The 576,716-nt window shown below is 40.4% G+C and overlaps 1 long non-coding RNA gene across 2 annotated transcripts; it reads left to right on the top strand.

Annotated features, from left to right (window-relative positions):
* Positions 1–98,624: 98,624 nt before the first annotated feature.
* LOC136016569 (uncharacterized) lies at positions 98,625–559,752 on the top strand. 2 transcript variants are annotated; one of them, XR_010613651.1, is made up of 6 exons: positions 98,625–98,733; positions 98,830–98,888; positions 284,372–284,492; positions 415,303–415,490; positions 505,908–506,023; positions 559,712–559,752. It is a non-coding gene; the product is annotated as an uncharacterized LOC136016569 (long non-coding RNA). The 2 variants fall into 2 exon arrangements; XR_010613652.1 differs by lacking the exons at positions 415,303–415,490; positions 505,908–506,023; positions 559,712–559,752 and adding an exon at positions 292,700–294,047.
* The last annotated feature ends 16,964 nt before the right edge of the window (positions 559,753–576,716 follow it).

The following is a 576,716-nucleotide window of genomic DNA, read 5'->3' as shown; positions in this document are numbered from 1 at the left end:
TGTGGCTGCTTCTTGATTCACAATCTTACTGTCCATCTTCCTCAACGTTTGCAGCTGCAGGTTGCAAATAATTTTTTCCACATGCTCCGTTAGCCTCTGAAAATGTAATAGCTGTATTTGGTATCATTTCTGAAATTAAAATAAAATCTTCCTGATTTCTTAGAATTGGTGTCTAATTTGTCATGACGCATAAAGTGAGTCATGTTATGTTTTTTACTGTGAGGGTGGTGAGGCATTGGAACAGGTTGCCCAAAGAAGTGTTGAATGCTCCCTCCCTGGCAGTGTTCAAGGCCAGATTGGACAGAGCCTTGGGTGACATGGTCTAGGGTGAGGCACCCCTGCCCATGGCAGGGGGGTTGAAACTAGATGTTCTTAAGGTCCTTTCAAACCCAAACCATTCTATGATTCTGTGATAAACAACTACTAAGATTGCTCTGTGGTAACTACGTGGATCTGGATCCCTATTAGCTTTCAGGACAATGACTTCTCTGATTTTCTGAAGTTTACTGATATTTAAACTATGGTACGTAACCCACTGGATGTGGGGTTTTCGACTCTAAATTTCTAATAAGCTGCGAAACCAGTGGGACCCATACACACTGCAAAAAACTCTTTGAAGAACCACCATATGAAAAATATGCCTCTGTCTCCAGTAAATGGATGCAGCATGGACAAATCACCAGACTCTGAAATACAGCCTCTTTTTCTGTAGAACATTCTAAGTTTTGTCATCAGCAGCAGTATACAAAAATACTGTTTACTGTAAAGATAACAAATAGAGTAAAATCAGTTTGTTGTTTTTTTTTTTTTTTTCCTGAATTGGAATTCTGTTAGCCATTTTGGGCTGACTTTGGGGAAAAGAGTTTAATGTGTAGTGTACATTCAGCCCATTTATTATGTTGTCGCAGGACACAAGTACAATAGGACATTAATACTATGCCAGGTAGATGTTTTGTTGCAGTGCATGTATCACATCAGTAAATAGTGCAGTAAATATAATAATCATAAAGCATTCCACAGGCTCACAGTATTATAATGAACTTCATTCATTAAAAAATCAAAACTAAAGCTCAGCAAACTGCTCATCCAGCAAAAAGATCATTTTCAGGGGCAGTAGGATACAGATGATTAGCTTTTTGATATTCATTAGATAGAGGATCTGTTTTCATTCTGGACCTTAAATCTCTTATCAGCCTTCTCACAGAGAGCACCTCAGGAAGAATCTAAGTGGGTCTTCTGGGACTTATACATATGTGGCCCAGCAAATACCCAAGGGGGGATGTTATCTAAATATCTCAAAGCAAGAACTGAAACCAGTCTGTTTCTATCACTTCTTTTTTGGGTTTCCTGTAATTATAAAGCCAGACTAGAGAAAACAAGCAGAATTAAGCAGTGTGAGTAACTCCAATTCACAGTTTCACACTGAGCTAGTATTTGGTTGATAGCCAATGGATAGTTCTTTTTTCTTTGGTTGACAGTTTGCATATTCCAATAGGAAGGAGGGCACTCATAGAAAAGAAACAGAATATCAGACAATTTTTAGACTGACTTACCAGGTTTCACAGCTGTTTTCAACCAAGTAATAAAAGCTGCAAGACCATTTGACTTTTGGGTGTAAGTTATCCCTAGGCAAAGTATCACACATGCATTCAATTAGCTTTTGCAGCACACTAATTTGAGTTTATGAAGCATATTGTCCCCACAGCAAAGAAATGCTGCAGGGCTATTGTAGAATAGTGTGCACCACTGCCTTACATGATTAATGAGTTTTTATTATTACAGCTAGCCTACACAAGCAGATTTACAAATTATCCAGATTTGAGGTCTAGGTGGCCACTTCTTTCTGTGGTTTATGTCAACACTTGAACTTTCTTTTATCTGAAAAGTGAAGTTTATTTGAATAGAAACCATTAGCATTTAGGGACAAACATAAAAGAGCTTGGTATAAAACTTGGGGATGGATGGACAATATGTTTCATTAAAAGGATTCTACTAGAAGTGTAGGTGAGGGGGAAAGGTGTCATTTTCATTAAGAAGTTTTGTATGATGGGATTAATAATGAGGAGAAAACTCTCAATACTATGTTTATTTTAAGTGGATATTTTTACTATTAAACTGGTGTTGGATTTTTTTTTTTTTAACATGTCATACTAAAGCTGTATCAGCAACATCTTTCATTTCACATATAAAATACAAGTTTAAGCTATATTCATTGCTTGCATTTTTTTTCAACATGTGGAGCTAATGACAGTTCTCATTCTCCTATTCCTGGAGGTTTTTTTGATTTCAAGAAACAGAAATTGTCTAGGCCTACCAGAAGAAAAGTCGGTACCCCTTCTAATAGAAGAAAAGCATTTCATATACTGTTTTATATACTGTTTAGTATAGTTTTGGTACTGCTGTGTACCTGATGCTAAGAAGATGCTGAAGCATCCTCCTCAGAAAAATGCAATATTGGGAATCTGTTCTATCATGCATTGAGATATTCAAAAATCATTTTTTGTTCCTTGCCTATACACATTAGCAAATCAAAGTCTAGATCTGCTTCAACATATGCATCTCTGAGTAAAAGAAAATATTAAGTATTAAAGTAGAAATAAAAAAGAAGTGATGGTTAACTTTGACAGTTACAGAAATATGCAAGGTAAAAACTAAAAAATTAACTTAGTACAGTAACAAATCAAGGAAAATACCAACCCGTGCAGTCATATTGCCAGCTCTACTGTACTTAAAATGTAGCTTTTCACTTCTTTTAATTACTAAATGGAAATAAATTACTAAAAGCGAGTAAAAGCAATTAAACTAAAGCAGGATATGAAGAGTAATATTTTGGTCTTAATTATTTTTCTCTTCAGCTAATGTGAAGAAGGTTAAGTGGAGTTAAAAGATAATTAAATATATAAATGCAGCTTGTAAGTAATATAAGCATAATATAAACATGACATAATCACAATGTAGAAATATGTTATGCTAAATACAGGTATAAAGTAGGCAAGGTTGAGGTGGACTAGGCAATAAAGTCGTCTATTGTTCCAAACAAATTGGTCATTAAGTGGTTTTTGTTCACCACCCAGGCTGGGCTTGGGTTTATGTCTAAATCATTCCCTCTCCCTGGCAGGGAATGTGTTAACAACTCACATGTACATAATTTAGTGTCTCAGAGATTTGTGTCATTCACTGAAATCTTCAAAGCACCTAAAAGTCTGATCCTTTGTCTTCTGAAGTCTTGTAATTGATTTTAGAGATAGCAATATCAGCTCTTCAGTAGACATTTAACTGACATAGCTGCTCTCTCATTTATTTCTTCTGGCTACAGTTTAGAGCTAAGTAAAAGCCATTCTTGAACACAAAAGGAAAACCAGGAAGGGAATTATAACGTCTCCATGGCCCAGAGGAGACCTGGCTTTGAGGCTTAGCTTCTTTGGCAAAAGATTAACAGCAAAGGACTTGCTCATGTTTACAGGACATATATCCCAGAGTGCACTTTGCATCCAGACTACACAAAGGAAATAGCTCATCAGGAATAGCCTTCTAATAAATCTATAAAGGCTTTTCAGCCCTTACTGTTTTCTTCTAGTGATTTTTCAAGCTTCAGGAACTGTAAAACCTTTCCCACTCCCATCCAGTAAAGCAACAGTCAGCGTGTACCATGGGGAATGTGGTTTGTTTCGCAGCCTTCTTATGGCTGTAGAAGTTAGCTGATACAGAGCTCCTGCTTTGTTCACCCCAAATGAATGTTAGTCGCTCATGCAGGCTAATTCATACCTTGAATTAGGTAATTTTGTTTCAAAACGTTTTGTCCTCTGTTACAGCCTTATTCTTCCTGGTTTGTAGACTGTAGTCGTCTCCTCTTTCTCCTCATTCCTCAAATCTTTCACATTTAACTGGTTGCTCAGCTAGGAATATAATGTTTCAAAGATATAAATAATAATGAGCTCCTTTAATAAAATCAGACATAAGTTATGCAGCAGACGTCAATTATAATGGATTTTAAAGGTTTTGATCTAGAACCTGGGTGGCATTACATTTAGACTAATAACTGTAACTATGATTTATGTGTTTGCAACTGAAATGGTTTCAGTGCTTCGATATATGTCCAAAGTAAAATTTATAGTCTGCTACAGAATGTATAAATAATGAACAGCCATATGTCATATTGCATTTAAAAATTTGACTTCTTACACAGCCAGCATACGGTAAAATGAATTAAAATTTTAAGTTCATTTGGGATCAAGTTACTTTAATACTCGAAAGCAGCTCCACAAATACAAAGTTGATTTAATTACTTTTCCTGCAGTAAAAAAATAAGTTATGTTTAAATTTGCAGTTGTGTTCAGGTTAAGCTACAAGAAAGAGTAAAACATGCTGATAAGAAAGGAATACAATTTGCTTTTCTCCTAGAAATAGTTGTTACTAATTTTCTGTTAGATAGCAAAGCTAAGAGAACAGCCATTGACAAAGAAATGTCACATGAAGAATTTCAATGGAAAGAAGCACAATTACTATAATTTTCAAATGACCCCTCTCCCCCAAATGCCCATTTCATGTTAGAAAAAATCTGCAATCTATTTTTAGTAAAAAGAGCTGTATGCGACTCTGTGAATATGCCCTACCATTTTCTAGTTGGTCAGTTGAAAATTTAAAGTGCACCCATCTAACATTGGTGGCCTGTTTGCAGGAGGAAGACCACCCAACCCTCCACTTCAGCAGGGATTGTTCTTCAGAATGTATCTAACTTTTCTAGATCTTGGTTTGCACATTTTAAATCTTGCTGACCAAACTAGTTTATTTTCCTTCTTAGTTATCTGTTGAAGTCTGCCATTGCCATGAATGGACCATATACAAAAGTCAGACAACAACTAGTATTTCATTAGTAGATTATAAGGTCCATTTTCATAGAATCATAGAATAATAGAATAGTTAGGGTTGGAAGGGACCTCAAGATCATCTAGTTCCAACCCCTCTGCCATGGGCAAGGGACACCTCACACTAAACCATCCCACCCAAGGCTTCATCCAACCTAGCCTTGAACACTGCCAGGGATGGAGCATTCACAACCTCCCTGGGCAACCCATTCCAGTGCCTCACCACCCTTACAGTAAAGAACTTCTTCCTTATATCCAATCTAAACTTCCCGTGTTTAAGTTTTAACCCGTTACCCCTTGTCCTGTCACTACAGTCCCTGAGGAAGAGTCCCTCCCCAGCATCCATATAGGCCCCCTTCAGGTACTGGAAGGCTGCTATGAGGTCTCCACGTAGCCTTCACTGCTCCAAGCTGAACAGCCCCAACTTTCTCAGCCTGTCTCCATACAGGAGGCGCTCCAGTCCCCTGATCATCCTCATGGCCCTCCTCTGGACTTGTTCCAACAGTTCCATGTCCTTTTTATGTTAAGGACACCAGAACTGCACACAATACTCCAAGTGAGGTCTCACGAGAGCAGAGTAGAGGGGCAGGATCAACTCCCTCGACCTGCTGGTCATGCTCCTTTTGATGCAGCCCAGGATACGGTTGGCTTTCTGGGCTGCAAGCGCACACTGAAGCCAGCTCATGTTCATTTTCTCATCGACCAACACCCACAAATCCTTCTCCACAGGGCTGCTCTGAATCTCTTCTTTGCCCAACCTGTAGCTGTGCCTGGGATTGCTCCGACCCAGTTGCTGGACCTTGCACTTGTCATGGTTGAACTTCATAAGGTTGGTATCAGCCCACCTCACAAGTGTGTCGAGGTCCCTTTGGATGGCATCCCTTCCCTCCAGCGTATCAACCGAAACACACAGCTTGGTGTCATCGGCAAACTTGCTGAGGGCGCACTCAATCCCACTCTCCATGTCAGAGATAAAGATGTTAAACAAGACCGATCCCAACACTGATCCCTCAGGGACACCACTCGTTACTGGTCTCCAGCAAGACATTGAGCCATGGACCACAACTCTTTGTGTGTGGCCATCCAGCCAGTTCTTTATCCACTGAGTGGTCCATCCATCAAATTGATATCTCTCCAATTTAGAGAGAAGGATGTCGTGTGGGACAGTGTCAAATGCTTTGCACAAGTCCAGGTAGATGACATCAACTGCTTTACCCTTGTCCATCACTTCTGTAGCCCCATCATAGAAGGCCACCAAATTGGTCAGGCAGGATTTCCCCTTAGTGAAGCCATGCTGGCTCTCACCAAGCACCTTGTTGTTTTTCATGTTTGTCCAACAAGAGATGAGGCATAACAGGATTTCAGACCTATGGGAAGCAGGATGTGCTCATATTTGACTCTGAGAGCCTGTTCTTACAGTGTCAGGTAAATTTTGCACCAGGAAATGTTTCTCAAAAATTTCAGGTAGTTCCGGTATTTACAGCAAGCAAAGTGCTAAGTGTTCAGTATTGTGCATGGCTTGAAGTTTCCCTTTTGCTTTAATACAGAACTACTAATAATTTTCTTTTATTCCCTGGAGTGTTAGTACCAGGACTGAACTTAGTGAGGTCTCCAAGAAGCAGAAGTAAATAAATCAAATATTTGTAGTGAAGCCATCAGCAGAGATGACATCTATTCCTCAGCAGACTCTTCTTTTGTATTATTGGGAAGTTACCTAACTTCTCATAGAAAATGCTATTGATTTTTAGCCTGTTTTGTCAACTAGTCAATAGCCACACACAGAGGCTACTCTTGATACCTACTTTTTTTTTCTCCCCATTAGAAAAAGTCCAGCTGCATGTTGTGTTACCAATGTGGGCAGCTTGGTGGTTTTCTTTCTCTTGAACTTTAGGTTTTTAATACATATGCTTGGTTTATAAATGTCGAAATCTATTTTAACATCCCTCTAAAAAGGTGTCTTAGCTGAGACAGATGCTTTTGCTAAGAAATACTTCTGGTGTCTTAGAGCTAACATGCCTTTGGGCTCTGAAAGACATTTGACAGCAGATTGAAACTGAGTGTCTGAAATGGTTACTGCTCTCACCTTGTCTATCACAGATTTAGTTTGTCTTGCGACACCAGACTCAAGTCACAGAGCTGGTTTATGAGTACCTCAGACACCCCTTTTCTCTGAAATGGCAGCACCTGTCAAAGAAGGACAGAAGACTGGGAGAGGAAATGATGTTTTTTGAACAATATAATCAGGTAAATGAAAATATTAATAGAAAAATAAATAGATCAAATCCTACGATTCTGAGTGAACAACTCTTTGAATTGTGAAATGGCAGTTCATTGAAGTTATAATGTGCATTTAGTCTCAGGGCACATGACAGATACCAGTTTGCTTATAGTTACTGAATTTGGGGTGAAAAGATAGGTTTGCATTGGTAGCAGTTTGATTCAGATTTTAAGAGCTTCGACGAGATGCATATTTCATTGCTGGAGGAAGTCACGGGATGTGATCGTGGAAATGGATACTGCTCTATAAAATAATACTAATAAATAAAATTAGGAAAAAAATTGTTTTGAAGATTGAGATAACACTGAACAAATGAGTGAAGTACATTTTTTCAAGACATGGAATTCTTGCATTAGTTTGACAGCCCAGCTCTCCTCTGTCCATTTTCTCCTGTTTACCGTTCTGCTTCTGTCCTGCCTTCTTTATTCAGGACCATAATACTGTAATTTTCTTGTGCTTTGGAAAGTCCTAGTGGAAAAGATACCAAGGTATCAAACTTTTATGTTAAATTGAGGATCTCACTGTCTGTAGGCATCTTTTATTCCTGATATCCAATAACCAAGCAGGTATGTTGCCAGTTTCCTGTCTGTGGGAACAGAGGCATTAGAAGAGATTATATTCACACACAGATAAGTCAGCATTCAGATGTATCTTATCAAAGAGGCTGCTGCCATTTTCTGATGATAATCAAGAGCACCTTGTCTCAACAGGAGCTTATTTCTCTTCTGCTCCCTTTAAACCGTTGCCACAGCTTTTCACAGAAATAACTGTGTTTGGCTTTTTAGAAATTTTTAGGGACTTGTTACTAGAAATTAATTTTAGCAAAAAGCTATTTATCAAGTTAGGTGAATATAAGAAAAAGTCAGGAGACATTCAGAACTGAATACCTGGAGAAGTTCAGTAGTAGATGAGATCTCCTCTCAAGATTTAATCAGTTTAATGGAAGTATAAATAGCTGGAATCACCTCCTGTAGTCCAGGCATTTCAAAATCTAAATGTAAACTGGTATTTTTTAAAAAGGTATGGCTGTTACTTTATCTATATGGTACTATGTCCTTAAATGAATATGTTGCCCATGTAAAGAAAACTGTGCAAATAGTGGATACTGTGTCAGAGACAAACCTTACTTTTTTTGTGGTAGATCTACTTGCAGTTTCCAGCCTATTTGGCTTTGTTATCATTCAGTATCTTCACCTTAAAAACTGCTGTTGTCGTGGAGTTGAGCTTGCCCATTCTACAGGTCTGTGACTTCCCTCATGTCACTCACCGGTATCACTGTCTTTTTTTGGGTGCTTAGAAGAAGGGTAAAAAGATACCTGCAGCTGTTCATGTCATTGGTGGATCTTATTTCACTTATCACTCTTCAAAATGTGCCAGGCTTTTTAAAGGTGTTTGTTTCACCAGACACATCCTTACAAGTTCAAGCATTTACTAATTTGTGGCTTACAATCAGTTAAAAGCCTTCTCTCCTCCCCCCGCCCCTCCCCCTTTTTATTTTATTATTTTTGATTACTGGACTTACACTTGTTATAGAAGAAGAGGTGAATTTCACTACTTCATTTAATCTTTGGGTTTTTTTTTCCTCAATTACCATACAAACTGAAAAATTTAGGGTTTTTTTCTACTTCCTCTTAACAAATCTGCAAATAAGTAAGGGTCCTCAGTTCAAGAGTATCCTTGAAGTTGCTTTTCAGATTCTTCATTGGGCTCAGGAGTTAAAGTTTTGTTTCTCATTGGATTGGATTATATCATGAGCTTGTAAGAGTGGGTACTGAAAGTAGCATGATAAACATCAAATTATTTTACTCTGTTCCATGAATTTTTTAAAAACTTCAATAATTTTCATATTAACTCCTCCCAAAAAACCCGAACCCCCAAACTTTCTGTATTATCAGGTACTTACAGAAACTGAGAAAACAGTCACTTCTAGGAATTGGCTTTTAAAATTTGACTATATTGTCATTACAGAATCACAGAATCACAGAATCACAAAATTAGTTACTTTTTATTAGTTGTTAGTTGTTTTAGTTATTAGTTGTTTTTATTCTATTACCTAAGCTGCATGCTTGAAGATTCATTAAGAAATTAATTTTTTTTTTTACACTAACATAATCCTAACTGAAAGACAGATAAGGAGCCTTTAGGAGTCTTACAGTTGAGGGGGGAGGAAGTCGGCATTCACCTAAGATGAAGAAGCAATAGAAAGTGACCACACATTTTGGTTAAACATAAAGTTCCCAGTGGAAGATCGTTATGAGAATCTCATTTACAGGACAAATTGATGCTTCATTCAAACACTACATTTAGAGAAGAAATTATTGTAAACATAGTTTTATGTTTTTATCCGTCATTTCCCCTCTTGGTCATTGTTGTTTACGGGTATTTTGTTTTGGACAGTTATCATCAATCATGTCTTTACTTTAAATGTGTTTTTATCCTTTTCATGGTATTTTGAAAAACTAAACAAAAAAAATACTCCTTTTATTGTTACAATCCTGTAAGATTTCCTTTTATAATGTAATATGGCCACCTCCAAAGGATTTGTGATCTCCTGTGATTTAATACTTGCATTGTTCTATACATGTGAAGACTGAGAAAAGGTTCTGTGGATGTAGAGTTTAAGCTCCTTAAAAATCCAGTTAATTATATGCAGTGCTTCCAAGAGTCTGATGAATTTGAAAAGACATGAATCCCAGTCAAAACTGCAGCAAAGTCGCAGGGATTTTCAGAACATCCATTTTTATTCAGCTGTATATTGGGAACAGAGAGATGTATTCCCAAGGAGAGTGAAGGGGAGGTGTTGATTTCTTTTCTTCACTCACAATATTGAAGTTTCAAGATCTTTTTGGGATGTTTCTTGTTCGTGCATGTGTTTGGTTTGGGTTTTTATATTTCTATTTTGTTTATGTATTATAACGACTTGTTGAATTTACCCTTGAAAATAGTTACATTTAAAAGACGGGTAGGACTGTGAGATCTTGGTAACTGAAAACTGAATATTGTGATTCAGTTTGTGGGGAAGTTATTTTGCAGTAAGGTTAAATCAGAACATTGCGCAGGGAGCTTCTTGGGGTTTTTTTAAATAAGCTTTTTTAAAAATTAGATGATATAGAGTCACTTTGGAGGATGCAGGCTTTTTTATGCTGTTGCCAACTGTAGTGAAGTTTGAGAGAATTTTCATTTCCTAGCTCTGAGATCTCCAAGGTGTCCTCAGCAAAACCATGAGTAAGTGCATAATGCACTTAACATTTCTAAATTAAGGGGGATGCATGTGCCTACCTAGAGGCTAGAAAGGTTTAGACCTAGGGGTTCTAGGCTGAATAGGATTTCAAGTGATGTGTTACTTGTGCCTGTTACTGACCAAGCACTGAATGACCCCTACAGATGAAGAAGGCTCAGTGGGGATGGGCAAGGGTGATACGCCTGTGAAGTTCAGAGAACAACGCAGGGTATAACTGACCACAGCTGGTGCAAAGAAGCTGACAAAAGGTGGTTTTTGCTTTATATAAACAGCTCTCAACAGTTGAGTGGAAGCAGGTGGTGTAAATATCTTCCCTGAGTTAGGTGGAGCAGCATGGGCAGAGTGAATTTGTAGTTCAGCCTAACATAGAGTGCCTAACTCAGCAACTGGCTGAAGAATCTTGGAGAATTTTGAACTGGCTTGAAGCCACATATTCTTTGCCATCAACTGAGGCTGCATCATGGTAGTGAGCATGTTTTAGAAACTGGTAATGGGATCACAATCATGTTGTGCTTGAACTGTTGCAATTGCTGTATTTTTGTAAGTGTAAAATTTGTATTATGCTAAGTCACAAGTACTGTGTAACATCAAGTATCTTCAGATAAGTAAACTTCATATTAAACATTTTATCTTCCATGTGTGGAATATCATGAAAGACTCTGGTTAGAGAGTATTGGACTCTGATAGTACCTGAACTGCCCCTGCAATGCACACATCAAATAGCTGAAACTTGCACATGGAGACAGGTGTTTTTTAAAGGCATGGAAGAAAGCTAGGTCAAATTCAGTTAAAACACAATAATCCTTGCTTGTATCAGCAATACCTCTGTAGGAGCCAACTTGGCATTAGCCATATAGGAAAAAAAAAAGAGTTTAATCAGCATTTCAGCCTCTGTTGAAGAGCTAAAAGTTGTTTCGGTAGTGAGGTTGCCTTGGGAAGTTTGACTGGCCATGTGGGAGGCCTCACCCATATTTGCAGGCCCTTGTGCCACAGATCATAGTGTGCCTGTTTTACAGTCTGTGATACCGGTTTCGTACTCAGCCAGGATCCTTACAGCGTGACTCAACGTTCTTCTTAGGTTGAACCAGTGACTTCAGTAAGATTATTGGCAGTAATGAAAACATGGCAGGAAATACAATGGCTTTGCTAATAGATTATTTTCTTTTGTAGACTTATTATGGATTCATTTTACCAAATTGAAATAAATATCTTAATGAAATTGTGAGCAGTTTTCAAGTGTAGTTTGTTATGTTAATTTACTTAAAAATTAAATAGTGCTAAAAGATTATTAAGGCAGTATTAGTGGAATATATAAAATTAGATTTTGCCAAAATCATTAGAAAATAATAAATGCTTTAAAAAGGATTCATTTTATAAAAGATATGAGAGTATGAAGTATTTATTGACTGACAGTTGTTCTGGACACAGTCATAAATTAATCTCCAAAGTAAACAGGACTATGATCTTTAACTTCATGCAGAATCGGTTATTGAAGTTGGCTGTTGCAGTAAAAGAAAGGTATGTTATCGATTGTGTATAGCAGAGTGCATAACCCCGTAGCATTTGTCAAGTGCATTCTCATCAAATACAATACTTGCTAACCTGTCAGTGAGATGCAGTTAGCTGTATTCACTGTTGGGCTGAATGAAAGCCCATTGAAGTAGGGGAGGTTCTTTACATTTATGTCAATAGACTAGCTTCCAAAGCCTTTGAGACATGTGGCAGAAACAGGTGAGCCTTTCGGCCATACTTCTCCCTTCATGGTTGGAAAAGTGAGTCACTGAATGTATTGTTCTATTCTTAGAAGCCTGGAAGAATGCTAGCTTTCCCCAGCTTCAGTGTTGAGCTTCAAATAATCTTAATTACAGACCAAATCTTGTATTGTGCAGGGAAGCTATTACTGTTTTAACAACAGTTTTGTCCATTTGATCTACAAACCTAGGGGTTATTCCTATCATATTCTTTATCCTCACATTCTTATTTTACTTAGTGTTTCTAGCCAGGCCATTTGTCATGGGTTTGCCAGGAGAGCAATACTCATCCCAAGTATCCACACAGTGCTATTTTATGATTTATAGTATGTGCATCATGTGAAACACTGAATTCAGAGGTATAATTAGATTGTGGCTGAACATCTGTTTTACTATTGCACATTTCCTCAGTGAGTGGTATCCCCTTACAGGCTTGGTGCTGTAGTGCAAATTTGAGTTGGTTATGCTAGTGTGGCTTGAGTTTGGAGATCCTTCCACAGCAGTCTGAAAGACTAGACATTTATTTAATAAACATGACTCTCCAGGACACAGAAAAGCTTTCTTTTCTTTTCTTTTTTTAAATGTGGTTATATTACCATTTGAAGGTGCTGGATGTCTCCAGACTTTTCTATACAGTTATCAGGGTTTAAGGTGACCAGTATAAATGCTACTGTAAGCTGTTTTCCTTTCACGTTAGGGTATGTCACCAACCACTATTGTACAACAGATGGGTGATGATAGTTTCACTGTCAGGAATTTTTACCTCCATAGCCTACTTAAAACTTGGCAGCTATTCCTAAATTTGATGTGAATCATGGAATGGAGAAAATTTATGAGTTACTGCTATTTCATTTTGGTTTTACGCAGTGGGGCTTGAACTCTACTACTGTAAGTGATCTGTGAGTATTACAAAGTCTTCATAAGTTTGGTCTATCTGAAAGAGACAGGCAATATAATACTTGTTGCACAAGCCAACTACTTCTGATGTAACTGTGGTCTGTTGTTTTCCCCTCTTTAAAAATTGTTTTTGGAAAACATTAGAATTGTGTGATAGTAGACAATAAAGAAAATCCATGGTTTACGGAAAACATGCCATATGTCGTGTAATTCCAGCACAATGGGGTACCTCCTTAATGACTTCCTCAGTGCCCCCAATTGTATCTCAGTGTTGGAAGACATATGGAGCCTTTTCCCCTTAACTGTGAATTTCCTTCCTGCCACTGTTTTTTCTTACAACCTTAATCTGCTTTTAATGTACTGCAGTTGTCTTTTCCTGCCAATAATCTTTTATCCCTTGTTAGGCGACTTCATTACAAATGACAGAACTAGAACGTCTGTGTTTGGAGTGAGATGAATGCTTAAATTCAACTTTATTAATAACTGAGTAACAAGAGAGCTTTGAATTAAACTTGGACATCTGTGTTAGGCTTCATATTTTAAAACCTGTGCATATCTGGGTGCTGGTTACGTAAATGTTTGGTGGGTTTTGGTTCGGTAGTCTATGCATGTGAATAGGAAAGCTTCTAATGTGATGCTAGTTGTTGTTTCTGAACATTTTGTGAAACCTTAGGTATAGAAGTACACTTGTTTCCCAATCAGATAAGTTTTAATAGGCTTGACGGTTTCACAGGGTGCAATTGGCTCTGGCTATATACAGTTCCAGTTTATGGGATATGTGTGTCTTTTAAATCTCACCTGCTTGCTACTAGTGTAAAATACTTCGGAATGGGAGTACAGAAAGCTACTCTATGCAGAAAATGCAGAAGATCCAGAAAAGGATTTGCACACATTTTTTTAGATTAAGAAGAACATGGCTCAAATTCTGTTCTAACAGATTTATGAAGGGCTAGTCTTACTGATGTATGCTTTTATTTAAAAGATTTCAGACAGAAATATTTATAATTGGAAATATCATTACTTGATTTAAAGCATGAAAAGATCAACAAGACTTTTTATAAGGTTTTGAATGTAGGTTTGAAATGTCATGTATGAAAGAAAACATGTTTTACAATCTGATTTTGAGAAATTTTGTGGTAAGTGGCAAGTGGGGTGATACAGCCATTCGCTTTCCAGGACTCGGGAGAGAGTTCTTTTTGCGTAGAAACCAATGTCCTTCCCATCCAGACAGGAAGAGGCTTGATCCTGAATTCCTCTTCCATGAAGATGCTTTATTAAATGTGGGTGATCTCAGCAGCAGTGTGTATCTGAAGTGGAGCTGGCTTAAGGTTGCTTTTCTACTACCTAGGCCAGCACTGGAGATAAAAAAAAATACTATTGATAAGAAGCAATGAGAATATGAGAAAATAACAGGTAGTTGTTCAAGGTTTTTACTCCTTAGGAGGGGTGTGTGTTCCCAGAGAGCATGTAGGAAGATATTTTTTTTTTTAAATAAGTTCAAATATTGTGATTGCAGTTGAAATTTATTATAAGAAAATCTGAGGTTCTCTGTTAATGGAGCTGCCAGAAAAATTTGACGATCACCTAATTTTTATAATTTTCTGTGAGGGATGAAGGCTTTTTGTGAGCCTCTGGTGGTAGAGCACACTGAGGAAAACTTCACTTGAAGCAAAGGATTATCAGTAACTGTAGGTTTGATTTCAGATTTGAAAACAGACTAATCTTTTGGTCAGTGAAATTCTTGCAGATGAAAATCCCTCCTTTTGCATTTTGCACAGGGTTGTCTGATTTCCAGCTACACCACAGAAAAACTGTGGTCTCCTGAACTGTGTAAGAGTTCAACATGCAGCAGATGAAATAGGGCTGGTTATTATCCAACTGTGGGGTTTGGAAGGCTTCCTATTGGCCTCCTGAATGAACATTTTTAACTCAAAGCTGGGGAGGGGTTGGCAGGGAGAGGTGATGGTCCATGAAAGTAGTAAGCAGAACTGTCTCATAACCTTCCCTCCTATTGCCAGTGAGCTATTTGGATGAAAACAAAGAACTGAACAAATTCTACAGATGCTTGAGTAAAGCCCTCCTAAAAATGTATCATTTATGAGAGCTCATAAATGAAAGCTTGTGTTTATCGTGCTCTTAGTGCAGAGAAATATTTCTTTGTTTGTGTGTTAATAAGGGCTCTGTGGGTTGTTTTTTTGCTCCTGCCTTTTTACACTTCTGTCTTTAGAGTGGCATTTTTAAAGGGGGGGAATCAGTTGCCTGCTACTCACTGAAGTACCATTTATGAAGAAAATATATTTTCCTCCCTTCATAGTTACTGGCTGGTCATCACAATTGCCAGATGCCAAGCTGCAAAACACAGTTTTCCAGAAAATGGCATCTGGCTTCCTGGCAGAGTCCACAGGCACTTGTGTTGATGCTTTTGGAGATGCAGCTGGGTCTGGGTGGCTGCTGAGGGAGTATATGGTCCACCCTGTCATTCTAGATGCTATTTACCTTTGGCTCACCTTTGATTCAAAATCATTTAAGCATTTGTGCCTTTCTCTAACACTGTCAAACATCAGTCTTTCAAATAGCTTTATGTAGATCCATTTGCAGTTAGGAAGAAGATAGCCATTTCACATGATCACTTATTTTCTGCATGTACATGTAAACTACAAACCTGCTTGTGTACCAGCAGGTGGTTTATTTATCCTCCAGAATGCATAGTGCAAACACATGTATGAAACTGTTCATTTAAAGGGAAAAAGAATAGTGAGAATCTGATGATCTCTGCTGTGAATGTTTGCATTCACGGAGTCACGCCTGATTGTGTTCCATAGTTAAAAGATGCAAAAGATGGAACAATTGTGTTAAAAATACTGCCCGTGCCATTGTGTGGCACAGAGGCACAGCCCTCCATTTGGGAGCACCTGCACCCCTCCTATCTAATATGCACCACACTAGAGCTGGATGAAGTGTCTTACTGTTTCCTGGGATACCAGATACACCCCCCAGGATGATCCAAAGCACACCACCTCATTAGGGATTGATAAATGAGTTTTGATCCAGCTGCCAACCTCCTGTGGTTTGTTAAAGAAATCATCATCTCACCTCAGTGTCTCTTACTTGCTTGTTTGTCCACATCTTGCCATACTTCTTGGATGTACTTTAAAATAGCAATGGTAGGCACCAGAAACAGCATAAATAGCATTTGTACTGGGTAGACTCAAATTCTGGAGACAGTCTTTACTGGTAGGGGAATCTCTTTCTGGCTGACCACAGTAGTATTGTGTCTCTAACCTGATGGTGATGGAGAAGCTGGCCTTGGCATAAGTGGCTGCACTTTACCCTTCTTTGCGTTTTTAGATTTGGGATGACCAAGTTCCTGATCACAAGACATCACTCATTTTGTCTGCTTGACTAGTGCCAAGATGGCAACCCCCATAGTGATGTTGCTGTATGAAAATATGCAAACAGTGTTTTTTACGATTTTAATGACAGCATCTCAGATGCAGAATTATTGCTATTACATCTAATTGCTAGTCCACACTGTGGTATTTAAAATGGAGTAGCGGCAAGGATTCAATGTACAAATCTATTTATTTATAACCGAGTAACCTTCTGTTCAGTGATATTATGGATTCTACCTAGAGAGAGGGATTCAGTTTCCCTGGGAATGTCTGGCTCGGTGTTGACTAGAACATGGCTTTTGTTCCCCTGCTAGTAGTGACAAATCCTTCGACAACATCCTGTGAGATGCCTGAATTCAATTTGCCTGATGTCCTTTGACTAAGCTGCAATTCACTGACTTGGTATAATTTTTGCTAGGCTATAGAGGGGATAAAATCCCATATGTCCTTTTACGTCATCAGCTTAGGACCTGGGAAAGCAAGACTCTATTGGTAAAAGAATCTGCAATGTTCTGAAGAACATGAAAAACATTAGAAAGGTTGCCCAGTGGGAAACCTTGCAGTGAACTTAGCAATATTGCATTCAATGTATTTTTTCTTTGTTTTTTGTACACACGACCTTATTAAGTTTCTAAACGTAAAGATATTCTTTTTAAAATACATCTTCAAAGTATATTTGAATTCTAGCCCTATAGGGACTTGACATATCAAAAGAAATTTGCTGACATAAACTGGTATGTAGAGCTTGATCTATTCTAATATATGATTTTAATGTTTCTCATTTTCTTGCCTTGCCAACTCACATCTATCACACACTGTCACATTTAAGTTTCCTAAATTACTGCTTTTAACTTTTTGTCACTTACTCAGCGAAGAGATATATTCTAAAGCTCAGCTCTGCCTTTTTTTTTTTTTTCCCCTACTGTGATTGTATCTTAATATTAATAGTTTGAAGGGGAAAATGGAAATTTTTGCTCAGTTAAGGAGACAGCACTTTTTGATAGATTTGGGATTCAATATTGTCCTGGTTTCAAATTCCAGACCTTATTTAATTTGCAAGCAAAGCACAGAATTCAGTGAGGCAAATGGAATAATGGCATGTGTGAGTAGGGAGGATGTTCTGGGCATTGTAATTACGAGTGAGACAAAATATATCTCTACCACATCTGTTTATCAGTGATGGATAGATAGATGTATTTCCTATTGTTTGCAGTACATGTGTTGATGACAAAGTGCTCTGGTAAATTCTGTTGTTTGCAGGGTAAGAGGAAATAATAATTGCAATCTTTAATCAAAATGCTTTGACCTCAAGCTGACAATTTCAAAGTTGTTCCTTTCTATGCTTACAGCTGATCCTAAACACCTCAGCCTTTTAGCCATTGAGCCTATTTTAAGAGTTAACGCACCTTTCAGGATTCAGGAAATACAAAAATATTTCTGGACTTACAAAATTTTTGGGTTTTTTTCAATAAATTCTTTTGGGGTTAGTTCCACTTTAATATTGCATGTGATTTGAAGCTTGCTTCTCATTTAAATAACATTATCATTTAGACTCTTGTGATACTGGAAAGTTAGCATCATTTCTACTATGAGCTTTCTGATGACCACTGCTCAGAACTTATCATACTGTAAACTTGAGTCTGATGTTCAGTATGATAAAATACTGAAAAAAATAGGCTTAGGATAAAATAAAAAATAGGCTTAGGATAAAATAAAACAAATTTTGCCTTCATAGGGTCTTGGAGTGTTTCAGATGCTGTTTAATTAAGCTTCCATATACTCATGTGAAATCTTGGAATAATAAATTTAAGACCACCATTAACCATGTTGAAACTCTAGTTGGAGTTCTACTGTGGCTTGGTCACAGAAGCCAAGCCAGTTATTGCCGAGGCAAGTCTGTAGCTTTGCACGAAGTGATGGTGTATTTTCTAGAAAGATATTGAGAGCTGATTTTAGAACATCAAATGATAGGAAAACTTATGTGTACCTAAATAGTCTGTGCTAGTTGGTGGTTGTTTGGTAGGTTAAAAATACATGTCCTTTTGCTCTTCTGAATTTGTCCCATTTTATCTTGTGAACAATGTACCTCGTTGAGCCCTCTGTGGTAGAGTAAGAGCTTCTGATGTAAACATCTTCAACCTAAAACTGCAAACTGTGATCGTCTCAACCCTCAACTGTCTTCTGGATAATCTGGGAGAGTTTAGTTTCTTAATCCTCTGATCATTACCTATTGTTTCCACACCTGATTACATTCCAGTTGCATTTTTCAGCTTATCACCAGCTTAAGTAAAGAGTCAGCCCCCAGAAATGCTTATCTTTAGTTTGAATGAAAGCTCAGTAAAAATGGGTTGTAGGGTTTGGGGTTTGTTTTTTTTTTGTTGTTGTTGTTGTTGTTGTTGTTGTTTGTTTCTTTGTAACACACAAAGGAAAACCGAAATGAAGTAGATGAGTGGGAAGGTGGGAAGATGAAGAGCAAAGTAATTGAAGTTTGCCATTTGTCTAACTGGTGGAAGACTGAAATGATTTGTACTGTCTGTGGCTGGATGAAAAATTTTCCAACCCTAACCATTCTATGATTCGAGAAGGTGTATTTTAAAGAGGAAAAGGAGGCATTTTTATGAATATTGATTAGAAGCCTTTTGGCATTCTAGGAGAAATGTGATTTGTCAGTAATGTTCACTGTATTCACAGGGATTTTACATATATATACATATATATATACACACACACATTTATTATTGTTAACTTTATGTGTATCCCTGTCTGTATTAATGTGTAAGGAATTATAATAGCAACATTTGCAATGCATGTATGAGGGGCTGCCTGGTTTTCTTTTTAACAGATATGTAGATGTCAGAGGCCCATCATTTGTAATCAGTTTTATACTCGCAAAATAGAAAATGTATCTGTAATGGTCAGGAAATATATCAGTGCCACTAATGCCTGAGCTTCTGAGAAATCCTGTGTCATAAAAGGTGAGATAATATATTCTTTAAAATTGCAGCAGATAGCTTGGTTTCCTTTTAAAAATGAAGTTTTCACTGCCAAGCAACTGTTGTTTTACCTGTACTTAGATGGAACAACACTTAACATTCAGTATACTTGGTTATGTTTGATATCCTCTGCTGCAGTTTTCTTTTTCAAGGGTATCACTTGATCACCCAGAGTGTGAAGTGTTTGTACTTCTGTTCTTTAAGGGGAGCAGCACATTTATATTACATAGAAGTCACACTTCAGTGATTCATATTCCTCTGCAGAAGTGTGTATGCAGCACCAGATTAGTTTGCAATAGGATAGTCTCATCTTCCTCTGGTCACATAGGGCAAATGCATATGCATTTGCTAGAAGAGGAATAAAAATTGTAATATAACTAATCTACATTTAAACAAACTGTCCATCTAGCCAGCAGAATGGGTCAGGGGTTTGAGCTGTGACAGGGAGCTAGGTCCTGCTTTGCCTCTTCTTCCTCTGAAGCACTGGGTGTGAGTAATTCTTGTATTCATACCTGGGCCTTGAGTGCACTATGCTGGGAGGGTCAGCTCTCTTTCTGTGCCATTGGCGAAAGAGAATCCAGAATTTAATATTTGATAAGTTTTGTTTAATAATGGCTCTCATGACTTGATAGTGATGCTGTTTATCACCATTGTAGTAAGGTATAGATGAAAAATGTGTAAGATGCTAGATGGATCCTGTGCCCTCTCCTTTTCCATCACGTGATTAATTATGGTCTTTAGCAAGTCCTAACGTATTTTAGATCTTGTTGAAATAAGTTGGACACCTTAATACTGTGGTTTTCAGTTCTGTGCGAGTCACTATTTTATTGTTTTAAATAACTTGCAGAACTTGATAATTTAAAGATTAGGCAATAAATAAGATGGTACACATATGTTGAATACTCTCCAAAATGTTTGTGGCCTAACCTTTTATAATGAATCTTTACCATTACATTGGAAAATGCTCTTGGTTCAGGCTGGATTCAGTTGCTTGTTCTGAAGGTGAAGTCAGTTGAATATCCATTCTGCCAGCCTCCCTGATATCCTTTGCAGTTTGCCACTATAGCTCTATTCACTTCAGCAGAATTGCTCCTGTTGTACTCCATTTTAAACAGATAAGTGGATCTAGGAAACTATTTCTCGTCTTTCAAAGAAATTTCAAGGTATCCACTGGGAATACTATGATGTCAACTCCAAGGAAGAAGTTGAAATTTTAGCCTTAAACCTGTAAGAAATTCAGAAATTTAAGACACAGGAGTCCTGAAAGTCCTGAATCAAAACTCAAACTTGAAATGAGATCACTGCATTATGACATTTTCTTTTTGGAACAGTATTTATTTGGGTTAAATGAGCTGAAAGTGTAGTGATACTAACATCGGACAAGAGGTAGCAATGACCAGAGTTTTTATGTGCTGAACAATGAACTTGAAACCAAAGAGTGTATGTTACAGTGGCTGTCAGTGGAACTCCCTATTCAGTCCTGGAACACCCAAGGCTGTGTCCAGTCTAGCCTTGAACACTGCCAGGGGTGGAGCATTCATAACTTCCTTGGGCAACCTGTTCCAGTGCCTCACCACCCTCACAGTGAAGAATTTTTTCCTTATATCTAACCAGAATCTCTCCTGTTTAAGTCTGAACGCATTACCCCTTGTCCTATCACTGCAGTCCCTGATGAAGAGTCCCTCTCTGGCATCCTTCAAATACTGGAAGGCAGTTATGAGGTCTTGTAAGAATGCAGTGAGTCTTTGGATTTAATATTCTTGTCCCTTTATCTAAGCCAACTTAACAAATTTCTTACTGGTATTTTAATTATCAGATAACCATGTTTGTGTCAACCATGAAGTAAGCTCTAAATCTTTCTATCACATTAACTTTATCATGCCTTCTATGATTAAAAACTTCTGCTTCTTACCATATTTGTCTTCATCTTTACTATAATATGATGTAATATGTGTAAAGTTCTGTCCAGAGTTTCTTGATGTATTTATGAAACATGCCACAAAGTAATTGACTTTAACTTTTCCTTCCAAGAGATGATTTAATTTTTACTTAATTAATCTAATGCATTTAATTAATATAAAATTACCATAGAAGAGTGCAAATTAATATGTAACCAATCACTTGAAATTTTGTCTCAGTAATGTATTTACAGGCAGTTTCATGCACATTGCATGTCAGTGGACCTCTTAGTAGGAAACCCCTTTGAGAGAAGATTGGAGAGAGATTTTCATCAAAACCAGATGCTGAAAAACCGCAGAACTTCCATGAATTAATAACGAATGCTATTTTTTCATTATTCTCTGTCAAAGTAGACGTGGGTGTTTTGGGGTTTGCATGTGTGTGTGAACACAGCTATATTTAACGAAATTCATGGTTAATGTAATGATTGGTTATGCAGCAAACAAAACATTTTCATTTTAGTTAAGTGCAGTGGTCTTTGTTTCCCACTGCTACCTGTTGGCCCTGTGGCTGACATGCTTTACAGAAGACTGAGAGCTTTTTCATTTTAATTGTTTTACCAGGATTTGAGGGCAAAGGGAGGGGAAAAAGGGTAGCATGTCGAAGCACCTGTATTCTAAGTTGGAAGATTTTTCTTGAGCTCAGTGCTCATCATGGCTCCCAGTAGGAAGAAAGAGGCAAAGGGGTGCGCTTCTGTGTTTTCTAATTTGGAGAGAGATTATTTATCTAAGGGAATGTCAACCAACACTTCACAGAGAATTTACTTCGAATTTTGCTACCCTTGGGTTGAGTGGAGGTGTTTGTCTTTAATGTTAGACTTTTTTCCTCTAATAATAAAGTTTAATAGGTTCCATCAGTGTAGGAAAATGTTAATTAGCTAAAATTTTGCAGTATTAGTCCTCAAGTGTTGAATACTGTGGAGAGTACAATCCATATGGCTCGCTCGATCTAGTTACCCGAGTCTTAGCTGTGTTTTCCAAGATGCTTTCAGCAACGTCTCTTCCCTTTGATTCATTAATTTCCTGACACCTTTCAGAAGGTAATTACAGATCTGTCAATGAAGTCATAATATCATCATGAAAACACTCCTGTGCAACCGTCAGAGTAAATACCATGGCCTCTTTTTGCATTCAGTTTCCTGAACCATTTCTCTGATCAGTTACATGGTCAGTCATATCTCTGCAGTAGTTCTGGTAATGGGTTGAGTGAACGCTAGTTCAAGCTATCATTTACAGTCTCGATAATAATTTGAAATACATACATTCTGTCAGAATCCCTCATGATTTTTTTTTTTTCCTTCCGTGTTGGTTTTCTTCAGCTGTGCACTACCTTCATGTACTTAAATGTACTGCTGTCTTTGAAAAGTATTCCAGTCACCTTTGTAGATTTAGGAACAGAACTAATTAAGGTGAAGCGTATTCCCCGCTGTTTCCCTTCTGCATAGAGGCGTATAAGAAAACAGAAGTAAACTCTGAGGCATCAACTGAACAGATTTCTTTTGATTCTCTTCTCTGTCAAGGATATCCTTGTGGTTTTACCACAGATACCTTAAAAAGACCTTTGGTATTTTGGCTTAGATATTATGAGAGCACTGTGCAATAGCAGTGTTACATCATTGTTTGTGTGATACCTGAGCAAATGGGAGTAAGCTTTTTGGGGGGTTTGGTGGTTTTGGTTTTGTTTGGATTTTATTTGTGGGGATTTTTTTTTATTATTTATTCCTCCCCTCCCCCCAAAGGGGTAATAGTCTTTGAAATAGTTGGGTTGAAAGATAAGGTAGGAAATGTATTTTGAGACACAGAGTGATACTTCCACTTTTAAATTTATCTCAGTTGTGATTGAGTTATGAAACTATTATTCAGATGGACATTAAACAAATTAGGCAAAATAAAGGTAAAATAATGTGCAAGATGAAATACAGCAGTATGATTTCCTTCCACTTCCCTGCATGTGGAACTTTAGGTGGCCTCTTTGTTTGTAACTGTATGGGTGGCTTTTCAGATAGTAGAAGATAAGGTGTGACAACACTGCCCATTTGAAAACAGAGTTTTGGATGTGCGCTAGTTTTGCTGCCTGCAGAACGTCAGCAGGAGGGGGCATGGCACAGCCCTCTGCTTACCATCAGTAAGATTTTTATGTCTTTTGTTCTTCTAAGTCAATGTTTTAAATGTTTGCTTCTCTTATCACTAAAGACTCCAGATACTGAGTGTAATTTTTCTTTAGTTAATGATATTTCTTCAATATCAGTATTGCTTGAGGTGAAATGATTCATTTCATTAAAGGGTAATGTCAGCAACTATATGAGATTAAATTATTTAACTAATTCTTCAGAACTTTTTAAAGCAAAAAAAAAAATAATGTTTTCACTGGCACAGCAGAAAGGGATGGTTCACTTACCAGTTTTTACTTGTGGAATGTTTTAAACCTGTAAACAGTTTTTTGGCATCGGTTTAATGAAGCTGATAACATGAAAATATTTCTAAGTTTGTGATCACCTCCGTTCAAATTGTAATGATATTACACTCAGATGGGCATTTTGAACACAAGAGCAGTTGAAGTTTCATTGCAACTCTGAGTGGTTGACAATATGAGAGTGCTCTTTGCGTATCCGTAGAATAAATAAATACCATTGTTTCGGAGACTCAGTGTTTAAATAATATTTCTGGATCTGATGCATACAAAAGAAAACTCTAAAACTTGACAAGTTTTGGCACTACTTGCACAACTGTCAACAGAGCAGCCAGAAAATAATCAGTTTACTAGAAGGACAAGTCTCAGATTGTAGTAGTAGCTGCAACCCCCCCACCCCCCAAAACCAACTCAATGCTTTGACATAATTTGTCATTTTAAATGTAAAGAATAAAAAACCCCAAACCCTCGTGTTTTTAAACTGCTCTAAAAAATACAGAGAGAAAATGGTCCCAATTCCATGTTTAATGAGAAGATTCAGGTAGGGGATTGAAAAAAAGCCACCATGGTTTTCTGTCTTTCTTCAGATCTGGCCTGAGGACAGTTCAGGCTGTGCCATTAAGTGCTTCCTTAAGGGTTGCTTAGCTGCCTACCTTGTAAAGAACCTCTGCAGTCTGGAGAGCTCAGTCATCCTGCAGTTTCATCTGCATTAGATCTAACCTTTCCAGGTGCATCTCAGGCATTCCTGCTGTGAACCAGTCCAGCTTTTGGAAATTGCTACTAGATAATGCATGGAATTGCTTACATTACCTCAAGATGTCAACTTATTGTTTTATTTTAAATCAAGCAACAAAGGCACCACCTGAACTGGCAGCAAAAAGCCTGGTAGTAAAAATACTAAGTTTAGTAAAAAAAAAAAAAGGGAAGGAAAGAACACCACAACCCTTTGTTTTGGAGTATCATTCTTCTGCCCTTTGGAAAGGCACCTTAGGCCACTGTAGGAAAAGACCATAGATTAACGAGGTAAGCAGCCTTCTATTAGATGCACACTGAAGTTTTATCGCCATTCCTTTACAGATTTATTTCTGCTTCTGTTAACTGGGCAGTTTAAAAGTCTTTAGCAATTGCAACTTTATCAGGAATTATAAATTTTTTTCCTTTTTGAGGTGGCCCATAGTTTAACAGAAAGTAAAACTGCCATCTCAGCACCTGTGTTAGATAATTCTGCAGTAAGAATCAGAAATGTACGTCTGAATTGCAGTGTAACAGCCAGATACATACAGTTGAAATCAAGTTCTTTTGAAGAGCATCACTTTTTGGCTGTGGACTTTAAAGAAAGACTTTTTGCTATGCATGCAACTCCAATAATATATGAAGAGAAGTATAGAAATATTTTGGGCTCTGTATAGAGAGCTCTAATATTCTTACACTTCATATACCTACAAGTAATTTGTTATCACTAAAGTTCTATCTAGCTGCCTGCAGAACATAAGGGGGAAAATTGAGCTGAATGGGACAAGGCCACATTTTCTCCTTCTCCAGCTATTATGATATCTTAAGGTGACAGAAAATGGAAGCTGACGGCTGTCCTGATTTCTGTGATTCTTACAGAGACTATGGTTTGAAACTACAGCTTTTACATTGCTAGAAACTCTACATATAGCAAGAATAATAACACTATGACATGATTAATTGTCACCTTCAAAGCTTCATAAAAGAATTATAGAATCATAGAAAAGCTATCAACATGTTAAACATGAGTAATCTTGGTCACATTTAAGAAATAACCCCCCCCATATAAGTTGATACACGAGAGTATCCTTTGCATGGGCACCCATATGCCAATAATACATCAGTACTTTTAGGTGAACATTGTTAGTGAAATGGAATTGCACATTTTGTATAGCAAATCTGCAAACCTTTACTTTTTTGGGCGTTTCAAAATTGGATGACAAGTGAGGGAATGCAATGAAGTCCTTGTTTATGTTTTGTGATGGTTGATCTAAGCAAAAAATTTAATCCTCTCACGTAACAAATGGATAATTTTGATCTGATCCCAGGGTACCAAGGTTCTCAAACTCCTTTTAATGTTTCTGTGCTACAAACATGATGTTATTAGTACCTTACAACACAAATTAAATTTCAGAACAGTTTCAATTTTCAATTCCTAGCCGAAATGCTTGCATATAACTGACGTCTCATTTGATCTGGGACAGTAGGTGTGATAATAATTAATTAAAAGGTTTTGCAGAGGGAAAGATAGCAATTCTGTCTTGTCACCATTAAATTTTGTACTAGCTCCACCCGTAGGTAGAGATAAATTTCAGGGCCACAGAATCCATCCCAGGATGAACTTCATAACAGGCTGCAGATGAGCAGATCAGGTCTTTGTGGGTGCGTATACCGTAGCTGTTATACCTAGGGTACAGCGTGTTACAAAAATAGGCAAGGACTGTTGGTAAGCGATTTAGGGCAGGAAAGCCGAAAGGTAGATTTTGTTAATCTGGATGAAAAAGGAAAGGAGGGCAAAGGGAAGGAAACGTGTGGTACCTTTCCTGTCTTTGAGTCTGGAAATGGAAAGAGTTTCTCAGCAAAAGAAAATGCATATTTAGTTTGTAAACAGGACCAACTAAACAAGCCAACATGGACCAGATACTGACAGGAGATCCAGATACCATCATGGTCATGGAGGAGGATTGTATTGCTGTGTAGTGGCTGAATCCCCACGACTTAGCTTTTTTTGCCTTGTGTTGTGCGCTATACAATTTTCCAGTGACTTCTATGAGAGAACTTGATCACAAGAAAATGATGATAATGGTGATTTTAGAAAATGCTAGTGGTGCTTTTTAGTTGGGTTTTTTTTATTATTATTATTTTTTTTTGGGGGGGGTTGTGTTTGTTTTTTTTCTTAAGTAGGCTTCTGGAAACAATGCAGTATAAGATGGGCTGCCCATTGCTATTGTGAAGTATTATAGTGATCTTAAGTCATCTTTTATCTTTATCAAATTGTGCCACCAGCTGTAGACAGCATAAAATGTTTACAGTTGGTGGTGGCGTTACCACAGGGAAAAACAGGAAGGCGGAAACATCTTCCTGTGTAACTTAACCATGAACTAAATATGGTAAAGCAGGCAATTTACAAAGCCCTGACACAGAAAGGAGCCCTTTTTTCTTATTAGCCACTATGATGCAGTAGGTAACCATTTTGCTTGAGTAATAGATGAGATTATTATAAGATTATGCAGTCACTCAGTTTTAATCAACTGAGTAGGAAATCTCTGCTCCCTTATCAAAGGGCAGTAGATGAAAAGTGACATCTCCACAGATCATTATGAAGGTAGCCTTGTATGAAGGGACCACTCATCTCCTCTCTTTCTAACTAGAACTGTTACTTGAGGGAGTTACATACTAGGTGAAAATGCCTTGATTAAAACAGACTGAAATCTAAATACAATTAGACTGGGGGGGATGCAGAAATGTTTTATATTCATTGGTGGTTATAACGAGAGCATAAAGTGAAACAAAAACAGTAGGAAAAAAGCTCAATTTCCTGATGAATTGTCCAAAATGACAAAATAAAACAAATCTGTTCTTACGGGCACTGGATGGAAATTTTGTCTTTTGGGATGTCCATATAGCCCATGCAATTAAATAAAAAAACACCACTCAAGTGTAATCTATGCACTTGTTCCAGTAAGGAATTAACACTTTCTTAATAGGAGATCAAACATTTAATTGATGGGGCAGAAAGAGGTATTAAAAGTGAAAGATTTGTCTTCTCATAGGCATAAACTGTATTGCAGAACTACTGCATATGGCCCTTCTGTTCCAACACAAGTTGGAACATTTGTTTCACATTTGCACTTAGAATTGGACAGTCAGACCTACATACACAACTTTGGGGCTTGCAGTTCAGCTGATGTTGGGATAAAACTTTTATTTAGAGGGGAGAATATTTTAGACTGTGCAGTCTGGAGTGTGTATATTTTAGCACTTCCATTCTGTTGGAGGGGAAGTGAGGAAGCAACATGCAAAGCCTAAACCATATATGGTTTTAAGCAGATCTCTGGCCACTCTCTGGCCTAAATAGTGATAATTTGTCTACAACACCAAACTGCTCCCTTAAGGTTTTTGTTTTGTTTCTTCTTTTTCGTTTCGATTTAATAGCTAAATTCCATTCTCAATTACAGCCAACCATTTACAGTGATCTCACAGTAGATTTTCAAATTGGTACCTCCTTAAGTGAGAACATGAATTTAGTTGATTATCCTTTTCTTTTTGTCCTGGATTGCTTATTTCCACTAGAGAGAGGCTTCTCTGTCTAGTTAGTTGGCTTCTTTATATGATCTACAGCCGTAGTTTCTAAATGCCTCGTGGAAGATTGTTGCGTACTGGTGGGCAGCTGTTGAAGAACACACCAAATCTTCTGCAGCAGGAGTTGCCAGGCTGCAGTATGGCAGGCTGTTTTATGGAAATACATCCCTTACATCAGATGTGTCCAGCAGCAGACTTGGATGGGGGGTTTTGCAGCTCCTGTTACAGTCATGCACTCCACCAGGTTGTATGCTGTGGTAGGAGTATTAAGGCCCTTTATTCTGTGCCATCCTTCTCTGTGCCCAGCATGAGGCATGTGAGGATGTAAATAGCCGGTGATGTCCTGTGTATGGAAGCTGGATGATGTGCTTATGTTGGTATTTTATTTGCTTAGGGACCAAGAGTATTTGTATTAAAGACTGAGGTCAGGGAAGTCTTGATAAACACAAGAGAAGAAAGAAATTTTCAGGGCAGAGTCTTGTGTTTCTCACTTTTCTAATGCACAGCTGGTGCTCTCCATGTGCCTCCTGTGATAACATTTCCAAACTCAAAACTAGCTTCTGCAGGTAGTTTCCTCAGTCAAGATATTTTTATTACAAGATGTTAAGTGTGCATGGTATAGTTCTGATGGCTGGGGCAGGAGCAATACAAGAGAGTGGGCTCCTGCTCTGCTTCCTATGCAAATCTCAGAGATGGCTCTCCTTTTTTTTTTTTTTTTTTCCTTTTTTCGCATTTTCTTTTTTTCCTTTTCTGCTAGGCCACTCCGGTAAACCAGAACTCTAAAACACCAGAGAAAATGATGCTGTTGGATTCCAGGGTATACAGAAAATTATTACTGTGAAGATGACAATTTAGAATAAAGTAATAAACAATAATTTCTCACAGTGTTTTTTTCTGTCTGTGCCTATTCCATATGCTAGTGATATGTGCAATTGGTACTCCTCCTGAAAGGCTTGACAACAGCTTCCACTGACTTTCCATTAAGTGGCAATAACTTCTGGAACTCTGAAACTGATCATGTCCTGGGAGGTGTTACAGAGGCAGGAAGGTCACATTTTGGAAATGTCAAGCATTTCTGTTGCACTTTTTCATAGAATCATAGAATCAACTGGGTTGGAAAAGAGCTTTAAGATCAAGTCCAACCATTATTTTTCATCATATTCTTGGTAAAACACTAGATGTTGCCTTTTACTTTATGTCTTCATATACAGGTCAGAAATTCCCATTTTTTAACCTGTTCTTTCTCGACAGTTGGACAGCACGGTGCAAAGGTGCTTTATTTAGCATTCCTGTTTAACTGCACAACTTATTAGTGATGGGGTGGGTTGACTGTGGTTTTCTGCTTAATGCCCATCCAGCCGCTCTCTTTCTCCCCTTCTTCAACGGGGGGGGGGGGGAGGGGGGGAGGGGTGCCGCGTGTAGAAAATAAGATGGAAAAGCTTGTTGGCCTGGGCAGGGTTTAGTTCTTTCATCAACACTCCTTGAACTTGCAGCCCAGAAGGCCAGTTGTATCCTGGGCTGCATCCAAAGGAGCATGGCCAGCAGGTCAAGGGAGGTGATTCTGCCCCTCTTCTCTGCCCTGGTGAGACCCTTCCCCGCAGTCCTGTGTCCAGCTCTGGAGTCCTCAGTACAGAAAACACACAGAGCTGTTGGAGGCGGTATAGAGAAGGGCCACAGAAACGATAAGAGGCATGATATACTATGGGGAAAGGCTGAGAGAGCTGCAGCCTGGAGAAGACTCTGGGGAGACCTTATTGCAGCCTTTCAGTTCTTAAAAGGGGCCTATAAGAAAGATGGGGAGAGACTTTCCAGCACGGCCTGTTGTGGCAGAATGAGGTGTAAGTGGGTTTAAGCTAAAAGGGGAGATTCAGACTGGACAGGACAAAACAATTCTTTACAACGAGGGTGGTAAAATACTGGCACAGGTTGCCCAGTGAGGTGGTGGATGTGCCATCCGTGGAGACATTCAAGGCCAGGCTGGCTGTGGTTCGGAGTGACCTGGTCTGGTGAAGATGTCCCTGCTCCTTGCGGGGGGGTTGGACTAGATGAGCTTTGAAGGCACCTTCCAATCCAGATTACTGTGATTCTATGAGCAGAGGGGTCCCAAGGTCTATCTAGCTTCTCTCAGAGGGGTCCCCAGCCTGGCTGAGGACCAGCTGAAACTGGCTTTGTGTGCTCTGGGGCAGCCCGCCCTTCGGCTCGCAGCCAGTGGTGCAGTTCCTGGGCCGCAGTCACACCTTGGCAGCCACACAGCACGGGGTTTGCTTGGCACACAGAGACCTTCACAAACCTGCCTATTTCAGTATTACCTGTTGCATGGGGGACTCCTTGTAAGAAAATCCTTGTGCTTAGGCTCTAAGCTGTAAACATTTAGCTTTGATTAACTTAAATAACTTGCCCTGGAAGATTTCTGAAGAGCTGGAATTTGAGCAATTGCAGCCAAGTTAAGTTTTTTTCTGTGTCTGTGGCAATATCTCATTCCGGTGCTCCAGAGCTGGGAAGACAGACTTGTATACGAGGTAATATTTCATTTCACAGGTTCCATAACTTGCATTGTTAATGCCTTATAATGTAGGATGTGCTGTACCAGCCTACAGCTAATGAGTTATAAGCTGCAAACTGTGAATCTCTATTGACTTGCCAAGCATAAAACAGTGTGTCATTACAAATACTTACGTATATCTTTTCGTATCTTATACAGAGATTGTAAACAAGCTGTGTGGATATGTTCTTGAATGCCAGAGGAGTCATTAGCTTTAACAGCAGAGCCTGCCATCTTTGAAAAGAGAATTTGAAATTGAGTCTATCTTTCTGACTGGTTTTGCTTTGCACTGAGCAACAGCTTTAGTGCCTTTTGTATGTTTTATTGCTGCTAAGATGCTTATTTTTGCTTGCCCGTTCAAATTGCTACAGCATTTTCAAGTAGATGACAGAAATAGCTGCTTCAGGCATTAATTTTGTAGGTTAAGAAAGAAAGAAAAAGAATTTCCCCGTATAATTGAGGGGCAGAGCAGCCTGCAGCAGAACTGCCCAGCGGCACTCAGGGCTGCAGGGTTTGAGGTCCCTGTATCACTGCTGTGTTCCTGCGGCATGTTTATGGGCTTCTGATTCCCTGCGATGTCTTGATGCAGAACTGTTTCACTTAATAGGCAGAGATGGATGACAGACTTTTGGGACTGAGATAGGAGGTTGTTATTATGTGCTTACCAACTGATACTCCCTTCTCACTAGTGATAATTGGTGAGTGTTTCTGCAACCTTAAAGTGTAGTCGTTCTGCTATTACAATAGGTTGGTATTTCACTGTAAATGGCAGGGTGAATCATGGTAAGTACAGCAGAACAAGTAATTTGCTGACTTAGTACTATCTGTATCTCATGATATACAGGTAACTAAAACATTTTTTCCTAAAAAAAAGAGTAAAAAGCTAAAATTGTTTTTTTGTTTTTTCCCTTCTTCTCTGTCTTCCATTCCTCTCCTGCTGCCTCCCATGATGATTAGACAAAAGCCAGCTAAATAAAAGAAAAATAATAATTTTAGGTAGACTTAGTACTGCCTGAGTCATCAATCCTTCACAAAGACCTAGGGCCCACTTCCTTTTCATTTTATTCCTTTGGCTTTTAGATTTATAATGTTGTTAGGAAAAAGAGATTCAGCCTCTTGGTCTATAAGAACCTGTTTAAATATAAAGAGGCATTTACTTACAAATAGCTCTGCATTATCTATGCATTTATCTTGACAGTCCAGTTTAACTTATAAAGCATAATGTACTTGTAACTCAGCCTGAGAAATGTAATTTAGCAAGCACTATTGATTTAGTAAATCTCCCTTCTCCTTCTTATTGTAAATCTGATAAACCTAAAGAAGTATTCTGGGTACCAGAGAATCTAAATATTAAAGTGGGGTTCTTCAAGATGATCTTGATAGTACTTCACTTAAAACTTCAAGTTGTAGCAGTAGTTTATCCTATTGTGAAGTGTTTTAATCTTTCCTTGATCATTTCTCTAAGATGTGAATGTCCTGTACAGTAAAATTGCCAGATTTGTGCTGAATTGCAGCTTTGGAACCCATTATTCTGAAAAGGTTATCTAAATTGAATGGCTTTAAGATAACTTGTAAAGTTGTTAGAAGACTTCTAGTCCTTTATGTGTTTTACCACACAACCTGATGTCATTCATATGTATTTTGAGATACAAGCTTTAAACCTGTTGATTGCTCACTAATTTACAAAATGGAAGTGCATGGTTTCCCATTTCTGACAAAGGAAGTGCTTAGATACAGATCAGTTGTGTAAATCCCATAACAAAGATCCATTTGCCATATAAATAGTGCTAGGAAGATACAAGGTTGTAGTTGAATCATTGGTTATAAGCATAAACAAACTTCATGCTTTGAATGCCTGAGTCCGCTCACCCGAAATGCTTTAACTTCCTTTCAACTCCCAGGGAAAATGGAGGTTCTAAGTTTAGAAGAAATCTGGTTAAAAAATAAAAATAATAATTTTATATGTATATAAAAATAGGGAAACTTGTTCAAGCAATAGAATTAAATTTCATTGTGTGCTTTATTTTTTTTTTCCCCTTTTTTTCAGTGTGCTTAGAGATAGTTTAAAACTGATGCCTTCTCTTATTCTGCTTTGTGATACAGCAGCTAATAAGTATCACTTTTTTTTAACAAGTGATTCTGGCAGATGCTTCACTCAGATTTTCTTACTAGGTTTTGTTATTTATACTCTGATAACTTTCTTGAATTCTAAAATATGTTTTCATTTAAATAGGGCTTTTAAATGTTTTCCCTATTGGCTAACTGGTAGGAGATGCAGTACTTTCTCTGTGGTGTTCAAAGAAAAAATTCCAGCTGTACTATGTCACATAAATATTTTTTTTGCTCTCTGAGTATACAGAAGATTAGGGAGGCACCATTTGTACCTGTCTCTATATACTTAACATCATAATATTCACTTATGTGACTGTCTTCTCTGTTACAGTTTTCTCTTAATAAGTTTCTCCAACATGACTTTTATATCCAGTTCTTTCAGTCAGTTTTTCATTGCCAACCTTGATCTAGCAAGATGTTGCAAAGAGATTATACCAGCACAAATGGGAGAGGATGCTATCTTTTCATGGACAGATGGCTGAACAGTCCCCTGCACTAAATAATACCAAGTCCCAAGCCTCTCCTTTCTCCAACTGTGCACCTTCCACGAGAACAAAGGACGAAATTATTTATTCTCTTTATTTATTATGGCAGTATCTTCTTCATGTTCAGCTAAAGCTTTTTTCATCACTGTGATCATGGAGAGAAATGCCCTTAATGTTATAAACAATTTTTAATCAAACTGAGGACCCTACAACCGCAAAATGAAAAAGCAGTGAAAGTACCATGATTTTCTAGTGTTATTCATAGTTAGATTGATGTAAATTCTGAAGGACTTGGCAAATCTTAAACATGTTATTTGTATTTACATAAATGACAGTGAGGATGAGGATAGACCTTGGGCACTAGACTAACAAAGCAAGCCAGGTTCTAATCTCTGCTATTGATTCAAGCACACAGCAGCTAGCTAATTTATAAACTTTTTTTTTCAGGAGACCCTGCAAGTCAGCAATTTTCTTCCTGAGTCAAGTAAACAGTAGTTTAATTCACACATAAATCCTATGCTGTAAATAAGTGTGTGTGAGGGGGGAAATAACAAAATATTCAACTTTATAGGCAGCCCCACTGCTTTTTAGGGGACTTGCAGGCAAAATTTTGTGCTGACTGTAATGTAAGAAATGCTCTGCAGTGTAGAAAGAGTGGTTGCAGGTAGCAAGAATGCCATGTACAAATGCAGGACTTCTGAAGAGTGATAAATCCCAAGGTATCTGAAGCCCTGAAGAGCAGTCTGTAACAGTGGTTTGTCATCTACAGCTCAAGCCATTGATAGTGATTTGTAATCTCAGTGCGGAAAGGAATACTTGCTTTTTCTTGAAGCCAGTCAGGCAGAAAAAGAACGGCAACAATGGAGTGATTATTCAATTAAAGGGAGAAGTATCAGCATTTTGGAAAGACTTAGGATTTCTGAATTAAAGCTTCAATAAAATCTTAGACAACTTCATATCGGAAAAGCAAGGTTTAATGATTACAAACATAATTTAAACCCAAACTGTATCGAAAGTAGACTGTAACTTGGACTGAGTGCAGTGTACTCTAAAGCATTCACTGCTGCAATGGGGTTAAATTGTGACATGAGTCATACCTCAGCAAAAGATAACTTCTTGCCTGTGAGAGTGGTTTGCATTAGTATGTCCTCTCCTCTCCGGCTATCAATAAAAGATGAGCTTGAGAAGTGAGTGTGAAGAGTATTGACGTTAGGCTAGATGCAGATAGATAGTGACACCCCCCCCACCCCACTTCCCACCCCCCTGCAATAATCCTTTTTAGTAGATTAGTTCATTTCTCTTTTCCCAGCTCTCTCGGGGGGTGGGGGGAGAGAAACCCTAAGATATAAATACAGTTTTATAAAAAGCTCATTCATGTACACCATAGGGTATCTGATGATCTGTACTGGCTGTAGTTAGGAGCAGAACAAAAATGAGTTTCTTACTAGATATTTATCCAAGGGCTTGGCCCCTGGAGGCTCTCAATAGGCAGCACAAACTGGACAGGCTTTTGAAAGCAATCAACTGATGCTTAGGGGATTTGCACATGGAGCAGAGATACGATTGAGCAAAGTGAGCTCTTGATAAACTGGTTCAGGTACTAGAAGCACCAGAACTACGTTAGTGCTCAGCTTTGTGTGAGCTAATTGAACAAGTTAAAAAACTGTTGCTTGTGGAGGCCAAGGTAGCTCGGGTAATGCTGCATGGCACTGTACGCTGCAGATACCTAAATGAAATCAATGCATTTCCAAAAGAGCTCAGTAGCGAGGCCAGCAAGAGCTGCTCAGTGCTGAGCACTTAGGGAAATTTGGTCATTTTATTTTAATGTGATTTATTTGACTCAGGATCAAGATACAAAATAAATCACTTTTATGTATCCTTAGCAGTACAGCTGGAATCTACTTGTGCATGTTATCCATGGCTGCTCTCTGACGTTTGTGTGTTTGTTATGCACAGCAATTAAACACCCCTTTTTCCCAGACAAATTAGAGCTGTGCGAGTTTGTGATTCTGCTGGCAGGCTTACAAATCTTGCTGTGCAGAGCTCACAGTGTTTTCTCATTTTTCTGTGTCATGATGTATCTTGTATGACTAGGGTTGTTTCATTTTCATAGCAAAGCTATAATGATTTTGCACTGATTAAGTGGAAATAATGCCAACTTCTGTAGCTGCTTTGCTTTTCACCCTTCACTTAGCTTTCAGAAGGTTGCACCAAAAATACCTCCTCTTATGCAAGAGAGGATGAGATGTCTTTTCTAAACTTACATGCACACATGTACAGGGGTGTACATATTGGCATATATTTGGAGCAAGAATTTGCATGTATATATATGTATGTGTAAGCTGTAACACATAGGTAATTGTGGCTAGCTGTTAATGGTCATTTGTGGTTGCACCTCTCGTAGCATGAGCACCAGCATACCTTTATGCTGTGCAGTCCTTTGCTGTGTAACATGTACTCATCTTTGCACAGTTACATACCAGCTGCCTCGAGCAGGGCAAGAAATGTCTTGGTGTTTAAACTTACGGGTTCAAAGGTGGAGCAGTGCCTCTGTTGCCTTGTGGGTAAGGAGTACTGGTGTTTGATCCCCACATACAACACGCGGGCTGGTCCTGAGCTTGACTCTGGAAGGCCACCAGGTAGACAGTTGTTGGGCTTAAACAACAGACAGGCTGGCAGTTCATCAGATAGGAACTGGGCAGATTCAAAGGAGAAACTGTTCAAAAATACATTGAAATCAACACATTCCCACAAAATGTTTTTTACACGTGGAGTGTTTTTCCATCAGAAACCCCTCTGGAAGTGTTCCAGTCTTCCCCTCCCCACCCTCTGCCCAGTTAGATTTCCTAGCAGAACTGATTTCCTAGCAGAACTGAAGTGAAAGTAATCATCATTTAGTGAGCTTTTTCTGTGATAAAGCGTGAGATGTCCCACAGAGAAATTCTCTGTGTTGTAGAACAATGATATTGCTTGGTATCACTGATAATCCTCTTGCAAGCTCTTGGTATCTCTTAGTGGCCACTTTGCATGCTTGGTTCCAGAACTTTACGCCCATAACTGAAGAAACTTTTCCTGATAAAGCTGTATGTGCATCTCACATTGCGTAGGTGACTTACAAGGAGAAATTCCATATGTCACAATAAGAAATTAGGCCCTCCAGACCCAGTAATAAATTTGACATACCACAAAATATTTTCAGAAGCTGAATTTTTCCAGTGTAATATATATGTTTATGGGGATTATCTTCATCTTACAAGATTGTATAAGAGAGGAACACTGGAAAGAAAAAGCTGCAAATGAGTTATTGCAAAGATGGGAAAGCAGAGAGAAAAAAAGACATAGTGAAAAAGACATTTTCAAGAATAAAAGTCTGAATTCATTTATCTCCTTGCTTCCACTTCAGATGGACTTGAGTTAGAAAGTAAAAGTTTTGTGAAGGATAAGCACAGAGAGTAGGGTTTTTTGCAAGCTGAAAACAAATGACAAAGGGGTAGATGGAAAGGGGCAGGAGCTATACTAGTACCATCACCACCACCAATTGCATCCAGGAGCCAATGTTTAGTTTAGTTTAATTTCCCAGGGGTAAATTGGGAGGTACAGAAAATGTGCTGTGTTTACGTGGAGGGCAGTGGAAATAGTGGTGGAGGGGCCAGAGCCTGTGTGAGTAATGGCTTGTGAGGAGCACTACAACCTGCAAAAGCATAAGCAGATTCTCTCCTTTTTCTTTTTTTCCCAAAAATAAAAGCTAGCAGCAACGGGGGGTAGATAACCTTCTCCAGGCTTGATGCTCTGGAGGAAAATACTATTTTCCTTTCTGTAACGCACCAGCTGAAAAGCTGATTTTCTTCTCTAAGCTGTAATTATATATGCCAGTGTTAGAGCAAATACCAGAGCTTGACTGAAATGTTTTGGCATCAAGCACTGTGATAGGATGTCAGTTTGTCAGGCTCTGTGCTTCTTCCATACCAGACCAGGGCCAGATGTGTGGGGCTGGGAGACTCTCCTACACAGGCAAGGAGAAGCTTGGATGTGCCTACCTAACTGTTTAGCATTTAGTCGGTGCATAACAAAGAAAGCAGGTTGTTGAAGATATGCTGAAGCATAATGGGGGCTTGGCCAAGGAGCTGTGAGAGGAGAAAGCACATGCTCAGACTGCTCAAGAAGGAAATAAGTTGTGGGTATGAGTTCCAGATAAAGAAATGGAAAGCACAGAGCAGACTTCTGCCTTGCTTTGAGGAAAGAGCTCTCCCTCCTCCTGGAAGTTCAGCCTCTGGAAGAAGTTGCTTGAACCAAGAGGTTCAACCATAGAATGGTGTTCCTGCTGCTTCTCTGCTTTCAGCTCATGGAGAACATCTTGGTGATCCCTCCCTTCTCCTCTGCCCTGCCTTAATTGCTGTCAATATTGCACACAGAACAAGGGCTAAGGAAAGGGAGAGGAATTGCTTGAAAACTGAAGGAGCAGGTTAATGTTAGCCCCTCAAATTCCCTGAAGTTTGTGACAGTTTGAGCTAAATTTATGGTTTAGCATCAATATAACTTTCTAAAATTAGGTTGTTTGGTTTTGTTGAAGTTCACTTTTATTTATGGAGCAAAATGAAAATCCAGTGTTCCCCACAGCCGCCAAATACAGTTATAACTGAGGCGACTGTGAAGTTCATAGAAAACATGTGTTCACTTCAGTATTTATGAAGGTTTGATTAGGGTTTGCTGCATTTAGAACTACAGTTGTTTTGGGTGTGGGATGAGGAGAGAAGGAACAGTGTTGTTTTTCCAGAGAGGTAAGGCAAAGGCTGTCGCTTTTATTGATTCGGATTCTTTGAATCCCAGTACCTCAAAATCTGAAATGTCTAAACCAGAGATTTCCATTTTTTAACTCCGTGGTGAGATGAAAGTAACCTGCAGTGGATTTCAAATCCAGTGAACAAATATTTTGATTGTGAATTCAGCAAGTGTGAGGCTCATGTTTAGCCCAGAGTGTTTTTTCCTTTCACTTTTTCCCAGTGTTGTTTGGGGACTTGGCTTTTTGTTCTGAGATTGTTTCAGAAAGCCAGTAGAAAGTGATCTTTCTTCCCTCCTTGGAAAAAGTATTTTCTTTCAAAAGAAACGTTTAAGCTTTCAGCTAATTCCCAGGGATACAGAGGGATATTCTGCAATAAGCTTCCCTCTGAAAACAGGTTGGCTGCTGCCCTAATATTAAAACCGGCAGGATTCCTTGGCTGTGGGGAAAATGAGATGGTCCAGCTGATTGAGGTGATGACTGAGCCAAGATGAGTCAATTACCTCAATGTGCTGAGCAGCCATCCAGAGTACAGCACAGAGGAGAAATGCCAAGGCTCGTACTTTGCGCTCGACAACAAGCAGCTGCACAAAGCTGTGGCTGGGGAGAGAAGCTGCAATCCTCACCAGTCTGTGAACGTGTAACTGGGGTTTGTTCTATTTGTCTGTAGTTGATGCCATCGGAGCTGTTTTGTTTTCAGGTCTGATAATAAAAATTTGGAGGAGACATTTGAAATGCATACATTTTCACACTGTGCCTTTTCAAATGTTTGTCAGGCAGTGCAGGAATTGCCAGTCATTTGCTGACATTGGGATATGACACAGATGCAGAAGGCCTTTGGCATTCGCCGGAAACAGTAAACTCAGAGCACTTTTAGAGCTTCATGCCAAACACTTAATGGGTTCTCTTACAAAAGGGGGTGTTTAGCAGCCTCATCTTTTTGTGGATATTTTATCTCTTCGCAGAATGGACTCAAGGCAGGCTCACAATTATCACTTCAACACACATCTGTGGGACTCAAGGCACACTCATAACCATCTGCTATCTCCAGTTTAGGAGAACACCGCTCTCTGTAGGACCTTGCTTCCTTTGGTTTGTTTTGTGAGCAAAAAACAGGCATTTTGTATCACATTTGATCACTTTGTGCTCACGCTTGCAGTCATTAACAACCATTTCTTTATGACTTCTTGTGCAACCTGAACCTCTTGCGTCTTTTGTCTCATAACTTTAACAAAAAAACCCAACCCCACTTATCCTCTACACTTAGCTCTTGGCTAAAGAGCTTTTCTGCCTGACTACTTTAAGAGAAAAAAATTAAATAAAAAAAAAAGTTAATTACTAATAGCTCTGAGAACAATTACATAAAAGTGGCATTTTTATTTTTACCTTTAGGATTCAATAATAACTGATTGTTGTGTAACTATAAAGCCATCAATCCTGGTGTATGATGAGAAATTGCTTAACAAAACTTTGGAATTTAAAAGGAATTGTGGTAATTATGGTTTTTACCTTCCCTTGAAAAACAATTCAGAATCACAGGTGGAAAACAGAGTAAAGCATTGCAATTAACCAAGGTACAAAAGCTTGAAAATGGGAATTTAGTTATCACTTGATACTTCTAAAAATTCAGCTCACTGTGACTGAACAGTACACAGGTACTTTCTTCACCAGCTGAAATCTTGTCCTTCTTTGAAAGTTTTTGCATTTCACAACATGTGCTAAGTTCTCATTAGCTTCACAAAGCCTTTCATTCTCTTGAGCAAAATACTAAGCAAATATCCCTTTAACTTGGTGTGTTCTTCGCTTGAAACCTAAAGACATTTTACTTCCACCCCATCTGATGCTAAACTAATGCTTCTGTTTTCAGATTGCTTGTCCGTCAATTTAGCTCAGCCATCACTACCTTCCTCCTCAGTTTCAGCTCTTCTGGTAGTGTTCACCTAAATCTTTCCTCTGTGTGTGATCAGCTTCCCAATCAGATTTTTCAGAGACCAATCTGAAAAGACCACTGTTAAGATGATAATAGTGTTCAGTTTTGCTTTTGGTGGGCTGCCAAACCTGAAAGATTTTGTTGGAGACAAACAACTTTGTTGGAGAGATTAACTTTTTGTGTCAGATCATTTCAGATCCATGGTCTTCCATTGGATTTAGGACAGTATTTTTCTCTGCAGTGTCTAACTCTCTTCCATAATCAATAGATGCCAAGTTTAGCAGCAAGTTGCATTTGTATCTATGTTCTCATTAATGTGATGGATGTTATATAGGTGTATTTATGCAATTCTTCTTGATCTTATTTTTGTAGAGTGTGGTATCATTACTCTAGTCTTTCATGTAGACACCTTTACCAATAAGATAAATACTGGTCCTAATCCTGAGTTTGAACATCTTTTCCAGCTGTCACTGTGTTCCTTTTGCATATGAGGCAACTGAGTGGCTTTGCAGGCCTGTCTGTGTGTTTTAGGAATGTAGTATACAACTCCCAGCTGACAGAACACTTCCACAGAAAAAAGTCGTATAGACTTAGAAATGGCAAAATCCTTTTCTCCTCTCCCCTGGCATTGCCTGCTTCTCTGTGTCTCCTAGTGTTAATGTTCACACTCTAAGATAAACAAGGTGATATATAGGTGTTGAGAATTTAATTCCACACCAAACAGTGAGTGAGATTAGGCATTCATTATCTACAGATCTTCAGAATATGCTTGCATCATGTGATACTTTTCTGCTAGGAGAAGAATGAATAGTCTTAGTAAAGAGACAAATAGATCAGTATATAACCATGTATTAACCTGTGTTCATGCTGGTTTGACAAGATTCATAGTCCTCTCTTTTCATGACAGGAATAAAATCAATACTTAATAACAGTTCATAGTTGTACAATTTAATGTTTTCCATCATTGAAGCATCAGCAGGACCTAAGCACATGGAAGTTTTTCCTTTCATAGTTGAAGAGCTGCCGCATTATGCAGGAGGACTTGCTGCTTTTCAGTCATGAGTGAAAGAGCCTAGGTTGTGGGATGGTAAAAGAAGACTATCACTGCAAGCTTACTCTGACACCTCTACCCACAGCAGAGTTGTGATGTTAGTCCTTAGCAGGCCAGGAAAAATCCGCTTTCTGCTTTACTTGAATGTTTGGGTTACCTTGTTGTATTGCTCTAATATATGTTAGTTTTGGCTATATTTAGAATAATGTTAAATATAAAGAGAATCTAAGAGCTTTGGAGAGCCATTTCCATATTTTGTTTCAGGTTTATCAGTCTGGTCTAGCATTTTTTGAATTTTATTTTCTTCAAATCTGGAATGTTTTCCTGGGTGTAAAATAGTGCAATTTTTAAGGAGTCATTTTCCAATAATCTTGTTTACAAAAAAACCTATCAATATTAAAAATCGGTCCTGAAATTAAATAGATACTTGTCTGACAGATATTTATGCATATGATTATGGTTGTGCACGCAAACATTACCACTGGGGCTGTATACTTAGATTAAATCATACATAAATATTTGCAATGTTCATTTGCGCAATAAAAGGTAACCTCGCAGCCAATTTCAAACATTCAAACAAAACTCATTAGATGGGTATGAAGATAACAAAATTTAGTAGAAAAATAAAGATGGAGAAACGTTTGCTGTATATTTTTGAGTGTCTTAAGCATGTATGAATATTATTCTCTGACAGCTAGCACTTTTAAATGAAAGTTCAAAAATCTTACAGGACTTAGCTTTCCAGTGAAACCTAAATGTAATGACAGTTGCCACAATTAGGAGAGATGACAAATTTAGATACTGCACATCTCATGCATTCTGCATTAAACATTTTAATTTACATTTTGATATTAAAGGTAAGGAAATGAATAATTGTCTATTATTTTAGTACTTCTGATTTTTAAATGAAAATTTTAAGAGATGAACCATCACATTACTTAATGATAGATATCTGTATCTATATCTGCTTGGGGGGAAAAAAACCCCAACAGATCCTCTGTAAAATCTGAGGTCTGAAAGATGAGATAGGTCCTTTTCTGACTTTAAAACTTGAACAAATCTTACCTTCCGTTTGTAGGTGGTATTAATGGCATATAGGATTCATATTAATTTCATATGAACAGCGCCAGCTGAAGAGACACTGGATTTGGCTTAGTTTTTTAAAAGCTAATTTTACTTTTTTCTGCATCCTTATGAAAAGCACAGTGGAGCTGACTGTAATGTCTGTGTGTGCCTGATGCAGTGCAGTGCTGAGGGACATTGCCCATGATGTTCTCAGGGTGGTTAGTACTAACGCTGCTTCACTGCGGCAAGGTGCACCAAGATCCTCCAGCTTGTTTCTGCCTAATAGCACTTTGCTCCATGTCAATGATCTTGTCTCAGGAAGACTATTTAAAATACTTGCTTGGTAGTCATGCTTCATACTCGTGCTACTTCTGGCTCTAAACAAGTCTTATTTTGGTGCTGTGCTCCACTGCACCCTGCTCAAAGACTTCAGGACTATGGTACTTGGAAACAGAATGAGGAAGGGCAAGAGATTTTAGTGCCCATATTGCAGTCCTGTGGCCACCCTTCAAACATCTGTCAGTATAATTCGTGAATCCTCAGCCATCTCTGAAGAGTTAAAATTTATTGACTGATACTCCACTGGCTCTGATCTAGTTCAGAATGAACTATAAATACTAGAAAACCAGCATTTCTCAGCTTTAGGAAAACATTCACTAAGCTTTATTTGGAAATAGTGTGCAGCCGAGACAATAACGTGATGTAAAATTGGGCTTTTTATAAATGTCCCTGAGTGACAAAGTAAAAATGGATACAATTTCCTTTAAATCAGTGCTATGCAAACATGAAACAGTTATGCTGCTTACTTTGCTAGAGCCTCAGTAAGCAGATGGTGCAAGCCTGCCAGCGAGTACTATCTGTCCCGGGTGATATTTCAGCAAGAAAGATCTGTGAGTCAAGAACATTCTCTTTCTGGTCTGTGGGGAAGAAATTTATAGAGCAATGTGTTATGGGACTGCTGATTTCTGAAACAGAAGATGGCTTTTTTTATTTATTCGTTTGGGATTTTGGTTTTATAGCTTTGCTCGCTGGTTCATCTTGGTATCTTTCAGTGGAGCTGAGGCACTGGCACAGATACGCTTGCTGAATAAGAGAGGCTGGTTCATTTCTTTTTATTTCTAATACTTCTGATGGCACAGAGATTTTTCTCATCAGAAAAGCATACGTATTCCTTGCTGCTGATTTTTTTTTTTTTTCCTGACTTGTGCTGTCATAAGAATTCTCCCAGGACATTTGTTGTTCACTCAGTAATTTAAACTTTGTGAATTTCTTTAAACTTTGGTTAAGTTAAATCCCAGTGTATTTTCCTGTGAATAATTTTTTGCACTCACTCCCTGAAAAACTGCTTATGATTTATTTATTTATTTATTGCTACCTTTTAGTTCCAATGACCGTTTCTCAGCTCTTGCTAGCAGTCTTCTGGTCAAGTGTCCTTGGAGAAAAGCAGATAGAATATTCTTTACCAGAATACTTTTTGAATTTGGAAGCACACTAATAAGTTTGAAAATTTAGTATTCTGGGGAATGACTGCTGCACAGGTTATTAGAACATGTGCTGTTTTCAATACCATTTTCCCACACCTTGATGCTGCAGAGTCTCCATTTAGTGTACCTACACCTGTGGGAAATACTGTATGAATATTTAGTTAGCATTTTGGTCACATAAGTAGAAAACAAGTTTGAAAACAGGAACAAAACTTCAGTGGAGATCGAGCTCCTCTAGTGTATAACATACTTGAAACATAGCAGCCAGGACAGAGCCGTTCTTCCTGCTGTAGAATTCGTGTATTTGAGCTATATTCTGCTTTGATGCAGGGTTGCCAAAAGTGAACTTAGAACTGAGTCTTCAGACTGCTATTAGAAAATGTTCTTAATAAGCTAATTTGCCTATTACATTATGTTCCAGTTATTAGTATATTGTGGTCAGTATGGCACAGCCAGATGGATACTGAAAGTAAGTGGAGAGCCCCAAGTTAAGTTTGTTCATTGGAACTTGGGCTCTTCTCGTTTCTCTCTGGATTACCACATTAGAGGATGGAGAGGCAGCTCCTTTCCGTGCTCACTCCCAGCTCTTCCCAGTCAGCACAGTACAACCAGCGCAGCATAGACCACTGGGAGTATCTGCTCTGGATGTAACCCAAGGTCTTCCGTAATAGTTGTCTCAGTCTGTCAAGGAAGAAAACCTTTGTGGTGGGAATAATGTTTCCACAAATGCTTGGGAAAACTGGAGAAAGTTATGAAGAACATCAGAGATGTGTGATGAAAGCAGCTAACTGCAGTGATGGTTTCATACCAAGCTTGTATAACATGGATGTAGATAACAGTAATTGAGATAAGAGACGTAAGCTGTTTTGAATAAGAAATTTTTGAGTTTTTCTTTCCTATGCGTACAGGAAGCCAAAGGCTAGATATTAGATCTTTTAGAAAATGAGGAGTGATGCATTGATTGCATTTGCAAGATGCTAGCTTTGTACATGAAATGGTAGAGATAATTTCAGTGGTACTAGGAGATGCCATGAAGTATTTTGCAAAATCAGTTTTCAGAAACTCTGCCTCTTGGTATAATTACATAGTTTTAAAGAAGAAATAATAATAAATGCACATTAATATTGTATCATATGTCTGTTTTATCAAGTAAGCGTATCCACAAAATTGAAAAGATACCTAGGACTGCTTGGGTTATCTTTTGGTTTTGCGCTCCTAAGTGAAATACTTGGCTCCTTATTGAGTTTATGTGAACTGGAGGCACTGAAATGTACAGAATTGCTATCCTTATTATTGCTCAATAGATTTTAGTATATAGATATACAATGATGTTAGTGGGCGTGTATATTGTTTAGACCCACCCTAAAATACACTGTGGTCTCTATGGTCATAAATGATAACACACATGTCCCCAGAGCCTGTGGCTAGGTTTGGAAACCATCAGTGACTCCCCGTGAGCTGCAAATGTCTCTTCATTTAGAAAGTGCAAGGTGACTGGGGTTTGTATCTCCAAAATTAGAGTTGTCAAGCCTGAAGGTACCAGAAAGGTATGTTTGACATAAAGCGAGGTCACTGTTTGACCCTTCCCATCAATGAAAGGCACAAAACCACACTCCACAACTACATTTTTCACAAGTCTTCTTTGCTTTGCCATCTGTGCTGCCAACTGTTCTTCTACTGTGTATCGTCTGCTTAAAGAAGTGCTAAGCAGGTGTGGCACATGTTTGGCTCATTCCTGCTTTGCATGTGTAATGTAATTATGTTTGACAGACTTGGTTTGATTGAGAGAAAACTATGAATTGGATTAAATGTTTTTTGTTTATACTTTATTAGCTAAAGATGCCATTGCATAATTAATTTGTGAATAAGCAGCAATCTTGCAAATGAGGCAGTGAATCAAAAGCACAGGAAGACATTATAGTCTCTTCTCAGGATGAGTTTACACATTTCTTATTTGTAGTATTCATTAAAAATACATAAAGGAAGGTTAACAAAACATTGCAACAAAGAACCACAAACAAACCAGTCAGCTACAGAAGCCTTCATCTATGTGCAAGTCACAAACCAGAAAGCAGTCCAACTCAAAAACATGAGCCTGTGTTAGACAGGAAATACCTTAACAGTATTTGAATTCTATTCCCAGATGCCTTCTGTTCGACCCCAGTGCTTTGGAGCAAGTGTGTCAGTAAAACCAGATGCTTCTAGTTTCAATGTTAAAAAAAAAAAAAAAAAAAAAAAAGGAAAAAGAATTAAAAGTAGGGAATTTTTTAGTGTGAACCTTTAGAGGCGATACTATTTTTTTACATTTTAGGGATGGAAAGCAGCTGTTTTAATTCCCGTGATTCAAAATATTTACATCTGTTTCTACTTCCTGTTCAGGCCATGCAAATAATGCAGCCATACAACCATACTTCTCAGAACTTCTCAGAAAATCTGTAGGATGCTGTGACTTAGTTCAGAACACACTTTGTTGCAAGTTGTTCCACTTATTGTAGGCCTGTCAACTTTTGCATTATTTTAGTCTAACATTTTCCTTTATGCCAGCATGTGAGGGCAAATAAACAATGCCTGACATAGAGGATGAGAGCCCGAATAGAGCGCGAATATTTTTTTCCAGAACAGCCTTGTTCAAATGCATCTTCTGTGATACAGGAATGAAACAAATAGCTTGAGGAATTTCTTACGGGTCTAGTTATCAAAACTCTTGCTGCCCTTTTTCAGTTCTGTGTGAAACGTTGTGCTGCTGCTGCTTCCCAGCAGTGTCGCATTTCTTCTCTCAAGAGTAGTAATTGCAATCTGGCAGGATAGAATATTAATGCAAGGTCATTTAGTAAACATTTTTCTTTCTTCAAATGAAGTTACTTCCTATCCTTTGCCAAGGGTTTATGGAGTGGTAAGACGGCTGGTCTCCATTTTTATCCTAATTCTTTGGCCACTGCTCAAACCCTGCTTTGTCACATGCTCTCTGTGATTATGATGTTCTTCCTACACAGCACTTTGAGCCTCAAACATTCGTGCAGATGTATTGCTTTTGCTACTCCAAATAATGGGTTTTTCTTCAGTGTGTCTGCTTCGGATTTTTCCATAAGTTTCTAGCCATCTTGAGTCTTTCAGGGGAGATGCTGAGAACATCAAGAACTACGACAAAGCTGGTTTTTTTGGTTTTGTGGTTTTGGGTTTTTTTTTTTTTTTTCAAAGGCTCCGATCTTCTTTCAGGAGCTCCATAATAATTAAACATGTTTTTTTCTCCTTTGTGATTTTTATTACAGAATTACTCTCTTTGTTGTTTTGAGTTTCAATTGACACCATTGTTTTTCAAATCCCTCCAGCCTTCCCTCAATTTTATTTACCTTAGTCTCAAAGGAAGCTGTGGAAGCCTGAAGGTTATCGATTTTTTAAATGAAGAGATTGAAGAAGTTCTTTTACTGAGGTGTCTTGTAAAGTGCTTGAGGGTGGAAAGGCTGTGCTAGGCGTGAAAGATGTGTCTGCAGGGCAGGCTTACTTGACCCGTCATGCAACAGGTTTTATGTAATATGTGTGCTTTTTCTAAGCACCTTCTGTCACATTTTTGTTTGGTTCTTTGTCTCAAACAATGTCATAACACTTGAGGAGACTGTAATCTTCAGGGTTTCAAGGACAGTGGTGGGCTTTCAGGCTTGTAAGCATGTAACAGCAGCTGCGACCTTTGCTGCAAACCAGCAAATGTTCTATGTGGTTAGTGCTCTGCAAAGCCTCTGTGGTTGGCATGTGCTTTGTGTCAGGATGACTCTGCAGAGCCTCTCGTTGTCTGGGATCTTAATGAAACAACAGGTATACAGCGATCTCAACTCCTCAACTTGTTCAGAAATGTCCAGAAGCGAAGTGGGAGGAGAAGGGGAATCTCAAATAACATTTGGGAGTACAGTGAGAGGAAAACACCTTTGATAATAAAGAGTTTATCACCAAATGAGCTTGTTTAAAGCAAAGCAGACAAAGATGCCTCCTTTTGCCAGGTTGAAGAAAGTGTGCTAGAATCATAGTCACTCATTCAGCAAGCTGTTAATTTTCTCCATTTAATTCTTTCTGTTAGGCTCTGGGTTTGAATCAGGATCTTCTGGGTCACACATAACCAAGTCACTTCCCCTGCCTCTTACCTTAGTTTTACCTCTGTCCTTATTAACAAAAAGTCACTATTCCAGTGAAGCTGTTAAGCCCTTGGCCTTCTTCAAAAGATCTGGCAGTTCAGTAAATCATAAATGCCCAGCTTTGCTTGCGGTTTTAATCCCCATTGGAGAATATATGCTGTCATTATTAATAGATTTTTCTAATAGTACTGGTAGAGACTGGGAAAGATGTGAAATATTTTGTGCTGGGGCTATGGCACACTGAAAGGGCATGAAACAGCCCACAGTGGTGTGAAATCTTTTCCAAAACACTGTAGTTTGATTGGTGGGCAAACTTCTAGGCTGGATTTTGCATCACTCAGTTTCATTTGTATTTTCTGAGGAAGAGTATTAGTATTTCCAAACCTGATATACAAAGTACATTCTTATTCAGAAGAGTTGTTCTTGTAACAAGGTAGTTCCTCTTTCATCAGTGATTGGCTCTGAAAGATCAATGAGGGTTTTTTCTGAACAAAATTCCCAAACACTGAAACAAGCTTGGACCTTGGGAGCAAATATTATGGTATGGGATTGCTTTTACGTATTTAAAATGTATCAGTGATGCACAAAAATAAGACTGTATGTTTAAAGAGGAGTTTGAAAAACTCTTTGTTAGAAAGCACTGGCTATTCTTGGGGGAGGGGACCACATGTGACAGATACAAAACTCAGCACTTTTCAGGTTTATGTTTGACAGATTAGAAGGTGATACTGATTGCTTTAACATGCATACAAAAGAATTCCAAGAGATGACATTTACTTTATTTTTGCTTTTCATTCAATGATGAACCCATGTTTTGTCTTTGAAATAATGTGTTTTCAAGTTTCCTAAGAAATTAGGTACCTACAGCAGAGCTCTCTTGTAAGTACTCTATAATGTCTTAAATAATTTTATCTGCTTCTTTTCCCAAGTATTTTGGATCAAAGCAGAATTAATTACTGCTAAAAAGAGCATAAGCAGAGCTGCCCATCTGTGTGTCTTACTATAGGTACTGTCTTCTAAGGTTCTTTGATTTTGCAAACTTTTTGTCACTCAAGACTGCAAGGGAAGTCTCTTCCATCTGGCACACCTTGCAAATAACACCATGGAGTTCAACATGCGGCATTTATCTCCCGTATAATATTATCAAGCTTTAGACTATGCTGATTATTCAAGTATTAAATGCCACACTTGTGACTTAGGATACTACATGTGACAAAAAAAAAAGTCAGCTATGAAAATGAGATATCTGGTTTATTTACTAGTGAGAGTAACATTGAAAACCTTCTGAAGCTGTTAAAATGATAGAATATTAGGACATTTTTACTTTGAAGTAACTCATTCAAAGCATGCTTATAATGCTGTAGGCTGGAATTTTCAAAGCAGCACAGGAAAGTTAGATACCAGGCTCTCACTGAGTTTCAGTAGGGTGATCTAGAGAACTGAATTTAAGAATATCCTTGGAAAAAAGCAGATTCAGTAGGTCTGGAGGGAATCAGTCTGGCAGTTTCTGAACTTCCTTTTAACAGGAAAGAAGAAATTTATTAGTACATGTTCTTTTTAGTGCATTTTAATCTTTCCCAATTTAGCCACACTAAAAAGAGGTCCTGAGTTACTCTTACATCTCTTCTCTTTTTTTTTTTTTTTTTTTTTTTTAACTTGAAAAATAGTTTGGCTTTGTAATATATGAGTTTTAATGTGTATGGCAATGAGATTTCTGGGCATAACACGTAATTCTGAGAGGCACCATTTTTTAACTGTATCAATGGGTATTTGCCATACCTTTCTTGTCTCCAGGAAGGAGCCTGTATATTCAGTAGGAACTAGGGTTCCTGTAGTTTGGAAAGTTCCATTATGACGCTGGCTGTTAGTTTTCTGCACCCCTTCTGGTAACTGGCAGAAGTATACTAACTGACTATTTTATTTCCCCTGCATCTTTTCTATTTATTCTAGAGGAGTCATCCCATGACACCAGTTAGGGATCAGATTACTTTGGCTGTTGATATCACTTGCACTAAGTGTATGAAGTGTTACAGCTATCCTAGATGCTACATGGTGCTTTTAGAGAAATTGGGGGATAAACAGAAGGGGGTGGTGGAGAATATTTTTATTCTGCACAACAGGTATAAGTCTGAGGGACAGAGTCATCTGGAAACAGATGACATTTTCTTCTCTGCTTTTCTTGGGACTCCTTGTCCAGATGTATTTTTCTGTCTCTTCTCTCATTAACACAAAGTTATCTGAGGTATCAGTTGGGGCTGCAGAAAACCAGTGTTGCATTTTGTCCATAAGGAAAACGATTATGTTGTGTTCATCACAAGAAATATTGAACATTGGGCTTGTTCATTCCGGAGGAGAGAAGGCTCAGGAGAAATCTTACTGTGGCCTTTCAATACCTTAAATGGGATCTACAGGAAACCTGGAGAGGGGCTTCTTACAAGGACTTGTAGTGACAAGACAAGGGGGAATGGTTTTAAACTGAAAGAGGGAAGATTTAAATGAGCTCTTAGGCAGAAGTTCTTCCCTGTGAGGGTAATGAGGTGCTGGCACAGGTTGCCCAGAGAAGCTGTGGCTGCCCCATCCCTGGCAGTGCTCAAGGCCGAGTTGGACAGGGCTTGGAGCAACCTGCTCCAGTGGAAGGTGTCCCTGCCTATGTCAGGGGGCTGGAACTGGGTGAGCTTTAAGGTCCCTTCCAACACAAAGCATTCTGTGATTCTTTAGACAAAAAATCAGTATAAAGAGTAGTAAGTAACTTATGTTTTAATGTCCAGCAATTGTGTGTGGGGTTTTTTGTTGTTTTTTGTTGTTTGGTTTGGGTTTTTTTTTCCTCAAAGCATACTTTTACTATTAGTCACACTACCCATCACATTTGAAAATCTGCTTATAGTGTTTGATTATGATCTCCTGAGACATTAAAACTTACAGCATTTTTCTAGAGAATTAGAAGTTAATTTCCTCATTAAAAAAACCACAACCAAACACCAAACTTACCTATGCATCTGTTTCTAGCAAGTCTTCTACCTGTTCAAATGAGTGTGTGCGCGTGTGTGGATGTGAAAAACAGAATAACTGATTTCTCCCTAACAGTTCCTTGTTTTTCTTTATGAAGCCAACATTGTCCTACTCTGCCGCACAACATGAATACAATAGGTCAGATTCTGCTGTCAGTATTGTTTTCCTGGATAAACTGGATATGTTCCAGGGATTCTTTTAATATTTTTTTTTTTCTGTGCCCAAGTGAAAGCCAGGATGTTATTGTATCACTTCATATTAAATTACATTGTCGCATAATGATATAATTGCCAAACACAAGCAGATGTAATTGTTATAGTGCAATAAAACGTCAAAACTGAGAACAGTGAATTCTCATTTCAAAGTTTGGGTTTCAGTATGCAAGTTTGTAACACAGCTGGAATTGTGCATCTCAAGATGTCTTTATTTGCCTTAAATCAGTGTGGTTTTATTTAGGTTTCAGAATAGGAAAAAAATGGAAAGTATCAGTATCCAAACTGTAGAAAATACGTAGGTTGTGCGGAGGTCTCCTCTGTACAGGAAGCCCTATAACAGTGTGAGTGCTTTCCTCAAGCAGCACTGATTTTGGGGCTGGGGGACATTCCCATTGAAGGGGAGGTGCTGGCATGAGCCATTTTCAAACATAGTTTGTGTATAGCAAATCACACAGTGCACCATAAAGTGCATTTTTATTTGTCAGCCTGATCTCTACTGAGAAAGGAAAATGTGCATTACATCAAATTAATCTATATGAAATGCAAAAATATAATGAGAATGTTTTGTTTTGTTTTTGTCTATGGAAAGAAAATTCAAAAAGCAAATATTTTGTAAAAAGGGGCCCCTAAATTCCATTTCACAGTTATTTAAATATTAAGACATAAGCTGATACTTCCTGTTATTTGTTTTTCTGAATTCTTTCTTCTAATTGATGCAACTGCAAATGGCAAACTTTGGAATTTACAGATATTTTAATGGATACGATCTCTTTAATTTTTTTTTCCTCACCCATTCTGTCTGCATTCATTACAGGCAAATCAATGAAAATTGATAAACCCATGATGGAAAAAAAGGAATGTATTTGTATTCATTACAGAGGATCAGAGATAATAGTAAAATTAAATGTTGTTATAGTGAGATATAAACCCAACCTAAGGAATTGTTCAATATGTGAATAGCTGGATACATTTCATTACTGTGATATGGAGCAGGTTGATAGCCAAAGCCAATAATTTAAAAAGTCTTGAGCACAGGGTTATGCTGACTATCCAGTTCAATACGTTAATTGACAATAAATCCTGCTGGCCTATAAAAAGCACTTGACTAGTCATTTTCAAGATGGTCATGATTTTTTATGATGCGGAACTTTTAATTTACAGGGATGATAAAAATAGATTTACTTTCAGGCACTTGTATTTGATTTAATTACCTAATCAACTATAAATCATCTACTATTGAAAAAGTAATTTAACAGAGCTGATATTTTGTCATCATTTTTTTCTTAAGTAGGAGAAAGTCTTTTGTAAACTAAGGTGAAATAGGCTTGAGAGGAACTAAAAAATTCTGTCCTTTTTAAGAAAGGGTGAGAAGTTCAGAGTCAAGAAGTTTCGATTCACTGAATGAAGGCCTTGGTTTTTTTTTTACTTGTTTATGGTTACCTAATCTCCTGTTAAGAAAGCAGATAGTGAAAGAGCTGTATGGGCAAAGGACTAGCTCTGGATATTAATGATCTGAAATGGGCCTTGCATGATGGAGCTTCCCCTGTCAGAGACCTGCTTGGGATAATGCCATGTCATTCCATGCACAGAACAGCCATGGAGAAAGGAATTACTATACCTTGTCCAGTCAAGGAACAGAGAAACCAATCCAAGTCAGATAGGGAGTGACGTGATAGAGGACTGTGAGTCTTTCTATTTTGAACGAACTGCAAATTTTAATCCCTACGTGAAAACAGGATGGTAAGTTTTCCTGTATTTTAATGTCTATATCAGAAAAACTGACATAGTACTTGAAAAATATAAACAACTAAAAGGAAGTGTAGGTTTTAAAAAACAATAATACTTTGAAGGAAGAAGAATGAGGCTTTATAAACAAAAGGTAACAATATTTGGAGTTTTCCATGTACAGACAATCTTATTAAAGAGGCAGACTATATACTAGGGTGAAAATATTTCATCCTATAAGATACAGGCTCCTAAAGTCTATCTTGAAAAATATTGTGAATCTCATAAATGCCATTAACAAGAGAGTGTGTATGCCATCTCCAAAACCATGTTTACACAAAGCTGATAGATGAAAAACATTCCAGACAAAGAGCTTTTGGAATATATTCAGAGAGGAAGTTTGGTCAGATGAATTACAGGTGTCAAAAAGGGACTCAAACACTGCAAAATAAGAATTTATTGTAAGTTTTTTGCACTTTGGTATTCTTGCTTGATGTTATTTTAAAGATGGATAAACCCCCATGTTTACTACAGACCTATCTCCTACTGTCAGGGTGGGCAGAAATGGAAAATGGAATGCACATAGCATTATTACAAGAAAAAGAATTGTGTGTTCTAGATAAGGAAAAGAGTGTGTTGGTGTGGGATTATGAAAATAATAAAAGCTAAGAAAGTACAGAAAGTAAAGGTAGCAACAGTCGTGCCATTAACTTTATGAATGAGGTAAAATCAATGCTAGAAAATATCTCCTGGAGAATTTGGGTCACTTTATGAATTGGGAATAAAGCCAGCTTCTATAATAAGGGTGAAAGAATAATGTGGAATAATGAAAGCTGAACCAGAAAGTGGAGATTTGAGACTAAATTACCCTGAAAGCTAGAAGGCTTTATTAAATTTAAGGAAATAAACCTGAAGAAAAGTATGTATGTTGATAATAACCTGCATTTTTCTTATGTGTAACAACAGGTTTTAAAAAACTGAAAAATGGATATATTATAAATCCTGTAACTCTTTCCAAGGAAGACTTGAGAACTTTGCATTTTGATTTTCACAGTCAAAGGTTTTATTCTGGGTTGTTTGTGGTCTAATTCACAACTGATAGGAAATTAAGTCTGTTTTCACAAAATGCCTCAGCATTACAATAGGTAAATGAAAATTGCCATATTGAGTTTGACTGGTACCTTTTTATCAGATGAGGCTGAGATGAGGTACTTGGAAGGCAGTATAAGAAGCCCTGAATAAGATAATTAGGATATAGCTTACCTACACATAAAAGTTGTTTTCTTCCTATTCAGTGAGACTTTGGATTACAGAGACATGAAGATTATGTTATTTTCAACTGTTCAGGGCATCTTTTTAACCCCAATTTTACTTAACTGTTTGTTAGAATTTATGGGATTTAGAACAATTATTTAATTCAACTACTCATGCTGCTGGAGATGAGCTTCTGAATTACCAGCCTTGTTTCAGCTCTCATTGATTTGACTTATTTTGGGTTTGGGTCTGGATATTAATTTTCTGATAACAGATTGGTATCCTGACTGTACACATACATTGACCTGAGCTTTGCTCAGTGTAAGAGATTCTAAATTTAAGCTGTCCTGATGTCATGCCTTGTCCATTTGTGAAGCAGCAGACATACAGCCCCAGCCTAAAAGGAGGTGATAGCACAGAATGCAGTCACATGAGGCTCTCCAATGTTTCTGTTACTACATTTCAGTTACTATGCCTATAGTTGTTTTATCTTTCTGTATTTTTTTGTGTATTTTTTTTTTCATTGAAGTAGTCCTTCTCTTCCTAAATAATGCTGTAATAAACCTCATCAAAGTCACTTCTTTTGGCTATAAAACTGATGTTTGCTGGGGGAGGGGGGGGAAGTGTAGTATATAACATAGTATAATTGAGTCCTCAACTTTTAAGGTATTTCCGCTAAGAATTCAACTTTTCCCTTATGCTTAAGGACCACTACTCAAAGTTACATCAGAGGTATGACAGTGATTTACATTTAGCTTTATTTCTACCCTTCTTCCCATCACAATCTTAACAAACATATCCCTATCTGACATTGTCAGGCAGAAGTATTACAGACTGACTCAAGGAGATGCCTTGAACAAGTATAGGTCACAACAGAGAAGAAACTTTCCAAAGTGTTTAGAAGCTGTTGATACTAACAGCAGGGCGGAAAGAAAGATCCTTTTCATTATTGTAAGAAGACACTGACAGCCTTTAAATAAATTCAGCCCTTCCTGAAGGCACTAAGTAAAAGCTATAACTTCCTTCTGTTATTACTGCAAATCCAAGTGTAAATTGGGAATTGACCGAGACAGCAATTCCTGTAGTTTTAACCTTTCAAACCCTAAAACGGTGTATCTTTTTCTTCGCTCAATGTTTGCTAAAAATAGTGATGTAATATTTTTCACACAATGATCAGGATGTTCTCTGAACAATCATTCAAAGTGTTTCTAGGATTCTGACTTAGTTCTCTAATACAGATTCCCTAAATTCTTCTCCCAGAGCAAGTTTGTGTGTCACATCTGTACTTTTCCTAATGAGTTGCTAATGAGGCTTTGCAAATGTGGAGGCACAGACAATGAGGTGGTGGTGGTAGGAGCCCGATCTGGAGCTGGTTTGGTGAATAAGAATTCAGCATCTCTAAGAGTTTGTTGCCACTCTCCCTGCACTTTTTCCCATGTAACCCTAATGCCCAGAGCTTTAAGAGACTAAGAATTTTTTCTGGCTCAACTTGGATGCTTTCTTTATTCTTTTGGCACTGGTTTGTGTACCCTACTTCGAGTAGGAGTTTTGCAGTTTACATTCCTAAGTTCTGTAGCTGAAAAGGGAAGACAAAATCCTCACCCAACAGAGTAAAAGAATGCCTGATGTACCAAAATTAGTCTCACATTCAGAATTGATGAGGATCACATTTTGAATTTGTAACAGATGGAGAAGTGCTGAGTTTTGCCTTAGTGTCTATAATGCTTCTTACGCTAGAATGTGTTTTTATTTCTTGCATAGTTCACTTGAGTCTTATAATTCTAGTAAGATCCCCATAAACAAAACAAGGCACTTTAACGTCTACAGTGTCTGCTGATTCTCTCCTCTGGAACAGCAAGTCTGACTTTGCTCAAATGAAATATGAGCTAATTAAGATGAAAGTATGTCTTGCTTTTCATCGCTTGTTTTGGTTACTGAAATTATATTAATTTAATCCACTTAGCCAGAAGTATCTCTTTTCACTAAAAATAGTGGTGGTGAGAAGAGTAGGTTACTTGGTGAATTCACCACTTCTCAGGAAAATGAACAAAACTGAAAGACTGAAACAGTAAGTAGTTGATGTGTTTGTGTTTATTACCTGGTTTTGCATTGCCGTTTAGGATCAAATTAACCATTTGTGTTTGTCTTGTACATAAAACATGGGAAGCTGCACTGCTCTGGGAACAGTGTATGGTCTGCTGTTATTACAGACCGTGGCCATGGACTGGTATTCAACATTTCTGCAAGTTAAGAAATAATTTTAATATGCTTTTCCTTACTGCTTAAGCTGCTTACTTACCAAGTTCAATCTTCTTTCTAAAAGAGACTCTTTATTTGTGAAAGTATTTATACAGAGAATACTAGCATTATTTTACAGTGACTTTCTAAAGAACCAGACAAGTCTATTTGAAGCTTTTCTTTGGTATTAACTAAATATTTTATCATAAGTGAGCAGGGCGTTTCTGGTTCACTAGTCTTTATTGCTTTCTTGAATGCACTTCAACACCATTCATAGTTCAAGTTTATATAATCCTTATGCCTTTCATACTTTTAAATCCTCCACAGTGTTTTCTGTATATCTGACTCTGCTAATATCCACAGAGCTTGGGTCTTAAGGCGTTTTCCTGAGCTAGCATAATTCTGCATTGAGAGTGGAATACATGTTTTCACCAATCACTTTACTGCTCAGAAACAAGGGCAACATTTTCTTTAATGCCAGCATCCCCCAACCTCAGTTTTCCCCCTGAAACCCCAGATTCATTCCTTATAACAAAAACCTGAATGGTAGCTTGCCTACTATTTTTGCTCTGAACACTAGTTATGAATCTGCTGCCCAGTTTTCTTGAACTGAGTGTGCTGTTAGTTTGCTGCTTGTTGCTTTCTTCCCCTCAATACTTCCTCCTTGAACTTTAAATGAAAAGAGAATTTGTTTTGTGTAACTATGCAGAGAAACTTGATAAAGGCCTGTCAGGTTATAACTTCTTTTCTGGATTTGTAAGATAACTTATATACTTCACATTTCACAGCCATGCTATTCGCAAACACAGTTGGATTTGTTGGAAATTATTTGGTACTCTTGGATGTTGCTAGGCACACTTGGTATATAGCTGGTTATGATAAAGCATGTGTGTGGTTACAGTAAAGTCTTCTATAGCTGAATGCCTATCTTAGAATAATTGTAGATGTTCACCGAGTCTCCTGCCTAGCTTCATATGCTATTTTTCAAGCTACATGGAATCAACTATGTGATATTTGATACTCTGAAATCATAATTACCATTTGAACAATGGCACTTGTGTGGGCCTCTGTCATTCCTATCTGTGACGAGGTAGGATTTGTGTTTCGTACAGTTGATTAATGAACATTGGTAACTGGCATCACTGATGCCTCATGCACCAGTATAGTGACATACAGAACAATGGTATGTTGTAACTTGTGGGAGAGCAAAAGCAGCTCAGAACCACTGGACCTGTGGACTCTTTCCTGTTACTGTGTTTGGTCTCTGTGCCCAGAAGCTGGCTGCAGGTGAGGCTGGGGATGCCTCATGCCATACATGATCGGCTCCCTGATGGTCCCATCACAGGGCATGCCTGAGCCAGTGAGCAATGTGGGTGATGCCTCTGAGGCATCACATTGAAGAAAGGGTAGAGGGTAGAAAGTCCTGCATGGAAGAGTGAGGAAAAGAGTGTGAGAAAGAGCCCTGGGAGCATCCAGGTGAAAGGAGAAGGGAGAGGAGGCTGGAGGAGGCACTGGAGCAAGTGCCATTTCCATCCAAACTCATGTTAGCACATCAGTTAATAAGAGGAGGTTAAGTGAAAATTATTCTACTGATGCAGACACAAAATTAAATAGAACTTTCATTTTTATCTTGTTCACTATTCTTTAATCTCATACATTTAAGGCAGTGTGTTAGGATGATGCATTAGAAGCGTCATGGGACACAAATATATATTGTAATATATATTTTGTGGAGATCTCACAGCAGCCTTCCAGTATCTGAAGGGGGCCTTCATTAGGAACTGTAGTGACAGGACAAGGGGTAACAGGTTAAAACTTAAACAGGGGAGGTTTAGATTGGATATAAGGAAGAAATTCTTTACTGTAAGGATGGTGAGGCACTGGAATGGGTTGCCCAAGGAAGCTGTGAATGCTCCATTCCTGGCGGTGTTCAAGGCCAGGCTGGACAGAGCCTTGGGTGACATGGTTTAGAGTGAGGTGTCCCTGCCTATGGCAGGGGTGTCAGAACTAGATGACCTTAAGGTCCTTTCCAACCCTAACTATTCTATGAATATATTGTAAGGCGCTCTAGATGATGGGTTTGGGCTACTGCAGAATGGTCTTGATTTGGTGGATAACCTGATTTGCAGTCATTACAAATGAGAATGTGAGTTCAAGATGATCTGCTGTGGGTTACTCAAGTAATTGTAGAGTAGTCATGCTCTCTGCTCTGCTCTTTACAGCTCAAGGTGTTAGTCTGTTCTTCTGTCAGACTCCCTGTGCTTGCTTTGCCATTTATTTTAGCAGAAACCTGTTCAGCTTCAGGGAGCACAATCAGAAAGCAGCCAGGTCTCTTCTTTTGCTAGGCAAAATATTCAGCAAATCTGTTACCCTCCATCTCTCACCCAGTCACAAAATTCTGTGTCTGACGTTAGAGCATTGTGTCAAAGCAGGAACGCCTCAACTACATTGATTTATAAAGCTAAAAAGAAGGCATTTTTTGACTGATTCTGAACAACAGCTGTGTTCCTCAGGCTATGCTGTTTCAACCCTGAAAGCATAGGGAGTTTCTGTTTAGATCCATAAAAATTCTTTTAGCAACAGTATCTACGCATCACCTTTCCAACCATGGAGTTAGGATATTTTAGCATGCTATCACAGCCATTATGTTTAAAACTTTTTTTGTGATTTTTGTCCTCCTGGTTAGGCAGTCTGTTTCTTTTGGGGGCTTCACTAGGGCATTGTCTATGCTGGTGGACCTGTGCCTTGGAATATACCTATTAATCTGTTCTTTCCAATTCCTCTCTTTTAGAAAATTACTTTTGCAGGTTTTATTATATTGGATTAAAACACTGTCTAGTTTCAGGTTCATCTGAGTTGCAAGTGTGTCCCAGCTTTTATCTTGAAGCCTTGATGAAGGAAGGCTGATAGCAAACCAGCTTAACAGGTTGTTGGTTTTGTAGAATCATATTGTTTTCATATGGGCAACTATGTTTCACAGACTTGCTCATTATCAGGAGTGAAATAATGTGGGTTGTTAATCTAAAAAATTAAGAAATATTCAGGTAAATATGGGGTTTGAAGCTGTCGTGCTACATGGGTCAGACAACATGTCCTTGTTCTTTCCAAGCATTAGACTCTGAGTCAGTCTGTGTTTGGATTTTGGGATGGGTAGGCCTCTTTAGCCTTGTATGGTTGGAGATTCTTTAAGTGAACGCGACCTCAGAAAACATGACTAGATATGTAATGCCAAAGTGTCTGCAGGAGTGGAATCTATTTAGACAGCAGTTCCGAGAGAGGCAATACTGTTATTTGGTCATCTGTTGTGGTATAGATTTTGCCATCACTTTTCTATCCCTACTTTGAGGCTTTTGTCAAAATGAAGGAACTGTTTACTGTATGTGTATTCATATATGATATTAGGGAGAAATGGAAAGAAGTAGAAATGTCATACAACTATTTTGAAGCTTGCCAATGATCTTATTCTATTGCAAAGCACTTTAACAAAAAATTAATCTTTTCTGATATGACTAGTTTTGTCACTAAGTAAATGAAACTGCTTTGGCTTTAGGTTTTAAAACTAAAATGGGAATAATTTTTCTCCTCTCCCACCTAGCAACTGAAATCAATATGAATGTTACCAATCAAACTGCCTTACTACTTCAGCCTTTCCTGTAAGTACCTTTAGTTAGCTGAAATGTGAGGTATTTTGAATTACTACAGAGAACAAAATAAACAGTCGCACACGCCTTTTTCTCCTGTCCATTCGTGTATGCTAAGGTGGTAATATTTTTACATTTGCTTATCTGAAGATAACCCTCTTCTGCACTACCCTTTCAGCTGAAATTGGAATACTGGAGTTGACTATTGTTAGTCAAAGAAAACTTTAGACTGTTTATTTTTCAGACTGTTTAAAGGAAGCAGTGAAGAACAACATACTTTTATTCAGGTGCACAGCATGCTGATTTTTCCTTAGGTTTTAAGGCACTGCAGATTATAACTTTGTAACTATACTGGAATTAAACAAAGAAGGAATGCAATAAAATATCTTTATTGTCCACATTTCCAGGCAGTAGGCTTGATCATGTGTTTGTGTATTACCTGCTCTCTTTAATAGTCACTAGCTGGAGGAGAGACATGTATGTTTTATAAGCCACCTGTACAAATGCAAGGCTGTTAAATTGCCTTCTGTTGAGAGTACGTCACATTTCAATTCAAAAAACAAGGAGTAATCCATAGTCTGAAATGGATTCTTTATCTATGTATTATAACTCTGCTCTTCTGCAGGTGAAGCTTTCACTGCCAACCCCCCTGTGACAAGTGTGAGTGCGGAAGCTTTGTCACAGCTTTCTGTCTTAGCTCTGGAGCCCAGGAGGGCTTCAGGGGGACTGATGTTGGGTGGAACTGAGGTAGAGGTGTAGAGGAGGGAGGTGTAGAGGAGGCAGAGCCCTCCTTTGCCCTTTCTCTTCTTTGCAGGAGGAGGAACATGGTGGTAGCAGAAAAATCAGCTTCCCCTGGAGCTATAGGAATTTGCAGTGCCTGCTTCAGTAACAGGGCTTGGTCCTAAAATTAGAAGTAGATGAATCTCTGAATCTGGCTAAAACCCTAGTAATTTTGTTAAAAGGCAGAAGTAATACACAGGTCCAGATACCTGCCTCAGCTGCAACAGTCAAGCATTTGTCTTTCCTTAAAATATCTGAAGATAGTGTTTTCAGTATTGATTCCATTAATCAGCAGTTAGATTTCTCCTGTGCTCTAGCAAATCCTGAGTCTAACATTCAGTATCAGAAAGTGATGCAGAAAGTCTGGGAGAATGGGGAATTTTTACTTTCAAAGAATGTAGATTCTTTTACTTAGGTTTTTGTTTGTTGTGGGGTTTTGGGGGGTTTGCTTTATTTGTTCAATTGGTTGGTTTTTAAGATGTACTGTTGTAATTGTATACCTAATGAATGTTGTAAAGAAATTTAAGTACGGGGAACATTATTTTATGGTTATTGCAGTTACATTTTTTGCTGAAAGTCATCCACCTACAGTGTGAGGCAAATGGATTTGAAAGACTCAGTACTGGTAATCAGTGAGGGGGGAAAAAAAACCCTGAATGATACAACTTTGGCCAGATCTTTCTGTGCTTTACAGCCCTTAGGAGGGAGCCAGAGTTAACTGGTGGCTTCAGTGGTGACCATGAGAGAAGTGGGGTGGGAAATACTTTCAGTGACAACATCGGCTTTGCACTTACCTTTTTATATGCCGTCTGATACAACATCGGGATTTCAGCATGCTTCTTGAATAAGCTAGGGTGAATGCAATGAGTGACTTCAAGGAATAATATGAGAGTTATGTCCCAAAAGTGAATGGAGATTAATTTGGAATCTGGAATTACACCAGAATTGCAGGAATTATCCATCAGCTGCATGAAAAAGAATTGTCTGCTGTGGATGGAAAAGGCCATTAGTTCTTTGAAAATATCTGGTACCTAAGAAGACTGTTAACAAGAGGACCTCAGTAAAAGAAATTAGGGTTTTTTTTTTGTGAACTGCAGAAAACGAAGTCTGTTTTCCTACACACTCTTTTGCATCTTAATACTCCTGTGTGTCCCTTATTTCAAACACTTTTCATGTCTGCATTCTCCTTGTATTGAAACCATCTTTCCCAGTTTCCTCCAACACTGCCCTGTCCACCCCATGCTTCCCTTGGGAACCTGCTCATGCTCCCTCTGCACTTCTTTCCAGTGTTTTGGTCAGTCACCATGGTGAAAAGATACCTGGGTATCAGTGAGCAAGCTAGCTGCTTCTGACAAAGGTGAACTCTCCTGTCTTACCTTTAATGAGATATAACAAGGTCTCTTTCCTCTACCCAGATGTCAAGCTCTGTTAAAGCTGATGAGGGAGGTTCTAGGGAGTGTCTGAGAAAGAACCGTATCTCAAACATACGACATCAGTGGGTTGAATAGTGGCCTCTACCTTTTGCTAGGGGAAACACTGGTTTGTGTTGCTGGGTCCAAGTAGCATGTCAAACCTGCAAAGCCCACAAACTCAAAAACGAGCAAGCAAGTCCTGGTATAGACATTGCTGCTTTTCAAAAACACCAGTATCACCACTTTATGTTGAAGCAGTCTCTTGTCAGACAACAGAAGCATATCATCTCCCTGCTTTTCCTGAATTAGGCTACTTCATGAATACAGGTTAGCTGATCTGATGGAAGGATTATGGCTGTATAAGTATGTATCTTCTAAATTCCATGCAGAGCCGTGGGAGATGGTGTAAATTTTGGGTGCATGATATCCTTTTCATGGCAGCAACATTGGACCTGGTATGTACAATCATGGTGATTGAGAAGATCCACAGATGCCAAGCAGCAAACATGCTACATGGTAAGGTTGATCTGAAAAATGCAACAAACCTGAATTCCAGAAGTGCTTTTAAGAAGGGCAGATTTCTTCTGTGAGCTAATAACTGGTTAAAATATAGAAACAAAGGATAGGCATAAATGCTAAATTTTCAAGCTGGAAGGAGGTTGTTAATGAGGTCTCACAGGGCTCTGCTAAACTTTCTGCTGTGTATTTAGAGAGAGTTTCTCTGGCAAAGTTTGCTCAATGTAAATTTATGCAGGACAATTTAATCTGTAGCAGACATGGAAAAGTTACAGGAGGACCACTTAATATTGAGTTATTGAACAATTAATTCCAAGTATTATTTATAGAAAGGAAAGTAATTCTAACTGTACTTATGTCATTATGGGCTCCAAATTAAATATTGCCACTCACAAAAGACGTTGTAAACTCAGTGTAAATTGTTCTCTTAAGACATCAGGTTAGTGCTGATTTGCTGCCAAAACACTAAGTAGAACATTAGGAATTGTGAGGAAATCAAAAAAGCACAACAGAAAATACCCATATGAGGGAAGTTTAAATAAACAAGGACAGCTATACAACTCTGAGAAGTTACTTGGGAAAAAACAACTTCTGTGTTGGGGTATATTAATGCTCTGATCTAGGGAATTTATGAATTTTCTCTAATCAGATGTCTTGAAGTTTTCCCTTAGATGAAAAAGAAGCTCAAATAAATTGGTGTGGGATGGCAAGGTAAGAAACAGGAAAATCTTATGTCTGTTCAGGTGTCACCTGACCTCTGATTTTGTATGAACAGTTAAAGAATTCTTTCTAGTTTCTGAAGTGAATCTAGGCCTCTGGCAGCCAATAGTTCCAGTGTCCAGACAGTGAAAATAGACCTGTTATCCTCTGAGAGTTAGATTTATGCTTGTTTTCCTAATGTTGGTATACTTCTGCATTTCTCACAGGTTTAAATTGGTAAAGCTTTTCTGTCTCTCTTACCACGTGATGCAAAATTTAAACTTTGATCTCACAAGCATGTGAATACCATGTTCTGTTCCTCCTAGATAACTAAATGGCCTTCATTTTTCTAAATGCGAGGGAATGTTGTGGGGGTTTTTTCTTGCTCTGTGGGGACAATCATATTAATATTCAAGGAGTAAGTTGAGTCCAGAAAGTTCTGGTTTGGCACTGTGCCAACCAGGGTTAAATAATGAGAAAAAAAATCCAGATTTTCAATCATAGAGGCTTTGACATACTAACTTCCATGGCAAACAATCGCCTCTCAAAATATTTCTAACCTTTCTTCAAAGTTGCAGGAAAAAAAAGAGTAAGCGGTTTAAAGCATTTGATGTATAAAGTAAAGCATTCATTGTAGCAAGGTCCCTTATTCCGTTTCCCTTTTAGCAGAAGATTTTATTTAAAAAAAACCCACACCTTTTTACTCATTTTTCAGTGATGGTGGTATTTGCTCATACCTGGGGAAAAAGGATAAATAACGTGATAGTGGCTCACATATGCTGTTTCTGTCAGAACTCAGTGTTATTTCCTTGAAGGGAAGATAAGGCAAATGCTTGCAAAAGAGGAAAGAGCAGCAACTCGTTGTTACTACAGGTTCTGTTTGTGATCTGCATGCTTGCTGGCAGCTGTGCTTGTGGGGCTGCAGAGCAAGAGGCATGCTCTCACTTGCCGCTGCAGGACCTGGCTGCTGGGGCTGCAGGACGAAAAAGCCAGGAGACATTCTGTTTGACAGGAAGAAATCCTTCCTGACACTGCTGAGGCCTCTCCTGTAGTTTTCCAGCCCAGGCAGCAAGCTAATGCTGTCAGCTTTCCCTGACATTGCATGCACATGAAAACCTTGCTCTTTACCTCTTATTACTGTGCTGGCAAATGCTGTTATACTGCAAAATGTCACCATTACCAGTTTGTGTTACTTGCAAGATGGTTTTATGCTTTGTCTTCATTTGGAAAATGCTTTGCTGGCAGATATATATTTCTCTCCATAAAGCATTCCTAGCAATCTGAAAAATAACAGTTTGATCCATAGTGCTGTGTCTAGCTGACAGTGCAAAGAGGAGATTCTTCCACGTGTTCATGCACTATGCATGAAATGCAATTACTCAGCCTCGAATGTAATCAGGGCATTAGGCTCCTCATGTGAAAAATTTCCTTGTATCTGTAGTGATCCCAAGGGTTTTGTTTGATAACTTAGAAAGTAAGATGAGGGGAGAAGAGTGTCTTTAAAATATGTTTGTCACAAAGAGTTAAACAAATAGCTGATTTGCCAAGCTGGAAATGGGTGAAGGGATTTACAGTAACATTTAAAAGCAGCTAAGAAAATGTAGGGAAATGAAAAATCATGTAAAACCAGAACAACCCTAGAGGAATAATAATATTCAGAAAGTCATAGTGAGTAGAAAACACTGGTTTTGGGTTGGTTGGTTGGTTTTTGTTGGGTTCCCCCCCCCCCCCCCCCCATTTCAAAACTGAGAAAACTGGATGGGAACTAGATACCCAAAGGCTTATTCCTACTGCCTAATCACTTGGATAAGAACTTGAAAAAAAATCCACCCATAATCTCCATATTCACATGTAAGAGCTCACTGTTCAGTAACACCATCAACAAAACCTGAAGGTTGTCTGGTCTCCTTATTCATGGATCTGTTGATTCTGATTTTAGATTAATGGAATGAACACAAAGCAGACAGAGAGCGCCTGGCTTCATGCAGAATCTATTCTGTTCAATCTTGTCATGCTGACATCCCAAACTCCTTGCTAACATCGACTCAGTAATTGCCTCTTTGAGTACTGAATGGTCATTATGTCACATGGATCATGTCTTCTCTACCAGCATATCTTTCAGTTTTTAAAAGACAGATAAATTTAAAATGGAACTCTTAGGCCAGCATCATAACACAGTTTGCTTCTTTAACAAATATTGAGTTAATCTAAATAGATAGTAATAAATAGACTAAAGTACTTATTTCAGCAGTTCTGAAATAAAACCAGAGAAAACTCTTCTTCTGTGCCAGGTAGATTAAAATGTCTGTGCCAAACATGATGCTTAATAATGCAGTCAGTGCAGATGGGTGAAGCACATCATGGCAAACCCAACCAAATTATGCTTTAGAAACTACTTTTCTTGGATTGTAGACACTGCAAAAAAATAATTCTAGCAGCATTATTAAAAAAAAATCAGGTTTAAGAAGATATATGTCAGTGTAGTTACTATCAGCTTTAATATGTTAACTAACAGTTTCTTCATATGCAGGTTATCAAATGAACTGTAATAAAACTATGGTGTGCGTGTCAGTTGGAACACAAAAGATAATGAATGCAAATCGTTGAAAACAGTGCCTGCCTAACCAAAATGTTATCAATACTTCGATACCACCAGTATGACAGATTGAAATATTAGCCATCATATCCACTTAACAAAAATTATTAGATTAATGTACATATGCTTAACCTCATTTATATTCAGTAAGGTATTGGGGTTATACTGTTTGGGCTGACTTCTGTGAATATTCAGACAAGTAAATTTAATAGCAGTAATGTTACCGAAACAGTAAATTTTAAGTGACTATTAGAGAATGTTCATCAGCAAGTTAATGCAGAACTTGGAAGCCTGAGTGGTCACAGTGAAAGCTGGCTGCCAAGAACTCTCCTCACCCAGAGGAGAATCAGAAACAATAGGATGAATATCAGATACTCATAATGTACGCTGTTGGTGTCCAATTAATAGACTGAAAATTGGAGGGAATTTGGCAGGTAAAGCAGGGATGAATAAATTACAGAATTGCAACCTGCCAACAGGCAAAGATGCAGAGTTTGTTAGATAGTTTCCCACTTTAGAACATTCACACAGGATTTCTAACAAAGCAGTCTTACACAGAGGCATCTCGCCTCCCAGAGAGCCTTCCCAGCCACAGTCGTAATATCTGCAACCAACCCAACCCCAAAGCTGAACTTCATTTTAAGCCAATTTAGTTCCAAAGGCCCAGACTGGACTCAAAATCTCCCATCTGTAAAACAAAGTTTTCTAGGTCACTGTGCTCTTGATCACATTCTCAGAGGACAGCTGTCAGCCAGCACCACAAGTATCTTTCACAGTTACTCACGTTAGCAATCTCAGCAAAAGGACTGATGAATATGCAGACACAAGGTCTCCATTAATTGTCCTTCCTGAGATACATTGCTAATAAGGTGGTATGGTGAAAGCTCTTGCTACTGCTCTCCTTTGTTTGCTTTATGCTGTAATGGAAATCTTCCTCTTCACAGCTTTTAATCCATAAAACTTTAAATCCTTTCCCCGTGATGAAGCCGATGTGCTTGTATGTGTGCTGCCTCCCTGTGCAAATACAGGGGCTATGGGGCTCTAAGGTCATAGCATTAACACATTTGGCAGGGATAAACTTGCTGCATTTTGGAATAGTAAATATCACTAACCTGAGATTCCAGAAAGTTTGTTTCAGGTTTCTGTTTCATTATGGATGCACTGTTTTGAAATCCGTGAATGTATTCAAGATCTATGAAGACAGGTGCATAAATAATTTTGAAGATGTGGGCCTTAGTGGTTTTGTCTCTCTAATTCCCATCTATAACAGAGTACAGTGGCATGGCCTTACCTCACACTTGTGCTGCAAGGTACTTGCTCTCCAGTTAGGTACATGAATATCAAGGAATTATTTGTGAGGGTGTGCGATAGCAGGTCCTTGGAGGTAAATGGGAAACGTAAATGGGAAAAGTGAATGTCTTTTGTTATCAGAATGAAATGACAGAAGTTTGTGTGTTTATATATATGTATTGTTTATGGAAAGAAATTCCAGAAAACCACTCATCTATTTGAGAAAGTCCAAGCTGACTGGCTAGCATGTATGGTTATTCAAACCGAAGTTTAAAAAGAACGTGCAAGTTAAGTAAATGTGCAGGAAGCACAAAACAGTCTTCAGGAAGCACTCATGAACAGGACCTTGACTTTACAGCTATTCTGGAAGACAGTCACCAGCATACAGTTGATGCTGAGTGTGAAGGAGTGCAGTGTGGAAGTGCAGTCTGAAAACAAAAGAGTGCTTTATTATTGTATAGTATGAAAATTACTGTGCAGTCTGGGATGATAACCAAAAATGCTATAATGGGCTTCCACTCTGTTTCCAGGGGTCAGTAATCATACCCTCTCTTTTTTTAATGCAATTTGTAAATGGCTTCATCTACTGCTGCTGACATGCCACTTGTCCCTGCAGCACTAATGCCACCATGCTGATAGCTCAAATTTTCTGGAAGTGGCCTTAACTCTTAGTGATTGACAGGGATTGCTGAGTTCCAGGAATGCCACTTCAGCCTGAAAAGATGCTGAAAGAAAGAGATGCTATAAAAAACTTTAGAGAGAAAGCAAAAAATACTCTGCGGCCAAATCTGTCTCACATTAACACTGAAGTCCAGTTGAAGACATTTTTGTCACTCTCCAAGTTACCAGACAGATGAATCCCATGGAATCTGTCCAGCAATATAATGCACTCACCTATAATATATTGAGATATAGCTTATGCTGCTCTTCTCAAAGTAAAAACATTTTCTGGAAGTAAGAATACCTAAAAGGAAATTAAAATCTTGACATTGTGAGACTCAACAGACTAACAGCACTCCATAACTGCTGGACACTCAGTCTTTAAAATGCTAATGATCACAGGAGATGTAAGGAAAGACATGATCAGACCTGATTTCAACTCTAAACATGATTTAATTCATGTCAGTGTACCAAACTGAGTTTCTGACATGGTGTTACATTTTGTATTCACTAGTTGTACAATTCTCTTTCATCTATCAGAATTTCTGAGTATCTATAGTTTTTAAGACTCAATCTGTGTGATACTTCTGTCTCTGTATGGGTCAGGGTAATCTTAATTTGCTAAGATGAGAATGGATTTAAATCAAATGACACTTATTAATCAGATTTATTTAATAAATGTGTATGCATGTATAAGAGGTTTATGACTTTCCAAAAGCAAGAGCAGACCTCAGGAAAAGTGAAGAAACTGAACCCTTGTGTTTCCTATCAGAGAGGTTTGTACACACGTAGTGTGACACATCTTCAGTATCATCTTTGAAACATTACAGTTGTAGGGAAAGTATAGACTGTTCATGAGCTTCTTATGGATCACATGGATTTATTACTTTTATTAACAGCTGTACAATACTGTGGGCTGTGGCCACACAGAATGCTTAGCAGGGAAGCTTTTACTTACTGTCACTGTGGGTTTGTCACGGAACCAGAGACCTACTTTCCCACTTGTCTGCTATGTTTAATTGTTTGTTACTCAGAGGAACACTTCTGCCTAACATAGGCACTAAACAGTTTAATATGCTTCAGGTTAACCACTGAAAAAGTTAAGTTTCTTTTTTAATGAAAAAGGAAACCCATATCTGCTCCTCAGGAGGGCTTCCTCTCCAACAGCTAACATGTATTAGCAATTATCCTTCAGAGAGGAAAGCTGTCTAATTACTCTATTACCTCAAGCGCTGAGCACTCACCTGGGAAGTCACCAGATCAAGGTTCAGGTCCCATCACTGACTTTAATATTAATTTATGATTTGGCATGTGTGTCTGATAATCAAATAATGATCTGTTTCACAGAGTTAAGATGGCTGTAGATTGGATCCCAGCTTTTAAGGAGACTACTCTCCATCCGACATAGGGCTTCACTGTTTTCCAAACTATTTTTTTTAGGGTATGAGGTAGGAAAAGGTGTTGTTGAAGCACTCAAATAATGGTAATTATAACTTCATTTCAGAAAATACAAGCAAGAAAAAAACTTGTAGATTCTTCTTTCACAAAACGAGTATGGATACTTAAGCTTCAGATAAAAGTGTTCTGGAAGTTTGGGGTTACTTTTTCCTAACCAATCTGTTTCTTACTAAAATCAGTCTCTTCTTCCTGCTCCATTTACAAGGAGAGTTCAACTGTACTATGCATTGGTTGTTACTTTGCTAGGGGTTTCTGATTGCCTGAAGAAATAGAGCTCAAAGATTTTTCAAAGCTACTTTACTTGTGCGTGGAAAACCTTGTTACTTTTTTTCTTTTTTAAAATCCGCACCCCCCACCCCCCCCCCCCGCCTGCCCCTCCCCCCACCCCCCGATTCCTTAGCCCTTGAAGCCTTTCTTCCTGGCCGTTCTGCCTGGTGGTTACAGATCTTCTGCTGACATGTCACACAAACGTCTTTCTCTAGAGAGAAATAGGTATGTCTTCACTGAGTGAGTCACAGTCAGTGATTTCACTTCTGCTGTTATTGTGTTCATCTGTTAACTTCACATTCATGTAGCTGAGTTGCCGTTCAGGTTTCGGGGGTGTGATGTGTGTTTGCATAAAAACAGGGGATAGACTCCATTTGCTCAGAAATATTCTTAGAAACATTTAGTTTCTAAACTCAGCTATGAGAAGAATTTAAGGAACAGGCAATCTAAAGATTTTTAGTTTGTAATTCTTTTGGTAGTAGGATGTTGAGGCAGTTCTTGCTCATAGTGTTTTTCATAAGGGGCAAGTCTGCTTGGCACTGACATGGTACAAATAAAATTGCAAATCATCACAGAATAAGTCTTGTACAAATGGGGCAGCCTTTTCTATTCCGATAGATTTCAGCTGGATATCCCATACATGCTATTATGAGATAAGTGAAGGTAGCAAAATAGGCTGCATTGATGATATCTATAGATTGATATTTTTAAAGCACTTCAGGCAATGTAGCTACCATCATTTTTAAATGAAAGACCATGTTCAAGAAACTGTTTCACAACTGACATTTGAAAGGCAAAATTCTTGTTTATGGTAGTTAAGCCACAAGCAATATCCAAGGCATTTTATCTCTTTTTATAGCTACAGTGTTTAATAATTAAAAAAGGAATTTCAGTAGGTTTATTAAAACATAAGAAGGTCAGGTATTAAAAGAGCATTACATCTTGCAAAACTGTAAGAAGTTATTTTGTTATTTATACAGTCATTAATATTACTGAACAGAGCTGCTCCACAAATTAGGTAGTCCAAGCGACTTTTTCCTGTTGCTACTGACTCTATTAGGTTAAAGCAGTGCTGCTCAAGTGAAGGCTTGATGATTCAGGCTTGAAGCAAAACCAAAACCACCTACTTTCTTTGGCTGGACAACTGAGGTGATGCAATGACTGGAACAGGCATGTGACTAGTAGAATATTTGTTGAATGATGAAGAACATTGACTTCCCCCTTTCCTGTGAGCTGATGGGGATCACCAAAAGAACCTGTATGAAAAGCCATAAAAACCAATGTGTCCTTCTGAGGCACTGATCTTGCATTACTGACAGAGACTGAATATATGCCTAATTTGTAGGCATTAGTGGCAATTATGCGGTCAAGAAGTATACTGTAAAAAGTGTACCGAGACTGTAAGAAGTCCTATAACAGATAGGAGAATGTGCTGAGATAACATGTAGTGAACTGACTAATTGTATATAAAGAAATGTAATCTTCACACTTAGGTTACTGAACAGATAGAGCTCTCCCTTTGGCTGAAAGGTACTTGTTGAAAGATTCAGATGAGGCCGGCAGGCTTTGGACTGGATTTACAACTCAAATAATCTGCTTATGGGAAGGATATTGAAAGAAACTCATTTGTACATCGAAGTGCTGCAGTAATGCTCATTTATGTAATTTTGTCCTTTCATCTGGATTCAAAATGCCTGTTTACAGATGTGAATTTAGCACCTTGTGAAAGTGAAATTCAGAGCTCTTGTAAATCGTATGGAAGTTCCAGATCATGTGTAAGTAAAACCCAACCAACCAACCCCCAAACTCAGAAATTCAAGTTAAACATTCAGTAATTCTTTGTCTAATTAATATCTACTACTTGAGTGGTAAACCAGTTTGATATCTACAAAGAAGACTTGTAATATTTGGTGTATATTGCACCCAAGTCTATAGTGATTATTAATTTTTTTTTTTTGCCAGAGATTACATAAGCAAAACATATAAAACTTAAAGTAGGAGGCACAGTGAGTCATCTGTTATTTTCAGGAAGAGTGATGACATGTCCATATAGTTATGATGAAATTAATTTTAGATTAAAGCTTTTCTATAAAAATTGTATTATAAATTAATATTGCTAACCCAGAAGCAATTCCTGCTTTGCAGACATTCACATAGAGGAGGATCAGCTAGATGTGGCAGATCTCATTGTATGCCTTAACCACAGATTATGAAACATAGGAAAAAATTTGTACAGTGAATATGAGTCTTGACCATCCTGCCCTCTTATCTGCGTTCAGTCAACTTCAGATATTCCCACCAACTGCAAGAGAGGGCTTAGAAAAAGCAAAAAGGTGAAGTACAGAGATTCTTTGAGATGCCTTCAGCCTCCTCCACAACCCCCCCATTCCTTTTGCTTCAGAGTGAATGAATTACATCCCAGAAGAGAAGCTAACTGCTGTCTTCCTTCAAATTTATCTTGTTCCCCAGAAAGTTTAGCAGTGGGTTCTGTGAGAAGCTGAAGGGTATTATATTATCATCTTGTCTTGTTCCAGCTCAGTCAGGTGCTCACAACATACCACATGCCTATCCAGCTAATCCTATCCTGGGTGAGGTCCTCTACTTTGTTAAAGCTGCTGATCTGTAAAGTCACTCCTCTGTTGTGCCTTGAAGGATCCTTCTGGGTCAGCTTCTTTTATTTGGCAATGTGTTTGACAAGACAAGTTTGTTTAAGGGACCTTTTCCAGTGCGAACTACATGACTAAGGTTAAATCCAGCCGCTGTGTTTTATGCCTTTGGAAGTAGTTATACTACTTCAGCTATCTCAAAGATTTTTATTCAGCCTAATCATATCTCTAAATTTTTGTCCCAGGAATAGCAGAAAAATACTAAATGCTTTGGTAACTCTTTGACCTTCATGATCTGCATGCAGGGTCATGACTGCATCCTTGCAATGTGCTAGTAGTTTCCAGTACCATTGGAGTCTGACCTCCATGGTGAGATGGCAGTGGTTGTTCTGACCATGTAAGTTACTGCAGCATAAATTCAGCTAACTCATAAAATGTGTTCCCTAACCTCTGCAGTTTTCACAGCTTTTACTTTCAGAATGACAGGATCATTCAGGGTCAAGCTGGGTTTCATGACCTTTGCTTTTCACTTATAATACCCACTTGTTTAGTAACTCTGACGGGACTGTTGATCCACTGCTGTGCTTTGGTTAGCGATGGGAGATTGCCTTTTTCAGACACAAATGACAGAAGTATGGTACAAAAAATGTCTTGCTTATCAGAGTACTCTTGAAAAACACAGTTTTGAGACTCAGCTGTAAAACAGCATTGTAAGCTTAGGGAAATTTTTTACTCCCAGTTGAGACTCTTTAGTTTTATAGCTTCGGCGCAAATTGCAGAAGTAGACTTCCTGGAGGTTTACCCGGGTGGCAAGTTAAAATATTTGCCACTGCTATGTTCATTATCTTTACACACTTAGGTGGATATGCTGGAAACTCATACTGTGTCACACTTCTGTTGCTGTGTTGATAATTATTGGCTGATTACATATCCACTCTCTTAAATACTCCCCTGGGTTATTTCTGTCCTCCTAATTACTAATTAATTGAACTTTAAATGGCTCATAGGTTGGTTTAGGTTTGGCAAAGTTCCCAAAAGATTGCCTGTAAAGTTTATTTGAACTAAAGAAAAAAATCGTTTGCTAATAACTTCAGTTAAGATGATGTTCTTTCTTGGCAGAATGCAAGCTCTTCCTGTGACAGGCAGCAACTAGAAATGGCATGAATAGATTGTTTTTATCCCCCATGTTTCAGATTTCCGTTTCTTACACATAGTCCACCCTGAAGCTGAAGAGGATGTTAGGAAACATAAATGCTTTCCATCTTGTCTAAGATGCAGGCTTGGCAGCAGTGGAAAATAATTTTATTTATCCACGTAAGTACTGTGTCCACTCAGAGCAAACACAGGGGATCAGCACCAGAGTCAGGAAGATACTTTTCCATCTATTTCCAATTTGTCTTTTGTATATTGCAGAGTGCAGCTGCAAGGCGCTGGCATGTACTTATCTGATACCCAAAGAGGCAAACGAAGGACTATTGCATTATAAACCTGGGATGGATTTGAAGAGGATATGTAGAATTAATGCTCTTATGGGGGCTCTGAACAGCCTGCAAGGTCCAACATCCATTATCTAATCTGATATTAGCTTCTCCCGTTCCGTAGCAGGCCTCAAGAGCAACTGCCAATGGATCAGCAGAGGGTAGACATTCAGACCTTCTCAAATCATTTTAAATAGCCTCGCCTGAGTTTCATGTTGACAGCAAGCCAGGTGGAATTTTCCATTTTCCTTCTAGCTTTCCAAATAAGAACAGTCCTACTTTCCTTTGACTCTGGTTTTATATAACCAACAAAAATGACAGATAGCCTTGAATTTGGAAGATTACATTGGCCTGTTCTCAGCTGAAATGTTCTGTTATCGTTGACGTATGTGCTTAAATGAGCACTGAAGTGTGAATGGCCATCTGTCCGGGAAGTACGAGAGATCCTGGTTACTAAAATGAAACCACAAAAAAGCTTAGTGCTTAGCAGCAGCGCTGAAACACAGAGAGAGAGAGAGCCTTTTTTCACACTGCAGATATTTATAGTAGAGTGATTATTATAACTCAGCAATTGCCTAGACTTCCTGCCTCATATTTTTCTAAATATGTTAACTCTCAATTTTTTGCAAACATTGAGCTTTCAATATTTGCATCTTTTGTAAAGACAAACAAACAAAAGCGCTAGGTATCTTCCCCATCAAAATTAGTTGTTTTCTGAGGGAACAATGTTCATTTTCTCACTAAGAGTTCTCTGCTTTGTAAGGGTTTTAGCTAGAACATGCTCTAACATCAAATGAAGATTTGAACCTACATTCCCATATGACTGATCTACAGCAAGTCTGAAGGCTACTCCTGGGTGCATCTTTTCATCTGCAAGCCTCAAAAACTTCCTAAGGAAAGGCTTTTGCAAAATCTATGGAGATTTGATCTTTAGAAGGTTGCTGTATCTGATTCACCTCGATTTTTGGCTATGAGTGCCAAAGGTTCCAGCAACAGCCACTAGAACTGGTTTAGGGTTTCATGCTAATTTCAATATTAGGAAAAGCTCCTTCCAGAAGGGTTTGGGTTTTTTAAAATTATACTTTCTGATGTGCAAACTGCTGTTTTATCAAACTGTAATTTTTTGGAACAGTCTCCTATGACATCTAATCTTAAAAATTCATGACTGTGTTGGCTGCTGATGCTGGTTTTTGTGGTGCTGTGCAAGTCACCTGTCACTATCTGTTCAAACACAAGTTTGGATGTCTTTTTAGAGCCACTCACATTATTGATCTGAATCAAAGCAACTTTTTTTCCATTTTTGCATTTTCATTTTTCATTGTTTCTTGTAATTACTTTACGCATAGAGTCATGTAGTTATAGTCAGTTTTTAAACTAAGCTGCTGATTCCCTGAGACTGCACACACAGTTAAATTTAAGGCACAAAAGATAAATCTGTGAAGCAGCAGATACAAATATGTCATGTTTGTAGCTAAGCCCCTGCAACATTTTCACTTCTGGTAGAGCGTGTTCCCTCAGTGCAGGGTTCTCTGGAAGGTACCATGTCTCTGAGATAATGAGACAGCAGAATGGAACTGCAATTCATTTTATAGATTTTCTTTTTTCCTTTACAGCTTAAAAAGCACCTAAGACAGAAGAATATGAAGGAAGCCAATTAAAGTAAGGGCATTTTTTCCCCCTTCTTTTTGTTTGGTGGATGGTTCAAAGAGCACAGAAGCTTTGTGTTCTTATTTATTTATTTATTTAGAGTGTAATCTGAGGAAATGAACCGTGAAACACAATTAATGAAATAGCTGTGCTGAATCACATAAACTGGTGTCTGCACAGCTGCCACTCATGTCACAAATGCATCTCTTGCCTAATGTCCACCAGGAGAGTCATTAGCCAGCCGCTTTTGTGGAGGGCCTCCTGTGCTTTAATTTCAGTATATAATAGAGCGGGGAGCTGGCTGAGTAGCCTTACAATGGGGTGTTTGGGTTTTTCCCCAGCAAAGATACTGTAAAAGAGAAATGGCTGTTCCAGGAAGAGTGTGCTCAGATGGGGAGGGCTGCATAGGCAGGGTCCAATTGATAGAAGAAAGCGGAATATCTGCCTGGGTAGAAAATATCCAGGGCAGTGTCAGGATCTGTTCAACCTGAAATGTAAAATGACTGCCTGTAGTTCCTTGATGTCAGATAGCACTCCTAACTCTAAAGCTTTTTGCTTCCATGTATATCATTACGTTACTTTTATTTTGTTTAATAGGCATGTATTCCATGCCAGCAAGGTTGAGTGTTGGAAAGGAAAAGCTGCAGGGCTGCTCTGAGGAGGCTGCTCCAGGTCAGCTTTACTGAAGTGGCCCAACACCCAAAGCCTCCAGAGCCTCAGGATCCAAAATCTTCTTTTAGCTGGCTGAGAAATTAAGGGGTAGGAGAGGTTAAAGGGCACTTCTTCTCTGAGCATTTGCCAAAGGAGCTAAACAGTTTTAGTGCTGTGTACTGTGACACCACTGATAGCAGTTTTATCAAGTTAAATCTAGTCTTGCTCAGGAGGATATTAATAAATTATCTGGTAATGAAAAATGTGAGAGGAACCACACTCTTACATCAAGGCCTGATGATTACTTTGATAGATGCAGTGGCAAGATTTTCCTGACAAGGCAGAAATGAAAAACATGACACATGGACCTTTAAGGGTGACCTCAGAGGAAAACGCAAGTTGCTGAATGATACAAAAATAGAACAGGAAAACAGAAGCTTGAAGGGGCTCAATGTCAACAGCCAGACACATAGGCTAGACTGATCAACTGATCATTGAGTTTAGTGCCGAAAGCAGAGTAGAGAGAAAGAATCCTTACACTTGGCAGGACAATAAACGTAGCAGAGGCAGCTTTGAAGAAACAGCAAGTGTTAAGAATTTTAAGAATAGAGAGGAGGGGGAAAGAAAAAAGCAAGCGCCAGTAACCAGTGGGCTAGTCAGGAGATACACCCCCAGAGAGTGTCATCAATAAAACTGCCTGCTTCCTTTGCAGGTGTTTTAGAAACAATGCTAATAACAAAAAAAAAAGAAAATAATAATCATGAATGCAGCTGAAAATTTCCCTGCGTTGGTTTAAGGTTTGTGTAAGAGTAGCGGGTCACCTTCAGAGACACAAATTACTAAAAATAAGGCTTCTCAGAACATAGGTGTTAGATATAGAATTGTAGAAGCGTTGGAAGATACTGGGGTGTGACACTTGATGGATCTGAGAGTTTTATTTAGTGTTTCGCTTTGCTAGAGTTCCTGCAGAAATGTGCATGAGCTGCTGTTTTTCCTTCATATATGCCGGGTGTTATTGATGCTGTGTGGCTGATACTCAAAATGGGCCAATATAAATGGGAAATAACAATTACCACTTCAAAATGTATAACAGAACTTACCACGAAGGCAAACTGATGAAAAATAGTGGCAAAGTGTGGCAAGCTTCCCTGTACCAATTCTTCTAAATGTTCATACTCTGGATCCATTTCCATGTATGTCTGTTTACAAATGGCTGTATAATCTAAAACAAGAGATTTTGGATATCCACCTCTCTTAACCCCTACGTATTCAACAGGTTTATTTGGAACTTTCAGTGAAGGAAAGTTAGTGAGTTATCTGTGTCAATAGAGAAATGCTCACCTTTCTAAGTAAGTGACCCCGAAAGACCACAAATGGCAGACAACTCGATTGAAGGTGAGAGTGGGGTGTGAAGGTGCTGATGTGATCTCTAAGTGCTTGTGTAGATTACAAGACATTCAGAAATCCTTTTTGAAAGGTAAAGGTTTGATGAGCATGTGTCTTGTGTGCATACATACACGTGTGTATGAAGGGAGGTGTTTGGGTTTCTTTTCATTTTGTACTGTTGTAACTACAGGGCAATCATTTGCCAGATGTCAGCAAGGTCTAGCATCTGATTTTGAAGTGGAACATAATAAATGATCTACCAAGGGGGTTCAGCAAACACCACATATAGCTTTAAACTGTCATTACAGAAAAAAATCTAGGAAGGTGACATTTGGTGACATACTGGGTGACATTTGAAACGACAGCACTTGCTTTCAGATGTAGCATTCCCTCCTGCTGTGAATCAAGGGAATCTGTACTGTGGCTACGACTTGTTTTATTGATGACCCTCATGTCTGGGAAATGTAGGCAGAGACTGCACACAGTCCTGTCTGTAGCACCAAGTGAGAGCTGGTGCAGTAGGAGAGGGCAAACGCAGAGCATTTACTATGCAAGGCATGATCTGAATGACTTAGTTCTGTAAAGGAATTATAACCTCAGCTCTACTTCTAAAGAGTTGAGTGAGGAATGAATGAAGAGCAGTCAAAAAAAAAAAAAAAAAAAAGACAAACAGAAAACCACTGGAGGAGTGTATCTGCTACTCCATAGACTTCCTAGGATTGCAAAGTTTCATGAGCAATAAAAAGAGCAGTTCAGTGCTTGGGTTTCACCACAACCCCCTACTGCTCTCAAGAGTCATCAGTAAATGCTCACCTTCTAGCACATGTAAATGAGCTGAACGCCTGCTTCTGAAAGCTCTCAGAGCTGTGGGAAAACTTGGCTAATTAGCAACTACCTGAGTTCTTGTTGACTGCTTTCTTCTCTTGTTGCATACCAGAGAGCCAGTGTCCTTTGATTGCTCCTTGCTTTTGCTCATAAGGGTTAAAAGGACTCCTTGCAGTACTGTGATCACTGGAATGAGGCCATCAACTGGTATATTTGGACTGGAATCTACTGAAAATCCCTGTGAACATGAAAAGCTTGTCGAGTTTGGGGTCTGTTTTGATCTGGTAGAACTGCAAGGAAAACTGGAGCTGGTTTCAGATACCATTTAAACTTCTTTACTAATTTCATATAAGGAAGTTTACTTTCTTCAGCTTTCTGTGTAAGTCTAAAGAAAAATCTAATGTAGAACTTGCAGAAAATTATCAACAAATAGGATGTATTATTCCCATTATATATTGTATCATTATTCAAGCCAGCATATGAAACAATTTTATGAATTGGAATTAGACTTCTGGGAAGATATTCTGTGTCATTTGTTACCAGTATTATTTTAGATGCCATTAACTGGCAATAAAATTTGGATGCAAGTAATTTTAACTGTTGAATGTTATATTAGCACATAATGCTCAAATCATAAATATTGATTTTTTTTTTTTGTCTGCTGGTGCTTAAATGAAAGTACTGTTCTTCAACAAATTTGTTATATTCAAGAAACAAGTGTGTGATTTGCAGTCTCCAAGGTAGGGGAAAGGTGGTGAGGCACTGGAATGGGCTGCCCAGGGAGGTCGTGAATGCTCCATCCCTGGCAATGTTGAAGGCCAGGTTGGACGTAGCCTTAGGTGAGATGGTTTAGTGTGAGGTGTCCCTGCCCATGGCAGGGGGGTTGGAACTAGATGATCTTAAGGTCCTTTCCAACCCTAACTATTCTATAGTTCTATGATTCTATGACACAAGGCTGTGGTGAGAAGTAGTACTGTACCCCTGTGAACAACAAATTACATGCCTACACTTTGTTTTGAAAACTCCTATTAGTGGGAAACATCCTGTAGGATTTTAACTTGTACAGGTGAAATAACTGTGTTGGTTTTCTTTCTTTCTTCTTTTAACCTTCTGTAGAGTCTGTTTAATGACTGAACTAAATCCTGAACTCCTGCTTCACTAATGTGAATAGGTTAAATATGTGTATCTGTGCAGCACAACAGCGGTAGGGCTTACAAGTGGCACAAAAGCCTTGCATTGGTTCTCTCCACGGGGAATGAATTTTAACTTCATGATTGCATCTCTCCAAGAACTGGTCTCTATGAGGAATACAAGAATCACCTTAACTGATTAGCCAGGAGTCTATCTAATTTAGTGTCCCATTTCTCGAGGCTTATATATGAAACAATAATTCTGGTTTATGAAGCAGGTGAAAACAAAGAGTAGATATTGATTGTGGAGGAAGAGAGGAACAATGTAATTACTGATTCCAGGAAATAAGGATGGAAAGCAGCAAATCTGCATTCCTAACACTGCTGTTTGGATAATAATGGCTAGCCTGGATGGGGTCCCTCTCCCCTTCCCTCTTCTACCTCCCTGATTCTGTATCAGGAAGCCTTTTATGAGGAGAAAATGCAAACAAGCCTTACCTGAAGTTTTCAACAAATTTCTTTTTCACAAGCCAACTTCTGGTAGTCACAATTAAGTACTCTAATAGCTCCTTTTGTTGCAAATGACTTTATGTAATGTCTTTCAAAGTTTTCTCTGGTTTGTCTGCCTTCCCCATGGAGACCACAGAGGGCCTTGCTGGTGTTCACATGGAGAGAACTTTCTTAGGCCTGCTGTAGATCTTAGCCTTCATAACATCTTGTGTCAAAGAATTATGTGTGTTGCTACAGCCTGGACATTACTACTGAATGCAAACAGTGATACTCATGAGGTGGCTGAAAACTGATTTTCTTTAGGCCAGAAGAAACTGCAGGACTTTTCCATCAAATATGTGTTGGTTTTATTCCTTGTGAAAGGCAAGTACTTTTCTTTACAAATCTTGGCTTCTATTTGTTGTAGCTATAATAAAATAGAGAGTCACAGTACTTCTTGCATCTCACTGAAGATCCATCATGGCTGGTGGGAGAAAGGGAATAATGAAGTTAATTCTCTAGAGAAGCTGGGCTCATTATCACACATGACCACTGTGTTTGCTGGACTTGTTTTCTAGTTGTTCTGCTATTTCAGCTTATGAGGCAGGAGTAAGGCCTGATTTCTAATTGAGTCATGTATCAACAGCATGTTTTATTAAAATGTTTCTCAGGTGTCTTCAATTACAGACACATTAACCAAGCCACCATTTTATCTGTGTCTAATACTATCTGTTTTTTTTTTTATCATGATCAGGAGGATGTGATAGAAAGTAGGCTTGTTAAATTAGCAGATGTTACAAACTAGGAGAAATCTGAATGCTGGATGGCAGAAGATAGAGTCTGAAGATTAGATATGTGGTTTTGTTTTTTATATATATATATTATATATATATGTATTTAATATATATACGTATATAATATATATATACGTATCTTCTAGAGATACGTGGCTCTATTCAACAGAGACAAGAGGGAAATACCGGGCTTACACAGGAATAATCAAGTACCTAAACACAGGATAGAAAACAGCTGACTAGGTGGAAATTTAGTGGAAAGGATCTTGGGGCTGGTGCTCTGGAGGTGTTTCTCTTGGCAGCAGCAGCATCAGGAGGGGGTTCAACCCTAAAGCTGACCTCCGGTTACCTTGCAGCCATTGCTCTGCTTCAAAACTACCCAGCTGTTTTTCTCAATTCATTTTCAGCTGGATCAGCAGCTCAGCTGACAGATGTTGAATCACTGGAGCCATCACAAGGGGCGTAACAGGGATGTGCAGCCAGAGTTGCTGGGATCACACCTCCTGACAAGAATGTCATCCTGGGTAAGCTTAAAATAAGGGTGAAACAGCACATGTGCTCTCCATACTGATGGCAGATAGGGTAAGAAATTCTAATAACAGCAAAGAAAATTTATCTCAGGTGTTAAGAAAAGCTTTTCCTTGATCATGAAGTGTTGGAACAGAGTGGCCAGGGAGGCTGCAGAGACCCTGTCTGCGGCTCTTTAACAACCTCAGATAGAAACACATCTGTTGGGAAACCCCACATGTGATTTTTTCTGCCTGCAAGCAGGGAAACAGATTTAACTGATCTCTGGAGGATACCTCCAGCCCTCTGCTTTATATTCCTTAATTATTTGTAGTGCAAAATTAATAAAATGAAAGGTGTTTCTCAAGGACAGAATTTTGCAAAAATCACCCTTTTATTGTTAGTCGCTTCAGTGTAGGCAACTGGATTAGCCTACACTGTTTGATCAGTGTGGGGGAAAGGGAGGAAGAAAGAACATTAATCATATAAAATTTCTCTCTCAGCATTTTGACAATAAGGTGGCATTTACGAAGAACTTGGGTCATACAATATATATCTGTCTGTCATTAAAAGAACCACTTTCCAAGCAGTTTTATTAATCATAGAGCTTACTACAGAAAAGTGTCAGTGTGACCCCACCTACGACATTAATCCAGCAAAGATATTCTTGATGGTTATCTTTATCTTGATATCTCTTACTAGAAGATGCCAGTTTTGAATGAACATCCCTGTCTGTTTCAATAAAAATGATAGGACTGCTTTTTAAGGTTTTTTTATGACCATGGTGCTGTTTTGCACAGGATTATGGTGAACTGTTCATTTTAATGTCTGGAATGACTGGTGCATACTGATGGACAAAAGCATGGAGAAATTTGCAGTCGCTGACCCTCCTGACCATCTTACACAACCCAAATCTTTATTCTCATTTAATTGTTGTAACTGTTTATCATAAAAGCTAGTAATTGAAAATGTTTGTCTTCAGTCAAGAGACCTGATCAATCTTTGAAGCTGTGTAGTTTCATTTTAAGACTGTACAAGAATTTTCCTCAGTCCTCTTTGCTCTGCAGCTGCTTTTTTTTTTTTGTAAACCTCAGAAGTGACACTAAAATTGCCTGTCCTTCTTGTGCTTTCATTTGAATAAAGAACTGAGAGAGCTATAGGGTAGTAGTAAAGGATCTTGAAGTGTATATGCCACTTCTTTATATTAGCACAGATGTATATTCCTCAGCTTTTGAAATTAGAAGTTCAGCCCAATAGATCTTACTGATAGGTCCACAGCACCAAGATCTTAAGTGCTTACTAAAAGAAGTCTTGCTCTTAGCAGAAATAATTTGCTTGGATAACTGTTTGGATTCCATGGAGACTGATGCCTGGCTGGAATATAGAGGCAAAATGATGCTGCAAAAAGCCCTGCAGGGCTGTTTATTCCTTTTTCAGACAGAACTGATAATTACTGCTACTAGTCTGTAGCACATCAATCTCCTTTTAATTCATCTGATAAACCATATTTTGCCTTTCTTTTTTCCTTTTTGCTAATGAATGAACAAATGTATATTCTCTAGGTCATAGTAGTATTAATTCGAGCCATCTTGTTGCACGTCCTAAAAGTAGTTGAACTGATGGTACTCAATGTGCTCAGACTTTATGAGCACTTTCTGACAGAGTTTAGGAAGTGGACAAACTCTGAAATCTCAGACCAAGAAGCAAATTCCTTTATTTTTCATGTAATTTCAGTATGTGCACTAAATGAAGAAATAAATAAGGTGAGGAAATATATCTGTATGCTTATTGCAGTTTTAGAAATGTATAGATTCCACTAAAACCAAACGTGCGTTTGATGATGTGCTTATTTAAGTTAGACTTAAGCACTTACAGCTTTACTGAATTGAACCCAAAAAGTGCCTCTCTTGAGAATACCGGCAGAAAGTGAATGTAAAGATTTCTCAAGTTCAGGACAGATAAAGGTTGCAAAGATTTGAGAAATGGGTACCATATTGTCCAATAGTTGAGGTATCATGGTAGAGGACTGGTCTTTCTCTTATTTTCTGTTGAAGAAATTTCACCTCTTACGCAAACCAAAATGTTAGGTCAGATAAAGAATAGCTCTGTAACTTAATGTTCACAACATTCACCTAGAATAAAGGATACTATTAAAATAAGTGCTGTACCTGGAGCTTGCATGTTGCAGGCATGAACTTACAGGTCCTTCCTGCCAAATAATTTGAAAGGAACTACTTTCTTTTTCTCCAGAGATGGGGGAAACCCTAAATAGCTAACAAGGTGTATATAATATTAAGTAGGAGTTTTCTTTCCTGCCAAACCCTATTAGATATGAAAGCAAAGATAATTGGTAATTAATCAGGTTATTCTAAAACTGTCTATGTAACAACAGGCATATGTTATACTGAAACAAGTTGGAAATTAACATCTGTGCTTATGGGAGCGGGCTCTTGCCCTGGGAACCTCAGCGATGCATGTGTTGCTGTTCTGCCCCTAACAAAACCAGCATACAGCATCTACAATAGCTTTTTTACTATCCAAGAAAAAAAACCTCTTTTTATGTGTCTGAAGGAGAGACAGACATGTGAGCTCATGTCACCATGGTGGGAAGTGGGGGTCCCCATGAAACTGTATCGGGGAAGAACAGCACAAGTGAAGCAGCACAGAAGGGATGGGACCCTTGCAGCCATAGTGCAGTAAGAGCGAGGGAGGAGGATTTGTTTGTTTAGGCACAGTGTACAAGTTTACCTCTGCCACTTCAGTTTAAAGAAAATAAACTGTGCTTCTGCCTACAAATACATAATTACACTGTACTCTAATATCTCTCAACTTCAAAATGACAGCTAAAGCAGATTAAAGCTGTTTACAGCCTGTGGGAAGTAGTATGGTGGCTGCTGGCAATATTTCTTTCTCGCTCAGTAACCAAAGTCCAGTCATAAATCTATATTCTTCTTCAAGGAGGAAGGCTGTGATTAAAGGATTCCTCCTACAGCTGTGGCTTGGTGATAAGAGCTTTATGTTCAGACCCTCCTAGGCGACAAAAAGAAAAAAAAAGTCATTTTTCATTAAGTTAGCTACCCTAATTTGAGGGGGGAGCAGCAGACAAGTAGTTTGGTCAATGGCTTCCTGTAGATTTGGTAGAGAGCACTGTATACAGTATTTCTAAGCAGCAGCTGGGATTTGAGAGATAGACTACAACAGCCCTTGTACCATCTCATCTGTGTCTCTGTACAGTGATAGTTTTCTCTGCAAGATAGATATTGTGAATTTAAAGAAGTTTCTTTTTGGAATACTTGCTAGCTGCCCTACTGCTTTGCCAGAAATGCAGCTTCCCCGCCCGGAAAACTGCAGGCAGGAACCCGTGAACTGTCCTTCCAAACCAAACATCCACACAGAAGGAAAAGATACCCTAAAACTCTGTTCTGCAGATGTGCTTTTGTCTTTAGCTGAGACCTTCACAGAATAGCTGTAGAGACTAAAGGAAGGACACCTGGGGGACCAAAAGGACTTTTGAACTAAGATTTTAAATGCTCAGAGCCATGCAGTGCTGCCAGGCATCATTCTATCAAGCAGAACTTAAAATAAAGGGTTTTGCAACACCTTTACTGCTGGAAAAATAACAGAACTGAACTAAAAGCAACAACCCCAACCCAGTAACCCAGAACGCTGATGCATATTTTGCCAGGTTTGAATGTCTATGACGACGGAGCGCAGCTTGATTATATAGTAGGGAGCTAATTAAATTGTACCCAGAAATCATTGTGGGAATAATATGATGCCTGGTGCAAGAAAGAAACAGGAGCAAACTCTAATCCTTCCGCAACTCAAGACATGAGTTATCTCACCAGTCCATATGCCCCCAGTTCTGCTTTTTAATTTAGCAATGACAAAGAGTGCAGTGAGAGATCCAGTGACATGTTTTTGTATTTTCTTAATTTTAAATATGTTTATATTGGAATCTTTGCTGGTACTAAGTCTGCAATGTTCAATGTTTAATTTACATAATAGTCCTGTGCAAACTGGGATGAGGGTTAATCAAAAGGTTTTATCACTCTTTTTAATGATCTTCACGATGTTAGAATAAGATGTAAATTTTAATTTCACCTTGTTAGCCAGCTTTTTCACCAAAAGTCTGGATTTGCAAATCATCTGGCATTTTTAATAGGAGCAGATGCTAGTGATTTTGAAGACCCTAAATGCCTCAAATATGGTAGACATTATTAATTTGATTGATACAAAATTTAATGCAACTTAGCAATTATTAATGCCATTTAGCATCAGTGTTGATATTCAGAAAGGTAGCCTGTAAGCATGAAAACTATGCAAGAAAAGAGAAGGTTGTTTTTCCCCCCTAGATCTGCTTCTGAATAGATACTCCTTTTCAGCTCACTACTGTAAACACTCTTTCCTCCTTCCTGTCCAATTTTAGTCACAGCTATCACCTGGAAGGTTATTTTCTAGAGGCATATAGTTATCTCACCTTCTGAGAGGCAAGCAGTAAGCTTACTTGTAGCCTGAAGACATTTACCAACAGTGTTTTATATGTTACATTTATCAACTCTTCCAATCGCAGTGAAGCCAACTGAAAAACATACCTGCTAATGGAAAAGGACTATTAAAGTACTCCTGTGCGTTCACCTTGCACTAAGCCAGCTGCATATAGCTGTGCCATAAATCACAGTTAAATGATTACATTCCACCAGAATAACTGCCAAAAGAGTAAACTTCCAACCAACAGGGAGGTTATGCTAACAGAACGAAAACTCCATTCATTTGCAGAATAACATTATACAGGTATATACCCTGGATCCATGTTAAACAATGAGCAAAGGTCTTTTTGATATGCTGAGCTTGCCTGGCTTTTTTCTTCTGGGGTGGGTACGAAGTCACTATTTTCCAGTGTTCAGGTTTCCTGCTGCCAGAGGCTGTGGCTAACTGGAGCAAGGATGGATCTGGGGGAGCCAGGCTTCAAAACTATGCATAAACCTGGATGGGAATGGGTGGCAGTGGTGGCTGAGGTTAGTGCTTATGTTTTAACCAGGCTGCCAGATGTGGTGACTGAGGAGCTGCTGCACAGATGCACTGCTGTGTAGCAGAGGGCTGGCAACTCTGACATTAACTCTTCAAACCATCCTGCTAAATCTGACAGAGCTTGTCCGGCAGGAAACAGTGCAGTGAGCAGGTGCTCTCCACTGAGATTTAGGCTTTAGTTTCCAACTCAGTCCAAGCACTGACTTCTGTGAGACATTGGGATTGCAAAGGTATGTGTCACAGTGGGAAAGGAAATGGACGCTTCTCTTTCCCATGTTCCTCAGGAGGCAGGCAGATGTCTTGACCTTTCTGTACAGCTGGGAAGCAGCTAGAAAGGCTCGAGTCTCCCTTTAATTATAGTGGAGCAATGTGTGGCAAACAATCTGCCTAGTACCTTGGTGTGTAACAGCTGTAAAGAACAGGAGGGTAGCAATGCATTAGCCATTGCTTTACCCTTACAACCTCTGGGTAAGGTAATGTAGCTCGTACTGCACAGTGTAGGCAGGGATGAGAAGGAAACAGGGGCATAGTGGGGAATGGGTGCTCATTCCAGTGCTCTTGCAGCAGGCCCTTGGGGACCTGCAGTGGCGACAGGGAAAGTGAAATGCAAATAGGCATTGGGTGCTCTGTGGCCTTGGTGAAATGTCAGCACTGTTCAATAAAGCTGGAACAGTGCAGAGGAGGGGAAGTCACAACACATGCATTTTGTACCTGAGAAGAGCTTGCACAGCCTGCGGTTGGAGGTAAAGCAGAGGACAGTTCATAACATCAGAAAATCTGCAACTATTAATGGATGAAATAGTTTGCTAAATGAAGCTACTGTTTTCTCTTCACTAAGGCATTTCTTCTGGAAAAAAGATTTAATGTTTGCAAATCATAAATAAGTGCTTAACAGCTGTCTGCTTGATGGAATTGATCTGAATGCATGCTGGGCTTGATCCAGGCATTGGCAGGTATTTTCTGTTATGTTATTCTTCTGCCAAATTCAGGAGGAGAGTTGCCTGCTCCCAAGAAGCTCTTTATTTTTTTTCTTGTGAAATACAACAAGCTGATGGCTCCCCTGGCATGTAGCCCCAGGTAGGACTAAGGTGCTGATACATCAGGATTTGCAGAAGCATGGAATCCGAGACAGGCTGCTTCAGGAAGTCAGTGGTCTCCATTTCCCTCCTCCCAGAAGTATCTGAGAAAGCAGAATCTGTATATCCTGAGCACAGGGGAAAGGCATAAGTCAGAGGATTTCAGTGTCAAATGAGAAAGTTTTTTTTAGTGGTATGTGAAGCTTTTGGGTTCAAGGAAATCAGTCGTTTCTAGCAAGTCTTAAGGAAAAAAAGCAGTCTGTGGATCCCAGGGCACTGAATATCCAGAGCAAGTCCTGCTGTACCTCAGCTTTAATTTTGATACTGCTTAGCAACCCTTTTAGCTTTCCTTTGCAAGCAATACAATTGAACTTGCTGTGCCGTTTTTTTGGTGTGCTGTTGTCACACCCACGGAATGACTGGAGCACTGACCTAGCAATGTCAAGAAAAGGGAAATAATGGAGTTGCTTAATAGATGTTGAAGCCCAAACCCAAATGTAGGATGGATAGATGAATTTTTGGTTCTTAAGTATGGACAGGTACTTTTTTGCATTATGCTTCAATAAAGCATTTAAAGGTAGTCATGAATAATAAGTAAGTAATTTTATGCTGAATGACTGCAGAGCATAGAAATGCTCCCTCTCTCTCTCTTTTAAGTGTAAAAATGTCTTCCATTAAAGGCCATATATTCCTTTTGTTCCTGAGATGCAGCTTCCGTTGATGCCGGTTTATGGTGCTGAAACTTTGGCTGAAGATTAAGTAGGAAGGCATAAGAGAGACCTTTGTAGGGTTTTGTCTTCTAATAATTTGTATCAAAGACTTTCCCAAGAAAATGTGTTTTACATGTATTTTAAATTCCTTCTTTCCCAGTAATGTCTCTTTTTCTAAGACACTTGCATTTTGAAAATGTTGCGACATGTTACGTTAATTGAATATACAGCCTCAGAAACTGAGAGCACCTTTTCAATTGCACTGAATGCATCTGAGCAGACTGGAGGCTCACTGCACAATTGCCAAGAAAAAGAGGAAAGGCAAAATTGTTTCTCATTAAAAGTAAGTCTAGTAACACAAGAAAGCAGCAGTATCACTGTCTTCTATCCATTAAATAAACTCTTGTCATTGCAATTCCAAGAGTTTGTGAAAGAGAAATCTCAATCTGACAGGCTGTTCCAAGTTTACAGTGAAGTTCTTGGCTTCCCCTAATTATAGACTTTCTTGGTAGTTATTTTTTGAAGCGTAACTAAGATATCAAGATAGTCACATAAAAACACAAGCCTGCGTTAAATGTTATACACTCATGTTCCTCTTTATAAATATTTCTCCCTGTTTTGTTCTGTGACACTGTGGCAGTCTTTTTTTTCTTTTTCGCTGACCACCAATTGCAATTTATGTCCCCATGTGCCATTACTCTTTCCATGAAGGATACTCAAGAGCAGAATATATAGCTCAGCTACAGGGAGTCCCAGACTGGTTTAGATTTGAAGGGACCTTAAAGCTCGTCCAGTTCCAACCCACCTGCCATGGGCAGGGACACCTTCCACTAGAGCAGGTTGCTCCAAGCCCCTGTGTCCAACCTGACCTTGAACACTGCCAGGGATGGGGCAGCCACAGCTTCTCTGGGCAACCTGTGCCAGTGCCTCACCACCCTCACAGAGGAGAATTTCTTCCTAATGTCTAATCTGAGTCAGGTCCCTACATTTATAAAACTCTTCAGACTCCTTGTGGTGGACAGAGAAGTCCATCACAAGAACACTTTTTAGGATTGAATTATGTTGCAGATGCTTCTCTCACAATGTCTCATCTGAGAAGCTGACGTTGGAGTAAGGAATCACTGCTGTTTAGGAGTGTGTCCCACTCCTGTCACCCTGTCACACACTGCTGCTGTCCTTGTGCTGGCTCTGACCCTTATGCTGCCCTCTCTGACCACAAGGGTAACCCAGCATCAAATGTATCAATGCAAAAAATGTGCATTGTTTTTTTTTACTGATTTGGCAGGAGTAATCTGCTCCCTGATGGGTCAGAGAAACATCAGTGCTGGCAAAGCACAATGTACCCTGCAGAGCCTGTGGAGGGCAATGGGAAGAGAAGCAGGGACAGCCGGAAGCTAGCTGCAACTGTGACACGTGTCTCTCTCTAAGGCTGGTGAGCACAGTTCTGAACTGTGTGCTTCCTCAAAGAATGTGAAAGACAAATGGTATCTCAGCAAGATAGTTATATTTTAAACAGTGTTATCTAAATGAAAAATAACCCCAGTCTCTAGTAGCTTGGTAAGAAGGACTTCAGTTTTCGGTATGAGTCTCTGGCAATGGATGAGCCATTCAGAACAGTATTGACAGCATTTGCATAGACACAGTGGCTTGTGAGATTGCAGTTTGTCACTTGCTGTGTGCATGTTACTTTTTTCTTTTAAATACGTGACATTTTCTTTCAAATACGTGACATTCATAACTATTCTATGATTCTATGACAAAGTAAAATTATGAAGCCCTAAGTTTCCAGAGGTTTTATTAATGATGGGTTGTGCAAATTCATCTTTGTACAGAACATTCTTCCTAAATAATGAGAAGGCAGAAAACGGAAAAGAATTTTTGTAGATCCCTTCCCCCAGCTCTATCACTTACTGAAGTCAAAACAGCCCAAACCCCTCTAATACTGCATGAAATTCATGGAGATTCTGCTGCATGAAATGTAATTATGATACATGATGCAGCCCCCATTTTCCCACTTAAACACAGAAGTACTTGACTTCTTTACACTGACATTCCTCAGTGTAAAGAAAAGTAACAAACTTCTCTTTTTAAATTGGTTTATGCACTGCCTGAGCACTATTTCTTTTCACCTCATTTTTGTGGTGGCGCAGCATCACCACCAGCAGTTTTTTAGCAGCTGGATTGGAGATCTTTCATCAAGGAAGCTTAAGAAATGAGAGAAAAAAAAAAAGAAAGTAACTGTGAGAAAATAAATCTGAGTTTGTCTCATGATAGGTTTTGTTACAAAAAGGCCACGTTCTTCTGCACCATCAGTGTCTAAAATCTGAAAACGTGGGATGACGAACTTAAGTTAAAAAGACGCTGTTTGCACTATTGTGGACATCAAGCACAAGAGCATTTGGGCATACTTCACGTTGATGGTTCTCATTTCAGTATTCCAGCTATAAAATGCATTATGATCACAAAGCTGTTGTACACATACAAATTATTACTACTTCCTTTTTCTGGGATCTATGGCCATGTTGGTTCTAATTGTATAATTCCAGTGAAAACAAATTTCCCCTGTAAGTGAAGTAATTGCTGACTTCAGGCAGGCATGGCAGGGCTTGTGCATTTGAAGCACCCCTTCCTTGCACAGATTTCTTCACTTGATGTGAAATTCTGTGCAGGACAGTGGATGACTTTTTCAAAGTCTATTAAAATTGAAATAAAATATAATCTCTTGTGTTTAACAGTATAAAATGATAGCCTAATTATTGATAATTTCTTTTTATATTGATGATGATATATTAATAATGAAGAGCTCATTTAGTATTAATATGGAGGTTCTAAGTAGTATTTCCTCTGTAATTTATTGTTCATTAATGTATCATTATTAGAAAGTATCTCCCTGTAATGTTTTAGTGTTGCTATAAAGCTGAGGATATGGATAAAGTTGAGATAAGAATTTACCTTTTCAAGTGTCTAAAGACAGAGTGAAGGTTATTTTCATATTTCAGATCTTGCTTATTTTGCAATGTGAAAGGAGATAAGTGAAGAGCAAAATCTAATACTTCTCACATGTGCCTGACACTCCTGATAGAGACACAAAACGAGCAAACCTCGTATTGACCCTGGAATGATTCAGCACTGTAGAACTATATACAAAATACTGTAGTAATTAAATTTGCATTATAGTTGCCATACAGTAGCTCCTAATGTCAAAGAAAATTATTGAATTTAAAATTGTGTTTATTTCCTTGGAAGTTTAATGTAACATAATCCTGTGTTTTGGGCAAGTGATCTGGCTAATTCATCTCATGCTGATGTCCTCTTCCCGTTATCTGTGAGGGACTGAAAGGAAGTCTTCATTTATTTTTCAGCTCTGTTGTGGCAATATGCATGTTCCAACAGACTATAATAGTCCTATGTTTTGGGAGATTAACTGAAGTACAGAAATGAGTATTACTTCTTTCTGTATTCAACTTGTTGTGATATTGTTGCGGTTTTTTGAGCCAAATCCCATACTGTTAAGCCCCGGGTGAATGGCTGTGTAAAGAGGAAGTTAAATCCTTCTACCTTTAATGGTATTATTTCAAACAGGTTTTAAACTTTTGCAACTATTCGTAATGCTCTTTTCACCAAGTGAGGAAATCACTATGATTTTCTATCATGAAAACAACGCTGCTGTCCAGAGCATTTTAGTCTCTGAGGGTCATTCAGAGCCATGAACTGCAAGGCTGCTGGAGAGACCAGTGTGTTTTATAGGAGCTGTGAAAGCACTGAGGATGATGTGAGTGTAAAGCAGCTGTGGGAGCCAGCAGCAGCCCCATGTGCTTCCCACTGCAGCCAAGGGTGCTATGAAACAGCCTGAAACATAAGCGTATGGTAATAGTGTGTGATACAATCCATCATTAATATCCTTCAGAATCGTTCAGGCATATCTTCCTAAACAGCACCAGGAGTACTCTTGAGTTGGCCAGGTTCAAGGGGATACAGTTTATCTTGCCCAGGTCAGAACGTGGTATAATGGCTGCTCTGGATACTAGGATGGATGTGCATATACTTCAACATTAAGAATCTTTTCCTTAAAACACTTGCTATATATTATTTTCTGGATATTTCTGTAACAGTAATAAGTGCTATCTTCTTAAGCTGCTGTCACTATAAGTGAGATGGCATTAGCTAAAAATGTTAGGCTGGCACTGTCTCTGCAGCACTCCTAAGGCCTCTTAGTCAGCCAGGGCTTTGCTGTGCACTGTCCACAGCCATGCCTTGCAGCAGTGAGTATTTAGCATCACACTGCATGGGAAGAACCCTCAAGCTGCTTTTTGAACCCGGCACCTCTTTGGAAGTTATCTATGCTCTTGAGCCTTCAGGTTATCTGGATGTGATAGCTGATAATGCAGTCTTAGTAACTTACTGGCATCTGCTGGACTTACTCCAATAGGTCCACCTCCTCCTTATGTTAGGAGTCCCAGAGCTGAGCACAGTACATGTAAACCATCTATCTGCAGTGTAGTACACCATGTATTTGGAAGTATGCTCCAATTAGTAGAAAGGAACACACAAAGATTTTAAAATACATTCCCAGCAGAGTTTCACGTCTCACTGTAAATGACTTATCAAATGACTACGTGTCATTTATATCTGCTTGGAGTTTAGTATGAATGGTTTGTTAGACACTTACACTTTGTCAAGAACCCCTACAAATGCATTTACTTTAAGTGTTGAACATTTCATTATAAATGGCTTACAGAACATATCTATAACCTTGGTAACTCCATTCACTTTGTTAGTAATGGCTCCTTGAACACTTAAAGCATAACAATAGCCAAAATGCATATAAATATTTCATCACAAATCTATTGTTACTTATTTATAGCATGCTCACCAAAAGCATTATGGAATATTTATTAAACATTTATAGATTATTTTTGCTACAACTGGTATATGATATAAATGCATTATTCATCTCACAGTAAATCATTGTTGGGCATCCCTTAAGAACAAAGTAGTACCAAGAGGATTTTGGGTCTGCAGAATTTCAAGGGATACATCTTAATCATGTGCCATTCAGATTCTGCTTTGTGTTTATTTTTGTTCAATTAAATGAAAGATGAAATAAGTAAGCAGAAAAATAACTCTTGGAACACGAAGACAGAATGAGGAAATGGTTGCCTTGAAACCCCTGGCCATTTAGCATGCTCTGTCTTTAATACCTGCCAGCAATTGCACATGAAGCTCATGAAGCTGTAAACAGTGCTGCCTTTCTCATACCTATTCTGGTGGGTTTGATGGTGTGTTTCTAGACCTAATAATTTTTAATAAAGACTGTGCTCAGTAGCCATAGTTTTTATTTGATCTGAATTACTTTTCTACTAGTTTCCAGTACTCCAATGTCATTCCTCCCACTTGAATAGTGGACAAAGTACACAAACTTGTCACGTGCAAGTGAGTATGTGTGGGGGTATGTATTTGTGCAGGTCAGATGAACTTGAATATGTGAGGGGTTTGGTTCCTTTGTTTTCTTAATGCTTTGTCTGATGCCTACAGTCTACAGACAGGAATCAGAATACTTTTTAAGTGAACATATAGTGAAGAAAATGCTCCTGTTTTTACAGAAGGGACATCTGGGTCTCTGATCCAGATGGTATTTGTACAGTGGTTCAATAATACACATGAGTATTACCCTTTTCCCTGAGTAAAATTACTTGAATGTTTAAGCCAGTGCAAGAACCCATCTCAGGCTGGTGACAAGATGCTGTCAACGTTTATCTAGCTGCTCTCTGACATAATTTCCTTTAGCAATTTGCCATTCAATAACTGTAAATAGGTGAAGTAGTTTAAACTCTTACTGAGCTTTCAGAAGAGCTGGATTCCCCCAAAACAAGCACATCATTTTATTGAATGATGATATGGAAGGCCCAGGGTTTTAAACCTGTTAAATTACCTTACTTTTTTTTTTTTTTTTTGCTTATGCATCTCTCCATGTGTTCTCAAGTAACATTTTCTAATTAGTTGTGGCTTTATATTGCCGGTTATTTTTCCTCTTTTGTTCTAAATTATAACCTATTTAATTAATTTTGCTCTAATATAAAGGGAGGATATAACTGAGTGTTTCCACAAATGGGGGTGCATAAGTAAAGAATTAGGGTAATCCCTCTAGCTCATTTTCTCCTGGCCTTGTGATGTTTGCAGAACGTTTGATTTGTTGCTAATGTAGCTGGGTATGATACTGCTTATTTCTTTAGGGGAAGATGTTAAGAAGTGGTAAAAGTATCTATTTTTATTTGGTAGTTAATCTCCATTTCAGATTCCTCTGCAGACTTGTCTTGTATCACTGTCATATCCGTATAGCTTTGAAACCTAAAGGGATGAAAGGGAGAAGATGGAGAGAATTGCATGGGATGCGTAGACCAAAGGAAGAGCATAGCAGAGTCATCCATAAGCCAGGCTCTCTGACCAACATATGAGTGCATTATGCATTTGTTTGGTACAAAGACCAGATAGGTGAAAAGAAAAAAACCTACTTTAATTGAGGAGGGAAGTTCAGCAAACACATGGTTGCACAATTTATGGCTTCTGTGTGTAGCTGCAGGAACTTAGTGGATATGGAGGTTGATGCAAGGCAAAAAGTGCAGCTCCCTTGGGGCCCAGAGCATTGTTGCTCTCTGTCACTGTGAGGACAGGTCCTGGGTAATTTCTGGAGGAAAAGGCATATGTCTGGAGGAAAAGCCACCATATCCTTATTCATTTACAACTGAATTAATTTGATCTTGGCGGGAGGAGAAGATACAACTGGACTTTGCAGCTCTTTCGCCACTGTACTTTAGTCTATCATTTTGAAGCTATTTTGGTTTGGAGGTGGTATTTGTTTAGCAATTCTTCTCACATACTGTTCTCTTAAGCACATAACAGAAGCAGCACTTTGTAAGAAATCTTTAATTTGGTTTTCAGTATTTCAGGTGTCTGTTTAAATGTTTGTATTTTGGATGTGAGATTCAATATGAATCTAATAGAGCCTGACACAATTTGTTGCAAAAATCTATTGGTGCAATGGCCACCTAGATCAGGTGGGTGTTTCTTCAAAAATCACTGAATGCTGTTAGATTTTTTTTTTAATTCCTGGCATTTTCAAATGCTCATTAGTGTCATCCTCAGGGGTCTGAGATGGTCATTATTAAAGAATGAGTTCCCAAGAGAAAACGGCTCTGCCAACAGAAGCCAACAAGTGACAGAAGTTCAGCAGTTGCTAGGCAAGTCACTTGTTGAGGTGGTACATGGGTAAATTAGCTTTCAAAGTCTTAAGCTGAACATGTAAAGAACACAGATGTCATGTGGCATAGTCTCCAGAGGTTAAATTTAGGTTCCGTAGCTTACACTGCCAATTTTAAATGGAGGGAAATGTCAGCTAGTGCAGAGCAGAGGTTGAGGGTTTGTTGTGCAAATTCCACTGACATCGACATTAACTGACTCTGGAAGATAAACTATGGATCGACTTCAGCTGTCCATGATTTCATCTGTATTGCGTGTTAGTTCTCCAGTTTGTTCTAGCACAATACCAATTTGCTCCAGTTGACTTGACAAGCTTATGTTTTGTGCCTCTTATTTGGCTGGATGTAATTTATAATCACAGCTACATACCCTTTGTGACTGCAGAAACAGGCAGGCATTATTTTTGCTATTTGCCAGCACTGGGAAGTTACATCCTCCTGAAGCAGTAAGTACATAAACATGGGGTTTAGCAATGTGAAAATTAGGAGCAAGTGTCTGTAATACCAACAAAACTATTAAGCTTCAGAATAGTCATGGATATTTTATTTTTGAAGAGAAATTTGTTCAAAATCAACACAAAGATTAAATTGAAAAAAAACTTTTTCTTTTTTTTCTGCTTAGAATCTTGCTCTTTTTTATGTAAACACAATATGTCTCTGTTTTGTTTGGATAAGATTCTTCGGAAAACAGCAACTTCTCTGTAGACTACAGAAACATTCTCCTATAAAGGTGACAAGTAAACCTCTTAATGCTGTTTTGAACTCATCCACTGCTTGACCCCTCTCTTTCTGTTCTGGGCTTTGTCCAGCTCCCAGCTCAGTCAGTGGGAGATGCTACATTTACTTAATTAGGAATTGGACCATGCTTTGCCACCCCCACCAGTTGCTGCTTCAATTGAAAGCATCCCCAGAGTTGCTTCCCATCAATGGTGTTCCTTTGTGTGGTATTCTCAGGAACAAATCATTCTAGTTGTTTAATTGAAGCAATATGAAAATAAAAAACCCTCTAGGAGTGTTTGGGGGCAGCTTGTGATGAGCCCTGAGCAGTGACATGAGGTGAAAGGCTCACTGTCCTCTTCGTGGCACAGTCACCAAGCCAGACCATGCGGGTCACGGCTGCCTGCTCTGCCAGAGGCACTGTCCCAGAAACGGGATGTGATGGATGTCCCTGGGCCTCTGATATTGGCATTGGCTGGCTCAGTTGCATTAATATGGAATGTGAGTATATCTGCTGCATTCTTCCATGTTTTTAATTCTTTTGCTCTGGCTTTACTGCCATGGTATCTTAAGAGATCTGGCCTGTCTTGAGCACAAGGCTTCTGTGACCCTCCCACATTCCTAATATCCAGGGCTGTGTTTTGGCTAGCACACAATAGAGCATCAGTGGCGTTCAAGAAAGTGAGGAGGGACAGAGTCATATTAAAACCCAGTGGTCTTGTAAGACAGCTGTCTGGATACAGCTGCCTCTTCCCATCAGCCTGAACTGCACCAAAAGCAATTTTAATGTGGCTTTTCATTCTCCTGAGTAAACACAGAGCCATGGCTGCCTGCAGCCCAGTAAGCAGTAAGGGAGCAAAACCTATTCCAGTATCCACAGAGGTCACCTTTTTGATAAAAGCACAAACCACCTAATTAGATTAATGTAATAATTGTACCCAACCAATTACCTATTTCCTACCTGTACTGCGTTCTTAATGAGCTCAGCTAATGAACTATAATGTAATTAATACCCAAGGAGGGAGAGGAAGGAATAAAAGAAACAGTAGTTTTCTATATACGCCAGCCTCATACTATCTTTTATAAAGGCATGGGGGGGAAGTTAAATACTGTTGAAAGAAAAATGTTTAGTGAGGAAGGGAGGTCTCAGGCTTGAGTCCTGCTGAGGCCCTGCCTTGTATTCTGCACTTGAAAAATATCCCTGTAATTACAGAAATACTTAAAAAATACTCATTAATGTTTTCCTGAGACCATCCTTGTAAAATCTATGAAGGAGAATGATAATTTAAGCGAAACTGCAGATCTAAAGTCTCATTGAGTAGTCTGCTGTAGTAAGAAGTATCCTGCAAAAGACTGATCCAAGCACCTGATGTATTCAGAGGCTGTTGGTTTGGGTCTAATTTTGCCTTTGGGTTCGTGGCATATTTGGACACATTCTGGCCAACCAAACCAGGCTCCCCATGGGCAGTGTGAAATGTGTGACACATCTTCCAATTCCCACCAAGTGAAGAATGGGTCAGGTGGTTCTTGGCAGACATGGAGCTGTACCAAATTCTCTGGCTTTTACATCCAGAGGAAGAGAACAATACAGGTTATTGAAGGTAGTGATGGAGCTTTTGTGTGGAGACAGCTCTAGCAAAGTACTAAAAGGTGTAGGGAGAAAATAAAGTGAAGCAATTCGAGATAGTTTTCTCTGAATTAAGTTATGCTTAAGCTATTGAGCAGGCAGTGCAGTAGATATATTAATTGTACCATTTCAGAGCTGCTGGAAAGCAATTCACATTTCTATTTTAGCATCTTAAAATCCAGTTCTAGTTTTAATTATTAATAGGTGTCATGCTATTATTTTGTGCTTGCACATACACATTAATCATTACATGGGTTTGCTAATTTTTTGTTTCATTCAAAAATAAATAAGTAAACCATGACAAGATGCTCAGGATCCTCAAGAGAATATGTTCCCCTCTGATGGGCAAGTAACATCTGTGGGCATTTTGTTGGCTTAACAGTATGTCTGTCAGAAACTTGGTGATTCAGAAAATTTACTAGCACTCACCTAATGATTAATTAGCCTTCTCTGTAAGGAATGGGGCCTCCTCATTATGCATATTGTCACCAAGAGTTTCATCTGTTTGCTGTAATATGTATGCTACAGACTTAATAGAAGGAATTCCAGTAGTCAAGAAATGAGATAAGATTGTTTTTGTGAGCAGAATTAAAGTTCAGCTCTAAATATTTAAGGAAGTCTTCAAGGACATTAATCAGTATAGGTCTGTGCGGTATTACAGAATTGTTTTGCATGAATGAAAATACTACAGGACACTAATTTTAACTAAAATTATTTGGCTGGAAATACATTATATGAGATGAAAGACAGAAGTAGAAATTACTTTAACAGAAATCGTATTTTATCCATTATCCAGTAATACATGCTGTCTGAAAGTGTTTTTTTAAAGGCACTTTCATTTATAATACAAGTTAAGAGTTCTGCTTGGCAAACCCTACGTACAGCCTTCTCATAAAGTCTTCAGTTGTGGAGTATGGGGTCTTTAATGTGTTGAAGGAAAAGGTCAAACTGACACTTTAGGACTTAAAATAATTTATCCTCTGCCCAGGGTTGAGTTAAAGATTGGTTCTTGTGGATGCATACATCCAAATCTGGCCTGTTTCTTATGCGAGTATTATACATACTTCGTTAACTGTTACCCCAGTTGAAAATCTGTAACTTTTAACTGATGACTCACACCACATGTGTCTCATGAGCTCTGTTAAGATTGATTGTTCACATCTGATGAGATGTCCACAGCACAGTTCCTCCACCTGGGGTGGGTGGGAAGCAGATATGGCTGTAAATTGGCAGAATGGCTAACTAACTTTAACTGATGGCAGCAGCACAGTTCCCTCAGGTCATAGCAAGTAATGATTACAGCAATCACAGCTGCTTCGCACTCTTCCATCCCACATGAGATGGTTTGCTGCTATCTCCTCTGAGAAACAGCAGGTAGTTGTCAGTAGTTCTGTGTTTCTCTTTGAAATACTTTAGGCTCTGATAGCCTACTATTTGTCATCTAAACTTCTCCCTTTCCTCTCACCCTAGAGGGAATGGAAGTGAACAACTCCCATTTACAAGCAACAACAGCTGCATGAAGAAGAAAGGTATGTCCAGGGTAGGTTTGGGGTTTTGGGGGGATTTTGTTGCTGTTAGATGATGATGGGAAAAATTTCCTTTACACAGCTATTGAAAAGCTGAAAGGCTTTTTATATACCTTGCCTCTGTGTATATAGTTGATTCCCCAGCCACATTCATTTCAATTGACCATGTTTTGGTTGCTTGTTGTAGTTGTCTCCCATCCCATCATTTGTTTTTATGCAGCAACCAAGCAGGGTAAGGATGTGTTTCCATCCCTGTGTCTGTAGCTAGGAAAGCAGATGGGTTAATGACCTGCCTGGGTGCCACAGTAAGGAAACAGTGAATCCAGTGCTGAGGTATGATGTCAAACAAAAAATGTACTCTGTATGGTGTTTTTGTTTATCTCCATAAATACCTCAGTTTCCTCTGAGAAGCAGAAAAAGAGCAATGTAGCCTCTGTAAGAGCTTTCCTGCTAAACCTGGCCATGTCAGTGACCTTCTCCTTGGGTGGAAACTAAAGAGGAAACTTGGACATCCTCTTGAATTTACTCCTAGGGAGTGGCACTGCCATTCTTCCCTTATCAGGATTCAGACTGGGGAGCCGTGGTGAAGGTTTGAGCCTGGAAGAGGACATAGCATTGCAGGGGAAGCTCAAGTAGTTAAAGAATTGATGCATGCAAGTTATGTTTTATATTTCTAATTTAACATGCTTAATTTACTGTTTCTTCAAAGAGGAAGACAAAATTACTCTGTGCAGTTTGTAGGTTCAAGAATTTTTGTGGCAAATGAATTTCAGTCTTGGAATGGTTTTGTTTGCAGGAGATAGTTGTGTTATATTGGTTTGTTTGGGTTTTGGGTTTTTATCATATATCCAATAAGGAAGCAGAAAAATGGCATGTGACTTGTATGTCTAATTAAAACTATTCAACACAGCTTGAATTTACAATTTATATTTCTTGCACTAATCTGCTTGTGAACAATCTAGAGGCAAGGAGTTATTCATAGAAACTGTTGAGTAAATAATTTTCAGATAATGAAAACATTCAGAAAAGTCAAGATAGTTAATTAGTGAGCAGAAGAAATTAAATTAATTGAATGAATTATTCATAATGAATTATTTGCCTAGCTCTATTTTACATAGTGTGGAAGGTCTGAAGAAGAGCCAGTGTTTGAATTAACTCCAAACAGAAAACCACATCTCTATTTCTGCTGTGTTGAGGTTATTTATTGATGTGTAAAAACAGGCTGGGTGAGCCAATCTATTTAATCATCTTATTCTTTTTGCTCTGTAACATGAGTCATGCTGGATGAGACCATAGATGCTTTGCCTGCAAATGTGCATTAGGGAATATTTGTTACAGAGCTTTTTGTTTTTTTTTTTTTTTATATACTTAAATAGTGTGAGAGAAGCATGATTAGAGCTGAAAATGCTCTATAAAAGCTATAAATTAGGTATATGCTACAGTCCTAATGCTTGCAGTTGACATATGTCACAGCCTTGGCAAAATACTTCTGGTTAATTTTACCTTGCTACTGAATAGAACTGTATCTAAAAGGTGGTTTGTTGAAGTTGTATTTGTTCTCTTGAGGTTGGAGAGTGCATTCCTGCTGCTGTCTTTTTAATTTCTTTTTCCTTAAGGATTTCTCACTTTGCTCCTTATCCCTTGGGGGTGTAGGGGGGGAATTTTAATGGCAATAATGAAATGTTGGAACCCTCAGTTAGTGTTGAAGAGTTGAATGTGGTTCTGCCCTGAGACACAGTGGGGCAATGAGTGGTCAAAGCACACCTGTGTGTCCTTCTGCCTTTGTTTTCCTCCCATGGTGCTATGGAGAAGAACAAAACCTCTTATAATAACAGTTACAGGACTGCATGAAATGAGAAAGGGCTATGCTGTGGTTTCTCCTCCTTGTACAGTCATAACGAGAAAACCAAACTCTCAGGGTTTGATGTGAGTGTATGTGGAGAAGTGATTGAAATAATTAGATAGGTGCGTCATCTACTCTGAGTTGTAACTTCTGGTCTCAAGGAAACCTGGCTCGTGGTGGAATTGTGTTTTTGGCTGCTGCTTCATGCAGCAGCAATTCGCCTACTCTGAGATCAGTCTGATGCAAGATATCCATGGGAAGTTAGTACTTCTGTTACCATCTCTGCGAATGAACAGGTATAGATTAAATGATCTGTTGGCCCACATTATCTTCAGCAAGGGTGGAAGTGACTAAGGGTTTTTTGATTGAAACTGTGGCTGTGCAGGTAGAGATAAGATAATTACAAAGCTGAGTAATACTGTCCAGCACCACCTATATTGTCAGATAGTCCTTTTCTATTCAGTTTTCTCTGTAAAGTGAGAAATGCCAAATTACAGATGTAAATCCCCAGAGAAACAGTATATGTAGTTGTAGATAATCTGTGCATTGATATAAGTAAAGGAAGATATTGTAAATTTAGCAAAATGTATACAAAGTGTTATTTTCTTGGGTACATGAAAATGGTAGAGGGGAGTGAATAACCCTGGAAACCACCACTGTGTAATAACAGAAGGGCATTTCCAAAAATGGCTTTCTGTTGGAGTTTAAGATAATTAAAGGTAGTTCCCATTTACCCAAAGTTACTCACTTAAGCCACAGTTAGGACAGACGCTATGCTAGAATGGCGTCTGACATTTTTCTGCTTTTCGCTACTTCATGTGAATCTGGTTAATCCGATGTCAGGCTTCTGTTAAGGAGCACTGCTGGGCTAAATTATGGGCTGGTTTCTGCAATATTAGCAAATTTGATCCTGATTGTGAAGTGCTGAGAGTTCTAAGGTAAAGGCAATAGAAATGCTAGTTGGAAAATCTAGGCCAGTAAAGACTAAAACCAGATCGCAGAATGATCCTTACTTATGTTTTATTTCTGTATGCTTCCAAAAGCAGCAATCCCCATTGCCAACATACTTAAGCTCTTGAAACCCTTCCTAAAGCTTATTCTGTACAGGAATCGGGTAGCAGGTGGGTTGTGTTATCCATTTACTTCAGGTCATCTCCACATTGGCAGGTACAGAGTAGGAACTGATTGCATGAGAAACACATGCTCTGACTGCAGGTGTTTGGAAGGGGCATGGAAAGAACAAAAAATACGATTGTAACTGGTTGTGTTAGAGAGACAAAGCAGGCTAGAATTTAAAAGAAGAGGTTGTTGTGCATCACTGAACAGCCATTTAGATTTGACTGCAATAGTACAGAGATTGTCATGGTGGTTTAGTTAACATGTTCAGTTTTGATGAAAAAGAAAGTGTCTTTGATCGCTCCGCAGAGAGAACAGTTTATATTTGGAATTGTGCAGGTAGCTAATTCTGTAAGGTCATGCAGTTCAGTGCCCCCCCTCCACTGCAAAGTTGCTGAGTGAAGCAAATCTGGAAAACCCATGGAACTAGAGGGAGAGAAATGATAAAGCTGTTCCAAAAACCATCTATTTGCTTGATGTTCAGAATTGTGGGTTCTGCCATCCTATTTTACGTGATCGTTGCATAAGTTGTCATTGATAGCTCAATGGAGGGAAGAATATGCAAAATTGCTTTAGACAGCACAAGACATATCAAGGTGAAGATTTCACAGCCCTTTTCAAACGATGGCAAGTTTCAGATCTTGGAGCATTTTAAAGAAGAATGTTGTCTTTGTCACTTTGTAAATGACTTGTGCACTGATGTGGAGCCCCAAGGAGGAGCCCTGAAAACAGGTTTGCCTCTCTCCCATCAAACACAGCCTGAGTGATTCCATTGGCCATTCTCTGGCTGCTGCAAACTCTGCACTTCCGGCACTGGCCAGCCTTGGCATCACATAGTAGCAGTTGTGGCACTGACGTGTTTAACGGTGTGGACATCTGGCCCACTCCATGCTGAAAACAGACCATTTTACTCTCTGCAGGCCAAAATGGCTTTTGGATGGTGACAACCATAGGTTGTTGCCAGCTTAAGCAATTATTGGTCTGTAAGTATGTATTTTGGGATGCTAAACATGTAGTTGAGTGAGATACTACTGAGAGACAGAAGGTGGCAAAGTAAGGTGGGAAGGGATCACTGAAGGGAATCTTAAGTAGTTGCCTTCCTTTTACACTGGGTAAAAGAGACACCATCTACTTCTGGATACTGAATTCTCCCTCAGCTTCTCCAGTAGCTATACACCTACTGCTCCTTCTTCTTGTCTGCTATTGCTACAGCTTTTGTGCCGATTTCAGTAATGCCTTCTGTCCAAACATGCCCTCTACCTTTAGTGGAGGGCCACAGAGTTCTGATTTTATGATGTGCTGAATTGTGTATTTATAATACACTAGACAGGAAAACAGCAAATGGGCTTGCAAAAAAAAAAAAAAAAAAAACAACAACAAACAACCCTGCCTGTTAATGTCAACCCTCTCAGTTTTGTGCACTTTGCAAGTGCTGAGTGTTCATGTAGTTGGAAGGTCTTCAACACTGTGACATAAGTGATAGAGTATTTTGGAGCCATCCTTCCCTGAAGGATGGACAGAGTTTGTGTGTCAGGAAATCTTTCGTCACTGCTTCTCAAGAGATGATCCTGGATGTGTTCCAGCACCAGGCTGTAGATGCAAGTTTTGTGAAGGTCACCAAGGCTGCTCAAAATGGGGAGGGAGCTGACATGGAGCTGACATGCCCCTATTGGTCAGTTTTCAGCCATCTCTGCCAAGAAGATTGGCTGTGTGCTCAAGCATGTTATTGGCGATCTTATTATTAACATACCTGACCTTCTTGGTAAGTTGTTCCCAGAGGGAGGACATAGCTTGAGTCCTGCCCCTCTCACCAGTTGTTGACAGCATCTGGTCAACAACAGTGACCAGTACTGCTTCTGCTTGCATCCAACCTTTTGCAAAACCAAATGCCTCCCTGTCCCCAGTGAAACCTAGATGGGTCATTTCTAATATAAACAGATAAATGCCAGTTCCTTCTCTTTTTGTGTATTTCTTTATTCTTTTTTTCTTTTTTGAATCAAGTTGCCAACTTGATTCAAGCTTAAATTTATTTTTAAATCTACAACAGGACTAAATTGCAAGAAATGTTTGAGCTGAATTATTTTAAAACTGTTGGGAAAGAAATAGCTAAGCAGTGTTTCATGGCTTACATCTGCCAATAGTACCTGAAATAGTTCAGGATTTCTAGTATGCTGCATACAGAATATATCTATTTATATATAATATTCCTTTGTTGTTGTTGTTACTACAAATTACTTAAAAACAGTGCACCAAGACAGCCTGACGTACCGTAGAGCAAGAGGTATGTTTATTGCAGGTTTGAATTTCACCAGAAAAGCTCAGATTGCATCAGGCTCTCAACAGTAAGAACTATTGTAGTTTTTCTCCCACCTTGATGCGTGTCTCGGAGGAGTGTCAGCACTTAGTATTTAATGCTCTCTGTTTTGTTTTTTATGCCCTGCATTGATTTAGTAGATCCCATAGATGTAAATTACAAAGCCTAAGTGACTAGATGACTAGGCAGTAGGATTATTACACAGTTTTGATGTTCTTCTTAAAATAAAATAATCCTGTAGTAAGATATATGCTCCTAAAGGAGTCTAGCCAGGTGGGATGGGTTGCCTTAGTCTTGGACTACTGGCATCTGACTTGGGGTGGTGGGAGAGGAATTACCCCTTCTCTGTGGGACAGAAGGGCACCCAGCCACAGGTTTGCCTGAATACAGATATCCAGCACCATTTCAGATGCTGCCTGGTGCCAGCTGTCACTCCAGACAGGCGTATGGTACCTGTAGGTGCTATATCACATTCAGTCTTGGGGAAAACTCTGAGAGGATGAGAAGGAGAAGGAAGAATTTTCCATGAGATCTAGAGAGTTCACATGGCAGGTCTGGAAAAAAGGGCAGCCACTGAGCTAAGGCTGTGGGGTAGATTTGCTCTCAGACCTTTTGGCCTGTCTGAACAGAAACAGATGTGTGCTTTTTTCCAGATTTGCTTTTCCAGAGACTAAACTTCATGTCTCCAAAATGTGTTAAAAAGATAAATTTCATAAAGAAAGAGAAAGTTACTAAGGATAATGTTGGGGGTTCTTTCTCCGCTACAGCATGAGGGGGTTTTGGGGGGTTGTTTTTGTTGTTTTGTTTTTATTTTTGGGTTGGTTTTTTTTTTAAGGTATCTTAGATGTTTCATGTACTAGCTCCTGATGGTTTTGACTGCAATGGCAGCCCACTAATTTAGGCTGCTTGGAAATAAATAGTGCAAAAGCTTTGCTCTGGGGTCTGCTTCTATTTATCTGTAAAAACCCACAGACAAACACAAGTTTTCAAGCAAAAAGCTGCATTCAGAGTCACAAAATGCAATTTATTATTTGTCCTCAATGTTCCAAACAGCCCATAGCTATACCATTTTTTTTTCCCAGTTGGCTAAATAGCATGGTACAAAATTTTCTGTTGCCAAACCTTCTGAGTGCTGTCCAACATGGACTTTTTGAGATAGATTCTTCTCTGATTCATTTTCATAGCTTCAGGAGGGTCTTTTCTTTTTTCTTCCTCTTTTTTATTTTTCCTTTTCTTCTGTGTTTGAATGGGGATGTTAGTTGCCACTGGGTACTTTTGCAGATCCACTGCACAGGTGAATGGGGGAAGTAGGCTGAACTGACAGTACATCAAGACCTGGTGTTGGTCCTAGTTCACTGCTCTGTAAAGGGCACGATGATAAATCAATTGGAGAGACTTTCAAATTGGTTTCAGTGAGCAGTTTGTGTAGAGATAGGGACTCTGGAGACTGTATTTCTTCAGCCTTGCAAGTTTTGGCTATTTACCTCATACGTCTTTTCCTTGAAGTGTGAGACTGAAGTGCTAGAGCTGGTACTGATACACAGAATGGAAAAAGAAACACTACAGGATACTTCAAGACTGGAAGAGTCCAGGAGTGGCAGTGTAAGTGAAGAATCACTATGCCTGGCAATATAAGCCTGAACATACTTTTGGGACTCACTTGTTGAGAGTGAAACAATGCTAAAGCACTTGAGAGTTTCCCAAATGAGTGTGTATTTCATCCTGAATATTTTACAGACCCAAAGCCCAGTAAAAGTAGGTAAAGCTGATGTGAGTTATGAATGTTTTAAGTGTTTAAGGTCTTTCTGCAGTAGATTTTCAAGTTTTCTATAGGATTGTAGAGGAAACTTATGCACACTTTTTTAGCTTACACACAGGCTGACCTGACACAGCAGTAAGAAGTTCATACTACATTTGCAACAAAAGAATTCCAGTGTTCTCCAGGTAATTCTGCAATGTCTCCAAGTGAAGAAATAGTGTATTATAATCTTAATCAGTGGCTTACCAAAGTGGGTGCCTGTGTTGGATATGCACATAAATGTTTGCTCTTGAAAACTGAGTAAATGACTGACAAGGCATCTGTCCAGACTTCTGGGGTACCATCAGTTTGAGGTCGTAACTTGTGCATATAAAACCACTGGCTTAGTGTTTGGTTCTTGCATTATCAGTCTGGACAATGCAGTCACTGCAGAAATGAAATGAGGGAAATGCAGAAGAGAATGGAGTCTGTCTCACAGCTGGGAAACCAGGACATCCATTTTGAAGCAGTGCATTTTGATAGAGGGCTTTTGTTATTCATACAAGACATAAAAGCATGTGTATTTCTCAGACATTTTTATGTCTCCCTTTCCTAACTGAATAAGAGTTGTTTTCTCTGTACCTACCATATATTTGACTTATAAAAAAATTAATTGGTACTCTATTACTAGGTATGTTAATGGTTTTGAAATACAGCATCTCAAATGGTGCGCTTTATATGGAGTTCTTTATACCTTTGCTATTTCCCTTTGCTATTTGATGATCAGTTTTTGCTGGAATATGTTTTGCAATTACAATAAGCAATTTAATGTTGTTTTGAACTCTACCAAAGTCTGATTAGATTTTCTGTTTTGGCCTAAGTAATTTCTTTGTGCTTCAATTTTCTCTATATAAAATGTTTAGATTGCAGAGCTTTAGATTGAAGATCCTGGTAATTAACTGCAAGTCTGATTTTTAGTTCAGCATAAGGTTAACCAGCTTCCATAAAGCAAAATCCTATTTATTCAGAATGAAAGGATTATAGGGAAGACATAAAGTAACAGAAAAGCAGTTTACAAGCAAGTCGGGGTTACCAGGAAGTCATCAGCACTGAGATGGAGCTCCTAATAGAAAAGCAGTATATAACACCCTCTTGGGGTTTTAGAGGAGTTTTGGTAGCAATTCCATGTCACTCCCAGATCATGGAAGAAACTTCCGCTCATAGGTAAGAGCATTCACTGTCTGCATTTGTAGTCATCATGCGATTTCCTCAGGAAGTAAATCCTGCAGCTGCCTATATCATCTTGAATAAGTTTTCATTTGTTAACTCATCACCTGCACTAGTGACCTGAATTCCTGCTGGATGTCCTCCTTAGCAGAAATGTTTAGCTGGCACCGCAACATCTAAACAACGAGACCAGTATCACTGCTGCTGGCTTGAAAAGTCAATGAGCTACAAAGCTTGGTTGGGAAGAGAGTATTTAAGGAGATATCCCTGAACACTTGCCCTGTGCTTATGCCTTTTTCTGCACAATTACCTTTGGCAACAGCGAGGCCAGTTGAACTATGCACTGGGCTTTGCTCTGACCCTGTGTGGACATTTTTATGTTCCTAGCAATGGAGATGCATCTAATACAGTTGTTCATCAGTTTTCAGTGGTGCTGCAAGTATCAATATTTTTGCACCAGGCTGCCCAGAGAACCCAGTAGAGACTGTGCTTGGTATAGCATAATAAGAAACAAGTCCTGGCCTGCAGATCTTTACAGGCCAACTACACAAGACTGACAAAGGTTAGAAGAGAAGTAAGAGCCAAGAGAAATGATGTGATTTGTTCAAAGAGAGAAAGCAGGAGCTGGGAGAAGCCTCAGGGTCTTGCTTGATTGTTTATCCTGTAGGTCAAACAGCTTAGACTTTACTTTTCTGTTGCAGCTTCTTTTATATTTCTTCAGAGCTTTACTTCAAAATCTTAATGCATCTCCTTATGTAGACAACACGTTTTCACATTTATTTGTTCTCTTCTGTATTAATGAAAGCCATAAAGTTCAGAATTGTATCATCTCAGTCAGGATGGGTGAGACCACTAAACATTTTTCTTCTTAACTTGGATCCTGATTCAGTTCTAACTATCAATACGTGCTTTAATCCTAACATTGCTCAAACCCAGTATGTAGTGTTTTTTTCTAGAAGTTTTTTGTTAAATTGATGTATTCTGGTGTTTGTAGCACTGAGCAGTTACCCAGCTTCACTGTATATGCCAGAGTGCTGAGTCTTGGAGAGGCTGAAAACTTGTCTGTTCATCCAGCACGAGCATCTAATTCTTCGGGGGTCCATCTTTCACTGCAGACAGGTACAAACATTTTCAGCAATCCTGAAATACTTGTTTGCGAAACAAGTATCGAATAGATTGAAACTTTCTAAAAAATTGGACAGGTTCTTTCATCAGTTCTTTTTGTTCTTTATTTGTTTCTATTCTCCAACTACTTGACTTTTTCTGTTTATAGCTTTTTTTTTCCTCCTCCTGTTAAAGACTACCTGTCTGTCCTCTGGTAATTGTAGAATTTATGCTGGAAGCTCCTTCAAAGATGTATCTATACAAAAATTCTCGGGTGAGTATTGCTCTCCCTTGATGTGTGTAGCCCTTTCTGCAGAAATAAGAAAACCACGTTCTGAAAGACCAAGTCAGATCTTTCTTTTTTTTTCTTTTTTTTTTTTTTTTTGAAGAACATATTTTAAATTAGTCACTTTGAATTCTTGCATTTCCCTTGTATCCACACACTCCTCAGTTCTCCTGTTTGACAGCAGCAGGTAAAGCTTCTCCCCTCTAGTCTGTGAAGCTGGTGAAGGAAGAAGTGAAGTTGAGAGCCGAGGCAGTGATAGGAAATGGGAGAGATGAGAAGACAAGATGGCTATAGTTTGCCTGGGAGGCTGTAAAGACTTCAACCTGCTCCATTGCACAAGTCTTCAGTATTGAGTTCTGGTGGAATTCAAAGCTGTCCCAAGCACTGAACAGCACTTGGTACAGCAAAGATGCACATGCCCTTTTAGGTGAGAGGCAGCAGAGGTCTTTGTAACTGGGAATGTGAACAGAGCTGATTTTCCCTGTGTGGAGTAAGAAACTGGATGTATGCTAAGGCAAAAATCAAAGTGGTAGAAATATTTTTATGCTGCCCCCAATGCATATGTAGAATATAGTTTGAAATAAGTGGGAAAATACTACTTTATAGCAGTCATAATGAAAAAATAGTTCTTAAAACTGCCACCTGATGACATGGACATGTCGGTTTTGGTACCAGTCTGCTCCAAGCTGACTTCACAGTAGTCTCAGAACAACTCTGGAAATTCAGCAAAACTTGGAAGCATATAGGTCACTGTAGTTGTAAAATTAGTTTGAGTTTTACAGCTGTTGATCTGGGTCCATGGTTATCACCTGCATAAAAATGGTAAAATGTGAAGTTTAGGATCCCGCTATGATATTAAGTGATCAAACAGGAATACTTTTGGTCTCTCTTCATATACAGAGAAACCCCAGCAGAGAAGGGTACTTTGTACTCTTGTCACTACAGAAGAAAAGAAAGCTTTGCTTGTTCTACTTTTGTCTGTCTTTGAGACTGAAAGTTTGGGGCATCAGAGGCTTGCTAAAGGATTTAGGATGTCCTTGGTTTAAATAGCAGATGGTAAAAAGGATGTTACCATTTGTACTGTACTGCTTTACAGTTAAAGTACTTATTATGTCCATTAGTGATGATAATTTCAGATCTACCAGTTTACCAAATGTTTACCGGACACTGCCAGCAAGATGAAATTTTTGAATCCTGAAGTAAAATTCAGCGTCAACCCTGACAATGGCTGCACTCCCTCCTGCTCATTCAATTGTGCCTCACACACTTAGTAAAATGTGAACATGCGTTGCACCAAGTAATGCAACCTTTTAATGACTTAAAAGCACTAACAGGTGATTAGATCATGTGAACAAGATTCTAAAAAATCGGTTTTACTAACGTTTGTCGCTGACACCCCCCCCCCCCCCCCCCCGGAAAATGAATCAGTATACTCTATTTATCTTCTTAAGCAATAGCACATAAATATTAGATATATTTTCTGAACTTCAAATTTTGTCATTTTTTCTTACCAACATTACAATTACAGACAGACTAGTGAAAATTTTGGGGCTTTTTTTTTTTTTTATATGTAGTAAAAGAGTTACTTAACATGGGGCGCTATGAAGATGTCATTCTTGGTAAAAGACTAAGAATACTGCTTTGGTCATTCACATTCATATGACCCCCCTCCCCCCCTCCTCCAGTAATGCATTTGCACTTTAATATTGTATCATATAAACAGGCATCTATAGCTCTGCATACATTATTAATACGGGTTTATTGCCTGCTTTATTGGTTTCACTACTGCTTCTCCTCTTGGGAAGCCATGTAAAATACAAAGGCTGCACAAATGCCTGCATTATGAGAAGCACTCTGTACAAAGCAAATAAGATAGCACAAGTACAAATATTCACTTGAGTCACTCCTTGCAATTCACATAACATAGTAACAAATAGTCCATAAATGCAGTCCCCCTAGCTACTACTATTATTTCAAGCCCTTTATGCTTTTTTTTTTCATCTGGGACATTTGTGCAACTATTAGAATGCTGTACAAAATTTTATTCCTGTATTTTCTGACAAGAATTCTACTTGAGAAGAAACAGAAAACATTCAATGTTATTCAGAACCATCACAACTGTGTAGTAAATGCTAAGGAAGCCTAGTACTAATTTTCCCTCTGGTTCTAAAGAACCAGGGTTCCCTAGGTTTCACTTCAGAAAAGTGTTTAAGACTTTAACAAAAGAGATATTAGTAAAATACATGCAAAAGGAGAACACTGGAGACAGGATTATGTTTAAAAGTTAACCTTGTGTCAAGCATTGAAACATTGTCTCATGAAATCTTCTGAACCTGCAGAATCTCAGACTGATGTCATACGTGTTGCAAATTAAATAATCCCATTCCCAGCAGAGGCTTTGGGGTTTCTTTTTGGTACAAAATATAAGACGTATCGGTCCTAGATGCTGAATACATGAGAGCTGGTGATGCAGACTGAAAAGTCTTACAGCCTTTTGTGTGGGAATAATGGCAAGGAGACTGGTTCTGTAGTGTATGGAGATACCAGACGCAAATACCTCCAGGCAGGGTCACACTTAGCAAGCTGCTTCTGGGCTTGTATAATGGAAGTTCTGAGTAACAAAGTAGTAGGCTCCCATTGCACATCAGACTGGGATAAAGACAGCATGGACTATTACAAGCAAATATTTCTATATTTCAGGTGAAAGCATCAGACTTAGAGCTTGGTTTGCTTTGTATTTTGTTTATTTGATTTTTTTTTTTTTGTATAAGCCACATGAAATGATGACATCTGTTTTGAATGTTATCTGAAATCTTTAAGTAAACAAACTTTGGTTCTTGAAGAAATGAATGTGAGAAAAGAAAATGAAAGATGATTCTGTGCCACTTGTAGAGGGATCTTTCAGACAAGAGTGGTGTGATTTAATATTAGTGGCATTAAGATGTCTCAGCTGAGGCCAAATGAAGGAAAAGGGACAGTGAAGGCCCTTTCCTCATAGAGCACTCAAAGTAACTCGAACTGCACATCCACTAATTGCTCCTCTGCTACAGCGTGCTGTCGGGTTCCTTGTAGCTGCTGCATGCTGTATGTTCCTGGTGGGGGGCAAGGATGCTCCAGCAGTTTCTCTTTGACCTCTCCACTGTAATTTCTAAAGGCACACAGTCTTTGATGTAGCTTCAGGATCTTTCTTGATGTTTACAGATGTCTTATCAGGGGGTTTGGATGGCTTTTTTTTTCCTAGTTCCTCCAACATCCAGTCTTTTTCAATATCCTTCCCACACGCTCCACAGTTCCTCACCCGTTCCTTTTTCTTTATTCCAACTGTAATCTTCTGATCATCTTTCCTCCAAGTTTAAACTTCCTGTACTAAGCTTCAGTGAGTTTCTTTGTAGACAGTTTATGATGCTTTCAGGACCAACTGGTCGCTGCAACTTTTTAAGCCTTAGTTTTGGTAGCTGTTCATTCACCTGGCTGTCATTTGGTTATCTTCATGCTGGTTTACCACCTCTGTGATGATTTCTTGCCTCTTTTCTGTGTCCTTGGCCTATCCTCCTGTTGTGTACTGCCCCAAGGCTGCTCCCATCAGTTGGTGCTCCTTTGCAGACTCCCTTGCAGCTCTGGGGCTGACCCCAGGAGCATTCTGCAGGTCCCACAAGCTGAAGGGCTGCTTTGTGAAGCGCCCCATCTTCCAAGGCAAACTTCGAAGTGCTGCCTTGTTTGTTCCCCTTGTTATGGCCGTCGTCACAGCATTATTTCCTACTTCAGTCACCTTGTTTTGGAAGGGCAAGCTACTCCCTTCCTGAGGATGTGGAAAGATGGCTCCCTTCCTCCCTTCCCTAGCAGATGTTCCAACAAAAAAGGAGCTTTCTGTAATGAAACAAAAACAGAAAAGAGCTTTATAAAGGTCTCTGTGAGTCTGACACCTTGTGCTCAGGAGCAAGTGTTCTGACTTCTCCATTCCTACCCCTGTCAGCATTGATAAGCCTCTCTTACCTGACATAAGCTTTTATTGCCCTTGACTGCTCTCCATTTATACAAAGGTTAAATCTTCCCCTCAGTCTGTGCTTTATAGCAATACACTATTTAGAAAACAGAGCTTTCATTGAACACAATAAAGGCAGATGAATTTGGCATAGTTGTTGGGGTTTTTTTTATTTTTTTTTTTTTTTTTTTTTTTTTACTTTTAGAAAACCAACCAACCAAAATTGTTTTCCCTGGTCATTGAGTAGGTGCAGCTTAACTTTTCCATGTGCTGACATGCGACAGTTATTACTGGAATTACAGGAGGATCAGCTGTTTGTCCCTGCTCAATACAGAGACAGCACAGGGCCAGTCTGTTGTGTTTAGCTATGCACACAAAACCAGGAGGGAAAGTTATACCTTTTAAAGGGTCTAATGGCTGTTTTGGTTTGGCTTTAAGTTCGCTATTATCAAGAGGACACTTTTCAGACAATAATGTCAAATGGCTCATTTGTTGTCTCTGTGTGAATGGGGCCTGTCTCATTCCTCACTGCAGGGAGAACAGAAGACTTTGGCATCTCTGGAAGGGTGAAAAATCCTCTTGTACTTCTCCAGCTCTTCCTTGGGTGTCATTCTGGAAGACCTGGGTTCAGTTACTGTGAAAGTTTTGGTACTACATTTTCACAAGCACTATCAATTAGCTTAGTTATTGTCCCAGTTACAGTAGTGTATTCCCGTTCAGGTTGCACTGGTTTTGTATGCTAGAACAGTTTCTTTTATGAAGGGGTGAGAAGGGAACTTTTTTGTTCTTTCTTTCTTTTTCTTTTCTTTTTTTTTTTTTCTTTTTCCTTTTTTTCCTTCATTTCAAATTACCTACCAGGAATTACACCCAGGCATTTGGGAGACTTGCTTCTCTAACAACATACTGTGCATGTAACTTTATAGCAATATTCTTTCCTTTTCAGCTCCCTGAAGTCTTATCTGCCCTGCTTTTTCTTCCCTTCCTGCAGGAAACAGGATCTTCAGAGGGTTTTCTGAAAGCTCTTTGTAATATTAGCGAACATGTACAGGAAAACCCTCAGGTTATGTTCAACTCCTGGTATCCTTCACTTTAGATTTAAGAAATTCCCTTAAACTCTCATTAGTGGAGACCTTCTCATTCCTATAAAAGTTTAAAGAAAATCTTTGTCTCATCAGAGATTTAGCACAGCTCCTCAGCGTGGTTGGAGAAAGTACATTCTTTGTGCTTCTCTGTTCGTTCTGAAGCAAAGACAAAAATGTGCCTTTATTGCTGTGACCCTCCGGTTCCCTCATCACTTTTAGACTTCCTACCTTTTCCTCGCTTCTGCCTTCTACAAATCTTTTAATTGATGGGAGGGAAAAATAAGGTTTTGAATAACTACTGATATATCCAGGCAGGATTATCTGGTTTCCCTCTACAACTGTGTGAGCTGATACTCGTAGAAGAACACATTCTGCATTCTTGCTGGTTTCTCCTCTAATCTGACCCGCTGTTCATTAAGGGAATTTTATTTGAGTGTTTTTAATCAGAGAGTGGCATAAAGAAAAACAATTGAAATCTGTGTTGAGCAAAGTTTATTTTGTTGTGAATTTAGATGTATTCTATGTGTTTTCTTTTTCCCCAAGCTCTTTCCCCAAGCAGAAAGTTTAGAAACTTTCTGACACATAACTGAGGAGAATCTGGGAAATGTCACAATGAAAAGAAAGTAGAAGTCAGAGAGAGAAGAGGTGTTCTTGTTTTGGAAAGCTCATTACGTCAGGATAAATATAGAAATTGGGGAGTCAGTTATGCAATTTTCAGGTTCTAGGATGAACCTTGCAGTCTGTATTCTATTAAAATGTTCTGTGTTTCCCTGTTCTTCCTGAGCTGAGAGCTGCTTGTCATTTAATCTCTAGGGTTTGTAATTGGCTCCGATATAAGACTCCCTTTCCTTTTATCCTTTCTTTCCTTTTTTCTTTCCTTTTCTTCCCTTCCTCCCTCTCTTAAAATAACTATGCTCCCAGGACAAGAAAGAAGCATCCTGTCTACCTCCCCAGGCACATTTGAGTTGACTGGAAACTCTGATTTGAAACTTCCGGAATTCAAAATCCTCCCCATACTTTTTCCTTTCTGTTTTGTAAAGCTATTGAATGTAAATTTGGCTTAAATGTATTTAAAGCAAACACAAAAAATAGTATCTCTGCTTCAAAACTTCTGTGGCTGACTTGTCTTCTCCATGAAGATGATGTATGGGCTTTCTCAGATAACTTTTACAACTAGGAGTCATTATGAGTTCCTGCAGCTTAATCCACATCAACTGATCTAAATTTCACAGACCATGTGTATATACCTCTAGCTTTAAGCAAGCACTGGTGAAAGCATAGAAGTTTAAATCTTGTGTAAAGCCAGCTTTAACCTACTTGCTTTAGCTTCAAAATACTAATTATTGTTAGAAACTTCAAATGTGTAATGCTGGCAGAATCGTGCTATGTTGAGGTCAGAATTTAAAACTGATTGCTCAAAAATCGGCAATGAGCTTTACTTGGTTTTGAGATTCAAGCAAATCATGACAGTTTCAGCTAAATAAATAAAAAAAAAAAAAAGAGCAGAGTTTCAGGAGAGAGAAAGGAGACTTCTAAAAAACTATTCTGGGCCTATAATGCTGGGAGAAATCCCAGTAATGAGAAGTGCAGGTACACTGTACTCAGTGAACAATGTATCAGAAAGAATCAGTGCATTTCACATCGCTTTATAAAAAATGGGATTTGTCATGAGAGAGGGAGAGACATTCCCAGACAAATAAATCCATGTACGGTTAAGTAATTCAGAGTTCTAAATGGAGTTCTAGTTTTGCATTAAAAAAATGAAGTTTTAATGCTGTGAAAAGTGACCTCTAGATATAGGCAGCAGCAATTTTGATGGCAAAAATCCTCTAAGATATGAAAGGCTTGCTAAATGTTGCAGCATTGATAGCACAATTTCCTCCAAATTGCTTTGATGTCATTAATGTTGTTTTTCAGGATTACCCAAAGAAGACAGACAGAATTTGTCTTAAATTCTTAAATGGTAAAACCTAAATGAGGTACAGCGGTGTCCAAATGTGACAGTTATTTCTCATACGAATTCCAAAATACTTGCATCACTCAGCTTTTTCTGCTGTGTTCAACTGCTTTAATTAGCCTTTGATAGCTTTTTGTTGGTATCATATATTTAGCACTGGTTTTGCTTATGAAATTTTTCTCCATTCAATCACATCGTGTTTATTTTATTTGTGTAGACCCATTATAAAATTATATAGAACACTGAAGTTTCTAAGGGCCTTGTTCCCTTAATTAAACAATTAACTTGCCATTTTGGATTTGATCAAGAAATGATTGAACATGACACATTGTCTCCCCTCTGGAGCACATAACTGTGTCAGGGTCAATCATGTTTTCTTTGGAGTCAGAGGGAAAGGGGCTTTCTCATAAATTAGAACACACTACTGATTTACAGTAGCAAATACCATACATAACTGATTTTGTTAATGTTCTTATAAGATTAATAAAGTAACCTGGAGACAATACAGTATGTCAGCAAGGTGGTTATTTGAAAATCAAATGACAACAAACTGAGAAGTCGTCAGCTGGGTGAAATTTTTTCAGTTATTTAGGAAAATGAGAAAATAGCTAACATGGAAAAGCCTAGAAAGAGTGATGGAGCTGTAAATCCTTATTCTTTGAGTATCAAAGCTGCCTTGTTACGTTTTGCCCTAGGGCCTGTACTTTGGGAAGGATAGAGCAGGGTGTTGATATTTCAAAGGTGATGGAGGAAACTATTTCCAACCTAGCTAGCTTTCCTATTGTTGAAAAGTGCTCTGTCCAGGGCATGGAGTAGACAAAGGAGCTTTCTCCTGTCTTAAGACAAGTCTCTCCTCAAGCGATGTACTGGATTGCTGGTGTCTATTAATGTGCCTGTCAGTGTTGGAGGATCATAGAAAACAGAAATAAAACCAAGCAATGAAAATTGCTTGAGCAGTCTGAAATCTGGCAGCCATGTAAAGCACCTCATACCATTTATATGAAAAACAATTGCTAAGCATCTTTTGGGTAATTTGCTTTTTCTTCCTCCAGCTTTCTGCCGTTGAAGGCATTGTTGATTTTATTCCCAAGCTCATTATGACTTTATTATGTTTTAGGGCTATTTGCTAGAAACAAACTTCTTCCTTATGCACTATTAAATAATAAATAAATATTTTAAATGGCGCCTTTATCAGAAAAGTAAGAATATTGGTAGCCACTTCTACTCTCCTGGAATGAACACCCATCGTTTTGGCAGTTGTGCATCAGATGTTTGCAGAAACTGAGTTATTTGCCTGTTGGAAACTATTCATAGATATATTAAATAACATTTTATTGTGGACATCTGGTCTGCTAAAAATCTGCCAAAGTTTGTATCTGATAACTGCAGCAATCAAATTTATAGAAGGAATCTGCTCTGAAAATATGGTAAAACTACTGTCCCTCTTTCATTTCCTAGGTTTTAGACATTGTTTCGCAAAAGCTGTTCTTGTTAAGAGTTTGAGTCTTCCCTACAGACTAGCTTCTTGTATTTGTTTCTAGGAAGCTTATAAAGAACAAAGAAATATCTGCATCTCCAGTTACATTTATCCAAAGAAAAGAATAAGCCTGTGCTCAAATATGCTAGGGCTAAAAATAAAATTAAAAAAAAAAAAAAAAAAAAAACTTTGCAGATAAGCTGATCTGTGGCTATGCATTTCATAAAATGACTAAACACATGCTCTAGGACTGCCTACATGTGTAGATTATGTAGGAATTTTAACTTCACTCTCTTCATTCCATATATCATTAGTTTAGAGATGCATTTTTTACATTAGAATAGCTAAATGACTTGTTTCAACAATTTTTTTTTTTTGTGAAATTCAATGGTCTGTTCTTTCATGAAAATAAAAATATGACTCCCATCTCCAAAAAGAGACTTTTTCTTTTTCCAGTTGATGTTTGATGCTTACAGTACAAGGCCAGTTTCAGTATATGTTACTACATCCAGATTGAATTATACTTTGACATGTCACTGTCAAAGGACCTCGAGTTTCTGTCAATTGGGTTATATAGAGCAGTGATTAATTTTGTTAGAAGAGTGTCAGTGTCTGATAATGTTCTGAGATGGGGCACTATCCTAGGTTGACTGGCACAAGTTCTCATTTAATAACACGGAAAGGTGGCTTTTGGATAGTACAGTGGAAGCTGGGCTATTGCCGAAGAACAAAAGGCTGAGGCTTGCTGTGATATACCCATGATAAGTTAGTTAACTTTAATGGGGGATGGTGGGGATAGCATTATGCAGGTATTTCTGGGAGACACCTGACTATAACTAGCCCTAATGTGGATTTAGCCTGCAGATCCACAGGGTGATATCTTTAAGGGTAAGTCTGGTTTAGGACAGGAGCTTTTTCTGTCTGACCCATGTCAGACTTGCCCTGACAGCGGCTGTGAGCATAGGGTGCAGAGACCACCACTGGAATGGTTGTGGAACGTTGCCATGCATTAGGCCAGCTCTGGGATCCTCTTCCTTGAGCAGGTGGGTGTATGAGTTGGGGAGCACAGCTGGATCGCTTCACAAATCTATTCAGAAATATACCTATAGAAACAGCTGAATCAGCACAACTGATTTGGAGAGTAAGCTGTTAGTGTTAAGGAGAAGCAGCAACTGATGAAGATGAGCATTTCTTGCACTTGATTTACCATAAGGGAACTGTAATTTAGGTTTTGCTAATGTGCTCTTCAGCTACGGAGTCTATTCAGTGTCTACTTTTCATGAATTAAGCTCCTCCTGTCTAAAAGAAAATAATTAAAACTTACTGTCTTGTGCTATGTTATGATATCAATCTGAGGCATCTGCATCATTTTACAAGAACCTGAGTGAGGAGGTGAGTCAGGAGAAAAGCAGGGCAGAACCATCCATCCCTCCCTAAAAGTACAGTTCTCTGACAAATTTTTAGTGTCCCTTTATTCACTTAAGTATTACATGAAGAAGCATTATATGTTGCGTGACTGAAGTACACTTAGCAATAGAAATTTCAAAACCAGTCTGGGTTCATTTCACCCTATTTCCATGAAATGTAACAGGATGGCACCAGGGACACAAAATGGCCAATGCTTTGTGTTTTACAAACATGTCATTTAAACACCCATCCAATGGCAAATATGGCAGAATGAGTCCTAACTAGGACCATGCAAACTATTTAAAACACAGCCCAGACATGGTGTCAAGTTATCTACTTTCAGGCGTTATTTCTGTTTGAACCTTTCCATGTGTTCTTTCACAAACTGAGGGGTGTGAAAACTTAGATTCTATTTCAGGCAAAGCCAGGCTGATCTCTGACTCTCTATGAAAGCCACAGAAACCTGAAATAAACTTTTCTGCATTTCTTAGGTGTTTTTGCCTTTTTTGTCTGTTTGGTTTGTTTTCTCTGTGTGTTGTTGTGTTGTTTGTTTTTCTTGGGGGGGGGGTATTTGTTTTTTATTGTTTTGGGTGGTGGGGGTGTATTCACTCCCCACCCCTGGGTTTTGGGGTTTTTTTTTTTTTTTAAATCATAGAATCATAGAATAGTTAGGGTTGGAAAGGAACTGGAGATCATCTAGTTCCAACCCCCCTGCCATGGGCAGGGACACCTCACACTAAACCATACCACCTAAGGCTTCGTCCAACCTGGCCTTGAACACCACCAGGGACCTCCCTGGGCAACCAATTCTAGTGCCTCACCACCCTTACAGTAAAGAACTTCTTCCTTATAACCAATCTAAACTTCCCCCGTTTAAGTTTTAACCCGTTACCTTGTCCTGTCCCTACAGTCCCTGAAGAAGAGTCCCTCCCCAGAATCCCTATAGGTCCCCTTCAGGTACGAAGGCTGCTATGGTGTCTCCACGCAGCCTTCTTCTCCAGCCTGAACAGCCTCAACTTTCTCAGCCTATCTTCATACGGGAGGTGCTCCAGTCTCCTGATCATCCTCATGGCCCTCCTCTGCACTTGTTCCAACAGTTCCATGTCCTTTTTATGTTGAGGATGCCAGCACTGCACACAATACTCCAGGTGAGGTCTCACAAGAGCAGAGCTGTTGGTCACGCTCCTTTTGATGCAGCCCGGGATACAGTTGGCTTTCTGGACTGTGAGCGCACACTGAAGTCGGCTCATGTTCATTTTCTCATCGACCAGCACCCCCAAGTCCTTCTCTGCAGGGCTGCTCTGAATCTCTTCTTTGCCCAATCTGTAGCTGTGCCTGGGATTGCTCTGACCCAGGTGTAGGACCTTGCACTTGTCGTAGTTGAACTTCATAAGGTTGGCATCAGCCCACCTCACAAGTGTGTCAAGGTCCCTCTGGATGGCATCCCTTCCCAGCAGCGTATCAACTGGACCACACAGCTTGGTGTCATCAGCAAACTTGCTGAGGGCGCACTCAATCCCACTGTCCATGTCAGCGATGAAGATGTTAAGCAAGACCGATCCCTGAGGGACACCACTTGTTACTGGTCTCCAGCTGGACATTGAGCCATTGACCACAACTCTTTGTGTGTGGCCATCCAGCCAGTTCTTTATCCACTGAGTGGACATGGGGAAATGGCTCTAAACTGAGAGAGGGGAGGCTAAGATTAGACATTAGGCAGAAGTTTTTCCCTGTGAGGGTAGTGAGGCACTGGTACAGGTTGCCCAGAGAAGCTGTGGCTGCCCCGTCCCTGGCAGTGTTCAAGGTCAGGTTGGACACAGGGGCTTGGAGCAACCTGGTCTAGTGGAAGGTCTCCCTGCCTGTGGCAAGGGGTTGGAACTGGATGAGCTTTAAGGTCTCTTCCAACCCAAACCAGACTGTGAATCCATGATCATAACTTTATGAATCATTTCTTTCTTCCCTCTACTATTTTTTGTTGTTGTTGCTACTTAATTTGGTCTCTCTTTTTGAGGGTGGTACTGCAGGCTTTCAGGATCTCATGATAGCTTAAAGGTGTACTGTACAGTGTTTTAAGTTTTCCAGCATGATTGTGAAGGAGACGTGTATTAATCTATTTTTTCTTGTGCAGCCAGCTGATTTTTCTGAACGTTATCTGTGCCGGAGAAATGACTGTGTCATTTCTGTGTCTCAGAAACTCTAGCAGGAAAATCAAGGACCTCCCAGAAATTAAGAACTGATAATGCACTCCTTTGGCACATGTGCAGAATGAAAATTCTTTGCTGTATCCTTGACTGCACACACAGCTAAAATGATTGCTGATGCTCCTCTAGTCCACGGCCTGTAAAGGTGAAAGCATCTCATTTTAGCAAGAAGGCATGCTACTGCCATAGTATCTCCAAAAGGCAGGTGGAAGCAGAAGGGCCTATGCTCGCCTGCAGAGTTGAGTGAGACTTGTAACGTGCAGTAGGAATAGACTGACTAGGGTTTGCATTCAGCAGCTTGCAATTGTGCTTTCATCCAAGACTGTGCTGGAGGCAGTTCAGCTGAAATAGCTCCTCAAAATATAGACATCTCCCAAACTACTTGTTTAAAATGTGCCTCCAGTAAAATTTGCTTCCTGCAGCTCATCCTCTTTTCTACTTGGAGGTGCATTACATTCTCCTTGCATCCACATATTTCACTGTGCGTCACCATTGGTGCATCATCAAGAACACTGTCTTATGTGTAAACTCTGGGGAGCCCAACACCTCACAGAGACACTGTTTACAGCCTGTGAAGTAGGGCTTCTTTGGTGATGCCAGGAGCTAAAATCTTCTTTAATTTTAATGAATGATGAGATTCTGTTAGATGAAGTTGATACCCGTATGTCAGCGTGTTCTCTTATCTAAACTTGAGTCATTGGTAAAGGTGAGTGAGGGGATCAAATAGCACAGTTACCACCCCTAATGTATGCGTGCCTCGCCTTGCCCTAGCACCTTATAGCCTAGAAAGCCGAACAGTGTGTTGAAAAATTCAGCACACAGGCTTTTGTACTGAATAACTGCATTGAGGCCTCTGCCAAGAGCTCCTCTGAGTGTGGGGAGGAAGGAGTAGTGTCCTGGGTTCAGCTTAAACCACGACGAGTAGAATTTTACATGCAGCGTATGAAAGTGGGCTTTTTGTAATGTTTAATTCTGGGAGGTTTCAGCCTGAATGTAAGACTGCCATAGAATAGTGAGTTTGTTTATTCTTCGCATTAGATTCTACTGCAAGTTATGCAAGGATGGTCAAAAATTTTCCAACAGCAAGTTTTTCCATCACAAAATAGCAATTCATTGAATTACAATATGTGTTAGGACAGGGTTGAATGGTTAAGACATGGCTTTCTGTACTCCTCTTTTCTCAGAGGAAGTAGCCCTTGAGATCCTGATGTCAGGCTGCTGTTACAGCAGGCTCTGAACTCAGCAAGCATTTCCAATCTTCATTCCCCCACTCCCTCTTCCCCCTCCACTGAAATTGTGCTCCCTGTTCACAGTATTGCTGAGCTGTCTGTAATGATAAATGATGTGCCGTTCTTTAAATTTCCTTTCTGCTCAGTACTAGATATTGGCCGGCTTGGATGTGTGTTCTGGGTGGATAAATTACTTTGGCGAGTCATCAAGAATTTATGCACATGGCCACAGATGTACCCTGTGTGCTAGAATTTGTCTTTGTTGTTCTAATGACGCAACTTGATTCTACCTGAGGCAATTATGTTTTCATGAACAAAGATTCAGTTGCTGATTGGTTTGTTGTTGGGTTTTTTTGGTGTGAAATATGAACCTCTGTGCTGGAAGAAGTTTTGGTCTCAAACCTTGGTATATGCCAAAGTAGAATGGGGCCATTACTCAGCTGCACATCAGCCTTGACTAAGCATCGATCTTTTCACATACATGACTTGGGTTGTCAGAGTGGATCTTGGGATGCTCAAAGAACAGAGGCTGGGGTTTGCATTTTAGTGAGGATTACTGTTGGTGAAGGTAACTGTACACAGGATTTGGGAGGAATTCAAAATGTGTGGAACCAGGCTGTGCTAGAAACAAAAGTGGTTTTGTTATTAATTTAGGAAGTAGCCAACCTTTGATAGTCAGAGAGGAACCCTTCATACTTCTTACTATCTTTGTGCTTTTCTTTGTTTCAAAGAAGGTGTAAAAATAAGGCCTTCACATGGAAAGCCAAAATAATTTCAGGCCTTTGTGCCCACTTCCCCTGTACGTTTAAATGATTCCTGGCAAAATACACTGGGATTACAGGAGCAAATAGAGGGAAAACCCATGAAAAGTTGTGTATTCATAAACACACATATTTAGCCTGTGTCTTCAGTGTGTTCTGAAGAGTATTTCCACAGACAAATTTTGCTACACGGACTTATATTTTCAGGCATGAATTTAAAATACTTTAATAATACTTCAAGGTACTGAGAGTGGTCAAAAAAAACCAAACAAACAACCCCCCCCCCAAAAAAAAAAAAAACCCCAACAAACAACAAACAAAAAAAAACCCCCCACAAAACCACAAACAAAACCACACACAGTGTGTGTGTCTGTGTCTGTGTGTGTGTGTGTGTGTCTCTGTGTGTGTGTGTCTGTGTCTCTGTGTGTGTGTCTGTCTCTGTGTGTCTGTGTGTGTGTGTCTGTGAGTGTGTTTGTGTATGTGTGTGTGTGTGTCTGTGTCTCTGTGTGTGTGTGTCTGTGTATGTGTGTGTGCCTGTGTCTGTGTGTGTGCGTGTGTGTATGTGTATGTGTGTGTGTCTGTGTATGTGTGTGTGCCTGTGTCTGTGTGTGTGCGTGTGTGTATGTGTATGTGTGTGTGTCTGTGTCTGTGTGTGTCTGTGTATGTGTGTGTGTGTGTCTGTGTCTGTGTCTCTGTGTGTGTGTGTGTATGCGTGTGTCTGTGTGTGTGTGTCTGTGGGTGTCTGTGTGTCGCAGGGCTTGGGCGGGAGAGTTGAAAGGCAGGAAGAGGAGGTGCGCAGCGCGTCAGCCCTGTTAGGTATCAGCGTGTGTCCGAGCACAAGGCGCCCTGTGGCAGAGACCAGGAGCAACCGGTACAAACTGCGCCAGGACGGGTTTCGTCTTGGTATAAGAAATATCTTGTTCTTACAGTGAGAACAACCACTCCATGAAGCGGTCTCTCCAGGGGCATGGCAGAGGGCCCGTCGCGGGAGGCTTTTGTGGTGCAGCTGGGCAGTCTCACAGGGGTTCCCTTTCCACAAGAATCTGGCCCGGGTGGCCTTTCCAGGTACCACCGACCTTGCCTGTTCCGAGGTTCTGTGATACCCTCTGTCGGGGTTCCTTTAGGATCAGATGGCTGGGTGAACAGCTGAACTGTGGTTCTTGGGTTCAGCCGAACTGTTGACTCTTCCTGTTATTTTACTTGTCCTTTCTTTATAGCATGCTCTCTTTTGTTGTTTGTTTATGGCATGTTTTCATGCAGCTACCGCCAAGAATCCTTTTGGATAAAGCTTCTGCTCTTTTAGTTAGGATTCTCTGGTGTTTGATTTTTTTGAGCTAGTCACCCTAACAAGTAATTGAAATAGCTTTTAAAGAATCATAAGCAGATGTTTTATTACAACTTGTGTCTGCTTAGGACTTCCAAAACCCATTACATTTTCTTTTAAATCCTGAAAAAAGACAAAAAGCATGTCTGGCACTGAGGTTGTGAGAATGGAGAAGGCAATAAAAACTAGGGCTATTTCTTAAGCTCACTGTGTATATTTTGGACTCTCCTGCTAGGATGAAATAGCTCCATTGTAGCTGATGTTGCTGGATGAAATTGTCTTTCCCTAGGGAATTCTAGGGATGGATTTGTGCTCCAGGCAGGAAGTCCGTAGGTCAGGGTCTGTGGAGGTGGGATACAGAGTCACAGGCATGGCATCAGTGTAGCTCATTAGGGGTTGGTGGCCTGAGTTAAATGGAGCTCTGAAGCAAAGAGGGCCAATGTCCCTGCTTCTCACAGCTCTTTTCACAGTGGTCTGAGGCACCCCATCAGCACTGGCCTTGAGCACAGTCATGAGAGAAGAGCTGGCCTCTGGACTCTGACACTGGGAGAAGGTGATGACCTCTAAGTGCATCTTCCAGTATTAGATGACTTCTTGAGGACTTTGTACCCTTGCTGTCTAAGCCCTTGGAGAAATGCTCTGCAAAAAAGAAAGCTAGTTGATCATCTCCCTGCATGTACCCAAACGAGCAAAAATTCCATCCATGCATTGTAAGTGATGGCGGTTTTCTGACTTTTTTCTTTATTTCCCCAGTAAATATTCTATTCAAATAGAAGGTATTATGCAAACATATTTCTGTTTGAGTAGTATTTCTGCGATACCAGCATAGCGTGTGCCTGTAGCTCCCCCTCTCCTGAAATCCACAAGAATTGCGGTAACACATTTTTTAATTCAAACAGTAAATCCCCACTGCTATAAATCCTTCCGTGCAGCTCCCCTCTCCCCTTAATATCAGCACTGTAAATAAGTGGCTGGTCTAAAAAAAGAGTAGGTGGTGCATAATATTAAAACCAGTAGCTTGTTGCAAAGCTATTTAAAAAGATTCTGAGTACCACATAAGAAAGGTACTATCAGCAAATACCAGGCTAGCATCTCAGCTAGCTTTACCGAGCTGTGAGTTATTGCTGTGGTCAATAGATCTCTTTTCTGTAGCATTCTGCTTATGTAGGTGATAAATCTTACAGTCTTATGGGAATAGGGTCAGGCTTCTGCTACTCTGCCCCATTATTTTTCTCCTACATCATTTAGAAAACTGCTGGACTGGACCATTTTTGGTGCAGTGGCTTCTTGTTCGGCCACATAGTAAAATTTATTGTGCATATTAAATTTTAGCTCAGACCACATTTTAAAGTCTATCTTGATAGAAGGTGAAAGTGAAATAAAATATTAAGCAAAAAAGCAAACATGAGAGGTAGAAAACAAACACTTTTAAATGAAATTTTTAGATGCAAAATGCAAAAAGATAAAAACAAGTTTTGATTTTGATCGTAAGATTTGGTGGTTTTTTTGAATATTTTTCTGATCTGAAGAATGAATAATCTGGTAGTACTGGCACTCAGAAATTTTCAATAATTCTGTAAACTGTGGGAATATTTTAAGCAAGGGGTGGTTTGAAATTCTCGTGGTGAGAAGGGAAGCAACATAAGTTGTTATTCGGTAATGATGGACAAAGCGTTTGAAATTTTCATGAATTTGGTGCCATGTCAGGCAGCCACCTGCCAGGAATCACAGCTTCTGCTCTGCTCCTCTATATGGTCATTTTTCTGGAGACTGAGATGTGCTACTGCCCTGTGAGAGCAGGCAGTGGGAAGAGGAGGGGAAGGAGGAGCGTGGCTTGCTTTTAGCCCTTGCTGTGGGTGAGCAGGAAGACCTTTCAGTTCTGTTGTCGATGTTCAGGCAAAGGGACAGGACAGAGACACAGTGGAGTCGAGATCTGAAGGACTGTGAACAGCAGAGCACAGACAGCATTAGCACCTAGTGGTTTAGCATCTTGTTCTGTATCAGCAATTGAGTTACATACCTGATACCACAATAGAACATCACAGTTCAAAGTGTGTGTGGTCAGCATTATCTGCAGAATCACAGGGTAGATGTAGCTGGGCAAATGTTTTTACTAGTTATTTATTTGCTAGGCCATATGTGCTGCAGCAGAATGCTAGATTGCATTTATGAGAGTTTGTTTGAGAAAGCAAGGGCTTTTATTTCTGACTTTTAAGTCTGAAGAGTACATAAGGTCAATGCTCATATACATAATGAGCTGCTGGAAAGAAGAAAGGAATAGTCTGAATTCTACTCAAATGGCAAGGAAGTAAATATGTGCAAGAAAGTACTGGCCAGCTGTTAGGGAACCCCTCCTACTGTTAAGGATAAAGAAGGGATAGAATAGCTTACCAGTCAGGGATTCTCCGTCAGTAGAGGTCCTTAAGGGAAATGAAATGTCAGGGAAAAGTGGTATGTCTGCAAGACCTCAGGATAACCCACTGAACCCTATTTTTCTTTGATTCTATAATGCAGTGCCTGCAATGTCCATAATGTACATAAACCTTAGTTTCTGGAGTACAATTTGTTAACCCTGAGGAGCTGGTTCAAGAATCTTTGATTCTTATATTCCTGTTGTCAAGCAACAATTTTTCCCTTTTTGACTAGATTTCTTCCTCATCTTCTCATGTATTTTGCTCTTCACAAGGCCTTTCAGGAAAGTCCTTGGAAGTTCTTTTTAATTTTCTAGTCCACAGTGTTTTGGTAGTGACTCTTGCTTGGAGAGGACAAGTACTTCTATTAACAGTTCTTTTTTCAGTACCCGGAGCAAGCTCTTCAGATTTCTGTGGGAAAGCTCTGTGGATGTAACAACAGGTCTGTGACCATATCTTTTCACTTTAGTCTCCCAGTGCCAGTCTAGCTTCCGGGTTAGAGACAGTTGAGAAGCAGCTGTTCAGCTGTGGGAGAACTCAGGAGTTGCTCTTTCCATAAAGGAAAGGTAAATAGCAGCCATGCTACTGGATGAATATCTGTTAGTTTCACCAAAGAAAGGAAGATCATGAGCTTGGGGTTGTTGTGAGTGGGTTGTTTGGGGTTTTTTTAATTTTTTTTTAGACATATGAGCTGGAAGTTTTTAATGTCGTTGGGTATTTAGCTCCTATCAGTAAAACCTTCCTTTGTCTGCTATGTCTAAAGACCTGTGAGTGGTCTGTACGAAATCTTATTATGTGCAAGGATTTTCTTTACATGATAGCTACTTCTTAACCTTTTTTATCTAACATTGGATTGGAAAGGCACCAAAAGATATACCTTCATACTTTCATAGCATCAGGCTAGAAAATGTGTAGCAGTCTCTAGTGGATTGGACTTTGGCTGACCATTTTGAAGAAAAGAAAAGAGAAAAGAAAAAAGAAAAGAAAAAGGAAAGGAAAAGAAAAGAAAAGAAAAAGAAAAGAAAAGATAAAAGAAAAGAAAAGAGAAAAGAGAAAAGAAAAGAAAAGAAAAAAGAAAAGAAAAGAGAAAAGAAAAGAAAAAGATTGCTCCCCAACTGTTGTAGTGCCCAAACTGCATAATAGCATCATCTGTGTGCTAATCTGAACTAAAAGTCATAGCTGTGAAAATAGCTACCCAACCAGAAAATAAAGGAGTACATTCAGCTGCTCCAACCTAGTTTTCATTTATTTTTAAATTGAATAAGCAACATACAAAGAACAAACTTTTCTCAATACACAAAAAATGTACTTGTACTTTAGGGTCTAACATAAGAAGAAACCAAACAACAACATGGCTTACTGTAGCATCATTAAAAGGTAAAGTAGTTCTGGTAGTCTTATGAGGCAATAGGAATGGGTCTGAATAATGAAGTGGCTTCCACTAGTTTTGGAAACATACCATAGCATAAATAATGCTCAAGTCTTTATCAAATCAATGGTCTCTACAAGCAGAAGCTTTGGTATGTAAGGGTTATGCAGATAGGTTAAACTTGTTTTCTCATGGGAATTATTAAGCATTTGCCACACATAGTTGTAATCACAGCCAGGACTAAAGTGAAGACACAAAAAAGCTCCTTAAAGTTTTTCAAAACATTGACATTTGATTTTCAAATTGGAAGACATTGAAGTTTCAAGTAACTGTTGAAAAAGATACAGTTCAAAATAACGAGCATTCCAAATAGAAGAATACCTAAAATTATCTGAGATTTATTTACCTGAGATTCATCATAAGGGATAAAGAACTTCAGAGGCATTACAGTGTAAAGTTTGCATCCATAATGACATAGCTGACATACTGACTTTTTCATTTTAACTCTGCTTAAAAGCCCTGAGCCAAAGTCACACGTGAACATCAGGTGTCTTGTTATGTGAAACTCCACATTCCTGTAAGTATGAAAACTACAACAAATGTAAAAGGCAAGAAATAAACCCTCTTGTTTCTATTGAATAGATCAGTTTTGCTTCTTTCAAATATTTTATTAGTCCAGACTGACTTCCTGGCATTACCTATGAGTAGGAATGCTGTCAAGTAGTATCAGTCAGGTTTTGGACAATGCAGGGAAGCAGATTCCCTATCATTATAGGTGGCAATGAAATAGTAACTCCTTGATCACATGTTGGATTATAATGGGCATATTGAGGACAATGGACTTGTTTATTTTCCTAAAGTCTAATAGCTTTTCTAATAGTACAGTATAAGTCATGAAACAATTGCTTTTTCTAGTGCCTTCCCTCTAAAAGAAAACATTATTTGGCTTAAGTAAATATTCTAGTGAAAAAAACCAGTCACGTTTAAAGCACATCTGAGAAAACAAATTCCAGTGTCATGGAGGAGTCAAGAAAGTGATTTAACTGAAAATAGAATCATAGAATGCTTAGGGTTGGAAAGGGCCTTAAGGTCATGTAGTTCCAACCCCCCTACCATGGCAAGGACCTCTTCCACTAGACCAGGTTGCTCAAATCTCTGTATAACCCAGCCTTGAATACTTTCAGGGATGGGGCAGCCACAGCTTCCTTGGGCAGCCTGTTCCAATGCTTCACCATCCTCACAGTAAAGATTTTTTTCCGTATATCTAACCTAAATATCCCCTGTTTACATCTGAACCCATTCCCCCTTGTCCTGTCACCACAGTCACTGATGAGGAGTTGTTCTCTTGCATCCTTGTAGGCCCCCTTCAGTTACTGGAAGGCTGCACTGAGGTCTCCCCACAGCTTCTCTTCTCCAGGCTGAACAGCTCCAGCTTTCTCAGCCTGTCTTTGTATGGGATGTACTCCAGCCCCCTGATCATCCATGTGGCCTTCTTCTGCCTTGCTCCAACAGTTCCACGTGCTACTTACAATCCCAAAACATTAGTTTAGTTATATGTTAAAACTAGTTTCTGAAAAACTGTTATCTTCATTTTGACATCTAGTGGCATGAAGAATTGCATTGGAAAGGTATGTAAAAGGTGGGTGTTTTCCAGAGGATCATTCTATCCTTGTTCTTTAAAAAGCTACGCGAGTTTGGATATTCGTTTTGTATAGTCACATTTAACTGTCTGCTCTGTCTTTGGAAAGCAAAAGAATACCTACAATATGAGTTAGAGCATTGTTCACCTTGAGGCTATATTAATTTCTCCAGAGAATGGCTGCATCTAGATGGTGGTCAGGTATTGTCAGGACATTAGGGTTTTTTTGGTTGGTGTGTTTTTTTTTTTTTATCAAGTGTTTAGTACAGATCTTAATGTTTTTTCTTTTTTTTTTTTTTTTTGGTAATTGATTGTAGTCCTTGGTGTCATGTGCTACCCCTCTTCTCCTTTGAAAGCATTCTTAAGAGATCACTTTTCTTGCTCCTCCTCACTTAGGTGAAGGAGGTCATACACCCAGGAAGCGTATAAGCTGCCTCACAAAGTAGCATTAGAAAATTGATAAAATTGGATGCTACTGGTTTTATTTCCTTAACAGAACATGTGCAAATGTGGGACATGAACCTGAGACAATGTGAATTATCTAGCCTTACACAGAGAGAATCAAGAAAATGCACAGTGGGCCATCTGACACTATTTTTTGTGGCATTAAGTACTCAACTTACTGGTTTCTTTGTTGGGGAAGCTCCAATAAGTTTTTCAGCTCAAGAGCACTGGGGTCAGAAGATTCTTGATATTGTGATTCAGCTAACTAATAGGTCCTATTTGGTTAAAAATGTGCAGTTAAAATGTTCCTTCTGCAAGTCTGTACAGAAATAATGAGGCATTTGTGTGTTCATTAATTATAGATTGAAACTATATCTCAGATTGGAAAGTGTCTTTCTTCCTGTAATATAGCTTGTGGGTTATTGAGCTCATCTCAGAGTTGCAGTAAAGCAGAAAAACACTTTACTTTCTGACATGGATACTGTACTTAGTAATTAGTGGATTTTTTTTCTGGTTTTGCTAAGTTTATGATGCTATAACAGTGTAGAGGTGTGAAGACTATTAGCTCACCGGTAAAGCAAAAAGACCAGAAATGAAACATTGGGAAAAAGTAGCTCAGCACAGGTAAAAATGCAAGCTGGCTCTGTTGTTCTTTCAAGCCTGGTACTTTCCTTACAGATACAGTGCAGTTGCATTAGTCAGGTAGTATAATAAGTTTATTAAAGTTGTATAATTTAAGCATGAGGAATAAAAAACCCCATTTTCATATTCCTGATACTTTACTTCTTATATATGTTTAATATTTCATCAAAAAGAGTAACATAAAGTTTGTACTATACATGGAAAAAAGGAGTAAGGAATAGAGTTAGCCCTTTTCATCTGTCTACAGAGTAAAAACTGTGTGCTTCAAGCCCTTTTTGAAGTTGGATCTTTCAAAATCTAATCTTGGGAGAGCTAGTCTCTGTTAATTGGGTAGGTGTATAGATAGATACATGTGCAGTGGCATGCAGTATATAAGAATTGTAGGAAGAAGCAAATTGTGGATAAATCAATGAACCTTTTGGACTTTAAACAATGCAGATGAAAATCCCTGGTTTGCCTCTTATTGCCTACTTGTAATGTTTTATTTCTTTATCTGTAAGCTATTCATGACAAAAGGAGATCATAAAATTATCATAATTCTACTTGTTTCTTCTACTTACAAAATAAATAACTAAAAACTATGCCAGATTGTTCTTGTTCTAGCAGAATCTGCTTCCATTGAATTGAAATACAGTACAGTAGAGTGAAAGCCCGAACTGTGTTAGTGAAATATAAAGTGTGATCCTTGAAGTAAGTTTTAGACTCTAGGGAATATGATTTATTAAAAAAGAACCTCACCTTCTGTATGTTCTACCTGAGTACCTGATTCCTGAATTCATTAGACATCAGAACAGGTAGGAGATCTCAGCAAAGATTTTGTCTAGACAAAGATCTAGACAAAAATTAATACAATTCCAGACAATGTCTCACTTGTTAGTATGGAGATTTTGTGAAGGAGTGTAATGTAATACTGTGTTACAGCATGTGGGGCAAAGTATTCTGTTTGGAGCTGACTTCAAACCTTTGATGTTGTTTTTTGGATTACATAAGTGAAATATGTCATTTCTATGTAGGAGATAGTGGGACAGTGTGGTCTTAACTAGAGAGCCTGAAGATGCAGAACATCCTCACTGACGGATGATAAAAGTAGATATTAAAAACTAGATGTCCCCACACTAGGCTTTTCTGATACTGTCATAACTGGTATAGACTATTTGGAAGAAATTATCCTCTTCCCTTAAGTTAGGCTGTGCAAGCACAGAGAAGTTGAATGTTAAATTGGGGGAAATTGGGTTGCACCTTTAAGAAATAGTGTTAATATTGTGTTAGACTCCAGATGCTCTTTATTGTATAATCATTATTATAAAAAGTCTTAATGTAAAAGATCCTAATAGAGTCCCACGGTGTCTCAGGAGCAACCTGGGTTGGCCTTTGCATTTAAATTAGAGAATAATTAGATCCAGGAGGAGAAAAAAAAAGGTGAAGTACATTCTGCTGTTCTCTTCTAAGGGAAACACACACACAGTCCCCAAACTGTTAAGTAGGCATTGTGAGAACATGGAATACATTTAACACTGTGGAATGAAAACTGTTTATTTTATCATCCATAACAGTATGGAAGTGCTGCATTGTCCTTCATCTGTTCACAAGCTGTCTTTAACAGTCAAGTCAGTTAATCTCAAAATAAATTGATATGGAAAAGGACAAAAAACATCACCAAAAAGTAGCTCTTCTACTGCCAGTGTCTTCAGGAAGTAGCACAAAAAGGCACATACAGACAAAATTCCTGAGTTTTCTTGGAAAAAGTAATAATGCTGCCTACTCAGGAAAGTAATGCAAGTACTGTTACAGTTAAAATATCAGTGATAGAAGGTCGCAGTTTAAGCCTTTTACATATTGAGGGTTGACTTCAGTCAGGGCAAGGTTGTGGTGGTTTGTACAATCTTGTTTGAGATTTCAGACAGTATTTGTTAATTTGCAATGGTTCCGCTTCTTTTCTTTTTTTCTTTTTTTTTTTTTTTAATATTTTGTTATCTTTGAAACCTTAAGTGTGAAATCCTGAATTGCTTGAAGCCAACAGGAAAAAAATTCTTACCAATTTTGAAGTTTCTCTATAATTCCTTACAAAACAACATTCTTTGCTAGTTTTGGATAATAACATCTGTTACTGAAGCTATGCCAGTATCTGTTGCCTCATCATTCCTGTCTGACGTACTTGCTGCACATTGGCATCATGAGGAGAGGGGCTAGGAAGTGAATTGTGCCAGAAGGGGGTTAGCCCTTTGCTCTCTTTGCATGAACTCCTGTATTGAGTGCCTGACATGCTGAAGGTAGATCACTCCAAATCAAGGCTCTGCCTTAGCAATGAGTATTCCAGTCTGAAGCACAGTTATTCTTGTTTTCCTCAAAAGCTAGGATGTTGCATTGTACTTGAATGAGCTCTGGTGCATGAAAGGCTTGATGGGGCATAAAAGATTCTCTTCACAGCAGTGTTTCAATTAATTTTTGCTAGGCCTCATGTATATAGACCCAGAAAAGTTGTAGTGGCCACAATGGCATTAAAAACAAAATGCAGCTCATGGATCCCTAGCATGGCTCACAATTCAGTATCTGTTTCAGTATTGGTCCTTGGAGAATTTGCTCAGCCTTTCCAGAGACAGGGAATTACAGGAGAGAGGCTTAAATATTTATGTCACCTTAAAGCAAGGAAAAATTATTACCTATTAGAGGAAGCAAAACTAAGAATCACAATACAGTGTGCCACATTTTGTGTGGTAAAAAGTATGAGAAGGATTTGTATTCCATGAAGTTAGAACTGAGGGCTGATGCTGAGGTTCTTACCACTGTGTTTTGTAAATCTATTTAGTTCTTTTAGAAGTACTGATACTTCTAGGTATTCACTGGCTTTCCTTGGGAAGCTGGTGAAGGTTTGGAAATAGTGTGGTGTAGTCACCTGGAGCTGAAATATTTCCTATTACTTGCCTGTGAGAGATGTATTTAGCTATCTTTCGCTATAGTGAGAAAATAGGTTGTGTATGTGCCCTTAAAAAAGAGCAGTCCACAGAGAATATACTTATCTTTGTGTGACAGACAAATAGTTTCATCAGGATGAAGTTGAGGTTAACCTTGTATTATAATGTTTTTGCATTCAAGCGGTGGTTTGAGCCAAGCAAACTGCTGAAAACATCTTGAGGATGGAAAAGTTTTTATCCAGTTGCCATGTTCTGTTTTGGGGATCATCAGTTACATGAAGTGATGGCTGAGTTTACACAGGGCTTCTAGCAAAAGCATGTGAAGCAGAACTTGCAAGATGACACTGTGAATAGCTGTTCTGCTTAGTATGGTGGAGTTTAAGAGGAAAATGAAACAGGTCCTCAGGCTGCCCTGTGAACAGTTCTGACACCTCTTGTATATTCTCTGTCCTGCTGGAGCTGTGTTTTAAATACTCCCTGTATTTAATCTTGCTACATTTTACAGTGCTTTATGTTAACAGAGTATTGTAACAGGTAACTGTGCCTCTTGAGTTTACAAACATTTCATTGGGGTTGACAGAAGCTTTCATTTTAAACACATTCCTAGAAAGTGGAAGAAGTCTGGAACACCATATTTGGCAGTTTCCTCTCATGCTACCATTTTGTTCCAAATGAAATATGACAACACAATAGTTGCAGTAATGACAGTAATTGACTTCAGAGAGTTCAAGATGATCATGTAATTAGCTGCTTTATGGGAGAAAGATCACCACCATCTCCCTCTTTCCACGCTTCTGTAGTCTTCAAAGGCACTATTACACAGGACTGTAAACCAAAGCACTAATACCTGAGTTCTGAATACAGTTTATAAGGCTGACTTGCGAATTTAAAAACTGAATCAAACTGCCATGAGAAAAAAAATGCATTGCCATTTTTCCTAAGTAGGAAAAGTTGTGTTGGTGCTCTTGCAGAGCCAGCACATGATGAAAGAGGTTGTAACTGGAGAGAGATAATTCATGTAAAAATGTCTCTTTTACTAAGGAATTGCAGGTAATTTCAAGAGAATAAATTAGATGCCATAAAGGATCTTTACTGATGTCTTTTCAAACTTTCTATGGGGGAAGGAGAGGGCAAATAGTCTATTGAGAATTTTTATATAAGCTGTGAATGAAACACATAAAGCTTTCTAATTGTTAGGAAGCCAGTGTGCTCTAAACGGTTCACATATAATAGGATCATTTCTATGGAGCTTCAATAGAACGTTCTTCCACTTTCTGGAAAACAGACTTGTGGCATGACAGACGTTTTGTCTTTCTTTGGCTACAAAGTAATGCTGCAAAGAGCGATCATAACACAAACCAACTCTTATCAGATTTGCCCAATTCATGATTAGTTGTAAAAGGAAAAGAGAAACCTTCGATACATGCAATAGTAGTAAATCTTTAATTTTGGAAAAAAAATAAATGGAGAAAATCTCTCAAAATAAGATTGTTACAGATAAATGCAGCTTTGGAGGCTCAAGACAGAATGAAATTATCCTTTTCACTTTTTGTATACTGTTTCAAAACAGTAGACATCAAAGCTGGAAAACTTCAAAACACACAGTTAATCACTGAAAGGGCAATGGAGACACCGAAATGTATGGGATAGTCAGGTCTTATAGTCAAAACTACTACATAAATAGACAGTCTGAGCTATAAATTCTGATTAAAATCCCTCACTTGTTTCTACGCTGTTTTGTACTTTATTAGGGTCTGCTGTAAACATACATATTATCTTCTTCATTCTCAGAGAAGTTCAAAACTTAACTGAAACAAACCTGAGCAATTTCCTCCAACAGTGAAGCAAGCCCTGCTTTTGGGAGGAGATTGGCTCACAGTGACATCTTGAGGGTCCCCTCAGTCTGAGTTATATTATGATGCTAGGGTTAACTTCAGTATCCTCTTAATTCAAGATGATGATATCTGAATTTGGACTTGAGGGAAACAGGTATTAATGACTTGTGATCAGGTGGTCCTGAGGCAGCCCACTTGCCAAGTAGAATGTGTTATAATAACCACAAGAAGCTCTAGCCTGTAAATACTCACAATGGGATTGCTCCATATTTGGAAAGACATTCTTTGCGCTAGGTGATGCTTAAGGTGCTGCCTTGTTCTTTGATGTGGCCATGGGGAAAAGAAATAGACATAGGAAGGAGAGACAGAAATTTTACTGCTTCTTTATAGAAAGCAGTAGGTGGGTGATGGTTGTGGCTGTTTTAGTACATGGGGCTGCTCACTGCTAAAAGTTGCTCTCTGTTGTACATGCGCATATTGAGGCTGGGTTGTTCTTTCCACAAACAAGAAAAACAGTAATCTTAGTGTGCATTAGTTAGTAGAGATCATAGGAATCCAGATTCTGATGGATCTTCCTCACCATCTGTGAACCAGTTTTGCTTTCAGATCGTGCAGTATGAATTAGCACTTGAGTTTCATAGGGTTTAAAAGGTTTGAAGTTGTAGCAAGGTCAAAACTTCTATGTGAAATATGTAGCAGAGCAGAGAGCTAAGCAAGAACATCCACAGCTTTTAAAAAGGTGCATCTCTAGAGTTAGAAAATTAAAAGCGAAAATTTCTTCAAAGTGACAAATGCACAGAAGCCTGTATTAACCTCTCAAGGGATGCTCCCCCCACATCATCCAAATAAAGTCTCTTAAGGGAGGGAGGGAGGTTGATCTCCTGCATGTTATTTGATGTTGCAGTTGCCTTCCCTGCTGCTTTAAGTTTAAAGTGCTTTAAGTTTAAAGTTGCAATGATGCCTTGATCTGCTGATTAGGATTTTGATGATGTGTTAGCTGTGGACAGCTACCAGTGAACTTTTTCAGATGGATTTTCAAATGAAGAGCTGTGCAATACCAAGTATTCTTTGGTTTTCTTAACTCTTTCAGTCAAGTAACATAGCTGTTGCCTAAATGATCCTTTCTTTTGAATGTCATAAATGATTTGCAATATAATCATATCATTGCTTCTGAACTGTCTTTGTGAGTCAGTGACTTTTTTTCCCCTCCTTAGTTCTCATGTGGGTACATAACTTAAAGGTGGTTTTTTTTTTTGTCTTAGCTGTTTTTCTGAGTTCATTCTTTCTGTGTATAAAGGGAATTTTTGTCAGACCAGGCTTGTCACTACCGAGAAAGCATGTGGCTGTTATGACCAACCATTCCTATTCAAGATCACTTTTTTATTTTATTATAAATCATTGTACCACATACACTCAGATTCTTGTTTAACTTCTTTTGCAAAAATTACTTTCCTCCACAATAATTGGTTGAGGTGTCCTGGGCTGCATCAAAAGGAATGTGACCAGCAGGTTGAAGGAGGTGATCCTGCCCCTCTACTCTGCTCTGGTGAGACCTCACCTGGAGTATTGTGTGCAGTTCTGGTGTCCTCAACATAAAAAGGACATGGAACTGTTGGAACAAGTCCAGAGGAGGGCCACGAGGATGATCAGGGGACTGGAGCACCTCCCGTATGAAGATAGGCTGAGGAAGTTGGGGCTGTTCAGCCTGGAGAAGAGAAGGCTGCGTGGAGACCTCATAGCAGCCTTCCAGTATCTGAAGGTGGGTTATAGGGATGCTGGGGAGGGACTCTTCATCAGGGACTGTAGTGACAGGACAAGGGGTAACAGGTTAAAACTTAAACAGGGGAAGTTTAGATTGGATATAAGGAAGAAGTTCTTTACTGTAAGGGTGGTGAGGCACTGGAATGGGTTGCCCAGGGAGGTTGTGAGTGCTCCATCCCTGGCAGTGTTCAAGGCCAGGTTGGATGAAGCCTTGGGTGGGATGGTTTAGTGTGAGTTGTCCCTGCCCATGGCAGGGGGGTTGGAACTAGATTATCTCCAGTTCCTTTCCAACCCTAACTATTCTATGATTCTATGATTCTATGAGGTTCTTTTTTCTTTTTTTTTTTTTTTTAAAGGCTGTTAAAAAAAAAAAAAAAAAGGAAAAAAATAATTCTGGCCTAAAAATAGGAGAGAATAAATTTCCCCTTTAAAACTACAATATAAAAAATAAAAACTCTTGGCAATCTAGAGCTTCAAGCTGATACCGACTGAGTTCCTGGCAGTGTTGCTCAGTGATTTCTGGCTTTGAATGTATGAAAATCATGGAGAAAGCTACAACTACTGGCAGGATTTTCTGTGGACTGGGGGCCAGAATCCACATGCTCCTAACAAGCTATGCCTGAGTAGTATAAATGCTTCAGTGATTAACGCATTTGTAGGTAACATTGCCCTAGTGCAAAAGCAGTTGCAATGTCTAACGAAATAGTTGTCAGAAGCAAGCGTGTGTTGATTGTCTAGATAAGATTCTGAAGCACCAAAGCCAGCTCCATTTGATGGATCCATTTAATCCATTTGCCACATACTTTTGTGAGATCCCAAACTATGAAGCACTGTGATGTGCTGCTCCCCATTCAGGAAAACCCCAAAATAACAGAAAACTACTCTTCTGTGTCCTGCAGTTATCCTCCACCTCTCCCAAGGATCATTTAATAGATTTCACTGAATTTAAATGTTTTAATTTTTACTTTTAAGGTTTTACTGTGTTACCCTCAATACAAAGTCTTCAAAATGAATAGTAGAAATACTTCCTTCTGTTAGGTCAAAACAAGGTGCTTTGGACTTTCTTGTTTTGCCTATGTCTTTTTCAGTCAGGTATTTCAGGGAAATTCGGTTAATGCTTTGATTTTGAAGGAACATGGTGTTGTGTTATAATATGGTTCAAGCAAAGTTTGGCTAGATAGCTTGTCTGGAGACATTTTGAAGGGGCAGTTTAAGGTAGGTGTTGGCAGGAGATGGTTTTCAGGTAAATGTTACCAGGGCCAGGATTTCACCTCTGAGTAGAAAAACCTGTTATCTTTCTCTGCTTTCTAATGTGGGATGTTACACTGTACACAGAGGGCTGCCTAACAAAGCAAATGGTGTCTAGAGCGCCCTGTATCCCGCACTAGTTTAGATAATGGATGACTTTCGATGGGAGTTGAGTACTGGGAAGTTAAACCCCATTGAGCTTTCACATCTCCATTTGCTTTATTTACTTTTCATCTAAGCTTGCTGCCATTACTGGTGAAAGCTTTACCTCCTTGCTGGCCCTGTTGACATCAATAAAACTAATTATAGTAATGCAAATACAGTTCATAATGACTTGCTCTTTCTTAAAACCTGTGCCTTCAAACACCCTGTGATTTTGTTACATCAAATTCTGGTATGGAAGGAGTCTTGAGTAGTCTTGTTGTTACTCCCAAGTCCAAACAAACCAAACCAAAAGTTAAATCATGGTTTTATATATCAACCCCCTCAAATTATTCATGTCTGTTGTCAGTTGCCCAATAGCTCCACAACATGTAGTGTTTTTCATGTATTTTTACTTTTCTTTCTGTTTTGCTGTGTAGCTTATCTGCGTGATTTTCCCCATTATTCTGGTGTTATTTTTCAGGATGAACAGGGGAGCCTAATCAACTTGAACTAAACCATTCATTATTTTAAATACCCCTGTGGTGTTCCTTTCTAGGGAAACATAAGCGGTTCTCACATTGGAGCAAAATACTATCAGCCATCTGAAAGCTGAACACAGCACTGTGTGGGGAGGGCATTTTCCATTTGTAATAGTGTGCACAGGCTCCATGTGTCCAAATCAAAACCAGCTTTCAAGGAGGTAGTTTAGCAGCTCTCACAGCTGGGAGTACAAAACCAGAGCCGCTGTATCAGGAGGCAGTCTGTGCAAGTCTAAAATGGATTAGCTTGAGTGACTTCCATTTTCTCCCTTCTGAATGGCTAAACGTGGTAAAGTAGTTATTTCCTGTGGCTATATATTATATGCAATTATGCCACTTGTACGAACTATTATTTTTTCCTCTAGGAAAGCCTACACAGATTGCTGGGGGGGGGGGGGGGTTGTTGATTTGTGGGGTTTTTGTTTGTTTGCTCGCTTTTGGGTTTTATTTTGGTTGGGTGGGTTTTTTTACACCTCATAATGATGTGTGACAGGAGCTTGTCTGCCTTTGAAGAGATTACAGGTTCTCAAGCTTCACATTTTTCTGCTAAGGAAAGTGTTCATGTGTGCTATGACAGAAATGAGCTGGCAAATATTTTGGTAATATTCTGTAACAGTCTTAGGTCAGCCGTGATGTAGTTACAAGTTTAGTATGTTTGAAAACCTAGTTTGTCTAAAATAATCTCTAAAATCAGGTATTTATTAATACCTGAATACCTGAGAGGCAAGTGACAGTTCTTTCAAAGACAGCACACGCTGTTCGTTTCATCACAGAATGAAAGGAGGATTGGGAACTCTTCTTGCTTGGGTACCTCAGTTTGACACAGATATCAACTATGTAGCTTTGTCTGATCTCACTTTGTCTCATTTCTGGATCTTGGTGTCAGCTATATCTTTAGGCCTTCTACCTACCAAAAGCACAAAAGGAACAGGCAACTAAATAGCTCAAAATATGTAGCATCTCTAAAGCATTTCTACAGGGGTTTATTTGTTCCTCCCACAAAGTCTAAAAGAGGATTTAACCAATCCGTAGACATCAGCTGGGTCTAGCAGCCTTAGCCCTTGCAGCATAACAAATGTATGGAACTACATCAAAGACACAACACTTCCCTTTGATTTTGGTTTAGCTATTTCTATCTGAAACGAATGTTCAACATATAGCACATTGCTGAGACATGTTGGTATATAATGCCGTTTGGGGATGAATAACAGCAATAGGAAAGAGTGTTTTTTGTCTGATTTATTATGCATGTGTGAACAATGTGGACTCTAATTGCTTTTGCAACAATATAATTAAAAAAAAGAACCCCAAACAACCACCTTGGCAAGAAACACATAATGGGATTTTACTGTGTATTTTGTTTCATCATTAGGTGAAGTACTCCTACCTCTTGGTTTCACAGATACTCCGCTGCTGGCCTTGGTATTCACTGTATGAATTGTGGCGCAGGTGGCAGTGCATTTCCACAAGGAGACAAGGTGATAACTCTTCTGACTGGTTATCGTTTTTTCAAGAATAAATCTGGAGGGATGGATGCGAAAAAATATCATTGGATCAATGGCAATACAGGCAGAAACTGCAAAGGGTGTTTTTTCATTTTCCTTTATTTTGTCAAACGTGGTCTTTCGTATTCATTGTACATTGTGCAGGGCATGTGAAGGGAAATGCAAAGGTGAGAAGAAAAAAATGCAGCAATCTAGGGAAGTGAAGTTTTGAATTATAGCATCTCGTAAAAGCTGCAATAAGGACTGGGGCTCTGGTATAAAAACACAGGAAGGAACTGTCTCTGTCCTGAAGAGATTTTAATATTGGGTCCCAATCCTGTGAAGAATTACACCACTCCTAAACTTAATATGTAAGTTATTGAAGTCATCAGAACTCCAGGACTCTAAATTGCAATCTTTATTGCCAAAATACTACGTCTGTGGAGATGAATGTCCTGTTGACCTCAATGTGTATGGTCAAAGGGGCTAGAATCACATATGGGCCAGCGAAACAGCTGATACTATCTCTAGTTAATTTGGTTTTGTCTGTCATTAGTGTGATGATATTTGCCTTTTCAGACTTTTCATGCCTACATTGGCTCATTTTGTTGTTTTACTCTGGCACCTCACTTTTGTTATCATTAGTCCTCTAAAGTAGACAAAAATGCTGGGGTTTTGAGGCTGCTCAGTTTTGGAGAAAAATTGGTAATGGAGTCAACTCCCTAGCTGCAGTCATATACTTACAAAGTGCAAATGAAAGACTGCTCCCCAAAGTTTTGTCATGCAACACTTCACTGAAAAGCTTGTATTTTGTTTGCTTGTTTGTTTGGTTTTGGTGTGTGGGTTTGTTTTGTTGTGGGTTTTTTTGTTTGTTTGTTTGCTTTTTTGTTTTTTTTTTTTTTTCCTGTAAGAAAGCAGTTCAGTGATTTCTTCTTGATTTCTTCCTCTTTTCTTGCAATTTGATGCTGTGCATTTCTTTGTCTTCTGTTAGTTACATTTAGAACTATAACCAGAAAATTTCTATCTTGCTTTGTTTTAACTCCTAATATTCTTTTTATATCAGGTATAGCAGGTTCTTCTTGAAGCTCATATTTATCATGAAATTTTACTTGAGCAAAACTATGTTCACTGACATTGAGATTTGATCCAGCCTGTGTCTGTGGGCTGTACCGTTATGGTGTCTCCCTGTGCAAAGGTGAATTTGGTGTGTTTCACTTAGAATCATAGAATAGTTAGGGTTGGAAAGGACCTCAAGATCATCTAGGTCCAAGCCCTCTGCCATGGGCAGGGACACCTCACACTAAACCATCCCACCCAAGGCTTCACCCAACCTGGCCTTGAACACCACCTGGGATGGAGCACTCACAACCTCCCTGGGAAACCCATTCCAGTGCCTCACCACCCTAACAGGAAAGAATTTCCTCCTTATATCCAATCTAAACTTCCCCTGTTTAAGTTTTAACCCGTTACCCCTTGTTCTGTCACTACAGTCCCTGACGAAGAGTCCCTCCCCAGCATCCCTATAACCCACCTTCAGATACTGGAAGGCTGCTATGAAGTGTCCACGCAGTCTTCTCTTCTCCAGGCTGAACAGCCCCAACTTTCTCAGCCTATCTTCATACGGGAGGTGCTCCAGTCCCCTGATCATCCTCGTGGCCCTCCTCTGGACTTGTTCTAGCAGTTCCATGTCCTTTTTATGTTGAGGACACAAGAACTGCGCACAATACTCCAGGTGAGGTCTCACCAGAGCAGAGTAGAGGGGCAGGATCACCTCCTTCGACCTGCTGGTCACGCTCCTTTTGATGCAGCCCAGGATACGTTTGGCTTTCTGGGCTGTGAGCACACACTGAAGCCGGCTCATGTTCATTTTCTCATCGACCAGCACCCCCAAGTCCTTCTCCACAGGGCCGCTCTGAATCTCTTCTTTGCCCAAACCTTATGTGAAAGTTGTTAAATCTCTTAAATTCCTCTGTGGACATGCCTTGTCAATGAAGGCTGCATGTTTCATGCCTGATTGGGAATCATTGCCTTCTGTACTTCATTGTGATGTCAGGGCCAGGATACAGCAAAGGTTACTGTGCATTGCCACTGGCAGTGTCCCTGAGACTGCAATTGTTGGGACATGGAAAATGCTCGGCTTTGCTTGCTTTTTTATTTCAGTGCTGTAGACCCTGTGTTCTCATGAAAGTGCATGGCATGCTTGCATGTAGAATGCCAGCACATGAAGACAAAACTGAAATAATCGAGCAAAGCTGAGAACAGGAAATACATTTGATATAAAAGTCAGTTGCCTCAGACATGTTGATACTGGAGCTTTTTAATACAAGTATCTGGGGAAAGAGTGGAAGGAGAGTTATGGGAGAGGGGAAATCATCTAGTGAAGCCTGTAGGAGTGCACCTGCGCTTGCCAGTAATCAGTCTTTGAAGACTGCAGGAGAGAAGCTCCAGCCTCGTGGAACTGCCTTGGAATTTGGCAATGTAAGCAGATGTTATCCTGTACCTAACAAAGAGAGGATTATGAATCTGACAAGGCTGGTCATATGGGATAAAGTAATCTTATGAAAGACTGTTATCTGCGCTCTGAACAGGAAAGCGATACTTGCATTTTTTAATCTTTTGCTCTTTTTTTTTTTTTAAGCATTTTAAGCAGCTGTTGAATATTTGAAGTGAGACTTGATGTATGCTGTGGTCTCTTTGATGACTGTAAACAGTGTAAAGTCAAAATTCAAAGTAAATGAGTCATCAAGTAGCACTTGAACTATTAGTGTATTGCAGAACATGACTTCTCTTTTTGCCTGTGGATTTGCATTTTTTCCCCCTTTGCACAGACCTACTTTTGTTGTTAGGAGAGATCATATAAAAATGACATGCCGAATACTTCTCTCCATGCTCTCAAGCGTTACCACTGACAGGATTAATTGATCTGTAGGAGTGTAGCTCTCTTAGAAAACAAATCTGGTCTCATACCTGAAGATCAGATTCTTTCTGTGCAGAAAAGGATAGAATCTTAAGAATGTTAATAAAGAAGTTGTCAAGGAGCACACTAGTACTACGGGGCAGTGAAACTTATGAGATTCCAGGCTATTAACAGGTGCCTATTTTTTACCTTGTGAGGAAGAGGGACAAAAATTCAGATTATGAGCTTCAATATAGGAGCAACAAAGCATACTAAATTACTTGTCTTAGATTTAGTTGCTTTTAAAGTTTATCCATTTCTTCTTTAGATCCCTTTGCAGAAACACCAGTTCTGCTAATATTACTTTCATGTTAATTCTATTTCCTACTTAAAAGCCCTCAGAAACGGGCTCCACAGAATTATTAGTAGCCTCTTACATACTACATGATGGAGGAATACAGTTGTTACATATCTGGCTTTTTTAGTCATGATTAATAGATCTGTGCACTAAGCCCCATGTCTTTTGAGTCTTTAAGAGTACAATGGTTAATCTTGCAATAACTTGAATTTGTTGAGATTTCACTACTTATGTCAGTGCCATTAATAGAAGAGACAAAACTTTTTGAGCCAAATTAGCCAAAGTAGTATAACCACTATGATAATTGGGTATCCAAGTACTGTTAGAGTGATCTTACAGTTGATGTTGCTGTAGATTGCTCAGCAGTTACATTCCAGACAATGTGCTCCAGACTACTCAAAATTATCAGTCCTCCAGATGAAATAATTAGGAATGATATAATGTATGTAATGAGGTCTTCAAGTGTTTGAACTGGTGTACCAGAATTAGAGGATTAATAAAGCAATCTTTTCAGCTGGGAGTTGGAAGCATGGTCCAAAGGTTAAAGCAGCAGTTGGGAAAACTGACACCTTTTATCTTAGACTTTAGACACCACATCTGTTTGGTGTAACCCCAAGAAACTTGCTTCTCTGTTGCATGTTTACTTGATGCTCCTTAAACTTGCCCCTGTTGTAGAATCTTCCAAAGAGGGACTATCCTGTCTGCATGTGATGTGCTTAGAGAAATGAATTAAAATCAGAAGCTGTAGAACTTTTTTTGCATAAACTGTGCAGATTTTCCTTTTGAAGGGAAAACTCATAATTTTACATTTGAAATACACTCTTGGTTTTTGATTCTTCCAATCCCCTAAATAACTGTGTTTTTTTTTTTTTTTTTTTGTTGCTATTAAAGCACTTGGAACAAATAATCATAATAACATACAGAGTATGCAAAATATTCAACTGAAAAATGTCTTCCAGCTTAGCCTGTTAAGAATAGTCCTAGTAGTGAATAGCACTGTCTGTCCCAGTTCTACTAGATGATGTGAAGTTTCATGGGGAGTTTAATTTCCCATTTCACCCACTTGGCTCCCTTCTAGTTGTTCAGTAATTCTGGCACATTTATTCATTGAGACCAAGCTGCTTGTACTTGAAATGGTTATAGGTACTGTTTGCTGAATGTGGAGTTGTCAGAGTCATTAAGCTAACTTTATGGCACATTGAGGCATGATTTTTTATGTATTTAGGATAGCTTAAGTTCATCCTTAGCTTCCCTGTTTCATAGAATCACAGACTCGGTTGGGTTGGAAGGGACCCTAAAGATCAGCTAGTTCAAACTGCCCTGCCACTGCAGGGTGCATTATCTTGAATTTACTCAAAACCCAGTAAATGACCAGAGACCAGTAAGTGACAGGTACAGGAATAGATCTGATACATCTCACTGCAGCTTCATCCAGTTGTGAAATCAAATTGAAAGACTGGAAGGGGACCAGCCCTCTGGTTTCTTTGTAACACCTGCATCTCGAAGTCAGTCAACCTTTTTGTTGCTTTGTCTTGTTTACATTTTATTGTTCTTAAATTCCAGTAAGATGCTAAGAATATGTTAATTTTTATAAGGTATAGTACCTGACTAAACGTCAAGGCCTTGAATCCCCCAGATCTTTATTTTATGTTAGGTTAGCTTCGTGTAGATACGAAGTAAGACTTGGCCTTAGGTTTAAATGGAGACATCATTTGCTGTTTTTATCCAAAAGCTGTGCAGTGACATAGAGCCTCATTTAACATTCTTTCTTTTTGGAAGTTCATGCTTTTCTCTGTACTTTTAGTAGATGTTTATCAAGTCTAATATGAGAATATGGTTAAGTGTAATTCTTAATATGTTAATAAGGGCAAAACACTCTTATTAAATAACATGATGACATTAAATCAGTGTTATTTATGCTCAGATACATTTGCCAATTTTATCCACAGCTTCCACTCCCCAAGGTCACCATAAGTGTCTGGTACTTGACACCTCTGCTGCAAAGAACAGCGCACCTGCTTTAGCCATGCAGACAGGTCATGAAGGAAACACAAATCCAGTGTTGCTTTATACTGACTGTTTCCAGATGTCCTTATTAGTCCAGTATTATTTGATCTAGCAAATACAGCTCTGCTACTTTTATTAATACCACTGAATCTGTTTTTTAAATCCCAGAGGGTGCTACAGATACCCTGTTGCTATTCCCTCTGCACATTTTCCAATCATACCTAAAATTGCTTTTGCACATAGAATTGACAAGATTAGGTTACAATTATCTGTCTTGCTTTTTTTGATTGCATCTGGACAAGAGGAAGAAAATCTTTCTGCTTATTGATGAGTTGGCTAGTTGTGCTTCTGTGCTTGGCATGCAACAGTTCTTTGTGGCTTAGAGTATGATTTTAATGATTCAACCACCTTCTATATGTTTAGACTTAATACAGCAATGCAGCGCACACAGAAATATTAGTGCTAAAGGAAAGGAATGTCTATAATCTTTTCTGCCTCATTCTTAGTACAATAAGGAAATCAGCAGTAGATTTCATGGGCCAGGTAGAGAGGAAATGTATTTTCCCTTTCCCTTCACCACCACCAAACAATCTCATTAAATGGTTTTTAATAATTTTTATTTGGTAAATAATTTAGATTTATTTTCAGCCTATGAGTTTCTTGAAAACAGTGTTTTTTAAACCTGTGGATTTTCAGCTCCACTGTTTGGGGATTTTTCTCCAGCTCTACGAAGAATTTAGAGGGGATCCACTCTGAGGGAGGATTATCTGCTATCTGCCTAACACAGATTTTGCTGCTTCTCTTAAAGTGTTTAGTGCTGAAGGCTGTAAGAGCCATCTTACTGAAATAGGTGGGCCTCAAGTCCCATCTAAAAGAAGTGTCTATATTCTTTTTTGTTGCTGTCTGTTACACAGCATTATCTTCTCCCGAATTTGCTAAACAGGAGAAGAGTAAGTGACAGGTACAGGAATAGATCTGGTATATGTCACTGCAGCTTCATCCAGTTGTCGAATCAGACTAGAAGCTACCTAGCTCTCTGTTGTACAAAATAAACTGTGGAAGGGTTCCCAAGTGAATTTGAGCCTGCATGCAAAGATGACACATCCTAAACATTTGTATCAATGCAAATCCTTTTGAGTGAAGGCTTGGGATAGGGACAGAAACATGCAAGAGCCAAGCAGTTGCTCTTAGCTGTAAGGGGTGTTCATCAGCTCTGAGCTTTAAATGTTCCATTCAGCCTCTGCATGGCCTGGCACTCTGACTGCACTAGAAAAGTGCATGTTAAGGACAGTGTTAAGGATATTTTTCTCTATGCTTGGACTAACTCAAAGCAGTGATGCTCGGTTCTGAAAGAGAAAAAATTACTGATATTTTACAAACTGTCTGTACTTGAAACTTTGTCCTGTTGTCTTACGTAAAAGCAATCGTTATATCATCCATGCTTCCAAAATACAGAACTGCACTTTACTGACAGTGTTTCAGGTATTAGTATTCTCTGTGCTGTGAGAATGTTGCTGTCTAGTAGGCTTTAGACTTCAGATTTCTTCTTTCCTCTCTATTCCTAAATGTAACTCTTCTCAGAGATACTGGGAATGAGACAGGATGGTTGAAATTGAGCTAATAATGGAAATCCGTGGTTTCTGTAAGATCTTGTCTTTTTCTGTTTATTGTGCCTTGATACTTTGTGTTTCTAGGCTTCCCAGCTTTTTCTCTGGATTTCAAGATGTATTTCTAATTGTGTCTTAAACTTCCTAGTCTTTGAAACTCAATAACTGCTTCTGTGAACATTAAAATCTTCCATCAAATCCTAAATCCTCTGAGTGCATGAATCCTCCTTTAATGACTGCTAACATTAACCTTACATACATATGTATTTACATTTAATTGAAGGTAAATATTTCAAAAGGTATCAGTAATTGCTGAGCTAGAAGTTACCGGAAGTTTTATCTTTGTTACAAGTGACTTAAGAATTAAACTACTAGTGAGACCTTTAGGGGAAAGAAAATCACCATAGAATCTCATGGTTTATGTTACTTGGGGTATTCTCCTGAGCTACTGCTTCCTCTAGCTGAAAAATTGCAATTTCCTTATTACTCTTCTTTTGCTCTATGGAGGAAAGTTTGATTGTTCCTGGCTTATATGGATACAGGCTTCTCTGAGGGGTTATTCGTATCAGAATGCAATGCTGCAAATCAAAGAGGAAAAATTAGTGGGGAAAAAAGGGAGCTACTGTCGATCAGACAGTGTGTGGCCACAGAAATATACCACTGTTTGTCATTAGGACCTGTGTAAATACTACTACCTTTATTCTTCAACCAGTGCAGTTACGATTGCTGAGGAAGAGCTGCTCTTTTGGTTCACCAAGGACCAAAGCATGTCAGGGGCTGAGAGATTTGGCATTGTTAAAGTATTTGGGGTCCATAACTACCTGGTTTTATTCTTTGTCATCAATGGAAATGGGTAGATGAGTTTTCAATGCAGAAGAAGGTGGTGAGGCACTGGAATCGGTTGCCCAAGGGAGGTTGTGAATGCTCCATCCCTGGCAGTGTTCAGGGCCAGGATGGACAAAGCCTTGGGTGGCATGGGTTAGTGTGAGGTGTTCCGGCCCATGGCAGGGGCGTTGGAACTAAATGATCTTAAGGTCCTTTCCAACCCTAACTGTTCTATGATTCTAGGAAGGAAATAATCTCTGGTGTACAGCTCTTTATTGCATCAGCATTCTGTGGTTCTAAGAATTATTCAGTTTCTACCCCCCTCTCTGAGAGTGGATGAGGACAGCTTGGGCTGAGTAGAGAAGGTGTGAAGCAGAGAAAGCAGAGCAATACCAGCTATTTCTTTCTCGGGGGGGGGGGGGGGGGGGGGAGAAAAAGCCCCACAATTGGTAAAATGATGGCAATGCGGCTGCTGAAGTGCTTCTGCTTCTCTAATTTTTCTGACATCTGAAATCGTTGAATCCAAGAAATATATACCAGTGCTTCAACAGATCTGTTCAACAGAGTGTCTAAATGGGTAAGATTTAATTCAACTAATGGAGGAATAACAAAAAAAAAACAAAGAAATGAGGACAGTAGCTCCTGTGGACACTGCCAGTGCTGCTGGCTTCTCTTATTTTATTTATTTTACTTTTTTTTTTTTTTCCTCCCAGAAAATACTATTACAGTAAGAGGCAGAGCTGATAGATTTACTTTCTTTACTGTTGCAGTTTAGGAAAGTTCAAGAAGTCAGCTGCAAGATTCTGGGGCCCTTGCAGGCTAAGGAATTTCAATTTCGAAGTACAAGAGATTGAGGTCTTGAAACAAATGATCATCAAACGCGAGTAATTCCTGACTGTTGTGGAGCTGTGAGGTGGGTAGGAAATAGTGCCTCTTTTTGAGGGACACTGAATGTGGCAGTGAATTTTGCACTCAGTTAATTCTGTGGGGCTATATGAGGATGATATGAGGGAACTCTGATGTAAATGAACAAATCATTTAAGGCCACTGAAGAAAACCTGGAACATGAATGCCCATGAAATTGCTTTCAAAGTAATGGGAGAGGTTCTGTGAGAACTGGTGAATCCATTTCCAGAGCACCTCAGAAAGCTGACAGTCATAGAATCATAGAATCATAGAACAGTTAGTGTTGGAAAGGACCTCAAGGTCATCTAGGTCCAAGAACTCTGCCATGGGCAGGGACACCTCACACTAAACCATCCCACCCAAGGCTTCATCCAACCTGGCCTTGAACACCGCCTGGGATGGAGCACTCACAACCTCCCTGGGCAACCCATTCCAGTGCCTCACCACCCTAACAGGAAAGAATTTCCTTCTTATATCCAATCTAAACTTCCCCTGTGTAAGTTTTAAACCTTTACCCCTTGTTCTGTCACTACAGTCCCTGATGAAGAGTCCCTCCCCAGCATCCCTATAGGCCCCCTTCAGATACTGGAAGGCTGCTATGAGGTCTCCACGCAGCCTTCTCTTCTCCAGGCTGAACAGCCCCAACTTTCTCAGCCTGTCTTCATACAGGAGGTGCTCCAGTCCCCTGATCATCCTTGTGGCCCTCCTCTGGACTTGTTCCAACAGTTCCATATCCTTTTTATGTTGAGGACACCAGAACTGCACACAATCCTCCAGGTGAGGTCTCACCAGAGCAGAGTAGAGGGGCAGGATCACCTCCTTCAACCTGCTGGTCATGCTCCTTCTGATGCAGCCCAGGATACGGTTGGCTTTCTGGACTGTGAGCGCACACTGAAGTCGGCTCATGTTCATTTTCTCATCGACCAGCACCCCCAAGTCCTTCTCCGCAGGGCTGCTCTGAATCTCTTCTTTGCCCAACCTGTAGCTGTCCCTGGGATTGCTCCGACCCAGGTGTAGGACCGTGCACTTGGCATGGTTGAACTTCATAAGGCTGGCATCAGCCCACCTTTCAAGCGTGTCAAGGTCCCTCTGGATGGCATCCCTTCCCTCCACTATATGAACTGAACCACACAACTTGGTGTCATCGGCAAACTTGCTGAGGGCGCACTCAATCCCATTGTCCATGTCAGCGATGAAGATGTTAAACAAGACCAGTCCCAACACTGATCCCTGAGGGACACCACTCGTTACTGGTCTCCAGCCGGACATCGAGCCATTGACCACAACTCTTTGTGTGTGGCCATCAAGCCAGTTCTTCATCCACTGAGTGGTCCATCCATCAAATTGATATCTCTCCAATTTAGAGAGAAGGATGTCGTGTGGGGCAGTGTCGAACGCTTTGCACAAGTCCAGGTAGATGACATCAACTGCTTTACCCCTGTCCATCAGTTCTGTAGCCCCATCATATAAGGCCACCAAACCGGTCAGGCAGGATTTCCCCTTAGTGAAGCCATGCTGGCTGTCACCAAGCACCTTGTTGTTTTTCATGTGCCTTAGCATGCCTTCCAGGAGAATCTGCTCCAAGATTTTGCCAGCCACAGTGGTGAGACTGACTGGTCTGTAATTCCCCGGGTCTTCCATTTTCCCCTTCTTGAAAATGGGGGTTATATTTCCCTTTTTCCAGTCGTCGGGAACTTCACCTGACTGCCATGATTTTTCAAATATGATGGCCAGTGGCTCAGCAACTTCATTCGCCAGCTCCTTCAGGACCCGTGGATGGATTTCATGAGGTCCCATGGACTTGTGCGCGTTCAGGTTCTTAAGATGGTCTCAAACCAGATCCTCTCCTACAGTGGGCCCAAGGTCTTCATTCTCACAGTCCCTGCGTCTACCTTCCAAGACTTGGGTGGTGCAGTCAGAGCCTTTGCCAGTGAAGACCGAGGCAAAGAAGTCATTCAGAACCTCCACCTTCTCATGTTAAGTCTTCTTATGGCAGAAGGTGTAGTGCCCTTCAGACCTTGGCTCCATGAATACAAAATGTGCGCTGCTGACTCTATATTCAGTTTAGCACATAAGTATTGTTCAGTGTATGCATGTCACCACATGTGAATGACATGCATGCCTTTAATGATTAAACTACAGAAAAGTGATATTAGGCAGACTGAAAATCTGAATTTTCACCTGAATTTTGCCTGTATTACTTAACAAATTTTGCCCTCTCTGAACTACACGTGAAGCACATTTTTCATCAAACAATTTGTCCCAAAAAATGCAGAACTTTCTGTACAGTGACCCTTAAATCTTCTTGTGTTGCTGCTTTCCAAGTTTTTCAGCCTGTAGATTTACTTTGCAGATTTGTTTGTATATTTAGTAGACTTACTCTGTTCCCATGTGTATTGTGTTCCATTTGGCTGTATTAAAATGTTGTTTTGTTGGGGTTTTTTTAGGTTGTGGGTGATTCAGATCTCACTGTAACAGTAACCTGCCTTTGCTATTTACTGCTTGGAAAAGATTTGTAGCAACAAGAAATTGTAGCAGAAAAATATTGGTAACATGTTTGTACTGTTTACCAAAATCTGCAACAATGTGCAGCCGAGCTCTGTTCCTGACCTGAGAACAGAAGGGCATCCGCTCTCTGGTTCCTTCCTAGCAATACCTACATCTGGAAGTCAGTCAGTCAGCCATTTTGTTGGTACGTCCGGTTTGCATTGTACAGTCAGAGTTCTTATTCAAAGCTGAAGTTAAAGGACAAGGTACATGATCTTGACTGACTGCCTCTGTAACAGGCCCATATTTCCTTAAATAAGCAAACTAATAAAGTAATAGTTTGGTGACAGCACTAGCATCCTATGAAAGCAATGCTGGGTGGCTGCTTTTCATTGCTGGTAGTGTCCCAGATGTAATATTTAAAAGCTTTTTCTACAACTAACCGGAGAGGGAAATGGTGTATAATTTTCCAGGTAATATTTAATAATACTAATAAAAATTAAAAACAAAAACCAAAAAAAAAAAAAAAACTACAGTGATAATCTCTGAATCTTCTAGTATTTCCTGGGTCTGATATTTTAGAAAAGGAAAAAAAAAAATCAAAAACCCAAAGCGCCAAAGAAGCCAAAAAGTGCACATTACTAGTTCAGAAACCTATGGGACTGTTCCTTTAAGTCATTGGTGTATATTCTCTGGGGTTGTTTGATTTTAGCAAGAGGTCCCCACTAATTTTCTTCTGACAGAAGGTAAGCAGTATGTTCTACAGACAACCTTAAAGACTCCTGTTTGTATTGCAACTTGACAGCTATGCCAAAAAACCTCCCAACCCCCCCCCCAGATTTCTTACATCCAGACTTGAACATGTTGAGAATGAATTGTTCCCTCAGATGCTGGCCGTAAGCTTATTGCTGTTAGTGGGTGTGGAATGAGGTAGGAATGATGTTTCCTCAAAGTGTCCTCAGCTGGCAGCAGGGTGGATTTCTGTAGGAGATGATGGGGCGAGATGGGGAGACAGAGCTAGCAGAGATCCTGCAACAGGCAGGGTGGAACAGAGCAGAAGAGAAACCTGTATTGTGCACTTGAAGGTGGAAATAAGATTTCCCTTGGCACAGGCAAAGACCATGCAGCATTTGTTTTTAACTGGAGAGGCTGCCGGAAGTCCCCACACTGAAAGCAAGTGGTTGAAGAAAATGTCTGGCTCTGCAGGGATATGGTGGGCACTTGTGGTTTCAGTTTGCAATTTCTTTTAATCTGTTTCCCTTAGTAAATCTGAGCTCTCTGTATTTTAAGTTCTTACTGACTTATTCTAAGTCAGTAATTTGTGGTCTTGCAAAACCTTCCCTGAGGTGTGATAAGCCTGTGGTGTTTCTTGGTGTGCTTGCTTAAAGGGGAAAAAAACCCAACAAAGCCCCACAGCTTCATTTCCACACTCAAAGTGATTTAGGATCCTACTGCATTGTGTGGCGTGTTTATTTGATAATTATGTGACCACGTATGTCTGCAAGATGCATTTAGAATTAATGATACCTTGCACTGAATGATGACTAGGAAGAATTTATTGCATTTGCTTCTAGAGGTTGAGTGTTTTGGAATGTCAAGATGTACTAATCAATAGGAGCTGCTTTTAGCTTATGGGAAGCGAGTGAGATCCAAGATTCTCAGGATAGAAATTACAAGAGCAGTTACTTAAGACATATGGCTTTAGCAAAAGCCAGGGGATGGATACCAGTAGGAATGCTCTTTCCTCTCAAATTGTCTATGGATCATGGGATGTGCATACATAATTATGCAGACATACAGAATGGTAGCTTATGTGTTGTACATACACTGACACACACAGGGTGTGTTTTGCTTTGCACTCAGAGTTTGAAGCTGAATTGGCAGCTGCTTTGACTATTGAGGAAACTGTGCCAGGATGTCAGTGAAACTTCTCTACAGCACACTTAGTAGCAGGCTGCTGTGAAGCAAGCAGAAATAGGCTGGGCATAGCACTATGCTAATCTGGCTATATTGCTCCCCAAATGAAGTTAGCTTGAGTACAGCCTGCAAGGCTACAGGGAGCTTGGATATATTTCCACTGTATTGCAAGTATGAAAATAGATGGTACCCAAAAGAAAAGAGAATTTATATCCTGTGTATCAGTAGATTTCCCCAAAACATCACAAAGGGCAAATTACTCAAGAACTTTAATCAAGTGACTGGGTTTGTTTGGATTAAAAACCTTTCAGCTCTATTTTCACTCAGCTCCCATGTTTGTGTGATTGCTTCAATTTGCATTTATGGGCCTAACATATTGAAGCATCAGCACTCACATCTAAAATCAGTAGTGTTAAGATTGTGCGCTAGGAATTTTTATTTAATCAAAATACTAATTTAAAAAAAAATTTAGACAGTGGAGTAATGAGAGAATACCAAGGAGCAAACAGGCCACATTATTCAGAGATCTTCCCCTGCCACTCATGTCTGTGGGAGATATTATATTAATTTATTTTCTCTTACCATTTGTTGCTTTTGCCTTTAGACTGGAGGGAAAAATAGCCCCCAGCCTTGCATGGCTGTACTGAGGACAGCATCATTCATTGCTGCAGTGGCGTTTGGGATATTTTGTAAATTTGTTTGAAGGACTGATAATAAGGGGAGGGATAAGCCACTTTTTCAAATCTGTTAAGGTCAGTAAGGAATAGTTGGTGTGATTATCTACGCAATGCATCATTGCCCTCTTCAATTTTACTGCAGTGACAACTGGTCATGCAAGATCTGCGTAGTAGTGATACAGCTAGCATAGGAAAGTATAGAAGAGGAATTCCTGGTTTTGTTTTAGCCAAGTTTTGGAAAATGGGGCAAACAGCTGCTTAGGGCAATTCTAAATGTCAAAGTAGAGACCATCACAGCATGGAGGAGCATCTTGGATGCAGAAGCCCTTGCGGCTGAGTTATGGAGATAGGAAGGCAGCCTACAGCGAGAAGCCTGTCAGCACTGTTCTTACACTTAGAAATGATGAGTCAGCATGAGTGAAAAGTATCACTAGCAATGGGTGCCAAGATTTATGAAGGGATGTTTTCTTTGTCAGTGCCAAGAACAAAATCTTGCTCTTCTTGGTTGTCCCGGGGTCTATCCAATAGCTTTTGAGTGGATGAATTTTATAATACTTGAGTTATTCCATCTTCTACCCTATTAATTTTTTTTTCTGAAATGACTGTGCATAATAGAAGCCATCTTCTGGCATTCAGAGAAAGCTTGTATTAGAGGGAATGCTTCTGGTCCCTGAGGTGGGACTCCCTTGGTCTCAATAACTCATTTTTGAGGCCAGACTGATCTTGGAATATATGAGAGTTTCCCTAATCTGAAATTTGAATGGGCATTGACTGAGTAGAATATTTGTTTGTATTTGATCTGTATGTTTTGCATCATTTGCAATGAGTTTGTATGCACTGGCTATGTTTTAGTACAACAGTACTTAAATGATAACCTTAGAAATGTTGCAGTTGATTCCTTTGTTCCTCAGCCATCATGCTGTCCAGTGCACAGGCAAGCACCCTCTACTACAGAGAATTTGTAGCACAAAATTTTTCTAGCCCTTGAAGTGCATCAAGTGCTTTCTAGTGCTGTAAAGCGAGCATATTACAAAAGAAACACAAAGTTTCGTGGTTTTGAACAGTTCCACTCCATCAAATCCAATATCCCCACCTTTATGTGTTTTTATTCACAAATCCAGTGAATTCCAGATGGATTGCATGAGTGTCCAGAATAGAGTTTTATCCCAACAAAAGGCCTGTTTATTATTCCTTTCTTCATGCATATTGTGCTAATGCAGTTATACTAAAGCAGGTACAGGGCTAAGAATTGCCCACTTACCACAAAATCTTCCACAAAATGCAAGTTTGAGAGGAAGATCCAGCAGCACCCTAAACTAATTGCTAATTCAGCTTGGTTCCTCCTCTTAGCTTAGAACTGATTCCCTTGCCTCAGAAAGTTGAAAGGCTAGGTGCTACCTAACCTCAGATAGTCTGTGGCAGAGAGGGGATACCCATGTTTTATGTAGAGAAAACAAGAATGAAATACCCTGTGAAATGGGTGGTGCCCAGAGCTTTGGGGTGTGTGAAATAGTATGTTGGTGAGCGCTGTTAAGTACTTTATTACGCTGAAGTACTTAACTACTGTTAACTACTCCTTATTCCTTAAAATTGTTTCAAGAGCTGTGAGAAATCTTGGAAGTTTCTTGTTTGCATCATGGGTGCTCTGCCAGGCCCTACAACCTGCAGTGAATCTGAGACCTGCAGCCTGAGGTGCTTCTGCTTTCATCTAATGTGTGAGTGTAAAAGGGTGTATCCAGACCGATAAGAAGGAAAAAATTGAGGATGGGCACAAGAAATTCTTACACTGAAGAGAAGGATTTGCTATTTACCTCCAGGAAAGAGAAAATATCCCACAAAGTTAGAGTAACAGAAAAGGTTATTCATTGTGGGTTTATAGAGTTGAAATAGAGTGCTTTATGACTAAGATTTGGTAATAAAAGTACATATATAAAGCAATTGATAGTGTTGGTAAGGTGGAGTAATGTTTGCAATAGGAATCAGGGGATTTTGATATTTAGTCAGTTCGGCCATTGATTTACCTTGTCAGACCTTGTCTCCACTGTGTTTTCATTTCTATTAGGGTAGGAGATGGGTGGTAAATTTGCTTCTAAAGATCAGGTGGATTTTAAAAGATTTTGAGAATGTAAAATTTGCAGATGATTACAAGGTTATGATTGGTTATAGCATTACTTTGAAGTAAAAATATTTTGAATTCCTTATGTTGGGGTGTTTTGGATTTTTTTTTTTTTCTCCCCTCAAAGAATTTTACTTTTTTTACTGAAAAGTTAGTTTATATTCAAAGTAAATGTTTCATGATGCCCCCATAGGAAATATTTGCTTACTTCTCAAGGTTTCATTAAACCCCAAACTCTCATGTCTTTTGTGGTGATAAGGCAACTTGTCTCATCCATGGTCAGCCACTAAATCATTTGTATCAACCCTTATGTTAATATAACACTGCTGCACGTAGAGCTAAAGTCAGTCTTAAAGCAGTTCTACTGTAATTTTTGTACTGATTGATTTTGGGATTTTTCATTGGTCTGTCTCTATTGGCATACGTTACTGTCAGTAGGATTAACAAAAGTAGCAGCAGAGAGGGAGGGCTGAACCATGTGTTCTCCAAGCAGTTTTTACACAGATTTGCAGTCAGAACAGCCTGGGGAAACCTGGTGCAAAGCAGCTACTGAGCAGCCTGCCATGCTGTTATCAGCCTGCCCTTGTCATGGAGACCAGTGAAGGATGCAGGGGCCCATCATCCCCTTGTCTGTTCTCCTGAAAAGGTTTCAGACATTTGATTTTAAAATCCTAAAAATAAAAGGAAAAACTAGAAACTATTTGAAGGATGCAGAGAAGAGGAGGAGGAGAAATAAAGACCCTACACGTGGGCTCAGACAGCCTGGATTTGCAGACAAGTCAACACGATGAGAGAGGCTTGATTCGTGGGCAAATTGTTAAACTAGGATTGAGACACACAGGTTCATCCTTTGGCAAAGGCTTCAGGAGTGCAGTCAGCTCACATGCTCTGTGCTCAGGGTGCCTCTGCAAATCCGAGATAATAAAGTTCCTCTCCGCTCACCCTTGTCTGGTATTGTCTGTGAGGAGGCTAAGCTTTTTCCAAGAGAAGCTGTTTTTCTCTCTACATTGTACAATGCCATGCACAGTGTTATCCAGATTCCAGAGTGGTTAAATCAGTGTTACCACCCCATATGCTCAATGCTGGGTGCAGTTTAGATCAGTAATTCATTGTAATTTTGTGGAATGGAAAGGAGTATCACCAGATTTCTTCTTGAGGATAGAGATTTTGATTAATTTTTCCCCTTCTCTTCAGGGTTATCACTTCACATTATATATATTTCAAGGTAGGGAAATTGCTCGCTTGACAGCTGTGGCTAAAACATGAAATTTTAGATAATGTTTTAAATTCACCAGGGACAAACCTGCTTCAAGGTAATTCATAAATTTAACTAAATTCAAATATTGTCTCCTGGCATGTATCTGTAATTAGAATTTTTTTTTTTAAGAGGAAGGAGATGGCTGGTATACAGATTAGTTTGCAGCTAAAAATAGGAATGTCTAGAGATTGGGTGGTATCAGGCAAGTTGTATGTTGAATAAGCTTTCTTCATTGCGCATTTAAAAGTTTTCCCCACCTTTCCAGGTTGATTAGTGTCCAGCTTGCTATGTGGAAGTTAATGGGGAGAGAGTCACAGTATGAGGCTCTGAATTATTTGGTGACTGCGCAGTTTCTTTGGTGTGAATTTGATTTCAAAATTCCCTCATTTCCTGCCTGCCTTGTTTCTGTCTCTGTTATCTGTCTTTCTGATTCCTGAAAATGGAGGGAGGGAAGTACTCTTTAGAGAGAAGTTTTTTATGTTTTGGGAAATGTTATTTCAGAGCTGGTTTATGTTTCTTTTCTTGGATTTGCTGTTTATGGTATCATCACCCCACTTGCATGGGAGAGCATGCAAACGAGACGCGAGGTCATGCAGCAGCCTTAGCATCGAAGGCTGAGAGCCTGGGAACTGCCCTGCCCTGCCGAGCCTCTGGATATGTGCCTGTGTTGCTCTGCCTTCTCCTCCATTCTTTCCCTTCCCACCTATGTAATTCAGTGTGCAGAAGTCCTGTTTTCATTCTTTCCTTTCACCTGCTCTGCCAGTTGCATTTGTTTGAGCAGTTGTTTACCTGTGACTGGCTGAAGTGGCAACATTTTTAGGCATGAGGCAGGAGGAGAAGTTGCTGGAAGACATTTGTGTGGTGTTTGTCATGAGCCTCATAGTTGCATTTGGGCTCTCAAGTGAAGGGTACATTGCCAAGTAAATGCCACTGGCTTTCCAGTTTTACAGTTCTGATAAAATTTCTCTTCAGTGAGAGATCATTCATTCAAGCACACAAATCAGAAAAGAAACAAAAATATCCTCTGCAGGTTGTAGTGTGTGGTAACATACCTCTAGCAGATTACGCTTTCATTCAATTTATTTGTCAGGGACTGTGCGTCAAGAGGCTTTTTACCTAGATCTGCTAAAATGGCATATGAAAGAACAGTATCTTTTCTTCACCTTTTGCCTTGGAGCAGTAAACGTTGCTGAGAGGTGACATCAGGCAAAAGCTGTACCAAATCCAGGTCCCCCAGGCTCCAGGACAACCTGTATTTGGTAGGTTTCTAGTTCTGACCTGTAATTGCAGTAATTTTCAGAAGCTTAATGCTTTCCAGCTGAGTTTTCTTTATCCCACTGTAATGTAGAAGCAAGCTGCAGCTCTGTTGCAGTTAAGGATATGAAAAAAATGTGTGGGAAAATATTTCTTATGTAAGTAAAGATTTGTAAATTTTGAGTGGCTTTCAAAGTGGGTAGAGGCAGTATTCCTCAGTATTTTAGCAGATAGCTACTATTTGACTGTTAGAGGGACATGCACCAGCTCATTAGCTCTCTGTTCCTTAAGCAACTTAGCACATGCAAATCTGTATGAAGCAGAAATCCACTAGCAACTGCAATTATAACTGGGCAAAAAATAACAACACTAACTTATACACCCCAAAATACAGTCGTGTACTCACTAAACCTGCTTACAGAATTGTGCTAGTTTTGAAACAGAAGTGGAAGGCTGTAGAAGGCAAGTATTAGAGTTTTCCATTTTGAAAGGACATTCATATCAGAAGTAAAAATAACTAGATGAAATAGGACATTAAAATAGGCAAAAATATTAAGACAAAACCACTGTTCTTACTTGAATAGAAAGATATGTATTCTCCCTAAACTATAGTTTTTCAAGGCTTTTAATTCAAGAAGTTCATGTGAGAACCAGTTTTTGACATCACAATAATGATGGGGGCACAAACATTCAGTTGTAGGGAAGACAAATGGGAGCAGACTGCAGCAGTGGCATGGTGAAAAAATGACTAGGAACATTTCTGCCCATGTAATTAGAAACAAAAAAAAAGTCTTGAAAGAGTAATTTTTGTTCACAGTAAGAGTTCAAATGAAAAGCAGGTATATTTTAAATATGTTATGATTAGACCTGTTGGTAGCCTGATAAACTGTGTGTAGTATAACTTTTTGCACAAAGATCAAAACCACCTCAAAACTCACACTACCAAATGTTTCACTGTCACTTTAACGCATCCCAGGTCATGGAGCATTGCTGATGATGCTGCACTGTGAAACAGTCCTTACAAATTATTTTAATCTCTATTAAGCTGTTTTCTTCCCTTTCCAATACGCAAGACCTGCCCTGAACAGTTTTTTTTTTGTTTGTTTGTTTGTGTTTCAGTGCATTTGCAAGATAATTTCTTTCCTCTGAATGCTATGAAATAGATTATTTTTTTTTTAATGTTACATGGTAATGGACAAGCCTTTAAGTATTTTAGCAGAAATTACTCCAGTGAACTAATTACTTTTTCTAATGTGTGCTATCTGAGATGAGATCATAGGCAAAAGAACTATCTGATGAAAACACCTGGGTTTGAGCTTTCTGCTTTATTTTTGCATCACAGCCCTCAGCTGTCAGTGTGTTTTGTATATCTTGCTCTAAGAAAAAGTCTTTATTTCATCATCTGAACTGTTTTGTCCTTAGAAAATAGAGTTTTGCCTACTATGTTGAAGGGGGAGCCTGGAGGACAAATGATTCTGCTTGATTTTAATATACAGTAATCAATAACTCCATGAGTTACTAGCAGACTTGCTTCATACATGGAAAATCTTAGAAAGGGAAAACAAACATCAGCATGTGATTAAGTCTGTTATTTTTGTATAATGTAGTGAGAGTATGAATGAAGATAAGTTAATTTGTTCTTTGTGTTTTGGAACTAAGTGTGGAGGGTTACAAACTGAGCCAGACTTGATCTGGAGAGTTCATTCACAGGGTTGTCATCTTCATGCAGGAATATGTGCACACCGGTGACTTCTGCACTGAATTTGGGACATGAAAGAGGGCTGTTGGAGGCCTAACCTTGGTGCTGATGGCACCTAAGTGGGTGCAGCTGTGAGTCATAGTTTTCCTGATAGAGAATGGAGGTCACTGCTGGGTAGGCTGGAAGCCAAACCAGCATTTGGCTTCCTAGCAGTGCAGACAGGTCTCAAATAAGTCTACAAAATGCTCTTATTTATGTTCCTTGTTTCCTTATCTTCTCTGGTGTGAAAGTTTGGGGCTTAAGAGGAGGACAAGAAAGCACAGACATGAAAGTGAGCCCTAGTGAGTGAGGAGGTGGTAACACCCAGTTCCCTCATTTATTGCTCTGTGTGATGTTGTTGGTTTTCCAGGTTTAGTAGCTCTTTGGACTAAGAGGCTTTGAGGCACAACAAGACTTGAGGTATTTTCTGTATGAAGGTAGTGATGTGTCTATGCTTTGTTGGGTAAAGGAGCAATTGAAGAGTGAGCAGGAATACTTCAGTTTGCCCTCCTTTAGCTGATACAGGTTAAAAAGCAGGGAAAACGCAAGCGGGATCATCAGCTGCCTAAATACCTACGGCTTGTAATCACCTTGGGGAATCTGTTAAAGCCCTTGTACAAGTTAAAGCTTGCTCACTTGTATCTCACAAGTATGCCATTGCATTCCTGAAAATGCTATCTAGACTCATCAAAGGCAATAGCTAATGTGCACATCTTCTGAGTGTGAGGTCCAGGAGTGATCACAACTTCTTAGACCAGATCCTCTAAGTCTTGGAAACATGTCTTGGAAACATGCCTCCGCAGGTCTCCTTTTGAAGTCAAACCGAGGCAACAGAGCTGCCTTTGGAAGGAAGGTTCTGTCCAGCATTAGTCTAGGTGAAGGGCTCTGACTGTTGCCCTCAATTCACAGTATTAAAAAACTTACCAAGAACTGTGGTCATGTTTTCAGCTGAGGTGATGAGAGTGCTGTTGGGTAACAAATTGTCTTAAGTATGTAACTTTGTTGTATACAAAGCCACACTTGAAGGTGTAGCTAGGGCAGAGGTCCAGCTCTGTCTCAAATGAGTGTGCTGTTTCTCTTGGGCTGAATGCACGTGCGTCTGCCAGTGCTTTCCTGCACTGAAGTTCTTAGAAGTTGCTATGTTACTGGGCCCTGCAGGAACTTTTAGGGTACAGTCCTACTGGTGAATTTAGGAAACAATATTTTTAGTAGGTTACTGCTGAAAGTTAAAATGAAGTAGTGGTGGGCCCAAAATATGAGCATGCAGCTGCAGGCAACTTTTTAGGCAAGTTTCTACAAGTGTCATCAGAGGCTGCTCCCTTGAAGTGTGCCCAGCGTGACTGTTTAAGCCGCTTGACTGTCTTGTTCATCTGTGCCAGAGCTAGCGGGACTGTCCACCCACCATACAAACAGCAGAAAACGGGGCTTATTTCACTCACAGATCTTATTTGTCTGAACACTGAGTGGCCTGACAGTTTCTTATGCCTTTCAATCATTTTTAATTTATACAGGAACAAATTTTGTCTGTCTTCAAAGATACTGCATTTTTTCCATTCCTTGTAGAGGAAATTACTGCAAGCTGGTTTTTCACTTTTCCTTCTAATACCTGTGCAAAACTCAATTAAAACTGATACCAGTTAGCTGTGAATGACTTTTGAGAACCCTATTAAACAAAAATATATGAGCAGATGACAGCTATTTAAAATATGGGACTATGTCAGTTTTAATATCCGTTACATTGCTGTATTTCCAAGCCATAAAAGTGACAGGGGTGGCATGCACTGTGTGAAAGAAATTTGTTATGGTCACTTAAAAAATTGTTTTTCATCATTATTAACTACTGGAAAGTCAGGTATGGATAGTAAATATTCTTTGATATGTAGTATGGATTTTCATGAGCTGACACTTCATACCGTACAACTTAAAATATTTGTTCCTGTTAGTAAGTGGTTTGCTGCTGCTTCTGAAGTGCTTGAAGCATTCTTAATTGCTCTGTGGGTTTGTGAGATGTGTGTAGGTATGGTTTCCTTACAGAATCACAGAATCACAGAATCCCAAGGGTTGGAAGGGACCTCAAAAGATCATCTAGTCCAACCCCCCTGAAAGAGCAGGGTAACCTACAGTACATCACACAGGAACTTGTCCAGGTGGGCCTTGAATATCTCCAGTGTAGGAGACTCCACAACCCCCCTGGGCAACCTGTTCCAGTGCTCTGTCACTCTTACAGTAAAGAAGTTCTTCCTGATGTTAACGTGGAACTTCCTATGCTCCAGTTTACACCCATTGCCTCTTGTCCTATCACTGGATATCACTGAAATAAGCCTAGCTCCATCATCCTGACACCCACCCTTTACATATTTGTAAACTTTGATGAGGTCACCCCTCAGTCTCCTCTTCTCCACGCTAAAGAGACCCAGCTCCCTCAGCCTCTCCTCATAAGGGAGATGTTCCACTCCCTTAATCATCTTTGTGGCTCTGCACTGGACTCCTTCAAGCAATTCCCTGTCCTTCTTGAACAGAGGGGCCCAGAACTGGACGCAATATTCCAGATGCGGCCTCACCAAGGCTGAGTAGAGGGGGAGGAGAACCTCTCTTGACCTACTAACCACTCCCTTTCTAATGCACCCTAAGATGCCATTTGCCTTCTTGGCCGCAAGAGCACATTGCTGGCTCATGGTCATCCTCCTATCCACCAGGACCCCCAGGTCCCTTTCCCCTTCACTACTTTCCAGCAGGTCAACCCCCAACCTGTACTGGTACATGGGGTTGTTCTTCCCCAGATGCAAGACTCTACACTTGCCCTTGTTAAATTTCATCAGGTTTCTCCCCGCCCAACTCTCCAGCCTGTCCAGGTCTCGCTGAATGGCAGCACAGTCCTCTGGTGTGTCAGCCACTCCTCCCAGTTTTGTGTCATCAGCAAACTTGCTGAGGGTGCACTCAGTTCCCTCATCCAGGTCATTGATGAAAATATTAAACAGCACCGGTGCCAGCACCGACCCCTGAGGAACTCCACTAGTCACAGACCTCCAGCTAGATTCTGCGCCATTGACCACAACTCTCTGCCTTCTTCCTTTCAACCAGTTCTCGATCCACCTCACTACTTGATCGTCAAGCCCACACTTCCTTAGCTTATCTATGAGGATGCTGTGGGAGACAGTATCAAATGCCTTACTGAAATCAAGAAAAACTACATCTACCGCTCTACCATCATCCCTCCACCTAGTCACTTCCTCATAGAAGGCTATAAGGTTGGTCATACATGACTTCCCCCTCATAAAACCATGTTGGCTGTTCTTAATGACCCCCTCATCCTTGATATGCCTAGTGATGGAGTCAAGAATAAGTTGTTCCATCACCTTTCCAGGGATGGAGGCAAGGCTGACCGGTCTATAATTACCCGGGTCCTCCTTCTTGCCCTTCTTATAGACTGGTGTGACCTTTGCCATCCGCCAATCCTCAGGCACCTCGCCCGTTTCCCACGACTTACCAAAGATGATGGAAAGTGGCCTAGCAATGACCTCCGCCAGCTCCCTCAGCACCCGTGGGTGCATTCCATCCGGACCCATCGATTTACAGATGTCCAGATTGCATAGCTGATCCCTAACCCAATCCTCATCTACCAAAGCAAACTCCTCCTTTGTCCTGACTCCTTCTGGGGCTATAGAAATCCGGGGCCCTCGGGGAGAGTCTGCAGGAGTAAAGACAGAGGCAAAGAAGGCATTCAGCACCTCTGCCTTCTTTATATCCTCTGTCTCCAGGGTACCCACTTCGTTCAGCAGTGGGCCTATATTGCCTCTTGTGTTAGTTTTATTTGCTATGTATTTGAAGAAGCCCTTTCTATTGTCTTTAACCCAACTAGCAAGATTGAGTTCCAAGGAGGCCTTAGCTGTCCTAATTGCCTCCCTACATCCTCTAACAACTGTCCTATATTCCTCCCAAGCGGCCAGCCCCTCCTTACATAATCCGTAGATTCTCCTTTTCCACTTGAGTTTGCCCAGCAGCTCCTTGTTTAACCACGCCGGTCTCCTAGATCCCTTACTTGACTTCCTACTCATTGGGACGCTCCGATCCTGAGCTTGGAAGAAGCGGTCCTTGAATGCTAACCAACTATCTTGAGCCCCTTTACCGCCTAGTACACTTTCCCATGAGACTTCCCTTAGCAGTTGACTGAAGAGGCCAAAGTTGGCCCTTCGGAAATCCAGAACTGTGGCTTTGCTAGGTATTCTATTCCTCCCACACAGGATCCTAAACTCCACCATCTCATGGTCACTGCAGCCAAGGCTGCCATTGACCGTCACCACTTCGACCAAACCCTCCTTGTTGGTGAGTACTAAATCTAGCAGCGCTGCTCTCCTAGTTGGTACGTCCACCATTTGCATTAAGAAATTATCATCAATGCACTCGAGGAACCTCCTAGACTGTGAATGACTGCTTACTCCTGGAAAAAAACACAAATAGTTCTCACTATCATGTTCATAACATTTACCAGGTGTATCAGGGGAGAGTGGGTTGCCTGAGTGCTAGTACTAAGCCACACGAATGGTTCATCTGACCAGCAGTGGTCAATAAAAGGTGTCCAGGGCAGAGAACAAGGAAAAGCCAAGCATTAAAAAAAAACTTTTAGGGTACTTCCCAATTATCCGTGACTTACAAATTTCTGGATACTTGCAGTTGTTAACCCTGGATGAGATTCCACACACACCACACCCCCTATCACCCCCCGAATATCTGAATATGCTTAAGTATTGAATCCATGTTAAATTTCAACACCAACAGAGTCCCCTGAGAATAAATTTCAATAGCTCTTTATAACGAAATGTATCTTTTAAATGGTCTGATCATAGGTTAAATGGCTTTGTTCTTTTGAATTTCAAATTTGCATCTGCCAATGGTTTCCTGTTAACCAACTCCAGTTGCTTTGCTGTTATTATAGAAAATGTCTCAACCATGGTCCTGATTTTTAAATACGAGTATATTTTCATTCCTGCTCCCTCTCCCCTCCATTTCCCCCCTTTTTCTTTCTTTCCTTCTTGTTTTTGCTGATTAGTAGTTAGCTTAGATTGAGCAAACCTCAGTCACAGTTTCTGGACTTGCTTAGTGGAAAGTGCAGGTGTTGAGAAGCACCTTTAGAGCAGATTGTACACTGCAACAGCCAGTACAGTAGCGCATAAAAAAGACATAATAGATGAACTGCAGAGCAAACTGAATTGGATACAGTTACAGCAGTGTAATGAACTGATGCCTTTAGTAATTAGCCAGGGCTGAAGTGATCTACTGTGGATTATATTCTTTGTCTCTCTCTAATAATCTAAGTCACATTTTCCCTGGTTGACATTTACCAAAGGCCTCAATTTTTCTGGTATTTCATAGCTCACTTTTGAATGCTCCAAACCTGGTTGTTAATGTTGAGAGCTTCAGTTTAAATTATCCTTTCTGCAATTTTGTACGCTACTAACTTCATTACAATTCTGTCCTTTAAGCAGATATATCAGACATTACAGCAGTTATATTAGAGTATAAAACTTGTCTGGATTCAAAAATGGTAATAAAACTTAGGTCCTTTTTCATGGAATGAGCTCTTTATGGATACATTTTCCCAAGGGAATATCCACCAACTTCTTCAGGGCTTCACAGTGTCTAGGCATATGTTGAGCATATACCCGATGTGGTACTGGATATAGTGGTGCTGGGCCTAGTCTTCAAGCGTATAGCAGAGGCACACCCAAAAGTGCGACTTCAGTGCTGCTGTGACATCCTGCTTGGTGTTCCCAAAATGGCTTCTTTTTTTTTAATAAGTCAGAAAATATCGCTCACTGCACTTTCATATTACTACAGATGTCAAAAGTTAAACTAATGAAGCCTTAGGTAATGCAAAAATGTCTTCTATCTTACATGACATACACATGAAATACACATGTGAATTTTGAGTATTTGATGCTTCTTTAGGAAGATTTGATGATCCTTGAACTTTGGAGTCCTTTCTGAAGTCATAGTTTCCAGTTTTATGTTGTAACTCTGAGGTCCATAGTCTTAGGAGCTGCTGTTTCTGTGAATTTGTTGCCTTCGAGAGTGGGAGCTTCAGGCAAGAAAGCTGTATTAACCTTAATGCTCATGTCAATCTGTTCATGTTTCGTAAGGGATCCTGACTCTCAGAAATCCAAATAAGCTATGACACTTGCTTGGTTAAATACATTTAGAGTTTCCTAGTTTTCTCTTTTAAGACAACTTTGGAATTGTTGTCTCATATGTAAGCCTCAGGCTGATGTGTATCAGGTGTTGGTGTCAGGATTATGAAGCTGAAAAACAGAGTTGAGAAGTCAACAAACTTTGCTCAAAATATGCATATGTTGGTAGTATTTACTAGCACTTACTTGGGAAAAGCCTTTAAATGCTGTTGTTTATCTGGTCTTTAGCACCATAGCATTTGTAGCAAAGATGCTGTTAACTGAGTTGTGTTAATTTAATCTTGTGTTGAAATGAAAATGTCAACCAGACCAGCTATGAAAATTAAACTGTTCTGGTGCCTTTAGGACTTCTTTCTTCTATTTGCTTTAAATGAAAATAAACCAGAGATTTTTCTATTCTTTACTGGAATCCTTCTGTCCCTGTTTCTCTTTTTGTGTGATTTTGAACTACTGCATCTGCTTTTCCTTGCTTCTTTCCAATATCTGTCATTGCTCTTGCTTTCTGTTGCATTTAATTTAATCCTCTTTTCTTTTAATAATTAAATCCTTCAAACCACCTGAGTTTTTAATGATGTAGTTTTCCAAATCAACCAAATACCTAACACTGTTGAGATTTCCTGATTCACAATCAGCAATTAATAAATACCTCTTTAATATTTATTAATATTACTTAATAAATGCCATCCAGAAGATTGTGTTGTATTTGAGTTTACCAACTATTTGGAATATAAAAACTTTAAGATCTAGGCTGGGTTTTTCCTTCCGCTTGTATGGTTGATTGTTTCATACTGAGTTCTCTTACCAATGATGCTGAGACAATTCTTGATTCTCTGCATTAATTGAAGATACAGAGTTTTCCATACATAAAGCAAATATCATTGCTAATCCAAACCCTTTGTGAGGTTGTGTAAAAGAGCATAGTATGGGACCTTATAACAATCTTCCAACCAGTCTTCTAACCTAAAGGGGCCTACAAGAAATCTGTGGAGGGACTTTTCACAGTGCACAGAGTGATAGGACAAGGGAGAATGGTCTTAAACTGAATGAGGGTAGGTTTAGATTAGACATTAGGAAGAGGCTCTTCCCTGTGAGGGTGGTGAGGCCCTGGCACAAGTTGCCCAGAGAACCTGTGGCTGCCCCATCTCTGGCAGTGTTCAAGGCCAGGTTGGACACAGGGGCTTGGAGCAACCTGGTCTAGTGGAATGTGTCCCTGCCCATGGCAGGTGGGTTGGAACTGGATGAGCTTTAAGGTCCCTTTCAACTCTAACCATTATATGATTCTAAGAGAGTGCTATTGAGCAGGGAAGGTCATATGACAAAATTGACTGGAGAGCTCACAGAGCCCTGAGCTTAAAGCATCCCAGACTAAAACACTGTTAGCAGATTGCTATGCAATCAGTGAGGTTACACGAGGTTATAGCAAGATTATACTCTTTTCTCTGCCTGGGCTGCTTTGCTGGCATCTTTGCATGTACAAATAGTACAGTAGTTACCTGAGCTCAGAGAAAACACCTGAGGGTACCTGAGTTATAACAGGTTGGTTTTGGACTGCAGAGGTGAACGTAGCCTTGTGGTCTTACCACTTGATGCTCCCAGCTGGAAGAAGGGATCGGAATGGAGGGGAGAAAGGTGAATGCGTGTGGTCTCATAGGCCCTTCTAAACTACTAGTTTTCACAACAGCAAGGCTGTGCATTCTGAGACCCAGAAGAGGGCCAGGTGGCTCCTCTGGCTCACGCCCCTGCTGCTGACAGCTTGGGCTGGAGATAGCAGACTTGGGTTGTCTGAAATGCAACACCAACAACAGTTAAGTGGGGTGGTCTATTGCAAATCCATGCTCAAACATGTTCCCTGTCTCTGTTTTACGTCATGGTGTAAACAGCCTCTAAGGCAAGTGTAAGCAAACAGTGTCAGCATCATCAAATAAGATCCTACGTGTAGTGACTACACTCAGCATAGCTGCCACAGGGTGGGGGCGCACATTGGGCTTAGTTGCTCAGAAATACTTTTTGAAAGCTTCCAAGTTCTGTACTGCCTCCTGTGATATTTGAACAGTGCATGAGGTGTATAACATGAATTACTGTATTTGCTGATTTATAGTGTTGTACAGGACCATTCAACTTTTGAGCTGCTGCTCCTTGAAAACAGTGCACTGGAATGTATGCTTGGCTTGCTTTAATTGCTTCAAGCCAAGGAGGTTATTAAAAATGATTTGTTTTTTAATCCCAATCTCTGCTATAGCAATTTTATTCCATTCCCATACACGTATCCTTGAACACATATCCTGGAGAGACAGGCCTCTCTCCTCCTCTTAAGTACTATTGCAGAGGTATGTAAATGAAGAGCAGGGGTTTATTAGCCTCCTGCACAGCAGTAGATCATTTAAAATTCAGAAAAATGACCATTCTGATATTTTGCAAAAAGATAACCTGAAAGATGTACAAGAATGAACTGAACTTCTATTAAGCATGAATGAACGTTACCAAGGAGTGAATATTTCTGGAAGTTTATTCTGTTCTGCTGTTCAGCTGTTTTAAAAGTAAGTAATCGCAATGCAAAGAGTTCTCTGTTTTGCAAAGGAGGACATGCCTGCCAACATAAACAGCAATCCAGATCTCATTAAAGGCCATTCTGAGGCAGTAAGGGGGGGATTTAATCTGAAAACAAGCTTATGTGTATTAATGAGAACAAGCTATTTCTTCTTTGTGTTTGAAGAATGGTTGATACTGGAGTGATCACTTGTGATTGGCATACGCTGCTCTGCTTGCCAGCTTGCTGCTGACTTGCGGGCCATTTGCATGGTGTTCATACATAGCTTAGTAATGAGGGGTAGCCAGGTTATATGCTGGATGTCTGTAGTGAGAATTGCCCCATGAAGGAAAATAAAAAGACTCCCTAGTATTTTTGAATGCTGTTAATATATTTTTTACTTTGAAAAGTTTATTTCTGTCACTTAAGTTCCACACCAAATTTAAGGTGAAGCCTTTTAATTTGATGTGAGACTGCTCCCATCTCTTACATAGCTAATACTTGACTGTTGACAATACTGTTAATATGTTGCCATTGACTTTCAGTGCAAAAGTAAGTTTTGTGTACACCTCTTCTTCCTTTAAACACAGTTTCTGCACATCTTCATAATACACTTTTACTTTGCAAAGTCAGAATTTTTGATACCCAAGGTAGAAAAAATACTGTTGGACAAGTTGTTGGAGTAAGGCAAAAGTTAAGATGGTCATTCATCCAGAACTCCAGCCAAACTGTAAATGAGCCATTCTTTCCCTTTGTGTAAGTTCACTTTCCTCCTTTTCTTCTTGTTTAGCTTCGTGTGCTTTCATTTGAGACTGAAATAAAAAGATCTAAATTCTGAAAAGATAAATGTAGCATCTTTTCAGAGACTCAATAGAACTGGAATAGTTGGGAGTATGTTTTGGGCATTTATCCAAGCCTAAACAAATCTCTACATAGTTTGAGGAATAAGAACTAAATTGCTATTACAGAAACTGCTTTCAGAGTCGAAAGAGAAAACGGCCAGTAAGTGCAGTAGGCAGAGTAAAGCAATTCTGCCTTTCCCAGCTGAACAAGAAGTAAGTAGATTCAACCTCTAGTCTGTTTCCTTTCTACTTCACTTGTGAAAGCAGTATTTTCAGGGCCGTAGGACTTAGGAAAAAGTAGTTTTGAAAACATTGGATCACCCCAGACAGTCCATGCAACAGTGGGACAGAGAATGGAGCTGAATTTGTTGTTCAAAGCAATTCACAAAGTGATTTCTACAAGTCAGTTCATGGTTTTGTTGTATGCAGAAGCAACCTGATAATGTTGCTTTTCGCTGAGTCTGTGTATGCTGTGCAACTATGTACTTCTGGAGTGAATTAATGATTTTGTGTGCACACATTTTCCATTATTCATTTAGAATTCTCTGTTCTCATTAAAATTCAAATTTAAAACACTATGAATGTGGTCAAAGAAGTGGTTTCAAGTATTTAAATACTAATGTATAGAAAATAGTTGGCACTTGTTACAACCCCTCCACTCATATAATTTGATGTATGTCTTAAACTCACCTAGCCCCCAACATAAAAAGAATGTGGACCCTGTTAGAGTGAGTCCAGAGGAGGCCATGGACATACTGCAAGGGCTGGAGCAGCTGTGTTTTGGAGACAGGCTGAGAGAGCCGGGCTTGTTCAGCCTGGAGAAGACTCCAGGAAGACCTTAAAACAGTTTTGCAATACCTGGAGGTGCTACAAGAAATCTGGAGAGGGACTTTTTACAAGGCCTGTAGTGAATGACAACGGGGAATGGCTTTATGATGAAAGAGGGGAGATTTTAGATACTAGATTCGATGTTTGTCCTGGGTTTAGCAGTAGCAGTCAATTTGTCTCCTTAGTAGCTGGTGCAGCACTGTTTTTTTGACTTTCAGCCTGGGAACAATGCTGATAGCACTGATGTTTTTAGTTACTGCTCAAATGTTTGGTCTGGCCAAGGACTTTCTGAGCCTCATGCTCTGCCAGGGAGGAGGTAAGCCTGGGAGGAGGCAAAGACAGGACACCTGACCCAAACTAGCCAAAGAGGTATTCCATACCACAGCCCGTCATGCCTAGGATGTAACTGAGAGTTACCCGGAAGGGCTAGTTCACTGCGGGGTTGGACGAGGTATTGGTCAGTGCTCGGTTGGGCGGGGTGGGGCAGGTTATCGGTCAGTGGGTGTTGAGGTGTTGTATTTTCTTCCCTTGTTATTTCTCTTATCATTATTATCATTGGTGGTAGCAGCAGTGGTTTGTGTTATACCTTAGTTACTGGGCTGTTCTTATCAACCCGTGGGAGTTGCATTCTTTTGATTCTCCTCCCCATCCCTCCAGGAGCAGGAGGAAGGCAAGAAGGGGTGTGTGTGTGTGAGAGAGAGAGAGTGCATGATTTATGGCTGAGCTTAAACCACGACAATGTTAGGGGACAAAAAGTCTTCCCTGTGAGGGTGCTGAGGCGCTGGCACAGGTTGCCCAAAGAAGCTGTGGTTGCCCCATCCCTGGCAGTATTCAAGGCCAGGTTGGATGGGGCTTGGAGCAAACTGGTCTAGTGGAAGGTGGGTTGGAATTATATGAGCTTTAATGTCCCTTCCAACCCAAACCACTCAGTGATTCAGGGAGAATTTCTTCACCTTCATAGAAAGACCCCAGCTTCTGCTTCGCTTGAATGGACAGTTCTGAAATTTTTGTCAGTAGAGCAAAGCTGGTGCCCTGAGTTTGTGTGAAATCAAACCTGCATATATGAAACCTTTAAAAGACTTTTATTTGTGGTTTGGTTTTGGTTTTGGTTTTTTTTTTTTTTTTTTTTTTTTGCTGACATGGAAAGGTGCATCTGCATACAGGGAATTGATATGTGTGCTCCCTGCTAGTGTGACATGGTCATTGTTTTCAATGTACTCGTCCTCCTTTAGGAGAGGCTCTTACCTGTGAGCTAGTATCTGAGCAGAGGGGAAATAAGAATCCCTGTTTCTTTGGCTTCCACTTTGCATGCATTTGCATCAGTGCATGGTACCACACCTTTGTAGCTTTAAAATTCAGAGTTAATGCTGAAGACATGATGATGTTTTTACTTTGTAGGAAGGGAGAGCTTGTTTTGAATTTATCTTTCCCATTGAAGTGGTTATTGTATCTATGCAGGATGAAATTCTCACAGTAGTCAATCTGCTGATGATAGTTGAAAGAGGCTTAGAAACAGCATGAAGGTCAAAAATACTGTAGCTCTAAATTGAAGTGCTTAAAGTTGAAGAGAGATTTATGGAACACTGTGAATTGGCACTGGAGCTATTCTTTCCCATTATTTCTCTAAATGATTCTTTTAGTAGTGTTGAAATCAAGATAGTCAAGTTTGAAAATTAATGGGAAGGAACAGCAAATAATTAGGAACAATGCTATTGTGTAGGTAAGTACTCTGCTTTTACTACTGGCATACTTGATCCCGTAACTACAGGGAATATGAATATAGAACATAGGAGTAGATTGCTTTTTCCATCCCTCCCTTCCCTCCCCCCCATCTATTAGAGTGATATGGTGATATTGTCTGAAAGTCATATAGATATTAATTCAATTTATTGTAGTTGCGAGCTGAAAGATACCTCTTTATTTTTCCTCAAAGTTAGGCTACAAGTACAAATTGCTTGTATAAAGAAGCTGTAGAATTGAGCAGAGGAGGAGCTCTGTATTGAATTGGAGAATGCTGTCATATACCACCAGGTGTAGCTCTCCAGCATGCAGAACAATAGGCCATGGGATGCTTCAGATGCCATATTCAACATCTCAAAACACACAGACTTACAGGATGTGGCTGTGCAGCTGCATTTCATGGAGCGTATGGGCCAGATCCTTAGCTGGTTTATGCTGTTGCAGTTCCAGTGCTATCTCTGCACTGCCACTGACATCAAGTTGCAGCTGCTCAAAATCTACTTGGTGGACTCTGCCTTCAAGTGCTTTTTTTCCAGTGGAAGTGGTAGGAAAGGTAGTAAGCCCTGTAAGCATTGGTGTCTGTAGAGGAACTTTGGAAGAAGGCCCTGTAACAGAGGCAAAAGTAGTCTCTGAATGTAGGTAGCTCTGGCATGGGATGTTTAAAGGGTGCCAAGGCAGGGGGAAGAATCGCTGTCTGGCTCCTTAGCCGTAGCCCTGAGGGAGCATGCGAGAGGCAGAAGAGCCTGCTTCTGGTCAGTGACTGACAGCTGATGGGAATGGTCTGTTCCCTCCACTGACTGAGCTGAGTGCTTCTGCATTGGGCATTTGTGCCTGAGTAGATATGGGGGGGGGGGGAAGAGAAGTAAATTGCATGGGGAGGGAGGAGGGTGAAGAAATCCAAGTGTGGACAGCATCAAAGATGAATAGTGTCAGCTTGCGGAATCTTCCAACAAGTCTGTTAAATATCTAGCTGTGATTTGAACTTTCATATCTGGGCTTAACCTGAACTGAGCATGTGAGTCCAGAACTTAGCTGTTGGTGCTTAGAAAATCCGTTGTGTTACACAGTAGTCAGAAAGGAAATATTTCATTTTGCTGTTTAGTGAATTACAGAGAAACTGCTAGAGGGTTTGAAATAACCTTGAGTGCCCTGTGCTACCACTGTGGGTGTTGAAAGAAATTCTCCAAACACATTTCTCCCTGGTAACGGGCAGTTTTCTGTCACTGCCCTGCTAAACCTCCAGATAATCTTTACCCAGCTATTGCCATTGTCACTTTGCAAGGGATACGTGTTATTACATTAGCATAGCTGTTATACCTTCATTGCCTGAAGTGAGCTGTTGGATTGAAACTGTTTAAACCCCCTAGAAACTTCTTCCCCTGCAAACCCAGAATAATAATTTGAATGAAGCACTAAATAACTTTACAACTGTTTATTGAGAGAGAAGGGGTCTTCATTTTGGGATCTACCTCTGAATAACAAGACTTCATGAAAGTTGTTGGGTTTTAGTTTTGGTTTGTATTATTGATTTTGTTATTATGTTAATTATATTATTAATTATGTTATGAGTGACTTGCTTAGAGAAGAATACAAAGTCTTCATATTTTGTAATGAAACTGGTTGTTAGGTTTTCTTTGCAACTTAGATGTACACCAGCTATGATGCTGCATAGCCCATCACTGTTTTAGAGAATCTGAGTGTCATATGCCCATTTCTAATGGACTATGGAGTTAATAAGACCTTTTTGTCTTGTCTTTTGCTGTCATTAGGATATTTTTTTTTCTGTGTAAAAGAAAAAAACATTTCACTGATCTGAGAAGCTTCATGAAGTTGCACAGATCTTAAACCTTTGTAGGATCAAATGCATGTTCCACACTGCGTCAAGTGTATTGTGACTATGTGCTACAATGCAAAACTTTTTCACAGATCTTTATGGGTGTTTTTAAGGATGCTGTGTTTCTGTCTCAGGACACTCTCTTCAATTGTGTTGCCGTTTTTAAACTTTGTTAGAAGCACTCTTACTCTGATTGGATTACTACTGTAAATGGCAACCAGCTGAGAAATCACTGCAGCCTTTTGAGTGCTCTGAAAGGAAATCTTTCATGGCTCTTTGTATCCCACATGGCACACAAACTGTAGTGCAGCCTGCCTCAAGTCCTGTGTAATACTAGTCTCTGATCTAAATTGGCTTAAGAATACAGTTAGGATTCACTAATAGCATAGAGGAGTTTGAGAGAAAACCCTGTTCCCTGTATATTTTGTAATGCTGCTGTTGCAGTGCAGTGTCTCAAACAGGTTTTATTATACCTGTCAGGGACACAGAAATCTGTAAGTCCCAGTCACACTGTTACATGAACAGGACAAAACAGGGGTGTACATGCATGCAGCAGAGGTAAAACTGAACCAGCAGCAAATTCTAGATCTGCTCCTTCCCTTGTTAACTTTAGTTCTTCCAATAACTTCATATTTTTTTATGCTGATGAAGGTGCTTTCTTTATCATCATAAATCATTATCTTATGCTGATGACACTGTATTTCTGTATCACCATTAATCATTTATAATGCTTGAGAAGGAAATGTTAATGAAGAATACAATTTATTAAACATCACCCGGTGGGTGGGCTAAAAAGTTGGATTAACTGCAAACCTTATTATAAACAGGGATAATGTAAATTAATGACCTAAAGAGAGACCTGTAGGTCTGGTGTGAGACCTGCTGGAAGAGGCAGTGATTCTTCCATGAGCAGTGGCTTGAGGACATTAAAGGGCCCAGGGAAGGCTGGGGCAGCATGGCAGGGTGGGGATGAGTTGTTCTGAAAAATAAGGCCATATCTTCATGCGTGTGTGTGTCACAGTGTGCTTCAAAAAGACAGATATTCCAGGTTGGCTTTGCGCTATTGCTCTTTGTGAAGCCATGGTAGAAATATACAGAAATTAAAGTTTAACTTCTTCCTCCTTAAGTTCCCCTGCTCTTTGGAAGCACAGGATACCCTTTGATATTTCTCTTCTCTGATCAGAGAATAATGAACTCTTGCAAATCAGGAAAGGGACTTGAGCTGAATGGCACTGAAGACTGACAAAACAAATGCCTCGAGCCAGAGCTATTGCTAAGAGATTGTTTCAGACTTTAATCCAGCTAAATCTTTGACTGGCTGTTTTGTCTGTGCTATAAACTTTCAAGACAGTGTTAGTTACCTTCCATTTCCCAGGATTGCCTCAATACCCTGTCCACTTGAAGTCTGTGAGTTTCCCAGAAGGCACAGTTTTCTTCCTCTTCTTTAATTTTTAATTTTTACCACATTTTGATTATGGTGATATTATATGGGGTCAGTGCTCAGTCAACTGTTAAATAAATTGCAAATTCTACAAAACACAGCCAGCAGAGTCATTACTAACTGTAATGCTGAAACTTCAAGCAAAATTACATCTGGCTACAATGCTATTCAAATGCATAAATTATACAGCCTCTGATTATCTTAAAGGAAATTCAGCCATTAAACTTATTTTATGGGCACAAAACAAGAGGAACTGCCAAAAGGAAACAGTGCATCCTAAAAGTCATGAGAAGAAAAATAATTTGCAAACCTTTTCCGCCTGCAGTTTTATAGAATGTTCTCTCTCCCTCCTGATGTTCAATCAGCCTCTACCACTGGCACAGATAAAATCATACAATGGCAGAACTGGCGGGGGGAATGCAGTCTGTGTACCTTCTGAACAGCGGGTGGGTCAAACATTTCACATCTGACCCCAAACAGCAAATATCTTTACATGGGGATCTTGAAGAGAGACTCTCCAGGGAAGAAAATTGTAATTCAACACAAAACAAAACAAGGATCCTTGGTAGCAGGCTGTTTGGTGCTTGCAGAACTCTTTCTGAAAGCTTTCCAGCTACCATGGTGCATATGAAGGGTCAGTTCCCTTCATGTACAAATGGGTCACTGATGTGCTTGCATCATATCTTTATTAAGACTAGAGAAGAGGGAAGAGCAGAGCCTGGGCTGGGTGACTGCTGCACAAAAGGTCCAGTGGCATAGAGACTGCAGACCACATCTGTGCCAGTAACTCCTTGAACTTCAGAGGAAGGCATATTGCTTCTTCCCTTGTTCTCCCACACTGAACTTGATGTCAGCATTACCAGTGTTAAATTCAGAGTTATCTTGGAAGAGTAAGTGAGCACATTGCTTAAAACAGGCCTGTCACATTTGCTGAGTTGTTTCAGTGTATTTTAAGCCATTTATATATTTGACAAGTAATTGCCAAAATAGGTTATATGTCACTGACCTTTATCAAAGTCTGATTTTTTCCAAGCCTTGTCTCACAATTCCCTCCTGTAAAGACATTCAGGGAAGATAATTGCTCCCAAAACTAATTGCTTTCTGTGGTGTTCTTTTCTGGATTTCTGCAACACAGAGGAAAGCTTACTATTGTTCTGAGAATAGTCTCTCAGACTGGAAATGAGAGGAGGTACCCAAGTCCTCTGTTTTCCTTCCTTCTTGCAACAAGAATTATGATTTAAGTGCATTGTTGCTTTCATTCTGGGGTATTTTTATGCAGATTTTATGGAGGAAATAGTGATTTCAAAATCCACTATGTGTTCTCGTGTTATGTATAAATATGAGTAACAGGAGTAATGGATAGTGCCTGTGAGTTCATGCGGAAGTATGAAGTTTTAGTGTGAGGTGTCCCTGCCCATGGCAGGGGGGTTGGAACTAGATGATCTTGAGGTCCTTTCTAACCCTAACTATTCTATGATTCTATTCTATGATTCAAAGTACTGCATTGCTATTGCTCATATTGTGGAACCTAAATCTTTTTTTTCGTTACAGATGAATAACTATTCAGTATGTCAACTAACTTGATCTTTGAATCACAAATAAGCGAAGATTTATGTTGTTTTAATAAAGCTCTTCTTTTTAATTCAGCTATATGATAGAGTGATTTAGTCAGCAGCTAGCACATTTTTATCCAAGCATGAGCTACCCATTGGTTGAGGTATATTGATAGCTATTAAATAGGAATAAAATTAGTAATGATACTGAATGTCAGGGTGTCACGTAAATGGCTGGTGTCAGAAAATAGAGTTTATTTTTGGTTTTAGTTTTCAGTTTGCACCTACATTTGGTTGCCTATTACACAAGTCAGGTGTGTGTGACACTTTGCTGACAAGATGTCTTGCAGAGCTCTGCTTTTCCAGCAGGAATCTGAGGGCAGTCCTAATAATGTCACTGATGAAAATATAGTGGTATCACCATATGAAAGGATGATGCAAATCTGTCTTCCAAGATCGCTTAAATAGAATTACTTACTATTTGAAGGTAAACCCCAAACTACATTTAATTGTGTGCAAAGTTCTAAAATAAATCGGTATATTTCCACAGGAAAACAGATGCTAAAAAATTTTGACCAGGTTTAGCTCTTGTAAGATTCTGAAAATCCTTTTATTGAGTCCGTTTAGTAGCATCTCTCAGCATTTACAGTGAGTTCTATTGGCAATGGTGACTGAATTCATTAATATTAATGCCTGGACATGGCACCTGTGTAACCTGCTCTGGGTGGCCCTGTCTTGGCAGGGGGGTTGGACCAAACGATCTCCAGAGGTCCCTTCCAACCCTAATGATTCTGTGATTCTGTGAATATCTCAATTTATCAGAAACATATAAATGCCTTTTAATTTTCAGCTGCAAGGAAGTCAAGAACATATCTGCATAAGAATCTGCTGCACTTGACGTAAGACAATTTCTGCCTTTCATTTCAGTTGTGCTCTACTAGTTTTAGAATGCTGAAGTAGAAATAGTCATTTCTCAACTTGTTGATTGTGTGAGGAGCTGCTTTCCCTGCTTTGTCTGAGCTCATCCCATGCAAGTTAAAATACGGAAGGTGGAGAAAAGCAGGCTGGGAGAAAGAGGAGTTGGCCTCTTCTTAAGTGGCAGTAGTGTGATATTCTGAGAAACTGTTTCTACCATTATATAAAAATGTTTGAAGCCCAAACTGGCTGAAATGGCTCCTTTTGACTGCTTGAGAATAAAGAATACTAAAAAATAAAACATATTTTAAATCTGAAAGTAACATCTTTTACATTACCATTTAAAATCTGACTTACTTAAGCAATGGCAGGTAAAATTAAGACAACAAAAGGTGCTGTTTTACGCAATGGGAAAGCAAGGTGTAGTGGTGCTTAGTTGTGAGAGTGTCATGGGTGAGCTCTCTACTCAATTCTTGTCTCTGCTACAGGCTTCCTGTGCTAGTGTGGATGAAAATCCTTATGGTTTTCCCCCCTCCCTTGTATTCCTTGGGGTTTTAATCGGCAAGATTGAGTTTATACAGTCTTCTTACTCTCATTTCCAGCTTCTCTGAGGAAAGGACTGTCTCTTTGGTGTTCAATCCACATAATAAATTAATTTGTTATGCTTATTGGCTGTTGCAGCACTTGGTCCCTATGCTCTTGTGTGCTCCAGCTTCTGAGAGATGAATCATGTTGGTGCTGCTTGCCTGTAAAACACTGCAGAAGATATGCTGTCAGTAGTAGCACTGGCTGGAATCATGTCCCTTTCTGGGACTATTTAATCAGAAATATCGATTTGGAATACCTAATTCCTGAGTATGTTTCCAAAACCAACAGTTTTTAGTATAATGTCAACCCCAAATTTATGTTCTTGTTTTAATTTGCTTCATGCTGATATTCTGCTGCATGGGGCAGGCTCTCTGGTCAGGGTATAAACCTCATGAGGCTCCAAAGTCTCTGAGGGCCAAACGCTTCTCTGTCATGGGAACGATTCATGGGAGCACATCATAGGAGAGGGACTCCATGTTGTGAGTTCTCCATTCATTGAAGAAAATGTTTAGACACATCTCAGTGTGAGCTATAAAATGATTATTCCCAAAAGATATGACTGCTGGTTTTCCGTATCTAAATATTTGAGACTTATTTTTGACAGTTCTTTCTAAATACAAGGAAAGCACACAGTTTTAATGAGAAAGTGTTGATTTTTGAAAACCTTGCTGACAAGTAAATAAATAAGCCACCAGCCCTGGATTTTTAGGCATGTTCCTTATGCTCGTTTTTTATCTTGAAATAGTAATTTCCTGGAAAATGACCCTTCCGTTTAATCATTGTTCTAGGGATATTATGAGGACTATGTTTTCAAGGTTTAAGGAAAGAAAGTCTTGCTTTTTGGTGGAAAGCAGAGAACACTAATGTCTTAAAAGCAATGCACTAAAGAACAAACTTATGCAAAAGTACTTTCCATTCTTGAGAGGGGGAAAAAAAGCGGTCTGCTTCAGAGGTTAGTCGGTAGCTGTGACAGCACTTTCAGCTTCAGTCCTGGGTTTGGGTAGCCCAGGCTACAGTAAGTTCAAAGACAACTGTCATCGCATTTTGTTTGTATCTGCCTGAGTTCCAGTAGAGTTTTGGACCACTAAGCCATGCTACGTGAGAACTTGTGTAACTGCAGGAATCCACAGTCACTTCACCTCACTGTTTGAGAAATGGGTTCAACTCCCTTTGAAGCTGCTCAGCAAACTGTATTTCTTCTGAACTTTCCTTCTTACCAGTATTCTGAAGCTGAAATAGTTCCACACAGGTAGCTGCTGCCCTCGTTGTTTATCCTGCTGTATCTGACAGCTTTGCTGTTGTGGAGGTTTTAAAGTTAGCAAACTTACACTGCAGACACCTGTTCTTTCTGCGTGTGAACGTGGATTGCAATCTTTTCGAAAAAAGAAACATTTAGTAATTGGGAAGCTATTTAGAAGCACAAATGTTTGGTTTAAATGCCGTTTAAATGCCTAAATGTTTTCTGTGCATTTGCTGTAGCTTCCTTCTTCATTTTTGTGACCTCTAGTAGAAGCTGAAAAGGAAATTGGAAGAAAATATTGCTATTGAGTGGTTAAAGAAAGAAAATCTATTACAAATTCTCTAAGCGGTGGATTATAATGAAATTTTGTACTTCCCCCTTCTGGTTGTGCTTTTAAGGAGTGTGCACACGTGGAAGGCAGGAGTAAGATTATCAATTATTTGAAAGCAGTTTTAACATCTATTTCTAACTGTGAAATATGTCAGCTAGAGAGCATATAATTTCTTCTATTAAGATGCTGTGTGTATATAATTTAAAATAACAATGCAAGCAGATATGCTGGTGTTGTGGTGTTTTTCATTTCAAGCAACTTAAAAAGAACAAATTACGTTTGCTTGGGATTGCAGCCTAATAGTCCTTCTCACACGGAGCAATACTTTATTACTTAAATGTTCCGACCAAGATCAGTAAGTTTACTGAAGAAACAAAGCATGGGTCAGAGAAGCAAAGTCACAAGGGTGGTCCACTAACAAGTAATGAAGGCTTATTAGTAATGTGAGGTTAAAAAACAGTGCAAACAGAAATGGATTTACTACAAAGTGCTGCCTCCACAAGTGATGCAGAAATTCTACCAGTGTAGCACAGGGTGCAACAGTAGAAATCACTTGGTTTTGGTAAAGGAAATCAAATTTCAGTGGATTTCAGTGTGAAGCCTTGGCGGTATGTAGAGGATGTTTAGGGTGCAGACTTGCACATCCTTGCTGTGCATACACGTTTGTTTAACAGCTGTTCTGATGTGGGTGTTGGCAGGAACATGCACATCCCTGCAGGTGTGGTGGTGACCCTGTTACAGCTGTACCAGCTGTGGATTGAGCTCACTGAAGTCTCATTTATTTGAGACTTCCATTATTAAAAGTGTGCTATTTAATTCATTAGGGAAGTTGCTGTCAGTTCAGAAGTGCTAGCCGTGCTTAGTGGTTTATATGTTCTGAGAGCCCAATAAACATCATCTACTTCAGTTGTGCGTGTAGCAGTTTCAGATGCCTGGTTGCTTTCCCGGATTTTGCTGCCTTACTAATTAAATCAGACTCGAGGATTTGGGATTGAGTTGGTGCAGAATACACAGTAAGAGGCTATAAGCAGTTTTAAGACTGGCAAGGCCTAGACATGCAGTTAACTACCACAGAAAGTTGGAGGAACTTGTGGTTTCCTTCCTGTCCTGTAACTGTGCCCCACTACAGGACTCCCTGCAAACAGTTCTCATCCTGTTTTCTGTCACTTATTCTGTAAATAACTTCTGTTCTTAAATGAGGTATGGCTTCCCCTCCTGTACTGCTGCTTTAAATGAGATGACAGTAGTGTCACATCCTTAAATTTGACTACTGTCATCAGCATTGAGAAGGAAAAATTGAATGACCCATAACAGCATCCTAAAGCTGCTGAGACAGGACAAAAGATGGCATTTGGAAAGTAAACTGCTCTTCTCAGGAGGATAAACCATGTATTCAAACATAGGAATGAGAGGGATTTTTGGACAGTAGTGCTACTTTATATTTATTTCAAAATTAATGATAAATGGAAACTGCAGATCAAATCTGCAAGCTTTGTTCAGATCGTGCCTGTGCATTAAACGTGAAGAGACAGGCCTTCCAGCTTCTCCAGTCACAACAGCTGAGAAAGTAAATTATATGACAACAGTATCACTTTAGGAAAGGAAAAAGATGAACACCTCTGATCGGTATAAGAGATAAAACCTCATGAAAATAACAGCTACAGACCAAAGAATTCTAAGGAGGGCAAGTGGTGTTTGAGATAAAAGTAGCAAACAAGGGTTCCTTGGAGTGTAAGGAGGACAAGATGCATACGCAGGGGAAAGCTGCAGCCTTGGGCAGTGTGGCATAGCCGTTGAACAAATAATTACATGAAACCCTCTGGTTTTTCTAAATATTTCTCTATGTCTTAGAGCTCAAATTACCTCTTTGCAAGCTTCTTGCAGCTTTTAAAAGATGTGCAGGAGCCCATTGCTTTGAAAATTTTCCACAGTGTGGCAACTCATATGGGGCACCTTAAATATTGACATTTTGCAATGCCTCATTTCAAGGCCGTAAAACTCCACTATAACTAGACAAGATATTCCAGTGATACATGACAAAGCTGGCATTCCCAAACAATGTAATTTTGTATGCATTTAATTAAAACACATATACTGTTTGCACATTCAGCTGAAATCAAAAGTGGTGACCACACATTCATCAGAAACTGAAACACAGGAGCTGTTAGAGCACAAGAAAATAGGTTGTGGTTCTGATAGTGTAGCCTGTATTACTGTAACGTAGAGGTTAATGTGTATGCTTAATGCAGCATAGTTTTGAAGATTGCTAGGATATCAAATTTGGACTACCTTCCTATCCTGTTCAAAGCATTTTCTTATTTCATACTCCTGTAATCCTTTTCAATATGTATAAATTGTGCTCAACTTATAAGGTAGAATGATTTTTACACATATAAAAATATGTTGACTAGTACCTAAATGCAAGACTCCACGGCTGTCACTGCCTATTGTATATAATTTTCCTAGACACACAGCTAGCCTTAGGCTGTGAAGGTGGGAGCTCTGTGTCAGAAAGACTTTGACAAAAGATATATAGCTTTTAATTTGCCCAGGGAACAGAGGGAGCAGATTTATGACCTAAAATACAGGGCTGAGAATTGGCTGTATACTCTCAGCTAATGGGTATAGAAATGAGGAAATTCACAATGGCTACTTCATGCACAGGCTGCCTTTTTTTGCATGTTGTATAAACAGTCCAGCAAAATTTACAGGGCTATAATTTTTTACAAAATAAGGTAAATGGTAGACTTGTGAATGCAGTCTACATCTTGTAGCTCTTCTTGAGCTTACCATATCTTGTAAAATGATATCTCTAGCCTACTTTAACTGATTATTTGTTTGCATGTGGAGCAGGCTAAATTATTAGCGTTTTTAAAGAAAGATTTATGAGGAGGTGCATTTTGTTTGTTTATTGCCTATTTTTCATTAAGGGCCTTTGCAGACATTAAAGAGCCTCACAAAGGCTCTGTGGAACTCGCAGATAGATAGGGCCCATTCCACAGGTAGTATAAAATCTTGTCAACTTTATCTGACTGAAGTTGCTCTGATTTATGTTGGCCGAGGATTTGGCCTGCAGAATTGATCTTGGATCATAAGAGAGAAATTCTGGCAGTGTCCTCTGTTCTTAACTCCTTTGACAAAGGTAGTGTTAGAAAACCATTTTGATTTTGTGGATTTATCCTTTGTCCTGACTGTCAGCAGCCATAGCAGTTTAAGATCAAAGGGGCAGAGATTTGAAGATTAAATGTCTTTGAACTGAAAATGTCCTGCAGCCCCATAAATTCCAACAGAGATCACTAAACGGAGAATGCAATCATCAGCTGATTTGTTTTAATGATGCGTAGATCGAAAGCTGTCTTGGGGGTGCTGTGTGTGAGCTCTGTATGCACACTAAAAGCAATTGTGAGGGTGCACTGTCAGGGAACCCATGCAGGCCCATTCTCTGATCATCAGTCCCATCAATAGAAGCAGCATTACTGAAGCCCTGGTCTCCTCCTCTAACTGTGCACAAATGGGGCTGACCCAGTTGGATGTCTCCGGCTTGTTGATAGCTCCTCAGTGATACAGAGCTGCTATAATTGCAGAGGCCTTAGGGCGAGACAAAGTTCATCACTACTGTTAGATAAAGGGGTGCAAGGAAGTGGCTTTATGCTCACGGCTGCAGCCAGGAGAGTATGGGAATGAGACACAGTGGTATGGACCAAAGGACTGTGCCTCATAATTTCATAATTGAGGCCATATTCTCTGCTTTTTTATCTTTGGTTGTTAAAAGTGCTGAGGGATGGAGACTGCTACCTTATCTTAGAGAAATTCTAGAGGTTAATTACCCTAACAACTAAAATAATACATTTTTTCCTCATCAGCATCAAACAACCGAATGGCATAATAATGCATCCTGTTAAAGTGCCTTCTACAGGTTGAAAGGAATTGTTGGGTCTAGTAGCAATGGATGTTTCTTTGGAAGTAGTTCTAAGAAATAACTGTTGTGAGTGAACACCTGCAAAAGACACAAACAATGACTTGCCTTGTTCTTTAATTCTTCCAAGATTTAGGAACATGAAAACAATACAATAGAAAAAAATCTCTGGTAGGATTATTCTGCTATAATCCCCATTTATTCTTTTATTTCTCTCTGTAATATTAGTATTTGCATGCTAATTAGTGGTTAGAACTAATTTTCTAGGAAGAAATTTATTTTTCTAATAAAACTTAGTTTGAGAGGTAAACTTCCTACTGTATTAATTTTTCAGAGATAAACAATCCGCTTAAGCCTACGTGCCAAAGGATAACATAAGGATGTTATTTGAAAATAAATTACTGCCTCAGGTAGCTTCTGTAGTTTATTTGCAAAATGCCAGTTTTAGAAGGGCCATGGGATTATTGACTGATAAATGGCTAAAGATGATATAATTATGAATTCTGTAAGAAGCCCTTGTCTCAAGAAAGACAGATTGAAATTTTGTCTTTTGTTTTGTTAGCATAACCCATACGAAAAACGAATTGAGACATCAGAAGGGCAATCATTCACTCCTCTTGTGACTTTTACTAATTTTTTATTTGTTTGGTTTATAGCCCAGAGAGGCTTGGATAGTATTTGTAACTCAGTAGATTTTAAGGAATGCTGCATAAACTGAACTGCATTTTCTGAAGTGAAAACAAAACTAAAATAAAACATCGTTTCCTTCATTTAAAAGTGAGCCAAGCCCTGGAGCAAGCAGCAGCTTTCTAGTGAATTCATCTTGGGGCTTTGATGCAAGAAAGAGCAAAACTGAAATTTCTAGTACTCCAGTACCTGACATAATGATGTGCAACTAAGTAAAACACACTTAAAGATGTGGAGGTCAGGTTTGGTGGCATGCCACGTATGGTTTTAAACAGTAAGCACTTTAAAATTCTGTAAGCTAGATGGGTTTGAAATTACTGCATAAAAATCCCTCTAACTTTGGCTAATTTGTAGTGATGGTTTCTAGAGATACCGATTTCCTTTTTCAGTTGGAGTTTTTTGGATTTGTCTTGTAATGCTGGAAATTCCTTTTTGCTGCTGTCTTGATATTCTGGCAGTTTCCGAATGCGTGGCTCATGAATCGTGTCCACTGATGATAGGTTCTTGTGGATCAAGGAGGGGGAAGTTTGTTTCTGTTGCAAAGATTTTACAGACTAAGCATTCTGCATTGAAAAAATATTTAAGCCAAACTTCTCAGACTTATTTCTGTCCAGCTAGCTCTATGCTCTGCATTTCATATGTTGAATTAGTGCCACAAAATACAGCTTTGTGAATGTGTAGGAGAAAATCTTACTCTTGCTTTTTGACTGTTACTGTGCATTCAGAGCTCTCTCACTGATACTAGTTTAATTAGTAGGCATAAAAGTTGTCAAGTGCCCAGAGAAACATTTTTCTGGGTTTCCCTGAACATGTGTAACTGGTACTACTCTCAGGAGATAAGTAATATCTGTGTCAATCAGCAACTGAATAAGCAAAAGTTCTCTTTATGTTGGTAGAAACTCAGTGTTACAATTTAGCAAAACAGAGGAAATGGATGGAACAGAATAACAAAAAATATACCAAGATGACCTCAAACTTGGAAATGAATGAAGACATTTTTAGTAGCCTCTTAGACCATAATGAAAAGTATGTACAAAATAAGCACTAATCAAAAATAGTTTAAATGCTGAGAAAGGTAATAGCCCAGACCTGCAAGCCTTTGTGGCTCTATTGACCCTGCACACTGGCATCTCAACTTCATTAATGGCTGGGTTGGTTTGTTTGCCATCTGTGCTCTCTGTAAATTCTGCCTTTGCTTTGGCAGCAAGCAAAAGCCCAGCCTCTTGGCCACTGGGACCTTAGTTTTTGATGAGCTTGAAGCTTGACAGGTAAGAGCTCCTGTGGCTTTCAGTACCCAAGGGGGAGCAGCTTGTCAGCAGCAACCAGCACGCACAGCACAGGACTGCACTCTGCTGGGAACATGCCTGTCTCCAGCCAAGCTACAGTGCACACAGGCGTTTCTGCCTTAGCAGCTTGGGTGACTAGCAGGCATCATTACCTGCAGGCTTGAAAGGAACTGGACCTGTGCAGTGACATCCCTCTGGTCTCCACACAACTCCTAGACTATTCCATCGGAGAGGACTGCTCCCCAGTGAGGGTTTCTCACTCTTCTCAGTGCCTATGACTGCCTAGTTGTTCTGCTCCTTGATGACTCATGGCAGTCAGGTGAAGTTGCCGACGACTGGAAAAAGGGAAATATAACCCCCATTTTCAAGAAGGGGAAAATGGAAGACCCGGGGAATTACAGACCAGTCAGTCTCACCTCTGTGCCTGGCAAAATCTTGGAGCACATTCTCCTGGAAGACATGCTAAGGCACATGAAAAACAACAAGGTGCTTGGTGACAGCCAGCATGACTTCACTAAGGGGAAATCCTGCCTGACCCATTTAGTGGCCTTCTATGATGGGCTATGGAACTGATGGACAGGCATAGAGCAGCTGATGTCATCTACCTGGACTTGTGCAAAGCGTTTGACACTGCCCCACACGATATCCTTGTCTCTAAATTGGAGAGACATCAGTTTGATAGTTGGACCACTCGGTGGATAAAAAACTGCCTAGATGTCCTCAACATAAAAAGGACATGGAACTGCTGGAACAAGTCCAGAGGAGGCCACGAGGATGATCAGGGGACTGGAGCACCTCTCGTATGAAGAGAGGCTGAGAAAGTTGGGGCTGTTCAGCCTGGAGAAGAGAAGGCTGCGTGGAGACCTCATAGCAGCCTTCCAGTATCTGAAGGGGGCCTATAGGGATGCTGGGGAGGAGCTCTTCATTAGGGACTGTAGTGACAGGACAAGGGGTAACAGGTTAAAACTTAAACAGGGGAAGTTTAGATTGGATATAAGGAGGAAGTTCTTTCGTGTTAGGGCGGTGAGGCACTGGAATGGGTTGGCCAGGGAAGTTGTTAACGGTACATCCTTGGTGGTGTTCGAGGCCAAGGTTGGACAGAGCCTTGGGTGGGATGGTTTAGTGTGAGGTGTCCCTGCCCATGGCAGGGGAGTTGGAACTGGATGATCTTAAGGTCCTTTCCAACCCTAACTATTCTATGATTCTATGACTCATGGTTCTTGTCTAAGGGCTGGGCTAAAAAACAGTGAGCTTCTCCAGCCCAGAAGTACGAAACAGACCCTTAGAGGAGTTTCCTTGGGATAAAATTGCTTTTACTGCATTGCAGCTCTCAAACTAACATCCCTGTAGGTACTTCATATATACATGAATGCATTTATGTTTTTCCCCTCCTTCAGAAGAGAGAAAAAAATTCTAGAATTTAATTAAGAGAGCTAGAAAATCCTCAGGAAAATGAATGGACAATTTCATCCCAGTGGGAGGGGAGTTTTCATTGCAATTGGCAGCATCCAAACACAAAATACACACATGCACACACTGTGTGTGCATGCACACACACACAGTCTCTTTTTAGAGCCTAGTATGTCAGGATGGTGTAGGCGAATAAAGATTTGCTTACTCTTATTTTTGTCTACATATCCTTCCCATTCACTAAAGGCTCACATGGCCCCTTTGTGCCATTATGTCTAGAAGCAAGAAGACATTTTTAATAGCACTGCTGCTTTTCAACCAATCCAGTGACAGATACGAGTGAATAATATAAATTCTCTAGCCATTCCTTGGCATTTATTTCAATGTAAGTGTATTTTTTTTTTCAAGTAGAAAACCCAATAGTAATTTATCAAGGGACAAATCATTTTTTCTTGGCAGTGGAGTCTGCAAAATCCCCATTTTTAAAGCACTAAATCTCCCTCCTTTGACAGGAGTAAGAAAGCATTAAAAGCTTTGATTTAGCTGGATCATACAAAATAGTTTCTCATAATTATCCTTTTGGATGATATATGCTTGTCTTTTTCCCCCTTCTTATTAAACCTGAGGTCTCCATTTTTCATCCAGCTGTATTACTAAATTAAATTGCCTTTTGTTGTATTCAAGTTAAGCACTTTGCCAAAAGCTTTCCTTGTTCAGGGAAATAACATTTACCCAACGTGCTCCCTGTTTTGCTGTTTAAATTTGCTGTTTGCAATTGTTTGGTTTGCTAAGCAATTTGAGCTTATTGTTTGTTTTAATAAGAAGAATGAATCAGTGGAATTTAGTGTTGTATCTTCTAGTACAGTTTCTGGGGGGGTGAGGGGGGAAATCCCAAAACACACGAGCCCCACAGCTCACAAGGAATTCTTTCTTCGAATTGAAATGTAGATAGCCAACATGACAGAAAGAGCTTCTTGCATGTCCAGCTTTATAAACTTTCCATTCTTATTGCTGCATGAAAAGGCACTCTCTAGTTGGCTATGAAAGAATTCTATGGGGGTATAGTCATGCTCATTGGCAAAATAATAGAGAGCAGTCAATATGCCACCTTTTTCAGAGAGTTTGCATCTGTGCATTTAGAAATTGCTGTGGAAACCAGAGGTAGCTTCAGCTAAGGTTTTAATTCTCTTCTGCAAGGAGAAAGCTAAAATTTTATTTTAAAACAGTATAAACTATTAAATAATATAAAAATCTATAAAAAAATTTAATAAAAAACATCCATGAGCAGCATAGCAAAATAAATTGTTTATTTGAGGATTTAGGAGATGCTGTTCAAGATAATACAAGGATAGTAATTCAGAAGCCATTGTTTGTCATGTAGTTCTCTGCAGTGAACTCTGGGTGGATGCTTAGAGAGCACAGTGTGTGTCCCTGTCTACTGTCACCTTCTTGCTTGTGGTATTTAAGATCATGCCCTGGGTTTGTCCTAGTCCTGTCATTGTTTGCCCTTTGCTCAGTTGCAGTTAGTATCTTTGTAGTGGAGCTGGTGTTTCCTGGGCTGTCCCATCAAGACTTCACAGCCATGATAGCCAGATACACATTGTTCTCATTAACATTGGTCCCAAAGTTAATAATAGTGTGAATTATACAAGGCCTGATAGATGTGGAATTAAAGGCAGTAATACAGATCAGTGCAGCTTTAGGAAAAATAGATCATGTCAGGCTCATGTGATGGGCTTTTGAAGAGATTCTAAATGTCATTGATCAAGACTGATATCATTGATGTAAATCTATCTATGGGTTTGATTTCTGTGGCATGGCATCTTCACTAATAATTCACAACGGTGAAAGATAGGCATCATGCAACACTGGATCTAGTGTTAAAGAGAGCTTCTGCGTGCTCTGAACTTCACCAGGCTCTCCTGGCATGATCAAGTTGAGGGAAGACCTGACTTCCTGTTGAAAGGTTGGAGCAGAGCAATAAAAAGATCAAAGACCTGGAAAAGAAAGCACAGAAATCTAAATAATAACAAGCAGACACAGGCTTAAAAAATGTACCTAGGGAGGTTTCATGCAATAAACAGGCTGGTTTGGGTTGGAAGGGACCTTAAAGTTCCAACCTCCTTGCCACGGGCAGGGACACCTTCCACTAGACCAAGTTGCTCCAAGCCCTGTCCAACCTGGCCTTGAACACTGCCAGTGATGGGGCAACCACAGTTTCTCTGGTTAACCTGTGCCAGGGCCTCAGCAGCCTCACAGGGAAGAATGTCTTTATAGCGTCCAATATAGATCTATCCCATCATAGATTGCAGAATTTGTCAGGTACGATTTACCTGTAGTGAAGCCATGTTGGCTGTCACCAGTCACCTTTTGGCTGACTTTGACTGTAGAAGAGTGCTAATAGAGATATGGAGGTTAAGTGCAACTGTTCTAATTTGAGGGATTTTAAAAATTTGGATATAGGTTCCTAACTTGGCGTAACGGGAATATAATCGGTTGGTTCCGTGATACAAGATTTGACAAAATGTGCAGAAGAGACAAGGGAGGAAACCCAGGGGAAATGGATGACACACTGTATGGGTATAGAGCCCCTGAAAAGAATTAAGGCACAAACAACTGGTACTCTCAAGGAGATTGTCAAGCAATATATTAGAAACTCAGAGGGTTCAGGTATAGGCGGCAGAGCTGGTTCATGTATTTATGACTGTATTTCTAAGATTTTATTGGAGGGAATAGGGAAGAAGTTATGTGACAGTAGATGGGAAGACTGAAGAATTTCCAGGAATGCCAAAAGATTTGTGGACTGTGTGAATGTGGAGGGTGAGTTTCGGCTTGTTGTGCAGGAAATTATGGTCATGGTGGCCTTGCTCAGCCCTGAAAATCTATGAATGTGTAATTTCCAAGATAGCATTGAAAAACTCTCCTAAAAGGCTCTATTTGCCCTTTGTATCCTTCATAATAAATTGAAAAGACAGAACTTTAAAAAGCTTATTCTTCTCATTCTTACGCTCCCATTTTTCCCGTTTTTTATCTAAACCCTGCTGCTATAACAGATGCTGATATACCTTGTGTTGATAGTTTCAGACACAGCATTAGTTTGTTACAACTTGGTCATATTTTTAATTAATTTATTTAACTTTCAAATTAATATTCTATGGTATTTGGGGTCATTTTTTTTCCTCCCCTGCAATGCCCCCTGTAAATGCCTTGAAAGGGAATGCAAGCCTTTGTAATAAAACACTGTAGTAAACAATCAGCCTGGTGCAGAAGTTAGGTAGTAGGTTTCTGTGTGGTTTCTAATATACTTGTGATTCTACTATTAGTGGTTTCCAAGCATCAGAAAGGTTTCTGGAACACCACCTCTAGGCAGCTAAATATTGCAAACTGCTTATCAAAGGCTTATGAGGAAGGCCTGGACCTCTAAGTCAGGGCAAGATTCAAATTTCATAACATGGTATTTTGGTTTAGGTAGTTTGAAGTCACAAATTATTCTCTCTTTTGGTATTTCAGGTTTTGCTGAATATTAATAAACTAATAATGATGCCAGATCTACAGAACTGTCAAACTTTCTTCTGGATTAACACCACTTGTCATTGAATTATCTGTGAATCTCCCTTATGGTCCAAAGCTGATTATTAGTTTCTCAGTATTTTGAAGTCTCAGCAAAGAGGCGGACATGAAAGTAATAGTTTCCCTTATTGAAGTATTTTGCAAGAAGCATTCACCTGGTTTCCAGGCTCTTAAAATATATCTTTTTTTGCTGGTTTGGGTGGATTTTGGTTGAAATCTGCATCAAGCTTTCAGGCAGGAAACTTAATTTCTGTTGAAAAAGTGTATGCACGATACTGCAGAGCTCCTGCTCGATTCCAATGATTACCATGGTCTGACTTCTATTTTGGATTTAATCATGTTAGTAGAAGCATTTAGTTATTAATCATAAATGGGAGGGAAAACCTGCCCCACATGAAAGTCGAAAAGCTTCCCTGATTGTCACTTAGGCAATAAGAAATTGGGTGAAACTAGAGAGAGATGAGACCGTTTCATTGCATATGTTGATAATCTGAAGTTCTCAGCATGCCCATGTGTAGTCACATGGCAGACTTGCCTGGAAAGGGTAAATCTTCACTTTGTTTCTCTGACTAAAAACATACGGTAGCATTCAGAAGGCAAATTGGACAGTTGAGAAAATGGAACGAGAAAACATTACTGTTAACGCTTGCCATGGGCAGTGAGCACATTTCTTTAACTACGAATCTGCAGATTCGGCCTTCAGACCTGAGGGGGTTTTGTCACTGTATGAAGGCTTGTTTAGCCTTGAGCTTACTGGCAGACTATCTGCTCTTCTGGTTTCTCTTGAGGGATGTACGTTGCCCATCCAGACAAACATGAGAGCTCTCGAAGTAAAGGAAGATTACAAAAAAACAGGGAACCAATTGATTCTAGCAATGAAAGGTAAAATGCAGTACAGAGACCTTCATTTGGACATGTTTCAAGACTTAAGAGTTGGCTGGTCTGCATTCTACAAGTGGGTTTTAGTCTTATATGGAGGATCTAGAAGGAGACACTACTGTGTCTGATGCAGAGCATGGCTCTCTTTTCTCAGTGAGCAGCTCTGTGAGGTTTGCAGAAGGATGTGAGGAGAGACAGAAACTTCATCTTGCCAGCCAGAATGGCTGAGTCCACTCTGGTGATCAGTGATGAGATAGACTTTCCCTGTGCTGCTCCACAGTTATCATTAGTACTTTAATGAGGCTCTGATCGCCTCAGGTTATTGAGAATGAGTGTTCTGCGACTTGTTTCAGGTATCTTCTGATCATTCAATTGAATTGTTGCTATCTGACTCACCAGTTAAGAAATCTGAAATGAGTGGCAAGAACTGCAATCCCAAAAGGAAAGGTGGTGGTGCATGATCCCATATTGTGAGAAGATACTGACAGACTCTCTGAAGTCTTTGACATAGGATTTTGTTTTTACTATGGATGAAAGTTAGGTACATTTCCTAAGCAGGTAAGGGTCGTGATGTGTGTTGGGTGGCAGTTTGGGCATTCCTAGTGGCTGCTGTGTTCAGGTCTGTGCTGGCATTTGGCCCACTTCACTGTGTCTATGAAAGATACTTTTTATGTGGTCCCCTGTAAATGAAATCCTGCTTGGCACAGATTCTGCTATCTTTCTTGCAGACTCATTGGTCTGAAGGCACACACTGTATTAGGATTTAAAAATTTTCAGGATTGGACACCCTATTCAGGTGGTAGGATAAGACATTGATGAAAGGGGTGGATTTATGTAGTAGTGATGTTATTTGTTTGATTTTATTGAGGTACTTACAACTTTGGAATATCCCATGAGCCTGAAAAGGGCATCTGCTTTAAGGGTTGAGTATTTTTATTGTTTTAAAGCAAACCTCATCCTTTCCTTAGTTAGTACTCAGCTTAATTTATTTCCATTAAAAAAAGAAACAATCCCCAAACCAAAACCCCTCCAATCTGCTGAATCAACTTCTACAAATGTAATAACATTTAGATGACATGTATCATGCTTGTGGTGGATGGAAGAGTTGAAGAGTAGCTGAAAATGGCAGAGGAAGATTGAGGACTGCCACACTTACGTTTAATGAAATTATGCAGATCTGTGATGTTGTCGTGGTTTAAACCCAACCACAAACCTCGTCCACTCACTCCCCCCCCTTCTTGCCCTCCCCCTGCTCCTGGAGGGACGGAGAGGAGAATCGAAAAGAATGCAACTCCCACGGGTTGAGATAAGAACAGTTTAGTAACTAAGGTATAACACAAATCACTGCTGCTACCACCAATAATAATAATGATAAAGGAAATAACAAGGGAAGAGAATACAACACCTCAACACCAGCTGACCAATAACTCGCCCCACTCCCCCCAGCCGAGCACCAACCGATACCTCGTCCAACCCTGCAGTCCCTCTAGCCCTTCTGGGTCCTTCTAAGTTACATCCTGGGCATGACGTGCTGTGGTATGGAATACCTCTTTGGCTGGTTTGGGTCAGGTGTCCTGTCTCTGCTTCCTCCCGGCCTCCCCTCCTCCCTGGCAGAGCATGAGGCTCAGAAAGTCCTTGGCCAGACCAAACATTCGAGCAGCAACTGAAAACGTCAGCGTTATCACCACTGTTCCAAGGCCAAAAGATCAAAACACAGCACTGTACTAGCTCCTAAGAAGGAGAAAAATGACTGCTGCTGCTCAACCCAGGACAGATGTATTAGGGAGGATGTAAATTGACTCAAATTCAGACTCTTTTAAGTACAGATAAGAGATGTCCAAAAATCAGTATAGAATGTGGTAAGACTACAAGGCAATGCAGGTATTTATTGTCAGGAAAGTAATTTCTGGCTCCTTTGTATCCCATACGTATAAGTTGAGGGCTTCATTTGTTGCATTCTGGGAGTTAAAAGCGAAGCCGCAAATGTTCCTCTTATTCCCTGGCCCTGTAATTTAAATAGAAATATCGCTATGCGTTATCATTGCTTGGCAGTCTTTTATCTCATTATTTAGGCCAGTTCTTTTCTGTAACTGTGAAAGTTGTACTGATAACAAACAGGCAGGTCAAGCTGTAACTTCAAGAGACATGAATAAAGTAGTTACTCATTCTGGTAGTTATTTATGCTGATAGAGAGCCAAACCTGAGTATAGGAACAGTTCTGAAAGTGCCTATCCTGTTCTAGAGAACCAGCAGCTCACCTCAGCTCCTGTTCCTGGGAGAGGATGGGAAGGGGGATTCCCAGGATGATAGACTGAGAAAAGAAAAGGCAAAGAAAGTGCATGGAATACAGCCGGGAAGTTACCATTTCACCGTAGTTTATACCAGCAGTTGTGCCTTCTGCACACTGTTTTATTAATGCAATATTGTATAACTTAGGATGAATGTGATAACTTAGTTGTGTATGCTAGAGGCTCAGTCATTTTTAACAGTGAGGTTTTGGTCTGTATGAAGCTTCTTTCATATGGTATACCTCTTCTTGGATACTTTTCCAGGAAGCAGTTTCATGAGGGCTTACCTTTTCCCATTGGCAGTCTCTGGTCTGGGCCTGAACTCTCCCGCTGGTGCTGGAGATGGAAGGGAATGAACTGGTGTGGTGTGGTCTGAGGAGCTGTTGTTTCAGTCCAGGCAGACACTGTCACAGTTAAACTTGTTTCAGTTAATATTTCAATGGGAAGTTATTTCTAATGTCTGCAGGTGATGTAGCCAGAACCTACTTCTGAGTTGCATTAATACTACTTTCAGAACAATTTAAGAATGCAGAAATCAAGACCAAGAACTGAAAATTATCAGTTGTCAATTCACTGCCATAGCACCTGCTTTTACTGTTGAATTAAAAAGCTCTGGCAGCTACAACTGGCTCTACCAGATCTGAAAGGAGTTTTAAAAATGAATGTTAAAGCGTATGTCAGATGATGTAAGGAACATTAATTTTAAAAGATAAAATCACACTCTTGTCAGAACTGATACAGGATGTAACGAAATATCAAGGAGAAGACTGAAAAGATGTTTTCAAAAACAAATTCTTATAGGATAGGTTCATTTAAAAGAGACTTTAATGAACATCAACTTCCTAGTTCTTACAAATAGGGCACAGGTTTCAAGCAGCCAATTCTTCTCATGTACATTGATTCAAATCCTCACTTTCATGGATGACATGAAGAAAGATGTTTTATTAACATAGTTGTGGGGAAATTTCATATGGGCGATGATAATTCTATCTGACTGCCAACTAAACAGAAAATCAACTTATGTTGAATATTGTCTTTATACCCACATTAAATACGAAATTCTGATAATGTGTGTTTTCTTGTCCATACATGCATGCCTTTAAAGGGCTTGGAGGACATTTACATATTTAGATACTCCCATGAAAACCATGCAAGCAATTATACAGTAATTTTTCATTAACAGAAAGTAGGTTGTTAGGTCTAGATTTTATTTTCATTAATGTGTGCTTTTGATGATTTGCTCTGCATCCATGACGGGCATCTGTTCCCTGACTTACTGGCAAGGCATAGGATGGGTAGCAGCAAGGCTGTTGCATGTCTTACTTCCAGCTGTGTTTTGGTCTTTAGTAGAAAAAGTTGTGTTTGTCTCTCCTAGCAGGCTGTGCTAGGCTAGAGAGTGATATGGATTTTTTTGCCCACTACTGTTAATAATACAAAATGTATACAATATGTATTCATCTCTCTCCTCTCATACACTTCACATTATCCATAATCTTTTCCCGTTACTGCTAAGGCAGAGGTGCCATCACTCGATCAGGCTGTAACTTCAGCTATCTGGCAAAGGTTTGTTCATTGGTACTCAGCATGGTCCATCTATTTTCAAGGTAAAATTTTGCTATCGAGGAACAGTTTCGCTACCTATCTATGACGTAAATTTCTACTCTGATATTTCTTACAAACAGTAACTGAAATCGGTGGCTTTTACTCTTCCTCAGCTGGATTAGTTTGTTTAGTCACCTTCAGCCAGGCACAAAGAGGCTCTGCAAGTATAATACAGCTAAAACATTTAAAGCAGTTACTTACTGGGTAATGTACACAGAGATCATCTAGGAATTTGCCTAGGTATCCTCACTGGCTCTCATAAGGCACCCAAAGACTACATGCTGTCACAGGAGAGATCAGTTGTGAGAAGAGAGGTTGGCTTCCTAGGCTGAATCTTCAGCGTGGCTGAGTTGCTGTCTTCCATTGGGTCCCATCAAAATGGTAGCACTGACAATTCGACCTGATTACCCAACCAGCCCCCCTGGCTTTTTCCTTCTGAGTTTGTACTTCTCCATGTTGGTATTTTTCCTTTTGAGTCCTTGAGCAGTAGCAGTCCCTGGTCTCCCCAGTGCTACTCCTGCTTCTAATGTTACCCTTATTATTCTACAGGCTTTTGCGTATTCCTAGGGTATCTCAGGAAGACTGCTAGGAAAAATTTCTAGTAGAAGCTTAATTCATATTGGTGTTAGCAAACCTTTCCTTGCATTTATCCATCAAACTTGACCATTCACTTTTTTCTACTTTTACTGTTTGTTAAGAGCATAGACTGTTACTTCATCTCTCTTAAAAAATGCAGAACATGATGTGTAATGCTGCAGGGGCATCCATAGTTCAACCATTAGAAACCACAAATGACTCCAGGAGACTGCCAAGTCTTAGCACCTTTCTGAATCAAACACATTAAATAATTTATTTAGAATTATATAAATAATTAAGTAGAAATTTATGTTGAAGCATAAATTGTAGGTTTTCATTAAATCTTCTTCCTGGAACAGATAATTTATTCTTCACCAAAAGGGTTGTCAAGTGTTGGAACAGGCTGCCCAAGGAAGTGGTGGAGTCACCATCACTGGAGGAATTTAAAAGATGTGCAGATGAGGCACTTAGGGACATGCCTTAATGGTGGGCTTGGCAGTGCTGGGTTAACAGTTGGACTCCAAGAACTTAGAGGTCTTTTCCAGCTGAAATGATTCTATGATTCTATGATTTGTTTTCTCAGGATAAGAGAAGCATATATTGAACTCACCGTCTATACCTGATTTACTGTAAATGCAGGTTGGATGGGGCTTGGAGCAACCTGGTCTAGTGGAAGGTGTCCCTGACGATGGCAGGGGGGTGGAACTGGATGAGCTTTAAGTCTCTTCCAACCCAAACCTGTTTGTGATTCGATGTTTCAGCTAAATGAAAGAGCAGCCTCTCATGTATGAAAATGGGACAAGATAGTTTCAAAAAATCCTAATTACATTTAAAAATAAAAACAGTAAAACAATTACTTGAATTCATGTTAGTATATTCCACTGGGTAATAGCCTAAAAAGAGAAAACTTCTCATGTAGATGATAAATTTCTGAAGATGACTATTCTTGCTCATCTTTTTTCTTTCTTTTAGTTTAATAATGGTGCCTATGAGAAGGAAGGGAATTGGGATTTTATGGAAATATCTCTCTTTGAATAATTTCTAGTGAATTTTGATGTTTAAAGTGTGGTAATTCTTCTTATACATCAGTATACTTCACAAATTCAATAGGCTTTGTATAAATACCTAGAATCTTCCTGGACCATGTTTTGTTCCATTAACCCCAACTCTGTACACAGACTACAGTCCTAAAAAAAAAAAAAACCCAGAAAAAATCAAGGTGCTTTCCATCTAGAATCCTATATTAACATTAAAATAGCAACAAATCTATACCTGAGTTATTGTAAATGCAGTGCTGTTGTAAATTCGGGTGAATTTGACTGGGACCATACCCAAATAGCCTGTGAGACTCTGCTGATATGTGAAAGATAATGCTGATCCTGCAGATCTAGGTTGTAATTTCTGTCTCACCTTGTTCAGGTAGTGCTTCCTGTGGAAGATCTGACTAAAGCAAAAATTGAGAACTTGCATGCGGACTAGCAGAGAATTCTCATGATTTTAATTTATCTTGAATCCTGAGAATTGAGAGTTGGCTCTGGTTTAATAGATATCTGTAGCTACAGGTTATGGTTGTGTGTTCCACAGCACTGTACTTCATGGTGCAGGCAGATCTAGCCATGAGCACTAAACAGTAAGTCTCTCATACTTGCCTGTGGAGGATTAGCTTGTCGAAAAAAGGTCAAAGGTCACGCTCCCATCAACGAGCTGAAACAAGACATCTGTGTGGAACATGATGCAAACCTCTCACGCCAGATAATGAGGAAATGAAGGACACCGGCAAACAGCAACATACTATGACCAATCACAGCCAAGGCCACTAAGTGATAAGTGCATGAGAAGGAGGATGGTGGGGGGGTGTACGGTGTAGCTGCAAAAATGTAGAAGCTACAAACCAATGATCTTGTAACATGCAAAAGCTGTAAGCCAATGATCTCTCTGTAACCAAACTATAAACATGCAAGCAAGGTATATAAGTATCCATCTGCTTAGCAATAAATGAGACTTGTTGGTCATCATCTGATGAGCTCGTCTCCCGGCGATTCCCACACTTGCCCTCCAGGGGAAATGCAGAGGAGTCTCCAGGGGATAATCCTCAGGCTTTGGGACATTTATAAGCTCCCCTTAAGGACACCTGAGGTTTTTTGTATCTCACCACATCTTCCTATTTTCTCTGTGAAGCTGGATGCACACCAAAATCCTGTATTCCTTTGAATCTTTATGGGAGAGCCTTATAATAGGTTGACAGAATTTCTGCTGAGTAGCAATGAGTGGTGATGTTGGAGGTCTAATTGCTCAGAGTTACTTGTCTTTGGTTGCAAGAGCCAAATGTTACGTAGCATTTGCTTACTTTTCTTCTCTATTTCAGCACAGGGAATATAAATTTTATACACCTAACGAATGACCAAGACTCAAATGATATTATAGTAGTGTTCTGGGCACAATAGCCTGTGTATTCCTACTGTTCAACAATGCACAGTGTGCTCATCAGAAGATGAACTTTTCTGGAAATACATAACTTTGGTTTGTTTTCCTAAATTTGGTAAAGCTGTTTTCAGAGCCCCCCACTTTTCAATGTAATAAGGTCCCTAGCTTCTTTTACAGCAGAAATAAATTTGTTCAAGCTGTCTCCTGTGCCTTTATTGTCACTGAAGACTTGATCCCTTAAGGTGGGAGCCTGTTTTTTCTCTGTTTTAGCAGTGCCCAATACAAGGGTATGACAAATAATTAATGACCTCCAACTAACACAAGTCACTGTGGCTTTGGGATTCTGTGCATCCCATAAAAATCTGTCCACAGCTCTGTGTTTCAAAGATCTGGATAGATACTTCTTTGACAGCTACACGATACAGTGAAATGGAGAATGTGTATTTGGCCAGCAGAACTTTCTCCGGATCATATATCTCAGCAGTCAATGTTGCAAAGGTTGTGTAAAGGTAATTGATAGTTTAAGACCTTAACAAAAGTCATCCTGTTGGGCTTTTTATAGAAGGCTGAGGAATCCAGCTGATCTGCACCCTAGCTAGTCCTATAATACACTGTCACTATTCTTGCCTCCAGCAAAGGCATGTTGAAGGACAGGTAGATCATCCATCCAGGCCACTGAAGAGAAGAAAAATTGCAACGTGAATTTTGCCTCTTCAGTAGATCGGTCTTACTTCTGAAACTAATTTTTTTGTTTGTTTTGTTTTTCTATCGTCCTTTCTTTAATCCAGAGGGAAAAAACAAAACAAACCAAAAAACAATTAAGATAATGAAAGGGAAAAACCCTTCCAGAATGCTCAGTCAAATTAAAATTGGTAAGCAATCAGTGTAGTGTGCATCTAGAAATGGTATAGAGTATGCTTTTTTACAGCGCTAGGCTATTTACAAGAAGTAAAGCCTGGAATGAGTTATGGAAGTCATTTCCTCATGTATAGAAGCGAATTTTATCACTTCTCTCTCCAACTTTATGCTTTCTACTTTATCACTAGAGTTTCTGCTGGCTTATAGCCACTGCTCCATTTTAATAAAGAAAGGAGAGAGGACCTAATCCAGAAAATGCTTTAAGCCCAGTTTTAATTTTAAGGCTGCTGGAGAGTTGGTGACATTGGTGGATATCTTCATGTTCATGTAAAACCTACTATGAGTGTGTTAAAGGCTTAGCTGGATTTTTCCCAAAAGGGGTTGCTGAAGTCCTGTGCAAGTGTTTCAAGTAACGCTATTCTTAACATCAGTGAAAGCTTCTCAGGCAATTCAGAAACCTGGTTGGAGTAAACTACAGCATGATTTTTATTTGTGATTTGGATTTGACAGTATTTCCTAGAAATGTTAATTATTTCTATTTGGAGGTGGTGCTGCAAAGAGAACACCGTTAAAGGTTCTGTTGAAAACATCAGGCCACTTTATAAAGGTGTGGGAAGAAGACATGATCTGTTGGATACTTCAGGAATTTGATGGAAATGCTGAATGAGGTGTATATTTTGGAGCGAAGCAAATCTTTCTTGAAACTTAGAATGAAGAAAATGAGTCTTTTCTACTTTTCTGGTTTGATAAATCATCATTTTGGAGTGTAAACTGTGTTTTCTTAGTTATTAACAATAGCACTTCCATGTGTATACATAAAAACATGCCCATTATTTTTTAGAAGCTTCTAGGTTGGTTTTATTTCTTCCTTTTTGTCTTGCTACCTGCACCATAGTTCAGGTGGACTGTGAGTAAATTCCAGACTAATCCTGCCTTTTTATATGCTCCATCTATTGTATTTTGTATGTCAAATAATTTCTCATTCTGCTTTGCAGTAGCATTCATGCATGAATGATACTCGGATTTATCATTCTGTTGGACCCATTTGTGGGCTCATTGTAATAAAACATAATACAATTTTGGTGCTTTTGGATGCAGAAAATATAGCCGCTGAAGTCTGAGGAATACGAGCTGATCCAGTTGTTCTCCCCCTCTGCGTCCCCAATATTCTGCTACAGATACTGTGGATTTCCATTTTGCCTATGGAGGGTACTGCATTTAGATGTTGTTCTTCAAGCGACATTAAAACATTTTAGAATTGAAACACATTCAGTGTGACTGTTATGGTTTAACCCAGCCAGCACCTAGACACCAGGGAGCTGCTTGCTCTTCCACTGGTGGGACAGTGGAAGTGGGATGGGGGACAGTTTGGGAAGGGTGAAAGTAAGAAAATTCGTGGGCTGAGATAAGAACAGTTTAATTGAAATAAATTTAGCTCTTATTTCACCCGAAACCAGAACAGTGATACAGTTATTTTGAGTAAAGTTGTCAATAAAGTTGAGTAAATCTGGTCAATATTGCAGTTTATGGCTTTGTGAAATATCTGTGAATTTGGTAACTGCTGCCCTATTCTTAACATAGGTAAGTGAATTACTCCTTAAAATACCATATATGCTTTTAATTCTTTATTGACATTGCTAGATCTCTGGATGCCCTTTAGAACATCTGCTACAGTGTTGTGAAATGTGATCACTCCACATACTGTACTGAATTTCATGGTAATTTAAATGCACTGAGGATCGTGCTGAAATATCCTGATGATCTTTTTTCTTTGTACAAATTGTCTGATCTTTGTTATCTTAAAGTCTAAATAATTATTTGTAAATGGTTTAAATTGATTGTGAGTACTAGATAATCAAAAGTTGAGGGCTTTAATGGATGTTTCGCTTTGCACTTCTTTTCCCTCAATATTGTAAAGAATTAGCTTAATCTAGTAATGTTTGCCATCCTGATTTCTTTAAAGGACATCCCAGAGAAAAACTGTGTTTAAATATTCATGCTGGAAAACAAATTCTAAGAATAAAGGTTTTGAGGGTAAAAGCTTATGGATATAGTGAAGACAGACATTTGGCTTGATGCTGTTTGTGCATCTGTACAGCATTGAAATCTGATTCATTTGGCACGGTCATTTAGAAATCTAAATCTTTTGCCCTTATGTACATCTAGTGCATTTATATTTGCAGCAGTTTTCCTACCAATTTTCTCACATATGTATGCAAAAATACATGAGGCTGTCCAAACAGCAGTGATCCCTGTGGTCACAGGTTTCTTATAACTGTTGCTGCTGCCCATTCAAAGTAGGAATAAATGCTAGGTTAGGTGGCTGGGGATTTTGTTTGTTTGGATCTCCTACCAGTCTGCAAGTTGCAAAAACATCTGCCAGGTGGTATCCTCGATACCTTGCTGAGAGGCAACGGGCTTTATAAGGAGGTTTTAATCATTACAGCTACTGCCTGGAAATGGACATAGCAGTTCCATTTAGCCTGTCAGGCATGAAGGAAATTTCTGCAGGTGAAATCACCTCTTAGGGCAGATGAGGCCAGATTTCTAACACTGTGTCAGTGCTCTCCTCTGGCACCAGGGAGAAGAGAACCCAAAGAAAAGAGAAACCCAAAATAGTCCTGTGGAAAAAAACAAACAAGTGATCTTTGCAATTGTGTCTTTTTCAGAGTCTTGTACAGCAGGTGTGGGTGCTGTGGGGACCCTCCCCTGCACCCGAGCACTCTCTATGTAATAGTACTGGCAGGGGAATCCTGCTACTGACTGACCCTGCACTTTTAGGTAGTGAACCTGCTGGTGCCAGGGATGGTGCTCAGAAAGACATCCTGAGATTCCTGAAGGCCAGTAAAATCTGTAGTGTGAGAGGGGCTGCTGTAATGGTATCATTGGATGCAGTACCCACATCGGTTCCAGAAATGTGATGGGTGGAATGGCAATAAGAGGGGCTGGGAACCTGGAGGGACCTCAGCTGATGTGTCATCAGCAGCTCAACAGCACAAGCTGAGGGCTGGCTGCCGGCAGGCACACAAAGGCCAGGCCATCAGGTCAGGAAGCAGTTTAACACAGTAGGTGCTGTGGGCAGGCGCTGGTAGGAAAGACTGGAAGTCAGAGGCATGGAAGGTTTCTCTGTCTCCTGTACATGCCTAAGAACACATACCTCTTTAGTTTGGGGGGTGTGAGTTACCAGGTATGATGATGATAAAAATTAATTGTTATAATCTTTGTTGTTTTACCTTTATGGACAGGCAGCCTCTGTTCTTGCACACCTGGACCTTTCATGTAGTAAAACATAGTCATTCATTTTAAAGCTAGCATGACTTGACCTCGCTAAAGTTGCTGCAGTAAAAGCTGACTGAAAGGACACCTGACCTTTCTGTTTTGTCAGGAAGATCAGGAGTACCTTAGCTGGCTGGGAGATGCACTAAGAAAGTAGGAAGGTGTAGGTAGACAATTATCAAACCTCAGAAAAGTAATTTTAGGCCCCATGGACTATTAAAATCCATTAGAGTCAAGAATGCTTTTGAGTACCTGAAGATAAACCAGTATTTGGCTTCATAACAGTTTTTTCCACTGCTGTGGAAGAATTTGTTTATTTATTTATCTTAACTTTCTGTTATTCTTAGCAATCTTTGATGGGGGAAGAGACTTAGAAGGTCACATGGGATGATGAAATTTATAGGACAACCACTGAGCCATTGGAGAATTAAATGAGCAGCTCACGTGACCAGGACAGGACCTGTGGACTCTTGGAACAGAGGTGAATTTCCCTCGTTCTCGGGAAAGATGGATTTCTCTAAAAGCTGCTCTGCTGTCACTGAAGATTGTTTTTTACACAGTATAGTCCTGCATATTTTCAGGAGCTGAAAAGCAACATGTTCACACACAAACCATAAAGATCAGTATTTTTCCTTCCCCCTAAGTCTTCCAAAGATCCCAGTTTGATCTCAGCATGATTTTGAAAGCTTTGATCTTATAAGGTTTAATTTAGTCCAGTGACAACATGGTTCTCCAAGGCAATTCACCTTTCCCTGACTTGTTTAAAAGAAGAAATTAAAAAAGGGGTGAAAAGGAAAGGCAGAAAACACTTTGTAGGTGAGGAACAAAACCTTCATTAGAGAGAATGCATCTGAAAAGTCTCCTCTCCAGCAAAATAACCCTTTGCAATCCCATTAGCCTGCCATCAAAAAATTGTTCTCTGTGATGGAATACTCTCTACACATCTACACACCCTTGTTAATCCATTTTGAGATACTAAAAGAAAAAGCTAAATAAATAGTTTATTTATTGTTTCAGCTCAAAGCTAATACATTTTAAAAGTGTAAAATTGTTTCACAGTTGTGTAGGACAACCTTTGCTAAACTCAAATGGAAATAAATGACAGTTCATTGTACCCCAGCTGAACCTTTTTTTGTCAAGCACTCAGATGCAGCCCTCTGTTAAAAATGTCATTATCTCTCTCATCACATGGGTGCATGTTCAGTTTAAGGTGCAACAAAAATTGGTCGCAGTAGCTATGACCACAATAATGAATGTAGCTTTGGAACTTAATTCTGTTTTCCATCCCTGTATGACAAAAGGAGAGTGCTGGTCGGAGTCCTGAAACAGGCTTTTTGCTCTTGGGGGTGTGGTCTATTTTGGGGAGCACTGAGGTGTGCGATTGCAAGCATGGTCTGTTTCATGGTCATTTCACAATTGCCAAGGAGCACATCTAGAAAATAAGCGCTATTTTTTAATAGATAAACTTAAATGGAATAAGAGTAGCATGGCTGGAATGCTGGTAACATGTTTATTTTGTACTATACCGGTGGGTAATTGGTGTTGTAATGAAGACCCGTTGTCCACCTACTCCAGTAAAAGTTATTGCTGGGTGCCTGTACCAGGGGCTTATAGCTAAGAAACCATAATGTACTTAACTGATTCTGTAATTCTGTTCCCTAGAGGGGAAAAGAGTTTCTCAGCACAGCTGGTGATGAGCTTGTTCCCTAGGGTGTGAAACATTAATCTACATTTCTAAAGCCTCTTAGCTGACTATTAGTTATTGGCCTGTGAATCCGAAAAGGTTCAGAGCAGGGGGAATTGTTGGGGGGTGGTTAGTCCTATGAGTTTAGTGCTTCCTTCCAGTCACTGAGACTGGAAGTGTGTGTGCTGAACTGAGTGTGTGTACTGAACATTATTTGAAACTACAATTGAACACCTTTTCTTAACTGTTAGCAAATTGTTCACTTTAATTTCTGTTTCATCACTTGTTTCTTTTCCTTGTCAATTTGATGCAACAGAAAACCGTGACTTATGAACAGCATTTCAGCTTGCCATCGTCTTGGCAATATAGAGTGGTATTTTCTCTTGCCATCATCTTGCCAAGTGTATAGAGAGGATTATGTGACACAAAATGTATGCTTTTACAAGCAGAAAATTGAGAGTGGGATATGACTCCTCAGGCACTTAGCATGTTGGTATCAACAGTGGGGTTTAAAAAGAGACTAAAATTCCATTTGTCTGCACCCCAGTATATTGTATTAAGCTTTTGGGGTTCGCAACATATACTTGAAAAATGAGCAACAATTTCACATCTTGTAGTTTTTGGGTTGACTGTTTGTCCTCCTCTGTCTAACTTGGAAACATCAAACACTGACTGCAGGGAAAGACAAATAAGGATCAAGTGGATGATGAGCTGCGCTGTTATGCCTTGTGCATAACCTTGTGCTGTTGCAGGTTTTTTCTGTTCTTCTGCAGAAAAGGGGTGCAATTGGAGATGATCTGGATATTTTGCCTGCCAAATACCCTACTACTGCAGGAAACTAAACCCCTGGTCATAGCTTTGCTTCTACCTCTACCCAGTCTGTAGCATTGTATGATTTCTATATTCTGTTGTTACTTGTTGAATATCGGATTTGAGCATTCAGTCCCATTCCTTTAGCAATGTTTAATATCTGTTTAATATTAATATTCTTCATCAAAGTCACAATTTCATTTTAAGTAATGATTTTTCTCATTATTTTGTTTGCCATTGATCATCTTATCATGGTCTGTACTCGATATGACAGCTTAGACACATTTTTTTTTTTTTCTAATAACAAAAACTGAGGTTCTTGGTTTATCACTGGCATCTGGAAATGATAGTTTTAGCCAGCATCAAGACTAATGGCTCTCAGAGGCTTTCAGTTTGGTCACAAGAAGTAGTGAAACTATTCAGTGTAGCATTTCCAGCTTTTAGCCCAGGCAAGAAATAGAAAAAATATTCTGATGAGTTTTGACTCTCTGCTTTGTTCCCTAAAGGATTAAAACACCCTCTTTCATATTAACTTAGAAGGAAAGGGTTGGGATGTTGTTTCTTCTGATACATTTTATATATTTCAGTACCCCAGGTCTAAATAATTTGTAACTTCAGGGATATATGGAATATAAACCAAGCCCAGTAGTGGTGATGGCATCTAAAACAAATGGATTCGTACCTTTGTTTTATGCCGTGTCTTGTCAAATTGGTAATGTGTTCACATTAGCTGTTTCTACAAGATATACAGCTCTATGTGCCCACATATCTACCATAAAAATCAAATCCTTTATCTTTTCCCATCACTTGCTAGGTAGTTCTCTCTTACTTCTCTTACTCTTAGTCTTGCTTTTTTTTTTTTTTTTTTAATGGGAATGATGATAGCTTACTGCTTTATCTAATTGCAGAATGGAAGGAAGAATCCACATAATTAAGATTTTAATTAATTTTATGGCCCTAACTTTCTCATTCTGCCAATAACATCAAAGTGAAGGGAGAAATTTGCAATCAAATGATAATAATAAGTTTGATAAACTGTAGAGAAAATTTACTCTAAAGCATTATTAATCAAGAAGACACCATGACAGATGTACAGATCTGTTTGTGGTTCTTTGTCTAGTACCCTGGTAAAGGTTGGTTGAAGGTGGAACTTAAACAGCCTTTATGTATATTTTCATGTGATTAAACATAAAACCACATCATTCAGCTGTTACCCTGAAGTAAGATATTGTGAATGTATTCAAATGCTGAACAAGAGCTGGTTCTTCCAGGGTCCCAAAGAGGAGCACTCTCCTGAGAATTTTATTGAGTCACACCTATAAAGTCTTTGTGAATTACTTTTCTTGCACTTGGCAAGGGTGCCAGAGGCAGACAGCCACAGTGCACGTGCCGATAACCTGCCCAGCATCACAGTGTTTAGAAGAGTAAGGGCTTAGTGCCTTCCTTTTGAGATCCCATGGGGTAAAATGAACGACAGCAGCCAGTGGAGTAGCGTGCTGAAAAAATAGTGATCAGGACACAGGGTAACAGTGGGGCTCAGAGGGCTGCCAAGGTAACCTGACAGCTCTTAGTGGAACTGTGCACTCAGTGCTGATTAAACAGGTTGAGTTGCTGGCCTGGGGCTCAGGCTGTGCTTGGGGATGAGACTAGAGTGAGGCTTCTGAGAACAATAAATCTCAGGTACATACCAAGAGCAGGGAAAAAAAGATGTCACTGCAGCAAAGCAAGAGTGCAACTAGACCACTCTAGGAAACAATTATGTATGGGGACTGGGGAGTCCCATGGCTGTTGTCTCAGCCTACAGTAGATTGGGGGTTTCAGGAGGAGAAAACTGAGTCATACAAGGGAGAGTGTATCTGGCAACCAGCTGAAGTGCTGCCTGTGTGCTCCTTCACAGAGAGCAACCACAGTGTTGTGTGGCTTTAGTTCAGCCTGTAGATGGAGGTTCAGAGGAGACAGGAGCCCTGCAGAAAGAAGGGGGCTCAGAGATGTTTCAGTCAAGTATGAATTACTCTTAGACAAATTGCCTGTACAGTCTTAGCTTTGAACATCACCTGACTGCCTAACTGCAGGTGAAAAGTGTCACGAACTGTAATGATTTTGACCTCTGTTAGAGGATTTCGTTTATTTCCTTCTTCCAGAACACATGATGTTACTCAGAACTGGCTTTCTTAAAAGGATCAGTGTAAACAGAGCAGTTACGCCTAGTGTAGGCTTTTGTCTCTAGGACTGCTATTAGACTTGGCTCACACTTAGGTGTTCAGACAAGGAAAATGAAAGCCTTATAGCAAGAGTGACGTTGCCAAGGTCAGATAAGGGCTGCTATTAGATATATTCTCTGTGCAGCCTGTGGCACTAGTCTTGGCTCACAGTTAAGGCTAGGGTACTGAGAAGGAGAACTAGTAGACCTCTAGGAAGACTGGGGCTGACAAGAGATTGCAAATGTCAGCTGGGGTCTCCTACCAGAATTATCCACTGAGCGGTCCCGGTCCCATGGTATTAGTCTCTGTCTAGCGTATCTGGCAAATTTGGTAAATCTGATGCTGAGAACTGAGAAGCTGAGTCCCCTTCTCTGTCCGTGCTGTCCCTCCCGCCTCAATCTCATGTTTCCTGCTGCAAGTGCTCTGATGCATGGTAGTGTCGTATTTGGCTCTACAGCACACCTGAGCTGGTGGTACAGACCAGAGTCTGCAGCACACACATCAGTGGCTGTACACTACAGCTGCACACAGCCCTCAGGATGGGGTGTTGTGCCCCAGCCCAAGTATGGTAGAGCTGCTGTTTTGTTAATGCGCCCTGTGATTTATCTAGGTAAATGCAGTTTATAATCTACTTTTGTTATGGATGTTTATGTGAATTTTGTGAAAAGTCACCTGGTTTGGGTTTTCTCGGTGTTCATTCTGATGATAAGTGGGGCTTTTTTTCTGGTTTGACAGTTTTTATTGTTAATCTCTTTTTATTAAAAAAAAAAAAAAAAAGAAAGAAAAAAGCTGTACTTGTGCACATGCCTTCAAGCATGGAATGGAGAGTCATATGTCTCTGCACCTGTCAGGGGTATTCAATGTGTGACAAAGATGCCAGGTGTGACACAAACATTACTGAGTTTGGGAACGTAAAAGGAAAGGGATCCATTCCCCTAGTAAATAGATCATTCTGATACATAGGCTAACTTAATGATGTTTTATTTTGGATTGAAAGTGTTCTTAGTATGAATTTTTGTTAACACCAGCAGGAAGCATTGGGACTTTGAGGATAAAATAAATGATGTGTCTTGAGTTAAACTATTCATGACCTATTGTTAATAGGTAACCATGGGAAAAATTACTGGAATTTACAATTATGGGGAAAAAAAGTGGGACAACACTAGCAAGCACATTAGAAAAAAGCATTATCTGCCTTTTCATCATTCAGAAACATGAAGTGGGCTAAGCTCTGCTTCTGTATTAATTCATGGCAAATAATCTGCCCAGTTCTGACACTAACAAGAGTCTATTATATATTTGCAGGCCCCCAAACCTCCCATGGTAGTTGAGTGCATTTCAGCATGATGGCTGATCAGGCCTGCACTCTGACACATCGTGCGCTGATCATTTATCACAGTCATATATGATTTATTTACTTCCGACCCTTCCTGAGCCGGCAGGCGGCCTTCGGGATAATATGGCTACTCAGTTTAGCTGTGTTGTAAATTAATACATTTCACTTCACACTCACAGATTGTGCTTGCTTGGGTTTCCTTTCAACTAAAAATATAGTGGGAATTACTCTTGAACTTCAGAGTATTTATTTTGACCAAATTACCTTTAGGTGTAACTCTGACTTTGTACCTCTGGAAAATTTGGTGCTCTCTTTACAGTTGTTTTGCTGCTTTGTTGTATTCAACCATTACAGCTGTTTGTCTGTTAGAGTACAGAAGGTTTATCCCACCATGTACTTGTATGCCAGGCAATCCAGGCACATGTGGGATAAACATGTAGAGAGGTGCTAGAGATAAATTGCACTTACTACCCCACTAGAGTGGAGATAGCATTACCAATCCCATAATGTTCCCGTTATAAATTCCAGCATAAGGGAATATGATGGAAGCAGGGGCTGCAAAGATTGATCCATGGCACATGTTATTGCAAGGCTTCTGTACTGTAAGGGTTCAAGTTACTGCCAAGGTCTTTTCCAACCTAAATAATATGATTCTGTGATTTTATACTGATGCTGGGCATTGTGTTTTCTTCCATGGAGCAGAGTACTGGCAAAACATGGTTGAGCTAATTTGTGTTGGTGTTTTTGTTTTGGCTTTGTTTTGGTTTTTTTTTTAATTTAGAAATGTTTCAGCTAATTTTTGGGAGATACCTTTTCCAGCTGCCTTTTTAATGTATATGGACATGTTAGTATTTAAACCTCATCAGGATTTTGGGGTACCATGAGGCTGCTTTGCTTTAGCTCTCCTTTGACCGTATATGTGTGCATATTTCTGTAGGCATCTGTCATAAAATCCTTACGTGGTTATAAAGATTTCCATTCGGCTGAGACTCCAGGCAAAGCATCATAGAAAGTATCTTCAGTGGAACCTGTTCCTTTGAAGTAAAGACTCTGCCAGTCCAGCATTAACAAAACAGTATCAAAATATCTGATAAGCCTCTGCATCTTTGTCAGACTATGCTTTATCTGCAACAGACATGAGTTTAGCTCATCTTTCCTAAAGTGAGTGCGGTAGTAACACAGATCAGTAAATGTTGCAGTCAGTGCTGCAAATGGGAGAATTACAGATCGTGTGCTTGTAGGTGCTGTAGCCTTTCAGAGCAAAAAAGCAAATTTATTTATATATGTTTCATAATTTTCCCTGATCATTGCACTTGCTGTGCTGTGTTACAGCTTCTTATTAGCTTTCCCCTTTGTAATGGAATATTTTATGTTGGATACTCAAATATCTATAAAGACACTAGTAAAGAAGTCTACATTTACAGCTTAACGCAAAAAGGGCTGCTGGGATGTCTGTAATGTCCCTGTATTGGTATTGGATGTGGATTTAGTAGTAGAGAAATGCAACCAAGATGTTCCAGCAAATGGATGTATTCTGGTGCCAGTTAGAGATCCAAATGTTTGCCACCAGGCTGTTACAAGGCTTCCCTGATAATGTTGATTTGAAGTCTCATAAGGCTAGGGAGCTCTGTACCTAGATGTAGTGAGAATTTCAGGATGTAGAGGTAGGTATCTCTGCAAATCAATGCAGTATTTATTTGTCTTTCAGCATTTTTCTTTTCCTTCTGTAGAATTACCTTGTCTTTCATGAGAGAAAATTGAGGTCTGTACATTTTGGGTATCAGGCTTGTGGACCTAGCTCTCGTAGCAATCCATTCTTTTGCTCTGGGCAGCTTCTGAGCCCTTCTGTATTTCACTGCTTTGGGGGATTTTTTCCCTGTTGTCTCTCTGAAATATGGTCCTAAGCTTTAATCACTTGTTTGCTGAAACATGGTTCAGATTTATCTGTGGCCTTGGGAGGTGTTGTATGACTGTCAAGTTCAAAGGATGTGATCATGTCTTGCTTCTACAACTATGGCATCACATGCATGAAAATCAGTGCTTTGACATAAAATTCATGATCCACTGACTGTATGATTATCTGCAATAACATTAAATTGGGCTAATGATGCATCCTTATGTGAACTGATACATCAGGCTTTATCAGCTATCCCTCTCTTAATCTCTAGAATTTGGTGAGGAGCGTAATACCTACAGGTTGGGTTAAAGAATCCAAATAAGCAGTCTGAAATGAAAAAGCTGATCACAGAGCAGTTTTTCATTAATGCTTTTTAATATCAATTGCTTTTGAAAATGCTGTTAAACCATGTTTGTTTTGTAGCCAGAGTTTCCAGAGTCATGTTCTTGAATTCTGGCATCTCTCTGTCTTTCTAAGATCAGCAATTCCGTTCATCGCTTTAGCTAACTATTTGTTGTCCTAAGACACATCTGGGTTATTCAGAGCCTTTCTTGACTAAAAATATTCATAGTGCTCTAACTTTACTTTATTGGTTCAGTATTAGAAAAGCCAAGTGAAGCTGAATGCTTCAGATTCATTCCTTTAAAACTATAATGTTAAACTTCCGACAGTGTATAAAAACATCGCATTTGAAAAGATGTGTTCTGATTCAAGTCTAAGCAATTACAATAAATTGTCGCTGGGAGAATTCTAAAATGCTGAAGAACTTACTAGAAAATGTGTTCCCATTAAATCATGGAGTAGAAAACAATTTTATCTGTGTCAGTATTTATTGTGAAATTCTTTAACAGGGAATAAAAAGGAGGAGGGAGGAAAAAAAAAAACCCTACAAAATAACTATTCTGTCTCAGAAAAGCAAGTTGTAAGAGTTACTTTACCCCAACAGAGACTGATCCGTGATTATGTTTAGGTGTTGGAGCAGAACTTTTTACAAGGGCGTGTAGTGACAGGACAAGAAGGAACGGCTTTAAGATGACAGAGGGGAGACTTCCTAATTAAACATTATGAAGATGTTCTTCCCTGTGAGGGTGCTGAGGCACTGGCAAAGGTTGTCCAGAGAAGCTGCGGCTGCGCCATCCCTGGCAGTGTTCAAGGCCAGGTTGGATGGGGCTTGGAGCAACCTGGTCTAATGTGAGGAGTCCCTGCCTCTGGCAGGGAGTTGGAAGTGAGTGAGCTTTAAGGTCTCTTCCAGCACAAAGCGTTCCATGATTCTGTGTTGGGCCTTTTAGTGCATTACTGGAGAGAGTTTGGGGACTACAGCAATAAATGTGGTATGAAAAAAATCTGTGAAATAACCAACATGCTGCTGTGGTTTAAACATGCTGACCCTTTACAGAGCTTTGCAGGCTGTTGAAACCCAGGCTGCAGATGAGCAAAGGGTGTCCAGGAGGTGCAGGACTCATCTCCTCCTGGGCAGAAAGGTGGATCCCTCTGACTCAGCTCAGTGCTGAAGCCAAAGTTACCTTCTTTTGCCTTCCCCCCCCCCCCCCCCCCCCCCCCGCTTCCTTTTTTCTTTTTTTCTTGATCAGTTTAGGTCTTTGTCTTAATCCTGGTCTTGTTTTAATCAGACTTTACTTCTGCAGTAATCAAGCTCTGTACAACTGGTAATTATTTATCATTTGAGGCCTTTTCCCCTCCAGGCTCTGTCTGTTTGATTTATGCACCTGGCACCTCCTTTAACAGCTGCCACCCTGGTATGTATTTCTTTATAACTAAAGAAGGAAGAAAGTGTGCAAAGTTCAAAGCCTGTAAGCAGTCTGAACATTTCCTTTTAGAAGAACATTACATAGCAATGCAGTGTGGAAATGTAGCAAGGCAAGCTTGGGAAACTGAGAAATGCAGAACACCTTGCCTTTCTGACCAGGAAAAATATTGTTCTGTTTACTAAGCCTGTTTTATGAAATAGGAAGATAGCTCTTATTTAGGGGAGTTTAAACTAGGTAAGTTTGATGCTTTAGTTTTTAAGGGAGGATTCACATAGGCGAGTTTGGATTTCCCATCCTTGAACACAGTTGTGACCAGTCTGAAAGGTGATAATGGTCGTCAGTAACAAGCTCTCAAACCTGGACAGTGACTTGCAAACTCATCCTTAAATACCTGATACCATTATATAGTCAAGGGTGAGTTAAAGTTATGTGTTTCTGATATAATTTTATATATATTATTAAGATTATGGACCTCAATAGACTATAATTTTGAAAACTTACTGTACTATTTGCTCCTTCCTTTCCTCTTTAATGGTCCTTTTTTCAGCAAAATGCTTAAATATTCATTTAACTTAACTTGCATCAGCCCATCCGTGTTTGGAAATTCACTGAACAAGCACACTGGGTAAAACCCTGACAAAAACTCTTGACCCCACTGAAGCCTGGTATTGCTGACTTTGGTGGCTGAACTTCCTAACTCCATTTGTTTTAATGGCATGTGAGTATGTGTGTACGTGAGAGAAAAGAGGAAAAAAAATGAATTTAAAATACTACGTGAGAATTGTAATACAAAGAATTGCATATCAGAATTGTAATAAAAGGAAGCAATGTGGCAGCAGTGATCCTCAGCTCTGTGGCTGCTGTGAAACAGAGAGCTGTAACTGTCGTTTATCTGTAAATTATAGAATCATAGAACAGGTAGGGTGGGAAAGGAACTTAAGATCATCTAGCTCCAACCCCCCTGCCATGGGCAGGGACATCTCACAAAACCACATCACCCAAGGAGCTGTCCAACCTGGCCTTGAACACTGCCAGGGATGGAGCATTCACAGCTTCCCTGAGCAACCCATTCCAGTGCCTCACCACCCTAACAGGAAAGAATTTCTTCCTTATAACCAATCTAAACTTCCCCTGTTTAAGTTTTAACCCCTTACTCCTTGTTCTGTCACTACAATCCCTGATGAAGAGTCCCTCCCCAGCATCCCTATAACCCCCCTTCAGATACTGGAATGCTGCTATGAGGTCTCCACGCAACCTTCTCTTCTCCAGGCTGAACAGCCCCAACTTTCTCAGCCTATCTTCATACAGGAGGTGCTCCAGTCCCCTGATCATTCTCGTGGCCCTCCTCTGGATTGTTCCAACAGTTCCATGTCCTTTTTATGTTGAGGACACCAGAACTGCACACAATACTCCAGGTGAGGTCTCACAAGAGCAGAGTAGAGGGGCAGGATCACCTCTCATTCTCCTTTTGATGCAGCCCAGGATACGGTTGGCTTTCTGGGCTGCAAGCGCACACTGAAGCCAGCTCATGTTCATTTCCTCATCGACCAACGTCCCCAGGTCCTTCTCCGCAGGGCTGCTCTGAATCAAATCTTTGCCCAGTCTGTAGCTGTGCCTGGGATTGCTCCAACCCAGGTGTAGGCCCTTGCACTTGGCATAGTTGAACTTTATAAGGTTGGCATCAGCCCACCTCACAAGCGGGTCAAGGTCCCTCTGGATGGCATCCCTTCCCTCCAGCTTATCAACCAAACTACACAGCTTGGTGTCATCGGCAAACTTGCTGAGGGTGCACTCAATCCCACTGTCCATGTCACTGACAAAGATGTTGAACAAGAGCGGTCCCAACACTGATCCCTGAGGGGCACCACTCGTTACTGGTCTCCAGCTGGACATCGAGCCATTGACCACAAGGCTGTATACGGCCATCCAGCCAGGTCTTTATCCACTGAGTGTTCCATCCATCAAATTGATGTCTCTCCAATTTAGAGACAAGGATGTCGTGAGGGACAGAGTCGAACGCTTTGCACAAGTCCAGGTAGGTGACATCAACTGCTCTATCCCTGTCCATGATTTCCATAGCCCCATCATCGAAGGCCACCAAACTGGTCAGGCAGGATTTCCCCTTAGTGAAGCCATGCTGGCTGTCACCAAGCACCTTGTTGTTTTTCACGTGCCTTAGCATGCCTTCCAGGAGAATCTGCTCCAAGATTTTGCCAGGCACAGAGGTGAGACTGACTGGTCTGTAGTTCCCTGGGTCTTCCATTTTCCCCTTCTTGAAAATGGGGGTTATACTTCCCTTTTTCCAGTCGTCGGGAACTTCACCTGACTGCCATGATTTTTCAAATATGATGGCCAGTGGCTTAGCAACTTCATTCACCAGCTCCTTCAGGACCCAGGGATGGATTTCATCAGGTCCCATGGACTTGTGCACATTCAGGTTCTTAAGATGTTCTCGAACCAGATCCTCTCCTACAGTGGGCCCAAGGTCTTCATTCTCACAGTCCCCGCATCTGCCTTCCAAGACTTGGGTGGTGCAGTCAGAGCATTTGCCAGTGAAAACTGGGGCAAAGAAATCATTAAGCACCTCAGCCTTCTCCAAATACTGTGTAGCCAGTTCTCCCGAGAGCTTCCTCAGGGGGCCTGTGTTGTCCCTAGTCTTTTTTTTGTTTGCTACATACCTGTAGAATCCCTTCCTGTTATCCTTAACATCCCTAGCCAAGTTTAACTTTAACTGGACCTTAGCTTTCCTAACCTGTTCCCTAGCTTCCCAGACAACATCTCTGTACTCTTCCCAGGCCGCCTGTCCTTGCTTCCACCTTTTATAAGCCTCTTTTTTCCTTCGAATTTTCCTCAGCAGCTCCTTATCCATCCAAGGAGGTCTCCTGGCCCTCCTGCTGCACTTCCTTCTAGTTGGGATGCAGCACTCCTGAGCTTGTAGCAGGTCATCCTTGAATATCAACCAAGAGTCTTGGGCCCCCCTGCCTTCCAGAGCTATATCCCATGGAACCTTACTAAGCAGGTTCCTGAAGAGGCCAAAGTCTGCTCTCCTGAAGTCCAGGGCACTGAGCTTGCTGCATGCTCTTCTCACTGTCCTGAGGATCTCAAATTCGACCATCTCATGATCGCTGCATCCAAGGCTGCCCTCAGAGCACCACATTTCTAACCAGCCCTTCCCTTTTGGTGAGCATGAGGTCAAGCATGGCACCTCTCCTTGTCGGCTCCTCTACTACTTGCAGAAGGAAGTTGTCTTCCACACAATCAAGGAACCTCCTGGATTGCTTCTGCCAGGCCGTACCGTCACTCCAACAGATATCAGGATGGTTGAAGTCCCCCATGAGAACAAGGGCCTGCAAGCGTGAGGCTGTTCCTATCTGTTTATAGAGTGCTTCATCCACAGAGTCCTCTTGATCAGGCGGTCTGTAACAGATCCCCACAGTAATGTCTCCCACCACTGTTCTCTCTTTAACCCTGACACACAAACTCTGTCGACTGCTCACCTGTCCCCAGAGTTCCAACTCTCCAGCCTATCCCTAACATAAAGGGCAACTCCCCTCCCTGCTTTCCAGGCCTATCTTTTCTAAAGAGCCTGTAACCTTCCATTCCAACACTCCACTCGTAGGAGCCATCCCACCATGTTTCTGTGATGCCTATTATATCATATCCCCATAGACATGCACACATCTCTAATTCCTCTTGTTTGTTCCCCATACTACAGGTGTTTGTATAAAGGCACCTGAGCTGAGCTCCAGATGAAGCCAGCTCATTGGCTGGAATATCTTTACATTGCTCCGAACATTTATTATAGGTGCTGGCAACAGACTGGAAGCGCTGGATGGAATGATGCCCCCCTCCCCCAGCACATCCAGTTTAAAGCCTTCTTGACCAGCCTGTCAAGCCTCCTACAAAAACCGCTCTTCCCCTTGTAGACCAGCTTCACCAACCCCCAGTAGACCTGACCTACAAACTTCAGTCCCGTGTTCAAGACACCCAAACCCCTGAGTATGACACCACCCTTCTAACCATTTATTAACCTGGCCAATCCTCCTAGCCTTTTTAAGGTCCTCCCCTCTATCCTGGAGAATTGACGAAAAGACAATCTGAGCTCCAGAGCCCCTAACTACCTCTCCCAGGGCCCTGTAGTCATTCTTTATGTTCTCCAGGCTACTGCTATCTATATCCCTAGCACCCACATGGATCACTAGGAGTGGGTAATAGCCAGTGGGACTTACTAGAGCAGGCAGCCTCTCTGTAACATCCCTGATCCAAGCACCTGGTAGGCAGCACACCTCCCCTGAGAATGGGTCAGGCCAATAGATGAGTGCCTCTGTTCATTTCAGAGTAGAGCTTCCTGCTACTACAACCCACCACTTTTTCTTGGCAGCACCAATAGAGATCTTTACCTTTGCATCATCCGGCTGTTCATGGTGCAAGTGTGTTTCCTCATTAGCCCCCTGCAGGACAGCAAAGCGGTTCTGGGTGGGGACAACAGATTTAGGAGGAAGCCCCTTGCTTTCAATTGTCCTCTTCCTCCTTTTTGTTGTTGTTGTTGTTGTTGTTGTGTTGTTTTGTTTGTTTTTTGTTGTTTTGGTTTGGTTTGTGTTTTTTTTTTTGTTACTAATTCCCAGCTTCCCGGGGTAACGGCCTCCTCCTTCCCTCCATGAGCTATGATGGAGACTTGAGGCCCCTGCACAGTTTGGGGTGGAGCAAGCAGCCCTGCTGCCTCTCAGCTACCCCGACATCTTGCAGCCCATTGACAGCGTCCCGCGGCTCAGCCCCTGCTGCAGGAGGACCTCCACCAGGGCGCACCGAGCGCAGCCCTGCCCGTCGGGCACCCTCCCCTCACGAGCCCGGCGCAGGCGCTCTCTGCACTCCGAGCTCTGCCCTGCAGCCTCCCCTCTCACCGGCTCTGCCTGGGTGCCTACGCCGCCACCGCCGGGGCAGCCAGGGCAGAGCTCCCCGGCCCCGGCCATGAGGCGAGTGCTCACCGCCCCGCTCGCCGGCCCGCGCGAACCGCCTCGACCCGCTCCGGTCGCTCGCGCTCCCCGGGGCAGGTTTTCACCCGGTCGGGGCCGGTGCCGCTGCTCCCGGCTCCGCCCCCTGTGAGTCCCCGCTCCCGTCCGCGGAGCTGCCGGCTCCTGGGCAGGCCCTGTCCAGGCCTTGAGGCTCCCTCGGTGGCTCCCGGCGCTCTGAGCTGGGGCTCCTGGAGGCTGAGCTGCCCCCGCTCCGGTGTTGAAGGCGGCCTCTCTCGAGCTGCTCACCTCAGCAGTTATGTCTGTAATCTTAATGAAATTTAAAGAAATATGCGAGTATCTAAATAACCCAGAAAAAACAAGTCTTGTTTTGTTCATGTATTTGATGTTTTACTACTTTGCTAGGGATTAGCCTGGCACTTTATCTTCACAGCAAATCAGTTGGTAAAACAAAGAGGCAGCCTATTCAGATGGTATTTTTAGCTAACTTTTACCTAATTATAAAACTATGGTCAAACAGGGTGTTTTACCTCCCTCTCTCATAGAAGCTTTTCCAAACATTTTTTGAGAGCTCAGCATTGACTTACATCATCAGAGACCTCAAGTATAAATCTTGTCTTTTGTATTCAGTACAATAAGGCAAAGACAACTGGAATGTTAAAGATGGTTTTCTTTTATCCATTAAATGAGGTTTAAAAGCTTTGCCTTCTCTCTCCCCACCATGCCAGCCCTTAAATCTTTTATCACATTACTGCCACTGGCTCAGTATTGTGAATTTTGTATCCTGCAGCTCTAGCTACTTAACAAAATTAAGAGAATACACTGCTCTAATGCTGTTTGAGCTTGAGTGACCGATGAGTCCACTGACCCTCTTTGGACATCCCTAATGTTCTTCAGACTTTCAACTGTGCTTCACTCTCAGTTCTGCCCCTGGAAAAGATTACTGTGCGCAAGTCAGGAGAGGAGAAGTCTTACACCCCTCAAAAAAAAAAACAAACAAAAAACAAACAAGAAAACCCCACAACCTAGGTAGATTAAAAGAATCATACAGAATCAAGACATATGTTAGGTATTAAAAAGAACAGTTTTGTCTTGGGCTTTTTGTGTTTGTTGATGAGGAGGCTTTAAAAGACATGGAAAGATCTAAAGGGGATTGTGACCTGAGCTTGATTTGAATCTGGCATCCAGGCTCAGCATCCTGGAGATCTGAAGGGCTTCTCTACTTGCTTTAGTAATATTCCTCTGTCATCTTTCTTACCTGTTTATTGTAGTGAGGTTTTAAAGTGTGTTCCAGGAGAATTGCTTTGTTCAGTTAAGATTTTAGTACAGCAGCAAAAATAGCAGGGGGCACTGAGGCATGGACTGCCCTGGCTCCACAGTGTTCATGGCAGGAGTTTAGAATCTAAAAAAAAAATAATCTGCAAATCAGAATGTTGTAAAGGTTGGGGGGGTTTCTGTTCGTCTGATGTTGTTACAAGGATGGTTACTTCCAGTGGTCAAAAAGATTGCATGTTTTAATCTCACAATCAGTCTTGGAACAGGGTTTCTTATAGCTAAAAAAATTAAAATTGTATGTTTTAGCCTCAAGATAAAATTTCTCTATCCCCATGAGGTTACATTATTAAATAGATAATACAGATTTTCTTTAGTGTTGTGAAGCTTTTAGTCACCTACATGGCTAAGTCTCTAGTCTTCCTCTAAGTATATGTATTCACACAAAGATGGTGTGCTATAACTTACTCGATGGCTGCACAAGTAGTAGTATGTGAATAAACATGGTGCTGCAAAACTGATAGACAAATAGACAGGTTAACCTGTGCAGAAAGTACATACTATAAATATTACTTTAATTTGCAGGGAGAAAAAGAATAAAGAAATGAACTGACTCTCAGGATACGCTTAGAACTTAGGCACTTTTATGTTGTCAGTCTGTGATGAATTCTCTGAATGATGCAGCAGTACTTTCTACTAATAAATTCCTATTAAACTGTCAGCATATTCAACTCTTCAGTCTTTCTCTCCTGATTTTGCTAGTCACGTTGCAATAGCATATTTGAAGAAATGCAAACATTTCTCATGTTAATTAGGAGACTGAGAATTCTTTGTTATTTACCACTTCCATCATCAAAGGTGATTGCAGTTTTATGTTAGAGTTTCTGCAGAGAAACTCTCCAGGTGTATTCTATCACTTCAGCTTCCTGCAGACCAGAAAAAAGGGAACAAGCTTTTATTCTTCTTTATTATAATAATCTGGAACAGAGATCTATGTGAACAGTTTTTTTATTTACAAAATGTGGGGAAATGAACTTGACTCATACAAAGGAGGGCTCAGCTACCACTGGGGATTGCAGAGAGACCCTGGATGAATTTCAGGAGAGAGCTTGGGCAGTAAAGTCAAGGAGCAGGTAAAGCTGTTTGCAAACAAGTTAGCTGTGTGCTTAGGTGAGCTGTGTCTGCGTGTTACCCACTAGCCAGTGCTAAGACCATGTGAGAGAGAGATCTGTTCTGTTGCTTCTCCCTCCCACAGCAACACAGCCCTTACTGTTGAGCATCAGAACTTCAGAAGTACTGAGTTAAATTCCACTGCATTTTAGAATATGATCACTATTTGCTTTCCTGCTTCTTAATATGCACTTCCTTATGTCACTTCCCTCCCCACTTGTTTTCCAAAATACCACCAAAAGTTGATGGAGATTTTCAGTGGAATCATTGGAATGGGCAATACTGGTACGAAAGCTTGTTGAGATTACCCAGGTGTGATGCTTTTCTGTGGTGGGAACTTTGGAGAATTCCCACTACATTGGGCTTGGTTCACAGGACATTAAAAGATTTCTCACAGCCCTTCTCCTGGTCATCACAGTTAAACCATTTCCAGATCACTCAGTTGTTCAGAACCCCAAAGAACTGGCATTGCCTCTAGTTAGTGTCTTGTTAATACCTATGCCCAGATATTTATTTTTTGTGTGTGTTTTTTCCTTCCAGTCAGCTGAATATGTAGAAGGAATTTGGTGACTCTCAGAATGAGAGTTAAGGACAAAGTTTATTGAGGACGTCATCTTGTAGGTTGGAAATTAAATGTGTTACAGCTAGAACTACTGCACAACTGGATACCAAGCCAGCCTTGCAAGGCGGCAAATTATTGCTTAGGAGCTTTTGCAAATTCATATTTATGTTATAGCAAAGAAGTTTACCTTGGGAGCAGTATATTTATACTGTTCTCTGAAAAATTGCTTTAATGGATTTTTACATGGCAAAATGTATGCTTCACAGATAATACCTTGTTTGCGTCAGATAGTGCTGTGTAATCGTAGGTATTGTGTATAAAGTAAAACATAAATCCCTGATACTAAAGAATTTAGTAACATTTTGTGTGTTTTGATGAAGAGATTTGACACAGCCAGTTAAATAAGCTATTTTGAAGTAGAAAATGATACATGGCCATTAAGACAGGTAGAAGACCTTGTTTAAGATTCAGAGTTGGGTAAACTCTTAAAATAATGTTTAGAACTCCCAGAAAAGGTATGAATTGATGTTTAAGTAGCAAGGATATTTGGAACATTTTTGGAATCTTTTAGAGATTTAAAATAAAGTCTGTGGACTAATGTTGGCACTAATCATCTTTACTGTGGCAGTGCTAATGTGGTGGTTTGTATCTACAGGCGTTATACATCCTGTGAGTCTATAGGATCACTGGGACCAATTGATCTTTCACAAAGTAACTATATTACCTATAACAGAGAGTCGTTGAGTAAGAAATGCAGATAGACATAATAATCTGGGAAGGCTGGTGTGAATGATATTGCCCAGGATTAATGTTTTACATATGTCCTCACTAATCAGAATTCAGAACAACAGTGAATTCATGAGATGCACACGCTGAGGTAGCCACAGTTTGAAACTGTCTGATTACTGCTTTTACCTTTTTGTACATCAGAAGCAGTTAAAAGCACAACAAATATACCAGTGAAAAAGGGAAGAGAACTGGGACACGTTTCTTCCTATTTGCTGCTCATTAGAGTATCCTTGTGGGACTATTTCATCAAGACCAACAAAGTTTAACCACTTAATTACTTTCCTGAGAATTCATGTTCATGCAGGAATTGTGCTCTGGGAAATCTTCTGGTACTGTTACACATTTTGTGTTGTACCATGAAGATTGCATTGGTCATAGTTATTAAGGTTCTGTAAACCCTGAGAGAGTTTTCTATCAGAAGCAATAAAGTTGGTTCAGCTTATTGATAGTCTATAATATCCTTTTTTTTTTTTATATCTTATCTCTGTTACATATCTCCAAAAACACAGACCTGTTCAGCAGTCATGGACTGTGACTGAATTCACACATGAACCTACACACTAGAATTTTGCTAGGCTTGGTCTTTCCAGCATGAGCTTTTATTTGGGAGTTACGTTTAAAGCTTACAATAAATATCATACTTCCTTGTAAGGCTGGCAGCACATCCTTACACTTCACCCTGGTGACCTCATCTTCATGTGAAATCATTGCAGTAAAGCAAGATGCCACCACAAAAACTTTTCCTGGGGAAAAATCCAGAAATCAAAGTGAGCAGAAAAAAATCATGGATAGATTGATAAATCTTGTGTCTCTGGCTTTAAGCAGCTCTAAGGTTATTGAGTCTAACCAGAGTAACAACAGGAAACACAGCTGGAAAATGTAACCCATCTTTTAATCAGCAGCATGATTTTGTGTGTGCTTGACCCTGATAGTATATTCTACAGTAATTAGAAAATCTGCCTTTAGTTCTATTTTTTTCTGTAAAATATATGGTTTTAAAACTGAGGATAAGAAGTGACAGCGAGTCTTGGTTGTGTATATAAGGTTTGTTTATGTAAGTAAACTAGCCAAAGAGGTATCCCATACCACAGCGCATCATGCCCACTATATAAACTGGGGGCAGTTACCCAAAAGGGCTATATCACTGCTGGGGTCGGGCTGGGTATCGGTTGGCGGGTGGTGCGCAGTTGTATTCTCTTCCCTTGTTATTTCCCTTATCATTACCATTGGTAGTAGCAGCAGTGATTTGTGTTATACGTTAGTTACTGGACTGTTCTTATCTCAACCTGTGGGAGTTACTCGATTCTCCTCCCCATCCCTCCAGGAGCAGGGGGAAGGAAAGGAGGGGAGTGAGCGAGCAGCTGCATGGTTCTGAGTTACTGGCTGAGCTTATGAATTGCTCAGGTAGTGCTAAATTACTCTGTACTCATATGAAGTCTCATTGTAAGCATATAGGTCCATGTATGATACGAACACCTAGACCCGCTGTGGGAAATGTATCATATGGAAGTAATCTTTTATCCAGTAAGACTGCAGCTTATTCAACTCACCATATTTTGGAGTTCCTTACAATTTTCAGTCCTGGTTAGATTTGTTTCATACATACAGTTGTTTGTAGCTTTGGACTGACAAGCAAAGCCAATCATTCACTAAACCTTCAACTGAGTAGTAGGTGTTAGGGAAGTCAGGCAAGTTTCTCTTTGGTTTCTCTTGGTACAATCTATGGTGCAGTTTTTTCATTCTTAGTTGTTGGATATTCCGAGATAAAGATTTTATTCTCTTTAAGTCTTTCTATATGAAAAGCCAAATGTGTAGAGGAGCTATTTTAAGTAAGAAGCTACCATATTGAGTTAAAAAACCTAGTTTGACTGGTTTGGGGATTTAAAGACTTCATTAGAGATAATGAGACAAGCAATAAGGATTCAGCATTTGTTCAGTTTTTTTGTTTTAAATTTTATTACTTTTTCTGCCTTAAAGTAAGAGCAGTTACTGTATCAGCTCTTGTCTTTGTAATAGTTCTTGCTTAATTAAATCTGCTTATCTACGCAAAGTGTTATTTTCAGTAGTGAAAATGGAATTCGGGCACCATGTAGAATGTTTGCATTTACAGCAGAAACTGAGCATTTACATAAGGCTCAGTGAATCTTCTAGACTGATAGTTCACATTCCTCACTTTGAAGTAGGTGTAGCTATTTCCATTGTTGCACAGTGATCTAAATCCATCTGAAATTACTGTATTTGAATACTTAGAGGGTGTCTATAATGGCAGAGGGAAGCAGGAGTCCTTGTTTAGAGTTCAAGGATAGAAAAGACATGTTGGAAGACTCTCTCACTATATCACATTTATTGTGTTCTTATGCTTTGTTGCAAATGTCAAAGCACTACAGTTGCATGGAAAGTGAGGCTTAGCTAATAAAAGGATTCACCTTTATTTTCTCTCTCAATACAGGACTTTATAATAAATATCAAATAAACCAGCATTTGTGTTGTTTTCAAATGTTTCTGATATACAGTGATAAGGTTTACTTGTAGGAGAAAGTCTGTTCTGTACAATGCTCTTCAGCATTTGGAAAGAACTTTCACAGCTGTTTTTTCTAATGTTAATCTGCCTTGCTTGTGATATTGATAATTTAACTTTTGCTGATATTTTTGTAATGAATTCTTCTGACGTTTGCTATAAGTTACCATTGATCAAGAGGAAGTCACATGGTACTTACAGGAAAAATACATAACTACTTTTAGGTATTAACTAACCTGAAAATCTAAATCTTAACAATTTAGGAAGCTTAAATATAATTAATCTTGTCATTGAAATGAATTATTGGCTGAATTCATATAATGTATCTGTGTATGAATTACTGCTGTGGGTTGCATTGAATGAAATGAAATTCTTTTAATGAACTGTTTTCTATCAGTTCTCTGAACAGGGAGAATATAGTACAAAAGCTAAGAGCAGAATTAGAAAATATGAATAGTACTCAGCTTTATGTTTTGTCAAATATTTTTCTAGTCTGGAGATGAGCCTGTGTATCTCTGTGAAGCCAACAAAAAACCAAAAACTCTAAACCAAGAAAGCTAAAGATACAGAAAAGATGCATAAAAATATATAAAATTCTGTAAACTCCATTTCAGGATCATGGGACAGAGAACAAACAGTGTAGAGTCTTTGAGATTGCTTTGTACTAAGGAATCATTTAAGTGGAAAATTACAAAAAAGTGCTGACTTCCTTGATGAGCTGTCAATAGGAGATTTAGAGTTCCCCATGTGCCATCAGCATGTTTTAATTGATTACACTGTTACTATCCCAGAGTGTGCTAAAATAAAGGTTAGAGAAATCCTGAGGATATCAAGTACCTTTATCAAACTGCACAATTAAGGTACAGTACATAATCTGGGGACAGAAACCATCATTCAGAAATAAGCGACCTGCTTTGCTTGGAATGAAAGTTTTTTCTCAAAGTCATGAGATAGTCTGCAGAATGGCTGCTCAGGGGAGCGTGCTTTACCTGAATCAGTGCACATTTCAGAAGAATAGATTGCATACTGTACTGCACATAGGACTTGGGGAAAGATGCTTGGCATAGAACCCACCTGGTCCCTGATGCAAAGTAGCTGTGTTAAAATTGTTCCTTATTTTTGTGAGCAGTTTGAAAGTTCATCTGATTTTAATATATCTACAGAGGTACAGCAAGGCACCCTCTGTGGACCAGTGATGAGGTCGCATTTGTTGTGTTTATGCTTTGGAATCTTAAGTTTTGGCTGGTGTCGTGGTTTAAGCCGATCCACACAGCTCGTCCACTCACCCCCCCACCCCGACCCTCCCCGCTCCCAGGGGGATGGGGAAGAGAATCAAGAGACTGTAACTCCCACGGGTTGAGATAAGAACAGCCCAGTAACTAAGGTATAACACAAATCACTGCTGCTACCACCAATGATAATATTGATAAGAGAAAATAACAAGAGAATACAATACCGCCGCCGAACGAGTTCGACCCCCCCGAAGAGAGAGAGAGCCTGCCCTTCCGGGTAACTCCCAGTTACCTCCCTGGGCATGACGTGCTGTGGTATGGAATACCTCTTTGGCTAGCTTGGGTCAGGTGTCCTGTCTCTGCTTCCTCGCGGCCTCCCCTCGTCCCCAGCAGAGCATGAGACTCACAAAGTCCTTGGCCAGAATAAACATTACTTAACAACAATTAAAAACAATCGGTGTTATCAGCTCTCTGCCCAGGCTGGAAGTCAAAACACAGAGCTTGCCCCAGCTACTAAGAAGGAGCAAAATGGCTCCTGGTAAACCCAGGACAGCTGGTAGTTGACCTACATTTGATTCTGACTGCTTTGAACTTCTCACTGCAAGGTACAGTCCAGGAGCATGCAGACAGTGGAGGGAGATGATCTGAAGTATGTTCTGGGGTTGTGCCTCAAATCTGAAGGAGAAATAAGCAGGTAATACTTGACAAGGTTTAGGGACAGGATGCCAGCAGATGGTTTATATAGGGAGTGCCTGTAAGTCAGTTGTTCTTGGTCACTGTGAGACATCTTTATTCCACACTGTTGTCTATGGGTCAGTTTTCAATTGTAGAATAGAATCACAGAATCATGATATACCTTTAAGCTGATCAGGTCCAACCATTAACCCACCACTGCCGAGCCTGCCACTGAACCATGTCCCTAAGTGTCACATCTGCACATCTTTTAAATCTCTTCAGGGATGGTGTCCATTTCCCTGGGCAGCGTGTTCCAGTGCTTGACAACCCCTTTGGTGAAGAAATTTTTCCTGATATTGCATGTAAACTTCCCCTGGTGCAGCTTGAGGCCATTTCCTCTTGTCCTATCACTTACCTATTGAATTTCTTGAGAGAAACCTTCAGCAGCTGAATATTGGGCAAAATGCTATTTCCTGCAGTGAGAAATTGTGCTAATATTCCTGACTGGATGTGGACTATATTTAAACTCTCACCCCCATTTTAAATTTTATTTTGGTTTTTGATCAGCCATGTCAGCCCAATAAAGATAAAAAGAAAGCAAAAACATATAATAATTTGCTCAAGGAAAAGATCAGGATGTCATAGCACTTTATCTCCACAAATGAACTTCACCATTTACATCAATACCTGCTTGAGATGGTATTTTGAAGTATTTAGCATTTTTGAGATTGATTATTTTCTTAAAAATATTGCCATTTACTCAAATACAACACTCAAAAATTTATTAGAATTTATTACTTTTTTGGAGTTTCTAAAATACTAGCTTTCATCTGAACAAATGAAACCAAAATTTGGAAGTGTTCTGCCAAATGAAAGTTCATTTTTCTCTCTCAGCTCTAAATGTTGCTTGTTGAAAAATGTTTCAAGATATTGAGAATGGCAGCAGTGTGTTGTGGCTTAGATGAACAGCTGCAGGGGGAATGGGGGTGTAATACATTTATAGTAATCTTAAATTGTTGCAGACTTGATGTTCTTTTCCAGCCAATAATTAACAGTTTCTAATCCTTAAGTGTTTTACTTTAATGTATTTGTATAAATATATGGTAATAATAAAAGGAAATAAAAGGAGCTGGGAAGATTTGATGTATAAAAGAGCAGTTCAGAGTTTTGAATCCAGAGAATCGAACTACTACTGTCTATGCAGCCTTTTCAGAGAATATAAACAAGATGGAGTCCCACATAGTAAATGACTAAAAGCACTTTTGATCGGAATGTACGGTAGCAATCATTAAATATATCATGTGCAGTGACACCAGGGAAGGCACTGTTCTCCATTCTGCTCAATGGACCATGCTGGAACACTTGTTTCGTATCTTGAAACCATTTATGATTGCTGTTAAAGAAGTCAGTACTTCAGCAGTGCCAATGAATCAAGTAAAGTCATCACATTCATCTGTCTGTTAAAAACAAAATATTGGAGAGAACAGAGAAACACAGAATCTAACCGTACTGAAAGTTGCATTAAAAAAGCCCCTTTATCTGTTTGACATTGCAGTGTGCCAGGGCAGAAAGGAAGCAGGCTGTGTTTTCTTCAGGGTTTAGTTTTTTTGCTTTCACCTCAAGTCCTTATTGTTAAGGTAATTTTAATGAAAGTAGAAGTTTCTAGTGGATAAGCTGAGGTTGTTCTTTCAGCAACTGTCCACTTGCAACTTTGGTTCTTTGCAAATCAAATGCAGGTTGGTTTGTTGTTTTGCTTATTTATTCTTTAATGTGACCTCCTCATCTTCCTTTGTAACAAGGACATAAAAAGGAAAACAGTTTTATCTAATCGTAATTCCTGTGAACAATCTCAGTTCAAGGTGAATCTCTTTGACTGACAGACTTAAGCAAACTTGTCTGAACTTACATTCGAAGTAGGCAGGTCATTTTGCATTCAGCCCTCACCTACAGAAAATAGCAAATTCTAGCCAAGAAGGACAGGGTATTTTGCTTCACTTGTGAGTAGAAAAGGATTGCCTGGAGGATTCCCCCAGTAATGCCAGTAAAAGCAGGCAGACAGACAAGCTATCCTGCCCGCAGTTCCAAGCTATAATGAGTGGATCACTTCTTACTGTTACATAAAATTGCATTTCCAAATGCATCTTGGAAAGACCAGAGGTGGCCAGAGTGGATTTGCTGCAATTTTTAGATGATATTCTGCAGAACATAAGTAGCATCTGGAGTACACGTCTGTTGAAGACATGAATTCTGGATGGTTTTTTTTTAGACTATGTCTACAAGATGTATTTGGAACCCGCTAAGCAGATGCTGTACTCATCAAACTCATGCTTCAATTGATCTTTGTCCAGTTTTCTTGTATCTATCTTGCAATGAACCAAATCATGCTTCTGAGGTGCCCACATTGAAATATGGGTATGGAGTATCACTAAATGGGGAGAAGAAAATTACATGAATCACATGGAGAATGTCCCCTATATCACTTCCCACCCATCTGTTTGTGACACATGTTACATCTGCCACTTTTCAGCTGAGAAGAAATAGGAAGAGTGAAAAAACTCCTTTAGTTGCATTGGTGCGAAGCAGAGAAACGTGCCATTAGAGGTACTGCTAGGCAAGTTATGAAGTCGAAGGTGTGCAGCCTGTGTGCTGGTTATGTGCAGATGTGCAGATATGTATAAGCACATCTGGAAGAAATCTAGTTGCTACTTGGTAAGTAGTTTCTTGTTGCCTAGTGGTCACATGATGACTGCTGGTGAATGTTGGGAATGCTGGGAAAATTAATGACAAGGAATAACATTCATTGAATTTGACCTGAAGTCATCAGGATTGAATCTGGGTTCAGATAACTTCTGACACTGGTGGGAGTAACGTGTTTAACTGAGAGGGACTGGGAAGCAGGAATTTTGATGTCTTTGGGATATGCTGTTAGCTGATGGGGCCTTTTATGGAGAAAGGAAGAATGCTTCAGAAATCAGGGCAAATCTGGGTTTTTTTACATTCCAGATTTACAAACAAATGAACACAAAAAGCTGTCATGAGTTTAGCTATGTCATTTCATCTGTGCCCTTATGCTAATGTTTAGCGGAGATGTAAATTTTCTTGTGGTACTTCCAATGTGTTTGTTATTGTCTATTCCCACTGAAGCTGTAGATGAGAACTGCTTTTGATCAATAGTTTGTTACTTACGCTTCATAACATTCACATGTTTAGGCTGTGAGGTTTTAGGGGAGAAGGACCATGCAAGGTTTTTTCTGTGTTTGCATGGTAGTACTATAATTAGGTTTTATTTCAGGCTAGAGAGAAAAAAAATCATGGTGACTCTGAGCAGTAATACTGATGTTCACACTGAATGCAAATGAAAGAGTAACGAGGGTTCTTTTATTTCTTCATGATGAATAACACATATTGCTAACACAGACTAGAGGTGTACTGCTTAGTATGTCAGTAAGAAAGTCAGTAAGAAAGGACCTGCATAAAAACATTATGTGGATTTATTGTTACCTGCTGTGTGTTGATATATTGGACTGGAGAGAGGAGATTGACTATAGACTGGAAGTTACTGCTGGTTTTTTTCAGGATTATAACCTGGGATAGGAAAGGCCCATGCATGCTATTTGCCCTCTATTGGAAAGGGCAAATGGAGTGGAGCGCCCAGCGTATTTTCCCAGTGCCTGAACAAATCCTCTTGCTTAGTCCTAGGTAGACTCATAGAATGGTTTGGATTGGAAAGGACCTTAAGATCATCTAGTTCCAACCCCCCTGTTGTGGGCAGGTACACTTCACACTGCACTAAGTTGCCCAAGTTTCTGTCCAGCCTGGCCTTTGAACACTGCCAGGGATGGAGCATTTACCACTTCTCTGGGCAGCCTGTTCCAGTGCTTCGCCACCCTCACAGTAAATAATTTCTTCCTTATATCTAATCTAAACCTTCCCTGTTTACATGTGAAGCCATTGCCGTGTTCTGTCAGTGCAGTCCCTGAGGAAGAGTCCCTCTCCAGCATCCTTGTAGGCCCTGGAAGGTACTGGAAGGCTGCTATGAGGTCGCCACGCAACTTCTCCAGGCTGAACAGTTCCAAACTTATCAGGCTGTCTTCATTAAGGAGGTGCTCCAACCCCTGATCATAGCCTCTTCTGGACTTGCTCCAACAGTTCCATGATGCTTTCATGTGTGATTGTCTTCCTTCCTTAATGCATGGCAGTTTTTGCAAGAAGCAAAAATTTTAGATTTCTCTTCATCTACTCCGTGAGACAACACTGTAATTAAAATTTTACCAATTTGTCAAATACTGCATCTCCTGTAGCTGCTGTCACATTGCTTGTTAGAAATCCCAGACCACAGGAGTCTCAGATAAGATGCATGTGTAAACCAGGTAATAAATGACCACTGTGAGAGCTCACCAGTGCTGTCTTTTGATTTCGTCTGACATACAGATACTTGTTACTGAGGTTGCAGATGTCCTGGGTTCAGCTGTAGCAGTCATTTTTCTCCTTCTTAGTAGCTGGTGCAGTGCTGTGGTTTTGACTTTAGCCTGAGAACAGTGCTGGTAACACCGATGTTTTCAGTTGTTGCTAAGTAATGTTTACTCTGATCAAGGACTTTTCTGTTTCATGCTCTGCCAGTGAGGAGGGGCATGGGAAGCCAGGAGGAAGCAGAGACAGGACACCTGACCCAAACTAGCCAAAGGGGTATTCCATACCACAGCACGTCATGCCCAGTATAGAAACTGCGGGGTGTTACATGAAGGGCCCACATCGCTGCTTGGGTTGGGCTGGGTATTGGTTGGCTAGTGGTGAGCAATTGTGTTCTTCCCCTTGCTATTTCTCTTATTGTTATTATTATTGGTGGTAGCAGTAGTGGTTTTATGTTATACCTTAGTTACTGGACTGTTATCTCAGCCCATGGGATTTACATTCTTTTGATTCGCCTCTCCATCCCTGCAGGAGCTGGCGGGGGAAAGAACAGGGAGGAGTGAGCGAGCGGCTGCATGGTTCTGAGTTACTGAAAGGTTCCTTTCAACCTGGTATTCTATGAAGTAAATACAGCTAATGAGAATGAATTAATTTCTACAACCAATTTATATCTGAATTTAAGGATCTGTTGTCTTTGAATTTACTGTTTGTGAAATATCTTACATTCACAAGCCCCAAAACTGTAGTTTTTTATCTGTCCAAAGAATAACAGAAGCAAAAACAAAGGAAATTTCTTCTTAGGTCAGTGCCAGTAAGTGAACCTGGAGCATCACTGGTGAGCACCAAAGGTTTTTACAGCATTGTTGACACATACCCACTGGGAACAAGAATGAAGCTGTCAACTGTTGCTTAGGGTGGAACAGTGCCTTCTTCTACAATCAACTTGCAATATGTCAATAAATGGTTGGGGTTTATAGTGGATCCTTTGATGTAATATTCATACCAACAGCTGTGTGTGAGAAATTTAAAAATGCTAATGGCCTGCCCTAAAAATGATGGAACTGTTGTCTATAAACGATTCTGGTTTTAACTTAGACCATAGCAGTAGGGCTGTTAACAAATAGATTCCAGGCTGATATTGCATTTTTCAGCTTCCAAGAAAAATGCCTAGGTTCAAGGACATGTATGCAGGCCAAGTGCCTATGCAGAACTACACCTCACCTGGAAAACCCTCGTTTATCAGGTGGCCCTAGATTATTCTTTTGCTTAAAGGCTGATTCTCAGCCTTTGCTTGAGCTTTCTAAAATGTTGGGTTTAGTAGATTTTTGGTTCAGAGGGAGAACAGAGAAAGTAGCAGGGTATGGGACAGGCATGCCAGAGGCGAGGCAGCATGTGAGGTGGGAACTGACGTGTAACAAGGAGTGTGACAAGTGAGTTTTGTCCAGTGAGAGCAAGTTTGTGCTACTGAAGTTATTACCCAGCATTACAAAACTTCTTGTAAGAGCTTTTTCATTTGATCATTCACTTGATAGAATACAAGGGGGTTTGCGGATTCCTAACTGGAGAGAAGACAGAAAATTTAAGGTAGGGCATCAGGAGTTGCACTTGCCTGTTGGTAGAGCTCCTGTCAGATGTTACAAGCTTTGCTGGTCCATGGTGACATGGGCATCTGGGACAATGTCTGTGGCTTAGTGCTTCCTTTCTCTCACAAAGACTGTCGTTTCCACAACTGTTTCCTGTTTATGTGGTTAAGGAGAAATGCCTCAATTCTCCTTTTCACTTGCTTTTTAGCTACTGAAATGCTCCAAAGTTTTGATTTAAGTCAGCAATACCCCTCTAGACAGGCAAAGAGTTCTCTGAAGCCAGTGTGAGTTTTGCTTCAGTTAGGGATGAAGGATATAGCCAGAGGTGGTAGACTACTTATGTAAAATACTAAGTTTCTTGTTCTGATTCAAGTATCAGCCTGTACTAGGCTGCAGTCTACTTGTTTTATGCTATTGAACAACCCATCCTTTGTCATACAGGGGAATGATACCTGATCTAAGATAAAATATTTTATTTGCTGGGTCTGTTTATGCTTGGAAATTATCTTGCTGTATCCATGTATTGAAAATTTATGAAAGGTACTAACCTATTTCTTGCTATGTACTTTTTGTGAGCACACTTTTGTAACTTTAAAATGGTTTGAAAACTATTTCTTGCCCACAGCTAGCAAGAAACAATGTTTTCATATTTCCCAAAGTGGAAGCCAGTCAACAATATTCCTCTTTATTGCAAAGAGGGGATACAATAATAAAAAGGCATTTTCTGGTGGAGTATTGCCAGTAAAGTGCAATAATATATTAAAACAGATACTTAAAGTTGAAATTTATGAGGTTGTTTTTCTGTGCCAGTCAACGTATTTTCATGTGTTCACATCAAAATGCAGACTGTCAGCAAAACCTTTAATAATAAAACCAGCAGCCATCAAAGGCAAGTGGAGAATTTTAACTTTTGATATGAGGAGTTCATCTTGTGGTTTTTGTGTTTTGGTGTTGGTTGTTATTTGTTTGTTTGGTGTGTTGTCTTTTTACCTTCAGATTCCATTTCATTTTCTTATACTTTTTTTTCCCCTAATAAAATATCTATCAGCCTGTTCCTTCATATATCCTTGATCTAAACCAGTTATCCTATTGATTTCCATTTGAGCTCTGTGCGAGTGCTGAAGACAGCATGCAGTCTGAAGTTCATCATGGAGAAAAATACAACAGGCAAGTATGTTCCTATTGGACCCATCCAGCTGATGCTGCCTGAAGAGGTGCATGCAGGGTAACGAAACATAAAATTAGGCTGTAATTTTATATTTCTACGAATTTCATGTGATTTGAAGACACAGAGGAATGTCCTTTATTGAAAAAAATAGTAGTGTTGTATGCTTACTCGTAATTTTTCATGTGCTCTGCAACTTTTTGGTGTATGTTATGTCTTAGGAGGATCCAAGTATTAGGTACAATAAGATTTTATTAAGCTGCCAGAACTAGCTCACAGGTCAATGAGGGAACAAGCTGCAAGCCCATAGGAGGTTTTTTGAGGGACTGTTGAAAGCATTAGAGCTGAGATTTTTTTGTACTGGAGAGTCAGAGGAAGCAGAGGCAGAACATCTTCTGGTGGGCTTTCAGGGGATGGAAGAGCAACTAGAAGATATTGCTGCTTTTTGAAACAATGACTAAATAACTGTCACTTTTGTTGATATATATAAAGGAGGGCACGGATTCAGCATGGATCCAAGTTGTTACCTGGCTAGTGAACTCTGTGAAGCAAAAGTCAATGGGTTTAGATTTATTCACAACATCCTTTCAATGGACTCAGTTTAGACCAGACAGATGAAAAAATGCCCAACATTGTGTGTCACTGCACTTGCTGTTAAAATGGTTCTCTTATTTTCTCTTGCACAGTGAAGTGGAATTGCAGGGACAGATTCACATCTGTTTATAAGCAACAATAGGGCCACACTTATGTGCAGTAAAAAAGTGAGGCGAAAAAACATGTTGAATCATAATTTCCAGGCATCTTAAGGTTATTCTTCTGTTTTTTCCCTGCTCCAGAAACTGGTCAAATTTACATAATAGTAAGTAAATTACTAGGAGCAAAAAAGTTAAATAACTTTACTTCTTTAAAACAGCAATTAGTGCAAAAGAAGTCTTTTTGCTAAATATCTCCGTAGCAGTGACTGCCTGAATCTGGCTGTTCTTTTCAGCCAAGAAGCAGTTTCTTTTCAAGGACTCTTCGCCACCCTCCCCCCCCCCCCCCCCCCCGCCCAAATCCATTGTCTGACATTAGCTTTTGCTAAATGGTAGTAAAGCAAAGGTTACAGTTTTGCAGGAGACTGGCTATACCCTTGCTCTTGGCTGGTAAGCATCTATTCTGCGGGGTTTTGCTGTCCATCATCCGGCATTCCCCTGCCCCTGATACTTTTAATATAAATCTTTTGAGATTGCCTTCTACCCAGTTGTGTGTGGTACAGTGAAAAGGTTTCCTGTCTCTGTTTTGCATATCTAGTGGACCAAAGGAATGGCTCTTGTCTGTCAGTAATACTATACAGGCTAGACTTCCAATCCTGATCAGCTAACTTTCTTTTAAAAGGAAATTCCAGCAAGGAAGCGGAACTTCACTGTGTTTTCAGTCTCTTGATATTTTTCTTGTGCAAGGTTATGTGCGGCAGATATTTCTGATCCTCAAAATGTCTAAGTTGAATATGTGTTTAACCCTGTAAGCTAATCAGCGTTTTTCAGATGGTGATGATGTTAATGACCAGAAATTATTGTCTGAAGTGGAACCCTTACTATTATTTTACATTTGGCTTTGCAGGTTTTTGTTGCTAGCAATTTTCTCTCCTCTGCCCTACTCTAGCTATGTTCCACATAGAATGTCTTTGAAAAATTATTGCATTACTTGCACATTTCTGTTGACTTTTTATTTTTCACTTTGAAGCTCTGGATGAACCCAGACAAGAAACCAAAATTGTTAAATACCAGAGGGTGAAGGAATCTAAAGAAGACAATAATTTGCCTGGGGAATGGTGACAAGTCAAGTTCAAGGTTATTTCTCAGTAAATGCTTCAGAGCAGGAGGTAATGAATGCAGAAACTAGAGCTAGCATCAGAATGTCATAAAGCAAGAAGGGAACATACCTGGGTCACTGTCAAGTTTGCCACTTCTTTTGATCAATTTGTTGCTGGTTTATTTTGCTGTTGTTGGTACTGAGTTAGGTGGAACTTGCAAATAGTTAAGATGGACTGACACATATACTGGTTGCACATCATGGGGGAAACATGAACGTTATTTAATACATTATGATAATGTATTCATATAGACCTGTAAAGTTTTACGGTGCCATCAGATTTGTATCTGGCTGCTTGTCACCTTGCGGCAAAGTAAGCCCATGGTGCTGGTACAGGCTGGGAGCTGGTCAGCTGAAAACAGCCCTGCTTTAAAGGAGCTGCAGTTCAGAGCAGGGCAGACAGTGTGCTCTCACAAACACCACCTTCCACAGATCTGACACACCTATAGTGTGGCAAACAGGTTCAGGAAAGTTGTTACAACTCTCTCTGTGGTGTTGTTCTCACTACCCAGAGCATGAGTCTTGATTTGAGACCCGCACTTCTAGAGGGATGCTGAGAAACTAGACAGGGTAAACCCTGAGGAGGGCTATCAAGATGGTTGTGGCCTAGCGTGCATGGCTGTATGCAAGTTGAGGGAGCTGTGCATGTTTAGCTCAGCAGAGATGAGAATGCATCTGATGGCTGCCTCTAACTGAAGGTAGCAACAAACATGGTAGAGCCAAACTCTTCCTTGTGGCAATACCAGAAGACAAAGCCAGGGGCAATGGTCATGCGTGATGTCTTGGGCAGGTCAGCCTTGGTGTGAGGGTTTATCACTAGGTTATTTTGGGCCCTCGGTGCTTTGGAGATCCATATTTGTGCTTAGCTTGTCTGTGTCATCTTCTCGAGTGCTAGAGAGGATGGCAAAGTTTACAAATCCTAGAAAAGCTTCCGAGTCTTGCTGTGATCTGTGTAAGTGACTGGAAGCCTTCAGGAACTACAGATCTCTGGGGCTCTGGGAGGAAAAGGGGTGCTGAGAAGCACAGTGGGAAAGAATAAATTCTTTACTGGGTAAAGAAGCTCCAAGGGCTGGATTCGGGGTTTGTTGGTTTTTGCATTTTTTTTTTTTTTTTGTACCTCAGTAAATATATGTACCCTGCATTTATACCAAGCATAAATCTACAAATAATAATGAACAGGATGTATTAAAGAACCAATTCATGTATGCATAGAAATCGCTTCCATGTGATATTTTGCTGAGTATGGTCATCTTGACCAATATGAGATTTGGACCACTGAGAACTGGACACCTGAGTCCCATTTTGAACTCCTCCTATCTTGTTTCCTTTTTGTAGCCGAGTTCCTTTTTGAAATCCTTCTCACTGGAGGCTTGCCGTACATCACAAAATCATGCTAGAGTAAATACAGCTGGAATATTGAGCTGCTTCATTAAAATCACTGTGATTTGTGAAAGGAACTCTGAACTATTTCAGCCTGACTTGTTAGTTTAGATTCCTTTACTGAGATATAGGTCAGATTTAAATTAATAAGTGGTGACTGCAAAATCTTAATTAAAATGATACAGTGTTTTGAGTAGACAGGCTCTCTTTAATTCATGTTGGGGTGGGAATGTCTTCTTTTTGTTGGTAAAAAACTGCTTGTAAAGGTGTCAGACCAAATTTATTTCTGTCATAAATATTAGTGGTTTAATTAAATTACCAAAAATTATAAATCTGACCCTTCAGTCACAGCTACCTTCAGTTATTTAGGGAAAAACTACTTTCTGGGGATGTGTATTTTGTTTTCTGTTTTTCCATTGAATGTCAAAAACCTTAATAATAATTGAAAAGCATTTCACATGTTGTTAAATTATTTCCTTTGTGTGGGGCTTGATTCTACACTGCTTTGCAGCTTTTGTGGTGCACTAGCAGGGTGAATGTAGAATGGCTCTGAATTCCATATTTAAGAACACGGTGCCTTTTCCTACCCATTTGCCATTCGCACAGCACCGGCATAAAGTCTGAAATAGTGTGATGACAGTGTGGGATGAGATCCCCAGGCAATCTGATCTCCTCGCACTAGAGACCTGAGGAATCGTGCTGAAGATGCTAATGCCCCTCCAATGGCAATCGAGAGGTGCGTTTTGGCCTGTTTTGCATAGGTGTAATGGTCTGCTTATACAGGGTACTGAGGGCAATAGAGAAACAGCACCACATGGAGCTTTGCTTATACTCTGTTAGAATATAGTTCACACAGGTTCCTAAGTCACCTTCAGAGGTACTGTACTGAAGAGAAAAATTATTGCTCATCTCCATACAGTTCTCCAGCAGGCAGAGGCTATAAAACTCAGGTTGCTATACCTCTCCCCCCACCCCGCCCCCGCCTTTTTTTCCCCTATTTCTTCTTCGTCCTCTGCAGAGCTGCTTACAAGTACAGCTGGGAAATAATATAATATCTGGTCTAAGAATATATTGTATAATCTACTTTTTATCCCAAGAAGACTTTTCTATTTCTTTGCAATACCTTCTGTCGTAGGCACAGTCTAGATTCATTGTGGACATGTAGAGGAAGGGGATTGCATGAGGTCCTAGCATGACTCTTGCTGTTCTTTTGTCTCTTCCTCTCGCCCTAAGTAAGTATAAACAACATGTAGACAAGACAAAACCTCAGCAGTGAACAAAAGCTGCCTGCATGTTATCCATCAGTATTATTTAAGTAGGACATGCTGGGCTGTTCATGATACACTCATACTGTAAGTGATAAGCTATAACATATGGTATTCATTTACTTCTCCATTCCAACAGTAATATAGCAAAGACAATAAATTTTCCTGTTTGTTCTCTGACCCACTGTTCTTGGGTTAAGCAGCGTGTTTTGTCTACATTTGTCAGTTGTTACAAGCTTCTAGCTGCTGTGGACTGGGGTATTGATGAACCCTGGAAAATGGAGCCTTGAATAATGTATAAAGCATTAAACATGCAACCATTTCACTGGGAAAAAGGGGGGAAAAGTGTATTATATGTTTTCTCTGTTGTAGCTCCTTCATTTACAAAACATATTTGTCAAGTCTTTTGCCAAGAATAATGCCAGGATGCAGTTTCCCATCATTCTTGTTAATGGGACTGTCTTAGTGTTACAGTAAACAACCATAAGTCTTGTGTCTCAGCCATTGTGCAGCACGCTTAGTTTTTTCAGCTTCCAATTAAGGGTATTTTAAATTTGCTGTCTGGAGTCATAGGAGGAGTTGTGCAATTTCTGGTCTTGCACCAGGAGAGGGGCACTAAGAAAAAAGGTGTTTTAAAAGGCAGCAGAGTACTTGCAGGTTTACTGTGTGACTGAAGTGCGTGTATTATCGGGCTCTCTAAAAGCCCCGAACTTATTCCTACCTGTTATAGCAATTTATTACTAAAAAAGAGTACTGAATCATGCATTCTGCTCACTGAATTTACATGATATATATCAATATATATTTACATTAGCAAATGGAACTTTCTATCATATTTGTGAGACCAGAGTTCAAGACTTCAGTGGCAGTGAATCAATGCAGCTGTATTAGCTTCTGTGGAATGGTGCTGATTTATATCAGCTGAAGCTCTGGCTTGTTAAATTCTTCCTCTTTTGGAAGCATGTATCAGAGCAGTGGAAAATTGCTGGATCTGATTTAGCCCCTGTTTGACATACCCCAGAATTCACCATTGCAGTGGGAAATTTGAGGAAACATAGAGATTTTATTGACATGAAGTTTGAATTACCCTCGTATCCTGGCCAAGGTTGAGAGATTTTGTTGAACTCTGTGGAGGACAGGCACGGTGCTTCCATTTGTCCTGAATCACTTCTGGAGCTAAATAAGAAATGTGATGTTGAGAGCTGGCAGTCCGTTTTCACAAGGACTAAATTCATGTGCAAAATTCAGAGATCTCATTTAAAAAGAGGAAAATTACTTCCTGTGTGTAGGTGTGAGTTTTCCAGTGCTGAGCACTTTGATTTAATATGGTTACCACTATAAAGTAAGGTTATCTTGCCACATGTAGGTTTCTGTACATAAATCCCATGCAGAGAGAGCTGGATGCATTGAGATGAGAATATAGCCCATCAATTTCCTCTAGTCTGACACTCCGGAAAGCCTAAAGCCCTCTCTGTGTAGAGGCGAAGTGTCCCTGCATGCACAGAGGCATAGCTGCAAGACTCTCCTTAGCTTTAACAGAAGCACACAGCTAAATCCCTGCACATTGTATTAAGTATTTGTTGTGTGTGTGTTTCTCCTCAGCAAATTATTTGTCAACATAGAAGCAGAAATGTGTAGGACACAAGGAGATGAATGTGCATGTTATTAAAGGCAGAAATATCAAACATATGGGATAAGAATCCTCTTTTCTGCTTTCTTGGAGGTCTTCGCTATCCTACAGATGTGATAAGGAAGGAGCTGCTGGAGCAGATACCTGCTTCACGTGGGTGATGCGATTGCTATACAAATTATTTTGGCAGGGTTATTCATCAGGGAAACAGAAGGTGTTATTAAAATGTTTATACAATAAATTGTTATATGTACCATATATTACTAGGGAATTATTTCAGTTAAACAGGATCAATACAATTGCTCCTAAAGGTGAATGTGATGGGTTTAGACTGAGAGATTTTAATATGTTTTTAGGGTAATTTTTCTATATTTTTTAAAAACAAATTATTTTTTTAGGGCTAAATTTTCTTTCCCTTGCTGTTGAACACACAGCTTTCTGGTCTTCCAACTGCAGTGTATACCCAGTGGTAACTTCACAAAGCTCTTTGTGGTTATTGGCATTGTTTATTAGCATTTAAAGAGATTAGCTGTCTGGGTTTTGATGCATGTAGGCTCTTCCTTCTAGAATAAGTTGTCTGAGGTTTTCTTTTCTTCCACTTGTGCAGGTTTATGGTACTTTAGCAGGTGAGTATCTGTGAAAGGCTGCTGTTTAACCTCATGACTTCATTACCAGACTCCATCATACCTAGTATCGCAGGATATTGTCAGTCTGTGATTTTGTATCTCTGACAATACTTTCAGCTTTTGATTTACTGACTATGTTCTTAACATGAACCTTGCTAGTTTAATTCTCATCAGTGCTGCTGTCTGCAATTCATCTTCTGAAGAAAATCATGGATCCACTGAAAAGCAGGAGGAGATCTATAATTCAAGAAGTTTTCAAGATTCATTTTCAAGAAGATGAAGTGCCGACCACATTATACGCTGAGTAGGGTTCTTTGAACAGTAACAATGCACCTGCAGCACTAAACATGTATTATGAATAAATGTTTTATTGGAAGCAAGCTGGGAAAAGAAACGGTCAATCACTATTGCCATGTCTTTCCCAGTACAATAAAGATTCTTCTGCAGCTCTAATGACTTCTGCAAAAAATGTACACACAGATATAGAACTGGGTTCCGTTTTTGTGACTCTTACACGTTTAGAATCTGTAGCACAGTCCATGCATTTCTAGAGGATATAAATAGAAAATACCTAAAAGCAATGCTGTAAAAGAGTGGAAAGCACATTTGCACTGCAGCAGAATGCATGATTAAAGCAGTACATTCTCCAGAGGGAATGTATGAGGGTACCAGTAGGTGCTGCTACTATCAATAACACTGGAATAACATGTTCTGTTCTCCATCCTACCATGTAATTAAATTAACACTAACCCAGCTTTACATCACTGATGTTATGCAGTAAAATAATATGAAGGAAGAAATGCTGAGCATTTAATTTCAAGCAAGAAGCTATGGCTAGGTGACAATACTAGATGGAGAAGGAAGAACAGGGTGAATTCTGGGGGTGTTCTGTACAATAGAGTATTGAAACTATTCCCAGTGGAACCTGAAGATGACTAGGCTACACCACTTTGAAAACCTAGTGTTCATACTACTTACCTGCCACTTTTGTGTTACTCCACCAGTTGAGGAACCTGAGATGACTACACCACTTTGAAAACCTAGTGTTCATACTACTTACCTGCCACTTTTGTGTTACTCCACCAGTTTGAGGACACAGAATTGATGTAAATTGTGAATGGAAAAATCACTAGTTCCTGTAGACCAGAGATCCTGATCCTGCTTCTCTGAAGTAAACAGGGACATCGCCAGTTTAATCATAGAATCATAGAGTCATAGAATAATTAGGGTTAATCCCGGTAGGATCAAGCAGAATAAAAACTGACATTAGTATATGGTATGGCTTATGTAAAAAGTTATCTGAAAACTTTTTTTTTTTTATCCTTAGATAAAATGAAAAATGAATAATTTCATATTAAAGCATCAAAAATTCTGTTCACCAACTGCCATCTAAAACCAATTGACTTTCCAGATCTTTCAGCTGCTGAATAATTTTAGTAGGTAAGATACCTAATAATCTTACTCTTCCCCTTCACGAATTGTCTGGGAACAGTTTAAAAGCCTTTTAAATGATGTCCTGGAGAAGAATTATTTTGCTGCTCTTCTTTTGCTGACCTATAGTTTGTCTGTAGATTGTGTGGGAGTACTCAGGGATATACTGAGCAGAGCTTGGAAGGGCTTTGGGAATGGGAGCAAAACGTCTTCTGTAGAGCAGAGGCTTACAAAAGAGCCACTTTTCTGAAATTCAGAAGTCTAAGCTAGAGTTGCTAATTATTAAATTGATTATTAAATTATTAAATGAATGGGCCTTTTGGGATGGGTTTCTTGTAGAAAGTTACCTTTATGGTTTAGGATAAACTCTTGAGTTTCACGAATTTTGTATTTCTTGACTGAAATACCGAATCTAAGTCAGTCCAGAAAATCTGTTGTTCATTTTTCCATTCCCATTTTCATCATTTTACCTTTATGTATGTTTTTCCTTTCCTTTCCTTTCCTTTCCTTTCCTTTCCTTTCCTTTCCTTTCCTTTCCTTTCCTTTCCTTTCCTTTCCTTTCCTTTCCTTTCCTTTCCTTTCCTTTCCTTTCCTTTCCTTTCCTTTCCTTTCCTTTCCTTTCCTTTCCTTTCCTTTCCCCTTCCCTTTCCTTTCCTTTCCTTTCCCCTTCCCTTTCCCTTTCCCTTTCCCTTTCCCTTTCCCTTTCCCTTTCCCTTTCCCTTTCCCTTTCCCTTTCCCTTTCCCTTTCCTTCTTTCCTTTCCTTCCCTCCCTCCTTCCCTCCTTCCTTCCTTCCCTTCCTCCTTCCCTCCTTCCTTCCTTCCTCCGTTCCTCCCTTCCTCCCTCCCTCCCCCCTTCCCCCCTTCCCCCATCCTTCCCTCCCTCCCTCCCTCCTCTTTGAATCTGCAGTTACTAGTCCTCATTAAGAGAACTAAATTTCATTGTTGTGAAAAAGCTTGGAGATTTATCAGATGAATCATTCAATTTTAAGTTAGAAACACAAGTATCTTTCTAGTGTGAGTATATAGTCTTGTGGTATGCCTTTAAATCTTCAAAATGTTAATAAGGTAAGGTCACGCTGCCTTCCACTTGTGGAGACCAGCTCCTTGGAAGCAGCATCCTTCCATCCTTCATTAATCTTTTTCTGTGCTTTTGGAATATAACAACCACTGACCACAAAGAAACTCTCCCCAACAAAACACCCCACACACACACACACAAAAAAAAAAAAAAAACACAAAAACACTACAAAAAAAAAACAAAAAACAAAAAAAACAACAAAAAAACCTATATATTTGCAATTGAAATCATATGCTTATGGAATGCTAGTCTTCCACTTTGGATGGCAGTCTTTCTTTTCCCATTATAATGTATTTCTGTATGTGTATATAAAATGCGAAGAGCTCCTCTGGAAGAGAACAGTTTGATTTTATGAAACTCTTGAGATGGAGTAAGTGTGGTTCTGTTCTGATAAAATTTGTTCTGTTATGTCAACAAACCTTTTGTCTTCAGGTTTAAGATAAAATATGAGGTCTTGTGAGTTCTTTTTACTACATGGTAAACCTGAACAAGATACAGGGTGCATCTAACCTGCTTATTGGACAGGATGTATGTAACCTGTTTGTGGATGAAAACTACTCACAGGTTTATGTCTTGACTACATCAGGAGCTGAGCACCTTTCCAGGCAGTGGCTTATCCAAACCGCTGTCATGTACCTTTCTTTCATATTCTCGAAACAAAGTCTTGATATGCGTCTGGGCTTCCTCTGCTGCCTTTCTAAATTGCATCTGTGCCTTCTGTTTTCCATTCATGAAGTTCCAAATATCCAGTCCTCTATTTTAAATATGTTTCAGGACTAACAGCTCAAGTCCAAGGGGAATGTAGCCAATCTTTTGGGTTGCAGGATGTTGACTGTCTTTTGTTCTGAGCCTAGCATTGCAGAGTTCCGATCCACAAGCACATCTTCTCTGCAATACAATAATACAAATGAACAGTCTTAAAAAAACTCACTCTATAAAGGAATGTCACTGCTTTTCAAAATCCTGAAGAAGGCTGACTGTACTGCCCCAGCTTTAGTGACATTTCCACATAATTCGCATTACAATTCTGTATAGATATTGCATTAGACAGATCGAAAAAGAAAAAAGATTGCTCTTACATACCCTTGAACAGCCTCATGAAAATCCTAGTGCTTATAAGTGGAAAAGCATAAAGCAAAACCTAATACTATCATTGCTTTAATTCTCAGTCTTTGTTCCTTCCAGTCGGAGCTCTTAATAGAAACTAATGGTAACTATATAATCAGGATATTTTCTTTTCTGAGTCAGTAGCAGAATTAGAGTCAGGAAAAGATAGCAGGCTGACATTTGATGTTTTTAATACCTAAAGCCAGCTTCAAAGAGAATGAGGCAATGTCACAAACCAAACAAATCAGCAGAGACAAATACTTTTCACCTGTAGTAGCTCTGTCCTCAGAATTAATTTTGATAAGAAGCATTTTACAAATATGATTTTTTTTTCTCCTTGAATCCTGCTTACCTTGCAAAAAATAAAAAATAAAAAATAGGGTCATTTTTCTTGTCTGCTGTTGTGGGGCCGTAATATTTCAACTCTCACAGATTTTGAAAGGACCACTTGATCCTGTGACAGGTGATAAAATCAAAGGGGCCAGTAAAGGACAATGCTTTCTTGCTTTCTCTTAGAGAATGGTTTCTCTTAACGTGCTGTTCACTGCTTGTGGACAGCAGGTCCTTGGATTTGTGAGATCAGAGGTTGTCCTCGGTGTCAAAGATGTTTCTGTTCTCACATTTTGCGCAGCAACTGAACTCCTGAGATCTTGTCACTGTTATCCCTGTTTAAGAAATGGGGAACTGAAGTACAGAGAGTCCAGCATTACAGGTAGCCTTTAGAAAATTGAGAGTGGGAGCTAAGTGCAGGCTCTGATCCTGCCCTCTCACACAGCCTGGGTAGTGGGGTCGTGGTTGACAGTGGTGATCAGTGTCCTGTAATACAGTGATAGCTGGAGCTATGCACCAGCCCCCTCAGCAGTCACTTTCTGCGTAACTGAATTTTGGTACATATTAAAGTGAATTAACTCAAGATTGTGAAACAGCTACTCAAACCTCAGAATTTCCCAGAATGCTATCTGCAATAGTTAACAGCTCTTAAACTCAAATATAGAGCTTTGACTTTCTGAAATGAAAATAAAGGGTTTTATTGTGCCCTGAGCTGCTGTGTGGCTGTTTATTATACGGAATATACTGTAGAAAGGATCTTGATTATAAAGATGTGCTCATAACCTATTTGAATTAGGTAGTAGCGGAATGATAATATTAAGTAACCAAGTCAAAGAAAACAAGTTATATTTCAGTACAATGGGCCAGTGAAGTTTAAAAAATATGTGGAGCACATGTAATTTTACCTTCTTGTTGAGGTTGAACTACTGAAAAAAGTTATTTTACCGCATTAATTTTAAGCCTTTTTGGTCTAGGTTCCTTTAAATCTGCTTAGAAAGTTGCAAAAATGACTTGCTGAAGTCTCTGTTGGTCTGGAGGGGAGTTATGAATTAAACACTGAATTGAGAGATTAAAAGGACTGACTTCATAATGTGCTTTAAGGACTTAGAGCGAAGTGGAAGAGGAGACTGTGCGTCTTTAAATGACCTGGTCTCACTCCTGATTGTAAAATGCTTGGGACTGGTGGAGGCCTCAAGCACTGTCTTGGATGTTCATGATGTTCTGTTTGAGGCCCATGGTGTTCCCTGGGGTTCTGATGCACCATATAGTACCCCTGGAGCTACTGTCAGGATCCTGTCCTCCCTGAAGCCTGTGCACTGGCTGTTCTGACTGGGCCTCCTGGGGACAACTTCTAGGGAGTGGATCTGAAGAACTTTAAGTTTTGCACTTTTAGCAGGGCTAAGAATATTGCACACTTTGTAATGTACATTTCCAGAACAATAGCCTAAGGCTACACAGGGACAAAGCCATGCATGTGACTCTGGACTTGGGACTGCTGCTGCAGTTCTCTTGCTTTCAATTTCATTACCACTAGCTGAGAAACTTTGTCACTGTTTCACATTTTCAGTGAACATGGGTCTTTATCTTGTCGTGGATGTGTTCTTTCTCACTCCTAATCTTCACTGGGTTTATTCATTGCTCATGTGTTTGTTATAAATCATCATTTGACAGTAAAAGTGTTTGTGCCTCTAAGCATTTAGAATTCACCACTCTTGAAATAACCCACCGTCCTTGAAATCATGGGGACTGAGGCATCCTTTTTGTTTATTACTTAGAAGTGTAGATAGATTTGAACAAAGAAACAGAGGAGTTCAATTGCTTCTAGACTTTCAATTTGAGGTAAAGCCTCAAATTATGACATTTATGGTCCCATTCTTTGTCTCACACTAACGGAGTCCATCTGGTGGATTTGCTAGAATTTCAAATCGTAAGAGTTTCTTGATTTCCTGGAATTTGTGTTTTCTTGAATGCTGTCAACAGCACAGAGCTGAAAGTCTGTATTATACACAGCATCCACTCTTACCAAAGCAGAAATAAGGCCATTAAATGGTGTGGGTTTGTCTTCCCAAATTTTTAAATAGTGTTTAGATCATTTATTTTCTGTTGTGCTATATTGTAGTGACTTCTGCCATAAAACTTTTGTTTTAGTAGGACGATAACATTTGAGAGAAGAGCTGTATATTTCAGAGGCAGCAAAGTGTTCCGATTTCAAAAATAAGCATGGTAAGAAGTAACTCTCTGATTAGTTAAAGTGTCTGACATTAGGGATTCAACCATAAAAAATGGCCAAGGAGGAATTGGGAGGCTCTGCAAGGACATTGGAGACTGTTGTAGTTTAAGCCCAGCCGGCAATGCAAAACCACGCAGCTGCTCGCTTACACCCCCTCTTCTTCCCCCCGCTCCCGGAGGGATGGGGAGGAGAATCGAAAGAATGTAACTCCCACAGGTTGAGATATGAGCAGTCCAGTAACTAAGGTATAACACAAACCACTGCTGCTACCACCAGTAATAATAATGGTAAGGGGAATAACAAGGGAAGAGAATACAACCGCTCACCACCCGCTGGCCGATACCCAGTGCGACCCAAGCAGTGATCTAGCCATCCCGGGTAATTGCCCCCAGTTTATACACTGGGCATGACGTGCTGTGGTATGGAATACCTCTTTGGTTAGTTCGGGTCAGGTGTCCTGTCTCTGCTTCCTCCCGGTTTGCCCTCCTCCCTGGCAGAGCATGAGACTCAGAAGGTCCTTGGTCAGAGTAAACATTACTGAGCAACAACTAAAAACATCGGTGTTATCAGTGTTATTCCCAGGCTGAAAGTCAAAAACACAGCACTGCACCAGCTACTAGGAAGGAGAAAAATGACTGCTACTGCTGAACCCAGGACAGAGATGTAGGAGATGTACGCATTCCACAAATTTTGCAGTGACTGCATTGAGTTCAGCATTCAAAAAGGATGGCTGGTATTATAAATAAATAGGAGGATATTTCTGAGGGTGTTGTGTTCTGGCCCATCATCTTGGAGTATACAATGATTACTATTACTGTGCTCAGTCAGTCAGATTTGCTTTGATTTTTTTTTTCCCCCCAATATCTTGGATTGATTTTAGATTCTTGGTGTATTTTATCCAGAATCTTCTAAAATATGATAGTCTAAAAATAAAAACTGAATTAAGACAATCATGTGCAGACACATTGCAAAATAATTATCTCTGAGTGGTCACTTGAAGATTATTACTGTATCTATGAAAGAGCTTCGATCTTTTGAAATCTCTATGTTTAGAACCTGCAGGAAACTTCCCTCCCTTTGCTCCACAGCTCTGGGGGAAGTACAGGACTAAGCTCAGAATGTGGATGAGTAAGAAATATACTGCAATAGGACTTACTACAAACCTAAACAGGATAGAGTTAGCTTGTTATACTTTTGAGTCTGAAAATCTTCTATGTGGTAAATCATTCTCATTCTGTTTTTATATGCTTATGCTGGTTTCCCCTTAGAATGCTTTGGCTTAATAGTTGTGACCAAATAATGTTCAAAAGAAAAATCTTTAGGAGTAAATAAATGAGTCACTTCCCTTGTAGGCATATTTTTAGATAAGGTAATTTGACCACAATGCATCTCTAGTCATCAGGTATTTAAATAGCAAATACATAGAACGGATTAAGAGAATTTACTAGGAGAGCCGAATAACCACTGCAGACGCACTTGGCAGTTTTATTAGGGAGGTATTTCATTGTGGCTGTGCAGTTTTACATGGCAGGGAGTTTACAGATACTGTGCTCAAAGCATGAGCATCGTATTTGTCTCCTTGACCATAATAATGGCCCCATAATAAGGGGCCTAACTCTGCAAAGAGATCAGTAAGTCCTCTCTAGAATGCCTTTCCTCTCTCTGGGATGCATGTGGTTCCTTATTTTCTGGTGCACTTTCAGTTCAGCTTCTGAAGAACAGAACCCTTCTGGAGTTGAAGATAGTGAAACAGGTAAAAAGAGTGTCCATAAAGAGAGGAAATCCCTGTCTTATTAGGGGAGTAAAAAGAGTTCCCGATGGCTTGCAAAAGGTCTGTTCTTATGAAAGAACTGCTAGAAAACTCTGCTAAGCTGCAGTTCTGGAAGACTCCTTTCCTTCTCTTGGCTACTTATGCGTAAGGAAGAGTTGGGTCATTGCATCCTGAACTCATACTGCCCTGCTAGAATAAGCACCCTACATGCTATGCTACCAGAAATCAACACAATTTGGATTACATGCATGGCACATTATGCATTATATGGAAAAATGTTTCTTTATTTCTTTCATTTTTCCTTTTCAGAAAAATTAAAAAGATAGCTGAGGGGAGAAGTGAAATAAAAGAGGCAGCAGAGCTAATGATCTGTGACTTTGGTTGCTCCCGTTGATACACTACTTGACTGCTACTGAATTCTGAAGTCCATTACCATCTTGGCTTGTGGTCCATAACTGCAGAAACCATGTTTACCAACTAGTGTAAGAGCAAACAAGTAGAGAAAGAGATGTTATTTTCAAACTCTCGAGAGTTTATTATACAATCAGTGGAGAGTGAAATGCCTATGTTAGAAACTGTATAAAAGCACTTGACAATGTCCTTTTACTCAGTTTCAGTAAAGTGTATTAATAAGATTTTTATATTACTTGCATTCTAAAGCATGATGCCATTATTTAATCTGTAAGAGAAAGGTCTTACTGAAAAATACAGGTGAAAAAAACTTTCACACCTCTCCTCTGTTCACAGTGTCTGCTTATCCAGTTTCCATCTACCTCCAAATATGAATATCTTTGTGGGATACTGACATTTTTATATCTGGCCATGCCACTGATGCACAGATGTTTTATGAAACGAGGTAGAGCAATTCATACTTCCCTTATTGATTGTCCCTTTGTCAGAATATTCAGCAGCAGAATCAAGTCAAGTCTTCTCAGCCATGTAGGCAACACTGAATTTTGTTGCTGCGCAGATGAAGACAAAAATGAGCTGATTTGCCTTCACTGTTGAATTGGCAGCAGAGGATCCTATGGTGATGAATAGATTTCAGAGATGAGATCAAGACTGGGTGAGAACACTGGCTCTGGGGGGAATGAGTTCACTGGAGGCTGAAAGGTGTTAGTGTTTTGATGAGAGAGCTAGGAACTGTTGATGAGAAGTCCAGGAGCAAAGTCTGAAAAAGCTTTAGGGGAAAAAAGGACAAGATGACGAATGTGGGCTAGAAGTGGTGGGTTTTTCTTGGTTTATTTTTTGAAGAGTCAGTGAGTTGCATCGGGGGATTATGAGTACATAGTAATTTGTTCATTTTTTGTCTTCCCCATCTACCAGAGTATTAACTCACTCTCTGCTGCTGTATATGGTCTGCCCTCACATCCTAGCAAAGAGGTTCCCAGGAGTAGGCTTTATTCATCTTTCTGTTGTTTTGTGACTGCTGAGAGTGATGCAGTGTGCCTCATCTGGTTTATGTATGCCTTGAGAAGAGGAAAGATGTTGGGAAAGGGCAGAGAGCTCTGTAGGGCTGCTGGGAGCCTGGGCAGAAAGTCTGGCTGTTGTGCTGCCATTATAGAGGATACTGCAAATACTGCTGCAGCCAAGGGACCCATCCACCACAGCTGGCTGTCCCAAACATCAGTGGGAGAGAGGGGCTGCATTAAGCATCTACCTTCTTTGCCTCTTTATGTCTAATAATTTTCAGCAGTGCATATTCTTTCGCATACTCAAAAAGAGAATATTGTCATGAGGTTGAACTAATACAGTTTCATAGCACCAAGACCACTGTATCTAGTACTGCCCTGGAAGCCCCGATCAGTGGTGGTACCTCATATTGCTAGCCCATCTTATAGCTTAGTTAGAAGATTTCAGCTCATTTTAATTTACTTTTAGACAATATAACCTGATTTGTATGTCAAGTGAAACTCATTAAAGCTTTTAAAGTACTTTTGGATCACTTAGATGGAAGGTACTAGCGAGTTATTCTATGCAGCCGTAACTGCTCATTTAACAAGCAGACTTTTAACTACGTGTTGCAATTACAAAAACATTTTATTTTCCTTATATTGCTATGATTTATTTCCATTTCTATTTAGAAAGGAATGTTGCAATGTAATTTTTTTTTATTTTCTCAAAGCTTTTCAAACAGGTTTGCTGGCCTCCCTTTAAATTTCCACTGACTTGATGTTTCCCTCTATGTGAACCCCCTTAACACGTATATAGACAATCAGGATGAATAAGAAATTGTGCTTAATTAATTCTGTAGTAAGGTGGTTTGCAGTTTTTAGTTTGTGATTTGGTATAGATTGAAGTGGCGCTCATTGTATCAGTTTGTTTGCAACAAGGCAAGTAATAACGCTACATCCATGTTTTAAACATAAAATTCCAGGTACTCTTATCCTGGAGCTTAACAGTTCCCTCCCACTTCCACTCTGAAGAGTGAAATCTAGCATCAACAGGGTGGCTATGACTAAAGTATTTCCTTTAATAAAAGTCTTTAGGAAGTGCTCCAAAATAATCTAAAATGGAGGTCGAGCAATGGCTTTATAGCACTCCATTGAGCCCTTCTGTGTGCCAGTATACATTTTTCATCCTTAGCTTAAGGTTGTATTAATAAAGAAGAGGTCTGCTGCACATTATGCATCTCCTGATCCCAGCTATTTCACAGGAACAGTAAGCTATGAAACTTCAGAGTGATTTTTTTTCTATAATAATCTGCTTCTGTTCCTACTGATGAGGATCCAGTGCTCCTCTTTCTGACCTTCCATGTTCACCAGCCAATCAAGCCTGAACAGTTTCAGCAGTGTTAAACTTCACGGCTATTTCTGTTTCTCTGAGGTCTGTCCCCATCGATTTTTCAAAAGTCAGCATGCCAGGAATTCATGTCAGATGTCAGCAAGCTTCAGAGTCACCAACGATAACCTGCTGTCTCAGCACATCGTAGCAGAACAGAGCATTCATGTTATTCTGTTCCTGATTGTCTAGTGAATTGGGAAAACATTGTGCAAAATACAGCAGCTTCACTGGTGGGAAAAATTGCTGAACAGCACCTGCATAGTAAAGCAAGACCATCTGCTTATTTTCCCTACACCCTATTTCTGTTTCTTAGTATCCATCTCATTTTTCTCAGGCAGGATCATGCAGCTGTTTTGGTGAGAATATATATGAGTCTATGTAAGGAAGAGAGAAAAGAGAGTGAAATTGGGAGCTGGACTGTGTTTTCATACACCATGGCATTTCCCTGCAGAACTGACTTCTACGAGATACCAGCAAGAACAGGAATTCACCAGTGCTCATTAAGCTGACTGGGCTATTTATCAAGAAAACGTACACATTTATGATTTTGTGTAGGTTTAAACCCGTTTACTTTAGCCAAAAAGGGTTGATGGGATGTTAACTCTTCTTCCAGAGCATAAATCTTCTTGCCGAGGGAGATGGGAAGAGGTACTTCTATTATCCCTACTTATTCTTGTTCTATGTGTGTGGCAGGTTTTACGTTTTCTTGTACTGTGTAGTAGTGATTGCTGTCACAACCACTATATTAGAGCCGATGAGTTTATTCCGGGTTAGTAATTTTTACACTCTAATACAAGTACTGTCCTTGGACAGTAAGAACACCTGCATTTTCTTGTTGTTATATGACACCTACGAAAGTAATGCTACACTAAAATTTAGCAACTTCTAGTGGTGTGGGAGCAATTGTGCTCCTCCTTACTGTAGAAGATTTTGAGTGAACTTACATAAACCTATTCACTGTAGCATGCTGGTTAAACTGAAGCCAGCTTGTATTGATTTTTTTCTCCTCCTCCCTTTATTTATTTTTTTTTTATTTTTTATTTCTTGTGCTTATCCATGTGGAGGACAAAGAGAGTTTCTAACTAAGTGTTTTTCCCTTAATCAGGCTGAGAGAAAAGGAGGGTTTCAAGGTCAGTTACAGTGCAAGATGCCTTTTATAACCTTCATCATCCCATCTATTTCTTCTGCCTTAAGAAGAGAAGGTTTTTCCATGACACCAATTATGATACAATCTCTCACACAGGATTTTTCCATTCGGGCTTGTATTTGCTCTCACAGTGAAGTCCCAGATCTCCCCAAGTGCTGTTTTGGTGATGTGAGCTTCTGACCTTTGGGAAACTATTCTGAACTTCATGAATTCCTTCATCCCTCACTTCTCTTATTACAGCCAGTGGTTACTATTTGTCTTATGCTGTGTTAGCAAAACACTGTGCAGATGGGGAATATAGATTTCTTCACTGAGGCTAAATTGGCAAAATATATAATGCAGTATCAATTGCCCTTGGTGCCCCAAATTCCTGCTTTCGTTAACTATGCTGCAGCAGCTGTTGAAGTCGATCTGTCCACTGGCTGGGGTAAGAATGACAGAAAAAGTGAAGGTGCCTGTTTCGGGTTTTGTCCAATTTATCCTTTATGTATTTGGTGTAGTTCTTGACTGCGGGGTTATCTGAGGTGCTTGCGTTCTTTACAGCAGTTATCCTTATAAATCCCTCACAATGTAAGGTAGTACTGTATATTTACATACAAACAGTGAAGTGTGCTGAAGTTGCATGATTTGCCAGATTTTCTGTGACATCCATGACAGAGGCCTGTGAATCCAGACTCTTTGACGAATCTGGTGCTCTCACCTCAGATTTTTCCCAATTTGGGACAGAATTACACATTCACTTTGAAAGCAGCTGAAATACTTCAGGACATTCCTGCTTTGCATGTTCAGCTGAGGTTAACACAGACCTTGTTGAATAGAGCTTTTTGATTTGCCCAGTTAATGAAGGTGGTAGGCTGAATTGTCTCAAGATGTGGGAATTATGACTTCCAGGTGAGGGCGTTGTATTGAGGAGGTGGGGTGTGTGTGTGCTTGAAACCCTGTCTTTATCTTCAAAATGCAGGAGATACTGAAACATCCAGAGTTTGTTTATATGAATTCTAGTTGATGGGGGGAAAAGATACGGAAAATCTTCCTGAATTTGTGATAAGCAGAGCAGTTCCCACTACATAGAAACATGAAGTATTAGCAGGGATGTTCTGAAGACAGCAAAAGAGTTCCTGTTTTTTCATGCTTTATGTTGTCATTGCCATCTATACCTTAATGAGTTACTTTATCCAGTGGTTATACTTTTCTTCCAAATTCGGCTTTAAGCTGACATCTGTTTATCTTTGTGTGTCTTTAGCGTGGGAGTCTCTTGACAGGAGGAATGGTTAAAGGTTACCTTAGATGGTAAGTTTAATACATTGGTGCATTCACAAAAGGTAATATCCCAGTCTTCTCTTTCTTGTCTGGTGGACTGCTTACTTGTGACACTAACCATCATCAATGCAGCCTCTTCCCCCACCCTTTCTTTATGCATTTCAGAAATTTTACCTTTACAGAGTTTCAGAAATTGTACTTTGCACAGGCTTTTTGTACCAACTGAAGAGTTCAGCACAGTCGTGCATACAGCAATATGATAGTTACACCATGTACCATGAATGATCAGATCAGTGTATCAAACATCATTGTGCATATGTTTAAACTAAAGCTCTGACTTGATCATCATATGTGGTGTGAGAAAATGAGGTGGAATCAGCCATACTTGGAGGTTGGCCCTATGGTAGTACCTTGCTTGCTTCTCTCTTTTTCACACATTTGGTGGTTGAGTGATGTTTTGTGTTTGTTCAGCTGTTAAAATCACATCTAAAAGGCTGTGCTCCATTCACTCTCTCCCAGAAGCTGGCATATCTGTCTGAGGTCACCCTTTTCCTGCCTGAAGCACCAACTCAAGGATGCCACCTCCAAAGAGGGGATCCAGCTCCTGTGTGCTCTTGGGCCCTGTCCTGGAGAAAAGCCTGCATTTCTTTACAGGATATCTCTACTGATTGGCAATTATACCTTGTCTCCCTCTAGCTTTGGCTTGAAGGATCTATGTGCCCTCTTATATGTCTCATTTAAGAGTTCCTGCCCTTTCTTACATGAAGAAGTCCTACATAGCACCTGAACATCTTACACACCTGAAGCAGTGCACTAATCAGTCAATGCAGGTGTGGAAAATCAAGCAGAATGTTTCTTGAAGGAGATGCTTTTGGTACAGGAAGTGATAGGTGTTAGCAGTGGTGCTGGCTTCTCATGTATACTTTCTACAAATGCTGAGAAAGTGCCTCCAAGGTAAGCAATTCTGGTGTGCTTTATTGTTGATAGAGTAGTTGAGCCTTAAGACTAGGTCATGAATGGAATGAAAGAAAGGCCTGTATGGTAATGAAAATTATTAAAGGTCTTCACTGCTACAAGAGTGAATTAGCAAAATGTATAGTGAGATATCAGACGGATGTTAGTCAGTTGCAGCAGCAAAAGGGAACAGAGGCACGTTTCTGTTTAGTGTGATAAACAGTATCTTGCCTTTGTAGTGTTGTTGATCTAGGATGTACCAAAGAAGTTTTGGTGTCTAATTTCAAGAGGTGCACAAACTCTGTTTCTCATGTCAGTGGGAACAGTCAGTAATGGTCCCTTGAGAGTTGGCTGGTGTTACTTGTAAAGAGTGTGTTGGCAAGAGCCATAGGCTTGGGTGCAGGCAACGTACTGTCACTCTTGCTGCTTTTGCACAGCAGAGCCTGTCTATTGCTGAGCTGTCTTTTGGGACCAGATGAGCTTTGCTTTGTAACAGGACAGGTGAACAGGGCTTGTGACTGAGGATGGAGGTGGGGGTTATTTTTTGTGTTGGTTCTCTGAGGTGGCTGTGTGCACTGTCCCAGTTCTGAAACACTACCAAAAGAGAGGCTGGACTTGCAGTGAGAGGGCAGAGACATGAGGATAGAAGGTTTCTTTAAAGCTTCCCAAAGACAAAACCTCAGACCCACCTTAGAATGAAAGTGAATTTAGACTCATAATGTTTCACCATGTGCAACATCGTGTACCTGTAATTCAAGATGTGTTTGTATTACTGCCATTATGATCAGAGTAAGAAAGTATTTAGCACGATATAGCTCTGCTTGGATCAGCTGGTGGGTATCTATAATATTTACACCCTTGAAGCTACTCAGGGTAAATTCTGAAGTGAATTTAAGAAATTATAGCTTCCCTTTTTCATTATTTACTGATTTGGGGAGTAATAAATAGTATTTTCTTTTAAAGACTACTGTGTTGCAGCAGTTTTAACTATGCAGAGATAAGAAAGATGAGCATATTCAGAATTAAGCATGAGCTATTAAAGTAAATTTTTCTCTCAGGGCACATGCTGTTGAGAGCAATTATACATGGTCATTGAAAGAAGTCTCCTATTTGCAAGTTACCGTTAGCTCTGGTTGCCGCAGTGTGCTCTGCAATGCATTTTGCAACAAATAATGTCCTCTGGTTAGGTAAGAAAGGATCATGGCATTGTCGTGGCTATTAGTATTTATTGGTGGCTATTAGTATTTATTGTTTCTTTATTCCCATAGTTTGCAGCCACAACCATACTTCAGCATAAGTTTATGAAGCAGCTGACTGCCCCAAAGCTCTTGTTTGCACAGCTGTGCAAAATGAGAAAGAGTAAAGAGGTTTTCTTCACATCCTGGACCTCCTCAGAACTGCCAGCACAGCTCTCCATGAGCAGTGTGGCTGGCCCAAGAGCATGGGCAGTCACAGGATGCCGCTTCTGCTTTCAGTGTTTGGTTCTCTAAAAGGGGTATTGCTTCTGCCCAGACTGCAGCAGGATGACACTATGTAGTGTGGTTACTTACCACAGCCTGGCTCTCGGGCTTGTTCCAGGAGGCACCACCTACCAGAACTGCAGTGCACAGATAAAACTTGGGAGCCCTTGTATCCAGCCTTGCCCTTTCCTGCAACCGCTCATGGAGGGGTTCAGTAGAACTGCTGTGATCTCCTCAGGAGTACAGGAAAGGGTCTCTTCTGCTGTTTTTGGAGGGAGTTTCTTCTCTGTTTGAAAGCTTTAAAACTGTTTTTCTTTAAAAATAAAAGCTCCTTAGCATCTGGCCACAACCTTGTACAATATGTTACATTTCAAACTGTAAGGAATTTCTTATGATCAGGTTATAAGTTGTCAAGTGCTCATAAGTCTTTAAGTTAAAGATGTGCGGTGCAGAATAAAGTTGCTCTGTATATTGTTTTCTGAGATGAGTGGAAAGAGAAGGGAGGGGAAAAAAAGACACTTGAAAGTGTTTTAATTGCACAGGGATGTCATTGCCTCTAGCAAGAGTTCTCCTGCTTCTGTCATAAATTTTTCATATTGCCTCTTGAGAATGAAAACTGGAAACTTTACCCTCTAAGTGAAAGTCGATGAACCTCATATCAGCCTCAGATCCCAGTAGCCTTGCACTCGGGAATATTAATTTAATTAAGATCGCTACAATAAATTCTGTGAGGGAACTCTCCTGGCACCTAAGGTAACTCCTGCAAAGGAGGAGGCAAAAAAACAGCCGAGCCAGATCTGATGAAGGGAGATACAGCAGTACAATGTCCTCAGAATAGTTGTACACTTACAAGAAGTGACAGCTAAGAGACACGTGAGACCTCCTAAAATAGATGACAGAGGTTTTAGTTGGGAAAAAGCACATGATCGCTCCTAGTGTGATCATTTTATTGTCACCACACTGACCCATCTGCAGTCTGAGAGAACGAGGCAAAAGGTGTTTAAAATCGCCTCTCCCTTGGGAAGCAGGAGGTAGTTGCACAGGATGGCATGGTTCGGGCTGTCCGCCCCACGTCAGACACTGAAACCTCTAAAACAGGAATAAGCTCTTGGCAACAGCCTCTGCAGAAGGGAGTTAATGAGCTCCTTTCACTCTGCGCTGTATATGGAGACAGGGGGACAGGTAAATCAGGGATGCGCAGTCCTCAGGCTTCACACTGGGTGTTCCAATTTCCTGGGCTGGGTGGGGGATTACAACTGGATTACAGGTGATAGTTGAAATGATTTACCCAGGTGTAAAACAGGAGTTGTGCCACTGCAGTGATGGTACTGCATCTTTCAAGTCATGCAGCTGAAGCTGGCGGAAGCTCCAAAAGGGGTAACAAGCAGGTACCACATGTCAATTACAACTTTTCTTTCTTGTATTTTTTTTCCTCCTGAAAATGGAAACTGGGCCACAGAATCAGTGCCACAATGATACCAGGCTTCTACAAAACTCTAGGAAAATGCTATCCTGAAGTTAAACTATTTCACATTATTGGCTATAAAAATAAAACAGAACTCTCTGGGAAGCTCAGTCTGAAATGAGAAGTTCAATAATTGGGCCTATTATGTGGCTGTTAAAAACTGAGATTTGCTTAAGAGAGGGGTTGAGCAGAGTGTGTGCGTGTCACTACAAAGGGAGGTGGGAGACTTCTACTTTCAGGCTCTATTTCTAAACCCAAGACTATATATTTCTTTATATTAAAATAATATTTAATGTAAATAGTTACTGTTTTATTTTCTCAGATGCTATTAAAAGTATTTATTACACAATTTGGGTGTTTTAGTGTTGCAAGATGAGCAAACCAAGAAAGAAGTTTTTCTTTGCTCTCCAGGTTTTTCTGTTCTTGCGAATCTGTTGCTCTCTAAAATGATAGGAAGGGCATCATTTGCTAACAGCTTTTGAATGCTGAGACACAACTCGGCACTCTGCTCGAGCTGGGCTGCTCTTCACATCGTCTAGTTGGAATCTGTTTTGGTTCATTTTCTTCATTAAGGGTGCTGATGGTGTGATATGCTCTCTAGAACAACTGAAGTTACAGGAGACAGCCCTGGAATACTTCCTAGAATGAGTTGTCTCCAGTGGGATGAACCAGTAAGAAACTATAGCCTGCGATCTGAGGAGGAGCAAGTCTGGTGAAATAGGCAGAGATGCTTTGAAGCTGCAGACCACCTGTAAGGGGAAAAGGATTATGGAATTCAATAGATTAAGTCTGGTTTTATTTACTAAAATGCTCATTGAACATGATTTGTATTTTATTCATGAGATTTAAAAATTTAGTTGAACAACTAAGCTGACAGAGACCACGCAATGGCTACAAGGGCAGTAAAAATAAAGCAGCAAGAAGTAGAAAACAGCAAGCAGCCACTTGTGTGTCTTGGGCTTTTATTGTTTTTTAATTAAGTAAGCTTGGATGTAGCATGGTGTTTTTTTTCCTTGCCCAGTCTTCTCTCTGCCCTTTCCTAAATGGCACAGTTCAGTAAGATGCATAGACTGGTGTTACTGCAGGCATTGGTGAGCCCTTAACTACAGTATCTGTTCCTCATATTCCTTCAGGGTTTATTTGCAAAAGGGCAGCATAGCCAAATGTGATATTTGGGCTCTGGTTCCTATTAAAAGAAAATAAATGCAGTGCTATAGGAAGGCTCCCTTGTTTCAAGGCAACCCTAACAAGCAAAGTAAAGGTTCTTTCCTGGATTTTAGACTATGTGCGACAGTACTAGGCAAGAACTATAGAGAGAAAAGACGAAAGTAACCATTTTCTGGATACTCTTGCAGTCACTGGATATCAACAATAAATGCCAATGACTGCTGACCAGTGAAAGTGGCTGCCAGGTTCAAATAGAATTATCTTCTCCCCCCCCCCCCCAAATCCTAGGTTTGTGTTCATTGGATCAAGCGTTTTTATTCCCAGGAATAATGATAACTAATTCTGTTCTTGTTAGTGCCGTAACAAATTTTGAACAACTCTTTGAATCTGCACATATGTTCTACCTTCAGAATGGAGTAGGCCTAATCTTCCATCTGCTTAAGCTATAATCTTTCAAATTTCCCACCTGACATGATTTCTGTGGATGTGAGACTAGGTCCCCCACCCCTGTGAAAAAAGTAAAAATGCAGTAAAATAACAGGGAGTTTGAAACTCTTATGGAAAAATTAGTGTTACTCTTTTAATATTACTGGTGTCACAGTATTATAATGGTAGGTGCATTTGAAGTGGGTAAAGGGGATTATGCATGACCTCAAGCATTCTTCATGACCTTGAGCATTGTGCATGACCTCAAACATGCTTCCAAAACAATGGGACAGGACCTCTTTTTTTACGTGGGTGGGCAAATACACTGTTTTATTTGAAAGCCTTATTCGGGGAGTTTTCCTGGTCAAGCGTGTTGCTGCAGTCGGGTATTTCTAAGCAGTTATTTCATCTTAAAGGGTTAACAAACTTATGAGCTGGCTTCTAGCTAGCTTTCATCCTTGCGCATGTATGCATACTCTGTACCTTCTCTGTAGCACATGGAGTTCAATATGACTACTAATGCCTAAACAACTTTTCCTTTATCATTTTAATATAATGTCATAAGATTCTAGGGGCTTTTTCACTACTGGAAAATTTTCTGCCAAAATATATTTATTCTTATTTTTTACATTAATGGTCTTTTTTTACTTTCCCCCCTCTGAGCTAGTGTCTGTTTTCATATTAATATGTTTAGCTCCTTATCATGCAGCAATACAATATGGGAAACACCGATGTAATCCTGAGAGAGTTATACCATAAGGATTTTGCTTTCAACAAGAAACAATACAGTTTGTAGAAAATATGAGAGAGAAGCCAAGGTCTCCAGATCATATTGGTTAATAGATTGATTCTGGTCCCAGGGGCTAATCTTATTAGTATTGTTCACTTGGGGGGCAGGGGAAGGGGGCTTAACAGCTTTCTGAGTCAGCACGTTCAGCGCCTACAGGGTTTGGGCTTTCTGCTACTCTCCTCTGACACGCTTGGGATTTGCTAAGATTTGTAGCTTGGTTCACTGCAAATGAGAATCTTGCTTTTTAATACAAATTCAGATAAATCTGTTCTGGAAATATGTCCAAAAGTGTATTCACTAGGGCTGAACTTCTGAGTGGACAAAATTGGTCACATCTTTCTTAATGCTTTTCTTTATAACTGTATTATTTGGAGTAGGAAAAGGGAAATATGTCCTGTATCTGGGCCTTTGGCCAGAGCTGAACCCAAAAGATGAAGTATATAAGAAACAAAGGAAGATGATAGGTTCCAGTAAATGTGGCAGATAATTTTTTGTTTTAATGAGCTACCATACTGAAGCTGAAGAATTCTGTCAGAGCTATGAGCTGCCTGCCTTGCAGGCACTGGTGGGTCTGAATGGCCCTGACCAGCCTCACATGGCCCTAACCTCCCTCTGCCTTGGAGCCAGTGGTGCTGAGCCCCAGTGTGTGGGCTCTGGGTGGCCAGCCCTGTTGCCAGGAGCCCCACACTGCCCTCCTTTCCTGTCCTCCCTTCTCACTGCTCCTGACAGGGTCCCTCCATGGACAGGACACAGGCCGGGTTCCCCACCTTGTCTGTGGCTGTTGGTGTCCCTGTGAGGGGCAGGCAAAGCCCGTGGGGCTGCAGCCTGTGTGGAAGGGCGGGTGCTGGCGTCACCCTCCACTCCCAGCTCCCTGACACCCCCTCTGCCACCTGGAGTTTGCTTAGAGAAACCTCCGCGTAGTAAACTTCTCCTGGGTGCTGAAGGTTTCTTACCTCTGCCAGCAACAGCATGGATGGGTGAATGAAGACAAGAAATCACGTAAGTGAGTGGGAATATTCTGGAAGTTGCTTCAGTGCCCAAGCAGCATGTCATGGGATAAACCAGGAAGGAGGATATTATTCCATTGTCTCAATTCTGGCCATGAACACAGGCATTTGTGCCATACAGCACAGGACACCTTGGCTCATCAGGAGCCCACATGAGCTATGGGATGCCCGTAGATACATGCTGTGGGGCAAGGGAGCAACACGGGATTTTCACTGTTTATGTTGTGTGAAGGCATGGTGGGGGCTGTTAAATGGCTGATGATGTATGCTGGGAAGGGACTCTTCATTAAGGACTGTAGTGATAGGACAGGACAAGGGGTAATGAGTTCAAACTTTAGCCAGGGGAGTTCAGGTTAGATGTAAGGAAGAAGTTCTTTATTGTGAGGGTGGTGAGGCACTGGAATGGGTTTCCCAAGGAAGCTGTGAATGCTCCATCCCTGGCATTGTTAAAGGCTGGATTGGACAGAGCCTTGGGTGACATGGTTTAGTGTTAGATGTCCCTGCCCATGGCAGGAAGGTGTGGAACTGGATGATCTTAAGGTCCTTTCCAACCCTTATTATTCTATGATTCTATGAGATGGTGTCTATGGCTGGCCCAGTGGGTGCCTGCCAGAAGCTGTCAGGGCTGTCTTTTGAACTGCTGGATGGGGAGATTTCTCTTCGCTAGGAGACAACCTGCGCATGGTAGGTCACAGAAAGCAGGGAGGAGATGGTCAGGCGTACTTCTTCTTGCAGCATTGGCACAGGCTGGCTCTTCCCTCAGCCTATAAAGTGAATTCAGACATCGGGCTAACTGCTGTTCTGAAGGTAGAAGGTTTCAGAGTTTTGCCTTTCTGACAGGCAGCCCATGGCTGTGCTTGCGCCTTCCCAGAGCTGTGCCTGGCTTTTTGCTCCCCCTCCTCCCAGCTGTGGGTAAACACTAACGAAGCAGCCAGTGTCTTCCTATCAGATGGGTCTTTATTTTTCCCCTCGTGTTGCTATTGTGCCGGCAATTCCAGCTGCAAATGTTGTGTTTGACCTTCAGTGAGGGAGCCTGGTGATTTGAATTCATTTCAAGCAGTTTTTTGACAGCAAGCCTTAACCAAAGCCCTTAAGGTTTCCCCTACAAAAGCATCATGACAGCTTTGCTTGAGGCTTACAATGGTCAATGCAAGTGGAAGTAGTTTGTAAACTGTAAATGGCCTTATTAACTTCCTTACAGTACTGGAATGAAGCCCAGGTCTTTGCTAGGCTGAGTCTCAAGAGCTGAATCAGGAGTCCCCTTACACTTCTCATCATAGCAAGTCAAACTCTGTGGGAGGTGCATGGTGCTGCTGAGGCTCTCCTGGTGTGATGGAAGATGGGAATATTTGTAGATGATGTTAATTAATCAGAGTTCAACCTTTTGCTTATTCAGTCTTCATAGTCAGAGCTGGATGATTGCCTGTTTTCCTGGCAAAACCAGGTGGTTGCAGTATGGATAAAGCGATGTGCTTGGCCACATTCACTATCAGTGTGATAATGCAAAGGGAAGGCTTGCACTTGGTCCTGCTTTTGGTTACTGGGCTCCTTGCCTGTTGGTTTGTATTCCAGTTCTGCAGCCACAGCATTAGCACACCTTCATTAGGAGGTCCAGAAGGAAATAAGTAATGGTCAGACTCCTTTCTGGGTTAGGTGCTGGGACTCAGCAGTTTAGCTCTAGTATGTCAAAAGGCCATTGGTTAAGATACTTATTTTCCCACCTACCTTCCCATTATTCTTTTCTTCAGTCCAGGTGCCTGTAAATACTGATTGACTGCTAACAGTTCTGTCTTACTAACTATAATGTTATCATCTATGCCTTATGTCATACTTGTTTCTCACCAGACCTGCTATGAATATGTATGACAAGTACAAAACAGCATTCTGTCCTTAAAAATAATTGCACTTCTTATGAGAGCCAGAATTTTATTCTTGGTTGCCCAGGCAGGCAGCCACAACCATGAATCGTATGTTTCTGAGTTAAATTACAGGTGATAATCTGGAGTTTGTGACTGGAAGATGCCTCGAGTCTGGCCCTCTGCTGTTGTAGCTGGTGCAGTCCCAGAGTTGCTCTTCAGCCATCTTAACAGCACTTATAGGTTTAACACACAATAGGTTTTGTTAGTGCTTTTTTGTTGCTGTTGCTTGGGGTGTTCGTGGGGGTTTTTTATTGATTGTAAAGCTGTTTTAGACTGTTGCAACTCTAATTGGTCAAACCCTTTCTAATCACTGGCCTAAGCCTGTAGCTGATTTATACCTACTTAACCTGCTGTATGTGCTTTCAGGTGTCAGTATTTTGCTTCTCAGTATTTACTGTTTTCTCGTCCTGCCTCTCAACTGCTACCATTACTTTTTCTCCTTTCAGAACTTGTTCCATTGGTAGCATTACTAGCTTGCAGTTACCCATCTTGCCTTTAGATTTTTGCCTCTTAAATTCAACATTTGCTATTCTTCAGCTATACAGTAGCAATTCAACATCAAAAGCTTATTTAACATGCCCTGAAGCCAAAGGAGCGACTTTGGAGAGAGCAGGCTGATCCAGCAGTTTGCAACTAATGTGAGGTCAGCATTGGCTCCTTTTGTCTATTACATTTTATGTTTCCTTGGTTTTGTGAGCTCAGCGCAAGTTGGAGCTGTCTTCTAACAGAACTTGTGGTCTTCATGGTTTCATTTATTTTATTTTAAAGTGTTTGTAATACAAGAATAAGGTTGGAAGGCATTTCTCTACAGAGAATATTAGAGTCTGAGAACATACCTCTATAGTATTTTCAGTTTTGCTTTGGAAACTAATTTACTTGTTTATTACCTAATGTAATGTAGTAAGTCAGTGGTAGAAATTCTAGGGAGACAAAAAAAATAAAAGGATTGGCACCCTGCAGTTTCATTATATAAAGTAATAGGAAAGTTTTCATGGTCAGACATTTTTTGGCCTAGGAATTAGAAGCGGATGAAATATTGACTTTGGCAGGATTCTGAGCAACAACCTTTTGTCTGGAAAATTCTCAGGGAAAAAATTGTCATCTGCAGCAGACAGCATGGTCTACATTGCTCATAGCCTCCTCATATCGGTTATATCAGTTATAATGAATAAAGAACAATTCTCATCTTCTTTTGAACTTTATGCAAGATTTTAATAAAACCTTTTAATCTGTTTGTTAGCTTGAACAACTTGATACAGAAATTCTCAGTATGACTGAACAGAAGTTAAAGTCTTGTAATATTTGTATTTTGAGAGTACCTGCATTACTTTTAGTTCACTTTCTGGATTTAAACCAAACCTCTAATCATTCCCAGTCTGTTTCTAAACTAGACCTAAAAGCACATTATAACATGGCTCTTTTTAATTAGTCTGTTCTCCATCTCGGGGAACTTGCAACAGTCAGACTCTAGAAGTAGAAGCTTGAGTCGTCCCAGCTGTTCTGGGGAGCTGTACTTAACTCATGGAGGAGAAATTGAGTCAACCTCAGAGTGTTCCAAAGAAGCTTGAAAGACTTCAGCTTACTCACACTTAGTATTTTGTTTTAATGTTGGTATATAATATGTCCTGTACGGATTAGTTAATTGCTAATGTTTTAAATAAAGTCTTCTAAATTTAAAGAGATTCAGGATGTCTCGAAGAAGCAGACAGCGAAACTGCAGCAAAGGAGAGCCACGAACAGTCTTGCTTAATACATAGTAACTGGTTTTACTGTTTTACTTCTGTACTAATAGCACCAAAGATGTTTATATGGCTGGCTGTTCAGCCAGCAATTCTAGGCAGAGCGGTAGGGCTCCACCTGCTCCATCTGTTTGTAAATAGGTCTAGAATTATTTTGGTGCTGATAGGTGACATTTCACAGAACTTTTGAGCAAGTTCATGGCAGTCCTTGTGGGCCGTCCAGTGACAGCACTATATTTCACTGTGAGTGCCAGTTTCCCAGAGCGAGCCCCTAACCTTTCTAAAGCATGTCCAGGGAGACTTGTCAAAGATCTGAATGTCTTTCTCCTCAACTCCTTCCCCCTGTAATTTTCCCTTATGGATATTACTATCACATCCAGTACGGCTATGACAGAAAAAACTTTTCTAGCTTGTTCTGTGGCAAGAGAAACGACTTTTCAGAGAAGCTCTGTAAGCTGTAACTTACTACTTTCTAAGTAGCTTGGAAATGCCTAACTTTGGATGTTTTATTGACAGTGCAGGTATTCATGATTATGTTTTCAGGAAAGTTACTGGCATTTTATATACCTGGAGAACTTGCTTTCAATGAAAGGCTGCAGTGGGGAAAAAAAAATAGAAAGGCATGTTATTGATCTGGGAACTGTACCTGTCACAGAATCTGTTTTCTTTTTCTTCCTTGCAGCAATTCAGAAATCTCTGTAGAAGTCTCTAGAGAAGAATGGTATCGTGGCTGATTTCTCTCAGAATAAGCATATGCACAATGTACTTGAAATCTGTCATTTCCTAAACACTGGACATTGCCTAGGAATATCTTTCTATTTAAACACATTGCACCCCTCAGTTGTGGTTCAGACCTCTGTGAACTGGCCTAGTCAGTGGAAGCCTCGTAGGTGCTATAGAGAGGTAAAACCAAATCTATGTCAGATGCAAGCCTCTTTGTTTAGTTAACACAAAACATTGAGCTGCAGAGTCTTAGTCCCTGCAAGAATTACTGGCTCTACAGGCAGAATGGGGAGGGTTGCAGAAGCCTTGGTTTTGCTGTCTGAAGAGACCCTCTTGAAGGCTCCTCCAGCATCCTGGAGCACAAGTCTGATGAGGAACAGCTGAGGGAACTGGGGGTGTTTAGTCTGGAGAAGAGAAGGCTCAGGGGGGACCTTATTGCTCTCTACAACTATTTGAAAGGAGGTTGTAGTGAGGTGAGTTCGGTCTCTTCTCCCAAATAACAAGTGACAGGACAAGAGGAAGCAGCCTCAAGCTGCACCAGGGGAGGTTTAGATTGGATATTAGGAACGCTTTTTTTCACCAAAAGGTGGTCAGGCATCTGAACAGACTGCCCAAGGCAGTGGTGGAATCTCCGTCCCTAGAAGCATTCAGAAACTGTGTAGATGTGGCCCTCAGTGACATGGTTTAGTGGTGGCCTTGGCAGTGCTGGGATAGTGGTTGGACTTGATGGTCTTAAAGGTCTTTTCCAGTTGATTCTATGATTGTGTGATTCACTCACCTGAATGTTTCACATGCAAATTTGAGAAGGCTTTTCAAGCTTTAGCTTGATTTGTGATGGCAGGGTGTCTAGTGATGATTCATTGCCTAAGCCATAGGGTTAGTGTGGGCTAGTGCTTTTTCTCTTTTGGAATTACTATGCTGTCATGCAACTACAGCAAACAGTGTTGTGTACAAGTATTGAATTATGAAACCAAAGTTGGATTAAATCTGAACTTCCTAACAGAAAGTGCACTTAAGAAACCGTTATGTCCTCGGTGGAGGGTCACCCACAGGAAGGAGCACAGGTTTTCTGTTGTCTTTCATTTTGCTTGTACGTCCAGTGGTAAAAATCGGAGTTGAATCTGTGCACTCAGTATGATCCTAGGCAAAGTGCTGGTTCTGCCATCTGCAGTAACAAGTTGGAGTTTGCAAACATACTTAATTAACATGATAAAATATTTACTGTTCAAAATTTTAAGAAAGTAACTGCTTTAATGCTGTAAAAGAAACACTTTTGTTGTTGTTACAACTAAGTGGATAAATTGCTTAAGGCACCACGTACTTAGAGAATTGAAGCTAATGGAATAACTTCACTTTTGTAGTGTTTTCCTAGCTGTTAGAATTAATCTAGAAAATGCTTTTAAGAGGCACACTTTGTGCTTTGTGATTCCCCCGCCTTTTTTTGTGTGTGAAGAATTAAAATGTTTTCAGAGCTCTTATACTGTTCTTAAAAAAATACAACAGGATTTATCAAAAATATTGCATTCCTTTCAGAGAAACAAATTTGTTGCTAAACACTAGATTTTTGGAAACTTCCAGTGGAGGGAGGAAATACTTGGCAGTGCTCTCTGCAGACAGAAAAAAACTCTAAGTTAATTTAATTAGGATTTTGAGCTGATGCATGTGTGTGACAAAAGCGTGACCTGTATACGTGAATTTTTATTTCTTTCGTTTGCGATGACTGAATCTGGGACCGACTCTGAGCTTGTGACATAATTAGTACAATAGTGCAAATCAGCCATTTTTGAAAAGAGTAATTTACTCCATCTGCAGCTTCTCAGCAAGGGCCCTCATTAATCAAAGAAGGCCACGTACATCAAAGTGTTCCTTGCTTGCTACAACAACATCCATCATACAGCTAGTAAATGTGCTGTGGCAGGGTTTGATAAATATAATGCCTTTGATGTGCTGATAATTCCATGTATCGGCATGCTGCTGCCTGGAACACCCTGGATATGTACAAAACCCTACATCAGCCCAGGTCTCTGTTCTAAAATTGTACCTAGGCTCACACCGAACTCTTTTGGAAGCCAGCTATGCCCGAGGTAGGGCCCAACTGCATTTTCGCTCTCACAATTCAGTGGGGCCCATTTTTTTGATCTCTTTATTTTTAATCTAGGTTCCCAGATGCTACACTATTCCTTTGTGGATATATTTACGTATAGATGCACCTTTATTTGACAAGAGCTTCTGTTTATTGAGGCACTTGTATTTAATATGGTATATTCATTATTCTGTATGAATGTGCACCAGAGATTTGATAAAAAACTTGTAAGAGATCTTGTGTGAGAAGGTAAAGCTTAAAGTAGTAGAAATTGGAGGGGACATGATGTTGAGGGGAAAAAACCTCATACATAAGCTTTGTTAGATGAAAATTAATTTGGTTTTAGGAGCTCAGTCCTTTAGGCACACAGAATGTCATCCATTCATTTGTATTAATTCACTGCCCTCTCTCCAGTTTGTCTACTGTCAAAATGAATGACTGGAAACTGATCTTTGGCAAATAACAGAAATTATTACAGATGAAGACTTGTGACATGCGAGAGAGGGGAACTCAGATTTTTTTCTCTTTAAAGCAAATTGTGATGTTTCCCATCTGAATCCGTAAAGAGGAGCTGAGCACTGAAAAGCAGTACTGGTGCATTTTCAGTCACACTGTTTACTGAATTATAGCTTAATTGATTCACTGAATTATAAAGAATTATGGAAGGACAAATTACAAAGTGGGCGTTTTCACCCTGACTGTGTTACAGGTGCAGTATGCTAAGTTCCTTATTCCTTTGCTTCCTCACAAGCTGCAGAAGATTCCCTTCCACTGATGCTTGCATTTTTCCCTAGAGTAGGGCATGAAAGCAAGCAGGGAAGGGGCTTGGAGAAAAGTCTTTGCCCCCTGCGTGTAGCAGAGCCCCTCAGCAGCTGCTACTTCAGCCTGTGGTTTAGAAGAACATCTGCCATCCTTTCCTTCTCTGTCATATGTGGCATGTTGGGGATTACAGGCCCAGTGTAAGTTAGGATCCCAAAGCCCTCTCCTCCCACTTTCTAGCCTGCTGGGTTCTACTTTACCTGATTGGCCCTTAAGTGGGATGCATAGAAAGCAGGGTCAGATGTAACCTGCCAGTGTGACAGGTATTTTAATTTACTCAAGAGGTAGCTGAAAAGAAAGGGAAGGATGGGGGGAGTGGAAACGTGTTTCTCTCTAATGTCTCAACTGGCTGCTCCTCTGAGAGGTTTAACCAACTTTTCTTGGCACCTCTAGGTGCTTTGGGCAAAATTTGTCAGCCTTGGGTTGTAGTAGAAACTGGTGGTGAGGACAGAAAATGAGACCGACTGATAGGCAACAGGTCTTTGGTATTTCTCCATTCTCAGTGAGTCCTGTTCCTCGTGTTAGGGCTTCCAGGGGTTACAGCAGTATGAGTAATTTGGAGGGCAGGAGAGAACTATCTTGCTCTTTGATTTTACGGTTATGCCATAGTTAGAAGGGAGAGAGTCCTGAACAAAGCCTTCTGCTAAGCTTGCTCTTGCATGGGTGTTTGGTACAACAGCATTTGCTAAATGCTGTCCTCTCCTGAAAGTCTGGGGACTGTTGAATACCAAGAAGCTTTCAAATACATCTCAATTACAATGCCAGCTGTGCTGAGCAACTGTATGCTCCTCCACTGTTAACATTTGTAGAGTGTTCAATCATCCTCTAAATGTGTCATTTGTTATCTCTGATAGCTTGCAGTAGGAAAGTATGGAAGGACTTAAAAGGGTGCTTTATAAGCACCCAGAAATGCTTTTTTTGCCCTTTTTTTTTTTTGTGTGTGTGTGTGTGTGTATCTTATGGCATAGCAATTACTTCCAAGGAAAGTAAAACTTAAAAGTGAACAGATCTTGCAGTAGAGATTCTAAAGGAGATTTCTCTGGAACATGCTCAAATTATACTCCAGGCAAGCCACTTTCTCAGTAGAAACAGTGGTATTGATGGAAAAAGATAATCAGTGTAGTTTGTAGCCTGAAAGTTGTTGGCTGTGTGCTCACTGCGCATTTCATTGGAAGGTAACTGGGATATAACAAATACTAATGCCATGAGTCCTGCATTTTGTTACTTTGAATATGCATGTCTGATGTGTGAAGTGTGAAAGTGCTGCTTGCATTATTGCTTCTCTGTAAGCTAGCTCTGCAATTAAACTGTAAGATATTATTAATTAAGCAGAATGAGGTTTCACTGGGGTTTTCTCTCATTTCTCTCTTTCTTGGTATGATCTCTGGAGTTCTTGGATGCTAATTTTGATATTGAATTTGTTAATGGCAATTGGCTAAACAATTCCGAAATAGTTGGGGCTCTGCTGAAGAGTGTTTTTATATAATTGATTAAAACATTTATCTTGTGCCACTGTATCATGTAAAAGAAATTAGGCACTATAATACTGTACTGCGTGCATAGGGTTACTGATGCTAAATGGTATTGCAAAAGGTAGGATTGGGTTGAACCTACAAGATGACCAAAGTGCAAGTTTTCCAGAAATGCAAATAGACTGAATAGTCTGTGCTTTATGTGAATAGGATGGAAATCAACAGGAGGCTTTAGGAGCTCCTAATGAAATAATCGTAAATTAGATGTGTTTTTATTACCTCTGTTCTGAAGGTTGAGATACTGGCCTATTGATAACAGGGTAGCTTAAATATCATACAAGAAACATCTATCAGAAACCTGTATCTCACATTTCCTTTTCCATCATCTCCCTTCTTGATGGACATCCTAGTTTTGAATAAAGCTGGGAAGAGCCAAGTCTTTTTTGCTTTAGACACAGTATCTGGAAATACAGCTTGTTTTTTGTCCTTCCAGGTAAAGCTACTGAATGATTTAACAGTTGCCTAAAAGACAGTAATGGGTACATTAAAAAGTTATCATTTTGAAACTGTGTAATATCTGGCAAAATATATCTGTTTTAATGGAATAATCTAGCTAAACCGTGATAAAGGCAAAAATGTTCCAACTCACTTTCTCTTTTTTTTTTTTTTTAATAAATTCTAAAAGCATAGAAATTTGATCTTACTCTGTCAATCATTCAATTTAAACAAAGCCCAAACTCTAGATTTTGAAACACTGAGGAGCCACAGAAAGTGTAGTCATGTAAATTGTTTGACATTTGCCTTTGCCTTACCCCAACTAGTTTGATAATTTCTGATACCAACTTAGCAATCTTCATAAAAGCCAGGAGAGCAACTGGATTCAGTTAAGTGAAGGTCTCAAATAAATATATAAATATGTACATTATGACCAAGCTTTTTAAAAGTGATAGGTGATTTTCATAGCTTGATTAGCAAGGATAGCTGGGTATGCATCCTCAGAAGCTGGGATGTGACCTGCATCATAAACACAAGAAACAAGTCATTCTAAATCAGTTGGTTACTTTTGACAATCTTTGTTTGCCTGTCCTTGCCTGTTCTGTAATATTGCTGCTAGGTTGTGTGCCATCATTTCTTTGGGTAGCATGCAAAGTGCATTTCATGTGTTGGAAAAGTGGCTTTTATTCTCCTTTGTCACAACCTGAGGAGACAGAAAATCATTTGTGATGAGGAACCAACTAACTGTGAGAAGCAGGGGGCTTTTCAGAGGAACTTGGACGTGGGCAGGATATAATGATTACAGTGCTAACCATGTTTCTTGCTGTTGTAATATTCAGAGGGTGAAAGATCCAGTGAAAATTAGCTTCTATTGAATTTAAGCCTCAGGTATGCCATGCATAAAGGTGTATAGCAATGAAAAAATGTAACTTGAATTCTTATAGCAAAATAGAGAATATGGTGGTGGTCCTTTACTAATTTTAAATTGTCGAAAGTGATTTCTTCATCTTCAAGCGAAGAAAGTACTGATCAGAGTTTTTTCTTTGGAGTGATATTTACATTTTTTCTTCTTTTTTAGATGAATATTCTATCATCATCTGTGCATAACAGAACAACAGCTATTCACAATGCAGCAGACACATTCGTCAGTGTATTGAGTCTGGCTGTTCATCTCCAGGTTCTGGAGGTGCCAGACAATTCCAAACTTCTGCTGTATAAAGAATATTCATTGTTATTATTTACCGGCTTTATGGGCAGAATGCAAATGATGATAGTTGCGATCAGCTTTTGCCTCTTTCTTTGTAAGACTCCCCATCCACTGTCTGACAGGCTTGTGTGTTGCCAGCCTAAGGAAAAAAGAGCAAACTTGATCTTGTGAAGTGGGGAACGTTCGCAACTGCAGGGCACCTGGGTAACATGAACTCCAAGGGAGAAATCATTTATCAAAAATGTGCCTGCACCTATGTTTACTGAACTATTACTAAATCTTTCCTTGCCCCACTCTTTCTCCACCACCCCAGATACCATATTCCAAGCATGGGACCCTCATATTGTGGGAGGGAATCTCTGGCACCAAAACCTGTTCACAGACATTTTGAAACCGTGAGTCAAAATTATTTTGTTTATCAGCATGAAGCATTTTGAGTTGGGCCGCTAAGTGTGCAGCTCCACTACTGTTATGAAGGAAATCTCCCAGCTTTTTCCTTAGGGAGCTCTGCTTTAGCGCACTCATGATTTGGGTACCTTACAAATGGAGCTTTACTGGAAGATACTCTCTAGGAGTATGCATATTGCACCACAGTGCATGGAATTAGACTAAAGGTAGTTCTGAGTTTTACCCACAAACACACTGTTGTGTGGCCTCAGTCCTGACTGCATCATTTGTAGATCTGCTCCTCCTCTGTGCTACTTGCTGATGAAAACTAGTCCATGCGTTGTGAAGATCAGGATTAAATTTAATTTATTCTTAGTATCTCTTTGAAATTGAGATAATGCAAAACTAGGTAGAGGTAAAGATGTCTTATCAATTCCCTGTGTATAGTTCAGGTAGCATGTAACTGAGCAATGAGAATTCAGTACTTTTCAGATCTCACTATTGCAACGTATTTTTTAAAACTAGGATGATGTTCTGAAATACAGAGGAAGAATAAATTGTATGAACAATCTCAGAAAATATTAAAATACAACATTATTTGTCCAACTGTAACTGTCAACTTATTTTGCCAAATTACATTACACTGGCATGAATTTACAGAGCAGGAGACTTAAGTTTATGGCTCATTAACAATAACTGTTGTACACCTACACTGTAATTCCTGAAAATGTATTTTCTCCTTTAGTACTGCATATACTGTGTGGAATGACAGTAATTACAGAAACTAATTGAATGAGATAGTCATAACTCTAAAAGTCATATTACTCATTTCAAAATGGTTTATTTCCTGAAATAAACAATCTTTACGGAGTGAACAGACATAACATCCCTTTAAGTTTATTAAACTCATTAAATTTCCTGAAATATGTTGAAAAGTGTATGCTGTGCATTTAATAGAGGATATAGATACATGCAAGTCTGACATTCATAAAAATTAAAATCCTTAAAATGAAATTGAAGCAAAACAGTTTTTCTGAAAAGTTGCTTTTTTTTGCATAGCTAATGGAAAATAGGATATGTTTTCAGAATTCAACAGCAAAAGTCCGTTGAAATATGAAAACATTTTTGTCTTTATATGAGCACAGGCGATATCCTCACCCACTGGAAATTTTAGTGACTGCATGGTCAAAGCAAATCGATCCTTTCTCATTAATGCAGTTATACTTCCTCAGGTGTGCAGTTGCAGGTTTGAGGGAGAACTCCCAAGTTCTGAACTCGAGGGATGTGGGTATACACATGTGAGCACATGTGTTTCCCCCTTTTCTCTCCAGGTGTTACAGAAACCTGTGCCCTGGATGTTCCTGCACGGGAAGGTGGAGAGATCAGCTGTGGTGCTTTGGCCAGGCTCAGTGTGGCGTGAAGCAGGTGGGAGAGCCCTGCTGCTTCTATGTAGCTGGGCCCTTCTGATAATCACAATGCGACTTTGGATAAAATGGCTGCAGAACATTCCATTTCACTGTCATGAGTCCCTTTTAGGCAAAAGACACAACCCTCCTCATGCCTTAGAGGGGAGATGGCAGTAGGTTGAGGTTTTAACGAAGAGGAGGTAAAGACGTAGCCTTTCATGATGTTGTAAGGGGGAATGTGACTGTTATATAGGTGAGTTCCAGTGGTGCTGTGAGTGGGGAGCACAGAAAACAATACCCTGCAGTTCCTGATAGCAGATAGGTGTGAAACGGGGCATTGCTCAATGAGTGTGTGGCTGGGGGTGGACGTGTCCACCTTCACTCTACAGAAGGGTCCTCAAGGATCATCTGGTCCAACCTTGCTGGGCAAAACATGACCTAGATGTCCCAGCACCCTATAGTTGATGATGAGGGGTTATTTGTAGGAGTTAGTAATGATTTAAACAATTCTAACTTCCAAGAGTTGTTTCCCATTTCATTTGAAGATGCTATATGTGAACTCAGACTCTTGTTAATCAATATGATGCAGTTTAATAGTAATGGACTGCTGTAAAACAGTGTAATGTATAATGTGTTTACAGATAGAACAGACCCACTCTTCCCACTGCACACTTCTGAGTTTATCCTTGATTGTTGTTGTAGAGTATTTATTTTACACTGACTTTTCTTAATGCCTGTATTATTTGCCAAGGTTTTGGTCTGATTGCTGTGTGCCTACCTATCCTCAGTAAACAGGAGCCAGCATTTAGAACAAAATGGAAAAATTGGTCTTTAATAAACACTTACGTGCTTTGCACCATCTTGTAGGTTGCTTATTTATAAAGTAAGTAATCATGTGAATTTCCTCCTGGTGGAGAGTCTTTTAATACAGACTCTTTTACTTGTGGAATTGCTTTCACTGACATTGATGCTGACAATCTTCATCAACAATAATCCAATGTGTCATATAAAACAAGGTGATAAATGTACCTCTGCACCCTAGGGTGTTACTTGTGCAGCCATTTTCCTCCACTTTGCTTTCTTTTATCAGTCACTGTATTGCTGGACTGCAAAACCTAATTGTAGTATCTTCTGCTCTCCTAAACAAGCTCATTTTTCTCCAACCTAACCCATTAGAGATGCTGTCAATCAGTGAGAAACATCACACACAGATCAGGGAGGCAAAGGGCTGCAGTGTTTAGGCTATTCACAGGAAATACTTTAAACTGTTTTCCGTTAAAAGCTAGATTTATCTATTTGCAGTCTTATCAAATAAATCCTAGATTTGTATCTACTCTCTGCCTTCAACAACAAATTGTAAACAAAACAGACTGATGCTAAGAATAGGTTTGTATAATACAGGAAAAGAATTTAAGGCTAAGAAGGTATTTCCTCCTCATAATTTTGAACATGGTACCTGGATACAGCCAATTGCCCTGTCGCATCACAAGTGACTATAATGGAATCTAATAACCATTGGAAATTATATTATTCTGCACTCTCCCTGCACCTAAGGGGGACAGAAACCTAAATGCAAGTGGATGGGTCAAAATAGGGTGACTTTGACTCAAACTCATTGGCTACAAGTATTCATTATAAACAAAATCTGTCAAATCCTTTCACTAATAAGGGTGTAGATCTTATTACAGCCTCAGGACAGTAATAACTTATTCTCTGACATACTATGTGAATTTTATGTGCCTACTCTATAAAAAGTGCACAGTTTCCATAGCAATTTTGATACTTCTATGATACATGATGTGACAGCATGTACCATTTTTTCTTCTTCCATGATAAATTGTCCCCACCACTCACACACTCGAGTACTGCTAGAAATCAGAATTTCATTTTGATGTCACTAAAAGCTAATGTCAATAATTAGGCTTAGGTGTTTGCTCTGGCAAGAAGAACTTCTTTATTATTATTGCACCACTTCATTACTTAGGTTAGCAATTTCGAAACCATAAATCAGGAATGAAAGAATGAAGTCTAAGAAGGGTTTAGAAAACATTAGAGGTAATCCCAGATTTACAGGAGGAAGAGGCCCCATATTAATAATCACTTCAGCTGGGAAATTGAAACCGGTGGATGCTGTGTAATTTGTTTTGCACCTTTGGGTGTTCAGTTACAGACAAAACCAACAGAACTGCTAGCTCCAGCTACTGTTTTTTAGCAGAAAAACTGAATCACAATATTTCAGCCTTGTTTGCTCTATGCATACAAAAGTATCACTTCCTGAATTTCAGTCTGGACAAAGAGTCACTTATCTCGCTTGAAATGTATCACGGTGGACTCTTGGACAAGGAGCATGACCACTCACTGAGCTGTTGTTAGAGCAGCTCCTTGTTCGGTGAAAGATAAGACCTTTCTTTGGAAGCCTTTCATGCCATAGGTAACTTGCTGGGTGAGGACTTGTGAACTGAGGCAAGGAGCTGTAGATGTCTTGTAGGCTTGTAAAACCAGGGCCACAGGCATATGTCTTACATTAAAAATTATTGCCATGTCATACAGAAGTATCATCAGGTGTGTCTGTCTGAGATTAGATCCCACTATCTCCTACAGTAGTTGAAATGTATTGTTAAGGTTAATTTATCTCTGACAAACTTTGTATAACTAGGTAGATCATAACCCACCAGCCATGCCCATGGTTGCTTTTCTTTTAATGCATTTGCTGTGCTTTCAAAGTTACATGTCAAATGGGGTTGAGATGAAGCAGGAATAGGAAAGATAGTTGCTGCTAATGGATGTGGTCTTCACCTTTGAGAGTGGAGTTTGTTTCTAACACTTCTGTAGTTCTTAGATCTATTTTACTGTTATACTACTCAGTGGATCAATGCGTCAGAATTTTAAGGCTGCTCAGGGGTTGGTTGGGTTTTTTTATCTGTGAGAAATGAACACCATTTTGCTTTGTTTTTCGCTTTGCCTGGTGACTTTTGCTATATCATTTTTCCAGGTGCAACATTTCCAGCAGTACGGAAATCAGTTAGTAAAGAAGCTCAGTACATGGCTAATCCAAAGGACATCTGAATCCCAAAGCAAGGAGTAGGACTGGAGGAAGATACCACAGCTGAATAGGAATCATGTGCAGGATTCCTTTGTCTGTAAAGAAGATTTTAAACGTGTGTTTAGTGCTGCCCATGTTAGTAGCCAGGGTCTTTCTGGATGGATCAATGTTTATTTGTAACAGATCGTATTAAGTGTAAAATAGGAGTTTGCATAAAAATCTCATTGTTTGATGTTATTAAATTATGCAGTAAAGAAGCGACATCGATTTACAGGTGTAATATACTGTTATGTCAGAAAGCTGTATTGGTTTTTGTTAAGTACATTTTCAGTAAAAATTATTCTACATAAATATATGGATTAATTTGCGACACTTAGGAACTTTAGATTTATGTTGATTTTTATGTACAAAAAGTGTTGTTCCATAATGCATACCAGTAATATTGGTTTACAATGCTTTTTGTATTAAAAAGTTTATCATCTCTCATTTATTGATTTAGCAGTTAATTGTATTGTTTTTACAAAAAGGTCTCAGAATGTAATCTGATTCAGATAGGCTAACACAGATTCCAATTTATGAAAAGTGAAACAGGAGGAACTTGTCAGTATTATTATTGCTTTTATTATAGTTGCAAATATAGGCTTGTCATATTATTTTTCAGTAGAACAAATGCTCCTAGCAAAACAAATTTAACATGACCTTGTTATTGCACAGTCCTAACTAGCTAAACATATTTTGGAGGTTCAACTACTGATATTCCAGTTTTCTGTTAATCTGGAGAAAGCTGTGGAAAAGTTTGTCAACTCTCCATTAAAGAGGTGAAAATGGAGCTTTGGAAATATAGTCTGTTCATGATTTTTGAATGTATCCTTTATTTCTTGTTCAGTTTTATGTATCTTTATGGTGATAGTGGGGCTGTGTTCTAGGTGGCATCAGTATTATTTGTGTGTGTGTATATATATGTGCGTGTGTGTGTGTGTATGTGTGTGTGTTAGCTGTGTCTTTTTTGCTGATGTAGTGGGTTCAAGTTCTTGCTATTCCTGAAGCCTTTTCCCTGAGGGCAGGGCAAGCACAGAGGTGGAGGACAGGGAGAGAACAGGGCCAGGCGAATGCGGCCCCTGACACTGAATCTTATTGGTGAACTTGGTGTAGGAGAGATAGCCTAGTCTGCCCCTGGCCCTCGAGAGACGGAGAATACCGAGAGAGCAGACTGAGAGCACAGGAATTTAGGGGAGGAGGGCACGGGTAGAAAATGGGTCTTCTGGTTTATTGTCTGTGTGACTCCAGACTTCTGTTATCTTGGAACCAGCTGTTTCAGTTGATTTGCCTCACTATTGGACTTGCAACATAGCAATATAAATCCTGGAAAAAATTAGCCTGGTTCTGATGTATGTTCCTTTGGGGGTTTTACGGTTTTATTTTTGCTCGGGGTAGGGCATGCTGGGACACTGACCAATATTCTTGCTAAAATATAGTCTGTCATCTCTTGGGTAGCAAAAGCCCTTCACCTTACCTTGTTTGCATCTTCCTCTCTCCCAGCACATGTCCTAATGTGATGACAGGTTTGTTCCTCTGCACCCTTTGCAGATGCGTTGTAAAGGAACACTGAACTATATGACAAGAGCTTGCCTTATCTGAGGACAAAAATGCCAAGGCAGACAAAGGGAATGACTTGACAGAGCTCTGTCGAAGCCTCAGTGAATGTCTGAACTTCGCTTTGTTAAACAGTAGGGCAAGGCTCCCATGGTTGATGCTGAATTTACCATTTCTCTCTTTCTGTAAGAAGAGATTTTGCTGTGGGGCAATGATCTAATCCTCTCTGATGTTCTGCTCTGCCTGCTGTGCCTGCATCTGCCCCACCACTCTAATCGTTTTGCCAGTGGACAGAGCTATGTGAGTCAGATGATTATTTAGCAGTTACTAGGAAGCTTGTTTATGATTGAACGGAGGCTTGATGATGCATTTCATCATGGCTTTTTCCTGGGTGTAAAATTCCAGGTTGGCATGATCTTTCAAATTTAGACAGACATTTGGTTAAATGGAAAGTTGCTGAGAAACTTAAAGGAATTTGTAGTTTGAACATAAGAAAGCTAATTTGATAGAAGTCTACCTGTTTTCTGCATTCATTAGATTCAGATTTGCTTTAATAATTTAATTTCTATCTTCAAAGGGTTAGAAACCCAATAATTCATTTTGTTCATAGTACATTTATGGATTAGATGCATCCACTTAATTATCTTGGTAGTTTTCAGTTCTGTATTACAATGAATTTTAACTGCAACTGTTGAGAAATGACAAATCAGAACTGACAAGTATTGATCAAATATTTTCAGCAATCAAATTTTTTCAAGCAAAACTGAAATGTTGAAAAGTGAGTGTGTTTCTGGAATGTATCTCTTTTCAGTAAGTTTTTCTATGAAGAAAACTAAAGATTGCACTTGGTCTCTTTTTGCTATGATCAATTTAATTTTGACTTTTTTTGTAAAGTGTAATCAATACAAATACCTTATGAATCATTATAATATTGTACAGTGTGCTCCACATAAACCAAATTATATACATGTAGATTGGGGAACTACACAGTAAAATCGACTCCAAACAAATAACTGTAAAACAATGGCGTGGTAGGGATCTTGCATAAACCACCTTGTTTCATTGACAAAGCAATATATTTGGTAGACAAAATAATACGTAACTCTAATGAGGTGTTTAAATTTCAGTCCATGTTTTACCTTGTAGTATTTCCATTTTTATGAATGAACAGAACCATTAAATTAAAAATGAAATGAGGTGGTAAATCATTGATTTTATTGTATGGGAAGTTGTGTGCCTCTGCATTTTTCTGAAAGCTAAAAATAAGCTTGCAAAGTTGTTCTACACGTGTTGCCTTCAGCTTGGCTGTTTTCCTTTTATTTAACTAAAACTTCATTCCTTCTTTAAGCTCTGTTCTCTTGGAAATCGCCAACAAAAAGTTAGGCACTCTAACTAAGTATGGCTTGGTTTAATGGGCAGGTAGCTCAAACCACTGGAGCTTTGGTTAGCTCATTGCTTTGTTAATGAGTGGCACTCACTGGTGTTCCAGAAATCTCATTTCACTATATAATGGTTCCAACTTCTCCAAGGATTCTGGCTGATGTGGAACAATCACAATTTGAATGTTGCAGTTTTAGGCAGATGTTTACATGCGATCAGACCATCGATGTTTTGCTGCATTTGCAGAAATCCTGGTTGACACTCATGGTGTCACTTGCTGCACTGTTAGCTTGGCCCCTGGTTTCAGGAGCGCAGTGGCTGGTCACCTTCCCACAAGGGCTTGTTCTTCTACTGTCCCTTTAGAACAGCCCAGTCTCGGGGCCGCCCTGTAAACCAGTTGTCATAAGATTGAATTCTTCATGGTTTTAAAGCCATAGTGGTGTGGATCTGATTTCAAGAAGTGTCTGAGGCCTTCTAATGCTCTGGATGTTTGGAGGGGGCACTAAAATGGAAATCATGCACAGTTCTGTCTGTAGTCAGCATACAGAGATCTTTACGCTGCACAATGATCAGGATTTCTGTTCAGGCACAGCATGGTATAAAAAAGTCTCAAGGTCTCAGCTTAACAACTGGCTGTCTCCCTTCTGCTAATACTCCAGTTTCAGCACTTGAAAGATTATGTTCTGGACGCTGATACAGCAGGTGACACTGATGGGAGAAAGCAGTATGCCATTTCTTTGGGCAACTGATGTTTTCTTCAGGCAAGTTGCTATAACTCAAGTAGTTGACACCAACCTTCAGTCCATGTCTCTTGCTGGAATCTGCATCTTCAAAACATCTCTTAAATAAAATATCCGGTCAGAGAACCAAGAGTTAAACCAAAAGACACCTACTTTCTCTGAGAAAAGTGATCATTCTTTTCATCTTGGTGGTGACCCTAGGTGAAAATCATTGTGAGAATCCCGAGTCCCAGCAAGACTGTTATGACACCTGGCTCAGTTCTCTGTCTTCCAGTTTAGCTCAGAGCTGCTTGGTGGCCTCCATCAGGTCACGCATGAGTCATTCCATCCAGGTAATTATTCTTTTTCTGCTGTTAGAATAAAGTCATGACAGTTCTCTACAATTCTAGCCTCTGTGGCATTTAATGACTTCTTCAGGGTCAGCAGCCACAAAAGTGAGAGTATTAACATGGATTGTGGTGGCCCCATAGTCTATAGTTCTCACCTTTAAGTGAAATAGAAGCAAATGCTGTCTTTGGAAAACTTTTGATGGGCATAAGATATAAACCCTTAAACCTCTTTGTGCCATGAAACCCCAGTAGTACTGGCCTCTCCAAATAACTTCTGGTGTTGCAGCTGGGTTAGTACAATACTACAGCCTGTACAACAGTAGAATTTACATTTGAAATAACAACTACCTGATAAACTTCAAACTTAATGGGGAGACTGTGAAATTAAAAGTTCTTCTTCTTCCATTAAAGCAACTGTATTAATTGAAGATACTACCTCTTCAAAGGCTCTTGAACACTAAGGGTTATTCTGTCGCTTAGAAGTAGACTTGATTAAGCACATGGTAATGATTTTAGTGACTGAGTTTCTACATCCAAGGGTGTGGACTTGCATTTCAGCTTTCCAGAATTTCAGATCTCTCTGTGTTCACTTCCTATGAGCAGCAAGACCTGAGTTTTTATATTTAACATTCTGGTTTTGATGTCTAAATTGTCATGTTCCAAGAAGCTGTGGAAGGAAACTACTTTTGCTTCTGAAAATCAGGCTTTCTTAAGTGCCTAAAAGCAGTGACTGGGGGGAACTTGAACCCGAAACAGTAAATCTTTACTGATACAGAATGACCTGCAAGTAGCTAGCATTGTGTACCTGATCATAAAATGTATATTAGATACATAAGACAGGAAAAGAACGAACAAAACTGTCACAATTGCATGATCTATGTACTTTGCTGTCAAATGAAGAACTTCAAATGTGCATATGCTAAATGGTATATTCTATTTAAATAAATTGCAGAGGATTGTGTAATTTACTTGCACTTTGTAACTAAGCAGTCTATAGAGAGAATAATTTGCAGAAACAAAGAAGAGGTAATTTTGAGTGACAAAGTTGGGAAAAGCTCTTTGGCAAGATAGTTCACGAACAGAAAATGACAAGATCTGTTGGAAATATTCTTTGCTTTTGTTTAATATTAAAAAAAATGGTGGTTCTGCATTTGTATGCTTATTAAAGTGATTTCTGACAGCTGGGTACCTCTGCCATATTCCTTAAAGGTTTTGAAGTCTGGTAATCTCCTGATCAGGAATCAGAAAAAGCAGAGAGTAAGAGGTAGTTAATCACTTCCAAAATTTAGACCGGTTTCTTAATTTTTAACATCTATGCTGTTTTCCTGGGAACATACTGACAATCTAACATGCTGTTTGGTTTGTGTATGCACAGTTGATCTTTGGCTTTGTAGCATCCCAGCACAGAAAGGGCTGGTGGTCCTGTTGTGGAAGGAGAGTGCCTGTCTCCTATCCCAGTGAGCCCTGTCATTGATGTGATGTGGCCTGGATTTGCCTAAAGGGAGTGCCGAGCTACCATTTCTTGGTCTTTTTTCCACTGGGGGTCAAAAATCAAGTGGAATCATTCACTCATTTAAATGAGAAGGTGGGGGGGGGGGGGGGGGGGGGAAGGCAAAACTGATTTGCATTGACTTGATAAAATCCTAAATGGGGCATTCTGTGATCAGTTATTCTGTGATAATCCATTTATAGCTGGCATTGGAATATTGTGGAAATTGGGGACTTGGTGTGCGATGAGACAGTGTAGTCCCTGTCTGGAAGGCAAAATGGATGCAGAGGAATGGGAGGAAAAGGGTGAATACAGAGGGAAGCATACAGACCTCAAATGGCTGAAGGTCATAGTAGGAATGTGTGCCAGAGCTGGGAGCTGTACGTTGTCTGAACCCTGGTCAGTGTCATGGTCATGGGGTTATCTAGTCTCCTAATGATACACTTGTTTTTTCCTAGTGAAAAGCATTGTTTATGTGTCAGTACGTTTACTCAATTCCATTAATGTTTACTATTATAAATACTAATTTATTTTAGTTTTGCTGAATGGATACTTACCACAGTGTCCAAGATCCATATTATTGTGAAAATATTTTTGTCTTTTTTTCCTTTGAAAACACCCTTAAGGTCAGGGCTGAGGCATGGTGGTGAGAGGAAGGAAACCTGGTTCTGCCACTGCTGTGCTGGACCTGTCTGCAGATGGACTCTGCCATATCCACAACCTCTTCCCTGGGATTTCAAATGAAACATAAAGAATGGCAATGTGCATTAAAAATCTTGAAGATCAGTTTGCTTCAGAGATCACCCAACAAAAAAAGTTGGGATAATCTCTAGCCTTTATGGAAGATTATTGTGTTGACTCTGCTTTCACCATGCAGTGTTAATACAGTGTTGAATGCTGCAGCACCTGCAGCTGACTGGCATCTTAGAAATATATATGTGTGTGTGTGTATGTGCTTATCTCTCTCTATATATATGGGGTCTGGTTGGGATGTAATTAATTTTATTCATGTTATCTTCATGTGGTTCTGTGTTTCTGATTTGCAACCAGGCCTGGGTTGGTTAAGACACCAGAAGTTTGTCTATTGCTGAAGAGTGCTTACACAGTGTCAAAGGCCTTACCTGCTCCCCACTCTGCCACCCTCCAACAGATAGGATGGGTGTGGACAGGAGGTTGGCAGGGGTCACAGCTGGGACAGCTGGCTTGAATTGATGAGAGATATTCCACACCATTTAACGTCATGCTCAGCAATAAAACTGAAATGAAGGGTGGTTAAGCTTTGACCAGCACCATCTTCTTGCTCTGTTTTATTGGGTGGCGTGTTACCAGCACTGTTTTAGTCACAAATGCAAGATGCAGCACTCCAGAGAAAACTGACTCCATCCCAAACAGCCCCGATACATTTTTGTGATCTCAGCTAGTCTTTGCTGAATGCTGAGTTCTGGTGTAATACCGCTGGGTTGTGTGAACAAAGTAATGCATAGCAGTTACAAGTGCAGGACCACTCATAACCGGGGAGAGTAGGGGGAGAGAGATGGGAGAAAAGACCACCAAACAACTATGCACAGTCTTTTAAATTAAGTGACCTAAAACTAGCTTTAAGAGGCACTTGGGGCTTTCTGGTTAGATTACCCTTATTCTACCTCATAGTCTAAAACCAGCTGTTTATTTTCTGAGCCAACTGCAGAAATGAATTAGAGGAAGGGGTGGAAGAGAATGAGGAATTCAGATCTGTGAAACAGTTACTGTACACAAACTGGGTCTTTTTTTTTTTTTGGTATTCCCTTTACATGTTCTAATGTGCTTAAATTTTTGTGTCTCCAGCTGATGTATGTTTACTATTATAAATAGTAAATTCATTAGAATTCAGGTTTAGAAACTTCATTAGAAACTCAGGTTTCTGAAACCTAAGTCCCTTTCTCCTTACCTTTGAAGCTTCCTCTTAAACAGTTGAGTGTATAAATGATTTATATTATTTCCTTCATTTTCCTATATCTGTCTCCATTTTGTTCTCTTTCTGAGTCCTAGCAGGACCCATTTTTCCCACAAGGTCTGTATCAGTACAGTGCCACCAGTGCAAGACATTCCAGTGATGTATTGCACCTATACATCATCAAAGCAACAGGGTTTTGATAAACAGCTTTCTAATATATCATTAGATCATCACTGATGGCACTTTGATGATGTATTATATTAGTACATCATCAGAGCACTGTCATTCCAGTGATGTATTTATAAACAGATGGTGCTGTCACGCAAGGAAGAAGGGAAGGCAGAAGAGAACACTTCACTCCGTTACAGTACAAAATGTGTCCCCAGCATTCAGTCAATGAGATTAAAGACAAAGACCCTTGTGAAGGCCTAATTGTCTCATTAGGTGTCTTGGCTCTTAAGTCCATTGACTTCTCTATCCAGTACCTGGTGAGCAGGCAGAGAATCCTTTTTTTGCCAGTAGTACATAGAGCTTTTTGAGTCATATTTTCACGTTAGTTGTCAGTTACAAAGTCAGGGTTATATAATTTTTCCTAGTTGAATGTACAATTAAAATGAAATTTGTTTTATATAGACATACTAGAATTGTTTTTCTAGCATGGGGGGTGTGCTCAAGCTAACAAGTTGAGAGACTCTAGCAAGCAGCAGATACACTTGGCAAACTTGGATATTTACTCCAAAAGCATACTAGAATGTTTTCCCCTAATTCTGGAGGATCATTTTCTCCCCTCAAAGCCATTGCTTTACTGGAGTTTGAAACTGCAAGAGAATGTATTGTTGAACCTCTAATGTGCCTAAAAAGAATTCTGTTTTGAAATTCCTGTGCTTGTAAAGTAATCTTTCTCTCTTGTGGGGGCAAGATTTTTCAGGTACAAAGGAAAAGAGCGAATTATCATTTTGACAAATACAGATCTTGCTCTATGTAGTATCATAACTGCCAAGATAATTACTGGATTTACAGTCAATATCAACTGTTTTGAAAACTAGCTGTGTAGATGGTTAGATAAACTCTTCTGCTATTGTTTCCCTAAATTAATAGGATCATCGGCACATTCATTTGCTTGTTTGTGTGTTTATTTCTCTTGTATTGTCTTGTTGAGCTGTATTACCTGACTACTTTTCCTGAGGAATTCTTTTTGTGTTTCTTTTTTAGGTGAGGAAACCAAGAAAGACAAAGTTTGGATGAACCTTCCAAATCACACAGAAGTTTACACTGGGGCTGACAAACTTCAAATACTCTCAACCTTCGTCCAGAAGCACAAATGAGGCAACAGGTAGACCAGTTTTATGATATGATGTTTCTACAAGGCTGGGATTTGGGATGACTGTAGTGAGATATGACCAAAGTTCTTATCTGATGTTATTGTTGAACATCTTTCTGGACATTTATTTTCATAAACTTTTGGTTGAGTTCTTTCTTTTTCCAATTAAATCACAAATATTTTTAGGAAGACGTACTTCAAGTTTCTTTACAAGATCAGTCATCAAAATGAAAATTGTGTTCTCCCAAAAGATACACTTGCAAATATAAACGTGTAAGAAATGGATAAGAGTGGTTATAACAAAAAAATTATTCCAAATACCTGAATGTATTTTAAAAGAACAGGAGGTGTTTGTTAGGCAGTGAGATTTGCTTTCTTCATTGTGTCTTATTCCTGTAAGTTACAAGTAAAAACTTACTGTGCAAGAGGGACTTCAAGGTTAAACAGTTTCATTTTGCACATGGTGAAATTTGCTATGTAGAACTGTAGATGCATCTGTGCTCTCTGAGAAAGGACATTCCATCAAAATTGCACATGGCAGTGGATACATAGGAGGGAAAAAAGGGACATTTTTGTTTCATCAAAGATTGATCAAAAGGAACATAAATATGCTGCTGATTAAAATGTTGGCCAGCACAATGTGGTATCTAGCTCAAACTTAATAAAATCCCTCAGTGTGGGGCTATTTTCCTGGGCTTTATCATTTGCCTTGAGTAATTATTGTTCTAATTCTTGTATTCCAGTATGCCTTGTAAAGCTACAGAATAGAAACAATTCTGAGACAGTGAATTTCATAACTGAAATAAATGAGACTAAAGAAAGGGATACTGTTATATTAATTCTACAGATGGAGAACTGAGCACAAAGAAACAGAATGTTTTCCCTGAGGTCCCTGTGTGTATAGTAGATATAAGACTTAGAGATTAGAAGATAAGCAGATCTTCAGTGTTTGGTTCTACTCTCTCCACTGTAATTTTATTGTGCTGCTTTGCACATGTAGCGAAAGCACCATGTGTACACAGAGGGAGGAAGAAACAAGGTACTGCAGCTGTACTTCTTGATGCAAGAGTCTTGAACCCCTGTCAAGAACTGTGGTGTTGGACTCAAGAGCTGGGGCTAAAATCCTTACTGCACTGAGAGCGGGGTTTGGAATATTTTCCCATCCTGCATTTTACCAGCCCTGAAACCGGGTCACAGAAGACATCAGTAATGCCAATGACATGACAGGTTGTGTTAGCAAGAGTGTAGAAGCAGAAGAAGAGCAGCAATCCTCTTCTGCCAGGCCCTCAGGAGAGCATGCCTGGAGCCTTGTGCGTGTTCTGCGCTATAGCACAGGTATGGGCAAACCAGGGCCAGTCCAGCTACTAAGAGAGTCAGGCTGCTGCAGCACATGACATATGAAGGGAGGCTGAAAAACCTTTGTCTTCTAAGGAAGACCCTGAACTAGTGCAGTGGCTCTTCAGGGACAGCTCAATATGCCTAAATACTGTGCAGCTTTTTTCTCCAGAGATGCTGTTCTGTGTTGTTTAGGGTTTCAACCAATATGATATGAAAAAGGGAAGACAGTGTTCCAGCTCTGTTCAGTAAAGGGAGCAGATCTTGTACTGTGGAGATTTGTTGGCCAAATAGGCAACAGAAGACTTGGATATATGCAAGTCTCATGAAATTCTCTGAAGCTTGACATTTGGAGAAGGATGATTTTGTTTATTGGAGGTAATGAAAAATATTGCTTGGCAATCACTGTTTAATGATGTTTTGTGGTTGGAGAAGGAGCAAAACTGATTCTAAACCTATTTGTGTTAAATTTATGCAGTCATTAAAATTGAAACTAGTGAGGTATTCTGTACTTACTGTGTTTTCTGATGTGGGGATGCAAAAATCTTTATGACACTGGTGAGCATTTCCACCTGCAAGGTCTATCAGGTTGACCTCAAGTGTATAAGCTACTATATGACTATTCAGAGAGTGCAGCAGGGTGTCAATTTTTCTCAGCTCTTCCTTCTGGCATGCTACAGCAGCCAAGACATTTCTGAGAGCAGGCAGGGTCGTCTAAGTCATAGTAGCAACCTGATTAGGTGGCTTTAATCACACAGACTGGCTTAGCTTAGTAAGGAGTGGGGGATGGTTTTCTGTAAATCTTCCAAAGGTCAGTTTTAGGACGATATTGTGACAATTATTGCACCAAAAAGGAATAACATGATCTAATAGAAACAGATTCCTTTCATGAGAAAACAGTTTTAGTGCTAACGAAAAGATCTCGTAGGTCATTCCAGCTTTTTTTTTTCCCCCAAATTACAGACTGTGGTTATCTGATCTAAGATCTATTCCTATACTGAAACCAAAATTTGCTTAGTCAAAACAGACATTGCCTGTATACAAAAAACTCCATCTGATCGGAAGTAAATGGAAGTAGAAAAATGTTTTCTTAATGGTCACTTTTCCATCATATTGTACAAAAGGTGGATGAAAAGGAATCTGAAATTCATGTCTTAAAGTTTGCATTCTTCTTCATCTGCTTCTTTAGGTTACAGTTCACCTGTTACAGTCAAAGATAAGCACATAACTAAATGGAAAAAATCAGCTTCAAGGAGCTGATGACTGTAGGAGCATAAACTAATTTCCTGCAGTCTCGTCCGGCTCACTCCCAGCTGAGGTGTGTTTTGTGCACAAGGGTGAAAGTATAGCTAAGAATGCACGAGATTTTTTTTATTTCCTTTTTTTATTTTCCCTCCCCTTTGGTGACACTGCGAGGAGGAGGAGTGGTGGGCTGCTTGAAATAGATTACTCCGAAGACAGAAGTTCAAAACAGCATAAGGATTTCTGCTAAGTGAAAGGAGGTAGGATCTCTGGTAGACAGAAGTAGACTAGATCATACAGACAGGAGGACCATGAGATGCGGACGTTTCTCCTTACTGGGCACTTAACTCAGATTTGTGATACTGTGCCCAGTACAAGATGCTGGCAAACTTGATCAGACCCAGAGGTGGGCCTGCAAGTCAGGGGGCTGGGAGGGAGGGAAGCCAAGGGAAAGAGGCTCCACTGAGAAAACTTAAAGGTGGCTTTGAATTTATAGCTGTAGTCTCGAAAGTTTTCTTGTTGGGTAAATGAGTCATATCCCACTTTAAAGACTATACTTTATGCATGTTACATTGATAATGACCTAGTGTTTTCTATTAATTTGACATGTGAAACTTTCCTTTTTTCAAACAGTGAGGTTTAAATCGGAAAGGCCAAAATTTTCTTGCATGTGGGCAATCAGGAAATATCTCTAAAATAGATGTCTTGGGAAGTATGTGAAAAGATTGAAAAGATGCTTTTAACTGTGCAGAATAGAAATGTGAGCTATTTGGAGGCATGGGAGGATTTGTCAGCTGCAAAGGGCAAGTATTATTTAATACCAGTTATTAGTAAAATGAAATAATTTGTTATTCTCAGCTTGTCTCATTTTGTTTTTAATCCAACCTAAGATGATTCCACAGGTTTTCAGAAATTATTTTCTACATTTATCCAGGTTAGGGAAGTAAGTACTTTTCTGGTCATTTGCTTTAAAAGTCAAATGCAAGCACTGGGGGCCTGAAGTACAAAAGAATACAAAAGAACATTTATATCAATATAAGAATAAAGGAGTAAATCTGAAATGTTGGTCAGCCAACTGTGTGTGTTAAAATTATTAGTGAAAATGGAAATCATGCTGTTTGTTACTGCAAATGGACAGACAAAGGGAAATCGTGCTTTCTGTCAGAAACGTGAAATGAGATTGATACTGGGTAGTATTCCATTATTTCAAGATGCCAACAGTTTTGACACTCCAATTGCAATAACCAGAGATAGTGGCTCAGCAAATTGAGAAGGAAATTAGGTTTGATCGCATGAAAGAGAGCACGCACCATAAAGAGCCCTCCCCCCTTTTAAAGGTATGTAGATTTGCCAGGAACTTTTTTCCTCGAGGAGGAGGGGGAGACAGAAGAAAAAAGGTGTAAATCAGAGAAATCTCGGGCTGTGTGGAAATGCAAGCGAGTTCATCACCTCCCTACAAACAACGGTGATGAACACATTCATTAATGTGGCCTGCTGTTCTATGTCATGTCTAATTTCATCTAAGGCCAGGCTGAGGCTAGCTCCGTGTGTCTTCCAAATACACTCCCTTAGTTCAAACAGCAACACAGAATTTTTTCCTGTGCTTCAGAAATCATTGTAATGCTGAGTTGCTTTCCCTGTTGACATGTGGAGGTTTTATACAGTACCTGTAGAGATCTCTGCAGTTATCTGTAAAATTTCTTTTCCAGAAAAGAAATTTCTGAAGGGGAGGTGGGAGGTTTATTACATGGTTGAATCAAGAACAAATAAAGGTGACGTATATGGCAAGATACCTCAGGCAATTGCAAGTATTTGGGAATCTAAGTAAGCCTATTGCTTTGCACTGGGTCTGCAGAACTGCTGTAAAGAAAAAAGGGATCCTCTTGACATCTTCCCTTGTAATTTTGTCAAATATATTTGTTTTGATATTGACACTGGTAAAAAATGAAATGTAAAGATAGAATGCAATATTTGATGTGGAGAGTCGGAGAAACCCTGCAAGCCAAAAATCGAAGCCAAAGCAGATACCGTGCTTTCCAGGCCAGCTGAATTTAACACTCATATTGCTATGTATTTAGGGAGGTTATTTTGTTAAAGACTAACAAAAGTCTACCGTACTGCCAAACAAAATCATCATTCAGTTGTCCAAAAGATTAAAAAATACAATATTAGAGGCATAAAAGCACACTGTTGCATAGTCACATCTGAACTGCTGCTGTTGTGGTTCTGTAACTTGGATCATTTTCTGGTCAGCTGCTATACAAACACATTTTTTGTGTGGTATTTTGAAGTCTGAATTCAGTGTCTTCTTTTGCACTTAAGTGTTGATGGCCAACATGTAATGTGTCTGACTATGTACTTAGATGAATACGCTTAGCAATCAATTTCATCGCTGTTCATTTCAAGCCAGGGTTTTTACGTAGGGCCTGACTTCTTTTTGTAAGTGAGCAGAAGATCTAAACCATGTATAACTGTGTAAATTCACCTTCCCCAGATCACTGGTGCCCTGTGCAGATTCCAGAAGGTCTCAGGAATATGGTGAACCTCTCCTGAGAGTCAGTTTTGCAATAGCCCAAATGTCATCTCGTTTCACTTTTCTCATGCACCATTAATTATGGCTCTACACGCACAGCCTTTCCTTAATGCAATGTAGGATATTAAAAGCTTATGCAATTAAATGGGCATACAATGATCAGCAGATACTACAGTTCAGAAGAATAATATTTATTTACTTGCAGAAATTACAGTAATTACAATCCAAGTAAAGGTTACACAAAACATGAGAAACTCTGTTTCTGCTTCAGCCTCAGTGATGAGGAGTTCTGCATCCCTGCCCTCCAAGAACTGGACCTCGCTAACTTAGAGCAAATTTGTTTTCCCAAGCAATCCGCTCAAGAAGTAAAACATAAAATAAAAGCCAGTGCTGTGGGCCTCCTCTTCACAAGGTACAAACAGCAGAGGGACCTTACATTATTAAGCAAAATTGAACCAACATCTGTAGTTAGGTGAATGCAGTACATGATGATGCTGAACCCAGGATGTTCTCAAACATCCTGCATGTTCTTGGAAATGTGGGCCTCTGATCACCTCCCAGTCCTACAGAAATAACTGATGAAAGAAATAGGCTTTAAATGTCATTAGGCATAAAATAAAGGTAATTAAAACAGAGTGCTGTGTGGTCACGCAAGACATAGAAGTCTGAGGTGATTTTCCTGTAGCATTTATGTTGCCTCCAGGGACCATTATTCTTTAGGGTTATTCTGATTTATGACATTGTTAGCATCAACTGAACTCCCCTGTCACCTTGGTGGTGGGGGGTACCCTGCAGGTAGTTGTCCTGAAGACAGGAGTGTGTGCAATTTCTGTATGAGAGGTTTTGGGGTAAATCTGCAGTCAGCGCCCTTCTTTGTTCTTCTGACCACGTGTTCTTCTCTGTGAGGAATTAGACTTTGATTTCTGAGGCAGCAGGCTGCTGTGGTGTGAGGTGGAAACAGAAATTCCATCTTTGCCAGCAGTGAAAGCAGGCGGTGCAATTCACTGAACAGAAGCAGCAAGAGGAGGTTTTTGTCATACCAAGGCTGTGAGAGGGCTTCATTTGTCTTGGGAAGGAACTGCGTTTGGAATGTGGTTGTGCGGTGTACTCTGCTGGTTTGCGTCTGTGTCTCTGTAGAAGGGGGCAATTGCAAGCAATGTGGACAAAAATAGGTGTGGGTTTGGTCACTAGTATTAAGTTAATTCCTTATAGATACAAAAAGTTTTGTTAATTGACTGTCACAATGACAACATGAAGTACTAGTTCTGAAAGACAAGATGTAAAGTCCTGTTAAAGCTGTACTAAATAAGTATGCAGGAAGAACACTTACTGCAGTACCTTAGGTATTGGCTTATAAGGTGATGTAAACTGCTTTCCTACGATGCAATTTTTTTGTCTAAATACTTGTGTAGTAATTAAAGTATCAATCAAAAATTGTTGTAATTTGTGGTTCCACCACTATCTGACAGTTACAGGGGATGATCTGTGGCACGTATGTGTATAAAGACACAGCTGTTGCAGCAGCTTCAGACTAGCATCTGGTTGTTGTTGACCTTTATTGACATTTCTGTGTTGGGGAGTTCCCTTTCTAACCTTTTCCCATTTGTCTGCCTGCCCACTTCAGTCCTTTTCTGAAGGACTAAGGGAGGTAGTATTAAATGCCTCCCAAAAGCCGTGGACGAACAGAATAGACGTGCATTTTCACCATCTTTTAAATAGAGGAGGTGGCACTTGCAGGGGTAGGGTTTTGTTGTTTTGTTTGGTTTTGGTGTGTTAACATAGAGTCTACTCTATTTAAATAAAATTGTCAGAACCTTACTAGGTAAGATTTATACACCATGGCAGTGGGAGGTTTCATCTAAAGACCCCAAAAGGTCCTTTTTGGAGATGTTGTGGTGCTATCTGACAGTGCTCTAAAAATGACCAAGTGAGTGCCTTTACTATCAACACATGTAGATTACTGCAATATGCAGAAGGAATAAGTATATTCTAGATTGTGAGGATTTATAACTCTTGAGGAAAATAATTGTGACAGATAGCATTAGGCATTTTTAGGTAGCAGTCGTACTAAATGCTGGATTCACTGGTGAAGTTTCCTTTCTCAGAAAGAAATAGTTTTAAATGTCACATTTAATTTTTGTAATTATTGTTTCTTAGCCTTACATTACTAGTAAAAAATGGGGATGCAGAGAACCAAGTTGGCAATCATAAAGAAAAATGTACCAGGAATTTTACGGCTCAATTCTGTCTCTTTTGTGAAACAATTCATCATTGGAGAAATAGTCATTAGAACACAAGAGCTAATTGTTACTGGCATTTCAGGTATGAACCATAGGTGGCATCTATGCATGTATTTTTGAGAGGAGATTATCTACAGTGAGTGATTAAGAGACAAGATAGTTCATAACCAGAATGTTACAGCTCATAATTTTTTTCAGAAGTACTTAGCACACACACTGAAACAAGGGATGTTCAGCAGAGATCACAGAATCATAGAATAGTTAGGGCTGGAAAGGACTTTAAGATCATCTAGTTCCAATTCCCCTGCTAAGGGTGAGATAGGGAAAATATCACCACCACAATGACAGTGAAGCAGTGGAGCATGTTACAAATAGGTTGTGCAGCCTCCGTCCTTTAAGGTTCTCAAACCCCAGTGGGATCAAGCTCCTGATCTCACAGCGGACCCTGCTTTGAGCAGGAACTTGGGCTAGATACCTCTCAAAGTGTCTTCCAGCCTGAGTTTTTCTGATGTCTTGGGAAGATTTTGGAGTTTCTTATACCACAGGTTGGCAGAATTAAGATAGAGTTCCTCAATTTACCATTGCGTATCTACAAAAATTAGCAATTTCATTCTACTCCTAACCAAAATTCATGACTCACTAGAACTTCTTGGCTTTTCTGCACCTATGTATATCTTGCATGTAAGGTACCAAAATTGGCTCCTTATATTAATTCAGAGCAAGTTTCTATCTAAAAACTTGAATCAGTTGTAACAGATTGTATGCTAAACTCCTCAGTACAAACATTTAAAATCTGCTTGCTTTCTTTTATTTCTAGGTTATTAAAAACTAAGTTACTGGTTTTCTCAGGTGGCCTTTTGTTTGTTTAGGGAGAAATGACATGAACGCTCCCAGAACACCCAGGCCTTGGAAAGAAATACATACTGGTTTATTCTGAAATTGAATGTTCTACAATAAACAGATGATATACAGGGGCAAGAAGATGGCAATTCCTCAGCATTCTGATTAGCTACTGATGATGTAATGGTGCATTATTAAGTGATAATTGTTTTATTTCTGTGTTTACAAGGAGATGAATGGTTTGTGAATCGATGCACTTGGAGACCACAAAACAAGTTGCTTATTGATCCATTAGCTGTTTGTGTCAAAGTCTGCTGTTCAGAAGAGAAAGCAAAACCAATGTAATGCAGGGGGTGCTCATAAGGATATCAATTTTATAACCATGGAGTCTGAATTTACATCCTAAATTGGCTCAAGTCTGCCCTTTAAAATACTGAATTGAAGCACGTATACTGAGCCATGGAAAGCAACACAGAGTGTACCTTTCCCTGCCAGTGACATTCATCAGCCATCAGTGAAACTCTTTTGCTTCTTCTTTTCCTTCAGTCATGTCATTAGTATATTTTGTCGTTGTTTTTATAACATGCTAAAATACATTGCTAAAAAAATCTGCCTCTCTGGAGATCACAGACCTTGAAAGGCTGGTGAAAACAACTTAGTAGATGGTCACGTTTCCACTTTTTGAAATGGAGGAGTATTAAAGAGCATAGAACTGTTGGCCTACAGACACATGGGGTGCTAGATCAAGTTCTAGTTTCTAGTTTGCACTGAAATTTCTACCAATGTGTTCTGTCACTGAGCTTCTGAGTATTGCAGACCAATGTCTTTAAGAATTCACATCCACAGACAAGTCACTGAAGCTCAGTCCATCACTATCCATCTGCTGAACAGGCACAACCCTATTTAAAGGGTACTGTAGTTCAGCTTATATGTTGGAAACCCTTAGAAAAAAGCTTCAGCAATGCCAGTTTAACTCACAACTAAGATTAAAATAGGCAACACAGAAATAGATACTGAGCTTAAGCAGGGTGATGTAGTGAATCTGCTTAACTCAGCAAAATATTTGCATCTGCATGGTCTACACTGAAAAAAATACCGAATCCCTCTCTCTCCAAAGTCATATTACATTGTACATGGAAGGGAACGTTTCTGTAAAACTAAGCCACCTGAAAGAGGAGAAGAGTTGAACGATGATTTGTATCTCTGCACGTTTGGTAGAATAGCAATATTTTTCTTCAAGGCTAAGGAGTAGCTGTGTTTCTTTGATGTCTGTGTTACTTCTTTCCTAAGAAGAGCTCGCATTTGAGGGCCTTCACAGACAGATGCTTGTGTTCAACAGCTTGATCTTTTGCATGCATTTTGTAGGCACTGTCACAAAAAAAATATGGATGTATTGAAATGTCTCATTCTATTTCCTTTAGAGATGTTTTTAATCTAAGCATAATTTCAAGGAATGCATTAGCAGATGAGAATTCTGAAGTGAGAGTTATGGAAAAAATACAAACTTTTAGAAACTAAATGGGAAAAATCTTGAGTTTGATTGTATATAAATACAAGGTAGGGCTTTATAAGATGCAGATAATCTCACAAATGTGTAATGTATTCTGTACCCAAACCACAGGGTTCAAATGACATGATCATGTACTGACCATCATCTGCAAACTCCTCATTGCAATCAACAGGAATTTTGGGAAGCTTAAATAAACAATATAAAACTGGGTCCTGGGTTCAGCAGTAACAGTCATTTTTCTCCTTCTTAGTAGCTGGTGCAGTGCTGTGTTTTCAACTTTAGTCTGAGAACAGGGCTGATAACACTGACATTTTTAGTTGTTGCTAAGTAATATTTACTCCAATCAAGGACTTTTAGTTTCATGCTCTGCTACTGAGGAAGGGCACAGGAAGCCAGGAAGAAGCAGAGACGGACACCTGACCCAAACTAGTCAAAGGGGTATTCTATACCACAGCATGCCATGCCCAGTATAGAAACTGGGGGAAAGTATATAAACCCAGAAGGCCCAGATCGCTGCTTGGGTCGGGTTCAGTATCAGTTGGTGGGTGGTGCACAGTTGTATTCTCTTCCCTTCTTATTTCCCTTATCATTATTATCATTGGTGGTAGCAGCAGTGGTTTGTGTTATACCTTAGTTACTGGGCTGTTCTTATCTCAACCCGTGGGATTTACATTCTTTTGATTCTGCTCCCCATTCCTCCAGGAGCTGGGGGGGGAAAAGGAGGGGGAGCGAGCGAGCGTTCATGTGGTTCTGAGTTACCAGCTGGGCTTAAACCTCAACAACTGTAAATTTCAATGAGATGATAACTTGATTTTATTTTTTTTTTTTTTTCATCCTGACACTTGTGCATGAAGTCCAAACCATGAATAATTTTACTCTGGAGTCCTTTAATTATTCATGTATGTAAGCATTGTCAGGACTGAACCTTTGCTTTCATTTTTTGTGTTTTTTTGGTTCTGTGTCTTTACATATGACTGAAACCTGTTAGAACAATTCCAACTTCTTGCTTCTGTCCTGGGTTCAGCAGTAGCAGTCATTTTTCTCCTTCTTAGTAGCTGGTGCAGTGCTGTGTTTTGATTTTTTGGCCTGGGAACAGTGCTGATAACGCCGATGTTTTCAGTTGCTGCTCAAATGTTTGGTCTGGCCAAGGACTTTCTGAGCCTCATGCTCTGCCAGGGAGGAGGGGAGGCCAGGAGGAAGCAGAGACAGGACACCTGACCCAAGCTAGCCAAAGAGGTATTCCATACCACAGCACGTCATGCCCAGGATGTAACGGGGAGTTATCCAGAAGGGCAGCGACTGCAGGGTTGGAGGAGGTATTGGTCGGTGCTTGGCTGGGGGGAGTGGGGCGAGTTATTGGTCGGCTGGTGCTGAGGTGTTGTATTCTTTCCTCTTGTTATTTCCTTTATCATTATTATTATTGGTGGTAGCAGTAGTGGTTTGTGTTATACCTTAGTTACTAAACTGTTCTTATCTCAACCCGTGGGAGTTGCATTCTTTTCGATTCTCTATTCTGTCCCTCCGGGTGTAGGGGGAGGGCAAGAAGGGGGGAGTGAGTGGACGATGTTTGTGGTTGGGTTTAAACCACAACAGCTTCCTAGTTTAAAAATTGAATGTTAAGTATTACTATATTTCAGTTCACTTTATTTCAGGATTTTATTTATTTTTGTTAAAGCTGTATGAGCAATGCTACACAAATGCTAAGGGTTCTTTTGTATGTTTAGACCAATTGGCAGAAAAAAACCTGATTAGGGAAACTTTTCCAACAGTCTAAGAATTATTTGTTTTAGCTCATAGATATAGTCTTCCACTACCTGTTTTTAAGAAAATTACTGTTTTCATAGAGCAGAGGGAGCAAAAGTGAATTGTATTGGGCTGAGAGCTATAGGATTAAAAATACTTCAATAAAAAGGGGATGGAGCAGGAGGAGAAAAAAAGACTTTCCAGTGCTACATCTTTGCAAGAGTAGCTACTCTTGGATTTTCTCTGGTCTATTTTATAGCCTCTCAAATCTAATACTCCCTCCATAATGCAGCAAAAAGCCTGCCTCTTCCCCTTTGAATTTCAGAAGTGTTTAAGTTTTGACTGTCTCTACTGGTAGAACTCCTTGTATGATTTTAGAAGGAGGACTGACCTTGGAAATTTCTCCCTTGTTTCTCTGAATCAGAACTTAGGTTTTTCCAGCCTTAAGTCAAGGCTAGCAGATACTTGCACAGTATCTTTACGTTAACTTGATTTTCTTAACATCACTGTTTCTGAAAGTCCCTAGTTTATCCATTCTGTGACCAAGGGAGACAGCTTTTTAGTCACAGTGATCTGCCATTAATCTTTTCCTCACTGACAATCTGACTAACCTCTTAACAAACCACATGTTATAAACAGGTCACTACTGTGTCCCAGCTTAGGCTGCCCTCCTGCCCACTGTCCCACACGTAGTGCTCCTGCAGAGAGCACCCATTATGCCTATGACCCTCCAGCACCTTTTACAACAGGCACAGATGCAGCAGTTTGGAACTCTGCTTGCTACATGAAGGCCCAGTTTGATGCAAGGGAGGAGTATGCTGAAAGCTGAATGCTGGTCGCTGAAAAGGAATGTTTGAGAGGGTGTGCATCTATACAGTTTGTGATCACAGGAATCTCTTAGATTTGCAGTCAAAGGCATTGGAGCAGGGTGAGTCACAAAGTGTCAACTAGTGCGATCTTTTTATAGAATCACAGAATTGCAGGCTGGTTGAGGTTGGTAGGCACCTCTGGAGATCATAGAATCATACGATAGTTTGGGTTGGACGGGACCTTCAGAGGTCATCTAGTCCATCCTCCTGCTCAGAGCAGGATCAAATAGGGCAGGTTGTTTAGGGCAGTGTTCAAACGGGTGTTTAATATCTCCAGGAAAGGCAAATTCACAGCTTCTCTAGGCAACATACTCAGTGTTCAGTCACAGCTGAGAAAAAATGCCCTTGCACTTCCACTGGATACCACTGAGCTCCATGTGGCTTAGTCTTCTCTGATGGTAAATAAGAAATGGATAGCAAGACTAGAAAAGGTCTGTTGATCATTTATTATTAAAAACAGTTTTCAAGCCAATGAATACGCAGAGGGCAACTACAGCAATGAGAAACAGACGTTGAAAGGAATAGTACAGGACTTACTGGCACCCAGATTATGTGTGTTCTGCATGGAAAGGATCAACTCAAGAGTCTACTGTGTGGTTATGTTCTTACTGAATAATTTAGCAACATATTTGGCAAGATCTGATTTACAAACCTCTATGACCTAGGTGCATGGTTAGAAAGCCAATTCTTTTTGTTAAGTAAAAGCCTGTGCTCCCAGACTAACCCACAAACTTGTAAAAACTATTTGTTAGCTGCTTTCTTCATCCACTTGTGGTCTGTTTTCTCTGAAGAGTAATCCTGTGGAAACATTTATATCCGACTGCTGCCTTCCTTTCTTGAGACATGACCAAAATCCTCTGCTGTTCCATCAGTAGCACATCACTTGTACACAGCTTTTGAAGCATTCTCTCACTGATCTTCCCTTCTTCAAGAACATGTGGAGTAGCTGCTAATAGCATCATATCTCTAAAGAGTTCAGTTGATGACAGTTCTGACGCTTGTGAAGCAAATGCGACACGTTCGTGATAATATTCTAAAATCACAGTAATTGTAGGATGAATATTCTCTGTTCTCTTTCTGAAGACTTTTGTAATATTAATAAGAGTCACAGGATCCCAAGATACGTTCAGTAGACATTTTGATGAAACTCGATGTATAATATTATTGTGCTGCGTAATTCTTTTATCAAAAATAAAGATCCAATCAGGACAGACTAAATTTATGTGGAAAATGAATTATCAGAGTTAATTGGGAAAAATCGTTCAGCAGAATTACTCAATTCAATTTCAGGTTCTCTTCACCCTGAGTACAAACTGAAACATGAAAGGTGAATAATGGCATCTTACATGATTTTGGGTGGAAATTACTGTCCATAGATTGTTTCTGATAGCACTATTAGGACATTCAACATTTAAATCACTTCTTTTACTACATGTTTTGAGGCACAGAAATGTGTTGTGAGCAGTCCTAGTTACTTTGCCTCATGAAGTACTCGTAATAGCACTGCCCTTTGAACCATTTGACACTCCAGCGTATCATCTGGTGTTCAGAAATGCATCCATTTGGAAATACATCTGCTACATTAATGCATTACTACTTATTTCTAAATCATTACGCATAATGTGATTTTCATGTAGGTTTACAGGTACATCACTAAGCAGTAATGACTCAACTCGTTTGAGTGTATGCTTGGGAAGCTTTTGGGGTGCATCAAGCTTTTATAACTGTGATGAACTTCTATTTTTAGCAGGTGGGAAAATTGGAGAGACCTGTCCATTGAAAGTAACTGCTTTGCAAAAGCTCTTAGGAAAACAGTCAAACACTGAGACTGTATAACTATTCCCAATGACTAGTGTCACTTGACAAATTTTTGTGGCCCTGTTTTGGTATCCATTCCTTTCTCTCTCAGAGTTTTCAGTTATATGTTTCTGCTTTTAAGGATGAATTTGCAGGTTCCATAATTCTTAACTTTTCACATAGTCTAAATGGCAAATTAGATCCACAGTGATGGAGAGTTCTCCTCCGAGTCTCTGTAGTATTTCAAAATCTACCTGACTGTGACCCAGTTGTAGTTTCTTCATGCATTTTGCTCAAAGATGCAGTGTTACATGTTGGTGTGGCCTGTTACATGTTCAGCTTTGTGTGTTGTCTGAAATTGCTGTTGACCAAAGGATCATATACAGGTGTGACAAAGAACTGCTTCTATAAACTGGATACTTACTACAGCAGTTCTGCATTTATCTTTAGTGAGCTCCCTGCATTCTCTTCAATGTTATACTTTAAGTTCTCTCTGCTCACCTCATACAAAATCTGTAGCAAATACTAATTACATTAAGCATTGCCATTACTTTACAGTAACCTCCAAAAAAGCTAGGAAATTCTTGAACACTGAACTTGAAGAGCAGCATGATATACTGTGTGTCAGCCTCTTAAATCAGATCCTGCTTCCTTTACATCCTTTAAAATTACTGTAGGACTGCAAATATTTTTTCAGATAAATTTTTGAATAAACAATATAATAATCATCATTTAAAAGGTACATGTGCTCTGTAAGTGGAAGTAGGAAAAGCTTGGGTAACTTTGTGTACGGACTTGGAAGTGGAATAATATTTGATGTTGAATGAGACAAAATCCTTTCACTCTATACAACTGTACCTACATATGTGTACGTATGCATTTTTTTCTCCCAACAGATATATTTAAGTTAGGTTCCCATGGAGGTTTCTGTAACATACTCCTCCTTATTTCCAGACCTGCCCGTGTCTCTTGTATGTTTAGAAAGTTGCAAGCTGCATCGATCACAGCAGACCCTTTCCCAGAGAATTGCACTGAGTGTCAGCGGCAGCAGAACACTCAGTATTTCAGTACCGTGCTAGGTGACTGGGAAAGAGGGAGGAGGAGAAGCCATGGCTGAAATGCATTTGCAAAGGCTCTTTTATCGCCTCTATGGTATAAATGTCAATTCAGGCCATTTTTTACCTGCTGAAAATCAGACCTCTGATTATACTGCTTGCCCAAATGCTTTTGCAAAATGAGTAATACTTCTGATTTTCTGATTTAAATGAAAATTTTCTTCCCTGCAGTTTGTATTGTAAGCAGAATGTAGAATATAGTGTGCTTGGAATAGTGCTTTACAGAGGAGCCTCCTCGTCCCCCCCAAAGGTTTTATGCATGCTGATGCCCTGCGCAACACAGAAACAAGTAACTTAAACAATACAATAAATTTTACTGAGACATAGATACAGGTCTTCCCTGGCTTGTCTATAAAGTGAAAATATGGAATGATTTGCTTCCCCTTTAAGGGGGTTATTAGCTTGCTTGTATCTACCAGAGGAATAGAGGTGCACACAGTCTCCCATTATTCACCGGGTTTTTAATCTTGATCCCTGGCTTCTGCGATAAGTTATTGCTGGGGACTGGAATTGCTTGGGGAGTGATGCAGGTGCCTGAGGGCCAGCAAGTGGCTCTGTTATGAGAACTGGCTCTAATGATTAATGGTAGGATGCAGTGCACTACTGCTGACTTCACTGGGAAATACAACATTGTTAATTTTATCATTATAAACTCCCAGCACTGCAAGAGAATGTGTCTGCCTCCAGGATGGTGAATTTGATAAGAAGGCTTTTCTGATAAAATATCTCATACTTCCAGGGACAAGCATTCATGTTTAATCAGGGAGTATTTAACTTGCAATCCAAATGTTACCAAGTAATATGTACAGGTCACTTTAAATTTGTGCTCTACAGTTCAGGTCATAACATTATAAATGAGTTTGTATACACACTGAAGAAAGAATCAATGTAGCACTGCTCTTTACAAAGACTGTCATAACCCAGTTAAACTAAATATTTTTTCACTTGAAAGGGGGACAGACTTTTTAATGAATAGTAACACTACAGACGGATAAATACATGTAACTGGAGCCCAGGAACCATCCTGTGAAGTACTTGCTGATGTCAGTGTCTGTGATTTCAAAGCAAACCACTGAGGGGAATAGGGATTGCATCTTCTCCCTACTGAATACATAAGCCAGGTCATAGGACCTGCAGTATTGGGGTAAGAAAAGACAGGGTGTGCCACATTCTTATCTAGGTGTTTGTGGGATCAACCTGTACACTGCTGTCTTTGCAGAGACTTTTGTGCTGGGTTTGGCTGGGTAGAGTTAATTTTCTTCATAGTACTTGTATGGTGCTGTATTTTAGATTTGCGATGAAAACAGTTGATAACACACCTGTGTTTTATTTATTGCTGAACAGCACTTATACAGTGTCAAGGCCTTTTCTGTTTCTCATGCTGTCCCAACAGTGAGGAGGCTGGAGGTGCACAAGAATTTGGGAGGGGATGCTGGAACAGCTGGCCCCGACTGACCAGCAGGATATTCCATAATATGAGTTGTGGTTTCATGTAATATTGTACATCATGACATCATGCTCAGGAATAAAAGCTGGAGGGAAGGAGGAGAAAGGGGTACATTCCCTCACCATGAAATTCCTCCTTTATCTCAGTAAATACCCGATTTATACACTGAGGATTTTGCACAGTCTTGGGTCAGACTCACCATGAGTGTTCCTACTTCCTCACTGCTCTTAACATTGTTTTCACCCTAGTTTAGATCTGTATTCTTCCTGCCTCACCCTCATCTCCCATGCCTCCCCCAGTGCCCTGTGTGCTCCTAGCTACCTTTTTGTTTCCAAAAGCTGTTTAATGATGTATTTTGTTAATCCTGCTTGTGTGTTGCATGTCTTTCTCCTGTGTGGGGTGGTTTTTTTCTCTCTTTAAATCATAATTCTTCGGGTTACGGTCTTTCTACCTTTTTAACAGTGCCTGGAACAGTTCGACAGTTATTTAGTTGCTCCTTAAGCCATGCTAATACATATGGTGAAGACTTTCTCAAATATGTCAACTTTTCCATGAAGGCAATATTAGCAGATAGAAACTTTTGAAATAGTGCATATCTTTTCATGAAAGATATCCAGTCCAGGAGTTATGATATAAAGCAGAGAAGAGCATTCGAAGGTAATAAGGTGATTTTTATTTAAAACCTAATGGAGTAGTGTCACTTAGTAGGTCATTCTAGAAGTAGGTTTACTTGTCTTGAAACTGGAATAACCTTATAAAGCTGAATGACGAATGTCTTGCCCTGTGACTCGTTATTTATGTGCTGTGTTAATCATTTGATCTGACTTTAACAAAATAGATTTTGTTGATAATGTAGATATTGTGCTTGCCTTTTGTTTGACTGTTGTGCGCCTCATTTTGTAACCTTGTCACACCATTTAAAGTGATGTGTTTAGTATATGGGTGTGTGTCCTGGTTTTGAGCAGCAGCAGTCATTCTTCTCCTTCTTAGGAGCTAGTACAGTGCTGTGTTTTGATCTTTTGGCCTTGGAGCAGTGGTGATAACGCCGATGTTTTCAGTTGCTGCTCAAATGTTTGGTCTGGCCAAGGACTTTCTGAGCCTCATGCTCTGCCAGGGAGGAGGGGAGGCTGGGAGGAAGCAGAGACAGGACACCTGACCCAAACTGACCAAAGAGGTATTCCATACCACAGCACGTCATGCCCAGGATGTAACAGGGAGGGACCCGGAAGGGGTAGAGGGACTACAGGGTTGGAGGAGGTATCGGTCGGTGCTCGGCTGGGGGGAGTGGGGCGAGTTATCAGACAGCTGGTGCTGAGGTGTTGTATTCTTTCCTCTTGTTATTTCCTTTAGCATTATTATTATTGGTGGTAGCAGCAGTGATTTGTGTTATACCTTAGTTACTAAACTGTTCTTATCTCAACCCGTGGGAGTTGCATTCTTTTCGATTCTCCTCTCCATCCCTCCAGGAGCAGGGGGAGGGCAAGAAGGGGGGAGTGAGTGGACGAGGTTTGTGGTTGGGTTTAAACCACGACAGTGTGGAAAAGCTATGGAAACTGAGGGTCCTGTCATTCAGTGGACCAGCTGTATGAAATACTAGAGTGAGAAGAACGTATCTGGTTCTTCCATTCTGGTTTTGGTCTCCAGCAAGTGTTTCTTTTGTGAGGGAGAATTTTGAAGCAAGTAATGTTTACCCTACTGATAACCAAGAAATCAAAGTTATAGTTAGCCAATTTCAAAGCTTAGGTTTTGCTGTTTCAAGTTGTTTTATAAGCTCTAAGCTAAATGCTGCAACACTTTCTGTCTTGACATCCTCTGGAACAGGGAGGAATGGCGGATTGATGTCTATCAGTTCCAGTATTCATAACACAGAAGTAATGGCAGCTGGTAGTATCAGCTTAAGTAGATGATACAGTAAAAGCATGTGGCTAAGTGGATAATGGGAATGCCATCCTGAATCTCCAGAGAGATGGTAATCCATAGCAATCGAGATGACTCAGAGGCACAGAAGAACTACTTAGATGACTTGGATGATAATGTGTGCAGACAGAAACTGCTGTGCACTTTTCCCGATAGCCCTGAAACTGTTGTTATCTGTGTTGTGTTTGCATCTGTTTGTCAGTCTTGGAGTAGTCTTTGCCGCATAGTTGGAAATGCTGTTTGTGCATTTGCACAAAAGAACTTCATGGTTTAGTAAATGAGTAGTGGAGAGAGACAGCTGACTCCTTTAGAGTCAGTGCTCAAAAAGCTGAAACTTTAGAAGCTGTCACAGGCAGAAAGAATTGATCAGGTTTGAAAAGGGAACATGTGCTGAACTAGACCAGATTTTGAATTGCCTAACATCTTGCACAGAATAAACACTGGTGCCTTGTGACTATGAACAGCTCTATTGGATCAAAATAGTGGGAATGTTTTTAACTTATTTGTCACTGGTCTAATATTAGACAATATACAGAGCCACTGGAACTCAGGCTTAGATCTTGTACCTTAGTGTCCTACAGGCACTAGAAGGACTTTATTCCTCCAGTGTGTACTTGGCTATGTGTGTCCTGTTTGTTTTTCTCCCTTCCTCTGAAGCAGTAAAAATCAGACATTGTCTGGAACAAAACACCAGATAGGACAGGACAGTGCTTCGAAGCAGTACAGAGAATCTTGTATCCTCAGTGTCTGAGGGCAGGAATAAAGGCTTGTTTGGTTCTAGGGGGGTGATTCTGTTTTGTTCTCCCTTTCATATGCTCCCTCCTGCCCCAATCCCCAACACCAGTAAAACTGTGAGAGCCCTTGGAAGGAGATTTAATCTTACGGAAGATGGAGAGTAGTTTAAGAGCTGACTTCATTTAGATGTATCTCTCCCTCAGAGTGTGTCTAGTGTCCTTAAGAAGAAAGTAGTAAAGCGATGTTTACCTCTGACAGCTTTATTAAGAGATTAAACATTAACTTTTATGTGATTCTTATGAAACTGATGAGCTAGGGAGCAACTAGCCCCTCAAAAAGGCTGTTGCCTGACTTGCTTAGGGCTGGCAACAGCACTGGTTGTACAGTGCAGGCTAGTGCAGTGTTTTGGGCAGACATCTGCTGTGTGGAAGGCCTTCCAAAACCCTTGACACCAGGAATGTAACGAAAGACAAGTGTGCTGGTGCAAAAAAGGCCAGGCGGTAGTAAAGAAGCACCAGGGTATTTAAATCAACACGAACCATGTTGATTTGCTTCATTTCTCCTCTGCAAAATCTCTCTTAGGTTTAACTTGAAGCTTAACGAATGAGAATGTGAGTAGAAGTGCATTGGTTAATACTGAAGTTTTAACGGGACTGAACTATGATCCTGTTTGGGGAACTAAGGCAGGATGCATCCACCACATTACCACAGGCAGTAAGGAATGTCCTTATCACTTACCTACTTTGTGCTCAGATACCTTGTTGGTTATTTCACAGCAGCTGAGCTGCAGTACTTTTCACAAATATGAGGGAGAATACTTAGGTTCAACCCATTCATTTAGGCTAATACATTTAGAGGTGTTTGCTGCTGAAGGCTCCGAGTGTAAAAACAGCACAGTTCAAGCAGTGAATCGTAACTAATTAATGGATCCTGAACCTCTAGTCTTTCTGCCTGTGCCATGCTACTTAGTGTTCTGACGACTAAAGATTTAGGAGCGAGAGGACATGCGGATGAAACATGACAGACAGTTGGAGTAGATGGTCCATTTTCTGTCTCTAAAAACGGGGCTCTGTAAAAATCTACATATCACTAGGTGTCATGTAACCCAGTACAAGTATTGCTGTCTTTGAAGTGTCACATGCATGTGTACATTATACTTCTGATACATGGTTGACAGGTCTGAGAGAGACAGAGGTCTTAATAGCACTACAGTCCTCTTTGAGTCACAGTGTATCTTGAAAGTGCCCAGAATAGTGTTCTGTGTTTAAACAAAAGTGCCAGTTCTGTAGTCCACTGTTCCCATACCTACTTGCAAAATGCATCTCTAACACTACTATTATATGTAATCCTTTCTAAAAGACTGAAAATTACACCAAAATAGTAATAATTCATCCTCCTCACCATAAAGCTGTGCACTCTGTTTTTTGAAAGAGGAAAGAACAGAACTTTTTGAGGATTTCACAGGCAGTATCTCAATTAATCTTGGATATAGTAATTCCCCTGTGTTTTTGGGGCCTGCTGTGCTATTAGAAATACCATTGTGCCCCTTATTTTCTCATTTAATGGATAAGATCAAACAGCACCATATCTTCTAACTACTCAGCGATGCTCTTGATGGTATAAGACATAGCTTAGAATTTTTACCTTAGCAGACTTTATTGGACAGTCTGTTCATGTGTCAGAGTAGTTAGGAAGTGATGCACTTCTCAGCAGAAACAAATTTGATCCAATTTAGAGGAGACAATATATATTGAAATACCATTTCAAAGCCCCCTTGGATCCTGAAGGCTGTGTCTTTGCCAGCTCAGGTATTCACATACAGCTGTAGAGTTGACACAGCTGACACTGTGATTAGCACAAGTAGGAACAACTGCAAAAAGGGTACGGCAGTGGAGATTCAAACTGTGCATTTTTTGCTAAAAGAGGAAAATTTTATTTTTGTGAAACACTTTTAGATTTTACATGAATGCTGAGAAATAGAAGTGTGCATTCACCTCAAAGCAGTCAGTTACGCTATTCTTGGCGGTCAGGCTTTGTGATCTGTAAGAGCAGTTTTCTCTCTTTTACACATAGGTAATTACTGTAGCTATGCATGAACAGGAGTATGAAAAAGGAGCAAGATGTGGAATGGAGCTTTTTTCTTTCTCTTTGAGACAGCAACATGAAGCCAGGAGGCACGCTGTGGGCTGGTGTGTTTGTATGTCACAAAGAAGTTGGAGAATGATGAACAGAGGTAACATTAGCATTTTGCTATTCCATACCCTGTGGCATATGAAAAAGTCTAATTTAATTACTGGTACAGATAGGCTTGACACCTTGAGTTTCCATTTTCAACCTCATTGTTTGAAAAGCCCTTAGATTTCTCAAGGCATCCTCTTATCCAGAGCTCTTCATAGGAAGTGGGGAAAAATAATTGTGTCTAGGCTATGATTCCTGTGACCTATTTTAGATGTTACTCTTTGGACATGATGATCCATGCTTTAGTAGAAGTTTCAGTTGCTTTCTGCTGATAATGCAAGGATAACTAACTGAGATGTCAACATCTACTTTGTGAGTACCTAAGATTAGATGAGATGAATCCCCTTGTGACTGAGTAATAAGCTGTGAGTCAACATAGCCCTACTCCTAGCAGTGGGAGGAACTCTCAGGTGTTGGACTTTTCAAGTGCTAGTTAACTCTGTATATTGGTGTCTCCCTGGAGGCATTTGTTGTCATTCCTTTTTACGTACTTAGGATCATTGCCAAGAGTTGCACTGCTTTGGCTTTCTACTCCCATAGTCTGAGTAGCTGCGTAATGCGGCATCTAGCCTAGAGTCTTATTTGTAGAGGCTCGTGTGTGAACTTAGGACAAAACTTATTTGCCCTGTCAGCATCCTCTGCACTGCTGAGTGTTTAGAAGCAAATGTGATAAAGAAAGTAGAAATGCAATTAACAAAGACCAATAGATACAAAAGCCCAGAGCCAGTTTTAACTACTATTTGTCGATCCAGGGTGCCATTGCACCAGTCCTGAGACATGGAGTTATTGCACAGTCAATAGTAGTGGCATGGCTTTCGGTAATGATTTCAAGTCAGTTGTGATACGCTGCAGAAAGTACTGCAGTCAGCTCATAGTGTTCATCCTTGCTGTAAGAAGTTTTGCAGCAGAGTCTTTTCTCCTTGTTCTCATGACATATGCTGCTTGAAAGCTTTGTAGCCTGACAATGTATGCTACACATCTCTTCATCTGTTTTATCCACAGAGAAGAATTTAAACTGGGAAAACAGAGTCTTGAGCACAGTACGTGTGCCTCTTTGGATAGAATTTCTCAATTTACTTTTCACCAGTAGCCATAAAGATTTGTCAATGCCTTACCTAAGGACAGATGCTACCCTTTAGGGAGACCTCATTGTATTTTCCTACAATATTTTGAAGATTTTTAGAAAACAGCGAGCTTCCACTTTTGCTTTCAAGAGCTGAAATGCTAGGGTAATCCTTGTCATGCAGTGTGACTACACTGTGAAGATGAAAAGGTCTTTAAATGAAGATCAGAGGAGAACATCTGGGTGTATGTTAATGCCCTGCAGTTGAGCTGGAGCTCTCTAAACAGTAATGAAATTGGAAAGCACCTCTAAGGAGCACCAGGAGCCTTGTGGCCTGAGGGCTTAAAGTTTACTCATTCTGTATCCCAAACACCATTTAGTTTCTTACAGAATTTACAGTGCTTCTGGTATGCAGGAGTCTCCGAAGACTCTGTTCAGTATGCCTTAAAAATATCTTGAAAACTGTCATCATCTACTGATAAGGTTTTGCAAACAATATCCCTGTTTAGGCTGCTCAAATACCTTTTGAGAAGTCCAGCAGTGTGACAGAGGAGAACTGCATGCCGGTCTTCAGTAACAAGCAAAGATACAGAAGAGAATGTTGTAGATATATGTGATTTTTTTCTGTTTTGTTGCTCCATAAAAATACAAAGGGACAAGGTAATCCTTGGTATGAAAAATATAAAGGCTGAGAAAAGAAGAGCTGTGAAAAGGAAAAGGCTTTTTTTTTTTTTTTATACAGAAAATTCAGTGCAGTAATAGTGCTAGCAGTGTGATTTATACTCTACCACAGTCTCACCGCAGCTAAGTATCTTGTAATACTGTAATACACTCTCCACAATGGAGGGAGGAGCTCTCATGACAGAGGTTGGGACAAAGTAATATATTTAAGGGTGGAAAAGCAAACTGCTTATTTCCACTGAAGATGGAGGCCAAGTTGGACATCAAGGCTTTCTCTTTAAGATTTTTGTGACAAGCTTTTTGATTATTTTACTTGTTGCAGTGGAGTACCACATTCACAGTCACAACAGAGGGCCATGTAAACCAGGATCTGCCTCTTTGGCAGAGACCCTTGGGGATGGGACTGGAAAATACCAAACACAACTTGTGGGGAACCTGCTTTCCTCAATTCAGCGGTTTTGGAGATGGGTGTGCTTGCCAGCTAGCCCCACACCTGAATGCCTTGTAGCAATCAAAGAAGTGCAGTTCTTAATTACTTGCTAATTTCACTGAGGCTGTTTCAATGAAGGGTACCAGTAAATCCAGTCCTTTTCAAACATTTCTTACTTCCAGTCCTCTGAAATTGCTTAGAACTAAATATAGAAGAGGGAAAACTCACTGTTAGAAATTTTTGCCATTAAAACAAAACAAAAAAGTCTGTACTTGGCCATAGTAAACATAGGATAAACAGGTTGATCTGGGGTTGCAAACTACAGAAAACAGAGTATGTGATACTTACTACTTGCCCTTTCCTGATCCACCACGAAACCCACATTTTACTGGTAGTTTATAATTTGAAAATAATAGTCAAGATGATGCAATTACTTATGTTAAAGACAAGGTGCTTGTAATTTCTACAAGTCTGATCTACAGAAGGTGGTAAATTCCAGTTTAAAATCAGTTGGCTGTTAAGTAGAATTGGGCACACCAGGAGAAAATGCCAAAAGCCCTGTCTCCAGCCTACAGCTTTGTAGTTTTCAGTGGTAGGTTTTAAAATTAGCTCTGGATAGGATATCCTCAGCTGAAGCAAGTGAATCTGGTCAGCAGGAAACAAAAACTAAGCTTTATTGAGAGGGGGAGTTGACTGATGACCAAAACAGTAGCCTTGATTTCAGTGTTTTGAGGCATTGCTGCTTAATGCTTTTCATTTACAAAAAAGTCTTGTTTTGTAAGGAAGTGTCTTATTTAATCATGACTTTTATCTATCATGAGGAATAGTATCCATTCTGAATACATTGGCCTAGTCTGATGGAGAATTAATAGTTTAAACATATTTGCTTCTTGAAAAAGGCAGCTAGAATCAAGAATTAGTTCCCCTTCTCCTTCCCTTCACCATAGCAAGATTTCAGAGTTTACACTGTATTAAATTTCAGTATAATCCCATCACAAAATAGGAATCTGTAGGAAACAGCTTTATTAACTCTCCTGTGCACTCAACTGCTTCCTTTAAAGAGAAACAAAGACAACTTCTAAGAAGGCCTTGATCCATTAGAGCTAACTTGCTCCCACTTTCCCAGAACTGTACCTGGATTCACAAGAAAACAACTTTCTTGCTTTACTCGATTCCTTTCTATCTGCTGAGAAGGACACAGGTGTGCAAGAGAAGTTGCTACAACAAAACTCCCAACCTGACCTTTTTCTGTTCTGTTCTTTTTTTTTGTTCCCCCCCCTCCTTTGCCAGCATATATAACCATCCTGCTTCTGGGCTATAAAATCCAAATGCTGCTTCTCCCTGTCATTGGCCCAGAATTTAACATCATTCTTTTTCCTGGAAACCTTTCCACTTTGTTGAATTTGGAGCCAGCATAACTTAATCTCTTTTCAACTCTAATCTATGTGAAGTGCAAGTGAGAACACAGGTGTGAGTAGAGCTCTGGCTTGAAATAGCAAGCAATAGTAAAAGTAGCTGCTGCTCATCTGGGAGAAGATAACAAATGAGACTTCCCAAGAGTCAGCAGTACAACTTCACAGTGTTTCTCATCTATATAAAAGATCTAAATAGAGATAGCAATGGTAAACAAGCAAATTCTACTGATAGTAAAAGTATCTGGGAGTAATAAGCCCAAAACAAACACCAGAGTGTTCAGGGGATTTTGATCTACTACATCTGCAAATGCATAATTGTCAGTCTTTCTGGCAAAAATAATAGCATAAGATAATAAGCACAAATAAATGTGACTGAGCTGCTGTATGCTGTAGCCGTTTTAGCAAAGACCTTGAGATAAAAAAGCAGAACCTTGATCTGAACTTTAAAACGCAACTGAAGTGCTAACAGTTAGCCAGGATACCACAGATAAAATATGCAGGTTTGAAGGGCTGTTGTTTGTAAAGCTGCACTATTATAAATAGGGTCTTTCTGAATATGAACAACATTGTGATTAAACAGCCTGTCAAAATTAAAGGAAAGTTTCCTTTCCTCAAGGTTATTTATCTTTTGCATGGGGTATTTTATGTAATTATTTTGATCAGAACATTAGAACTGATTTAGACAAGTGAACAAAAGACTGGTCATTAAATATCAATATTTTGCTCCTGTGGGTTTTTAAATCTCTTGTAATTCTACAAGATAAGTGGGTATATTCTGATGACCTTCCTGATACTGCTGTTTATTGTAAATACATGTCTCTGTAAGCTCTGTCTCATAAACAGATATTTTCCTGAGTCTCTGATCATTGTTCTTTTACTCTAATGATCTTCCTCTGTCCCTGTTGTATGTTTTTAGTGAAGGGCAAGCAAAATGGAACTCAGTGGCTAAAGCATCCAAGAGTACTAGCATCTAGAAGACTCTAGTTAGAATTATTGCATAGCACCAAGTCATATGAAGATATATTGCATGATCTTAAGATGTGCTGCCTGTATCATGGATGATGGGGTATGTGAACAGGCAGGTAAAAGTAAACAAGTCTACACACATACTTTTTTGTAAGGGACATATGCAAGCTGTTTATTTTAGAAGCTGAAGGATACCAAGCTTCTGCTGAGCTGTGTTACTTGGCTGCATGTTCTTTATCCTTGCTTTGTCTTGGTTGGGTGGTAGTTGGTTGAGTTTGTGTGGTTAGTGTTCAGTGGGCCCTTAAAAAGGATGAGAGAATCCTTTTCTTCAGTGGTAAAGGAGCATACTCATGAATGAACAGATAACAAGTGGACTGATGACTTGTTCATTAAGAGTGGAGTGAACTGGGCTGAGGAGCGAGAGGAGAGCACATGCTAGAAGGATAAGAATGAAATAACTGGCACAGTGATTCAATGACTCTGTGCTTAAAGACACCAAAAAAATATAATTCAGGACAAATCTGCACTTGTAATCTGAAGGTAGGTGAGGCTCTTGAGTTTCTGAACAAAAAAACAGACTTGAGAATAGGAGAATTCTGTGAATTTCTGTTCAGGTATATAGAAGCCTGAGCATGTTGGCCAACAGAGCTGAAAGGCAGAGGGAAGAAAGTAAAATACGGTTTTTCTGAATATCGAAGTATTGATCTCCTGATACTGCAAGATTTTTTTGTTTTATTCTTTGGTATCTCAGATGCTCCTCTCCAGGATGAAGGCTATCCCTGTTAGCTACAGCAGGGAAAATTCTAAGCAGCTGCAAAAGCCCTTTGCCAGGGAATTGCTCTGGTGCAGATACCCACAGTGTCAGGGAACAAAACATCATGCAAAGGAAGTTTCTGGGTTTGGGGGTTTAGTTTGGTTGGTTTTGGTTTGGGTTGGGGTTTTGGGGGTGTGGCATTGTTTTTTTGTGGTTTGTTTGTTTGTTTTTTCTTTTTCCACAGATACCTCGATACCTTACTCTCAACAACCCTCTCCTTTGGCATTAAAACACAACTTATTTTAAGCATTGCTGTTTCTGAAGCTCTACTTCAGCTGACAGCATATGTTCTTTGTTGTGTGCATGAGATACTTTAATTGGTGTTTGATACTTTTTGTGTTGCATTTCAGACTGTAGATCACCTTTGCATTATCTCTTGTTTCCCTTTTTCCAGCCCCCTCTGATGAGTTCTCAAGAGCTCTGCTTGGTTCCATGTGCTTAAAAAGCCCGTCCAGCACCCTCACTTTGTGTGTTGCTGCGGAAATCTATGGCAAATTATTAATAGCTAATAATGACATGGTGCTAGGGAAATAAATTTAACATAAAATTAATGAAAGCAGTATTGGTAACGATAGTTACCTGAAAATGACAGTCTGTGTTAGAACCAGGTTCTTGAGTTTGATTGTAATCAACTGTTAGGAGTTTATTGATGGCATTAGTGGTTGGGTTAGCCTAGACGCCTCACTTTGTATAGCTATGAAAAACAGCCAACAGGTATCCTGGCAGTAAATTACTGGTAGCCCAGACAGATGTGAGGATGGAGAGAACAGCCGCCTGTCAGGGGATGATGAAAAAAATTTGAAGAGTATATATATGTTTTAAATTTTGTAAGTAATGTTACTTTGGGACATTTCAGGCTATGAAGACAGGCTGAGAAAGTTGGGGCTGTCCAGCCTGGAGAAGAAAAACTGTGTGGTGAGCTCATAGCTGCCTTAGTATCTGAAGGGGGCCTACAAAGATGCTGGAGAGGGACTCTTCATTAGAGACTATAGTGATAGGACAAGAGGTAATGGGTTTAAACTGAAACAGGGAAGTTCAGGTTAGATATAAGGAAGAAGTTTTTTACTGTAAGGGTGGTGAGGCACTGAAATGCGTTGTCCAAGGAAGCTGTGGATGCTCCATCCCTGGAGGTGTTCAAGGTTGGGTTGGAAAGAGCCTTATGTGACCTGGTTTAGTGTTAGAGAGGGACTCTTCATCAGGGGCTGTGGTTACAGAACATGGCAATGGCTTCAGATGTAAACAGGGAAGCTTTAGATTAGATATAAGGAAGAAATTATTTACTGTGAGGGTGGTGAGGCACTGGAACGGGTTGCCCAAAGAAGTTGTAAATATTCTGTCCGTGGCAGTGTTCAAGGCCAGGTTAGACAGAGCTTTAGGCGACATGGTCTAGCATGAGGCGCCCCTGTCCATGGCAGGGGTGTTGGAACTAGATGATTTTAAGGTGCTTTCCAACCCAAACCATTCTAGGATCCTATTCAGTTTTTCTTCAATAGAATGCATTCTTAACTGGACTAATGCTGTGTTGTTCTGGGAGCTCCAGAAACATCAAAAAGAAATACAACACTGAGCAGAAAGAAGCCACAAGGCAGTCTTGGTTAGTCTCATCTTGTAGCTGTTGAGATTCTTTAGGCAGTGTTAGAAAGGAGCTGAAAAGAGAGGAGATGATTTTGATGTTAATGGGGTGTAAGGATGGGAAGTTGTTTCACTTTTAGAAGGAAAATTAGGAAAAAAGAAAAAAGAAAAAAAGAACCAACACCAAAAACAAGCAAAAAACCCCCAACCAACCCTGACAAACAAACCAAATTCCCAACAGTTTGAAAACTAAAGGTTTAGAGCTTTTCACCCTTTCCTCTGATATATCACCTCATTAGAGTATAAGGGAAGAGAGAGGTAGGATATGTACTTACACAAAATTCTATACTGATACTGACCTAAAATATTGAGTACGGATGGTCCATCCGTTGGTTTTCGTTTAATTAAAACAAATGTATTGAGGACAGAGTGGTATAATCCATCATTGGACTAATGGGAAGGAGAAAAGCTGCAGTCCTAAATTCTATCTAAATACACTAATTTTCCATTTTATCACCTTCTGATTTTTACCTAATTGTTTTGTGGAGATGTGTTTTCTCTTCTGCTGGATGTGCTGGCGCATTACAGAAGCCACCCAAATTAAGTGTGTTGGCCTGATTCCAGCATGTGCTCTGCTCTGTTGTTATGGTAATTCAAGTAGCAGAGGAACGACATTCAATTGAGCAAGTGCAGATTTTCACTTTACAGAACTTCCTGGGAAACAAAAGCTGTGAAAGACTTCAGTCTGATGCAGCAAAATGTGGGGCACAGGGAGGAACCAATGTTTTGCCCCTGTGCAAGTCTGCAAGCCAGTCCACCTGTGTTTTTATATGTAATTATAGAGGAAGCAGGTTAAGATTCTGCTCCATTTTACCTATAATGTGGGTTACGAGATCTCTGGAATCTTTTCTACTTAACTTTTTTGAAAGTAATGTTCTTCCTCTGAACTGCCAGATGCAGTGCGCCGTCAGAATGGCTCCTATAACTGACCTGGATGTGTACAGGGCTGTTTTCTTTCGGTGGCCATTACCTCCATGAAGTCTTGGGAAAGAAACAAAAGTTTTCTAAGTAAATTCCATCATTTGCTGGACAGGTTTCACTTCTAATTTGTGATGGTTTGTTGTTTGGTTTTGTGTTGTTTTGTTGTTTTTTTTTTTTTCCTTTAGCTCTGGAGAAAGAGCTATACCAAATTGTAAAATAAGATAGATTAATTTTCATGTTTCTTCTCAGTCTTTTAAAGTCTATGAAAATGATTCTTAGAGGCTTTTTGCTGCCAATTTCTGTGTCCCATTGCTTGACTAGCGCAAAACTAATATGATATATATATAGCATAACTAAGCAGCTGTGAGATAAAAAGGTACATTTGCACTCTACATTTGCACTCTACATTTGCATCACACAAGGTTAGACCTTGTAAATCAGTTGAAACACCATTAATAATCAGACAAATAAGGTCAGATCCATTCTTCTTTTTAGTCTCTTCACATCTGTTACGATAATTTTACACTGCTTGTGCTCTGCAATTGAACAACTATTAGTTTCCGAAATACTACATGAGTTTTGACAAAACAAACCCCTGCAGAATGAAAATAAGTAATTTGTATTCAGCAGAAATTATTTTCACATTAGCCCGCACGAGATATTATACAACTCAAGTATCACAATATGTAGACATGTATAATAAATACCGTACAGGAAATCTAGTGCATGGTGGTGTTGTATCAACAGTGTTTTGCAACAGAAATGTGTAATGGTCCTATCTATATCCAGTGAAATGTGGGCTGTGAAGTAATAAATTGCTTCCCCTAGCTGAGTTCTTGAAACCTGGAAAGTGTAGCACTAATGGTGAGGCTGTACGTCACTAGGGCCGCCTGAAGCCTCTGGCGTTTTCTGTGAGGCTCTTGGCCAAAAGGGATATGCTGATATTTCCTTAACAGAATTTTCATGAATGGTGAAATGTGGTCTAGATTTATGTTTGGTTGAGGGTTTTGTGGGGTAGAGGGACAGGGATGACTGTGTTAAGGGAAGAGGAAAGGCATGATTTAGAATTGTCAATAATGAGTACTTGTTTCCATCTGTGAAAATGAATGTGATCGTGGCACCGGGAGGAGATACTGCTTGAACAGCCCAAGCTTGCATCAGGGCCGGGGGAAGAGCGAAGCTCATGGAGAATGACAGAGTTACGGAAAATGCTGTCTGTCCCTTCGTCTGGTTTTGTGGTGCAGGTTGTCAGGCAAACACAAGGGAGCACAGATGGTGAAACGGCTTAACCTTAAATTAAACTAGACAAGATGATCAGTATTAATGGGGAAGGAGAGTGCCAGGATCAAAGGGAACTTAAATCTCACAGTTCCTGGAAAGACATGATACAGGCTGCATGTGCCAGGGACTGCGGGGCAATGTGAGGGGCAGCCGCTCCTCCAGTTCCAGCCCACTCCCTCACAGCCCCACCTCAGGGCACAGCTGAGTGCCTCAGGAGGTGCCACCGGCAGCAGAGAGATTGGGGATCAGGCGAAGAACATGAGGAGGAGGGAGCAGACAGGAGGCTGACCACGTACCCCATTGCCCATCCCTCTGTGCTGCTCAGGGTTCGGGGGGAAGATGGAGGAGTCAGGAAGGAAGGAGCAAAGTTGAGCCTGCAAAGAAAGGAGTGGTGGAGAAAAGGTGTGTTAAGTGAATGTCTTTGTTTCTCACTGTTGGATGCCATTTTAATTGGCAACAAACTAAATTAACATTCCCCACGTTGAGTCTGTTTTGCCCATGACAGTAGTTTGTAAGCAATGTCCCTGTCATTGTCTTGACCCATGAGCTTTTTCACCCGTTTCCTCCCTCTGCCCTGCAAGAGCCGCTGGGCAGGGCCAGGCAGCCAGCCACCGTCAGCCCGCTTCAGGAGACAGCATGGAAAGCGTCACCACCAAAAATGCAAGGAGCAGATTCATTGCACCATATACTGTAATGTAAAGTGCAGTTTTACATTACATCAGTGAAAGGCTGGGTTCTAGTTTATATGAGAATCATCTCTGTCTGTTGAAGATGTGTCTGAAATGAAGTTAGAACTTCTGCACAAGATCAATGTCTTAGATATCATTATTACTTGTAATGGTTTGTGCGATGGTTTGGTTTGAGTCCCTGGATGAAATGTTCTTTGCAGGGTTTTTTCTAAACAGGATGTCACATTCTGCTTTCACTAAAGCTTAAGGCAGAAGGCATCTCCCCTTTACTAACTGGATACTGCTGAAATTTTGGAGGAAAAGTTACAATATTTTACCCTCATGGTAAGGTTTCCGCGGGTAGCTTTATTTTCATCTGATGGTGAATATCACAAACTCCGGTTTAGGAATGTACAGAATAAACAGTTAGGTGGACTTTTTTTCTGAGGGAATTCCTCTAAAATTACAACATGATGGATGACTGCAGCACTTATTTACCCCGAATATTCAGGTACCTAGATTCTTAACCCCATGAAAAACCTCTGAATGCGCAGTGCAGAACTCTGCAGAACTACATTCCCAGGCCTTATTACCATGGAGACCCAATTCTGAAGGACATGACACCTTGTTCACAACCAGTGGCAGAAGAAAGGCATTATTTCCTTTTATGCATGAGAATATAATTTTATCTGCATAAATTAGACACGTTAGGAAGCTGTAGATTTGTTATCTCTGCCCTTCCTTTGCCTTTCTAATTAAGCTTAGCTCATGCCTACCTTCATCTTCCAGTTCTGTTCATTACTATTGTATTTTCTGGTTCTAAAGTGCTCTAGTACTCCATCCTCTCTTCCTGGCTAATTGTGTTTGCTCTGCATGTTTCCACTTTTGCCAGTTCAGCACCTCTGGGAACAAAATCAGCTGTTGAACACTTGAGACTTTTTTCTTTCAAGTACTTTATTTAACATAGTTGGACAGCCAGAGGACAACAGGAGAGTCAGGATGAAACAAGAAGGAATTTAATGGCCTAACATTTTTTGGCTAACTATTCCATGTGATGCTTCACTTTTACTGCATGTGTTGTAAAACAGAACTAAAGTTAATCTGCTTTCCTTCCTCTTTTGCCCTATCCCATGTTGTTATTCTGCAATTATCTTTTTTTTTTTTTTTTTTTTCTCTCAAGAATACTTGAATACTTTCACTACAAGTTTTACACCAAGACTGCTTTGGTTTATTCTTGTCCTCAGATCACTCAGATCTCAAGTCTTAGCAGTAATTATCAGTATTTCATAAAATTTTCACTGCATGTTCAAAACAAGAAAAACAAATTGCCCAAGGGACTGAATTACAAAACAGTTGTGACACAGCACAGTTTTATTTAAAGATACATGTTTTAAAAAGGGGACTTTCAGAGCTCTAGAGCTATGTGGAAAATCTAGATCTTAATTTGCTGGGTTTTTTTTTCTGCTGATAAAGCTGTTCTTTGTTTCTAGTAATTGGAAAAGTGTATTTGCAATTAGTCCTAAAGGGAAATAGGAAGGAACTCATTTTGGTGAGTTTCACCAGAAGATTTGGGGACATTGCAATTAAGCTTGAGACGAAAAGCACTGCCAGGAAGTAATTTATCTTTGTTATGGATGTGGTGTGTATTATTGAGTAGTTTCACACTTTAGTCTACAGAAAGGTAGCATTCCAAAGTGAAAGGAATCTCGTTTTCACACATATGCCTTATGTTTCGGAGCTCCCAGATACCTTGAACAAAATGTGAACCTTATCCCTAAGCAAAGTTTTAAAGACTTGATGTATTTAATTTGGTTTCTTTCACATATCAATAGCCACACACAAATCTTAATTCATCAGTGAAGGGCAGGATACAAGCGTCCAAGAGAAGGGGGTGGAGGTGTGTGTTTCAGTCCTCTACTAACTGTAATCAGGTTGTCTGCTTGGCATAACAAGTTTATGTAGATCTCACCAGACAAAGCACTATTATACTTTCACTTTTGTGGGTTTTTTTTTTTTTGTGCAAGCAAGTTTACCTGAAACAAGTGATTCTATGAGTAAAACTCTTCTAAATTTGTGCATGTTGTGATTGACTATACTGTCAGTAGGATGTGAGCTTCAGTGGATTCTGTCTGATCTACTGAGTGATGTTTGTACTGCAGCTTCTCTCTCTGTTTTGGCATGTACCTTCTTTACCTAACAAGCTATATCTATAGAACACACATGAAAAAATTCTCCTTGCACTTTTTGTCTTTTGAAATAAGCCAGTAGGTTCCAAAGTTGTTAGATTAGGCATACTCTTCACATTCAAAATCAGTGTGAATGTGTACCCTTTGCTTTAACAAGACTTATTTCTAGACAATACCTGGCTAAAAATGGTTTTAGAATGTGCTAGACAAATCTGTAGAAACCTTTTCATGTCTGAGTTATATAAGCCCTCATAGACCGATTTTCATATTGGAAGTGCTGAGACAACCTTAATGTAAAACCTGAACAGCATCGTTCTAATTAGAGTTTACCTTTTCATTTTATCAGAATTGAACTGCTAAGTACTTTGGGTAAAGATTCCAAAAGAAACAAAGGATTAAATACTCATATCACAGCTTAAGGTCCCTTCAGAGGTTTATTGACTTTTGTAAATTCACATACTGTGGGCTTGTAGAGTATTCAGAATCCTTAATGACAGATATGGTAACAAATAATTCTCTTATGGGCTAGCTGCCCTAGCTAAGAGTCAGTCCAAGAGAGATCTAAGGTTGATTTTGTCAAACATAGTACTCCACAGGACAATTCTATCCATGCTGAACATGGTGACAAAATGACACAAGGGACAGGATGGAGAGGAGAGGAGCAATAAGGGGAGACCACTCCAAAATTACATTAATTTAGCTAGAGATTACATTATGTGTGACACTAACAGTAGGATTCCCATGAATAAAAATAAGATTCAGTGATCAGTTGAAGCTTAGCACTTATTTTAACATATCTCCCTGAGAAAGACTGTCTTCTCAATTAGAAATGCAAACATTTAAGAGAAGTTAAATGACCTTGTGTAGATCAATAGATACGAAAACTTAACGTATTGGGCCTGACTGTCCTCTTTCTTATAACAATAGAACATTTCTGTCTTAATTAATCAGTTTTTGTTTGATTATAAAGAACTAGTATTTTTATGTAGCAGCCTAATTTTCAAGTCCTGGTTTGGTTATGTTAGTGTCCAGACTTTACTTGGATTAAAGTATAGCCATAGTTTTAAATTAATTTTAACATACCTTCAACTATTCCCTTTTTGTTGAAAACTCTTACAAACAAATACATCATTAAACATGTTTACTAATTGACTATGCTGCACACAATAAATAGAAGCATTTTTTATTTCCCTTACAGTAGGTGTGCTTTCCATAAGCAGGTGAGAAAACATCTTTAGGGACTGTATCATCAATTTTTCCGAGGGGTAGCATTCAGCTGAACTGTGAGTTACACTGCAGTTTTTATGTTCTAATGCTATTAACACATCTATCTTTCTAGTTTCATTTTATCCTCATAATCTGACTGATTCTTGGATAATCTACTCAGCAGAACTAAAATCAGCTTTGAAAAGTGATCAAGGTTTTGGAAAACTTGCATAGGGAGATATGTGTCCTAAATCGCATTAGAGTATGGGATTTTTATCCTTAAACTCAGTATAATCCTACTTTATAAAGAACTCCAGTGGCTTACTCTTTAGCAATAAGCCAAGGTCTATATTTCTTTTTCTTCCAAGGCATACCATACAGTAATTCCCAAATAAAAAGAGATCCCTAAGCATGTTTGACAAATTGAACTGTTTTTTCCCTTTGTACTAGCCCATTGTGTGCATACAAGGCTTCCAAGTACCTTCATAATTGTATCTTTTGAGGCATACCTGAAGGTGCTTTACGACTGACTTCCTCAATCTATATGCAGATTTATACTAAGCCAGTAAATAACTTGTAACAATTCCTGTGGTTTGTACTCTTTGCAGTCCAAATCTGCTCATTTGTAAACTGCTTCTATTCTTGTGCACATCAACAGTAATAAGATTGCTAATAAAAAGCAGTTAATATATAATGGGAATAGCAAGTGTAACTTAGAGGGACGATTTTTGACACAAGAGCTTTTCAAGCTTTGGGCAAAAATAGATTAATACAATTTTAGTTGTTCTTTTGTTTTGCTTTTGCAGTCTAAATACATCCTTGTGGCAAAACTTCCGTTTCTAATCCCATTTCTCTTTCTCTCCTGTATGTTATAACCCTCTTGTTAATTTTAGTATTTCTGTGCTTCGACAGTGTCTTGAGGTCAGGTGCCAAAATGAGTCTGTCGTGCACTTCTGATAATGTTCACATATTGTTTTCAGTCAACTTTGTTGTTTCAAAACAGAAGCTATTGAAAATGGACCTCCTCTGTTGTTGACTCTTGAGTATAAACAAAACTTGTGGTTGTAAAGTGTATGTACAGAGTCTTCCTTGGTAACAGCATTGTTAATGGTGCCTGTGCAATCTTTTCAGGTGACTCTGAAAATTATTTTGCCACCTGTATTACTCCAGCTTACAAGAATATCAACATATGTTGATGGGAAGCGAATATCTCATCTACTGTAAAAAAAAAAAAAAACCCACAACAAACCAAAAACACCCAAAAAAAAAACCCAAAACCTCCAGTCTTCCTCCTCTGATGCAAAACTCCTCCAAAAATTAGTTTACTTTCAGCCTTCCATTGGTCTGATTTGTAAGGTCTAAGGAGTAAATTGTCTCACTGTAGTGGTAAAAGTGCAGAAGTAAAATAGGAAAACCTGTTGTTTTCTAACCAGTGCAATGCAGCCAATATGTGCAGGTTGTCTGATGTCATGTTGATCGTGACTGCATCCATGCTATTGGAATGGCTACTCTTACCACCACCACCACTGCAGACAGACTCCCGGCATTTTGATTGCTATTGCCATGTCCTGAGTGGCTTGAATGTTGCAACCTGATTTCTTAGAATCCTCAGATCTCTGCACATAGTGAAGTTGCTGAACTTCTCTCCATCTAAACCTTGGAAGAATATGAGAGAACTCATCAGGAACTGATGCGTTATGGGTCTGAGATAAGGCTTTGTCAAGGGACAGACTGCAAGTGCACATTATTTTTTCAGTTTCTACTTGCAAAAGGAGAAACCTCCTTGAAGTACAACCCAATAATTGTGGCTGTTGGTTTCCTTTGATTTTAATGCAAGACCTTTCAGAACTGTTAACATTTACTTAGGAAAGAGCATATACCCCTGATCCTGTAATGACATATATATATATATATGCTTATATTTATATATATATATGCTTATATTTGAAGATTCCCACAGGAACTTGGGGACTTTAAATGGAACCCATTTTTACAAATATAATTATAGGTGTGGGCTTCAGGATGTATCATGTTCAGTAGCAAGATATCAAGAGACGCCTACACTTTCACTTCAGCAGCTGGATCTGTGTTTTAATATTTTCATAGAACAGGGAATGATCGAGAGTGGGAATTGCAGATCAGAGGAGAGGCAGTGAAATGTCATTTGTGTTGCATAATTTGTACTATCATTTGTCAACAGTGATCCCCTTAATGCCATCCCTTTGACAGATGAGCAAAACAAGCTTTTAGAATTCTAAAGAGTAAAAGCTGGGATAAAAAGACAACCATGTTTGATTCCCTTCTGCAGTTGAAAGGATTTGAAAGTCATGACACTGGTTATTACTGTGGTCTTTGGAGAAATGAACAGAAAGTTTATCTAATCAGACTGTCTCAAAAGATAAATCTAATCAAACTTTTACCTACACAACTTCTACTATGGGTTGTTGGGTTTTTTTTCCCCCAGTATTTATCGTTAGCCAAGGGGATAGCATATTTATATTAATATTAATTAACTGCTTTGCTGCTACTGAATGCATTAGGTATGGTCACTTTGTATGACTCACAAGCCTATGCTTGTGAGGACCACAGTGATGTCATGGGCAGATTTTAAGTGCAGAGAAAGATACCACCCTGAAAGTTCTGGAGAAAAGGTGGAAAGTTTGGTTATGTTGTCAGATAAAAAGTGCTGTTTCATAATGTGATTTATTCCAGTTACCATACTTGTTCAAACCAAGTGGGAGTCCAACAAGGAGAATCTAATGGATTATGAAAAGGAGTATGAAACCAGGATTAGGGCTGTATTGCATATAGGTGCATATATATGCACAAAAACAAAGGCTTCCATCAGTGGGCCTTGGACTAAGCTGAAGAAACTTAGATAGGCTAATGCAAAGACACAGGCCACTTCCTCCTCTTTAAAACTCAGAAAATATGGACAGTCATCATAACCTCACTGGTTTTATCAAGCCTTTGGATAAGGCTGGGCTAATCTCTCTAAAACACATGATAGACAAATGCATGAAGATTAGTAAAGCTTATTACTAAAATAGGTTCATGCAGTTTTAGAATTTGCAAGCCATCTAGAAAGGAGAACTAAGATCATTACAAAGAAGTTGATATGAAGATATGCAAAACACTGCATAACTACTTATATTTAGAAAAGATGAATGTAAAGTGAAAGAATGCCTTGAGGTTGACCAAAGGAATGGAGAATCTCTTTCAGGTGCTGAGACTTGAAGAGCACAGTTTCACTTAACCAGACAAGAGCTGTATGCGCATATGATTGTTGGTTTAGAAGCAGGACAAGCATATTAGTTAGTACCAAGTTGGGAAGAAAAACATTTTAATTAAATGGTAATATCAGTGCAAGATCATATTTAAAACAACTGGAGTTTCTAACGATCACAAAAATGAAGCTCTGGAACTGCTAGAACACAAAGCAGTGTAGAATGGAGCCTGTTTGGGGGGGGGGGAGGTTTGGTTTTTGGTTTTTGTTTGGTGTTTTCTTTTTCTGTGCGGTATTTAATAAAATCCATGTGAAATTGACTGTTAGGTGTTTTCAGTGTACTTGCATTGCATTTGTACAATGTTATTAATCCACATTGCAGAGTTTTGAGTTGTGGCTGAAAATTATCTTCAGCTAATTAAAGTTGGAGTGGGAGTAGTCTTTGGAGCATCAGAAATTCTCTGTGTTTGGGTGTCACAGAGTGAACTGTTAAGCAATACTGAGCAGTTTCTGAGGTATGTACTTACTACTTCCTGTCCATACGGAACAATTAACCCAGTTATCACATTTAGCAGAGGGAAGGATTGCAGCTCCACTCTGCTTTGCTGGGACTGCTGGTAGTGTATTGCCACTGTGATCATTGATCATTGATTACATCCTTAGGCTGCTTTACATGCATGGAATTTTTTAGGCAAAACATGCCCAAAGCTGTGCTTTTGTCTTTTTTGTCTTTTTTGTGTCTTTTTTGTTGTAGTTCTGAAGCTTTGACTCTTTGAAATACAGGTCTTGCATTTATTGCAATGCATTGGAGTATATTTTATGCCTATTGGCACATAAAAGAGTTGAAGTCTTGTGTATTATGGAATTAATCTCAGTGACTTGGTCACTTGTCCATGACATGAGTCTATCTTTCCAGTCCCAGGGCTTGTAGAGAATAACCACCACTTCTCACAGTTACCAGTTGCTGAAATTCATTTCAGTGTATATCTTTTAACCTCAGAGAAGTACAAAAGAGTTAGTTACCACTGCCAGAACTGCTTTTGTTCATGGTATGTCTGCATCCTACATAGCATCGTGGCCACAGCTTAAAAGAGATGAATTTCACTAACTCAAGCAACTTTTTATGTCTTTGAGCAGAGTCAGAATGCTTAGGCTTCAGGAGCGTAAAGTGAATTTCATGGTAAGACGATAGAAATTAGTTACCAAAGTAGTTGCTCATTCCTACATACTGAAAAATGTTTTATTATTTTGTGACTTGATTCTTGAACTCTCATGTACTGTGTAATAAATTTAAAGTCAGGCAGCTGTAAGAGAAGTTCCTTTGCGGCTTGAATGGCAGCTTGGTTGTTTTCATATCTTGTAAGAGAGAGTAAATAAATAGGGAGGGGGATGTATGTGGCTAGAATTTCAACCGCTTTGTTTCTTCTTTGTGTCTTTTAATTGATTCTGTCATCAAGTAATACATGTTTTTAGTAAGTTGTAATATAGTATGAGGAACTATAGCTCTAGTTTCTTCTGTCTAAGAACAAACTTACTTGACACTAGATATAACAGTATGCTCAAAGTGTTTTTTGGTTTTAGCCATTACGTAATAACTCTGTACTGCTTCATGTACTCAGTTATCTTTGCTAAGTTAATGATTAGTTGAAATTTAGGGGAACTTAAAGGGCTCAGGGTGTGGGGGAGGTGCGAGTTTTTAGTGTTAGGGGCGCAGGTTTTGAGGACGAACCTGAAGTGCTGAATAATTTGGGGAATGGAATGATAAATATGACAAAAGGATTCAAAAGAATTTCTAATTTATATCTTTTTTATTGGAAGTCATGAGGGATATTTTCAAAGGTCAATAGAGAGGTGAAATGCAGAATTAAATACAGATTATTCAGAGGAAGATTGGAGGTTGAAATATGAGCAGGTTAAATTTGTATCAATAAATACTAAACACAGGATGACGTTATTTAATTTCAGTCCAGATTATATATCACTCCTCAACAAATGAAAATGATGTATAACTGCAGTTTCAGAGCTGCATATTTAACGCAAGAGAAGGAGTGAAGATTTGATGCATGTGATTTAGAATACAGAAAGACAACGAACTTGAGTATGAAGAGGACTTGCACAGTGTGTGTATGATTTAATCCAAATATTTATACTTGTGCGTTAAATAAAGTGTTAAATAATTGAAATTCATGCAGGATGTAGGGGCAAGGGCTAGACAGTTTATATCTCATATTGGATATCTGCAATGTGTATTGACTATTGAACAAAACAACAAAAAAATCTGGTCTTTCTAAACTAGAAATACCTGTTTAGTTTGAAAATGTTTCATTGTTACAAAAAACAATGTGAAAACAGAATCAAAACTCTAGGGTCCACAAATTAGGAGTGTCAATGCATGTTTCCAATTAGAATTCATTACTTTGTGATAAGAAGGGAAGGCCTTAAAGAACATCTAAGACCAGAATCCAGTTTTAAGTATGTTGTTTAATAAATGACTAATTTTGCTGGTAAGATTTTTACCCGATTCATCCAAGCAACTGTTGTTTTTTATGTATAACCGTATTGGTTTTGTAAGCATAGAGGTTTAGGAATATGTGAGATGGAATGTGTAGGGAGGTAGTATCTTTTATTAGACTAACTGATGAGACTTGCCTGTGCACCTGCCAGCTTCTGTGTTCTTTCCTTGCTGTTTCAGTTGATCTAGTAAGTAATATTATCTGCAAACCCTGCCTTCTTCTTATCCATACCCAGAGATGGAGGGGTTTCATGTGTGTGCATGTGTGTACATGTCATACATTAGCAAAGTGAAAAAAATGTTAACAGAAAATAAATTCTTAAGCATTTAACCAGAAAACTTAATATTTTCAGTTATTTCACAAAATTTTGCCTTAAAAATCTTTCCAGAATGGTGACTGGAATGACAGTAGCAGGAATTCTTACTGATGATTCTCTCTGGAATATTCAGAAGTATTGCTGCTTCACAGTCCTTCTGTATCAAACCCCTTATGTAAACGGCTAAGATTTATGTTAAGGAGTGCATCTACTGAACTGCCAGAACTCTTCATCAGGGACTGTAATGACAGGACAAAGGGTGATGGGTTTAAACTTAAGCAGGGGAAGTTCAGGATAGATACAAAAAAGTAGTTCTTTACTGTGAGAGTGGCGAGGCACTGGAACAGGTTGCCCAAAGAAGTGGTAAATGCTCCATCCCTGGCAGTGTTCAAGGCCAGGTTAGACACAGCCTCAGATGACATGGTCTAGTGTCAGGCATCACTGCCCATGGCAGGGGAGTTGGAACTAGATGACCCTAAGGTGCTTTCCAACCCTAACTGTCCTGTGATTCTATGATAACTCCTTTTTCAGTTGATAGAGCTTAGCTTGTACAACCATACCACCCTGGACTCTCTAGGTGCTTTGCTACCTAAGTGACTTTTCTTTGCTGGACTGGAATCTTCAGGTGGTATTTGCAGAAACAATCTCACAAAGTCCAATTTGTTCTCTTACTGAGAGCTTAAATATAAGTAGTTTGCTAGTCTTCTGCTTGCAAACCTTTGGATAAGTGCTTAGTACAGATTTACTTGTGACCCTAATGTGAAGGAATGGGACCCTAGTGTGAGGGGACTTCATGTATTATGTCTGTGTAGAACTAACTCATTCAGTTCTAAGTTTACCTTGACTTCTGGAGAGCTGGTGAATGTCTGTCCTATAATACATTGGTGGAAGATGGCCTGGTACCTTTAGGACTGCAGTGATGACCTTAGGCTGGCTGCAGAGAGCTGAAACTGGAGTGCAGAGCTGAGGAGTGCTGCTCCCAAATCCGCTTCAATCCCATGGCAAAGCCTCATGACACTTTGTGTTCTTGTTTAACTTAATACAGGCTGCTTCAGCTCTACCTATGATTCTGGTCCAAGTCTTTATTGCACCTTCTCAGAAACAAAAAAGTGAAGATCATCAAATGTAGTTTCTTAACAGATGATTACTAAAAAGGTCTTGTAGATTTTTTTAAATTACATTAGTATTTTTTATGGCTCTTGGCCTAAGTACCACCGCTTCATCTTTCATGGTGGAAATTATTTTTATCTTGCCTAGGCTTGCTTAGGAAGCAACATTTATTTGTATACTTTTAATAGGAATGCCTTATTAGTTTGTTGTTTGTTTTTTTTAATATAATTGTGAGATACATCTTGTACAGTTAATTTTAGTCTACTAAATTTAGTCTACTTCCTGAAACGTATATAGGTCTTTCATATCCTTTTGTTCATTCTGCTCAGACTATCAGGCAATTTGTCTAAGGTTTTCTCCTGTGTTCTTAAAAGTAACACAGCTAAATATCCTACATGATTTATAGAAAAGTGTGCACATAATTTGCAGCATTTTAATAACAGCTTGTATATGACTGTCTTAATCTAATAATATAGCACTTAAGTTTGTGTTTCCCTCTTAGCGACTTTTTTTTTTTCTTGAATATACTTTTAGAACAATCCTGTAATTATTGTAAAGTAGAAGGTTAGAGAGTATAAGTGTCCTGGGTTCAGCAGTAGCAGTCATTTTTCACCTTCTTAGTAGCTGATGCAGTGCTGTGCTTTTGACTTTCAGCCTGGGAACAGCGCTGATAACACCGATGTTTTTAGTTGTTGCTCAGTAATGTTTACTCTGACCAAGGACCTTCTGAATCTCATGCTTTGCCAGGGAGGAGGGAAAGCTGGGATGAAGCAGAGACAGGACACCTGACCCAAACCAGCCAAAGGCGTATTCCATACCACAGCACATCATGCCCAGTATAGAAACTGGGGGGAGTTGCCCGGAAGGGCTAGATCGCTGCTTGAGTAGGCCTGGATGTTGGTCGGCGGGTGGTGAGCGATTGTATTCTCTTCCCTTGTTATTTCTCTTATCATTATTATTATTGGTGGCAGCGGTAGTGGTTTCTGTTATAACCTTAGTTACTGGGCTGTTCTTATCTCAACCTGTGGGAGTTACATTCTTCCTATTCTTCTTCTCATCCCCTATTCTGGGGGAGAAAGAAGCAGGGGAAGTGAGCAAGTGACTGTGGTTCTGAGTTGCCAGCTGGGCTTAGACCATGACAATAAGATATGCTAATATTTATTTTTTTTATACTAAATAAATAAACTTAACAATAAAAGTACTGACAGAAAATGAGAAGAACATTAAAAGAGTTCGATGTAAAGCCTGTTTCCTGAAGGTAACGTGCCACAGCACTGGATGTATTTGCCCAAGGCCCTCTGTGAGGACAGGCTGCAGTGGCCCTGGGCTGGGCATAGCCAGAGAGGAGCTGTTACTAACTGACCACAGCCCTCGTTGCTCTTCTTTCTGCACTACTCGGGACAGGAGTTAAAGGTGTCTAGAATGAAAAAGTGAAGTTAAGCCTCAGAAAAAAGCCAAGGTAGGAGCTGGGGGAAGGTTTATTTTTTGCCTTTGGTTTGAAATGTCCAATGCCATTTTAATTGGCAATCAATTCTGTTAATTTCCCACCCTAGTGGAGTCTTGTTTTGCTCAAAGTGGTAACTGGTAACCAATCTCCCCATCTTTAGCATGACCCACAAGTTTTTCTATCCAGTTAAGGGGGAAGGGAGTGGTGCGGGGAAAGAGAGTTGCTGGGTGTGTGCCAGGCAGCTACTCTGAGCGTTACGGCTTGTTATTCAAGGAAACTGAATTTTGAGACCTGTGTCATTTTGTGTCCTAATCTAGTAGTCTAATCCAAAAGCCATCCTGCTTTTTTTAAAATATGTATGTCTACTATTAGCTGTTATAATAACATATATACAATTACCTTTTCCTTTTGGGTCTTCCCTTTATTAAGGATGAGGTCAAAATTATGTTGCAAATTGATGGAATTGTATTAAACAAATTTTTTCTCATCCTGTTCTTTTTTCTTGTTCCTGCAGTAGAAATACATGTGTTTGAACTGTCTGTGAGTGAACTTTGTAATGTCTCTTACATAGAATCACAGAATCATAGAATAGGTAGGGTTGGAAAGGACCTTAAGATCATCTAGTTCCAACCCCCTGCCATGGGCTGGGACACCTCACACTAAACCATGTTACCCAAGGCTTCGTCCAGCCTAGCCTGGAACACCACCAGGGATGGAGCATTCACAACGTCCCTGGGCAACCCATCCCAGTGCCTCACCACCCTTACAGTAAAGAACTTCTTCCTTATATCTAAACTTCCCCTGTTTAAGTTTTAACCCATTACCCCTTGTTCTATCACTACAGTCCCTAATGAATAGTCCCTCCCCAGCATCCCTGTAGCCCCGCTTCAGATACTGGAAGGCTGCTATGAGGTCTCCACACAACCTTCTCTTCTCCAGCCTGAACAGCCCCTGTTTTCTCAGCCTGTCTTCATACAGGAGGTGCTCCAGTCCCCTGATCATCCTCGTTGCCCTCCTCTGTACTTGTTCCAACAGTTCCATGTCCTTTTTACATTGAGGACATCAGAACTGAACACAATACTCCAAGTGAGGTCTCATAAGAGCAGAGTAGAGGGGCAGGATCACCTCCTTCAACCGGCTGGTCATGCTCCTGCAGTATCATTACTTGTAGCATCTGTTACTATTGACTCACAACAAGGGCTTCCAGTTTGTGATGGCTCCTCCTAAATAAAGAATCAAGAATGAGAAAGTCAACCATTAATTCCATATTCCATGAATCATCTAACCATACGTTACATTTTTCATCAATTACCTAGGCAGTTAAACAAGGCTAGGAGGTATGTGAGTTCAGGAGGCAAAATCAATTAGTATTTCCCCCCAGTTAATAAATGTTATTAAATTTATTAGGTGGAATAAAATAGTTTAATGACATACCTCACTGACCATAGAATAACTTACGAAATTAGAAATACTCCCACTCGTCCATGTGTGTATATATATATATGTATATAGTTCCTCCATATACTCTCTCTGTATTTGTATATTTAGATATGACTTACATGAGACATGCAAGAACCCCAAAATGTTTTACCAGATGAATCCTTTCTGTGGATGCAATTTATCCCTGATGGACTACCAGTGCCGTGTGCTTAATGCTGAGAAGTCAGAGTCAACCTGTAGGATAAACTGTTTTAAGACTAGTTTGGAAATGGGCTCTTTAAAACTGGGCAAGGCTGGAGCCATCTTTTTGTTACAGACTTTCAATGATTTTTAAGAGTAGTCTCTGTTCTAAATTAGTAGTTACAAGAGGAAGAAATTTTTCCCTGTGAGGAGTGTTGTGAACAGGAAAACAGGTACATCAGTTAATTTTTCATAATTTATTCAGTTTATATTCTACTGGATTGCTTAATATTTATTTATTTACTTACTTACTTATTTATTTATTTATTTTTGGCAGCATTTCAGTTGTTTTATCATCTGCCCTGGGTTCAGCAGTAGCAGTCATTTTTCTCCTTCTTAGTAGTAGGTGCAGTGCTGTGTTTTTGACTTTCAGCTTGAGAACAGCGCTGATAACACCGATGTTTTTAGTTGTTGCTCAGTAACGCTTACTCTGACCAAGGACTTTCTGAGTCTCATGCTCTGCCAGGGAGGAGGGGAAGCCAGAAGGAAGCAGAGACAGGACACCTGACCCAAACTAACCAAAGAGGTATTCCATACCACAGCACGTCATGCCCAGTATAGAAACTGGGGGGAGTTACCCAGAAGGGTTAGATCACTGCTCAGGTCAGGCTGTGTATCAGTCAGCATGTTGTGAGCGATTGTATTCTCTTCCCTTGTTATTTCCCTTATCATTATTATCATTGGTGGTAGCAGTAGTGGTTTGTGTTATACCTTAGTTACTGGGCTGTTCTTATCTCAAACTGTGGGAGTTACATTATTTTGATTCTCCTCCCCATCCCTCTGGGAGCTGGGGGGGAGCGAGAGAGTGTCTGTGAAGTTCTGAATTACCAACTGGGCTTAAACCACGACATCATCTCATCCTGAATTAACCCCAAATTTATCCTGATCTGTGAAACTGCATTTCCTTCCCTTTATTCTTGAATATCTGATTACAGTTTGGCTCATAGTCTCATTACCTTACATTTCCATACCTTGTACAATTCGGTTATCAGACTATAAACGTAATTAATCAAAATAATTTCAAATTAATTTGCATTATTCCTCTTATTTTCTGCATATCTAATTGTATTTGTGTTGTCAAAGCACAAACCCTAGGCATTTGTTTTCTTCTTCTTTTATCCTTTATAATCCCTTTCTTGGAGATTATTGTGCATTGGAACCCTGATACTCAAATGCAAGCACACAGAGGAATCAAATGTAACTCTGTGGTTAAGGTGCTATAATGCTTGACAAAAACTCAGCTGCCTTTGTTATGTTTAAATTGCAAATAAAGAAATCACTGAAGGTATGATTCTTTTTGCCCGTCTAAGGTGCTAATATACACTCCTTAAAATATAACCAGAAAGGACTATAGAATAGTAACAGCTTACCTCTGACTGAATGCTTTTAAACATCTGACATTCATTATTTTTAACCATTCACATAGTTCTGTGAACAAATATGGGGAAAAAAAACACAAATGAAGAAACAAACTGAATAAATAGAAAAAATGGAAAAGGCATAAAGCATGTCATTAAAATCCCTATTGCCCTGAAACAGGAGTAAAGATCACTTAATCTGCTCTTTGCTCTGTTATCACTTCTGCATGTTCTCATGCTTCTTTTTGTCAACGTCTAATGAAAACTCCCTAATTACTGAGTGGCTGAAATGAGGGCTGATTTTGTGAGGTTCTGCCATAATGTGTTAAATAATGTAATCCTTACGAAAATCATTCACCATCAGGTTATTCTTAGAGCTTGCACAACATAGAGCATGTGATACTTGATCATGAAAAAGTTTCTACAACTTTGGTTCTTTTGCCAGTCATAGCAAAACCCGGGAGAGTGAGGCCATGAGAGATGTGCAGTTGTTTCCTCTTGAGGCTGTGCTGAATGTTGGCTCTCATGCAATCTCAGGAAGTCAGTGTGGAAACGTGCAGCTTGCTTTTGTGCCTTGATCAGGTGCTTGGTGAGACACATGCTCTTCAGAAAGGATAATGTTTGAGCAGTGCACATATCAAAGTGGAGCTGTGCTCCCAGTTACACATGGGTAGGTCTTGCTGTCTGACAGATGCAACACAACACTGTTGTGAAAAAAGATGAGAAAACTTGTCACAGTGAAATACCTCAATACTTGTGTGTTGTTGGGACCCAATGTTGTGTGCCAAAAAAGCTCAGCCAGCGAGTACCTGTCCTGTTAGCTGCCAGAACAACTTTTTGAAGGTTTGGTTGGGTGTAGCAGAGCTTTGTGTTCTACTCTAAGGCTTAGCGATGGTGTGTACAAACTGCTCAGACCCCACTGGAGTCAGTTGTTTGGAGCTGTGCTGTTAGACCTGCAGAAAAGCTGACCATAGCTTGCTTTATGGTGCTTGTGTAAACTCATGCTTAAGCTTGGTTGTGAAACAGATACTTCTGGAAAGCACCGGAGGACAGGACTCCAGAGGTATTTAGCATTCTGACTCCTGTCAGTGGGGTTTGCTATCTAAATGGTCATTAGCCCTCTAACTACTTCTGGAGATCAGGTTTTAAGGTACTTTTCATGCCGAAGTCTCCAAACAAATCTTGTTACTGGTCCTGAACCAGTATTACAGCATAATATTCCATATTTCTGTCAAAAGATGAAGAAACTCCACTTGCGGGTTCAGGGTGAGTTGACTGTTTTTTCTTTTTGTGGCCACAGTTGAATTATATTCATTCTGACTTTCTGAACAGAAAAATATTTTTATTGAGTTTCCCTAAATCACTTCTGGGGAAGTGGCAATTTGAGAAGCATGTTCCTGGAACTTTAAGTATTATGTGAAGGAGGACAGCAGAGGTAAGGAATTCCTTCAGCTTGATATCTTTGGGTCAGTAGCTCGAGAGAGGCCGCCTTCAACACCGGAGCGGGGGCAGCTCAGCCTCCAGGAGCCCCAGCTCAGAGCGCCGGGAGCCACCGAGGGAGCCTCAAGGCCTGGACAGGGCCTGCCCAGGAGCCGGCAGCTCCGCGCACGGGAGCGGGGACTCACAGGGGGCGGAGCCGGGAGCAGCGGCACCGGCCCCGACCGGGTGAAAACCTGCCCCGGGGAGCGCGAGCGACCGGAGCGGGTCGAGGCGGTTCGCGCGGGCCGGCGAGCGGGGCGGTGAGCATTCGCCTCATGGCCGGGGCCGGGGAGCTCTGCCCTGGCTGCCCCGGCGGTGGCGGCGTAGGCACCCAGGCAGAGCCGGTGAGAGGGGAGGCTGCGGGGCAGAGCTCGGAGTGCAGAGAGCGCCTGCGCCGGGCTCGTGAGGGGAGGGTGCCCGACGGGCAGGGCTGCGCTCGGTGCGCGCTGGTGGAGGTCCTCCTGCAGCAGGGGCTGAGCTGCGGGACGCTGTCAATGGGCTGCAAGATGTCGGGGTAGCTGAGAGGCAGCAGGGCTGCTTGCTCCACCCCAAACTGTGCAGGGGCCTCAAGTGTCCATCATAGCTCATGGAGGGAAGGAGGAGGCCGTTACCCCGGGAAGCTGGGAATTAGTAACAAAAAAAACCAACAAACCAAAACAACAAGCCCGGCACAAGCAATCCAGGAGGTCCATCAGTTGTGTGGAAGACAACTTCCTTCTGCAAGTAATAGAGGAGCCAACAAGGAGAGGTGCTGCTTGACCTCGTGCTCACCAAAAGGGAAGGGCTGGTTGGAAATGTGATGCTCCAGGGCAGCCTGGTTGTAGCGATCATGAGATGGTCGAGTTCGAGATCCTCAGACAGTGAGAAGAGCATGCAGCAAGCTCACTGCCCTGGACTTCTGGAGAGCAGACTTTGGCTTCTTCAGGAACCTGCTTAGTAAGGTTCCATGGGATATAGCCCTGGAGGGCAGGGGGGCCCAAGACTGTTGGTTGATATTCAAGGATCACCTGCTACAAGCTCAGGAGTGTTACATCCCAACTAGAAGGAAGTGCAGCAGGAGGGCCAGGAGACCTCGGATGGATAAGGAGCTGCTGAGGAAAATTTAAATGAAAAAAGAGGCTTATAAAAGGTGGAAGCAAGGGCAGGCAACCTGGGAAGAATACAGGGGTGTTGTCTGGGAAGCTAGGGACCAGGCTAGGAAAGCTAAGGCCCAGTTAGAATTCAAGTTGGTTAGGGATGTGAAAGGTAACAGGAAAGGATTCTATAGGTACATTGCGAATAAAAGACAGATTAGGGACAACGTAGAAGTACAAGTTTAGATTAGATGGTGACATAGTTTAGTGTGAGGTGTCCTTGCCCATATCAGGGGGATGAGTTTAAGGTCCTTTCTAACCCTAACTATTCTATGATTCCTCGTAGGGGTAGGAAAGACACAAGAAGTAATTCTCTTACAACTTCTTATTTGTGGCTTGGTTTTCTACTGGAAAAGTAGTTCTGATGTTTCTTGATAAGGAGTTTAATGGTTCTTAATAAGTAAACATGCTTATAATTACCACTGTTCTCTTACAGTTGCTGAGTTTTACCTGTGAGCAAAAAGATGCCTCATATACGTGCAGGGATGAGGCCAACCTGATCCAAGACCTACCTGAAAGGTGGCACAAAGCCAGCCCTGTTCCAGGCACTGTCTGTCTCTGCCTAACTTACTGTTCCTTGGCATTTGATTATTCTTACAACATAGAACTGTCTTATTCTGCTACAGGTACCACAGTGCTTCTCACCATTACCTGCTGGAGGAAAGCCAACCAAAACTACACAGTAGGTCATGTGTAGTGTACCTTTTCTGTGGTATATTAGAAGCTTTTTAAATCACCTCACGTCAAGAGTTTAGCTGTGTTTAGCTTCCTGAAGCCTGTATTTCACTGGGGAGGAGGAGCTCTCATTGTGCTGCCATGATGATGGCTGTTTGTCAAGGAAAATATATGCAGAAAGTGGTGCCAAAGATCTACCTTGTAATTAGGGTGGGAAAGTAAAACCAGTGTAAGAGCAATCTGGTGGGATTTTACTGTTATTAGACAGGCGGACAAATGAGTGGATAGTTCCTGCTTGTTTTCTTACCCCCACAAAAAACAAGTTCTCATCAGTGTTATCAGCTTAGCCTCAAAATGACTTTCCTCCCCATTATTGCTTATAAACAAACCTTTATCACAGATAGCTAGCCTGCTGAATTAAGACGCTGTATTAAACAGTATATTGCTTCTGTCAGGGCCGATCGGCTGTTTGTGCAGATAATAATGCCAACTGCAACAACAACAATCAGCTAGTGTAAATTAACTTAACTGTGTGAAATAATGCCTCCTATATCAGATTAGCTTGCTGAATGACTTTATCCTTAAATTAAAGCTTGCTGGGGCGTAATAGTAAATCATTTAAATGGTGCTGGGCTTTTCAGGTAATGTCTTCATATATTACTGTAATTCCAATTCGCCAAGGCATGCAGATGGCTGTAGTCTCCAGCTCCTTGTCTCCAAAGCCTCTCCCTCGCTGCCATTTTGTAATTACAGTGCAGGCATGCTCCTGCTGCTCCTAGATTTCCCAGGGTGCACCAGCAGCCAAGGCAATGTATTTTAAAATTATTATTCTTGTGTGGCCCTCATAACATAAATGTAAATCTTTTATGCTAACACTGTCAGGGGTTTAGCACTAGGGCTCCAAGGTGCTCTGATGTAGAAATCACCAGCAATCCATCAACCAAATATCATTTGAGATCCAGCAAATGACTTGCATTTTGGGAGGACTGTAAGCAGAACATTATTGTAAGGTTAGAAAGTGATTTTGTTACTAGGTGCTTGGAAGCCTTGAAGGTGTTCTTTATTTATTTATTCTGCCATTGTATATGGGTGTTTAAGTAAGAAATTCTGCCCCAGCGCAAATGCCCAGTGTATGACTTGATGGAAGTTTCCTGTACTTAATATGCTGAAGATAACATCTGAGCAAATAACAGCTTCCAAATTAAAAGCCTTAAAATATATCAGCGAGACCAGACTAAGATAGATAGCTGTTATAAAAGCAATATAGAGAAAGAAATTCTCCTGGGTCTGTGCTGTGAGAAAGAATGGGATTATTTAGTCCTTCATACTCACGTGCAAAGGTTCAGTGATTGCTTGGTATTAAAAATTCAGGTTTTATTGCCTACTGTTTCATAATTTTTTTAATTTGCATTTTATAAAAGGGCAACAAACTCAAATGGTTTGAGAAAGCCTCGTGATTGCTGTTAACTCTGTGTGAAAAATTCCTTGCCACTGAATGCTGCCTGTGTTAGAGCTCTTCTCAGCTAAAGGTGGCATCACCAAGTGCTGCTTCCTGACCGAATGCTTCCAGAGGACAGTAACGGCACAAATGGCAGTGAAGGTGCACCCATATAGTTATGCAGTTCAGAGTAGAATGAAATTGATGCAAGACCTTTAAGGTAAATAGCTGGAGAGCAGCGTAATGTCTGTGCAGCTACAGAGCTGCTTATGCTGGGCCAGTGTTAATTTAGGTGAACACTTCACTGCTCTCTACTTGTTATTTTCACTGACAGCTTGAGCTGCCCATATGTCCATGGCTGGGTGACATACCCCTGCATTTTCAGAACAGAGTTTTGGCACCCCTGTTTTCTCTGTCCATTTGTGGCAGGGCTAAAGAGAAGAAGCTGCTCACAGAAAACCTGCAGGTCACTCGCAGACACAGTCACTACTGGAGGAAGAGGCCAGGCTGCATAGTTCTGAGGTTTTCGTGCAGCATTGCGCATAAATCAGTCCAAGATTTTTCTGATATTTAGCCTTGGTTGGGTCTGTGTACAAGTAAAGATTTAAGAGCATCACTTCTCTTGCAGGGAGCAATAAAATTCAGCTGTTTCCATTTCTTCCACCTGAGCACTTCTGAACCTGTGCAGTGTTTTGCTTCTCCCATGGTAGTTGTAACCCCCTTGCAAATTGCAGGTCAAAGCACATTAGTCTCTTTACACAATGCACAGGTAGAGAAAACAGTCCTAACATTTGTAAGCAATTGTGGCACATTGTAGCTCTGCAATTCCCAGGAAAGAACAGAAAAGTACTAGGTCAACTGCCTCTTGTCTTTTGGCTTCTCTCCAAAATTTGCACCTCTTGTCGTTTGGAAACCATCCAGACCTGCTTTGAATAACATAGAGCAGAGTATTTGAGAACTGGGCACAGACACTGCCACAAAGTGGCGTTCCCTCCAGTTTTATGTGATGCTGTATGTGAGGTCTGAACCTCATGACCAGATCATTCCTCTCCCAGACAGACAGTCATGACAGCAGATTCTTTAGAAGGTCCTGTTGAGCCCAATCTATTTGTCTTTTTGTGCCAGAATATATTAGGCTTGCAACTGGATAAAACAGTGGGCTGTGCTAACTAGTTGATGTATTTAAAAACAGAGATGAACAATCAGATCTTCTCAGCATGTACCTCCATCAAAAAATTATATCACTTATCAAAAAAAACCCAGATTGGGATAACATCTTTTTCTTGCAGGCTACGGGTAGTAGCAGAAGTCTCTGCTACAGATGAGAATTCTGTTGAGTCTGGAGGATGTAGAAGTTAACAATGTAAACCTGCTAAAAGCTTGCAAAACTGAAGAGCAGAGATAAAGCGCAAGGAAAATATCAGAAGTCTCACCACTCCTTGCTATGCTATGTATCATGATAGCCATTACTGGTTTTCATTTGTCCCTGTCCAGTAGCAGCTTCATGTCAGTGCTTGTTCAATGTGAATATTGGTTTCTTCCTCTGCATATTGCAACAACTCTGTCTTTTCTCTTCTTTTCTTGTCTTCTTCTTCTTCATAACAATGCTATGTTTCTCTGATTCTACTTTCTGGGATTTTTACTGAAAGTGTGTTAAATACCGGCATTATCGAAGTATTTATGGTACTGATATCTGGTCCCACACTGTTTCTGTGGAACAGGGCGGAGTAATGCTTTTCATACAGCATCATAGCTCCAGTAATAGGAAGGGTGAAGTCTGAAGTGAGCTGAACTGTCCCTTCAACTCGGCCTAATGCAACTTCTTTTATCTGGCAAAAACATAGAGCAGAAGAGAGTGGCTCTGCACTTGGGGTCTCTGGGTCATGAAGGACAGGGGTAACAAAGGTTCTGCAGAAGAAGCCTTTCCTATAGAGAAAGGAGAACAGCAAAGCAGGTATGCTGGTATCGTTGATGAAGGGCTCACTAGTGTCCTGGTGGATGCAGCTCTGTCCTGCATGGGCAGCCCCAGCCCTGCAACCCCTGCTGCCAACTCCCCCTACACCAGACTTTCACACCAGAACTACACTGCTCCTGCTGAAGATACTCTCCAGATGAAAAAATCAAGAATTTGGTTTTAGAAAGCAATAGCCTGCATTGAATTAAAATGACAATGTTGAGCTGATCAGTCTCTCTGTCATGAACTATCTAGAGGCCAAGTCTAACAAACTTGATCTGAAACCCTGCACATGACTCATCAAAAGTGACATGCTAGTGTCATATATGCCAGGAGGCAATGAGGTTAACGTGCGTGATATTTCTTGCAACACTATAACCAAGCTGAACATCAGGCAGCGCTGAGCTGTACTCTTAAATACGCTGTTCACATACAGCTACTGACTTTGATGGCTGGGAAGCAACTCATTCATGGTTACCTTTCTGCAGGAAATACTGGCAGATACAGGTATCTTTCAGTATATGTTGAATGAGAACATACTTCAGCTGCCATTAGCTGTTCCTGAGTAAATTGAAAAAGGAAAACTTGTATGTTTTAATTGAGAATAGATTAATACGTAATGCAGCAAAAGAACAATAAAACCTCCTGATATATTACCAATGATAGATGGAAATAAGTGACAACAATAGTAAAGATCGAGAATACATGCACTAAAAAATATGACATAACCTTTGTGATGTGCTGCATGATAGAATCATGGTAATGAGAAGAAAATGGCTACACTGTCATTTTTAACTGGTGTTTGAAGCCAACACTCTTCCTGGGGAGGATAATGGAAGACTTGGGGATTGCTGCCTCAAAAACGAGTTCAGAAATTCTTGCTTCAGAGTCACTACTCAAGAGAGATCATTGAATATTAAGATCTGCTTTTCTTCTTTCATCAGCTCTAGCAGAGTACATTGCATGATCACTGTAATTTAACCATAGCTAATTAGAGCTGGGAAAATGGGAGTTTTGCCGTTGTTTTCAGTGGAGCCAGGATTTCTCCCAACCTGTTTTTCTGCAAAGATCTAATACTCCCTCAGTGGGCTTGAGATTTTGATAATGATAATGACATAGCTGTATTATATCTCTGGGGGAGGAAGACTGCTAATTGTCAACCACGACAAAAGTGCGATTACCCTTTAATTGTGTTCTTATAAAAAGGCATTATATGTATTTCCTGTTAATTGCCTAAGCACAAGAACCTTGCTCTGAAATATATAAGTTTCTTGTGTTGGAAGACCATAATAAAGCAATTAACTTGGGATAAATTTTTCATTATAGCACAAAGAACCACCTAAGGCTCAGTCTTCACAAGGGTTGTATCCATTATTTTGGTAAAAGTGGTGCTCCAGGTATTCACCATAATCCAATGGGACCACAGATGCTTTTCAGACCTTGATATTTTCATAGTTCTGATATTAGAGAGGGTTCTGCCATATAGTGTGAGCTTACTGACTGACAGGAATCTGAGTTGGCTGTAGAATGTTACCCTTATAGGACTTTTTAATATTATGAAAAATCACATAAACTTTTCAATCTATCTTGGGACATAAAAGTAGAGTCGGCTTTAGATTTTTTCCCAAACTGCTTTTCAGATAGCTTCCATGTAATAATGAAAATGTTACATTCGTAGGCCTGTTTCACTCAGGTAGGTTTTTGATCAGATGTTGTGTTTTACCCTTCTCCTCCTATGCCAAGTGCAAACATCTGTTGTGGAGTCCACAGCACTTCCTCTTATGTCATGTTTGCCATTCCCAGCCTTGCCATCGTCTCACCGGGGGTACTTCATTGCTCCGCGATCACTGTTCTCTCTCGGAAGTCGATAGGTAATGCCAACATGTCCGTGCCAAATTTCCTAGTGCTCCTGTTTCAAATTGAGATTGTTGCAAACTGCACTAAAATCAGTTTACAAAAGTTGTAACATATTTTTCTTTGAAATTAAGAAGAATTCTGTCTATCTTTCCTTTTAAAATCTAGATGTAAGAATTCTGTATATCTTTTATTTTAAAATCTAGATGTAGGAATTTGTTGTCTTTATAATCTTTACTGTATATGTAATGGAAACTTGTTTTCCATTCTGTGTCTGATTTTTAAAAAAAAAATATAAAAGTTTCAGTATGTCCAATAAAATCTCCTTATTTTCAGCTGCTTAGGCTGGCAGGATATGATACATCTGTGATAATAATTGTTAATACAATCTATAAGAAAAGTTAGAGTCCTTGAAGAATAGTAGAAGGCTAAAAATGTAAGTTCTTGAAAAGTTTTGTTGAGTGGGAATTATGATAAAAAGAAAGCTCCAGTACTGAAAATGAGACTTCTCTCCTTGAATTTGCAAGGATATGGGCAAAGGAAATGCAAATACCAGTCTCTAATCAAATATCATAGTAGGCTTTTTTTATACCCAAAAGATTGTTTTGAATTGAAGCAAGGTGCACTGAAGAATAGTCCCTGCTGACTTTTCAGTGTGGGCTGACTGATCTTGCCTCTTTCACTGTTAATGGATATTGTACTGACCTGAAGCAAGTAAAGGTAATCCGGGGCTTTAGGGGGTAGAGGGAAAAAGAGTCTGAAACTCCATGTGCATGTGTTGTTTCACGTTTTTCTGATTATGATTTACCATCCTCCCTACTGCTGTAACCTGAGCAGAACTGGAAAAAAAGCAAGTGAGGAGAGAGTCCTGTTGAAGTGTGCGTGTGTGTGTGTGTGTGATTTATTTACACCACTGATTGCTAGGGAAATAGATGGAGCAATTAATGGAAAAACACCTGCTCTTGCGTGTTCATATGTTCTTAGTGAGCCATCAGAATCCTAAAAAGATTTTTATTATCATTGCCTAATTGAAACTGAGTTCAAAATAAGAAATAATGGCTATCATTTTTTCCAGCACTAAAGCTTGGATTCGCTGCCCAATCTAATTGTAGTCTCATCTGCTGATTACATTTACCTTCTTTTTCATAAGATCTGCTGGAAACACTTTTGTATATAGTGTTAATGGAGAGTATATCAATTGCAAGTTACAGGAAGCTGATTTTCCATAGTAACAGAGATAGCATCCATTCCTTTTATTTACAAATAATTAGACTAATTCTGGCCTTTTAACACACACACACACACACACACAAACGTTCTCCTCCACCTCCCTCATAAATAGCATTTTGTAGCTACTCCAGTGGGGCCAGATTTTAAGCTTTACATTTTATGCAGATTAAAAAAGTACTATAGTAAAGGAACAAGGCTGTTTTTGTTTAAATCTGCTATGGGGACATCTGCCTGTAAATGCTATTGCTACATACATGAGTTCCTACTAAACTTGGTAGAGATTTTTGTGGATGGCAGGAGTCACTGTTGTTAATGACCAGCTTCAAACATCAATCAAAACTCTGGCATTTTCTAAGGTTGATGTGCAGCCCTTTTTCTTAGCCTTCAACACCATCTTTCTTCCTGAGACTTGGTGATATTTTATGAAATCTATCATATAACCTCAGCTGCTCCGGACATTTTCTTCTAGGTCTGGAATGTGAGAGTCAGCAGCACACTACTATCAATTGTGCTAAAAGATACTGACAAGTCATGTATTACGAGATTTGACCTCTAGCCATGGTGTAAGAAGCCTGTGCAATGTGCCTTGAATTTCTGACCCTGAAAAACAAATAAAGAACAAAGAAAGTGTTTCTTCAGCTTCACTTCTTACAGGAATGAGCAGGGAGTAAGTGCCTTCTGGTTTATTGTGGGCACTGTTGGAACTTTCTTTTTCTCTAAAGTCTAAAAAAGTATGTGCCCAGACTGTGAAGCAGCAGAGCAGACTGAATAGTAGAACTTGAAAAACATGAGGAATCTCTGTATTCATTTCTAAATCTACACGAATATTTGGGTAATTTCAAGATATAAAAGAAGTAGTTCTTGATGCAACTTAATGTTAATCTTGTGACCATGACACTGTATTACAAAAAGAGTTTAGTGACCAATGTAAACATAAAAAAAAGTTAGCCTATATATGGGGCAGTCTCTCACAGACAGTATATGCTGAGAAAGCCTGTTGCCATGGTCTGCTTGGAATACTGGATTTGAAACCCTCCCAAACCAGCACATACCATAATTGGAAAAAATCAAAGGTGTAACTATTGCTGTGTAGAATGGATTATGTCATATGAGAGATGGTTCTGATGATAATTTTCTGAGCAATGAGTCTTTGATGTTAAGGACATGCCTATCTGGCCGCACGATTTCCTTCAGAAAGAGAATGAGGGGACGCTTGGTACAGACTCTGACTTGTACTTCATAGGTAGAAAGTTTAGGCCCGAGTCCTGGTGACTTTGCAGAGTGTTTTTTTTTTTTAATGCAGTTGCAAAGAGGGGTTGCAGAGGCTTTTTCCTGTGCTTTGCCTTTCTTGGAAGGAAAGAATAGCCTGGATAAATTCCAAAGTATGCAAATGAGGTCTTGGAGCCAGTTTTCGGTGCAGTCCTGTGTGTTATGGAAAATGAAATGGAAAGGATTCTGGCCCTCATTTTACATTATCGTATGATGAAAGTGGGAACTTTTATTAAGCAATTATTACAAGCACATATTAATCTTATACAACTCAGGTTGCAAACAGAGTTATGGTGCACTAAAGCCTTTAACAGATTTTTAAGTAAAGACTGTGCTAGACTACAGGGAAAGGAGAAAGGCTTGGGAATTCTTCAAAAAAGCTGTGGTGAAGAATAATTGGACTCGGTTACAATTCATCTGTGAGATGTAGGACAATGTCAGATGCTTATTGGTGCAGCTCATGTTATCTGTATTCAATACCTTAATGTATTATTGTGCAAAAGAGTTAAAGGTCTCCCTTTCTATCTCTTCCAAAATGCATCCTGTGCTAAGCTAGAGACAGGGCGTTCTCTTTTACCAGTGTGCTTCTGATATTAGTTCAGATTGTTGCTCAAGCGTGGATTTTATATTCTCAGAGGTGATCAGAAAGCAAATGCCAACAAGGGAAGCAGTTAAGTTTTTAGGGTTTTTGTGTGCTCCATGCGAGTGAGGCTTCAAACTGATCATTGTGAGGAAATGTAAGTGCTCCTGTAGCAGTCACCTTTCATTCTTTTTTTGCTGAGATTTCCCATCATCTGAAACAAACTTAAATGATGGTTATAACTAAACTGAAGTGACGGAACAGACTTAGTGGGGGAAAGTACTGTATTCCCTTACCTTTACTGCTTCAGGAAAGTGTATTTATAAAATCTCTTTATATAAAACCTCACTGTAAGATATGGCTTTTTAGTGTAGTAGGTAAGCAGCCTGCCTTTTAGTCAAGCACATCGTTAAAAATATGACGCCTCACCTTACAAAAACAGTTCATTAAAAAAAAAAAAAATCCATATCTTGTCTATAAATAAGAATGTTATATGATGAGCACTTCCTATGTTATACACATCCCTGGATGTAATGTCCTTCTTGGTGAATTTTTGTTAAGAAACAAAATACAGTTTTTATTGAGATCAATAAGAGATTAAGGTGACAAAGTGATTTATCAGCTATACTGAATGCTCATTTTTCCCCAACAACACCAACAGCCACCCAAGAAAAGAGAGGACGCCATGAAGCGTTTTGTATTTAGCTTTGTTTTTACCTTGGGTCCTTGAAAAACTGGGAAAACAGAACCTTGCCATCCATCAAGTCTTAAAATAGTACTTAAAATGAGTAACTGCTGCTCTGGCCCTCAGATTACAACATATGGAGGAACTTATAATATGACCCACTACACACCAAAGTTCATGGAAATGCTCCCATTAACTTCAATGAACATTACTCCAGTAGTGTGTAATGAAAGCAGGAGAGAAACTGATTTATCAGTGCATGAGAGATGGTGCTCACCATCAAGTCTTCCTTTTGATTACTGCAAGGCTGCAAAGCCAGTTTGCCTCCTTGATATATGATTTGATGTGTCTCTGAAGAAAACTTTATTTAAAAGCTCTCAAAGAGCTGGATTAAATGTCCCTGGAAAAAGATCCACCAAATGTACTTTTTCTTTTAGGATCGGCATCTCATATTGGTTTCCCGGTGTGTGTGTGTGAATTTTAGTTGGGTCTGTAATGAAGCAGTATTGAAGTCATCATTTCTGACTTCTGCAGCTCCTCCCCTGTGCTGGCAGGACTGGTTTCAGTGGCAGATACCACATGAATGAGGGTGTTGGAAATGAAACAGGGTTTGCTGTGTTGTTGCTGAGTATTCCAGATGAGCTATCACCACAGGGGCTCTGAGATGCTCAGGGCACCACAGGAGAAGCTTCAGAGGTACTCGAAATTGGTACAGCCTGACTCTCACTGCAGAAGATTTTTGCACTGTCTGTTCATTAAGTGGCAAATATCTAAATCTGTCTAGTCTGGGAAGGAAAATATGAGAGGAATTGGTTTGTACTCTCAGCAAAGTTGTTCACACTTTGCTTCAGCTTACAGCCTGACCAAACACACAACTTGGAAAGAATGCCAGGGTGAATATAGCTGTCTTGCAGGTCTGCAAATTGCCACCGACTTGAAAATATGTTTTACATCTATGCCAGCAGATAGTGTGCTTTAAGTGTATGAACTGAAATTAAATGCAAATTTGACTTATTTACACTGGAAATGTTTGCTTGAAAAGTTTCATGTGAAGTGATGTTGTACCACATATATCCAAATGCAGGACTAATCCTTACAATATAAGCTGTAAATTTTGAAGTTTAGCAGAGTTAACATGAAAAACAGCAGTAAAATTAATCTGAAGTCTTAAAAATGGGATGTCAGCTCCACATGTAAGTAAAATTTACCCCAATGATCCATACCTCATTAAACATGTGTTCAGTCAAATATATAGCATAAACCCTAACCGTTTATACCTATTTGTAAATGTAGTCATTACTGTGCTCTGCTTTTAAATAACATTTTAATTTTATATATATATTAGTGATATATATATATTCTTTATCAATTTCATAGAGCACTGCTACAACATTTAATACCAAATTTAATGTTAACTGTAATTTCATCTACATTTCCGCCAGTTTATCTTTTATGCATGTTTATTTCAACTGTTGCTGCAGTTGAAATTGTTGGTACCATTGATTGGAAAGGAAAACAACATTTCATAGAAGGCTTTGGGGAAGGCATGTTGTAAATAAGAAAGCTCAGGCCTATTTTCATTGTTGTCTTCTGTATGAGTGTAACAGAAGTGTTTGTGCTTGAACCCTTCTGTCTTTTGGCAGTGAGATTCCCAGCCCTGTGAAGCTGCACAGGTTGATTGTACCATCCATTAGCTATTCTTGTCTTTGCATAAGCATGACTTGATTTCTTTTCCTGCTGATTATGTCAGTTACAAGCGGCTGTAGAATATATGGCAGGAGGGAAGGGCTATTTCATGGGAGCGTGGCAGATTGAGGCGCTACGGTTTGCCTGAACTGTTCCTTATCATGCGGGCTACTTGTCCTCTGCAAGGTCGTTTCAAGACATTGCAGAATTCCTTGAATTTTAAAAGCATTGGTGGACCAAATTTTGCCAAAAGGTTATTTGATGCACCTAAACAAAAAGGAACTTTTGTTCACTGTTCATACTGAGCATCAAAATTGGGGCTCTGGAGTTTAAGCACCAATTAGGCTCAATCCCCAAAGACGATACAGAGTTGGAGAAGAATCCCTTATGTACGGAAAGTGTGGCTAACTGAATAGCAGTAAGAAATGCCTGGAGAAAGGAAACCAGGGCAACACAACAGGTGGCCCACTGCTGAAAGCAAAACAGTGTGGCAGTATCAGGCTTTTTAAATATGCAGTAAAAATTATTGTACACAGAAATTACGTGTTATGTAGTGCTTGTTGTCATCTGGAATATATAGCGTCTGGGTGTTTATCAAATTTGGTAATTCCTGAGACTTCAGAGTTAAAGCGGCCATCTGTACATTGCTTTAAAACAAGAACTGACTTTTCTGCATGCATGTTTACCCAGTTCTACCAGGGAGAAAGAAAATGTGAAACGTGTAGTATATCTTTGAATTAGACAAAATCTCAGCTGGCAAAATACTCTGTTGGGATGCTACTGCTTTTGAGCATTCTGCATATTTAGAATGAGCTAGTTCGTGTGTGCTAGGATTTATATACAGCAGAAAAGCTTGCATCGTCCTTCATGCTTTCTGCAGTGTTGCTGCTGTTTGACAGTCCCTGAGTCCAGTTACAACGGGTAACATGGTGTGCTACTTCAGTGGGAAGCACTGGGGTTTTCTTGCAATAGAGAGCAAAAGCGAATAGAGTAGAACAGGACAGTCAAGTCCAGGTATTAGTTTGATGTTCTAGAGACCAGTTTCTGCCCTTAATCTTCTCATATGACTGTTGGTTGAGTCATTTATATCTCTGAGCGTCTGTTTCTCCAACATTAAAGGAGCTAGTATCATTGCTTTACTTCACAGATGTGGGGTTTGAAGGTAAATGAAGCTCAAAATTAAATTTTAATAATTCTATTTTAAACTGTATGGTACAATGAAGAAATAAAACCAGGGTTATTGTAATTATTGAACAATTTATGTATTTCCCCTGAGATAACTATTAATTTGGCTTAGCTGTGCATGTAAAATTGTAGGAGTGCATTCCCATGCCAATGTGTATCACTACTTTGGCATATTAACCCTGGCCACGAAACCCTATAAAGCATGCTTATAAAATGAGGGGGTTTTGTGTCTTAAGGCCATCTTGATGGAAAAGCAGGTAAGATTCTAGACTATTCCCTAATACTGTGTGGGTCCTTAACACAGATTTGTGATACGGGCAGTGTTTCCCCTGCATCATCCTTCACAGGGTCTTTGCCTTTCAGTTTGGTAGGGGTACTAGCTGCCAGCCTAAATTTGCCATTTTCTTTCAATCCATTTACACATCTTCCTGCTGAGGTAAACATTTTTGTCTCCTCCATCTTCTCTTTCTTACTGCAGAGAGAAAGGCATATTAACACCATTTTCTCTTTATGCATCCTGTGCATGTTAATGAACATGCGTTCTGTAATGTGTTTGTTCGGTTTGTGATGGTTTCCAATAGGATAGTAATCAAAAGTATATGTAGCGAAATGTTTCTGACAGCATGTGAATTGAAAGCCTTTGCCCATACATGGTCAAATGGTTTTGGGCATCATTTTGGAAAGAACAAGAATACCTCCAGTGTTTTGAGGAGCTAATCTGATTTGCACATAATTATTCGTAGCAAAATGTGTGCAGATGTGGAGCTCTTACGTGTATATATTGTAAAATTTATTACTTTTTAATTATTTGAAACTACATCTTTCTTAAAACAAGATTCAAGGAAAGCTACAGACTGTTTATTGGTGTATATGTATTTTATTGGAGAAAATGAATAAATTCTGATTAACTAAGGCAGATGAGACATTTAAAATAGCACTGTTGTTAATAGTTGAAAGTTAAAGCAAATGTATGGCTGTGTTGCCAGGATTGAAGAAAACAGTCAGGCTTTTATTATTATAACTGATACAACACAATCAGCAGGGAACTCTTATTTAGAGAACTAGCTAGATTCTGCTCTGCTGCTTGAAGCCAAATCTGGGGTGCCTGTATTAATGCAGCTCATGAGTTTAATGCATAGGAAATCAGAAGGCAGAGAGAAAGAGAGCAACGTGAGGTTTTATGTTTTACTCCTGCTTCACATACGTTATTAGGCTTGGTTAAAGAGCAGTACTGGAGGACAGAGGATAAATAAAGTCACTTTTCTAACAGAGCTGGTTTTGCATTCATGCTGGGAAAGACCCATTTTGCTATAGGGGGGTATTTTGAAATAGCACACTACCTCAATGTCCTTTGTACAGGTGTCATTGCAGGAAGACATAACTGTTACATGGACTTCATATAGCTGCCTGAGAGGGGGAGAGTAGCAACACTTCCAGATCACTGTATAAGATGGGAAGTTAAATTGCAGGTGTTCATGGTCTCAATATTTATGTATTAATTACTCAGATACACAATTTAACTCACATAAAAAAAAATCTATAAGGCAAAATGGCTGTTAGTGTCAAAGATGCATCCACTTACGGTCTCTCTCTACTCCTTTCTTCCCATATAAAATTCTACCAACTCTTCCTTGAGGGAAAGGAAGCTGTCATCGTAAAAAGATCTGATAAAGAAAGGAGAATAATAATGGAAGCCTTAGCAAGAAGCTCTGTGTAATACTACTGCTTCTGCCACAACATCTCTGTCCTCCCTAGCAGGTTCCCTGAAGCAAGATGCAGTATATCTCTTAGTTTGAATATTTCATTTCCAGGGGTACATCTGCTTTTCTTTCATGTTATATTCAGCGTTACCTATTTATAACACTTTTAAAAACCAATTTTCCAGCTTCTTGATATGGTACAAGAAAAACAGAAGCTATGTATCAGTGTAATGATTAAAAACATGAGGAAAAGGGGAGGGTAATAATTGGTTGCAAATCAAGTTATGAATCTCAAGTGAAATAAAACTAGAAGAAAGAGGGAAGAGAGTTTTATAACCTGAGTAAATAGCAGAAATTACAATGTGCTGTGTGCATTTGGTTTGCACTTTTATACCAAGTTAGTGGATAAGGATATTTATCTGATATTGTTTGCCCTGCACATAAACTCTTCTGATTTAGATGATAGATAGAAACCATTTATACAGATAAACACAGTAGGGGTCTAAACATGGATCCCTGTGGAACACCAGATGTGAGTAAATGAACATTTGATTTTCCTCTTGTCTGCTTCTGACAACCTGATGGATAAGAAACCATCTCCTGTATTCCCTTAAAAGCTGATAGCACTAATGCAGATAATAACATAGAGTGAGATATGGTATTTATTAAATCTGCTCTCTAAATATTAATACGACAGCAGCTGTGATCTTTCTACTCTTTAACTGTACTCTTTAAGCACTGTGTCACTTACTAACACTTGTCACTTGCTAACAAAGATAAATGCACAGAACTGATGTAGAGGGTTTAGGACCACAGGGGTATTCAAATACTTAAGATTCATGCAATTTAGAAATTAATATTCTACATCACAATTGATTAAATAAAAGGAGTGTGAGAAATTTACAAAATTGCTTTTAAAATGGAAACAGATTGTGTGAAGGGAATAAAAAGCGGCTATGTTAATTCTTTTTTGTCTGTTGTCCCAGGTGGATCTAGTGCTAACCACTGAAGAGTGTATTAGCAGAAAGGAGCTTTAGCATTTCATAAGTTAGAAATATCATCTCTGAAGTGTCAGCAGTTTTATATCAATTTTTCTCTCCCTCTCCATTTCCTCCATATCTCTGAGATGAAATTCTTACAGAGGAAGAGGTCACCAGGGGCCATGTCTTGGCCAGATGCTTTTATTCACTGTGTCATGTCTTTTCCAGAGTTAACTGTCAAATGCACTTGTAGTTCAACCATTCTCAGATGGTGGGGGGTAACTTCCAGTGCTATAACTTCTTACCTAAAGCTGAACTTACCAGCTCCCTCTTGGCAGAAAAGCCTATGGGCCCAGCACCACTCCCAGGTCATACATGCTGCTTATTTATTAGCCCAGCTTGATTGACTTGAACTGAACTGGGTTTCATATTTATCAGTGCAAGTGTAATGAGGATCAGAACCAACTTTTGCATAGGCAGTAATTGTGCTTTCCTTTGTGCAGCATAAATCCAAGTCTAACAGAACAGGGAAAACTGAAACTGGTATCAGCCAGACCCAGGAGATCTGTTGCCTCAAGCATTTGGTTTCTTTATATCTCTGGGAGAATGTTAGTGTCCAAACACAAAATATGCATCTTGAAGAGCTGATCATGGGTGGCTTGCATTAGCTACAAGCAGAGCACGAGGTGGTATTTAACATCAGTGTTCGGACAACTTTTGGTGCTTGTGCTGTGTCAGTTTTGTTCAGTTGCATGCACATGGGGAAGAGGAGGCCCCATTTGTTTTGTACCAACTTCTCTGGAAAGAAACTCAGTCCACAGAAAAAAACTCCCCTTGTTTTTACACCAAATTTAAATTGCTGAGTTGACTGGTTTAAGAGGAAAAGACTTCTTGGAGACTTTCTTGCAAGATTCATTAAGGATCCTTTCAGCTCAGTTTTGTGCAGCTAACTGTCCTGATTTGAGCTGTTACACTCCTGTGTACCAGTTAGCCTTCAGTCTGATGTCTCTGATACTGCAGTGTTTGTGGGTGTAGCTACCTCTGCTCCGTGTCAGCACAGCCTCGCTCTTGCAGCTTTATAGACTCTTCTGCATCAATCTTAACTTGCATGTGCTGATCAGTGATTTCATACTGGATTCAATAAGCTCAGTAGCAGGTACTTAGAAGAATTCTGCTGTTAGGAACGAAAAGCTAATTCACTTTGAAGAAAATAACCCCCACACAGTTTGTACCACTCCACCAGTCAGAAACTGGACCATGGATAATTGAGATGGTATGAAACACCTACTGCTTCATGCTCAAAATTTTTGGATCCATTAATTCCTGCAGAGTTTTGTGTTTACCTGTGGGAGGATGTAACAGCAGCTTAATTCATTATAGATAATTCTGCCCCATTTACTTTAGAATTTTGTGATTGTTAATCCATAAATGTGTAGAATGTAAACTTGCAAACATAGGGGCTTTGAGACAGTGTCTTTTTTCTGTAATCCACTCTTTCACTACGATGTTAAAGATTAACATTTTGTGAAAAGAAGAACCACATTTTCACATAGGTTCCTGTATAATTATACTTGAGCCTGAATGTGAAGACTTTGGATGGTAAGTGGTTTGGGTTAGGTTATTTAGAGGGGTATTTTGTTTGTATCGCTATGTTATTTTCTTTTTGAGGACATGAACTCCAAAAATTGTGTGCTTAGTTCCAGAATTAACTGGAAGTTTGATGTGGGTTATGGGAGCATGGAGTTTGTGGAAGTATAATTACATCTGATTTTATACAAATAAATAATGGAGTGAATTCAGTTTCATTCAGTAAAAATGTTATTCAACATTGTTATTGCTGCTCCCATCTGCTTTGCAGAAAGGGAAAGGAAGTATCATGGTGCTTATGACAGAAAGATTCAAGATGTCATTGAGCATCGTTATTTTCAGTATGATTCTAATGTCAAATGAGGGCAGATTCTCACAGATTTGGAATTTTGTCTTAATGTAAATTATATATCTTACATTATTTTCTCCTTATGGCTTTCATTTATTGGTACCTTTACAAGTCTTTCCACAGCATTTCAGGATGCTAATGAATAGTTCAGATGCCTTTCTCCCAGAAGACAAGAAACTCTATCCCACTGTTAAGTAACCAGCAGTTTTAACAGCATATTTTGTACATGGGATTTTCCTAGGTCAAAGTTGTTTCAAACATATTTGATGTATGGTTTATAAAAACTTTGGAGATCTAAAGTCCTGTAAGGAAATTTAAACTCAGTGATAGTAGACTTGATTTTCATGGTTTCCTTTTATAGATCCCTTACAAATAATCCTCAGATGCCATAGAGTAAACCACTTAGAAACCACTGTTATAGGTTAAAACAGTCTTGACAGATAAAAACATCTTGTTTAAAAGGGAAATTTCTTTCATCAGATCTGGTGAATTTATGCTAACCTCAATTTCTCAGCCAAACTGGTAACAGAGTAATTGCAGGGAAGTGCAGTAATTCAGGTTCTGATGTTAATATTAAAAGAGGAAGCCGCCTTGGAATATTGAATCCTTATTTTCACCTGCCATTTGGTTTGATTTCACTGTTTTCACCAGTAGAAGTCTAGATAAGAAAATGCTCATTGGAAATGGTATCCTGAGTGAATAACAATTTCTGTCAATGGAGGGGAGTAACCATATTTTTTTGTCTGGGTCTGCAAGAAACTGATCCAGTCTAATGGGTAGAGAGAGCAGCAGCATTAGTCATAGCAATATGTGAAGTACCCTCTTGGGTTCACCATACATTTTATATTTCATTATCAAATTGACACTCCTGCATGGGTAGATTCATTTGCTGGCAGGGAATACCACAGGCTATATTCCTGTACTTTTTCTTGCTCCGTTCAGGCATTCTCTCAGTGCCTTGGTAAATCATGGTGTTAAATCATTAACAGTGAAGAAAGGCATGCTACGTAAGCATTACATGCTGATTAATAACTGAGTTAAACCCCTCTCTTCAAAGATATTGCTGACCTGCTGAGTATCTTCATCATATTCATTTTCTTTGTTCTTTGGTAGAAGCTGATAGTGTGGCAGTCTGAGCACAAAGGCAGGAGTGTTCTTAGGTTCAAATCCTCATGCACAGCACTGAGTGTGAGCAGTTGACATGCTCTCTCAAAATCAACGCAGGGAGGCACAAGGGCTGAAAATCTTCAGTAAACCTTTATCTAGCTGGTACAGTTCTGTGCATACCCTCTAAACTATTGTTCTTGTTAACATCATGGCAGTTCCAGTGGTACCAGCAGTGCTGGGAGCTCTCACAGAGACAGGCCGTTAGTGCTGGCAGTACTGCATCAACTCAGCCTGCTGTGAGTAAGTGTTGATGACATAGTGCTTAAAATGTGGGCAGCTGTAAGTGCTTTACTCCAATGGAGCTCCCAGTGTTCCTACTAACATGAGAACCAAACTGGCATTGGCTTGTATAGGAATGGTTTGAATCACTTCATTATCCAGGTGTTAGAGACTGTACAATGCAGGCAGGGAAAAAATAGAATAAAATCCTGACCGGTAGGGCAAGGGTGGGATTCAGGGGAAAGAGATTATATTGTGGTGTTTTCATAGTGATAAAAAATTATGTATAAAATACAGAATCTGTTGGAATTCCCCAAGATGTCTGTGATGCTCAGTCTGTGTAAATACAGTGGCATTTGTAGAGTTATTTCACAGGTGAAATTTATTCTGAAACAGTCCCATGTTAATCCTTACATAATTTACCGTAGGGTGGCCTTGCTGAGCAGAGGAAGACACCCACTAAAACAATGAGCCCCTTTTGCTGCATTGTGGTAACAGTTTCAAAGCACTGAGTTCTCCTTACTGTATGTGTAAATGTTTAACCGCTGACACCCAAAAGAATGGTGACTTATGCCACAGAAAAGTAAGCCTGTGCTATCAGCACTTTGGGATATAGATGGTGCTTTCTTTTTGTGCTGAGGGGCAAATTATGTAGTTACATAGCCAAAGTGAAAATATACCTTTTAGTGTGGCCAAGGGTAAACATTCTGTCAGACCCACTGAGGTGAGAAACTGTGACTTTGGAATTGTTACTTAGGCTGTTGTGCTGCTAATGCTAAAATACTCCTTGTATATTAATTTCTGATTACACTGATACCTTATGACAGGTTCTGCTATAGTCCAGGGACTGCATGGGATTGTAGGGCTGAAACTAAGTTGAATGTATCTTCAAAGGTACTCAGCTGCTGTACTGAACTCAAGTCTAGCAAAAGAAGATCTGTTCCTTTTTGTTTGTACAGTGAATTTCTATGGCTAAACGAATACAGCTCTGCACATGTTTAACAATATTCACTCTGTTTCTTTAAGGTGCCAGTTGTTTGCAAAACAAAATTTCCCTGGAAGCTGAAATTTGTGCTACACTATTTCAGCCAGTTTAGTTCATGGGTTTTGGCAATACTGATTACCTGTAAATCTTTCTGCCTATTTTTCCAATTGAAGTTATTCAACACCTGACAAAATTGACACTGGACAGGGAATCCAGAAACACTGTAACCATTAGAAGTTTTTCTTTTTACATGATACCATATCTGAATAAAGATTTTCAGTCAGTCACCATGAAGCACCACAGTAAATTGTGCTAAGTTTGCGCTGCTTGAAAGTGCCACTACTCGAACACTTTCTCATCTCCTTCCCCCAGCACCTATTACCACTCCATCTCTGTTATCAAGCCAGGAAAATCTATATTCTGTGCAGGCATGACTGTACTAGCAATAAGGAGTGGACAGCCACAGGCAAAATCACTTGAGTTAGCTCATGGTGGGGCTGCCAGCCACACTCCTTATGCACCTCCAGAAGGCCCTATATAGACACTAGCTAGCCTGTCTGATGAGAAGGATCCTGGCCATACACCCTGGGGCAAAAGCTGCCTCCTGCTGAGGCCCACCTGATTGTTTCAGGGGTTGAAGGGAGGGAGGAGGTTTTCTTTAGGCTCTAACCCCACTGCAGGCACCTGTGCAAGCTAAAGGAGAGTATTAGGCTTCTGGATTAGCTCAGTTAAAGTCAACAAAGAGTAGAAAAGCAAGCACCTAAAGTGCTACAGTAGTGAAGTGTTCATAGGTCTAGAATAAATGAAAGAATAAAATATTCAGTTGCTGCAGTAAGGCTTTCTGTGAAGAACGTTTTATTGCACACAGCGTTTCTCCCTTTCACATTCATTTTCTCCATCATTGTTTGCTTTCATCTGATGCTTTAGGGTGAAAAGTGTTAAAATAATGGTGTTTTATGTTTGAAAATATTTCTTCATCCTGTCTTTCCCTTTTCCTCCACTCTCTCACACACATACATGGACCAAAAGAACAAAACAAGATCACCCACAAGAGGAGGGCTCCTGAGCATGGCAGAGTTTGAATTACTGACTGGGTAGATGACATAGGTCTTGCTGTTTTTCAGGGAAGGCTGGCTGGCTTATAGGAAACCTAATAAGTCCTTTCAGGCTCACAAGAAAAGGTGAAGCTACAGGGGAGTAGCAATAAACAAGTAAGATTTTAGGGGCTCTCGGTATTCTTGAGGCAAAAATGTGGCATGGGAATAGAGGAGGCAAGAAAAGGTAGCTCTGCTTCAAAAGAAGAGCCAATAGGCTATCATCTTTCCAGAAGAGACATAAAATTAATAGCAATTTGAGGCAAAATATTCTCTCCTAAGTGATGTTTGAAGAATATTATGCCAGTAAATTCAGTGCCTTTTTAAAAGTCTATTAATTTCATCAACTTTCTCAATGATTTGTGAAACAGGTTGACTCACAGATAGTGATGGAGGTCAGGACACCTCTGATCTCTTGGGTTTATTGTCCTTGCATTCAACTAGTTGTTTCAGTCCTTTGCACCTCAGTTTTCCTTACCTCCTTTCCCCAGTTTACCCTCTGTCTTTTCTACCACACCATGTGCACTGCCTGAGACAGTATACCTGCAGTATAGCTTCCATACAGGGCTTGATTCATTTGGTGCTTCAAAGCATTATTGTAATTTAAAAAATCAGATTCCTGGGTATTTTTGTTAGAATGAGTAATAATCCTTCTGAATTCTGATTTTAGTGATGATCCCTTTTTTTGGTCAGATTTACAGATCAGACAGTTCCTCCCCTAAGTTGCCCCTCTCCCTAATAGACTGCTAATATTTAAAGGGAAGTGATCACTTCTATTACGTTGACTCCACAGCAGAAGTTGTGTTAGTAAATTCTAAGGAAAGCAGTTGAGGCTTTGGGGAGCCAACGCCTGTTCAGTTTGTCAGAAAGGAGGACAACATGGATGTAGGTTTCTTCATTAAACACTGCAGAGAAGTGTCTTTTAAGCGTTCCTGTAATCGTGCTTTAACCCTTTAATCATGCTGTAAATACTACAGACTGTCTCACAAGCACTCTTGCTTTTGTGGATGGATAACATTTACAAGCATATACATATTTCCTGTTAAAGCAAAACCCAAAATGTCTTCTAGGCTGAGACGTAATTTATATTATCAAAACTGCAGGGCCCACTAAATCTAGAGCAAGTGAAAAGCAACTTAGTTTTTATTTAGAGTTGCAGTGCAGAGCAAAAATGAAACTTAGATTACCAACTGATGGTAGGCATTGGAGCTCATCCTGTGCAGCCAGAGCCAGAACAGCATACCACAAGGAGAGAAAAAAAAAGGGGGGGGCAAAAATATGTTATTTGGTAAGAAAGTAAACAATTCTAAATCTTAAAGTATTAAACAGTGAAAACGACTGTGTGAGTAATGCTGCAGTAGAACATGGCAAAGGTTTGTGAGATGCTATTAGTTTATTTCAGGGTCCTGAAAATGTAATTTTATTACTTGTGCCCAATAATGTTTTTGATAGGCAGAATGTTTTGCAGATCTCAGAGGACTGCTCCAGACTTCACAGTTTAAAATAGATGGGGAAAATATTCAGGGAACATTAACTTCAAGCGGGCCTTTCTGCTCTGATTGACAGAATTCATTACAGAAGGTGTGTTAGAGTTTTCGTGCTCTTGCAGCTGCTCAGCTGGACTTTAAGTCTCCTTTTTCAAGTGTGATTCAGCTCAGATCACCCTCCACCCTGTACTGATTTTTCTCCCCCTGCTCTTTACATGGCAACATGGAAAATTAATTTTGGTTAGTTTCTTAAAACCTTGCTAGTTCCAAATTCCCTATTCAATTTGAAGCATAACCTGATCTCAGAAAGCCTTTTATTTCCTCTGCTCTTGCTCTGCCTTTGCTTGTTGAGGTTGGAGGCTCCCTAGAGGCCAGAGGGGTCTCTTGTTTCTCACTGCCTCAGCTTATACATGTGAGCACGGCAGGAAATTTAGCCTTATCTGCTTAGGAACCACCAGGATTTTTCACGTCCCATGAGGGCTGTCCAGGCCTGGTGAAATCAATCACTAGAGGAGGCAACTCTGATAGCAGTGGCAAAGTGCATACTGGAAGATGCAGTGTTTGGGGAGGTCTCCCAAGGAAGGAATTTGCCTACTTACCTAATAATGCATATTCTGCAGTTTTCCTGGAGGGCTGGCTAGGAACTGTAATTTGTTCTTTATTTATTTAAAGGCTTTATTTTAAAAGCAAAGTAACAAGAAACCACCCCAGGCATTTCCAGTTACAAAGATTCCTGAAGTTTGGGCATATTTTAAAGGTATTTGAAGCTGGTAAATCTCAAATGCTGTGACCCGCTTGCAAGTCAGTCCTTCCAAGATGGGAGCTGTACTGTTAGGTCTTTATCCATCAGCTGCTCATCAGCTGTTCTAAGGTGATGCTCAGAAGAGAAAGCTCACACAAGCTAATGCTAATTTGGAGGTCAGCCTAGAAAATTGTAAATGTTCTTATTGGCTTTAAAAATCCATGAATCGATAGCAAGTGCTGGCAAAAGGTCACAGATAAAAGGCTATCTATCAGACCATCTACCAGAGCTGCTAGCACTTTTTTCTTATAAGGTGGTTAAAATAAGTCCTAGATTTGGTTGTCAGATACTGTTCAGTCACTTTTCTTCCCCTTGAGCAGTTTCTTGCAGATGTTTTCTACCTGTGGGCCATTCCTGACAAGTTGCCAGCTACTCCAGAACACCATGCAGAGCTTCCTGTGAGCCCATCCCAAATATTTCCCAAAGTATTTTGCAACATGGAGTAGAGAAGCCCTCCAGTCTGAGTGCCTTATGATTTATGAATAATTATGGTTTCCATTAAGCTGCAGAAAGGGGATAGTGTGTTTCACCCTGTGCTGAGAACCCCATTTGTTTCCGTTCCTGTCAGCAGTTTGCATAAGTGAATGATTTTATTTCATGTGAGAGAGAAGGCAAACACACAAGTTATCCCAGCAGTAGAAGATTTGTCAAATAAAGCTTTTAATAATGGTGTTATTTGACAGTTTTATAGTGCTTCAACTTTCAAGCAGTTTGAAGGTGGTAGGTTTTCAATAAAAATTAAGTCCTTATCTAGAAGAAACTCAGTCCCTGTTGTTTTAAAAGAACTGGCCTTGGCTGCATTGAAGCACCTTAATCTACTATTGGAAGTAAATCTCAATCCTTTTCCATATTAATATATCTTGCAATCCATCATCAGTAGGTGTTCTGTGTATTTTTTTACCCTAGTATATCAAGGTGGCCTGATAAACCACCTTCCTAACCAGACTTGTTGGGTGATCATTATGTTTCTCACAAGAATAAATTATCCAGTGTAGTTCTCTGCGGCTTACTTAAATAGTTCAGCAGTGTTTCCAGTCACTCTTACTTACTTCTTTAATTTGTTTAAGGGTCCAGTAAGTTATTCAGGTGAAGAGAGAAGGAACAGGGAAGTTGCTGGTTTTCACAATGTCAAAGTTACTCGTATCTACGTTCATAAATCATTGTACACCATAGGATAATCACATAGCAACTGAGAACGTGTTAATAGAAGACCAGTTCTGCATTGAAAGTTCCCTTGCTTAAAGCACGGATTTTCAAAAGAATCTAAAGCTGCCTGAAATTCCCTGTCAGTTAAACATAAGTTTACAGAGTTATATTTATAGATCTGCTACTTTCGTTAAAAAAGTTTGTTGATCTTCACCTTCCTGCAGATAAGTTAGATTTTAGTACAAGCTGTTTACCAATAATTTGAGAATGAGAGGGGTCTATAACCCTGATAAGTGTTTGATTTAGACAACTGGAATAATAAGCAATGGTATGAATAGAAGCAGGATATCTTAAGGTTATGTTATCTGTCCATGTCAGAGCTGAGAGAGGTCCTGCCTCCAGACTGTCTTGCAAGCAAGCCCCACTCAAGCTGTATGGATTAGCTCCATTAAGCACAGAGCCTTTTCTCATGCCTAGGAATTAAATTTATATATTGCTATACCAATTGATATTTACAGGAAGAGCGTGTAGCTGGTATAGACCTGGTAAAAATTCATTCCCATCCTTGTCAGACAAGATCCTGGGTCCCAGCAATTTCACCTACATTTCAGGAGTCATTAGGGTGAAGCTCACTCAATATTCTCATTAGCAGAGCTGCTAAACCAAACATGCATATGGTGTATTTTCAAAGCAGCACTACAGGTTTTGTTCCAGAGATCTTACAATCTGGCCCAGTAAACAAAATGAGCAAAAGGTGGGAACTGGAGGGAGGAAGGACAAGCAGCAAGATTGTTAGCTGATGCGCTCTTTTTTACAAGCTGGTGTCTCCCCTAAGAGGGCTTAGGGGAATTTTTATTTTCTTCTTTTTGCTAGAACTTGATGAAGAGCTCTTGAAAGAGATTGTTCTGTTCAAAGGCCTTGAACTCTTGCAACCTGCTGTGGAAGGAGTTGGTTAGGTGTGCTCAGTCCTGTCCAGCTGCCTCCACTTTCCCTGCTCAACTGGGGTGTGCCAACGTGGTATGGGGAGCAGCCAGCTGGTTAAAAGCAATCTCTGTGTAATTCCAGGGGAACCCCTCTTATCTGATGGCTTTGATTAGCAGGGGTCCGACTGAGTCATTCTGTGTTCAACAGCCCCTTGCTATTGTCAAGCCCAGGAGAAGAGAGTGACAGAGCCTGGGTTTTATTTACTGAGGGCTTCAGGCAGTGCCACCAGAGAAATTAGAGGAGACTTTCCATTGACTTTGTGAAAGTTGGATAGTGTCTTGGACTTGTGCTGTATGTGTTGTTTTTCTGTTTTATACACAGTCAACTCAGAGTCTCCCTCGTCTCTCTTTCTCCCACAGTGCTCAACTCCTCTCTCTTATCACAGAGAAGTCTGACAGGAACTTTCCTCTCTTATCTGTCTTTTTCTCTGTGCTCTCCTCCCCCTCCTTCTCATTCTTTACCTCCCTCTGTCTCTCTCATTCTCTCCCCTGCTGCTCTCAGATGTCTGGCTTTGCTCAAGGTCTGCAGGATAGCATAGAGCATGCCTGGAACAATATGTTCCTATTAAATTTATCCTCTCTCATTGCTTCCTGAAATTAAATTGAATTTTACTCTCAAGTTTGTTTGTTGAAATCCCATAATAAAAACATCCGTGAATGCAATCACATTTAATCAGAAAGCTTTCCAACATTTAGAATGATAAAACATTGTCTAAAAGTACTTGTTCTAGTGTTTTATAGAGACTATGCATGTTTCTTATTTACAACTAAAATAAATCTCTAAAAGTCTCTCCAAAGTCTGAGTTCCCTCCATGGGCTTTCTTCCATGGCTTTCACACCACTTTAGCAACTCCACGATCACCAAGTTAGAAACAAAACTCAGGTATTTTCAGTCTTAATACTGAGCTTTATTTTGTAGCACATTAAAATTCGGACTGTTATTAATTCCTTGTATATATTTGATCAGTATTTGTATGTTCTGCATTTGTGCTAATGACTGCATTATACTTCTTGTAAGACTGTTAGGTTTGAAATTAGTCAAAGGCCTCATGAAGAGCACAGTAATGCTGGATAAACACAGATCACAGATTTTGGGGTGCTGAGCCACTATAGTTGTGTCAGTGGAAGTAAGGAGTTTACAGCACTCCTGAGATGCTAAGAGTTTGCACATGTCAGGATCAGATTTGTGACAGCTGGGCAGGAAGCTGTTCACAGTTTGGAGAGACAAGTATATAGAATAGTGTGCATTGCGCAGCTTAAAATTGCTGCGGTGTTAAAAAGCCACAGGAATATTTTATTGTTTCAGAAACAATCTTTTTTGATTTGACTACAATTTGAAACAAAACTACAGCACTAGCACCATGGTAATATATAATAGGATGTATTTCAGGGAGAAAATAAGATGTAAAAACCACAAATTGAACACACTGAAAGGTTCTGCAGGTTTGGGCCACTCGCTGACAATTCCAGCATCTCAAAACTAGACTGCTGCCACCAGAATAAGCAAAATTCCAGAGCCATGCTGTGCCTTTCTCTTATGTACCCTGCACTTATTTTATATGCTGAAGACATCTTGACATCAATGGGGTGTTTTCAGAGCAGAGCATGTTTGAAGTCTGTAATAGAAATCCATTGTAGAGAAAAGAGGAACATGTGAGTGTCAGCGACAGTTTGACAGATCTTTTTCCAGTAGTGCTTCGGAAGATCCAGTGCTCATGGTTTTTATTACAAATGCTGGTGTTCATCAAAGCAGACTGAGGAGTCTCTGGCCAATTATGACTTCTAGTTTGCCTAGAATTTGTATTTATTCCCTCAGCAGACAGAGTGGGCACCGCAATACAGAAGTATCTTGTGCTGGGGTTGCAGTGTACTGTACAGACACACACACAAGATAGGTCTGTCCTGGCAACCCCGTGGTGTAAAGACTGTAGTAGACAAAGGGTTAAGGCTGAGATTGAACCAGAGGATCCTGAACTTCTTGGTACAGCTTTCTTAGTTACATACAGAGTATGTTACTTACAAGTAGTCAACAGGAGAAGGAAAAATACAACTGGCTGGTATTTGCAGGCTACCTTATTAAGTTGACAAAGCAGCTCTAGTGGGTCACCCTGACAGTGGTGGTGTTGACGAAGTGATCTGAAGAAGTGTGTGGTGTTATAGCAACTGTTGACAGTTTGTCCAAGAAACAAAGTGAGAGATCATGGAGGAGCAGAGAGAGGAAACTTCCAGCAGAGCGAGTAGGAAGCAACAAAGAGAAAAGGTGAGCATCAACATTCTAGAAACATTCAGCAAGTGCCTGCTCTCCCATTTCTGCTGCCAGGTTTTCCTCATTAAAATGGAAAGGCTTGACAGCAACTGGTTACTGCTCCAGAAATATCTGGATAGCTTCTTTTCTCAGTTACTAGAACAAATTTCTTTAATAAAAGTCTCAAAGTAACTCGCAGTAGCAAGGCAGCCGATTTCCATTGGAGAAGTTTTATAGTTTGTCCTGGTTTTAAGGGGAGATGGTAGCTAACATGGGGTTATCTACTGGGACAAAGCTCAGCTATAAATAGGAATGAAGGCAGCAGCGTAGGCCCAATCACTGCTAAATAGTTTGAGAATAAGCTGAACAAACCTTTGCTTGGAGAAATCAAAGGATGTAATCATAAGCTGCTGTTGCAGGGAACAAGCTAATGATGTGCCAGTGATTTTTATTGCCTTGGGTTATAAGACCTTCAGAGACCTTATGGTCTTCCCTTGGACCTGAAATAGTTCCACAGTTCAGTGCTACCCAGTAGATATAAAATGGCAAAAGATTACTTCTCCATCACCTTAAAGATAAATCTTGAGACCTTGGCAACCTTTGGGAGAAAATATAATTGTCTTCCTAATTAAAATTGATTTTCTTCAGTGAATGTGCCCTTCTGTTGCTGTCCCAGCTGTATAACTGGCTGTATCTCCCTTATTACAACAGATATTTATGGTCACCAATTGACAGCATACTCAGCACAGTACACAGTGTGTGTGATACTGGCTTTGGCAACAGATCACAGACAAGTTAATCCCTTTGGAATATACATATCTCCCTAACTAGTGCTACAAATGGCTGAGCGATAAGGTTTGCCTTGTTTATTGGACTTTACCTGTGTTTCAGGTGACGTGTTAAGTAAAACTATTGACAGGGGACTAAGTTCCTCAATCCTGTTGTCAAATAGAATTAGGTACCTCCCTCCTTCAAGAGTCTTTGAAAGTCCTGGGATTAGTAGTTTGAGTATGAATACCAGTCTTGAATGTAAATGTTTGCAGAACTGTGATGTTAGTATTCTTCATGGGTTTCATTGCTTTATTAGCTCTCTCAGGGTATAACTTTATCTTCACAATGGTCTCCCTTATGCTAGTGCTTCTGAAGAAGGTTGTAGAGGTGCAAGTGCTGTTGTCGATTGGCCTTCAGCATCTTCTATACTGTAGCAGAGGTAATAGACATAACTGTAATCTACATTTTCCTGTAATTTAAAGAATAATAAGGGAAGCACTTGTATATGGTTTTGGGGCTCTCACTTTTTTAGTAAGAAACTGGGAAAATAAAAAAGCAAAAGGTAACTGTTTCCATCTGTGAACTAAAGAGAAGTCCTTTGAATACGCTGAGTTATGACAACTGTGGTAGCTGGAAAGGCATTTCAGAGTGATACTTCAAAATAACGCTGCAAGGTTAAAGGTAATGGGAAAAGCAGCATGAGAGGAAGAAAAGCCAGAAGGAAATGCTTGCAAAAGTTTTCACCAAATAGAGCTGAAGAAGTGAAGCAACCTAAAGAGGACTTTATTCCCTACTCTTCATGTGTAGTCCTCTGACATGTTGCAAATGTAACAATATCCAGGCATGAGTTGCTGGCAAGGACAGACCCTCTCCTCTTCAACACTAAAAATAACGATCTCATTCACTGTGCCTAAGGAGCAATTCTCTGCCTGGTAACTTGGTATCAGCCAGCAGAGCAATACAGAGGGAACGCTGAACCACTGATTTATTCAGCCTGGCGGCCCTGAACTTGACATGATTAACCCGAGTGCAGTACATGAGTTCAAATAAATGCTGGCATTACAGAACGCCCCATGTCTTATGACATAAGGGGCCTGGGGGCTGGTACCTTGGGCTACTAGTCCTGAAAACAAACCGCTCCATCACCAGCATTCATCTGGTTGAAAACTGAGCGCGAGAGAGGATGCTGTGGATTACATGCTAGTAGAAAGAGATGCCTTTTCCTTCTTTTGTTGTCAGTGTTCCTTTTTTTAGCATGACAATAATTTAACTAACCTTCCAGGAAGTAGACTTGAAATCTTCTTTTCAACTTGTGGTGAAAGCTGTATCAATACTCTCAGAATGTAGGGCAGTGGAGGTGAGGGAGAAATAACTCAGTAGCTTGGCTTAAACCTAACTGTGAACATATTAGTCATGAAATATTTAAACCATCAATATCACACATTGATGTGCAAAATGTTTAATTATGCATCATTTCAGTTATTATTCATGTTAGATCTTAGACCTTAAGATGTACATACATTTAAAAAATAGCTCAGGAGATGTATCAGGAGTGTAGAGCAGCATGAGAAATTGGAAGGCTGGCTGTACACTTTCTTCTTGAAAGTATGTGTCAGAGTTCTTTTTTTTCCCCCTAAAATACTGAATCCTTTTCCAGGGATCAGTGCAAACAATGTTTCTGATTTTAGTAAATGTCTCTGGTAAAACAAGACCATTTCAAAAGAAAATCTTCAAAGTTTTAAGCTTAATACCTCCTCTATTCTATTTAGGTCCATATGCTGTTTCCATCAGTGTATCTTAAGTGTGTGTAACTAAGTGTCTTCTGGTATTGCGTTAAGCCGCACCACCACCATCTGTTACACATGGTTTGTTCTCTCTTCCCAACAGCAAAATTCTATATACCGTGTCATGCTACATGTACATATCTGCTAAGTATTGCCTAGAGAAAGCAGAAGTGAGGCAGATTGTTTGGTACTTGCAATAGAAAATGGTGAGGGCTGTGTTTGGTGGCTGTGCTCAGGGCCTGCTGATCCTACCTAGGGCAGTGGACTCTTTGCCTTCCAAAGGCACCCCATCACATCTGCAGTGCTGACTTAGAATCATAGAATCATAGAATAGTTAGGGTTGGAAAGGACCTCAAGATCATCTAGTTCCAACCCCCCTGCCATAGGCAGGGACATCTCACACTAAACCATCCCACCCAAGGCTTCATCCAACCTGGCCTTGAACACAGGGATGGAGCACTCACAACTCCCCTGGGCAACCGATTCCAGTGCTTCACCACCCTAACAGGAAAGAACTTCCTCCTTATATCCAATCTAAACTTCCCCTGTTTAAGTTTTAACCTGTTACCCCTTGTCCTGTCACTACAGTCCCTGAGGAAGAGTCCCTCCCCAGCATCCCTATAGGCCCCCTTCAGATACTGGAAGGCTGCTATGAGGTCTCCACACAGCCTTCTCTTCTCCAGGCTGAACAGCCCCAACTTCCTCAGCCTGTCTTCATACGGGAGGTGCTCCAGTCCCCTGATCATCCTCATGGCCCTCCTCTGGGCTTGTTCCAGCAGTTCCATGTCCTTTTTATGTTGAGGACACCAGAACTGCACACAATACTCCAGGTGAGGTCTCACAAGAGCAGAGTAGAGGGGCAGGATCACCTCCTTCGACCTGTTGGTCACGCTCCTTTTGATGCAGCCCAGGATACGGTTGGCTTTCTGGGCTGCGAGCGCACACTGAAGCCAGCTCATGTTCATTTCCTCATCGACCAGCACCCCCAAGTCCTTCTTCGCAGGGCTGCTCTGAATCTCTTCTTTGCCCAATCTGTAGCTGTGCCTGGGATTGCTCCGACCCAGGTGTAGGACCTTGCACTTGTCATGGTTGAACTTCATAAGGTTGGCATCAGCCCACCTCACAAGTGTGTCAAGGTCCCTCTGGATGGCATCCCTTCCCTCCAGCGTATCAACAGAACCACACAGCTTGGTGTCATTGGCAAACTTGCTGAGGGTGCACTCAATCCCACTGTCCATATCAGCGACGAAGATGTTGAACAAGACCAGTCCCCAACACCGATCCCTGAGGGACACCGCTCGTGTGTCACTTCGTGGGTGCAACCTCCTCACTGTCTGTAGGACGGCTCATGTCAATAATAACCATAATGAGGGAACAGGCTGTTTGGGTTCTGGGACTGAATTCTTCTGTTGCTGTATTTTTATCGCAGTAATTTCAGGAATGCTGCTGTGAAAAGCACTCTACCTGTTTGTTTCTGTAGCTACCTGTGGTGCAGCTCTATGCCACTAAAAATTTGCATTGCCAAACCTTATGCTGGCAGTTGATGAGCCAAACGAAGGGGATGGATGAACAGCACTTGTGAGGAGAGCAGCTTTTTGAAATTTTTCTTCAGGAGTTTTTAAAATACTGGAATAAAAAATGTCAGAACCATTTATCACCTGTACAGTAATAAATAGTGAAAAATATAAAATAGCTTTTAGACTGCTGGTCTTGAGATTAGGATTTGTTTACAGGGGCATAAACATACATCTACTCCTGTATTAGGTGTTTTGTCCAGTCATTCATATGCAGCAGTGTCATGCAGGGACTACTGAAACGAAGACTAATGAAGGTATCTTTTGTTTTTGTAGAGATTAACACATTACTTTGTTCCCATCTTTAGAAGTCATTCCAAAAGACTGGATTGCTGATGCCTAATCCAGTTGCATCTTTCAGTTAGGTATTTCTTACAATCCAGATGCTAGTGGAATGAACCTAGGCTAATTATCACTGATGGATTGATCTTTCCGCAAAGCCTAAAAAGCAAGGCTGTCATATTTCATCTCAGTTGTGCATACACATTTGTTTTGTGATTGGATTTCTCAGTTTTGGAAGTCTATTTTAAGGCTTCAACAGGCTCAAATTCTCAGAGGCTTCACAGATTTCAGCTGCAGCAGCAGCATCTGTATAAAATAAGCTTTAGGTGTATTTAATCGGAGATCTAAACTGTGAGTTACAGATGCTTGTTGGACATGGTTTGAAACTTTGAGTCTGGATTGATGATTATTAGTCTGGTGTTGCCATTTTTTCCTCCGAGAGGGCTCTCAGTGGCTGTCTAATACAACTGCTGCTGGTGCAGGGTGTGTCTATCTTGAGCAGTGTCTGTATGTCTTACTTGCACCCGTGTAGGTGTATTATCTGCCATAGGAGTAAAACAGCATTACTATGGACTGTTCTAGTCCAAGCACAGCCCTGACTTCTCTTACCTCTCTGCTGTCTCTTATGCTGTCTGCAGAAACCCTTCAGCTTCTATAGAGACTTCAGGTGACAGTGCAGACTGTTAATGGGGCAAATCAGCCTAATGTCAGTTCTTGATTTTCTTCTCTGGGAGGGTTGTGAGATCTTGTTTGTTATGTACCTCACTGGAGCAAAGCAAAACCTTCATGATATAGTGTTCAGGTAACAGCAGGAGTGAAACTATCCATGTGCCCATGGGCTGCCTCAACACAGCTCTGCAAAATAGTATTTGTAGATTGTACTTGTAAATACACTGTGTTCTCTTGCACAGAAGGCCTTACTTGCACATCCCACCACTTTAAAGCTTTTGATAGATTTAACCACATTAAAAAGTAGTGTTTAGGGAAATTTGCATTTTATCTCTATAATTTACACTGTTTCACAGTAAAATGACACTTTCTTATCTGCCCAGGCAAGACCTGCGGCTTCTGAAACCTATTCAGAATGGCTGCACTGCATGCCAGTTGCCAACTTGTAAAGCTTTTCTGAACACTGTTGTGGCTCTAAAGGATTATTTGCTGAACAGTCAAGCTTGTGAAACCTTCCCAAAAGCTGCAATGCAAAGCTGTCACAAGCATGATTCTATTGAAAATTCCATACAGAAGTGTGATCTTCCAGGAACAAATGGGGTATTACGCTCCCCCCAGCCTTGTAGGAGTACTTCCTTCCCATGAGTAAGAGCACTAACAGAAACATGCCACACAGAAACAACACGTTCTCTGTTGCCTTGCAGAAAGGTTTCTTACCTACTGCAGGGAACTGCGAGTATAAAATGTTTTTGTGGTGGGGGAGTTATGTCTATTTGTGCCCTGTCTACTCAAAGGTATATATAGTGCGCACTGGAGAGAATAGCCTAAGAGCTTGACTTGTGAATTCATGTATGTATTGTACATGATGGACATGCTCAACAAGCAGTAAAAGTAGCACATGCTGGTAATAGCTACATAGGTGTTTTAACACTTTTCTTTTTGATTTCAGATGTGTTAGTGACAGCTGGAGATTCCTTATTCTCAAGTATTAGCTGGTTAGGTCTGTTCCTTCTTTTAAGGTGATGCTGTTGACTGTAGTAAACATAGGTTATTTTAAATTGAAGCCATTTTTGTACTTAATTTTGTCCTTTCTTTGCCTTGGCAGTGTTACTTAAAGAACAAGTAATACTCATCCCAAAGAAAGATGAAATAATAGCACCATGCTAGGCATGGGGTCCACAGATGTTTAATATTCCTAATTACAGTTGTTGTGGCTTACTTCACTTGGACCAAAAATTCACCTAATAAAAGAGCTCTGAGAGAATCTAGGCAATTGTTGACTTTGGCTAGTCCTGATATAAGGTTAGTTTATACACACAGCTTCAGTTGGAATGCGGGGGGCAGGAAGTACTGTAAACTGTGCCAGCCAGGGGCATTTGGTGTATCTTGTTTGGTTTTGTGTGCCAACAAATAGTGTGTTAGATATCTAAAAATAACAGATACTGTTGTACAATCGAGAACATAGAAGGCAGAGCATAGCAGGTGATTTTTACACAGGAAGGGTGGAAGGACCAGTATAGACCTAATTGTGGGTTTATTAGATACATGCCACCATAGAATCCCAACAGCACACTGACCTGTAAATCTCTACATAACAAGTTGTTCCCTTGGCAACAACTCCTTTGCATGGTTCACTCTGTGGTGCTGATTGTAACGCAGATGGCAGTAAGTCTATACAGCAGCACCCCGCAGCTGGTCGAGTTGCAGTGTGAGATGTCCCTGGGTCTATCAGTTTGGCCCCAGGGACCATTTCACCCATAATGCAAAGTTTCAGTTGTACTTGGTGAGATTCCACCTGTGGGGAGAAAAAAAGAGGAAGCCTGCCAATATTTTTAAGTTTGCTAGGCTAAGAAAAAACTGTTTTCTTGAGTATAATCTTTCCTTTGCAATTGTAAAATGGGTTCCTTTAGCAGGAAACATCTAGAATTTAATATATAATTCTTAATGGAGGGAGGGGATCAATGAAAATAACGTTTATTCCCAGCACCCCACAACAATCAAACTGACTTCTGTACCTATGCATGCATTTTAAGTGGACAGCTTCAGTGCTGGTATGGTGTAGACAGGGCACAAAATTCCACTGAGATGCAGCAGACCATCTGCCGGAAGGAAAACTGGGAGGGTGAGTGGCGAAAAGCCACTAAGCTGGTGGGGAGGGGTGGGAGCACTGCTGGTTTGCTGGAGTCCAGAGCTCATATGGTGCTGGTGGGTCTTGCCAAAAGGAGGAAAAGAGGCAGCATAAGGGCAGTGAGTTGGATGGTTTGGAGAGTGACGTTCTTTTGTGTCAGAAGTGGTCAGTATTTTACCAGCTGAGTTCCATAAATTGGCCCTGGGCTGCCAATGCTAGTGCCAGCTGTTAACTTTGTAGCAGCCATAATCTCAGCAGGGACAAATAGGGAAAGATGTATTGACAAATGGCACTGAGCATAATAAACTGCTCATCTTTATGAATGCTGGGATCCAAATTATCAAAGCAGATGTACAGTTTCCAGATCTTAGCTGCACTGTCAGAATATTCCTGGTTTCCTCTTGCATAGTCATCCATAATGAAAAGAAAACAAGCAGATTTGCCTTTCTCTTGGGTCTGTCTTTATTGCTCACTCAACATTAATTACAGAATATTGTTGGAATAGCAGACTGGCAGGCACTAGCACCCTGAGCAGAGTATGTTGCTTATTCCTGTCACTTCTGCATGTAGCATATAGCTAAAATTATCCTCAGCACACACACAGCATTAACATGGTCATGTAGGAAAGCATCATTTTTGTCTACCCCTTTCTAAATTTGAGTTATCCCACAAAAACATGTCATGTTGTAAGACGTGGGAAAGGAAAATGAGTGAAGGCTGCCATCTTCCCAATGAAGCCATAAAAAGGAGGAGGTAGGGAAGGCAAAGTGAAAAAATGTTAAAATCAGATCAGTTACCACAATGATTTCTTATATTTTCATGTCAAGGGAATTGTAGAGGGTGAAAAAGAAGACACAATGGAAATATATGACTTTAAAAATATTTGGACACAAAAATTCTCCCCTGATTTATATGTGATTTGCAGGTTCATCAAAATTACTTTTATACTTAGTGTTGCCTGAAGTGTTTGGGGTCATTAGGGACTTTTCAGCTTATCAGATAAATCCTATGTATCCTGCCTTGCTGTTTGACTCTAGCATTTTTTAAAAGTCTTGTCAAGTCGATGGGTTACCACATCCCTAAGGCAGTGCATTTAATAGTTACAAAGTGCTGTCCTTTGCTAAGTGAAATACCGAGTGTTCAGAAGAGTATACAATTCTTAAGCCATAAGCAAAAAGATGAGTTCTAATATATTTCCCCTGCACAATAGGCATAAGAAATTCAGAATACTGTCCATTTTCACTTTGCCCAGAATGCTAAGGATATTGCTTATTAAATATTAATATTATCAAGCTGATGCATTGTTGCAAGCAGAAGTGACTCAAAAATCAGCATATCTTGAATCTTGGACTTCCCAGTTAATTGAAACCTACCCTCATGCAAATGGTATGACTAACACAATTTCCTGCTGGACTTAAAGTCATGTTCCAAGGGAATTCAGCCTCTCTGGTTCTAGGTTCCCAGAAAACACTCAGTTGCACGTGGTTCCTGTGCTGCCTAAGGCCATCCTCAGCAAGCCACAAAGCTGGCTGCATGGCACTAGGCATTTTTAAAGCCTTAATGCCCATGGACAGAAACTTGCAGTTTTTGCCAACTTCTCTTCTGCCAACCATTAGTAGCAGTGATGAATCTGCAGATCTCCAGATCCTTGTCTTCAGGTGACTAATGTTTAGCAAGCAGCCTCAGTGAAGCTGACAAGAACTGTGCATTTCTGAGACCTGAGATCTGCAACAGCAGCAGCCTGCTAGGTGCATGGCATGATGTTGGCAGGCTCCTTGCAAGTCAGAAGCTTCACAATCTCTGAGATGTAGTATTTGTATGGAATTTAAATCCTCTGACTTTCAAGGGGCTTCTGTTGTTTGGGGTTTTTTCTATATATCAATAAGAGAAAATACTTGAGCTGCACAAATATTTCCTTTCCTCCACTTTGTTTTCCTTTCCATATAGAAGCCTGAAATGCTGGAAAATTATTTTAAAACACTCTGTCCCCCTCCAGTATGCCAGAACCAGGAGCAAAGTAGCAGAGAATCAGGACTCATGTACACAAAGGGGATGTCTTTTTTTGACTTTCTTATGCTGTGTATCCCCTGGTCAGCAGTGTGAAAGACACTTTAATACCTGAAATAATTTAAAATCTGTTAAATTAGAAATAGCAGTTATACTGATCTTTTCTGGGTATCTGCTGGCTCAGACTAAGAAGTAAAATCATTAAAACTCTCTCCTGAACCCTGTCGAGAGAAATAATATTTAGTGGGTGTTGAATTTCATATGATTTAGCTCAGTCTTGAAAATTGGCAAACCTTTTATGCTCAATTAGATTTTAAATCTGCTTTCAATACCTCATTCTTCATACAGCTGACTTCTAATGGAACTCGGAAACAAAGCAAACATTGACCTCCTCAAGTAGGGCTGTCTGCTCTCCTTCCTAATGTAGCGCAAGTCTCAGACAGAACCACTGTCTTTGTGGCTTCAGCTGAGCAGTTCAGAAGAATGATCTGTTGGGCCAAAATACCACAGATAGCATTATGGAAGAGTAACTGAATTACCAGGTTGTTCAAGTCAAGCATGCATGAAGTTACATGGAAATGCCATCAGACTTTAATGCATTATTCTCTTAGTAGCTAAGTAAGATAAAGTTAACCATAGCACGGATTATGTTGTGGCACTGCACAGAATTAATGTTACTTGTATTTTTAATATCCTGCTAAGTCAGGATATCCTGCTGAGAGGTTCAGTGAGGTTCTGGCTGCACATGGCTTATTTTTCTCTGCTTTGCTTTACATTCATACGAAAGTCAAATTTCAGATCTGCAACTTCCTCTGCTGCATTATACTCAGTCTTAACATTTCCGGTTTTGTCCATGTGGTGTTACTATTTGGCACATCTCAACTGGAGCACCTGCTTTACTTTTTAAGACTGTGTGATTAAAACTTCAGTTAGCGTCTTTTCTTTTTGGCTTTATGATGCTATGTACTCCCTTTAACATCCCACTTTGCCCAAATCAAAGTCATTGGACTGACAATAAATTTTAGCTTCTCTAACAAGGAAAATGTGCAGACAGAAAGGATTTGGAGAGGATTTGGGTAGGTTATGAAAGTTGACAGTGTGGACATTCAGTTTGTGAAAATTGTTCTGATATTTTAATGCTACTTGATCTTCTCCAGGGGTTAGAAGCAACACATGGGATTCTGTAGAGATTATAAATCTGGCACAGCTACATTTTACTCAAGACCAAAAGTAGAAATTACTTGTCTCCTAGAGAAAGATGTTCTCACAAGTGTCCAGCACAAATTTAGAAATCTAAGAAATTCAGTTTAGTGCAGCTGTACTTTTTAACATGTCTTTACTGTAAGAGTGACAGAGCACTGGAACAGGTTGCCCAGGGGGGTTGTGGAGTCTCCTACACTGGAGATATTCAAGGCCCGCCTGGACAAGTTCCTGTGTGATGTACTGTAGGTTACCCTGCTCTTGCAGGGGGGTTGGACTAGATGATCTTTTGAGGTCCCTTCCAACCCTTGGGATTCTGTGATTCTGTGATTCTGTGATTCAACTTAAAGCATTTAAAAGATATTTATTCTAACAGTATAATCTTTATCTGGTTCATTCTACCATCAAAAAAAAGCAAGTCTTATCTTGGAAGTTTACCATCTAAATAGGCAAGAAAGACAGAAAACAGGAGAATATGAACATTATTATCCCTGTCTTGCAGGTAGGGATGTAATAGGCTGCTTTCTCTGCCCTTTCACATGGACTGAACCGTTATTTTTCAAGACTAAGTCAACTGTCTTGACAACAAACCTATTTTGTTTTGCTTATACTGCCAACAAAATTCTCATTATTTTTCTAGAACAAGTGATGATACAGCAGCATTTTTAATTTTAATCAGCCAAGCAATAAGCTCCGTACAAAATCCCCAGAAATACTCAGGATTAATCCCAGTCTGTTTTCGCTGACTGCACTGAGTGTCCAGTATTGGTTTTACAGAAGCAGAGTTTGGTCAATAAGTGACCTCTTGTGAGTTACCGTGTTTAAAACCCAGTGAAGTTTAAGTCATGGGTAAGTGTACTGACAAGTGTTTTTTTATATTTAGTTGCCTTCTAAGCATCTGGCATTCTCCTTATATTTGAGTCTTGTGTAATGAGACCTGTTGACAAGCATTCATAGAATTCTGCTTGCCTGAATTTAATATCTGAAATTACCCAGGAATGTGACTCATTATATGATTGCTGCAGCGGCTTTCTGCATGTACAGTGTAGCCTTCATCTGTTTTTTCTCAGTGTATGTTCTGTATAATTACAAAGTTTCTGCTGCTGTTGAGTTATGAGTTACTACATGGTGTTTAATTATTAAGGTAGTATTGTTGCGGCTGGAAAAGTGGGAAAATAGAAGGGAGAGAAGAGCCCTAAATTAAGTCAGATGTGCTGTTTTCTTACTATCTTCAAGAGGACACACAGTCACTGCATACAGAGAAAAATGACACTGGAAGATATGATTGAATTTTAAGACTTTTGTCCTTTCAGATCATATGGATCTATCTTTTTTTTCTAAATCAGGTTCTCCGGGAAACTCAGAAGCCAGACTTTGGCTTTGGGGCCATTTCTTTTCCTTCGGTACACAACCTCTAGCCACACTGTGCACTGAAACCAGCTTTGGGGCTGACTTGTTTGGGGTGAGCTCTTCCAGAAGCTGCATAGGCGGCTTTTTGTGGAGTCCAGTGAAGTGTGGACACACTCTGCAGTTGTTCTTGCTGCTGGGTCGCTGTTCTCTACTCAGATTTCTGCATCCATGGAGCACCAAGATCTCTATCAAATTTGACTGAAATCAGGCAATGTGTCCAAAAGGCTTAAAGACAGAGGTATAAAAACTGCACAGATGGAGGTGTCTCTCCTTTGGGAAACCAGACAATAACGTCCTTCATGACATGGCAGGTAGTGAGAAGTTGAGTCTATGTTGCTGGTGTGTTAAGAACTCCCTAGTCTGGGCTCACAGAAGCTTATGGTACAGACTGTGTAAAGCAGGTGAAATCCTTACTGCTTCCAGTTCTTTAATTCAAGAGCTGATCATATCCTGGGAGTCCTTTTCCTGCATCTGTGGAACTGGGAATCAAGAATGCAAAACTGCAAGGGTGTACTCCGCATATCTCAGCCTTACTGCTGACTTTTTTTAATCTTCACAGTGATCAGCTCTATTATTACTGCTCATCAATTTCAGCTCTTTCAATTTCTTGTAGGGTTGGGGTTTTTTTTCTTTAAGTGACAGTTTAATATACTGCAACTTCAAACAGTACTCCTAAAATCTAGCAGAGTACCTGCACGTGGGGTATTTGCCTGAAGAAATGTGTTCCCTGAAGAAATCATAGTTTGGGTACAAGGGTGACATACCTTTATCCTATCCTTGAGTGCTGCCACAAGAATACGAAGCTACCCTGAGAGGAGGGCCAGGAAATAGAGGCTTTAGGGTACAGTCGTGTGAAAGAGGAGGAGGAGAACCTGCACACTAACAAGCACAGATGGTGTGGCACTGTGGGACAGCAGCACTCGTTGGAGGCACAGTTAAGTAGACAGTGTGGGAACTGGCTGTGAGTTTTAGCAGCTGATTCAATTGAACCACCTGTGCATAGAATCATAGAATGGTTGGGTTGTATAGCCTAGTTCCAGCTCGTTTTGCTTCCTGCAAATGAAGTAGAGGGGTTACTCTTTAAGCTTGTATCTGAAGTATTAGATACATAGCTACTAATGCTGCATGAGTGCATGTACAAGCCTGTATATGCATACATGATTAAATACATGATGAAGTGTATGCTTTAGCGGTGTAAATAAGGATCTTAATTTGCCTTCTTTTCTCCTCCACCTTGTGATTTGATCCCAAGATTCTATTTTTAATATAGGGTTGTAATAAAGCTCAAGACAAAGAATTATAAAACATTCAGGTCTTTACCATATTGATTTTGGTTTTGGACTACAAATTAGACACTAGTGATCTAGGTGTATAAGTGGCATGGTCATAAAACTGTAAAATGTCTTAGAAAAGATCAGTACATTTTGTCACCTCTGAATGTATTGAGTTTCAGAAGCAAAGATAAAATAATGGTCTGTATAAACTGAGCTTTCCTGCAGTAATTTGGTTAAGTATTTGGCTTCTTCCCTTTTTGTAAGCTCCTAGGTGGATTTTCTTAGAGGGGTACAGAAGATTAAAGGTTTATTTATAAGAAGCTACAATTGGCTTTTTGGGCACTTAGTATCCTCTAGAGACATTAATATCTAAACCATTCAGGGATCATTGCATTAGTTGTCTTTTCTCCCAACTAAATTATCTGAGTACATTAACAGTCAATTTTGTGTTGACAGGGCATGAATTTCTACTGATAGGAATAGAAAGCTTTGTATTATCTCAAGCAAAACATCAGTCTAAACTTTCAATTCTAAGAGTATATCGTTGGATCAGGGACATTATAGATGATGTTTTGCAGATGGGAGAGAGAGATCTCATTTCAGCAGTAATGGGAAGCAGTGGATATAGCAGCAGATAAACCATGTTTCTATGTGGAAGTGTTGCTTTTAACCCAATAAAGCTTCAGATCACAAGCCACTCCTTTGCATTAGATTGTTAATTTTTAATGCATGTAGCAATTACTGGTGTGACAGATAGCAGACTTGATCTCACTCCCATCATACTCTGTGGGAGTTCAGGCATTGATCTCACATGGGGAGACAGCAGGTACAAATGCAGTTAACAAGGTGTGATGTATGTCATCTACATATGTTTTTATCTATATATGTGAATGCTAGCAATGTGTTCCTTGTGGCTTTTGACATTAGATGGTCGTTCTGAACCAGTGTAAAAAGCAGTTTAAGAATGGGTGAGTATCTTTGACATAGCAATTCCTTGTTTCTCATCCAACTGCATATGAAAATTTCAGTCTGTCCACTTTTTGTTGTAATCAGGCAGCAGGCAGAGTACAGCCCAAATTAGAAATTGATCCCATCATCCTAAATTTTTGCTCAGTTCTGTGTTTTAAAGTCATAGAATCATAGAATAGTTAGTGTTGGAAGCTGAAAAGGACCTTAAGATCATCTAGTCCCAGCCCCCCTGCTATGGGCAGGGACACCTCACACTAATCCATACCACCCAAGGCTTTGTCCAGCCTGGCCTTGAACACTGCCAGGGATGGAGCGTTCACGACCTCCCTGGGCAACCCATTCCAGTGCCTCACCACCCTAACAGGAAAGAATTTCCTCCTTATATCCAATCTAAACTTCCCCTGTTTAAGTTTTAACCCGTTACCCCTTGTCCTGTCACTACAGTCCCTGACGAAGAGTCCCTCCCCAGCATCCCTATAGGCCCCCTTCAGATACTGGAAGGCTGCTATGAGGTCTCCACGCAGCTTTCTCTTCTCCAGGTTGAACAGCCCCAACTTTCTCAGCCTAAGCCCCAACTTTCTCAGCCTATATTCTGTCCAGCCTATATGCCAATATTCCATCTCTTTGACAAGATTATTTGTCCTTCCTAGAATAATACTCTCATTCTTTCACAAATACCCCTTCCTGTTGTCTTCTTTTTGTTGCATCTTCAGATGCCAGTGGCAGCTCACTACCTATAGCCTACTTCCACCCTTTTGGAATACAGTGTCTCATAATGGTCCCCACTTTCTCTCTCTGATGTCCAGGAGAGCAGCCTTTTCCTGACCTTGCAGGTTCATTGCCCAAAGATGCTGTTCAAGTAGTGCAGTTTACCTGCCAACAGTGTGGACTATTTTGAGAGCTCTTATTTACTATGCAGAGCAGCTGCTTCCCAAATCTGAAAGCGATAAAAATGTATGAGTAGCCCATAAGCCTTGCTCTTCCCTCCCCCCCCACATCGGAAACAAATAATATAGTATTCATTTTGCTTCTATTTTGTCAAAGCAAAGGAAGAGACAAATAGCAAGGCAGAGCCCACAGCTCACTCTTCAACTAGAATTCAGCACAGAAAGATGCATACTCACAGTTCAAGTAAATCTGAGGAGAGATTGGCTGCTACAAACCTCTTGAGACTGTTTAAATTCATGTAGCACTAATCTTTTACCTCTTATTAAATACTGCTACATGTAAAAGTCAGCAAAGGCAAGCCCCTTTTGTTAAGGTGTCTTTTCTATTAGAAGATAAGAGGCAAAAATTAGGGAATATCACAATAGTAGTTGACATTCTTTGTCTGAAGTAACAATTTTGTGCAATAAGACTAGAAAGTAATTTTATAATTGAAACAATTTTCTTGCACTAGGAAACAGAATCGGTGTTGTATATAATCTGAGAAATTCCTGTTTAGAAGCGTTAAGGATGATTCATCCCCAGCTGAGCTGATTATTTGCACTCCCTCCACAGACACTGCCCCCTCCATCCCATTCTGAAAGAGTTTCTAAAGTACAGTGTTTGCAAAGCTAGTAATATGGCCAGTTCCCAACTCCTGAATATTTATTGCACTGCAAAACTCTGCTGCAAATCTTGGTGGATGTGATTAACAAATTGGGAAAGTGTTTGTTCTCTTACAAGCTTTAATATTTTTATAAACTGGGATTATGTTTGCAGTATCTTATACTGGATGGGTACTGTCAATGAAGTTTAATTATGATTGCTCAGGTTTTAGTGGAACGTGGCTTTAACTAGCAGCTGACTGATGAGCAACAGATTGTCAGCTTCTGCTTTTACATAGAGGAGTAATTTAACTTTTCACACTAAAGTAAAATTTGTCATCCAAGATATTATAGACTGACATTGTTTCAAATTCTAAGCTTTGCTAAGTAAGCTTCTCAGCACTGCTAGGCAAACTGTTGCTCCACCGTATGTACAAATGCTGCATGTGTGGATGTAGGACTGGATACAGCATATTAGAATCATAGAATCATAGAACAGTTAGAGTTGGAAAGGACCTTAAGATCATCTAGTTCCAACCCCCCTGCCATGGGCAGGGACACCTCACACTAAACCGTCCCACACAAGGCTTCATCCAACCTGGCCTTGAACACCACCAGGGATGGAGCACTCACAACCTCCCTGGGCAATCCATTCCAGTGCCTCACCACCCTAACAGGAAAGAATTTCCTCCTTACATCCAATCTAAACTTCCCCTGTTTAAGTTTTAACCCGTTACCCCTTGTCCTGTCACTACAGTCCCTGATGAAGAGTCCCTCCCCAGCATCCCTACAGGCCCCCTTCAGATACTGGAAGGCTGCTATGAGGTCTCCATGCAGCCTTCTCTTCTCCAGGCTGAACAGCCCCAACTTCCTCAGCCCATCTTCATACAGGAGGTGCTCCCGACCCCTCATCATCCTCGTGGCCCTCCTCTGGACTTGTTCCAGCAGTTCCATGTCCTTTTTATGTTGAGGACACCAGAACTGCGCACAATACTCCAGGTGAGGTCTCACAAGAGCAGAGTATTGGTTCTGAACCATTTAAAAGAAGCTGTTATAAATCCTAGATCTAGTTCCAGATCTAAATCCAGATGTTGATGTTGGGTAGGTACTTGCAGCTGAGGTTTTGTTGTAGACCCCTTCCCACACTTGTAAATGAATAGTAGAAATTAAGGAAGTGTTCACCTTTAAGGACTAGACCTAAAACCTTGTGTACGTGCTTTTATAATAAAAGCTAGAGCCATGATGTGGCAGCTCATTTTCAGCATTAGTCACCATTGAATCCACTGTGAAATTCTGTATAAAACATGATGGCATGCTGTGGCATGCAACAATTGCTGTGATGGGACAGAGGAGTATGGAGAAAACGTATTAGAAATGCAGTGAGTAAATGAAGTTGACATGCCACATGGGATATTTTGAGCTACGTTTCACATTTCAGAGTAGAAAAATCAATGTAAAGGGAAAAGAACTTTCACAAAATTAGTATCAGGGGCTGATTACTCCCAGAACTTCTTTTGGTCTCTGTTACCTAATTCGAATGTGTAGTGAGGGGAGCTTTTTCTGTCTGTAATGTATTCTGCTGCTTTCTTTATAGTGAAAGAACAGTCGTTGAGCAAAAGCCCTGCCTTTGGCAATATGTGTTAATTGATGTGTTTCCTCAAAAAAAAAAAAAAAAAAAAAACCAAATCCACAACACCACTAAACAAAATCATGCAAGAGAAGTACTCCGGGGTGTTTGATTTCTGAACGTATTGGCTCACCCAAACCTGGTAAAAGTATTTAAGAAAACAATTTTATTGCCATTGTTTGTCAGAGGCATGACCTAGTCTGTGTTGGCTTTACAAGGGGCTCTAGATGGGTCAGAGCAGCCATTTGGGTTCTGCTGATGTGTGTGCAGTGCGGTGTCGGTGGCAGAGCTGCTTCCTGGGAGGGACGCCCCCTTCCCCTCATAGGGAAAGCTGTGCTAAGGGCAGTGCTTTCACAGAGATGCTGCTGTGAAAGCACTGCAGCACAGGCAGCGCTGTGGGAGAGGAAGCCAATGTTCACCGGGCATGTGGTTCTTTAGCTGGCCACATCCATGCTAGTAGCTGTTTACTGTGCAGGGAAATTCAACATGCTGGAAACGGATGTTTGCATTAGGTCATCTTATTTGCCCTCCAGCCAGTACAAAATTGTCCTCTATATTCCGTTTTCCAGTGATTTTCTTTGTCCAATTTCAGCTGACCCAAATAACCAGGCTTCCATTTTATTCTATTTTTCAACTCAGTTGTGCTAAATCTTAGCAGCTGTTTCCAATAGCTGATCTGAATGTTCCTTTTTAAAATTTTCTGGTATAAAGGCAATTGACTTTGTGGGCTTTTTTTTTATCTTTCTAATTTTTGCTTAGGAATTAGGAATAGCTTTGTCATCTTGTCAGAATGCTGATTTTACATCCACTAAGGCACTTGGGAAACAAGAGCAAATAAACTAATTTGGTTCACATTCTGGCTGGAGCAAGCCAGCAGGCTAGGTCTTGAATGCAGTAGCAGGCAAGGTCCTGCAGTACCTAGTCAGGAAAGGGAAGAGCCAGAAAAACACTTCTTGTGAAATTCCCATAGCAATTTTGCTGATAAAAGTTGTTCAGATAAGCTCCAGATAACCATCCAAGCTTATAAGTGCTCATCTGTACCATCTCTAGGTGGTTTTGAGGTTCAGTCATCACTAATGAAAAGATGTGATTGAAAGCAAAAGAAGATATGAAATGCCCTCTCCTCTAAACCAGCAGCTATCACTCACTGTAACAAAACATCTCAGATAACACTGCTGGCCACTTTTCTCTATCCTTCGCTTCAATACCAAGAATATAGAGTGATCTTACTGATTCTACTGTTCAGAATGAAATTAATTCATTTTTATCATTACTTACCAATAATTATTCATTTAAGTCTTGGCAAGAGAGGACCGCAGAATTCAAAGCTGATGGAAGAAGTTCAAAGCTTTACAATGTGCCATGAAATCTCATGCAGGGATTATGTCCTGTAAAATCTTTGGCCATGGAAAGTTCAAGTGTCACCTCATTGTAATTATAGCCTTGGTTTCTGAGAGGTTTATAATTCAGCAGCAGAGAGGATGCCAGCATGAACTGAGCATTCCTTACTGGGCATGGCTCTCAAACCTCAATATTTTTCTTTTTAATTTGTTCATAAGGATGTTTGGTGCTTTTTTGTTTACTTCATTTTTTAATGACAACTACTTTCTTTTATTGGTTATCACTACAAAGTCCTCTACAGAAAATGAAGACGTTTCAATTTGGTCTGTATTATGCCTCCAGGAGGTAAATGATAAATTATTTAATGTCGAAGTCACCTTCGTACCTTCTGGTATCACAAATATGGATCCATATTGTAAAAGCAAACTCCTGGCTAAACCCTTAAAAAAGGATTTCCTTCTCTGCCTCTGGGTTGTGCTGCAGACAGAGCTCACTGTTGTGCCATGCCTTACAGACTGCTGCAGTTCTGCCCTGGAATTACTGGAATGCTGGAATTTGCTATAAACCTGAGCTCTCACAACCCTGTGTAGTACTGTGCTGTGCCCTTTCTGCAGGGAAAGTGAACATCCCATGGCACCTGACTGGAGTTTATAGCTGTGAAGTGGCTGCACAGAACAGCTCCTTAGCACTTGCAAGTGCTGTGCTGGGGCAGGATGTTACAACCCCTAGAACTGCTTTACTGAAAGGGAGCTGTAACCTTTCTCCATTCCTCACAACGCATGTTGTAGAATCTGGACACCTTGCGTGCCCTATTCTCTCCTGCAGAGCAGGGGTTAGTAGCACATTAAACCATTAAGCTGGCTTCCTTCAGCTACGGCTCAACAGGCTAGTTTATGTGAACACATTCTATAACAAATAACTCCTGATTAATTTTTAATTGAACTTTCTTCTTCTTGCTATGGTTTTGTGCCAACATATTTATTAGATGGAGCCACTTTCTGTGATCTGGGGACAAAGAATCCTCCTCTGATTCTTCTGTGAGTTCCTTCTAACATCAGTGAAGTAGAACAAAATTGGGTTCAAGTTTTCTAAGCAGCTATAGTTAAAGGAAAATGGTTCCTTACATTGACCCATCCACCATACTCACATCACTTACTGCTCTTCCTCCTCCTGATTTTCTTCTAATGAGGAGGCATGGATGGTTACTCCTGTTGAGATTCTTTTACTGCAGTGGCACTTCTCAATCCCTTCCGAGTGTGATCATGTTTTCAGAGAGTGTCTATTACAGGTTTTCCATGTGAAATACTTCAACCTGTATATGCACTTGGGGATCTTGAAAAGGCTTCTAAACAAGTCTGTAAGGTTGGGTGAGAGAATAATTACCGTCAGCTTCATACACCCGTGTTACCTACTGTGGGAACAACTACTGGAAGAGTTGTGCATCTGTCTTGGAAATAAAAGCTTTCAAGGGAGGCACTGTGGAAAGACAGGCTCTTGATTAATATTTATCTTGTTAATTATCTAGTGTGAATGATAATTCTGAGTAAAAATGTGTACCTTGCTTTGGTTTGGGTTTGGGTTTTTTTTTGGTGTGATTTTGGTCCAGATTTCTGATACATTCTGACAGAGATGCTGCATGGGGGTGTAAAGGTTTTAGGCAACCTTTGTCTTCCCCTGTTTGCCTTTTTCTTCTCTGAACAGTTCTAACTTCAATATGAGGTTTGAGGCTGTTCTTGGTAATGTTTGAATTTATTGGGTCCTTAAAGATTGCTTTGAGAGAAGAGAAAAAGCAGGCCGTGGCAGATCTGTAAAGGAACCAGTTACACAAGCAGCAGATCGCTGGGCTACTGGATTTCTGAGCTCCTCCACGATTTTTGTTAGTGTTCTGGGAAAACAATATCTCTAATTATGCTATTTCAGCAATTGAAATGTTTGTTGGGCTTTTTTGGTTAATGTATGACTGTAGACTTTTTTGAGTATCATAACTTTCTAGAACAAATCTAGGCTGCAGAACTTAGGAGTGATTCCAAGTAAAATATCACTCATGTAGCAAACAGTGTAAATATTTAGACTTCTACCCACCCAAGCATAAGAACAGAAACTAATCATAGGCAGACATTTTAGGTACATTCCAACCTCCAGTACTCAGCTTTGGGAGAGCAGTGTTTCAAGAAGAATTTGCTGATCGGTTAATGCAGAGAGACATACATTAGATTAATGTCACAGCTTGTGCTCAAAAATACACATCACAAAAAAATAACAGTACAAGCATTTCTTCAGGCTTCTGTATTCTTGTGCCAAAAAGGGAATATGTGAGTGGATCTGGATCTGGGCAAGAAACAATATCTTCTCCCGCATGAAAATTGCCATGATTTACAAATGTTCCCACTCTCTTTTAGTATAAAACCTTGAGCTTCAGTTTTCCATGTCTCAAAAAAGAACCCAAATCACCAGATATCACCTCTTCTTGAGGTACTGGATATTTAAGAGACAAGCCCTTCTTCATGGGAAATTCTTAATTGTGTTATGCTATAACCTGGTAATTTCCAAAGTAACACAAAATTAAGATCTATATTCAGAAGCACATGTATGCTGGTTTCTCTGTGGAAAAGCAGGAATAGTCATGCTTCTCAGACTTTGTTATATTGCATAATTGTATTTTTAACTCTATGAGAAGGCTTGTTCATTTCTGTAAAATCTATTTATGTTCAAAGCCTAGCCCAATGGCGTACAATTGAAACAATGAAAAGCTCCTATTTTTCAACTGAGAAGTAGCAGCAATATCAGCAACACTATACAGTGGGCATATGCTGACAATACCAACAGTGTGCTTTGTTAGAAGGGAAATAGGATCAGGGGCAAGTTCATGTTAGGAGTTTGGATACCCTTGATTGTGGCCCCATCTCTGAGTCTGGGCAGTGACATAGGGTCAGAAAACAACTGTACTTTTTGAAGCCTGGTAGTATTAATGACAAGGAGGATAATCTGGCATGGAGCTGCTCGTACAAGACAGCTGTGAGCCACACAGCATGAGAGCCCAGGCTGCAGCAAGCTATATACCTGTAGTGCAGCTAGGGAATGGGTTTGCATTTAGTGTCCAAAGGATGGTTGCCGTCTGAGCAGGAATGCTCTCTTGTGCTTCTGGTCATCTGTGCCCTCAAACAGATAACAGAAACTAGAGCAGATGCACGAGGTGTTGCTACAGCAATGACAGGATGGATAGCTCCTCTTCAAATGAAGGCAGCGAGGGAAATCAGACCGCAAAAGTAGTTCCACATCTGTGCCAGGAAATAAGAATTTGAACCAAATAATGGTGATACGAGAATAAGTGAATCTGAACTGGCTATCAGTGATTTTAGACTGGACATTAATGGAGAGTTCCTAATCACAAGGATCATTCTGGAGTAGCTTTCTGTTGGAGATCATGGCAGTGAGGCAAAACCCCAGCTTTTGGGAATAGAGCAATCTTATGCATTGGCATGGCAATTTCAAAGAGCAGGACTTTGCTTCAGCTGTGTGCAGTACAACTTACTATTAAAATGCAGTTCAGATTTGATTATTTTTCTTGTTGCTCTGAAGAATCAATATAAGTGTTAAAGTCTAGTGAGTAGCTTTACATAGAACCAAGTCGTTTTAAAATGAAATTTAATTCACTCTCTGATTTACAGCTCTTACAACTCAGGTGAGGTGTTAGCAATATTGCAAGTAATACCCCTTCTATGAGAGATTAATGTAGCTTTAATTACAAGTAAAGAATGCATACCTGAAACTACTTGCTGAATTTTATTTAACTTCCATTGTTATGTCTTCATTATTGCTGACCAAGAGGTACCCATTGAATGCAAAATGTCATAATCAGCATATAGATGAACAGAAGAGTTTCTTGCACTGTATTATTAATGTAAATGAAAAGTAAGATTGCAACTAAAATAGACCCTTCTGAAACCTCATTAGTACTTTAATTTCTTTAGGAAATAAATTATGTGATTTAAGGGGTACATTCAAAATAGGTCTGGAAACACACCAACTAGTTTGCCAAGAATATTTGATAAACAGTGTAATGTGTTGTCCTAAGATTTCCAGTGGTGGAGCAGAACTGGAAATGGTTCTGCAGCATGTGTTTTGTTAAAAATCTTGCATTTTCAAACATGAAGATAGTTTAGTTGCACCGACAACTCCGTTCAGCTTAAATGATACATACACACACGTGCAAATATTGGCCTAGGGCCAGTGAAGAAACAGAGTAGATGAAGTATAAAAAGGGACTGCAATATCCCCAAATATTCCTGTAGTAAACAGTGAAATGGCAATTGTTTTGATGTTTTGATGGCAATAGCACTCATTCAGAACTGGTGCCGCGCTCTTCTTCTGGGTGATGAGGAAACTTAATCAGCTGTTCGGTTCAGTTCCTTCAAAGGAATGTGCACAGCTTGAGGCTCTGTGGTACCCTTGGTGATAAAGCAGCCAGTCTGAATGGCTGGAAGAGAACGTAATGGCAAACTTCCTAGCATGAACTGGTAATCAGAATTCCTGATAGCCAGGATCAGGTTTTGAGAGCCATATGATCAGCCAGAAATTGACAACTGGTACCAGGAAATCGACATCCAGTTCCAGCTATGAGTGTCTTCTGGGGGGAGCATCCCACGAAGACAGGCAGTTAAAAATAGACGGGTTGTACCTCAAGTTTTTAGTTGCAGGTGATCTCCCACAAGGACAAATTTGAGGTTATCCTGTGAAAATCAGGCTGACGCTTCTCTAATACACAGATCTAGATGATTATTTCATCCAGAGTGCTTTTAGATAAAGGTCAGTGGTACGTTTTGCACATTCTCTTCAATTTTGCTAACTTCAAGCTTGGTCCTTTTTTACGTTAAGATAAAAGAGAGGTGGGTGACTGAATCTATTCAACAATATTAATGTTTTTCCCATGAGATAGCATTTATATTATAAAGTGGATATTGACTCTCATGGAGGTGAATATTAAGGTTTAGCAACCCTAAAGGTATGTATTGACCAAGACAAACTAGAGGTCACTGCAACATCAAGAGTAAATAAATCTTAATGCTGCCAAAACAGGAAATCAATATGCATATTTTCCACTTATTTTGAATGTCATTGAACTATCTGGAAGTATCTTGATTATGTACCTGAATTCCAAGATAGTGGATTTTTTATTGTCGTGCGTAACCCTCTAAAGACAGGTCAGAGGCTGGGCAAGGATTCAAGAAAAGCACTGGTTGCTGTTGTCCCTTTCTAAATAAGACAGAAAACAGGCTCTACTGCTTTCAAAACATGTAATTTTTTATACTTAACCTGTGTTAAAGCACTCATCTGTACTAATTTTCAAGGCAAAATTAAGATCTTATCTGGGGTGAATTCACTCAAATTAGGAGAAATCCAGTTCACAACCTGTAGTGACAAACCCAACTCTGTACCATTGCACTAGCCTGACTGTTCTTCATGTGACTAAAATGTGAAGTGCTGAGATGTGGCTGTGATTTTGGAGTCCTAAACACATACATTGTTATAGCCTCTGACTTTCCTAGGAACAGCTTTTATATTTATGCTCTCTAACGAAATACAAGGTCCTTTGTGATTTTTTGTGTGTATGTGGCTAGGCACTGTTCAACAGCCATTGGCAGTACTCCTTCAGAATTTTGAGCAAACAGGAAGAAATCCGGATTCAGTTCTTGCTAAGCAACCAGGTACCAGGATGTGAATTGGAATCCCAAATGAAAATGAAATGCAGTTGAAGTAGACAAATGGAAATGGAAAGGCAATGGTTTATCCTAAAAAAAAAAACATTTACTGTTTATTTAAAGACAGGAGAGTCCAAGAGGTTAAGGCAAATAAATATATTTAACATGCTTTTAAGCTCACATGTGAGCAATTGGGTGAGGAAGAAAAAGGGAAAGAGGAAGTAGAAGCAGAGGAAAGGTGACTGTGACTAGCAAATGAGCTTTGCTAGTTTAAAAGGTCAGCTAGAAGAAAGGAGCTGCTTCAGGTAATGGTGTGTAAGTTCATGATTGAGGCTTTCAGACTGATGGTAAACCATCCTGACAGAAACTGAATTTTAGCAGTGCAAGGCTCATGGGGAGTTGGCTTGGCTTGGGATTAAAAGAAAATGGGAAGTGGGAAAGAGGCTTGAGAAAGATTATTTATTCAGGTTTTATGAATTAAAACATAGAGCCAAGTTAATGAAACCAGCTGGCGTTATCCCATAGCCCAACTCCTAATAGTAAGTTTTTGGTTTCATATGGTTTTGCTTTCAGAAGGCTACAATTATTAAGAGGCAAATTTCAGCAAAATATACCAAGGTTAGAAGACTTGAAGACTTCCTCTCCTGTGCTTTTGCAAACACCCAACCACATGCTTTGATTTCTGGCTGCAGATTGTACCAAGAAGGGTTCTTCATCCTCTATTTGACTCTTGATGACCTTGTTACAACAGAGGCTGTTGCTTAAGAGAAGAAGGTGCTGAAGTTTAGTCTATATGCTTTAAATCTGGTGTGTTTGTTGTTTGGCATCTAAGGCAAAAAGTACATTGAAAGTAAAACATGAGCAAGTGTGACCTTAATTTAGAGCCCAGTGAATCAAAAAGTAGTTAGGCCTTTGGCCTGACTGTTCTCATCTCTGCAGTCTGAGCTGTGGGATTGCTCCTACTAACAGGGCATGGCTGACAATACAGCTCATGCAGTTGGTTTTCTGCTTCTGCTCTTTCCTTGGTGACAGCACTGTTGCTTGTCAGACCTTGCAATAAACTGGTTCAGAGAGTTAAATAGGCAGCAGAATAAACATACTGCAAGTAGGGAATAGTCTCCTGCCAGCAGGGTCCAGTCCTCACCCGAAGAAATAAAAGCGTGACCCAGAGAGGGGTTGCAGTTGCAAACATGCTCCTTTCAGGGGCAGCTAGCTGCAAGGTCATCTTGGTTATAGCGTGATGTGCCTCTAGGAGCACGGTTAGAGTCACATTAGTTTGGCATAACCCTGCACTGCTGCTGAGAAAGGCTGGTCCTATCATACCTTCATGCTCAGCCTCAGGATCTACTGTCTTTCCACCACTGCTGTTCACTCAGCAGCAGCCTGAGTTGGAGAAGGGAACTCATCCAGCTCCCCATCTGCTGACAGTAAAGAAGGGGAGGAACAAGCAAAGGACTGAGAGGGAAGAGTGGGATCATTGCTTTTGTCAACAGCTTGGATTCATGGTGGGTTTAAATGGCTGTGTGATCATGTCCCTGCAATTGGCTGTAAGGCTTGTCAAGGCACATGGGATCACAGGAGACGGTCGGGGTGACACATAAGGGACATCCCTGGGTGCTGTTGTACAGATCTGACTTTACCATCACAGCCGCTCCAAAGAGAGTGCCATGGGATGATCCCCCTTGCTTAAACTTGCCAGACTGGTGGTGAAGTAATGAAAAGAACAAGGAGCTGTGGAGTTTCCCCAGTCCCATGCCTAGCTCATGCTGCCCTCTCTAAGTCGTGCTAGCTACTTTCAACTAAGAACCATGTATCTAGTTATTTACACAGTTTAAACACAAACCAAGTCTATTTTCCCCTCTGTGTATATTTTTTGCAATTACAGCCTTCTGCTACAAAGAACAAACCACGTCTCCCTGGGCCTGAGAAGAATCTTTTGAATTGGGAGAACTTATTCTTAAAGCCAAGTAATAAGTTTGTCAATCACTTCTTTATTATCAGTCACTCTCTGATGAACAACATTCAGACTTTAATATCAGCAAAGAGACAATCTGAGGAATGAATGCTCAAGTAATAACATGTAGGAGTTTTTATGGCCTGACTCTGTTTCTAAAGTGTATACACAATGGCCTAATTTAACATCAGTGAATGTAACAAATTCCCTGTGGCAACTGCAGCATATGGGAATTACTTTTTATGCTTTTCTTGAAGTGCACAAAACTCCCATTAGCATCACACGTTACCTACCAGGGCATAGGGTGGAGGGAGAACACCCTTAATGTTTGTTAGGCTTGGGCTGGGATATTTTGTTGGGTTGGGCTTAGAGCAGTCCTACATGCTTCTAGATCGATTGTGTGCAACCATATTGAAAGAGATCTCATGACTACACTATTCAATGCCACTGTTGTTAGAGGAAAACGTTCCCTTCTAAAATTTGTTCTTGGCTAATTTTATAGTTCAGGCTCTCAATGCTTTTTCAGCAGCTGATTGTTCAAGTATTTTTTTCATTAACAACTGGTTTCTGGGTTTAGCAGGGGAATGTACCCAATGCAAGTACAGAGATACTCATAGAGCCTCAAATACTCGCATAATCAAATAGAGCCTCCAGACAGCCTCAGAGGTGTCCTGGCTCTGCTAAAACAGAGTTTCTGTTTGAACTAGATACAAGGCAGAGTTCTTTCTGCTGAATTCAGTAGTAGTTGGCCTGATAAGCTATAGGAAAGTAATTTCTTGCTTGTATTGAATCTCACCGGAATTTTCTATTAATCGTACTGTCATTGGTTTTGCTTTGGCTTTTTAAAATCTGAATATGCGTCCTGGGTTCAGCAGCAGCAGTCGTCATTTTTCTCCTTCTTAGTAGCTGGTGCAGTGCTGTGTTTTCAGCTTTAGAACAGTGCTGATATGACACCTATGTTTTAGTTGCTGCTAAGTAACGTTTACTCTGATCAAGGACTTTTCTCTCTCATGCTCTGGCAGTGAAGAGAGGCATGGGAAGCTGGGAGGAAGCAGAGACAGGACACCTGACCCAAACTAGCCAAAGGAGGGTATTCCATACCACAGCATGTCATGCCCAGTATAGAAACTGGGGGGAAGTTACCCAGAACGTCCAGATCGCTGCTTGGGTTGGGCTAGATATCGGTCTGTGGGTGGTGAGCAATTGTACTGTGCATCACTTGTGTTCATTGTTTTCTTTTCCTTTTCCCCTTTTAGTTTTATATACTCTTTACTTGTTATTTCGTTTATCATTGTTATTATTGGTGGTAGCAGTAGTGATTTGTGTTGTACCTTGGCTACTGGACTGTTCTTATCTCATCCCATGGGAGTTACATTTTTTCAATCCTCCTCCCCATCCCTCTAGGAGCAGGGGGAGGAAGAATTAGGGAGTGAGCGAGCAGCTGCATTGTTCTGAGTTACTGGCTGGGCTTAAGTCACAATAATAAGTAACAAGTGAATGAGGGGTTGTCATCATACTCAGACTAACGAAAAGGGTTTTTTTGTCAATAGGATGACTTAAGTTTGAAGTATATTTCCCCGGATTTCCATGAGCTGCATCACTCAGAGGCAGGAAAGCATCTCCAGTGCCTCAACCTTTTCTCTCTAAGTTCTGAACTGAAGTGAGTTTGACTCAGGTAGACGCAATTGCTCTTTGATATAATTACATCCGTAGCATACATCATGTTTAAATTTGGTCTGCGCATGCTCAGTGAAGAGAGTACCAGAAATTCTTTAACAACTTACCTGTGGTTATCTGGAAATGGACAAAATAATTGCATAAAAAGAGTGTTGTGTTAGTCAGGTTGATGTCAAAGAGTTCTTCCACTGTACCTGTTACATCTGGTTTTTTAGTACCTTTTAAAACTGGTTTCAAAGCTCTAATGAAAACATGTACAGAGGGTACGATCATATTTCTTCTTAGAAACAAGGACTCTGACACAGCAATTGCAACTCCAGGGAAGGTTTAGTGAAAGAAACATCAGAGATTTGAAGACCGAGTCCAGGAGCATCACAGATTTTAGTTGTGAAGAGCATCTATCCTAACTCTCATGGGTCTTTCACAGGAATCATTAAAAAAAATGAGATTCTGTTGGTGGGAATTAAAGATCCATAGAGTTTCTCATAGGACCCAGAGCTTAGCATCGTGTTTTCTGGCCAGTTTTTTCTCTTCATTAACTGCTTGGCAGTGTGCTAAACATCCAGAGGTTGTATACAGCCTTTTGGAGTCTGTGCAGTTGATATTGACTATTTAACTGAAACATGATTTGAAGCTCACAAAAGTCTTGCCGGGTTTTTTGTCCTTATGTTCTTTCATTATGTATTCAAATCAGGAGGCAATTGTTTTCTTTTAAACGGTATACAACTTAATGTTGGGGGTGTGGACTGACCAAGGAGAGCAATTGTCTTCATGTGCAATCCAATTCTGAATATGCAGAGTAAGGGCTGCTGCAGTAGTTAACATAATTCTGGCTTTATGAACAATTTTGTCAGGCTTTTCCAGACTCTCTCTGTATTTTTAATGTGCCTTTAGCAATGCAAGTCTGATCAAAGGGAATAATTTGTGCCTGTTTCTAAATGGCTGGCAAGAATTTTAACAGATATTTTGAGTAATAATTAATTAGTGATATGGTATGATAATTACTACAGAAACACAGGTCTTTTATTTAAATAGGATAATAATCATTGCTACAGTGAAAGAGTTGTTTGGATTATTCAGAGAATCTCATTTCTCAAATAGAAATTTGTTTTATGGAATTAAAAGAAGTAACAAAGGATTTTGAAACCTTCCATTGTCAGAGCAACATTTCATTTTAGTGCCTTTTTTTTATAATCAGATCTTTATATTTCTGAGTTTCTCTCATTTGTTGTCCTTGCTCCCATGGGGAATAAGTACCCAATTTTCTACTTTTGCCATCACAGTAACTCTAGGACAGATTTGGGGTTGCTTCAGTGACTCTGTTCAGATCCTGAGCTAAAATAAAGCTCCTACAAATTGATTCATGTCAGTAGATCATGTAACTGAAATTTTCAGTTTCCTTTTCTGTTCTGAATTTTCAGTCTTAAGTCAAAATCTGGTTATTACCCTACCTTAGTGAGAGACTTTTAGTGGGTTATCATCCTGGTTTTGGTTAAACCACTACAGTTCTATTTCTACGTTATATGCATTTTCCTATCTACTGATGCAGATAAGGCAAGAGATTTCGACCTCATTATATGTATATTGTAAGGCCCTAAAACTGCCAGCTAACACCAAGCTGGAAAAACTTTAGTAAAGCCATTTTTTGCCAGAGTTTGTCTTTTTTATAGAACTAGAATGGTTAAGTTGTCAGTCGTGCTGGGATTCTGCGTCTGCAAAGAACTAGGACGAGGGAAATGCTGGCAGTGTTAAACCATTCTATTTGATGGTATTTAATGCAGGGACCTGAATTTTGAGGTTGTAATCTCTTTAGAGCTGCGGTCCGCTTTGGAAGTAGAAAAAGGCAAAGAGGAAACTGTTAAAGTTGAATGTTCCTCCAAGTACAGCTGCACTTTCTTGCAGTAATGCTTGTTCTTCCTATGCAACTGAAATTTTAAGTATCGTACTCCCATACCTAAACTCCTGGGCTGATTGGGTGTCCAGCTGCAAGGTGCTGAGGTATTGCCTGTAGTCAGTACATCACAATGACAGCTGGCTACGTAACATTATTACTTTCATTGTAATTAAACTACATGAAACATCTTTACCTTTTGACAAGGGCCTGCAGTGACATGCCAAGGAGGACTGGCTTTAACCTGCTGGAGGGGAGATTGACATGAGATTTTAGTCAGAAGTTCTTCCCTGTGAGGGTGCTAAGGCGCTGGCACAGGGTGCCCAGAGAAGCTGTGGCTGCCCCATCCCTGGCAGTGTTCAAGGCCAGGTTGGACGAGGCTTAGAGCAACGTGGTCTAGTGCAAGGTGCCACTGCCTGTGGCAGGGGGTTGATCTAGATCATCTTTAAGGTCCCTTCTAAACCAAACTAGTCTGGGATTAATATGATTTTCATGGGAGCTTTTCATTGACAGTTCTGGAAAATATTTAAACCCCCCAAACTATCAAAGCCAAAGGGTTGTGGTTTTTTTCCATTAAAAACACACAGATTAAAGGCAAATGCTGTACTCCCAGAATCACTGGCCAAATGACTTTTGCATCTTTTGTGTACTCCCATTGATAGCACCACGATCCTCATATTCCAAAGAAAACTACTTGCTCAGAGATCAGGGGCACATACGGGTTGAAAAGTCTTTGATACACCATTCAGGAACAATGAGTACATTGCCTTCTCCCTGGAACGAGCCTGCTGCCTATATTCTAACCATTAAACTGTTATCTTGCAGCCTTTATATATTGCATTATGAGCCCTAATTTCCATATCTTTTCCAAAATTCCTCTGTGACTTGGTGCTCTTTTCTCTTTTGAGAAAAAGAAAAGACATTGCTTTGCACTTTTGGTAGCAAGTGAAAGGAGATGAAGTAGCATTGTTTCTTGGGGCCTGGCATTGTGACTTTTAGCTGAAGGCCAGAAGGAACAAAATCATTATGGTTAAAGGTCAGAATTTCTTTCAAGAGTCACCTTAAGCCTATAATTTTTATCTAAACTTAGACCTCTTGACGTGTCATCTAGACTCTTCAGGGTGTCTTCTCAACTACTTTAAGACCTCTTCCTCCAAAATCTAACTGACTTGGTGTGAGTGACGAAGGAGTTTGAAAAGCTGTGTTTTCTTGCTGGCTTGTTCATGCAGAGGAGCACACAGTGCTTCCTTCCCCTTTCGCCTCTGGTTAGCAACAAGTGCAAGTGTGAATTCTCACAAGTTGAGAGGCTGAGCAGAGAAGGTTCCTGTGCTCAAATATAACCTGCTTCATTTTTGTGCAGTCTGAAAAGACGCTTTTCACTTCTTTCCATGAGCCAGTAGACAGAGGAAAGATGAGTTTTCTTTTAGCATCTCAGCAAATTTAAGCTTCACAGTTCTAGAGCTAAAAAAAGATGAGCCTGAGCAGGAAATAGTTTGGGTACCACTAGTTTTAGGTGGCTGTTTGTGGTAATGCCCTATTCATTCAGGGCTGGATTCCTAATCATACAGGTTTTTACAATTTGCGAGGCAGCAGCTTGTGTGTATGTGTGGAGAGGAGATTCCTGGCTCTCAAAACCTGTTATTAGGAGGCCAGACTTTCTTTGAATGCTGCCTGATGCCAGTGCAGATGAAATCAGCAGATTGTAGTGTAATATGGTAACTGCTTAAAGAAACTGGTGTGAACGGGGAGGCGGCAGCTAATCGGATTAAGGAAAAGTCTATCACAGCCGCAGCTGTCAGTGGATTTTAGCAGATTTTTTTATCACTGTTTGTGTGGGAAAACACACAGTGGAGGGAATCTAATGAAGGAGATTGAACTAATAAACAGAAGTACTTTTTGATCTGATAGTTGGCTTTCTGAGTACTTTACTCTGGAGAGGTTCAGGGAAAGTTTTGATGTAACTCTTATGAAGAAGAAATAACCCGGAGACATTTTAGGAAGAAGAAGGTGAAGTGATTGAAATGTTCTCTTCTGTCGTGGTTTAAGCCCAGCCGGTAATTCAGAACCACAGCCTCTCACTCACTCCCACTTGATCCTCCCCCTGCTCCTGGAGGGATGGAGAGGAGAATCAGAAGAATGTAACTCCCACGGGTTGAGATACAAACAGCCCAGTAACTAAGGTATAACACAAATCACTACTGCTGCCACCAATAATAATAATGGTAAGGAAAATAACAAGGGAAGAGAATATAGCCGCTCACCACCTGCCAACTGATACCCAGCCTGACCCGAGCAGTGATCTGGGCCTTCCGGGTAATTCCCTCCAGTTTATATACTGGGCATGACATGCTGTGATAGAGAATACCCCTTTGGCTAGTTTGGGTCAGGTGTCCTGTCTCTGCTTCCTCCCAGCTTCCTCTGCTTCTCCTCACTGGGAGAGCATGAGAGAGAAAAGTCCTTGATCAGAGTAAACATTACTTAGCAACAACTAAAATCATCAGTGTGTTATCAGCACTGTTCTCAGACTGAAGTCGAAAACACAGCACTGCACCAGATACCGACAAGGAGGAAAATGACTGCTGTTGCTGAACCCAGGACATTTTCACATCTCAAAAAAAGCCTAACAAAAAAGGTCACTGTAAAATCCCAGAGCTCTGCTTTAGAATCTTGGGAAATTCTTGGGACCCAGGTGTAGACATTGCTGCTGCCCCATCCTGCCCCATACACATGCTCTGAACCTGGCTAGGAGAAAGCAAATGTCCCCATAGCAAAGGCTGCAGCTGGGACAGAAGGCATATGAAAAGAACTGTTCCGGAAAGCACAGCTGGGATTAAGCACACTAAAAATGAAGCAGAGATGGCCGCCACATCTAAAGTCCTGAAAATTTTCATACATGAATGTCCCAAGTGCTGGCCGAGTCCGCAGCTGAGATGGGGCTTGGAGAGGAGAAGAGGCAAATTACCAAGCGTTAGTTTTAACCTCATGTTTGAAAGAGGCTGACTCGAGTAGGTGGCACAGGCATGATGGACAGGAAATAAAGGTGCTCTGAAATAAGGCCAAAACTGAACAACCAACTTCATGCTCCTAATTGGAGATCTTCGGGGCTTGGTGTTTCAGGGAACATGTTGCGTTGTACTTATTGCATTCAGAGCACAGCACCACTGACTTGAGTTCCTCAAAAAAAGAAATATATCCTTGGTGAACACCAAGAAAAGTTGATTCCATAAACCTCCCTTTCATCTTGCAGGAGCTCTATGACAGGGAGGAAAAAAAAATACCAAACTATGTGAGAGCAGTGTTTTCATGGGCAACAACCCTAGGTCATTTGTCCTGCTTCCTTGCAGGACTGCTTAGCTCAGGCAGAGCTCCATGCAATGATGGATAAGCATTTTCCACTTTTAGGAGTGTTGTTTTCAGGGGCTTAGTATCTCTTTTTGTCCTGGGTTCTAGATAAAGGGGTATTCCATACCACATCACATCATGCCTAGTTTATAAACTGGGGGGGAGTTACCAAGAAGGCCCAGATCACTGCTCGGGTCAGGCTGAGTATCACTCGGCGGGTGGTGAGCGGCTGTATTCTCTTCCCTTGTTATTTTCCTTACCATTATTATTATTGGTGGTAGCTGCAGTGGGTTTGTGTTATACCTTAGTAACTGGGCTGTTTTTACCTCAACCCGTGGGAGTTACATTCTTCCGATTCTCCTCTCCATCCCTCCAGGAGCAGGGTGGGGATCAAGTGGGAGTGAGCGAGCGGCTGCATGGTTTTGAGTAGCAGCTGGGTTTCAACCATGACACTTTTAAAGCTGCACTATAATAGAAGTCAGTGCTTTGCTCAGATTTTATGTCATAGGAAAACAACCAGCACAATCTGATAAACAGAGCATGCCATGATTGAGAAAAGACTATGGGATGTGCTTGAGGTCTCCGTTTAAAACAAGTAGTGGTACTGCTGGTATGAATCAATGAAACTAAGACAGGAGTCAGAGTCTGTGTTTTAATAATTAGATCATGACAGAAAACAATCAAAGTAACATTCACAGCTTTGTTAGTTAAACTTCATACTGAAACAGGTTTTTCTTTTGTTCAGATTCGTGGCTGTGTGCAGGTTGGGGTGAATGTACTTTCAGTTCTTCTCTTCATCATATATTTATATCAGAATTGAGCAGGAACAAATTGAAGTTAGTTGAGGCAGAAAAGCACTTTGGATTTGCTGGCTGCTTGCTGTGGATGAGGCTTCTAAAATCAAGGCAGAATCCTTTAATCCAGCATTTTCCTTCTTTTCTTTTTTGTTTGTTTGAATGCATGCAAAATAAACTGCTGTATCAGAGTGTTCTGTCCTGGAACTAATTGAAGGGAAGAGGTTTATTCTGAGCTACTAGTGAATTAGAGGAGAGGAAAACAGACCTTTTAGTACATGTGTTGCTTTTTAAAAAGGGTAAGCAAGACCAAAATTGAAGAAATGCAGTTTTCTAAAGGTGGTTATAGACCTCACTTGATTTTCCTGAATATTTTTATAGTTAAATAGAAAAATATCTTACTAAATACTCATCATTTTACTGTTTTGCAAGTTCTTCTTTTGTCTCTCCCATGCTCTTTGCTCTTTGTTCACTGTTCCACAGTCCATACACAGAGGACAGTCTCTTAGGAGTTAATGAGGTCAACTTGTGTCACACTGTTGAAAGTGCAGGCACCTCTGCAGGCAGGGCATTGCAAACTTTTAGTCTCTGGACAGGGAAAGGCTGAAGTTGGGGCTGAAATGGGGAGTTCCTGAGCAATGCTGAAGTGCTAGTGCCAAGGAGCAACAAATGGCAAATCAAAACATTCAGCTGTGATTTAAACTTGAATGTGGAAAACCAGGTTTTTTCTACTTGGGTATCTCAGTGCTTGTCCTATGGTTTTGCCTCTTGGCTGTAAGGTCACTGCCAGGTGTCATGGTTTAAGCCCAGCCAGTAACTCAGAACCACACAGCCACTCACTCACTGCCCCACCATTTTTGACCCCCACTCCCAGAGGGATGGGGAGGAGAGTCAAAGGAATGTAACTCCCACGGGTTGAGATAAGAACAGCCCAGTAACTAAGGTATAACACAAACCACTGCTGCTACCACCGATAATAATAATGATAAGGGAAATAACAAGGGAAGAGAATACAACTGCTCACCACTCGCCGACCGATACCCAGCCCAACCTGAGCAGCGATCTGGGCCTTCCTGGTAACTCCCCCCCTGGTTCTATACTAGGCATGATGTACTGTGGTATGGAATACCCCTTTGGCTAGTTTGGGTCAGATGTCCTGTCTCTGCTTCATCATGGCTTCCCATGCCCCTCTTCACCAGCAGAGCACGAGACTAAAAAGTCCTTGATCGGAGTAAGCATCATTTAGTAACAACTGAAAACATTGGTGTGTTATCAACACTGTTCTCAGACTAAAGTCGAAAACACAGCACTGCGCCAGATACTAAGAAGGAGAAAAATGACTTCTACTGCTGAACCCAGGACACCAGGCTAAGAAAAAAAGCTGTAGCTCAGTACAGTCAGATCTCATTTTAATCCAGCTCCTGGACTGGCTGCAAAGCTGGATGAGATTTTCAGGCGCTGTTATGTCAGTTTCCAGCACCCTTTTTGTAGGATTTATTCTCAGGAGTCCAATTCTTTGTGTTGAGAACCCTTTATGGTGCCAAAATGACAGAAAAATATCTTGGTGTAAGACCTGCTTTTCAAGGTTAATATCTCTTTGCTCAGTGGAAGAGTCCTTTGGCCTCAAGGGCTCTTTCTGTCAGTCTGCTTTTTCTCTCCCTTGCATACACACTTATCCTTTCTGTTCTTTTTTCTCTTTCAGCGTTCAAACCAAGAAAATTGCGTATATGTCATGTTAAAAATGTATGAGAGTAAACAACAATTCACAGCATTCAGTGTCATTTGATAATAAAATAACTAGAAATGCATCTCTGGAATAACTTTCCACATCTTTGGTTGGAGGAGGAGAGCAGAGAAGAGAGTAAAAATAGAAAAGCAGCCAAAGTAGGGAACATCATCTCTTCATTTCAAATGCCTTAGTGCTCAGCTCCATTGCACTTTCATCCCAGTCCCACCTTCACATTATTCAAACTTTGGCAGGTACTTCACAGGACTTTGATTTCCATGAGCAAGAAGCTGTGTACAAAGATGCTTCTTCAGGTTGTCCTTTCAAAACATGGGCCTTTGCTTTCTACGTTTTCATCTCATCACAGTAGCCATATGTGTGGAGGAGATGAGATTCATGGAGATAAGAGCAGAAAATTAAGCATTGGGTTGACTGCAGAAATGTTGCTATGATGCCCAGTAATGGTCTTGCATTGAGTAAATTGATCCTGTTAATGCTGAATGATCCAAGAACAGAATTTGTACAGCCAAATAGGTGTTCACAAGATGCTGACAGCAAAGCATTATCATGCATCCTGCTCGGGCAACCACTAAACCAGGCAATAGTAGCAGACCTGTGATTGGTGTTTTCAGCTGCAACTCAGCAGCGTACACAAGAAGGAATTGGTGTTAGCAGAGACTAAGAAGAATATTGTAGCTAGATAATGTTTGCAAAGTGTCATGACTGTTAAATAGCTGTTTATTTAGTTTATCTCCAAGCATAAGCATCTTGCACTTGGCATTGATGTGTCATACAAATAGTAATATGATTAGTGTCAGTGCTTCTTAGCGAACAGGGTTCCAGGTTCCTGTGCTTTTCCACAGCATTACCCAAAAAGCCCAAGAAGCTTCTTTCTCTGGTAAACAGTGTGGGAGACTAGAAACCCTGAGAGCACCAACTTCACATCTTTCAGACATTGCTTTGAGTTTGAGGGCTCTTGGATGCACTTTATATTGCTTGGTTAACTGATTGACTATTGGATCAACTTCGTCTTCAAGAAAGCTAACTTCAAGAGCATGTGGCTGTGTGGAAATGAAGAACTTCAACTCCTGGGAGTCAAAAGATGCCTGGTTCATTCTCCACAGCAGGCGTGTCTAGGAGAGGAGCCATGCAGCAAGAGTGAGCTGGTAGGAAAAAACTTCCATGAGCTTCAGTGGCATGGGTGAAAATATGGCTGCTCCCATGAATTGTCTCACTTCAGGGGAATCAGTAAACCTGATTTAACTTTCCTAGTCTTTCAGAGGTATTTCCCTAGTCCACTCTCCATGAAATACATGCAAATTATGACACAGCACTACTTCCTTTCTTCAGTTAGGTCTGTGGCAAAATTCTTGTTACCTGTAGTGAACACAGGCTTGAGCTTTTGGTCATTCTAGAGGCATATCCCTTTAGGCGTATTTTAAACAGTACTAACTTACCACATTCAACTTAATGCTCCAAATTGCTCTTGACAAACCAACCTGCTGTTATCCTCTTGTTTCATCAAGCTGAACACTGAAGAAAAGTTGTTCAAGGATCTTCTCAACTCTAATTTGAGCTGGTAGTGCATGTATTTTACCCTGCTGTGGAAACCTGTAAAGATTGTGTATACGCTCCAGTGGACAGAGGGGACATAGGTGATCTTATGCAAGATTTCAGAGAAAGTGGTAACTTCCTTAAACTTGTAAAAGGAATATCTCCTGGATTCTTCTTCCATATTTTTGTGGAAGAAGAATACAAATAGTCCATCATCACTCAAACAGGCTGCATAAAGCACAAAATATCAACCCCCAGATTCGAGGTCCACACGAAGTAAGAATGTAAAATCAATTTTTCAGCCTAATAATAACACATGCAAATATTATCCCTTGGTTTGGGAACAGATGCATTTGTTTAAGATGTTACAACCCCCTGCTGTTTGTGGCAATCCCTGTTAGCTATGCCACCATAACAGAATGTCAAACTGGATTAGGTTTGAGCCACTTAAGAAAAAAGTTTAAAGTCCCTGGAAGACACTGGGAGTGCTTATGCTGGCAGCTGGTAACAGCTTTAAGATGCCAGGGCTGCACAAGTCTGTCTTTGCCTTACGTGACATAGATACTTAAGCCTTATTTTCAAAAGTGTTTCAGGGGTTTTTGAACCCAGGTCTCATCCTCTCCTACATATCCATATTGCTTTTCCCACTCTTCTTTCTAAATAAATAAATGATCAGCTCAGACTACCCATGCCAGAACAGATATCTGCACTCTAAATGGATTCCTCACTAACTATTTCAGGAGATATCCTAGAAGCTCTTTGTTGTGAAGCAGTTTTGTCATTCTGTGAACCATCAGTTACCAAACAGTAGCTTAAAATAAATAATATCTTTTGTATAGTATAAAATGTTGTTTTAATTCACAGCTGCATTGCCACATCCTCTTTCTGGAGACTTTATTGTTTAGCCTTTTCTGCTGAACAATCCCAGAGAAAGGAAATTATTCTCCTTTTCTTCTTTATGCCTTTCTGCAGCACATTTGCATCCTTAAATGTTTAAAACAAACTTGAAGTATATCAAATTGAATAATATAGCAGCCTGTCCAGTTGCTTGATTTCTCAGCTAGTCTGGTCCAGACTCAGAGTTTTTATCTCCTTTCTCCACTAGACCCTTAACAGGGCTCACCTCTACCCTCTCGCCATAACTCTGTCACCCCCTCAGCCAGCATCAGCTGGTTGACAAGGAAAAGCCATTCAGCACTCTGCAATCCTTCAGGGCACAACTCATTCAATCAGGACGAGACAGATTTATGGCTCCTCCACTTGTGTCCCAATTTCCTGCACTGACATCCTGATTTGTTTCTGTGACATTAGGGAGTTGCCAGGAATGGTGTTTGCTCACTCTCTAGGTACATGAAGGAGGTGGTTATGTGAACAGCCTAGGACTGCCTGCAAGAGGGTAGAAAAGGCCTGACAAAAAGGGACCTGATCAAGTCTGGGACTTCCCTGGGGTTTAAATGCATTTTGTTAATCTGTTTTTCCAGTTCCTAACAGAGCACCAATAACACCGGTAAGACTGTTTTGTGAGGGGGCAGCATGAAACTAGTAGTAATACAAAAAATGCTTTCTAGTATCCATCACGCTTGTCAGATGTGTGTAAAGTATATGCCATCTTGTGTTGACAAGCCCAAAAAGCAGCTGTGATTTTGAGAACTGAAATTACATCTACTGTTTGCTCTTTGAAAATCAGGCAATACAAAATACCACAGAAAGATTTGATACTGCCCAAGTTTCAGCTGAGAGCTTTCCCTCAGATTTCCTGGAAGAACCATGGATATGAATACATAAAACATCTGAATAACATTACTGCTGTCTAGGGCCATAAGGATAGGAAGAGAAAAGAACCACAGTTTTCCAAGAACTTGTAAGTTAAGCAGTGGCAATTGTGAGAAGTCTTTCAAAAGTGCACTTAGGAGGAGCTTGAAATGACCTGAGTATGAAATGACCTCTCACTTCCCTCCATAGAAGTGCTCATTTGAGAGATTTGCTCCCTGGAAGTTTATTAGACCTGGAAAAGCATCAACAATTTCAGTGCAGGTGTTGTCACCTACATGGACAAATTCTGAGTACTGAAACATACTGTTGAAAGTTTCCATGTGTGCTCTAGCTCTGAAACTCGGTTCCTTTTGTCTCCTTGATATTCACAAGTTGTGCCTAGCCTGACTCTGTTGGTCATAATGGTAGAACATCAGCACAGCCAGTTTGTTTCTATAAACCCTGTCTTGGGCTAATAAGAAGTTCTAAGCTTAGAAAGGGCTGTTGTAGTGATCCTCATGTACGCTGGATATGGAACCTGGTAAAATAGTTGTGGTTGGACCAAATGAAAAAGACTAAACCAGGATTCACTCAAGGCAGTTCTCCATTTCCCAACAGAGCAATGGGTCTGGAAATCTTTTTTGGTTTTTGTTGTTTTGCCTCTGCAACTCTCTGTCAGATGTGTTCATGTCCATCACCCCAACACTGGTTCCAGGTTCAGAAGGAAAGATCCTGTTACTATGAATTAGGTTCCATTTCTTTTATAGTATTGTTTGTTTGTTCAATGGTTTAGCTTTGTTTTAAATATTTATTGTGGGGGGTCATGCAGCTCACATATTGTCACATGCTTCTGAAAATGGGGAGGGCAGGTAAAAACTGCATCTGCAGTCCTGTTCCTTTGTTAGCAGAATAACCCACTGCTGGCTTTATGGCACAAGGCTGGTTTTTCCTTCTGTGTGATATACAGTCTTGCCAGAGTTGCTGCAGTCAGAACTGTTCCTGTGGGTGATAGCGCCCACCCTCGTGAATCTTCACAGCAGGCAGCAGTTCTGGGGGTGTTGATTTGGGGTAGAAGAACAGAAAATAAGACTCTCAGCTAGATCAGTTAAGGGATCCTGATTTTTGGGGGGGTTCCTTTCAGTAATTTCCTGTGGCATCCATGACAACTTGGGTACAATCAAAAGGGAGGGTAGCTGTGATGAAAGGCCACAGGGCAGCAACATGGATTTATGCTAGATTACAATAACCATGCTCCTTGCTGATGGCAGGTTACCTGCTGCTCTCCCAGTCTTTGCTACTGCCCTAGATATGCTGTTTTCTAGGGTCTTTCACTAGCAGCTTTCCAAACATCTTCTGTATTGAAGAATGCCAGGGTGTCCCCAAGGAGAGCAGTCCCACCCTTTCTTCCAGAGCAGGTACCACCAACACACTGGGCAGCATAAATGTATTTCTTCTTGCCCAGCAGTGCCTTTTTCATCCCATGTATAGTTTAACACAATACACCCACACTGGGAAATGTCTCTCCAGTATGTCTGATTTTGGTAAGGAAGGTGAAGGAAGGGGAGAGGATTAGAGACAATGGGGTCTGGGGGAAAATGGCCAGGGCAGTAGGATGTAATAGGAGCTCAAAGCTTTTCTGCAGTAGAAGGGGAGCAGAAGTTTATGTGGGGTGGATGCTAGGCTGTAAGGATCTGCTGGGGCGGGAGGTATGAAAAAGATGTGCTTTCAAAAGCAGGAGTCTTTGCTCCCCACCCTAGAGAGGAAGCTTTCCCCTCCATGCCTGCACTTGTCTCTGGTGTGGGTACACCTCCAAGCCTTTGAATGGTTTGGGTTGGGCTTCACACTCACTCAAGGCAAACAGGTTGGTCCTGAGGGCTGAGAATGCACTCCCTTGTGAATGAGATGAAAGGGTAAGATAGTCTTCTACTAGCAAATTCACATTCAAATTTATCATCCTCCCATGTGTAGCCCAGGTGCATTGGTTAATTCTGCATAGGGAAAATTGCCTTGGAAAACCAAATACTTAGTCTAGCCCTAGTTGCTTCCTTAAAGCGAACATTGCACAGCTTTAATTATAGTTGAAAACCAAAGTCTGATATCTTTTACAACAGAAGTTTCTTTTTGAGTTAAACAATGATGAAGAGATTAATGGAGCTCTGTAGGAAGATGAATTTTGATGGAGATGAAATAGTGTCTGTGCAATTTCAGATGATTGATTTTCGTTGATTAGGTACCCATCAAAGTGCAGTCAGTAATGCTCAGGGTATGATCATAATACACTGAAGAAAGGGGCAGCTCATTAAGCGAAGAGAATCATCCTGCCAGCCAATCACCTAGCCCCCATATTCTCTGTTATTGCCTAAGGAATTCAGGCCTCACAAGACTTCACTGCTATTTGGAAAAGGGTACGGTATATATACCAGGCTGCAATGAGAGAGTCCTTGAGATGCAAAATGAGGCATGCAAAGATTTCTCTTCATTTATTTTATTTATTTTTGAAAGTTTTGAACAAGCATAAATTATGCTGTGAACATTCCCTACTTTGAGAAGAAGCAGTTTACTGTTATCGGAAGAGCAGTCTTCAATTTGGCTATTCCCAGAGTAGAGGTATGCTGCTAAATCATCTCTGGTATCAGTGGAGCTCTAAAAACAAGGCTGTTGACCATGAGATGGATTTTGTCACAAGCTTGATGTAGGAGTCGGTTTTGACATTGCTCTAAATGTTCTGTTCCCAAAGAAAAACTCTATTGAGAGCAGATGTATAAAAGTTAAGCGGGAGGTTTTGGATTGCATAAATGAGAATGAGACATCTGATTTATCCAGGCTTCCACTGAGGGTTGAGAATTTCAGTGTCCTTTATGCCTTTGAAAAATCTTCCCTTAAACCACCATCTTAAAAATGTGGTAGGAATATAGTAGCAGGATAAGTCAGTTTATATCTGTACAGGTTTCTTGATTTTGATGTCACAGCGCATGTTCATAACTCTTCCAAAGGACTCCAGTGTTTTCATGTCACTTATCCTATGCTCTGTGAACCCTTGATTTCACGTGTCCTGTAGGATGAACGGATTTGATTTCATTTGAGGATGTTTTGGTGACCTCAGATAAATTTGTTGGAAGAAACCTTAGCATGTCCCTTTGTGTCATGCAAATCAGTGAGGCCATTACACACTGACATATCAAACCACTGGGGTCTACCTTTGTGCAAGCTTTCAATTTGGTTTTGCCAACTTCATTTTGGATTCATACTTTAGAAGCACAACTCATAACAAAAGTGAAAGTTACGTTGACTCACCACGGCTGCTGTGTATTGGGGGATTTGAGAATTTAGTACATACATGAATTTGTGTGAATATTTATGCTTCATTAGTTACTCACTAGTGTGGAACGTGCTACGGGAACTTTATACTTACTGATTTTCTCGAGTTAAACGGCCAAACTGTTCATGACTAATATTCCCATATTAAGTGGGTGCAGCTTTTAACACTTGACTTAACAAGTACCTTTAATTTCACTGAACATAAGTTATTGATCATTGCACTTGTTGCCTGGAAGCTCCATCCCTGATTGTTAATTGAGCCATTGATTTTTTTAACATTGTCATTAACAAAAGGCGAATGCTGTATTGCATAGTGGTCTGCTTAAAGCGGGGAGGGGAGCACTGTAGCTGACCAAAGAAAAAAGATAGATTTTTAAACCTATCACAGCTGAAATCAGTTAAAAAACTCCCATTGACTAGAATTAAGAGAGAATTCTGCTCAATATGGATTTGATTTGGCAAAAGTAAAGTTAATAGAAAAGTTCTGTAGATTGAGGATGCCAGGTCAGACCAGATGTTTGGTACAAGTTCTGCATGTTAGCATGCTTAGCATGACACTAAATCCAACCCAATAGGCCTTGCTGAGAAAAACCTCAGCTTTGCAAGCTCAGGCTTGGCACCACATTGATACAGCCAAATAGCTCCCTGTTCAGACCTGGCTTACAGCCAGCCCGCTTGCAGCACAGGCGCAAGAAGCTTGCCTCTGTCTGCAGAACACCGTTTAGTCTCTGCCAAGGTTAGTGGAGCCCCACTGATGTATCCCAGCTGGACCAGCCCACTGCGTTGTCTGATACTGCATTCACCGTAAGGTGTCCACATGGCAAAACACACCCAAGAGCAATGCCACATCCATCTGTGAGATGGAAAGTGATAGCCTCATGTTAGATGTAGAATGTGACGTGGATATGAAGGCTTAGTCCTAAGCTTAGGATTTAAGGTGAACAATGATGCTGGCAAGATGGGCACAAGTGTAATATATACACACATCATGGATACATACATGTGTGTGTCTGATATTATGAATATGAGCTATAACTGAATTTTGTGTAATTTCTGGTGTACAGTGGTATGCACTGTGCAAGTATCTGTTTAATTACAACTATCTCATTGCCTTAGAATTGTTATTACTGTCTACAAGGTCATCTCAAGTGCCTACAGGCTTTGGAGAAGGTACCTCAGTCCACTAAAAGCCTTTTGCTTCTATTCTGTCATGCACAGCTTTCAAGAGTTTTAAAACAGAACAGAAACGATGTTTCTGTCTTGAAAGCAGATGATGGAATTCATCTTCTTCCTCTCCTATGGACGCTTAGTAAGAGCACATGCTACAGGATTCAGAGAGCAAACTCTTCTGAGCTGTCTTGCAGACTTACATGGTAATTTTTAATTGGCATGGCTAGTAGATGGATTGGCATGACTAGTAGATGGAGTCTAGCTAGTTTGAAAGGATTCATTATTGTTATCCTTGTAGAATCATGTCTAGAAAATAAAAATACCTATTAGAGGCTACTGCAGAGGTGCTTATATTCATGAGCCCCCTGCAAACACTATTGCAGTTTGACAACTGTGGTAAGAAAGTATTCATGAGTTTACGATTTTGAAGGGTTTGAGTTCTTTGTTCTCCAAACAGTTTCGAGAAACTATTTTATGACAGTTTTAAAAGACTTCAAAGACTTTTACTTTTGGGTATACCAGCTTTATCTGGAAGACAGGAGTGTGGAGAGAGGTCTAAGCAGAGGTAATAATGATTCAGGTGACATCAGCTCTCCTCATTTCCTGACCTTGTGGGGCTGACAGTTTTAGTGAGGATGGAAACAATGCTGATTTCTGAAGACTGTCAAGTGCGAGCAGTTTTCTGCTGAGTTGTAGGAGGCTGGAGATCTATAAACCTTTTTAAGTGCTGGGAGGAATGAGAGGGCATTGTTTTCACTGCAGCTGGTCTTTGAGTCAGAAAGAGAATAGTAACTATTGAGGGACAGACCTCTGCAACAAGACTAAGCTTTATTTATTAACTAGTAAAATCTCTTAAAAGGAGAGTGAGCAAGCAAAAATTTTAGTTCTGCTGCTGTGGATAAATAAATAAGAATGCAGAAATTGTTACAATAGCACAGCATGAAATTATATTGGTAAGGCAACACAAGTTCTTCTGTTTTGAAAAATCAACAGAAATGTGAATAGCATTTCAAGACTGTCCAAAACTAAAATACTACTGGAAAATAACACCCCTAAAATTTGGGGGGGAAGTAGCGGAACAGTGATTACTGGTTGCAGTTCTTCAAAGGGTTCATCTGACTTGGGCTGAGATGTTTCTGTATTAAATCCTTGGTTCTATTCCCAGCCCAATCAGATGGCTTTTTGAAAGAGCTTAGGATGTATTTATTGAAATAAAAAGTCAAACATGAACCTGGTGGGGTACCAAATAGGCCCAAGATGGTCTGAAATGGCACCTTGGTAGTTTCATGTTGTTTGGCTTGTATTTATCCCTGTGTTTCAGGACAGTGTGTCAAACTAACCACAGTGAGCTCTACTGAAAGCCTGGTTACTCTCTTTATGCCTGAAAGAAAGATGAAGATGTGAAATTACTCATGAACATTTTGGGGTCTTTCTATACAGAGGACTCGGCTGTTTACTTTTAGCATGTTAAGGAGCTACATGTAGAAACACAAACTGGGAGAAAAGCATGTAGTGCCCTTCCACACTATTTTTTGCCCATAATCTCAATACTTCCTGAGTTTGGCTGCTCACCTCCATGAAAAAATGTATGTGTGTCTGGGTGGGATTTTTTCGTGATTGAGTAAAAAGGCACAAAGGAGAATTTTTAGGGGAGCGTGTTACAAAGCACGTTTTGTTTCCTAAATGCTCTTTGGTTCTGTGGTGGCTGTACAGAGATCCCCGTTTTCTGAGTGTTTTGGATCTGCGATCAGACCTGGCAGTGGAAATAGGCATCATGAATTCTTGCCTTTTACATGAAGGGAACATGAAAATGTGCAGAACCAGGTGGAGGTCTCTTTTCTTTTTTTTTTTTTTTTTCTCAAGGGAAGCCTAATCCCTGCCTCTTTGAAACAAAGGAGAAGAAAGCCATTGGCTTGGGACTGGTTCTCCTCTTCTCTCTTCCTGCTCCTGGGATAGACAGGGTTAGGACTGTACCTCCCAGGCTTAGCGAGCAGGAGGAGGGAAGTCTTATCTGGGTGTTGTTTGCAGCTCAGTGACAGTGTTGTAAGCTATCATTTCCCAGCTGAGAGTAATACCAGACTATGCACATAACTGCATAAGGTGCGTCGCCTCTTTCAGAGAGCAAGTGCTTTACTAAGGTACACTAACCACATGGGACACCTCCTCCTACAGTAACTTCCCAGGATCCCTCTGGATAGTTAAAGTCTCCCCAAAGACTTGACAGGATTAGGTAGAAAGGGCTCTTTGAATACTGTGGAGTTCGTTCCCCACATTTTTTCCTATACTGAGCATGCATATGCTTTCAAATCCTGGCTGGTCAGATCACCCTGTCTTTACTGCATTCACAGCTACTTTGTTCCCTCCATCCTGTTGTGTTCAAAGTGATAAAAAACTATGAAAAAAACCCCCAAACAACCCAGCTAGTCTCTTAATCAGTTTGATTTCTGTCCATCTAACATTATTAATGGAACCTGAGGTCCAATTTTGAGCAGTCTAGTGAAAGACACTGGCACTTGGCTTCTTGCATTTGACCTGTCCAGCTAGAGAAGTAAGTTCCAAATACTGTCGGTGGAGTTAATATGAACAGCATACAGAATTTCAACCCACCAAAAGGGATTTGTTTTTAAGCTTCTCTGAACTCCAGTATCTGGATGAAAGCTCTGGTGTTTAGAATTAATGATGTCTTGGGTTAGCTCACACAGCTTGCAGCACTCTAGGTACTGCGGTTTGATGACTGTCACTGTTGGTTGGGTCAAGAATAGCTGCCACAGACATAATCGGTGTGTTTCCTCATTTTATCAGACTGGTGCAAGAGGTACTCATTTTTTCCAGGGGACAAAATTAATGGGTGAATGTGCTGTGGGGCTGGCACATGCTGCCTCCAGTTTAATAGCTGAATTAGAATCTTTTTAAAACCTTGGCACCAAGAAATGTGATTTCCCGATGCTTAGGGCTAATGCTGTAGTAAATGCTGGGAAATCTTGACTGATAGTGCTGAGAGTTAACAGAGACAAAAAATAAAGCACAATAAATCTTACCTGAAGTATTTGGCTATGTATGAGTTACATATGTGCATATATGTATTGGTCTGAAAGGTATGAACACACGCAGAGAGATTAATTATAGTTTAACCTTCTCTTAAATGGATCATCAAATACAATATTTTTTCACTCAATATTTCAACATTGCTTCTGGTGGCCAAGCTGGGGGGGGGGGTGGGGGGGGTGGGGGGGTGGGTTATGTGTGTGTGTGAAGATTTATAGCCACTATACGAGATGTGGAATCAAATAAATAATGGGGCAAAATTAAACACATTGATTAACTATCATTCACTATCCTGTAATGTCTTAATGGCTAAGGTCTAATTTAAGGCAAACTAGAATCAGGATTAAATTCTGAATTGCTGTTATTATTACATGTATTCATTAGGTTCTAGAGGAATCCAGGAGAGATTAAAAAGGCACCTCTGAATTAAGACCAGCTATTAATGAGCAAAGTTGAAGGACTTATCTCATATTAATGGCATTTTTCTTATTCAGATAGCCTAACAAATGGAAGCATTAAACTTCACAGATTGTTTGTGTATTCGTCGTTTTTGTCAGTCTAATTTATTGTCAGAAAATCTGTAGAGCACCTGGAAATATAATAATGGCCACTGTGTTGCATTTACTAATTGGAGTAGTAGAAAGCTAATTAGAGAGCTTTTCAGGGCAGTTGAAAGGGATAAGATTCAGTCAGTTCTGCAGGTAGTCCCATGAAATAAGATAGAGGGAGAATGGGAGAGGAGGGGAGACAAGCACTGCTTTAATTAGCTTGTGAATGAAGCTCTGTATGTTTTATTTATATCGTTATTTATATTTAACACTGTGAGTTTCAGACTAGCCAAGGTGTGCCAAACCCAGGAAAGCTGCTAACCCATTTGAACCTGAGGGACCCCATCAAAGACATGAATAAGAACCTTTCCATTAGCTTACTCATGCATTTGGGTCAGAACAGAGGCAGACACCACCACAACCTTTGTTGCAGTTTCTGGAGCTCGTGTCCAGACACAAGTCCAGATCATGCCTAAGAAATCAGTACCTGCATAATTTTCTCTGGACCCCAGAATGCCTGGAATTAAGTTAGTAACCTTATGTGTTTGTGTTTTGAAGTTGCAATGAAACAGAAGTACCAGTCAATTCTCAGAGCTGACTTTTAAGATCATATATGTCCATCTCTTGCTTGATTATCTTTTTTCACACTTTGCTTTCCCAGGTATCTGATGCTTTATGCCTACGTGAGCATTGTCTATCTTTAATACAAAGGTAGGCTTGCAAAAGTAAATATAAAATGATGCTGCCCTCTTCAATGGTCGCTTCCACACTTGCTATTAAAGCATTTGCTATCTTCCAACCCTCCTCTTCTGCCATTTTTAAGCCAGTTTTCTGATGTTTTGCTTTCAGTAAAGAGGCCATTATTCCTGCAATCTATCATTATAAGGAGTGCTGCCTACTTCAGAGAACCTCTTGCAGCCTAACTGGAATCACTCGATGATTTGGATCATTAATATATTGCAAAATGACAATAAGAACTGAAGTGAGGGGGCAGGCAGACGCCGAGTGCTGATGAAGATATATCTGCTCTGCTGTCAAAATTCCACTTAGAGAAATACAGGAGCCACCACTGGATTTTTTTTTTTTAGCTAGAAGGTGAAGTTTTAACACGCCTAAGGAGTATTGATTGTTTAATCCTATTGCTCTGAGGATGGGAGCAGACTCAGAACCCTGAAGTCTTCTGCTTTTCCTCTAGGTTTTTGTTCTGGATTATAGCATGAGATCTTTTAAATTGTTCTACTACTGATACGGTTTCTTGAAGCTTTGTTTATTATTATGATGACACTAAAAAAGGACTTACTTTTCTAGGTGTTTTCTCCTTTGGCACATGATTTTGAGTTCTGCCTCTTCTCCTTTTCCTACCAAAATAAAAAAACCTCTGAATTAGATTTCATAATATCCATGATTTTTTTTTTAAGGATGCAGCAGTAGTTCATCTCCTCATCTGCAGGAGCAGCACTAATCTCATACACATTGGCATGCACACAGGGCAATAAAAAGTGACACGATGTAACATTTCAGTGAAGAATTGTAGGCACTGGAGCCAAATCCTGTCATTTAAGACTTTCTGTGAGGAGTGATTTATTCTCAGTTCGCCAGTGTGGACTTCTCTGGGAGGGAGACAAATTGTGTGAGTGTTGGGAATTATGCCCACACTTTTTAAGCATTCTTAGTGACTTCGGGTGTCTTTGCCTCTGGTACCCAACCTGATATTGCAGAGGATTGGTTCTTGGCACACATATGTTCAGCTTGTTTAGAAAAGCTCTGCCTCAAGCAGAACACCTCAAATCAGTGGGTTTGACTGTCTGTTACCTTCTGTTCTGAAGATGCCAAAGGCGATGGCTGCAAGGGACAGCATTTCAGATATGCTCTGACCTAGCAAAAGAACTTCCAAAATTCAACATTTTCTCCATCTGTACAGATCTTTAATAAGCAGAAATCTTCCTTTGCTCCTAAAACAGGACCTAGGACAGAGGCTGATGGGACAAATCACTTTTCACATTAGTCTGCTGAAGGCATAGATCAGTTGCCCAGAGCTGTTTCTTCCTTTTTAGAGGCAAATATATAATCTTATTAATGATAATGTTTTCTTGCCAACAGCGTGATATTCTATATTGTTCAGTTTAATAATCAGCATGAAACCTATTAACTGCAGGAGCTATGGTGTTGAAAATCTGGGGTAAAATCTTTGGCACTTGAAAATATTAACTAACTTGTTTGCAGTGCTGCAATCTCCTACAGTTAACATCCTGACAATTACAAAGATACAAGCTCTTAAAGATAAGCTTTCTGTTTTGTACTATGTCTGTGCTTTACCCTGTAGTCAAAATCCAAAGTAAGCCTTTTTGGAAGCTGTGAAAGCTTGAAAGAGTTTAATCTAATTTAATTTCTTGTGATTGTGAACACTTGGGTACCTCCTGGTTCTAACTGAGTCTAGCAATGACTACATCAGCAGAGCCTCTCTTCTCAAGCAGTGTTGATTTTGGGGGAAGTAAATCAATTACCCAGCTAAGGATTTCGCCTCTATTGTGTTTTAATGCTTTTATGTTACAGTTTGTGTTCCTCCATTGCCATTTCACTTTCAGCTTGCAATAATGTGGAATTAAGCTCTTTTTATCAGGGGCTGTTTCTGCTTAGAATCAGTTTTCCTTTCTTTGCATGTGCCTGTCTCAGTTGCTCAATTTTGCTGATGAAAGTTTGAAACTTCCCCTTCATGAGAGGTCAGCAGAGCTTGCAATTTGTCACTTCAAGACACCAGTTCCTATAGCAAATCTCTCATTAAACTTTTCTTGTGCATATCGGAGGTTGAGGTCGTATGGCCCCAGGTTGTCTTGTCTCTGAGGGGAGAGCTGGCATTGGAGTATTTGATTGCTCCACCACAGCTGTGAATTTGAAGAAGTCAATCTTTTCTGGTTTGCACTCCCTCTAGGGCATATTTCCTCCTCTACACAATTTAACAGTGATTGGCTCTTTTAATAGCTTTTGAATAAGTTTGTTCTCAAGCGTTTTCCCCCATTTCTCCTCTGTGCACAGTATGGAGTTTGCACTCTGAATCACTTACTGGTTTGCCTTGGTGCTTTCCATGCCCTCTGCTCCCTCTAATCATCTTTTTAAGTATAGCAATAAGTAATTAAGGAATGTCATTTACACTCTCCACTTCTGGTGCCATGAAAAGAATTGATGCTTATAATGGTGCCTAGAAGTACCCTCCTGTCTTTCCTGTTAAAACTGTTCCGCTGTCTGCCAAGACCTGAATCTCTCTGTAATTACTTTCCCAACATTGTTCTGGTAGGAAGACTATCTGTAATCACTCTATGACAAGTTTCCTTCTTATCCTTCCCGTAGAATTCCACTTGCTAGAGCCTGTTGGTTTAGATTTCTTCACTTTTCCAAAACCAGGCAGTGAAGATGCAGTTTCCACATCCATTTAACTGTTACTCTGTTCTCTGGATGTCTGTGCAAACTTTGAACAGGATCTTTCAATTGAAGGCTATGGCTTGCACAATTTTTCATCTATACTTAATGTCTTTGGCTGAAGTAGATGAGATTTTAGCAAGTGAAATCTCCCCCTCTCTTCTTTTATTGCGCAGAATTTGAACTCCCTTTTTCTTCTCGAAGAAACCTGACCATAGTGTTTAATTGAAAGCACATCTAGGAATTAGATTTCCTAGATATCACTCACACAACCAGCACTATATTTTCAAGATATTAACTTGTAATACTTTATAGCTGTTTTAACAGAAAATAAGAAATACAGTTGTGACTTTTATGGCCATACAGTGCTCATGCTTCTTTTTAGGCTGGCACTTCTCAGAGCCTCCATGCCCATTCTGCTAGCACCAAGACTTGTGTGCTCACAGTGCAGTGGAATTTGCAGTCAGAGACACTTCCATTCCCTGGGGAAGAATAGGCTATACTGAAAGAGAGTAGGATTACGGCTCAGCTAGAAGTCACTCATGCAAATCCACTAAGAAATTGGGGCTTCTAACTCTCACTGCTTACCAAGGGATTGGGGCACTTAAATCCTTCTAAGAGGGCAAGTGGGATGGGAATCATTACAAAATAATTAGCATATAATTTGGTCTGGAGAAAAACAGGATCTTTTCCCGGTTTTCCTGTGCTTTCCACTATACCTTGACTTGCAGCAATTTCCTTCCCTTTAAGAACAAAGCCAATGTTCCAGGTTAGTGGTTCTTACTAAGCAATGTAATGTAGTTTGTTGTGTTTGCAAAATGCCTCCTGCAGCTTTTCATACAGGGTCTGTGCTTCTCTGCACTTGCTCTTAATGTAAGCAGTGCCTGAGACACCTAGCTGACAGTGCAAATCTGCTGGAAAGAAGAAAATCGGGAGAGAGGGGAGAGCAGCATAACCTCTTCTTTTGCTTGGGGTGCTGAGCTCTAAGGACACAACAAATGAGTGCAAATGCCTCTGTAGCCAGAGAAGCAAACAAAGGGGGGCAGGGGTTGTTTAGAGAGAGAATCCCACTGGTTCTGGAGTTAGAAAATCCAGATTGACAATCAGAAAGACATTTTGGTGATGGCCAAATCAAAGCCCATAGCTGGAACTGTCCCTGCCTACTGTGTCCTTGTGAACAACTGCTGTGTTGTTCTCACAAGTGTCTGGGTAATTGAAGTCACCCTAGAGGACAAGATTCTGTTGGCCAAAGACTTGCTTGAGCAACCAAAGTAAGGTTTCGTTGGCCTTGTCATCCTGATTAGGGTGTCAGTAGCAGGTACCATACATAAGATCCCCCTTGGTAGCAACCCTTCTAATCTTCATCCAAAGGCATTCGATAGACCATTTGTCATCTCAGCTCCCCTCCATAAACTCAAATTTCTCTTTTACCTAAAGTGCAACTCCAGTTCTCTTCTTCCCTTCCTATCTTTCCAGAAGAGCTTGCAGCCATCCATTGTGCTCTTGCAGTCACACAAGTTTTCCCGCTATGTTTCTGTAGTTCTTACAACCATGTAACTTCCAGACTGGGCACGAAGTTCCAGTTCCTCCTGTTTGTGCATTGGTATACATGCACTAGAGGTGGCTGGACTTGGGGTTCTTCTCTTTGAAGATAATAAAATCATTAACCACAAAAGATTTACTATCCTGCTGAAGCCCTGGATGCTGTTTTTCCTTATTTTTCGTAATTGCAACATAAAGAGTCAATTTCTACCTGTAAATTTTTCATTATATGGTCATAGTAGAGTACGGGAGAGACTGTAAGGATCTCCTGTGCTAATTCATAGCAGTTCTAAGTGCATATACAAAGCTTTATTCCTGGCGGTGGTGGCAGGCCTTTTAACTGTATAGGTGGGGTGTCAAAAAGAGGGCAACACACTTTGGCCTAATAGTCAGGAGTTGAACTGCTAATACCTTCAGTTTGCTTTGAAAATCCATGCAGTGCAAGTGCTCCTGTGAAGTTTATTTGATTGAACAGGTTGCATAGTCTTTCTCTCCTCATACTAAAAAAAAGAAAAAAAAAAGAATAATAATTTAATAGGGTTTAGGGTTTTTTTTAAGGAAAAAAAAAAGTAAGTAACATGACATTTGTCGCTAAGCAGTGAAGCAAACTATTTGTGTTTCTAATAGCAGCCACTGGGAAAAGAGAGATTTGGGGGGGGGGGGGGAAATCAGCCAGAGGGAATAGGTTGATGAAAGCTATAAGTTCTAAGGGGGTTTTATTTCTTTGCTGCTTTGTAGTTCCTGTGGGTAAGCGAGTAAACCTGACAGTTCAAACTACATTTTCCTCAGTATCTCAAAATTCATTCGACTTCCCATGTTACTAATTATTTTTCCACCTGAGAATCAGCTATTTTGTTTCAGGCTACAGCAAGGAAAAAAGATGAAGCTTTATTATGAGGGTCAAAAAAAGAGAACTCTGCATCCTTGATGGCATGCAGCCTTTTGTAAACAAGAATATCAGTTCCTTTGTTTTTCAGTGCTTACAGTAATTTTTTAGCACTTACAAGGTGAAGAGGTGAATCCTTTTCTTTGCCTTCTTGAACGAATGAGCTCTGTTATTTAAAACCATATTGATTATTATAACGCTAAATACATCATATGTCTGGGAGATTTTAACCAGCATAGGCTGATGTTGAGAATTGTGGAAAGTGTGAACATTAATTTCACTTCTTTTTTAGGAAGCATCATCCAGGCATTAATTAAGTCTCTAATTAGGCATCCTATTACATTTTGCTTTAGAGACATTAAAGGCCTTGGAAACATACTCTGGGAAATGAGTGGGAATCTTTACATTGATTTCCATGGGGTTTGGACAAGTCACAAAGGGGTCGATTAGATTTTTTTATGGGGTGACAAAGAATTAGATTGCATTTATCTGACCTACCCTTTTCTTCTCCTTTGAGTCTTTGATGCTCAGAGAATGTACTCTGAGAAAAGAGTAAAAATATGACATCCAGAACAATAGCTTAATGGTTCAGTTGATCTGTGCAAGTTCTGTTGTCATTAAGTGAATAAGAAATTTAAATGCATAATTTGTAAAATGGATGCAAACTCAAGTAGCCATCAGTAAATGTTTTGGATTTATGGTTTAATATCAAAGGTGAGGGACCAGAATTGAGGTGGTGTAAGGACAGTCATTCTTAACAGAAAAAAAGTAACAAGCAACTTGCAAACAGTAACTTGAGAAATTATTTATAGGTGTAATTTATAACCAACCTTCAGAAATGCAACCTTGCAATAATGAAATGGGATTATTCATAGAGCAAAAGCCATACAGTAAGGTCAGAACTGAAATATGGAAAGAATATATTCTGTGGCTTTACAAGGTCCTGGAGCACCTTAAAATATGAATTCATACTCCCTCTGGCCTGCCTCCTGTGGAGCTGCTACTTTCACTGCCTTTTTCTTAGAAGACTGTTCTAGTCCTGTGATGAGAGGGATGCTGTAAGAGTGAGGCATGGGGGTGCTTGGTATCATTCAGGGGTTATGCCTCAGGATTTTCATGGGCACCTAGGAGACATCCATGCCCTGCAGATGTTAGTGAAGACTTGTGATTATTGCCTCATGAAACTTGAGGCCTGGGCTGGTGAAGCTTTTCATGAGAATTTTCAAAAATTATGGAAATTGGGCCAATGTTCCGAGGGGTGGTTTTTGTATCTCTATTATCAATGAGAAGGTCTGACAGTTAAGTTGAGGGAAAGACAATAGTAAATCATGACAGAAATTGTTTTGTCATCTATCTCAAGTGTACTGTTTTTTTCTTTCACCTGTATTTTCAAAGGTCTATTCATACAATCAATGAAAATGAAATCAAACTTTCACCTTATAATGTATATTATTAATAGGTTTGATGTCCTTCTCTGCTTCATTAGATCAATTAAGTAGTTTGGGAGAAATGGCAATTACAGTGAGAAATGTAAAAATGTTTTTCGTTTGTGCTTTCAGAGGGAAGATGCCATTTTAAAGTCAATTATGCTGAAGGTCTAACAACTTAGTCCACAATATGAAGTTTCTGACATGTGGAAGTGACAGCAGAAGATCATCTCTGATCCATCACTGGAATTGTTTAATACACCAAGAATCCAACTTCAAAAAAAAGAAGGAAGGGAGCATCATAAAATGTTCCTTTGTGGGTAAGATAATTTATCTAATTCTTTTTATAGTCTGAGAATAAGTGAATCTAGAAAATTCAGTTATGTAAGAGTTGAACAGAGGTCAAGTTCTGTCATTTCATTTGCACATAAAGGCAGATGGTGTTTGTACTAGTCTGGTTGTCTGTAATTGAACTACTATTTCTTACTGCAATAAATGATTGTGATGTGATGGAGAATATCAGACAGTTGACAGTTTTGTCCTGTCACTTGTCTGCTCTTGTTTCCAGAATTTCACTGTACTGTGGCCAGTTAATATCAGGGGATGATCTGGTCACAGATGTGTCTGTGGTCAGGCCACGTTGAAATGAAGTTGACAGTTTTGATGCTGAGCTGTCTCCTTACCTTCTGTTCACATTAGCAGCTTTGGAAAATGGTTCTTTGTGGTTCTGTGTGGTTAGCAAAAAGAATAATTTTTATAAGTATTTTTCATCCTCTTTTCATCTGTGAAAGGCTCAGCAAGAGCAACTTTGACAAAGGAGATGATACTCCTCACTAGTTTCTTATTACTTTTTCCCAAGCCTGGCCTGGCTTGAGGGATACTTGGCGTATCCTCAAGAACTTTCTTTGCTCAGATATTTAACAACTTACTGTAATTAAACAATGTTCTTGCTTTTTCAAGCAGCTTAAATTGCATAGATAGAGCAGCCACTGGGAACTTAAATGTTGAAGCATATTAAAGAGAAGGGTGTCTGCACTTCCTTGGATGTGTCTGCACAGTCTGTGTGCTGAGACAGTGCTGGCGGAACGACCAGTATAGTGCAAGCAGACCACTTGAACATTTCCAAATAAGGCTCTCAGACAAGATGCTGTTGCAATATTAAGGGGATACCTGCAGAAATAAGATTTTCTCTTCATTTTCTATTTCTTTGAGGAAGATGAAAAGAGGGGAGAGCAGATCTAACGCCAAATACTGTAAGGGAAACAGCGCTTTAGCTGTTTACAGTGATTTAGATAACTGAGCTGTTGCCCTGGCTTTTCTCAGGTATTTGCCATGTTTAATGAATTTCTCAGACATTTCATTTTCTTTGTAAGTGCCAATTATCAATCTGAAGCAATGGAGGATGGTTTGACGTGAACTGTCAAGGAAGTTTATAAAATTATCATGTCAATGCTGTACTCTTCTAGCAGAGTTAGGGAAAGATTATAAGAAAACAATATTGTCATTTAATTAAACAGTATGCATGTTAATATTTTGCTACTACTCATTACTTATTGTTCACACTGGTGAGTACTAGCTGTCACTTTTTGGCGCCATCAGTCTGTTGCACTTAGTGCATCACCATGCACTTGGTAATGTTTATTTCTTTAGATGGTCTGAGAACTTCAGGTGATAAATTGGAGAGGGGCCTTTGTGTACTACAAGTGGTGATTTTTCTCACCCTAATACTACCCTAATGTGATGCTAAACAATATTTCAGCCACAGTTGACTGCACGTATTTTAGGTGTGATTTCCTGTTCTTACTTTTTCAGCCATCAATGGAAGGAGTTCCTATACCCCAAACAAACTTCTTTGTGTTAAGGTATAGTCTCAAGTTGTCTATACATTCAGGGTTCCCACATTTTCTCCAAATCATCAAGTTTATCTATTGTTTAGGTTTGTATTTAATTTTAGATCTGAACACACAAGCTCCTGCCGCTCAAAAGTCTACTGGCTGGATAAGGAGGGAAAGCTAGCTAAGAGGTCCATGCTCATTTGGGTCACAAGGCACAAGCACTGCCTGTGGAAACCATGTGAGCTCTCCTGGAAATAGTGCCAAGAGCAGGTACAAAAGACCTTGCTGTAGACCAAGGATGCATGTAAGAACTGACTAGCATCCAGATGGGCAGAGAGACTAGGCTCAAATTAAGTCGCTGGTACTAATCCCAGCTACCACCACTACAGAAAAACTCCTTTGAACATAGGTTTATATTTTAGGTCAAAGAAAATGAAGGTTCTTTCCAGTAGTGTTGATAGGTCTTTGGCAATACTAGTTAATGAGCATTCAGTTTTCCCTGTGGTAACAATAGATTTGCTCTAGACTTTTTAGAACATTTTTGGCCTCTCTAATGGCTACCCTCAACTATTATTTTTCACTCTGAGATTTGTGTCAAAATAAATCCTGTTCTTTCTGGGATGCTTACAGGCATTATGGAGTCACCATCCCTGGCTGTGTAAATGTGATTATTTGTGGCACTTAGGTGCATGGTTTACAGGTGGGCTCGGCAGCACTGTGTTAATGGTTGGACTCAGTGAGCTTAAAGGTGACGTAATCTATAGGTGATGTTTGAGGCAGTTTCAGCTGAAGGACAAACTGTATGTTAGTATTCTCTTTATGTAATTGATACTTCTTTTGTGTGCAAAGTCAGGTTTCTGGCAAGTTTAATGCTTGTAAATGGCTGCTTGGGAATGCGTGTGGCATCCAAGAGCAATTTGGATACCTAAGTGGGACCTGTATGTGCTGTTGTTAAGTGAGTAGATGTTAACACAGTTGCAGTTGTTTAATTGGCTGTGCTGTAGAAGTGCCTCCTGCTCTCTGGTCACTTTTTTCCAACCCAAACAATTCTATGATTCTATGTTGAGCATTTCTTTATTGTAGTCTAGAAGGACTGAACACTGAGCAAAGCTTTGAATCAGGGCGAGATACAGGGCTATGAGCACTCTTAAAAAAGTGTTCTTGAATCATGGCCTTATTCTTGGGAGATGGGGATTGCTTGGTTGGAGAACTTCCCTCCTTCCTTCAAAGAACAGGAATTTCATTGGGATCTGTCAATGCTTAACATCCTTATAAATCAGTCCACATGCACGTCCTCAAACCTAGAGAGGGGTGTTCATGTCATTTCCCATTACTAGAAGACTGTTTACGTCTAGCAGAATTTGGCCTTCAACTTTTAATTCATCTTTGCACTGGAGATTTTGTAATGTTATGCAAGCAAGAAGTGACCTCTTCTTGCTACATACTTAATATATCTGTTGTTACAGGTACTTCTCAAAAATTAGCAGGAGTGAGTAGAAGCATAGGATAATTTGGACTGGGAGGAACTTCAGGAGGTCATCTAGTCCAACCTCCTGCTTAAAACAGGGCCAGTTAAGAGATTGATGTGCTTTTAAATTTTGGGACTTTTTACAGTTCCCAGCAGATCACAGGTTAATTCCAGCACAGTGATGATTTCACCAAATGTCATTCATTTCTTTAGAAATTCAGCTGTTACCACTTTTATATGCTTTTAATTCATGGGTTAACTATGGGAGCTCAGTGATGTATAGTGACAATTCTGTAGTCCTTTAAAATGCTGCACTCATTATTATACCACCTTATAACTTTCCTCCTAGTTCCAACAAGTACAAGATATACTATTGTTATGATAAGTTATGGATCCCCAGCGGAGGCATTTAATTTCATGGTCTGTTAAGGGCTATAACAGCCTATTAAAATGGGGGGGGGGGGGAGGGGGAATCTTACTTTAAAAAATAAAATAAAACAAAATAAAATAAAGGCTATGTAATGAAATGCTTAGAGGCATTTCTCCAAGAGAGCTATTTATCAAAACCCAAATCTTTGCAGTAATGCAGTCCACAGGGACTAACAATGAGAATAGTGTGGCTATCCTTTTTAACAAACATTGACTACCATTTTAATTCAGAAAAGATATCAGTGGCAGATGAAAAGAGACTAAGCTAATACTGATGTTAGCATATGATTTTCCTTTCATTATTATTCTTAAAATAGCCAAGGAGTTCGGACAATTAATGATTCTGCTCAGGCTATTATCAGTGCACAAACCTGTGAAAGCTTGCTCAATGCTTAACTTTGCTCAGATAAATAGTCCCTTTGGCTTAAAAACATCAATAAGGCCCTAGTGTTTGTGCTGGCCTTTTGGAAGCTTTCATAATGCAGTTATCCCTGTGTGAACCGAGAGCAGCACTCATAGGCTTGACTGAGAATCTGAAAATAGGGCCCCATGCCAATAGAAGTGGCAGAGCCCAGCTGCTTACTTTTCAGCTCCAAAACCTTTGGGTTTTGTTTGCAGCTGTCTGTCATAAATACTTGCTTTGGAGAATGTAAATAACTAAAGATGAAAGGTGATTTTTGTATAAGGGAAAATAAGTAAATAGATGAAACCTTTCCTAAACTCACTATTCTGTTTAGCTGTCTGACTACCTGTTGCAGTACCTGTTGTAGCCAATGGGAAACTTTCACTGGCTTTAGCAGACATGGTACTGATCCCTGGAATTGTATCTGTAAGTGTTAACAAAAAATCCTACAGAACTACCAGACCTGAAGATTCAGGAATCTGGAGTAGGATTAAATAGTAATTTCTGCCTGGTTGGTATCATCTGGGACTTAAGTTACAGAGGGCATTAAAGAACACATTATTAAAATAAAAAATAAGCCCACAGCCTGAAAATCACTGAAGTCCTTCCCTATCCATTCCCCAGAATACAGTTCTATTGTCCTTTATTATTAAAATATCATAATAGCACCAGATATGGCCTGAGTGTTTTACATTGTGGAGCAAGATACAATCCACAGTTAAAAAACTGTCAAATGAAATTATAAACCAATGAAGAGGGGAGCTGGAGAAAGCAGAGAGGTGAAATTCACAGGTTGCAATTAGATAATGTTATTACCTTGATAATGTTTTCAGCACCTCCATGGTGTCTTGGAAGTACTACAGTGTGCAACAACAGCAAATAATGGTTTGGAGAGTCAAGGAGTGTTGTCGAGCAAGTTCTGAGTTAGTTGCTTGGGAGAGGTTGTAAGGGAATTTGAAGATGGGGGCATGGCAACTGGCACAAAGTACTGAGCTAATAGAAAAAGACAGACTTTGGTCGCCATCATTCCATGGTAATAATAAGCCTCGAGTATGAGGACAAGCAGCCTCAATCTGGAGCAACTCGGAGCAAATCAAAGTTTCAGTAGTTAAGGTGGGAAATAATTTGTGGCTTTATCAGCGAAGGAGCTGTATGTTTAGAAGGAACGTGGGGCCATGAATTGGAGGCAGAATGATGTAGTGCAGCAGGATTCTTGCGAGAATATAATGAGCTTCTGCCCTTAAATTAAAACTTTCCTTTAAAGATTTTGAATCCAAAAATAACTATCAGGGGAGTTTCACAGCAGCATTAATTACTTTCATTCCTAAATCTGACGGTGATCCAAATTCATGTTCCAACTACCATCCCTTTTCCCTTATAAATTAAGGTTGCAGAGCTAAATTATTGGCTTCAAGGACTGCAAAGGCAATTTTCTACATCACATCTTATTCCCAAGTTGAATGTTATACGTAGATTATGCACAAACAATGCTGAAAACCTTTATAGCAGTATCCCTTGAGCCCGTAAACTCTTTGTCTACTAAACAGAATTTCCTAATGACAGTGGGAAAGCATGTGACTGCCTACAATGGGATTACCTCTTCTCTAACCCTCCACTGCTCTTTGGCCCATATTTGATGCAACTATTTTTCTCCTTTTTTATGAGGCTTACAAGTACTATGATTTTGAGAGGTACTTTCTCATGGTCCTTAATTATCCTTTTTCTTCTGGCTTCAAGAAGTCTTTTTTCTTAATAACATAGAGAGATGTCACACAAGACATAGATGTGTCTTTCAGATGTATCTTCTCTTTCAGTTATCACTAACTTTGATTGCTTTCTGTTTGGTTGGGAAAAAATGTAGGTTGCCTGGAGGGATTTTGTTCGAATAAAACAACGAACTGGTATTGCCATAATTCAAGACAGATTTTGGATCCATGTCATACCCATGTGCTATTTAACCTGTCCACTGGTTGAAATAGAGTATTTTTTATTTTCAGACCAAGATTAGTGATCACACCTGGGGGCAGCTGAAGTTGCTCCCTCGTCATATAAAGTGTAAAATACCCTGTGCTTATCTCTGTCATAAGATTCCAATACAGTAGTCTGTCTAGCTTCCCCTTGTTTCTTTGACATGCTTTGTGCTACTCTCCAAGTGTAGGGCCAAGGAAGCCATGAAGAATAACAACTGGATGTGAAGGATAGGACATAGGAGTCATTCTTATTTTTCTCCTGTGGTTGAGTAGCAAAGGAGCATCTCCCTGCTTTTGGCTGGGACTGCTGGACTCCTTCACTGGCCACAGGTCACCTGGGCAGCATGCTGATGCCTGCATCTTGGCTAGGCACAGGTGTCCACTGGCAGTAAGTCCATTTAAACCACCATCTGAATATGGGCACAAACTTCTTTCAAACTCCTTGCCCTCCCCCCAGCTCCCTGTTTAAATGCATCTCCTTCTTTTCTTTTGTTCGAGTTTGCTGATGTACAAATGTGATTAAAATATCACAGACCTAGAAAGCCTGTGAATGAACAGCAGCAGCTTCTTGGGACTGCTTAGCTTGGCTCAGCCCTGGCTGGGCTGGTTTTGCAGGCCTAGGTTTGCGAAATAAATTCTCTTGCTACAAACTAAAGTTTGGATTTAGCTGAGCTTCAAGTGATCATAGACATCAAAGTAGGTGGTGGTGTTTGGTGTTTATGTTTTTAAGCTCTCAGTTGGTGCCTTGGCCTACTGCTTGCACATCTGTGAGTATACCCTCACAGACACTGTCCTCCGTGCTTTTAGCCAGAGAAGCTCTGGTTTTCTGCCTTGGTGGTATCAGCAGTTGGGAACAGATTCTGATTTTTTCTTTTTTCTGGTTTATGCTGGAGCAAAAGTCAAACCTACCAGATTCCCCCCCTCCCCGAGACTGCTGGTGCTTTCTGAGAGATGTATCCCTGCTTTCCTGCAAATATGATGGTACAAAAGTTACTAGTGACCTCCTGGCGTAGCATCATTCTCCCAGAAATGTGTACTTAAAAATAAGACTGAAAAAATATTCTCTAATTCTACAACTGACATGCTTCGAAACTTCTGACAATATTTGGCAATCCAGAGGTATTTAAATCCTAACTCAGTAGTTAACTTCCACTGACATAACTGGATCCTGGAATAGCTTGAAAATGTGGGCTGTATTTTTAAGTAGATATTTTCTTAGGTACTACAGTGAAATTAAGGGTTTAACAGGAAACATCACTTGTATCTTTTGCCTTTTTCTCACTCATTGGTCTTGTATGCACTTATTAAAACTTTTAATATTTAAGGTTTAAGAAAAATGAATTTACGTTTCTCTGTAATCTGGGACCACTCTTGGAAGGACCCCCAGTAACTGGGACACCTGAATGGTATAACAGTTCAGTGTAATAAAGCTGAGACATGCATATCACAGGCACTTGACTCGAGGCTATCAAAATATATGGAACTAGTAAGATGAAATCCTTCCTGTTTCAATATCAGTTTTTTTCTGGTCCAGTGTTCTTAGCAAGGGAAGCTGGCACAGCCTGTTTCCCAAATAGTGCATGAGCCCCCAGGCTTTTCTGGACATTGAATTCTGATTTTTCTTGGGTTTTAACTAACTCATTGCCCTCTCTGGCATTTGTTCTGCTTCGAAATGTATAGAAGGGATGGCAGAGCAGTTTACTGTAGTATTCCTACTTATTATTTGGAAACCAAGGAGAAGAAGAAACAACCTGGGATCTTCTGCGAGGTTATGGGGAAAGGCTTGTTTACCAGATCTCACATTTCTGGCAAACAGCTGGCTGTAGTTTTAATAATGAGCTGCCCATAATTGGAATGTATTTAATCCAAGTTAACACACATGCACTAAACTTGCTAATTGGGAATTTCTTTTTATAAGCACATTATTCTTGCTTTTTCAAGTAGTGTTAACGTGCTGATACAGCAGAGAGAGTGCACCTCGCTACATGAATGCAGCTAGCAGGCCCCAGTGCATGGTAATTTTTGAAGAAAACATATGGTAAGAGTAATGGCTGAAGCCTGTAGACAGCTTGCCTAAATTACAGTGTATCCATTGAAACCAGGACACATGCTAAGCTGCTGAAAGCAAAGAGATGTCATTAAAAAATGATTCATATACCTTTGCCTTAATGAGTGCTCACACTTGAGGATTGCCAATTGCCTGATCAATAGCTTCGCTGCTGCAGAAGGCGAAGTTCTTTTTGCAAGTGAAATATTTCCATTACAGAAGTGGGGAACTTCAGCATATACGCTTTTGCCTTAAAGGAATTCGAAAATAATATAATTTTTTGTGTTTCTGAAATGTGCCTATATTTGAATATAGTAAATAAACAAGCATGAACTGCCATATGGAGCGATTTCATAACAGCACATGGTGAGGTTCTAATGAGTTTTACCATACTGTGCCTGACAGGTGAATTCTCAGCTTTGCTTACAGGAAACCAAAAATAATTCATCCAGGCCAATAAAGTTTGATTTAGATAAGACTTGATTATTTTTGCTATCAGCCATTAAGAACCATTCTGTCCTCATTTTCAGGAGGCAACAACCAGCCTGTGCTCCTGAAATGGTTTTTTATTGGGCTATCAAATTCAGAGAGACTTGTTTACTTATCAAGTACTGCAGTTGTCAATATTCTGTAGTCCACTGACTGCTGCTTTAAACAGTGTCATGTTTAGGAGTTGTTTTCAAGCTCAATTTAGAAAGAGTGAAGTTATTATTAGGAATGCAGAGCCTACAGACCCCATTATGCCAGCCAGGGTACAGAGTAAGAGACAGACTTGCCACAGAGAATGTGTAGGCAGTGTTTTGTGCTTATTGACAGGCCCAAGCACCTCCAAAGCCAAGTCAGCTAGTCTCAATCCCGCTGCAGGTGGGTGCTCCGTCACCGACTTAATGGCAGCTTGAGGTCTGTCAATGAGATGTATTGTGCTATTGAAAGATTACAACATGAAGCAATATAGGTGCTGCCACGTCAAACGGAGCTGAGTTCTGTCTACTGCAGCACTGCACAGGCAAAAGCAGGTCTGATAGAGGAAGGCTTAGAAATCTTGTGTCAAGTCTGTGTCATAAGCTGCTGGTTCCTTTAGATCTCATCCTCATCTCTTGTAATTAAATAATGGCCTTAGGCCCTGAAAGCCAAGTTACATGACCAAGGCAAAGCCATGGAGTTAATTTTGATGAAACAAATATTATTTTACTTAATTTTTCACACCATGAAGACATGCATATTAGCGTACTGTTTCAGATAGCCCAGTTTCTCTGGTTCTCCAGCAAACTAGGGCATTGAATTATTCACAGAAGGCAAGTGCAAAGGGAGGTGTGTGCCGCCTAGACCTCCTGCTGCTGCAAGAACAAGTAACTGGGCTTGCCTTAACATTTGTAAGAGTTTCTTCCTTGATGCTTCCCAAAATAGCTTAGTGGTCCTGGAAGGCTGGTAGGTCTCAAACTTCTAAGATTTCACCTTAGTACTAACTACTGCTTTTTAAATTTTCTGGGTGAAAATACATGCTGGACGTCATCTCAATCTCTCAGAGGCCCTTTATTCCCATTGCTTTATTCTTCACTAGTCTCTTCCTCCTTGCTCTTCTGTTCAGCAGGTGAAAAATGAGCATTTATGCCTTTTCAATAAACTGGCAAGTAGGTAGGCATGGCAGTCCTGTGTAGCGTGTGACATTTTATGCAAAGCTTTATCTCTTAATCTCTGACCTTTCTTTTCTTACCCTTGGTTCAATTTCTTTCTGCCCTGGGGTTTGAGACAATGAAAGTTGATTATGGCTCCTGTTAGGCCCTTTGGGGGGTTTGGCTCTTCATATGCATCTACACAAAAAAAGTGACCTTGAAGGTCCTTTTTCAACAGTTCCCTATCATACTTCATCTCCTTTTCATTCTGTTTCTGTCAGCAGAAAACTTCTGTTAAGTGAGGGTCATGTAAGAATTCAGTATGATCAAAAATTATGTCAAATGAAAGTCTATTTATTAATTTCTAGGGAATAATAATCTTGGGATTCCTGCTCAAGGAATTCAGAAATCTTTGCTGAAAATTTGGATTACCTCTAAATCCCAAAGTAGGAGTCCAATTTGCAAACGCATTCCCAAAGATGCTGAGGTTTAGACAGGTCTTTTGGGTCCCCTATTTAAAAATTAAATAAAAGGGGCTTCTGATGTTTTCCAGAATTAATATGAGAATGACTTGGGTCCTCATTTGAAAGTATCACCAATGGCTTTGAAATGCTTTTTCTTTGCATTCACGAGCTGTGTTGCAGTCTGGTGTCCTACTTTTGGATTAAACACTTAAGCAAGAAGCTATGAAATTAAACCAGCATATAACCGAGCCAATCTTAGGTAGTATCTCTGAGGTAATTAAGAGCAGAGCAACACAGTGATCAAATCAAGGTTGCAATTAAAACTGAATCAACAGATCAATGGGTTCAAATGAGCAAATCATCATGTTAATATAGCAGGTAATCAAGTAGAATTAAGAGGTTGTCACTGGAGGGAATTTCTGTTAGTCTTAAATTTCTGGGAGAGATGGGGAAGAACCCATTTTCTTTTAGCCTGATATTTGATGGCAGTGATCTCTGGCCTCAAGAAAGAAGCATGTGTGACCTTTCTGATCATAAGTTTACACCCAGTGCTTTTCATCCAGTATTTCTGACAATTTGATTTTGGTTCATTTTTAGAAGGTGCAGCTTACCACATCTCTCTTCTTCTAGCTCACAGTTTTACAGATCTGTTTGTTCTTACAGGTTATTGATCCCTAGAACACTACAGAATCCAATCCTGGTTTTAGCTATCATCTCTGTATTTAAATACATCCAATAGCAGCATTTGGACTACCTAATGTTAACTTCCATTGCTAATATACCTTGGAAGTCCAATTTTGAAACAGAACTCAATGAACAAGAAGACTCAGTCTTTTTTGCCAAGGTCTTACAACTGAAAACTAATGTAACAAAAAGTAATTAGGAAAGCTCAGGGAGCAGCGTAGCTGTTTTAAGTGTGTGAATAGACGGAAGATGCTCAAAATCACATGGTGATTTGGGTTGTCCTATCAGACAACCTCCACTTTGGTTTTCAAAAGCCACTAGTGATCAAGCATAGCCTAGATTTGAAAATGTAGCAAGAAGTCTAAATCAAGAACATACACAGGCTTTGGGCTATAAGAAGATGTAAGTGGAGTCTGTGTGTGAAAACTGAACTTGGTCATCTGGTAAAGAAAATGAGATTACTTCATTAATATCAATGTACTAAAAAATATGGTTTTGTTAAGAGACTCACTTATAAAATGTACTGGTTCTGTGGTGCTCTTCTGCACTGCTCCTTCAGCTTCTTGTACCGTGCTGGAGCTCAGAGGCAATCTTTCGCCGCAAAGAGAGCATCTTTGTAGGTCAGTTTAGTCCTTTCTTTTCCAAATCATTGGGAATGCCCGTCTGAGATCTTCACCGTCCTATAAATGAAGCTAAAACATGTCGTTTGTCTCAGAAGTTAGTAGAGGCATACAGACAGGGCAATAACACAAGGCTTGTCTCCTCAGGTAAGAACAACAGGATCTTTTTACATTTGACTGTAATTAATTCTCTTCCTGATGGAAGTACGGACTCAGTTACAATGTGGGCCTTCTCTACAAGTCTTCAAAAGTATTTTGCCAGATAGGTTAATTTCAAGACTGAGTCACGTTTATTCACTGATATAAAATAACCCTAAACACAGGTCATAAACACAGAGGTAAGTCATCTGTGCCTGTTTAGTATGATAAACTTGTTTTGCCTTTTCTCTGTTAATGGGGATGGCCTTTTGGAAAGACTGTAAAATTATTATGTGAACAAGAGATTGTTTAAAATTCAGCATGGTCTGGGGAGTTAGGCTGTGCTTCTCCAGTCAAAAAGGATGCCTACAAATCTTGCCATCTTAATTCAGAGACCAGATGCAACACAGGTCAATTTAATTTCATTACTGTCAGAAGGTCTTCTGGAAAGATTATAATGTCTGCAAGCCGCTACCTGCCTCAAGGTGATGCCACATGAGGGGAATTCACTGGGGACCGCATGCTGGAGTGAAATTAATTAACCCGTGTCAGCCGTGGAGAGGTAAAAGCAGGCCCATAGCTTCTTCCTTGCTCACCAAAGGCAAAGTAATAATCAGTTTAAATTTCTTACACTGTTAAGAATCAACACATGAAAAGTTAAATAAGTAGGGTTTGGTTGGTTGGTTGGTTGGTTGTTTTTTAAATTGGTAGACAATTGTGACAAAAACGAAAGACTGAAAAAGTAAGAGAAGGCATATTTTTATTTTCTCTTTTTGTGGTATATACTCACTAAGCTTAAGGTAACGGAAATGCAACTGCAGCACTTGATTGCCCATGATATCTAATTTTCAAACAGACATAAATGCTACGGAACAACTTGTCATTTTAAAAGGGTAAACAAAAAAATCATGTAAATTAAGTGACATTTAAGAAATTTAGGGTTTCTATTACAGCCACCAGGGAAATCAGAGACCTAAGGAAGAAATGTCTCTTTAGAGCATTGATATTATCAGGCTTGGGAGAGAGATACTCTTAACTTTTTTTCCCTGTAACTGATTGTCCGAATAACTCAGAAGCCTGATTTTGGATTCAGATTATCACAAAGGATTAACTGTTTCTTTTTAATTATGGACCCTGTATTTGGAATTAATTTTTAACTTAATGAAAATTAGTTCACTAAAGCAGTGAGAGGCTAAATGCAATCAAGTGGCTGTAAGAAAGAAAAAGCCCCACCGAGGCTCTGGGGTTTTTTTTTTTTGAAAACAGGAGAAATAGTGCACACTAGTAATGATTATTTTGGGTCTTTACCAAAGTGTTTCTAAGGCCCACAGAGCCTGCACTGGGATAGAGGAACACTTTAATCCCATTCTGAGGTCCATCCAGAACATCTGCTATGTAGCCAAGTTTGCCCATTATTAATGGGTATCTGCACAAAGACTGCTTCAGTCAAAAAGACCTTGAGGTGATGAGTTAAGCACCATGGTGTTGTCTGCAACTAACTGGAAAATACATTGACAGCAGTCTCATATTTGAATTGTTTAAGGATGCTTGAGGCCAAGCTCTCTTTAGGCTGGATGGGTTGAGGCTGGAAGGGAGACAAGGGAGTCTCCAGCTAAAACTTCATAAGGATGAGTATGGCATGAGAGAGGCTCCCCTGAAGTCATTTGGGTGTTAATCGCACCCTTGGTGAAATGCAGCCTGAGGGGGCCATTGCCCATGGTAGCTGGGAGCATGTCCTGGTGCATGCTCAGGCTTTTGCTGCCTCTGAGACTAGGTCAGGCCTAAGGGCCCCTGCTGAAGAGACTCACCTCTTCTGGGGCATGGCAGCAGAAATGAGCTCCTGCTGTAGCTGAGCAAAGCATCCTCTTGTACGTTGGTGATGGAGAGCAGCAAGGCATCCCAGGCAGGGAGTTTTGCTCAAAGTGCAGACTGTAGCCACTGGTGTTGCACAGTATAAATGCTGATACCTTTTCAGTCTGCAGTGGGATGCTGCTGTATCAGCGAGCAGATGATGAGAAGAGCAAGCAAGGGGAAAGGTCACCTCCCATACTGTCACAGCACATCAAACAGCTAGCTGGTATTTCTAACCCTCAAGTGCAGGGATTCATCGTGCTTATCTGAGAACAGTGCTCTGTGCACCAGACAGCAGTTAGGGCCTGTCCTCGCTGCTCACATTTATCATGTTAGAAGATGACCTTTGAAGGATCAAGCTGCCAAACACCATGCTGGCCGCAACTTTGCAATACATATAGCCAAGAGCTAGCTGTAATGCAGTGTTATGCCAACTTGCTTAGCCCAAACAGGACCAGAGCTTGACCTCAATATAGAGCATGACCCATTCTTTGCTGTATTATCCAATTAGTCATTAATTTGTCTCTTTAAGGTCTTGTTCTAACGAGGCAGTCTTACTGCCAAGATAATCCCTAACATTTCACAAGCATAGCTTTATAGACAGTTCTGATGAAAGGCAACCTCAAGGGGGTTGACTAATCTTCCCCCTGTCCTAAGGCAGGATCAGCAAGACATTTAGGCTTTTCATGAAAGATATTTATCTAACCCATCTTTAAGAGAATCCATAATTCTGGGGGGAGGGCTGGGTTGTACACCCTGCCCCTTACTCTGTCTTTCTCTACAGCTTCTGTTTTTGTTTTTGATTGAGGGTTTTCTGGACTTATTTCATCCAATAAATATTTGGCTACAGATAGTTGAAAGAATGCATCTATATATTGCCTGTGGCTTATAGTCCATTAATTAATAACCTGAGGCAATCTGTAGTAACTTCCACTGATGCGTAAGAGGCTGTCTGTATATGTACCGTTCAGATGTGTCTTAGAACATCTCATTGTTCACTTAGAAATGAAGGCACATTCACGTTTAATAGAATAAGTGCTCATATTTAAAAAAACAATCTTTAACTTAGTCCTTCCATTCAAAAATGCTTTTCATTGTTTTTTTATAAAAACAAAAAGTGCCTCTGCTTTGTAGAGCACTGTCTGGAAAACAGACTACACTTTAGCTTTTTTCAGAGGCATTTTACACATAGATTTTGGGCAGCAACTACATTATGATGTTTGGGAAATAGAGCTATGATCTTCTGTGGTCCTTGTTTGCTTTTTGTCAGTGATGTCTCTGACTTGGAAGATTTGTAGCAGTCTCATCTACAAAATTATTTGTATGTCAGCAGAGAAGGTGTAAGCTTTTTCTGTCCTGAAGGGTTTCATAAAACGTTATGCAAGTGTCTGTTGCAGATGGAGTTGGTAACACTGCTCACTCTTAAGGTAGTCCAGCATTTGGCATTTTCACTTGCCAGGTTTTAATTATTCAAACTGTAACTTTTTATGCAAATATTTGCTTCAGGCTAAATGTTTTAGAACTTTCAGGAAGAATAGTTCAGCTGCATCCAAGAGTACAGAAATCCGAGGAAAGGAAATTAGCTTTTCCTCATGATAAACAAAATGTTGAAATGATATCATTAGAAAGGTTGGTTTGCTCTTTGTTTAGAAATGTTTTGACAGAGGGATTTGCTCTAGCAGCAGAGATCTGTCTACTCCAACTCCTTGAAAATCCAAGACGAGTTTCCGAAAAGCCTCGACTGGACGGTGCTCAGTGTCTGTGCACTGGAGTAGTCACTGAGTTTTCCAGGTAGCTTCTGCTATTGGCTTTTGAGAGGCTGTTTAAGCTCATGGCCATCTAACTAACCTGTTTAATTTCCGAGAACAGCCAAAGGAAATGACAGCAGTGCATGCATGTTTTCTGTCTGTCTAGTGGATATCCATAGGGCAAGAACTGTTCTTTCATTATTCCAGCCTACAGGTGATCTGGTGGCAGTGTGCACTGTGATTCATGCATTTCCATTTATTCATTTTTGTAGTTTATCCATTTCCTGGAGGAGGGTGGGGGAGATGTGCTACTGCCAGGCATTCAGTGTCTCCTGCCTGCCTCTGATCGCTGGGGTTTGTTCTGTGTCTTAAACTGAGAAGCGTGAGCCAGCAGCTGACATTTTGTATATATCACAGATTCACAGAGTGGTTTGGGTTGGAAGGAACCTTAAAGCTCATCCAGTTCCACCCCCTGCCATGAGCAGGAACACCTTCCACTAGACCAGGTTGCTCCAAGCCCCATCCAACCTGGCCTTATTAAAGTTACTTCAGAGATATTCAATCTGTTTGTATTTGTCTATTACATGTTTAACCCACCTGACCAGCCCTCTGCAAGCACTTGGCAATGGCAGCTTTAGTCAAGATGAAGTCTGTTGGCAGTAACTTTCTGGAGGGGTCTAGTGAGGACAGAGCAGCGATGTAGCCAAGTACTTGCAGTAGTGTTAAGCCTAACTAGGTTCAACTGCTTATTCTAATGTTCACTTGAAAATAAAAGAAAAGCTCTCTGGATTCAGTCCAGAAATTGTCTGTGTTGAGCATACCGCATCACCAGACTGCAGGGACTGCGCAGGATTTACCCTGGCAGCTGGAAGAAGCAAATGCAGAGACAATTATGGTGTTAAGCACTGAACCAGAGAGCAGGGAGACAGTGAAACCCTCCCCGCTTTAGGCACTTGATCCCTTGTGATGATAACAGCCTGCTTATTGTTGCCAGACATCTCATCACAGCCAGCGGTAGAATCTGTGCTATGTACCCAGCTCTGAGACTCCAGCTTGAGGAGTCGTTCTCACTTCATAAAATTTCGTGATAAGTTGTTTTATGAAATTTAAGCCTATTTTCCTTAACATTACGGATATACACACAAACAGCCTCACTCAGGTTTGAAAAGGAACCAGCTACCTAGTATCTCAAAACTATTGTGTGCTGAATTATTTATTGTTCAGAATCTCATGTAGCTCTCAACATCTGTATCAAATTGGAGCCATAGGGGAAACTTGGACAGTGGGACATAGTAGCATTTCTCCCCAGTGCTAATCAACTACGTGATAGCTTAGGTAACCAGTTTCTGCTTTAATGGAGATTCTACTAACTAGTGTTGCTTCAGAGGCTTGTTTTTTCAACCTTTGGTTGCTATTATGCAAAACCACCACCTCCAGATCAGCCTGCTCATTGCTGATGCATAGGAACTTGTGACTCATTTGTACTTCTGTAGCATGGAATTGCATGGCCTTACGCATTTGGGTCCAGTTGAAACATTCATTACTTGGATTCACATTTATTGTCATTAGACAAAGGGCTATTAATTAGCAGTAATTCTGACAATAGTAATATATAAGTTTTTCTATTTAAAGTGTAACACCAGTGTATTTCAAGAGGAACACACTTTATCTGTTTCTTCTTAAACTTGAAAACAAAAAGCAATTACTTTGTAAATCACTATATACCACTGTACGAATCCTTTTTTAAAAGGAAATCATGATGGCAATGCTGTTAAAGGGGTAAGCTGACTGGTGCTGGGTTTAGATGCAGGAATTTGACTCTTTGGGCTTCTGCTAGCTACTGCTTGAGCAAACATCTGTGTAGCTAAAGGTTGTGGCTCTTAAGAGGTTTACTGCTGCTCATAGTTAGAAACTCATGAAATAAGCATTTTTTTTGCTGTTCTTCTGTTGCACCCACAGTGGCTCTGTTTAAGGTGAAGATGGGAGGTGCTTTACCAATGACAAGCTTATGCAGAGGGGTTTTCTGGAAGTGAGTTCTGAATCAGATTGAGTACGTCTGGTTCTCACAATGAAAATTTGAATGGATTAGTTTAAGTAAATAGGCTTTCAGTTTAAATTGGAAGGACTGTGGGATTTGGGTAAACAATTACAGGTGTGTGTTTTGGTTTTTTCTTCTTAAAAGAAGGTCTGTCATGTACTATTAAAACTCCAAAAGTCCTTTTCTGACCGAAGAAGTATCTTCCAGAATGTGGGACAGGCTTCATAATGTACCAGATAATAAAACAAGCAGTTTTATTTCAACGTATCTGTCTCCACAGTGTAATGTACGTTAGTATGTGTAATGACTGCAGGGACTGTTTAGATGTGTGATAGAACACACGGTACTGTGCTGTTATCTTGTTTTAATTACATGCAGCATTCTTCTTCAAAATGAAGAAAACAGTAGAGACAATAATCTGTGGGCAAGCAGGTATGTGGATGCAAAAGAGATGCCTACAGTATTCCTCTGTTGGTAGTACCAAGAAGAAGGTCATGAAAAGCCCCATAAATAGCCTCTATTACCCAGAAAGAATGCCTCGGTAAGTGTCTGACAGAGATCCCCTGCTCCCAGCAGCCATTAAAGCAGACTTTCACTTTCAGACATTAGAACATAAAGCTCCTTAATGAAGGGAAGATGGTTTTAGTCACATTGTTTTCCTTTAATATTTGTTTTGTCCATTTGAACAAAATGTGTATGACAAATGACTGATGAAGCTCACAAGAAAGATCATTGTTAAAATGGACAGTTTGAATCAAAAACTCTTAAAAAATTCCCATTACACTATTTAAATGGAAACAATCCAGACATCATTAGAATAAAGAAGGATTCCTTCAGGGAGAAATTATTTCTGGTTTGATTTCTGTCAAAATGACTTTGACTTTCAGAATACTTCTACAAAATGTTTTCCTGAGGCTTTGCCTTTGTGGAGGGTTTTTAAACAAAGGAAGTATTTGCCACTAAACAGAAGTAATCTGATAAAAGATGGAATTCAAATTAAGTATGCTGCTTTTTTAATGGAAAAGATTCTTTATTATTTTATTTTGTTTTCAGACATGTCACCTAATCAGCACATAAATCTTCATAGAATTCATCTGACAACCTCATTAATTTCCTGTGAATATTGCAGTGCGAAGAAAAGACCATAATTTCATGAAGGTGATTTATGCTAAAATCAGGTGCCTCATATTTTTAGTTCCATGAGTCTGTGTTTTAATGAAGCTGATCTCAGACATAAACACATCCTTGTGGACACAACATAGCTGCATCCTGATTCTGGAGAACGCCTGATCCTGCTCTCACTCCTGTGGCTGCAGATCAGAAGTAACTTCAGTGAGGACACATGGCCAAATGTAACCTGGGGGAAACCAACCTTAGGGGGCTGAAAGAGCTTCATTTATGTCACATAGCAGCAAAAATAGTGTAAAGGACCCTGATTATGAACATGAAAGAACTTGTCTGGCAACGTTATATTGTTAGAGCAGCAAAACCCTGAACTGATGGAACCTGGAGTCAGATCTCTTGTGGATACCAAAGCTCTTGTTTTCCTCCTGCCTCTCCCTTTTAATTTCAAGTTCATTCTTTGAAAGTCTGTCCAGTATCTGAAAAAGTTGAATTCTCTGCTGACAGGCACATTGTCTAGGGCCTGGTTTTCAGTTCCTTTGTGCCTCGGTCACTTTTATTTGTACAATGAATCTAAATTTTTCTAGCAGTCTGAATAGATTTATTTTTTTTCCCCTATTTACTTTCTTTTTGCTGTACTTTTGTGTTTTTGTTGGCTGTGGCTAGGCATAAACATAGCAGCAAAGAGCAGATGTTTCTGTTGTCCTCCCAGCTTCTGTGGAAGCAAACTTAACAGAGGAGTGACTGGATTCTCCTATTGCCATCCTAAGCCTGGGGTTGCACCAGGGCTGCATCATGTGTGGAGATACTATAGCCTCTCCTTGTCTATTCTTTTCTGCCGTACAGTAGAAGTGATCATGTTCTGAACTGTAACTCCCTAGAATTTGGGCAAATCATCTATTTAATGTCAGCGTTCTGTAATGGGCTTGATAATGAAGGGGAAGATATAAAATAATGTCCGAAGTAGAAGATAGGCTATTCATAAAGCATTGGAGTTCTGATATAAATTGATATACATTACCAAGCACTGACTATGGAAAAATCGCAGGCTCTTGCTGGTAGTGAGCTCAGGTTTCAATAAAGCATGGTTCATCCCATATTGCTGTAGCTTGTGTGTCTTCTTCAAAATTCTGCCCACTTCTCAAAGTTGTCCTTCTGTGATGCTGTTTAAAGCTTGGTGCTCACAAACCCTATGCTACCATTAAAAATAATGAGATCAAATTTCAGAAAAGAGGGAGCAATTTGTGTGGAAGTAGCTTGGGCTCCAAGCAGAGGCAAGGAGAACCTGTCTCATTGTCAGGAAAGTTTCAGAAACTTCACATGCAGAGTGTACAGAAAACATCTTTCAGACATGATTTTAAAAATTGCTAATATTTGAAACCAGCTGGCGTAACAAGGTTACTGAGGTGAGGAGAGAACTGCTGCCTGGAGGACATGTATTAGAGAGATCTGAAGATGTTGCAGGCAAGTTTCAATATCAGTAGCTATTTTTTACAGTAATTTCATTGCAACATTGACCACTGAGAACAACCACCCGTCATTTAACCAGTTCTACAACTTGTTTTCCCCCCACTTTTAATCTTCAAGTAGAGGCAGCTGAATAATACCTTTTTCAAGGTAAGTGTCTGATGTGTTACATCAATCACTAGAATTTCTTCTAAGATCCACATTATACTTTAAACCTTGACCTTAACAGCCATATCAGCATAATAATTTTTAGGTATCTGAAGGATTTAATACTTGATCACGAGAGAAGGTGTTGGGGGCTCCTTTTATGACCCATGGCAGGTAGGAATATGATTCTGCTACTTCCCCTTGCATTATTCTCCATCATCAAGCCTTTAAAGGCAAATAGTTGTGCCACATGGGTGCAGTCTTATCTGTATGGTAATGCTTTATTGAGGAATAATAAACAGTTGAGATGAGGAGTGGGTAAGCTATACTGGAGGAAAGTGTTTGTTGGTATCTAGGCCAAGTACAGCCTGGAGAGGAGCAACAAACATTTCATCCCCTTGCCCTGAGAGAGTGAGAGAGCTCTTCCAGTAGCAAGTTAGAGTATTCCAGGCTTTGGAGCTGCTGGATGTTTTCTGACACTCAGAAAGAAAAGTGGAACAGTGATTTCCGTTTAAATGGTGGTTTCTATGATGTGAACACATTAAGGTGACCAGCTCATTGCATGGAGGCTACAGAACATCTTTCAGATCTTAACCAGCTTTGGTCCTAAAGCTTGTTTGTACCAGCTCCATTGACCAGCCATTCTTGTAGAAATGTCTCACTTTGCAGCCATTTTTGAATGTGCGGAGTCAGTTCACTTGCAAAGCTGTTTGGTAATGGTAAGTTACTCCTGTTTCCATTAGGGAAAATCTGAATTCTTTCAGTATTTGTCTGGGATTTATGATTTTATTTTGGGGGTTGAGGAAGGTCTTCAAAAGTTAATATATTTAACCAAGACATTTTACAAAGAAAATAATTTTGAAAATCGGGTAAAGTGTCATTTTCCCCTTCCCATCACAGGGGAAGGAGATACTAAGTTTTCTTTTATTCAGCGCCTGTGCCATGCAGGCTGTAGCTATAATAAACATGGTTCAGCAACAGGGACTGGCAGTTTGGCCTCTGTTATTTCAGGCCAAGACTCTGGCTCTACCTGAATGAAACAGTCCATGAGTAAAATGTGCATCAAGCCTTGCTCGTGCATTCCATGGATACCTTTCCATTAACATCAGTGAGACATGGGCCAGGCTCCAGTGTCATGATCATATTCTAGTTATTCTAGCTATTGTGATAAATGCATTTGCTTGCAATATTTATACTGGGACAGCAAGTTCTCAATTAAAATAGTCCTGTTTGGCTGCAGGTTAAAATGCATGTGTAATAGATTGCTAATTCCTTCTGGAATTTGCAGACTACTGGTTGAGAAGTTAATTCTAAGTACTACACAGCTTGACGCGAAGTCCTGCAATGTTGGGGTTTTTTCTGTGAAATGGCTCTGGAGTTAGCCCGCAGTATTACTGTAGTGTTAAAAATGGGTGTTTGAATAGGGATTTCCATAGCAGAAAATAATTCTTTCAAAACATGTATGGATGTGCACTGCATGCACTTTACAAAAGGAAATGCTTTTCTGCTGTTATAATACCCTCTGCTATTTCTAGCAAACATTCATTTGACTTTTAGGTTGATCCATTTCTGTAAAGCTCCTCTGTTCTTAACAATCACGTCATGTGGCTGTCAGAATCCTGTTTTGATGAGGCATGGTTTTCCTGAGCTTTATCTTGTCACAACCACAGTAAAGCATCAGACGTGCAAACGCAGATGAGTTGGGAAAAGCACAAAACCTTTGATGCAGCTCTCCGTTTTTAGATTTTAGTGATTAGGAAGATGATGCAGTGTATTTATAATGACATATTTCTGCACTGATTAAATGCTTTTTTATGCTCTGATACCTGTAGGTTTTGTTTCAGCAGCATAAAATGTTTAAGGGAAGGTATATTTGAGGGAGGGATTGATTTGTTTTTATGTACCTTCTATAATCAGACTAAATCCTAATTATTCTTTCTCTGATTGCTGTGTGGATGGCTTGAATTGTACATAGCGCTACACAGTCCATGCAACTGCTTTATGATCATTTTGTACAAAGTAGTTTTCTCCGTGGCCAAGCTGAGAGTGGTAAGACGCATGGTATGAGCTTTATCTCAGCATGCTCACAGACTATGTTGGAAACCACAGGATTCCTCAGTGCTTTTAATAAATAACACGTCATCCATCTAGCAGCTGAATCCCTGTGCCCTGCATAAGCTGCAGCAGTCAGCTGGCCTGTTTATCTTCACCCCACCTGCTGCATTCAGTGTGAGCAGAGCTATGGAACCTGGAAAAAAAAAAAAAGCCATTAATAGAAGAGAGGCAGAAGATGATGAATTAAGGGAGCCTCCATTAATTTTTCATTTTGACAGATTACAGTCTGTCAAAAGGCAGAGGAAATGCTCCTCGTACGCAGAGCCAGGGAGCTCGCTCTTTGTAACACAGACTTATGTTTTTTCGCATGAATTAGGTAGTGGGCACCAAGAAGAATGAAAAATTCATGACAATCTATAATTTACATGCTAGAAGATAAATAATGAACTAAATCCTGTCATTAAATTGGTCTTTCGTTTTTTTTTGTTAATCCCTAGGGTGATGAATCTGATTCTGCAACAACTCTTAATATAAATTGATTTTTTTTTTATTTTTTTTTTTTTGGTTGGGGAGCAAAGCTGTTTAAAATACTTTTTGTTATAAATAGCTTGAGCAGCACAGTACGTTGCCTTAGGCTGAGTGATATGCCAGCCTATTAATGTAATAGTACATTAAGATTGACATTAATTAATGTCAATATTAACATCACCTTTTCTAAACCACATTGAGCTACAAGAAAAAAAAAAAAGTCATAAATATTGTAGGGTTTGGTTTAATTAACTTTGAGGTTTGGTCAGAAAAAAAGAGAAGTCTGACATATCGTGAAAATTCCTTTATTCAAATGGTATTAACATGAATAAATGCACATTAGGATAAACGTGGGCTTTTCACATCACTTAATGTATGTCAAGGGACATGACCTCATTTCTAAGTGTGTTTTTTTCAGATAAGACATTAGGGTAAGTGAAGTTGCGCTGTGTATTATAAATAATAAAAACACCAGCCTTAACAGAAAATCCTAACAATTTTAGTTGTGCTGTAGGTTGGTGACCAAGAGCTGCTGGAACTGTTTAACTTCCTTTGTGTGCACCTTATAGAAGGCAGAGGAAAAAAGCACAACTTCTATACAGATGTTATAAATTAGGTTCCTCTTAATTTTTTCACTGCTTCTTTTTTCTAGAATGTTGTGCAGAAAAAAAAAAGTCGCTTGTGTGGAAAACAAATTGCTTATGTATATGTACACATGTACACACACATATAGGACATGAGCTTGATCAAGCTCAAGTGCTATTATTGTCTGATCTGATGTTCACAAAACACTGCAGAGCTCTTTGGGAACTGGACTGTTTCTCTAGAATAGTTTTCATTACAAATAATGAGGCTTTGCTTACCTGTGCATGCCAGATCTCTGCTGAAGTCAATGGGACTTACAGCCAATGCAGGAGTTTCCTTGAGTATATGTCCCTTTCTCTATAGTATTGAGAAAAACTTGGACTTGCTTCCCTCTGACCTGCATTTGTGGAAGAACATCCTTATTGGATGACTCCTGTTTCAGCTGCTTTCCTTGTCTCTGTGGCAACAGCAAGAGCAAAACCACATTATCCTGTTCAAACATACCAGGTGACTCAATGGAAGTGGAGCAAATCCTGGTTATGGCCATGGTGGTTTCCATTCTGTGTTCGTACCCTGTGATTGTTGCATGGTGTGGGATACAGGGAAACTCTGCATGGGAGCTAACGTACCATCATGTCTCTTAACTTGTGTCTGTAGATCTTCTTTTGGCTTCTAGCTTGCAGGAAGTACCTCCTAATGAGTTGCCATATAGAAAGCCAAGCTAGTGAAAGACTGATTTAATGCAAGTTCATACCATTAATTTCTAGGGATTGGTATATAGAATGAGATTCCTGAAGAGTATTACGAAAATGTTTCAGTTAATTCAGCCATTATCTGGATTAATGAGCAGTAGCTGCTGTGCATGGCCTCCTTCCATCATGTAGGTTTGGAGATGCTATACCTGAGGCTGGGAGGCTTTCTAAGCGCAGCACAGCCCCACACCACGTTCTAAGACCTGTTTAGTGCCATTGGGATGAGTATGTCAGTTAAATAGCCAGGTCAGCCATTTCTTCCCATGGAGGGCTGATAGCAGTGGTAGGTGTCCCATGTGTAGAGCAGAAGCTCTGTGGAAAGCATCTGGCTGCCAGGTATTCTGTCAGCCAAAACAGTTATTCCCTTTTCTTCCCAAGGACGCTGGAGACAGACTGGCCCAAATCATGCTATGGACAGGATTTCACTTCTGGTCATCCCAGAACTTTAAATTCCTGATTCTTTTGCCTGTTAGCCTTACAGACAACTGAATCAAGAAATAAAAGTATTAAAAGCAATTAATTTTAAAAGGTTCTAAACCTGGCACTGAATCTTAGGTTTCTAAGTCATTCTTGTGGCACCATCTTTAACTGCTCAGAAGGCCACTCAGAACACTGTATTTTGATTTTGTTCATAACCCATTTTCCGTTTACATTTAATGATCGATCAAGAAACTTTGTTTCTCGGCCTGATGCTTACCAATCATAGAATCATAGAATAGTTAGGGTTGGAAAGGACCTCAAGATCACCTAGTTCCAACCCCCCTGCCTTGGGCAGGGACACCTCACCCTGTACCATGTCACCCAAGGCTTCGTCCAGTCTGGCCTTGAACACTACCAGGGATGGAGCACTCACAACCTCCCTGGGAAACCCATTCCAGTGTCTCACCACCCTAACAGGAAAGAATTTCCTCCTTAGATCCAATCTAAACTTCCCCTGTTTAAGTTTTAACCCCTTACCCCTTGTCCTGTCACTATATTCCCTGACGAAGAGTCCCTCCCCGGCATCCCTATAGGCCCCCTTCAGGTACTGGAAGGCTGCTATGAGGTCTCCACGCAGCCTTCTCTTCTCCAGGCTGAACAGCCCCAACTTCCTCAGCCTGTCTTCATACGGGAGGTGCTCCAGTCCCCTGATCATCCTCGTGGCCCTCCTCTGCACTTGTTCCAGAAGTTCTATGTCCTTTTTATGTTGAGGACACCAGAACTGCACACAATACTCCAAGTGAGGTCTCACAAGAGCAGAGGAGCAGGATCACCTCTTTTGACCTGCTGGTCACGCTTCTTTTGATGCAGCCCAGGATACGGTTGGCTATCTGGGCTGCGAGCGCACACTGAAGCCAGCTCATGTTCATTTTCTCATCGACCAGCACCCCCAAGTCCTTCTCCGCAGGGCTGCTCTGAATCTCTTTCCTGCCCAATCTGTAGCTGTGCCTGGGATTGCTCCGACCCAGGTGTAGGACCTTGAACTTGTGTCGTGGTTTAAACCCAACCACAAACCTCGTTCACTCACTCCCCACCCCGCTTCTTGCCCTCCCCCTGCCCCTGGAGGAACGGAGAGGAGAATCGAAAAGAATGCAACTCCCACGGGTTGAGATAAGAACAGTTTAGTAACTAAGGTATAACACAGATCACTGCTGCTGCCACCAATAATGATAAAGGAAATAACAAGGGAAGAGAATACAACACCTCACCACCAGCCAGCCGATAACTCGCCCCACTCCCCCCAGCCGAGCACCGACTCATACCTCGTCCAACCCTGCAGTCCCAGCCCTTCTGGGTAATTCTCAGTTACATCTTGGGCATGACATGCTGTGGTATGGAATACCTCTTTGGTCAGTTTGGGTCAGGTGTCCTGTCTCTGCTTCCTCCCAGCCTCCCCTCGTCCCTGGCAGAGCATGAGGCTCAGAAAGTCCTTGGCCAGACCAAACATTTGAGCAGCAACTGAAAACATCGATGTTATCAGCGTTGTTCCCAGGCCAAAAAAGCAAAACATAGCACTGCACTAGCTACTAAGAAGGAGAAAAATAACTGCTACTGCTGAACCCAGGACAACTTGTCATGGTTGAACTTCATAAGGTTGGTATCAGCCCACCTCACAAGCGTGCCAAGGTCCCTCTGGATGGCATCCCTTCCCTCCAGCATATCCCGAACCACACAGCTTGGTGTCATCAGCAAACTTGCTGAGGGCACACTCAATCCCACTGTCCATGTCAGTGACGAAGATGTTAAACAAGACCGGTCCCGACACCGATCCCTGAGGGACACCACTTGTTACCGGTCTCCAGCCGGACATCGAGCCATTGACCACAACTCTTTGTGTGCGGCCGTCCAGCCAGTTCTTTATCCACCGAGTGGTCCATCCATCAAATTGATATCTCTCCAATTTAGAGACAAGGATGTTGTGTGGGACAGTGTCAAACGCTTTGCACAAGTCCAGGTAGATGACATCAACTGCTTTACCCTTATCCATCAATTCTGTAGCCCCATCATAGAAGGCCACCAAATTGGTCAGGCAGGATTTCCCCTTAGTGAAGCCATGCTGGCTGTCACCAACCACCTTGTTGTTTTTCATGTGCCTTAGCATGCCTTCCAGGAGAATGTGCTCCAAGATTTTGCCAGGCACAGAGGTGAGACTGACTGGTCTGTAGTTCCCCGGGTCTTTCATTTTCCCTTCTTGAAAATGGGGGTTATATTTCCCTTTTTCCAGCCGTTGGGAACTTCACCTGACTGCCATGATTTTTCAAATATGATGGCCAGTGGCTTAGCAACTTCATTCGCCAGCTCCTTCAGGACCGGCGGATGGATTTCATCAGGTCCCATGGACTTGTGTGCGTTCAGGTTTTTAAGATGGTCTTGAACCAGATCCTCTCCTACAGTGGGCCCAAGGTCTTCATTCTCACAGTCCCTGCGTCTGCCTTCTAAGACTTGGGTGGTGCAGTCAGAGCCTTTGACAGTGAAGACCGAGGCAAAGAAGTCATTCAGAACCTCAGCCTTCTCCAAATCCTGTGTAGCCAGTTCTCCCGAGAGCTTCCTCAGGGGGCCTATGTTGTCTTTAGTCTGTTTTTTGTTTGCTACGTACCTGTAGAATCCCTTCCTGTTATCCTTAACATCCCTAGCCAAGTTTAATTCTAACTGGGCCTTCGCCTTCCTAACCTGGAAGGACAACATCCCTGTACTCTTCCCAGGCCACCTGTCCTTGCTTCCACCTTTTATAAGCCTCTTTTTTCCTTTGAATTTTCCTCAGCAGCTCCTTATCCACCCAAGGAGGTCTCCTGGCCCTCCTGCTGCACTTCCTTCTAGTTGGGATGCAGCACTCCTGAGCTTGTAGCAGGTGATCCTTCAATATCAACCAAGAGTCTTGGGCCCCCCTGCCCTCCAGGGCTATATCCCATGGAACCTTTACTAAGCAGGTCCCTGAAGAGGCCCATTGTTTCTGGATTCATTGAGAGAAAAGTATTTCTTTTGCATGTTCCTGCAGTTACTGAACAGGCATATCCTGTGCTTCCAGATCCAGTCCTTTTTCCAAGCACCACGCTGCTCCCCAGATATTTGGGGGTTTGGAGACCATGCTGCTGGGGCTTCCCCCTTGTCCAGTGCTGGCAGCTGGTCTTGTTGCCAGAGAGCCACAGGGCTGCCAGGCAGGATCCAGCCTTGCTATCCAGAAGGTGCCCCCTCACCCCGCCTTAACTGCCCACTGGCATTTCCTGGGGTCTCAGCGTAAATCACATTGTTTGCATTATCTTACTGCAGAACAGAGCTTGACTGACTCCCTCATCTAGCCCACTGTCGGTCCACCAGGTTCAGAGGGTTTCACTTCACTAATGCTGGAGCAGTATCTTTTGGATGGAAACCAGCCACATTTTTGCTGTGTTAGGCCAGTCTCAGCACCACAGCATGGTGTGTTCCAAAATCCCCTGGAAAGCTGAGCCAGAGGGAGCATCATGCTAGCTTACACCAGCTAAAAATCTAACCTAATTCTGTATGTATAGCAGTACATTTATTGCTCTGATTAGCAATGCCAGTCACGGTATCACTGTGAAACAAGGCAGGTAGAGTCTTTCCTTGCTGAACCAGACGTTCTTTAGCTCGTGCTGTCTGTACCATTGGGGCAAATGGGGCCTGAATTTCATCCTGAGTAAGTAGGTAGGATTTTTCTGCCATTGAGGTCCTCCTGGCAGCAGGAGGCCGTGTAATGTATTTTAACACATCTGGGCTATATAGCTTATTTCCTGTAACAAATGTGCAGGAAATACTGGTGGGCTTTCAGTGCAGATAATGCTTTTGTAGCTGTCCAAATTATCTTGGCCTATTTAAGCACATTTAATGCTATTTTAGGCTTGTTGGTATTCACATTGCTCACTGCTTTAAATGTAGCCTGGGGGGCCCTGTGGGCTGGAGCTAGAAATGAAGTTCTCCCTATGGAAGCCCTATGGAGTCATATGGTAGATAACGGGATTGATCCAATTTCCACTGAAGTCTGCGGTGGCGGGATCGAGTCCAGTATGTTGATTAAAATTTTGTGCTTGCTCACGAGACTGGGTATGCAATCAATAAGGAGAATGACATGAAATATCAGAGAAAAATTTATGCAACAGTTTTTCCTTAAAAAAAAAAAAACCCAAAAAACGATAAACAAGGATACATTGTTCCAGGACTGCCTCCATTTCCTGTGTATATTTGTTGCTTTTGAACCTGTAGAAGCACCACATTTGAAGCCTAATTGTTGAAACATATTTTCTCCTTACTCTCTTTAGAGTCAAATTTATTTGTCACATGGGGTCTGTATTTGGACTTTACAGGGTAATAGGTGGTTGAGAAGGGAGACAAATTTGAGATGCTTCACCCTTGATCCAAATGCGGTGTTACAGTTCAGACCTTTAAAGCCTTTAATATAGGTCAAACTGTAAAACCTCTTTTTTTCTGGCTCCTCTTGTTGCGTGTTCTGCCCGCTGTGTTGAACATGGCTTGTCTAACATATCTTCCTACTACAAACATACTTTTGGATTTGTTTACCTTCTTGTCTACTTTTGATACTGACTTTTTATCCTGAATAGGAAATCCTTATTATTGTAGCAAAAGAATTCTGAGTAAATTCTTCAGGATTTTGGTAATCTTCATTACTTGTCAAGATTAGTGAAAACTAAAGTCAGCTTAAATAAGGCAACATCAACTTTAACCATGTCTTGGCTAATTATAAGGAAAACTGAACTTATTACAATGCTCACTGAGCTTGATGTCTTATAGTGAAGGTAAATTTGAAGTACCTGCTAAGGTTTATGGACTTTCTATGGACTTTAGCTTGTTGGAAAACCTTTTCCTGAATCCAGAAGAAGTTTGAAAAGAATACTCCAAGTGAGTATTTCCAATTCTCTTAAATATTTTTAATTATTTGTTAGCTTATTATTGATGTATTTTTTTTTTGCCAGTTCACTCAAATGGACCTGGACCAGGACCAGTCACAGAGAGCACAGCAGTAGGAAAGGGCATTAGGAAAATTTCATTTTAGTTTTCCTAATGGCAGATTTCCATGTGTACATGAGGCAAACCCAGAACATTGCAATGAAAAAGAGCACTGTCCTGAGAACCAGCTGTGTGCTGTTGAAAGCTGACTAGCATTGGAAAGCAGCTTGAGATAATCAATGGAAGAGTTTTTGCAAGGCTAAGAGTAATGGTATGGTGTCATACTGAAATCAAGCATACAGAATTAGATTGTGAGTGGGGTTTTTGGACAATGCACTGCTTAGAATCCCAGAATTTTAAAAATGAAGTGCCAAGGCATTCGGTATGTTTTCTAAATGGTAGGGTATGACCAAACACACTGTGTAGTGTTTTGACAGACTTTTTAGGATAGTTCTGTATGATACATGATTTCCCTTTTATTGTTCCTTAAATTGATCCAGGTAGCATATATTGTATGCATTCCTTTAAAGGAAAAAAAATGCAAGATTTAGTAAAAAAAAAAAAAGCAGGGCATCCATTTCTACAGCGTCACCCAATGAACTGGGTGACATGGGTATAAGAAATGGAATTAAGATATATGGCAGTAAGGCTGGGGTTTTTTCCATAAGACATGGATAGATTATCATATTCTCATTGTGAGAAGAATGAAATTGGGGTAATTTCAAGTACTGGGAAAATTCACTCCTCTATAACTTCAGTGAATAACATTTTCAGCAGTTAATGGCAGTCTTACATCTGATCTAACCACTGTTGAATTTGATGGGGATGTTCAATGGGAATGCAGTTAAACCAAACTGATTGCTTCTGAAAATTCCAACCTTATAAAGTCTTAGAAGATATTTAAAGAAGTCAGACCAAAGTAATACAGTGTGCATCTCAGAAATAAAACCACTACCTCTAGGGAGGAGATGTCAGCTGTCTCTACAGTTATTGTCATTGTTTGTCTGTAATATGATAGTATCTTGGAACCAAGCCATAGATCAGTTTTCCACTGTGCTACTGCAGTGCAAACACACAAAAGAAAGGAAGAGAATTCTGCAGAAAGGGGCTGCTGCTTGTAACAAGACTTGATATAAAGGAAAACTGCTCATAGAGAAAATTTCAAAACATAAACATGCCCTGATGTTAATTAAATGTGTGACAACAAAAACAATCAACTTGTTACCTTACTGACAGGCAGAGACTGTGTACTGCAGAAGCAGTAAGAACAGATAGTGTTGAGTACAATGGAGAGATGCCCATCCAAGCTGACTCCTACAAAGAAGAGAACAAAGCTGGCAAAGATCAAACTGATCATGTTTCAGTTTAATGTTCTGATAACTGTCACTGTCAGTAGGAAGGCACTGCTTCTTCAAAGATACCAAGTCTTGCTGTGAGTTGCAAGATGAATATTCATATTACTTAGCACAGAAGGGAAAAATAATGATTGAAGAACTTTGGAAAGACAATGTGAAGCTGATGAAAAATGCATCTGCAATCAGCTCAAGTTCTAGAACTGCAAAGCAGAATGGTGTGAAGTAAGGGAGTTGTTTATCATGTTGGAAGTAAAAATGCACAAAGCCTTTGGGGTTTGCTTGATGGATATTATACAAGACACTTGGAGGCTTTTGGGACACTCCATTGACTTTGCATCCTAAAATTTCCTTGGGAGCATATTTTCTCCTGATCACAAACTAATTTTATTCTAGTGAAGGACAAGAAATGTGACCAGTATTGCCATTTAGAAAAAAACTCTTGGAAAAACACATAAAAATTAAATGTGGTCATGACAAATGACTAAGCATTTCACTTGATGAAAAACAGAAAAATTTAAGTGCCTGCAAAACAGAACAATGAAATCTGTTTCACAGTAAATGAGAGCTTTGTGAAGTTTAGTAAGAATGGAACGTCTTTCTCTGTTTTTCTTGGAATGTAGCGAAGATAACTTGAGATTTTATAAAATCTACATAGTATGCATCTGTTAACACTGGTGAAATCTGAACCTAATTAAAAAGACCATGTCTGTGTAATAACAAGTTCAATACCACTGTCAAAAAATGGGCATCTAGCTAGAACCAGAAGTTAGAAATAATTTTTTTTTTCATTTCTTTTATTCTTTTAAAAATTAGAATTCCTCATGCCCTATCCCTGGCAGTGTTCAAGGCCAGGTTGGACAGGGCTTTGAACAACCTTGTCTAGTGGAAAGTATGACAGAGGGTTGGCACTAGATGATCTTAAGGTCCCTCCAACCCAAACCATTCTGTGATTCTTTGACCCCAAATGTTGTTGTGTTCTGAATATTTATTATAGCAACCAGCATTTGGGGGGAATAAAGTATTTCTTAGCTTAGCTGCTTATATTTGGTTTTTACTTTCCCTGATATAAATACATAAGCCAAGGGTCTAGTTCTGCTCCCATGCCATAAACCCCACATTCTGCAAGCTCTGTCTGTGGCAAAATATAGCAACAAAGTCCACTTTGTTGTTCATAAAGTCTCTCAGTCTTGGGGCTCAACTTTGCTTGACAGATGCTCCTCTGCATGTTAGAGCGTCTACAGACTTCACCAAGTGCTTGTGGCTTCCGCGGGATTATTTTTAGTGCAGGGACTGGAAACTGTAAAGAAATATCTTCAGAAAGAGCCCACTGTTGTTGAGCTGATTTGTTCTTTGAGGATTTGTTTTAACTGGGGAAATCCAACTGTAAAGTGGTTTGTGCTGCTTGGGAATGACATTTTCACCTTCTAAAGAACTGTATTTGGTTTATAGAAAGACCAAGAAGAGCCAAAAGATAAAATTCTGCCCCACAGAAGTTTACTAGATCTTGAACTACATTTATTTGGTATGGAATGTGCTAACTGATGTTTCTCTTGTGCTAAAACCCCCATGTCCTTAGCCATACAAGAGTTGTCAAAATATGATATTCTAAAAGAAAATACCAATGGCTAGGAATTCTACATGAAAGCCCATTTTAAAATATTTTTAAACACACTGAAATAATTATCTTGCAGAGGAGAAAGTCTCAAAATGATTCTACAATTAGCATATTCAGCCTAGCATATAAATGATTTACTTAAGTGTCAACCTGCAGACTAATATAGATATATTTCAGTCAGGAAGAAGGGCAAGGAGTCTTTATCACAGAGCTATGAATCTGGACCCTAGAAGAGTTTGGAAAAACAGACAGCAATTAAGTTTGGCCTTCAAGGATTATCAGAAGGCTTCACATAAATTAAGAAAAAAGCTGTGGAAGTTAAGAAGGTAGGCAGCTGTGCAGTGCTGGAATACCAATGACTGTCCTTGTTTACCATAAAATAGAAGACTCAGTTATAAGAGGAGAACAATGAATTTCTTTATGTATATGAAGCCAAGCATTTGCCATTAGTCTTAATTTGCTCATAACAGAAGCAGACAAGATCTTTGTCTTTTGAAAAGAAATACTTTAATATGGAGATTGACTTGTTTGTTGGTCAATAGGAAAAATGCAGTGCTCTGATAAAAAAAACCACACTAGCACAACATTGAATTTCCATGCAGCTGATAACCCAAGAGGGAAAAAATGAAGAAATATACAGCTTTAAATAACACCAACTCCAATGGGGTTTAGGTACATTCCAGAAAAACATCACTGAAATATTTTTCATTACACTTGAACAGATAGATCTGCACCTGACCATACGAACACTGAGATCAAACCCTGATTTTGAGAGTACGTGCACAATTTACTGTCAATGTCTTCATATGAGAGAGAGACTTGAACATTAGGATAATGCTGATACTATTACCTGCCTATTAATATATTGGAAAATCTGTGCAAGTAATCATAGTCTAGACAAGTATAAATCCCTTCTTCTAGGTTCTGTTTTCCTGTTTTGTCATCATTAGAATTCCTTCAAATAGTAAAAACAGGCATAATGCACAGAAAGAAAAATGAAAGAACTGGATAAAGACCAGTCAGACACCCTCTGGATGTCAATTATCTGGTTTTATGTGATCTCCTAAGAGCCATTAAGTTATCATCCAGGTTTTGTCTTAAAATTAGTGTTAACAATAGCATCTTTACGTTGTGGACTTGAGCCATCAGTCTAAAGAGCTATTTTTGGTTTGCATTATTTATTTAAGTCTGAAGCTTATATTCCCACAACACTACATTTCCCTTGGGGTATTGTTATTTTTGCTAAATGAAGAAGAAACAACATTTCCGATAAAAACATTTCATGACAATAAAGTTCTTTCTTTATGGTGAATTAAACTGCTAAGTGTTCATTTTATGTTCTAATCTCAACATGACAGAACAGCACAATTCCAAAAGCTAAGGATTCGAGCTGTGTAGTTTTTGTACATCACACTGCTGCTAAAACTAATAGATTATCTAAGCCATTTTTCAGGAGAGCAATGACCACCCAATTCAGCCTCCTATTACGACACTCATTTCAGTGGTGTAAGCAATGAGAGAGCCTGCTGCTCCATCCCAGGCCCAAATGCTATAACCAGCACACTGGGCAGATGCACAGGCAGAGGGGGAAAGGGGAAAGAGGAGTCAGATCTTGCTGTCATCACTCTAGGAGTCAGATTCATTCCTGCTACAATCGAAAATGCTGCCAGAAAACTTCATCTTCTCTAGCGTGTAAATTCTCAGTAAAGCATACACCACTGAAGCCTTACAAAATTGGCTGTTCAAGGGCAGGCTGGAAGTTGAGCATCTTGTAACAACTGAAGCTCAATCCCAGTGATAGAGCCAGAAATAAAGCAAACACTTCCGGGAATATTGTCTCAGTTACTTCTGGCTCAATGTTTTCCTTTGTATTTATAATCTGTTGTGGCTTTTTCTTCCATTACTTTCTCTAGCTTATTTTTGAATCCATAGAAAGAACCACCATCCCAGAATATTTACATATTCTGTGGAGAAGCACCTCCTTTTGCTTTTCATATACTTACCTTATCTTTTTGTTATTGTTGACCCCTCCCACTTGCAGTGGAAGAGGGATGAAGCAGCTGTTGGCTTCCTTCGTTAGCACTTTCTCTGTGCTAGCTATGATTTTATAGACATCTGTCATGTCCCTTCATTCACCTCTTTTTCATGCTCATCTAAGTCATGGTCTGCATGACAGGCCTTTGTGGGGAAGCTGTATTTTTTGAATGTTTTGCACATCCTCTGTTAATTTTCTGTGTTTACTGTATTATTTTGGGGATGCGACTGAGGACTGGGCTGCCAGTTTAATAAAACCAGTTTCTCACAACTTAAAGATCTCTTAGCGATAAGCAGTTCAGACCCTCTTTCTGTGTATGTAAAACTTAGGAGTTGCTAATTCATTGCTTTATTCTTATCAGTATCAAAATTCATTTGCCATTCAGTAACACAAGAGCCTCCTGCATCTCTTCACAGCTGGCTTTCAACTTTGCTGGGAAAAACAAAAAGTTTCACCTTGAAAAACTTGGTATCCTGAGAAAAATTTGTCCGCTGACTGTTGAGGGCCTTTGCTAGGTCAGTTTTGGACACACTTAATTTGGCTGTCTGGGGAATCCCTCGGTGATGCCCTGCCACTGTGAAAACCGCTCTGCTTTTGTTGCCTGTCTTTCAACCAGCTCTTTATCTGTGAGAGAACATTCCTTTGCATCCCATGACAGCATAGTGTCTTTAAAAGTCTTTGATGAGGGACCTTGTCAGATATCTTTTGGAAATACAAATAGACTGTATCAGCTTAAACTCCCTTCCCCCCATGCTTGTTGCTTTCTTCAAAGGACTTGAGAGTCATGGCAAAAGCTGTGTTGACTTTTCCACAGAATGTATTAATTCATATATACATTAATGCTGTTCTTTCATGCCCATTGTCCAAGAAGATGGCTATGTTCTCTCTTTTTCTTGTTTTTCTTTTTACTTTTACTTTTTACTTTAATTTTACTCACCAGATTTGTCGTCTGTCTCAGATTACCATGGGTAACTTACAGAGGAAAGGCAGTGACAGTAAATCCTGGGTAATCCGCACTAAATTAAAGAGACAAGAAGGAGTCATACTTGGACAGATACAGTAGTTGTATGTGTGATCATAGAGCCTTTAGGGTAGGAGCAGAGTTTGAAAATTTGACTAATGGCAGGGAAAGGCTTTGGCATAAACTATTCACATTGCCTTTGCATACACATCAGTCTTGACTATAGGCCATCCTCCTTCCTCTACGCTGCTCCACTCTATGGGTCGGAAAGACTTGACATAAATGATAGGCTGCAAGATGTAGGTAGGATAAACTGTGATCCTGTTAAATAACAACAAAAGAGTAGGATAACTGCAGAGTTGGGAGCAGGTATTCACATGTTTGCAAGTGTAGCCACACTGGCTATGCAGTAACATGGTAGTGCCACACAGGTTACCTTTCTGCTGCAACTACCGCAGGGATCCACATTTGTGTCACTGTACATGTGGGTGAATGACCTCTTTAAAAAGCTTGATCTTTTCCTGCTGTATAGTAAGTGCATCCAATGTAAAACCATGTGGATCTGAATCATGTTCATGCTTACTCAAGAATGCATAGGAATAAGTGATACTGTGAGATAAAGAATCCATCCCAGTGATTGCACTGCAGACAGTAAAATGGTGGAAACCAGAGTAGTTCTTTCTTTGAAGGAAGATCTCAGGTGCAGTAATTCTGCAGCTGCAGAGTTGGGAAACAGATTCAGGTTTGCTAAGACCAGTGTTATCTTTGTAGAAAATACAGCATATTTCTGTCTTCATAGAAGACAGGTTTTCAAGTAATATGTCTGATTAAAATTTAGATGTGGAAATCAGCTTATCAGCATTTAAGAAGTAGAGAACTACATAAGAAGGGGTGATACAGAGTCTGTCCCTGAGGCTGTCTTACCTGCCTTAAACCGCTGAAATGGTGAAATTACAGTTGAAGCTTCTGAAAAAGTATTTGAAACTCCTGATTACAACACTCAATAAGCATCACCTGAATGCATGGTTTCCAGTAGCAGCTCTGCACTCCCCACTGAAATACCTACTCTTCCATCAGCCTGTAGGGAGGTTAGGCCTTTTAAATCAGCTTCAGCTGATTTAGCTCCTCCAAATGCAAGGTGGTTTTCCTAAATTCATTTCCTCCTCCCCAGGCTTCCCAACAGGTGCTCCTGCAGGTGGTTCTCTAGACCCTTAAGTCCAAGGCGCTGCCATCCTAGAGCACGTATTGGCAGCAAGCAGATTCACCTCCCTTTTTGTGTTTTCCAGATAAGAAATACCTTTAAAATTTAATTTTTTTTTTTTTTTTTGAGCTGGCAAATCCTCTTGTGCTGCATAAACATAGACAATAAAACCTTTCTTTTTCTTCCAGAAGTACAAATTACAGTGATGGTTTCCATGTTTAAAATGAAAATACAACTGCTTGCATTGCAGCTCCAACTCCATGTGTGTAAGCGAACATCTTCATGGTTTTTCTGCGGTCTTTGATAAGACTGTGGGGGTTGGTTTGTTTCCTTTTAAGCCTCAAAACACTATTTCTTGGTGAGAGATGTAACTTGAATTGGTACTTTATCCTTCTCCCAAGCCTTTTGTGGGTGTGTGTGTATCAGATCAATATGTTTGTAAGCTCACACCTGCAGTCTTGGTCTGACTCAGAAACAGAACTCCTCCACTCGTGTCAAAATCAAGCGACAGTAAATCAGCAGGGGGTGCCTGGCAGTAACAATAAGTGCTACATACTGCAATGAATAGGTTACTCATCTTGACTACTAATGCATCAAGTTGTACCTGGCACAGCTATTCTTTGAATGATACATGCATCAGTTAAATGAATTTGAATCCGCTGCTTGCATCCTGATGACACGGCAGAGTGCTTCCAAAGTCCATTCACAGCATTCAAATCCTCCCAGAGCAGAAGGAAAATGCAGGGAGATGCTAAGGCATGTATTGACAATACAGGGAAACTAAAATCTGTGGGAAATCTTGCACCCACAGATGGAAGGGTTGCTGTTAGGACATTGAAAACAGGAAACACATGAAGATCACTAGATAATATCTGTGCCATTTCTTTGACCTTAAGAGAATTTTAAAGCAGATATATTTGAAATACATAACCTTGAGGGTTATGTGGCTGTCTGTTGATTACAGCAAGCTAGTTTTATTTCTTGTATATTCTGAAGTGACTTGGGATAACAACAATGAATAACATCCATTAGATCTGATACAGAAGGGGACTGCAGTCTCCGAGGAACACACAGGTACATTCTTCTTAAACACTTGAGCAGATCTACTGAGCCCTCCAGGTTTTGCATTCCCTTTGGCTCCGGGCAGTGTGGCTCCATGTCTGGGGGTTCCAGCAGGGATGAGTTCCCTGGGTTTAGCTATGTGTGTAAATCGTTTGCTGAAGTGGGACCTACAGAACCAGTGAGTCCCTTGAAGTCCGTGGAATTGCCCAGCTATAAAAACTGAATCACAGAATCACAGAATCCCAAGGGTTGGAAGGGACCTCAAAAGATCATCTAGTCCAACCCCCCTGCAAGAGCAGGGTAACCTACAGTACATCACACAGGAACTTGTCCAGGCGGGCCTTGAATATCTCCAGTGTAGGAGACTCCACAACCCCCCTGGGCAACCTGTTCCAGTGCTCTGTCACTCTTACAGTAAAGAAGTTCTTCCTGATGTTAACGTGGAACTTCTTATGCTCCAGTTTACACCCATTGCCCCTTGTCCTATCACTGGATATCACTGAAAAAAGCCTAGGTCCATCATCCTGACACCTACCCTTTACATATTTGTAAACATTGATGAGGTCACCCCTCAGTCTCCTCTTCTCCAAGCTAAAGAGACCCAGCTCCCTCAGCCTCTCCTCATAAGGGAGATGTTCCACTCCCTTAATCATCTTTGTGGCTCTGCGCTGGACTCCTTCAAGCAATTCCCTGTCCTTCTTGAACAGAGGGGCCCAGAACTGGACGCAATATTCCAGATGCGGCCTCACCAAGGCTGAGTAGAGGGGGAGGAGAACCTCTCTTGACCTATTAACCACTCCCTTTCTAATGCACCCTAAGATGCCATTTGCCTTCTTGGCCACAAGAGCAGATTGCTGGCTCAAGGTCATCCTCCTATCCACCAGGACCCCCAGGTCCCTTTCCCCTTCGCTACTTTCCAGCAGGTCAACCCCCAACCTGTACTGGTACATGGGGTTGTTCTTCCCCAGATGCAAGACTCTACACTTGCCCTTGTTAAATTTCATCCAGTTTCTCCCCGCCCAACTCTCCAGCCTGTCCAGGTCTCGCTGAATGGCAGCACAGTCCTCTGGTGTGTCAGCCACTCCTCCCAGTTTTGTGTCATCAGCAAACTTGCTGATGGTGCACTCAGTTCCCTCACCCAGGTCATTGATGAAAATATTAAACAGCACCGGTCCCAGCACCGACCCCTGAGGAACTCCACTAGTCACAGACCTCCAGTTAGATTCTGCACCATTGACCACAACTCTCTGCCTTCTTCCTTTCAACCAGTTCTCGATCCACCTCACTACTTGATCATCAAGCCCACACTTCTTTAGCTTATCTATGAGGATGCTGTGGGAGACAGTATCAAATGCCTTACTGAAATCAAGAAAAACTACATCTACCGCTCTACCATCATCCCTCCACCTAGTCACTTCCTCATAGAAGGCTATAAGGTTGGTCATACATGACTTCCCCCTCATAAAACCATGTTGGCTGTTCTTAATGACCCCCTCATCCTTGATATGCCTAGTGATGGAGTCAAGAATAAGTTGTTCCATCACCTTTCCAGGGATGGAGGTAAGGCTGACCGGTCTATAATTACCCGGGTCCTCCTTCTTGCCCTTCTTATAGATTGGTGTGACCTTTGCCATCTGCCAATCCTCAGGCACCTCGCCCGTTTCCCACGACTTACCAAAGATGATGGAAAGTGGCCTAGCAATGACCTCCGCCAGCTCCCTCAGCACCCGTGGGTGCATTCCATCCGGACCCATCGATTTACAGATGTCCAGTTTGCATAGCTGATCCCTAACCCAATCCTCATCTACCAAAGCAAACTCCTCCTTTGTCCTGACTCCTTCTGGGGCTATAGAAATCCGGGGCCCTCGGGGAGAGTCTGCAGGAGTAAAGACAGAGGCAAAGAAGGCATTCAGCACCTCTGCCTTCTTTATATCCTCTGTCTCCAGGGCACCCACTTCGTTCAGCAGTGGGCCTATATTGCCTCTTGTGTTAGTTTTATTTGCTATGTATTTGAAGAAGCCCTTTCTATTGTCTTTAACCCGACTAGCAAGATTGAGTTCCAAGGAGGCCTTAGCTGTCCTAATTGCCTCCCTACATCCTCTAACAACTGTCCTATATTCCTCCCAAGCGGCCAGCCCCTCCTTACATAATCCATAGATTCTCCTTTTCCACTTGAGTTTGCCCAGCAGCTCCTTGTTTAACCACGCCGGTCTCCTAGATCCCTTACTTGACTTCCTACTCATTGGGACGCTCCGATCCTGAGCTTGGAAGAAGCGGTCCTTGAATGCTAACCAACTATCTTGAGCCCCTTTACCGCCTAGTACACTTTCCCATGAGACTTCCCTTAGCAGTTGACTGAAGAGGCCAAAGTTGGCCCTTCGGAAATCCAGAACTGTGGCTTTGCTAGGTATTCTATTCCTCCCACACAGGATCCTAAACTCCACCATCTCATGGTCACTGCAGCCAAGGCTGCCATTGACCGTCACCACTTCGACCAAACCCTCCTTGTTGGCGAGTACTAAATCTAGCAGCGCTGCTCTCCTAGTTGGTATGTCCACCATTTGCATTAAGAAATTATCATCAATGCACTCGAGGAACCTCCTAGACTGTGAATGACTGGCTGTGTGAGTCTTCCAGCAAATATCGGGGTAGTTAAAGTCCCCCACGACGACTAAGGCATGTAGTCGCGAGGCTACTTCCAGTTGCCTGTAGAAAGCCTCATCAACTCCTTCGTCCTGATCAGGAGGTCTGTAATAGACCCCCACAACTGTATCACCCGTGCCAGTCTGTCCCTTAATTCATACCCACAGACATTCCACTTGCTCCTCATCCGACCCCGGACAGAACTCAATACATTCTAGTTGCTCTCTCACGTAAAGAGCAACTCCACCACCTCGCTTCACTGACCTATCTTTCCTAAAAAGGACATAGCCATCCATGACCACATTCCAGTCATGTGAACTGTCCCACCATGTCTCTGTAATCGCCACTAGATCATAACCTTTAGCCCGCACACAGACTTCTAACTCCTCCTGTTTATTCCCCATGCTGCGTGCATTGGTGTACAGGCATTTCAGGGAGCCAGTCCTAGTACCCTTTTTCCCCTGTGGGACAGGGTCTAAAAAGCTATCCTTTCCCACAAGTGAAACAAGAGATTGATAGTCCTCCTTAGCCTGCCATCCTTCAATCCCTAGCATGTTCCTCTTGGGCTTGTCCCCAACAGGCCCAGTTAAATCCCCTCCCCCCTTCATAACTAGTTTAAAGCCCTGTCAATAAGCCCTGCTAACTCCTGCCCCAAAACCCTTTTTCTTCTCTGGGACTGGTGTATCCCGCCTGTCACCAGCAAACCAGGTGTCCCATACATTAGCCCGTGACTGAAAAACCCAAACCCCTGCCTTTGGCACCAGTCACGTAGCCATACATTAACCTGCAGAGTCTTCTTATATATCCCTTCACCCTCGCTTGCAACAGGTATGGAGGCAAACACCACTTGCGCTCCAGACCCTTTAACCAGCCGTCCCAGGGCCCTGTAGTCTCTCTTCATTGCCCTTACGTTCCTCGTAATAATTTCGTCACTGCCAACCTGAAAAACCAGCAGTGGGTAGTAGTCAGACGGCTGCACCAGTTCAGAGAGCTTCTTTTTAACATCTCTAATCCGAGCCCCAGGCAGGCAGCAGACCTCCCTGTGGGGTGGATCCGGTCGACAAATGGGCCCTTCTGTTCCCCTCAGAAGGGAGTCACCCACCACAATTACTCTTCTTTTCTTCTTGGTTGGGGAAGTTCTGAGGCATGTGGGTGAGTGACTAGCCCTGGGTGACTCTCTAGATAGATTTGCCTCACCATCTCCTTTCACCTGGCCCTGAATTTCCAAGACCTCGTACCTGTTATTCAAGGGCAATTGGGAGGGAGGAAGGGATTGTGAGGGTTTTCGCTTACCTCTCCGAGGAGGAACCTCCCTCCATCCATCCTTGTCCATTAAGCTCTCTCCTTCTGTCTGATGGTAGGAGGGAAGGGGATCCGTAACTTGTTGAACCACTTCCCTCTGCCCTTGCCTTAGGGTGTGGTTCCACCAATCTATTTCACTTTCACACTCTCTAATGGCTCTCAACCTTTCTACCTCCTCCCTCAGTTCAGCCACCTGCCTGAGCAGGTCATTTATTTGCTCACAGCGAACACAAGCAGTGTCACTGGCTCCCTCCAATACAAGTGCCAGGCTCAGGCATTCGCTGCAGCCAGAGACCTGCACAGCTGCATGCCTGCAGGAAGGCTCAGTCTGGATACCCACATTAGTACTCACTACAGCTTTCGATCGTGTTGTAACCATGATCTATCTGGTCAATCAATCCGTCTACGTCCCTCAGCACTCCTTCCCCCTCCTGTACTCCAGGCGAGTCCTCTCGATGAGGCGGTTGGAACGCTTCCCTGCCCGCTCCCCTGCCCGCGCAAACTGCCGCGCAAACTGCCTCGACCCTCTGCCTCGACGCTCTCTGTTTGCCGGCTCTGGTCGCCGCGCTCCCTGGGAAGGTTTTTTAGCCACTCCCAGCTGGTGCCACTCCTCCTGGCTCCGCCCCCTGTGAGTCAGCCCCTCGCGGGAGCTGAGCTTCCGAGTCCTGGGCAAGTCCTGTTGAGGACTTGAGGCTCCCTCCTCAGTGGCTCCTGTCGCTCTGAGGTGAGGCTCCTGGACGCTGATCTCTCCCCTCTCCGCTCCGGTGTTGCAGGCGTCCTCTCTCAAGCTACTCACCTCAGCAACTAAAAGAAATATCTTTGGGAACCTCTAGGTGAAAAGTTTCTTACACATGGTGTAATTTTCACATCCCTAATCCAGAGATCGTAATTATTTTGGTGGTTTTTTACTTCATTTTGTTTTTCCACAAAGGATGGAACAGGGTGCTTATTTATAGCCAGAAAAAAAAGGATCTGAGCGATCTAGAAGTTCAGAAGGTGCTTCAGTCTTCTGCTCTCTCTTTTCATTATACACCATGACTACACTATAAGGTCTTATAGTTATTTTTATACAAAGTTTGTTCTTAATTTTGAGGTCTTTGATGAGCTTTAATGAACTTAGTTCTTTGATACCTCCAAGAGACAAGTAAATGTATTCTGCTCTCAGAAACTTTTCTCAGAAACTCTTCTCTCAGAGAAGAGATTCAGAGCGGCCCTGCGGCAAAGGACCTGGGGGTGCTGGTCGATGAGAAAATGAACATGAGCTGGCTTCAGTGTGCGCTCGCAGCCCAGAAAGCCAACCGTATCCTGGGCTGCATCAAAAGGAGCGTGACCAGCAGGTCAAAGGAGGTGATCCTGCCCCTCTATTCTGCTCTTGTGAGACCTCACCTGGAGCATTGTGTGCAGTTCTTGTGTCCTCAACATAAAAAGGACATGGAACTGCTGGAACAAGTGCAGAGGAGGGCCACGAGGATGATCAGGGGACTGGAGCACCTCCCGTATGAAGACAGGCTGAGAAAGTTGGGGCTGTTCAGCCTGGAGAAGAGAAGGCTGCGTGGGGACCTCATAGCAGCATTCCAGTATCTGTAGGTGGGCTATCGGGATGCTGGAGAGGGACCCTCCATCAGGGATTGCAGTGATACGAAAAGGGTTGATGGGTATAAATTGAAACAGGGGAAGTTTAGATTGGATATAAAGAGGAAATTCTTTCCTGTTAGGGTGGTGAGACACTGGAATGGGTTGCCCAAGGAAGTTGTGAATGCTCCATCCCCAGTGGTGTTCAAGGCCAGGTTGGACAGAGCCTTGGGTGAGATGATTTAGTGTGAGGTGTCCCTGCCCATAGCAGGGGGTTGGAACTAGATGATCTTAAGGTCCTTTCCAACCCTAACTATTCTATGATTCTGTGATTCTATGTAATTTCCCCTTTGCATACAAACAAGAAGTTACATACTGAAAGGTGTAAGAAGTGCTGATATCACTGCCTCTCAGACTGCATTGCTGTATGCCTCAGCTCGGGTATCATCCCTCAGCCCATTTTGGGAGTGGATCTGCAGCAAATCTCTAGTGAAAGCCTTATACCATGGTTTGGGGAGCTGCAGAATCATCTTAATGCTGATCACCTCTGCATGTTTACTCCTCTGGTTTCATTTAACATCACCCACGTCATTAGTCTGACCAGGCTGGATTTAGGTTTGGTTTGTTTTCTTTTTCCTTTCCATTAATTTTTATGACAGTAGCATTCATGCGTTCTCCCCCTAGGAAAAAAGGAGAATAAAACTTTGATGGAACTAAGGAGAGCCCATGTATGCTTTAAACAGGAAAAGACTATATCTCAGAAAGAAAATACCTTCAGTTAAAGGAATGTGATTGCCTAAGACTAATTAAAGTATGATGATATTCTGTGTGTATAACAGGCCTATGTGTGTATATTTATATGCACATGCAGATTTTCTCTGTATAAAAAATAGGAAGCCAAACTCTAGTATTTGTATGTCTGCATCTACTGCATGTATTTTTAGGCATAGTAGAGGTAATACAAATCATTTATTTACACATGCACACACAGTGATTGGGCTATAATCCTTCTTCACTTATAGCATTATGTAATACAAAATAAAATTAGCAGATTCATGAAATAAAATACAACAAGATGGATCTTGTGGAAATTCCTCTGGGAAATTCCCACTGGTATGAACAAGAAGCCTAGTCTACAGGACTTACCCAGTGAGCTGCAGCTCACATTGACCTTGTTGTGGCACAACTACAGTGCTAGCTAAATAATGTAAACACAGTCAGAGGTGTATAGTTCAGATCTAGCATGAACAAGTTTGGATCAGAGCACTCGTGAATGTAAGCTCTTCCAGGAGGATTTATAGTCCCAGTCTTTCCAGGAACTGAACCTTGTGCAGGGGGTGCTGTCATCTGTCGCATTTATTTTTTGCACTGCTTGCACATCTTCAAAGAACAAGTTGTGTACACAGATTTGTGTGATGAGCTGAAGAGTCTGATGAAGCTGAAGTGAACCTCTACACAAGCAGGAGAGATTGAGGGAGCCTCTTATAGTTTTCTGAGTTATATTTGGTTCTTACTATTTAAAGTTAGATGCTTGCTTCTAAAGTTAACATTTTTATCTCTTGTTTAATCTGCTCTCTCATCTTCCCTTCCTTCACGTGATTGATTGCTGTGTTCTGAAAACAGCCACAGAACTCTTTGGCAGCTTGAGATTTTGAATTGTGCTGTAGTGGCAGGAACAGTTGGCAAGGGTTTCTGGAAGGTTAATCCACTGAGAATTTATGGGTTTGTGTTAGTGAGAGAGCAAACATTATTTGTGTTGTCATGCTATAAAACTATAATCTGACATTGATGGTTATTTTGATTTTGCTTCTATTTCAGTGAATGGGAATGGGAATTACATAACAGCAGCTCTTTTCTATGCAGCTCTTAAAGTGGCTTAGAAAATGCATAAAACCCTTTCTGCCAGGGATAAGGAGGCAGAGAGGCTCCCAAGGTCAAACAGCGAGCAGAGACTGGAAACTGTGTGCCAGGTTCCAGCGCCCATTGCACTGCTCTGAGGCACGCTTCCAGCCTTCTCTTGACTGGCTTCCTTCAGTCTTCTCTGTGAGGTCACAAGGCAATGCTGCATTCAGCCATGTATTTTTGTTGCTGGTCACATTTCTTTCTAAGTCAAACTCTCAGAACAGTCATCTTCAAATTAGCTGTGATACTGAAATAGTAGTATTAGTATGTTAAAACTTAGCCTTTGTGGTCTGGAGGTATGAATTGGATACATATTTTAGATGTTTCATCTCTATGAGGCTAAAGAGATTCTACTAAAGAGATTCTAAACACATAATCTTCTACATTCAGCTGGGAAATACTGGATACTTGCTTTACTTTTGACATAATGTGCTGTCTGTCATAGCAAAGCAAGTTTTCTAGGTCTCTGTTGTTCATGATATACTATCCCCTGAATAGGATGAGTACACATTAATTTCTTGCCCCAAACTTCAGAAGCAAAGTGTTTATTGTCTTGTTAAAAGTGGACATGAAAAGGAACTGCTACAGTGGTGGAAGATGGTAAGAGTTGTATCATCGACCCTGTAAAGAGAAGAGAAAAGCAGTGGGGGTCTGAGGAGGAGCTGGACAAGAAGTCCATTTCCTTCTTGGCTCTGAGAAAGGAGTTAAAATAATGATATTTGGAGAACAGTCACTATTAGCATTTGGATGCTTGACGGTTACCACTGAAATGCCATATTCAAAGCATATGGAATAATTGCAAACCTACTGGGTTGATATGTTGGCAAACATTGACTTCTTAATGGCAACTGCTGTGCAAGTGACAAAAATGCTTCTGTGCCTTCTGGTGTGAGGAAACTGTTTCAGCAGCAGACTCCTGGCATGGTTCAGTGTGTCTGTAGGAGCCACTCCTGTACTCGGCAGTGATGAAAGGTGGCTGCAAAGCAAGAAACATCTGCCACCTGGGTGAAACTCATGGTGCCCTCACAACAGAGAGCAGTACGGCCTCAGCCTGTTGCAACAGTATGGACTCTGGGTCCATCTCTTGGACCATAATCCGTGTAAAACAAACACCTTCAGTGTATCCCAGACCTACCTGTTTTGCTGTGCTGAGTGTGGCATCTAGAGTGTCAGTGATTTGCCAGTGCCAAAGTGGTGTCAGTTAGCATTCCAGTGTTGAAACCACCAACAACCGCTTCATTTCAAAGATGTGGCCATTTCTCAAGCTCTTTTGAGCATTGTCTTGTCTTTCTGTCCAACCTGTTTGTCTCAGGAACTTTAGATTTCATAGGACTTGTAATAACATAGTGTTTTCTGTGATTTCTATAAGTGTATCTTTACCCTGTTCTCTAATGGAGAGAAATGAGAAGTGATATTCTCATTTTTCAAGTGGAGAACAGACCCGTAGAAAACCCTAACAGTATTGTCAGAGCTCAGGAGGAAAGCCATGGAAAAGTAGGTTCAAGTTTCACAAACTTTTAGCTGTTCCAGGATTGTAGTTTGCCTTCAGTGTTTGTCAGAAGTGCTCCTTTCACCTTCATCTTTTCACTTTCTTTATACTCAGTTGATGCTCCAGATGATACCTGGTCTGGTCCACCCAGCTACATGAAACCAAAGCTATAATGGATTGCAAAATGTCACTATCATTTACCAGCTGATGTCAAGAGTCCTAGTATATAGATAGTGCTTTAAATATTTCATACCTGAAAATCTGCGTAACTGACAAATAAGAGATCTGCATGTATCGTTAATTCTTAATTTATTTAATATAAGAAGTTGAAAGAACCTACATGCGTAAAAGGAAAAGATGGATATCTTTTGTAAAGTGATGGTACTCTCAAACTGAGGTAATTAGGCCCAAAGGAGACATTTCATATTTGTAAACATAAAGGGCAATGCTGGTTGTCTTAAAATAGGTTTGAATGTTCATAAAGAGTAGCTTGAACTTTCTAGTTTGGTTATAAGATACACAATGCCCTCTAGTTCTTATTCATGGTAGTAACATCACTTTAAAAGTGAAATTCTAAGAAGTACAGCTGCGGTAAAATCTGTAGAGCCCAATAATATTATTGGACAGCAGTTATTTAGAGGCCACTTATTTTAACTTAGTTGAAATTATTTTGAGAGGCTGGATGTATCAATTAAAAATTGAAAGCTACAGTAATCCTCCTCTAGATTTAAAACTCAGGTAGACTGAACTCCTGACCTCATTGTTTCCTGCCTTCATCCAGCTCTGAGATGCTTGAAACTTCAGTTGAAATTGCCCTTCTACATAATTAACTTCTGCCTGCAAAAATTTCCACCTTTGTGGGGAAGTTCAGTAGCAGAGCTTTAATGTCATGTTGAGGTTTAATCTCAGAGAAGCAATTACTGTTGCCTGGTTACTAGTGCCATTGGTAGCTCATTTTTAAACCAAAACCCAAGTTAATAGCGCATAGTTTTAGGTGTAAGCCTTAATAGAAGGTGCAAGTGAGGGTTAAGTCTGATTTAAGTCTTCAAACGTTTTTGTCAGAATCTTGGTGGTTTTCTGTGCAAGTACAGGAAATATTTTTCAGTGGGCTGCACTTTGGTATTTTTTTCTGCTGTGTTCTTGTAACTTCCAGGGGATTTTTGTCAGTAGGATGAACTGCTGATAACTGCGAGGGTTCTGGAGCTGACCAGAAGCCTGATAGCTCTGAGCTCAAACAAAAATGAAACTTAAAGGTTATGAAAACATATGAAACATAGGTCATAAGAAAAGACAGCTGATAACCTTGGGAGCAGAAACTGCTGGCTTCAGTGTCCTGTTCTGCCAGTGGTAACTTGACTCCCTTGTGGCAAATTTAATAGATTTCAAAGTCTTTGTGGATTTCAGCAACAGGGAGAGAGGATCTGTGGGTCTTGGGTTGGAACAAAAGACACATCCCATTGATTTCATTGGAAATCTTGGCTAAGAGGAATATGCCAAATATTGTAATACTTAGTCTTAACGAAGCTTGAAGGGCCACCTTAAAAGCCTCGGATTTATTCTTACCTTCATTAGAAGGACATGGAGATAGCCAGCATGTATTTGACTGGAGTGCAGCTTTGTAGACACTGGGAAACTTACATTGCTGGGTTTGTGTGGAGCATGAAATCGAGGTAGACAACCACAGCCATTCTAAGACACTGTTATTAATTCGCCTGCAACATGTATTTTTCACGTGCAGCAGGGCTGTCCCTGTTGTGTGCTTGTCAGACTTCCCTTACATAAGTGAATAGGTTAACTAGGCTTTTGCTGGTTTGCTGGTTGTAAGTCTCCCTGTCATTAGGTAGAGAACTCATGAATGCTACAGATTTATAACCAAAGTTATTCCAGTATTCTGAAACTGTAGATTATGCCTCACTTCAACACCTCTCCCCTTTCACAGGAGACAATTTTAATACTAGGGGAATAAAGTGTTTCTCTCATGAATAAGGATATAATAAGACCATCAGTAAACGACAGAAAAACACAAGCTCTGAGCATGGTGCATATGATGAACAAGGCTTGAAAAGAGAGCAAATTCAGGCTTATTGCTGAAACTGAAGATGAATGACATCCTTACCCCTGCCATTGTAGGAAGAATTTTAAACTTCTTAAAGCTGAAATGCCAACCATGATACTTTTCCCCTGCTATAGATTTTCTGGTTTTTTTTCACCCAGCTGCAGTTATCAGGATCTTTAAACTCTTGCATGGATTTACAGAGCCTTGCAAACTGAAAGCACCGTGCACTTTCATTTTGCTTAATGTCTAAAGGTTATACTTTTTCTTTGTTTTCTGGCTCATTCAGCGGTGGGATTGGAGAGTTTAAATCTGGGACCCTGGTATTGTACCAGAGAAATATATGCATTGCTGATATCCATGGGGTGGTCCAGAAGCTTCTTGCATACAGTATTACATGTAACCAAGTGCTGAAAATTTATATTGTAGATTAAAAAGGTGCACTAATAAGACAACTTAACTGCAAGCTTCTCTGCAGAAAGTTTGGTCATAGAGTTGGCTGGCTTAATTGCCCATGAATATGTTGTCCTTCAGGAGCACTACATTAAAAATACACCAAAACCCAAAATAGACAATGAAATGGGAGGATATAGGATTGAGTAACAGGCTCTGTTTTAAGAGACATGCTATCTTGGGATATGGTTTTGTATTTGTCGGGAGCAGTGATCAGTTCTATTGTTGTTTTCCTGTTACCTATACAAACAGGCTTTAGTTCAGGTCTGTGCAATTGAACAACAACAACAAAAAATGGAGCCCTGCTGTAACAATGGCTAAACACTCAAGAGTTATAGCTTTAAAATCAAACTTAGATCTGCAAAAAAGCAGCTGGAAAGCCTTTTAGAGCAGGTTAACCAGAGCGCGATGTTGCTCTGGCCCCATACCCCAGCACTGAGCAGACGGCTGAGGTGGCAAGCCAGCCTCACATGGGTGCAGCACGTGGCTGGTGCTGCAGGTGCCCACCAGTCCCAGCGCTGGCAATGTCACATTTACCTCTGGTTTGCCCCCTCCACCCGACCAACTGACTGATGATTTAAAGTTGGCATGTGAAGCACCCAGATGTCCAGCTCCAGGAGGAGTCTCTTCAGTAGAATCATCTCATTGACAACTCATTTTTCTTTGTCTGTTTCTTGGCTCTGTAGCAGGGACCTGCCTGTGTGTCTGGTGTGGGGTTTGACTGCTGCAACTCTGCTTGATCCTCCTTGATATATTTTATTTTTCCTTAAGCTTATTAGAGATGCTGTTTCCTACAGTATAGGTTTTGGGGAGAAAAGAGTGGGTTCTGAATTGTGTACCTGAAGTGAGGAGAAAGGTGTTCTCCTTTCCATAATGAAATGCTGGGGTTTTAATGTGAATATGTATACAGACCTATACTGCTACACACAGAATAGATGAAATGTGGAGAAGTTTATCCCTGTGTATATAAAACGTAGGAGTCTTACAACACTGCATCACCAGCTACCTGACAGCAACAGATTCATCTAAGTTAGCAAAGAGCACAGTGATACTGTCCTGCACAGAAGGACTGGGAGTGGTGATAGGGAGTCAGGCGAGTCAAAGTGGTGGTACCTCCAGAAGACTTTGCTCTCTAACGTGGGTGCCTGATACTTTCCAAAGCAATATAGTGGTTGCATTTTGTCTGAAGCTCTTCACCTGAAGCTACTAATTGCAGTCAGAAATTGTCATCCCATGTGACATTATGTACTGACTGTTGACTAATTCTCTCTCTCTGAAATTATAGCAGTCATTGTACTCTCTTCCGCAGGTAGCTGCTTTTAATCTTCATTCTGTATTATGGATGGCCAGAACATGATCTGCATGTTTATCCCTCCCATGTACTCAACTTCGTGTGACAGTCCTACTTTACCTACTGAAAGCAGTTTGTGTCCAATGGCATTGATGGGATATTGCACACATTTCTGTGTTGCAGTGATAATTTGCATCTTGGTACTAATAGGAATTTATCTAGATATGCTTAAAACTGTAGATTCCAATGATGGAGGTGGCCTTTTTAATGATAGAAAATATATTCCTTCAAAGGCATGCCATATTTAGGAAAGTAGAACAGTGCACTGAAAGCCTAGGTGTATACTTTCTGTCCTTAACCCTTTGAAAGGCAGTTCTTTTGGGTGGGAATGTCAGACCACCCCTCAGGTTATGGCATGCATGTGCCTTCTTTCCTTGTCCAATCTCACCTTTTTCTGATGCTCCTTAAGCACCTCCAAAAGATGTGCTTGGTACGCTTAAGTATCAGGATGGTCTGGTTAGACAGAAGGTAACCTAACAAAGGAGTGCTCTCATATTGTTCCTTGTCAACACAGACACTGAGAAAGAGATTATTCACCAATTTGTGGTGTACAATTATGATATATCCAACCTGTAATGGATTGTGCCAGTCAGACTACTATGCTGTGTCCTTGGGACTGAACCATCTCCTTGCCTTGCTAATCATTTTTACTGCTTGTCTCTAAGCTGAACTGATTTGGATTCAGGTATTTTTTGAATCAGACAGCTAAATCCCCAGAAACAGTGGAGAGCATAAAAGTCTTTCTAATAGTCCTGTAATATCAAAGCAAGGTTGTTTCCACACTGCTAGATTTTATTGGAAATGTATGTCCTGTTGGTAAAACTGCACACTAGCTCTTCTCTCTGGACAGTCTTTCGAGCCTTAGCTTCCCCTCCTTTCACTGCATGTCTCATGCTTTCAGCAGGACTTCAGGAGCATGGGGTTTCTACTTAACACCTGGACTACTTATAGTGCTCTTGCAGTGCCTGAAACAGGCTTACCACTTCTCACTGCTGTGCCACAATGTGGAATTGTGTGAGCTGGTAAAAAACATTATACACTGGAAGCCTCTCCTGTGCCTCTTCAGGGAGGAACCTGTGCTGAAGCACCTGACACACAGGCATGTTGTGTGTTTTCGATGCAGCTGTGGGGGGCACAAGGCAATGCTTTTCTGGGATGCACAGTTTTGGGGGGGGACGGGACGGGACGGGACGGGGGGTGGTGCTGAGGAATTACTCAGTCCTGTAGAAACAAACATGTTTCTCCTGGCAGCAGCAGAAAGCAGATATTATCCTGATCAGTTATCGATGAGGCAGAAGGACAATATGCAAATTGTAACAGACTGCAAGCAGCATCTTATATGTGGTGAAAAATAGAAAAGGAGAGCAAGCTTTCGTATATGAAACAGAAAAAAAGGTGTACAGGCATATGAAGCTTTCTGAATTTCAGGATAGATTTCTGCAAAACAGCAAATGAGCCACAGTTCACTATTAAAACTGGAATGCATTTTGCCAGCTTTACTCAGCCCACTAATTGCCCATGAAAATTCAGGTCTGGTATTTGACACATTAATTACTCAAAAAACATTTACACTACAGTTTGCAGAAAAGAACAAAGAGAAAATGTAACAGAGAATAAGAAGCTGGCAAGCAAGGGAAGGAGGATTTTAAGACAAGTTTTCTGATGCACTAATCACACAATATTCTCTGGGGCCAAATGCTGACCGCTGTAATGCATTGTGGAAGTGAGCAAATGCCCCTTAGCTATACCGAAACAGAGTGAGGGACGGCAGCTACCCAGCAAGCATGAGCACTGGTACCCACACCACGCATGCTCAGGTCTTTGCTAGATGTAGAGGTAAAAACATCTTGAGGGGGCAGACCCTTCAGGAAGTTTCCACTCTGCCACTGCATTTTGCTAGGGATACAAGGAATAACCAGTGCCACAACCTCTGCAGGATTATTCGGTGTCCCCGACTGTCCTCTGTGGAGTTGTAGCTTGGTAATACTGTCTGGTTTTAATGTAGTGACTGATATCAATGCATTGCCTACAACAGATTTACCATCACGTCTTAACTCTTCTGAGATCGCAGACACTGTTGGAGAAACTGGGTGGTAAATCTAGAAGAGAGGAAGAGAACATGAACAGTGTGTCTTTGAATACATCTCATTACAGATCCAGTGTCGTTTACATAGGGGTAAATAAGAGCTTTGGGGAAATGGGGTCTTTATAAAGCCTCTTAGGAATAAAAATGTTTTTGTTTTGGGGTTTTTTTTCTCCCAGATTCTACTGATTGCGGTGTAAAAAGTATTTATATTGTGTACCAGAAAGGAGGGAGGGAGGTTGTTTGCTGTGAGGAGAATTAAGGCATGAGTTACTATTGAAATTAGTACTCTATCGACTCAATCCAGTCATCTCCAATCATTACAGCTTTACAGAAATGTTAAACTACTTTAAAACTTTCATTTCCCCTTTAAAACTAAATTACTTTTGCTTTTTCTCTGGCAGTAGTGCCACCATAAGGCAAGCAGGCTACAGTGGAGCAAACATATAAACAACAATCAAGGCATAATTACTAAATGGGAATAACACTTTCTAATGCTGCTTCTCCCAGCCCTGCTCTTTGTGTACTGTAATGGAAGCTCTCTCCTGCTATTTGCAGTCGAGTTCTTCAAGCAGATGTCGGATATGCTTGAGCGGTTTGGGATTGTCTGGTTCACTGATTATTCAGTTCAATCCAAAGCTGTCTTATTCTTTTTCTTAAATCGAGAAAAATCCTTTGTTGGGGCAGATAGGAAACTCTGAATAAAATAATAAAACACTTGAATATTCCTTATATTATCTGTAGCTTTTACTGAAAATTGAAATCTTATTTTGGATTCCAAAATTCACTTCCCTCATTTTCTTGCTATTACCTAATGTTTCTGTCTCAATCATGAGCATTAATCTAAATTATGATACGCTTTCTATGGAATGACACAACCAAATTCATCTTGGTCAAGAAAGAATATGGTCCCCTAAACTCGCTTTACAAAGTACGAATTTTGCTTCAGCTTCAGATAGCTTTTCAGAAGCTGTGGTGCATATCCAATCAGAGAGTAGGTTCTGAACTTTCTGAGATTTATTCATCACAAATCACCCCATTCCAGTTCATCTTCTGATATTTGTCCTTAGAAAGAACTCACACTGCGCAAGTTCTATAAACACAGAACACCACAGTAAAGGATCGCAAATTACATGAACTTTCAGGTACCTCTCAATACCAGAAGCTCGCAAAGGTTCTCTCTAGACATATATTGGCTTAAACTTTTACTGCAGAATTCAAAGACTATCTATGTAACTGCTGTAAACGACTGAACTGCAAACTTTCAGTCCCATATATTTCTAACATTAGAGTAGCTTAAAACCCTAATCAAACGCCAGCGTACCATTTGGCAAGACTCTGTACAATAGGAGGGGGAAAAAGTGTTCCTGTTCCCAAAGAACTTTAAATTTGCATCTTAAGGGAGAAATAGAAGAGAGCAAGAAAAAAAATCTATGCAGTAAGAGACATGCAGTTCTGTCAGGGCACCAGCAGACTACAGTGGGATTTGATTGGTTTGTGTGTTTGGTTTTCTGAGGGCTATTTGGAAATACTTTCAAGAAGTAACTTTGAATGGCTGGAAGGCAACACAACTGGTGATGAACTTTCTGACATAGGAGCATGTTAAGAAAAAAGCAGATTAGATATTGGAGACAGCTACTAGCACCACCAATGACACCTTTCTACACTTTGTTAGATAGAATAATGTTAAGCAAGAGGTGGCCTAGTTTAGCCAAGTTTCCAATACCTGTCCTCAGTTGTATAGGAATACACGGCTTAAGAGATCAGTTTTCAGAGTCTGAGTTTCCTAAGCCTACCTGAGCAGTCTGCAGGACTGACCTGCCAGCGGGAAGCTCCCATGGCCAGAAGTCATTGTGCAGGTCTGGTATCTTCAGTGCCTGTGTGGTCTGAGTTCCGTGGGTCAAGGAAAGTGTTCAGAACACAGGGAAAAACAGTTCTGTTGACTGCCTTTCCCGGTGGCTCAAAACCTTGGCTCTTCTCAGCTGCCATTGCCTGCTATTCTGGAGCTGGTATGTGGATACAGGACTGAGGAAGAGAGACATTTCTTTCCTGATCAGTATTTTTCAGCGGATGAAAAAATAACTTCAGTTTTCTGGGATCACAATCACAGACTAACAATTCACTTCAAATAAATCAGCTAAACATTGTGATCAGTTGAGCCCAGAGTTTTCGAATACTGGATTTCACACTGTAAGTTCAGATGAAAGGAAACAAGTATCTTCTTTCTTCAGTCTGTTCTTAAATTTCCATCCCAAGTGCAGTCAGATGTAATCACAATGCCAATACTGGTAATTATCATTAAAGTCACAAATAACTATTTGACATTGATAGAGAAAAAGTGTCAGAGCCCATCAGAGTGCCATGCAAGAGTCCTTATGCAAAGAACTGGTGTGGAAGCATTCCTCAATTAGGCACTGCAGCGGAGTAACTGACTTGACTTTCTTGTGTTTCCCGTCAGAAGCACTTCGTGTGAGTGAAAGTTGAAATGTACACCCGGTGTGTGCTGTCTGTGACAGGAGTTCTTCAAGCAGTAACAGCTTCAAAATAACTTAACGCCCACAGAAATCAAGAACTGCAGAAAGGCATCAGATCTGCCCAGAAATGTGAAGATGTGATTCAGAGACCAACCCCCCCAGCCTCTGCTTGTCCTCTGCGGAAAGCTTTTCAAAAGCCTGAATAAGGTCTTTGGAAATACTCGGGCATAGCCTGTGACAAAAATACTTAATTTATTATTTTTTTTCCTAAATATTCCTGTTAAAAATGAGCTTTATTTCACTGCTGGGTGAGAAGTGGTTGCTTCATAAGCCCTCATCTAACAGTATTTTATTCAGCAAATGAAATGAAGGCATGTTCAAGGGCAGCAGAGGAACCCAAGCAAATGTGCAGGTGGGCATAGTGAGATGTAGAGGGAGACTGCCTATAACTCATTTTGCAGTGTAATTGCTGTCTGATAGTCTCTAAGGATCTATGTGTACTTTGATCTCTACAGAGTTGAGAGCCAAACCTAATGCTTCACACATATATGCAAATAGATATAAACTTTAATGTTCAGGGGCATTGTGTTATTCACAAAACATAATGAGCCAAATTATCCTTTTCTTACAGTGTGAAGCCAAAATTCAGCAAAGGATAGCAGGACACACTTAACTTTCATTCTGAAGGCAGTGACATTTAGATACATACTTAAAAGCTTTGCTGAGTCACACTGGACTTAAGCATTTGCTTACCATGAGGTGTGCACTGAGAGTTGTCTGTTTGGAACTTAAAATAATGTTCTGCTCAGACTAATGGAAACTATCTCTTTCCTTTCTGTCTGAAAAAGAAGGACTGGGAAGGGGGAGATCTAGTTCATTCCTCAGAAAGCCCATTTTACAAAACATCAAAATGGATTCCGCCCTATAGCGTAAGCGCCACTCTTTAGAGGTCTCAGACACAGGGAACAGTGGGCCAGTCTTGGATGCCGTGAGCCAGCCATTTGAGCTGGAATTATGATGAACTTGCTTTCCTTTTTGACAACAGCAGTTCTTTTTAATTAAACTATAATATTGTCAAAGGACCTAAGGGACAAGCAGGACACATGGCAGCAGTGTACTTTTGCCTCAGAGGCCAACAGCATACAGGGCTGTGTGAGCAGGAGTATAGCCAACAGGTCGAGAGAAGTGATCCTTCCTCTGTTTGGCACTTGTGAGAGTACATCTGGAGCTGTTGTGGGTACAAAAAAGACATTGACAAAATGGAACAAGCCCAGTGGAGTGTTACCAAGGTGACTGGCAGCTGCAGTACACAAGGTATGAGGAGAGGCTGAGACATATGTTAAGCCCAGAGAACAGGAGTGTTGGGGGGGGTGGGGTGTCTTTACTGTGGTCTAAGCTCCTGCTGAGGTGGATATGGAGAAGATGGGTCCAGGCTCCTCTCAGAGGTGCACAATAGAAGGTCAAGAGGCAACAAGCACAAGGTGGACATTGGAAATACTATCCATATATATATAAGACCATTTTCCCTATGAAGGTGGTCAGTAAGAGGTCCAGGGAGGCTGTGTTCCCTTCATCCTTGGAGATACCTAAACTGAACACAGCCCTGAACAACCTGTTTTACCTGCACTTTCTTTGAGCAGGGGGTTGGACTGGAGCCCTCCAGCAGTCCCTTCTGACCAAAATTATTCTGTGGAGTAACACTTTTTTCTATAAAGCACCCCTACAGTCTCACTTCTCTTTTGTCTTCTTTAGCAGTGTTAAATCTGCTTGAGTTGCACATGTTTACCACAGGTCAGCATTTTCATCACTGTCTTTCTGTTTAAATGAAGACTTCTGACCTGGAGCTATTTGGTGAGAGAGGAAAAGTAATTATGCACCGAGCTCTTGTCGACTGCAGATTTCCCACTCATTTTTATGTACCTAGTCATAATCTAACTCTCATAAAATTTTAGCACTGCTGCATTGCTAGCATTTCCATTTTGCTTGGTGAATATTTTTTGTTAATACTGTGCTACCAATTTACTTGAAAGAGAAGCTGGAGTCTCCTTTTACGGATAACATGTCTAAATGGGTTTTTTTTAAAGATAAGATGTCTAAATTTTGTTTTGATACTCATAGAAGCAGTGAAAATAGGGTGAAAAGTCACTGGATTTTCTTCTATTGTATTCCTCCCAAAGCAATCAGTTGGTTTATTATTCATCTGCTGACTTTAATGTCACCTGCTGAAACTCCTTGTTCAGGCAAACTGAATTATTTCTGACAAGGATTCATCCGTGTTAGTGCTGTGTATTGAACAGTCATTGGAATAATATGTAGATTTAGCTACTTCTTTTAGCATAGGTGGGGTAATGAAAGCCCATCTCACCTGTGCACCTCAGAAATCCAGGAGTAATTAAGGTAACCTGCCCTGGATTTGGAAATGCTGAGTGCTTGTGTGTGGTACTCAGACAAATGAATGAATACATTGGCATTGGGTTTTATTTGCTGCCATGGAGTGAAGCGAAGGAGAAACCAAAAATAAGGAAATGCGAATAGGAGGTAATGTGAGAGACATAAAAAAGACAACATCCTCTGGGCAGTGTAAGAGCAAGAACGTTTTCTTTCTGTTGTTCTCTTCCCTCTGCAATAGAACAGTCACTATTCTGTGTTGAGCTACACTCAGTAAAATAACCTCAGTGAAGACCAATGAGCTTTTTAATTAATATTCATGTATATTTCAAAATGGGGAAATTTTATCAGCCACTATTTGGAAGGCTTTCAGGAGATTCACAAATCTAATCTGTAAGCTAAAGAAATGGGGGTGATTGCGTAAAGTTGTTCACCCACTTCGAACCCAGACTCATCCTCCCCTTTTAATGTAAGGCTGAGGCATGCTTAACAAGAAACTTTCCCTCTATATCAGATCACCACTTCATTAATTCAGGTTTAGGACTGTATCCTTTTATGTGTTTGTATAATACTTGCCACATTTAAATACCATTAGAAAGAAATCTGGAGTTTTGATAAAGCAATTGCTTTATAACTACAGTAGAAATAGCCAGTTCTCATGTAATGCCTGGCAGAAGAGGTCAACTCAAGAACAAAACCTAAGGCCGCCCTTGTGCAGGTATGTCCAGGATTTTTCAGGTTCACTTCTAATTTTAACCACATTTGTACCCATAAAGTTTGTTGAGATGTACGTCTGTTTGCTGACTTAGAGCTTCCTACCGCTAACATCAACTTTGCTAATACACTCACTGCTAAACTCAGTCCAGCTGGTGACTAATGGAGTAATAAAGAAGCCTCCACTACTTTTAAACTCTTTATTCCTAGACAGTTAAAGCATATAGCCTAGAGGACTTCTTAAGTTCAGATGAGACACCTAGCTTTCTCTTATTTCTGTATTGCTATGGCCATTAGATTATTCTTTATATGTTATGCTCACCAGTTCTCCTCTGCATCTGAGAGAGCAGCAAGGCTGGGACTCTGCAGTCCCCCAACAGCTGTAGCTGGGCCAGGGTTGCTGTTAATGAGCTACTTCTGTCCACCCCAACACTGAGGGCAGCCCTGGAGGGAGGTTATGAAAACCCAATAGCTTTTGTATTTTGTTTAGATAGATGAGAAAAATGTGGTGCTTCTAAAGATAAAAAGGGGAGCAGCAGAAAGAATCTGCAGGGTTTAGGAAAATCTCTGGCAGTTAAGCTGGAGGCTCACATTAATTTGTAAGGTTGGATGCAGTGTGAGAGGATCAGCTGGCACCATTTCTGACTCCGTGAATTTGTGTCACGAGAGGAGGAGAGGCCATCTGCATGAGTGAGCTGCTCAGGCTGTGCTCTAGAAATGGAAAGTGTCTGCTCCCTTTTGTTGGCATACCGTGTTGAGTTTTTTAGACCAGTTCAGTTAACATGCGGGTGATGGGTATGACAAGTCAGTCTGGGGAACCTCTGAGTAGTCAAAGCTCTCCCCTTGCTCACAGTCTCAGGTTTGGTCCTGAGCAAGGTACATGACAAGCCTCTGCCCTCCCCTATGCATTCAGAAAATTTTTGTCAAAGCTATTAACTCCAAAACCAATCAGGGAATAGGAAATTTTTGTGCTATTTTCTTGAAAGAAAGGATATTTCTCACAAAGGACATAGAAAATCTATGTATTTGCCAGCCGTGTAGTCTTTCTGGGGCAGTTGCAAACTGTCTCCTTGGGACACAATGTAAGAACATAAGAATCTGGGTAAAACATTCACCAGTTCCTCCAAGAGAGCCTGTAACTTTTGATGTCCTTTTCATTACATTATTTAAAGTGTCGGATGTGTGGTTATTTTACACATGTCAAATATTTACAATGCGTCAAGTATTATTTGGACACTTAGAAATCTCTCCCTTCACTTTGCACAAGATGTAGCTGTAGGTTCCGCTGCAGAAGTGAGCTGCTGTGGTAGGAATGAGGGCTGCTTAGCCACAGAGGTCCACTGGATAGCCAAATTATACCAAAGCATATCTAAAATAATCACCACCATGGCATACAAGTGATAAGCTCTTTTCTTCATGCAAAGCAAACTGACTGCCATTTGGCAATTTCAAGCAATGTGACCTCCTACTGTAGCTCTCTTAGCTTGTTCTTTCCAGTTTTTAGTTATTAATACAGACACTTTAGTTATCAAAGATTTGACAGCAATGAAGGATTGACCTCCTGTGATTGAAGATGCAGACAATCTCAGCTTGTTAAAATAATAAATGGGTACCTGTCAAAAAGACACTCAGCAAATGTGGCCCCTGTAGATATCTCTATTGTAGATTTTTTAAAACTCCTTCTGCTTCCTTGTATGGATATTAATTAATAATAATATTTTCTTTCATTGAGATAGATGAAACTGCTAATTACTCTTTCCCCATGCATCCCTCACTAGTACCATTTATCCTGTAATAATTAAACATCTCAAGGCAAAAAAAAAAAAATGGTTAGAAATAGTTAGTGATTTCAGTGCTAGTAAAGAATTGGCACATAAATTACCACAAAGGAGGATGTGGTTGGTTGTAGGATCTGTCTCTAAAGCAATTAGAAATAACAATGGAATTTTGCTGGGTACCACTCTTCAATTTTTTTGCTCTGAACAGAGTAAAGACCTGCCTGATGCTTGAAGCACGGCACGCTGTAAATCCCCAGGGCTGTATAAACCCTTCAGAAGCCAGCACACAGCCTCAGGAGACAGGAGCAGATCTCACGGGTGCAGGTGGGTTCTCTGATGGGACCATCTCAGCTGGCTCTGTACCAGCATCCCGGTGGCCCTGAGCTCAATAACCACAGTGCAGGGGCTAAGGAGATGCAAAAGACCCCAGTCGGTCTTCAATGGCTTATCCACAGAGACACATGAAAGTGCAGCACAAGCTTTTGGCATGCCTCTGTCTTCTAGACCATGTCTCATTAAACTCCATCACCCTGAAATGTCTGCTACTAGTCCCTGCATCCATTGAAGCATTGTGTGTTGCTGTCAGTGACAGCACCAAACCAAGGGCAGCTTTTGGTGCAGACACGCCATTAAGTTCAGTTGTGAACTCACCACACACAATATCTTACCCCACCAGTTTCTTTGCTGTCAGTATAACAGTGCCCAGGACGCCTGTTCTTCAGCCAGGTTATTCTGGTTTTACTGTGGAGCATGTAACATCAGCAACAGGCCCTAAATATCTTTGAACTGAGGCAAATCTTTCTCCCTCAAGTGTTTGGAAATATTGGCATTACTGGAATGTAAGACTGCTTAAAAAGGAAAAATAAATCTGGGTTGCTTTAGTCTGTGGGTGGGCAGAGATCCTTCTATTGAAAAATATTTCTGGTGACTGCCTTGCTCTATTGTCAAGATCCTAGTACTGTATGAAAGGCAGGCAAGACAGTGTTTTGCAGGAAAATAAAGAAGTTCCCAAAGTAAGGAAACCTGTAATTCTCTACAGCAAATAATTGAATATATATGTATGGTCTTTCATAATTAATTGTTAAACATTAGTTTTGGACATTCAAAGCATGCTGAGTTGGTGTGGAGAGAGCTAATGAAATGAGCAGGTATTAAGAAATGGCCATCAGAATCCCTACTGGAAGCAAATCTAACACTTACAGGTATTTTTAGGGTGATTATTTTTAGCTATGGGTAAAAGTGGCATTTGTTAAATTGGGTGTATGTGGAGGGAAGAATATTTTTCATTAATCTTTTTTTTTTAAGTAAAAAAAGAAAAAAAAAGGAAAGAAAAATAGATGGTCAGGCTAGTGTTTTGAATTTTCCTTACACTTTGCTTTCTCTGTGCAAGAAATTGAGCACTAAATGTCATCTTTCAAAAGCAGGGGGAAAAGGAGGAAAGGCAAGTTTCTTGGGTTAATTTTCTTGAGCATATATTTAAGCTTTTCTTTAATATAAAACTCTCATGTTTGGATAACATCCCACAAGCATTATTAATTATTACCCTTATCTTTGTGTGTGGACAGCATCCTATAAGCATTGTTTATTATCACTCTATACAAGTCTCTTGAACTTGTATCCAACTTCTGTCTCAAAACAGAACACATAAGCTTTGTAAAACTTTACAACTCCGATTTAAATATCCCAAATTGATGCTTGCAAATCATTTGCAATTTCACATCATCATGTTTTTGAAAAACTGTTCTTCAAATAATAAAAATTACAGAAACTAGTTTGGGAAAGTTGTGATATGTTGGTAAACTAATGGCCATGTAATATCCGTTACTGGAGGACGGGGGGTGAGTCGTGGTTTTAGTCTTTTTTTTTTTTTCCTCAGCTACTGCATTCATTATTTCAAGTATTTTGTGAAGTAGTGTCTGGTTGGAAGCCCACAGGGAGAATTAACACTTCATCATTTATGCTCCTGAAGTAAATACTCTGTAAAGGAGAGGATCTTCATCCAGGCTGATATAAGTGATCACGAACAGAGCCTTTATGGAAAGAGCTTCATAACAAATGACCTTCGAGTAAAGGGCTTGAGTCACAGTGACTGAGAAGTTACCATTTCCTTTACTATAAGCTACTGCTCTTCTAATGAATTTCACTGACTAATGATGTAACAGCACCTGCTCCTTGAATATGAAGTAAGGTGGGTTCTTGTGGATAACTTTCAGTGGCATATGTTGCGTGTGAGGAGGCTGAGGATAGCAATTTTCCTCTCTTTGTTATTGTTTCTTGTAAGTCCCAACCTCTAGCTGAGTTCCGGGAGATACAAAACCAGGGAAATAGTTTATGCCCAGCTTTAGCAAAAACAGGCTGAATGACACTGCAGTAGTGAAACTTTAGCAATTTATTAATTTGTGTTCTATGCAAAGAAATACCTGTTAAGAGAGAATAAGAAAGAAAACATTAGAGGAATTCTCTCAGGAATCAATATGGTAGCAGAAATCAGACCATTAGCTTTGAAATACTGAGAGTTGGACGTGAATAACTTTTTTAACCAACTGAGGACAAAGGAACTGACTCCAGTGTTCATTAGTCTAGCCAATAAAACAGGATCACTGTATCAGAGTCTTACTAAGATTGATGGAGATTGAGACACAAATTTGATTTTTGTCTATGGCTAATAAAAAATCATTTACCACTTTCCAGCCACTGCAATATCTTTAGAACTAAAACTAGACTTGGAACTCAGTAAGTATATCATGATCTTCAAGAAGTACCTTACGTTCTTTATTTATCAAAGCATTTCTAAAAAGTTTCCAAGATTTAAAGGTTTAAAACAGCCTTGTGAGCATCACATTTGTCTTGGGGAAAGAAGGAAGAAAAGTTCCAGTATTCTCAACATGTGTCTCTTTAGACTTGGGGTTCTGTACTGAGACACAGTAGTCAGACTTTGCACAAATGTCCTTACTTATAGGAGTTTTGGAATAAATGTGTGATTTACCCTGGTTTCAAAGCAAGCTTGTATAAGCCCTGGTAGTTTTGTTAGGAATGTGGTCCTGCATGCTGTGCTGTGAGGAGCCCTGTGCTGGGAACAGCACTAGGCTTTTCTGGAGGGTGTCCTTCACAACGTGTTATTCACGAGACTGGTGTTGGTAACACTGAGTTGATCTGTTGTGTGTATCTAATCATAGGCTGTCATTATTTTAATATACAACCTAGCTGCAGACAAAAGGAACAATAAGGTTTTTCAACTGTATTGTAAATTCAATTTGCCATCAATTCCCTTAGATTGTTTGGAGTCTACTTGTCAAAACATAGGGGCCAGTGTTTTGAACTAACCATCAAGGTGACTTCCTTTCTTGGAGCCTAATCATGTTTGTATTAAAGTGTTTAACATGCACAGATCCTCAAACCATGCCTTCAAAAAGGAAGTGTTATCTCTTCTGCAACAGGAAGAAGTTAGGCTTCTAAATTATTTCCCTGGGTTTTGTTAGATTTACTACAATGCTTTATTCTGTATTTACCAGAGACATGAGGCAGGCAATTTTGTTTTTTCAGCACCTGTTCTTAGCCAACTATATAAAGTATAAAATGTAAAGGTGCATGTCATATCAATAAGGTCAAAGAGCAGGTAACAAATGAATGGCACATTGGATTCCAGAGTGTAACGAGGAACCTGTACTTGTACCAGTTGCAAGTTGCTGGCAGCAGTGAGGCATTTGCTGCTCAGCAGAAGGATTCTGTTTGCTTTCAGACAGGGCTGCAAGGAGAACACTTCACACACTGAGTGCAGCCACGTCTTTTTCTTTCTGCTGCCTTAGGTTATTATTTCCATGGACCTTGGCACTGTTCTGAAATCTAGAACACAGTGAAAATAAATATATATGCAGCAGCTATATGTTTCCTGTTTCATCTTCAGAGAATGGATATTGTTACAGATAAGGAGGAGAATATAAATCATAAATTCATTCAAGTGTCCTACCTTACCAGTACCATATCTCTTTGCTTCTACACTGTCTTTCATGACACTGATTCCCTCTGTCTGGAGGAAAGCAGCAATTTCTGCTTCTCACTTCATCAGCTGTCTAACCAGGCAAGCTTATAAACCCCAAAACACTGTACTTGAAATTCTGGATCTGCTGAACACAATGCAGAGTTGTCATAGCCTTCCCTGAACCCAGACTTTCATCACTTGAAGCATGAATCTAGAGCTTCTGAATTGTTTATAGTTTTTTTTCTTGTAGCTTTCTTGTAGCATTCATTTTTAGCATAACAGCTCTAAAAAATGTCCAGTGAGATCCCAGTCTGTACTGGCAGAAGCTGCACCATCTTCGAAATAGGACCTACCTGAAAGACCTTTCAGACAGGCAAGATGAGCTAGCGAGGAATATTAGAAAAGTCATGCTGTTACCATAGTCAAGTTCCTGCTGCTAGCAGAGTGTCTTCTCAATAGCACAGAGTTCTCCAAAGACTTAGTCTTTAAGCCAAAACTGCCTTAGGATGGATGAAAAAGTTTAATCTGAAGTTATGAGTCAACTCCTCAGCATGCAGGCCTTAGTTCCTTTGATATCAGTGGACTAGCAACTAATTTCTTTACATTTAGAGGGTCTGTAGGTCTCTTCACTTTACAGTGAAACTGCTCAGGTACCATCAGTTATTAGCAGGTCTGTGGGCATTGCAGGGCAATGCTGTCCATTGTGGCCTTGGGGCAGATTGTGCACATCAAAGGAAGACTGTCAACAAAGCAGAACTTGCTCATACGTACATCCAGTGTGCTCATCTCAAGCACTGGAAATAAAAGTAAGCAATTCTGTACCCAAAGTAAAGCTTACAGCATCCCTTAAGCTACCACAGGAGGATGAGTGCACAAAGGAAAAAATAATCTGTTTAATGGCATCTTGTGAAGGCTTCTGCTGTTTGAAGCATCGGGTGTGGAAGTAGTCCGCTTTTGCTGTGATCTTCTTATCTTCTTTCTCTGTGACTCAGAAGAAACACTCAGAGATGATTCCTAAAGTAGGGCTCAGCACCCAGGAGATTCTCTCATCTTTTTAAAGTGCCGTTGAAAGTCTCACGTTGCAGTGTTACGACGTCTGTGTATCTTTTCCTTTCTTCTCTAACAAATACTGATGGCCCAAGTCCTTTTTTTGTCACTAAGACCAGATGGATTTTCCCTGTTCTTGCCCTGCCTGGTTAGCCAGGATCCAGCAAGACTCGTCTAAAATGTCTCCAAGGTCTATTCAGTTCTTGGTCCCTCTTGCAGACTGCAGCCCACTGATGTCTTTTTGTTCTGAGGCCATAACCCCTCGGAAGCTATAATCAGGCTCTCTTCTCTGATGATCCTGTATTTTAAATTGAGCTATTTCATATTATTCTGAGGGCAGAAATATTAGAGCTGCTGTTTCATTGCTAGTTACATCTGGCTAGTGAGCGGTTAGTGAAAGGCAGACCATGTATCCATTCGTCTTGTTTTATGGATGGAAATCTTGCATTCAGCCGTGGAGGGTTCTGATTGCTTTCATCTTTATGTGGGTTGTTAATCTAAGGACAGAGGTTGCATATCCTTACTGTTAGCATTGATGAAAAGAATTGACTAAAACCCAGTTGTTCTGTAGTGGTTTTAAGTGTCACCCATTTTTCATTCCTCCTCTTTTTGCTGTAGAAATTCTGAAATCTATTCAGATCGCATAAAGTGCAAACAAAGAGAAACCAAGTGTTTTAGTGCAGCGCCCAGCATGCCTTGCAGATGGGTTATAATAAGATGAGAGCTGTCTTTGTCAGAACTGAATCCATACTTTTCATGTACAACCTTTACAAATTGTGCCCATGTGGCACAGTCTGAATTACTTTTTTTACAGCTTTAGAAAACAAATGCAAAAATCTTTCAAGTGCGTTCAAAGTCATTACAGTACTTTGCTGAACTGAATCAATTGTCGTAACCTCTGTGGGTGTGTAAAATATGAAATTACCATCACTCTCGTAGTCCTTCCGAGTTTGTAAATTAGAAGGAATTGATTATAGGTGCTTTTGGAAAGGACTCTGGTGTATTAAAAGTGTCTTGATGACAAACAACAATATATTATTTGTAAGATCTTGCTTGATGAAACTGTCTTGTCCACTAATGGCTGTTTGTCTTTGTTATTGTTCTGACTTGCCTTCTAACAAATTGATGTGTGGGCTGAGATTTATCATGTGATGACTCGAGGAAATACGAGAATTTGCCTATTAGAGGAGTTGTAATACTTGTTTTATTTGATCATTTAAGATATTTTTAAGGTAGTTAATGTCAGTATTTTCCAGTTAGTCACTCTTTCCCCAAGAGGAAATTTTATAAATATTTTCTGTAAATTTATTTTAAAATGAAGAAAATTGTCTAGTTCTCCAGCTACCTATTTCAGTATTCACATAATTTATTCACTTCAGAGTTTCTATAAATTATGTTCTAGCACTTTTCTTTATGGATTAGAATTATTTCATACTTGCTATTTTCTTATGTCTTTTTTGTTCTTGTTCTCTGAACTTCAGTTAATAGCAATATGTGAGCCTCAGAACATCCTTTTTACTCAGATTACTAACCAAATTTGGTTAAAAGTCTGTGACAGTTTAAGCATCAATATCAAAATAGCCTCTTCCAAAGTATTTTCTCCTGTTGCAGAAAACAGTAAATCAAAGAAACATAAAAACATGCCGTATTTTGAAAAATCTTAATGAATATATATAGAGGAAAACCATTCTTCAGTTTCTACTTAGTAATATTTTAATTCTGAATCTTCAGCTTCTTATTAAGCAGAGCCTGTGCTGCTTGATTTTATTAGAACCAAATTACTGTTTGTTCATTTTCCAATGCACACTAGTCTAGTCTAGTTGGTCTGGATTTTGCATGGTTAGCAGCTGATAATATTTAACTGTGGCAGGAGGGAATACACATAGGTGATGGCCTGTTTCTCTCTGAACACCTTCTACAGGCCACCAACAAAGACACAAAGTCTGCTTTGACAGACTGACCCGTTAGGGCAGTTCATTATGGGCTGTTATCCCAAATAAGTACAAAGAAATGCCGTCGTAGGTACGCTGATACAACAGAAACATATTTTAGAAATAATCAGGCAGTTAAATGTATATTTTCCATGTTCTTCATTGTGGTGCAACAAAACTTTACGTGAAGCTGTGGGATAGTGATTTACATCATGTAAAAGAAAATCATAGAAACTTTGGAGCCACACATTATACTGCTGTGGCTTAATATGTCCTGTGAATCACCACAGCGGAAGATCGGAAACGATCAACAGTGAAATGTTAAATCGGAGATAATGGGATCTTTCAGGGTTAGAATCAAGTCTCATGTATCTCATCATTTGGAATCATCCCTGTTGTAAATTACTAGCGGTAACACCAGTGTGTTATGATGTGAAAGGCTGAACACCACCACTTGGAAAGAACTGAGAGAAATCTGCTCTGTGGTATATGGAAAGTTTTAAGATGTGTCAGGTTGTTAAAGATAATATTCCCATGTTTTCCATTGAAGCTGTTAGAGGTGCATGTAATGGAAATAGAGGATATTGTTCATCAAGTTGTTTTTCTCTGGGTTGTTGCATCGATTATGTGTGTATATCAAATGACTGCATGTGTTGTACAAAAACATTACCTGTTATGCTGCTGTTCAAAACCCATCACATTTATTTTTTTACAGACTGAAAAATAGCAGTTACAATCTAAAATGAGGGGTTAAATAATACAGGAATATCTCTGTCTTGTGAGTACAGTGTATGTCTGAATGTGATAGGGAAAGGCTTAAATACTGTTACAACAGCAACAAATGCAGGAGCTCTTCAGAGACCTTTAACGCTTCCATTAGCATTGTAAGCTGACTAGGCAGTGAAAATGGTGACAGGTGGAGCTTTTACAGCTTTACTCTGTGTGTGTGCCAAAATTCAGACAAGCTCTAGTTCAAATGGCAGCTTGCATCCTCAGATGACAAATTATACCTGGTCAGCACAGGAATGAAAACAAGCAAGACAACCTTTTTTCTACCTCTGGGTTCTTTATGAAACTAAAATAATGCTTTCCTAGAGCTTGCTTGAAAAAAAAACACAACTCCAGCAGTGATAAATGTCCAGGCCAGTAAGTCCAACTGACCAGCTCAGAGAGGTCATCCAGGTGTTCTTGTCAAAGAACAAATAGATGATGCTTCCCTACGTGATCTTTAGTTACTCCATGCAGTGCCTCACTGAAACATTTCAGCATGTAATAGCTGTCACTCCTTTCAAAACCATAAGCCTGTGATGTCTTTATATAGCTTCAGAAACAGTACAGCAGTTCACTGTGGCAAGCTTTATGGTTTTGACAATATATGCCTTTGCTGTTCCTTAAAACAAAACGGGTATTGTTGAAATCCCTGTGGCTTTATTACATACAAGTGGCAAGCTCTTTACATTTTCAGTAATCCACATCTGTCAGCCACTGCTTACGAGATAGCCCAGGGGTTATCTGCCCTTTGTTATTGCTTTGATTCCTTTCATTTGTTTGCTTGCCCAATTTAATAACAAGGAGAGATCCAGCTTCTTGATGATTTTGTTGGCGTAACACCAAGCTCATCGGCACTTAACTCCAAGGTGGTGCTGTGGTTGCAGCTCTGCATGTTGGAAGCTGCTATTTTGGGGTCAGCATCTTTGCCTAAGTATCTTGCTGTTTGGTTTATTCTTTGTTCTTCCTCTGTTGCTCAGTAGTTGCTGTGCAGCAGCCATGTGGGCTTTATCACCTCAGAGAAATGTTTTGTAGAGCAACAAAATTTCCTCTGAGTGTAATGAACCATTCTGTTACATGAATTTTGGGGGTTTATCTGTCTAAATATTTTAAATATGAGGGGATACCACCGCTGTAGTTCCTTGTTGTCTACCAGCGTGCAGGAAAGCTGAGGTACATAAATAACAGATGCAGAAGAGAACAGAGCAGAAAATTGCCAATTAAAGGACATTGTATAACAACTTCTCCATCTGGGTCACCAGCAGGATTTGAACCTAGAGCATGCCGTGCAGGAAGTACCGGGATGCTGTTAGCCCTTTCTGCGCAGCCCTGGGAGAGAGATGCACAATAAACCCGCTCTCATTTGTGCTGCTTTCCTACTGGTCCTGAGGATGGAGGAGTTTCTCACCGAAGTAGCACCATGCAATAAAAATGTAGCCAGCTTGTTTGCTGGTGTAGTCAAAGCAAAAGATCTCTCCAGACAGTCACTTTCTGCAATAGAGCAGCGATTTTTTTTCTTCTCTCCTTCGACAGGTGCAACCATGGTACCTAGTTTTTTTTTTTCCAAGTGTTGATGTGTATTAGTTGATGATGTGTGAATGTTTCCCACCTTCCTCCAGGTGCTGTTGCTCACTTTCATGAACTTCTCAGCTTTGCTGATGTGTATCTTCTCCTTTCTTGCTGCACCGTTGAATAGCCGTCACCAGGCTGCCTCAGGCCATGCAGTTGCTTCCCTGCTTGGCAATACAGGGTGAGAAAGGGAGAGTGAAAAGCATTGTCCTCCCTCCCACATGGTACAGTCCTGTCTGTAGTGCTCTACAGAAATCATTGTCTTACAGAGGGAAATCTGCTCTGGTTGTTGGTGCTGAAGATTTCTCCGATTCCACAAAAAAAAAAAAAAAAAAAAAAAAAAAAAAGATCTGGACGCTTGCTACAACTTCTGCTAATGTTTACAGACAAAAACTAAGTCACCCGCAGTTGCCTTCCAAGAAGTCCTGGGTACTGCAAAACAAATACACTTCAAACTGCCTGTTTCTTTTTTGGGGAATCTGCCTGGAAGCAGCTCATGAGCTTTGCTACCCCTGCTTTCCACAGCCCAGTTTCATAGGCACATCCTATCAGATAACCCTCAAATCCCCTCCTCATGCCAGAATTGTCCTTGAGTGCCTGAGCAGCTCTCACTGTGTGGGATGCCTTGTTGCACTATGTGTGGGGACAATGCTTTCATCAGGTAGAGAAGAGGCTTTCTGACACATGAGTGTGGAATGGCTCCCACAAATCCCCATGTCAGGGTGAATGCGAGGGTAACTTGGCACTTGCATGCCAGTAGAGGTGTTAGCCTTCATTGTCAGCTTGCAGAGTGATTTACAAAATAATTTAAAAAATTCATGAACCACCTTCTTTGTAAAGCATTGTTGTGAAGTTGAATATTTTATTACACAAGGCAACCATCATTCATTTCTAGGAAGGAATACGTGACTGCGGTTTTGAAAGGCCAGGGTGCTGGGATGGTTGGTGTTGGAGAAAAGGAGTTCTCACATGGTATTTGGTGACTGATCACTTAAACAACACTTCCATACACTGGCCTTCCATGAAAGGGCTCTTCCTATTTGGTGTGGGTTTTCAGGTTTCAATTCTTTGTGCACACCGTGGCGTGATATTTTTCTTTTTGTAATTACCTTTTTTATGGTTACATATTCTCATAAATTAAAAGCTGATCTAGTTGGAAATAGGAGTTTTCTATTTAACCTTTTCAAGGTGCAGCTTTTTCCACATGGTTCATTGTAGCTACAACTGCAGGTGAAATCTTCCTGGTCAATAAAAGAAGTAAACACAGCAGAACAAAAAAGCAATCAGTTCCTTATTTGCAGCAGGGAAGCCCTGCAACGTAGCCTTTGCAGCTAATAGGCCATAAGCTTTGTCCTGAGTTTGTAAGGTCCCAGAATGGAGGCATGTAAGGTCTGCCTTGGCTGAACTCTTCTTGATCTACCTCTGCTTGTTTTAGCTGTGACAGCAATTTCTCTAACTGACCAGGTGTCTGTGTCTCTGATTTGTCTGTGATGGAGACCTACACTTTGGTATAGATAGCAGCAACAAGCAGATGTTCAAGGTAGAATGGGGTATTTGTGACTCCAGCACAATGATGCAGTGTAGAGAAATACAAGCTTGGTATGACAGCAGGGACACTGAGAAGGAGATACAGCAGGAAGGCAGGCAGACATCAGAAGGTAAGAGATGGGGCACAGGCTTGGCATTGGAGACACAACAGCTGTAAAGAGCTGTAGTGGTTGGCTTAAAAAGTGCAAAAAGGTGTGCTTTCTCTTTACCCATAATAAGAATTTGACTAACATACTCTATTACTGTGTGATATTACAATAAGAAATAAAATGCTTGCATGCTATGTTAGAAATGAGTGGCATCCCTTGCAAACATGGTCATGAAACTAAAATCCAAACCACCAAGGATAATTTAGGGGTGACACCACATCTCCATGAGCCATATAACTCCATACAGCTGCACTGAATCAAACACGTTCTGATCAACCAGAGTGTGAGCGCAACCTGCTCACCATGATTAATCATGATAAGGGCCATAGGCTGGCTTTTATTGCTTTGCCTCTTATTGAAAAAGCAACCCTTCCCCCACCATTTATTTGTTTAAAAACTGGTATTGACCTAAATTTGAGATTTGGTAGAATATAACTCTGTGCCTCTGTGATTAGTTACAGTGCAAACACCTCCAAGTTCTCTTTTTTTCAGCATGTGAGTCCTGTGCCTTGGGCTCCATCTTAGCCACCCTCACGCCGGTGCAGCCACTCATACAGACGAGTAAAGCATTCCATGGGCAGGATTCCCTCTGCCGCCAGCTCGGGGTGGGCAGTCCTGTTGTCTTACCTCTCAGAACACATTGTGTTAAGCACTGGAGAATGGGGTCTTGGTCGGGATCCAGGGTGCAGGACTTGATACACTGAGTTTTATCGTTCTTGCAGGCAAAGTGCTATTTTTCAAGACAGTTGGTTTGTGCGTGTGTATGCAGGGGAAGGGGTTGTTTTATGAGCTTTTGTTAAATACTTTGAGAGGCTCAAAAATACTTCGAGGTGGTGGCGTGGTAAAATTTGACAGTGGTTAGAGTCTCTACTTAGGTATTTCAGTAATTCAAAACTACCACATGTCCCCTCGGGGCAGGGGTGATTTCTGACCTTTGCAATACTTGAGCTTCAGCAACTGCTCAGGAGAGGTGCCTTTTCCCATGGCATAAGCAGCCTGACAGCAAGCACTTAGAGGTACTAAGTGTTAACGTTTCATGCTTGAGAGACCCTGGTCTCCTCCAGCCCGTGCTTCCTGCCATGAGGGAGGGATGTGGTCTGTATTATCAACTGGTATCGCGGTGAGCAGCAAAAGCACGTCCTTGATGTCCTCCAGTAGTAACAGTGGTGATGGGAGTTGACAGGTGCTGGCAGGTACACTGCCTTCTATAATACTGAACGGGATCCTGCAGTTATGGTTATGTAACAGAGAGCAGTCATAAAGCAGCATTCCTGTATTTTAACATGTTTTACATCCCACTGACTTCAGCTGCCAGCCATTGGCCCAGACTCCTGCACCTGACGATAACAGTGAGCCTATTAAAATATGAGGGGTGAAGGATACCTTTTGAAAGTTTGCTTTAAAAGGGACAAGGATCACTCACAGACAGTTACCACATCGTAACTGTGGAGGGCAGGTTAGCCACAAGTTGTGACTACCCTTCAAGCAGCAAATATCCCATCAGGTGGGTAAAACAAGCAAAGAGAAAATCAACATCCTTAAGTGTGGGTTTAGCAATAACGACACTTTCGTTAAACCCCAAAATACTGCTAGTCAGTGTGAGAGCATAGCCTGTTGCAGGGACCTGTTGCACCTACGCAGTATAAGCATATTAGGCAAGTATTATTAACCTGGACATAAGCATGCTAAAACAGTGTATCTGATGACAGGTGTAAGTATGCCCTGATGTTACAAGACCACTAATAGGGTAAGCAGCAAATACAGAAATCTAAGCAGAAATAATGTGTAGCAGCAAAGCAGTCAATGGGGAGTTGTATACTTGCACAAACGGGGGTTCAGAGAAATGGGTACCCAGTAATATCTGCAAGAAAAAGAGGTATAGGACAGACAGGAAAGAGGTACGGTGAAACAAAAAGAAATATGTTTCTTGTACTTATTGGGGGGTGTGGGAGTGGGTGGTATATATACCACCGAGCAAGGTATATATATAGATATATATATATATATACACCGAGCAAGCAAGCAAGATGTTTGGTGAAAGCCAAACAAGTCCTGGTCCCCCCAGAAAATAAGCAGTCGGAAGGAGATGGGCACTCTTTTTCAAAAAGTGAGCTATGAGCAGAACAACGGGAATGATAAGCAAAATGAAGATAGGGAAGAGCTCATAAGCCTGTACTACCCTGAATCAGCACTAACTACCTGCACCACCCTCATGGTTCCAAGGACTAAGTGATTTGCATTTGTAATGCTGATTATTCATCAAGACTAATAATTAACTATTAGCATTCTACATTGATAGTGAATGTTAAGCTAGTGTGTTCTGAAATTTCACACTGGCCTGATCTATCAGCCTTCCCATCATATTGACCTCTTAATTGCCTGATAAGTACATGCAAACATATATATGTGTGTTTTCAGTTGCAAGAAGGGAGAGAGGAAAAAGCTCCAGGACATTGAGTTGCTGTAGCCGTGAAAGCCAGGTTAGAGACTCTGGGATATGGCCAATGGCAGGTTCTGTTACATAGCTAAGATAGGCAGAAGGAAAAGTTGCACTGACTTAAGTGCTACACACAGCCAGGAGAACGGGCAGCCAAAAATCCTTGTAGTTGCTGATTCTGAATCAAAGGTTTCTTTCCATTCCTCTATTTTGCCACCAGCTGATCAGCCCCTATTCATTTTTGCTGCGAGCGCTGTGAGGAATGCTGCTCTATTGTAAGAAAGGCACATCCCCTGCTGAGGTCCATGGAATTGATAGCTTCTGCCTCATTAGAGACTGTATCAAAGGTCAGCTTCTGTAAAGGAATAGCTTCAGCCTTCATGCCACTGATTTGTAAGTGGAGAAAAGGAGGATCATTGATGCTACAGGCACAAATTAAACACAACTGCATTTTCAAATTGGCAGTGCCCTTCCCTTCATGGAGTTTCATATACCACAGTATAATGTATAATACATATATACTATTTTAGGAGTGTGCATTATATAGCAAAAGCATTTAACGTAGCTCTTCAATCCATTCCTCTGCCTCCTCTTGGTTTTGATTAATTTTTCTACCCCTGCACAGATTCTGAAACGCTGAGCAGAGATCTTTAGATAGCATCAGTATTCAACCTGCGGTAGAAATGTTCTCATGTTTAGCATTTCCTCTCTAAACTTCCTTTCATCCTGGTCAAGGATGATTATTTATGTCCATAACTGTTGTGTGTATTTGTTACCTTTGGAAGTACCAGCCTGGGAACAGAAGTGTACTGCTGCTTGAACTGGGCATTACCCACCCCGACAGCACTTTTCTCCCTGCAGTCTCAGCACACATTTATTTTTGGGACACCTTGTGCTGCCTAATCCTACTTCTCAGATACGCTTGCTCAGCACAAATGTTGTTTTCAATCAAGATGTGTGTATTTATTCAGAAGGGTACAATGTTCATCCCAGCATGGGTAGATACTATTGTTATTTTGTTTCCAGTCTCAAGAGATTTCACAAGATGGTTAAACTTGTTTATACTTCTGGCAAAAGGCATAGCTAGCTATTGCTGACAGACCAAGGCAGTAGCACCTGCGTATGTGCAGATGTACCATGAGCCAGCAGAAGGCAACTGGGGAGCCCAGGGCCTGCTCAGTGTGCGCAGGTGTCCTGCCTGTTGCCCTGTTGCCACAAAAATACAGCATTTCTAGGCACTGCACTTAGGATTATGCAGAGGACCCCTCTGCTATGTAACCATGCGTCTCCAGAGGGAGGGAATGAGTCCCTTGTGTGACATCTCCCTGCATTTACCTTCAGAAATTCCTGGCAAACTATGTTCCAAGTGTAGAGAGGAATGCTGCTCTTTATTCAGTCACTTATTACATGAGGCTGTGGTACTGTTTGAATCATAAATTGCATGCTAATGGCCTAATTCATAAACCATTGACATTTTTTATGGGTCCTTAACATTCAAAAATGAAGAATTTGTGTTCAAAAAATAATTTGCATTGCAAAATTCAATAATTTAGTTTCTCATATTCATTAATGCCTAGGCCCACACCACATAACTTATCCCACTCTAACTACACTTCCCAGCACACTGATAAAAGCAGGATACTCACTAGTTCATATAAAGTGCCTCTATTTGCAACTAACTCTTTACCTGCACTGATTGATTATATTTGTAGAGAGGAAAAATCCAGCTATGTGGCAACTGTGATGAATGCACTGAGCAATGGCTGCTTTGAAGCTGCTTTCTGTTCTAATCATATTTTCCTCCAATGGCATTAGCTACCATAAAATATGAGATCATAAAGGGTAACGATATCAGACAACAAAATCATCGTACAGGCTGCTCAGCCCCACTCTATTAGGGAAGGATTCATGTTCCATTACTGAAAACTTGCTTTGCTTTTGACCTAATGTCAGTAGACAAAACCAGACAAAAGACAATAATAATGTATAGTTCTTACATCACTGACAAATTCCAAGTGCTGTATATCACCCCCTTTAACAGAGAGGGAAACTGAGGTTTATACAAAGCAAATAGCCCAATAACTCTTGTAGGATTGGGTAGACCTCTCTGACCGTCCAGTGCTCGACACACTTCTGCCGGGCATGTACATGGAGGGTGCTACAAGGCAAGTAGTGCTACCTAAACAAGTTTTCTAAGTGGTATTTTGGGTACTAAAAGCAGAGTAACTGTGGCATACTGGGCCTCTGTCCTTTCAGGAGAGAGCATGAGCACATCTGGAGGCGCTGCCCATTTGTGGCTGGGTGGTATTGTACAGGCACTCTCAGTGTCTGCTGAAAGGGAAGTAACTGGGGAGTCTTTGCAGGAGGAAGTGCTCTCATGGGGAATCCAGCCTCCCAAAAAGACTGGTGGGTTGCTGCCTGGGTGGAGATGGGGGTCCATGTTGTAAGTGTCCTTGCAGAAGTATCTTCAGCTGGTTTAGGTGAGACTTTCTAAACTACTGTGTGGCTCAATCATTGTAACTCAGCTGGCCTGCAACCCTAGGGGAGCACTTGCTTAATTCGTTGCTATTGGTAAATCTTAACTAAAACCAAAACATCTCTTAAAGAGCTTAACTACATACAAATGACTTTCCACATACCATTTCTGCAGCAATATTTCTATTAGCTATTTACAAGTCTCACAATTTGATCCCTTCTGTGGCAGAAATCACCAAGGGGAGTCTCTGGAAGGCAGAGCCAGATTCTCCACCCAAGATGTTAACTATCGCATTTAGGCATTCAGACTGAGCTAAACACAGCAGGAGCTGCCTGTGGCAACTTCTGGAACTGTCCAAAATTCCCTCCCAGAGAGCTCCTATAATAATCATTCAGAAATGTAATTGTGATGACTCTGTCAGTCACCTCCTTTCCAGCTGGCCTGTTGTCCCAAGCCAGCCCCTAGACCCATCTGTGCTGAGGCTGACTAGGCTTCCCAGGCTACCCAGAGAACTAATGGTACTAGTGCCCTGGGTGTGCACACAAGCACAGACCTGAAACCCAGCTACACCACAACTAGTACTGAAGTTATTTCTACTTATGTACTTACAACTGACTTACAGCTTATGTCCCCTAGCTCTTGTTGCAGTTGTTTCTTGTGGCTTATTCAAAACTGGCTTCAGATACCCTTACACAGCACCACAGCACAACTTTTTTGCATACAGCTACAAACCCAATTTTACTAGATTAAGTATTGTTTTCCTTTTGCAATGGCATATTAAAGAGTAAATTTTACATACATCTGAAGGCTTTTTCCATTACGTTTTTGTCCGGTTCTAGTAAAAAGAATGATAATTGACAGGATAAGTCACCAGCATGCAATCCATCCCAAAAGAGGGTCTGATCTTGCAACAATAACTGCAGCAATGTGTGCCTGAGCTTGGGTAAATAATGACTGCAGTAGACAAACTTGCCTTGTTTATCCTGAAGTTTTAGCCACAGCATGGGAAGTACATCAGGAATCACATAGGTGTGCCCTTGCTGAATGGTCTGCAGGATCCTGGCCCTTTGCTTTTCTGCTTTTTTCTTCATTTCAGTCAGTTCTTCGTGTTTCTTTGGAATATTGGTGGCTCCTGAACTCCAGCAGCAGAAGTTGCTGACAGTTAATAAAGAAGCAGCTACAATATATTTGCAGAACTTCCTGTCTGAGTTTGGTTGCTAAACAGACATGAAGCACAGTTCCATAATTACACAATGGCACAGGCTTTGGGAGCTGCTGAACCATGGATACTTCAATTTTAAAGGTCAGATGAAATGCTGATTTACTATAAAACAAATCAATACCAAACAAAAAAAGGGGGGCAGGAGAATAAAAAAGGCTGAAAAATTTCAGCTTCAACGTTGCCAGTAGAAAACACACAGATTTGAAACTGGCAGGTAATGCGTGTGGGTAATAAGTGGACAGCACTTCTTCCTTTCTCTGCCAAAGCTAGATTGGCATGAGACCTCCAGGGCACTCCTTCCCATGTGGCACTTGATGTTTGCAAGGAGGCTCCAGTTGGTACCTGGTGCTCAAAGGGACCAAGGCAAAAGCTGCCTCTGCAGCTCTCTGTATGAGGCATATTGCAGTGTGGCAAGTTTGGGCTTTCTCAAAACTCCAGGTAAGCTCTTTTGTTTGCTGCTTTTCTGCCATGCAAGAAAGACACTCATGACACAGGTAGAGATCTGTCAGTGATGCAGGTTTCCAAATCCTTAATCTGGTTTGGTCATTTATTTTTTTTTCAATATCCTTGCAAACTAGAGAAAGCAGCCTTGAGTGCTGGCAGTTCAGGCCTTGGTCATCTCCAGGCGTTGCTCCATTAGGTCTTATACCAGAAGCAGTGAGCTGGTTTACTCCTGCAGTGGAAGAGATATGCAGACACAGAACAGCCAGCCATCTCCCACTGTTGTACCCTCTGGGTTTCCACATCCTGCTCAACGCTGCCATTTTCCCCATCATTGAAAACTGCTGCCTTACTGGGACTCTTTTCAGGTCTGGGGGGAATTTAGAGTCTATTTTGCATTTTGATTAAATCTAAGATTCTATAGTGGGTCTTGTGGAGCAAAAGATAACTTTTAGACCCCAGTTGTGCACCCTTAATATTTTATGCACAGGCTATTATTATTTTCTCATCTTGCAAGAGGACCTGTCCATGTACTAGAAGAAGCTGAAATCTCGATAAGATCCTGTTGTGCTCAGGTCCACCTGGGATACTATGAACTGTAGCACCCAGATCGAGTGTCATCGCATACCTGTGCCTCTAGGTCCAAACCCAGCCAACCTAGTGCATCATGTTTGCAGTAAGAGACAGGACAAACCTCCTGCCTGTTCTCAGACCTCTCATATTGCTGGTTTTGATGCTGTAATACACAGCTAAGCCCATCTCACATGTGAAAATTTACATTAAAGGAAATACGCAAGTCTGGCTCCAGAGAAACTTAGAAGAGTATAATTCTAAAAGAATTATATAATTACATAATTTTGGCAGCGGTAAGAGGGGGAGGGGGCTGTTTGCTGGGGTTTGAGGCATTTGAGGGTCAGTCATATTTTCCTGCTTTTCTGTCTAGCAATAAGCTCTTGAAAAAATTCACTCAGAAATGAGAACTCGTTTCTAAGTGTTCATATGATGTGCTATTTAAAACAGTTTATTTATTTGATTTTGGGGGGGGGGGTGTTGTTGGTGGTGTTTTTATGAGCAAATTAATAAACTTGCCTTAGTTCCAAAAATATGAGGTAGAATTGGCCAAATCTCAAACGCCACCAGTTTAACAATACAGTCCTAAAAGATGATCAGTCTGATGTTGGGCAATACTTTACAATTCATCTTTGACAGCCAAATAATTGGGTGACATAAGTGCATGTATCTCAGTAGTGTTTTTCTGACCAATATATGAAGTTTAATTTTTCATAGGCACATTTCAACATGCCCTCCTCTGAGTTGAAACTGTAATTAGGAGTTTGCCTTTTATAAGGCAGGCTATGTCGCCCTTAAAAATGAGTAAGCCTTCTTATTACTACACAGCAGATGGAGTGGCAGAACAGAGCTGCCTTGTGGATCGTTAAACCAAACTGTTGCTAAGAAGAAAACAGCACTGAAGACCAAGATCAGTAATCATTTCAGAAAAACAGGTTCCTGTGCCCCTCCAGTAGATTTCTGTGTTACATCCAAACCAAAGACAGATGAACATATGTATGCCAAAAGCAGCATGAGCTTAATGTTGCAACTGCTTCTAAGTGAAGATTGCATCTGTAATTTAAAGTTGTTTCAAAGTAGTGAAGGGAACTAGGGAGTTGTTTGGGGCAATAGATATGGAATATCATTACAAACACATGCAGATCATATTTTGCTTGAACTAATTCCTCCTGCTATTTTAATATCAAACATAACCCATGCCAGTTTTACATCTCAAATATATTTTGTATTTCAAAAAAATTAATAGTGTCAGTTTTATTAATGTGTTAAAATATGAATTAAAAAACATGACAAATCAACGGGAAACAGCAGTCTGTTTTAATGAATTTTTCATACTGTACATCAATAAATCATAGATCAAAGGGAATGAAGCACATTCTGCAATATTTCTTTTCTGTCAATGTGGGGTTACTAAAAGTTTTACAAGTTGTTTTGGCACTTACTTAGTTGCACATTTGAATTAACGTTTTACGAAGGAACTAAAAGAAGTTATGGCTTTGGGTCCCAGAGCACTCTGGTGTTCAAAGCAGATTGTCCTGTTTTCTCTTTCTCATTTCATTGCTTTAAAAATCCATGGCTGACCATATAATTGCAGGTCTGTGTTGCGCGTGCAGGTAGCTTGCAGTTCTGCCTTCCCAAACCAGGCTGTTCCCAGGCTTTTCAAATGGGCAATAGCAGAAGGTGAAAATGTTCTTAACAAAGCATCTTGACTTCATGTCCACCTTTAGCAACTGATTTGTTGTATATGGCTTTGAGTTATGCCTATCTCTTTCTGATGTCTGTTTTTCCAGACGACAGGTGGATTTAAATTTAAGGGCTCAAACGAACCCATGTCTTGTGTGTGCATATGTTTAGCCCCTACAGATCCTTTAATAATGCATGTTGTATAAACAGAAAACTCTACCTTCTTTCTCACAGCTGAAGCAGGAATCAAAACTGCATACAAAGCAGAAGAGTCAGATACTCAGTACCTCTCCTAAGCTTTCAGTTCAGTGGTTGATTAGCACTAGGGACAGGTAACTGTAGATGGGGATATGGGCAAGGCAGCTTCCTTGAAGGAAGCTTTTCATTCACAGTCTTGGGTTTTCTCTAGTTATGTAGTTAAACTCTACCTTTTAGGCTACTGAAATGACCTTCAGAACAGGAGAACTGACATCTGCAGCAGTGTATGCTTGCGTTTGTGTAAATAATGACTGCAGTGGACAAAATTGCCTTGTTTATCCTTCAAAACTTAAAGCTTGATCCAGTCTGGGTAACACCAGGCAATTGTCAGACTCCATTGTCTACATTTTAAGCAAAAAATTCCTAGGTTACCAAAGATCTCATCAGGGTATTAGAAGCAGAATCTATATTTGCCTGGGTGAATAGATTCAATTCATGAATCATACTTGAAGTTTTATGCTTCTGTCCATTTTTATCAATTATCTCCTTGAACAAACATTGGATTGACCCTACCTGAGGTACTTGGTCACTCTCTGATACTCTTAATTAGTTCTTGTGCCTTGTTTCTATTATCAGAAACACATCATGGGTGACAGTTCACAATCAAGACATACTAAATCCTGTAAAAGGGCAAAGAATGCAGTAGGCTAGGGATCAGGGCTTTTTTGAAATGTGCTCATGCCTTCCAGTGTATGAAGCTTTGGATCAATTAGCCAGGAGCAGCAGAGGAAAATTTCCACCAGAGAGGTTCACTGTGTCTACTTCTGCAGTGGCATCTCCTTCCAGAGTAGGGTAGTCAACAAGCTTGTCTGTATGACACTTTCTAGCCAGGAGGATGGATATTCAGCCAGTCACCTAGGAAGTGGCAATAAATTGCAAACGAATTGCCATTTAAACTAAAAATAAAATGGAAGGAAAGAACTGTTAAAAAGCAGAGCTCTGGCCAAATGTTCTGTGCAGCACCAAAGGGCACAGATCCTGATATCCTTCGTTCTGCAGGCACGTGCCTGTAGAGTCTTGTGTTAGTACCCACCATCCAGCCCACCCAGAAGTAGAGGTTTGCCCCTACACTAGCCTTTTATTCTTGTTCATTCCAGGAATGCGATGCCTGCAGTTGGCCCTGCTAAACATGCTTCCAAGGTGACTTTTGGGAAAGGTACTATTAAGAGTATCCTCCTTTCTCTGGAAGTTTTGTTTCATTTTCCTCTCTAGGAAGTTGAGATAGTTGGCCTTTTTTAGACCAAGGTGTTTACTTGCCAGCTTGACTGATAAAGTAGCTTTATTTTCAGGGGCATATTTATTTGTTAAACCCCATGTTTCTAAGTGGGTACTGAGCAATCCATCAAATACACTACATAACAGAGCAGCCTTCCAATATCTGAAGCGGGCTTACCAGAGAGGGACTGTTCATTAGGAACTGTAGTGATAGGACAAGGGATAATGGGTTTAAAATTAAACAGGGGAATTTCAGATTAGATACAAGGAAAAAGTTCTTTCCTGTGAGGGTGCTGAGGCGCTGGCACAGGTTGCCCAGAGAAGCTGTGGCTGCCCCATTTCTGGCAGTGTTCAAGGCCAGGGGCCTTGAACAACCTGGTCTAGTGGAAGGCGTCCTTGCCCGTAGCAGGGCGTTGGAACTGGATGATCTGAAGGTCCTTTCCAACCCAAACCATTCTATGAAAACAGCAAGTTTTAAAATTTGGCCAAACCCCATTCCCACCAATAAGAAAGCTCCCCTGATGTCTGTGGGCTTTGGTTCAGGTTCAGACAAGGTGAGAATTAGCTCATAATCAGAGCTGAGCAAATATTTGCTGCAAACAACTCTTTCCCAGTTTAACAAACTTTTGTTTTCATGTATGGCCTGTGAGGAGGCCATGAGTTTCACATATTGAATGTTGCTTTTAGGCACAGAGAAAACATAGTTTAGTTGTAGCAGATGTGGATCTTTCCAGGAAAGAGACAGAGATGCAAACAAGCCTATGGCAGTGTCCCCTTTTATCTTTTTCACAAAGGTGTTGCTTGCTTATGCACAGGTTTGTAATGTTTCTTGCCTTGAAATATTGTCTAAAACTTGATATACTGATCATTCATACGGCTTTGCCTAGCCCAAAGCAGTCAATAAACAGGATTAAGGCCTCCAAATATATGCAATCATTAAAATCTTATTTTTCTCACAGTAGGTGAATATTTAGGGTTCAGGTTTGTGTCTTTTTTCCTGCAGTACTGAGAACTAGAAATCTGTGGTGTCCTTCTTGTTTTTTTAAAGGCAAGCAATGGGTTCAGACCATTCCGGTTTGAGTAACCTAGTATTCGGCATTGCAGATGGAGGTGAACAAGCTCTGCTGCTCCTTGGTGTCACCTAGCAGCCACCAGCTCAGTTAACCTTGCTGTACTTCCTCAAGCTCAGTGCTACAGTGATCCCAGAGCTTCCAACTCCTATCCTCAGAAGCTGGGAGCACAGCAAAGATAGGAACAGATCTCCTACAATTTGCCAGTTAGATATTCCCATGCAGCATATTTATCTGTGTTATAGCACCACCCCACACGCAAACACACTTTTTTTAATGGAAAAGTAGAGAGGATTGCATATATTCATTTAGTTAAAGATGCAGGGCTATTTACAGTAATTAGCTATCACTAATTAAGTAGCAAAATTGGGGATAGAATGGGAGACAGGAGTCATTCAGTGTGTAACTGCCGAGTGATGTGATTTTGCTGTAATCCACTGATGTTCCACAAGAACAATAAATCCCCAGACCTCTACAGTGGGCAAAGAGGAGTTTAAGTCTCAAAATGATTATACTTATGCCAGCAAAGGCTATAGGAGGTCTTTGAGGGTTTTGGTAATGGGGTCCAGCCTTTGTTACTCGTCTCAGAGGAAACAGTACAGTGTTCTGTCCCCACTGATTCCTTTAGTAGAGCCCTATCTGTGTTGTAACACTGAGTCCCTATGTAATCCCAGCTAGCAGGACAAAAAAACCTACTCAGGAAGGGAAAAACCTATTGACCAGCAGCACAGGAAAAGCAAGTTCAGTCTCTGAAGACAGAACTGGAATGCCAGAATATGCAGAGATTAATCTGAAGCTAATACCAGTTTCTTCCCATCATGTTCAGTATATTTGACATAATTACCTTAACAGTCTGAAAGCGTTATATTGTTAAAGCTGCTGTGTGAAAGACATGCTCTACTGATAGCAAGCACGTCAGACAATAATATTGAAAAGATTTCTGAAAAGTTTTAATTAATCTTTCTCTCTTTTTTCCTATGATTGACATTACGTTGGGCTCATTTGCTCCATGGAACCCAAGCACTTGGCTCCTAGTTACAGGACTTCAATGGATAAAGGTTTCCCTGAAGAGAAATAATAAAAGAGGAGTCTCTCGGCTCATATGAAAGCTACAGCAGGATTACCTTAAAGAAAAGATGGTTTCCTCCATAATGTGGAGCAAAACTTCATATGATGTTGACATAAAATGGTGCTAAATGGGTGATTTTATTCTTTTTCCAAGCATTTATCTTTTCTGGCTGAGACCCATAATGTTATTGCACTGGTTGGAAACCACCACACTGCATGACACAACCGTAGTTTTAATTCGTCTGAAAAGTTTTTATTGGGAAACAAAGGGAGATACCTTCTAAATTATTATTGCAACCTTTAATTGTCTGGCTCAAGAGACCATTAATTATCTTGATGGGGAGATGATCCACCTCTCTGAACTAAGACACTCATATTTACAGCAGCCTTTGCAGAATACAGTACCTGTTGACTTTCTTCCAGCCTTTCATTAAGGAACTGCTGTGATAGGAATTAACTACAGTAATTCCATTACAAAACCTGCTGTCCAGTGGAATTTTTCTGGAAGATTAGATTTCTGAAAGGGAAAAAGGCCATTTAAGCTAAGCATTTCCTCAAGGCCCAAAGTAAATAACTGATGAAGAAGGTCAGAATGAATTTAGAACTCTTAAAGGTCTGCTAAATGCTTGCATGCAGTGTATGAAAAATAAACAGTGCAGCTTTCCAGTACAGTGATTTTTATTGTTCTAAATGTTTCACATTTCAGTTTAGTGAGAGATGAGAAACAGAGAGGACAGAATCTGATCAAAATGATTTCACTTAAAGGAAGAGCAGCATTTTAAGCAGACATTTCAAGGTTGAAGTGATACTGTTAGCAGCTGCTTGGGATTAATACCAGAAGAAAACACTTGTTAAACCCACTGGGGCAGAAAAGCAGAGAGAAATATGATGACCTAGGTTAGGCTCGCTTCATGGCACAGTGCATCCACCACACGTAGGGCTGGTACAGAGCACAGGATCTGGGTATATATTGTGTCTGTTTATTATTAATTTAGCAGTGTACTGGTAGCCAGCGTGTCTGTGGTGGATGGCATTCATCGCTTCCTTTCAGCTAGCTGCTCTTTTGCAACTAAGATGCTTTCAGTACTTGGTTGTTTTCAGTAGGTCTGTAATTGAGTCTGTATTGAGTAAACTTGTTGGAAGACTTTTAACTTTATATTGTCTTCCTGGAAATTCAGAAGATTACTTTGAACTGTCTTAATATAGTTGCTATTGTTTTTTTTTTGCTGGAAGTCTGCAGTGCCTACTCTGGTCCTGTGGAAGGAAATTAAAGTATTCTTGGGCTACCACAGGCTAACTAGATACTGAGTTTATTTTAAAAATGCAGCCAGGTGACATCGTTTTTTGACCAGGAGCAAATGGACAAGCTGTGGCTGGAGCTTTGTTCCCATGCAAACCCTCTTCCTTATCAAGCTTCAGCTCATACAGCTCAGTAGGAGATGATACACTCTTGCTACTGGGACTGGATTAATGAGGAAAGAAGGGGTTATGTCTGAGTCCTAGTACGTCGCAGGTGTTTCACAGGGACTTGCTCAGAGATGGAGCTAACACACAATTTAAGTTATTGTTCCTATACACAACAAGAGAGATAAAGCTAATTCAATCAAGCTGAGCATACATTGTATCACAGCCAAGAGTGTACATGTGCATACAGAAAACTGTAGAAATGGATCTCCTTTGTGTGTGCTCTGACTTACAGAACAGAGTGGGAAAACAAAGTTTCAACATGCACTTTCATTTGGGGAACTCTTTCCACAACTACAGAAGTCATTACGCTGCATCTGCAGTAGCTACAGTCATTGGAAGCAAAGTGGCTATCAGCGATGCTGGAATGTCATCTACAGCAGAGCTTTTGCAAATTAAGAGTCTGATGCTGCATACTGATTGAATGCTGCAAACTACTTCCCCCTTCACTGTCCTTTATTTCTTCTTCTCTCAAGTTGCTGTCAGTAGTAATCCCTCTTCTAATATACTGAGATGGGGAAAATCTCTCTTCAGGGTTTTTCTGGTTGGTTGTTTGCTTTTCAATTAATCTCCGCGAGGGCTGTGCTCAGTCGATGACATTGGATTGCTATTCACATGCAAAACTGCAGACTTGACACGTGCTGTGGGCAAAATGTGCTGGGGGTAAGATGTAGACCACAGGACAAATTTCTCTAGAGTAGTGGCCGTTTAGGCTTGACATCAGCTCCAAAAAGCTACGTGTGGCTGAGTTACTGGATACTCATTTTAAAAGGCTGTTCACCTGGTGGTGAAAAATACTGTTCTGTGGACAACTTCAGCAGTGAAGTAATTACTAGCTGATTCCATCTTACAGTGATGGCACAACTTAGGGACCCACAGCATCACTGCAGAATGCCTCTTAGTGCAATGGCAGGTACAGGGCTACACATACATAATTTGTGAGGAAGAAACAGCATATGAATTTAATTTAATAAGCTGCGTATAAGCATAAAGTGGGGGATTGGGTTGTTTTTCTTTGGTTTGAGGGTTTTTTATTTTATTTTGATCTGCTCAGATGCGGCCTAGTTTCCCACCTGAGAGATGAGCTGAATGAGCAAAGCCAGTCTGAATGCCTTAAACTTCAGGGAAATCTTCCTTCTTTGAAAACTGTGGCAGCTTTACATCTTCATGTCATTGATAATGGGATCAGTGATACGCCCATTTAAGATATGCCTATTTAATCCATTGTACTGGAAATACAGCTATTGTTTTAGGATTTAGTTAAATACTGGAGTCCAGTAAAAACTTCCTTGGAACCACAATAAATGGAGGAAAATGAAACTTGGTTTATAATAATCCTAAGACTAGATTTTAATATATTCTTTGGAAATTCTATTTAATTTGTCTCATCTGTTAGTTTTATTAACTGCCACTTAAATGTTTAATTTCGGGGGTACAAATAAGAACAGAGCATACAATGAAGACGTCAGCATGAATAGATTCCCTGATTTTGTATGCATGTCAGTGCTGTAGGAAGAAAAGTACAGTAAGCTGGACTGCAGGAATACTGTGTAATTACTTATTTAACTACAAATTTTAATCGCATGCTGAACCACTTCTAATGTTAGCATGTTTTAACCACATGAATTGATGCAATCTCAGCTCCAAAGCTTGATGTCTCCAAGATGATAGAAAAGATTCATAAAAAGATGTAGGTATCAGTGACTGAGTTTCAGCTTCGTGTGGCTGACAGACCAGATTGTCTTCTGCTTCACCTAGCCGCTGCGATTGATGCTGGAGAACTGAATCTAGATCTAGGCTGTTCTGGGCAAAAAGGAAGCCATATAGGGACCTCCTAGGCCTGAAGTGTCACTATGACAAAAATTCAAAAGCTTTGAACCTTTTGCCTTTGCCCCTTCTTTCTTGGTTTTGTTGTGGTTGTTTTGTATTTGGTTGGAGCTTTTTTTAATACAGTAAGGCTTTTTGCATGAATGGATATTTTCCTTGTACTTTAGTATATCAGAAGTTGAAAATATCATCTAAAACTCTTCTCAATATTGGAGTTTTTTTTCCTTTGTAAGCAATTTTAGTTGTTGCTACAGATACAGTATGGAAATAGAAATTACTGGTTTTAATCACTGGTGAGAGAGAGGAAAGATCATGAAGGAGACTCTCACTTAACTGCAATAGGATGTACTTTAGTGTTAGAACCACATTGCTTAAAAATACCTTCACTTCTCATTCTTATTTGCACTTGCCAATGGTTGGTTCCTATTTAAAGGCTAATGAAGCCAATGGAAATATTCTCGTAGTGGTCTTTGGCCCCAAAACAAATTTGCAGACCTGGGGTTTCAGGGTACTAAAACTAGATGAGTAAATATTTTTTCTCATGTGTTATTTTTCACATATCGAAATCTAGATGCCTTTTTTTGAAGCGTTTGGAGGTAAGAAGGCACATGAGCAGCTCTGCTGTAAGACCAAGAGGATCCTGCTGTCTTTGATAGGGTTCCTTGCTCACTGGAAACTTAGAGCTATACTAGGTGCAGAGAAAATGTGAATGACTCATAAAAAACTGCTCTGAGAAGGCAATAGGCTTGTGCCTGTACAGAGCTTCAAAGCAAAATCACAATTTTATGTAAGAAGATGGTGCCTATAGCCGTGGCAACTGAAAGAGAAACAGTCCACTTTGGCTTTCTGTACCTTGCCCCCCTGCCCCTCCATTTTTTTACGCTTGCAATAGTTACTGATTATTTGAATATCCTCTGTGTGTTTTTCAGGAAAGACAAAACTCACCAATAGGAACTGAAAGACTCCCAAGCCTACAGTCCTGGAGAAAACATTGAATGTAGTAAAACTGAATCATAGGTAGGATTATTTTAGGCACTGAATTTACGAAGTTTATGGCATTACTGGTTCATAATGAATCATGAAAGGCGGAAAAAAGACGCTATAAGTAACAGCCAAAACTAGTTCAAGGTAAAATGAAGCCTTCACCATTTTGGACCATTTAATTCCTACCTGTGATACACCTCTACAGCTTTCTCCCATTGGCTGAAAAAGGACTGCAGGTACTGAACATATTTACCTCCAGGAGGAGCTCAAGTCCTAAGCCAGCCAGAATGCTGGGGTTTATTATGTTTGTACCTAAACTAGATTTTGAACTGGATCTTAAGTGGGAATTCTCAAAGGAAGAACTCTAACAACAGTCAGATTGAAGGGAAACACAGACTAAGTTTTATCTGTATTTTTAAATCATAAAATAAAGCCCAAAGGCAAAGCACAGTTATTTGGGACACTCAGCCAGCTTGATGCATTCAGTTAAATGTCCCTTCACCTATTCATAGTCAAAAATAATTTGGCAGAGATTATTAAGTAACTACTTTGTGCTCTGAATGGTGGTGAAACTCACTTATTTCCCGAGTTAGCGCTGGAATATGCCTCCATTGGGTTTGTTACTAGGTTTTTTTTCCACATTCCAAAAAAGATGGGTAATGAAGCTATCCTGACACATTGGGATATTGACAAGCAACATCAAATCTCATGACAGCATTTAATGACTCTCATTTACAAACAAGAAAGAGAAATGGTTGTTATTGCAAAATGTTGTTAGAGTTAGTATTAAATCTTGCATAGTAACAGTGTAATTATTATGTGTCATCTCTGGCTCAGTAATTTGACAATTTGGTTCTTTGGGGGGGGCAGATGGCCTATAACATACCATATTTTTATAATTAGTTTATTCTCTGCAAACTCAGTATGTAATTACTCCTTCATTCATTACTAGTTTCTTTGAAATATTCCTTTTCAAGAACTAATAAATCCTCCAACGCAAGCTTAAATCTCTCCTTGTACTGTTCTCTATCCCCCCTAAGGAACTTTAGTACTAAACACCCTGGTTATTTCACACTCCAAATTAGCTTTAAATACGTGTTCAATATCACCCTCTGTATAACACTTGGCTACCTTTCTTTTTTACCCCTCTTTCATTCAAAGAATAGTGAACTTACTCCTACCTGAGAAGCATGCAAATGTAATCTGAGGTTTTGTCACCAGGATGGTTAGGTGCATACATGGGCAGAGTCTAAAATGCAAAGAGCTATAGGTAGGGAGATACATATGTATGTGCTACATTCCAGTATATGATATATGATCACTGTAGCACACAGTGCCAGTACAGCAGGCATCTGTATAAATAAAACTCATGGGGTTTTTTTGTTAGCATTTGAATTCCTGCTGCAGTGCTTAGTTTGTTTTAAATTGTCTTAGGTAGTGACATAATCTTCTGGCAATAAAGTTTCTTTCCAAATCCAGAGTCTCCTGTGGAGTTGCAGGTGCTTTAAACTATCTCAACCACTCATCTGAGCAAAGCTTAAAACTCTGCTATGAGCTTTGGTCCCAAGAACAGCCCCTTTGTTGTGGTGCTTATCTGGGTACTGCCTGTGGCCTGATGCTGCTGCTCCAAAGCTTTTCCCATACTGAAACCACAGCCTCAGATTTTCAGTTTGCCCTCTAAATAAATTCCCTCTTAAACTACAGGGGAATTCTGGCTTTTCCTACTCCTCTTTCTTTTGGTGAGATTGTGTTCTGTCTATTTTCAGAATAACCCTGTTATCTTAGATGTAAACCGTATCATGGAGGCTGAGATTTTCAAAGCAGCTTAAAGGATTTAGAGAAATTTTCCGTTCAAATTAAGGCTCTTTCTTTCAAAATCCTTTTGAGCAGTATGTTTTGGTGTTTCTTGTAGTTGTTCTTTAACCAGTGCTTCACTTCAGTTGCTTAGAAATTCTTTGTACTGCCACTTAATGTTTCCCAAAAGGGGCAGAGGAAAAGGAGTGAGAGAAGGGGAATGCTGTGCATTGCCTTTGCTGTTTGTAGCACCTCAGTGGCTGAGCAGTGCTGCACAAAAGTGCTTTAAAATCGTCCCTGCCCCATGTGAAGCTGACTTCAGGTGTTCTCCTGCATCGGAGTACGTGGGAGAGTAAAAAACATTTCCAAGATTTAGGATGGCAGCTTCATCTCCTGCTGACTAATTTACTTAGTGGCATTATCAGTTGTTCTTTTGCCTATTTCTTAATCCCTTTCCGGCCTGAAACAGGATACTGATTCATGCCACACTGTGCTGCACAGGGCTCCTTGCTGCATTGCACCTGTTGGTGTTTATGTGCCAAAGCACATTACAGTGACTGCAGTGGCAGGGAAGGTATGACTGCAGCCATGGAACAGGTTCATCTCTGCTCCCAGAGCTCACTGCCTTGCTTGGTACCACAGAGAGCATTGCTCGCAGGCACGGGACAGGAACCAGATCAAACATACCTAAGCCAAGGCAGGGGTGTGTGCAAGTTGTTTCTGTGCCTTAGGAGCCAAAGGCATATCCCTCCTTTTGACCCTTTTAAACCGATGTTTTCTACCCTCCCTCATAGTCCAAGGTAAGAAAAGAGGCATGACGTTTCCACGTGAGCCTTGCTTTCTACTCTGCCTGTACAAGCTCCAAAAAACAGATAGGTTATGGGGAACTGTCTTCTGCACCATAACTGATGGTTATATAGGGAATTTGTTTGATTTGTCAGAGGAACAAATTTGTTGTATAGGGAAAATGTTTGATTTGTCAGAGATGACTGGTGGTGAGCTGTATGCCATTAGAAATCCAGATCTTTTGGGGTCAGAGTAGTCTTGCTGTATTATAGCAGTGGCCTGTTTGGATCAGAAATGCTGACTGTGACACTGTGGCCTATACTAACATTTGAAAGTGACTCTACAGAAACCATTCTGGAAAAACCTGCACGCAAAAACATTTGACATTTGCTATAAATTGTTTGTGCTGTAAAGCTTGAGCCTTGAAGCCTCCTAAATTAGTTAGGATATTTTTTTCTTTTTCCTGATCTTGGCAGTTAGTGTAAGCATTAGCATTTAGGTTCTGTATATCTTTTAATGTTAATTATGTAAGTGTCCAACCTATTTTAAGATGCATTATATGTATTAAAAGCAATCACATTTAATATTAATGAATGCTGTTGCAGTGGGTATCTGAGACTATCTGAAAACTTAGTCTGAATGATTTTGTCTTCCTTTAGGTTCAAAGGGTGTGTTTATTTCCACGGGGTGCACACCAGAAGTGACACACCTACTGCTGATACTGTGCCAGCACAGACCACCTGCCGTAAATGGACAGGAAAACACCACTACAGAAGTAAGAACATGAGTATAATTGGGGTGTGTGTGGATCCAGCACACAAATACATAAACCAGCTGGAGGGAGTTTGTCCAAAAGTGCTCATGCTAAACAGAAAGATGGCCATCAGCCAATTCAACAGCTACCAGGGAATTATGGCATTTTTTAAAAGCCATGTAGCACAAAGTCAGCAGGATTTAGTGCCTCTTCCAGAGCATCACCACCCAAAGACTTCCACTAATGTGTTTCACTTTTTGATATATAAAGAGTCTCTGCTGCAGTCTGTAATCTGGTGGTTTGTCTGGGCAGGTAGTTTTCTGCAGAAGTGCCAGTATAAGCTTCTTACAGGGACAATCTTTTGGATCCTGCAGAGTCACAAATAACTCTTCAGGAGCTACTTCCTTGCTGCTTCTTGTAAAGCAAATAGGAAAGGCATCTGGTGAAATGATGAGGCAGCATCTTTGAGACAGGCAAAACTGTTAAAATTTGCCTAAATGAGGTAAAAATCATGATAATGAAGTTATTCCCACTTGCTTTTTACTGGACTCTAAATTCCCTGCCTCAAAACGAGGTCAGCCCTGCCTGCAACAACCCGGACACTGGTCTGAGCTTTTCTGCAGCTTAGGTGCTGCACCTTCTCTGGTAGACCAGGCAGGCCCCTCCAGACAGGATTTTTTCCCCATAGATACGCTTGACCACGCCTGCTGCAATTTAAAACAATGTCCCCTTTTGTTTGGTTGCTTTGTGTATCCTGATTAGTGAATACCTACTGCACTAAACGCATGATGGCTGTAATTGTATCGAGGACCTTTAAGAAGCTGTATTTTTATTATGAACCCTGCATAAACTATCTTTTTTTTCTTTGACACTTCAGTTTCAGACCATTTCTCCCCAGATTGTAAACATGCAGCTCCATGAGCAGTGCAACTAATGAAGCCTGCTTTCCAGTAGATTTGTATCTCGTTGGTTGGATTCCCTGGTGTCCAGGAGGATACAAGCTCCTTCTCAAGTTTTCATTGTACTTGGGGCTGGCCCCTCTCCTTTCTGCCCACCCTGTATGCCTTCCCCTTGTGTATGAACTCCTTGTGTCTAGTTAATGGTGTGTCACGCTGTAGTTTTCCCCTTTGCAAGATCTCTTTCCTCAGTGAAGTATCCTGTACTTGCAGATCAAGTGGGTGTGTGCCTCTCAAATATGGATCAGATCAGTCAGTAGGTTTGGAAAGTATTAGGAACAGATGAACATGCACAGTGGAACTATAAGTAGACAGAATAAAAATACAACTTCTTTACATCTTTCCTTTCTCTTCTGGGGTTTTGTTTTATTTTCCTTAGTTCCAAATTTGCTCCATAGCTCAATATCTTTACCTCCCCAATTAAGTTTTGGTGATGCAGCAGCACGCAGTAGTTATTAAAGTGCAGAGAACAAGACACCATTGTGATTGGAGGGGGAAATGTACCAGCCTTGGCCCTTCTTGAAAACTGAATTCAATTATTTATTGATAAAATCCCCTTGACAGTTAATTTGCTGCAGTATTTGGCTTCTTCGTTGCAGTGTAACATAGTGACGGATATTGGAAGGAGAAAGAGATATAATGGAATACACTTTCTTTCTCTTACTAAGCTGCACATAGGGAGAGTTCTTTTAATTTATTTTTCTTCTTTCGCTATGTTGAAGCTTTCTAAAAAGCTGCCAAGTTCACTGTCAGTAACTCTTTTAAAAGCCTTATGAAACAGAGCTCCTTAAGTTCCTTTCAAATTAATTGCATTATTGGAAAGTTAGTTTCTGAGTCTTTTCTAGTAGTTTCAGGAAGAAAAAGCTGAAAATTGAACAGGAATTTGCATGATCACTTGCTCTCTGTGCTTTTAACAGTCACTACCAACTGTGATCAGCAGTGAGACAGTGGATTCAGCAAATCTTACAAAATACTGAATATTATAAAATGGAATTTGGGTCTTTCTGTTCCAAGTTCAGCAGATCAAGATTTGGCTCTCATCAGGTTCTTTGCTAAAAAGGACAAAGTGATTTGAGGTGTAGCAACCTCTACTAGGCAGGAAATTATGGATAACCTACCTATAAAGAAAGCTTTGTCTTAATTGATACCCATTAGCATCCAATCCAAAGCTTACACAAATCAGTATTAAGCCTTGCATTGATTAATGTGGGCTTTGTGCCCACAGTCTGATCATAGGCTTTTTCTAAGCAGTCTTACTTATTTCTGTAGATGTTCTCTTCCACAGAAATGTTCAATCCTTTTCTGAAACTTGCTAAGCTAAACTATATTTACCTGTTCCTTATACATTGCTTAAAAAACAGAGTTACAGAATGTTTTTGTATTGTCTTTGATCTTTAAAATTTGAACTGACAGCCTCTTGGCAATAATCACACTCATGAGATTTCTGATACTTCCAGCCCTTTTATATGGGTGGGAGAAACTGCAGTTTGCTTTCTTGTCCATCCTTGTAAGGATTTAGCTGGATAACTTTTAGACCAGATCTTGGAGGAAATTGTGCTGGAATTCAGCATAGATGTGTGAAAGGGGGTTTACCTTGTCTGTGTCAGTTTGTTCAACTGATTCAGACATCCCTAACTGTTACAAAATAAATATGGCTTTGTGATCTTCTCAATAAGCCTTGACATCATATTTAGCATTTGTAGATAATGAAACAAGGCAAACATGAGGGAACTGGTGTATCTGAAAACGCTACATAGTTTATAGCCTTTGTTGAGCAAAACATCCGTATATATATAACCATTACTGAGGTGCTATAGTATCATTGGTGTGACCACTCCAAAGGCAAGGTCTGCTGTCATCTCTGATTCTTGTAAGAAAGAAGTGTATGAATTCAACAACTTAATTTACTCCATCAATATTGATTAACAAATTCTTTAAGAAAAATAATAATATTCTTACAATAACAGCATATTAACAAAGAATTGGACTTTTGGGATTCCTTGCAGCACATAACCTGAAATCCATGACCACAGATTAGATCCAAAGAGGGTCTTTAAGCATTTTCTGCAGTAAGGCATAGTACAATACCATGTATTGTAACCCAGAGAAGTGTTACTGCCATTCTTTCATCAACAGACTATTGCGCTGGTTTACAGGACCTGAACATTTGTCCAGTGCCTTGTGCTAGTGTGGCTTATCCTTTACTAAAGAAACAGGGATGAAAGGATAGTATATGGTGCAAGAATCCCTAGTTTGAGTAAACCAAAAAGCATTCCAAAACTACATTCCTTAAAATACATTTGGGAGAGGAAATTTGAAAAGTGGTGTGGTCTAAAACAGGAGTAAAGCCAAGACAGACTGTCAGTTGGCTGAAGGAAATAAAAATAACTACCCTAATGAGCTGTGGATTTTAGCCCAGTGTTTTTGCTAGCCACCTTCTGAGGCTGGGTTTTAAAAGGGGAAGAGTCTTCTGTAGCACCTGAGTGCCTCTCTGTGTCACTCTCGGTGTGCCCAGGCAAGAAGTCATGTCACCTCCATTCCTAACTTTTTTGATATGGGCTTTTTTGTCTTTGTTCACGTTAGACTGCTTGTTCCCCTGGCCTCATAGCAGCCTTGGCATCCTCACAGCCAGAGCCAAACAAAAGCTGCCACGGAGCAGAGTAGACAGCACACCAAGTAATGGAGCTCCTTGCTTCTGATGAGCCGGACCTCATCAATAATTCATAGTTGCCTTTTCCTCCGTGCCTTTGTCTGCCAGCCCAAATGAGAAGGTGCAACTACCTTGCATCTCCAGTAGCAAATAGCGGTTGGTGATGTTGGCCAATTATTTGCACTGCCCCAAAGAAAACTGGGAAAATCATCTTTGGAAGCACACAGATTTTGCTTCCTGTCACCAGAAAGGTTACTTTCTTCAGTGTCTGAAGGCTTTGGTGGATCAATTCTTTTGCATGGGAAAATAGATTAGAAACATGCCGTCAGGTACACTGCACAAGATAGACAGATGGAGACAGTAGTATCTATCTGCTACAGGGAATTGTCAGAGGGGCACAACTCATCGCACTGGTTCTTAGAGGGCTTAATTTGCTGCTGGTAAATAATCTATTTTTTATTACCTCACATCCCCAGATTGTCAACATTCTCAGCTTTTTGCCACAGCTAATTAGACAGGCAAAAGCCTTATAGCCTAAAGAACAAGTCTCAGCTAAGCACCTGCCAAAATATCTGACTTTTTTTAAGAACTGGAATGTCAAAGAGTGAAGGGGCTGCAGATCACATTTAAATGCTTTGAGCGTCAATAAGATGATTAGACCCATGAGGCAAACATTCAGAATTTCTCTTAGACTCACCACTGAGAGAAGGCAAGATAAAACTCTGATAGATAAAAACTACTGTGCAATGGTACCAAAGCTAATTATTCTGCAGAACTCTTGGAGAAATCTTGCAGGGATGTGTTGACAGCATGCTCTGTGTGGCCACTTCTGTTCAGGAAAGCTATATTTAATTGCATATTTGAATGAAGTCTCTTTGTGTAAAGTATAGCTTTGGAAAAGAACTTGTCTGAACCAAAACAACAAATGACCTCGCTGTTAAGCCAGACATGGCAGATTTGGCAGGGAATGGGGCTTTTGTTATTTTTATGGTGGTTTTGTTTGTTTTTCCCCATCCATTATTTAAAAATTCTGTTTTCAAACAGTGAATATAGGAATTTTTCCAAAGAGCTCTGCACCGAGGATAAAAGGCACTGAATGATGCCCTTGTATCAGGCATGTCATGATTAAAGTATACATACGAATAGCAGAAAAGGTATCCTTGCAGTCTCTGTGTATCCACAAGGAATAGACTAGCAGTGCCCCCATTTCCCAGTGTTCCTGGGCAAGGGTGATTGTCACAGAGCGTAGTGACTGCAGCCCTGGCTGCCTGCAACACCTCCTGGTTTTCCCACAGGAGGAACAACTTGTTCTTCAAGGCCAGGAGAAGCTATAGTGTATTCATGTATTTGGAGAAAGAGATGATGTAGAGATACTGGAGAGTGAAAATGGCTGTCAGCTCCTTCAGACCTGAGTAGTAATTCACCTCAGTGGGGCTGTCACTGTTTAAATAGAGCTGTGCAGTCAAGCTGTTGACTACCTTTAACTTTCCATGGTTATGAGCCCTTGCACCTATTTGTGCCTTTGGAAGTCATCCCAGAATTTGCTGACTTGCGATTTCTCATCAGGGACCCTGCTCTCTCAGCTGAAGTGAATAACTTGCCTTTTCTTTATATTAACTTTTAATGCAATAACTTTTTGGATTTTAATGTTTCTGATATTGCAGAGGTAGAGATGGAATGGAGTTCAAGCAAGGAAAGTTGAGATGTATCATCTGCCCACATTCAAATATAAGCATTCACCAGTTAATGCCATATATTGCTTGATGATGCTGGTGTTGCTGGAAAAAAAAAAATCTAGGACTGAAAATAGTAATGATAAAGAATTGGCAGATTGTGTAGTTTCTTGTCCTGCTTAAAAACAAGGTGATACTCTTTTTTATTTTTTGTTCCATTTGTAGCCATAGTCCTGGTTTACATTGATTTTCTGTTCTTTGAAAGAAAAAAACAAATCAACTGCAAATAATTTAGGGATACAAGAGAACAGACTCCACTCTGCCAATGGTTTTCCACTTAGCAAGTAGCACTTTCTTTTTGTCCTCAACACTGAAGACAATCTGTCTGCTGTGTAACGTAAGTAATTTCCATCTGCGGAGATTTTACATATCCTGAAAGCAGCAGCACCTTGAGAAATGGGTTAAACCTTCTCTCTTGTCTGAAGTAACTCTGCTTCAAGCTCAATTTCCAATGCAAAGCCACTGTGTTGTTCACAGAGGAATCACTAATGCAGAGCTTAGTGTTATATCCCCCAGACTATACACAGGGAAGGGGTTTTGACCATGTGTGTACCTTGTGATGTTTTATGGTAACCCTATTCTGCCATTGCACAGGAGTCTTTCACACAGTGTATAATTTGGGTACTACTAGGCAGTACAGGCTTCTCTGAACAGTTTGTTCCGTAGACAGACTCCAAAATCTCCTGCTGAGGAGGAAGGATAGGATAGCAGCTGGGTGGGTGTCTGCCAGCTGGCCAAGGTCAACCCAGCACATGCTGGTAACTGTCTGCATGATGGAGAAGAAAAGTCAAAATGCTGACTTTTTTTTCCCAGCGTTTAGGGTGGAATCATATTTAGTACTTTAGTTGCTATCGTTTACCTAAAAGCCAAGTTCTCGGTTTCATCCCTTTCTGTTGGAAGGAAATGAGTGAATTCTTGTCTTTATTCCTTTCTGTCTGAGGTATTTTGTAGTCTTTTCTAGGCAGAAATGTCGGTTGGAAAGTGGCAGAGCTCTACAGCGATGGTCCAGTTTTGTTGTTAGAAGTTTTTAGCTCTACTGAGAAAGCTGTAAAGATTCCCAAAGCAATAATGTAAAAAGGAAGGTTGAGCAGTGGACAGATTAAAATTGAACATTATATTGTATGCCCATAGCAGAAAAAGGATTTTAGAAGTCTGGCTAATATATTTATTCATCTAGCATAGTGTGTCATGCAGAAGTGTCAGGCTTTCTTTTGAGAAGTACCTCAGCCACATGAACAGTTACAGCAAAGGGTGGGGAAGAAAGTGTGTGTGTATTTATGTATATGCACACAACATGCCTTTCATGTGCATAGATGATCCTTCATCCTTCCTGGTGTCTTTTCCATAGATTGCGCTGTCAACCTGTATTTGTAATTAAACGTTTCACATTTTTTAATTAAACATTCCACATATCCTGAGGCCCACCTTGGTTTGTTGTGTGATTGTCACTGTGCTACACAGCTTCCTTGTGGCGCTGCTGCTTCAGCAGAGGTGTTGCAGTGCTGCTGGGTGCTTGGATAAAGAGCTCAGCTGTGGGGCTGTGTTCAGATTACACACAAGGGAGCCAAAGCAACAATTTGTACAGTAGTCTCTGATGCACTTCCACCTTTCCTGGCAGTCAGGTTAAGCCATCTCAGAAATCCCAGCCTTGGCAGGGAAATCACTCAGTTTTTTGGTTCCCCTAGCCTGGAAATGCATTCCTTCTCCGCCAAGACTTGAGAGAATTGCGTCCATAACCCACTGCTTCGTTTATAGGAGCAAAGCTTGTTTTACTTTGCTTGAATTTAAATAAAGGTATTTGCACATCCCTGAAGAATTTTTTCCACCTGTATTTTTATCCATAATAGACTGTCTCTACACTAGCAGTAGCAGATCAATTGTTTGGGGGTTGTTTGTTTTCAAGGCAACACACGGGTGATTCTCGATTCTCTCCTGTGGCAGAGCATGCTGTTATCAATATGTTACTTTCTTTTCACTGGGAACACAGCTTTCAGAAGGCATGTGAAATAAATGGGGTCTGCTTTAATTCAAGTGATGATTCGGAAACGTGTTTGGTAAACCAACTTCCAAAGCCCCTTCCCTGGCCAGTGCAAGACCTGCACTTGCAAGGTCTGAGTTTATCTTTTTCTAATTAACAGGAGTTAGTCTTTCAAAGGATCTGCAGCAAGTGAAAGCCAAGAGGCTTCGATGAGTGCTCTCTGTGGTCTCAAAAGAAATGTGTTTGCTTTTCAAGGGGAATAATCAGATTAGAAAAGGCCTGACTTGGGCTGTCATTTCTCTAAAGTAAAATCCACGCTGCAGTGGCTGCACACTGATGGGGCCAAGAAAGCAATTCTCACAGAAATGTGTGAGAACAGCGTGTTTCCTCTCCTTTGAGTTTAGCAGATGCAGTGCTGATAAGAGGTACCTGAACACCAGAGCAGAAAGCGGCAAGGGCTCAGCTCAACAGAGCTGTTACCATCAGGATGCCAGTACCACCCCAGAGCTGCAGTGAGGACACATACAGTGCTGGAAGAGCATTTCAGACTCCAGCATCCCTTCAGTTCCGGGCAAAGTGTCTCAAAAAGCTGTGTCCTGCCACAGACTGGAGATGTGACCTCTGGCCACGCTCTCGGTACCTCCTTTCCCCCTTTCACATATATTTGCTTTATCTAGACATAAGAAGACTAGTCCTCACTCAGTTTGTAGACATCCTACTGCAGAGGGCATTGTGTCTCATTTAGTGACTTTAGGCAGTGCTGAAGTTCAATGAGGAGGAGCAGGGTGTAGGCTGGAAATGCCAGCGTGCCTGGCAAACTGTCACCCAAGGTGTTTTCAGATGAGGATGTCTGCAGAAATTAACTGAGGCTTGGCATGACCAGACAAAACTACTCTCTTACATCTATTGCTGACTAATACAGACAGCATAGTCTGTTGCCCCATTAAGAAGCAGCAGCTATACTGAAAAAAAAAAAAAAAAAAGTGGAATTCTTTAGGAGCAACTTTTATTACCAGAAAAGAACCATCTCTCGCATAAAGAGTCAGTCTGCGGCTGCAAATTTAACTTTTGTCCTCGTATTTCCTATCCGTTTCACTCTGAAATGGTGCTATTCTTGCCAGCAGGTGCTGGTGCCAGGGACTGATGCCATTGCCATGGAGGAACCTGCCCTGTGCCTCAGGTGCTCATCACAGCACAGCCTCTGCAGTGGGTCTGTCTGCATTGCTGGTACCCGCAGGGCTGCCCTGTACGTGGATAGCTGGTGTACAGTCACCAGGTCCTGTATGCCACTGCTGCTCAGCCCATGGAAGGACCCCTCCATGCCCCAGGCAGCAGTGGCATGAAGGACTGGGCACCTTCCAAGTCCATCAGCCCACATCTTGAGGCCAGTCACTCCAGCTGTGCAAGCAGTTGAAGTTATTCATGAGCACTGCTGTGCTCTTGCTGTTGTCGGACTGCTAAAACTCAGTTCACCAAGTTTCACCTTGGAAAAGGGATTTTGAAAAAGTGCCATTGTTCACCTCAGTGTTTAGTGGCTTGCAGAAGTCTTCAGCGGGGAGTTTGTTGTTTTATGTGTAAGGGAGGGTGTTCCCTTGCTCATCCACCAGCTCAGCTGGGCATCTCCATGTCCAGCTGTGCTCTTTCTGGCTCACACTTCGTTACTGGTAATAATAAGAGTTTTCTGAACAAGAGAAATCTTGAGGCTTTAGTGTTTTTACTGTGCAAATGTAAGGGTCCTTATCTCAGTTTTTCCTGAAGACCTAAATCATCCTTGCCTGTGTGCCATCCTACCTTAGTGGCACTAACACAGCTGAGAAGAAACAAGCACGAACCTTTCCTACAGTTACAGTTTCAAGGGCATTGTCTCATCCAGTTCTAGCTTTACGTGTCTGTGAGATTTTCCACACCAAACGTCACCTCTTCAACACATCATCCTCCAGACTTCTAGCTTCTTCCTATGCAACTTTTTCCTGGTAGCCAATCTGTATTTTATTGGTTGGTGGAGGCTTTTTTTCTCTCTACTTTATCCTTTTGTTCTTAGTTTCTGAATTCCCAGATTTCCTCTGAGGAACCAGCTGAGGTGAAAATACATCTGTTGTCCTTCTTAGCTGAGAAGCCTTCTAGTAACAATTTCTGTGCTGCTGCTCTGGAGGTTTTGAGGGGATCACTGCAGGGCTGGCTGCTCCCATGTGCTGAGGCTGTTGTAGGAAATGCCTGGGCTTCTTCCTACTCCCTCTTACTGTGCACTGTAGTTGAAGCTGGGTTTATTGTCAGATTTAAAACAGCAAGGAAAGGTTGTTGGTTCAGGTATGAGGAGCATTGCTTGTTTGTTTGTTTGGGGGATGCTTGAAGTTTGTTTGAACACAGTGATTGGTAAGAACAGGATTACTGCAGATCAAATAAAACCTTGAGGGGTTTGGAGATGTTTTTTTCTTTATTCTTATAAATAAATTAGCCTTCGGCACACAAATCACAAATTCCAGAAAATCTGAATCTCTTGCTTGAGCCTCTGACAGGGTATAAACAAACTTAAGCTCCGTTGCAGCATGTTTGGGGAGTTAGAGGAACATTTTTGGTTTGCTGACACTGATGTTTGATTCTGTGTTTACCTTAGCATATCCTGAAGTGTGTTTCGTTATTTGGGGGAAAGTCAGTGCTTTTGAAAAATTAAATATCTCATATCACCTATTTTAATGTCAGTAATATTCCACCTAAGGGATGTTAAGCTGTTCACGGCTTTATGCCCAGTAGCAGCATTTCAGGTATTTGCTTGCTGCAAGGCAGTACAGGAGATTTCTTGGAATAGCTGATTGACTTGTGGAGTCCAGTATTGCTGATTTTCTGTGTAGGCAGAACAGAATAAAGGTATCCCCCTCTATTAATGCAGGTATTTATAGTTGGATGTGAGTTTCCTAGTCTTGCTTTGCTTGTGTGTTGCTGTCAGCGCTGCTGGCAGCAATTGTGTGCATGCCTTAACTACAGGGAGTACTCAGCTCTGCAGATACCATTTGTACTCTTAGTGACTAGTGATTTTAGTGACGGGACTAAAGGAGCCTGAGTATTACGAAGTACTGGGAACTTGGAAATCTTTTAAGTGGGTTTGTTTTTTTTCAGCCAGACTCTAAAAATTGTCTCACCTCTTCTGACACAGGCTGGAAATTTTACAGTCAGGTTTTCTATAGAAATGCTTATGGGATTTCTACAGATTAGTTAGCTTGTGTGTGTGTTTTTCTTTCACCAGAAACTTCTAAACCCGTTGACAGGCTCCAACTCAGTTTGTCACAGGTTACAAGTCCTAAAGGAGAAATATAATTAAATTCCTGCATGTTTTTGTGGAAATAGATGCAAGAGACTAATGTTAGAGCATTCCCAATAATAGTCCTAATAACTTCTAAACTCTGCTTTGGCATGATCATCTCATGCCAAATGATCCTCTCATATCCTCTCCAGCCTAACAGATTTTCTGACGGCTACCAACCTTAGCATAATTGACTCATGGGTTGTTTGGGGGGGTTTTTTGAAGTCATCCAAGAGACATCAACAAACACCAAGCAGGACTTCCCCATTTCTTTTGCTAATCAAACAGATCATTCTTCTTCTGGAGTGCCCAGGGAATTTGGATCCGCGCTGAGCTGATGAAAGGCAGTCTTTGGCACAGCTTCACATGTTCATCGTACCCTTTCACACAGAACTCTGATTCTAGCTCTTAAGTCACTTTGGTTAAATTTGTCTTTCGGAATTAATTTTAAACCCATATAGTAGTATTTCTAGTTGCTGAAATAGCCTATTTCTTTCTTCAAAAATGTGCATCCCCACAGCTTAGATGGAAAGGGAAAACATTCTTAAATAACTCAAAGATTAAATTTGGGGAATAAACTATTCTCAGCGTTTAAGAGGAGAAAATAACTTATTTGATAGATCTGCTGTCTGTGTTAGTAAAAGAAATTCACACTAGGGCATTTACAGGATTGTGGCTTTAAACTGTACATTCCTTACGGCTATTTGTTTTTATCTTTAAATCATCAGCAGTGATGCTTGTGGCACTTTTAGTGGCCCTGGAAAAACATGAGTTGGGAGAGACTGCTTGGTAATTGTAGGTGCTCAGTTTGTAGTTGGTAAGTTAGCAAATGTGAATCCCATCCAAAATGACTGACAGTCAGAGCCCTCACTGCACATGTATCGACTCTCCTGCAAGACAGATGAGGGTGTATGTACAACATTTGTCACTGTTAGGAGAAAAATATGTTAATCTTTAAGCACAGGGTTTCTCTAACCAAAGTTGTCTGTAATACTTAATGAAACGTCACACAGGATAGCTGGAAATACTCCTGGCTTTGTCACTCCTGATGAATCTGTTTGCACTCCCTTGTTTATGACTGCATAAACTCAGCAATTGTCTTCATATATTCTGAGAATCTTGATTTCAGGCATATGAAGAAAATTCTTCATATCTTGAAACCAAAATCATATTCAGCCAAATGCTATTTGCAACCCAACTAGCAAAGCTGGGAAATACTTGCTCTTGCTGCCCAGTCTGAGTGAAGCTCTAACAGATACCGGCTGTGCTGAGAAAGACATTAGATTCGTTAGAATTCAGACTGCAAATCATCTGAGGACAAGAACGTGTGAATTTGCTTTACTTTATGCATGTTACCTGCAGTCAGCCGGTCTCTGAGGAGCTATAACTCATAGCTAAGTGTTTGCAATATTGTAATACAAATACCAGGCACAGCTGTACCAGCAGGATGGCCTTTCCTGCACAGCATGGCCTGGTGCAGCAGGGCAGATGGGGATGCTGTGCTGTTGTGCACGGAGCAGGGGGGGCTGGGGCTCATGTAGCAGTGATTGTACTTAGCTGGGGCTGCCCGGGAAGGCCTCACACCATGGTCCCAAAGGAAGGCAAGGAGTGTCCTCACATGTGAGACAGCTGAGCAGTGCATGGGGAGCAGTGGGAGGAGGTATGGAGGAAGAGGGGCATGGGTAGCATCAGTGTGTCTTCATTTCTTGGTCATACACAAGTGTGAAAGAAGTTTGAGGTTCAGCTATTGCCAGGAGTTTTACTTAGTTGACAGTTACTGTTTCCCAAGTGTCTAGTTGAAGGCTTGGGGTGCTTGAGATTCAGGGGATTTAGTGACCCACCCTCTATGAACAAGACCCAGCAGAGATTATACTTCTGTGGGTCAGTAAAAGGCTGCTAGGAAAATCCTCCCTGGCCAAAAGAACTTCATGAAGTTTGGGTGTGGGGTGCTTTATTATTTTCCTGTTGTTTGGGTTTGTATTTTTATTCTCCTGCAAGGTTCAATCTAGACAATGCAGGATTGCTCCCAAATCTGAAATCAGTTTTGCATATCCCTGCTGCTCAGCTGTTTATTCTTTTTCCTCTTCTGGGCATCTTTAGAAGGACATTGAACATAGAGAATTGGAAGGGATAAGTAATTTGTTATAGGTGACTGAAATGTGTGAGGAACATTAGATGTACTTAGTAGACAAAGGTCAGAATTAACATTTAGGTATCTGAACACATACATTTAGAGGAAATGGTGTGTTAAACCTGAACCTCTATTAGCAATGATCACAAAATTCAAATAAAACATTTTCTTATTAGGAAACAAGATTTTCTCACCAATTTGTTGCATGCTGGCAGTTCTGGTATCCCCATTTATTTGAAATGCTCTTCAGAGAGAGGCCTGTTTCTGAAAGCACCAGTTCTAGATAAGCAAATACAAACTCAAATGCTTTACTGAGCTGATTTTCAGACACAAGGTCTGAAGCTTTTTATTTTTACTCTGTGTGCAGGTCCTGAATCCCCGAAACATTTGTGATTCACTTAGAATTAGTTAACCTTGTCCCCCTCCACACAGTTATTTTCTCAGTAGCTGTATTTCCTTCTTTTCTCACTAAAAAATGAACATAAACTAAATTGAATAGAAGGTAGTCACTCTGGCTGGCACAAAACACTTAGAGCTTCATTTTGATGTGAAGCTATTACTGACCAGGACAGCCTTTCAGTGTGCTGACCCTAATCCTACAATCCCCTCAATACATCTAAACCTGCCTGTCTGATTTCCATCAAAGATTGGGATTCTCAGGTCTAGTTTCTTGGGTTTATTTATTTTGTTCCAGTTCAGCTTTGCAGCACATCACAAACACATTTACAAATACCTTGAATTATGTATTTCCCTTGGGATGAAGAATCTTTGGTCTAAACCCTTTGTATTTTCTTTTTCCGTATCTTATTCTGGTACTGTTCTCCTTAAATGGAAGGTAGCTGTAAAAGCTAACACAGCACTGTGATACGGTCAGTGGTTTCTGGGGAAAAGAAGGTAGGGGTTGCAATGCTGGGGTGGTTTGGTGGTTGAGGGGTTGCAATACAATGAGACTTCTATTTTCCTCTGCACTAAACCGTAAACCCCACAATGTATATCCCGCCAGGAATGAATTACCTAATCACTGTGTAGAAGTAATCTGTGATTTATAGGCGCCACCATCTGGGCATAATGGCTGTTCGCAACTGGAATACATGGAATCTGTCATAAAGAGATTATAAATTTTTTCAGGCCTGGCCAAACCTGAATATTGTTCCTACTATTAAAATTGCATTTTTCTCTAAATAAGCATATACCTGCATATACCTCGCCAACACGCATACTCAGTCTAGAGAGTCTTTTTTGGATTAGTCTTTTTTTAAAAAGATTTAGTTACATCCTGTTCTGTTGGAACTAAATCCACTAAATCAGGATTAAATTCCTGATCTATCAGCATGTCTATTCCAAGCGTGCTGGTCTGCACCACAGCCAGCCAGTCAGAGAGATGTAGCACCCTGGCTCCAGGTAGTGTGGAAGCTAATGCCCATGCATGGCCATGAGACCTTCTGGACCACTGATTCATCTTCTAGCCTTTTGGGTATTGTGCTCACTGGGGGTTTTTTACCATTGTATATTGGAGAATGAAATGGGGTTAAGTGGAAACCCAGACCATCACTGCATGCTCAGGAGTTTCAGTCATTATCTGATGGTGAGGAAGGCAAGACTATCCTTTTGTGGTCAACAAATATGACCCTTTGTGCACTCAGTGCAAAGAAAGTCTTTGCCCCCAGTGCCACTGCTCCTTCCTGGGCTGGTAGCAGAGGCTGAACTTGAGTGACTTCAGGCACAGCAGCCAGGCCAGGTTTCAGCAATTTCCTTCTGAGATAAAATCCTCTGAGAGAAAAGTCCCTTCCACAGTGAACTGAAAAGGCAGGGTTTGGTTTGCCTTTCTGGTGTTATAAACTTTCCAATGTGTTTGTAGGGATTCCCTCTGGCAGAATAGCTCCAGGGCACTGCTGTTTCACGGTGGTTTCCATAGTTGTGACAAGAGCAAAGCAACGGGCAGTTTGACCCCAAAGGTGAAATCCTGGCAGTTTTGAAGTCAATAGGTCCTCCTAATACTTCAGCCTTAGATATACTGCCCCTGCAAAGTAATCAAAAATGAATAGAATATCTAAAGAAATATAAGAAAAACATTGGATTTCTAAGTGAGAATCATTCTGAAAACAGCAGAGGCGGTATGCTGGGACAAAGCAGATCATACACACATGTTGTTGCTGTTCCTTCCCTCCTGCTTTCTTTTCTGAAATACCTATCGGTCCCATGAGGAGCAGGAGAATAAACCTGTTGTCAGTTTTATTGCAGAGCTGGCTGCCTAAACTGATGTCTCACTGCAACATGGTTATAAAAAGGAAAAAAAAAGAAAAACTGCCAAAAAGCCTTGCTGATGTAAATGATATTCCTGTTGGAAGACTCTCCGGGAAAGGGCCTTTAAAACAGGAGAAGCCTGATACATACAGCCGTATTTTCAAAACACCAACTTAAAAATTTAAAGCCCTATGGCTTTTTTTTCTCACTGCTGTAAGCTGTAAGGAGAGCTTCCAGGGCTCTATCTGAAAAGGATGGAGAGAACAGACCAATACACAGCAAAACAGAGTCTGGTGGTGGTATGAATTTAAAATCAACCTGCAAGAAAAATATTTTCCCATATTTGGAACACAGCCTGACAAAATTATCACTCACATGCTCTCTATAACTGCAGGAAATTACTATCACTGACACCCCTGATTTTTAGCATCAAATATACAATGCTCTTTCTTCTCCTTTTGCTGAGGGAGGCCTTTTGGTTATACAATTCCTTGTGTCACTCTGATGAGGCAGACTGTTGGTCCAGGTTGTCCCAAGGTCTGGCATGATTGCTCAGTTGTGGGCTGTGTGTGCTCTCTTCCCAGTAAGTGCTGCAGCCCTCCCCAACGTCAGGCTTGTCATGTTGTATTTGCCAATGTCGGTACACTTGGAAATGTCATTAAAATCTTAACATTGTCTTTGGTTTGCATGATAGGATGGAAATCTCATGATAATATTTTTCACTGTGATGCTGCTATATTTTTTACTTCTAACCAGGCAGAGCTATACCTATACAAAGCTTACTGAAGTCATGTACATTAAAATGAAAAATGACCAGGGAAAGGTACTGATTTCTAAATTTCCAGAGTTCAATTTGGTTTATTTGGGGACCAACATACTGAACTATTAATTTGTTACAGTCATTCCAACTATTCTTTCACTGATGAGACACCAGCCTTTCCAGAAGACAGTTCAAGGGGTAAGTCATGCTCTCTCTCATAGCCCTTAATGGCACCTGTGAGCCTGAACTACTGCTTCTGGGCAGTACCATCTCTTTTCCTATTCTTCATGGCTGGTGCTTCCTTCAAAGGGGATTTAATTACTGATTTTCACTGGTCTCTACTTGAAATTTTAGAAAAAAAAATGTGTAAGGGCCCATTTGACCTCCTTTCTGAAAAGTAGTGATGTGAAATGAGTATTTGTTGAGCTATTGATCTGTGCTGGTTCTTAAATACACTGCAGCCTTAATAAATGCCTTTGGTCCATCCCTCAGCTGGTGTAAATTACCACGGCTCAATGAAGCTAAGTAGATTTACATCATCTGAAGACACGGTCTTTGGCGTGTCGTAGCAGCCTGCTTTTTCAGAATGGGGCAGTTAGTGTGCTGTTTGCGTTTACAGCACATCTGACACTGCACATGCAAATCCACAGCTGGACTGTCCAGATCACCCACTAATTCCTGGTGCAGAAGGGCAAGATCTTTGCTTTTTATGATGGTTTGTATCCCGTTTTGTGTGGTGCTTTGCTCAGCTACTGTGAAATAGGAAAGTGAGGGTAAGTCTGGGGAGCCTGCACACGCAGCAGCACTCGTGCCACCAGTCAGGAATATTGCCTGTGCTGCCCTGGCGCCTGCTGCCGCTCACCTGTGAGCCAACCCCATTTCCAAAGTTATTCAGTGTGCAAGAGCTCTCACTGCATGTTTTTACTCTTATGTTTGGAACATATAATTGGAATGGGTGGAAATCAAATTAGCTCTAATCCGCACTGGACCAGTGCTTCTTGTGAAGACAGTGGATATTCCCTTTGCTGCATTCCTGGCTCTTCAAACCACACTAACCTCTTGGCCTCCAATACTTGCTGTGTGCAGTGGGAGTCCAGAAATTAGTGCCATTAAGTTAGGCTTTGCTACAATGTGCTATTTCACAACAGTTTGGATTTTCATAGAGGGAGGAACTTACCTGAAAAACTGTAATAGTGTCTCCACAGCATCAGCACACCTGCACACTGATGGACCGAGGACTTCTCTCCGTTTGCAAGCTACTCATTGTAAAGTCTTGCAGTAAAACGGTTTGTGCTGGGTTAGAGAAATTCTAAACAAGACACAAGTGCAGACCTATTTTGAATTTTAAGAAACCTTTGTCCATTATTTGGATGTATTCCTCTGCCATTTGAGATAATCAAAGGAAGCTGGGAATGATTGGTCCAAAATAAACCTCATACTTCAGATATCTGCCCTGTTCCTGCATATCTGATCTCCCAGTCCTGCCAAATACCTCTGCCTTGTATGTATTTCTCGATATGCTTCTACCTCTTCCAAAAGTCTTCTGTTAACTAGTTGTAATACAAGCAAGAAAATGTTTTTAAAAGTTATATTGATTTGCTCATTAGGTACTGCAATTGTGAGATAACTATATGTTGGTAAATGCTATTTGCCATCTCTAAAGTAAAAAATAGATTAAGATTAGTAAAAGACCATAAAACCAGCCTGAAGACTACTCTGGTATCTGCTGGAAAGGCTTGCAGTGCACAGTTATTTCAATAAAAAGATGGGGGCGGGGGTGTGTGTGTGGCTCACTTCAGGTCTCCAAACACTGTAACGCTGTTATTGCCATCATATTATGCATCCCTCTGTAGCTTTTCCTCAGATGGAGGTTCTATGGAGAACATAGGTTCTGCCTATGTTTGGCTAGTCCCTGGGGTTGTTTTAGGTGCATTAGCTTCAGTTTGGTTATAAGCCAAAATAGCACATTTTGTTGGTGGTCTGGGCTCCTGGTTTCATAATGGGAACGATGCAGCACTGCTAACTGGCCCTTGTTTCTAATGTCTCTTGCTGTACAGTTACGAACACATGTGAAGATGCACTGCTGTGTGAATTCCTCAGTGCTAAGATGTGGTATTACTTGCATGCCTGTGTCCCCATGATATCAGCAGTGCGGTCTTGCTGTGATTTGGGAGGCTACTGGGGTGGTACAAGGTTCTTCAGCTCCCATCACAAGATGCCTTTTTTTAGCTCTGATGTGATACTCAGCTGGGAAGCAGTGATTATGACATACAAATACCACATACAGGAAAGTGAGTGGAAATTGTACATGTAGTGAAGGACAGCATTTGGTGAGATGAATGCACAGGAAAATCCCCAGTCAAAGGATTTGCACCAGTCATGGCAAGGTGCTGTTATGCTTTCATTATTGATGACAATCTGAAGGTTTAGAGTTGTTTGTTTTTTAAACCATGTTTGATTTTTCATACAGATGCCACCACACTCCCCTGGGCAAGCAAGCAGCAAGATTTCCAGTTCTGCTTTTCACTTTGGTTTAAAGGAGCTGAGCCAAGCATTTGGACCTTGGTGCAAATGCTATATCCCATTGAGTCAGGCAGCTGGAAAGGCAAGTCTGGGGTTTAGCATCTTTCCAGATCTGAGGACTCCTTGTAGCTAATCTTTCAGTCCTTGTCTATCTACACCCTTTTTGAGAGAATTTCTCACTTGAAAGTTTCAGTTCCTTTCACATGAATCAAACTTTGGGTCTCCAGTGTGACATACAAACAGCTCCCAGGCAGCTGTGTAATCCCCATTGGCACCAGTAAGGGACACTTTTAAGAGGAAGGTTTGGGGCAGAGGGGGATTAAGTGCTTGATCTAGAAATCATACAGAGAGAATGAAAGTGAAATTTCATGGCATGGTTTTACAGAATTGGTTTTTTTTGCTAACACTGTGCTTTAGTTAGCACAGATAGCAATATATGCTGACACTGCAGAGCTGAAGTTTGAATCTTTTCCAAACTTTTTTACTGACCAGGAGCCTTAAAGGTTTTTGAGAACTACAGAGGAACATCTGGGTAACAGAATTCATTGAACAGTCTGCTAGGGCGTCTTCAGGGCTACCTGCACCCTGCTTGGTTTCCTGCTACAAGTCATTTTAGTTAGAGGGGGTTTTGGCATCCATCTGTTACTGTCAGATCTCCCAGCAAAGAGCACCTCTTCTGATCTCATTCATTGTGTTTGTTAGACTTATTTTTCCATACACTTATTTTCCATACACTTATTTTTTCCGTACACTTCCATCATTCACAATTCTAACTGTATTGGAGTGCAGAATCTACTTATACAAAAATACTTCTTTACATTACATACCTTCAACTCTGGTACTAGTCCCGTAAGGAGTTACCCTTATTTTAATCTCCTCTATTCTACTATGCAGCAACAGGAACCAGCTAACCTTGAACTTTCTTATGTGGAAACCTGCACCTAGAGTGTGCTTGTTATCCTTTCTGTTTTCAATATTTACTCTGCCAGCTGTTTAATAGCTGTTTAATAATAATCTTTCATTATACCAATGAAACTGGTGCCTTCAGGTTCTAAGAGACATCGTGAAGTTTGTTACAAACCCCTGCTTCCTGTTTTTTCTGGAAAAAAAAAATCATCTGTGGAGGATCCCCCCTCCTTAGTACACATCAGGCCTTCTCTGATTCCTCTGCTGCCAGCTTAAGAGAGGAAAGCATTGCACTGAGCTTCCACTGAAGAAGGTCTAGGAATATGGGTAGTCCATGCAGATAAGTAGAAAGAACCTAAGTCCTTGGGTCTTGGCAACGTGCAGTCTTGGCATGTTGTGCTGCATGGTCTACAGTGGAAACTTTTGCAAGGTTGTGAGTATAGTTGACTACCAGTGTCAACAAGCAGCTTAGCATAGTGCTGTCCTGACAGCTTCAATTGAAGTTCGTGCCCAGTGATACTGAGCAAGGTACAAGACTCTTTCCCAGGGGATCACCAGCTGTGGGGGCAACAGCTTCAGAGAGCAGCACGATGGTTTCCCTGGGAGCCAAGACCACCCAGACACGATGAAGATCATGTTAGAAGGAAACTTCAGTCCTTTGCTTGTACACATAAACTACTCTGGACTGCATGTGTCTTCAGGGCACCTGTGTTTGTGAGTGTGTGTGTGCAAGCGTCCCACTTGTGAAGCTGGTATCACACGAAGTGTATGGGGTAAAAAAAGCTTAACACTTCAGCTCTTAAAGGAAGTTTAGTTACTGATGTATTTCTCAGGGAAGGAGGAAAGCCAGACTACCATCTAGCAAAAAAGAGAAGATGCAGAAGATGTATGTCAGTGACTAGGTCAATATATGAAGCCTGTGAAGATTCTTCTTTTTCTTTTTTTCCATAAAACTAAAATTAGCTGAAAGTGTTTCAAAGTAATACATAAAACAAGATGGCATAGCTCTGGAGACCAAATTCTCTACTGATTTATAGGATTACACTTCACAGTTACGGGAATAATCTTTGGGATGAACATGGGAAGCATGAAGAGGAGAGACCGCTACATTTCTCTGAAGTATGTCTTTCCCATGTGGTTTGTTGCTGAAACCTTGCGCCATGATGTGTACTTATGTGAAAGGCTGGTGAGTAGCTATCTCTACTGAAGCATTTTACAAATGAAACATTGAGGCTTTGTCAAATTCTTCAAGCACAGATGGAAGTGTAAAGGACACATGGTGTTGGCTATCTTAGGGTAGTGCTAGAGTCTAAGTAATTTGAGGAAGTTGCCCATGAACCTGGATGTGGAAAACAGGAATGCTGATAGATGCCTAAGCAGAAGAAGAAAAAAAAAGGCTAAATTACATCTTGTATGGGTACAGTGTGGGGAAAAGACAATGCCAGGTTATTTTGCATCAGAGATACTATGAACTATTAGCAGATTTCTTCCATTTCTGACATTCTGGATTAGGTTAAATTTTCATCTAGAAAACTGAAGGAGGAGGTTATGCTGCTTGATACTTCTGGAGTAGGAATCTGCAAAAAGCGGAGAGAAAAACTCATCACGGGTCAATTCAAGCCGGACTGCATGTTAACTTTCTAAAGTTTGGAGTGAGGGGGTGGGAGCATTGTTAGGTGAAAACTTTCCACTGGAGAAAGAAATGCTGAGCTTCCCCACGAGGGACAAGAGAAGTCCCTCAGTGATGTAGCTGCTGTACAAGTATTCATAATCTGAACCTTTCCTTGGTGCACACAGAATGAGAAACCTCTTAGGCGTGAATATGCTGACTCCTTGTTGACCCTGCTTTCAGAGAAGGTTACATTAGATGACCTCTTGTGGTCCCTTCCAACCTGAATTATTCTCTGACTTTCTCTATCTGCTTTTTTTCCAAAGCTTGCAGTGGTTGTCAGCGTTCCTGACAAGTCACACTAGCGTAATAAAACATGGACACTTTCAAGGGTATTTTATTGAATGCCAAGGAAGGCACAGTTATTCAAACATGAACAAAGTGATGCTGGACATAAAAACATCCTCATTAGAAGGAAATGTGGAAGCAGAGATAAAAGAAAAAAAAAAGGGGGGGGGGGACAACAAAAACCTAACACATAAAAATACAATATAGAGAATGGGCAGAGAAAGGAAATAACAATTTGGTGGCCGTAAAGATCAGACATGGAAACTGTGTCTGGATGTTCACGTTACAGTTAGCGAATAATGTTTGATGGCATTTGAAAGTGGAAGATGTTTTGAATAGGTCCAAGGAACTCCCAGAGTCTTTTGAAGCCAGAGGCAGAGATAATGAGCCTCTGCATGTGTTCACTGTTAAGCTGGTTTAGTCGCAAGATAAATCAAATTTAGAAAAAAAAAACCCTTTAAGCTCCTAGAGATAATGTTGCAGCTGAAATAATTCCTCCATTCATTTGTCTCTGGGGTGCCCACTGAATCTTTGAGGTGGTGGAAGGCAAGATTAAAATGGTAGCAAAGGACATCAGTCAGGATATTTGTATGGCTGTATGGTAACTGGGAAAGCCAATCTTATACACTGGACTTTTTTTTGGTTTGGTGGTGGTTTTTTAACAGTGCCTTGTAGGAATCAAGGTATTGCCTGCAGGATCACTGCAGTGCACCAGGCTGCTCTTCTCAGAAGTCCCTGGAGTAGTTCTGGTGGCTTTCCTCTGGACCCTGAGTTGGGAGGTTATCAGAGGGTTGCATGTGCTTGCTGGCATGCAAAAGGGTTAGGTCTCAACTGGCAGAGTCAGGGGTGAGGTGGTGACTGAGGAGCTCTTTCTTGACACAGCCAATCCCTCACTTTGCTTCCTACATCAGGCTTAGCCACACCACACTACTCAAAGGTTCCTTCCCCTGTGGCAAAGCAGAGCCCAGCAGCCTGCAGTATCACAGCATCATGGAGGAGCAGGGCACATCTCCTGTGCCCACACAAGCTCAGGGGCTGCTTTTTTGCAGTTCTTTGTACACTCTGCATGCAGTTCATCAGCTAGTTTACTACTACTCCTTCCCTAGCAGCTCCACGAGTCCGTGTCATTAAATGCCTTGTTCTCACAGCTGACAGGGATCAATTTCCTGGAACCAAGCCGCATTTTGCAAGACATAAATCTAAGAAGATGCTCCATGAGGGCAATGAGTGACCCTTTGTGCTGCGCTGGATGTGGGTTTGGAGGGATAAATATGTGTTGCAGCTGGCTTAGTCTCTGTCCTGGGATGTTGAATTCTTTGCACGTGTGCAAATGATGGAATGGGATTGTTTCTGTTCATCTGCAAATACAAATTTCTCGTTAAAATTGGTCATTAGTGAAATTAGTGAAAGTACCTATTAATACGTGCATTATCATTTGCAGATCTGCTGCAGGCCTGCCAGTTCCAGAATCAATTTAGATGGCCATTTCTGTAGCTTGGGCTATGTAATATACATGGCTGAGTTAATTCACATTAAGCTTTAAGCCCCTTACAGTTTTTGCTCTTTCTAACAAGTGTGAGCAATGCATAGAAGATTTTTTTTTTTTTAATTTCAAGTTTATGGGCTAATTTTGGCTTATTTCAATTTTATATTTAAAACAGTTTTCTCCTTTAGCGTGTTTTTGAGGATAATTTGTTATTGAGAACACTAATGACCTTGGATATTAAGTTCTAACTTTTATTTCCCTGTGGCTGCTTGCTGTATCAAAATGGAGGAGGTACAGGGCAATGTTGGCAGCTCTTATGCCATTTTCCTTCAAATGGACTGATACCTAATGCATTTTCCTTTAGATTGTTTTGGTTTCAGTGGTGTTTTTCTGAAAATTGCATTCCTGTCTCATCCCATGAACCATAAATTATATCATCTGTGTGGCTTTTAGTATTTGTTTCCATTTCTTGCGACTCCCACATATACAGCGGATTTTGATGCATATTGTGCTATTATGATTGCTGCAGGCTGTGCTGTCTCTGCATCAGGTAACCTTATTGATCTTTATTTCACCTCAACTACCAGCAGTTTTGCTGCACCTGACCTAATTTCAACCACTGAAGACGCTCTAAAATATTGATATGAGCAGAGAGGTGATTTTTCTTTAACTGTGACAATAAAAATAAGTCTAGGAAGATCCAGATTCTGACAGTTTCATGTAACCATCTGAGCCATACAGAGGAACAGAGAAATTACAGTCATTCCAGTGGAGGGTCTTGAGGGGCCCAGTATTTTCAGAGGAGAGAATAAGCACTTTATGAATGCATACACACACACATGCCTGGGTGTCTTGAGGACAGTGGCAGCCAGAGGTAGACAAATACAGATTCCTGAAGGCTAAGGAATCATTTAATTTAAATAAGAAAGTTCTCCAAAATACTTTTTAATGAAGGTGCAGAAGCTTGGTAACAAACTACAGCTTTCTTCAGCAGCACCTGTAACTACTTCTGTAAAATGGGGAAAGGCTTATTGGCCCTTTTTTTTTAACTGCTGCTCTTTTTTTTACAACTGCAGCCTCTCCCCTCTCCCTTTTACTGCATTTGTTGGCTGTGAGCAGTGCCTGAGCTATGAGGGCTGTATACTGATCACACCAGCCCCTGTTTGCATTATTTAGCTCTTGAGGAGCATCTGCTGAGCATCCATCAGTATGGGGTATGTGCCACCACCATATGGACGGCCAACTGGTGGTGGAGCCAGGGAGGTGCCGTTATGCTCCAATATATCCCCATACAACAATGCCATTAACATCTGGCATACCATGGCACGCACTTACTTCCGTGGTACAATAATAGCAGATTATTCATTCCTAACTACAGTGAAGATCCTTAACAGGAGTGACGGTACTGAGTCAAAATGAAGTTGAGGAAACTGTTACTGCAACTATCTAGCTGTGTGGAGCATTGCATGCAAGGATCACATACTGAAATTTTGTTCCTCCTGAGAGTGCAAAAGTAGCCCTTTGGATTGTTGGAATGGTCCTTCTAATACTGCTTCTGCTTTTGGCCAAGACACAGGAAGGCAGTGAGTACAGGCAGGGTTTTCTCACAGTCAGCTGAAAGTTAGGATTCATATTGCAATAGCTTGATACTTCAGGGCACCTTGGTCTGCAAGCCATTGATGTAACTGTGAATCCATTGTCCACAAAATAAATAAAACCAAAAATGAAGGCAGTTAGTTTTCTTCAAAATTCAGTAATATTTTGGCTTGTATGCGTGCTATAAGGCCCAAAGGTCTAATTAGGGGTTGAGTGACCAAGTTTGCTAGTAGCTGTTAGAAATGTTTCATGTTCTGTTTCCTGATCTCCAGCTATGGGCAGAAGGCATCATATGGTTTCCTTTAAGCTGTGTACCCATTCCACAGCCGTGAAGCTGCTGTATTCTTTCAGTTCAAATCCACGCTTTCATGTTTTGCGGGATTTGGGCTTGAATTTGAGCGCTTCACACTCTGTCAGGATGAGGTTGCAGAAATGTTTCAGACTTTCTTGGAATGTATTTCTGGCTGACAGAAATTTGATGACAATTTTTTTCCTGATCCCCAAGTAGCTCCGTAGGGATCATAGGACCGCTCGTCCCTCTGAAATTCCTGAGGGCTCTTGTGAATTTCTTTTTCATTCTTTATCACAAGGTAGCTGCCAAGGCATGTGAAGTAGCTCTCTTGCACGTAGATTTGCCAAGGAATCTCATGGTAACATACCAGCATCCATTTTTTTTTGTAGTAGTATGTGATTTGTGGAAGTACCCCTGCCAAGACAATGCACCACTGCAAACTGTCAGAAAACACTATTCAGATGTAACAAAGTATTTACTCCTAGGATTCAGTCATGTTCGTGTAAGTAACTTCATTCGTTTTCCTAAAAGAATTCTATTTTAACTAAAATTTGTTACGTGAACTTAATTAGCAGGAAAAAAAAAAAAAAAAAAAGCCTGATTATTTCATATAAGCTACCAAACAGATGTTAAAAGGGGAAAAATGGCTTTGAAGGTGTTTATCATATGTGCAGAACACATTCAGATGTTTAAAAAAATGGCCGGATGTTCAAACTAGCCTAGTTTCCAGAGAGAATGTCCCATTTTCTCAAGATCTGGCTGCTTTATACAGGCAGCTCTGTAACACTTCAGACCCAGCTTTTAAAATGTATCTGGGGCTGAATTCCTTTTAATGTCAGCTGGATGCAGATGCTAAAATGCCTGCTGAGAAGCTGGGTATCGGCTCTTCTGAAAGTCTCTTCTCAGCTGCAGTACTGAGCATTTCTGGTGCAGGGTTGCATGAGGCAGCCTGTAGCTGAACATCATGTAATCAGAGTTCAGTGCAGGCTGATTCAGGATTGATTTTGCACTGTAGGAAAATACACTATGATGCAGGTAACTCTGCCTTCTTTCCTTTAGGATAGGCTCACTAAGAGAAGTTACTCATTTCTGCATGGCTCATTGCACACTGAACCATAAGTGCAAACATCAGTAGTGGGGTATTTAACTACCAGAGCTTGGTTGCACCCCAAAAGGTCGTCTGTAGTGAGCAGAGCACCCTCCTCCCCTAGTAGAATGAAATGCAGGCAGAAGTATGATTTCTAGCTACAGCAAAGAAGACATTCAAACTTGACAGATCTTGATATTCTCCCATTTTCTGCCAAAGACATATTTAAATGCCCCAAAGCGCACTGGCTGCCTCTCTAGAGAACAGCGTTGATTGAGAGTAGGAGGCTCCTCCAAGCATTATGAAAGGACATGTGAATCTGGACCTAATCTGGTGTAAAACCTGGCATAAATGGGCTTTTACATAGCTTATTTCTTTACAGATATTTCTAGTATGTGCTTGCAGAAAAATACTTTGTAACAGCTGCTCTATATGTGGAGGAACATGGATATACTCATCCATTTGCTTTGTCTCTTGGTGTGACCTTAAAGTGATTCAGGGAGAGGAGAGGCAGAGGGGATGCAAAGCAGGCAGTCTGGTTTCTTTCTGTAGCTCTGAAGTACTGTTGAAATAAAAGGCCAGTGTGGGAATCCCATGCCCTGTATTTCTGTAATCCCATAACTATACAGTCCATGATAAAGGTGATTTGTATGCTGCTGTTGACTCATGTTTGTGGTTAGGTTGGTGGAGACAACATGCAGGTTTGAATTTTGTTGTAATTAATTGCTATAAAAGAAAAACCTACACTACTAAACCTTCTTACTCAAAGACTTAAGGCTGCTCATCTTGTCTGAAGAAATTGGAATTAAAACTCCAGTGAGGTTCTCACAAACATGAGGACAAACACTGCTCTGGCGCCTGGAGGGCAGCAGACCCTCCCTAAAAATGGTGTCTACCTATGGGAGGAACCAGAGGAAGCAAAAAGCAGACGTCTTTGATATCTCCTACCCTGCAAATAGGTTAATTTTTCTGAAGTTGTTGGCTAAGTTGCCTCACAGAAAGAATAAGATGTAGCGGTATTTCGTCACAGGCAAGCTGTGTTTCTTCTCAGGCTGCCTCAGGTGTGGGATACCTTTCCGATGATCCCACTGCTCTCCTCTCATCTGAATGTGCTGCCGGCATCCGCACCCCTCAGCACGGCCCGGGGGCTTGTACTGAATTACTGATCAACTGGCGTTTCGACCAGGAAGTTTGCGTTTTCTCCTGAGCCTCCAATTCCTGCAGTCGTTGCCAAAATCCTGTCAGAGTCTGGACAAGGTCATGACTGTAATTCCTCTGTGGCTGGCAAAACCATGCTTCTCAGCTCATTGGTAGACTCCTTAGTTGTCTTTAGGAAGGTTATCATCTCAGGGAATCGCTGCGATCAAAAGGATTATTCTTAAAAGCTGTGGAGTTACTTATTCAGTCTGTCAAGCCTCATTACATTAGAAGGCTCCATGACAGAATATCTAAGAAATTTATCTTTTTGCTCATGGAAGGAAATGATGGTCCCACTAAGGAAACTGCAAATTTAATTATACAGTAGATTTCCTCACAGACAAAATTTCCAAGGACCTCAGTATGTCAGCACTTGCTTTCAAATCTTAATCCTCAGCACTGACTTTGGTTTTTGCTTGCTAAAACACTTCAAGTGACACTGTTCATCCAAAGCAGTTCTCTAGGTCCCACGTCTGCACCCTAATTCACTCTGAGCTGTATTTACTTCCTGAGGAGTCCAGGGGATTCCATGTTTAATGTAAAGTTGGAAAAAGTGCTCCCTTAATTGCTGCTTTAAATTCTGTATTAAGCATTATCTGTTCCCGTTGAGCCGAGAGATCCATGTGCTATTCCTGGAGCCGCCGCTGACTCGCTGTGTGCCTGCAGATAAGTCGCTCAGCTGCTCAGTGCCTCACCTCCCTCATCCCAAAATAGCGGCGCTTTCCCTTTGCAAGCACTTTCCATCTGTGGTGTGTGCTGGAGTCAAGGGAAAGACTTCACAAGGTTGCTGTTGTGGCTCCTGTTCTGCAAAGGAGAAACTGAGGCAGGCAGGGACATAGAGTTTTCTCCAAGCTCCTCATCCCACACCTAGACTGGCTGCCTCACTAAATTCTTCCTTAAATGCTAATCACTGGACTCCTATTAGGATTCACTGCTAAATTTCATGTTCTCTTCCCTGTGTCCTTTCTTTGTGCGTGCCTCTGACTTTTGCAATATCTGAGCAGACACTTCTTGAATAGCTGAATTGTTAGAAAGAAATTCCTGACAGGTTTGGAAAAAAGCCCCTTTGGACAGCAATTGCAGAGCTTAAGCTAATGACCTCCCAGTTGTATTGCCCTGTTCCTTTGTTTCTAGAGAGGTCTAGATTTTTCTCTTGGCTCACAGTAATTATCAACAGGCCTTTTTTAATTTAGCGGAGAAAGATTCAGTCTCTGTATTTGTAATTCTGGCCTTTCAGAAAGAGCCAGTATAAACAGCACCGTGTCCTGGCCCAAATCCATTCTGCATTGTTAGGGTGGCATTGATTTGAGATCTCACTCCATTAAAATTTGAAGTCTAAAGCAATTCCTGCTACAAATGGGGTCTCTCAAGGTTTATACATTAGCTTAGCCCTCAACGTTGCCAGATGGTCAAAAACTAAACTATGTCACAAATGTTACTGGTGCCCTTCACAAAATGACACTTTCAGATTAGTCTCCATTTCTACTCCTTTACTGTAAGGTGCTACTTTCCTTATGTAAATAAACAGGGATTCATTATCAACAGAGGAAAACAGATTTTGTTGAAATGTTTGAGTAGGTTGCTCAGGTTTTCTTTTGTAGGTGAAGGAATAAGTATTTTCCTGTCTGCTAGCTGGGTTTAGTCAAGTCACTTACATGCTTACTGTCTTGTCCCTTCCCAGAAGAGAGAGCTAGATAGGAAACCATCAATTCCTTCCTGGGTGGGGTACAGAAGGGAGGTGGCCTCCAGGCAGGACAGCACCTGCCTGCACCTCTCTCCCTTGGGATTTGGGTCTCCACGAGGCTCGGTGCTGTGGGATAAGCATTATGAGTAGAGCTCACTTACTTTTGTTCACTATGATGTTCAGGTTTGGAATCAACCTAAGATTATTTGGAGGCAAGTGGACTCGGTTCTACTCCACAGCTTATGGTAATACCTTTCTTTTTTTGTTGCTTCCCTTCAAGTGTTTTCCCACTATCACCATTGCTTCCATGATCCTCCCTAGAATTCTTCTCCAGGACAGGGGGGTCCTCTATGCTGACCGTAGCAACTTAAATGTTAGTATCACACTTATTCCTGTCAGATTCCCTCATTTCCACTCAAGCCACATACCCTAAATGTTAAGGAAAGCTGAAAGGTTAGGGGTATGTGTACTACCTCTTCCCCACATACAGCTCCTAACTGGTAACCTATGTTAATGAGATATGGCAGTGACACAGGCAGACGTGTTGTCACATTCCGCAAAATTTAAGCCCTCCAAAACATAGAGAAGCTGTAATTTTGGGTAGGTTTGTACATGTGTTGTGTTTCTTTTAGAACACTGTTATATGCTCTGTGGCATGTGATGAAGCAAGAAATTCCTGAGCTTTCACTGTGTCTAGCTCATTGATTTTTAAGAGTCTGGGAGTTTGGAGCCTCTGGAAGCAGCTTGACACGTAATGTGAAACCTGCAGATCCTGCCAATTGCCACAGAAAGGTGAGAGAGGTGAAAAAAATCATTTTACACTGTAGACTTTGGCTCATTTTTTGACACTGAGAAAACAACTTTTGCCAGCAAAAGCAAAACCTGCAGAGCATGGGGAGGGGAACAGAAAGCCAGATAGAGTTGCACTAGCTGTAGTCCCAGGACCAGCTGTGTGTGCCCTGTGCACCCACAGTGAGGGCAGACAAATTTTCTCACGCAGACCCCAATTGTTTCCCAAACCTCAGCAAGATTTTATTTGCAGAAGAAGTCTTTGAGGCACGAAGGTGACAAGGGCTGTCAAAGTCTGACATGCTGCAAGGACAAGTGCACCACGTTTCAGTGGCTGTAACTCAGTATGGTTTCATTCAGCTCAGCATTAACCTAATATTTTCTTTAATGGATGTGTGATGGGGTTCTTCCCTTTCTGAGATTTCTCAGGCAAGATGCAGTTGTGATTCTATAATTTTCCTGCTGAGAATGGCCATAACATTCTTCAACCCCTACTTTCAGTATTATCCCAGTGTCAACCTTTGACTCCTACTGATAACAAACTGGTATCTTGCTGCAGCTTCAATGATTTTAAGGACATAGGTGGGACAGGGTTTGTATGTAGCAATGATATCTTTCATTAGACCAGTTGGTATAGCTGAAAAAAATGAGACAAGCTTTTTGGTGCCCAGATAAACAAATGCATATGCTGCACTAATAAACCAACCTCCCTAAGGAACTCAAAGCACTCTACAGTGACGAGTGAAGTGACTCAGCCATTTCTGTGTGATTTTGCTCCCCCCATCAAAATGCATGGAAAATTTTGTCTTTTAGTTCACCGGGACCAAATTCCAGCTGATGTGCAGTAAAGTAATAACTCCATTTCCTACCTCACTGCAATGCCAGGGAGACAGGGCAAGATACTTACTTTCATGGTGATTCCTCTGACAGTACATGAAGAGGGGGAAGGAACACCAGTTCCAAGGGAGTTTATCTTACTGCATCTAAGATGAAAAATGGAAGACAAGAAGGCGAAAGGGAACTTGAAATAAAAACCCATAACAAAAAAATCTGAGACAAAAACATGCTTCTTTCTGTGAAAAGCCAGGATGTTCTTAAACCTATATGTTGACATTCACTTTTGAAAGTAGTTAGCCACTATTAAACGGTTCCTGTACAGGAAGAGTCATTCAAGTGCCCTGTAGTCTCTGTATCCATCTCTGTTCCCTGTTGTATTTTCCTTGTTCTTCCATGTATCTGCTTTTAACAGCATAAGATCTTTGGGGCAGGGTGCTTGATGGGTCACACTGATGCTTTGAGTCCATTTCAGTAGCATCCGGCTATGCCAGTGGTGCCACAGAAACCAGCTAGGCTATTACTGTTGCTATCCAAGTAAAGATATCATTGCAGCTCACAGCCAGATGACTGTGAAGCATTGGAACACTACTGAAGAATAAACTGTAAGCACTAATATTATTTCTAAGAGCAAACTAATGCTGACTATCCTTTAATGCTGTCATCTCAGTTAGGCATCCTGGATCTGTGCATGCCATGCAAGCTAAAATGTTCTTGTTCAAGAGCTTTGAGAAAATCCCACTAGAAAATACTGCAGTTGCACATATGCCAGACCTAACCATTTGTATCCTAACTCAAAATCCACTGAACGGATCGTCCTGAGACAGCTTTCGGTTTTCCTTCCTCAATAAGGGCAATAAATCAAGCTAAGTTAAAAACTTTATAGCTACAGCTGGTTTTGACTTACTTATGCAAATGCAACATTTCAATCACAGCATATGGGAAAAGCATATTTTTCCCCCTTCCCTCACATAAATCAAAAAACACTATCCTGATTTTTCTGAAGCTTCTCAGAAATTTTTATCTTTGGGTGGAAGCTACAGGCAGGAAATACAACCAAGTAGGAATTAGTTCAACTGAAAGACCACTGAGCTAATGAAGAAGATGGAATTGGAGATTTTAACTACTCTTGGTTTGCTAGCAAGAGCTGTAACTGGTTAAATATTTACAAGATACCTCAGTTTCAAAATTATGATAATTTATTACCTGGGCTTTTCTGTAAAAGAGAATGCCAGAAACAGTTGCAGTAGATAGTTAGGGTTTCATTATTTCCCAGCTCCTCTGTTGCTCATTGTGTATAAAGCCACTTTGTGATGTGATTTCTTTGTTGCAGACACAATTCAAACCCACATGGGCTGAATTGCTTCCTGATGGAAGTGAGTTGTCATTATCTCCTGTTTTTCTTTTGAAGCATCAGCAGATCAGATCATCTGGGAGCACCAGTCTCAGGTGAGAATTTAAAGTGTCTTCAGCTGCCTGCTGCACAGGCTGGGCAGCTGCTGAGCCAGCTTACAGAGTACTGGGGCTACACAGAAGCATGGGGTCAGCACACATCCGATGCTCACTTAACTCCACAGCTTTCTTGTCTCCTCTCGTTATTTAATTATTCCAGAGTTGTTCTGGAGGAACAAACCCTGCAGCACTGAAACACATTCAATTACAGGCAGAATAAACATGTGCTAAAACCCTACTCTTGAGAGCCTCCTCTACAAATGAAGCACCCCATCAGCCCTGCCTACCTCCTCCTCCCCGCATTGGAGGGACAGCAGGATGGCAGTAACTGGTTGTGAAGGAAGAAGCAGCATGGCCATGAGCACACCAAAACCCGAGTATCACCTGCTGCCTCCTGGCTTGACAGTGGAGCCCTGGACGCTGCAGTCATTGCAAGAAACACTGCTCTTACCCTGCAAAGGGAGAGTCAACAGGATAAGCCTGTTTCTGTAATTTGTAAATAGGTTCAAATGGAAATCAAACACATGCATAAAGGGTACAGATGTTACTGCATAATAACTATTGTGGTCTGAAGGCAGTGCTGGTTCAGAAAACGCTGAAACACTGGGACGTGGAAGGTAGGAACACTGTCTAGAAGGGGGATAACACAAGGGAGGTTGCTCAGGACCTGTCTGCCCTTGAAGCCTGTCTTCAGCATCGCTTGTCGGCCAGTGCCAGTGGCAGGCTGCTGAGCTAGACAAACCTTTGATCCTGCAGTGTTATAGCTGATCTTGCAGTCTGGTATTGAACAGAAGGTTGTCTGCAGCTTTTTGTACATCCTTCCACTTGAAGCAACAGGGTTCAGACCCTCTAAAATGAGTTCTGGGAATCATTTATTTATCACCTGTAATAAGAGTCCTACTTGGAGCCTGGAATTCTAGAAGAATATCTTCAGAAAATAGTGGTATTTATTTCTTACTGTCCAAACTAGACGGCTTATAAAATAAGGGATATATGGATGTCTCTTTCTCTGCTGGTTTTGGTAAGTCAAGGACTTGTACAGCACCTAGCTACTTATATCTGCATTTATGAGTGTTGTTTAACTAAGCCAGTGTTAAATTGTCCCCTTACATTCTTTCTTTCTATTGCATGCCACGAGTGCATATAGGACTCACACATCTGTGTTTCCCTGTTTGACACAGACCTGAGGAATTACCAGCTTGCAAAGGAGCTGCTCAAAAAGACCATCTGATGCATATATGCAGCAGGCAGACCATGTTTGAGGGGAGAGCAGCTTGCACATCCTCCTCCCCACCACACAGCCGGCGGGTGCTGAAGGGCTGGTGCCAGAGCCCATCCCCAGTCGATGTGTATCTGGTTGCAGCTCACTGCTGCAGGGTGCAGAAAAAACTCCCCACCGTTTTGCCTTTCTGTTTTTCCCCTTTTCTCTGCTCCCTTTTAAGAGAGGGCAGAATTTTCCCCACAATAGTAATATCTAGCTCTTCGTGTAAGAGAACAGCTGTATTTACTTGACTTAAGAGTATCTATACTGGCAGATTTATCCTTTGCATCATGAAATGCCTGTTTGGGCTTTAAAAAGTGCACTGACTGCTTCTTTGAAGCTTGCAGCTATAGGCCATTCTCGTTTGAAAGACATATTATTACCCCAAAACTAAACATATTATTTTACACATCCCAGCTACCCTAACTCTTTGTGCCTAAGGGCCTCTGAGCAAAAGGTGTCATTTGGAGCACACAGCAGAGAAAACTCAGTTATGTAGATATTAAGTTTCCCTGCTCCTTCTGTTCCAGAAGAGCTGCATTCGTATCTCTCACCAGGAAGCTGCTGGGTTTTTCCTGTCTGATGGCTCAGTTGTATCTGTGTATATGGTATTGTTATTTTTGGCAGGAACATACTTCACATTCCTAGCATGAAGAACGAGAACTGGCAGGCAGTCCCATTACCTAGACCCTCATGTGCTGTTTTTGCCACAAGCCAAGTCCTCGGGGAAGGCAAGTGTCAGGGTGATGTGTCGCCAGGCTGGAGGGAAGCATCCAGTGGTGTCCGGGCCCGGGCTGCCTTGAGCAGAGGGAGCCTCTGTCCAGGGGACACCGAGAGGGTGGGACAGGGCTGGCCTTGGCTGATGTCTGATACCTGATGGCCAAATGTCTGTCCAGAGCACTGAGGTCGATACTGTACTAACCTCTGTCCTGCAGCTTGCTGCCACCAGTGACAGCACTGCCCACAGCCCCAGCATGGGGGACACCACACAGACACCCCCTGAATCCAGCAGATTTCCAGCACAAGTGATCCAAAGACCATGGATCCCCGCAGCCATGGAAGGGAAGGAGTGGGGTCTGATTCTGTTTGACTCCAGGCCAGAGTTGAGGAGAGATGTTGCCAGTGAACTGCTTCTGCCTAATGAAGTGCTCCTTTTCTCTGCAGCAGCAGATAAGAGCAATTAAACACTAGATAGCAGATTAATGATTACTGCAAAATCATGCTAGCTCATGGTGACAAATCTGCATAAATATTCACCACGGTGGTAGGCGAGGTGTTCAGGCAGTGATGTACCCTCTGTGTGGCAAATCATTCAAAGGCGATGCAAAGAGAGAGTGTCTGGTGCTTGTCAGATTCATTAATTATCACTGCAGATGAAGTTGGAGGAAAGACTAGCTTATGTATATTACGTTGCATTTGCCAACAGTTGTTCTGGGCCCAGCTGCCACGCAGAAAACAAGGCAAGCTCTGGATGTGGAATTTCCACCTTGGGAGGACGCTTGCTTTGTGGTGAAGCTGCCAGTTTGCAGCTGTGGGATAGCAGCTTATCCTGAGCTGGCTTTAGTCTCTGTATTTTTATCGAAATTATGAGGCAAGTCATGTGATGGCACGTAATACCCATGACCTCCTGCTCTCAGTTGCTCTTCTGTTCACCTCTTGCTTGCTATTCTTGGGGACAGCAAGATGGACTAAGTGGATTTGGTGTCCCAACTAAGAATGGCCATTAAAAAGAATGAAATGGAAGAGACAAACTTCCCATCATCTATATCAAATTGCTGGGTAAATTATCTTTCTGGTTTTTGAAAGACTCTGGTATACAGCCCTAGTAGCATTTGGGGTACCCAGAGGGTAAGACATCACCTCTGCTGTAATTCATATAAACAGGCTTGATGATAGTATTGCATGCAGAATGCCTACAACCTACTGGCAAGATAAAGTAAGATGATAACTGGAATGGACTGAAGAAGGTCTGGGTTTCTGCTCTGAAATCTCTGATCAACAGTTATTACAGAACAGCTGTATTCTGAGGATTCTGGATTTTGTGCCTTACAGAGTGCTCTGCTAGTGCCCGCAAGAACCTCATGTGAAGCATAGATAAGAAATGTAATAGACATTGCTCTAATAAGGTTAAAACCTTCAAATTAATTCAAGGGTTTTAACTGAGTTCATGTCTGAAAAGTCACAACAAAGGATACCAGTGTCCGAGGTGGATGTTCAGCATCCTCTGCCATACCGTCTGATGGAATATCTCTCAGGGTATCCGGGGTATCCAAAAGCACAAAGTGCTATTTGGAAACCTTGCTTTATTCTAAGCAGAAACTTAACCAATGGCTCATCAACAATCACAGAAGACAGCTGGGTTTGAGCCGATATCACATCCACCCTATAGAACTTTACATATATTTGTATTCACATATACATATCCATGTAAGAGGAATTTAATTAGATTTATTTCTTAACATGTTAGCTTTGTCCTGCATCAAAGGCATTTAAGTCTTTGCAATATCATCAGTGGTTTCTGGATCAGACCTGTGATGAGTACAACCCTGAAAACAGACAGTCTTTGAATAGTAGCTGGTGATAAGTATTTGAAAAGATGATTGTGTCTCCTAATGAATCATTAAGTCCTATAAAATGCATCTGTCACTGCAGTGTTTAAACTCTGCTCTCCCCACCCTCTCCCCACCCTCCCATTTGCACTAATTAGTGCAGGATGAGCTGCTGCCTAAAAATTAAGAATTCTAGAATGTGTAATTGGTTTTAGTTCCTGTAAACACCATGCCTGAGGAGTCGGGAGCGAAGTCCACGCAAGCATGGCTCTTAGAGGGGCCGCGTTTTAGTGCCCGCCAAGTGAGGAGACCCAGGGGGTGGCAGCCCTGCCAGGGCTGGGGTGCTGGTCGCACACCCAAGTTTGAGCCAGCCCCATCTCCTCCCACTCCCCCAGCCTGCCACAGCCCTCGCTGTGCTCTAGACAACTGTGTCTCACCCAAAGCCGTGTGAGGGGTGGGTTAGATGAACAGTAACGGGCTCCTGGATATAAGAGGTGTTTCTGTGTGCAGTAACTTTAAAATCCTGCTTTTTAGGATGCAGAAGTTGCCAAGGTTTGTGAAGTTTTGCTCTTAAAAGTGACATAATGTGGAATCGTGCTTATTGCCCCCCAGTGACTCTCCTAAATGTGCTCAGGGGTTATATAAAGATGTGAGCTATTTTTCACTCATCAGCTCCAAAAATTTACCTTGGATTCCTGCTTTGTCATCCATAATCTCTTTTAAAGGCTCCGTTGGGCAAGTCGTTATCCAGGCGTGCAGATAAAGCACATCAAGCGCGGTGGCCCGAGGGGCTGCTCAGAGCTCCCCTCCCCGTAGCCACAGGGGCAGCATCTGCACGCTTCTGACAGTAAAAGCCCCCAGACGCCTGTTGCTTTCCTGCTGTGCATACCTCAGCACTGCTGCCCCAGTCACAGCGCAGCGCTGACCTGGGGTTTGCAATGGCTATTTGCAGTTAGGGGCCTCTTTCCCCACTCTGTGCTGTGTGCACACATAGGGCAGCCCCCAGCTTGCGTGGTGTGAAGGGCCAGGAGTGCTGAGCATGGGAGAGGAGGGTGCCTTGCGCGCAGTGTTAGCCCCAGTCCATCCTGATGTCTAGGGCAGTAAATGGACCCCGAACCCCCGTTGCTGACACAGCGGGGGGCAGAGGTACAGCAGACACATTCTGCAAGTCACTCCGCAATGTGGATTCCTGAGCACCTCCTCACAGCTTCTCAGGAGCCGAGAACAGGCACGTTGGGAAAGATGGGCATCACAGGAGCACCACACGAAGCAGGCTTGGTCTTGGAGTTGTATTTGCTTGGGCATTTAGATCAAGCTTTCTGCAGACCTACCCCAGCAAAGCCAATGGAATGGAGAATGTGGCTATTTTATTTCATTCAAATTCTTGTTGGAGTTTTTTGCCTCCTTGGAGTCCCCTCTCGCTTTGCTCCAGCTGCCGAGCTGGGCTGGCGGGGCTGAGGGCAGGCCCAGCAAACTGCGCCATGACCACTCCTGTCTGAACAGCCCACACACTTCCAAATCCATTCAGAGTAGATACAGTCATAGTCATTTACAAGGGCCACAGCTGGACTCTGTAAGGAGCAGTTCGCTGGTGGAGTTCTCGCTCTTTCCAATGGCAAATGGCGTAAGCTTGCCGTGCCATTTTCCATAGGAATAAAAAGCTGCAATTTAGGTGTAAGCTTGCCGTACCATTTTCCATAGGAATAAAAAGCTGCAATTTAGGCCTGAGGTGGCTAAATGCTAAATACATGCATCTATTTACATGGAAACCTACCCTGGTGAGCTCAGGGGCCTAATGCCAGACAAGGTCATAGAGGAACTGCTTCATTTTCATTTAGGGAGGGAGGAGCAGGCATAAACACTCCAAGGAATACATCTTCTAGCACAGCACCCTTTCCAGAAGTCATTACTCATACCTCTATTTCCCTAAGCTGTGACTGTCCACAAAGCAAAGCCTGCTGCAGCTCGGGGTGTCCTCTCTCTACCCTTTCTCTTGTTACACTGCTGTCTTCAGTAAGGCTGAATGCCTACTTGTGTGCTCTGATTGCAGATGCCCCATGCTTTGCCCTATAAAAGAGAGGTGCGCTAATCAGACTAGTCTTCACAAAGCCATGCTTTCTTCTTTATGTTCTTCTTTAAGAATCACTTCTTCTCTGCCATGTCCAGCCAAGTTGACCACCGTGCACTTCTCCTGTGATACAGAACAATTTCTAAATAGAAACATCTACCTTGTGAAATTGTATGATCTCCTTGCCATAACCCTTATTGTTCAATTCCCCTGCTGCGTTTTCCTCCTTCAGGGTCTTTCAGCATGTGATTCCAGGAGTAAATAATCTCTCTTTCTTTTTTTTTTTCCTTCTGTTCTGTTCTTAGATCCAATTGCTGTCAAAGCTGTAGTTCAGGAAATGGAACTTCTCTGGCTGGACATCACCCAGCAAGAAACAGTTGCATTAGAATTGCCTTTTCAGTTTAGTAATTCTAATATAATGTCTTGCTTTTTCATCTGCCATGTAGCTACTGAAGTAAGGAAAAGTTGTTCACTTTTTATTAAGCAGAAATATTGTTAAGCAGTATTAAGTAAGGCAGGCCGTACCGCCACCACCACATTTCTTTCTTCCTAGTCCCAACTCCTTACCTCACACTGTGAGCACTGATGGGCTGCATCACTGTGGCAGTGCCCAGCAGTGCTTTTAGTCCTCTCAGGCAACTGGTGTGCACAAGGAGTCCTCATGGCCTCCGATGTATGGGCATTATACATGGGCAGTGAAACCAGGCTCAGGTTTAGGGCTTCTCACTTACAAGCTCTAATGACTTCAAAGAATTTGCATCCACTTGGCTAAAACAGTGGCTAAGGGTGGCTGAACGAATGTAAATGAGGTGACTCCTCATTCTGTATTTCTTTATCTGAGGAGCAGTTTATAAATTCCAGGTAAGTATCTCTTTCTACCAGCTTTGCACAGTTCTGCTCTCTCAGGGTGAATAAATTTTTTTGATGGGTGAGTTAAAACGTAATTATTTTTTTCATTATCACTGTCATCAGTATAAATGGCAGAGGTGTAGGGTTTTTTGCCCAAGCTTTTAAATTTTCATGACAATTTTACTAAGCTGTTTTATACATTATTAAGCACACCTGTGATTTGTTTCAACCTATACCTTAATGTGATGTTTTAAGTGAGTGTTCCCAGAAGAGGGCAAAGGGAACCTGTACGCGGGGGAACCAGCTGCAGCCTCAGGCTTCTCTGGGTGCTGCAGTGGGGCCCACGGACGGCGACGGTTGAGGTGCCTGAAGTGCATTGTTCTGCCACTGAGGTTTTCTTTTGAGACTCTTCTGAAAATCCCAGCCTAAGGGATTAACTGTGTTGATCATTCCTGAGGATCAGGACCCTGTTTTGTAAGGCTCAAAAGCAGTGCTTTTGTGAACATGGGTTCTGTGCACGGGGAAAGGAAAGGTTACAGATTGAAGCCCGTGTTTATCCAAACACAGAAATAATTCCTTCTTGTGGCCATTTCTAAAAACCGCGGTCAGTGCTTGTACTTATTTTTTGAACAAGACTTTTCAAAGTGGTTTTACAGGGAGCTGGTCTTTGTAAGCCGTTGACAAAGAGCAGGGACACCAGGACTTCAGCACAGCTCACACGCTAATGTTTGAGGGCAGGAGGAGCTGAATGGGGCCCTTCTACTGAGTGAAAGTCTGTTCTCATGGTATTACACTGTTCCCCAAAGTGCATTGGCCATAGCTCTTGGTAAAAAATACTGGTTTCTGGAATGTGCATTGAAATTTGCCTGACCAAATCCCAGACTGTATGGTTGTCTGCTGTCAGTTTGTAGCAGCTGCAGATCTGCCTCTCTCAACTGGTACCACCACACTTTCCAAATGCTGGTTAGTGCTGGGACCGTAACTAATGTACAACAGAGTTTGCAAGTATCTCATTTTCTCATTTGCAAAGCAAACTCTCTATCAATAAATTTACATTTCTGCTTTCCTGAGTTTACCTCCCATCATAAATTTGATTTTTTAACTATTGTCATGTAAAAAAAAGTCATCTTTCATGTACAAGTCACTGCTCCCTTCCCTTCTTCCCAGCTCTCAGATTTCACACAGAGGACCAAATCCTGAACATTTCTCTCAACTCTTGCTGAAGTTAGTGGGAGTTTTTCTTGCCAAAAAACCTTTCTGAAATGTTCAGGGACTTCAGCATTAGCTTGGAGTAGCCTTCTGAGGGCAGGATGATGCATCACGCTGGAGGCAGGTGCTGGCCTCCTACTCTTAACTGGGTACATTTCCACTCTAAATATAGAATCTTCCCCTGTCTCACCCAGAGGATTGTTTAATTTCCACCACATTTCTCTTCCCGGTGTATTTTTATACTAGCCACTCAACACACGTGTTTGTTACTGTTTCTTTACAAAAGTGACAGTTATCTATCAGGCTCTTCCCCTCCCGTTCACCTCAATAATTTCTTGTTTTTCTGATAAGGGATTTCAAGCAGAAAGGATTTTTCTGCTGCTTTTATGCTGTACGCTATGGTGTGTCCGCCAGGCTCTTCAGATCTAAGGCGCACCATTAGAAAAACCTAACACTCCATATCCCAAATGGGTCACTTCCCAAGTCTAGTGCTGAAATCCTTTTAGCTAATACTGTTCAGGTGACTTAGTACTAAATTATATTTTAGAAAGATATGGTCTGCCCTTTACTTTTTCATGGGGCTACCATTCAGTCAATTTTAAAGCTGTAATTCTTTTTCAGGGTTGCCATGGAAACAGGTTAGTGTTCCACTGCTGCCTTGTGAAAACGAGAAGAGTGCTCATACATCATTTTACTGCTCCTGGGTTGTTATGCAGTGTGGCTGTTCCCAGCTTCTTCTCCTCCTCTCCTGCTATGTGCACGTTAGCAGGGGCAGAGCCTCATGCTGGTTTAGCTCTTCTAGCACTGTAAGTCAATTAGCTCAACTGAAGTAATACTTGAAATGCGCATGCTCCGTTTGTTCCTTGCTCCTCGTGCTGTTAGCACCAATCTTAATATGCACCGGTTAGGGAATTCTGGGCCTTTGAAGAACAGCTTTCCTGAAACGTGGGCTTTATAGCCTGTAGCGCAAGAACTTCATACCGATGTTACGTCTACATGTGCGATATTGGGGTTAATACCTGATTCCTAGAAGGATTTATTTAGGCCTCAGCATAAACAACATGCCTTACAGACAGTTACAAGCACATCAGCAGAAGATAGGCCATAAACCATGGAGGAAAATAACCTGTTGGACATTATAACAGCAGTTCAGAGTGATCAAAATTAGTAGTCTTTCCTTTACCTTTCAGAATCACTTTAAGTTAGAATCATAGGATCATAGAATCATAGAATAGTTAGGGTTGGAAAGGACCTTAAGATCATCTAGTTCCAACCCCCTTGCCTTACTAAACCCAAAACTTAACAAAGGAAACCCCTCGGGTACCTCCATGTACAAATACGTCAGACAATATTTGTAGTCTCTATATACATTTCAGAAAGATATATATAAATAAATATATATGTAACATTAAATAGGCAATCCTGGTACTCCATTCTCATTCTTATACCATGCCTAATACCACAGTGTTTCAATACTTTAAGTAGTGTGGTTAACACCAATCACATTTTAAAACTGTGCAAGGGCATATTTTGGAAATTGGGTATTTATGATTTTTTAAAATATACTACTGTAAATTTTTGTTGGGGAAGGCAGGGTCAAAAAAAAGGTGGTTTTTGCTTTAGGGGTTCATGCCACAGTTCTGAGATTTCTGAAAGATCGGTCTTTTCCCAGACAGCATCCAAGAACGTATTATTTGATTAAAATCTGTCTAATGATGGCTGAAGCTCTGTTGCCATGTACAATCGTAAGAATTATATGGGGTACAGTTGTGATGATACTCTAGTGCTGCTTAGGACTGTAACTAAGGAAAGTGTAAGGTTTATTTAAAGTGAAAGGAGCCACATTTAAAGACCAGGCTTGAAAGCACTGTTGAAGGTAGGTAACAAACACAGCCAGGTAACGTTCCTTCCTGTGCATCTGAGGTGAAACACCATCAATGAGATGCATTAAGATTTTTGTCCTGTCATTGTTAAGTTGGTGGCTTTCATGACAGGCTGAGAAAGTGGGGGCTGTTCAGGCTGGAGAAGAGAAGGCTGCGTGGAGACCTCATAGCAGCCTTCCAGTATCTGAAGGGGGCCTATAGGGATGCTGGGGAGGGACTCTTCACGAGGGACTGTAGTGATAGGACAAGGGGTAATGGGTTAAAACTTAAACAGGGGAAGTTTAGGTTAGATATAAGGAAAAAGTTCTTTACTGTGAGGGTGGTGAGGCACTGGAATGGGTTGCCCAGGGAAGTTGTGAATGCTCCATCCCTGGCGGTGTTCAGGGCTGGGCTGGACAGAGTCTTGGGTGAGACGGTTTAGTGTGAGGTGTCCCTGCCCATGGCAGGGGGGATTGGAACTGGATGATCTTAAGGTCCTTCCCAACCCTAACTATTCTATGATTCTATTTCACTGGCTAGTGAAGTGAACTGCTTTAGCAAGTGATCTCACTGCTTTTGCATAAAAGTAATTAAGGAGTGAAAGGCATGATGTGGACGCAGGACCTATGTGTGCTGCAGCACAACAGCAAAGCTCTACCACGTAAACGTGGCTTATAAGAAGATGGTGTTTCTTGCTCTTTTCTGTTTAACTTTGTATGCCGCTTGGATCTAGATCTTGCTTGCTGTAACACACATAGAATTGAAGTCAAGGAACTTTTTCTCCTGGAAAACATTTTTTTCATTATTTCAGCTGTTTCTTTCATGCCTAAAATCTTTGTAGGACTTTTTCAGCAGTAGTTGTGCACTCAGATGTGGCCAATAAACCTACCTGCCTTCTTGCTGTCAGGGTGTATTCAGTCAAATGAACAGCAGCGTTTTGCCAGGCCATGGGAAGTTACACCTGGATAGGAGCACTTCGACTCCCTGCGGTACAGCCACCACGACCTACATCCCTGCTGTCCTGACAGCAGCCTGCTGACAGCACAGGGGCATGGGGACAGCAGCGGTTTGCATTCCTCCACCTGCAGTCTGGGTCGTGAGCTCTAGGAGAAGGAATAAACAGTCTCAGGTTAAAAGTGAGCCTTGACATGGACCATGGCAGATTATTTCTCTTTTCTGACCATCTTCCTCCAGATTTGGTGATCATTCATTGTGATTCCCCAGGGTACCGACCCGTGGATCACCAGCTCATGGGCACTGGAAGCCAGGTGTTAGATTTTGTTTAATGTTTTATTGTCCAAATGGGACTTGGACCCAGGAAGGTAGAGCAAGGCTGCACGCACAACAGCCAGGCAGCAGAAGAGCTTGGAGTGGGGTACTGCCAGTCCATCCAAGCTGCAAAATGAAGTTTGCCTGCTTCTAGGAGTAAACTTGACCCTTATAGAAAGTGACTACCTTCGTTTTATGATTGTAATGTACTAATAGCAACTCTTGGTATAACCTGCAGGGCTGGAAATAATGAGGGAACTGAATACAATACTCCTAGGGCATGGGCTTAAAGTGATAACTATTCAAGCGTAGCCTTTGACTAATGCAGTTGCTCTTGCACATCAAATAATGTCAGAAATGCCACACTCTATATGAAAGGGCTATAAAACTTCATTGTGATCCTTCAGCCCAGAAATCCATGCTCAAAAGGCTAAAAAGCATTTCAATCTGCTGTATTACATATAGGGAAATGGGCACAGGAATAGAAGATACTCCAGGTCACCTGCATTACATTAGAAATGTGTTCTGCTGGTCAGTGTTGTTACAATACCACATCCGCACACATTGCTTTTTTTATCCCTACAGTTTTGTTTTGAAATATTCTATTAGTCAGAAAAGGCTACTGGAGGGCAGCCAACAGAGTGATACCTAGACAACAGCATGGATGCCTCCTACTGTGTTTTGGATCTTTCATGCCTAGCAAGACATCTTGCAGCAGTGAGTCTGATCCATTATGAGTTTGGCCATGTTGGCAGCCAGGATGGCAACAGCTGAAGAAAGTGCAAACACAAGCATGCCCTGCTCAGCAAAGGACTAGGATATCAGAATGAGTCCTCAGCACTGGCTCTTGCAAGGGAAAAAAAACTACTTTTGTTGTGCTTTCTGGAACAATTCCTGTGATAATGATGGTGTAACAAAAACAGGAAAAAAACTCCATCTCAGACATTGGCACGGCAACATGCATGCTTGAGCTTGTAGCACAGAAAGCAAAGCACCTCCCAACTATGCTGGCTGATCGAGCAGGTGCCTCTGGGGGCATGTTGGCCAGTCAGTGAGTTCAACAAGACATAATAGCCTCTATTCCGGCTATATGATATTGAATTCAGTTAGACTGCAAGATGGTGGGGTTTATCTTTTATTTTAAAAAACTATTCTGGTCTCTTTTCATTTTTTCTCATAGATGCTAATCGGCAAAATAAAACCATTTACAGTTCACGTAAATGAATGCTTGCGTTTGCCAGAACTCAAAGGTGCCTATCAATAAGTCCAAAATAAATAGTCTTTTTATTTCATTAAGTTCAGGCAAGCTGTTGTTTGCGAGTTTGCTGCCACTGCAAAAGCAGCACTTCCCTAAATGATGGTAGAGCACATTCAGTGCTAGTCTGGCAGGCACCTTGAACTGCACAAAGCTCCTTTCCTGTGTCTGTACAGCACCACCCTCGTGGGAGCTCAGCCCAGATGAACTCTGCTGTAGCAAGTAAAAATCATTCCATAAGACTAAATCTACTTCCTGTTAGGGTTTCTCAGAAGTACAGTAGCATTTTCTAAACCACGACAATTTGCCAGCAGTTGCAGTGCATCTTAAATACCCAGTTTTCCCTACGTATGAAATAGGTGTGTTCTTATTCTACCTTAATTCCTGACTTTTGTTGACTTGTTAGTGCCTTTTGTCCTATTCAATGCATCCAGTTCAGCAACACCCCAAGTAGTTAAGCCCCAAATGTTACTTATTTACCCTCCAAGGATGTTTTGCAGTAACTTAAAAAACCCACAACCGTTTGCTCCTCTCTGCAAGTTGTTGTTTAATGCAAACAGCCCTTAACCTCTTCTTCCCTCCCCAAATAGGTATCCACAGTTTGCTGCAGTTCTGGCTTCTGCTTTTGTCAGTAAACATCATGGCCTACTTTATCACTGTTGCTGAGAGGCATTTCCCAGCCCTTTTCACACTTAACAGGATACAGGCAGAGGGCTCTCCAGCTTGTCTGAAGAGTCTGCTGCTGCCTCTCATGGTCTGCTGGTGCCACAGGAGCTCAAAGCCACAATGACTCTCTCACCTATTGCTTATCTGATGGAGATGGGAATTCTTCCTGCTCTTCGCAGGAGCAGATGATGGGCAGGACCCCATGCCCATGGCAGAGCTGGTCCCTGGACCCTGCTGTCACAAGCACCAGCTTTGTCCTACACTGGTTTTTGCCAACCCCAGGTGGTCCAAGGAGTGTGCTGGTGCTGCAGGACTGGTGGCATGCAGAGATGGATACTGTGGCCTGATGGGCTTTACTTTGGGGCATTTGTTCTAAGCACTAGAAAAACCTGACACACCCACCCCCATCCCACCCCCACTGATGTGTGGGGTTTTTTCTTTCTCTGACATGTTTCAGTGCTGGCTTTTGTTGTTTAGTAGTTATTTGTTGCAAAATAAACACTTCACAAGAGTGATTAAAAAAAAAACCAACCCCACAAAAACAACCCCAACGTTTTAGCACCCAGTTACATCATTCCATACCCAAACTGGATGGTCTCCAGTGCTAGCAGACCTTCCACCCTCCTCTTTCCTGTGTCCCATTCTTGATGGGAAATACTGGCATTTTGCAAGACATTTTCAGCTTGGTTACCCTCTGACAATATACCAGGTCCTTCAGCTTTCTCCATTCTTCCCTGCCCAGCCCTGGGAGGAGGGCCAGGCACTGCAAGGAGCTGCCATCCAGTACCTGTGGGGATCCAGTGGGTGTCACCAGGTTGTTGGAGTCCAAATGTTGGTTTCATCTTTCACTCTACATTTTTATCCTGGGTGATATTCAGTACTGAGGCAATCACTTGCTCTCATATTTATTACCATTGGCTTTTCTCTGTTATATAAACCAGCTAAATTTCAGTGTTATCTTCTGACATACACGGAGATACGAGCTGGCGACAAAAATGTTCTGGGCAACTCTTCAAAGCAGTGGCAAGGCTTTTTGGTGGCAGCAAAGGCTTTCCCTCTTACAGTGCCCACTGTCTGTGTAACACTAAGGAAAATGTATTTTACCAATTATACTTCCTAGCAGTAGCAAATGCAATAAAAAAACAAAGTGAAATATGCTAAGTGGTATATTTCAGGGTCTGTTCTTTTCTGAATCCTGGATATGGGCAGCATAGTGAGTAAAAGTCATGCTTGTTCAACACTTGCTGGAGTTTACAGTAGACCACTGCTACAAAAGCAGGGCTCTGCATGCTGCATAAGATTAGGTAGATAGGTAGGTAGGTAGATGATAGATAGATAGATAGATAGATAGATAGATAGATAGATAGATAGATAGATATAGATAGATAGAAGATATAGATAGATGATAGACTTGGTAAAGTTTTCAGAATGAAATACAACCAAAGGCTGCAAGCAGAAATCTCATTTCTCTCTAGGGTAGTGGGGTAAAACCATCTAGGTGGTGCCATCTCATGTACTGATATACTTTCTCATCTGAAGAGCTGCTAGGCTACAAGTAAGGGTCAAAAGCTCTTAAAACATCTGACTTCCAAAGACTGGGTTTTATTATTGCTAGGCTCTTCTATTGTTGTTTTTGTCTTGGCATGCACAAGGTATCATGGCAGAGCAGGGTCCCCCTGGGGACAGTTGCTTTAGAGGTACAGCCAGTGCTGTAACCAGCATGTCTTGGGTGTTGCATTGCCAGGCTGCATAAAACTGCCACCAAGCATGTGGAGCAGCATGGTGGAGAGAAGTAAGCCTTTCCTCTCAAAGAACCATGTTAGGCAATATTAACTCTTTAAACCCCAGTAAGGGAAAACCTATTAGGAACATGATTGACTAGAAGGCTGCAGCCAGATAATATTCAAAGCATCCAACCTGGGCCACTGACTGGAAAAATAATATCCACATACCCTATGAAAACAGAAACTATGCAGTAGAAAGCATCTTTATTTGCTGTGTGTTTCTATTTTCCACTGACTTTTCTTGTATACCATCAAATATGTATGGGTTTGTAAAAAATTAGTATGTGTCTATACAGACATTTACATAAAAATGCCTTATTTTAAGAAAAAAAATTATTGCAGACAGTTACTAGACTGAGTGCAGTCATTAAGCATTATAGACTGATAGCTTATTGTTCACTTATGTGATAATTTTACTTCCAATTATATCTGGGTAATGAATAAAGACAGTTAAGACTTTAACCTATTTTCAGAAACCAGAGTTCTATCAACATGCAGTTATTTATGCTAATGAAAATAATGATCCTTTTATAGTGCTTGTCACTGAAATGGAATGATGTCCTGCCAACTGTGCATGTTTGCCAGTGGCTACAAATTAATCAGCTAAACTGGAGTGGTAATTGGAGTAAAGACAAGTCAAGGGGCAGCAAGGCCAGCTCTGGCAGAAAAGCTTTTGAAGATGAATACCCTGTTCAGCACACAAAACAAAAGAACTTGTTTATATAATGCTGTTATTTAATTAAATTTAAGCAGCTGTTTCATCAAGAGGTCGCTGAAGATAAATGTGGAAGGTGATGGGCAGGGGAATCAAAATGCGATGATGATTGTGTTATACTGGATTACACTGTACATTTCCCTCACACCTGCCTAATGACATGGTTTCATATAGCTCCTGATTACAACCTGCAGACAGACACCAGACTGTAACCCCAGCACAGAATGCACACAAGGACCCCGTTTGGAGGTGTTGGCTTCAGAGGTCAGTGTTTCAGTGAGCACATACAAAGCTCTGACTTGGTGGTCCACATGTGCCTGCCCATGACATATGTCCCTGTACTGGATGCTGAGCAGACAGGGGACATCCTCAGCATCCTGCCTTTGTTCGTTTTGGCTTCCTGCTGTAAAGTGTAGGGGTGGAATACAGGAATTGCTTGTGCCTTGCTTTGCTCAAACAGCCTTTTTTTTTTCTTCTCTATCTTCCTTTTTTCAGCCTCCTTCTTGCCCATTTCTCGGCTGAGGTTTTTTATTTTGCCTTGTAGGCACAACTAGTAATTGCTTTGAGCAAGACATGTAACTAAAAGCAGCAGTCTGCACTGAACATTTCTTGCCCATCAGTAGTGGATTCCTCCTGACAACTGCAGCACTGTGGCGTGAATCCTGATGGTCCCATAACATGCTGCAGAAGAGGGATAAGTGAAACTTGAAGTCATGCTCCACAGGCTGAAAAACCTTTCTGCTCCCCTTGATGCTGATCCAGTCTGGAAGTTTCTTCCTGTTCCCTGCCCCTCAGCCTACCCTGATCTTGGGCAAAGACTAAAGCAATCATGTGGAGGTTTTCCTTAGCTGAGGGCTCAGAAGCTGTGGTTGGTTGGTTGCGTGGAAGTGTCATAGGAATAGCAGGAAATTGATAATTAATCATGCATATGACATTTTAAAACATACCTTTATCCTCCACGGTTGCAAAGGAAAAAGTGGAAAGCATGACACTAGTCCACAGGGCAGAGAAAAAAATAAGCCAGCCTTTTCCCTTCCCTGAGTGTCCCATGATTCTCTGCACTGACCTTGCATTAACACAAAATTCAGAGTTCTGCCCACAGAGGAGTTTGGGAGGTAGATGCTGAAGCCTTACCTTGGTTTTTAGTCCAGTCTTGAATGAGCTCAGATCTCATTGGTAGCCACAGACTCCCTGTCCTGAGAGACACAAAGAGCAAGGAGCTTTGCTAACACCTGTCTTGGGCACATTTAGTAAATAATAAAGGAGTTTTCAAAGGCACATTTTGTTGAAGAGTCTGGTTTTGAAATTATGAGAACCTGAAGCACTTTTGCAATATGAATAATAATTAAAAAAGTGGCACTGGTTGAGAAAGTATTCACCAGGATATCAATTTAATTCAGAAATGCTATTTTGTAACAGTCAAAACATGTTACGGGAGTATTTCATTTGGACTTCCGTCTTTTATTTTGTTCAGCCTCCAGATTTCCTTCATGACAGATGTAGAAGCTTTTTGCTTAAAGATGAAAAATAAATTTCTAGATTTAAATTTTCCAATGTATTACAAGCAATTTACCTACTGCGAATTGTGTACCCCTTTCCCTGTGGCAAACACAAAACACTTACATGACAAGAAACTTCCCCTGTCACAACCTCAACAGGAGCTTTGTCATTTACCCCTATGTGAGAACTTTCTGTACCCCTTGCGAGAGCTGCGCTGCTGTGCGTTGTTAAAGGCAGAGACCACACTGCATCCCAGGAGACACCAAAGTCAGTCCCTTGTGAATATCTTTGTTTAATAGCTCAACAATTTTGATCTGTGCTGGGGGGGAACAAGATGGGAAAAGGCACTTTGCAGCGCTATTTAAAGACTGCTTAACGCACTATTGACAAGTCACTTTTTATTGGAGCGTCTTTATGCTTTATGTTAGAGCCCAAATCCTATTCCTCTTGGCATACAAAACCACTTCCAATCTAAGAGGGCATTTTGTGATCCTTAAATTTAATTGCCAGCCCCCAGTGTCTTAGGATGGAGACCAGTAGGTATCCTGCAGCCCTGTGCTCAGCAGCAGCAGGTAAGATGCTGCTGTCCTTTGTGCCAATGAAGGTGAACTCCTGTAGGATCAGGCCTTATTTGAGTAAAGCAGTGTAGCGTATCGCATTAAATTGGCACCCCTGCCTGCTCCTGTGGGCTTGGTGCTGTGGAGTTTTCAATAAAATGTAAGTAATTGTTTTATAAGGTGTATAAAGAGCTTATTCAAGGCACATGCTCATTAAGCTCTTTCAGTCGTCATTAACATCAACCCCTAAAGGACAACAATGGTAACAATGCAATATGGGGCTGAAAACTGTGGCATTTAATAGGAGAGCACCATGGAGTGATTTAAACGCACTAAGCCTCTCCTGCAGCTTTCTGCTAGGGCTAGGAGAATGTGAATTCTTGGAATTAGTTAATGATTCTTCTATTGCACTTGGACTAATCTGGAAGGTTGGTACTTAATTGGAATGAATTTAGCATTCGAGATCGATTTTATAGTGATACATGAGAATGAGTCGTCATTCCAGATCAAAACTAAGAGGGCAAGGAAGAGATGCTCTGTTTCAAACAGCAGCACAAGCCACCCTCATGCAAGGGTTCTCTAGTGGTTCTTCAGCTGCAAAGGGGCTGGGAGTAGCACTGCACTCTATGGGAAGGGTTAACCCAGAGGAGTGAGCAGGGACCTCCAAGGGTCACTACACCCGGGGACTGGTGTTCTCCTCTTTGTTCTGCACCACAGCAGCAGAACAGGTCAGATCTAATAGACTGTTCTAGATTTGCACTGCAGTACCTGGGACCAGATTTGATCCTTTAGGCTGCTGCATCATGGTGGTCCCCAAATCATCATGGCTCCCTGTTGCCACCACTGTCCCCTGTGAGCAGAGACCAGTATGAGGTCATGGATCTTTTCCTTCTACCATTCTGGAACGGCTCTCTCGGCTTGGTCTCCTCCGTCTTTCCTGCAGGGCATCAGGGCTGCACTATCCTCTAGACCAACCTGTTCTCACCCACATGATCCTCTGCATTTAATGAAAAAAGCTAATTCTTCCCTTCCCTGGCCCTCTGTGAGCAGTAAGATTTTCTGAAGGTTACCAGTGAGCCGCATACTTCCAAGGAAAAGCAAAACATGCAGTCATCATTTGCAGTGTTGCAGCCGGAGCAGCCCATCACAGCACCCGCTTCCCTGCACCTCCTCTCTGCCCCTGCCTGAGCTGCTGCCTGTGCAAGCAAGTTCTGTTAGCTCAGGTAGACCTACAGGAAACTGTGCCCTTGCAAAGGAGAAATGCTGTGTCTGTGTAAGAGCTGATCTTCAGGTCTACTGTGATGCTGCGTGCAATGAGAGCTAACCAGCCGTCAGCTGCATCTGCCCCACAGGTTTAATCATTACCTGAAAAGCAGAGGCCAAAGGGCAGTGCTCATTCTGCAGGGACAGCACCCTGCTTACTGCAAGTTTAACAGCAGTGTGGAAATGTTGATAGAAAGATAAGGAAGGAATGGGGAGGCAAAGGAGGGCTGTGAGAAGTGGTTGTAGCTGACAGTTGAGCCACAGTACAATATGCAAACCATGGTATCAAACCCTGCTCCTGTCCTCCCTACCAGCACCTCCAGCACCACCCAAGAGACCTGCAGACTCTGGCACTTGCTGCCTTCTCTCCCATCAGGATCAGCAGCAAAGCTCCCTCTGGGACTTACAAAAAGGTGGCTGCTAATGAGCACACAGCCCTGAAAGTAAGGGGCTGGACTAATAACAAAGGTAGGAAGAAACATACACCTTCCTTGGCTCTAGTAGTGCTAGGAAACCTTTTTCACACGATGGATAGGTGTCATCCACAAGGGCTGCTGGAGCCCGGATGGAAAAGCAGCACTATTCCCCCAGCTGTCTAATCTCACCCCCAGCCTCAGCTCCCTACCCAGCAGAGCCTGTCCACGAGAGCCGCTCATCAAGCTGAAGAGCCAGCTTGCAGTGCCAAAGGAGAGGCTGGCAAGAGTCATGTAAGGATTAAATTCAGTGATGGGAGGGGACAAGTAATGAGGGTTAGAAGCTGAACCAATGGGTCTCTATGCATTTGGCTGCTCCAAGGTCAGCTTCTGTTTGTTTTGGTTTTTTTTTTGTTTCCTCCGGTATCTTTAATATCCTCCTTCCTTTCTGACACAAATCATTGATCCCTGCTCAGATGCTCGGCTCCTGTATGATTTTAGAGCAGAGCTGAAGGCTACAAGGTTACTGAACAACAAGCAGAACCTGCTTTATTGCCAAGTATTTAATATCCTGTTTCAAGCAGTGGAAGCTTAGAGAAAAAGTATGGCGTGATCCTTCTCCCAGCATATCCACTGTGCCTCTAGCATAACGAAGGTGAGGAGAGGTGGGAGGTTCAGAGCCATCAAATAAGAAGACTTCTTCTCATATGAGTTCCTTTTTCCAATAAATCTGCACGTGAAAAGCCGTTCACGCTCAAAACAAGGCCAAAACTGTCTACACGGTTATGCCCGTCACTCCCAGTCTTATCACTTGCTCATTTCTTGCGTATGTGCAGTGTTATATGGCAGTAAGAGCAATGGGACAAAGAGCTAGTTTCAGAGTTGTCCACAAAATGCCTGAAAACTTGGACCACTATAAAAAACAAGTATTTATTTACAAATACATTGTGTGAAAGAAGAGTGTTTTTTCTTTTTCCTTTTTTTTTCCTAATAACTGATGCTGGGTTTAAACCTTTTGTTTATATTTTTGTTAAGCTCTTTGCCCAAAGATGGATGTTTTTTCTGACCGAAATGACTCCTCATCTGCAAAACATTCTGTCCACCTTTCAGGAAGGTCTTTTGCTTGTGACCTTCAAAACAGAGGTCACGTTGTCCAAAAATTATTTTGATCCTCTTGCTTCTAGGATACATGTAGATTTGCCCTGTGGAAAGCCGCATATATTGCATGTTCACCATAGCCTCACGCTGTGTACCATCATTACTACAACATCCACAAAATCGATTGTGTTCAGAGTGTTCTAGGACAGGGGTTTGTAAGGATCCAAGTGAAAAGCTGCCTTTGTCAGAGAGCATGTAGCTTGAGGAACAGGCATTTAAAGATGACTGTGGAGGAAATTTTGTAGTGCCATGAATCTGCAGCAGCTCATGGTCCCAATAGCTCATTTCATGGTGTGATGACTCTCAGGGTACTCCTACTCTGCTGCCCGCTGGTGCTGCAGCAGCACGGATGGACCCCGTACCCTTTACATGCTGCAGTCCCCCATGTGCCAGTGCTTCCCAGCAGTTCTGCAGCACCAGTCAGGCTGCCCATCCAGCCATGTGTCCAGGCTGGCTCTGTCCCCACACGTGGCTCTGGGACACCTCACTTCTTGTCAGACACCTCACTTCTTCTCACGTGCTTGTCAGAATCATTCCCCAAGTTATTTCCCCATGTGTAGGGACTGGATATGGCTCTGGTTCAACAAGGTATTTAACCATCTGCTGAATTAATCAGTTCCCTCAGCTGGAATGTGCAGAGAAAACAGCCTGAGCACTCAACGCACCCCACAACAGCTAACATCAAACCTTTCCCAAGCAGAGAACGTGCCAACCTCAAAATGGATTTCATATCACCTCCATGTCAGGCGCCTGGTCAGCAGAGAAGTCCCGGGTCACACAGCTCTCAGCAGCACTGCCACCTCTTTGGTTGAAGCTGCAGACTGGTTTTAGCTCTGGAAAGCTGCCCGCCATGGGTTCAGCCAAGATGGTTGTCGCTGCACCTGAATCACAGCCCACCACATCATTGCAGACTCCTCCACAGCCTACTTCTGCTCAGCTGGGATATTTTTCTACAGCTGAAAAAAATAAAAAGGCTTATTTTGAATAGCAAGTCAATTGACATTCAAAACAAAGATATGCTTTAGTTTGTTGGAGCTAAAGGCTAAAGATTTTGTTGGAGCTAAAGGCTAAAGATACGTTTCCAGCTTAAAATTTTCTGTTCTTAGGATGTTCATTTGTGGACAGGCCATTATGTACCGTATTTAGCAGTAAAAGTGAATTTGAAAAAATTACATTTTAAAGTAAAATGTGGTGAAATTTATTTACCTAGAGAAACATTTGTGTAGCTATAGACCGACAGGAAAGGGAGATCACTTGTGTGTGTGAAAAGTATGCATGAGTAAAAACAGCCAGCACTGAATAACATGTACATATGTATACATAGAAATTCTAGGAACAAAGACATTCAGGCTGAAACCAATGCATGTATGTTTGCTTCTGTTTATGCTGTATTTGGAAAATGTCACTTTTTAACAAAAGACAACTCAAGAGACGGGGGGGGGGTGGTGTATATATATGCCTGCACACAGGACAGATGACAAAATGTCACAAATTGACTTTGCCACTAAAGAAAAATCCTCACATATTTAATGCTGAGTGGTTTTCATTGCCCTTTGTTGAAGAGATCTGTTTCTGGTCATAAAACTCTTGTTTTAGCCATCTCAATCACTAACAGCTGTCTATAAAATGGGACAGTGTTTTTCCTGTTAACACTTTAAACCCGTATAGGCAGCCGCCACTGCGAGAGATGTTCTGTAAAAGCTGGATTCAGATGTTAAATCTTTTCTCAGATCCCAAGCTCCTCTAAAATCAGATCATATTGTGTGTCTTTACATTAGGACTCCGTCAGACCCTGAGGCTGAATGCACTAGAAACCCATGCAAGGACTGGAGATAACTGTTACAGATGCTCTTTGTAAGCAAATTACCAAGCTGTGCCCTAGACAAGCATCTTTGATTCGTCTCTGTGTGCAGCAGGGGAGCAGCAGTTAAAACAGCAGCAGCACTTCATGGGTTAAACTGAAGACTCCTAAAGACTGTGCCATGCAAATGCTGATGTACCTGAATAGCTCCAGTGAACTGAATTAAATTATTGACAGGTGTGGTTGCAAGAACAAGGTCTGCGGCTAATGCCCAGGCAACAGCAAGAGAACTAGGTAAAACCATGCCTGCCTATGGTTTTCGTTTTCAATGGTAACTGCTCAGGCCTTGTGTTTCAGATGAAGTTTTACATAATTCTGCAAACAAAATTAGCCACTTCCAGAGTTGTTCACATAATACAAGGAAATGTGAGTGGCTCAGGGCTAGGACATACTGCTCACCTCGGCACTGCAGGCAACAGATCAGGCAACCTGTGTGCCCCGGTGATCCCTGATGTGGGGCAGGCTTGGCACCACAAAACCCAAGTTCTGATCAGTTTGGCACTTGTATTTAGTTTGGTCTATTTTGGGGTTCCTCTGTTTTTCAGGACCACCTTTAAAGAACAGTTTTCAGAGAATGAGCAGTTAGCTCTCATTGTCAGTGAACAATGCTCTATAAAACATCCCTGGTTTCCCATCAGAGTCCCCATTTGTTTCTAAGGACATAAGTCCTTTGAGCTTGGACACCCTTGCAGTTCTCCCAGCAAACACACAACCAACACCCCACCTGACAGCTTGGGTAGACTGAAGCTGAGCTCTGGGCATACTCTTGACCTTCTGAGGGTGCCACAGACTGGATGCTTGTATGTACAGGTAAGTACCCTTTTCCTCACTCCTGAGGCTCCAGGGTGCAAGAAGCACCAGCTGAAAATGGAATGCCTGCCTCAGACCTTCACTGTCTATTAAGTTACATGGGAAGAATTGCCTTGTTTAGTCCATTTTTCAAAGTAAACTAATACATGGGAACCAAAAAAAGTTTCCTTTAGGTTATAAATATCCCTGGGCAAAGAGCACAAGGAGCTCCATGCCGTGCATGGTGTCCCAATAAACTGTTCAATTACGGATAATAAATAATAACAATAATAAATAAAAACCATATAAACCCACACTGACTGCAGAAATATTTGTATATTGCCATACTTAAACAGAGCTTAGTCCAGCTTGCCATGGCAGATGATCAGTTCTTAGGGAGCTTTCGGGGCTGTTGGGTACTAGAAGGTCAGGTTTCTTTTAGATCTGGACATCCTAATTTAATTCCAACTAATGCCTCATGTATGAATAATTCATTAGTATTCCTCAGTTTGGAACTAAACTTCTCAGAGAATTTAGTAAGTGTGAGTGTTGCTGCAGTAAACATATGCCGATTATTTTTTTAGAAGCTAGAAAATGAGGTTATTCCCCCAAAAGTGGGTAAAATAATTAAAATGTAAATTGAAATAAATTATTCACACTACTAAATTTAAATAAATGACTCAAACACCTAAACTCAATTAAGGCATGTTGTTAGTTAGAATACTCGGTATTGGATAGCAGATGCACAAAGCCAAGAACTGGCACCAAAAAAGTGTTCAGTGTGCATGAATGTTTTATAGGTAACAGAGTGTATACCCTAAGGGCCTTGAATATTACATTAAATTATACATTTCTAATAAAGAAAATATAAATGAATATGGAACAAATGTCAACTTTCAGCTTAAAACACCAAATACTTCTTTCAAGAGCGAGCTTTACCATTGCATAACAGTTGCAATATTATCTTGTTTAATGGCTTAAACACTGTTGTCAGCTAAATAGCTGTGTGTGTATGCACGAGAAGGCATAAGTGCCATTGGCAACTATTGTGTAGTGTTATGGAAACCATTCTAAAATAAGACTACATTTGCTGTCACTTCAAACTTTTAAAATTTTAATAGAAATACCATATTCAGCAGAGGAGCCTTATTAATTTGCTGTAACTTCTTTCTTTTTATGGCTCACTTGCAATCACAAAAGCAAGCTACTGTCAAAACCTAGATATGGGGACAGAATATTCCTAGCTCTACAATAAGTGCCTAGTGTCAGGAGCAGGGCTGAGGGGGAGGAATCTGGCAAGCACTCAGGGTATTTTCTTTGCCATGGTTTTATAAAATACGGTATCATGTGTGGAAAGTTCATGTATATATAGGATTTAAGCCTACAGCCTAAGCTCCAAAATAGAAGTTCTTTGTTTCTTTTTTTGGATGAAGAGGGGGAAGAGCAGCTATACAGAAGCTTTGTTAATGTACTTGACATACCATGCTATCAGTCCTATTTGGATGCACAGCCTGCCTTCAGACTGTCTGTGGGATGGGAAGTTTGAGCTGTCCCTGTGCAAGAGCTCTTTGCCCGTTCTGGCTGTTCTGCTTGTCTACATTGCCGTTCAACTGCTGGAGATACACACATAAAGTACTTTCAGAGACAGAGGTGATTATACACTGGGAAAGAACTTCTGAGAGACTTCTTCCTCTGATCATGTTTGAAGTTAAGGTGTAAGCCAGATTTGGTCTTCTGCAAAGCAAGAGAACAGATACTGACCTCAGCCCTCATTGGACCTGTTAACCACCTAGTGAAGGTGCTGCACATGAACCATTTTCAGTTACAGCACCTAGGAGTAAAGATCCAAATCCACAAGTGCAAGTGAGGAAAACAGTGTGCAGACATTTCAGCCCAGGAAACCAAACTAAATAGGGGCGTTGTTTTGAGAGCACAACATTAGTCTTTAAGGAGAGGTAGCAGTGAGGAGTATCAGCTCATTCTCTCCCTTCACCTGAAACAGCAAGCAGCCTGAACCTGCTCCGCAGACACAAACACTCAAAGCACCTTGTTCCCTCAGCCAGCAGCTAAGTGAATAGGGGTGCTGCAAAGAAACTTGCAAAATGCAGACAGCCTATTAAGCTCTGATCCTTTGCCCCAACATCAGCACAGGATTGGAGCCAGCTCAGCACAGAATTCACCGGGGAGAGCTTCCCCTTAACACCAGCAACTTTGCGGGAGAGCCCACAGGATCTGAATGATGCCTTCGTAAGCCCTACAGGCCCCATCTGGTGAGAGGTAAGCAGAGGGTTAACACTCTTCGCCTTTGCAGAGGACAACTCACAGCAGCTTGTCCTCATTTTGGGGACTGCCAGGGAGCCCTGCCATGGGGGAAGGAGGAGGAAGGGGGAATTTGTACCAGGGCCCAGCTGGAGTGAGTTGCCATATCCCACAGGGAGCTGTAAAACTCCTCTGGTGAGGCTGGCATTTCTCCTGGTTTAACTCAGCAGCCAGGTCTTTCCTGTAGGGAAGACGAGGAACCGTTATCAGAAAGGAAGACTTGAGTGCCAGGAGTGAATGAATCTCTTTCATGATGATTTTTGCTTATCTTTAATGTGCTCTTGAATAAAGGGGAAATACCTACACCAAGGACCAGTCTTGACTTCACTATTGATATACGAGTGGTAATAATCCAGCTGTATGCAAGCAAAATGCAGTCTGAACCAGTACAGTACACAGGGGGGCCTAAAGAAAGTTGGCTTTATAAAGCAAAACACCACTATAAGAAAAATTAATTAGAAAAAGGAAGTAAGACAGAAAATATGAGAGCTTTGTAAGAACTACTTAAGGATATCTTACTTTAACAGGAGTAAGGAGGTTGGATCTGTGTAAAAACACAACAGAAGCTCAGCATAATAAATCAAAAACCTCCACAGCAGGAAGGGAATGCAGCCATAAAAGTAAGTCTTGCCAATAAGGAGGTAAAAAATTAATCTGATAGGAAAAGAGGACAAATAATTGACAACAAAAATGTACAGTTGAGATCGTTACTAAGAAAGCAGTTTCAGTAAAACATCTCTGGAGTGAAAAAACCCAAAACTGTGAAACAGACCGATAGTTCTGTTCCCAAACAGAAACAACAGATATTTCTTTTTTATTTAGTAACAATGCAAGAGAATTCAATAAAGATGTCTGTTCTGTACTGGGGAGGAAGGATGATGTATTTGTTATATGATTATGATAATACACTTTCTATTGCTACTGTAACTAAAGAGGATATTAATCAACAGCTACTGTAGTTAGACATACTTAAATCAGAAGTTCTGGGTAATTTGCATTGAGGAATTTTGAAGCAGCTGGCTGGGGAGGTTTTTTGGCAGCTGATGTTGATTTTTCAGTAACCCGTGGACAGGGGAGAGTTCCAGAAAACAAAGAATGCGAGCTCCTTTTAGTTCATCACAAAGTACAGGCAGGATGGCTGAGGTAACAGAGGCTGTCAGGCTGACATCAGGCTGGGAAAACACAGGAAAACCTCATACTTAATTCAATTAAGAGAAGCTGTAAGGTGCATGCGACTGCTCATGCTGATCAACAAAGTATGGAAAATAGATCTTCTTGAAGTAACTTTAACCTTTTAGAGATATTATTAACCTGGTTGATATAGGAAGAGCATTTCATAAATATACTTCAGCTTCAGGAAAACATTGCTATACAGCTGGCAAAACTATGAACTTAGAAAGTTTAAAAGAAAATAAATCAATAGGTGTACTAAAAGGTCAAGCAGAACTGAAAGATACACAATAACTTGGCTACAGAGTATATAACTGGAAAGGTAAAAGCCACAAGAAAACAGGAACCTCTGCTGCACAAAGTAATCTATGGCAGAACCCAAATTCCCTCAACTTTAAGCAACCCAAATCGTGTATATTCCAGATGTATATTTCAAGTTGCTGACATTGACACTTCCTAAGCAGAACAATTTAATGAAGGTTGTGATAGTTTTCATCACTAGGAATCTTTATATTAAAGGAGGATACTTATTCCATCTGAGGCTACAGTTCCACTATCACTACTGGAAGTTAATAAAGCAGACAAAATGTTTCAAGACCAGCAGGAAACGTAGTTTGCCCCTGTGGCTCTGGATGCTCTGTTGGGTTACAACATGTATATTACACTTGGAGACCCTCACCTCTCCCAGCTTTCTCTTCTAATTGCTTTTTTTCCAGCATGTGGCATTGACTTTTGCAATAGTACCCTAAAAAGTTTATTTATAATGTACTAAAAGATGCAATCTTTGTAGCTGAACCAAATTTACAGTAGCAGCATTTTGGGTGATGAAACTGCAGTGCTCCAAGCTTTGCAAGTCATGCTTTACTTGGCTTGGGGGTTTTTATTTGAACTTAAATAGATCTTATTTATTTTACATCAAAGAACAGTGGAAGCAGAAGTGACTAATTCGATTGCTCTTGCAGAAGCTATTCACCCCCGCTCCTAGAAATTAATGTTCTCCAGTGTTATTTATGTCAATGTTCTCCAGAGATACAAATTTCAGCCAGCCATACAAGATCAAACCTCTTTCCCAGGTGAATTTCACTGTATCAAACTGTGACTCTTAAACAGTAAACAGATGCTGAGCATGTGAGCTTTAGGGACAAATCAGCTGACCTTTAATGATTCTTTAAGCCTGTCCCTCATTTTCCATCAATAGCATATTTATTGATCACAGAGCTGGCTGGTGCTGCATTCCTCTGGAGAAATTCAGTATCAGAAAGGCTAAGAAAAATCTTTAAAGTGCACAGCTTAATTCCCTGGTCTGTTGTCATCAAAACTGAACCTCTGAAACTGCACTTTACTAACTAAGAAGGAGTCTCTTCCCTTGACCCTAATGTCTTGGTATTGCCACTTTGGCTTCCAAAGTAAAATCTTACCTTCTTTTTAAACCTATGTGTAAGCAGGTGACCCAGTGTGACTCCCCAGACTCACTTCACTGGGAGCTAGGATGCACCAGTTCTTCAGGAACTTTCACTGGAGATTAGTCTATGAATTACATCATCTGAGAAGACTTCGGTGAGAATGTCACCGCTGTGATGCCTTACATCTGTATAAGCTTCCCATGAAGGCAGCTGCCAAATGAAAGAAATAAGGAATAATAATAAGGCATGAGAACTATCTTGTATTTTTCCCTCCAATTACTCGGTCCGTCTGCTTGCATATCAGGTGTAATATTATACCATTACTGCAGAAGAGTTCATTGGTACTCACAAAATAGTTTGAGAGCCCTCTGGCAGTAATCACCATGTGAGGAACAAGCTGAGAAGTGGTCACAAATTAAATAGAAAGCCTGCTGACCCTGCCCTATCGTGCCAAGGCTCTACATATCATTTTTGTGTAGAAGTACTACAAGAGACAATCACCCAACACACTCACATTGCAATGCAGGACAGTGAAAATCTGGAGAGCTGAATTCCCAAGCGGCTCCATCACTCAGTGGTCTTAAGGGTCTTTTCCAACCTCAGTGGTTCTATTCTATGATTGTTTGAACACGCACATTCACTTTAGACTTTAAGTATTCAAATGAGTAAGAAAAACCTGTATTTGCAGTATGCATTTCACATAGAGCTCCTGCTGAACACACATACGAAGTGCATGCAGTACATCATACGCTGTGTTCAATGTATGTATACTGAAGTTTACCTCTTTCGCTAATGCTTAAACTCCGTTGCCTCATGATGTATTGCAATAGTACATCACTGGAGTGATGACAATCTGATGGTGTATTACCATCATTTATTACTGGAATATCGTTGCTGGCGTATTATTGCAATGTATCACCACAGCAGCAGCCAGCAGGAATATAGCTGCAAGAGAGCCATGTTATACATTTTATTAATTCCTAATTGATAGCTGTAGAATTAGTATGACAAGGAATCAGCATATACCCTGCTTTCCTCTCATTCACATACTTGCACCATGAACTGGCATACGTTGTTTGCTATTTTCAGCACGGCCTGTTGTTTTCCAGGTCTGAATCATTTCCTTGATAAAACTTTAGATTGGGACCCTCGTTTTGAAAGTTTTGTTAGCAATTATGAAATAAGAACCAAAAGAAAAATGGAAATCTTATCTCAACTTTCTTGTTTTATCATCTTTATCATATTTTAGGATGTTTTTTGTGGCCCTGACTAGGACATTGTTTCATATTACCCAAGGTATTATACAAAGACTATAAAACGGACAAGCTGTTGAGGTATGACACCCATTTACAATGATTTTGGTTGTGGGATTTTTTTTTTTGCATCTACATGACATTTTAAAATTAAGAATCTCAGTTGCTGCCAAAAATAAAGTATAAACCGCAGTATATTCCTGCCGCTCAACCCCTCAAATTGGCAAAATTATATCAGATACCTAAACACCTTCATGAAAACTGAGTGTGCTTTCTCCCATCAATGTTAATTCTGCCTATCTCACCATGCTTTGCACAAAGCCAGAGTGTACTTACATTACAGCCTCTCTTCCACAGTCATTGCCTGAAGGAATTTCTGAAAACTCTCCTGCAAATGCCCCCTGGATTTATTTCATCGTACCACCAGAAAATAATGTTTGCTGCAAGCTTTTTATAGAGCAACTTCTGCATAGTGATCTCAGTGGCAGACTGTCTGATTCAGTCAGGAGGACTCTGGTTTAGTTAGTGATATGGCTCCTATCTGCATCCCACTAGGATCACATGGGAATATGGGATAACTACAGTTGGTTCCAGCTACTCACGGAAGGGTTATATTTTTCATCTCTCTTCTGAATCTACCAGTTCATAGGTATCTTCATCTTTTTTAGCATCATGTATTTTTAGGCTTAAAAAGTTCCTCTAATAGACCACATCTCCATTGTTCACCTCTGATATATTGTAGTAGAACTATTAGGAATGAAATTAAGAGCTATGAGTGCTGCATAGTTTTTTAAATACTGAGCTAGGTTCAAGCTGCTGCACTAGCCGGGACAGTCGACTTGCCTGACAACGATTGTTCAAGACACACACAGGCAGGAATAAGCAACCTTGGAAAGGAGCTGCCTGTGTGGATGACAAGATGTAATACCAGTCAAGAGGTAAGCCATAAGAGCACAGCACCTTCTCCACAATTCATTTTTGACTAAACTTAGCACCTTGATAACTGTAATAAACTCCCCACACCAGAAGATCCTGAACAGTGGAGCAAACTGTGAGAAGAGAGTTGGGGAGTAATAGATGAGAAACCAGAGGAATACAGACTTTCCAGAGACAGGCTGAGAAGCACTTTGGCAGGAAGCAGCCCTTTCAGTGGCACATTTGGCTGTGACCAGCTCCCTAAGAACACCAGTCGGAACTGGCCGTGGTCATTTGAAGCGCAGGGCATGCTAGTGAAAAAAGTGAAATGCCATGGGTTAGTACCAACCTGTCTGAAAGCACTTTCTTGTTCCTGGAGAAAGACTGCCAACATTTTGTTAGAATTTCCCTTCCTCCCTCCCAGGAAATGGGTAGTACTTCTGTAGGAACATGTAGATCAGGAGGTCAGCCCTAGCACACACAGTGCGTCAGGTAGGACAGAAGTGTACAAAACTGCCGCATTGGTTTCAAATGACTGTTTCTTGTTTATCAGCACATCCACTGCTGACAAAAATGGATTACACTCAGCAACAACCTACCCCATATTAGTATTTTGGAAGCCCAAGTCCTCTTGCCTTTTGACAACTATATGGTCCCTTGCTGAACACCGTGACTTTCCCCAGACTGACTAACTACTGTCATAATGGACATTCATTTAATCAGGCTGCCTGACATGGTGCAGAGAATTCTGTAGAAACTGGTGGGAGGGATACAGAACTACTGAAGATTTAATGTCTCTTTTTTCAATTTTTGTATATTTTGGCTGGACTAAAATGTTTAAGCTCAGCCTCAGATGTTGATATCATTCTCTGACCATCAGTAGCTGTGCTCTTCAGATGTCGTCTGGTTTCTGCCATCACAAGAAGACATTTGCAGGACAGCACAAATGTTGGCATCCGTTCAGAAGGATGTTTAAAATCTTTTGTCTTCTTTCCCTTCAAAACCCCAGTACAAGACTCAGAAAGGATGGGATGGGAAATGAAGGAAGGTTCTGAATGCAAGTCTGATTAGAATTCAAAGAAACCCAACAACACACAATTTGTACACTGCTACCATCTAGTGAATTAGGAGAAAACAAAATCTACCTCTGAAGTAGGATGAACCATGTCTAAGGGAGTGAAACTTCATCACTGAAGTCACAAGGACTTTTGACATTGACTTTACTTAGAACAAATGGAATAGGCCTTATTAAACATCAGGCATTTGAACTTCAAGCACAATTACATAAAATATCAAAGACTGTTAGATCTATTTGTGATCTAGATAATTGTCATAACTTACCCAGAATAACACTGAACCAAAAGAGTCATTAGAAATTACTGCTTTAAGCCAGTGCAAATAGATTTATCTGAATGAAAAGGCACATTTTAAGATGTAACAAAGGGAAGCTTTTCCATGGGTACTGTATTTTCTGTTTTAAATTAACTTAAACCTTAGGAACAAGGTTTACACAGCAGCTCTGGAAACTTCAGTTCTGCATTCATGCTAAGAATTTCTCCATGGAGTTCAGCCAACTTACCTTCTTGCTCTTCGGTGCTCCTGCAGAGCAGGAAGGAACAAGTCACTCCCATTCAGTCTTTAGCTCTTATTTAGTGGGCATTTTTCTCAGTTAGGTTTGCACCTCATCTCACCGGTCCATCATACTGAAATGTCAGTGCTAAAATCCATACCGATTTTGACACTTCCTTTTGCAGAGTCAGCATGTTGGTTACCCCAAGGCATACTTTTACTTGCAATGTGAATCAATGGACAAAGTGTGGGGACTAAATGATCTGTACCATATTTGCAGTACTTGATCCTTTCTTCCCTGTCCTATGCCAGGAGAAATCCCTTCCAAAACGATCTGCAGGTTAGATATGAAACCAGATGACTCATGCGACTGCTCAGCTGCCCTGTGATTTTAAGCAAGACATCTGGAGATGCTAATTATAATCACAGCACACAGAACAGAGTGGCAGAAGAGAGGATATCAGCACCTCCAAAAATGAAGGTATCAGTTCCACTGTGATTCCTCTTACCTATCTGTAAGTGGAGCTAGGAAGACTGTAAGGACCTTAATTACCTAATATTAATAATAGAAATGCGTTTCTGTGCAATCATGCTTTAATCACTTTCACAATATTTATCATCATTAGTCTCATATCATAGTTCAGCAAAGACACTAAGTGTATTCATAACTCAAAGCACCAGTCTTTTACCCTTTACTTCTCAGCCTTAAAATTAGGGACATTATTTGAGGCTCAGCCTGGGGTCTGATCTCATAACAACCCTAATTTTTCCTAATTCTGCTGTGTTTATCTGGACCTAGGATATGTTCAGAAGAGAACATTTTCTAACAATGAAGGACACCTGATTAATTTCCTCTCTCTTTTGCAAGCAATTGAAATTGTTTATGTTAAAGCTAGCTGCAAAACAGCTCTGCAGAACCTTCTGCAAAGCAGTTTTCTGTAAAAAAAATTATTTTCAGTAATTAAATCTTCCATAAGTATGAGATTTTAGATTCATTACAATTTATATATCATAAACCTCATCCTTTAGAGAAAGAAAAGAGCTTTAACGTTTTATCAATGTTACTTCCATTTTGAAAATAGGTTCTTAAATAGCCTATATTAAGTTCTTAAATAGCCTATATAACATTGAAAGCAAAGTCAAACCTTGGATTTTTTTCATAATACAGGGGATCTCTCTTCAAAAAACCTGATTTTGATATCTTAAAATCTTCCACGAAGTCACAGTGTGCACAATCCTCCTTGCATTGTCTTTCCAGCTTCCTTTAAAAATCCTCGTTTTAGGGGTCTCTTTTAACCCTGCTAAATGCACCCTCACAGTGGTGGATGCAGCGTTTCACAGCAGTGCTGGGCTGCTGGCTGGTTCCCCCTGAGCCTCCTGTAGTGGCTCACCCATATTCTTTTTAACTTGTACTTCATGTTGCTACAATAAAGCACTATTTTTTCTTTCTTCAGGGCAAATGGATGGGAACTGTAAAGCAAGTGAGTTTCAAATGCATCTTAACTTCCAGATCAGCCTCTGAGAAATTAATTTCCACTTAGTTTTTGGAGTCGCTCCAACTCATCCTCATGAGTGAAATATGGGCATCAGAAGGTGGAACAGAAAATACAAAGCTAATGATCTGGTTCATGTTAGTTAGCTCTCTCTTAATCCTTTGAAAGATTGCATTTCCCTTCTCTGGAATTTCCTCTCACTGACAGTTTTTAAAAGAAACAAGACAATATTTGCCATGCATTATACAGCAAGATTAACTGAAGAAGCGAAGATGAACTATTCACCATCCCTGTAAGCCTTTCATAATTAGGTCTACAAGCTTTCAAGGACAGGACTGCCTTAGCATTAAGTACAAGAATTCCCACTGAAATTTAAACTGTTTCCCAGAGTAAAGTTAGAAAGGACAAAGGGATCTAATCTTCACCCCTTATCCACCTGTCATTTTTACTGGCCTCAGAGCCATGAGTACCTAAGAGCTGCAGACCTGCAGTCGCTTTGCTCCTGAACAATGAACACCACTCCGTCCCAGCCCGCCTTGCACCACAGTTTTTTCAGTTCTGATCTGCCCTTTAGGGGATGCCACACTTAAGCGTCCGCACACTTCAAGCTTCTCAAGTGTTGTAGGCTTTTCATGCAGCTTTTTGCAAACCAGTGCTGCCTTCAGCTGAGCCACCTATAACCATTTTGCTAGAAGACCCCTCAAGTAGAAGTCTGTGCTCGCCTTTTCAACAATGGGTTTTGCATTACGATACGTGCAAGACAGAGTTGGTAGTTGAACTTGGGGTTCTTCTGTTTGTCATTAGTGGGATTAAGAGCAGGTGGTGGAGTATGGTATGGATCAGTTAGATGCAGAAGGCTTCCCTGCAGCCAGCATTTCCCCAGAGACAGCAGAAACCCACCAGTCAGAGAAGCTTGTCCTGACAGTTGAGCACCTTCCTCTTGCCCACAAGCTGCTGCCATGACACAGACAGGGGACAGCAGTTGCCTCTGGAAGAGGAGGGGGGTTGGTCCTTTCAAGTACCTGTAGCCCACTGTCGTGATTTAAACCCAACCACAAAAGCTCGTCCAGTCACTCCCCGCCACTTCTTGCCCTCCCCCTGCTCCTGGAGGGACGGAGAGGAGAATCGAAAAGAATGCAACTCCCACGGGTTGAGATAAGAACAGTTTAGTAACTAAGGTATAACACAAACCACTACTGCTACCACCAATGATAATAATGATAAAGGAAATAACAAGAGGAAAGAATACAACACCTCAGCACCAGCTGACCAATAACTCGCCCCACTCCCCCCAGCCGAGCACCCACCGATACCTCATCCAACCCTGCAGTCCCCCAGCCCTTCCGAGTAACTCCCCGTTACATCCTGGGCATGATGTGGTATGGAATACCTCTTTGGCTAGTTTGGGCCAGGTGTCCTGTCTCTGCTTCCTCCCAGCTCCCCCTCCTCCCTGGCAGAGCATGAGGCTCAGAAAGTCCTTGGTCAAGACCAAACATTTGAGCAGCAACTGAAAACATCGGCGTTATCAGCACTGTTCCCAGGCCAAAAAATGAAAGCATAGCACTGCACTAGCTACTAAGAAGGAGAAAAATGACTGCTACTGCTGAACCCAGGACACCCACCCATGGCTGTTGCTCTGCTTTCACCCCCTGCTTGCTCTGCCCAGCCCTGTGTCAGGCTGTGCATAGGAGGGCAGTTCTTCTACTCCCTGTCCTTTTCCAGGAGCAGCCTTGCTTCCCCTGGGGCAGATGCATGAGAGCATGTCCACCACTGCTGCTGTCTACAGAAGGCTGCCTGTGGCCCAGTATAAACCCCTGGTACAATTCCTATAGCAAGGAAGTTTGAACTACCCCTGAAGGCTGGCTGGAGCTGGCTTTGTTGGACAGCCTGGAAAGATATTCAGTAGAAGTGTATCCAAATGAAAAATGAGAATTAAAATAGTATCAAGTGTTTTGTGTTGTGCCTCCAGATTTCCTCTTCTGTCCAGCCAGCTCTACCGACAGAGATAGCACAATGATGTACGGATAGAAGTTATTAGCAGCGTTACCAATATACAAACATAACAAACAATATTTGTTTGATGCTGCAAAATGAAAAGTAGATTTACAGAGTTAGCAAGATTTTCTGTTTACTTACAAATACGTATGGGGAGGATGGGGGTGGTATTTGAATGAAACCATCCCAGATGTCATATATTTCCTCTCATACTTACAGTCCTGGAGAATGTTTTCAGAGACCCATCCTCTTAAAGAAATATCATCCTATCACAGTCAGGTAAAAAAGGGTAAACCTGAAGAGACACTCTATTCAATTTTGTTCCAACAGAATTGCAGGCACTTTACTTTTTTCTACTATTATTTCACGTGTTGGGCTGCAAAATTCAGTCCAGCTTCCAGTTCTGATACGCAGAAGCTGCAAAGAGAACTTATTTGTTCATTTCCAAAGAGTAAGGAAGATTTGGGGCTTTAATGAGTGAAAGTTTCTTGGAAACAGCTGATTTCAGTCTTCATTACTGGAGATCAAGCTTTAGCATGGAGAGACTTTCATCATTTATCTCAAAAAAGGTAGCTTGTGCTCAGATTCTCAGAATTTCTTATCTTTCCTCTGCCCCCACCTTCCATTATGCTATACAGCTGGTGGGGCTCTTAGACTGTAAAATATGACATTAAATCAGAGAGCTTGTGTTTGTCCTACTTTCTTCACTTTTCTGCTTTCAATTCTACATTTAATAGCAGTGAAGACAAAGGAAAGAGACATTTTTAATACTCAGACCCTGATAATATCCCTCTGGGATTACCTGCAGCTCAATACATCATTCAAAAGCAAAGATTAAAAGTAATAGTCACGTTAATATTATTTCACAATCCACAAACATAAATCCTCATTTGTTATTCATGAGCTTATCACACACACCTCTTCAGGAGCAAAATACTGCACCATGTGCAGAAAATGGTAACACAAACAGTGAAGGAGGGGTAGATAACTTTATAGCTCATTTAAGGTGAAGATATTGCAGGTCTGTTTGCTAGCAGAGTAGAATTGTTCCTGCCTGGCTCTGACAATGCTCCATGCACTAGTATTTATTGTCTCCCTAATCACTACTTAACCAGATTCTAGTCCCTAAACTGTTGTTTTTTTGTGATGGATACTCATAGAAATTACTTTTTTGTATGGGTTTGGAGGTGGTGGAGGGCACTGGCACCTTGCATCCCCCTTCATGTGGGGTGACAGACACAAGTCTTTTACATGCACTGAATGAGATGAACCCCTTTCTCAAGAAAGCTCAGAGCTGAACCTAAACCTTTTGCCCACCACCACCAGGATATTTCTGCTTTCTACATAGAGACGAGCTGCTGACTTTGAGCACGGCATGTTTCCTAGGCATGTAACACGCTGCCTTCTGCACACAAAGCTATTCACAGGAAGCATGGGTGGCCCCTATCCAACATGCCATCACTGGCTAGAGGCAGATGTAAATTCAGAGCCAATTTTTATTTCACAAGTGATCTCCTTCAGGTGTTAACTCATCACTTCACTGCCCACTGTCTGACCACTCTGAGCTTTGAAAAGTTCAATGCAAAGGCAGCAGTGCTCTGTACGTGACATGCATAGACTGCTTTGCCTCTGTAGCCATGCAGTCTTGAAACACTAAACGTGAACCTCAGCTAGAGTAAACATGTACACAGTCCTCCTGATGATGGTTACTGTAGAAACAGAAAGGAAACTTTCACCAATGTTTCTCTCTTATTTCCCAATAAATAGCAGCATCTCCCTGAGAAACTCTATCGATCTCTAGTTGTTCAAATAACTACTATTGCAGATGAACTCTCCCTTGATAGACCTGTCAGACTCCCTGCTGATGAGAAGGCTTCCATCCAATCCATATCTACAATTGCTTTGGAAGCAGACAACTGACATTCCCTCCCTTTCCCCCCTCCAGCTATATGCCTGTAGCTTTTTTCAGTTTCCTCCATCTATGCTTTTTTAAGCTGCTACTTGTTTTAAGAAACCACTCAAAACTGGGACAGAAACTTCTGAGCTATCCCAGTAACTGGCCTATCTATGAGGAAGGGAGAGATTGAGAATGACACTGCAAGGGAAGAGAACCTTGAAAACATTATGTCTTGGGAAGCTCCTATCATAAATAGGGTTGTGTTATGCAAGTTTGCCATGCATCTGCAGTGCTCTGTACAGTGAGTATTTCCTCTCAACTCAATGTCTTTTCATATATTTATAGTTACAGGGTTTGATTTTATATATCAATCCTATTATGTCAGTCTTGTGTATCTGTAACTATTGTAAACCGTTTTCTTCAGCTCAGAAGAAAAGGCATTAAATACATTTAATTGCAACTGTTGCAAGTTTGCTGATGAGACTCAAACACTGAAGAGTTAATGTAAGCAATCAGAATCTCATTATTACCTTGAACTACTAAGAAACCTAACATTCATCATGTGCTAAAGCACTTTATTATATGAGGTTTAAGCAAAAATTAGCATAGGCCATATCCCCAGCTGTCACAAGCCCAGAAGCTCGCATTGATTTCACCGGAACATCACTTTCTGGAGCACAGACTCTGGTGTGCAGTGAAGCTGTCCTAAGCAAAGACAATTTGCTTTCCTCCTAAAATAATTAATTGAAAGCTGTTTGGTAGCTTTCTTGACAGATGGGTAACACAGTACACTGCCTGATTTTCTGATGCTCATGGGGTGACCTGACTGAGCCAGCAAAGTTCTTAATACTTCACAACCTTGGCATCCAGGGAAAGATTCAGGCATCTAGCTTTTAAATGTGGTTTTGTTTTCTTGTTTAGTGAAAGAGACAGAAAAACAGTACTGCTTATGCTTTCTTGTTCTTGTGAAAAAGGGCTGAAGGAACACCCTCCTGAGCAGACTTAATGGCACGCAGTCTGAACTAGCACTGGGAGATTTCCAGTGCTCTTGTTCAGTCCTCCCACAGCTTACCCGATGCCACGCAGAACACAGGGTGACCTGCTGGATAGCACCATCTCCAGCTTCCCAACACCTCTGACCTCACCAAACAATCACCATCCGGAACCTTCCTGAAGGAACAGCTAAAGCGGGGTAACCAGGAAAATGAGGGCATTCATCTTCCAACTAAATGTGCAGGTAAGGAAAACTATGGATACACACTTTGATGCTGTTGCCTCTGTAGTAGTCCTTAAATGGTGTACAAAACTGGGTGAGTGGTGGAATTCTATGGATTGCAAAGGAGCTGGATACACTGATTCTTCCATTTCAAACTTTAATATCAAGTTGGGCAAGGGGGAGATTATAACTGTACTGTGAAAACAAAGCTTTAAAATTCTGCAGGTGTTAGCTGTCTGCTGAAAAGCTCCCTACTTAAACTGTCATTTAGCAATGTTTTTGGCATTGCTGTTTTCCTAAGTGTATTTCCCTGTTCAACTTCCAGATAATTTCATTACCTGCCTGAGTGAGGCTCAAAGAAAGACTTAAGTAAGGGTTTCTCATCTGTAGGCACATCCTAGTTTGAAGCTGACTATTCCAGCCCTTTCCAGGATTAAATCAAAATGCTCACTCCCAACCTTTCCATCTTCTCCAACTTAACAGACCTCCCTTTTCCATGCTTCTGTTTTTAAATGTAGAAAATATTGTTACCAGTGAGATATTGGAGACCATCCGTCTCTTAAAAATGATCAGTTTTAGTGTAGAAACTGCTGCTTTCAGACACCACTAAGAACCACCAGATACATCTCCAAGTGTTTTGGTTTTGTTTAAAGTGACATCTGCTTGAAAATTTGCAGGTGTCTGGAAAATTACAATAGGTCTCACGGGAAGGAATTAATAGGCTGCAGACACGTGAGGCAAAGCTAAATGCCAAATAAAATACCTCACCTAGCAGTGCAGTTCATTGTACGTATGGGTTCCCATACCTGCAATAAACTTCTTCCATCTGTGCCTGCCAATACAGCTTTCAACCTTCTCCAAGAAGGGAGCTCCAGTCACAGTAAGGTCAACCCTGGTATAACT

The sequence above is a fragment of the Lathamus discolor genome, chromosome 6 (genome assembly GCF_037157495.1).
Source record: "Lathamus discolor isolate bLatDis1 chromosome 6, bLatDis1.hap1, whole genome shotgun sequence".
Taxonomy (NCBI): Eukaryota; Metazoa; Chordata; class Aves; order Psittaciformes; family Psittacidae; genus Lathamus; species Lathamus discolor.
The sequence above is the reverse complement of the archived record's forward strand: the minus strand, read 5'-3'. Positions and strand labels throughout refer to the sequence as shown.